The following is a 572,427-nucleotide window of genomic DNA, read 5'->3' as shown; positions in this document are numbered from 1 at the left end:
TTGGGATGCCACGGCTAAAAAATGGTTGGAAGACGCCTTCGCAGCTAAAGGGGCCAAACAAAGTGCGAACAGTATTTTTTTATAACAGTTTCAAACTCTGAATACATTGGTGGGAATACATAGAAAGTGCAAACAGTATTTTTTATAACATTTTCAAACTCTTAATACATCGGTATTAAAACAGTATTTTTTATAACAGTTTCAAACTCTGAATACATCGGTGGGGATACATAGAAAGTGCGAACAGTATTTTTTATAACATTTTCAAACTCTTAATACATCGGTGGGAATACATAGAAAGTGCGAACTGTATTTTTTATAACGTTTTCAAACTCTTAATACATCGGTGGGAATACATAGAAAGTGCGAACGGTATTTTTTATAACATTTTCAAACTCTTAATACATCGGTATTAAAACAGTATTTTTAATAACATTTTCAAACTCTTAATACATCGGTGGGGATACATAGAAAGTGCGAACAGTATTTTTTATAACATTTTCAAACTCTTAATACATCGCTGGGAATACCTAGTGCGCTATGGCACAGTTTAAGATGTTATACTTTCTTCTTGGCGTTCGCTAGTTTGGATGAGTTTTGTACGTCTCAGTGCCTACTTTGCTTTCATAGTCAGTCATAACTGCTGCTTTGTTTTCCAGTCTTATCTAAAGGTTGCCATCAAGACTTTTTACAAACCCTTTTCTACAGACCCCACAAGGAATGGCAGAAATAGATAAAATTGTGACAAAATTAAGCACATGTACAAGCAAAAACCTGGATCTCCCCACATATTAGTGCTGTTAATTTGTGTTTTTCTTGAACTGTAGTTACATTTCATCCAGTTACTTCCTGTAATTCTTGATGCCATGATCCAGGTGTGTGGTTTTCTTTCCCAAATGCTTCATAAAGTGTCAGCATGGTGAAGATCCATCCGCAGCATCTGAAGAAATGGGCTGGAATAAACATTTTTTTAAAGCTTTATGCTGTCACAACATTCTTATGTATTTTTGCTGTAGTAGATATGGCTTCCTCTCTGTTATTGTATGTATTTCATTTTATATTTCATGGTTTAAATTTTGTAAGCTACCTCAAGACTTGTGTTGAGGGGAGAGCAGCATGTTTTAAACAAAGTTTAAAATACAAACTCCCCCCCCCCCATCTAGGGTTGCTAACCTCCAGGTACTAGCTGGAGATCTTCTGCTATTGCAACTGATCTCCAGCCAACAGAGAGCAGTTCACCTGGAGAAAATGGCCGCTTTGGCTGTTGGACTCTATGGCATTGAAGTCCCTCCCCTCTCGAAACCCTGCCATCCTCAGGCTCTGCCCCCAAAATCTCCAGGTATTTCGTAATCCGGAGCAGGCAACCCTACCCCCATCTCATCCACTGCTTTAACAAGTGATTTTGGTTGTGGTTGAGCGCAATATGATGGAAATGGGATGCATGTGGCAGATGATGCACATGCAAAAATACCTGGTCAGGACCTCATCAGGAGTATGGTGTCCTCAGTCTACAGAGTTCAATATATATGTATGCTACACCTGAGGGAGAGTTGTGGACAGTAGAAGGCCATGAAATACAAGCAGTACTGTTTGTAGCACCTCTCTGCAAAATTCAAATGCATACTGTAACCACAGGAGTAGCAACAGAATGCTCCTAGACAGTCAGTAACTCTACCATGATGAGTGGAACCTACATTCCTATTGAACCATAACTGGATAGCATCAAGCTTCCCAATACAACTCAACAATTTCACACCAGATTCTCCTTTGGCAATTTTGTTGACGTACTATGACTTTTATGCCACCCACAGTGCTGCAGAAGCCAGAAATAAATATTCATTTTTAAGGTACTATGAGATGTTTGTTTCCATGCAACAGATGGCTGCCCCTCTGGAACTGATCTGGCTTAGCACTTGAGCCCTCATTTTGACCTATAATTACTCCCTAAAGCTTATGAGAAAAAAGACAAATCACTTTCGAAAAGCTTTCTTCAAAAGATAATTGTGGTTTCGGGTTTCCTTTTGTTCCTTTTAGGGGTTTTTTCTTTTGTTTCTAGGCACGGCAAACTGCACCTGAACATACCCTTCCTAAACTTTGGTTTGATGCCTGAATTTTAGTTCATAAATGTTCATGTTGAGTCTCAGTAGCATTCTTTTCTTAAAGCTGGAGATTGCTTCTATGATTATATGGTTATTTAGCTTTTTCTGTTAACATTTCCTGTTTTACTGCAAACCTGGGGCTTCCCCAAGGCTTATCCTCACAACCTAGTTTACTCCTCAAATACCGGTGAACCAGCTGCAGCCCTTCCTGGGAGGGAGAGATCTTGCCACTGTGGTGCATGCTCTGGTAAACATCTAGATTAGACTACTGCAATGCTCTCTACATGGGGCTGCCTTTGAAGACTATAGGATACATTTGGTACAGAATGCTTTGGCCAGTGTTGACTGGAGTGGGTTGTAAGATCGTATCAACTCTAGTAATCTTTGGAAGATCTGCTTGGGCTGCCCTTGCTATTTGAGGCTTGATGGCCCTTCTGAGGCATGGCACCAAAACTTTGGAACTCCCTGCTCAAGGAGATTCATCTGTGTCCTACTGTTATCTTCTGCCAACTGGTGAAGACTTTTTTGTTTGTCCATGCCAGGTATTTGTTATATTAGCAATGTTTTAGTTTTTTAAAAATAATTTGTATAATTAATATTTGATTTTTAGTAATGTTATATCTATGGGTTTTCCCCCTTTTTCTTTTATTGTAAGATTAAATGTTTCTAATAGTAACTTTTTTTAAAAAAGATAACACCGAGCAAGCTAAACCAATAGTGTAAGGCAGTTCCTTATGTGCTGGAAGCTTTCCTACTGTGAGAATTTTAGAAGAATTCCTGGTAAACTTCTGATGAGCTTCATTTTTCTAAATCTGCATAGGTTTAGAGGTTTTCCTTGGGATTATCATAATCTACATTTGGATGACAGAAGGCAGAACACTTTGCACACAGAAGACCATTACACAGACGTATTTGCATACAATTTTAATGTTTGTTAAAAGTAACAAGTCATACAGCTATCACGAGCAGTTTCTCATTCAGTATTGCCAAAAAAAAAAATCTGCAATCGAAGTAGGCACATCTTGTTTGTAAGAGAAGGTGGTCTTCAATTTCTTAAGCTATGTAATGGTAAATCAGTTGACAGAGTTAAGTCTCTCAAAAGCTTGTACTGAAACGCTTAATATGTCTGAAAGTTGGTCTCGAAAGTATTGCACCACAAAGATCGATTCCTACCCTCTTACCAGCGTCAAAATACATTGCACATGGACAGATTTACCACCCTAGTTGGTTATATGTATCTCAATGAAACAAATCATTCAAAGGGCAAACTTGGAGAAATGCTACTTTTCAAAAGGTACTTGGCTAGTTAAACAATACTTCCTTTGATTTTTTAAGCTTTTGAAGATGCAGTTAAGCAAGCCCTTTTTCTTAACAATTCCATACAAAAACTCTGGCTATGTGACCATCTACTGCCATGTTCTAACGTAATACTAAGAAAATTCCATTTTAAGCCTCCCGCTGCAAGACCATATAAAGGTCTGGTAAAAAAAAAAAAATCATTTCAACCTTAATATTTATTGTAAGTGTAAAAAAGTTATGAAAAAGTGGGATTTCTTTTTGCTCAAACACCACATATTGGACAGCCCCTGCTATGAAAAAATATTTTAAAAACTCAATAAAAAAGGGGGGGGAACGTTTGATGGCCAAAAGTGATAAAAAAAATTAAAACTGACTCCATTTAAGAACAGGCACACGGTACCTTTCTGCCATGTATTTCAACTTCTATACACCAAAGTAAAGTTAAAGCCTGGTTGCTTTAAGAACAAAAGGACCGAGCATATATATACACACACACACATAGATAGATCTGTAAGATTAACATCTGTTGCACCGTGACATTTTTTCAAACACACCACTGGACACAACCCAACAAGTGCGGCTGGCACCCCCATCTTTCAGTCTTTTCTAGTGGGGCTCATGGCAATCCCTCCCAGGCTGTCCTTTGCATGCAATGAACTTACTTTAGAGTAAAAGCGTATACAATCCGGTCGCAGGCCGCCTGAAAACAGAACATGTGCAGCGACAGCACGTGCCGCTTGTGCCCAGTAATGTGTGCCAAAGATAGAGCTTGTGTAACACTGAACACTTTCCTAGACAGCTACCCAGGAATTATTTTAAAAAGTGTGCGCTTTATACCGTTTGCCAAGTGCATTATTAACAATTTTGAAATCAAACACAGCATAACTTTAAAAATAACCATTATCGTACAGGTGGAGCAGAACTAGACATACCAATGTTCGTTTTTTAAAAAAATTAAAAGATAGGACTATGACACGGTTCCCCCCAAGAAAATTTTTATTATGTTTATCAGAGCAGTACTACATACTCAATGTTTTCTTTAAAACACACCTCCCCCCCTTGTCTGTCTCTCACAAATATACACACACTTTCCATATGAAGTACACATTAAAGACTGCTTACTCAAACGATATTTGAAAGACATGATTGCATTCTAGAAAGTAACATCGTGGTTTGAAGAGAAGTGAGAAGCGTTAACACGGAAAGACCACTAAAAGCATATGAGAAACCAGTGATTCCAAAAGCAGCTATAGAATTTGAGTCTCTGTAGAAGGTTTAAGGCCCAACTTCTACTAGTTCAAATATCAATGGCAATCCAGCGCAACCCCTAAATTCACGCAGCAGAGCCGGGCTTAAGCAGCTGCACGTCTCTTTCAGCTCAGTGCATCTTTAAGCCGCAGGTGTAAACACACTCAGCAGGTCTAGATCACTGGACTTGGCCACAACCATAAGCCCTGTCTCACCAGCTGTTCATTGCTAGCAGAACTCGCTCGCCACAGATCCCCTCTCCAATATGAGAGATGTACAACAGCACAGGTTTCCAGAACTTTAGCTCCATGTATACAAATGTCCAGTAATCTAAAGAGAGATACTTCAGATCAGGATCTTTAAGGACTTATCAATACTCTTTTTACCAAGATTCCGAAACTAAAACGCTGCCACTGTGCTGTATGACATCTGTATGACATCTGCACAAGCTATACAGCCTATGCAGACGTAATAAACCATGGTTTGCTCTCCTTAACCATGAGGTTGTTTTAACTGTCTTAACCCCCCCCCCCCAAATGAGGATTAAGGATGGCTATAAACTAGAACATGAAGTCATGGATTGATAAAGATTTGCATCAGTTAGGCACTATAGATACACCAAGCAAGCCACGGTTAAGCCGGTTTTCCACACATTTACACCCACACGGTAAAATCAGGACTCAGTGGTGCCTGTCTTCTGGGGGCAGGGCTCAGCCTGAAATTATAGTTTCACCGTACATTCGGGGCTCAACCAGGGTTAAGAAAGCAAACCAGGGTTAGTGCTGGCCATGGTTACATGCAATGTATGCACCAGGCCACACTGGCAGGAATCACTATGTCCCTCTTCACAGTCTTCTCTAATTGTAACTTCCTTAAAAAATAAAATAAACCAAGCCTTCTCTGGAGTAACCTTGCCTAATTTAAAAATCCCCCAAGCAGGTTGCTAGCAGTTAAGCCTGCTCATTTATTTCTATTCAAGGGACAGGTGCAAATTTCAAAACTAAATCAAGTCTAACATTCCGTTACTTTAAAAAGAATTTAATTCAGTATCAAAAAGTGGTGTAAAAAAGTGATTATGCACAGGCAAGACCAAAATCACCCACTAAATCTGCCAAAAAGCAGTGAGATGCATGAAAGAAAGCAGGAGCCACTGACAAATTCTCAGTGCCAGATTTTAGAACGGCATGCACCAATCTGCATGCTTGTTGGGTTCAGGCATGGCACTGGATCTGCATCCTATAGTAGCATGCAAGAAGAGGCTCGCTAGGCTTCCAGTATAACAAATGGGATCTACACCGTCATGATCCTGAACCGATATGGTTTGATCTTTATGCAGTTCTTGGACCAGAAGCTGGAAATTGTTCTCTTTTTTTCCTGCATGCTGTTCCCAGCTGAAGCCTCTGCTCAAGCTCAAAGACAGGGCCTTGTGCTATTCTCCAAAGACATTTTTTACTCGCTCCCCCCAATGCCACCAAGTCCTTCTGATATGCTGTTCAGTCTCAGAAGTACTTTGAAATGGGGCTTGACGTTTGAGGGAAATTCTAAGAGTTCCCCTTAGGCCTGGTTCTACATTCCCACCTCGCTACTGAACCCAATACTGTTGTGGCTATATTTAGTTAGGCTTACACAGCTTTCTCTTCTGCACCTTTTAAAAATTCAGACGGTGTCTTTGGATACTGAATTTGACTTTGGACTTTCCCACCTCTTCATTGGTGCAAAGCAAGACAAGGTCTTGCGTTCTTCCACTCAAGCCAATTGCACCTGCCAGATACTTAAGATGTGTCAGCGGTTACAACTGCTGTTTGACAAAGAGAACGCTTATACTGATAGGGCAGGATGTTACTGAAGACTGAGTTCGAGAGAGTCACCCGTAGCATGGACCAAGTAACCACTTATATTGTAACAGGGATATATAATCAGCAAAACCAACAACAACAAAAAAAGATCTTTCTGGTCAGTTGTAACACTCCACGAAGTCCCAAATGTGTACACAATGAAAAGATCCACTCAAGATGCCTGTAAAGTTTCTTCTCCCTGTATCATACTCGGAGGTCTAATCACAATTTGCTTCATCACATTAAGAGGTCTAGACTGCTTTTTGTGTATTCAATTTCTGTGCAAATTGCAATGTGGCTAGTCATCTCAGCGCCAAAGTTAACTGTATTTGATTATAATTGGAAGCATTTGACTATGATTTTCTTTTCCTTTAGGCATGCTTATTGCTGTAAAAAAAAATTAAAACCTGTCTTACAAATCACTGCGCAAGTATTTTAATTAGATTTGCACACATCTCAAAAAATTCTATCGTGTGGCTCCCTGATCTCGGGGTTAACTCAGCTGCAGAAGAGTCGAGGGAAGAGGTCACTGATGAGGTAAGAGACATATCAGAGGATTTTCCTTGAGCATCAGTGTCCGAATCCTTCTGACAAGACCTGTAGTTAGTCACAGAGCCTGACCTCTGTGGAGTGGTGGTCCCGGACTTTACTTCAGTAATTTCATCTAGGGCAAAAAGAGAAGAACAATTTAAAAAAGACAAGCTAGCAAGGATTACAATGGAAAACAATTAGAGACTTTCACACAGCCCAAATAATGCTCTTTCAATCCACTTTCAATGCACTTTGAAGGTGGATTTTACTGTATGAACTGGCAAAATCCACTTGCAAATGATTGTTAAGGTGCACTGAAAGTGGACTGAAAGTGCATTATTTGGGCTATCTGAAAGTGAGAGGAGATCTGGTCATAATGCCAAGAACCGTTGGGTTATTATGGGAACCAGGCTGAGCTAGTTTAGTACGTTGGGTCGAGTGTTGACATTTTGACCTCAACTGGACCCCATCTTAGCTGCTAACTGGGTGGTCTTATCCATTATTATGGGCACTAAGAACTTCCTTGCCATATTAGACAAGGCCCATCTATTCCCAACTTTGGCCAGCCTAAAGCTGGACACAATGCTGTGGGCCATTTCCTGCTGGCTTCTGACATCTCAGATACTGCCACTGTACAGTTGCTGAACATGAGGGTCTATTGAGCCATCAAGCTCTTATTTTACAAAGATAATAGCCATCAGAGCATCTAGGGGTAGAGAATTTGATGTATTGCGTGTAGTATTTCCTTTTGTCTGTCTTCAAATTATTGCCATCAACTTCACTGTGTCCTGAGGAACTCATTTTTCAAAGTCGGCTCGCGCATCTGACCAGACAGCAATTTACCTCACAGGTTTGAGGGAAGAATGAACGACATGAAGATTGTAAAGCTTTTTTAAAAAGTATTCTTTTGCAAAATTAAAAGGCTAATCTGACCATAATCAGTCTGAAAATGAAGACTATATTTGTCCCCCTTTCCCATACCATCAATGCTGCGAAAGTCCAGCAGATAAGTTCTACTGTCCACCTGGTATAACTGCAGGCTCATTTTGGAGTAGGTGCCGGTCACCGGATTCTTCCGTCGAACACGCAAATAGTATGGATTTACAACCTAGGAAACATAGCTGACAGTTAATTCTTTTATTATTATTACATGACCCCCCCCCCACACACACACACACACAAATGCATTAACTTGCGATAGTTTGGGTTAAATTTTCATGGCTTGCATGTTTAATTAGTCTGGTTAAAAAAAGCACACAGATCTTACCTTCCACTCATAATCCAACTGCTTGATTGCTCGACAAACTTCGGCCATGATGTCATTGGGTCGACTTTGACTCCGGATTCCCAAATGCCACTTAGCTCTCCTGACCCCTTGGTGTTTGGACTTCTGTGGGTTTAGCTCATCCAGCGTATGGCGCGGCCTTGGTGCTTCAGCTACTAAAAATGGCACTCTTTCCGGATGGGGACGAGAGAAGTGATCATCGAGAAAAGAATCTGGCGGACTCGTCGCCAGGTAGAAGTCTTTAGCTTCGTTCATTATTCTTCTGTTATCTATGATAAGGTGATAGGCAACCGCTAAAGGATCCTGGTGATTCCGATTATATAAGCAGCTTAGCACTTCCTCCTCTGTGCATTCAAACTTTTCGCAGACCTCTTTTAAGGCTTCATCGTCGATCATTGTTGAACTGTAAGATGGATCTTCGGGAAAGAGGTACTTAGGGAGATCTTGCTTAAACCAATCGTGTTCCCTAAATATGAGGGAAGGGATGCATTTTAAAAGGCAGATCTATAAGAAAAATGTATCTAGAAAGCCTTGATTATTACTGTGAACACAGATTTTACGCAGACTAGACTAACACAGCAGCTTAGGCACTTTGTTCTCTGTTTACAAAAGGAATTTGACAACAGAATGCTGCAGTGGCTGCTACAATTGATGCAACACAATTACCACCCCAAGAGATAAACATACCCCCAAGTTTATCACACACTATTTCTTGGGTCTAAAAGATTATTTTGCTTTCCTAAGCTTTAAGGGCATTTTACCTCCCATATCAAACAGCTAAAAGTATGATTGGGAATAAGACATCATGTTTTGGGTGGCATTCAATATCACCATTCTACTGACGACAGCACTTTAGCATAAGGAGGAATATTCCTGCATCAGTGGGTTGGAGATGCTGGACTGAATGGGTTCTCTGTAATCTGTAACATTTCTATACTTAAACTATTACTTGTGTTAGTCAATTTCCTGCACAAAAGTATTCAAAACAATAAAATCCAATGGTTCTTGTAGGTTATCCGGGCTGTGTAACCGTGGTCTTGGTATTTTCTTTCCTGACGTTTCGCCAGCAGCTGTGGCAGGCATCTTCAGAGGAGTAACACTGAAGGACATGTCTCTGTCCTTCAGTGTTAGACACTGTCCTTCAGTGTTACTCCTCTGAAGATGCCTGCCACAGCTGCTGGCGAAACGTCAGGAAAGAAAATACCAAGACCACGGTTACACAGCCCGGATAACCTACAAGAACCAATGAACTCTGACCGTGAAAGCCTTCGACAATATAATAAAATCCAAGGTAAAACATATCCAATACTAATGTACTGGGTCCAGCAAACTGATGGCAAGAGATACAGAGTGGGGCTCTCCCACCTCCCCTCTCCTGCTGCAACCCCACAGGCACCCTGAAACATCACTCTCAAGGATCGGGGGTCCCCTAAGTTCAGCAAGAGACAAGGCACAGAAGGGCTGCAGCTGGGTGGGGCACATGGATTCATGGACACCACACTCCCCCTAGCACATGCAGAAGGGCATTCTGTTTGCAGAGCAGGAGAGTTTGGATCCAGTCTAATATTAAGCCTGAACAGGTCACAGGAACTTTAAAAAGCCTGTGTATGTGTGTGTGTGTGTGTATAATGTGCTGTCAAGTTGCACTCAACTTAGGGCAACCTCTTATGGGGTTTTCAAGGCAAGAGAGTAACAGAGGTGGTTTGCCATTGCCTCCTCCTGCACAGCAATCCTGGTATTCCTTGGTGGTCTCCCATCCAAATACTAACCAGGGCTGACCCAGCTTAGCTTCTGAGATCTAACAAGTTCGGGCTTGCCTGGGCCTAGCAGCAGCTAAAAACCATCAGGAAGGCAAGTGAAAGACAACCGTTTCAGCAGGAAAGTTATCCAAACCCCAGAGAAGCTGGAATTATATTCGAACAATTTATTAACTTTATCATCACATATAAAGCACTACATTAGAAGACTTAATAACCTACTATTCGCTGTGCCAGTAAAGACACATTACAAAGTGATATATCAGTTACAAGATGATCACACCAATGTAGTGCAGGATAGGATGTCTGGCCGGTGCTAGAGTGCAAGATGCAAGTGTAACTGTTTAGTATCGGGGTTATGTCCTGTCTGCATCAGAGCCATTGGTTACCTTATATCTCTGATCGTAGCTCTCTTCATGGGATCCACCTGGAGCATGTGTTTCAGAAGGCTTATCACTGCCGGATTCAGGTACTGAGGAGTATAAAATATACCATCGCATATTTTCTTAAAAAGTGTTGGCACATGATCGTCGTCAAACGGAAGGGTCCCGCATAACAAAGCATAGAGAATAACACCACTGCTCCAGATATCCACCTCTGGGCCTGCGTATAACCTGGGGGGGGGGGGGGGGGGAGACAGAAGTTGCATTTACAAATCAGCTTTGTTCACGGAATAAGCATTGTACAACAGCCACATCTTAAACTGATTTCTCAGTCTTTCACCAGCTAACTGGAAAGGCTACACAAAGCACTTGCATTCTCAGGCTTGGGTCCTGCTGTTCCGTCATTCCACTTGAACTCTGGTTTGTCCACTGTGGAGGTGACCCTCCGGTACGGAGTGCCCTCCTCTGGCGCCAGGCACTTCCACTTAAGGAACCAGGAGGTGCCTAGCACAAGGGGAATACACTCCACAGCAAACAGAAGGTACAATACCTAAGCCACAGCCCTTTGAATTCTATTTCTTAATATGAAATAAAGCCAGGCAGGTAACTATCCATGTGCTGGACTCAAACCAGGGAGACCAGGAGGGGCTGTGGCTCAGTGGCAGAGCATCTGCTTGGCAAGCAGAAGGTCCCAGGTTCAATCTCTGGCATCTCCAGTTAAAGAGACTAGGCAAGTAGGTGATGTGAATGACCTCAACCTGAGACCCTGGAGAGCAGCTGTCGGTCTGAGTAGACAATACTGACTTTGATGGACCAAGGGTCTGATTCAGTATAAGGCAGCTTTGTGTGTTCATGTGATGTGAACCAACGTTCAGCAAAGATGCTTACAGGGTGCTCAGGCCAATTCACTATGGGCTGATGTATCGGGCACCAGTATCACATTTAGGACAGTATGAAAAGCAGACAGTAGATCATGTGCTCCCTTCTCCAGTCCCTCCATCTAAAGACAAATTGCTCCTGCCCTAAACCATTTTGGTGATGTCAATCTCAACAGACCTAATCAGGTCCCTGCTTTCAAACTCTTGTTCGCAGCAAGCTGTAGTTAGAGCCAGCCATGGCTACAGTTACACAATGACCAGCCGTAATTAAGGACAGCAGGACAATTTATATGTGAGAGGGAACAGAGCAGACAATCCCAGTTCCTTTAACAATAGTTCCCTTAACTAGGGAGTTAAGGAGTGGATGGCAAGACATTTGCAAAGACCTTCTCTCTTAGCCAAAACTCTCTTGCAGGACTGTTTATTTTCATTTATTAAAATATTTATACTGCACCTTTCCTCTAGCCTCAAGGTGGCAGATAGAATTTGTGAGGATACTGCACGAATAAGTCAAGATAATGCTCATGTACTTAGTGATGAGCTTTTTTCAGGAAGGGTGCAACCCAAACATGTTAACCAAATTATATGTCCAATGGCATCAGCTAACATCTTACAGTTGTACTAAACAAAAGTGCTGAAAATTGGAGGGGGAATGCAGCTCAGAGGTGGAGCACATGCTTTGCACTCAGAAGATCCCAGGTTTAAAAGGATCAGGTAATAGGTTATGTGAAAGATCCCTCTGTAAGACCCTGGACAGCTGCTCCCAGTCAGAGCAGGCAACGCTGAACTTGATGGACACAAGATTTGTATATGGCAGCTTCATGTGTTTGATATTCTGGGAACACACGTTTGGCGCGAGGTGAAAACATGATCACATTTGTGTTCTAAGTGCAATGTTATCAATCTACAAAACCCAAGGCGTCATGACAAAGAAACCCTTCTTAAGAATATTCATTTCCCACAGAGAAGGGCACCATCTGTAAGAACCAACATCACATTACAATAAATTTCAATCCAGTAAGCAGATCAAGGGGAAAGAAAGGATCCTGACTGCTTTCATTCCTAGGTATCTGATGCTGCTAACTAAACAGTTTGAAAGTTTTTCCAGTCAAGTCCAAGGTAAGAGTTTTTTTACCCATTTAAAGGCCAAGAGCTTGCATCTTTACACCACTTACTAATGCTGGCAACATTGCTTTCTTTTTTACCGGGGCAAATCATACATAAAAAATCATACATTGAGACTAAATCAAAGCAGCCATCAAAGCCAGGAATTTCAAATGTCCAAGTACAAACCTGGAAGTTTAGCAATCTATCTTGCAGCTTTAACACTGAAGAGCAGGGCTTTTGTTTTTTGAGAATACATATATACATTTATCCAATAAGAGAAACTACCTTCCTGAAATTACTTCTGGAGCAGCATAATTAGGAGACCCACAGCTTGTTCTTAAAAATTCACCATCGGACATCATATTTGAGAGGCCTGAAAATGCACAAAAAGTTCAGATGAAGACTACTGGCGCTACATGGTTAACACATGTCAACACAAATTAGTAATGTCTCTACAGGAATGGTAGATTGCTTGCTTACAAGCGCATGCCAAAAGGCAAAAGACGGTAAGAGGCTCCACCTGAACATGCTCCCAAATAATTCACCTTGAGACGCAGCACCATGGCCAAGTTTTAGATTAGATTAAATGATACAGAATTTAGTATTTTGAGGGATCAAGCAGTACAGGAATGGGGTAAGCTCTAAGCACCCTAGAAGGGAGCCCTTCCCAACATAAACATACACACACAAGTCAAACACAACATAGGCAATCCAAGAATATAGAGTTCTGTAATAATTTTTACTCCCTAGTATATGAAGCCATCAGATGTATGAGGAATGTTCCTCTACATCCGTTTTAAGAAGCTGCACATTTGCCACCTTAACAATTTCACAGGTAGCTCACAACAGGCTCACATTACAGATGCCACACCCTACTTTTAAATCTTGTACAGAGAAAATATTGTATGGAGAAAACCTCTGATTGTTCTGATACGCAACCTATACTCTGGACAAGAGGTTACTGTAAGCACGGAATATGGAAAAACAGAGTGGTTACCAACTGGCAAAGTTGTCAGACAAGGATGTATTTTATCACCCTGTCTCTTCAATCCATAAGCAGAACGTATCATAAGGAAAACTGGATTAAAATATTGTCGAAGGCTTTCACGGTCAGAGTTCATTGGTTCTTGTAGGTTATCCGGGCTGTGTAACCGTGGTCTTGGTATTTTCTTTCCCGACGTTTCGCCAGCAGCTGTGGCAGGCATCTTCAGAGGAGTAACACCGAGACACTGTCCTTCAGTGTTATTCCTCTGAAGATGCCTGCCACAGCTGCTGGCGAAACGTCAGGAAAGAAAATACCAAGACCACGGTTACACAGCCCGGATAACCTACAAGAACCAAAAAACTGGATTAATTTAGATGAAGGTGGAGTGAAAATGAGGAGGAGGAGGAGGGTAGGGGAAGAAAATGGGAAATCGTTAGGAGATAGTGAAATGTTTTTTTAAGACTAGGTTTTAACTCAATCAAAATACTTTCTAGTATCTTTGTCATAAGAATATCTACAGATGTCAATGTTTTCAGTACTGTTAAATTTTAAAATATGCAAATCTGCTGACAGCCCTTACCGCTGTAACTGTAGCCCTGTCCACAAGTTACAATCTGTGTGTGTGTGTTAATTCTCAAGTTACACTCCATGCATGTGTAGCTGAATGCTTGAAACGACACTTTTATTCAAGTTCTGTTCCCCAATTTCATTTGTAAAGTGAACACATATTGGCAGTTTCTTACAAACAGATGTATGCATGCACATGCGGGATATATGTGCATTACTGTAACATATAAGCAAAGCTTGTGTGAAGGCTGTTTCTAAGTCCAGATAAAAGATTTTTCCTATTTTCCTGACGAAAAACCCCAAAATGGATGTACTTTGGTAGCACAGGGTACAGTAGTTTGCAGTTCTCCAGCTCTTTCTAGAATTTAGCACATTTGCAATTTTGTTTGAAAAAAAACCCAGCATATTTGTATATTTAAATTTCATAAACTTGCCAAATACAGTTTTACTTGCTAACAAAGTTATGAATGATGCATTTTATGTTCTTAAAGCAGTAAAATAAGTTTGCGTTGGATGATAAAGTACCACATACAGTGAGGGGGAAAAGTATTTGATCCCCTGCTAAATTTGCCCGTTTGCCCTCTGACGAAGGAATGACCAGTCCATAATTTTAATGGTAGGTTTATTGTAGCTGTGAGAGACAGAACAACAACAGGAAAAAACCCAAAAACCCAGAAGACAAAAGTCAGAGACTGATGTGCATTATAATGAGTGAAATAAGTATTTGATCCCCTATCAACCAGCCAGATTAAGGTTAGGGTTCTGCTGTCGACAGAAGCAATCAATCCATCAGATTCCAAACTAGCCACCATGACCAAGACCAAAGAGCTGTCCAAGGATGTCAGGGACAAGATTGTGGACCTGCACAAGGCTGGACTGGGCTACAAGACTATTGCCAAGCAGTTTGGTGAGAAGGTGACAACCCTAACCCTAACTGTCAACCTCCCTCGGTCTGGGGCTCCATGCAAGATCTCATCTCGTGGAGTTGCAATGATCATGAAAACGGTGATGAAGCAGCCCAGAACTACACGGGGGGAACTTGTCAATGATCTCAGGGCAGCTGGGACCATAGTCACCATGAAAACAGTTGGTAACACACTACGCCGTGAAGGACTGAGATCTTGCAGAGCCCGCAAGGTCCCCTTGCTCAAGACAGCACATGTACAGGCCCGTCTGCAGTTTGCCAATGCACATCTGAATGACCCAGACATGCAGGATCCCACCCACCCTACAGTGAAGAATCCAACCCACTTCTACTGTGAAGCAAAGACTAAAGGTCAATTTTTTGCACCATTACCTGAAAGTACATCCTACTGGGACACAGTCCCAACAAACGTGCCAAAGATAAGGCTACAGGCTGCTAACAAACTTAATTAAAGAACATTGTGGTATAAGCTTTCGTCCAGAGCAGAATGGGGAATCAGGTATCGCAAAAATCTAGTTTGAGCAGTATTGCATATTGAATATATTTCAACACAGTATTTTATTCCACCATCTAAAAGAGAGACACACTGAAAGCCAACAATGGTCAACATGATAATGCAACAGCTACAGAAGTCTAAATTCTGGCAAAAAGACCTCTTGCACCAAACGGCAAGGGGAGAAATTCTGTTTATTTATGGGGTAAATAAAGTCAAACTTCAAGAAAACCTACCAAAATCAGCAATCTTGGCATTCATGTGAGCATCAAGCAGCACATTTTCAGGTTTCAAATCTCTATGAACTACCATGTGCCTGTGGCAATAATCCACACCGGAAAGGATTTGCTGGAAAAGACGTCTGCTTTCCTTTTCATCAAGCTAACAACAGAGGATGAGAACAGAGTGTTAAACATACACTCCTCGTATGGGTACTTTCAATATTTTCCAACATGTGGGTATTTCTAAAACTTTGGGGGAGGGGGGTACGGCAAGATGGCATTCTGATGTTATATGAATGACTTAAAATAGAAATGCAGAAAAGATTACCTTTGGGTTTGCATCCCACCAACTACAAACAGAGCTCTGCTCGTGAAACAGAACTTTCCTGCTGTCCCCCTCTCACATTGCTGAACACAATAATCCTCCCCATATGTTGCACCCTGGATTCAGGGGATGCTGATGAACAGCACCAGGTGTGATGTGGGTAGGAATTGTTGAAAATCACGAACATCCTTACCCAGTAGAAATATGTCCATGCCTACTTATTAGATGTGGAAAGATCTGAATCAATAGAGGTCCCCTGCCTCATAAAATCGGTACCCTAGACAGCATACAACTGTCCAAAGACAGGACTCATGATTAAAAAACAGCTTTAAGTGCCTGTTCACTTTATTTAAGGAGCATTTGTCATCTGGCCGAAAAGGTAAAGGCTTTAAAAATTAAGTTCTTTGAGAAGTGAAATATAACTACCGGAGAGTTTAAGCAACGCTAGCAGATTCGCATGTTATCCCGCTTTTTGAGAAATAATGCAGATTCAAACATAAAGCTATAACCATTCTCAGAACAAAATGAGTTTCATCAGGAAGCTCTCACATGGAAGCTTTAGATAAAAAAAAACCCTCCCCCATTTACTATTTCAAAACAAAGCTTGGATTCTCTGAGTGCAAATTCTGGTCCAACAAAACCTACATTAAGTATTTAATCGTTGCTTATACTGAAAGCAGGACTCAGATTCATGTGCACATCAGATAATATGCTGAGTTCTCACATAATCCAGGTCTTCTGAGCGTATTTACAATGGAGATGGGTGTTCAGAGATGCCCCACCAGTGAAATCAACAGAGAAGCCCTGGCTCAGCTCCATAGATGCCTTGGAGCAGACAGACACAGGAGACTCCCTACCGGATCAAAACCTTGACGCTGCAAGCTAATTAGAATTACAACCTTGAGTGCCTTTTGAGTCAAGCTCTTTTAAAAATAGGCAACCAGTCTCCAATTTAAATTGCAGCAAAAAAAACCCCCAAAAACTCCTGCAGCACAATTATGTATTATTAAATATGATTGGTAGTACAGGAAATGGCTGTTACACTATTTCTGTCTCGTCCCTCATTGGTTTGTACCTATCCATCAGCTTCCAGTGGAATGTGAGAGAAGCAAAAACACAAACTGATATGTCACGATGAAAATTAGTACTGCGAGTAATTTATTGTTGATAATCAAAAACAATGACTAAGGATTCTCTTCCCAGGAAAGAACACTAGCAATATCTGAAGGTGTTACATGAGCACATTATGCATCATAACATTCCTACTCAGTGCTAATGAAAACTGCCATGGTTGTGTATCTACATGCTCCAGAGATAACAGCATTTCTCATACACGCTTCTGACATCAAAAACTGACATGCAAAAACACTGCTAATACGAGTCATTTACTTGTGTGAGCAGCATAATGCAGGAGAAATGAACCCAGAACTTTCCTTATTTCATCGTAACTCACTCACATGCACAAGCAAAAAGCCCATCAAAGACTATAAAACAGCACTCTCAAAAGCTGGAGAGCCTTACCCTTCCATTTTTGCAGATGTAGTCGAACAATTCACCTCCCGAAACATATTCCATCACCATGAAAATGTCAGATGGTGTGCTGATGACCTGGTAGCTGAGAAAGACAATACATTATTTAACCCAAGGTATGTACTTGCACACCGGACAAAACCAGGCAGCTCTTTTAATTAAGGACAGTACATGGATACGCAGTCTGATCACACAAAAGTCTCATTGCGGGCTTATTCCCAAATATTCTCAGGGTCAGCAGCCATATCTGGCCTCTATTTCCTTATGACCCCAACCAATTAGGCCTAAATCGGACATGGGACCACGGGTAACCACCCAGTTCAAGGGGATTTGGATGAGAATCTACAATGGGGGGGGGGAGTGAGGACAGCATCACCCTAAATATGCCCATAATTCAGTTTCTGATCTTTGGTTAAACGGGAGTGGGGGGGAGCCCTGAGAATGAGCCATATCTTTTGCATCTGCATGACTGAAGACCAGAACAATGCAGTGGTTATTGTGCATGCACCCAAAATCCTGCTCTCTGACTACAGGACTGTAGGCCCTTTACAAGCATGGCTGTAACAGGACCGCATTGCGCTTCCCCCAGTCAAGGGAAAAAAATACAGGTCAGCCCTATGCTGCCTGGCTCCTAACAGCTGCAATGGCTGCAAAGAGAAGTGGGGAGTCGACCCCTATGCAGAAGGTCCTGAGTGCAGACGCAGTCGACCATCCAGGCTCTTGCCAAGGGGCAAGGATATTCTTCAAGGCTCCAGTCTTAGTTAAGTCTCCCATGGTTCCCCACAGGCCCCACCAGTTATTTCCAATCCTCGAAAGGCTTTTTGGTAGCACTGTACACCCTTTCTCAAGCTACATTTTAACAAAGCGCCTGCCCAATTACGCTGGCTCCGTGAGAGTTACAGATGGCCGCTTTCCATTATTGCTTAATAGCATATGGAAGAAACAGAATCAAAACCGCCGGTAGTTATTTTACTGTTTGAACGGGAAAGCTCAGTTTCTCATGCAATTGGGAGATTACCGAGGGACAGAGGCGTCCCCGTGAACTTACAGCTTGATTATGTGTGGATGCCGAAAAAGCTTCAGATTCTGAATTTCTCTGCGGATTTTCCCCACCACGTCAAGGCTGCGAATCTTCTGCCTGTTCAAGATCTTCACTGCAACTTTATGGCCAGTCAGTTCGTGTTTGCCAACTACAACAAAAAGGGTTGACAAATTGTTGTTTTAAAAACAGGGGACAAGGACCTCTCAGGAAGTCTTTCGGCGGGGCTCTCTGATTCGCAAGTGCTTAGCCCTAATATTATACGTTATCTCAGGGAGACTTCTCACAAGTAAAGGCAAGTGACATCGGGTACTGCTAGAGAAACAGGACACAACTTATGCCCATATTACCAATTAAGTGAACGTACTAGGTAGTGCCATCCAGATGTTCAAGTCACAAGTCAGCCAGTAGTCAACACTAGTGATAATGCATTAAAATGAGGTAGGCGAGAATGTTACGTATCAACCGTTCAGCATATCCTCAAAGAGATGGTTCCCATGCTTCTGGCTGTAAGCATTAGTGATGTAAGAACTCTGGAAAATATTGAGCTGGAAAAATGTACCCATGCCATAAGCTGACAGAGATCCTACCTGGAATGGTTTACTTAAATTTAATAAAGCTTTAAACTAGCATGGAATACTAGTGTACTGCATACATCTCAAAACTTTGTCAAAAACCAGAAGTAGATGCCAAGTGACCTTGACAGTCACGCATATGCAGCCAACCCTACCTCACAGAGTTCTTGTGAGGATAAAATTCCCCACTGGGAAGAAAGGTCGGGTATAAATGAAGTAAAATAAATACTCTCGCACTTGTTCTTTTTGCTCATATCTACTTATTGATGTCACGTGCAAGCCTCAGGTATACATCCAACAGTACAGCCATTTTGTTCCAGAAGAATTGCCACACTCCAACAGCTAACCCAGCTCAGTCACGTATAACTTGCCTGGCGGTTTGGAAAGTGGAGATTAAAATGGACAGCCTGCATTCCTCTATGAACATCCCACACATCCAATCGTGTTTCCATCATTTCTTCAGGCCTCATAAGAGTTATTTTACTGCATCGACTATTAAGAAGGCTTCACTTAAAGCTGCTTTCTCTTTGAGTGCTTTTTTGGATTTCACAAGGACATCTGCAGCTATATAAATTTACTTGCCGCTACTGTTTTATAGAACAAAGAAACAGAATTACACCTGAAAACCTGCCAGCATTCATTTTATATATTAAGCAGAAAGTTTCCCAAGGAGCACCCTGTCTTAAGAGCAATTATCAATCAACAGAAACAGTCATGGAAAAAGGCTGAGGAAAAGAATACTGTTATCAGCCTTTGGGGAAATGTGGATTTATGAACCCAGAAACTCATTATTATACTGGTGGTGGTGGTGGGGAATTATGGAATGAACCTGGGATGGGGAGAAGAGAGAGAGAGGAGACAGCAGCAGAGGCAACATTAATTTCAAAATGGCAAGGCAAATAAAAATTTCTAGGCATAATCAATTCGATCAACCACACAATAGGTAGTTACAGAGCTGGTAAGCAGAGAGGTTACACAACATTCAACTACAAAAATACCTAAAATGGGATACAAGAGGAAAGTGTCATTCAGCCATATGGAAGGAGCACCGACAATTGAAATGAAAAATTGCCCAACAAATCCAAACATGCTAACATTTACACTGATTTTTTTTTAAAAAAAATTGAAGTCTGATTAAAGGGAAGCAAAACGCTTAGAAGGGTCAAATCCATTCAAAAAGTTGGAGGCTAGTTCAAAAACTAAACTACAAATCTGACATTAAGGACCACCCACAGAGTCCGTCCTAGCTGGGGAAAAGCCACTAGGATATGTTTCCATTTAAAGATGCACGAGAAAATTTATAATTATACAGAATACCAGGGTAAGGCGGTCTTAGCGATTTCCAGTGAAAACAGTACCCTGGCTCAGTACTGAACTCTGGGCTATTTTTTGAATACTCTGAACACTGATGTTGCTTGGACAGGAGTTTGGGGAAACTCAAATTTCAAGGATATTTTACTATATTTGGCCCAAGGAGAGATGACACTGCAAACTCTCCCAGAATTCTTGTTCTTTTAATAATGTACAGTGCACTCATCTCCACACGGGGAAGTAAGCAAGACAATGCAGGGACTAACTATTTCCACAAGGCACATTTCCCAGTTAAATTTTATTAGATTTCAGTTCACCTTCGGTGCCCTTTGCTTTGCTGCAAAAACAGTGTGCATACATACACCGTGTAACTTTGTTGTGAGGTTTCTGAGACACTAACTTCTAACTGGTACATATTTTGCAAACAAAAATCCAACTGAAATGAAGGAAAAAAGATTGAAATATTGTCATCACTGCAGGAATGCCAGTGCTAAAGCTGGACTTTTTCATTATTCTCAGACCCTCCTAAAGAAATTCTCCAGGCCAGCTGTTGTTATTTTTAGATAACCAGAGAAAACTTTTTTCAAAAAATTCCAGCAAGCACGGAAGGCAACAAGATGAGTTTTAATAATCAGAGGATGTGTGTGTGAGTTGGTATGCCGTTTTACAGCTTTTAGGATCTTTATTACAACTGTTAACTGCTGGGATTTTATTCTGTTTCTTGCCTTATGTCAAGTTGTGGTTCTATGTAGCCAGATACTTCCGCCAAGGTATAAAGTATTTTGAGGCATGTTTGTGTGGTATACTCAATGTCTCCGATATTAAAGTCTTTCTCTTCACACAAAAATTACATATGAAAACTAATACGAAAAAGCTGACTGTAAAAACACCTGGGAAAGTTTAAAGGACAGACAGGCTCTGCTGGGGATATTATGGAGTGAAATTGCTCTCCCCGAACACACTTCCCTTAGCAGAATGCATACAAATGTGGGTCTAGTGGGAGATCTCCAGCTACTACTTGGAGGTTGGCAACCCTAGTCTATAGTTGTGTCCATGTAAAAAAGTCCATATTAGTAAACAATGTCCCTGAAGAACAGCACTTGTCCCTTTCAGTAAAAACACACACAAAACCCAAAAAATACAAAACAAAACCCCCCAAAGCAAAACAAAAATATCATAAAACAAAAAAATCACAAACCTACCCCTAAAAAATCACAAAACACAAACAAATCACAAAAACTAAAATAATAATAATAACAAGATCACTTGAGGTATAAAACAACCCCTTCTTCCTTTTCACTTGTCCTCCCAGTATCCTCCCTGTGTCGGCTTTCTTGTAGGGTTGCCAACCTCTAGGTACTATCTGGAGATCTCCTGCTATTACTACTGATCTCCAGCTGATAAGAGATCAGATCACCTGGAGAAAAATGGCCACTTTGGCAATTGGACTCTATGGCATTGGAATCCCTCCCCTCCCCAAACCCCGCCCTCCTCAGGCTCCGCCCCAAAACCTCCCGCCCGTGGCAAAGAGGGACCTGGCAACCCTACTTTCTTGCCACCCAACATTTCTCTCACTGCTATCTTCTTCCTCCATCCCCACCAATCCTGCTGCAGCTGCTGCTTTCTCTTTCTGTTCCAGCCTTCCTGAAGACTCTCTTTCACCCCACCTCCAACCCTCCCATCTCTGCTTCTTCCCCCTTCCTCATGGATGCTGCTTTCTCACCCTCAGGTTTTTCTTCTTAAAATGCCTCATGTAAGGGAGAAGGGGGGGGGGTGCTAGGCAATCACATGATGTCATGATCTCATGAGTATCTCATGAGTATCTCATGAGTATCTCATGAGTATCTCATGAGTATCTCATGAGATACTGGCTTTTTAAAGCTGAAACCTTGACTCTACAAATCAACTTTGACCTAACTCCATTTTTTTCTGAGAAGACATGCAGAAGTCATTTATTTATCTGGAGGTCCCATTTGCAGTCTTTGACTGGGAACTAAAAAGTCCCCAAAGGCTTGCAAAGCCACACACATTATAACAGAGCTTTACCTAAGACAGAACCAGGACGTTGTGGTGGTTAGAAGATCAGACGAGAATCTGGGAGACCCACTCAACCCCCCACAATCATCACTCAGCCAAGAAGTTCACTTTGGGCCAGCCGCTCTCGGCCTAACCTACCTCACAGGGTTGTTGTCAAGACGAAGCACAGTAAGGAAGAATGACATACCCCACCCTGAGCTCCCTGGAGGAAGGGAAAGATAAAAATGTACGAAATAAGTATAACGTGTACCGCACCTTACAGTTAAAGAACCAAAGATTTGCATCACATGAAACTGAAGAGTGTCTCAAAAGCTGTGTGAGATATAGCTGGGGGTAGGGGTGTTACTAGTCAAAAGCTTCTCCGAGTAGTTCGGGCCAACTACACAGCTCCCCTCACAACAACTCTGTGGGGTAGGTTTGAGAGGCAGTGACCAGCCTTAGAGTCATCCTGGGAGCACCATGGCTGAGTAGATTGTAACTCAGATCTCCCCAGAAGGTTCACATCTCTGACTCTTTCAGTGCCAATGTAAACAAAGCTTTGCTCATTGAAGATTTACTATTAAGAGTTATGGTTGACCTTACTCCCTGACGTTTTGTGGTTGTACCCACCACTTGGTGTCAGAATTCCAAAGATGTCCTTAGGCTCAAAAGGGCTAGGGACACTTGTACCCCAACCCACAGTTGTTGTTTTTCTAAACCAAGAACATGGTCAAAAGAATGACATAAACACATGCCAATAGATACTACTGCAGCAAAACACTGACCAAGGAGTCTATAAAAAGGCAAGAGAGCTTATTCCAAAAAGAACTGCTCCTAAATGAAGGAAATGATAGAAAAGAACCAACAGTGATCCAAATGCTGCTGGCAAGTCAAGCGTACAACTGCAGCTTTCTATTCACAAAGACCTCTGCCAATAATAGACAAATCACAGTGGGTAGCCGTGTTAAATCTGTCTGCAGTAGTAGAAAAGGGCAAGAGTCCAGTAGCACCTTAAAGACTAACAAGAATATTTTCTGGTAGGGTATGAGCTTTCGTGAGCCACAGCTCATACCCTACCAGAAAATATTCTTGTTAGTCTTTAAGGTGCTACTGGACTCCTGCACTTTCCAATAATAGACAAACATTAACCAAATAAATATGGAGTCAACTTGCCAAATCTCCAAAGAAATTCTGCAGCACTGTCTCCATCTTTAGGCCATGTCTTTTCAGAAGAAGAGTTGTTTTTTTATATGCTGATTTTTTCTACCTTTTAAGGACAATCAAACTGGCTTACAATCTCCGTCCCTTCCTCTCCCCATAACAGACACCTTGTGAGGCAGGCGGGACTGAGAGAGTTCTGAGAGAACTGTGACAAGCCCAAGGTCACCCGGCTGGCTTCATGTGGAGGAGTGGGGAAACCAACCCCAGATTAGAGTCCGCTGCTCATGTGGCGGAGTGGGGAATCAAACCCGGTTCTCCGGATTAGAGTCCACCGCTCTTAACCACTACACAGTTTTACAGAGTTGAATCTGCTGTCTCTTAATCTGAACAGAATTCCTCCACCACTAGCAACTACAGGAGCCCAAATGGATGATACGCATTATGTCTTGGGCAAGGAGAAAGACCTGCAAGAGTAGTTGGCTGCTTCATACATCCTCTTCATGACTCTCAGATAAATATGCACACGGCTTCTAAAAAGCTCTGCAGTTAAGTAGATATGGCACAACCGACGTACCCCACCCCTCTGCTCCTTGGAGAAAGGGTCAGCTAGAAATGTTAACAATCAAACCGAAGAACAAAGGTGCAACGCCAAAACCACATCTAAATATTCAGAAATAGAAGAGGGAATTTCCCCTCGGAAATTCATAAGCAGGTTTGTTCCCGGAGGAACTCACAACAGACCATTCGTTTTCAGGCAGCTCTGGCTTCCAAAGAGAAGGAAAAAACATCTCTCCGCACCTAGTTGCTTTTGTTACCAATGACCTAAATTTCCTCTTCAACTTTGCAGGGACAACTCCTGGCATTTTGTTCGAACTGAACAATAGGGCTACGCTGTTTTCTCTTTCCAGGACAGCTCTGAAACAGCCAATCAAGCTAACTAACTTGCAAAAATAAAAAATTCAGAGCCCCTGACCCTGGCCAACATTCACGGATGAAAGATCGCTGGCTGCTTTGCCTTGGCAACTGAACCGTGTTCAATGCAGGCTGGAAGGGTTCACACTATCACCTAGGTTTCTGTGGGAAAGCAGAAAAAGCACCACTTGCCCTCGCTTCCTGTCAAGTGGTTTCCAATGCCGTGCCAGGAGAAAAGGCAAGCTTTTCAAAACTAATCAGAACAGATTCACATCACGTATGAAAACTTACTTTCCAAAGAGTGTCAAACTCTTCAGAAATTATGAGTCCGCATTTTTTCCCCCAGGCCTGCCCGCCTGCTCAAAAATCTCTATGGTAATTTTTGGAGGCACATGGACAGTTTGAAGAAGAAGAGTTGGTTTTTATATGCCGACTTTCTCTACCACTTAAGGGAGACTCAAATCGGCTTACAATCACCTTCCCTTCCCCTCCCCACAACAGACACCCTGTGAGGTAGGTGGGGCTGAGAGAGTGTGACTAGCCCAAGGTCACCCAGCTGGCTTCATGTGGAGGAGTGGGGAAACCAACCCGGTTCACCAGATCAGCCTCCGCCACTCATGAGGAGGAGTGGGGAATCAAACCTGGTTCTCCAGATCAGACTCCACCACCCCAAACCACCGCTCTTAACCACTACACCACGCTGGCTCCAAGAAAGAAAAAAGGAAGAAACGCTAGCCTTCCTAACTCGCTGCTCACTTGGAGGTATTTTGCTGGGCGCAAGTGAACAGGCAATTCTCCATTTTACGGCCCTGAATAAAGATCTGGGGATTTAATGCTTACTGCCAGTCTTCAGTCAATATAGTGTGTTTTAAATCTGAAAGGACAAAGTGATGCCCTTGCATTTCATTCCCGGAACTTCCTGCTATCACACTCATGAAAGCACCCTAAGAAAACCAAACTTTTGAAGCTTTCCAGGATAAGTTTTGCCTGGCACATGGCCTACGCAATGCGGCCCTGTTTCAACAAAAAAGTTATACAGAATGATTCTAAACGAAAACAGTAACGCTGGAGCACGAGTATTGTTTCCAACAACAAAAGTACGAGCTGAACCGGATTCAAGACCCACGGCACACAGGGGTACCGTCGACTCGGGTCAACGCACTGGTCCTGCCAAGGCCAGGATTTGCACTTTTACAAAACAAACACTCCAGCTCAGCATGCTGTCAACTATGATAGCAAGGCTCTGCCGGGGAGAAGGACACGGGTGGATTAGCCAAACGGGATTTACTCCAGGCTACGGTTCATCATCTAAAGCAATGAGGCATGTTTAAAAATTTTTAAATGCCACTTATGCAACTGCCCAGAGAAATGCAAATAACTAAAACACACATGAAGCAAACCACGGCCCTCAGTTTGCAAGACAGGAGCAGGGCTGTTAATGATAGGACATTTTGGAGGACACTGATTCATAGGGTCGGCAGGGGTCGGAAGCGACTTGAGGGCACTTTAACAAGCAACCAAAGCACACACAAATAGTTCAACCAATCACTGACTTAGGGTCATGATTCCAGCTCCCTTGCAAACAAGCAGAGGAAAAGCTAGGTTCGAGTACAGCTGCACCTTAGAGATCAACAAGATTTTCAGAGTATGGTCTCAAACTCGATTGTTACAAGGGCCGGATATAACATAAATGTCACTTGGTCGGGCCGGGCCCTGCCTCTCCAGCTCAGATTGAGGGAGGGGGGAACAGTCTCGGCCAGTTCACAGGCTGGATAAGAGCTCTCCAGGGGCCAGATCCGGCCCACGGGCCTTATATTTTACACCCCTGCTCTAAGGTGCTACTGGACTCGAATCTAGCTCTTCTACTGCAGACCAGGACGGCTAACCCCTGAAACAAGGCTGCGGAAAAGATGAGCACTGCTTTACACTGAATCAGACTCCTGGTCCATCAAAGTCAGTATTGTCTACTCAAACCAGCAGCGGCTCTCCAGGGTCTCAGGCAGAGGTCTTTCACATCACCTACTTGCCTAGTCCCTTTAAGTGGAGATGCCAGGGAGTGAACCTGGGACCTTCTGCATGCCAAGCAGAGGCTTTAACACTGAGCCACAGCCCCTCGACATTTCCAAAGGCCTGTGAGAAGACGCGGGTTTTCATCATTTTCCTAAAACCAATAAAGATGGCGCAAGCTGGGCCTGCACAGGAAAGGTTGCACATACTTCTGGCGTGAGCCTGACAAGCAGAATGCAACAGAGCGAGCTTTGTAAAAAATAAAAGAGGATTTCTTGCTACATCTGGCTTACTAAATAAATTAAAATGCTCGAAGATTATCAGGCCAATAATATTATCAGATTTATGTTTTCTGCTCTAATGGTTACCAAGCTCATTTCATGGCTTGAAACCTTTCGAGGCAGAAAAATAAGGGCCCGCCTTTCTGCCCAAGGCTGCAAGCAGCAATCTCCATGGAGCACAGTGGGGCTGACTTCTAAGAAAGCAAATCAGAGGATGTTTGCTGAGCTGTCTTCATAGATGTTGGGCTGGCCATGAAATTTGCAAAGTGAAACGGTTCCCAAACACCTAAATTGAGACAGTTCAAAAGAAAATACTTCCCCCCCCCCAAAAAAAAAGATGGGTTTCTTCTTGCTGCAACCAAAAAACGGACCTCACCCAGTCAGAATGTAACTTCAATTTCCTGTGAAGAAGCGCAGGAAGGAACAAAACATCACTGCAATCTGCCCAAGCAGGGTATTGCGATTCTGTACAACAACCATCCAAAGCCAAAATCAAAATGCTTAGAAAAAGAGTTGGTTTTTATATGCCGACTTTCTCTACCACTTAAGGGAGACTCAAACTGGCTTACAATCACCTTCCCTTCCTCTCCCCACAACAGACACTCTGTGAGGTAGGTGGGGCTGAGAGAGCTTTAACAGAGCTGTAACTTGCCCAAGGTCACCCAACTGGCTTTGTGTGTAGGAGTGGGGAAACAAATCCAGTTCACCAGATTAGCTTCCACCGCTCATGTGGAGGAGAGGGGAATCAAACCCGGTTCTCCAGATCAGACTCCACCGCTCTTAACCACTATACCACACTGCCTCTCATTTTCCCTCTTAGGGAGGGAAAATGTTCAAACGTTCTGTGGGGAGCTAGCTCAAGGCTTAGATGGGATGTGAACATTTTACATACATGCATAATGCCATTTCAGCATAGAATCATAGAGTTGGGAGGGGCCATACAGGCCATCTAGTCCAACCCCCCTGCTCAATGCAGGATCAGCCTACAGCATCCCTGACAAGTGCTTGTCCAGCCTCTGCTTAAAGACTGCCAGTGAGGGGGAGCTCACCACCTCCCTAGGTAGCTGATTCCACTGTCAAACAACTCTTACTGTAAAAAAAACTTTTCCCTAATATCCAGCCGGCACCTCTCTGCCTGCAATTTAAACCCATTACTGCAAGTCCTATCCCCTGATGCCAACAGGAACAGCTCCCTGCCCTCCTCTAAGTGACAGCCCTTCAAAAACTTAAAGAGAGTTGAATACTTAAAGCATTTCTGAAATGTTACAGACATTCCTACAGTAGATTCTATAGGCAACACACATGAACACATGAAGCTGCCTTATACTGAATCAGACCCTTGGACCATCAAAGTCAGTACTGTCTATTCAGACCAGCAGCAGCTCTCCAGGGTTTCAGGCAGAGGTCTTTCACATCATCTACTCGCCTAGTCCCTTTAACTGGAGGTGCTGGGGATTGAACCTGGGACCTTCTGCATGCCAAGCAGTTGCTCTACCACTGAGCTGCCTTGCACCAGATTAGCAGTCTAACTCTACTAGCTCAGCGTTACCTATTACTTTGCCTGGCAGCTAGGTCTCCTGCAGAGTGGACTCTTTCCTAACACCTTCCAAGCAACATCCAGCTGCACTTAAGGACTGATCTCAGGACCATCTCCATTCAAAGCATGAGTTCTACCACTGAGCCACAACCTCATTCCCCTCCAAAGAGCACCAACGATTTGTCCCTAACTTGGTTATTATCACGCCAACACTCGACTTTCCTTGTGTCAATTCAGCTTTGCTGGTATTAGTCACAGACAGTGGGAGACTGCCAGGATTTGGCACTTTTGATTTGTACATTAAGTGATTCATCTAATTCAAAATCCTGTCTGAGAAGGCAGCAAGCACAACAACAGATGCCTAACAGATATTTCTTAGAACTGCTCTCAAACCACTTGCAACTGGGAAGGCTTCTTCATTACGGTCTGCGTGAACAGCTTTATTCCACTTTATTTAAAACAAAGGAGAAAACCTAACGAGTTACGTTGCAGATACTGTTTTTTTGTTCTTAAAAAAAAAAAAAAACAGGCCGGCTAATTATGTGCTTTACTACTGATGTCATGAAGGAACATCACGGGCAAAACAATCAAGAATATAAATGTCTAACCATTTGTAGCAGCAGGGCATTGTGGATATTTTCATAAAATCTCAACACAGGTAACCAACAGCTGTTCTCAAACCAGAGAAGCCAATGCATGCTTTCTTGGGCATAACCTACATTGGACTCAGTATAATAATAAGTAATAATGAATAAGTGTGCATAGAACCAGACTGCAAGACAAACGCTTCCATTTTGTTGGCTAGAGTAACTGTAGTACATCACAATCATGCAGCAACCTAATGTGTACAAAGCATTCTCGAGTGCTGAATGGGAAAGATGGGGCTTTGTTTTATGCTCATCTTTGACAATCAGCCAACCCATCCCCTTTAATAAACACATTACTAGCTGCTCTGGAATGACAATTCATTCACTCCCATTCTTGGTTTGCTGCTTATTATATACTATATGCACATACATATGCTAGTGGTTACAGAAGATCCCACCTTAGTACAAGGGCCCCAAGTTAATTTTGCACAATAAAACTATGATACAGTCTCCTTAATCATCACTGTAACATGTTCGAATGTTTGGGCTGAATTTGGCAGCAGGAGGCTACTTTAAAAGTTGCATGCCTGCAAGAGAGTCATGCAGCTTTCCTTTGAGCAGACCGACAAGCAAAAGGGCCAGCTACTTGGACCTTATCTCTAATTGAGCATTTAGAACAATAGTAGGGGAAGATAGTCCACCCAACCTCTCTTCACAAATGCCAAGTCTCAGATTAGACGGCTTTACCTTTGATGGGCCTTCCATTACTACTGTAGTAATTACTACTTGGAACCTGAGAAGAGTGAAAGCTCTTCCTGTAAGAGATTAACTACAAATAGATTATGGCACCTCGCTAATGCAGACACAAAGTCTGAATGCCCTAGATTTCACCAGCTCCACCTAGAAAGCTATCTGCAATGCTTCTTTTCAAGCTCATACATGATTTGTCGTGTTCTTTATGCAGGGCTACCCCTTGAAGGCCATTTAGAAGTACAGACAGTTACAAAATTCCACTGAACTTGTTAGCAGCCTCTTGTTAAATGCAAAGAATCCGAGCACAATCTCCATAATACCTAGCATACCATACCTGTGAGTGTGTTAAGTGCCGTCAAGTCGCTTCCGAATCATGGCGACCCTATGAATGCAAGTCCTCCAAAATTTCCTATCTTTGACCATACCTAGCATACTGTATTTAACCAAGAGGAAGACAGCCACCATAAAGAAATTTTATGCTTTACAAGCATTCTTTACAACACTCCTCCCACCTTCTGATTGGGTTAAGAAGACTCAGATCTCCATTCCTACTCCTGTCTGCTGAAGGGAGCTTTGACTCTCAAAAGCTCATACCCTGGAAATCTTGTTGGTCTCTAAGATGCTACTGGACTTGAATCTAACTATTCTACTGCAGACCAACACAGCTGTCCTCTGACACTGCCATAAAAATGATTCAAAAATATTTTATTACTGTACAGAACTGTAACTTGATTGCAAATGTAAGACAATCCCTTATTTTTTACAGCATACCTGGATAACAACAAGTCTTGCATTTCAGTAAATACTGTCACACTTTTTATAATGTGTTCCAATAAAAGGCCCAGACTAGCCTGATCTTGTCAGATCTCATAAACTACACTGGGTTCAGCTTGGTTAGTACTTGGACGGGAGATCATCAAGGACATCCAGGGTTGCTATGCAGAACCCCTACGGGGTTGCCATTAAGTCAGTTGTATTTGATGGTACTTTCCACCATCACCAATAAAGGGTATTATGGAGACTGTGTACCAATTTCTACTGCCTAAACTGAAGTGGGACACAAAACACTTTGATTCATGTACACTGGATTCCTGTTAACCAGCATCTTGAAAGTATCAGCCCGCAAGATGTTACCAACTTTAAAGCCCTAAATGACCACAACGGAGCATATCCAAAGTAGCACTTTCCTACCAGCTTTCTAGGTAATGTGGGGATAATATTCAGAAGCCATGCACCTCCAAGTACATGGTTATGGTCCAAAGGAAAAGGTGCAGCAATCAAGATCTGTTTCTGGTTGCTGCCTGGAAGGAAAACATCCTGGGAACCCTCTATACACTGCCATGAGTTCCACAGAAGAAAAGGTATGACATGAGAGACGATTTAACAAATGCATAAGGCCCCGCCAAACCCAGCAGGCAGCAGAAGGAACTAGCTGTTCAGGGTATCTAAATTCACAGGCCATTCTAAAACAAAAACAAAAAACACTCAAAAGGGGGAGCAGAATACAATTTCTTTCTTGAACCTTCAGTCAACACTTTTTAAGACAGGTATGTTCTATCCCCTCTTTATTTCCCTAACTGCAGCCCTTTGTTTCTCTATACTATGAATGCTTAAGACTTTGTAAATGGGCAATAAAAGTTACATGAGTAATGGGGGGGGGAGATAAGCTGCAATCAACAGAACTGCCATGGGGGAGGGTGCAGCAAAATTATCCCCTTCCCAAAGAGAGCAATATAGCTTGGGAGAGCCCTGGATTGGCAGGGAAGAGGGAGGGCACCCCAACCATACAATATGTTCCCAAGAACAGCCTACCATGCCACACCCAATTGCACTTCAGGAGGCAAATAAAATTCTTTTAACTATTATTTCAACAGGCTTTTAGTGGTAAAGCTACATTGCCTTTTACTATTTTAGTGCGTTTAATGATTTCATTGTGTTAAGATTCCAGTTTGTATGTCGTCTTGAGAACGAATGCAAAAAGGCAAAACATTATAAATAAAATACACATACGTAATAAAATACACATACGTAAACCACAGTTTCCTGACTGATTAACAATTATGCTTTATATTTTCCTTACAAGCCTTGTTTTGTCACGACCTAAACTACCACCCTGAGCCAGAGCTACACTAAACCCATATTCCCACTGTGGATTTTAGTGGGACTTGCCCAAGGAATCTCAAGCAAAGCAAATTCTACTTTTGCCATTCAGTTCCAGTTCTCAGGCAGAGAAAGAGGTTTTAAGTACACTACCAACTTGAGACACACCTATCAATCACCTTGGGCTAACATTCACAGCCAGCCTTGTTCTTTGGCAAGGAGAAAAAAAAAAGTTAAGCTGTTGATCACAGCTGCAAAGCTTTCCCAGCTAGAGAGCGCAAAAAAGACCATGCTTTCTACACTTACTGCCATTCTTACCACACCTCAACACACGGAGGGGACAAGAACATGTCGCCTTGGAGTGGCTGAAAGTGGACGGGGCAAGAACATGGAGCTAACCCTGGCTGGGAAGTGGTTTGGGGGGGGGGGGCAAGGGGATGCCGGAAGGTGACAACAGGGAGTCCAGACGTCCATTTACAGGTCCATATGCTTCCAACGCCCTGACCTGGATGGCCCAGGCTAGCCTGATCTCATCAGATCTCAGAAGCTAAGCAGGGTCAGCCCTGGTTCGTATTTGGATGGGAGACCACCAAGGAATACCAGGGTTGCTGTGCAGAGGGAGGCACTGGCCAACCACCTCTGTTAGTCTCTTGCCATGAAAACCCCAAAAAGGGGTCGCCATAAGTCGGCTGCGACTTGACGGCACTTTACACACAACCATGCTTCGAACAACTCTGAAACAGCCCAAGCACCTGCGTGTTTTAAAACTGCACTCCCAACACATCCCTCCTTAGGCATAAGCACTACTGCACGCCCTCAGGGGCTTCGGTCTGAATAAGCCCGCAGAGGCTCAGGCTGCAAGACTCCCAACCTCACACACTTCCTTGCAAGTGAAAAGCCCCAGGGCGCTTGGAGAGACTTCCTTGCAAGCAAGAATGCAGCAGGCTGAGGTCACTGTGCAAAGAAAAATAGATATATATAAGGTTGCTAAACTCAGTTTTGAACCAACGCTTAAAAAAAAAAAAAACCAGTGACAGGTGTATTTAATCTCTCTTGGACCCAGACCCTCAGGAAGTCACCCCTTTCTTTCCTTTCCTCAACCAAAAGGTAGTTGCACCCTTTTTTTTTTTTTGCAAAATCAGGGGAGGAACCTTAGTGCAACCCCGGGATAAGAAAGCAGCCCCCTCCTTGGCTCAGCCCCCATTGCCTTTAGCAGAAGGACGCCAGTTCCTCCCCCCCCCCCAAAAAAAAGCTTTGGGGGAGAAGGGACACAGCCTTCCCCCACCCCCCTCCACCCCAGTGGTCCCCAGGCGGGGCGCCCCCTTTGCAGCGCTCACCCTTGACTTTGCCGAAGGTGCCCACGCCCAGCGTGTCCCCCAAGATGTAGTGCCCTATCTTCACCCGCCCGTGCTCATGTTTCTGTTTATCCGCCGCCGCCATCTTGCGCCGAGAGCCGAGCATGCGCGGACGCGAGCGAAGAGACAAGGAGCGGCTCAACCACGCGAGCGCCCGCCCGCGCCGAAACCCCGGAAGCGGACCTGCGCGCGGCCGCTGGGCGCCCCCTTTTCCTAGCGGCGGCGGGAGCCCGGGTTGGTGGGAGGAACCATTCTCCGAGGAAGAGGGGGGGAAGAGAAGAAAGGACTATTCTGGACCGCGGGGGGGGGGAAGAAAAAGGAAACCCTGAGAAATTAGTATTTACAGCTCTCAGACAAAGATTAAATGGACATAAGTCTGAAACCACAATATTCAAAAACCAGTGGGAGAACGTTTCAACCTTCCAGGACATTCTGTTGCAGATTTAAGAGTAGCAGTTCTTTTACAAAGGAATTTCAAAGGGAGATGGGAAAGAGAAACTGCTGAATTGCAGTAGTCAAAAAGGGCAAGAGTCCAGTAGCACCTTAAAGACTAACAAAAATATTTTCTGGTAGGGTATGAGCTTTCTGCTGAATTGCAGTTGATATTCCAACTAAAGGCAATGCATTGACCTGGGCTGAATAAAGACCTTGCATGCATGGCTCATGACCAATGCTGATTTCTCCACCCCCATCTCTCCCCTGGACATCACAGACTCTTCTGCAGACCACGCCTCATCCCATCACGCCTGCTATTCACATTGACACACTGTTAACATTGACATACTAATGCTTGTCTGAATTCACTCTCCTCTACTTAAAGACAGATGGATTCACATTCTAAGCTGTATCTGAAGAAGTGAGCTGTGGCTCACGAAAGCTCATCCCCTGCCAGAAAATATTTTTGTTAGTCTTTAAGGTGCTACTGGACTCTTGCCCTTTTCTGCTACTGCAGACAGACTAACACGGCTACCCACTGTGAATTATTTATAGCGTGTTGGTATAGTAACCAAGATTACGTTAATTCATGCCATGGTGTTCCCTATTACTATGTATGGGTGTGAAAGCTGGACATTGAAGAAAGCTGATAGGAAGAAAGTAGACTCCTTTGAAATGTGGTGTTGGAGGAGAGTGTTGTGGATACTGTGGACGGCCAAAAAAACAAATCAGTGGGTTATAGATCAAATCAGGCCTGAACTGACCCTAGAAGCTGAAATGACTAAACTGAAGCTATCGTATTTTGGTCCCATTATGAGAATTCAAGAGTCACTGGAAAAGAAAGTCATGCTAGGAAAAGTTAAGGGCAGCAGGAAAAGAAGACCCAACAAGAGATGGATTGACTCGATAAAGGAAGCCACAGCCCTCCATTTGCAAGACCTGAGCAAGGCTGTCAAAGACAGGACATTTTGGAGGAGGACATTGATTCATAGGCCATTTACGCATGGGAGGTGTTGCCTTGGATTTGCCTCTCTCTAGATGCACATTTTCCCCATCTGAGTTCTCAAAACTCCGCATGGGGGCTTATTGTTGAGTTTTGGGAATTTGGATGGAGAAAGTGTGCATCTAGAGAGTGGCAAATCCCAGCCAAAACCTCCCATGCGTAAAAGTCGGAAGCGACTTGACGGCACTTAACACACACACACACGGTGTTGATATAGTAGGCGCTAGGAGGCCACATGCAGGAGACTCATGGCACCTTAAAGACTAACTACATTGTATTTCAACGAAAATTGCCACTGTGGGAAGGTCAGATTTGGGTGCCTGCGAGGCAAGGCTCAACTGAATGCCTAATGCTTGTGAAGTCATAATAAAAATAGGAAGGTGTTTTATTTTAAAGAGTGCTTCAGGGCATGTCTACTCAAATGGTAATGGCAACAATCCCCGCGGACATTACTGCCGCCAGCTTTCCAGCCTGTCAATTGCAAAGGGTGCCAGAGCCTGGAGATCTCCCAGAGTTATAACTGATCTGCAGACTTACAGGGATCAGTACCCCTGGAGACAATGGCTGCTTTGCAGGGTGGACTCTATGTCATTATACCCCACTGAGGTCCCCCCCCCTGCAAACCCTGCCCTTCCCTAGCCCAGAGTTGGCAACCTGTATATGCAAGTCATGTTTAATATGACTAGAGTTGCCAGCCTCCGGTGGGGCCTGGAGATCTCCCACTTTTACAACTGATCCCCAGAGTACAGCGATTGGTACCCCTGGAGAAAAAAGATGCTTTACACAGTAGACTATGATATTATACCCCACTGAGGTCCCTCCCCAACCTCACCCCTCCAGACACTACACCCAAATCTCCAGGAATTTTTCAACCCAGAGTTAGCAACCCTGCAAATTTCATCTTCCTTTTGGGTAAATACAATAACAGTGGGACTTTAAATGTGCAAAATGTCTTTGTCTAAGCTGGGCTGCGGACATGTGCAGTGCTGGCCCATGCTGAACTACTGTGCTAACACTGCGCAAGTCCACAGCCCAGCTTAGACATTTTGCACAGCACATTCAAAGTCCCACTTGGCCCATGCTGAACTAGTGTGCTAAGTCTGTGGCTTTGTGGTATGTTAAATGTGAACACGCGTGACCCTGGGTGCAAGCAAAGTTGGACAAGTAAATTCTTTTGTCTTTTATGTTAGGTCTGGGACTGAGTACCCAGCTTACTGAGGGTAAAATGTAGAAGGCAATGGCAAACCACCCGTCAACATAGTCTGCCTAGTAAACTTCGTGATGTGACATCACCCCATGAGTCAGTAATGACCAGGTGCTTGTACAGGAAAGTACTTTCACTTTTTTACCTGGGGCTGAGGGAGATGCCTTATATTGAATCATACTAGAATATATCTTAATTGTCGGCATGGCCAAATCTGTGACTCCTGAAATCAGGGTGGCAAAATCTCTTTGATGCTGTGAAGACACTAACAAAAAAGGGGGGGCAAGAACAGGACACAAAGCATTTCACTGGGCAAAATCAGGTACAGCATGCCTACAATTAATATTTATAACCCAAAGGCTACTTTTTCTGTGTCTTATTTGCTTGTTTTGGCTTCATTTTAGAGACAAATCCAAAGCCCTTATTACTGAGAAGCAGCATAAAACCATCAACACCTTCATTAGTATCGTTTTAATCTCTTAACTCAAAGTTGCTGAGTGTACAGATTCCCGAATGTGTTGTTAAAGTCAGAAAAGTTCAGTTTACTCTTGCAGTGACCATTAACTCCAGGGGGCGAAAGCCTTCCTTCCAGAGGTTACCTAACAGGTCAGATAATCTGTTTTTGCACCTCAGAGAACATTACAGTTAACCAAGGCGCTATAAACATTCAGTGCAGCAGTTTGAAAATCTAATTTAAAGCCTAACTTTTATACACTGAAGTAGTGCAGACATTTTGAAGGGAGAAGCCAATCCAATATTTATCAAAGTCAAGGGCACCAAATCTGTGTGATTCTGTGTTGCCACTGAGATTTTTATCTCTTTGAGTGCTGACATTTACCTATTTCAGCCATAACACAAAGTTTTAGGGTTCACCCTGAACTTTAATTCCATTTGTACTGGCGGACAGTGCTATTTTATAATGCCAGCCACTGAAGTACGTGGAAGAGTGAAGAAAAAAACACTTAACATATGAATATATATCCATACTTTTTTCACAATAGTAAATGATTGGGTATCTTAAAGGCCAAGTATTAACCACAATGATCTTAAAGTCCAAGTATTAACCACAATGTGTTATGTTGGCGCACAGAATGCTACTTCTCCGAACTTTGATATGAAATTTTAAAAACAAAGTATTTATGTGTGTATGTGTAAAGTGCCAAATCACAGCTGATTTATGGCAACCCCGTAGGGTTTTCAAGGCAAGAGACGTTCAGAGGTGGTTTGCCATTGCCTGCCTCTGTGTGGGCTGAGTGTTCTGAGAGAACTGAGACTGGCCCTAGGTCACCCAGCAGGCATCATGTGGAGGAGTGGGGAATCACACTACTACACCACGCTGCCTCAAAGTGTTTAAACTCTGCCTTATGTTTGCAATCTCAAGGTGACTGAACATCGTATGCGTCCAGCAAGACCAATACACAAAGCTAAAAATAATAGCAAGTTAAACGCTATTGCACAGTTAAATGTATCCTTTTCAGAACAACTTACCTTGCAGTATTACATGCCTTTGCTGAGTGTGGCAAGGGAAGGTATCTGCCTCATCCACTCCAGGAGAGGACCTGCTGCAAACGATGCCTGTTGCTAACAGTCTCCCTGATCCAGGTCTGACACATTGGCTTGTTAGCTTTACTGAATTTTTAATTTACGTCATAAAGATGTTTTTCTTGATATCTTGTTTGGATCCCCACTCCTTACTTGGCCCAGGCTAGTCTGATCTTGTCAGATCTCGGAAGCTAAGCAGCGTCGGCCCTGGTTAGTACTTGGATGGGAGACCACCGAGGAAGTCCAGGGTTGCCATGCAGAGGCAGGCAATGGCAAACCAACTCTTTTGCCTTGAAAACCCTATGGGGGTGCTATCAGCTGTGCCTTTACAGCGCTTTCCACACCCCTTCCTCAGGCTTGCTCCTGCCCTCTCCTCAAAACCTTAAAAGTCGACGCCTCTGGGCTGCAGGCTAGCTGTTCCAAACCTTCTTTAAGAAAGAAGAGTTGGTTTTTATATGCCGACTTTTTCTACCACTTAAGGAAGAATCAAACCGGCTTACAATCTCCTTCCCCTCCTCACAACAGACACCCTGTGAGGTAGGTGGGGCTGAAAGAGCACTTAATAGAACTGTGACTGGCCCGTCACCTAGCTGGCTTTTTGTGTAGGAATGGGGAAACCAACACGGTTACCAGATCAGTGTCCGCCGCTCATGTGGAGTAGGGAATCAAGCCCGGTTCTCCAGATTAGTCCAAAGCACCAAACCACTGCTCTTAACCACACCACGCTGGCTCTCATGGGTGTTGGACTGACTGCCAGCCCTGAATCAAATTCCTTTACTGCTACACGATAGAAATGGTTTCCTGAAGGTGAAAAAAGGGGGAAGGGCGATAGTCTCTCATGGAACTTCCACCAATTCAAGAGATCAACTCACCCACTATTCTCATTGGCCTGGAGAAGGGAGGGGATATCTCCCTGCCTTGCAGAGCATGAGGGATTTGGAAAACAGGTTGCAACTCTCGTCGAGGTTGGGAAAGCCCAAACAAGATTCTTTTCAAATTTCTGCAAAGCTGGAGATCCTGGCTTTCCTCCCAACTTAGTTGATGGGTGGGGTAGTGCCAGTTCAAGGTATTCAAGCCTGAACAACCACATCAATAGCTGGGCCTCCAACGAAGCTGGTTATAGTTGCTACCAGGAAAATACTAGACTTATACTTCTGTACTACAAAACCTCTCAAAATTCGTTGGGTGTTTAATTACAAATGCTATTGATTTTCAACTGTAGCATTTCTATCTGAGCAAGTCATGAATTGATCTTTTTTCTAGCTGATGCTATGGCCAAATATAATTCACATCGGGGGTCCTGCCAAGCACTATTAGTAGAGAGCCTGCTGTTTCTCTCTTTAACAGCATATTGGATTTTCCAGTTCACGTAGCAGATCATTTTCTTTTTGGCAGCTTTGTACAGTATGGTGAGACTCCCATCTCTTTTCTCTTGAACAATCAGTTCTACACCGCAAAGAGAAGCCCGCTTTGCAACCAATGAAACAAACATCTACATCCATGAAGGAAACAATCAGAAATGTGGTTTCAGACTAGTTATCCTATTTAGAACTTCCTCTGATGTACTCTCTCAATTTCAGAGTTCCTGGTGTAACCATAGGCATTATTTATGTACCTCAGTTATAGAAATAAGTCAATGTACTGTATTGTGCTCCAACCCCAAACCCCAGCAGACACACGAATTCATCATTCCAAATCCAGTCAGCGGTTCCAAAACATTTTGAGTCATGGAGCACTTTTCAGGAGAAACTCGTCACGGAGCACTTATTTTCACCTAGCACCTATACACTAAACCAAATGACAGTAGTATTTTCTTTCCAGTCTCTTCACGGAGCACTAGAAGTTCCACGAAGCACCAAATGCTCCATGGAACACAGTTTGGGAACTACTAGGTTATCTAATACACGTACTTCAAAATCTTAAAATTCTCTTTAGGGGTGGCTTCTGCACCCTTGTCTTCAAGGAGCTCAAGACATATACATCAGAACCAGCAAATAAGGGTGCACAATCTGTTTTTAGATATTACTTCTGGAATTGGTTGATTTTTCTAGGTCTCGATTTATGGTTCTTATTATATTGTTGGATTTTATGATGTTAACTACCCTGAGCCCAGCTTCGTCTAGGGATGGAGGGCGGGGTAGAAATAAAATCAAATAAATAAATAAATCAGATAATAGCCATGTTTGACACAGTTTTGTAGGTATTCTAACACTTGGGAATTAGTTTTCTGAAAACAAGTCTTCATATTAAAACTAAACTAAACAAAACTGAGTCCCCACCCCCCCCAAAAAAGAGGACCCTTAGTAAATGTTTGCAGATTGAAAATGATTCATTTTTCCTGCACTTGAACTTGATATGGCTGTCATGAGCCAAAACCCTTTGTTAGGCAAATGCATTCACTTGCAGATGTACACACACACCCAACCACTACAAAGCAAGGGGAACACAGATGTATGGCATGACATTTCAGAGCACAGAAGATCCACTCAAAGACAAACCAATGAGTTCATTGTAGGTGTGGACCAAGTTGGACAGTACCGAATCGGCACATTATTTCCAATTCAGCGGCTTCTAAGCACAGAAATGTAACTGCCCCTCCTTACAGGCTTATGGATACTACTCAAGATTCATCCTACTTTGTGAACTATTTATTTATTTCATTTATATCCCACCTTTCTCCCCAATGGGTACCCAAAGAGGCTTATAACATTCTTTCCTCCATTGTGTCCCCAAAACAACCCTGTGAGTAGGTTAGGCTGACAAGAGTATGACTGGCCCAAGGTCACCCAGCAAGCTTCCATGACAGAATGGGGATTTGAACCTGGGTCTCCCAGATCCTAGTCTGAAACTCTGACCACAACAAAGTTGGGGAACTTTTTGAGTATGCAATCACAAAAGCTTATGGCTGCAGCAGACATACATAGATACCCCCTCTAGAATTTGCATTAATAAAGCCAAGCTAAATTCGCTTTATCAGGCAAATCTTCAGTTACTCCAGCATGCTTCTGGAACAGCTGCATTGATTGCAATGATACTGCATGCAGAATGCCTCAATTGATGAGCAGACTCTTAAGTGACTATATTGTGTATATGAATACAAGGCACGTATGAACACTCCACCGAAAAATTAAAGGCCATCTACGATTTGCTCCTTTACCAAGCTGCATCATAACTTCTGCAGCTTCGTTTTGATTTCATTTAACTGAGGCTTATTCCATATTCAACCATACCAGCTTACCCAAATGAATCTTTAACTAGTAAGTTTTGTATATTTGTTCCCGTAAAATTTCAGTGTGTGGTCTTTCACCAGGAAAAATTGAATAGTCAAATTTAGAGACACATTTCTGAATGATATGGGAGAGCAGAGACTGAGGAATATATAACGATGACTACTTTTTCCTCCATAGATGACACCATTTATTTTAAACAGGCGTTTGAGTCCTTAAGATGAGCTGGATGCTGCAACAGCAGCTCTCTTAGGCTTTGGTGCCGTCCCTTCACGGAATCCATTCCTGCATATAAAATACATAAGAGTCACATTTTTAAAAAATTTTTGCACATTTTTGTAATATTTTAATACAATGTTATTCTTTTGGTCAGCTTATCTCAGTTACAAGATGAAATCAGTTATGAATTCATATGTTCAGACATTTTTTTGAAGAAACATCACTGACAAGCTGCTTAACTCCACTTTAACTTTAGCCAGGCCATGTTCATTATGATTTTGTCCAACATAAGACACTATAGTACATTAGTCACGTTCACAACTATATTAGTTAAAACCTTACAGTAAGAGTAAGTAGACTGTTGTTCCCTATTACCAGCGACGAGCATTTCAGCGATTAGATACCACCATCACCAAAAGATACAAACAACCCCCCCACAGACACTTCACCCTGAAGGCCCCACTTCCAAGTTAAACAGAAGTAGAATAAAAGATCCACAGGGTGGCAATGGTAGAGCCACACCAAAAGGCACGGCAGTGTCTTTTTAACATGATCATCATTTGCAAGCAGAACGTTTCTAAATAATGTAACATGGCGAAATAGTGCTGTGGCTACAATTAAAATCAGTTTGAAGGAAACTAAGCATACTGTTTCCTAATTCACAGGGGCTGTGACCAAAACCCACTAAGAACTCACACACATGCAGCAGTCACAAATAAGCTAGAGGAAAACACAACATCGCTTTGTTGATCTAGTCTGATAGGTACAAAAAAGACCAGGAGTCCAGTAGCACCTTAAAGACTAACAAAATTTCTGGCAGGGTGTGAGCTTTCTGAACAAGTGAGCAGTGGCTCACGAAAGCTCATACCCTACCAGAAATTTTGTTAGTCTTTAAGGTGCTACTGAACTCTAGCTCTTTTCTACTGCAACAGACTAACACGGCTACCCATCGTGATCTAGGTACAAAAACAAAGCTATACAATTATGTGTTGGCTGTAAAATTGGAGACCATTAATACAATGGCCCGCGCTGCATCACTTTCAAATTTTCATTAAACTTCAACAGATGCTGCTGGGCAAGATTAAGTTCTCATAGATATTTGGATGGATCCAATGAACTGTGAAAGGAATGACCTCAAAGGATTCCCTTCTTATTCTCAGCCCCACAGAAAGCTGATGCTGAGGGCCAGAGACCATCAAAAACATAGCAGTGAGAGAAAAAAGCAATAGGAATCTCGTGCGAGTTCTTCTGCAACAAGGCAAAAGTTGACCCGGAGTAGGAAGGTGGTGCCATTTCAGCCAGTCCCCCCTTCTAGCTGCAGCCCCTTGCACCAGGCTGTTTCCCAGGGGGCAGCAAGAAAGAGATCCACTCAGGGAACTCTTCTGGTTCAGTCTGTTAGATCCCACCCTGTATTTGGCCATCAATGTAAAAAACAGTAGGTGTTGAAATACACTTTAAGGCCTACGTCACACTCCAAAAGACATGCACATTACAGTGGTATGCTGTAACTCTACTATTGTACCTGAATCTCCTGTAGACCTTTTTCAGATGCCTCATACGTCCAGTCCCAGTAGTATTGCGCCTTTTGGCCTTAGCACTCCAGTTGTCTAGAAGATAAAAGGTAAATTCTACAGTTCATTACACTGAAGACAAAAGTAAACAAGCATCTATAATTCAAAATGCTAAGGAGAGAAGTAATACACCTCTCCACAAAATGCTTCCACATTATTTATTAAGCTCTCTTCCATATATAGAGCTTTCCTAATTTACAGAAAGATATTTACTAATAGATTCTACTCATGCATTTGAAAACTTTGGCACTTACACTTTCTCTTCCGTTTAGCAGGATATCCACATTTCCCACACGTAGATTTCTGAAGATGGTAGGCCTTAGACCCACATCGACGGCACAAAGTGTGAGTCTTATTGCGGCGCTTGCCAAAGGAGGATGTTCCCTTCGTCTGAAATAATTGAGAAATAAATTTATATAAATGCTGTAATTACTGTTGTATTACTATGAGCGGAAAGATCAATATGGTTTTAATGCAACATATCTGATAATAGAAGCTCTACAAAGCACAAGTATTTTTTAAAAAATATGTCTTATACAGTCCTGACCTTAGCTGAGAACTCACTAAAGGCAAGTCCTTATTCTCACAGCCTTATAATTTGCAAACGGGATGCAACTCTGGCCAAATTTATGGGCCTGCTGAAATGGGGCTGTTTCCAGCATTTCTACAAATGGAGCAAATATACAGATCTTTGTCACCTTCCCCATCTCTCACTAAATTAATTTTTCATCTCCCAAAATCTGTCCCTGCAGATCAAAAGACCTAGGATGCAGGGAGAGAAAGCCACAAGGATAGAGAACCAGTGGAAATAATCCCTCCCTGCTCTTATGCAGAGGAACAGGCACTTTCTGATGTTTTGCCCTCTTGCTACAGATCTCTGCTCCACAACCTACACTGTTCCTATAGACCCCCTAGCCTTCAGGAGCACCATGGAGGAAAGTGACAAAAATCCCTTTAACAAACTGCCTCAATTTGCTGAAGGTCTGGATCAACTTTACAAAGCACGAACATGAAGCTATCTGCACACCTTTCGAGTTTTCAAAAGCATGCTACTTTTACACAGCATAGACCATTAAATGACTGAGACCATAACTTATTCTTCCTTCTGCAGATTATTCTCAAAAAAACTTAAGAGTTTACTTTTGAAATCGTATGTACATTAGGTTACCTTCACAAGTTAGAGTTACAATCATGTGCACGATTGTTTCAGAAAGTCACATTAGATCAGTTAAGCTTTTGATAAAAAATGGGTAGGATCAGGCTTAGTCACGCCCACACACTTCATTAAGAAATTATTACATATTTTAAATCACAACACAGCACTTCTTAATTCATAAAGAAACAATTTGGAAACAACTACTGGCACCTCCTTCCTAGAGTGCTTTCCCACAATCTTATTTATAAACACTGCCTCCCGGTTTGTTCATCATAATTTTCTCATCAAAAGTATTTTGCTTCAGCATATGCAGAACACAGAAGGTCCCCAGCAAATCTATTACCTAGATTAGTCTGCTGCGGCCAAAGCAAAAATTTGCATCTCTTTAAAAACTAACAAATTTGTCAGGTTCTACTTACAAAAAATTATGCCAACTCTTTCACTTGCCGTAAGATTATTCTATCAACTGTGGTATAGGAAGTTCGCAGCTATGCGCTTTAGGCTTAGAAGTGATACTTTTAACACACCCGCACGAGAGACTGCAAGATAACCGGAGATGCACTGACTACAGCTCCCACGTCACACCCCAGCGCTTTAAGGCATGTTCAGAAATAAAGGGAAGAAGTGACATAAAAGTGGGGGGCTGTGGTAAGCCTCTGAACCACTGGCCCTTTAAGACAAAGAAAATATCCACGAGCAGTTAAACTGTGGAACTCCCTACCCCAGGATGTGGTGAGGGCTGCCAACTTGGAAGGGTTTAAGAGGGGAATAGACAGGTTTATGGAAGATAGGGCTATCCATGGCTACTAGTCAAAATCAATACTAGTCGTGAGGCATACCCAATAGCTCTATTCACATACTGTTAACATTTACATACTAATGCTTGTCTGAATTCACTCTCCTCTACTTAAAGACAGATGGACTCACATTCTAGTTGTATCTGAAGAACTGAACTGTGGCTCACAAAAGCTCATACCCTACCAGAAAATATTTTTGTTAGTCTTTACGGTGCTACTGGACTCTTGCCCTTTCCTACTCCAATAGCTCTAGTACCAGTTGAGCCTGCCTATTATATGAGATGCTTTGGAACACAAGGCAGGATAATGCTGCTGCAGTCGTCTTGCTTGTGGGCTTCCTACAGGCACCTGGTTGGCCACTGTGTGAACAGACTGCTGGACATGATGGGCCTTGGTCTGATCCAGCAGGGCTTTTCTTATGTTCTTATCCAACGCCATTCAGTGCCGGTTCACAGCCAACCCCTCTCCCCAGCCAACGAGGCTGGCCGGCCAAGAGAACTCTTAGGCCATTTATGCATGGGAGGTTTTGCCTTGGGTTCGCAGCTCTCCAGATGAACATTTTCCCCATCCGAATTAATACAATCAGACAGACTCTATGCACGGGAGGTCTTGCCTTAGATTTGCCTCTCTCTAGATGCACATTTCCCCCAAACGAATTCTCAAAACTCAACAATAAGCCCCCGGGCAGAGTTGTGGGAATTGGGATGGGGGAAAATGTGCTTCTAGAGAGCAGCAGACCCAAGGCAAAACCTCCCGTGCATAATTGGCCTTAGAAAGGCCTCGTTTTGGAACCCTGGCAAGCCGGCCACGGCACTACCGAAAGGCTTCGCGGGCCTGCACTCGGATAAGCGGGACTCGGGCGGCCGCGCCGCCTCTGGGGCCGACGAAAAGGAGGCCAGAGGCGGCTTCCCGATCCCAACTGGCTCCCGGCAGCGTTTCCCTCCAGCCCGCCCGATCCAAAAAGATCGAACAGCCGCCGATGGCGGCGGATTCCACGCCGACCCCTTCCCCGCACTCACCATCTTCCTTCAGCCGCCAGGACCAAAGAGAGCTAGCCCCGCCCACACTTCCGCTATCCTAGCCACGTTTCCGGTGAAAGGGCGACGCCTAAAGAGGTCCGGCGGCGTTCAGCCGGGATGGGGAAAAAGTGTGACGCAAGCCTCGACGGTTGGAAGGCTTTGTGTTTCTATGGTAACGAGGAGCCGCGTTCGAATAGTCGCTGGGCGGGGAGACGGGAGGGTGCGAGGGTCATTTCCCGTGGAAATCTCGAAGGGGAATGGATGCCTTTCCCCCCCCAGCGCCGTCGCTCGTCCTCAGTGCGGTTTTCTCCGCGTGTTGCAATTGCAACGGAGGATTAGGCAGTGCCATTTTTGGCCCACGTTGAAAATGCTTTTAAAAATGACTGCTGTTGTTGTTAATAATAAACAATAGTCGTGACACGACGTGCCTGCAACTGTTGAAGTGCCCTGGTTGTCTGATAGAGCCCAATGAAGACAACTAGGAGGAGGTTAAAAAGAGCAACAGTTCTGTATTTAGCTAAACACAGACCCTGGGGGTGAAATAACCCCTCAAATAAGATGTGCAGAGTTACTCACCCGAGAAACAAAGGAAGCTTAGTATCATTTATGCATTCGCATGGGGCAGGCCAGTGGCTGCTGACAAGCAGATTGATACACAAAAGCACCAATGCACATTAGGTGTCTACTCCATTCTAATTAGCATAGCCTATTCAGTGGTTCCCAACCTTTTTTTGACCAGGGACCACTAGGACTTTTTTGTTCGGTGCAGGGACCCCAAACTTCAAAATAAAAATTCTGAGAATTTGAAAATAAACTTTAATCATAACTGTTAGTTAAACATTATACTTAGAATAATGTTTGAATATATATTTTTATAATAGATAATTTTTAATTGAAAATATTAATTTATTATGGGTTTATAACTTTGTTTCGTGGACCTTAATTTAGTTCTCGTGGACCCCTGGGGGTCCACGGACCCCTGGTTGGGAACCAGTGCTATAGATATTGCCCGAAGGCTGTCTCTAAGCAAGTTCTAGGTCTTGTGATCTTAGTAACTAGAAAACACATTCCTGAGGATGAAGGTAATTCAGAGCTCTCTACTGGTGAGAGGTCGTACCAGGCACAGAGAGCATGATTTGTTGGTTCATGGCTCCCGGATGCCAACTTCCCAAAGCTTCCATGTGTGTGCGTATGAATACATAGTGTTCTAAGCCAGCCCTTATATCTGGGCATTACACTATCAGCTCTGCAATAGCAAATGCTAAAGAGGCCAATCTGATTAATGCAAGCATAAAAGCTTGAATTTAACAGGAGTCGTGGTAGTTTAAAGACTGGTATTTTTATTCCAACAGTGGCTTTGAAGCGGGTCGTGCTGTTCAGATGATAAGCTCTTAGAATGTTTCACTTACTGAGAGGTGAAGGTATCTTGTTCAGCCAATCATCGAGTAAGCAGGACTCAACAACTTTACTTACTTTTAAAAAGCAAGTCTTTTTATTGAAATACTTCTAGTAAAATATGTATAAATGCGGATTATCAAGTCTTTAAAACTCCTATAAAAACTCTTGTAAAAATACAATGTATGTATTACAATGTATGCAATAAAAGCAATGTATGCAGTAAAAGCAAGCGAGTCTTACATACTATTCAGTTTCAAAATCCAATTTATAAAATATCGCAGTCAAATTATTCTGATTCAGTTCAAAGTATCTAATTCACAAAGTCTAGAGAAAAGTATTTAAGCCATACATACCAGTCAGCCTTTTCTGAGAGCCTTTGGGAAGGTTCTAAATCTCTGGGCTAACTGTAGCTGTATTTATACTGTTTCTAGACTCATTAAGAGTAAAGAGAGATTCTTTTTTCCCCACTGTTAGACAACTTTTTCATCCAACAGGAGGAATACTTTTTACATTTTACATTCCCTCTATCAAATTCCTTGTGGGTCCCTACCATGCAAGTGGGTATAGCCCTCTGGCAGGCATCACACAACTGTACCATAGTTCTCCTAGGTAGAAGCTGCCAGGAGGGGAAGCTGAAGACAGAGGGGCAGATAAGAACATAAGAAACGCCATGCTGGATCAGACCAAGGTCCATCAAGTCCAGCAGTCTGTTTACACAGTGGCCAACCAGGTGCCTCTAGGAAGCCACAAACAAGACGACTGCAGCAACATTATCCTGCCTGTGTTCCACAGCACCCAATATAATAGGCATGCTCCTCTGATACTGTAGAGAACAGGTATGCATCATAAGTACTTTCCTTTTGACTAGTAGCCATGGATAGCCCTCTCCTCCATGAACATGTCCACTCCCTTCTTGAAGTCTTCCAAGTTGGCAGCCATCGCCACATCCTGGGGAAAAATTAAGCAAACATTGCTTAAACTTGTTAGATGACTACACCTTGGTATATCCAAAACAAATTATTTTTGTTGGATAATCTTCACTGAACAAAAGAGGTCCAGTGGAATAGAGTTTACAGTTTTGAGGAAATTAAAAGCAAACAGGAACAGGAAAACCCAGTGAATTAGCTCAGATGGGAATCAACAGCCACTTAAGAAAGCAACAATTTTAATGCTTTGCTAATGGCATCAAATTGCACTTTTCTGAATAACAGTTGTTGAGAATTATTGCTTACACCCTTTAAATGCTAATTTTGTATTCAGAATCAGTATGCTCTGTCACTTAAAAGAAAAAGAAAAAAGTGAGAGTCTGGTATTGCATGAGCTTGTGGCTAGCTAGTTTTGATTTATGCAAATGAATAACTGAACATATCTGGGTTTGTTTGTTTTTTAAGACTTTAAAAGTAGGACAGACGGAAATGAAAGCGCACTTCAGATTGTTCCAACTCGATTCACTGTGATATACAGCAGTCTACACTGATACCTGCAAGAATAGATTTTTCTATATTGGAATATATACATGTCCTTATAGATCTCTTTCCAACTCACTGCAATGTCATGGAATTCCATTCCCAGCATTCATCAACTATAAGAGGAAAGCTAATTTGAAAACTCACTTTGTATATTGTAAAATAGCAATGTGATTGACAGCTAAAGTTCAAGAGTACTTGTAAGAATGAAGGGTTCCTCCTCCCCATAGCATTTGTCAAGGTCCACACATTTCTGTAGTTTGTTAAACTGAGCAGCCATGTGTGGTGGTCAATTAAAAGGTAAAGGTCCCCTATGCAAGCACCGGGTCATTCCTGACCCATGGGGTGACATCACATCCCGACGTTTACTAGGCAGACTTTGTTTACGGGGTGGCTTTCTAGTGCCTTCCCCAGTCATCTTCCCTTTACCTCCAGCAAGCTGGGTCCTCATTTTCCCGACCTCGGAAGGATGGAAGGCTGAGTCAACCTTGAGCTGGCTACCTGAAACCAACTTCCGTCGAGATCGAACTCAGGTCGTGAGCAGAGCTTTTGACTGCAGTACTGCAGCTTAACACTCTGCGCCACGGGGCTCCTGGGTGCTCAATTAGGAGCTGATAAACTTCCCATTTTTGCTGCCTATCTGGAAATGCAAAAACAGGATTTTGTCAAGATGCTAAAGGCAAGAATATATAGCTGGTGGGCTGACTTTGGAGGTAGGGCTTCCAGCCTCCAGGTGGGGCCTGGAGATCTCCCAGGGCTACAACTGATGTCTAGACTACAGAGATCAGTTCCCCTGGAGAAAAATGGCTGCTTTGAAGAGTGGATAGGATTGCCAACTGCCATGTATAGCAGGAGATCTGCTAATTCAACTGATTTCCAGCCGATAGAGATCAGATCACCTGGAGAAAAATGTGCAGGTTTAATGTAGTATATACATACAACCACAGATTACCACTAGAGGTCAGTATCTTTTCAGAGTTCTGCTTGTGCAATATTTCTTTTAAAAATTACACAGGCTTCTAATTACTGTGCTTTGAAGGTCAGCAGGGAACATTAATATTACAACAGGGTTACATTAACGATGAAGTAGGTTCCCTCCCTTGGGTATTTGTTTAGAAATATTAACAAAAGCAATTGCCACAAGAAAATAAACATTCTGAAGTATTTATAGCGTGCATCATAAAAATAAGTGTTGAATATTAAGAGTACTATGGAAATAATTTTTCTGCATTAATTCAGCTTTCTGTTCTTATTTTCTTAACCATTAAATTGAAGTTTCCAAGCTCCAATAAGTAACTGGCTTGATTTCCCCCTGAGAAATATACATTCTGTGCACTGACATATTTTACATTATACTGAGAAAAATAAATGAAAAATACTGGCAGAAAAAAAGTCTGCTTGGATACCATCTGAAATTTATAAGGAGCTTGTCACATTGCACAAGTGAATTGTAATTAGTTCTGTTTGCAGTTTTGAAGCTTTTGCCATGTTCTCTTTTCTTAAATGAATAGCGTTCATTTTCAGTTGTCTTATGGTTGCCAGGCACGGGGGTGGAGACATGGGGGCCGCTGTCAGTGATGGTGTGACATCACTTCCAGGGAAAACCCAGAAGTGACATCATGCCTCTTTAGAAATCACTGGAAACTCTATGGTAAAACCATAGCATTTATGGTAAAACCATAGCAATTACTAGAGCGGATTGACACAACTTCTCGGTTTTCCCTGCAGGAGCAGTGGTGGGAAATTGGGAACCGTATAAGACCTACAATATAAGTTTTGGAAAGGTTTAAATACCTAGCTGAAGACACATTGCGGAACACACAACACACAAAGAAAATCAAGAAAAATCATGTCACACTCTTTAATAGGGTTGCCAACACCTTGGAGAAGAAATGTCCTGTAACAGAAGCTTAATGTGTAGAAATAGCGAGGTGAAACTTTTCATGGCATGGAGGTAAATAACACCACCTGGTAAATAACAGTATCTTAAGCTTTTATTAAGGGGCCAGAACGGTTTTTTGCAGGTTGTTGGCAACTCTACTCCTTAATCTTAAACCACCTCTATGATTTTTTTTTTCTGGCATAAATTAACCTATAGATGAAGTTTTTGCCGGATCACACAAATGACAATTGGGTGCAGTACAATCCCCAAACTATTAGGTTGATTTAGAACGGAGTTGGCTTTCTATTTAAGGTCCTTCTTAAGTTGGTGGTGGAAAAGTGCAATCAAGCTGCAGCCGACTTATAGTGACCCTGTAGGGTTTTCAAAGCAAGAGAATTTCAGAGGTGGTTTGCCATTGCCTGGCTCTGCAGAGCAACCCTGAACTTCCTTGATCATCTTCAATCCAAGTATTAACCATGGCCGATCCTGCTTAGCTTCTGAGAGCTGACAAGTTCGGGCTAGCCTGGCCCATCCACCTCTTAGGGTACAATTATTGTTTTGTGTTATTGGTAATTTTGTATAATTTATCACATTTTATAGAAGATTAACGACCACTTTTTTAGTTTGAGATCTACCTCAGTAGTTCACCAAGGGAAGTATTTTTTTAATCTTTAAACATATGTACTGAAGGTCCATCAATTTAGAACAGATTTCCAAGAATAATGCCTGCATGTTTGAAAATTATATGTACCCAGAGAGCCCTCCTTTTCCCAAGCTTTCTAGCTATGGACATCACTTTGTGATTTGCACTTTTTTTGAATGATACAAAACAAAGTGTTTAGTATTACAGTGCAATCCTAAGAAGCCCTTTCCTGGGAGTCAGACCCACTCGAACAGGAGTCTGAGTAGACTTTGCTTAGGAGTACAATACTAGCCTGGTGCATGGAGATGCAAATCCACTCTGTGGCCTTTTATGCTTGGTAATTAGCAGCGTGTTCCAGGCTGAAGTGCCCAGCATATTTTTTTCATTCAGGAAGTGACTGCGATGCCTGCGCATGCCTGCTTTGCATTTCTTAAGAGCCCCTTTAACACGACCTTTTGTATTTGCTCCGCCCCCGCATCGAATCATCCACTGAAGGAAGCATGCAGAATCCCAGCCGAGGCTTAGCTATGCAAACGACATTTGCTAACGGCTAAGTAAACGAAGGAATCAAGGAGCAGGCGAGTGTGTGGGGTGGAATTTGTTTGACTTTCTCCTCTTGCATCGGGACGGTGAATAGTCATTTTAAAGGTCGGATTTAAAAAATCAGCATTGAGCGAGGAGCAGAATCGACCCTGCATAAATGGCCTGTGTTTTTCCTGGATACAACAGAAAGCTGATTATTCCGTGCTCATATGAAAGTCTTCTCTATGAAGCCTCTTGGGAAGGAACCATTTGTGAAGCAGATAGTAGCCAAACAGAGCCAGCCAACACATTTCCTAGCAGTACCTCCCCAGACACTTTCTATTAGTCCCTAAAATGTGATAAATGCCTTAAGAGCTTTGGAACTAATTTCAGCTAATTAGAAAAAGGCAGATGACATTTGCTAACAGATACCAGTCCAGAAGCTCTCACCGAAAGCCCGTTTCACTAGCTCAGAATGTAACAACAGGGCGTTCTTTTTTCTAGCCAAGTATAATTTGATCCTTGCCATCTGCAGAAGTAATAGGGGGAAAGAGTTTGAGTCTGGTATCATGAGAGAAAGGGAACAAATTATCGTACATGAACGATGGGGTGTCTACAAAGGGTTGGGTTAGGTTCTCCATCAGCAAGAGGCTTCAGATCAAAATCAGAAAACCTTTTAGCATGCATGACTCAAAATCAGTTTTAATAGGCTCGACGTTGCTGTATTCCAAGGGTGTATGAAATCTAAGAGGAACCTTAAAATGTATCCTACAAAAAGAGGCAAAAGCCAATAAGAAAAAATAATGGACTCCTCATGACTGTACACAACTTGAAGAAGCAGAGTTAATGGTCTCTATTGCAAATACCTGCTTATCTCACTGTTCCATACCAGATGGAAACAGCCCCCAAACAAGCAAGTATAAATATCCAGTTCCTCCCTAGGTATTAGCTCATAATATTGGACAATTGTAAAACACATTTTAAATTGGTTAATCTAATGAACAAAGAAATGCACATGTGAGAAGATTTCTTGTCAATCAGGAGCCTTTGGCCTTTTATGCACAGGTTGTTTCCGTGGAGATCACCTCCCCCCAACTACTTCGGGGCTTCGTTTTCATTATGCACGTCTTTTCCGACCATTAGAAGTCACTTCTCTCTCTCCCCGCGTTTTCCACACATCTTCTGGATGCAGTGTGAGTCAACGGCTTTCGAACTGCAGTCCTGAGACCTGGCCTTGTAGGCCAGGGGTCACCAACCTTTTTGAGCCTGTGGTCATCTTTGGAATTCGGACACAAAATTGCCGCTGCAGGAGTAGACCCAGCATGGTTAGTGGTCAAGAGCAGCAGATTCTATTCTGGAGAACCAGGTTTGATTCCCCACTCCTCCACATGAGCGGCAGACTCTAATCTGGGGAACTGGGTTGGTTTCCCCACTCCTCCACATGAAGCCAACTGGGTGACCTTTGGCTAGTCACAGTTCTCTCCAAACTCTCTCAGCCCCACCTACATCACAAGGTGTCTGTTGTGGGAAGGAGAAGGGAAGGTGACTGTAAGCCGCTTTGTGACTCCTTACAGTAGAGAAAAGTGGGGTATAAAAACATCTCTTCTTTAACGGCTGCCACAGCTTACATTCAGTCATATAGTGAAGATCCTCCTTCTGTGGTGGCCGCTTTGGCAATTGGACTAAATGGCATTGAAGTCCCTCTCCAAACTCTGCCCTCCTCAGGCTCTGCCCCCAAAACCTCCTGCCGGTGGCGAAGAAGAACCCAGCAACTTGTAATGATACTAACAAAAATTGTAATGATACTTGCTGGTCAAATGATTGTAAATAAACTGAACTGAACTGGACCCAACAACTCTGGATACTGAGGTTGCTAAGATTTGAAAACTGCTGCTCTACCAAATACTGGTTTTACTTCCGGTAATCTTAAAAGGAAATCTTGTCAATTTCCCCTTCTTATTTTGGTCTTACCAGCTGTCTTTGTGTGATGTCAGCTGATGCTATATTCTCCTTTTGCTGGATGTATAATCTCTAAAGGAGATATCTAATAGGATGTGTTGTCAGGGTCAGGATGAAGGTCATAGATCTCTTTGCAATTTTTAAAAGGGAAGACCTGTTCATTGATCTCCCAATTTCTTGACTATTTTGATCCTCAGATACCGGTATATGGTTCTCGTAATGTATTAAATCTGTTTCTTATGTGAAAACTGCAGGTTTGGCTTGAGTTAATTTTTGTTGGCATTTCTTGTGCGTTTTTAGTGACCAGTGCATTTTGTACTTACATTTCATACTATGAAGTCTGCAGCCTTAAATTACATAACTACTTTCACTTGTGCTTTAAATCTCAGTGCTGTCCTACCTTCTACCACATCCGTTGCCTGTTGTCAGGATAACAGCTGCTGCGCATTAAAATCAGTCTGGCAATCTTTTTCAATGGGTTTTGGCATCTCAATCCCATTCTGTAAATACTTTAACACACGTTTTGATCTGCATCAGTTAGTTGTGTCAGGGACCTGTGACCAGTAAATCATGGTCCCTATTTTTGCAGTTTGGGGATGCCCACATAAATATTGTTAATTAGATTCATCATATTTCATGTTATGCTACAGGTTAGAGTTGTCATACTTCAAAAATGTAACTTGTTCACCAGAATTTCTAGATCTCAGTTCTCTGGCTGGGAAGAGATGAATCTTGCCTCTAGTGCACATCCATGCACATGAACACTAAAGCCATGCAACCTGCAGCCTAGGACTAGTAGCACTGCCTTAGCAAAAGCTGGGTGAATTTGAGGGTGGTACCTGGGGAGGGTGGAGTCTGGGGGGGATGTGATGACACTTCCAAGTGACACTCTAGGAATTTCCCCTAATCTCTATGGTCGCTACAGTACAGACATGGAGATAGTTCTAGAGCGCTGCTATGGAGTCCGTTTCTGGTCATTTTTTTTCTTCCACTCTCCAATTTCTCGAGGGCAGGGGACTGTAGCCAAGAGCAGGGACTTACTTGCCACCGGTGGGCAAATGGCAAGCCCAATACAGCCTGCTGTTTCACCCAGTACAGCCTGCGGCTGCTGAGTTCTGCTTTAAACTATTGATAAGATACTGTAGGATAATTAGGTTTTGGTACTACAGCTTTAACCAAAAAAGCACATGCTGTCTTGGCTTCTGAATCAGTGGGTGGAAAGCTATTGCAAAGTACATTTACAGCAGCTTACAGCAGGTGGAGTAAAACCTTCAGCAAAGCATAAAAACAGTGGCCAAGTAGAGCTTCTTGTGATCCTAATGAAAATAGGAGCTTTACAAGTATGTCCCTTTATTCATCTGTGAATAGTTGGAGGGCATCCAGGGGTAAAAAAAAAATAACGACACTGCATTCCTGCGGAATTGTTCCAGTCCGAGCCTAGTGAGATAAATGGGTTTATATTGGTGTAACCATGCCCAGAACTGCACTGCATATAGCTGCAATTTTGCGACCTTTTAATGGTCTCCCCAAAAGTGCTACTGGAGTGAGCTGACAGCCCCCTGACTGGTGGTAACCCCGACCCCTGTCAGGACCAAAAGAAAACAATTTGCTCTCTCGTTCCTTTCCTAAGTATTTCCTCATAGCTGAATTCCGCTCCTTCGCAGTAGACGAAGCCAAACTTTGATTTCGACTCTCGTTTCTAGTCTTTTTAAGATGCTGAGAAGTTACAGGAACTGGCTGTTTGGGTCCCCAGGGGTGATAAGAGAGTATTAACATTCCTCTGTATTGCTTAAAGCCTCTTCAAGTAAGAAAAAGCAGAACCCCGAGGCAGAGTCGGTCGCCAGAAGTTTTGAGACAGACTGACTGACGACTGTTCTCCCTGTCCTCGTCTCCCAAAGGAGGAACGTTTCTTTCGCTGCTAGTAGCTGTATAGAGGAGTGTACATCTCTGAACATGAAGGTAAGGCGATCGCTGAGCCAGTTTCTACCACGATGAAACAAATGCTAATGAAAGATTAATGTGTTCAGGAGAGCTCTTGGGCAGAAATGCACAGCATGGTAGCAGAACTGCCAGGGGGAAAAAAAGGAGAAGGAAGTTTGATGATGTCAGGGAGCTATAACTGGAATGGGTATATGTTTAAAACCGACAGTATTGACAGTGGCAACTGCTTGCTGTACGCTTCAGTCTGAATCATACTCTGAAAATAAGAACAAATGTTATCTAAACATATGCACATTTTAATTAAAAATAATAAAGCGGAAAGAAATGAACTTTTCTTCTCTCTCTCTTAATCAGGCATTTGAAATTTTCATTCTGGCAGAAATTGTGGGCTCCTTTCATGCTTTTTCAAGGTGAGTAGGTCTTGTGCAAGGAACATGGAGACTGCATTACATACATTAAGTGCCCTCAAGTCACAGCTGACTGATGGCGTCCCCAGCAAGGGCCTTTCAAGGAAAGTGAGAAGCAGAGGTGGTGCGCCATCGCCTTCCTCTGCAGAGCCATCCTTGGTGGTCTCCCTTCCAAGTACCAACCCTGCTTAGCTTCTGAGATCTGATGAGATCAGGGTATACCATGCCGCCTTCCCTCCCAGAAGTTGCATTGCTCTGCATATTATATATTTTTATCCTCTTCAGGGGCAGGCCCAGGGTAGCTAGTATTTTAAACTCGTTTGAGATAGACTGAGGATATGTATTGTTACTTCCTTTTTTTCTGGTAAAGCTTGTATGCTTTTAACAGCCTGTATTCCTGGTAGAAGTTAAACCTAAGGCTGGATACAAAGATGCAACATTGAGAAATTTCACAGAGAGTTGCATCTTTGTAGCCAGCCTTAGTTTTACCAGTTGAACTTCTGCCAGGAATGCAGGTTGAATTTCTCCCCCTCTTATGCTGCTGTTAAAGGCAGAAGAGAAGGTAACATTGTATACTCTATGCCAGGCTTCCTTCTTATTAAAATGGTCAAGTTTCTTTCTTTCTTTCTTCCTTCCTTCCTTCCTTCCTTCCTTCCTGCTCTTTCCTTCTTTCCTTCTTTCTCTCTTTGTCTCTCTCTGTCTCTCTCTGTCTCTCTCTGTCTCTCTCTGTCTCTCTCTGTCTCTCTCTCTTTCCTTCTTTCCTTCTGTCTCTCTCTCTCTTTCCTTCTTTCCTTCTTTCCTTCCTTCCTTCCCTCTCTTTCTTTCTTTCCTTCCTTCCTTCCTCAAAATGTTTTAAAAATTCCATCACACTTATCTGCATAACTTTATGCTGGGTGTCACCTGCCATGCCGACCCCACGTTGCTCTCCTTTCAAGCCTGCAGTGGGAAGCACTCTTGCAAGAGAGTGAATCCCATTAAACTCAGCAGGACAAATATCTGAGCAAACATGCTTCTGGCTTACACTGCATGACTTCCAGGGCTAGGAAGAGGAGCTTCTCCCTTGCTCTGGAACAGTAGGAATCAGTGCCCCTGACTGCTCCACTCTAACATATTTCCAGAGGATCAAGGGTTAAGAATGCCAACCTTCCAGTGGTGGCTGGAGATCTCCTGGAATTACAACTGGTCTTCAGGTGACAAATATCAGATCCTCTGGAAAAATGGCTGCTTTGTAAGGTGGACTTTATGGAATTATACCCTGCTGATGTCCCTTCCCTCCCCAAATCCCACCTTCCCCAGGCTCCACCCCCAAAATCTTCAGATATTTCCCAATCCAAAATTGGCAACTGGAGATTTGGGGGGCGGAGCCTGAGGAGGGCAGGGTTGAGGTAGGGGAAGGACTTCAATGGGGTATAATGCCACAGAGTCCACCTTCCAAAGTGGCCATTTTCTCCAGGTGAACTGATTTCTGTTGCCTGGAGATCAGTTGTAATCCCAGGAGATCCCAGCCACCACCTGGAGGTTGGCAATCCTAAACCCTACCAAAGATGCCTGACTCAAACTCCACCCTCATCCCTAAATCCTCTAAGGCATTCTAGTCAGGTGCATACAAAAGGCCTCAAGATCATGGCCTGAATCATCTCCCCCACCCCTCTCCTTCACCCTTTTAACATCCATTTCAGATGGAACCCAATCAGGCACAGGTGGGTGGGGGATTTTTTAACAACGTTTTTTTTCTGTCTGTATTTTCCAACCTAAGAGCCCTGTGGCGCAGAGTGTTAAGCTGCAGTACTGCAGTCCCAAGCTCTGCTCACGATCTGAGTTTGATCCCAATGGAAGTTGGTTTCAGGTAGCCGGCTCAAGGTTGACTCAGCCTTCCATCCTTCCGAGGTCGGTGAAATGAGTACCCAGCTTGCTGAGGGTAAAGGGAAGATGACTGGGGAAGGCACTGGCAAACCACCCCACAAACAAAGTCTGCCTAGTAAACGTCGGGATGTGACGTCACCCCATGGGTCAGGAATGACCCAATGCTTGCACAGGGGACCTTTACCTTTTTATTTTCCAACCTATTCTTCCAAATAATTGCAGTTCTTAATTGAATAGCATTTATTTTTCCTCAGTAGAGCATCCAGCCCAATGAAGAGTTCTTCTGGAGAAAAGCTTGCGCATTGTTTAGTGTCATTTTGGTTGGGCAAAATGAAAGGTATTACTCAGCTTTTGAATTTTGGATGTATTTGAGCTGATACTCAAGAGTGGCTTCCAGGCCTTATTGACAGGGAAAGAGAGACAGGCAGGCTCCACCCAACAAATCTCCAGGAATTTCCCCACCCGGAGTTGGCAACCCTAAGGGAGGGAGAGGTAACGTAGTCTTCAAAAGAGCCTATAAGTCAGTACTACTACACGTATGCGGCAAGATTCTCATTCTACTTCACTGTTCCCACATTTATTTCACTGGTCTTCCAACAGTTAAGTTGCAATCCTTGACAGCGTTTTTTCCCTCCCTTTCCCTTAAAAAAAAAAACCCTACAGACCTGATCCAATCCATTGCATCTGGAATCCATATGGTCCTTGGTCAGAATGTGATGGCTGTAGTAAGACCCAGGTATGTTATAAACATTGCTCATATGTGTAGTGCCTATGCCCACCACGTTCCAAAATTAGGATCAAGGTGACATCTCATCCTCATGGTTACTAAGCCAGCCCTTGATGACATGTCTGAATTACATGATATATCCATGTCTGCCATAGCACATTACCTTTGCGATGAGAATGATCTTTCATTTCAGAAGAGGTGGTTTTTATACCCCACTTTTCTTTACCTTTAAGGAGTCTCGAAACAGCTTACAATCACCTTCCCTTCCCCTATTCATCACAGTCACCTTGTGAGGTAGGTGGGGCTGAGAGAATTCGGAGAGAACTGTGACTAGCCCAAGGCCACCCAGCAGGCTTCATGTGTAGCAGTGGGGAAACCAACCTGGTTCACTAGATTAGTGTCCCCCACTCATGAGGAGGAGTGGGGAATCAAACCCGGTTCTCCAGATTTGAGTCCCCTGCTCTTAACAACTACACCAAACAGCTGTGTGAAGATCAAACCCTTTAAAAAGGTGACAGCTGTTTGTTTTTTGTAATGTATCTTCAGAAACCTGAGTGTCTGTGCTCTGGTTTTTAGTATTCTGCTCATCAAAGTTTGAAATTTTCCTCCACGGAAGGAAAAGCCATTTAAGTTGCAGGAAGACCCCTTAGGTTAGAGGAAAGCTTCAGACTTTGCTGAGAGTGGTAAGATATAGTCCACTATAAAAACAATCCAGAATATCATATAGGATACGGGATACAGGATACGATTAAAACAGTAGCATTGCCTGTTTTCAGACACTGAACACTTTCATGAATATAAAGCACTTGTAGCAGTGATGGGAAAACAATCAGGCTTAAGTTTGGTCAGACAGATGGAAGATGGCAGTTCCAGAATAGTGATAAATTAACATATCCCTTTTGGTTGCTTTTTATTTCCTGTGTTGTCATTTCGAACGGTTTTAGTCCATCCACTTTCACTGCTGGTATTGATGAGTCATTCATTTCTTTTATGTGTTTTTTAACAGCATTTGTACAATATTTATATGTTCCGTGTATGTCATCTATGCATATGTGTGTGTGTGTATATATATATACACAAACACATACACAGTATATTAATACATATATACAGCATATTGTTATAGGTACATATACGGCAAGAGCAGAGCAAGGCTGTTAACGATAGGACTTTTTGGAGGACATTGATTTATAGGTTCACCATAAGTCGGAAGCGGCTTGACGGCACTTAATGCAACATACACACATATAGCATAAGGTTTATTGGCAAACAACATTGAAAAACACATTGATTTTGATAGAAAATCCATTACGTGAAACCATAAAGCAGGGCGAGAACAAAGACAAGTAGGTTTGACTACAAAATCAAAATGGGGATTTTCAAATCCAACCAGCCAGTCTGCAGAATTTCATAGCATCCCTATACCAAAATTGAAAGTGGATACCAAGATTATTTGCCTGGATGCCTTTTACAGTTCTACTCATAACAAGGATAGCCTCCTTTTGGGGTTTGCATGTATCTGAATGATGGAAAAATATATATATAAATGTGGAATTAGCAGTGCAATCTTCTGCTTGTTTACTCAAAGATGGTGAGTCCCATGTGTGTGTTAAGTGCCATCAAGTCGCAGCTGACTTATGGCGACCCCAGCAAAGGGCTTTCAGGGCAAGTGAGAAGCAGAGGCCTGGCACCTTAAAAAAAGAATAAAGTAGTAACTACTGAGTTTATAAATATTTTTGTTGTCTCAGTGCAGTGATTTGTTGTCTTCTGGGGAAATCTGATGTACCGCTGAGGGTTTTTCTAACTGTAAGGAAGCTACTGTTGTTTCCCTGAAACAACCTGTCCCCCTTTGGGCACATGGGGTGAGAACACCACTGCAGCCTTCTTGGTAGCTTTAAATGCAGCAAGCACACTGCATGAGATCAGTGCCATGCCAGAAGCCTGAAGGTACCTGAGGAGGAAGAAGAAGAATTGGTTTTAATATGCCAACTTTCTCTACCACTTAAGAAAGAATTAAACCAGCTTACAATCTCCTTCTCTTCCCCTCCCCACAACAGACACCCTGTAAGGTAAATGGGGCCGAGAGAGCTCTAAGAGAGCTGTGACTAGCCCAAGGTCACCCAGCTGGCTTTGTGTGTAGGAGTGGGGAAACAAATCCAGTTCACCTGATTAGCCTCCGCCGCTCATGTGAAGGAGTGGGGAATCAAACCCGGTTCTCCAGATCAGAGTCCACCACTCCAAACCACTGTTCTTAACCACTACACCATGCTGGCTCTCATGATGCACCCACATGCTGGTTTTTCAAATAGGATCATGCTCCCCATCTATCTGTACTTCAGGTGGTGGAGGCTGCCAGCACACCTCACAGTAGGGTTTTTTAGGGTTAGGGTTGCCAGGTCCCCCCAGCCACTGGTGGGGGTTAGGGGGTAGGACTGCCAGATCCAGGCAGGTAAACTCCTGGAGATCTGGGGATGGAGCCAGGGGAGGACAGGAACCTCAAAGGGATATAATGCCATTAAGTCCCCCCTCCAAAGCATCCCTTTTCTCCAGGGGAACTGATCTCTTGGAGATGAGCTGTAATTCCAGGGAATCCTTAGGTCCCACCTGGAGGTTGGCATCTCTAGGGTTTATGCTTTGATCTCACCAAGATGTTGTTGTTTGCTCCACACAGACACCCCTCAGCTTCTTATATTTATGGCTCAATGTGCAAGTGCCAAAAGTCAGAGCACCTCTAAAGGATTGTTTTGGTTTTAGATTCACAGACGAACAGTGGCAATATATGGGCAGTTTGGAGGACATCCATGTTCCGGGAATTCATTCGAATCTCGTGCTTGTATTCCTACAAGAGGGTGTCCAACAGAGGATGGCTGCGGTGATCGTTTTCGATGTACTTCAGGTATGCTCCTACAAGACTGCAGGTTGGAAGAAGGCTCAGTAGCTTCAAATTTTGGTGAACAAAATTTCATCTGGAGAAAATGGCCGCTGTGGCAATTGGACTCTATGGCACTGAAGTCCCTCCCCTCCCCAAACCCTGCCATCCTCAGGCTCTGCATCAAAAACCTCCCACCAATGGCGAAGAGGGACCTGGCAACCCTATGTGTACAGGTGGTTTGAGGGTGGTGGCCCTGTTCTCTGTGGGCCTGTGGTGGTTCTGGACAGCTCTGTTTCATTGTGGCTATCTTCTTTTGGTCCACAGGGCAGTGTATAAGCAGATCATTGGTGTGCAATGGAGATCACGATTGCGAGGAAGACAGTGCTGATGAAGACCGATGCGAGGCCATCAAGGTGGTGTGTGACAGTGATAAGCCGCCTCCTAACGTAGAGCAGACAGGCACAGGGTAAGGTCCTTGTGTAAAGTGCCGTCAAGTCGCAGCCAACTTATGGCGACCTCTTTGGGGGTTTTCATGGCAAGAGACTAACAGAGGTGGTTTGCCAGTGCCTACCTTTGCACAGCAACCCTGGACTTCCTTGGTGGTCTCCCATCCAAATGCTTAGCTTCTGAGATCTGAGGAGATCAGGCTAGCCTGGGCCATCCAGGTCAGGGTAAGGTCCTTGGCAGTTCTTATTTACATCTACATAGTGCATTCCAAGTGTTCCAAGCATCTGACACACATGATTTTATTTTTGTGGGAAGTGAGATTACCTTTTCACTGGACTTCTGTGCCGCTTAATAGGTAAAGATGCCTTCTTTAATTGTCAGGGATGAGGAAGATATCTGGACACTAGAAATATGACATCTTCTTGGGATATCGGGGGCTGGGGCTGGACAGAAGCTGTTTAGAAGTTGTAATGTTGCCATAAAAGGAGACAAAACTGTTGATATTTTTGTTTTCTCTCCTTTTGGGGTGTTTATGTATTTATTCAGTATATTTATTTTCTACATTTACATTATAAAGTCCTCAAACAGCTTGTAACATTTTAAAAACATACTTTTATTTAAAAACATACGTTTGTTTCTTCCCCTCTCCTCCCACTCCTAATATATTCATCCCCTTTGCAAAGTTATGGCTCAGAGTGGTAAGATGCAGTACTGCAGTCAAAAGCTCTGCTCAGGACCTGAGTTCTATCCCCACGGAAGTAGGGTTCACGTAGCCGGCTCAAGGTTGACTCAGCCTTCCATCCTTCTGAGGTCGGTAAAATGAGTACCCAGCTTGCTGGGGGTAAAGTGTAGATGACTGGGGAAGGCAATGGCAAACCACCCCGTAAACACAGTCTGCCTAGTAAACATCGGGATGTGGCATCAACCCATGGGTCAGTAATTACTCGGTGCTTGCACAGGGGACTACCTTTACCTTTTTTGCAAAGTTAATACTGTCGTCTCTTCTTCTTGAGTTGAGAGCTATTCAACGTCCAGTGAGCCAAGCAGGGAAGAGCCAGTTGCGTGCTGCTTGGCCTCCAGTGGCAGAATGGCTGTCACTTGCAGGACGAGCTCTCTAGCCTTGCAGGTCAAGATGTCATTTAGGATTAGGATTAGGAAGGAGGAAAAAAGGTGCGGGGAAGGGTTCTCCAAGCCTCTTGCCATGCGACATAGCTGACTGGGGTGTGTGTAGATTTGAGGTGCTTTCCCCTCTAACCTACATCCATCAGCTGGTCAGCAGCAATAGTGGCAGCTTGGAACAGGAAACCTGCAGGATGCATTTTCTGTTCCAAGCCCCTTGAGGTTTGGACCAGAAATCTATCCTGTGAGCTCTCTGTTCCGAGCTTCTTAGTTGCCGCAGGCCAACTAAGGGGACTGAATTGGCGGGGAAATAGGGTTTCCAGGTCCCTCTTCACCGTCGGTAGGAGGTTTTGGGGGTGGAGCCTGAGGAGGGTTGGGGGAGTGGAGGGACTTCAATGCCATAGAGTCCAATTGCCAAAGCAGCCATTTTCTCCAGGTGAACTGATTTCTATCAGCTGGAGATCAGTTGTAATAGCAGGAGGTACCTGGAGGTTGGCAACCCTAAGGGGAAAATACTTCTGACCCAGACCCCCCCCCCCATTAGCTAAATGCTACAGCAAGAAGCTTGGAGACTGGGGAGGGGAGGAAATAAAGAGAAAGCAGCCATGGTAGGGTTGCCAGGTCCCGGTGGGGAAATACCTGGAGATTTTGGGGGCGGAGCCTGAGGAGGGCGGGGTTTGGAGAGAGGAGGGACATCAATGCCATAGAGTCCAAAGGCCAAAGCGGCCATTTTCTCCAGGGGAACTGATCTCTGTTGCCTGGAGATCAGTTGTAATATCGGGAGATCTCCAGCCTGGAGGTTGGCAACCCTAACCCATGGGAGGGTGGGAATGAGGGGGAAAATGGCAGGAAGCAGGGCAATGGGGAATGGGATCTCCCCTTCCCATGAGTCCCTGAGGGTCCCCCTCTTGTTTAATCTAACCCGGATAAAACCCTTCAGTCCTTCGTACCACACAGTTGAAGGTGAAAGGCACATTTCTGCACTGGTCTAGAGGAAGAGTAAAGTCTGAGCAGACCAAAAGGCAGGCACAGCATGGGAGCGGCTGTGCGGCTTGGTCTTGACGTTCACAACAGCAGGTTGTTCAAACTAAAGTGCCTGGCTCAAGTTTGAGGCTTTGTAGGGCTAGGTAGATTAACTCGGCTCCCCGTATTGAATAATGGCTGCTGAAGTAGTAAGTAGTAACTGTGGCACCACCTTTGTCCCTGTGGCGGGGGGAGGGAGGAGGAGGAGAAGGAGAAGAAGACGAAGAGTTGGTTTTTATATGCTGACTTTCTGTACCATTTAAGGCAGGATCAAACCGGCTTACAATCACCTTCCCTTCCCCACAACAGACACCCTGTGAGGTAGGTGGGGCTGAGAGAGCTCTAAGAGAGCTGTGACTAGCCCAAGGTCACCCAGCTGGCTTCGTGTATAGGAGTGGGGAATCAAACCCAGATCGCCAGATCAGACTCCACCACTCCAAACCACCACTCTTAACCACTACACCACACTGGCTCTGGGAGTCATATAAGCTACCCTTTCTTCCAATGAGCCCCCATGAGGGTGCAGTTAACAGGCCCGGTTCTGTTTGCTACAGCGATATGGACATATGACCGAATCAGACCATTGGTTCGTCAAGGCCAGTATTATCTACTCGGACTGGCAGCCGCTTTCCAAGATCTCAGGTCTCAGTCCCCAGGTTGTGATCCCTAGTCCTTGCAGGTCACGATATTACATTTGTGCGTGAGCAAGCTGTTCCCTTTACAATGCTTGACTCTCCACGCCTGATCTGATCAACTATCTCAGCAGATAGTTTCAGAAGGCAGCTGTGTTGGTCTGCAGTTGAACAGCTAAATTTGAGTCTGGTATCTCTGCAGACTGACTCATAGAGCTAGTCATGAACTACTTCTATGCCCTAGCCTGGTGGATTCGCTCTTAGTCCATTTACAAAGGCTTCAGTACAAAGGCTAGATGATTAATTAAAAGCAAGCAAATTACCGGGCCGGGGGGGGGGGGGTTACCTCCCGACTGCCTTGTGGCTGACCTCAATTCAGAACGAACAAAAGAAAAACCAACTGGAGTAGTCTGGCCATGATTGTTCTTCATGTTGCATTAATTTTAGGTCGACATGAAACTTAGCATAGGTGGTTGCCATAGAGATGAAAATGCATTAGAATTAGCAGGTACTTGCTCTCTGCTGTCAACCCAATCTAGGAGAGTATTTTGTTATCCTTTAATGTAGCTTGTTGCATTGGGGAATTGCACTGTGGTGCAACCAATCGAGAATCTAATTATTAAAGAATTAGACTAGATTCGAGTCCAGTCACACCGTAGAGATTAATAAGCTTTTCAAGGTATGAGCTTTTGAGAGTCAAAACTCCCTTTGTCAGATATCTTGGGCCAGGTATCTGATGAAGGGAGCTTTGACTTAAATCAAAAGAGTTTCCATCTAGACATTAGGAAGAATTTTCAGTGGAACAGGGTTCCTCGGGAGGTGGTAAGCTCTCCTTCCCTGCAGGTTTTAAAGAAGAGGTTAGATGGCCATCTGTCAGCAATGCTGATTCTATTACCTTAAGCAGATGATGAGAGGGAGGGCATCTTGGCCATCTTCAGAGCATGGAGTAGGGGTCACTGGGGGTGTGCGGGGAGGAGGTAGTTTGGAATTTCCTGCAATGAGCAGGGGGTTGGACCAGATGACCCTGGGGGTCCCTTCCAACTCTATGATTCTATGACTCTCGAAAGCTCAGACCCCAGAAATGTTGTTGGTCACTACAGTGCTACTGGACTCAAATCCAGCTGTTCTACTGCAGATCAATACAGCTACCCTCTGAAACTATACCCTGTTCTGTGTGTGTGTGTTTTTTTGCAGTTTTGAACATAGCGTTGTATACTGTCACTCTGTTCAGCTAGATGAAGAGCCTATCTCTAGTGCAAGAAGCCTTCCTTCTGCAGAAGGAGTTCTTCCACTAGTGGAAGAGACTATTCTCCCAAAGGAAGTCTTGTGGTCCTGGGGGTGGGGGGTGGGGAAGCTCTGCCCTTATCTCAGAAAAATAGTCAGCTGCAGTCTACAGTTGTACTGATATTCACTTACAATTAGCATTTCTGCCTCTCATGAGCTTTACAGCCTGTGCGATCACTCTGCTGTGTCTTTTCTCTTTTCCTTTGTTGCAGCTTCAACGCCCTTACAGGCGAGGCCAGAGGAAGAGTCATCCATGTGAAAAGTTTTGGTGGCCAGTGCAGAAAGGTGTTTAGTGGTGACCAGAGAGAATATTATCGCCTGAGCGATAGTGTCCTTGCTTACACATTCCAGGTATGCTTGTTTTACCTTCAGGATTACCTTCAGAATTCTTTTTTGAAGCCATGAATGCAAGGGTTCAGGATGGGTTATAGAGCAGGGCCATGATCCCGCAAAAGCGGCTTGCTATTTATGGCTAGTTTCTACATTTATCAGAAATAGGGTACAAGTAGGAACAAACCAACATATGTGGAGGGAGTAGGCAAGCTGGTCCCATCGCACCTATGTACGACATGAACACAGTGCATAAACATGTACAAACTGTGTGTATGGATGTAGATATTGTGCCAAAAATAACAGCATTTGTAGCTAAACAGACATAATTAAAGAGTATATATGTATTTTGACATAAATGCCTACCAAACATATATTGCAAGTGCTAGCATACACAATACTATCCAATAATATGTCAATACATCAATCATCAGAAGTTTATATTCATAACAGCAACATCTGAGAATCCAATAAATCAGAGTATTCACCCAAAGTCCAATATTGTTTAAGATGAGAACCATTCATGAACAGGAAATTTATAAGTATGAATGGTTCACACCTTAAACAATATTGGACTTTGAGTGAATACTTTGATTTATTGGATTCTCAGATGTTGCTGTTATGCTGACGATTGATATATTGACATATTATTGGATATTATATGCTCTTTAATTATGCCTGTTAGGAGCCCCGTGGCGCAGAGTGTTAAGCTGCAGTACTGCAGTCCAAGCTCTGCTCACGACCTGAGTTTGATCCTGACCTGAGTCAGTTTCAGGTAGCCCGGTCAAGGTTGACTCAACCTTCCATCCTTCCAAGGTCGGTAAAATGAGTACCCAGCTTTCTGGGGGTAAAGGGAAGATGACTGGAGAAGGCACTGGCAAACCACCCCATAAACACAGTCTGCGTAGTAAATGTCAGGATGTGACGTCACCCCATGGGTCAGGAATGGCCCAGTGCTTGCACAGGGCACCTTTACCTTTTTAAAATTTTGTCTGTTAATCTACACAGGCTGTTATTTTTTATACGTCATTGTATTCAGCATAGGTTTTTGTTTTGTATTTGTAGCGGTTGTGCCCCACATTTGGGCAAACATGCATAGGTAGAGATGGGTGGTTCTCTCTGGTAGATTTAGTCGAACCCCCATGTCTAGGAGAGTTTGCCCCTGTTCGGAAGACATGGTAGAGTCAATCTGTCACGTTTTATTTCATTGTCCTCTGTATGAAGCGGAAAGAAAATGGCTAATTGAACCCCTATTAAGGCGTCTTAATCCCTTTCTCGCATCAAGCAGAAATAATATCTCTGAGATATCTCTTGGAAGATAAGCATATATGGATATCACGTTTGGTGGCCAAATTTCTGTATATTGCGATTGCCAAATGAAAGTCATTTATAAACAGGTTAGGTTTTATGTAGATAGAATACCATTTAGTTTTAATTCCACTTCAGTGCTTAGCATCATATTTGGATTTTATTCGGTTAATCATGCTTAAGATAGTATATAATATATTGTACACTATTTGTGCTGGTTCATTTTGATCTCCTTTTTGGAATTTAATATCTTTTATTCTGTACATGGGACGGATATTTTACTCCTCATGGACTGTTTTAATAAAACTGAGTTAGAGATGGGATCAGTGTTCTTGGTCGCAAGAGGGGCCAGGGCTAGGATGCTCGTTCCCACTCAGCTCAGCAGAACCCACTGTTGAATTTAGTCCATATCCACAGTTCAGCTCTGTTTAAGATCTTTCAAATTTCCCCTGCTCTTCCTTGGAAGGAAAGAAAACGGACTTCACCACTAGAAACACTATATCCTTTAATTGTCTGATAAATAATTTTGAAAGCTCACTGTTATGTTACAAACAGTATCTTGTATATGATATATAAGAAAATGTGTTGTTGTTGTTGTTTTTATTGCTGGTTTTTATATGCCAACTTTCTCTACCACTTAAGGAAGAATAAAACCGGCTTACAATCTCCTCCCTTCCCCTCCCACAACAGACACCCTGTGAGATTGGTGGGGCTGAGAGAGCTCTTAAAAGAACTGTGACTAGTCCAAGGTCACCCAACTGGCTTCCTGCGGAGGAGTGGGAAATTGAACCCGGTTCTCCAGATCAGAGTCCTTTCTTGTATGCCCAGGGTAGTGCTGATCCCCACTTTGGGGTCAGGAAGCAATTTCCTTCCAGGCCAGATTGGCCAGGGATCCTGGAGGGGTTTTCTTTTGCCATCTTCTGGGCATGGAGTAGGGGGTCACAGGGGGTGGGAGTGGGGAGTTGGTTGTGAATTTCTTGCATTGTACAGGGGGTTAGACTAGATGATCCTGGTGGTCCCTTCCAACTCTATGATTCTATATCTGTGCCAGGAAGTAGATTTGGAGATATTTTCTTTCTGGGGGAAAACGTAACGTGATCTAGAAATGTTTTTATTTCTTCCATAGGTGAAGATTCAGAATGATTTCAGCGCCGAGATTTACAACAGTAGCTGGTCTTATCGGAAGCGCACAGAGAACAAAGTAATTTCAAGTTCAGGCCATGACTATAACCCCAGCACACATTCTTCAGACAATTCACAGGTAAATACTTTTGAGTTTTCTTTTCTTCTCCAAGTGATCAGAGGTTCAGGGTAGCCACGTCAAGACCACCTTCAGAGACATGCAGTTCTTGGAAACAATCTCACCGCGCCCAGATGAAGAGGTTAACGATGGCATGCAGGAGCAAGTGCACAGGCAGCAGTACTGGGTTTTCAGCAACATCAGGCTGTTTTGCAAAATCTAAACTTGCCCACTTTCCTGTTCTCCTCTCCTGATACTCTAGGGTTCCAGCCTACAGCTGGGGCCTGGAATTACACCTCTATCTCCAGACTACAGAGATCAGTTCCCCTGGAGAGAATGGCTGCTTTGGAGGGTGGAGCCTCCCACGACTGTCCACAGGCTCCACCCCCAAAACACCAGGAATTTCCAAACTGAGAACTGGAAACCCTATGTTACTTTTAACAATTATGCAAGACTAGATGAAAAATGGTCCTCCCCCCCCCAAGTTTAATGAGTCCCAAAATGCATACCAAGGTGGGTTTAGAACAAAAAATAGCAAGTCTTGTATTCAACCAGCTATTGTATAGCATCAGATGTCAAGAGAAGGCAACTTAGGGCTGTTTAGGTTGGAAAAAAAGGCGGGGAAACATGATAGAGATCTATAAAATTATGCATGGTTTGGAGAGAGTGGACAGTCTCATAATACTAGAACGCGGGGTCATCTGAAGCTGGAGGGTGAGAGATTCAAAACAGATAAAAGGAAGTATTTCTTCACACAATGCATAATTAAAATAATTAAAATATAATTAAAATATGGAAATTAAAATATGGAATAAGGCTTTTAAGAGAGGAGTGGACATATTCATGGAGGAGAGGGCTATCCATGGCTACTAGTCAAATTGAATACTAGTAATGATGCATAGTTATTTTCTCTAGTATCAGAGGAGCATGCCTATTATATTAGGTGTGGAACGCAGGCAGTATGTTTCTGCAGTCGTCTTGTTTGTGGGCTTCCTAGAGGCACCTGTTTGACCACTGTGTGAACAGACTGCTGGACTTGATGGGCCTTAGTCTGTTCCAGCGTGGATTTTCTTATGTTTTTAAGGCCAAGATCCAACTGCTAGGGTATGTGGAATGTATGTTGTTGTTGTTGTTTTAAAATAGTAGCCCTCTACCCTCAGGCTACACAGCAAATGAAAGCCGAATAAAATTGCAGAAGCAGTTTGTGATCCGTAGAGGAGCTCTGCTGTTTAAAAACAATAGTTTGCTTAATGGGCAGAAGCCCTTTTGTGTAGGCTAAAATAGTTCTTTGGAGCTTGGCTCTGGAGAGGGCCACCTCTGCACTTTGCATTTCAGAGCACATGGCTGAAGCGGTACTATAAGGTATCACAATGGTTGGAATCAACATACAGCCGCAGCTTCACCATACTGATTATTCATGGGAAAGGCATCGAAGGGAATGCTATGAGTGCAGCAACAGGCCTGCCTTCTCCCAACTCATGCTTTTGTAGATTGGGGTGAGCGTAGGGTTGCCAGGTTCCTCTTCGCTATTAGTGAGAGGTTTTGGGGCGGAGCCTGAGGAGGGCGGGATTTGGGGAGGGGAGGGACTTCAATGCCATAGAGTCCAGTTGCCAAAGCGGCCATTTTCTCCAGTTGAACAGATCTCCATCAACTGGAGATTGATTGTGATAGCAGGAGATCTCCAGCTAGTACCTGGAGAAGGTAGGGTTGCCAGGTCCCTCTTTGCCACTGGCGGGAGGTTTTTGGGGCAGAGCCTGAGGAGGGCGGGGTTCGGAGAGGGGAGGGACTTCAGTGGCAAAGCGGCTATTTTCTCCAGGTGATCTGATCTCTATCAGCTGGAGTTCAGTTGTAATAGCAGGAGATCTCCAGCTAGTACCTGGAGTTTGGCAACCCTAGGTGAGCAGCAGGTGAACAACTCTACTCTTTTGCCCATTTGAAACAAAAATGGTATCATTTCAGAGGGTAGCCATATTGGTCTGCAGTATAACAGTTATATTCGAGTACAGTAGCACCTTAAAAGTCCAACAGGATTTTCAGGGCATGAGCTCTCAAGAGTCAAATGCCCCTTTATCAGATAGGAAGCGTTGACTCTCGAAAGCTAGGGTTGCCAACCTCCAGGTGGTGGCTGTTATTACAACTGATCTCCAGGCGATCGAGATCAGTTCACCTGGAGAAAATGGCCGCTTTGGCAATTGGTCTCTATGGCATTGAAGTTCCTCCCCTTTCCCAACTCCACCCTCCTCAGGCTCCCCCCCCCCCAAAGCTCCAGGTATTTGCCAACCCGGAGCTGGCAACCCTATCGAAAGCTCATACCCCCAAAAATCTTGCTCGTCTCTAAGGTGCTGCTGGACTTGAACCAAAATGGTATATTTGACCATTAAAAACAAAGCAGTCATCAATCTGTTCTTCATCCAGAGGGTATCAGCTGTCGAGACCCTCTTATAAATGCATCTATGCCATTGTGAAAACAGTACCTGATTTGTTTTTTGTTTTTCTCCCCTTCCTAGAGTAACCACTTGATGGTTATTGAAAACAATGTGGAAGTTGCTCAGTTCATCAATAATCGGCCAGAATTTCTAACTCTTGCCGAGCCTTTCTGGAAAGAGCTTGCCAACCTCCCTGCCTTCTATGAATACAATGCATACCGAAAATTAATTGACCATTTTGGAACACATTTCTTTCATTCTGGATCTTTAGGAGGACATTATAAAGTCATATTTCGTGTGGGTACAGATAGCATAAACACACAAGGTAATATGCTGGGGTATTCATTCTAAATAGTAAAAAAGTCTCAAGAGTAAATCAAAATGCCTTCTATTTTTATGTCTAAAGATGATGCAAACCTAAAATACTACTGGTTGAGTATCCCTTATCCCGACATCCAGACTGATCCGAAAACCAGACCTTTTGAGCTAGCATGCAGGCTTTACTCACAGGCCCTCAGCAGTGCCACTGATGGTTCAATGAACACAAAATTATTTAAAATATTGTTTAAAATTACATTCAGGCTATGTGTATAAAGTATATATAAAACATAATTGAATTTCGTGTTTAGACTTGGGTCCCATCCCCAAGATATCTCATTATGTAGATACAAACATTCCAAAATATTCCAAAATACGGACCACTTCTGGACCCAAGCCTTATGGATAAGGGATGCTCAACCTATACCTGGGGGTGGGGGGATATTCAGGTTTGCAAGGGGAACAATGCAATGGGAAATACTCCCTGAGCTAGCTACTCCCTGAGCTAGCTTGGTGTGAGACCCAGCGCGGTGTTGTGGTTAGAGCGTCAGACTAGGATCTGGGAGGCACAGATTCAAGTTCCCCCTTCTGCTAAAGAAGCTTGCTGGGTGGCCTTGGGCCAGTGACTCGCCCTCAGGCTCCCCTACCTCACAGGGCTGTTAGGAAGATAAAATGGAGGAAGAGAGCAGAAGCTTGCTGGGTGGCCTTGGGCCTGTGACACGCCCTCGGGCTCCTCTACCTCACAGGGCTGTTAGGAGGATAAAATGGAGAATGGCAGGATATAAATGAAATAAATAAATACATTGAATGAATGAATTCATTTATTTGTTTAGCCATAGGCCATTACAAAATATCCTTACATGTGTACTAAAAACCGAAAATGGTATCTAAAAAGGATAAAATTGCATACATTACCAGGATAAAAACTGTTTCATACACAATCTCTGTTAAAACAAAGGACACGCTCGTTTGCTTTCCTATACAGGATTTTTCTTAATAACTTCAAGAGCTCTAATCTTCCTGGCCGCAATAGCAAATTGAGCCATTCTGAAGGTGATATGTGTTCAGAGTCAGAAAGTAAGAAAATCAGTTTATCAGTTTCAGAACAAAAAATTACTCCCTTCAAAATTCCATCCAAAAATTTGGCTCTAGGCTCACTGTACAACGGACATGATAACAATGAATATATTGAAGCCTGCCTGTTTGTTAGGATCTTCTTCTGAGGCCTTGGCTACTAAAATTTCAGCACCAGGCAAAAACACTCTTGTTCTTCCAGAACTCTTGTTCCTTCTCCCCTCCGTGCACCTGACTTTTATCTTCTAAGGGCAGACTACAAATATAAATAAATAAATAAATGAAACATTATCTTACTGAAAAATGTTTTGCATTATTTCAATTTTATGATGGTGTTTATGCTTGGTCTTATTGTCAGTTTTATGATTCACATGTTATTAGTATTTTTTTTGGTTTTGGTTTTGGTATTTTCCTATTGGTAGCTAGCTCGAGAGCAGTATGGGATATGAACGATTTAAGTTAGTTCTGCAGTTCAAGCCCCCTTGGAATGAATGGGAAGTGTGCATTCCTGCTAGATTGGCCTTCCCCGTTCCACTGTGTTAGGTCAGCCTGTACCGCAGCGGGGTTCCTCATTCAGCTGTGGCTCTCCTACATGCAGCAACAACCTTTAGATTAAAACTAGTTTAATCGTTTATGCAGAATCATCCGTTTCATACAGAAATGACCTTGAAGGCAAATGCTGTGGCCCTGCTGTGATATACCTATCCAGGCATCCCAAAATATAGAATATGCACTTATCCTGCTGAAATAGCAGCATAGACCAGGCTGTCTCAGGAAACATTTGGGGTCCCGTTTAGCAGGAAATTCTCGGGCACCCTGGCAGTAGAGCACCGAGCTTTCATCACATAGCCAAGAGTAATGGATCTTTTTCCTCCTAGCTATGAGCATGAGGGACATGCATGAATGTACGACATCAGGCTGGAATTTCGTCTTTGTAAAGAAGAGTAAAACAGAATGCACCAAACTGGATTCTTTGTTAAAGCAGTCATCAGGTAAATGACTCCCCCCCCCCTGCATGTATTTCTGCTAATTAATAGTAGCTACATCAGTCGTATCAATTCATGTCATCGTATTCCCTATTACTATGTATGGGTGTAAAATGAAGAAAGCTGATAGGAAGAAAGTAGATTCCTTTGAAACGTGGTGTTGGAGGAGAGTGTTACGGAGGGGGGAGGGGAAGGGAAGGTGATTGTAAGCTGGTTTGATTCTTCCTTAAGTGGTAGAGTAAGTCAGCATATCAAAAACAACTCTTCTCCTCCTCCTTCTCCTCCTCCTCCTCCTCCTTTCCTCTTTATACCATTTCCCTGATAGAAATCACCACCTGGAGCTGCTATTAACGGTAGCAGGCCAAGAACCCATATTGTACTGAATGTTGGGAGACCGCAACCAAGAAATCAAAAGGAGATTTTTTTTCTTGTTCCATTGACTGTTTTTTTTAAACAAATATTTTTATTAGCATGTTACATCCATCTTTCTGTTACAGTCCGTATATCAAAATAAGCAGAGAAACATCTTTATAATAATATCTCTGAATTAAAGCAGAAGTCCCAAACTTCTGATAATGCCTGAGGCTGCATTGATTCCTTTGCCTTGATATTGTTCCAGTACTTTATAAATAGGAGCCATTTTTGAACACATGAAGCTGCCTTATACTGAATCAGACCCTCTGTCCATCAAAGTCAGTATTGTCTACTCAGACTGGCAGCGGCTCTCCAGGGTCTCAGGCGGAGGTCTTTCACGTCACCTCCTTGCCTAGTCCCTTTAACTGGGACCTTGAACCTGGGACCTTCTGTATGCCAAGCAGATGCTCTACTACTGAGCCACAGCCCACTCCTATACTCTGCTTCTCCGCTCCACAAAGTCGAAAGCTCCTCTAGACTAAGGGATTCTTCCTCTGGAGGAGGACACTGGTATTTGCCAGTTGCTATTATACACTTTATCATAGGAATCATTAACTGTATCTCTGCCCAGGCCAAATCCAGACCCTTGACAGGTGTCACCTGTCCCAGCTGGGCTGTTTGCACTAGCTTCATTGTCTGTATTTGACAATATAACATGCTTTATTTGTCTGTGCTTTACTCCACGTGCTCTTCCAAGGTGGCAGCAGCAACCAGATTAAAACGGAGCCCTTTGTCGAGGGTGGAAGTCCAGCGGCTGTAGCTGGCCTAAGCTATTTGGACCTCAACGATCCTGTTGCAAACACTCAACGGTATTCCTTATGGGCGAGATCGGTGTCCACATATCCCAAAGTCATTAAGCAAAAGGTAAGGCTTGGTGTTGTTTCTCTGATTAGATGGGCTTCTTTGAAGTGTAGAAAGGAGAAACTGGGCATCCCGGGAGAAAGTTGGAGAGCTTTCAAGTGTGCTTGGGTTGGGTGGAAGGTAAGCTGTGTGTTTCAGCTGTACATCACTTTGTATGCGTTATCGCTGTTATGCTACATTCTCACACTGCCTTCAGCACCCTGACCAGTCACTAAGTGACTCTCTTGATGCAACGGCTGGCATGGCTCCATCCTACAGGCCAATTTGTTTCCATCCCATTTTGTTTACTTTCCGAGTTAGTTTAGCCGACTTTGGGATTCCCTAAAAACGCTGTTGATCCTAACATCCAAATTGCAAGACGTCATGGTTCCGCTGTACACTGCATTGGTCAGGCCACACCTGGGGTATTGTGTGCAGTTCTGGGACCTCAGCTTAAAAAGGGTGTGGACAGATTGGAGTGGGTGCAGAAGAAAGCAATGAAAATGATCAGGGGCCTGGAAACTAAGCCCTACAAGGAGAGGCTGAGGGACTTGGGAATGTTTAGTATGGAGAAGAGGAGGCTGGGGGGGGGCATGACTTCTCTCTTGAAGTGTTTAAAGGGCTGTCACTTAGAGGAGGGCCGGAGCTGTTCCTGTTGGCAGCAGAGGATAGGACTCGCAATAATGGGTTTAAATTGCGGGAGGAAAGGTACCAGCTGGATATTAGGGGGTGGGAATGTACAGTAAGAATTGTTCAACCATGGAATCAGCTACCTAGGGTGGTGGTGAGCTTCTCCTCACTGGCTGTCTTCAAGCCGAGGCTGGACAAACACTTGTCAGTAGGGTTGTGGGGGAAGAAATTGGTAAATTTCAGGTTCCAGGTTTATTGGGCCCGATTTTTTCAGTAAACTGGAATAAGCTGAATGCCCATACATTGGTATTCTGTTTATTACCGGGTTTACCGAAAAATCCAGGTCCATTATAGTCTATGGGGATTTTTTTTTACTCTCCTGTGGGGGCATTTTTGGAGGTAGAGTCCCCAAACTTTCAGCGTGGCTGCAAGGGAATCTCCTTAGATGGTCACCGAAGTTTGGAGAACTTTGGGACTGCGGGTCCAATGTTATGGACCCACAAAGGGGTCACCCCCATCCTCCAGGCGAGCCGAGCTGTCCATCGGTTTTCAGGGTCAGAAGTTCAGTGTTGCCAATGACTGGTGGAAAGATCCAATTGCCAGGCTGGCACCTCAAAGTCTGGGGGCTCCGTTTGTATCTGGGGCACATAGCATGATGTCCATACAAATTAGCTTCCAAACCGAGGGAAACGGCTTAAATGCAAGAAAAATAAGGCACAAAATACCATTTCTTTTGGTGGCAAATGACATTCTGTGAACAGTCCTTTATTGTGGTCATCAAAAATCTGATTTCAAGGGATGGTCACGGTGTGGGGAAACGAAGCCTGTACTCGGAGCAACCTTCAGTTTCAGAGCAGGTTTTTTTTTGGGGGGGGGGTATCGGAACCAGCCAAATTCTCGACCATGGGGGCTGTCTGAAGGAGATTGCTCATCCACGCGGGTGAGGGAATCTCCTTCGGAAGCCTGGTGGTGTGAGCAGCTGTTGAAGCCAGTTCTTTTTAATTGGAGGGTATATCCCCCTGGACGAGACTTGATGAACCCTGTCTTTTTAAAGTACCCTTACACTTGATCCAGATCAACCCACTGAATGGTTGGCCAGACCAAGCTGGCTCTGATTACACGACCCTGACCAAGGGCCCCAACTATAGCGCCCTAACAAAACCAGTAAAAAATGCTGGTTTTCAGCATTTATTGAGGGACTAAACATGGCAGATTTAGTCATCATAATGCAGTGGTTAGAGTTTTGTACTAATTTGGTTGGTCCAATAAAAGGCATTGCACAGATTCCCCCCCCCTTTTTAAATCCTCTCTCCCTTCCAATTTGAATTGGTGATCCACATGGCTCTAATTAAGCTTTGACCCACTGTGGTATAGTGGTTAGAATGTTGAACTGGAATATGGGAGACCTAGGTTCAAATCCCCACTCTGCCATGGGAGCTTGCTGGGTGACCTAGGGCCGGTCACATACTCGCAGCCTAACCTACCTCACAGAGTTAGAGAAGGAGAGAATGTTGTAAGCCACTGGGGAGAAAAGAGGAGTATACATGATGTAACTATATAAAAGAATAAATAACAGTATTGCTTTTTGATGTGAAATAGTTGTCCGCTCACATACCTCACACTGGAATACATTGCAAAACAGTCTTCTTTTAGCTGACGCAAAATATTTCTTATATATCAGTTGGATATACTGCAACAGTCAGTATCTCGCAAGCCAGATTTACTATAATGTATTTCAAACTGTGGTTTGGTACACGGGATTTGAAATCAAGGGGATTTAAAAGTATTTAACTTTGGCCAGATTGTGCCTTAGCCCGTAAGCAGTTCGGAGCCCTTTAAGCTAAGTATAACAAGTAAATAATGTCTCAGCCTGAAATATTTAAGCAGAATGTATTCATTACACACAGATAACACCACTGTATGAATTGGTCAAGGAAGTCCCTTGTGCCTCGGTCAAACGGCACTACCTGAAACAAGCCATTGAAGAGTACTTGTCTGAAAATGATCCCTGCAAATGCCGGCCATGTCAAAATGGCGGCCAGCCAGTAATTATAGAGACTCAGTGCCTATGTTTCTGCAAGCCATATACTTTCGGAGTAGCTTGTGAACTGGGAACTCTTGTCCAAGACCAGCCCGGTAAGACATGTCTCTTAAGGTTTTCGGGGTTTAAAACAGACTGTGCAATGTGTTATTCTCACACCCCACCCCTGAGAAGCTGCGAAAAATAGAATGTTTGTACAAGGCCCAACTCCTTTTCTCGCATATTGATATGCTGAAGTTGTTGGAGTATAGCAGTATATGCACTAGTCATATTTATGGACTGGACACACTTCAAATAGTGATGACCAAGCTGAGTTTGATTCCCTGCTCCTCCACATGAGCAATGGACTCTAATCTGGAGAACTGGATTTGATTCCCCATTCTTCCACATACAGCCTGCTGGGTGACCTTGGGTTAGACACAGTTCTCTTAGAACTCTCTCAGCCCCACCTACCTCACAAGTAGGGTTGCCAGGTCCCTCTTCGCCATCGGCGGGAGATTTTGGAGGCGGAGCCTGAGGAGGGCTGGGTTTGAAGAGGGGAGGGACTTCAATGCCATAGAGTCCAATCGCTAAAGCGGCCATTTTCTCCCGGTGAACTGATCTCTATTGGCTGGAGATCAGTTATAATAGCAGGAGATCTTCTGCTATTACCTGGAGGTTGGCAACCCTACTCACAAGGTGCCTGTTGTGGGGAGGGGAAGGGAAGGCGATTGTAGAGAAAAGCGGGTTATAAAAACCAACTCTTATTCTTCTTCTTTTCCCACCACTGATAAACTCACAAATTTTTCAAATTTCAGAAGATTGCTGGTTTCATTTCCATTTGTCCCATGGTCATCAAATACTTCCTGTTAGCTGAGATCCCTTCCATGACGACTCTCCCATAGTACTCTATTCATAGAATACCTGAGAGGGGGCAGGTGTGGACAGATTGGAGCTCAGAAGGTGGCTTGGACCATTGGAAACTTGAAAGCTTGAGGGCACGGGAGAGTTTTAGTTGTTGCTGATGTGTTCTAAATACTTGAAGACCTGCCCTCAACTGGGAGAGACTGTCATGGCCACCTCATGGCATAAATACATAATGGTTGCATTGTGTGCAGCGCCTGACCCACAGTAAGATGATTCCGGCCCCTCCCTGGCGTTACTACTAAATATATACCACTTACGCTACAATACAGACTGTAATGCAAACAAATAGCATAGTATACCAAGAGGAGGAGTTATATATAACAAAGAAAAAACCTTGTTAACAAGTATGATAAACTTTTTCTTCATACCACAGATAGCATTTCATCAGGTAAAGTAAAAAAGGCATGTAAACCACATGAAGCTGCCATTTATAGTACACAAACCATTCTTGCAAAAACCTTCAAAACTTCTTGCAGTATATGAATAGACAGGTGTAGGTGTCCGGAAACAGTCTGTTTCATATCAATACTTCATCATACTGTTTCATATCATTAGCTAAAGACAAAATACATGGTGTTTGTATTTCATATACACATAATACATAGACCACAAGAAATGAATTACAGTAGTTACATACCTCAGATCTGAGGACCATAATTTTGGAGTACTTCTAAGGCAGTGGTTCCCAACGTGGGGCAATTTGATTTTTAAGGGGGCAATTCGAGAATGAGTTATTAACAGTGAATTTTTTGCATTTCTTATGGTTCTAGGGGCCTCATATACAGTATATAAATATATATTGGGACATACACATTTTAAAAATTAAAATCAGAATGTACACAGCGGTCAGCTGGTGACAATGTCATGGGGGCATCAGGATTTTAGAGATGCCTAGGTGGGGCAAGGCCAAAAAAAGGTTGGGAACCACTGTTCTAAAGTAAGCTGCTAGTTCATAGATTATCCTTATGGAGAGTTAAACCGGAGTTCAAGCTGCTAGTACATATTGAATTCTGTAAGATAATTCTTGCCCCTCCCTGGCATTATGCAGGAGTCATCGATGGAGGCTGGAGCTGCTGGTCTTCCTGGAGCTCTTGTACACGAGGAAGGAAATCAAGAAGCAGAACCTGTAATAATCCAAATCCCAGGGGCGGGGGAAAGTCTTGCATTGGAGAAGCAACTGAAAACCGTCAGTGTGAAGATGAGGAGTTGCAACATTTTCGGTGAGAGATTGTGCTGAGAGAAAATACAGAATTATAGGAGAGGGACTGGGACTCAGCATTAGAGCATCTGCTTGGCATGTAGAAGATCCCAGGTTCATGTGTCCATAGGTCCTGGATTCATTAGGTTACATGTGTTTTAATGTTACTAAATTGTATTCAAAACCTTTAACAATGCTTGCCTTTGATATTGCTTCAAACACCAAAATAGCTGCTGAACTAAATATGTGTTTGGAAACTTCATGGCCAACTGGATTCAACTAACATTCTTCCCAGACCACTTACCTTAAGTTTGGTTGGTAGTTTGATTTAATTAAAACTGAGAAGATTTCACATTGCGGTGAATAAAAATATTGCAAGCAACACAATAAAAACAAAACAAAGAAGTGAAACATTTCAAACCATATGATGGACCTCTGTCTCTCGCACCCAACTTTTTCTCTGTAATTTGCATTGAAAAGTTGGTTTAGTAAGTTAGTGCACTTTCACACAACCTGAATAATGCACTTTCAATACACTTTAACGATCGTTTGCATTCCACACAGTAAAATCCAGCTTCAAAGTGCATTGAAAGTACATTATTTGGGCTGTGTGAAAGTGCCCTTAGTTAACTTGCAGTGCACTGTTAAGGCACCACATGATGTAGAACATATGGTTCAATTGGATTAGTGCTGTTTGGTTTTTGTTCTGTGCTGTTTGTATATGGATTTTTTATAAGGATAATCAACAATTAGAATTATGGCCAACAGTTACACAGAAAAGGGTTTACAAACTCCAGTTAAATAAGTGAGGAAAAAAATTAGCTTCTGAAACTATTGCAAGGCTGGGTACAATGTCTTTGGGCAGGGAGTGAGATTAAATTCACTTTTTCCAAGGCCTCTCCAGTAAGGATCACATTCTGCAGCGTATATGAAGATATGTGGGTTTGGACCTAGTCATAAACCTGCTTCAGAGACTCCCGGAAACCCCATGTAAGAACAACCTTTAAATAAAATTTCTTATAAAACTTTAAATTCTTCATAAAGTGCCTGATTGAAATTTAATGGCCTTGGAGAACCAACTTGCACGAGAAGAGAGATGTTGTGGAATGAAGGATGGCAACTCTCTGAAACATTGGAGGGGGGGAAATTAATCATGGTCTTTTAAAATGTTTTTGCTGTCTAGTTCGATAGAACCTCACTGCTTCGATGTGTCTGCGTTTGGTACAGAATCCTGCCCACGGCCTCCTCCCTTGGAAAATGGATACGTTCAAGTAGGTGAAGCAGAAAAGAATGTTCTCCTTAGTCTTTCTTATATGTATTACTTGGTTTACTCCAAGAACAATAACAGTATACTACTAGTGTTTACTAAGTAGTACACAGTTTTTATATGACATTGGCTTTGACTTACTTCGAAAGAAAACCCATCTTTTACTCTTTCTTGTGCTTCAGATTGTAGAACCAGGTTTGATTCCCCACTCCTCCACATGAGTGGCAGAGGCTAATCTGGTGAACTGGATTTGTTTTCCCCACTCCTATACACGAAGTCAGCTGGGTGACCTTGGGCTAGTCACAGCTCTTAGAGCTCTCTCAGCCCCACCTACCTCACAGGGTGTCTGTTGTGGGGAGGGGAAGGGAAGGAGATTGTAAGCCGGTGTGAGCCTCCCTTAAGTGGTAGAGAAAGTCAGCATATAAAAACCAACTCTTCTTCTTATTATTTTTTTAGGATGCAGATTCATCTTATCCAGTGGGTAAAAGTGTCATCTACACATGCAATGACGGATATGCTCTTGTGGGGAATTCTGTTGCTACATGTGGTGAAGGCTTCAGATGGATAGTTGGACAACTGGAATGCCAGAGTACGTTTTCCATAGATCTGGCTGTTGAGCACAACCCACAGTTTATCAGGAAAAGATGTGTCTGTTGTAATTTCTGCTGAGAGAATTTACTTATTTACCTCATTTATACCCTGCCTTTGTCCCCAGTGGGGACCCAGTGCAGCTTACAGCATCCTCCTCTCCACCATTTTATCCTCACAACAACCCTGTGAGGTAGCTTAGGCTCAGAGGGTATGATTGGCACCAAGGTCATGCAACAAGCTTCCACGACAGAGTGGGGATTCGAACCTGCTCTCCCAGATTCTCATCCAACACTCACCACTACGCCACAGTGCTTCTTAGTTGTTAAAGGTGCAGGAGCCCTTGTGTAACAGAAAGACGGCAACAATGGATGGTTGCTAAGGAAAGGGTGTGTGATTTTCCCCTCTCAGCTCTCAAAGGCTACCAGTACCATTTGCTCTAGTCATAGTTAGGATGATTCATCTGTAGCCTTTGGTAGGTGAGGGATAAACCCAGCCCTTGAGATAGAAAAAACTTAAATCATCCAGAGGTTGGAGAAAATAGCTACATATATATTAAAGAAAACTCACTTTTTTGCTTGCTTCTCTTTTTAAAAATTTCTTAGAAACAGCTTGCGTATTACCTGTGTTGGAAGGAGGACTGAGGAGAGACCCGGTAAAACATTTGTATGAAATCGGTGAGAAAGTGAAACTATCATGCCCAGATGACATGCAGCTGGAGGGGGCGAGTCTTCTCTTGTGTCAGCCTAGTCTGAAGTGGTCTCCTGACATTGACAATATCCAGTGTAGGAGAAGAGGTAGGTTCCATTATGATTCTTTGATGTGAATAAAGGTTCTTTGGTTTGAATTCTTTGATCTTCCTGCAAGTACTAGCCATTTGTTTATTTTGCTTTCAATTCACGGTTCCTTTGGGAAGTTGAGAGCAGATTCTAATGGGGTTCCAGAGCCATCTCCCATCCAAGCACAGACTATGCTGAGGTCTCCTGAGGTGTACCATCAGACTATCTTCAGGGCTCAGATAAGTGGACTAGTGTTTAGGTAATCTGCTCTTGAAAAAAGGAAGAGCCTTTCATTGTTTTGGTGCAAAAGTTGCCTTTTTAAAATATTTGCTTAGCAGAAGTCTCTGGCAGTTCTGTCTGTTTTGTTTGTTTGTTTGTTTTTAATGTGGGAAAGACTTTGAATGCTTGCCTCGACATGCAGGGGTGCAGGCCAACTATGTTTCCAATCTGGAGAACCAGATTTGATTCCCACTACTCCACATGAACGACGAAGGCTAATCTGGTGAACTGGGTTGGTTTTCCCCACTCCTCCACATGAAGTCTGCTGGGTGACCTTGGGCTAGTCACAGCTCCTATAGAGCTCTCAGCCACACCTACCTCACAGGGCATCTGTTGAGGGGAAGGTAAGGGAAGGTGATGGTAAGCTAGTTTGATTCTTCCTTAAGTGGTAGAGACAGTCAGCATATAAAAACCAACTCTTCTTTTTCTTCTTCATCAAGCCCCTTTGGATCAGACCAGTGGTCCATCTAGTCCAGCATCCTGTCTCACACAGTAGCCAACCAGTTCCTCTGAAAGGCCAACAAAAGGGCATAGCAGCTGAGGCCTTTCTAAAAACATAAGAAGAGCCCTGCTGGACCAAACCAGTGGTCCATCTAGTCCAGCATCCTGTCTCACACAGTGGCCAGCCAGTTCCTCTGGAGGGCCAACAACAGGGCATAGAGGCCAAGGCCTTCCCTTGATGCTGCCTCCTGGCACTGGAATTCAGAGGCTGTCTGCCTCTGAATGTGGAAGTTCCCTTTAATCACCATGGCTTGTAGCTGCTAGAGTTGCCAACTTCCAGTTGGAGCCTGGAGATCTCCTGATATTACTGTTGATCTGCAGGCAACAGAGATCTGTCCCCCAAGAGAAAATGGCTGATTTGGAGGGCGGACTGTATGGCATTGTACACTGCTGAGGTCCCTCCCCTTCCCAAACCCTGCCCTCCCAACCCTCCACCCCCAAAATCTCAAGGTAATACTGCACCAAAAGCTGGCAACTCTAGTAGCTGGTGATAGACCTTCCTTCCATGAATCTGTCTAATCCCTTTTAAAAAGCTGTCTATGCCTGTGACCTGATAAAGATAATACTGGGCGGGGGGAAATAAAAGAGAGATGCACAGAAAAGGCTGTGTGTCTTAAAAACATAAATTACATTGGATGTGCTAGATTAACTGTCTTTGTGAGAGGTTCTAAACTAAACGCAAACAAAATTGGCCTTTCTCAGGCAGGACGTAGTGAAAGGAATCAATAGATTTCTGCAGCGCCTCACTGTAAACTGGAAGGAAGACAGCCCTGATTTCCCAGGGGCGTACAAAGGGGGAGATGGAAAATTAAGTCTGGGCAAAACTTAAATCCCTTCTACATTTCAGGAGGGACTATTCAGGCCTAGGAGCTGACTTAAAGGCAATAAAGATGCCAGGAATCAAAGTCTGACAAGGCTACTAAGCGCTAGGAGAGCTGGGCTGTACTTTTATTTCTTGTTTTTGCTTAATTGTTCATATTTTGATTCCCCCCCCCCCAAAAAAAAAGTGTATAAGGGATGTTCTGGGGAAAGGGCAACTGTCAAGCCCTTCCAAAGCACAAATCCAATTAATGTGGGTGATTTAAGGGCTGTCATGCACACTGATTCACTGCATCCAATTCCCCCAGCATAAGACCCTAAGAAGCGTTCTGCCAGATGAGACTAGAGGTCTGTCCAGGCCAGCAGTCTGTTTCTACCAGCCGTCCACTAGTGGCTCTGGGAGAATAACAAGTGCAGAATAAAGACACAGCGTCCTATCCTTTACTGCTGTTTTCAGAGGTGCGGTGCCTTGGAACCTCAAGGTTTCATTTTTGCCATCACTATTAAAATATACGGCGCAGTCCTAAGCAGAGTTTCACTCTCTCAAGCCCCGCTGATTTCAGTGGATTTTGAAGGTTGTAAACCTGTTCAGGATTGCGCTGCTCTTCTCCATGAATTTACCTAGGTCTTTTATGCATGGCTGTTTCTCTTGCCGTCACCCCTCTGATGACTTCGGTTCTCGGTGTTGATTATGCATGCCATTTCCGACCATCAGAGGTCGCCTCGCTCTCCCCTGTGTTTCCCCGTGATTTCAAATTCAAGATCAAACAGGTCTCTCAAAACGTGGGCAAAACGTGGGGAAACGCAGGGGGAGAGCGAGGTGACCTCTGACGGTCAGAAACGGCATGCATAATCAGCACAATGGCCCAAAGTCACAAGGGAAACAGCCATGCATAAAAGTCCCTAGTCTCCTTTTAAAAATTATTTAAACTAATTATAAATAATGTAACATATATGTAGGGTGCCCATGGGGCTTTCCATCCAGGTGCTGACCAGACCCGGCCTGCTTTGCTTCAGCAAAGTTGCTGCATCGGGTGTCTTTAAATTATGGCCTGGGACCTGTCTTGCAAAACTACCCTTCCCCAAAATTTTATATATTTTATTATTCTTCATTTAATTCATGTATACCCTGCTTTCTCCTCAGTGGGGACCCAGTACAGCTTACGTAATTCTCCTCTCCTCCATTTTATCCTCACAACAACCCTGTGAGGTAGGTTAGACGGGAGTGCATGACTGGCCCAAGGTCACCCAGCAAGCTTCCATGGCAGAGTGGAGGTTCGAACCTGGGCCTCGGGGATCCTAATCCAACTTTCTAACCACTACACCACACTGGCGATTATTAATTTTTCAGAGCACAGAGCCTCAGAGTTGCTGGTATTTTTTAAAAAGGCTAATGTTGGTTCCGGGGAATGCACAGTCTAAAAAGGTAGGGCTACTTTACAAAGTACATGTTCCTGAAGTGTTAAACGGGTAGTGCAGTTTGTCATTTTAATGCCGCGGTTTCATGATTTTTGTGTTGCTTTCTGTGTCATCCCTGAATAGCAATGGAAGACTCCTCAGAGATGCAGCGGCTGCTTTCCACATAACTTCCTAGATTAATTTCAGGCCCAGCCCCAGTTTAATTTCCGTGACTCAGAAATCAAATACTTCTTTGGTCCTTGACGAAAGCGGGCGGAAAGTGATGCTGTGAATAACACCCCCTTGAGATGATTCTGGCAGACGTGGTGGGAGGACCGCTGCCTTTGAATTTCCATCCCCTTCTAGATTTTGTGTTCCTTCTTTCACCCCAGTGCCCAGTGTGGATGCAGAACCAAGACAGACTGAATGCCAACCATGGGAGAAAGTTCAACAGACAAGCTGCGTGTGTAAGATCCCCAATGAGTGCGGGTGAGTCGGCTCTTCAGTCCGCAATAACTTGCTCATCATTACCCAAGACAAGTTAAATTTCCAAGGGCACGAGCCCCAGAAAGATTAAAGAGTTTTGGAGGAATCTTTGAGCTTCATTTATATTATGGCTCACTCCGTCCTCCGACTTGGTTTCGTCGTTCTACCCGGCTTGGCAGAGGTGTCATTAGGTCTTAGTAGAGACGGAAGTGGAAAGGAGAACTTCAGGTCTGCTTAATCTGTGAAACACAGAGAGAAAAGGAAGGGGAAAATGTGTTCTGGTGATTTAGAAGACTGGCAGCTGCTTTCAGCATCTTAAGGTATCAAACTCAAGGGAGCTTGCAAAATAAAGTGGAGGGCTTCTCAGAGCCAATCGTTTGAAATTTTGTTTGCGCAGCCTAAAAAGCCCAGCTTAGCCTGAGCTCATCAGAGCTTGGAAGCTAAGCATGGCTGGCCATGGTTAGTTCTTGGATGGGAGATCACCAAGAAAGACCGGGCTTGCTATGCAGAAGAAGACAACGGCGAACTGCCTCTGTTCGTCTCTTGCATATAATGCCCCGTGGACGGAGGTGGCCAAGGGATGGTTGTTGTTGTTCGTCTTGTGCAGCAGTTTGGAGAATCCGCCTGGGGACAAGGGCAAGCCGCTCGGGGTGGGTTTCCTAGACTGAGCAATATTTGCCTGGCTTTTCGTTGTTCGTCCGAATTTATTCACAGCGCAGTACTAAGCAGCTCCTTTCTAAGTCCATTGAAATCAGTGAGCTTAGAAGGTAGGGTTGCCAGGTCCCTCTTCGCCACTGGCGGGAGGTTTCTGGGGTGGAGCCTGAGGAGGGTGGGGTTTGGGGAGGGGAGGGACTTTAGTGCCATAGAGTCCAATTGCCAAAGCGGCCATTTTCTCCAGGTTATCTGATCTCTATCTGCTGGAGATCAGTTGTAATAGCAGGAGGTTGGCAACCCTATTAGAAGGGTGTGACTGTTCTGGATTGGGTTGTGTTTTAAGGATACACCACAGGAGGAAACAGAGCGAGTCAAGGAATGACAGCAAAGGTTGGGTGTGTTCTTGACTGTTGGAACTGAGTTGCTTGAAGCTACGGAATAGTGATTGCCCTTGCAGAAGCAAACAGGGAGGTTGTCGAACACCTAGCTTGCCAGAGACATTGGGTTGCTTTTGGCTGAGGGCCAAACTAGACATTGTGGTGGCCCTGGCCACCGATGCCATTTTACAGAAGAATTTGTCTATTTTAAAAATGCTGCAAGGGGAACAGGCGATTTTGTCTCTTCCTGCGCCATTTCAAGTGCCGAAACAGCACCCCATGGTTATTTTTGGTAGTTGAAAGGGTTTGTGGGGGAAAACAAGATTGCCTGGTCTTCCAGTGCTGAGTGGCATTTTTCAAATGGTCAATTTCTTCTATAAAATGGTGTCGCAGCCATGGGTTCAACCTATGGCTGCCATAACACCTAGTTAGGACCTTAGAAGAAGAAGAAGACTTGGTTTTTATACCCCACTTTTCTCTGCTGTTAGGAGTCTCAAAGCGGCTTACAATCGCCTTCCCTTCTCCTCCCAGGCACCTTGTGAGGTAGGTGGGGCTGAGAGAGTTCTGAGAGGACTGTGACTAGCCCAAGGTCACCCAGCAGGCTGTTGGGATTCGACATCCTCGCATATGGACATTGTTTCTATTGGAGGGAGGGCGTTGCATGCTTGATATTCTTGACAATTAGAATTCAGTCTCAGCCGGTTAGGTCGGTTGATTAAGCTCTCTCTGTCTATCAGCCTCTATCTCTGTTAAGAATGTATCTTTCAGTCAGTTCAGACATTATTATATCTTTGGTTCTTGTAGGTTATCCGGGCTGTGTAACCGTGGTCTTGGTATTTTCTTTCCTGACGTTTCACCAGCAGCTGCTCCTTGCTTGAGAGCCCGTGTAGTGTAGTGGTTAAGAGCGGTGGTTTGGAGCGGTGGACTCTGGAGAACCGGGTTCGATTCCCCACTCCTCCACATGAGTGGCGGAGGCTAATCTGGTGAACCAGGTTGGTTTCCCCACTCCTACACATGAAGCCAGCTGGGTGACCTTGAGCTAGTCACAGCTCTCTTAGAGCTCTCTCAGCCCCACCTACCTCACAGGATATCTGTTGTGGGGAGGGGAAGGGAAGGTGATTGTAAGCCGGTTTGATTCTTCCTTAAGTGGTAGAGAAAATCAGCATATAAAAACCAACTCTCCTCATTCTCCTTCTTCTTGCTTCTTTTTTCAGGCCTTCCCTGGACATCTGTGCAAGGGATGCAAGAACCAGCCGAGCTACTTTGCTAACCGTTTGTAAGCTACATGCTCTGGAGTGCATGGGCAGGCAGTATACTTTGGTCAGTAAGGAAAACTGCAGAACACCTGCTGCGACTGAGAGACCTTGTGGCTCATGCCACCTGTGGGAGACGTGTGATGGTAAGAGACGCCAACCCTCCCCCCCCCCCTGTGAACAAGACTAATTCAGGGAGCTCTAATTGTGGGTACTTCAGCCTGTACCCCATATGATGATGTGGGCAACAAAGATGGTGAGGGGTCTGGAGACCAAGCCCTATAAGGAAAGGTTGAAGGAGCTGGGTATATTTGGCCTGAAGAGGAGAAGACTGAGAGGGGATGTGATAACCATCTTCAAGTACTTGAAGGGCTGTCATACAGAGGACTGCACTTGCAAATTCCTCTTACAGTTTGGAGCTTCTTGCTCCTCTGTTTAGTTTGAACCAATTTCCTTTGATCCTGTATTGAATAGATCAGGCAGACTACTTTTGGGGCCTTTCACATATTTGAAAACCCACTTAACATGCCCTCCTCTGCCCTTTCAAACGGTTTCTGTTTGCATCTTTCAGGCTTTCCCCGTTTATTTGTTCAACCCACGCTGTTCCATCAATTACTAGTCTGAATGGCCTCTCCTTGGGTTAATTTATGTATTTCCGCAGGGCCTGGAAGACTGAGCTATTCCACCAGGCCTATGGTTGAGGCCCGCTATGGTTCCTTTTCCCATCACATGCTGGCCTCCCTGCCCTACCCCTTCTCTTGAAATGTTTATCTTATGGGGGTTGGAATATGACAGGTCCTCCTTTGGCGGATATTTCACAAATTATGTGCACTATCTGGTATATGATATAGTTCTTTATATATTGAATTATGGGGCAGCTTTTTTAATCATGGTTTTATTGATTTCCACTGTGTTTTATGTACTATTCGTACTTGTGTGTGAGCAGCCTTGAGCCCGGCTTTTTGCTGGGGACGGCGGGATATAAGTTTAGTTAAATCAACAACTTGCTGGTTTTCTGACTGTTCCTTAGATTCCACCAAGAAATGCACATGCAGACGAGAGGGACCCTGCAGCAGCCCCGGAATAAGCCTTTGTGTCCAACAGGATGGCAGCGACGCCCAGCAGACAATGACGGAATGCCAGGCCGGCCTCCTCAAGTGCCAGGGGAGCCCCTTCACCATTGTCAGCATAAGACCCTGCCCTGCACCGAGTGCCTAACAGATGTTTTCCGATGGCCCTAAGATAACTCAGCTACATCAGGAGTGGGCAACGCTTGCAGCCTGCTGTGGGTTGAAGAGGGCCAGCAGGGGGTGGGTGGGTAGGTAGGTGGGAATTATTATTAAACTGAACAAAATGCCCATCACAATGCAAATAATGCGAGGAGGGAAGTCAGGCTGCTGGAGGTTCAAATGCAGCCCCCCCGCCCCCAGAATGATGTCAGAGGGGGCCAGGACAGCTTCTTTCTAGGGTGCAGGGGAGGTTTTCCCCTTATTCCCCCAAGTGCAGTGGTCTTATTTTCACCATAGGAACAAATGGCCAACTATTCATTTGTATGAGAAATAGGGTTGCCAACCTCCATGTAATAGCTGGAGATCTCCTGCTATTACAACTAATCTCCAGCCGATAGAGATCAGTTCACCTGGAGAAAATGGCTGCTTTGGCAATTGGACTCTATAGCATTGAAGTCCCTCCCATCCCCAAACCCCACCCTCCTCAGGCTCCACCCCAAAAACCTCCCACCAGTAGTGAAGAGGGACCTGGCAGCCCTAATGGGAAAGCATAAAATAGTGTGATTGGCAACAGCAAGGAGATGAAACATAGAGCTGGACGGGACCTGAAGGGTTATCTAGTCCAACCCTCTGCACAACACAGGAAATTCACAATGACCATCCCTCCCTTATTCCCAGAGGAAGGCAAAAACCTCCAATTTGGCCTGGAGGAAAATTCCTTTCTGACCCCACAGTGGTGATCAGCGTTACCCTGGGCATGTAAGAAAGGGCCAAGCACTGACTCATCACTTCCAGCCCTCCCTATTATGATTTGCCTAAGTTCACAGTATCTGTATGAATGAGTATTAAATCTCCTTTCTGACCCCTGCTAGCTGCATGGCCTTGTCCTTTGCTTAGAAGGCCAAGTTACACCTTTCTAAGCCCACTGAAGTCAATGGATTTAGAAGGGTGTAACTCTGCTTAGGCTGACAATGCTAGTCGTACTAGAATATGACAGAATGTTGGGAACTGGCTTGTAGACCTACAAGGCAAAGGAGATCTGGATTCCAGTTCCTTGAACAGTTTATTAGTCATTTCATCTGGTGCGAAGTTCCTCATGAAAAGCAGATCCGGCTGGAAGACCATCCCCTGGACAGATGCTGGAGCCCTGGCTTCCTTTGCCTTTGATCACTCTAATGGACAGAGTCCCAGAAACAGCCATCCTTTGGGCAACTGACCCTCAGCCCCACATTTTGGGGGACCCTGAACTACCCCAAGGAATCTGCCAGTCACTGGTATGGTGGGATCTGTGGGGGCCCTGCCACCCGGGGGTTTTTCAGATCCTAGCCGACCAAAGACTCTAATGTCCGAGCGACCCTCAGTGGTTTGAGACTGAAAGTATGCAGCAACGCATGAAAGTGGGCATTGACATGTACTTTTAGCCCCAGTCATTGCTGCTTACATGGGCAGCAGAGTCCACAAGGGGTCTGCCAATTATGGCTTGGAAGGGGAAGTCTTGTGAGATCCAAAGGTTTCGCAAGCCTGGGGGAGGGAAATTTCCTATCAGGAAATTTGCTTGCCACCATTTCACTAGTCTCCAGTTCAGCATGTATGTCTTAAAAGCTGTTGGCCACATTTTGTATTCCCAGTTCTCTGCACAACCATGCGCTACATGGCATATATTATATTAGGTACTGTGGAACACAGGCAGGATCTTGCTGCAGCCGTCTTGTTTGTCTGCTTCTTATGGGCTTCCTAGAGGCGCCCGGTTGGCCACTGTCTGAACAGACTGCTGGATTATGGGCCTTGGTCTGATTCAGCATGGCTTTTCTTATGGTCTTATGGCTATTTGCAACCTTTTTGTCTCTTAGGACTAAAGTGAAGCACTTTTGAGTCACATTGTTTTTGGTGAGAGAGACCTAAAAACGTGCTTAAATGCCTTCCATTGAAATGTAATGGGGCTTTACTTTGGCTGATGGGTACTATTATTCATGAATTGCCCCCGAAGTGGGAGTAACAGCTGCCAGAGGCATGCAAATGAATGGACAATGTGGCTCCCATATAGGACTATAAAGGGAAGAGAGAAACGGAACAAAAGCGTTTCAGATCTGCAATTACCTGCAACATAAGCAGGTGGAATGTATTGTGCTAGCTCCCTTTCAGCACTCAGTCCTACCACAGAGATATGTACCATGTATCAATAAATAACTTTTAAAAATTGCAATGTAACTCCTGGGCATAAACCTGCTTAGATGAATGTTCTCACATGTTTCACGATGATCTCCGTATGCTTTTAAAACACGGAATTCAGTATAGATAATGCTGTGTTGGTTAGCATGTAGAGCAGGGTGCATCAGACAAGTTTGTTTCATAACATAAAAAAAGCTTTATCAACATTCTAAGAAAACAGCTGCTTAACAAAGGGTTAAGTTGGAAGGCACTCGAGGACACTTCAGTGTGATCCATGCTCCAGTGCCAAACAACCATTAAAAGTCCCATTGGAATTGACTTCTATGTAAACATGCTTAACAGGGTATCTATTGTGGGGAGGGGAAGGAAAGGTGATTGTAAGCCGGTCTGAGTCTTCCTTAAGTGGTAGAGAAAGTTGGCATATAAAAACCACCTCTTCCTCCTCCTCCCCCCCCCCCCGTGCAAGCACCGGGGCATTACTGACCCATGGGGTGATGTCACATCATGACATTTACTAGGCAGACTGTGTTTACAGGGTGGTTTGCCATTGCCTTCCCCAGTCATCTACACTTTACCCCCACGAGCTGGGTACTCATTTTACCAACCTCGGAAGGCTGGAAGGCTGAGTCAGCCTTAAGCCAGCTTCCTGAAACCGACTTCCGTTGGGACTGAACTCAGGCCATGAGCCGAGCTTGGACTGCAGTACTGCAGCTTACCACTCTGCGCCACAGGGCTTAAACATGCTTAATGTTGTGATATTAAGACCCAGCTAAGTTCTATGTTGGTGGCATTAAAGAGTATTTAAGATGGGATCCCACGAGGCTTCATCTTGTCCCCTATGCTTTTCACCATCTGCATGAAACCACTGGGTGATGTCATCCAGAGATTTGGGCTGGGCTGTCAACAATATGGAGATGACACTCGGCTCTACCTTGCACTTCTGACCAATCCCAGGGAGGCTGCAGAAACCCTGAACCAGTGCCTAGAGGCAGTTCCCGAGTGGATATGGGCTAATAAACTGAAGCTTAATCATGACAAGATGGAAGTGCTGTTCTTGCCAAGAATCTGGGATTGTCCCACATATTGGAATTTCATTCATCAGCAGTTGAAGATGAGTTGCTATTTCTTCTTCAAAGCATTTATAATATCTTGCTGTTAATCCATCAGGATCAGGAGCTTTATCTATTTTTAATTTTGCAGTGGCCCACGTAAGTTCCTGCATCATTATATTTTGATTCCATAACTCTTTATCTTCCTCAAAAGCTTTTAAGTGAGATTCTTCAATGTATTTATCCATCTCTTCTTCAGAATTATTCTGTGTTTTATATAGAGTTTTAAAATAATTTAAAAATTAATCATGGATGTCTTTTTCTAGAAGACTAGTTTTTTCCTTCAATTTCACACTAGTACCTCTGGTCCACTCACTGATATTTCTGTTATGGGAAGAAGATTCAGTAGAATTCAGAGGTCCCTTCAAAGTCAAATATATTCACAAAATTCAATTGCAAACTAGCAGTAACCCAGGCCAGCAATTTTTGTTTCACAATGTTTTGTTTCACAATGGGATTTGTGTCTTTGCTGTGAGTCAGTTTCTTTGTTTATAGCCACTGCTGGTGAATAGAACCGGTAAGTAGGCTGGCTAAAGAGATAAACACTCCTGAAGAATAATTCCAGATGGTCGGAAACATGTTGAGTGTGTGTGTTCGTGTGACCCGGAGAGAGAGTCCATCTTGCCTTCTCCAGATGAACCAAGTTCCTACAGTTTAAAAAAGTAGTCTGCAGATTAGGGTTGCCAATTTCCAGGTACTAGCTGGAGATCTCCTGCCATTACAACTGATCTCCAGCTGATAGAGATCAGTTCACCTGGAGAAAATAGCCACTATGGCAATTGGGCTCTATGGCATTGAAGTCCCTCCCCTCCCCAAACCCTGCCCTCCTCAGGCTCCTCCCCAAAACCTCTTGCCAATGGCGAAGAGGCACCTGGCAATCCTACTGCAGATCCAAAAGAGAGTGCTCAGGAGCAATGGTGTTCTGGCAAAACAACGTGAATGACCTTGCCCAGGAGCAAGAATCTAGCACAAAAGCAGCAATAGAAGAAATGGTCTTTGTAGCAGCGGTAGAAAGAGTATTCTGGCTGAAGAACCTGTCTTTGCCTTTCCACCCGTGTAAACAGTCATGGGATTTTCTGACAACGGGCTTAGACTGGAGTCTGTTTTGCCTTCCAGGTTTTTCTTCAACTCAAAGCTTGAGCTTGGCTTTTATTAATGCATTTGCCAATTTTCCTTCATTTTACAATGACTGTTTCTCAAGTCAGTCACTGGGGAAACTTCTCTGGACAGGAGAAACAGGTAAAATGATAATTCCAAGGTACTTTCCATGCTCCTTGCAGAGGAAAGAAAACACTGTCTGTGCAGAACTAATGCTGCAGGAAGTATCCTGGGATTTCTATGGACAGTACATTGGCGGGGGGGGGGGAGACTTCAAGAGCCCCACGTCTTGCTGCATAAGAAGATGCCTGCTTGTTATACGAGCCCAAACAAGAAACTATAGGGCATTCATCATTTTGAAAAAAAGGGAGGAAAGGTTTTCTCTTGGAAAACTTTTATGTACCTGAAAGGCTGGACAAAATAGGCCAAAAGAGTGCGATGGCTGAGAAGGTACGCTGATGATCACAGTGAAGGTTTTCCCAGACAATGCGGTTTTTTCACATGGGTAACATCGCAACTATAAGGGAGGGAGCCAGCCAGAACTCTCCCTAGAAAAGTGGTCCTGCTAAATCACCCAGGAAGGTCAGGTCAGTAGCTGGGAAACAGCAACTATTATTCCAGACAAAATGTGGTGGCAACGACTGTGTTAGCACATGTGCTATTGGGAGTTGCCCTGAAACATCAATACAGGATGCACCAGTAGCCCTTCCCTTCTTGTTCACATCAATTTTGTCCGTCTTTCTTGCTGGCGCTGAAACATGTGAGCCTTATGTTTTTTCCCCCCTGCAAACCCCACCCCTCCCTCACCTCAGCAAAGCCTGCCTCGTTCTCTCCAATATACAGGGATGGGATATATTGGACCATGGTGGTTTGCCTCCACATCCCACCCTTGGTATTCTTCAGAGGTCTCCCATCCAAATACTTGCCAGGGTCGAGGGTGACAGTGTGTGACTGGCCCAAGGTTTACTCAAGGGAAATAAAATCCAATGGGCCTTCTTTCCAGGTAACAAAGCAAACAACTGCAGAATTATTCTGGTAGGTTCATCATTGGAACAATGCCAAGCCTAAGGACAGAATGTATATTCTCAGGGACACCAGGAAACCCCAAATCTGTTGGATAGCTCCATATTTTCATTCCTTATGCTCTCTTGAGCCAATCACAAGTCTTCATAGGGAGTACTGCATTGCCCTTTCCCTGAGGGAACACACTCACAAGCAGTATTCTTATTTAGCAAGCGGGCCTTGGGAGGCCCTTCAAGAATAAAGAGGGGGTTGTATAAGTTTGGCCAAAGAGCTTGAATGACTGCTGTAGTTTTTGCTACCAGTCTGGTGAGAGATGTGGCCTTTCTTTGCTCCATGGGCTGCCTACCATGGGAGGAGACAACAAGCTACAGGTTTTTGGGGGGCAACAAAAGCACCTTCCTCCCAACCCCTGTGAACTCCACCTCTGAAGACACATCTATCCCCTTACTGGGTTACTGGCTGTCAGGTTTTCAACATCAACTCTTGAATCAGTAGCAGAAACTTTGAGCCATGCAGAAACCACAGTGGTGCCGCGGTGTGTGTTTGCTTCTCTAGCAAGCGGGTCTGGACATTTTGGGGCTTCAGGGGTTACAACAGGCTCATAGGCTATGACACATGCTTAGGGTCATCACTGTCACTCGACAACTTCCAAGGGACTGCGGAACAGCCGCCCTTCTGAAGGTTTGGGTCTGAGGAGAGGAACATGGAGTTGACAGCTCCATTTGCAACCTTTCAAATGTGATAGTCTTTCCACACAAGTATTCTAACATTTCTTTTTCAATATTTGTCTCTGCTGGATTCCTCTCTAACTCTGGTAAAGCAAACATTCGCAAAAGGGAAGATTGTACCTTGACAGAAGTATCAGTAGAGCATTAATATAGCAAATAGTCAACATGGCTCCATCTGCAGATACTTAAATCCATACATTGGAACCATGTAGATAGCAGGAAGCTTTCTCCAAAAAAGTCTGAAACCTGGAGAGGCAAAGGAAGGGAGTTAAATTCCCCCAAGAAGCATTCATGCATGTTCATACAATATACCTCTTTTGGAGCCACTGCCTCCGTTATGTTGCGTTTTCTTCTATTAGTTTCTTCAATTACAGGATGTACAATTCCACCCCTTATAGGCTATAGACACACGCTGTCACCAAGAAACAGATTTGTACAAACGGATCACACTAAATAATCTCCTTCTGGTTCACCCATAATTGGACATCATAAATGTGGATCCTGTGCTATGTGTATATTCCTTCCCAGTAAAACAATTCACATGTGAAAAAACTGGTTTTAACTTTGAATTAAGAATCTTCTCTAAGTGTAATATAACATAATGTTATTTATGCAATTATTTGCCCTTGTGATTTAATTTACATATCAGAGACCTAAAATAGGGGAACACCGCTCCCGCATAAGGAATAATATATTGGAAGCGCCCCTTGTAGAACATTTTAAAATATTCAAGCATGCCGATACCTATCTTAGGTTCTTTGTAGTTTGGCAACTTCAGCGCAGAAAGTACACTAGGGTGAATGTTGAAAAGATCCTAACCCAACAAGAAGCCCGGTTTATCAGTCTCTTTAATATCGTGGCACCTAATGGGTTAAATGCTTCCTGTGACTATTCAGGCTTTCTCTAGGTAGGTTAACAACTCAGGATTTAATAGGAGACCCCAGCTACTCTTTGCATGTATGCTGTTCTCACAATTGAATGCTCAGGGAGCAACATAGGCAGAGACATAGAATTATGTAAAATTGGTAAGTTTTATTTCATTATTATTGTTTAATCCTATTATTTGGTAATCGTAATTATATGAAGTGCAACTTTTATACTTATAGTTGGTCAATGAATGACCCCAACTAAATTCTTAGGATTATAATGGAAACAGAGTCCCGATCACACTGAATCAAAGTCGGGCAAGGCATCCTTAAATGGATAACTTACCGGTATGCAGTGGGCAGTGATGAAGAATATCGAAAACAGGCTCAAATAGTCGGTCACCTGTACCTGCCAATTGCAAGTGCCTTTATAATTTTTCATAGAGGATTCTCCTTACAGAAGAATTGTGGGACTACTTGAAAGACTTTCCATTATATATTGCACTCTTGAGGAGTAATATGAAAGTAACATGCTGTATTGACATGCTGTGTGTAAAATGTAATTGACACGATGATAAATTGTATGAAAGCAATACATAAGAATGGCAAATAACCTTCGGAATTCACTATTTACTTATATGATTTAGCCATTGTAGCTACATTTTCAGTACTAGTTTTGAAAGTAGCTTGGGTCTGTTTTTGTAGTACCTGGAGGTTGGCAACCCTATCCTGAACTCAACATACTAACCACTATACCACAGTGGCTCAGTGCTGTTGGAGTATTTAAAAAGTCCATACATTTCAATAATTGTTATAAATACATATCAAATGGTTAACATTCATTGATGTTTATTCTGAAGAGAATGTTACTGAAATGTATTCGCCTCTGTTTCCTTCTGTAAGAGCGAATGCATTCAGCCCCGTTTTAAGGCACACACTTCCCAGGATACAACAACCTTGTCCTCATTTTGGCACATTTAATTGTCCCCAATGTGCACAGGGTGGATGTTCTCTTCCGATGGCCAGATCCAATCTGGATACAGTAGAACGGGCCCTGATCCTTTGGGCACTGGTATGCAAGCAAGCAGGTACACTTTGACTGATGTTCTGTGAACAGAAAGGTTTTAGGGCCAGCTGTGAATTATTTGTCTTGGTTTTCTACAAACAATGTCAGTATTACAACACAAGTCTATTATTATTATTTTAATAAAACAGCTATTAGGCTGCACCCCACCCCCCGCCCCGGTCTTTTTGATACAGTGGCTGGCTCCATCAAGCCCTTCTTAGGGTTATTAACAGGCCTGGAGAAAAAAACTATTTTCCTTTTCATAGAGGCTTAATGTGTGGAAATGGACAGGTTAGGGTTGCCAGGTCCCTCTTTGCCACCGATGGGAGGCTTTTGGGGCAGAGCCTGAGGAGGGCGGGGTTTGGAGGAGGGGAGGGACTTCAATGCCATAGAGTCCAATTGCCAAAGCGGCCTTTTTCTCTGGGGGAACTGCTCTCTATCGGCTGGAGATCAGTTGTAATAGCAGGAGATCTCCAGCTACTTCCTGGAGGTTGGCAACCCTAGGACAGGTGAAGCTTTTCATCACATGCGGTAAATAACACTGTTGGATAAATAACATGCCATTAAGCCTCTCCAGGCCTGTTGGCAACCCTAGCCCATCTACCTATGGCTGCCTCATCTTGAAGCAGTTGCTTCAGTCAGTGGTAGGGTTGCCAGGTCCCTCTTGGCAACCGGCAGGAGGTTTTAGGGGCAGAGCCTGAGGAGGGAAGGCCATAGAGTCCAATTGCCAAAGCAGCCATTTTCTCCAGGTGAACTGATCTCTATCGGCTGGAGATCAGTTGTAATAGCAGGAGATTTCCAGCTAGTACCTGGAGGTTGGCAACCCTAGTCAGTGGCTTTCACACTGTATTCAGTTTTCTTCTTTGGAGTCTCAGCCCCTCAATCCCTTTTTTAAAAAATGACGATGTTTGTGTACATGTGCCTGTTGTGTAGGTGAGAGAGAGAGATACACAGAGAGATTACATTTTTACTTCAGGTGTGAAAATGTTATTTTCTTCAGGCTGAAACAGAGAGGGTTGCATCAGGAATAAGGGAGAGGAAAAATTAAACCGGACAGGCCATCTTGTTCCTGGCAGAAACCTATGTGTGTGTTCTCAGCCAAACCAATTTACGAGAAAACCCACAATTGTTGTCACCCTAGTTGTACAGTGAAACAACAACTTGCATAACGGATACTGACATGCAGTTTCACTTTCTCGGAGACCAAACACTCAGAAGCATGCCTCTTGCTCTCTCCTTCTCTGAAACCGTAAATCAAGATGGATCTCACACAGACTTCCCGCAGTTTTTCATCCACGCTTATAAGCCAAACACACCAACCCAGCTAATCATCTCAAACATTAATTCTTTGCGTTCAATGGGACTTATTCCCAAGTAGTACAGGACTGCAGCCCTGACCTGGATGGCCCAGGCTAGCCTGATCTCGTCAGATCTCGGAAGCTAAGCAGGGTCAACCCTGGTTAGTATTTGGATGGGAAACCACCAAGGAAGTCCAGGGTTGCTGTGCAGAGGAAGGCACTGGCAAACCACCTCTGTTAGTCTCTTCCCTTGAAAACCCCATAAGGGGTCGCCATAAGTCGGCTGCGATTTGACGGCACTTTACACACACACACAGACAGGACTGCAACCCAAACGACTTTTTGTAAAGAATATTTCATAAGAGTTACGGTTAGGTCATATTGCAATGGAAAAGCAAACCAGAAAGTGTTAAGTTAGCTTTAGGATGAAACTTGATGCAGCTGCAGCAGATCTGTGCCTTGATGTGCTGAGAAAGCCTGGAGGTGAAGGTTATGATTTAAAGTGAAAAGTGCATTCAGGTGAGAAATACAGAATGCTCCTCTGGCTCACAGCTTTCTTCCCATGCAGCCCACTACCATTAGGGCTGTCGATTCGGTTCGGCCCAAACCGAAAAACAGCCGAATTTCCCCTGATTCAGCAGTTTTTAGTTCGGGACGAACCGAACTCAAAAATGGCAGGAAACCGGGGGAGCCGAATTCAGCGAGTTCGGGAGTTCACAAATAAATTCGGCAAATTTGGGGCGTCAGTAAGCAGCATAACCGTCAGTAAGCAGCATTCTCCTCCCCCGGCCAATTGGTGGCCAAGCTGGGTCTTCTTCTGGCCAATCAGTCAGGATTGAGTACTGGAGGAATCAGCTGCTGCGCGGCCGGGCCGGGGAGAGAGAGAGAGAGAGAGAAATCCTCGTGGGGGGGTGCTTGTGCACATTTGCTCTTTTCTGTGGCTGCAGGGGGTGTATTTTTGGGGGTAGAGATCCCAAACTTTCAGCGGAGCTTCAGAGGAGCCTTCTTAAGAGACCCCCCAAGTTTTGTAAACATTGGGTCAGGGGGTCCCGAGATATGGGCTCCACCCCTTTTCCCTCCCCCTTTTCCATTTCCGTGGCTGCAGGGGGCGCTTTTTTGGGGGTGCAGCCCCCAAACATTTAGCATAGCTTCAGACGAGCCTTCGTAAGAGACCCCCCAAGTTTTGTAAACATTGGGTCAGGGGGTCCCGAGATATGGGCTTTCCCCTTTTCCCTATTGGGATGAATGGATCACCCGATACTGTATGCATCTCCAGAGCGGCAAAACCTTCCGTGCTTAAATGGAATCATATTGGATTACCCACTCCTCCCAGCCCCTCCTGATGGAACAGAACACAGCCACAGTAAGACCCCTTTGGGGGCTTTAATCTATAATTTTTCTCCTGTGTGTGTGTGTGGGGGGGGAAAGCAGAGTCTGTGTGTGTGTGGGGAGGGAGCAGTTTCTGTGGGTGGGGGGGGAAGCCAAAGGGGGCTTTCACCCGTTCTGCCTGGGGTGTGTGTGCCCCCTTGAGTCTCTCTCTCCTTGGTTTGAGGGGGGCTTCAGTTGTGTGTCCTCAGGTTTTCCCTCATTAATAAGATCGGTTAGGTCTATTTTGATGCTTGCTCAAAACTGGTTTTCAAATGGTTACTTAAAGAATGCATTTTTCCTGGTCCCGGGTCTGATGCAAAAGGGGAAATTCCACCCCTCCTGCTCATTATGCATAGCTAGCTGCCTCTGTCCCTTTCCATGGTTTGCAAACTCCCAGGTGTCAGGTGTTGCTTTGCATGGTTGCAAAGGTGTTGCTTTGCAGTTGTGGGTGTTGCTTTGCAGTTGTGTTGCTTTGCAGTTGTGTTGCTTTGCAAACTTCTTAGCACCTGCCCCGCCCTTGCTCTCATCAGCTGTTTGTCAGGGCTGGGAGCTTTGTGCGTGGGCGGCAAGCTCTGCTCAGAGATGCACATTAAGGGTGGGGGGGACCACTTTCGGGGCCCATATCTCAGCCCCCCCGACCCAATCTTTACAAAACTTGGGGGGTCTTGCAGGAAGGGTCCTTTGAAGCTCCGCTGAAAGTTTGGGACCTCTACCCCCAAAAATGCCCGCCCTGGAGCCGAGGAAAGGCGAGGTTGTGTTTTTAATGGCTTTATTTGGCCGAATTTTTTTCCCGAACTTTGAATTCGCGCCTAATTGCACGGACCCGAAGCGGGGGAGTTCGGACTTGGCATGTCCCGAATCCAGACGGCTGAATTTGGCCGAATCCGAACTATACCGAATTTTTTTTTTCAACAGCCCTAACTACCATGACATCCCATCCCTGCTCACTTCTAGAATATGAAGCCAACTGAGAAGGGAGATATGCTGCAAGGAGTGGGAGGCAGATCCTTTATCCACAGACCACCTTTCACTTCTAAAGTCCACACAGGCCATTTATGCAGGGCTGTTTCCTTGTGGTCACCCTGCTGACTACTTCGGGGCTTTGCTTTGATTATGCATGCAACTGTCAGAGGTCGCCTTGCTCTCCCCGTTGGATGCTGGCTAAACACAAATCCAGAAAACGCAGGCAAAATGTGCCAAAAGGTGGGGGGGGGAGAGTGAGGCGACCTCCGACAGTCAGAAAAGGCATGCGTAATCAAAGCAAAGCCCCGAAGTAGTCAGCAGGGTGACCGCGGAGCAACAGCCATTCATAAATGGCTGCAGAGAGTGGTTTCAACATGATTGCTCTAGATCCTACTTTAAGACACAAATCCCATTGGAAATGTCCATGCAAAGGCCCTGCCCATGTGGCTGCAGCTCTGTGGAATGAACCGATAGCAGTACAGCTCCTCGACAACTACTGAAAGGGAATGTGAAAAGAATAGATCACCTTATTCCAATTGGATATTATGGTACAGCTGCAAGTGTGACAAGCCCAAATTCTGAAAGCAGCTGGTTTGGAATCAACAACTCCTAAGAACATGGCTTTTACTGTGGAAATGAGACCCGCTTTTTCAATATATCCAGTCTTTACAAACTGATATTTTAGGACTTCATTGTGGCACTGTATTCCTTCATACTATCCATATTCAAGCAGGAATCCATTTTGTGGTAGACAAAGACATACCAGAGACCTATAAAAACACAGTTTCTTTGCTTGCAGATAAATAGAGTAGGGGAAAAGGTAAAGGTCCCCTGTGCAAGAACCGGGTCATTCCTGACCCATGGGGTGACGTCACATCCCAACGTTTTCTAGGCAGACTTTGTTTACTGGGTGATTTGCCAGTGCCTTGCCCAGTCATCTTCCCTTTACCCCCCAGCAAGCTGGGTACTCATTTTACCAACTTCGGAAGGATGGAAGGCTGAGTCAACCTTGACCTGGCTACCTGAAACCAACTTCCACTGGGATTGAACTCAGGTCATGAGCAGAGCTTGGACTGCAGTACTGCAGCTTACCACTTTGCACCATTGGGCTCTTTAGAGTAGGGGAAGGAGGTGGGAATTTCTGCAGGCAGCTTACTCTTAAAATAGCAACAATCACCTCCAAAGCCTAGGGTTGCCAGGTCCCTCTTTGACACCAGCAGGAGGTTTTTTGGAGGGCGAAGCCTGAGGAGGGCGGGGTTTGGGGAGGGGAGGGACTTCAATGCCATAGCGGTAATTGCCAAAGCAGCCATTTTCTCCAGGTGAACTGATCTCTGGCTGGAGATCAGTTGTAATAGCAGGAGATCTCCCGCTAGTACCTGGAGGTCGGCAACTCTACTAAAGCCACAGTCTGCCCTTGCTAGTCCCCAGGGCTGCTTCTTGCCAGTTCTCCCCCTGATTCGTCTTCACTGGCCAAATTCAAAACTGCCAAACTTTAAAGCACAGAGAGGCAACACAAATTCTACCACTAGGAGAACCCACTGACAATCAAAGACCATGATGAATCAGTACCTTGGTATCCACTACCAAGTGCCAGGTGAAAACAAAATAATTGGGCAGAGGGGCATTTTGCAAACACAAAGATCATATATGAAGAAGACATGCCGTTGAGTTGCAACAAATTTATAGCAACACCGCCCATGGAGCGTTCCAGGCAAGTGACGAGCAGAGGCGGTTTGCCAATGCTTTCCTAGGCACAGCGAACCCGGTCTTCTTTGGTGTTCTCCTATCCAAGTACTAACCGTGGCTGACCCTGCTTAGCTTTCAAGTTTGGGCTAAGCTGGGCTATTCAGGCTCCTACATGTGTGTTTGTGTGTCTCTTTGTGAAAATGACCCATAAATTTATCAAATCATGCAATCAATACATGCAAGTAGGGCTGTCAATTCGGTTCGGTCCGAACTGAAAATCAACCGAATTTCCCCTGATTCGGTGATTTTCAGTTCGGATGGATCCGAACTCAAATCTGGCGGGCAACCGGGGGGGCCGAATTCAGAGAGTTCGGGAGTTCACGAATAAATTCGGCCAATTCGGCCCTCCCTTCAGGGGAGCCCGCTGAAAGGCGCGGGCTGCCCTTTAAACTGAGCTGCGCCTCCCAGCTGGGAGGCTCAGATCAGTTTAAAGGGCAGCCCGCCTCCCTTCAGCGGGCTCCCCTGAAGGGAGGCGGGCTGTCATTGAAACTTATCTGCGCCTCCCGGGCGGGAGGCGCAGATGAGTTTCAATGACAGCCCCCCCCTTCAGGGTAGCCCGCTGAAGGGGGGCGGGCTGTCATTGAAACTCATCTGCGCCTCCCGGGCGGGAGGCGCAGATGAGTTTCAATGACAGCCCCCCCCTTCAGAGTAGCCCGCAGAAGGGAGGCGGGCTGTCATTGAAACTCATCTGCGCCTCCCGGGCGGGAGGCGCAGATGAGTTTCAATGACAGCCCCCCCCTTCAGGGTAGCCCGCAGAAGGGAGGCGGGCTGTCATTGAAACTTATCTGCGCCTCCCGGGCGGGAGGCGCAGATGAGTTTCAATGACAGCCCCCCCCTTCAGGGTAGCCCGCTGAAGGGGGGCGGGCTGTCATTGAAACTCATCTGCGCCTCCCGTGCGGGAGGCGCAGATGAGTTTCAATGACAGCCCGCCCCCCTTCAGGGTAGCCCGCTGAAGGGGGGCGGGCTGTCATTGAAACTTATCTGCGCCTCCCGGGCAGGAGGCGCAGATGAGTTTCAATGACAGCCCCCCCCTTCAGAGTAGCCCGCAGAAGGGAGGCGGGCTGTCATTGAAACTCATCTGCGCCTCCCGCCCGGGAGGCGCAGATGAGTTTCAATGACAGCCCCCCCCCTTCAGGGTAGCCCGCAGAAGGGAGGCGGGCTGTCATTGAAACTCATCTGCGCCTCCCGGGCGGGAGGCGCAGATGAGTTTCAATGACAGCCCCCCCTTCAGGGTAGCCCGCTGAAGGGAGGCGGGCTGTCATTGAAACTCATCTGCGCCTCCCGCCCGGGAGGCGCAGATGAGTTTCAATGACAGCCCCCCCCCTTCAGGGTAGCCCGCAGAAGGGAGGCGGGCTGTCATTGAAACTCATCTGCGCCTCCCGCCCGGGAGGCGCAGATGAGTTTCAATGACAGCCCCCCCCCTTCAGGGTAGCCCGTAGAAGGGAGGCGGGCTGTCATTGAAACTCATCTGCGCCTCCCGCCCGGGAGGCGCAGATGAGTTTCAATGACAGCCGCGCCTCTCCAGCGGAGCCCGCTGGAGAGGCGCGGCTGCCCTTTAAACTGATCTGCGCCTCCCAGCTGGGAGGCTCAGATGAGTTTAAAGGGCCCCCGCGCGCCTTCAGGGAATCCCTGAAGGCGCGCTTCGGCCGAATTTCCCCCCGAACTCCGGATCCCCCCGAATTACCGGGGATCCGAAGCGGGGGAGTTCGGACTTTGGCACGTACCGACCCCACAAGGGTCAAATTCGGCCGAATCCGAACTGTACCGAATTTTTTTTTTTGACAGCCCTACATGCAAGTAGTTTACTTCGTAGACAGCGCACAATCTGTTGGTGTGCATGGCTGCCACTAGTAAACCCTGTGGAACTAATACAAGACCTGTAGTTTTCAGGGCTGGCTTCCCTTAAGGAGTGCAGGAGTATGTCCTCCAGGACATTTAGTCCTCAAGTTGTGGGAACACACAGTGAGATATGAATGGGCTTTGTCATCATTTTGAAAAATCCACCACACAAGGCCCAGAGAATGCTTATGAACCTTTGGGAAACAGAGTTTGAGTCACCCCCCTTCCAAACAGCTCCTACCTGAACATATTTCCCAGTCATAACACTCATTGTATCCGCAGGGCACCTTCCTCGTGCTGTTTGCTGAAAGACTTGCCCTCTCAGTCGCCCAGTTCAAATCGGTGTCATAGTTGCAGGGGCCGAGATGGAGGAAGTGGAGCTGATCCTCGCCCCTGCACTTCTCTGCCAGATACTGGCAGCCCGGTTTTGTTGAGGCTTGAGCAGAAGTGACATTCAGTACACAGAAGTCTTCTGAGCTGAGGCTGCCAAAAGGGAAAGGTCAGCAGGCAACGTGGTTCTGTCACATGGCCTTCCTGCCCAGCTGACGTATTGGCCACCTGATTCCTCCCCTGTTGAACTAGCATGACTGCCCTGTGCTTTACATGCAAAGAGGGCTACAGAGAACACTGATGGGACCTTTGGCTGCTCCCTCTCTGCAATGGGGCTGTTGCTGCTGCTGTCAATGCAGATACATTCCCAGAGGCAATAGAGCACATGGCTACTATATGTCATAAGAACATAAGAAAAGCCCTGCTGGATCAGACCAAGGCCCATCAAGTCCAACGGTCTGTTCACACAGTAGCCAAGCAAGTGCCTTAGGAAGCCCACAAACAAGACGACTGCAGCAGCATTATCCTGCCTGTGTTCCCCAGCACCTAAATAATAGGCACGCTCCTCTGATACTGGGGAGAATAGGTATGCATCATGACTAGTATTCCTTTTGACTAGTAGCCATGGATAGCCCTAACCTCCATAAACATGTCCACTCCCCTCTTAAAGCTTTCCAAGTTGGCAGCCATCACCACATCCTGGGGCAGGGAGTTCCACAATTTAACTATGCATTGTGTGAAGAAATACTTCCTTGTATCTGTTTTGAATCTCTCACCCTCCAGCTTCAGCAGATGACCCCACATTCTAGTATTATGAGAGAGGGAGAAAAGCTTCTCCCTGTCCACTCTCTCCATACCATGCATAATTTTATAGACCTCTATCATGTCTCCTCTTAACCTCCTACTTTCCAAACTAAACAGCCCTAAGTGTTTTAACTGTTCCTCGTGGGGCAGTTGCTCTAGTCCCCTGATCATTTTGGTTGCTCTTTTCTGCACCTTCTCAAGCTCTGCTTTTTTAGGAGTGGTGACCAAAACTGAACACAGTATTCCAAGTGTGGTTGCACCATAGTGTGGTCTCACCACTGAACACTGGCCCTGAGGGAGCTGGGAATGTCTAGGCTGGAGAAGAGGAGGTTGAGGGGGGACATGATTGCCCTCTTTAAGTTTTTGAAGGGCTGTCATTTAGAGGAGGGCAGAGAGCTGTTCCTGTGGCAGCAGAGGATAGGACTCACAATAATGAGTTTAAATTGGGGGTGCAGAAGGTACTGGCTGGATATTAGGGAACAAATGTTTTACAGTAAGAGTTGTTTGACAGTGGAATCAGCTACCTGGGGAGGTGGTGAGCTCCCCCTCACTGGCAGTCTTTAAGCAGAGGCTGGACAAGCACTTGTCAGGGATGCTCTAGACTGATCAAGTATTTGAGGGACTGTAATATAGAGGATGGTGCTGAGTTGTTTTCTGTTGCCCAAGAAGGCCGGACCGGAACCAACAGGTTGAAATTAAATCAAAAGAGTTTCCGTCTAGACCAGTGTTAGTTAAACATTAAGCTTAGAATAATATTTGAATATATATTTTTATAATAGAGAACTTTTAATTGAAAATATTAATTTATTATGGGTTTATAACTTTGTTTCGCGGACCTTAATTTAGTTCTCGCGGACCCCTGGGGGTCCACGGACCCCTGGTTGGGAACCAGTGGTCTAGACATTAGGAAGAATTTTCTAACAGCTAGAGTGGTTCCTCAGTGGAAAAGGCTTCCTCAGGAGGTGGTAAGCTCTCCTTCCATTGAGGTTTTTAAGAAGAGGTTAGATGGCCATCTGTCAGCAATGCTGATTCTGTGACCTTAGGCAGAAGATGAGAGGGAGGTCATCTTGGCCATCTTCTGGTCCCTAGGGGTGTGGAGGGGGGAGGTAGTTGTGAATTTCCTGCATTGTGCAGGGGGTTGGACTTGATGACCCTGGTGGTCCCTTCCAACTCTATGATTCTATGATCCTGCATTAAGCAGGGGGTTGGACTAGATGGCCTGTATGGCCTCTTCCAACTCTATGATTCTATGATTATAGGAACAAAGATCTGAAGTCGTTGAGGGGTGATGGTGAGGGAAGCAGCCATGCATAAAAGACCAAGGAGTCATTACAACTCCATCTTACATGGTCCAGGAGAACTTGTGGCCTGCCAAGATCCAGGCAACCCACCCAACACAGAGGTCTGGACCCCCCTTCTGTTGGCTGCCTGTCTGGAATGCCAAAATCAGGGAAGCCATCCAACAGCTGACAGGCCACAGGCAGGCAATTTCTGGCTCATCCTTCTTACTTACTCACAGTCCTCCTCGGGAGACATACACACGCATTGAGACTCCACCTCTTTCTGTCCAAGCCTGCAGTTGCCTCTGGAACGGATCTGCTGACCTGAAAGAGAATTTGACAGTCATCAAACCATGGCAGCTTGGCCTAAACTGAACAATATACCGCTGACATCGCTGCCTTATCTGCGGACAATGAACAGGCCTCCTGCTTTCAATAATTGGAGGAGGATGCAAAGAGAGGCAATTTTTTTGCTTGCACTGTTGGGTTGGTGGATATCCGTCTGAGAGGGGGTGGCCCCAGCTGGAGCAGCAATTGCATTTTCCTTTGACTCAGTGGCTGGCAAACTGCAAATATGTAAAAAAATCCATCTTTCCAGCTTGCCAGGAAGATGAGTAGAATGTAGGTGTACGCCATTGTGGATCACCATAGATAAAGGGGGGAAAGTTATGGATGATTGAGGTTTAGAACACACTCGATGAATCTGTGACCTACCAAGCTTAACACAAGTTGCCAGTCATGTGTTTGCAGCCTGCCAGGGAACTGACAGATCCCTTGTTTTTATGGCCTAGGCCGGCAGCCAAGTCAGGAGGTTTATTGGATCTTTGGAGGGCTTCTTTCAGCTTAGAGAATCACTAGTTATGCAGGCTTGTTTGATAACCCAGCCTGTTCAGCCTTATATGTGGTGTGAAGCAACTGACTCGCAAGCCCTATCTTGCTGCTTCTGGTTGGCCTCTGGAAGGTCAGAAAAAAAATCCACGGCCTCCCTTCCCCTCCCCACAACTGAAACCCTGTGAGGTAGGTGGGGCTGAGAGTGTGTGACTAGCCCAAGGTCCCCCGGTTGGCTTTGTGTGTAGGAGTGAGGAAACAAATCCAGTTCACCAGATTAGCTTCCGCCGCTCATGTGGAGGAGTGGGGAATCAAACCCGGTTCTCCAGATCAGAGTCCACTGCTCCAAACCTCCGCTCTTAACCACTACACCACAGATTACAAGCCACGGTTTGAGTACAGCAACTAGCACAGATAGGTACATACGTTTCTTGCAAGACAGAGATTCCAAAACAGCTGGGGTCCAGGACAGGTCATTCCCACAGGTGTATTTCGTTTGGCCCATGAGAATGAAACCATCTGGGCAATTCATCTGGATGGTGTCCCCAATCTGGTATTGAAGTTTAAATGGGGAAATCACGATGGCGTCAGAGACCAATGGCTTGGAGCAAGCCGATGCTGTAGGTAAAGAAAGATCAAGTCAAGATAGTGAAGGTAAATGAGCCACGCTTCGCCTAATGGCTTTCATGTAAGCTTGCCAGCTCTCCTGTTACGACAGTTTTACCGTAGAGTTTCTGTCAATTCCTAGAGTGACACGATGTCGCTTCTAGTTTTCCCCAGAAGTGACATCACATTGTGTGCAACGCCAGTGCTCCCCCCGCCCATGTCCTTGGCTTTCATCTCCTGCTGGGTGCTAGGCACTGTCTGGCAACCCTACTTGCATGAAAAGAAATAAAGCAGGGAAACCCCCTGTGTCTTGAACAAGTTATGTGGGAACTGAGCTACGGATTAAAGGACTTCATTCCTCTTCTTTACATCAAAGCTATTATTCTGGTTCTTACGTTCACATTCAACAGCATGTTGATTCCATGTTTTGTCCGGAAGGCACCTAAGGAACTGGTACCCGTTGAGATTATGTCCATCCAGGCAGACAACTTCAGCCTCTTCTCCAACTGAGTAGTAACGTTTCTCATTCTGAAAGTGAATCAAATAATGTATTAAATGGATCTTCTCTGATCTGAGCCAGAGCTATGTACATAACTGCGTTCAACTTGCAACCAACATATGGCAACCCCAGCAAGGGGCTTTCAAGGCAAGTGAGAAGCAGAGGTGGTTCGCCATTGCCTTCCTCTTCAGAGATTTCCTTGGTGGTCTCCCATCCAAGAACCAACCCTGCTTAGTTTCTGCAATCTGATGAGATCAGTCTACACCATGCTGCCTTCCCTCAATATGATCCTTAGCTAGACCTGAGTTTTAAAAACTGAACATATTTTCTGGGAACAACTATGGGCCCCCAACTGCAGTGCGGACTGGCAAATGGGTTTGGCTTGAGGAAGGACTGGCAACTGGGTTTGATATCAGGGACCATCCATCACTATGTGTGTGTAAAGTTGCAGCCGACTTCAAGTTGCAGCCGACTTATCACAACCCTTTTTGGGGTTTTCATGGCAAGAGACTAACAGAGGTGGTTTGCCAGTGCCTCCCTCTGCACAGCAACCCTTGTATTCCTTGGTGGTCTCCCATCCAAATACTAACCAGGGCTGACCCTGCTTAGCTTCTGAGATCTGATGAGATCAGGCTAGCCTGGGCCATCCAGGTCAGAGCATCCATCACTATACCTTTCCTCAATATACTGGATATCAAGATGTTGTGGACTTTCAGGTTAACTTGATATGCTTTTTAAAATGCTTAGCGTAAGCCCCCGTGAGAGTCTGCTTTGGCTTCCTGTGCAAAATGGCAAGTGTGCATTTTCCCTCACTATTCCAGAGATTCAGAATTTTGGCCTGGGAGAGACAACTCACATACCGCTAAGAACCAGATCTGCTGACCACTATTGGAAACTACTGTTACACTGTATTATGAATACATTGATTCAGTGCCCAGAATAATCCCAGGGAGGACAGCACATGGTCTGCTACAAATATTCAACTGAGGAAGAATTACTGTACACTCAGAGGAACCTCACATCTTGCCTTCAGAAGGTAATCGGAAGGTTTAATATAGTCATGTGTTGGCTCATGTAATTGTGGGCAAAAAAGGTAGCCACACCCATTACCCACACATTTCTCAGATTTGAAATTCAGTGAGACTATCTTATCTTTTCTCCAAAGGCTCTAGTAAGAATCTTAGAAGCTGCGATTTTAAAATCGAGTTAAAAATAAGAAATTGAATGTCTCTTTGACATGTGCTAGTGTTACCTCTACATTTGTGATTCTTGTTTAGTTAAACATTTCAAGAATAAATTAGATGAATTTTAAATTCCTGTGGAAAGTTTTCCAGGCCTATTTGAATTGGAATTTCTTTCTATCTTTAGTGTTACACAGGCCCCTATTCATATATTTCATATATATAGTTGTGCTGCATCATGGATTCTGTAGTCAATGTAACTAAGGAACCCATAGTGCAGCATAACTGTGAGAGAAGTGTACATATGCATCCAGGTTCTAAAGCAGTGAAATAAATTTAGATATTTAATCCTGCTCCCTGCCCATCTTGGCACATAATTGTCAATTCCTGATGCCAGTTTTAACGTCCCATTTCTATAACAGCCTTTTGGAAGCAGTCCTCCTATAAGTGCATACACATGGAAACATAATCTAAATGATTACCCATTTTGCTGGAATGGAAATGTGAACATAATGGTACTGAAACCTTTTCTGGAATAGGTGTGTGCTTACTGGCACCCTGTTTGTCTGTACATTCTCACAAGATTATTTTAAAAAGTGATCCTAAGGTTTACAAAATGGCACTGAAGGACTGGTGCTAGTCAAAGACTAACATCCGAAGGTCTGGGCACAGACCCTTCAGTATTTTGACTAGTGCTTCTCACCCGGATGAATCCATTTTCAGGCGGTACTGGAGTCAGGCATCCAGAGTCAGATTCAGGCTCGAACATTTCTATCTCTCTTCGACCTTCATCATCATTTACACACGGAGCCCCCCTGAAATGGGTGATCATGTTAGGAACATGATAAAAAACACTCTGAAACAGCAGCAATACAGAGCCTGAACTTTGGAATATCTCAGAATCTGTCAGAACAGACAGGACAGCAAGTCAGCATCTGCTGGGGCCCTGCAGCCATACATACATACATATAACCTTTATTGGCATAAATAGTTATGGTCATGAGATCAGAAAAAGCAGGTGTTTCATAAAAAATTACAATCAATTAATATTTAGGATTGAATCTTAACCTTAACCACTTCCACCAAAAACTCTGCTACCTTCACTGTAACCTGTCATGGAGTCATTCAGCAGGAATTGACATATGGTTGTTCTGTAAGGGACCATAAATTTGCTAATTAAAGGCAATATAATCTTTTTGCGGGGTTCCTCATGTAAATGACAATCTAGGATAATGTGTTGTAGGGAATCTGGCTGGCCCATTCCACATGGACATAGTCTCTTGTTAAAGGGAGTTTTTGTAAATTTCCCATAAAGAACCTTGGATGAGAAAGAGTTAAAATGAGCTAACTTAAAAGCTCTCCATTGGAGGGGTTCTTCCAGTGTATGGAAATATTGCTGTATCTTTCCGGGCAATGTTAGCAAATCCATTTTAAGTGGGGAACATACTGGCAGATTGAGTGGACATATTTTCTGGTATTCATGGTCTAACAGCAGTTGCTTCATTATATAGAATGCTGCTTTTTCATCGAGCAATAGTAATTCATCCAAATTAATTCTGATTTGCCCTGCAACCAGTCAACCACCCCAAACCCCAGTAGGACAGCCATTCTCACAATCCTCAAGCACCTAGAAAGGTGAGAGGCAGTAATGCAGAAGTACTTGGCTTGAATAGCCCATCTCTTCAAAGTTGCAGAGCCAGTACAATTTCAGCTGCTTCCACATGGCAAGGATTCTGTGTTGCTTTCACCACCACCGTGAACAGAGAGGAGTGCATATTTATGACAGACAATTTTCTGTATACTTATCAATCTTTCCCCACCATTTCTCCATTCTACGCACAGTCCAGTCATTCTGCATTGCCTCTCGGAGACATGATTGACTAGCCACTCCTCTTTTTGTCCTTTTCTTTACACATGTGCTATAGCTCTATAACAGCTCTATCAGCATTTGAAATAGATGTGGCTGTGGATTGTAATAGCACTACAGCAATTTTTTTTAAAGCCCCCTAGTGGCTCAGAAGGGGGAAAACGCTTGGAACATGGTGAGTGCAAAAAGATAAATAGTAGGAAAATGGTGCTGATGTGGGCAGGAGCTTTGCAAAGCAGAAACGTGTTCCCTTCCTTCCAGACATTATGCTGATTTAGGCTAATGCCAATCCTTTTTTTTCTCATTCTGTGAATTCCCCACATCACAACTAAAATTAGTGATGCAAGGCTGTCGCTTTTGCTAGGGTGTTCTGTAAAAAGCTCTATAAATGACACTCTATGAATAACAGTAACTTACCTATCTGCAAATAATGAGATATAGCACTCTTCTTCCTGTTCTTCTTCGCCTTCACAAGGCTTTCCTCCATTCAGGGGTGAGGGGTTGTTACACTGCCGGGCCCTTCGCCTCTTCAAAGAGGCATCACAGGGACTCCAGGCAGACCAACAGCTCCAGTATCCATCTACTGCAACTAGAATCCAAACAAGGCCATATTTAAAGATCACTGATATTACCAGAAGGGCTCTAAGGAATCTTTGTATACTACATGGCATGGATTTGTTTAATCCACTCTCTGGGCTGGTGAATATCAATACATCCTGTGTCAGGGAGTTCCACAGTTTGGGCAAAAATGGAACAGCCCTTTTCTTGTCCTGGCAGTGTTCCTGAAAATCATAAGTTAAATGAATAGCATCGCGTAGTGGTTAAGAGTGGTGATTTGGAGTGGTGGAGTCCGATCTGGGGAACTGGGTTTGATTCCCCACTCCTCCCCATGAGTGGAGGAGGCTAATCTGATGAACTGGATTTGTTTCCCCACTCCTACACATGAAGCCAGCTGGGTGACCTTGGGCATATTACAGCTCTCAGCCCCACCTACCTCACAGGGTGTCTGTTGTGGGGAGGGAGAGAGAAGGTGATTGTAGGCTGGTTTGAGTATCCCTTAAGTGGTAGAGAAAGTTGGCATATAAAAACCAACTCTACTTCTTCTTCTTATATCACGAAGAGCACTTGAATTATTTGTTATTGAGCATACAGATGGCTTCATTAGATTTGTGCCTGAGATGTTAAGGTTTTGGTGATTGGGATGGAGCTGTCCTAGAAAACAATCTGTATGGTTTCAGAGAACTCTCCCTCCCTTTGATGAGCATGGATAGCAACATTGACAATGCTGAGGAATAGGAGCGACCCTGGAGGTATCCAGGAAATGACACCTGTCATACATGCCACTGCCTCCTTTAAGAGAAAACCATGTGGCCTTCTCTTAATAGAGATGGCAGTTAGAAGACTTAATTGCTGAAGCGATTTTCGTTCTGAGAGTGTTTTAGTTCATGTTCGGGGTGTTCTTAAAAGACAACCTTTTCTACACATCCTGCCTTTCCTCCTGATTGAAGTGTAAGACATACCTGGAATTTTACTTTACATACCTGATGTGTGATCTGGTGCTCGTATCTCACAGTTATCACCATAAGTTCCAGCCTGACACACACACAGGCATTCAGTTCCAGACAAAACAGGTCGCCCATTGTTGGGACAAGGAGAACACCGGCATGGGTCATATCTCTCCGTATATTCTGAAAGAGCCCTGTGGAGATGTCTGCGTTTTGTCACAGCACACGGGATGTTCTTTACCAAATCCAAAAGGGAGGCCACCTAGGAAGAAATCACACCAGGATTCTTAAAATATTTCCATCATGGTAATAATCCTCCATAAGTCAAGCAACAAATTGTGCAAGCTAGTGTGGTATAGTGGTTGAACTTTGACTGAGGACACCTAGGGTCAAGTTCCCCCTTGGGTAGGGTTGCCAGCTCTAGGTTGGGAAATACGTGGTGATTTTGGGGGTGGAGCCTGAGGAGGGCGGGGTTTGGAGAGGGGAGGGACTTCAGTGGGATATAATGCCATAGAGTCCACCTTCCAAAGCGGCCATTTTCTCCAGGGGAACTGGTCTCTGTCACCTGGAGATCAGTTGTAATAGCAAGCCTTCCCCATGACAGATGTGATATTATTCACTGGCGTTGGAGTTAAACATTGTTTTCTCATGCCATCACAAGCCTGATGGATAAAGCAACAGCGAAATAGGAACATACCGGAATCCTATCTCGGGTCATCATAAAACATTCAAAAGGAAATTTTCCTAAAGAAAGGGCAATTTATCCCCATTTTTGTTGTATTCTACTTTAGACCAAGTCTCGGCTTGGACTTCTTCAGTGACACACAGCCTGCATCGATTTGCGACTACTTTGCCTGCAGAATCTATCTCACCTGCGGCTCATCACGCCGCTAGTGCCGCCTCAGTTGAACAGATCAGGAGAGCTTACCCAGCGGAATTTACATTCATTACGGGACTTTTTTTTTGCTTTCTGTTCTACTGTATATTGTTTGGTTTATATGACTGAATTATTGGGATAAAGGTATTATTGATGCTTCCAGTAGCCATCAGTGCTTGCTATTTTTCTTCACCACCTGGAGGTTGGCAAACCTACCCTTGGGCCAGGGACCTTGAGCCAATCATTCTCCCTCAGCGGACCTATCTCAGAGGGCTTTTGGGAAGTAAAATAACAGGGTCACACCATCCCTGAGCTCCTTCAGGACATAAATGTTAGAAATGAATGTTTCAGGCGTCCAACCTCAATCAAGGAGAAACCAAGTTACTAGTATTTGGTTCTTGTAGGTTATCTGGGCTGTGTGACAGTGGTCTTGGTATTATCTTTCCAAAATACCAAGACCACGGTCACACAGCCCGGATAACCTACAAGAACCAATGAACTCTGACCGTGAAAGCCTTTGACAATATTTTTACTAGTATTTATTCTTGTCCATGTGAAAAAGAAGGGCGATTATAAGTTAATGATATTGAAGAAGATAGATGTGCCATTAGCTGTACTGCCTGTCCAAAGCAGAACAATCCATTACACTAAATCAGGGTTCCCACAAATAATGGGTAGTTTAAAATAAAATTAGCATATATCCAAATGAGAAGTGCCTTTCCTTCTTTTCCTCTAGAGGAGGAAACAGCATGGCCATCACAGTAAGGGCAGAACTGAATGTTATGCAGAACTGAATGTTATCCATGAATAATGGTGGTAATTTAATGCGGCAGACTGGCATGGGGGAGGAGGAGAGGGGCTATTTTACATTTTTCCTCATATTTTTTCCTCACCAAACATCACCACGCTCAAGCTGCTTTTATCTCCGCCTCAAAAAAACAAAACCTATCAAAAAATTTTTTTTGATGTCAAGTCACAGCTGACTCATGGCGACCCTATAGGGTTTTCATGGCAAGGGACTTTCAAAGGTGGGTTGCCATTGCCTGCCTCCACATCACGGCCCTGGCATTCCTTGGAGGTCACTCATACAAATACTAGCCAGCGCCGACCCTACTGAGCTTCTGAGATCTGACCAGATCAGGCTAGCCTGGAGCTAACCAGGCAAATACTTGTAAACTTTCCATATGGGTGCAAAAAGAAACTTGAGAGGTAGGAAACGCTGTGAAGGGAAAGAGCTAAATCGCCCACTTCCTTTAATCCACTTTTCCTCTTTAAATCGTAGCCCCTGTTGATGGCATCTGGTTTTAAAAAAAAAAAAACTCCGAGAAAATGACCACAGAATGGCACATAATCTGTAATTCCACTGTTAAGTCCGCGTGGGGAGGACACACGAGGTCGGAGACGGAGTTCCAACAACAACCGCTTTATTGAGAACAAAAACAGAACTGGAATACAGTGGACTGACCCCCCCCCCCACTTATATGCCCCTCTGGCCGCCTGCGGCCACTCCCCCCCTCGGTCCGTGATGGGGGGGAAACGACCCCTAGTGACCAATGGCGCATACAGTTTTAGGAGCCTCGGAGAATCCCAAGCTCGGCGGGGTTTCTCCTGCCTACTATCTCTTTTTTTTAATAACAATTTTTTTATTGTTTTTTATATTACAGTAGTTTCCAACATTCATTAAGATAATTATATGATATAAACAACATTTCTCTATTCTATATAACTGATTAATTCATATATTTACGTTGACTTCCTCTCTCTCCTCCTCTATCTTTTTGATAACTTTATCATCACCTTTGCATTTAATTTCTAATTCAATACAATACTTCATACATAAATTGGATTACAATTCATAAAATCGAAATCATTAATCTTAATGATATTTCTACCTTAACCAATGAATTGGAACAAATCATAACCTTCAATACTTCCCAATTTAAATTCATTTTGACAATATATTGTCCATGCCTCCCATTCTCCCACAAATTCTGTATTCTCCTTTTGATTTACTAATGCCGTAAGTTTAGCCATTTCTGCTAGTTCCAACATTTTATTTATCCAGTCCATCTTATCCGGTATCTCTGAAAGTTTCCATTTTGCTGCATAAACCAATCTTGCAGCTGTAGTGGCATATATCAAAAAAGATCTCTGAGTTAATATTCTCCTGCCTACTATCAACATACATACATAACACCCCTTCCCCCCTAAGTTTGAAAGACCCGCCTAACATATAAAGTCTTTTGATGGCTCTGCCATGATCGTACTCGCTGGGAGCGGACGGCGTGCCTACTATCACCATACATACATCACATCCACCCTAAATTGCATTTTCCCCTCTTCACTCCTAACACTTTGCTTGGTGTATCTTACCTCGAACTTAACCACAACCGGATTTTCCTTGGCTGAGTTCAACCAATCAGAAAAGACAGTTTGCCCTGGGAAAGGTCCTTTCTTCTCCCAGGCTAACGCTGCAGCATACTGAGCCCGTCCACCCTTTACCAGGGAAACAGACCGTTCAGATGACTTCAAAGTGGAACCTTAGAGGCAAAAGAAATGAAAGGCGGCCCACAAATACATCAGCACAATGCACAGGGTTGCCAGCCTCCAGGTGGTGGCTGGAGATCTTCCGTTTTTACAACTAGTTTCCAGGTGACAGAGATCAGTTCACCTGGAGGAAATGGCCGTTTTGGAAGATGGGCTGTATGGCATTATACACCATTGAAGTCTCTCCCCTTCGCAAACCCTGCCCTCCTCAGGCTCCACCCTAGGGTTGCCAGGTCTGTCATCGCCACCGGAGGGAGGCGGAGCCTGAGGAGCCTGAAGAGGTGGGATTTGGGGAGGTGAGGGACTTCAATGCCATAGAGTCCAATTGCCAAAGTGGCTGTTTTCTCCAGGTGAACTGCTCTCTATCGGTTAGAGATCAGTTGTAATAGCAGGAGATCTCCTGCTAGTACCTGGAGGTTGGCAACCCTACTCCACCCCCAAAATCTCCAGGTATTTCCCAACCTGGAGCTGGCAACCCTACGAATGAACCTTCCAAGTAATTTGCACTCCCCATACGCTGCTTGCCATTTCTACCCTGCTCCCTTCTAGTTTCGTTATTTTTAAAATAATGATTATATTTAAGCCCTGTTCTTACAAGGGTGTCTCAGGCAGTCTCCTATCCAGGTTACTGATCAGGCCCTCAACAATTCTGCACCATTAGTTTTTCCTGCAACACTCAGTGTTCACCGATGCTTTGCTTCCTTGATTTGCCCCGTCCTCTTGTAAAGTTTGAGCCAGCATGGCACAGGAGATTGTTAGACTATTGCAGCTGAGGAAATCTGGGTTCAAATCACCACTCTGTCAAGAATCTCAGAGGATGACTTTGGGCCTTGAACATTTGAAACTCCCTTATACTAGTCAGACCTTTGGTCCACCAAAATCAGCATTGTCTACTCAGACTGGCAGCGGCTCTCCAGGGTCTCTGGCAGAGGTCTTTCACATCCCTTACTACCCAATCCTTCTAACTGGAGATGATGGGGATTGAACCTGAGACTTTCTACATGCAAAGCAGATGCTCTCCCACTGAGCCATAGTCCCTCCCTGCCTCTCTCAGCCTGACCCATCTCTCAGGGCTGTTGAGAAAATGATATGGTGATGAACAGAACCTTATTGGGAAGAAGGAAGGATAAAAAGGCGATAGAAAAGTCACCCTCCTCCATCTCAGTGCTTCCAGACATGAAAGAATCAGTGTATAGCTATTTTGTATAAATAGGGCAGCAGGTGTATTGTTTCATGTGTGAACAGAAGAAGAAGATTTCGTTTTTGTATGCTGACTTTCTCTACCACTTAAGGGAGAATCAAGCCGGCTTACAATCACCTTCCCTCCCCACAACAGACACCCTGTGAGGTAGGTGGGGCTGAGAGAGCTCTAAGAGAGCTGTGACTAGCCCAAGGTCACCCAGCTGGCTTCATGTGTAGGAGTGGGGAAACCAACCCGGTTCACCAGATTAGTGTCCGCCGCTCATGTGGAGGAGTGGGGAATCAAACCTGGTTCTCCAGATTAGAGTCCACCGCTCCAAACCACTGCTCTTAACCACTACACCACGCTGGCTTCAGTAGGCACAAACATGTACCTTTAAAAATCCAGTATTCCATTTGCATTTAACAGACCTGGGAAAAACACACATTGCCCCATTCACACAAAAGAGTGACCGTGAGAATTGGGAGGGTCGCAGTTTGTGCACATTCCCATTGCACATGATTGGAATATCAAAATCAAATGTCTGAAGGGGCTAGAGAATGTATTGGATACTGGAGACCAACCTTTCAAAAGAATCTGTTCATTTATATTATCACTGTGTCAACAAGAAAGTGATTTAGACCTTTTCTACACAGGCAGTGCCCTGACCTGGATAACCCAGGGTAAAACAGCATCTGGAAAACTCGGCCAAAACGTGCGGGGAGCACAAGGCGACTTCTGATGGGTGGAAAAGGCATGCATAATTGAAGCAGTGGGGGGGGGGGTTACCGCGGGGAAACGTCCCTGCATAAAAGGCGGTGGTTAAGAGCAACAGGGTGTGGGAATGGTTAAAGCAGAGCCTGAGAAGCCCTGAACTACAACAGTTACCTTCGGAGCTCTCCGTCGTTTGACTGCTGGAGCAATAATGATAAACTTCTGTTCTAGGAAAGAAGAATATATAGCGCTTTGTCTCTCTCCGCACACAGTCTACCCTTTGTTTTTCTGTTAAACCTAGACATTATAAAACAGCATACAGGCAAACAAAATTAATCAAGTAAAGAAGAAGAGTTGGTTTTTATATGCAGACTTTCTCTACCACTTAAGGGGCCTTCTGCATGTCAAGGAGATGCTCTACCACTGAGTCACATCCTCTCCACAGGCCCACTGACCGCCAATCAAAATTGATAGCTCCATTTTCTATCAGCTTGCCCGACTGTTTGATTTTTTAAAAGGTGATTATACAATTCCAAGGTATGGAAATACTTAGAATTTGGGGGTTCTATAACTGAAAACTACCAGGCTTCTACTAAAGTTGTAAACAGACACACCTGAGGTTTTTGTCTGCTCCTCGTCAAACTGATAAAGGAGATCATATTTCCCCCCCATTGACCCAGAAGTGTAGTAATGAGTCCCGAAATCTTCAAATATCCGGCTGTAGAGGGCATAGTTGTACTCCAGCGGCAGGCCGTTGAGGGCCTTTAGGAACACGCCAGAGAGCTGCAAGTCTGAAGACTTCACTGTGAAGTTTGACACCGCAACCACCTTGTGGATCCGAATAAAGTTGGAGTTCTTAAAAACAAGACAAGAAGAAGAAGAAGAAGTCACGGTCATTGATATTTTGTCTGTTAACCATTCTTTTTGGTATAAATCCAGTCGAGTGGCTCTACCAGACTATCCATGTTAGTCGTTGGACAACTTAGGTAGTCGTTCAAAGTATGAAGGGCTCCAACGGGGAAACAAACCTAAGAACATAAGAACATAAGAAAAGCCATGCTGGATCAGACCAAGGCCCATCAAGTCCAGCAGTCTGATCACACAATGGCCAACCAGGTGCCTCTAGGAAGCCCACAAACAGCAGCACCATCCTGCCTGCTTTCCACAGCACCTAATATAAAAGGCATGCTCCTCTGTAGAGAATAGGTATGCATCTTGACGACTACCCATTTTTACTAGTAGCCATGGATAGCCCTCTCCTGCTGTGAAGATACTGCCATATTCTCTGGCTACTCTATTGCTGAGCTTCAGGCCAGGAGGGGGAAAGAAAAGGATGTCTCAATTGCAACTACAAGCAGTGTTCTCCAAGCACTTTGGGGGGGGGTTCTTCCTAGGGTTGCCAACTCCAGCCTGGGAAATTCCTGGAGATTTGGGGATTGTGCCTGTGGAGGGGGGAATTCGAGGAGGGATTTCACCTAGAGCCTTGGTCTGATGGCAGGGTCCACCTCCAAAGCAGCCATTTTCTCCAAGGGAACTGCTCTCTTTGGCTGGAAACCAGTCGTAATTTCAGGAGAACTCCAGGCCCCACCTGGAGGTTGGCAACCCCAATCTTTCCCCATCCCCCTGGACAAAGCAGAAAAAAGGTGACAGTGAGGCAAAGTATGGCAACAGCCCAAGTGAACCAGTCATTTAAAAAAAAGGTAGCCATGTTAGTCTGTCTGTAGCAGTAGAAAACAGCAAGAGTCCAGAAGCACCTTAAAGACTAACAATATTTCTGGCAAGGTATGAGCTTTCATGAGCTGGCTTCATGGGTAAGAGCGGGGGAACAAATCCAGTTCTCCAGATTAGCGTCCACCATTCATGTGGAGGAGTGGGGAATCAAACCCGGTTCTCCAGATCAGAGTCCATTTTCTTTAGTTTATTAAGTAAGTTTTATTGTTGTGTTTTTATTATATTTTATACCCTTAGCCAAGATGGCTGCTGGTTTAAAAATCTCCTTAGGTGTGCTCTATAATACAGTAATTTCTCATAATTCTCATGCTGAAAAGCCAGCATGGTGTAGTGGTTAAGAGTGGCGGACTCTAATCTGGAGAAACAGGTTTGATTTCCTGCTCTTCCACATGAAGCCAGCTGGTTAACCTTGGGCTGGTCACAGTTCTCTCAGCTCCACCTACCTCACATGAACACATGAACGCATGAAGCTGCCTTATACTGAATCAGACCCTTGGTCCATCAAAGTCAGTTCTGTCTATTCTGACTGGCAGCGGCTCTCCAGGGTCTCAGGCAGAGAGGTCTTTCACATCATCTTCTCACCTAGTCCCTTTAACTGGAGATACCGGGGGGCTGAACCGGGGACCTTCTGCATGCCAAGCAGATGCTCTAACACTGAGCCACAGCCCCTCCCCTCACAAGGTGCCTGTTGTGGGGAGAGGAAGAGAATGTAATTGTAAGCTGCTTTGAGTCTCCATAAGGTAGAGAAAAGCAGGGTATAAAAACCTACTCTTCTTCTTCTACCACTGTAGGAGGAGAGACAGCACCGGTTCAGCAGGCCCCAATGTAATGTCCTACTGAGTACTTACTAGTGTACATAAAACAAAAAACTTGTGTCATCCTCATTAAAAAAGAACCTCTTTATTAGTATTAGTGCTATAACCGATACCCAAATGGAGCCCCCATACATCAGTTATGCATTTAAAAAATGGCAATACCGTAAATATCTCCTTTGGAGCTGTTTCATAAAGCACTGCTTCCAGGAACATGTCCACAACATTACTGTGCACACTGGCTTGGTAGCTGGTAGTTTCCAGTTCTGCATTCCTCCAAGCCAAGGTAGTTTGTAACACGACCCCATTTGCTTTCCTTGCCTACCATTTGGATCCTTCCAACAATATATTTAAGAGATATGGTCTACGCAGAGGGATGTGCAGTCTTACCTTGCTATGGGATGCCTTAATTGCTTCACGGAAGGAAGAAGATGATGCAGATTCTTGGTTTGTTTTCGATCCCCAGAAAACCGGGAGTCCTGAAGTTGTACTACCCCGTCCCGAGGAATGCCTACTTTCTGTATGATCATGTACGAAGGGTTTTAGGTCTGTATAGTAATGTGTTTGCAAATCATCTTCTTCATTTTTTACCTGGCGACAGACAAGAGTGTGATATATGGGAAAGTCATTCTCATGATTGGGCAAAAATCACCTCACAGGAGAAATCCAAGTGAACATAGAGCAAAAATGGCAACAGGAGGACATGACTGAGAAGAGAAGTGGAGCTTGAGTTTGGAGAAGGAGAAAGGAGGGGAAACAAAGTAAAAGGTGGGGGGGCAGGGTTGGGGGGAAGCTGAGAGGGGGGAGAGAAGCAGAGGCAGGATTAGACAGGGAGAATGAGCAGAATAATGGGATTTTCCTTCCAATGTGAGCTTTCTCAAACCACACACCCCTCCCCGTTGTACCCCATTAACCAACAAAAGCAGCTGCATGAAAAACAGTGTGTGTAGGGGTTGTGTGTGGGGCTGCCCCTTTTTCATTCCTGCCAAGGAAAATAATTTAATTGGAAAAAAGATGGCCTGGAATTGCTGCAAGCAGGGTGTGAACCTGGGGCCAGACTCTTAGCATGTTGCCTGTTGATTCCAAGTCAGCTCTGGGGTGACTATGGTGGTGGTAAGTGCTGTCAAGTCGCAACCAAATGATGGCAGTCCCATAAGGTTTTCAAGTCAAGAGATGTTCAGAGGTGGAGGTTTGTCATTGTCTGCCTCTGCGTAGCAACCCTGGACTTCCTCGGTGGTCTCCCTTCAAAATGCTAACCAGGGCCGACTCTGCTTAGCTTCCAAGATCTAATGAGATCAGGCTAGCCTGGGCCATCCAGGTCAGGATGTGGTTACTACAGACTTCATCAATTACCTCAAAACTGACAGCCTCCAGGTTTGCAGGCACACGAAATGTATTCCTTTCACTCTTCACCAGGACACAGGTCCCTCCACTGAAGGAATAATCCAGGACTTCCCCTCGGGTTTCTCCAGCCATTAGATGATATCTGGAAGGCAGGTTGTAATTAAAGAACCAAACAAAAATGGTAGGAAGGGTTGTTGTTGTTGCGTTTTTGGGCTTGTGGCTAATTTGTGGTGGTGTTGACTCCTTTCCCATATAAATAAGGCTGCAGTTATTTACCCCCAGGCTGCACATGCACTGAATACAGGTGCAAGACCTCAAATGGGGGCAAAAATTGCCCTTCCGGGGGCCTTTTTGGATTGGGACACTGGCACAATGGGTGACTCAAGACCCTTTTTCCTTGGCCATGGTCCTGATCTGAATTGGACCTTGTGGCACTTGGTGAAATAGGTTCCCTACAGCTGCCAAGGGGCTGCAGAGGAATGTGAGTCATGAGAAACTGAAGAAGAAGAGTTGGTGTTTATATCCTGCTTTTCTCTATCTTTAAGGAGTCTCAAAGCAGCTTACAATCACAATCCCTCCCTCTCCCCAGAACATACACCTTGTGAGATTGGTGGGGGTGAGAGAGTTATGAAAGAACTGTGACTAGCCCAAGGTCACCCAGCAGGCTTCATGTGGAGGAGCAGAAGAATCAAACCCAGTTCTCCTGATTGGAGTCCACTGCTCATGTAGAGGAGTGGGAGAATCAAACCTGGTTCTCCAGATTAGAGTCCACTGCTCTTAACCACTACGCCATGCTGAGTGTCTCATGGAGAAACCTGACTCATGGACTGACATCTAATGCAGTGCAAGCCTCGGGTGGTGAATTTGCTGGGGATGGCACTCCATTTCACATTAAATGAAGCACCAGCTGCCTGTCCAACCTGCCCATTTTCTCCACCTCCACCTCCCCCTTTGTCCCAGATCTGGAGCACCTGATCTTTTCCCACCCAACCCTCTTTCAAAACAGCACAGCAAACGATAAATGTGCTGTTGGGTTCCAGAACCTCTTGCTTTCTCCCACTAGGATTTGACCATCAATCTTGTTGCCTAACCAACCACAACAGTTAGCAGGGCTGCCAAGCAGCCGAAGCGATGGCCAAATTCTCAAGAGAGGAAAGAAATTCACAACCATTCGGGAAGTCCATGAGGACTTCCAAGGAAGTGCTTGAAAACACTGCTCTGCAATTTGCTGTCGAGCTTACTGTGAGAAAAACATCCAGTTTCCCATCCCCATCCCCACGTGGAATCCCAAGTGCGGTGTTAAAAAGCATTTTTGGAAAAACCAACAACGAGGCTCTCTAAAAGGAATGGGGGGGGGGACCATGCATCATATTACAATGCTCAGAAAGAACTCAGAGAAAGCAGGAAGCATTTGGGTCCCCGCCCCTTGCAACATTGCTTTGTAATTGTGTGTGGTGCTTACTGGGAGAAAAATGTCACCCCCCCCTCCCAAGCTTCGGTGTCCTGCGCTCTGACTTAAGCATGGAGATTTCACCCGGGCTGATCACAGGAGACATCGAAGAATAGGGTTATAACAGCAATGGGAAGACCCGGGATTTGCAAGGGCTGGGCGCGAGGTGATCTCTAATGGACGGAAAACTCATGCATAACTCCAAGGAACAACCGAGTCAGACAGGGGGCAAGCTTCAGTCAAAGTACCCATGCATAAATGACCCATGTGAATTCGAAGAGATAATGAATATAAATGTACCCAAGGCCTATGAGCTGGGCACTGGGCAGGCTGTGGGCTCGTTTGTTGCACACGGGCTTTATCCTCGCACAATCCCTTTCATCAGAATTGTCTCCGCAATCATTTTCTCCATTACATTCTAGTTTTCTGGAAACGCAGCGTCCTGTTTTGAAGAAGTAAAAACAGCACAAAGTGTTTTGGACATGCTACGAATCTGTAGTCACCATGGCATTATTCAAAACACATTCATGGCTAATTGAAGGAGCGCAGCAGGGTGATGAAGGGGGTTACATGAATCTGGCACAAGAAACGTTCTGGGTGTAAAAGTGGGGAAAGGGGAGTCTGCAGTGAAAGGGCAATGAAGAAAAAAAGAACACGATGAAGATTTAGAGTGGTTCTGGACAGTTTCAGTGCCAGCCTTATTATTCAGCTGGGAATAGCAGCTGCCTGGATGGAGGAACAGATCCTACCAAACAGTCAAAGACCTGTTTTGCCTGTAACGGAAACCTCAGTAATAAGCCTTAGAAACTAAGGCCATATTCAGATTACCGTTCTAAACCGGATGTCATCCATTGTTAGCCCATTTTGGAATAAATGGATACAAAAATGGTGTTCATACAGCTCATTTCAATCTGTCTGTGAGCCATCTCTAAAGCGATCTGGCTAGTTCAAACAGCCCTGCAATTTTTTTCGCGCCTTTTTTGCCAGTGCATTCTTTTCCGGCTTTTTTTTTTTTTAAATGTTCTTGGCCTGTTGTTTGTGCTATAATGCTAATCTCAGAACGTTCAAAAAACGTTGTGCTATAATGCAAACCTCAAAATGTTCCCCCCCAAAAAGCTGGAAAAGAACGCACTGCCAAAAAAAGCCGGAAAACAATTGTGGTCCTTCCGAAAGCGCTCTGGGCAGTTCAAACAGCACACTGCAGCGATTCAGAGGTGCAAGGAAGAACTGAAAACGGGTGAAAGCAGTTTTCATAAAAAGCGGCTCAGCCTCGCTTTGCGAATGGGACACAAGCGGCTTTGTCTGAACAGGTTAAAAAAAATCCGTTAGCAGCCAAGAGCCAAACCGGTTGTGTCTGAATTGACACAAAAAAATCCATTAGCAACCTGCTGCTCAAACGGATTATAAAGGCAGTTTGAATAGGCCCTAAATCATTCTACTAAGTCAAGACCTCTTATGGGACACTTTATTTTAGAGACAGGACATAGCAGCATCGTGTGTATGCTAAACATGAGAAGGGTTGATCAGCCAAGGTCGATTATTTTTAATTTTATTCTAATGTCGCTTCTGCATATTGACTAATGTGGGTGACCTCCTCCCGTACCATCCATCTGCCAGTTAAGATCCAGGGTTGTCAGGTCTCCTGCAATGGTGGGAGACTTCCCACTGGCAACCCTCTCTTCCTGCCATTTCTTTGAACCGCAGAAAATTAAACAACAACAAAATCACTAATGGTGGGATGTTACTTCCAAGGAAAACCTGAAAGCTACATCAGTCCTCTCTAGGAATCTCTATGGTTTTACAATAGTTTCTGGTGATTCCTAGAGGGGCACGGCATCACTTCTGGGTTTCCCCCAGAATACTGTGGCATTATACCCCACTGAGATCCCTCCCCTCCTCATACCCCACCGTCCACTCCAAATTTCCCAACCCAGAGTTAGCAACTCTACTGTGACAAACAGGAACTGTGTAATTTTCCTCTGTTTTGGGGGGTTGCTTGCACAATTTAGAAAACTTTAACAAGATGAATGAGTGCCCCCAGAAGGGATGTCAAACATTCCCAAAGACGCTCCCCATGCCCACATTCCCCAGATTCTCAACCAGTTGCCAGACCATGCCATGCCTAGCAACCCTATGGCCCCTGCCTGCAGAGGTAAGGTGGGTGGTGACCAGACAGAGCTTTTTCAGTGGTGGCACCTTGCCCTTGGAATACTTCCCCTTAAGGCTCTCCATGCACCTACTTTACTTCCTTGTTGGCAGCAGACTGAATAATTTCTCTTTACCCAGGTTTTTTAGCTAAAAGGTTTTATTTGATTGTTTTATGGTCTACTTTAGTCTGAAGCCTGATATAGTAACGTCGTTTTAGACGGCTCTATTTGGTGTAGTAATTAAGAGCAGTGGTGTAGTGGTTGAGAGTGGTGTTTGGAGCAGTGAACTGTGATCTGGGGAACTGGATTTGATTCCCCACTCCTCCACATGAGCGGCGGAGGCTAATCTGGTGAACTGGATTTGTTTCCTCACTCCTGAACATGAAGCCAGCTGGGTGACCTTGGGCTAATCATAGGTCATTTATGCACGGCCGCTTTAACCTCCTTTATTCCCCGTTTCAACCAGGATCAAAGTAACCCGGGCTGGGGGAAACTGTATGCATTGGCTGGAATGATCAGGACGAAACTGTGTGCTAATGGAGGCATGAATACAGAAAAGCAGTCTCCCATGTTCAAATCAAGCCCCACCCCTTTAAATGCTGCTCTGTAATTGGCTGACTTCGCAGTACTCACCCTGAGAGAAGATTTCCTTCCCCCCAGACCCAACTACCACATAAAAAAGCTTTTTAAGAACAAAAAAAAACAGAGCAATCTGAACAAAGGGGGTGGGGAGAAATCCAAGCCTTGTTTTAAAAAAAGCCTTTCTTTTGCTCAGAAAGAGATCCGAGGTAGCAGGAAGCACTTGAATCCCTGCCTCTTTACACACTGCTTTGTGATTGGCTGTGAGAGAAGCCAATCTTCTGAGCTTCCCTTGTTTGGCTATCTGCATGCTGCCATGAGGAGGGGTTTGGAAAACGGTGGGGCGAAGCTCTACCCGAGAACAGAGTATGCATGCTCTGTGACTCTGGAATGAGCCAGGATGAACGGTTTAATTCGGGCCAGAAGAGGAATGGGAAAAGCCAGGGTAGTTTTGCATTGAAACAGCGTTGAGTTTCCAATGAATGAGGTAACGTGCATACTGAAAAATTTGATCCTGGCTGAAACAGGGAATAAAGGAGGGTAAAGTAACCATGCATAAATGACCATACTCTCTCAGCCCCACCTACCTCACAGGGTGTCTGTTGTGGGGAGGGGAAGGGAAGGTGGTTGTAAGCCAGTTTGAGTCTCCCTTAAGTGGTAGAGAAAGTCGACCTATAAAAACCAACTCTTCTTCTTTTATTCCCTGGTTTTTTTAACTGGCTGGGCCTGTTTTTATTGGCAGGTTGTAACTAGTCTTCATTTATTTATTTGTTCTATGGAGCTGGCTGTTCTACTGAATGATTTTATTGTGCAGTTTGTCTTACTAAAGTGTTTATTATATTGACTGGCTTTATTTCATTTTTGTGAGCCGCCTTCAGCAGCTAAGGGGAGGCAGTATACAAATTTCCTAAATAAATGAATGAATGAATGAATAACTGTATATATTTTGAGCCATTTTAAAAAGGTTGTTACCCAGTCTTGAATTTTGGAACTGGATGCATCCACACCATGTTGCTTACTGTATTATTGGATATTGTACTATCAGTGCCCTATAGCAATCCTTCACAACTGGGTTGTCTTGCCCAAAGAGGGAAATCCCATTGTGAATTATTTCTTCAGTACAACAATTGTACAATATCTAAGAATGTGTGGGTGCAGTCACGATTAGGCTAAAATGTTGTATGTGCCTTTACTTGGAGTAAGGCCCACTGCTCTCACTGAGTCTTGTGTGTGTGTGTGTGTGTAAAGTGCTGACAAGTCGCAGCTGACTTATGGCGACCCCTTGTGGGGTTTTCAAGGCAAGAGACTAACAGAGGTGGTTTGCCATCGCCTTCCTCTGCACAGCAACCCTGGACTTCCTTGATGGTCTCCCATCCAAATACTAACCAGGGCTGACCCTGATTAGCTTTTGAGATCTGACGAGATCAGGCTAGCCTGGGCCATCCAGGTCAGGCTATCACTGAGTCTTACTTCTGAGTAAACTTGCATCAGCTTGGGCACTAGGAATGCTAGCAGGAGTCCCTTTTTGAAAAAGGTTAAGCAGATGATGAGAGGGAAGGCATCTTGGCCATCTTCTAGGCAAGTAGTAGGGGGTCACTGGGTGTGTATGGGGGAGGTAGTTGTGAATTTCCTGCATCCTGTAGGGGGTTGGACGATGACCCTGGTGGTCCCTTCCAACTCTATGATTCTATTATTCTATATTGAATTTCATAGCAATACAAAAATATATAACCATTATTATTTGCTATGTGTCTACAACAAGCTAAAAGCTGTATAGAGGGTAGGAGCCAGTGAAGAGAAACTCATAATTTGCAGGTTACAAAACGTATAGGAAGTGATTGTTGTGTATAGGGATAATAAAGCAAAAGTTACCATTTTCACACTGGAATCTATGCTCACAATTAATTTCCTCTATGTTACATAATTTTGTCGGGAAGCACTTCCGGAAATCTTGCATCTGTTCGGCACAGGCTTGACCCCCAAACTGTGATGGGTGCAGCAGAGACCTGACACGAATCTGAAAAAGAGAACCGGTAAAAATCCATGAGCGTCCTTCACTTCTGACCATGGGTTTCCAGTAGGTTTACCATTTGAGCTCTCCCAAAATTGCAGTTGACTTCCAGACTGGAGATCAGTTCCCCTGGAGAAAATGGCAGCTTCAGAGGGTGGATTCGATGGCATTACAGGAAGTTGTCTACTTTCGTGGCACTCGTTCATCTTGTTAAAGTTTTCTAAATTGTGCAAGCATCCTCCAAAAACACAGGCGAATTACACAGTTCCTGTTTGTCACTGTAGCGTTGGTAACTCTGGGTTGGGAAATTCCTGGAGGTTTGGAGTAGACTGTGGGGTTTGGGGAGGGGAGGGATCTCAGTGGGGTAGAATGCCACAGTATCCATTCTCTGAAGCTGCCATTTCCTCCAGGGGAACTGATCTTTAATAGTCTGGGGATCAGTTGTAATTTCAGGAGAACATCAGGACCCTGAAACTACAGCTTCAGATGATGAATTTTATGGCTTTACACCCCACTGAGGTTCCTCCCATCCCCAAACCTTCTTCCCCAGGCTCCATGAATCTCCAGGAATTTCCCAAGCCAGAGTCGGGCATTTCGCTCTCATAATTCAATGACATAAACCAGATAATACAAATTTGGTGGTGGAAAGTGCCATCAAGTCACGGCTGACTTATGGCGACCTCATAGGGTTTTCAAGGCAAGAGATGGTCAGAGGTGGTTTACCATTGCCTACTTCTTCAGGGGCTGAGAGAGTTTTGAGAGAACTGTGACTGGCCCAAGGTCACCCAGCAGTAGAGTTGCCAACCTCCAGGTAGTAGCTGGAGATCTCCTGCTATTACAATTGATCTCCAGCCGATAGAGATCAGTTCCCCTGGAGAAAAAGGCCGCTTTGGCAATTGGATTCTGTGGCATTAAAGTCCCTCCCCTCCCCAAACCCCGCCCTCCTCAGGCTCCGCCCCAAAAATCTCCAGGTATTTCCCAACCTGGAGCTGGCAACCCTACCCAGCAGGCTTCATGTGGCGTAGCAGGGAATCAAACCTGGTTCTCCAGATTCAAGTCCACTGCTCTTATCCACTACACCACGCTGGCTCTCGACAAAGTTACATATAACTGAACTTAGTTCTCAACAGAGAACTGAGTTGTCTTTGGGGAAAACACAATCTGTTATCTTAATTCAGGCTTCTTAGAAGTTATACATTATTATCTGAAGGCCTTGATTTCCTCCTTATGTATGCTGTGTGATGCGCTTGCTTACTTGCTTTTTAACGCATGGATCGCACTCTGACCAACCTCCCCAGTCACTGAGCTGGCAGTTGATAGGGCACGCCTGCTGGTTACATGCCCGAGATTCACTCCATGTACACAACGTGCCACACGAATTCTTGAAATAATAGTCATTGTAGTTCCGGTTTCTGCAAAGTGAAGATACTGATGTTAGTATTTTAAAAGTAATTTCCCCACGAAGATTGATATAGTGATAGAAAGGCCAAAACATTTCGTTTCAGAGCCTGAACTTCCTCTGGCAAGAAAAATGTAGAAGATTGGTGCCAACGGAGCATTTCTGCCGTCAAATTTCCGTTTGCAGAGTGCGAATTTCTTAACTCCTTCTCCTCTGGCCGCATCTCAAAATACCTCTCGATATGCTGTTCCTGGAAACAGTATTTTAGGGAGGCATTTTGGGACAGCATTAGAAGGGGAAGCAAGAAGTTTGTGCTCCACAGATGGAAAGTCTTCTGTTCATGGAAACACTCTACTTGATCCAAGCCATGGATGTACACATAAAGATATAAAGATTTTTGCTTGACTGCCTGCCAGAGTAGACACCAGAGGTTTAAATTTATTTATTTATCCATTTCAGTGTTTATATCCCACCTTTCCTCTTGTTTCACGGCAGCTTACAATAATAGTTAAAACATCCCCAGCTAAAATGGATCAGTAGCAGCCCCATACAGAGGGCATATCAGAATACAGGGCAATGCATGCGGAGGGGAAATATATGCCGATTTTCTCTACCTTTTTAAGGAGAATCAAACTGGCTTACAATTTCATTCTCTTCCTCTCCCCACAACAGACACCTTGTGAGGTAGATCAGGCTGAGAGAGCTCTAAGAGAACTGTGACTAGCCCAAGGTCACACAGCTGGCTTCATGTGGAGGAGTGGGGAATCAAACCCAGTTCACCAGATTAGAGTCTGCCACTCTTAACCACTACTCCACGCTGACTCCCAAATTGAACTGAATGCAGTGGCCCCACCACCACTAGAAACCAAACATGCTGGCCCTTCCTCCCCTTCAAGAACAGCCTCTGCCGAAGCCAAACAGAAGATCTGCCCAGGGCTCCTTGACACAAGAACACATGAAGCTGCCTTATACTGAATCAGACCCTTGGTCCATCGAAGTAGGCGTTATCTACTCCGACCGGCAGCGGGTCTCAGGCAGAGGTCTTTCACATCACCTGCTTGCCCGGTCCCTTTAACTGGAGATGCCAGGGATTGAACCTGGGACCTTCTGCATGCCAAGCAGATGCTCTACCACTGAGCCACTGCAACCAATGCAGATTTTTTCATTATGATCCTCACACAAGCAAACCACCACCACCCCTGCTGCAGGCAAACTACAAAAAAGGGCAGATCTTTTCCTAAGTATACCTGGTACGTACATCCAACTTTGTTTGCAATCAAGCTGAAATTCCCCCTAATTGTCCTCAAGATAAACTCTGTAGAGTTGGCTCATACCAACCTCGATCTGCTTTGAGTTCCATAATTGCAAGTCTTTGAGCAGCTGGACCAGGAACTCCAGGGATAATGGTCACAGAAGCACCCCAGGGTTTCCTTCATTTCCATGCTCAGTAGGATAAGCAACACCAAGCTGGTTCTTCCCATGATTCAAAAGGGTCAAGCTAGGAAAGGAGGGAGGGAGGTATGATTCTCACCAGTGGAAAATGTTCTGCTTTTGTGTAACAATAAAAAGGTCTGCAAGTATATGGCCTAAGTCCTGATCAGAAGCAAAATACAGTATGCCTAAGTGCTAGGGTTGCCAACCTCCAGGTAGTAGCTGGAGATCTCCCGCTATTACAACTGATCTCCAGCCGATAGAGCTCAGTTCACTTGGAGAAAGTGTCCACTTTGGCAATTAGAGTCTGTGGCATTGAAGTCCCTCCCCTCCCCAAACTCCACCCTCCTCAGGCTCCGCCCAAAAATTCTCCAGGTATTTCCCAACTCAACACTGGCAACCCTACTAAGAGATGATTGCCCTACCCTGGGTGGTCCAGGCTAACCCGATCTCAGAAGCTAAGCGGGGTCGACCCTGGTTAGTACTTGGATGGGAGACCAACAAGGGAGTCCAGAGTTGCGACACATAGCCAGGCAATGGCAAACCACCTCTGAATGTCTCTTGCCTTGAAAACCTTGCCATACGTTGGCTGCAAGGGTGGGGGTAGCTGATTCATATATGCACGTGTATCATACAAGGTTTCTAGATTTGAGTACTACAAACAGAATAACCAGCACTGGAGTATAATTCACTGCCACAAAATGCAGTAAGTGATGGCCACTAGCATTAATTGCTTTAAAAAGGATTTCACTAAGTCATGGGAGAATAGGTCTGCTGAAGGCTAATAGCATTTGTGCCTAAATGTTCTGAGGCAGTATTTAAATAGCTTTTAAAAGGGGATTAGACAACTTTGTAGAGGATAAGGCTATCCATGGGTAAATGGATAATGGCTAAATGGAACCTTAACGCTGAAAGGTGGTAAACGTCAGAATATTAGCTCAGACAGTGGGGGTGGGGAATCATTTTCATTCATATGGTATTGCCAGAGTATTTCCACAGGCGGATCCTTGCTAAATTTTTGCACTTGGGTGTGCCCCCAGACCAGTTTCCTCTATCTTTCATCATATGTGAGGAGAAAAGGCCAAAATGTTTGAGGCCTATTCATATTAGAGAGGAAAAGGATGATGGTAAACATGGTAAACAGTTGTAACATTATGAATAGCTTGAAGAAGTAGATACAGAGAGGGGTTTTGGGGTATTTGTCCTCTCTCATAATGTTGGAACTGGAACTCTGTGCCACCCAATGGTTCTAAATGATTGTTAGGGTTGCTAACCTCCAGGAGGTGGCTGGAGATCTCCTGCTATTACATCTGATCTTCAGGCGACAGAGCTCAGTTCCCCTGGAGAAAATGGCCGCTTTGGCAATTGGACTCTATGGCATTGAAGTCCCTCCCTTCTCCAAACCCCACCCTCCTCAGGCTCCACCCCCAAAATCTCTAGGTTTCCCCCAACCTGGAGTTGGCAACCCTATTGATAGTAGGTTCTAGACCAGCAAGAGGAATTTCACCCAATCCATAACTAACTTGTGGATTTCACTGGCACACAATGTGGTGATGACAGATTGCTTAGACAGCTTTACAAAAAGATCACACAGATTCAGAGGACGGCTCTATAGTTACGGCACCCTTCCATCATACCTGGACATGGTCCGGCTGAAGACTCTCTCCCTCCCTCCCTCCGTCCAAGCTTCTGCCATCCATTAAGCCATCAGAAGAGAAGCAGGAAACAAGCAGTCACCCCTCCACTTGGGGCTGTGTTGAAAGTGAAGGACTGTGCAACGTCTCTTTGCACCAAGTAAACTAATACTGCAGATGGGGCAGCAGAGCTAGTAAGGGGGACAGGTCAGATTCCTCTGTATCCCCCTTCCTCTTGTATGTCTGCTGCTGTCTGTTTGCTTATTACCCAGATTGCTATTCTCAGGGAACTTCCTCACTCCTGGCTGTTTCCTTCACTTTGTCCTCTCATTCATTCTCCAGTAGCAACTTAAAGACTAACAAAATTTCTGGCAAGGTATGAGCTTTCGTGCGCCACAGCTCACTTCTTCAGATACAGCTAGAATGACAAAAAGAAGTCATTTTCTCCAGGGGAACTGATCTCTGTCGCCTGGAGACCAGTTGTAATGCCAGGAGATCGCCAGCCACCACCTGGAGGTTAGCAACCCTATCCCTGATGCCATTCCTGAGGGTCTCTTGTCCCTCAGGAGCAGCATTTCATGGAGATCAGGGTGAGAGGCGTTCCTCTGACGGAAGTGCTTTCTGTTTGTGGAAAACTTTGTCTGGGTCCAGCCCATTATCCGTCTATCTGTCTATATATATTAAAAAAAGACTTACCCTGCTGGATCAAAAGCCACCTGTAATAAACCACAAAACACCAGATTTGCTTGAAAATGTGGAGGAGAAAATGAGTTCTCTTGCACCTGTGTTCACATTGTCTGCTCTTAACAAGCCAAGCACTGGAAAAAAAAACATTTTAGGCAGAAAAACAAAGGAAGAAATATATTTCGGGTTTCTGACCGGAGGTTTATTTGTATTAGTTAAGATTTAACAGAACAGAAACTGAAATTTAAGCCAAGCTGACACTAGGTTACAGTGGGGATTGATTTATTCTTAGCTCACGCTGCTAATGATAATAGACAACTGTTTTTGTTCCCTTGGCAAAAAAACATATAATCATATGAAGGTCATAGAGGATTTTAAAACATCTTCCAGTCAACACCTGATCAGATACAAAATGGGGCTTGTTTGAAAATGCAGAGTGAAATTCTGATCGCGATCATGATTCTCAAGGTCATAGAATCATAGAGTTGGAAGGGACCACCAGGGCCATCAAGTCCAACCCCCTGCATAATGAAGGAAATTCACAACTACCTCCCCCCTCCACACCCCTAGTGACCAGAAGATGGCCAAGATGCCCTCCCCCTCATCATCTGCCTAAGGTCACAGAATCAGCATTACTGACAGATGGCCATCTAACCTCTTCTTAAAAACCTCCAGGGAAGGAGAGCTCACCACCTCCCGAGGAAGCCTGTTCCACTGACAACCGCCCTAACTGTTAGAAAATTCTTCCTAATGTCTAGATGGAAAGGTCCATCCTTCTTTTAAAAGCCAGGCACTTGTGATTAGGGCTGTGAACACCAAGTTTGGAAATTCCTAGTGATTTGGGGAAGGAGCCTGGGGAGGGGAGAGATCGCAGTGGAGTAAAATGCCATAGGCCGTTAACGCATCGCTAGGATGGTTTGTCCCAGTCATGTCTCGCACTTTTCTTTCCCACGTTCAAAAAATCGAATGGATGGCGCTCATGTCCGGTGGGGCACCCTCTGCCTTGGCTGCGGGCTCCCAGCTCAGCCGGGCTCAGCCCATGGAGATGCAGTGGGGCTGGCTGGCAGAGGCGGCGGCTGGAAGTGTGCAGCTGCGGTGGCGAGCCCAGGGGGCTCAAGGGGCGGTGAAGGTGGCAGCAAGGAGAGAGCCTGCCAAGGGGACAGCGAAGAAGGGGATCAGAAGGAGCCGCCACTGCTCTGCCTCCACTGCCATGGCTGCCTCTCCTCCAGTGGGGCTGTGACAGTGGGGCTCCGTGAGCTGCTCCACCCTGCCGACCCCTGACTTGGAAGGATCCCAGAAGCAGGTGGAGGCGGCGGCAGCTGGAAGTGTGCAGATGCAGCGGCGCTGGAGGCTGAAGAATCCCGAGTGGGACCAGGAGTGTGTCCGGGGAGGGGGGGGAGCTCGAGGGGTGGCGAAGGCGGGTGGCGAGGAGAGAGCCTGCCAAGGGGGTGGCGAAGAAGGGTCCCCGAAATGGGTGGAGGTGGTGAAAGGGCGGAAGGTAGGGGAGTTGACCCCCGAGCTGAAACGCACCAGTAAGCACTCGCAATTGCAGCAATTATTTACTTAAAATCAGGACAAAACTGGGATTGGAAAACCAGGGGAAGTTTCACAAGGGAAGTGGGTTGGTCCCACAGGTGGGAGATGACCACGCATTTTGACAATGGAGAATCGCAACATTTGCGGGAGAATCGCGAGACAAAACGGCCATACGTTATCGTCCATAGAGCCCACCTTCTGAACCTGCCATTTTCTCCAGAGGAACCAATCTCTGTAATCTGTAAATCAGTTATAGTTCTGGGAGATAGTTGGGCCCTACCCGGAGATTGGAAACCCTACAAATGGACCCCTTTTCAGCAGCCAGACAATTTTCCAAAGTCAGGGGGAATTGGCACCTACTGGAAACACCTGAGCTACAACCACCTACAATCTAGCCAGATGCTGTAATAACGGCACAGCTGACATCACAGGACTGTCTTGGAAAATGACCAGTTCTGTTAATATGTGAAACACCCTTATATCGAGTCCTTCTAACCAGTATGTCAGCATCTCTTCAAGATCAGGCAGAAGTCTTCCTTATCCAAGATCCTTTTACTGGAAACACTGGGGACCAGAATTGGGGCCTGCTACATGCAAATCACTGCTTTTGCCACTAAGCAGTGCCTTTTCTGCTGTCCATAGTAGAAAAAGCCAGTCATATGGAAGGCAGGATCTCCTCTAGGTCTGTGACAGTCACATGAACACACATGAACACATGAAGCTGCCTTATATTGAATCAGACCCTTGGTCCATCAAAGTCACTATTGTCTACTCAGACCGGGAGTGGCTCTCCAGGGTCTCAGGCGGAGGTCTTTCACGTCACCTACTTGCCTAGTCCCTTTAACTGGAGATGCTGGGGATTGAACCTGGGACCTTCTGCATATCAAGCAGATGCTCTACCACTGAGCCACGGCCCCTCCCAAGGGCTGTTGATTCGGTTCGACCCAAACTGAAAAACAGCCGAATTTCCCCTGATTCGGTGGTTTTTAGTTTTTAGAACCGAACTCAAAAATGGCGGGCAACTGGGGGGACCGAATTCAGCGAGTTCGGGAGTTCACGAATAAATCCGGCAAATTCGGCCATCAGTAAGCAGCATAACCGTCAGTAAGCAGCATTCTCCTCCCCCGGCCAATCGGTGGCCAAGCTGGGTCTTCTTCTGGCCAATCAGTCAGGATTGAGTACTGGAGGAATCAGCTGATGTGCGGCCCAGCCAGGGAGAGAGAGAGAGAGAGAGAGGGAAATCTTCGTGTGTGTGTGGGGGGGGGGGTGCTTGTGCACATTCGCTCCTTTCTGTGGCTGCAGGGAGCGTATTTTTTGGGGTACAGACACAAAACTTTCAGCAGAGATTCAGACAAGCCTTCTTAAGAGACCACCCAAGTTTTGTAAACATTGGGTCAGGGGGTCCCGAGATATGGGCTCCCCCCTTTTTCTTTCCATGGCTGCAGGGGACGCATTTTTGGGGGTACAGACCCCAAACTTTCAGTGGAGCTTCAGATGAGCCTTCTTAAGATACCCCCCAAGTTTTGTAAACATTGGGTCAGGGGGTCTCGAGATATGGGCTCCACCCCTTTTACCTCCCCCCCTTTTCCATTTCCGTGGCTGCAGGGGGCGCTTTTTTGGGGATACAGCCCCCAAACTTTCAGTATAGCTTCAGACAATCCTTCTTAAGATACCACCCAAGCTTTGTAAAGATGGGTTCAGTGGGGGCAGAAATATCGGCTCCCCCCTTTTCTCTTTCCGTGGCTGCAGGGGGCGCATTTTTGGGGGTGCAGATCCCAAATTTTGAGCGGAGCTTCAGGCAAGCCTTCTTAAGAGACCACCCAAGTTTTGTAAACATTGGGTCAGGGGGTCCCGAGATATGGGCTTTCCCCTTTCCCCTTTTCCCTATTGGGATGAATGGGATCCTGTATGCATCTCCTCCAGAGCAAAACGTCCCATGCCTAAATGGAAACGTCTTGGATTACCCAGTCCTCCCCAGCCCCTCCTGATGGAACAGAAGACAGCCACAGTAAGACCCCTTTGGGAGCTTTAATCTATAATTTTTCTCCTGTGTGTGTGTGGGGGGGGGGAAGCAGAGTCTGTGTGTGTGTGGGGAGGGAGCAGTTTCTGTGGGTGGGGGGGAAGCCAAAGGGGGCTTTTGCCGGTTCTGCCTGGGGTGTGTGTTCCCCCTCGAGTCTCTCTCTCCCTGGTTTGAGGGGGGGTTTCAGTTGTGTGTCTTCAGGTTTTCCCTCATTCATAAAAAACTTCTCAGCTGATTGTCGGGGCTGGGAGCTTTGTGTGTGGGCGGCAAGCTCTGCTCAGAGATGCACATTAAGGGTGGGGGGTCTTTACAAAACTTGGGGGGTCTTTCAAGAAACGTCCTTTGAAGCTCTGCTGAAAGTTTGGGACCTCTACCCCCAAAAATGCCCCCCCAGAGCCACGGAAAGGCGCGGTTGTGTTTTTAAAGGCTTTATTCGGCCGAATTTTTTTTCCGAACTTTGAATTCCCGCGAAATTGCACGGACCCGAAGTGGGGGAGTTCAGACTTCGGCATATGCCGAATCTAAACGGGCCGAATTCAGCCGAATCCGAACTATACCGAATTTTTTTAAATTCAACAGCCCTACCCCTCCCCACAGTCGACTTTATCATTATTTTGTGTAAGGTAATTTTTAAAAATACCCATGGGTAGAGTTGCCAACTTCGGGTTGGGACCTTCCTGGAGATTTAGGGGTGGAGCTTGGGGAGGGACAGTCTTGGGGAAGGGAGAGGCCTCAGCAGGGTTACAATGTCACGGAGTTCATCCTCCAAAGCAGCCATTTTTGTCCAGGCCAATTGATCTCTGTAGTCTGGAGATCGGGTATAATTCTGGGAGTTCTTCAGGCCCCACCAGGACATTGGCAACCCTACCCATGGGACATTCTGCTCATGTTCAGAGGCACCGTCTACTCAAGCCCATTTGTGTGGGAAAGAAGCTGGTTTCCTTCAAAGGAAAGGTACTCCCGCATGCCCAGAGGCAAATAGTCACGATTTTGAATGAAAAAAGGGGGATTGGAGTGGACTCAAGCCCCAAGCACATTGAAACTCTGGAGGCCATTTTTGATAGCCCTAAACTTCAAAGTCCGACAGCTTTTAGTCCAAGCAACTTCCTTCATTCAGTACTTCGGTGTTCACATCCGAGCATTTCAGTGCTCCCAGCATACATAGATTGGCCGTCATCTTTCTTGATCTAGTTCGTATGCAGAAAAGATGTGCCCCACCTCGGGGGCACTGATAGGGTAGCAAGCAGAAGCATTCAGCACGTGACTCTGAGATTTAAAAGATATTTTTTTACACAATCAGTTGAAAGTTAGTCAAATCACACACAGAGGCCAAAAATATAAGATAGGCTGTAATGAATAGAAAAAAATATTAAATATTGCAAAGGGGGGAGTGCGGGTAACTCGGCAGGGTTTTTAAAAATAACTGATGGGTTATAGAAATTCCCCTGTGCCACAAAATGCTGGGATTGAAGTCTACACAGATGTGGTGAATTCTTGCCTCTCAGCATCTTCCTCATAAGTAGGGTTCCCAACCTCCAGGGGGTGGCTGGAGATCTCCCCCTATTACAACCGATCTCCAGGTGACAGAGATCAGTTCCCCAGCGTGGTGTAGTGGTTAAGAGCGGTGGTTTGGAGTGGCAGACTCTGATCTGGAGAACCGGGTTTGATTCCCCACTCCTCCACATGAAGCCAACTGGGTGACCTTGGGCTAGTCACACTCTCTCAGCCCCATCTACCTCACAGGGTGTCTGTTGTGGGGATGGGAAGGGAAGGTGATCGTAAGCCTGTTTGATTCTGCCTTAAGTGGTAGAGAAAGTTGGCATATAAAAACCAACTTCTTCTTCTATGTGTATCTGTATGTTTCATACGTCAGCTGTGTTGATCTGCAGTAGAACAGTTAGATTCGAGTCCAGTAGCACCTTAGAGACCTACAAGATTTTCTGGGTATGAGCTTCCAAGACTCAAAGCTCCTATAGTCAGACACCTGGCAAAGGGAGCTTTGACTGTTGAAAGCTTATACCCTGAAAATCCTGTTGGTCTCTAAGTTACTACTGGACTCGAATCTTATGTATGTATATCAACAAAGATATACAAAGGCTGTTGCTATTTCCCAGCACTGGTTGAGCCATAGAGCTGATAGGTCACAAACCAAACACCAGTTTCGAGGACTGTTCCGAAGCAGTCTTCCTCAGCTTGAGAACTAAGGCACTAAATGTCGATGTCAGGAAGGGGGAAGGAAGGAACCTCCTTTCCTAAAGAAGCTTCACTCACTCTCCGTCCTCCTCCTCCTCCTGACCTCTGTTCATGAAACAGCCTCCCTTCCCTTTCCTGGAAGGCTGCTGTGTGCCATCTGCCAGCCAAACATTTCACAACCTTACGGGAAAAAACCGTGAACGTTTCCCCCTGTTGCATAATAACATTTGTACAAATAACCCCATGGGGATTTTTCATCGCAGAGATGATAAATTCCTCATTAAAACACTTTCCTTTCCATGGTAGCTACTTGTATAACATGGGTTTCTGACTGAGTGTGGAGAGAAGAGGAGAGGAGTTCTCATGGGACTGGGAACCACAGATCCTGCCACAGTCTGGGACTGGTCAGCATACCCCAAAGTGTTGTCTGCAATCCCTTTCTGAAGTGAGGAGAGCCATAGCTAAGGTTGCCAATCTCCAGGTGGTGGCTGGAGATCTCCCATGATTGCAACTGATCTCCAGGTGATTGAGATCAGTTCCCTTTGAGCAAATGGCTGCTTTGGCCATTGGACTCTATGGTGTTGAAGTCCCTCCCCTCTACAAACCCTGCCCTCCTCAGGCTCCGCCCCCAAAATCTCCAGGTATTTCCCAACCTGGAGCTGGCAACCCTAGCCATAGTTCAAGTTCGCCTTTCCTATTCGCAGGATGTTTGGCTTGCTCTAAGATATGTCAGGACTGTTTAGGGTTCCCAGCTGGAGATACCTGGAGACTTTGGGAGGAGCCCGGGGATGGCAGGATTTGGGGAGGGAAGGGAGCTTAGAAGGGTACAATGCCATAGAGTCCACCTTCCAAAGCAGCCATTTTCTCTGGCGGAACTGATCTTTGTTGCCTAGAGATCACTTGTAATGGCAGGAGATCTCCAGGCCCCACCTGGAGGTTGGCAACCCTGGGACTGTTTTGTGATGACCCTATGGTAAAGAAAATGTACCCAATATATGGTCAGAAACACTTATTGGCTTGTATGCTGCCATACCACTTGGCAAATCCTGAAGCCTTCCGCCAGCCTTCCTTTCTACAGAAGCGGCTCTTCTGCCATTGGTGGAAGCGGCTCTTCTGCCATTTCTGTCTTAAGGAAGGATTTCTTATGCTGAAGGAAGGCTTCATACATTGCCAAGGATACAGCCCCACTGTCACACATTCCATGGCTGAATTGTACAACTAGAAACAGCTTCTGAGGCTAAACCCCGACTTTGGCCATTTCCACATGGGTTATTTGCTCAGGGTTCGATGCTGTTAGGAAGTTGGCTTTCCCCCAATTCACTGCAACACTATGGTGCATTTGTGCACCTCCCAGAGTTTATGCAGCTCCTCTGGAGAAAATAGGGTTGCAAGGTCCCTCCTCACCTCTGGTGGGAGGTTTTTGGAGCAGAGCCTGAGGAGGTCTGGTTTGGGAAGGGGAGGGACTTCAATGCCGTAGAGTCCAATTGCCAAAGCGGCCATTTTCTCCAGGGGAACTGATCTCTATTGACTGGAGATCAGTTGTAATAGCAGATCTCCAGCTAGTACCTGGAGGTTGGCAACCCTAGGAGAAAATGGCCGCTTTGGAAGGTGGACTCTGTGGCATTATACCCCACTGATTTCCCTCCCCAAACCTCTCCCTCCCCAGTCTCCACCTCCACAATCTCCAGGTATTTCCCAACCTTGAGCTGGCAATCCTACTTGGAGGTCTGCTCCCCCCAGAGTAAGAATACAGGCCTAGATGGACCATTGGTCTTTATATGTTCACAGGGGAATGGCTTTTCTAAGATGGGGCCTGTCACTTTCGGTTTTGGATAGTCCCTCCTGTCTTCCACTGATTAACAAGGGCACTTTCAAAACAGTACGATAGTATTTACGTGCAACAATTAATTAATTAATGTTGGAGGTCTAATGATTACAAATAAGATATTACAAATAAGTTCAGAGCATTAGCGCACAGTGAGGGAACAGGATTTGGGAGCCATACATACCGGAGCATTTTTCCCAGTCGAAGCATGTATCATAGCCACAGGGGTCTCTCTTTATGCTATGTGTAGAGATTTTGGCCCTTTCTACAGCCCAGTTCAAGTTAGACTCATCGGGGCAAGGGCCGGAATGTAGAAAATGGAATGAATGGTCTCCCAAGCACTTTTCTGCCAAGTATTGACAGCTGGTCTTTGTAAGGGTTCGTTCCAAAGCTGAATCCAGCACACACAAAGCTTCAGAGTAGTGGCTGCCAAGGAGCAAATACGATGTTTAGCCAGATAATAGAAGTAATGAGAAGATCTATACACAAGGAAGCATTCTTCAGCCTTGTTTACTTGGTTAGCAGTACTTGAACTTGTTTCAGAGGCCAGTGTCTGGGATTGTATTTTTGAATTGGGGCCAAATTGGATGACTTGGTAGATCTGTGAATGGATCCCCAAACAGTTTTTACCAATAAACAGCATCTGTGGGAAAACCCCACTTTGGGATATAAGGTGCTGGAAGAGGGAGGAAGAGACACACACATATATATATATTTCCCCCTATTTCATTTTTCCCAACTTCTAAACCACCCACACGCCAACCCAATGTTCTTTCCTTCACTGAACTAGAAATCTCTCTCTGCTTTGGCCTTCAGCGACCCTTGTCTAAGAATTTTAAGGTTGTTTTAGCCAGCATCAAATATGATCAAATTTGAGATCTCTCAAACTGACTGTGGAAGTGGTGTTAAAGCTGGGGTTGTACAGATTTACTTCAGGGCTTAAACTGAACTGCACACTCCACAGATAAGTTGGAAGAAAACAGCTGCGGCAAAACATAACCCACAGGCCACAGAAGGTAGAAAAGTCCCAAGCTGAGTGCAAATAACAATCACAGCATTCAATTTAAGAACATAAGAAAAGTCATGCTGGATCAGACCAAGACCCATCAAGTCCAGCAGACTGTTCACACAGTGGCCAACCAGGTGCCTCTAGGAAGCCCACAAACAAGATGACTGCAGCAGCATCCTGCCTGTGTTCTACAGCACCTAACATAAGAAGCATGCTCCTCTGATACTAGAGAGAATGGGTATGTATCATGACTAGTATTCATTTTGACTAGTAGCCATGATAGCCCTATCTTCCGTGAACATGTCCACTCCCCTCGTCCACTCCCCTCGTAAAGCCTTCCAAGTTTAGTTTACTGAAGTAGTGAGCATCTGCACATTCTGGGCAGGTTCACTTGAATCACACCTGAAGAGCTCTGAAGAGAGTGGCAGAAATGAGGGAATCGGTTGTAACACCATTAAGAATATGCTTGCAGAGAGCTGCCTCCCAAGTCAAGAAGGAAAGCTGGAGGGAAGCGCCTGGGTATGAAATAAGGGAAGCCCTCAAAACAGCTGTAAAGGAAAGAAGAGCTTTACACAAACCCATTTCTAAGTGTCCACCTGTGCAATGCAGGTTCATGGAAAGAAGATGCAATTGGGTTAAGTATCCTCCAAATAAGCTGATTGTAAATGACTTGAACATTGTCCAGTCCTGCTTGTACAGATTGGGAGGAGAAGAAGGCTCCTTCTAAAGAACATAAGATGGCCATGCTGGATCAGACAAAGGTCCATCAAGTCCAGCAGTCTGTTCACACAGTGGCCAACCAGGTGCCTCTAGGAAGCCCACAAACAAGACAACTGCAGCACCTAATATAATAGGCATGCTCCTCTGATCCTGGAGAGAATAGGTATGCATCATGACTAGTATCCATTTTGACTAGTAGCCATGAATAGCTCTCTCCTTCATGAACATGTCCATTCCCCTCTTAAAGTCTTCCAAGTTGTCAGCCATCACCACATCCTGGGGCAGGGAGTTCTACAATTTAACTATTCCATTATTGGCTGTGGTTAAAGAGGTTCTGCAGGATTTCATAAGCCCACAAGACCTATTTGACCAGAAATGACAGTGGAACAAAAGAAGAGTGCCTACAACAAGGGCAACGATGCCTCTCTTCACAGTTGTCGGTTTCCAGCCTTTGCTATTAGGGAATAGTCAACAGTCTTGAAATTTCCCGTATTCATTGCAACCAAACATTAATATTTCTGTTAGAAACATTGTAAAAACATGTGGAAAAGCGCACCATCGTTACATAAACCTTACCCACAATCCTCTGCTGGCGACATACACAAACACCGTGATCCAACCTGTTTTTGGCCTGGACTACAATTGCCTTGAATTCTAGTCCGTTCATCTGCAAGAATAAGCAATGCTCTTATTTTCAGGGATAACGGAAACTGAACACCAATGTGCTACAGTGAACAGAGCATGGGAGACCCAAGTTAAAACCCACCATTAGCCATATAAATTCATACAATTTCTTGTTTAAATCTCTATACTTTGAATACCTACTTCACAATGAGATTAAAAAGAGACCCAGTGTGATCCAGTGGTTAGATTGCCAGGCTAGGACCTGAGTTCGAGTCCCCACTCAGCTATGAAGCATACTGGGTGACCTTGCACCAGACCCTCCCTCTCAGGCTAGCCTACCTCACAGGGTTATTGTAAGGATGAAATGGGGGAGAGGAGCACCTTGGAGGAAGAGCACAATTGAAATGTAATGGATAAGATAATAAACGTATTGTTCTTGGGAGATATATACATGCCATAAAGTAGCAGCCAACTTATGGCGATCCCATCAAGAGGTTTCCAAGGCAAGCGATTACACAGAGGTGGTTTGCCATTGCTTTCCTCTGTGGAGCCTTCCTTGGTGGTCTCCCTTCCAAGTACCGACCCTGCTTAAGCTTCTGACAAAGCTGGTGAGATCAGGCTATACCATGCTGCCTTCCCTCCCTTCTTTGTATATACAAAGTGCTTTCTCTACCCAAGTTTTAGAAACATTGCAGGCTAAGTACATGCCTGCACATGCACACATTTTAATGCACTCCAGTTCTTGTTACCTCTCTCACAGGCCAGAGGTCTCAAAACAGGAGGGGCCCAGGACAGGCCTTTCCCACAAGTGTATTGTGCGTGGCCAGTTAGGACGTAGCCAGCAGGACAACTTAGCTGGATGGTTTCCCCAATCTGGTACTCATTTTTAAACGGAGAGATGGAGACCTGGTGATATGCTGACGGTCTGGGACATGCAGATGCTGGAAGAAAAAGAGCTCTAATTAGCACATTGTGTAAACAAGCAGGCAACGTTAGCACAGGATGTGTGTGTGTTAAGTGCCCTCAAGACGCGTCAGACGTATGGCAACCCTATAATTAATAACCTCCAAAACATCCTATTGTTAACAGCCTTGCTCAGATCTTGCAAAAGCCCTGGCTTCCTTTATTGAATCAATCCATCTCATGTTGAGTCTTCCTCTTTTCCTGTTGCCTTCAATTTTTCCTAGCATTATAATCTTTCCAGTGACTCTTGTCTTCTTAAATGAGACCAAAGTATGACAGTCTCAGTTTAGTCATTTTAGTTTCTAATGAGAGTTCAGACTTGATGTGATCAAGAACTCACTGATTTGTCTTTTTGGTGGTCCGCGGTATCCTTAAAACTCTCCTCCAACACTGCATTTCAAATGAATCAACTTTCTTCTTGTCAGCTTTCTTCATTGTACAACTTTCACACCCATACATAGTAATGGGGAATACTGTGGTATCAATTAACTTGATCTTGGACACATCCTTACACTTAAGAATCTTAAGAAGCACATGATAAAGGGTGCAATAAAATGTTTTCTATCTGTGTGGCTGAACTATAAAACATTATATAGCTTTTTAAACCATTTTTGAAAACTGGCATCCTAATCCATTGGAATTAGTATTATTTAGTTCGAATTTTTTTTAGGATGTCTCTCAACGAACCTGCCTTGTGTGGCTTACAAAACTAAAATAATAACAATAAAATAAACAAATTAAGAAGAAGAGTTGATTTTTATATGCCAACTTTCTGTACCGCTTAAGAGAGAATCAAACTGGTTTACAATCATCTTCCCTTCCCCTCCCCACAACAGACACCCTGTGAGGTAGGTGGGGCTGAGAGAGCTCTAAGAGAGATGTGACTAGCCCAAGGTCACCCAGCTGGCTTCATGTGGAGGAGTGGGGAAACCAACCCAGTTCACCAGATTAGAGTCCGCCGCTCATGTGGAGGAGTGGGGGATCCAACCCGGTTCTCCAGATTAGAATCCACCCCTCCTAACCACCGTTCTTAACTACTACACCACGCTGGTTCTCAATTAAAATACAGCATTAAAAAAAACAGTCCCGTATAAAAAACAGGCCATAAAAACAGACCACAGACATCTTCAAATAACAGTTTCCAGACCAAAATAATATTAAAGGATCAACCCCTCAATTAAAAGCCTGGTTGAACAGAAACGTTTTGCCTGGTTAAGCCATGTAGGCACCAGGCAAGCCTCAGAGGGAAGGGCATTTCATGAGCAAGGTGCAACTACTGAAAAAGCCCTGTCCCTGGTTGCCAGCTGCCTCTCCTCTGAAGCCAGGGCACAGAGAGGAGGGCTTGTGAGGCAGACCTTAACTGGCTGTCTGGACAATCTGGGAGGAAGTGGTCATTCTTAGTCCTAGTATGACTATGGCAGCTTTACATTTCAGGTTTCTTCTATTCAGTCCATATCAACAAGTATATATGCAGCTGCCATTATCATTCACTTCCCGTTGGCATTTTCAGCTTAAATGCAAATAGTTTTCTTACGCTGGCACTCGACAAGTTGCTGAGCCCATGTTTGGTCTGGCAGACAGCGAAGGAACGGATACCCCATGAGGTTATACCCGCTCAAACACACAACTTCAGCGTCTTCTCCAACAGCATAATGGTTCTTTTCATTCTGAAACAAAATATTGGGAAATGGTTCGTTCGCCGCAAGAAAGTGCGAGCAATCTAAACAGGGTTTAACAGCTTTAAATACATTGCTTAGTTTTCTTTCAGAACAAGCAAGCTTTTGTATTTCACAATATGTTGCATCACAAGGTTATAGACGCTTGTTCATCATATAAAAAAGTAAAAACAAAACAGAGGAGCACCAATGAAGAAGAGAAAAAGGGGGGAGGGGAGAAAAAACTCAAATGGTACCCCCAAATTAATATTTTAATGTATCCTGGATTTCTGGGCAACTTTTGAGATTTTATTCCTGTTTTGGAGCATTGGTTCCCCCACTCTTTTCAGATTTCTTTATTTTTAGGATTATCCCAAGTCCTTGTTAAGTCTTTGCCAGATGGTATCAAACTTCTTAATAAGGTCTAATTCAGCAGCTTCAGGCTGGAGTCTCCCTTTAACATTATATTGTTGGAGAATGGCGCTTTTTTAAGATCAGGGACAGAAGCTGGAGACTGAAATCCCCCTCCCCCATTTCTGAATATTTGTAATGTCTGATTTGTGTCCATCTATTCTTTTGATGTAAAGACACTGAGCCGTTTGTTCTATGTAAAACACAGAAAAATGTTGTTGATATGCCGCTGACTATGGACATGCCATTTCACTATGACAGCTATAGAAATGACCCTTTCTCTATGAATGTCTTACAATTTTGAAAGCTAGTGAGTATCATTAGTTTAGAGCAGCAGCAGGCAAGAAGAAGAAGAAGAAGAAGAAGAAGAGTTGTTTTTTATATGCTGACTTTCTCTACCACTTAAGGGATAATCAAACCAGTTTACAATCTCATTCCCTTCCTCTCCACACAACAGGCACCTTGTGAGGTAGGTGGGGCTTAGAGAACTCTAAGAGACGTGTGACTAGCCCAAGGTCACCCCAGCTGGCTTCATGTGGAGGAGTGGGGAAACCAACCCCATTCATCAGATTAGTCCACCACTCATGTGGAGGAGTGGGGGATCAAACCCAGTTCTCCAGATTAGAGTCCACCGCTTCTAACCACCACACCACGCTGGAACAAGAACCAAGGCTAACAATCTGGCAAAGTGGTGTTGTCTCCAGAATCCAAGTTTAGGTGAGCTTCCTGACCCCACCACCTACGTGTACAAGATCCAGCATACAAAAACACTCACCCTGATGAATCCATTTTCTGGTGGGCCTGGTTTAAGACATCCAGATTCAGGCTGGCCAATGAAAATGTCACTCTCCCTTTTGGCATCATTGTCATTTATACACAAGGCTCCCCTAGAAGAAATGAATCACAGAGAAGGGGGCTGGGCAGCCATCTTGTTCAATCCACATTGTAGGGTTGCCAGGTCCCCTGGCCACTGGTGGGGGATGGGGGGGGGATAGCGTTGCCAGATCCAGCTTGGGAAACTCCTGGATATTTGGGGATGGAGCCTTGGGAGGCTAGGAACCTCAGTGGGGTACATTGCCATAGAGTACCACCCTCCAAAGCAGCCATTTTCTCCAGGGGAACTGATCTCTCTTGTCTGGAGATGAGTTGTAATTCCAGGGGATCCCCAGGTCCCACCTGGAGGCTGGCATCTCTACCCTGTTGTAAGACATGATCAGTAATGCTTTACCGATCACACTTTACAACTGGAACCACATGATGCCCCTCAGCAAGCAACGTTGCAGAAAGCAGCTAGCTAGGGTTGCCAACCTCCAGGTACTAGCTGGATATCTCCTGCTATTACAACCAATCTCTAGCCAGTAGAGATCAGTTCACCTGGAGAAAATGACCGCTTTGGCAATTGGACTGTATGGCATTGAAGTCCCTCCCTTCTCAAACCCCACCCTTATCAGGCTCTGCCCCAAAAACCTCACGCTGGTGGCAAAGAGGGACCTGGCAACCCTATGGCTAAAGGCAAACAGTTCCAAAATGCCTAACATATCCATGCAGTAAAACCAGGAGGGTAAATGATACAGGTTATATACATTAAACAAATAAAGGACACCACTCCCCCAGAATTAGGAAACATGATTGAAAAAGAAACATTTTTTAAACGTAGATATCTCAGATATTATTGCATGATTTTCAAAGCAAAACATAAAGCTGGAGACAGAGCACTTAAGGGCAATTTCAAACAGAAAGTGTTCCACTTTCTCTCTCTAGTCAGCTGGGGGTTTTTTGCGTCAGGAACCTGTTTGACCAGAGGCAGCAGCTGTACAACAAAAGAAGAATATATACCATGGACAGTGATGAGGGCCTGAGCCAGCCTCCCTCATGCGGCTGGGTTGACACAGTTCCAGATGAGGCTTTCAGGAAATGAACAGAATAATCAGCACTTTCCCCATAATGAACTGAAACTTTATAACCCAGTTGCCGAGCATGGGCGTCTACCCCTGTAAGCATTTTGCAGTGCAAGCCAACGCCGAATTACTCCAGACTAAGGAGCATACGAGCGAATTTCAGAAGAAAATCAGCTTGTGTTTCATAGATTACAGCAAAGCTTTTGACTGTGTGGATCACGAAAAGCTATGGCTGGTTTTAAAGGAAATGGGTGTGCCGCTACATCTGATCGTTTTGATGTGCAACCGGTACTCTGGACAAGAGGCCTCAGTTCAAATAGAATATGGAGAAACGGAATGGTTTCCAATTGGCAAAGGTGTTAGACAAGGATGTATTTTATCTCCCTATCTCTTCAATCTATATGCAGAACATATAATTAGGAAAGGTGGATTAGATTTAGATGAAGACAAACAAGATGTCATCCCAGCATTAGCTTTTGTGTGGACTAACATTCTGTGTGTGTTATGTGGAGTCAAGTCACTTCCGACCTATGGCGACCCTATGAATTAACGACCTCCAGAATGTCCTATCGTAAACAGCCTTGCTCAGGTCTTGCAAACTGAGGGCCATGGCTTCCTTTAATGAGTCAATCCATCTAGTGTCGGGTCTTCCTCTTTTCCTGCTGCCTTCAACTTTCCCTACATGCTAACAGTGCAACTGAGGAAGAGAGGTCTAGTTAGGGTTGCCAGGTCGCTTAGATTGGCGGGCAATTGCCCAGCTTGGAGGTGGGGATCGGGTGCACACGCGGCCGCACCAACGTGATTGCATCACTTCCGGTTTACACCCGGAAGCGCCGCATCACAACGGGCCTTTTACCACTCAAACTCCTATTTGAGTGGTAAAAGGCCCGTTGCAACGCGGCGCTTCCAGGTGTAAATTGGAAGTGACGCGATCGTGTCAGTGTGGCCGTGCACATGCGATCCCTGCCTCAGCTCCGCCCCAAAAAGAGCCCACCGGAGCCGAGGGGGGACCTGGCAACCCTAGGTCTAGTCCATGAAAGCTAACTGTCCAGGAAGCGGCTTAATGGGAAAATTCCCTGTAAGTTAAAGGGTCCCAAGATGTACTACCGCCCTCTTACCTGTCGGCAAATATTGAGATGTAGCACTCTTCTTCTTGCTGCTGTTCGCCTTCACATGGTTTCCCTCCATTAAGGGGCGAGGGGTTATTACACACTCGACTCCGACGTCTCTTATGAGAACCATCGCAGGGACTCCATGCAGACCAGCAACTCCAGTAACCGTCCATGGCAACTGAAACAGACCAAAAGAACCCGTGAACAGGTCTGAATAAACCACATTACTGATGATAATGTAACAGATGCTTGGGAGGTATTTACACTGCCTATTTCAATTGACGAGAGCCACGTGCTGCGTAAGCATCACACTCACCACCACCCACTAGTCCCCGCTCCTTCAAGTTAAGTTGACTAGAATAGGTGGGGATGCAGTGATCCCTCACAAATATGCACATTTCTCAAAATACTCTAAATTCAGTGGTTCTCAAGTGGGCATGGCCAGATGGGGCTTTTGTCCAGCAGGGATTCTGATTGGCTGTGCAGATTTTTTAAAAGTTGCTTTGACAGAAGCTGCCACCATAGCACAAGTATATTCACTGTGTGACTGAAGGTAAGCTGGGTGTATGTAAGAAAATATTTTTAAGCAATATGCTCATTTTAAAAGGCATGTTAAACAGAAGTTCTGCTTGAAATTTTGAAGTTACTATTAAAGTTACTAGGGTTGCCAACCTCCAGGTAATAGCAGAAGATCTCCTGCTATAACAAATGATCTCCAGCCGATAGAGATCTGTTCACCTGGAGAAAATGGCCACTTTGGCAATTGGACTCTATGGCATTGAAGTCCCTCCCCTTCCCGAACCCTGCCCTACTCAGGCTCCACCCCAAAAACCTCCCACCGGTAGCAAGGAGGGACCTGGCAACCCTAACAGTTACACAAGACCTCACCTCCTGACATTTTCTGGCTGGTGCCACCTCCTGCAGCAGCCATTTTGTGGTTGGCTTCATCTCCGGTGGCAGCCATTTTGTGGTTGTGCCCAGCACCCTCTGACAGAATTCCACAGGTCCCCACAGGCTCAAAAATGTGAGTGGGATGCTTTAGACCATACTGCTAGAGTGACATATCATTACTGCACATACCGGATTTGTAGTCAGGTGCCCGGATCTCACAGTTATCACCGTAGGTTCCAGCCTGGCACACGCAGAGGCATTCCACTCCAGACAGCACAGGCCTGCCGTTGTTAGGACACGGAGCACATCGACACGGATCAAATCTCTCCATGTATTCAATAAGAGCTCTCCTGAGGTTGCGACGCTTCGTCACTGAACATGGGAAGTTCTTCACCAAATCCAAAATGGAGGCCAACTAGAAAGCAAGCACGCAGGAGGAAATTAACAGTAGGATCGTATATATCCCATGGCTGACCATAGTTTCACTACAGGGCAAGCACAGCATACAACATTCGAAGAATCTGATTTGTTCTTGTATTTGAAAAGTACTTCGTCTTCATGGTTGTGAAGACATTTGGGGAAATGTGAAGTCCATTGTTATTACATTACATAGTCAAGAGGGTTGCTGTCACTGTGACCAGCTGCCCAAAGGAGAGAGCCAGCTGGGTGTAGTGGTTAAGAGTGATGGACTCTAATCTGGTGAACCTGGTTAGTTTCCCTACTTCCACACATGAAGCCTGCTGGGAGACCTTGGACTAGTCACAGGTCTCTCAGAACTCTCTCAGCCCCTTCTACTTCACAAGGTATCTGCTGTGGGGAGAGGAAGGGAAGGTGATTGTAAGCCAGTTTAAGACTCCTTAAAAGGTAGAGAAAATCGAGGTATAAAAACCAGTTCTGCACACCTGGTGCTCCTGTACACATGATAATGTGGTGGTGATTCTGCATACCTGATGCCTTCTTACTCAATCTCCTCAACATTTTATTGCCAAATTTAACCTTTAGGTTAAAATTCAAGATTGATAGCTTTAAATGCTAAAATCAGAAAAGACAAACAAAAGAAATATAAAGATCTCCTTGAACAACTAAGATTACTAGAAAAAAATTCAAATTAAACCAGACAAAACCACTCTTCGTGACATCAACTTGACCAAACATCAGATTGAAGTGATAGAGACCGAAGAAATTAAAACAAAAGTTAAATATGCCAAGCAAAGATTTTTTGAAAGAGCAAATAAACCTGGCCGATTTCTAGCTAATCAACTTCGACAACAAGAGAAGAAAAGAAAGATAATTGGAGCAAAAGTCAATGGCATAACTTATAATAAACAGGAAGAAATTGAAAAAATATTTATTGATTACTACAAGCAACTATATGCAAAGGACGATTTGCAAGAACAGGGGTTATCAAGTTATTTATTAGATGCCAAATTACCCAAGTTATCACCAGAGGAACAAGAGAGTCTCAATCAGAAGTTGACAAGAAATTGTTGATGCCATAAATAATTTGAAATCAGACAAAGCACCAGGTCCGGACAGGATTACTCCAAAATTTTACAAGTTTTTTGAACAACAACTAACTCCTGTCTTATCATCTTTGTACAATGAGGTAATTGAACATGGAAAGGCACGTCAAAAGGCACGTCTCTTAATTAACGGTTGTCTATCAACAGAATTCAACATCACTAAAGGCACCAGACAAGGATGTCCACTTTCTCCACTTCTTTTTGATCTGTCTATGGAGGTTCTCGCCAACTATATAAGAAATGATCCAAACATCAAAGGTCTTACAGCAGGAAATGAAGAACATAAAATTAAAAGTTATGCAGATGATGTTGTGTTAATATGTCAAAACCCAAAACAAACTCTCCCGTTTGTTTATCATCACATTATGGGATTTGCAAAGTACTCCGGTTACAAACTGAACAAAATTAAGACAAAAATTCTGACTTGCAATACTACAAACAACGAAGACAACCATATCAAAGAAATCACTGGATGTCAAATAACGAAGGAGTCAGTTAAATATCTGGGTGTCAACATATCATCGCAAAACAAGACACTTTTAAAACTAAATTATCTGAAAATTTGGGGAGAAATAGAACGAGATTTAAGCTCATGGTCCAAAATGAATATTTCCTGGCTGGGAAGGATATCTGTGATAAAGATGAATGTGCTTCCAAGACTAAATTTTTTATTTCAATTTCTTCCGATTTATCTACCAGATAGAATAATAGAAAATTGGCAAAAACAAATCAATCGTTTTGTGTGGAATGAGAAGAAGCCAAGAATTAGATTCAAAGTTTTGCAAGATGTATAGAAAAGAGGAGGACTAGCACTACCCAATCTTAAGCTATATTATCACGCTGCTTGTTTAACTTGGATTACAGAATGGATTAAACATCCTAAAAGTAGACATGTCACTTTAGAATGAGCGGATCTTGTGCAAGGATTCCATAAAGCTTTGTGGGATTCCTCAATAACAATTCAAACGGATAAAACCTCAGAAGACTGTGATATTAAGATGGCAATATTAAAAGTTTGGAAAAGGTATAAAAGAAGAATCAGTCCCTCCCCACCATCCATAATGTCCCCGATTGAAGCCTATCATGATAATGTTAAACTGAAAACGGGTGTTCATTTCACGTACAGTGACATGGTAGAACCTACAGGAGAAATTAAAAGTTTAACAAAACTTCAAGAAAAATTCCAAAAGTTAAACTGGCTGACTTACCTTCAACTGAGTTCCAATTTACAAAAAGACTGCCTACATCCTCGCCCATTTTGAGAACTGATTGAATTTGAATTGACAGTAACCAAGAACGATGCTCATTTATTAGGAAAAATCTATAAACTCCTTTTGAAATATGACACAGAAGAAGAACAAGTGAAAACTAACATGATCAACTGGATGCAAAACTTTGGTGAACTAGTTACAATGGAATCATGGGAAAAACTTTGTACGTCTGAATTGAAATATACCGTGTGCCAAGAAATGAAAGAAAATTGGTATAAAACATTCTACAGATGGTACATGACCCCAAGCATGATTTCACAGATGACTTCCTCTGGAAAGAAAGGCGCTTGCTGGAAATGTCAAGAAACGGATGGTTCTCATTTTCATGTCTGGTGGACTTGTCCTAAACTACAAACGTTCTGGAAAAAGATCCAACGAGAATTACAGACAATAACAAAAACGAAGATAATATTGGACCCCAAATATTTTCTGCTCAGTATGGTCCCATCAAATTTGCCTTCGAGATTTCATGAGGTTTTTAAGTATGCTACAATGGCAGCCAAGAACCTGGAAGCAAATGCAAATACCAGAAATAGAAGACTGGAAAGATAAACTGCTAGACTACGCTAGTATGGCTAAAATGACTTTTATGCTAAATCCCAATCATAACGAACTTACAGAACAATTTGACGAAAAGTGGGAATCATTCCACACTTACATGATTTCCAGTTAATTAATTGATTGATAAATATCGAATAGCACTAGAATACATAACAGGCAATGTTTTATCCACTATGTTCCAACCATTCACCATATAACTCCTGGGTTTCTAAATGGTATAATACATGACTGATCTTTATATCTTTATCATCATAATCACATATTTAGATATACTTTATCTTACCTAATTAACATTCAAGCTTGTTATATGGCACTATATTCGACTAAGTTTATTTTCTTTTCGATTTTATTATATTGTTTTTGTTTATTAAACGGTTACCCTTCCCTTCTTTTCCTTTCTGTATCCCCTCAATTATATATATTTTTTTAAAAAAAGATGGCATGACTCAAGTTATTTGTCCCAGCCAGGTTTGGGGTCACCAGACCAAGGCAGGTCAAATTTTGAGGAAGAAAGGAACAGTTTGATTAGGCCACACCTGCCAATAAGATTTGACACAGATTTTCCAGATTTAATAAATAATAGGCCATTTCTTTCATTTAAAAAACAGAATATCTGTATGCTTTCTTTAAAAGAATAAAGGTTGTAACAGATTTAGTAATTTTTTAAAAAAAATTACACCCCAAAAACAAATGAAAGGGAACAGGAAATATATTTTATTTACTTCATTTACTGCCTTTCTTCCCAAAGCAGCTAATGTCCTTGTCCTCACCTTCATTTTAACTCCACAACATCCCTGCGAGGTAGAGTGTGTGACTGGCCCAAAGTCACCCAGCAAACTTCCCTGACAAAACAGGGATTCATACCTGGGGTCTCCCAGATCCTAGTCTGACACTATTATCACTACATCACACAGGCTCTCAAAAAGAAAGATGGTGGACTTGGCTGTTGAAGGTTAGGAAGTCCTTTGCGTTGTTTGCAGCCCTGAAAACACCCACAGCTTTAGACCTACAACACAACTACTGTGGTACATTACATATACAGCAAATAGTATATTAACATTATACTATATCCACAATATTAAGACAATGCTTTTACCTGTAAAAACTTGTTTACATGAGAGAGAGAGAGAGAGAGAGAGAGAGAGAGAGAGAGAGAGAGAGAGAGAGAGAGAGAGAGAGAGAGAGAGAGAGAGAGAGAGAGAGAGAGAGAGAGAGAGAGAGAGAGAGAGAGAGAGAGAGAGAGGTCCATCAATAGCCGCTAGCCATGGTGACTAACGGTAACCTTTACATTCAGATCCCATAACCCTCTGAAAACCAGTGCCAAGTAGGGTTGCCAGGTCCCTCTTCGCCACTGGTGGGAGGTTTTTGGGGGCGGAGCCTGAGGAGGGTGGGGTTTGGGGAGGAGAGGGACTTCAATGCCATAGAGTCCAATTGCCAAAGCGGCCATTTCCTCCAGGTGAACTGATCTCTATCGGCATGAGATCAGTTCTAATAGCAGGAGATCTCCAGCTAGTACTTGGAGGTTGGCAACCCTAGTGCCAAGAGGCAACATCATGGGAAGGCCTTGGCCTCTACGCTCTGTTTATCTTCCTTCCATGGCAACTTGGTTGGCCACTTTGTGAAACAGGATCCTGGACTAGATGGAGCACTGGTCTGATCCAGCAGGTCACCTCTTACGTTCAACCGAAACTCAGAAAAGAAACAACATCTTCATGCACAGAATCAACTATTCTCCCAGTTACAATCTTCCTCTCTCCTTTAGAGTCACTTGCCTACCTCAAAGTCAACAACTACTGGATTGTCCTTGGTCGATTCCAGCCAGTTAGTGTACACAGTGTGTTTGGGGAAAGATCCTGTTTTTTCCAAGCAAGAGCTGCAGCATACTGCGACCTCCCACCTTTTACCAATGAAATCGACTTTTCAGAAGACTGTAGAATTGAACCTGTAACAACACCTGAAATTAGCATTTTTCCCCACAAATTTGGCTGCAACATGCACAACCAAACTTACAGCATCCATTCACAGTCATAAGAGAAAATGGACCCCATTTTGCAGATCACACTTTGTGCAGGCATGTGAGTCAGTGAGTGTGTGTGTGAGAGAGAGAGACAGAGAGCGATAGGCCATTTATGCTCGGTTATTAGCCTCATGATCCCTGTGGGACTGCTTCGGGACTTCTTTTGAGTTATTCATGATTATCTCGACCTTCGGAAGTAATTTCACAGCCATCCCACGCTTGTCCTGAGGTTTCAGGAACCTGTTTTATCACGAATTTAAATTTGGTCTCAATCCCAAAGCAAAGCTAATCGAGGCAATTCCTGTGAATAGTGTTAACTTTGCGTTTCTTTCCTTACGCCCATTCTCGCTTGTCCCACCCCCTTCCAACCCCCTCCCCTTTGAAGCCATTTTGGTGATTTTTGGTAGCATGTTTAAAGATCTCAGAAACGGAGTCAGGTGTTTCTCTCCCTGCTCGCCTCATACATGGCCTTTCTTGGTCAGTTTCAGTAGCTAGTTTTTTAAAGTATCTCAGTGGTGAAGAAGAAGAAGAAGAAGAAGAGTTGGTTTTTATATGCCGACTTTCTCTGCCACTTAAGGCAGAATCAAACCGGTTTATAATCACCTTCCCCCCCTCCCCACAACAGACACCCTGTGAGGTAGGTGAGGCTGAGAGAGAGTGACTTGCCCAAGGTCACCCAGCTGGCTTCGTGTGTAGGAGTGGGGAAACAAATCTAGTTCACCAGATTAGCCTCCGCCACTCAGGTGGAGGAGTGGGGAATCAAACCTGGTTCTCCAGATCAGACTCCACCGCTCAAAACCACCGCTCTTAACCACTGTTGTTTTTCCAGATCAGTCTCTGCTTTGGCTGTAAAATGACCACGTGGTTAATTGAAAATGCAAGAATCCTGCTGCGGGGGGGGGGGGCTGATGACATATTTCAAAGACTACACTACAGCCAAATACAAAGCAGCATTGTCAGGAGGAAGGGACTCAGAAGCTCCATATTTCGCTGGGGATGAATAATTGAGCGCAAGGGATCTTTGGAGCAAAAAGCTCCCATGAATACAGTTTTCAGAACTCGGATCAGAAAAATGTGTGTCTGCTGAGTGGCAAACCCAGTGCAAATTTCTCCTGCGTAAATGGCCCCAGAGTGTGAGAGATTTCTTTTCCTCCTCCAAAGATGTTTCTCTGACCTCAGAAGGTTCCATGGGAACTGCTGTTTAACCAGTGGGTGAAAACATGTGTACATGTTGTCCACACTTTTTAAAGACAGCAGTTTCAGTGGATGGTTTGAATTTAGGGGGAAGGTGTAGGGAAAATTGAGGGGGGAAATCTCCCCTTGACTTCTATTTACTAACACAAAAGGCATGGCAGATCCTATAATGGATATTCCAGCCTCTCTATGGTAAATGGTATAAAATACAGCATCCAGAGAATTTCAGCCTTTATGTTTTTCAAGACCTGGCAAAATTTGAGAAGCCAGTGGCGAAGCACCATTACCATGGGGATGGTGCTTCATACTAAGGAAATCTGATTTCCCTCATCCCAATGACTGGATGTAAATCAACCATATTATAAAACAGGTAAAATTATGCAAATGCACTTAAATGTGTACAAGTTGTAGAATAATTATGTCTTTGGCACAACACCTGGACTATCTTGGGGGAAATTTTCATTTGGGTATTTTTTAGCACAGACTACATCATGTCCTTTGTAGAGCATTTGGCGATACTACCCAACCAGCTGGAAGAAGACAGGATGCTGAGGCAGGCTGAGCACTGATTAGATTCGGCATAGCAGCCTTTGCATTCTGACGTTCACCATGACAAGTTCTTGGACTGTTACGCAGGCTAGTTTGAAATACACAGCCTCTCATAGTCACCTTCATGTCTCTCGGTCATTTTATTGTTGGTGCATCTCGTATGCACTTTCTTTTTCTTTCTGAAAAAGACACGTCTAGTCGTTTCTGTCCGAACACACTCATTGGCTTCTTGGTCTGTTAAACCTAGGAGAAGCAAAAGTAATTCCTAATTCGAACATTCGCAAAATTGTTTACAATTTCTATCCCTCCCACTGCAAACTGCCCACCCCATAAACTGGGTAATGCCCGTTTTAAAGACAAAAGAAATTTGCAGAAATGTTTCCTGTGTCCTAGTCTATTTTGTTATTTCATTAAAAAGCTTTCTGGAAAGTAAAAATAAAATTTAAAAAATTGCTATCATTGCACATACTAAAAATGGACAGTATCCCCACCCCCACCCATGAGGCTATTATATATATATATATATATATATATATATATATATATATATATATATATATATATATATATATATATATATATATATATATATATATATAATATACTAGGAAAATAACTATATAAGATTTTCTTTCCTTTAGTCCCTCTTTTCTAATCCAGCTGATTTTCATTGTACTGTTGTATCCTTTACAAGTATTCTTTACAACACCCCTCCCACCTTCTGACTAGAATAAAATGACTCAGATCTCCACTTTTATTCTACTGTGTCTGACAAAGAGAGGTTTTGACTCTCAAAAGCTTACACTCTGAAATTCTTGTCGGTCCCTAAGGTTAGGGTTGCCACCTCCAGGTTGGGAAATATCTGGAGATTTTGGGGGTGGAACCTGAGGAGGGTGGTGATTGGGGAGGGGAGGAGCTTCAATGTGGTATAATGCCATACAGCCCACCTTCCAAAGCAGCCATTTTCTCCAGGTGAACCAATCTCTGTCACTTGGAGATCAGTTGTAATAGCAGGATATCTCCAGCCACCATCTGGAGGTTGGCAGCCTTATCTAAGTTGCTACTGGACTCAAATCTAACTGTTCCCTCACCAATAGGGTTGCCAACCTCGAGGTATTAGCTGGAGATCTCCCGCTATTACAACTGATCTTGAGCCAGTAGAGATCAGTTCACCTGGAGGAAATGGCCGCTTTGGCAATTGGACTCTATGGCACTGAAGTCCCTCCCCTTCCCAAACCCCATCCTCCTCAGGCTCCATCCCAAAAACCTCCCACCAGTGGCAAAGAGTGACCTGGCAACCCTACTCACCAATGGATCTGTACCTGAGTTTCTCAGTTCTTCAGCACTGTATTGATAGAGGAGGTCATATGTGCCCCCCATTGACCCAGAAGTGTAGTAATGAGTCCCGAAATCATCAAATATCCGACTGTAGAGGGCATAGTTGTACTCCAGAGGCAGGCTGTTGAGGGCTTTTAAGAACACGCCAGAGAGCTGCAAGTCTGACGGCTTCACGGTGAAGTTTGACACCGCAACCACCTTGTGGATCCTAATAAAGTTGGAGTTCTGAAAGAGAAGAATAAAAGAAGGGCCAACTTTCTTATATACCTTTATCTCCTCTTCTTCCGAAGAGCTCAAGTTGGTATACATGGTTCTCCCTTCCCAATTTTATTCTCACAACCCTGTGAGAAAGGTTAGGTTGATTGTGTACAACTCCAAGGTCACCTAGCAATGTGGCTAGTTGGGGATTTGAACCCAGGTCTCTGAGATCCTAGTCTTAGGCCTACATTACACTGGGTCTTAAGATGAGAAGATGATGAGTTGTGTATAACTAGGGTTGCCAGGTCCCTCTTCGCCACCAGCGGGAGGTTTTGGGGGCGGAGCCTGATGAGGGTGGGGTTTGGGGAGGGGAGGGGAAGGGAAGGGAGGGACTTCAATGCCATAGAGCCCAATGGCCAAAGTGGCCATTTTCTCCAGGTGAACTGATCTCTATCAGCTGGAGATCAGTTGTAATAGCAGGAGATCTCAAGCTAGTACCTGGAGGATGGCAACCATATGTCAAACCCAATACTATGGGAAATTCACAAAAACATAGATGTCGTATGGTCACTTAATTACACCCCATTTGTTCACCTGCATCTGAAAAAGACATGCACTGGCTTCTTTAAAGGGTGATCTGAAAGTGCTGTCTGAGCACAGGAGTCAGAACAAACAGTGCATCCTAAGAACAAAAGAATTCTCTTACACCTGAGCAAAACTGCATCTAATCCACAACTCTTTCTTTAGCCAGATGTTTGGGAAGAACACCAGCAACAAAACATGTTGCTTGTCCTCAGTATCTGTCACTCAGAGGTATACTGCCACTGAAACTGGAAGCTTCAGTTACTTAATATCAATTAATAGACCTATCCACCACAAATTTTTCTAATCTCATTTTAAAGCCAAAAGAAGCCGTTGTTATTCATTTAAAATGTTCATATCCAGCATTCTGGCTGGTTCAGGTTGAGTAACAAGAAATTAAAATAATAAAAACAAAGGAAGCTTTATTTTTAAAAAAGTCAGCTCATTATAACTCAGATGTACACGACAACAAACCCACCAAAATTTCAGCATTACACATTTAAGAATCCATAAACCCAATAATGATCGGCAGAAAATCTTTGGGAACAGCCAGGTTTTACATGCAGTCCTAAAAGCTAAGAAGAAAGGGATGCCATGTACACCATCAGAAATCCATAATAGGGGAGCAGCCACTGAGAAAGCCCTGCTTCTAACCAAAGCTGTTGGAATAGTTAAAGGAGATTAAAGCGCTTGCCACATACTGTGGTAATGAATTGTATCTGAAGCTCCAGCTTTTCCTCTTTACCAGTTTGTAGTTCCTTTCAATTGTAAATTGCAGTTATTCTGGCCAGAATCATGAATTCTATTTACTTTCTGTAAACAACAGCCTCCCTCCGAATTTCTCTTACTAAAATCTTTTCCTACTTAAACCTCTTGGCCATTGTTCCTGCTTTGACATAGAAGATATATTTTGTGTGCAAGAAAGAAGCTTATCTCCACAATGCACGCAGCAGGAACAATTATGCTAACATTTTTTTTCACTTGGGAAAAGGAATTTAGCCTTTTTATAAAAACGAATGCCGTCACACACTTTAATTTTTTTTAAAAAAATTATATTTGCAATATCCAGCTTTCCACATCTTCAGCTATTATGAACTCACCTAGGATTTAGATATGCACCTTAAATGGAAAACAATAATGCTGCACTATGATTTTAAAAAATTCTATGATATAGAATATGCTTTCCTAAATCTACTCCTGCCAGATGTACCTGAAACACAGGCACCCAGATTGCCATCAGTGATCTCTGCCCAGAATTTGGCTTTCACAGGCAGATCCCGAGGAGGGGGTGTGGCTCAGGGGCACAGCATCTACTTTGAATGCTGAACGTCCCAGGTTCAATCCCAGATTCTCCAGTTAAAAAGATCAGATAGTAGCTGCATATATTCAGTCTTCTTGAATTATATGCAAAAATGACAGGTATGTATACAATTCCCATTGCTGCATTCCTGTATCCAACACCAGAGCTATGAAAACACCCAAAACCTGTTGAAAAATTAGATGGATGCTTCACAACCACCCACAGATGATTTGTAGAGCCAGCGGGGTGCAGTGGTTAAGAGTGATGGACTGTAATCTGGAGAACCGGATTTGATTCCCCACTCCTCCACATGAGCGACGGACATTAATCTGGTGAACTGGGCTGGTTTCCCCAATCCCCACTCCTCCACATGAAGCCAGCTGGGTGACCTTGGGCTAGTCATAGTTCTCCTAGAGCTCTCTCAGTCCCATCTACCTCACAGGGTGTCTGTTGTGGGGAGGACAAGGGTAGGTGATTGTAAACCAGTTTGATTCTTCCTTAAGTGATAAAGTTGGCTTATAAAAACCAACTCTTCTTCTTCTTCGTATTTGTGTCTGTATGTATGTCTTCTTCTATGTATGTATGTATGTATGTATGTATGTATGTATGTATGTATGTATGTATGTATGTATGTATCAAAGGGCAGCTGTGTTGATCTGCAGTAGAATAGTAAGATTCAAGTCCAGTAGCACCTTAGAGTAAAAGAGCCCCGTGGCGCAGAGTAGTAAGCTGCAGTACTGCAGTCCAAGCTCTGCTCACAACCTGAGTTCGATCCCAATGGAAGTTGGTTTCAGGTAGCTGGGTCAAGGCTGACTCAGCCTTCTATCCTTCCGAGGTCGGTAAAATGAGTACCCAGCTTGCTGGGGGTAAAGGGAAGATGACTGGGGAAGGGCACTGGCAAACCACCCTGCAACCAAAGTCTGCCTAGTAAACATCAGGATGTGATGTCACCCCATGGGTCAGGAATGACCCGGTGCTGGCACAGGCGACCTTTACCTTTTTACCTTTTTAGCACCTTAGAGACCAACAAGATTTTCTGGGTATGAGCTTTCAAGACTCAAAGCTCCTGACAAAGGGAGGTTGACTCTTAAAAGCTTATACTCCAAAAATCTTGTTGGTCTCTAAGTTGCTACTGGATTAGAATCAAGGAAGAAATACAAAGGCTGTTGCTATTTCCCAGCACTGGTTGAGCCATAGAGCTGATGGGTCACAAATCAAACTCCAGTTTTGAGGACGGTTCTGAAGCAGCCATCCTCAACTTGAGAACTAAAGCACTAAATGTCCATCTCAGGAAGGGGGAAGGAAGGAACCTCCTTTCCTGAAGAAGCTTCATTTTCCCTCTGTCCTCCTCCTGACCTCTGTTCACAAAACAGCCATATATGAAAAATGATGTCTTTGTCCTTTCTTAAGCAAACAGAATGGTTCCCTTTCAAATTCTCAATTAATCTGGTTTGACAGCTGGCAGGCCTCAGCATTTCCCACTTTCATATAATACAGATAATTCAGTACAGGAAAGTTTTCTTTAGTTAGCTGGATAATAAATTGGAACCATTTCAAGATCTGTCACTCTAGTCTAGCCCAAAGTCAGGTGTCGCGGATGGAGACTAAAAGACAAAATAAAGCCAAGTCTACCTTTTTGTGAGAGGCTTGGAGAGCTTCCTTGAAGGAGTATGAAGATGTGATCGTTACTTTTTTCTTTTTCGAGAACAGAAACGGGATTCCAGAAGAGCTTCTGCCGGAGCTAGAAGAAGAACTGCCTTCAGAGGAAGCGGACTGCAGGGGAATCAAATCACTGTAGAAATCAGATTCTACATCATCTTCCTTATCCTCTACCTATAAGGAGGCAAAACAGAAAAACCCTTTTGAACTGCAAAATATATTCCATTAAGGGAAGAGCTAAGACCTTAAACTGAAGACTATTTATTCTCAGTTAAGAACACTCCAGATTTTTTTTTGGGGGGGGGGGCTTTGAAATCAGCCAAATAAAATAAATCCTAAAGGATCAAAGTAGGGGCATCAGTACAAAAATGAATCAACAGATACCTATAAACCAGGAACACATACAGTACTGGCAAAGCAAAAATGAATCAAGATATCTATATACTTTTTCATATATTTTTGTATTTCAAAAAGTGATAATTAATAAAAAAAAGTATAGGATACAATATAACATCATTTGATATTTTTAACAATTTCTATCCCTATTTGAGTCTAATTCAACTCTCTATCATCTGTACTATTTAATCATTTATAATAACCTGTAATTAGCTATATAAAAGTTATTTACATAACAACTTAGTATACATTATAATATTATATCCAAAGAAAAATAAATAAAAGCAAAATAAAATATAGAATATACCCCCCACCCCCATCTCCTGTGAATCACCCCCTGCTCCAGTGGTTGACCTCCGGTGAAAGCTCTCATAGACTATAATTATTCTGGTTTTTTTTACCCTTTTCGTTTATTTATTTTATTTACAATCCTTTCAACATATTTTTAAAGTCAATTTTTGCCTTTTCCCCCCCAATATACAAACGCCTTTTGCCACTGTTCTTTGAATAGTTCTGCGTCTTTGCCCTTTAGACTATTAGTAATTTTGGCCATTTGTATGTAATCAAGATACCTATAGACAAGGAACACATATAGTACTAGCAATGCATGGTTTAGAAGAGTCACCATGATACCATGACCACTCTATTTTACTTTGACTTTTGCATTAAAGCTGAGAGAGTTCTGGGCCAAGAGAACGCAAAGTTTCGACCCAAGAAATTCTGCAATCACAATCAAAATGTGCCCTTTTTGTTGGCCCTCCAGAGCAACTGGTCACTATGTAAAATGGGGTGCTAGGCTAGGTGGACCGATGGTTTGATCCAGCAGGGCTCTTCTTATGTATATGCAAATCTCTCTTGCAGGGCTGAAGTAATAACTTTATTTTTTGAAGACGGAGGCTTTAAAACACTGGCATTCCCTCTCCTCTTGTTGACAACACTATTATGATGGACAATGGGAAAGTCAGTGTGGTGTAGAGGTTAAGAGTGGCAGACTCCAATCTGGTGACCCAGGTTTGTTTCCCTACTCCTCCACATGAAGCCTGCTGGGTGACCTCGGGCTAGTCACGGTACTCTCAGAACTCTCTCAGCCCCACCTACTTCACAAGGTGTCTGTTGTGGGGAGGGGAAGGGAAGGTGATTGCAAGCCGGTTTGAGACTCCTTAAATGGTAGAGAAAATCAGGGTATAAAAACCAACTCTTCTTCTTCAATATTTTTATAAGCTGCAAAAGGAATGGTAGGGTTTAAAACATATAAAGTATAAATGGTAAGATAATTAAATAAACATCAATGCTTTTGTATTCAATCAATATCTATTGGCTGTTACCTGAAAGGTGACAGCATCAAGGTTTGCAGGAACACGAAATGTTTTCCTTGTATCATTGCTTTTGACCAGTCTGCACTGGCCTCCGTTGAATGAATTCCCAAGGACTTCTCCTCGGCTCTCTCCTGCAAGAAGATGAAATCTAGAGAAAGAAAAACACTTCAGGAAGTCCAGCAGTCACACAAAACATGAGCTCCCCAGCCAATCAAGGTTTTCTCTCTGCTAGAATACTAGATAACTTAGGTGGAAAAGAAATATAAAAGGCGGTGTTCCTAAACATATTTGTCTAGAAGTGTGCCCCTTAGAAAAATTAATGGGACTCCTGAATAAATATCCTGGAGCATAAATCAGAACATAAGTGAACAAGAAGCTTATTTACTAGAATGTGTCTTCTCATCTTTTCTAAAGCTTATGTCTGTTCTGTCACTTTTTGATTTCCCAGGTATTATGAATGTCTTCGATTTTGGATGAAACCTAGTGCATAAAAAACATTGCTCCGCCCCATGGGGAGGGGCTGTAGGTCAATGAGCATTTCCCTTGCATGCAGAAGGTCCCAGGTTCAATTCCTGGCATCTCCCGTTATGAAGGAGCGAAAAAAAGATACAAAAGACCTCTACCTGAGACCTTGGAGAGCTCCTGCCATGCTGAAGCCATTTATGCATGGCTGTTTTCTTGCAGTAACCCCACCCACTACTTTGAGGTTTTGCTTTAATTATGCATTAGGGTTACCAAGTGCCCGGTGGTGGTGGGCAAAATCCCACCAATTCACCCTGCTGCCCGACGACCAGCTGAGGGTCAATTGGCGGGATTGTGACATGGCGGAAGTGACGTGGGTGGGGCGTGCGTGCGCATCACACCGGGCGTGTGCACCACGCGCCCTAGCCACGCCCCCGAAAAGCTCCCACCGGTGGAGCTAAGGGACCTGGCAATCCTATTATGCATGCATTTTCCAACTGCTAGAGGTCATCTTGCTCTACCCATGCGTTTCCGAGCATTTTGCCCGGGTTTTCTGGATGCTGGCTAAACAGAAATCCAGAAAGTGCAGACAAAATGCACGAAGAGTGAGGCAACCTCTGACGGTTGGAAAATGCGTGCATAATCAAGGCAAAGCTCTGAAGAAGTCGGCGGGGTTACCGTGAGAAAACAGCCATGCATAAATGGCCTGAGTAGACAATACTGACCTTGATAGACCAATGTTCTGATTCAGTATAAGGCAGCTTCATGCGTTCACCCTTAACTGTAACTCAGAAGTCAGTCTTAATAAAATTTCTCCTTCCTTGCAGCCTTTCCAGCATGGTATAGCGGTTAAGAGCGGTGGACTCTGATCTGGAGAACTGGGTTTGATTCCCCACTCCTCTACATAAGCGGTGGATGCTAATCTGGTGAACTGGATTTATTTCCCCACTCCTCCACATGAAGCCAGCTGGATTACCTTGGGCTAGTCACACTCTCTCAGCCCCACCTACCTCACAGGGTGTCTGTTGTGGGGAGGGGAAGAGAAGGAAAGGTGATTGTACACCGGTTTGATTCTTTCTTAAGTGGTAGAAAGTCGGCATATAAAAACCAACTCTTCTTTTTCTTCTTTCCAGTGATTTACTGTGCTGCTAAATGCAGCTGCCCATGCCCCCTTGTCTTCCCCCTTGAACCCGTGCTGCCTTTCTTGAGATGGGCATGTAAATGAAATAAATATATCTTGCATGCAAAGAGAAGCAACAAAAGACGAGTTACCCAAGGCCCATTAATTGTACTCCAGGAATGTTCTCGTGTCTTCTGTTGCATACGGGCCGGATGCGGCCACAGTTTCTTTCATCTGAATTATCCTCACAGTCGTTTTCTCCATTGCATTCCAAGCTTTGACTGATGCAGCGACCTGTTGCAAAGAAACACCAGTGTATCAACAGGACTATTCTCTCCCCAGTCACAGGAGTTACAAACCCTGTGATACCCTAACAAGAAGGATCCTTAATATTTAGTCCTCCTTCAGAATTGATGTTAATTTACAAGTGTTCTTCAGCCTTCACATACCCACAACCCTCTGAGCTGCAAGCATATCACATTAGAGTCATGTGACAGGAAGCTAGGGTTGCCAGGGGCCCGCTGGTGGCAGGCAACCCCCTGGGAATTTACCCCTCTGCCCACCAACCACGGGGGCCAAACGTGCATGTGTGCCGACGCGCCATTTCCTGTTTACGACCGAAAGTGCCGCATTGCGAGGAGCCTTATAAGGTGGTATAAGGTATAAGGTGGTATAAGGTTCCTCACGAGGCGGCACTTCCGATTGTAGACAGGAAGTGGTGTGTCGACGCACGTGCATGATCCTGACATCGGCCCCAAAAGCCTCCCGCCGAAGGTGAGGGGGGACCTGGCAACCCTACAGGAAGCTGGTGGGCCAAAGTTATGATCTCTCCATTGTCAAGGCCAGGACCATGGATTGCAGACCATGAATGTTGGGAACGGTGGGTTGAAGATCAACAGTGCCATCCTGAGCAGAGTTACACCCTTCAAAATCTGTTTTAGTTAATGAGCTTGTAATGCCTGAAATCATTATATGCTATGGGAAATGTATTGGAAATGTATTCTTTGATTTGAAATATATTCTCTGTAATCAATAAAGTATATCTGCACACTATAAATATGCCACACTCAGTATATAAGAGATGGCATCCATTATTATAGTCACACCAAGCACTTGCATATGTTACATGCCTCGAGTATGAGGCCCAGTTTGTTCCTTAGTTAGAAGCTAATTAAAGAATCCATAGATGGTCTTAGTATGCTTTCATAAGCTGGTTTTCCACAGATAAAGGACCAGCTAGGAACCTCCTTAGTTAGCCTTGGCAGGAACCAAGGTCCAAGATAAGGATAGCAGTGATTTAGGATCAAACAGAGAAGCACCCGACAATGGTGGGTCTTCTCTGCTCATTAGTGAGCATTAGATCACCACTTTCCCTGCAACGCCTCCGATTCTCTAATAGGGTATGCTAATCCAGGGGTCCCTAGCATTGGGTATTTGGGTCTCTACGTTATGCATTGCGTCTTTGTACCACCCATTACCAAAGACTATAATCGTGCTTGCAATCCTTTGATGTGTGTGTGAATTGTCCGGCGCTTTGGGCAATTTTCACCCGGTGTGTGTATTGGGCCAATAAACAAACTGCTTTGAATCTTCAACCTCCTGCTGTTTTATTGTCATTGGGATTGATACAATAATACAGGCATTTCAAGTTTAGAAGGGTGTAAACTCAATTTAGGGTGGAATAAACGTTTCAAACAGTAGGTGCGGTAACCACCACTGTTAGTGACAATAACAAAAAGGCATTCATGAACCAATCAAAAATTCTTAACCATATTTATTTAACTCCATTTATATCCCACTTTTCTTCTCAGTAAGGATCCAAAGTGGCTGACAGCATTCCCCCTTTCTCCATGTTATCCTCACAACAACCCTGTGAGATAGGTTAGGCTGAGAGTGTGTGACTGGCCCAAGGTCACCCAGCAAGCTTCCATGACAGAGTGGGGATTTGAACCTGGGTCTCCCAGATCCTAGTCCACCCTCTAACCACATCACATAGGATTGGTACTGGAGTGCTATGAACATAAGATATCCAGGTTCAAATAAAATTACAAGCCACTCCCCATGCTTCCAATCAAGCTACCTGCCTTGAAGGACATTATCAACCATCTCCAAAGCTTGGTGCTGGAACCAGCTCACTATGCAGGAAGAGTACAGCTGACACCTGTTCAGCTCAGGGCTCAGCGAAGAAGAATCTCATACTCAGTGATGTCTGCTTTCCACCCAACCTACCTTTATCTGCCCCCCATCTTCTGCTTTCCTGCCTTTCCTCCCCCTGGCAACATCTATCCAGGAAAAGTATAGCCAAGTTGCATGGTACCAGCCACTGGGCCCGTCACAGTTACGTGATGAGGAACCCAGAAGGACTTCAAGGGGCACCTAATATTTCCTTGTATCACCCGCTTATACTTACTATCTGACAACTCCTCATCTTTCTAGAGCCTTCTGCTTAGCTAGACTGAATGCTAACCCCTCTATGGTTATGCAGGGCAGGAATTTGAATATACCACACCCAGACAGGACCTGGTCCTTGCTCTTCTGGCTCTATTGATTCACAACTCATGCCCTCTTGGAATGCCGTTTTTATGAGGAACTTAAATCATGGTATATCTCTCCCCTTTTAACATATAAATCTAATGCCTCTGTGTCTGACATAATGCCTTTTTTATTAAGTGAAGGATCCCAAGGCTACATTGAAAGTGGCAAGATTTATTTCAGTCCTTATATCCCTCAAACATTAGATTTAAAATTATGCTGCTCAAGATCAATGGATCAAGAGTGTCTATTTTTTAAACAGTGTTACATTATTTGTATTCTTAGCACAAGGAAATCAAGAGAAACAAGAACTTACCATTTTCACAGTGGAATTTATTCTCACAGTTTACTTCTTCAATGTTGCAAACTTTGGTTGGGTAGCACCTCCGGGTATCTACCAGGTGCTCACTGCAGGGCTGTCCTCCAAACTGAGAGGGCCGGGTCAGGGTCCTGACACGAAACTGAAAGGCAAAACAAGGCCTGAGTTGGGTTCAGAGGAGAGAATTTCCCCTAGACAGTTGGAAAAACAATCAGAATGGTGTCTGCCACTAGCTTTATATAAAGTGGGAAGATATTTCCTCCTCCTTGTTCTTTTGGCCAAGAAACACTTCACAATACTTAGCATTTATATAACGCTGCTTGGATCCAGATAGGTAGGGTTACCAATCTCCAGATACTAGCTGGAGATCTCCTGTATTATTTTCTCCAGGGGAACTGATCTGAATCGGCTGGAGACCAGTTGTAATAGCAGGAGATCTCCAGCTAGTGCCTGGAAGTTGACAACCATACCCCAGCAGGCTGGGTACTCATTTTATCAACATCAGAAGGATAGAAGGCTGAGTCAACCTTGAGCCAGCTACCTGAAACCGACTTCCATCAGGATTGAACTCAGGTCGTGAGAAGAGCTTTTAACTATAGTACTGCAGTTTTCCACTCTGCGGAGAGGGGCTCCTGGCCCTATTTACCACATCCTTAATTTTTTACCTACTGCCTACCTGATGTATTTTTGCACCTACCTGTTTTCTAACACATGGGTCACATTCTGACCAGGGACCAAAGTCTCCAAGCTCACAGTTGATAGGACACGTCTGCTGATTGCAGATCTTGGATTCCTGCGTAGTGCAAAGTTGGTCACAGAGGTTTTTCCTATAGTAGTCATCCATCACAATTTGCCTAAAATACAAAAAACAAACAAACAAGAAAATACCATTATGACCTGGGGTGGTTGTCATGAGAACTAAAGGGATTTCCAACAGGGACAAATGACACAAACAAATGACACAAATTTCTAACTCACAGGGACAAATGACACAAATTAATGTGCAATAGGGTTGCCAATCTCCAGGTAGTAGTTCCTGCTATTACAACTGCTATTACCACTTGTCTCCTGCTATTACAACTGATCTCCAGCTGATAGAGAACTGAAGTCAAACTGAAGTCCGGATAATATTCAGTAGTTCTCCTGAACGGTAGCTCAATGGACGTTCCTCAGTAGGCAACATGGTTCCTGTGAACCCCTCACTGGGACAGCGATCCAGTATTCTCCTGTTTAGATAGAAATCTTCATCAGGATTCAACATGGACTGCACTTTAGCTAGTTCTCATGCTGAATGGAACGCAAGCATTCTCCCTACAGGGACGTGTACTGAGGAATGTCCATTGATGGGTCACTGAACCAGGGACTAAGTCCAGCACTTATATATTTCACTCCGGGGAGATCACATTATTTGGTACTTTGGTGATCTCAAGGAGAACTGCTGAATATTATCTGGACTACAGTTCAAGATTTTGTCTTGTGGACATTTCTCTAATGTATTTGTCGTCTTTGTTGTATACTGCACTTTGAGTTTCATTGCAATATACTTTTTCTCTGTGTTACATAATAGACTATTTTGATACGCTTTTCAGTGACTCGGATAGACTGCTTTGTATGTTTATTCTCTGTAACTGCTGTATCTTGTTTGCTACCTGAAGGTTGTCAACTTTAGGCTTTGGATGAATAGTGCAGCATCTGCTTTACATGCAGAAGGCACCAAGTTCGATCCCAGCATCTCCAGTTAAAAGGCTCAGGTAGTAGGTGATGTGAAAGACCTCCGCCTGAGACCCTGGAGAGTGTAGACAACACTGATCTTGAGAGACCAATCGTCTGACCCAGTCAAAGGCCACCTCATGTCTGTGTTCTTACCTATGCCTGTGCTGAGTCCCAGAATTGCAGGTCTTTGAACAGCTGGACCAGGCAGTCCATGGATAATGGTCACAATAGCATCCCTCAGTGCTCTCAATTGTGATGTGCAGAAGGATAAGAAAAAGCAAATTAACGTTTTTGTCCATAGCTGGAGGTAGGAGGCCTGCAAAAGTCTACAAAGCAACCAAAAATGATAGTAATTACAACCGCTTAAAATCCGTTTTTACAATATGACAAGCGAATGCACTGCTGAGAATAACTGAAGGCTGGATCCCATTATGATAATTGTTCAAAGTGCAATGCAAAATCTCGATGCCCCTAAGCCTATACTAGCGATTATGTTGGGAACCTGTGATTGGCTCCCCCAACATGAAATTTACGCTTAAAGAGTTGCAGTGGTGGGGAATCTATGGATTATGACTGTGGCAGTAGGAAGAGAAGGTTAACCCCTCCTGGGTGATATCTTCCTGATCAAAACTGCCCATCCAACTGCTTTGAGCTCCATTAGGGGAAAAAGACAGGTCCTGGACCTGTCTTTTTTATGATACAGAAGTTAGAGATAGCCTGGGGACAATACAGGACAAGGGACAGCGATAGGGTTGCTAGGTCCCTCTTCGCCACTGGCGGGAGATTTTTGGGGTGGAGGCTGAGGAGGGTGGGGTTTGGGGAGGGGCGGGACTTCAATGCCATAGAGTCCAATTGCCAAAATGGCCATTTTTCTCCAGGTGAACAGATCTCTATTGGCTGGAGATCAGTTGTAATAGCAGAAGGTCTCCAGCTAGTACCTGGAGGATGGCAGCCTAAGACAGGGAACTAACACTGGGGGAAGCGTTAAAACCACAACACTACTCACACTTTATTAAAACTGCATCTCGGCACTCCAGCCCACCCCTAGGGGCTTTTCGAGACCAAATCAGAGATCTCCAGTGTCACATGTACACGGATGCGAACTGCTGCAAAGATGGCTGCTGGCTCTGTCATGGGAATCACCTGGAAGTGATGTCACTCCCACCACCACTGCTCTTTGCACACACCCCGTCTCTATGGACTATGGGTATTGTACTCTGTCTTTGACTAAAAGAACAAGCCCATTGGTTTTGTGTGGGAAAAGATACTGCAGAGAAGATGGATGCAATAAACTGTAGACAGAGTTTAGCCTTCAGCTACATGTAATGGAGGGGTTGGCAACTTTGAGTTAGGGCCTAGAGTTCTTACAGAATTATGACCAGTCTCCTGACTACAGAGATCAGTTCCCCTGAAGAGCATGGCTTCTTTGGAGGGTGGACTCGTGGTCTTACACCGGGCTGAAGTCCTTCCCCTACCAAAAGCTTGTCTTCCCCAAATCTCCAGGAATTTCCCAACCTAGAGTTGGCAACCCTACTCCTAGGCCCTGTTTTTACCTGTGAGATATTGGAGGAATTGTGCTTGTAAAGGCTAACTGACCACAGCTACAGTCTGCAACAGAAGAGAAAGAATAGGGCTGCCAACTTCCAGGTGGTGGCTGGAGATCTCCTGGGATTACAACTGATCTCTAGGTGACACAGAGATCAGTTCATCTGGAGAAAATGGCCACTTTGGAAGGTGGACTCCATGGCACTACACCCCACTGAAGTCCCTCCCCTCTCCATTCCCTGGCCCTCCTCAGGCTTCACTCCCAAAATCTTCTGAATTTCTGAATTCAGAATTTCTGAATCCACAGCTGGCAACCCTAAGAAAGAACCATGGAAGTAAGAAACATTGGCTACCAAATCTTATCCAGACTGAACAATTAACATTTCAATGATGAACCTGCTTGCTTCAGAATTTATATATCATAATTAGCAATCCTGCTTCCACCTTTATATACATAGTTTAACATATATATTTTTAAAAAATTGTTCCATAATTTTTTTAAAAAAAATTACCCCAGATTGCAATATTTCAAATATTTTGACCATATCTGAAAGGACCGCAGGAGATGGTGTGGTGGGGCTTTTGTCCTGTAGCCTGACACAGACAGAAATTCCTTTCTCACACTTCTCATTTTTATATCGCAACCTTTCTCGAAAGAGCACAGTGGGGCAGACATGGATGGGGTTACCTCATTTCCCGCTCACAACAACCGTCTGAGGTAGGCTGGGCTGCAAAAGAATGACTGGCCCAAGGTCATCCTGTGAACTTCATGGTCTAAGTAGCGATTGGAAGCCAATCCCCACATCCAACGCTTAAACTACTGCAGCAGTTAGCTGGTAACGTTATCCCCTGCCCCACACTGCGTATTTCCATACTAGACAAAGTTTTGCCAGCTTACTTACTTTCAGTGCATCCAATGGTTGCTAAAAACGGAGCAGGTCAGGAGTAAAGAGACACCTGACAACCTTAACTTGATTGTTCCATAAATGACAATTCTTCCAAAAACTGCATTCTATAATTGTCGGTTTAGATTCCAGCTTTTTTTCACCTTAACTCCACTCTTATATTTCCCCACCAAAAATAGTTGCAAATCACCTTACAAAGAGCTTTTGTGGACTAGCCAGGGGAAGAAAACAGCCCGTGAAGCTCTCCTCAGCCACTTATAGGCTGGAAACTTTACTTCGAGGAAGGAAAAAACCATGAATAGTACAGCTAGGATTACAACACCTTTCCTTCCTGTAAGTGTTCCTCTGCCTTGAAATAAACAGTACCTTACAACACACACACTCCTCCCAAAAGATTAACCACAGCATTATTTAATGCAGATCTTAATTTCTGAGAGTGAAGTGACTTGATCTTTTGGAAGAGTTGCACTAAATAATTCCACCAGAGACATAATATAATTCCAGACACAGTATAATTTCATAGTCTAATTCCAGAGGGTTAGCCATGCCACTTGATCAAGCCTGAACTGACCCTAGAAGCTAAAATGACTAAACTGACGCTGTCGTATTTTGGTCCCATTATGAGAAGACAAGAGTCGCTGGAAAAGACAGTCATGCTAGGAAAAGTTGAGGGCAGCAGGAAAAGAGGAAGACCCAACAAGAGATGGATTGACTCTATAAAGGAAGCCACGGCCCCCAATTTGCAAGATCTGAGCAAGGCTGTTAAGGATAGGACACTTTGGAGGACTTTCATTCATAGGGTCGCCATGAGTCGGAAACGACTTGACGGCACTTAACACTCACACTGCCATGTCACAGTGTGATACTATGCATATTTACCTAGGAATGAGCCTCACTGAATATAATGGGACTCACTCCTGAGTAAACATATGTAGGCTTGCACTGTTAAGTCGGTTGCAGCAAAATAAGACAGAAATTCAGTGGTACCTTCAAGACTAATGGAATTTATTCCGGCGTAAGTTTTTGTGAGTCAGAGCACAGCTCGGCTCTGACTCACAAGAAATTTATGCTGGAATAAATTTCAATAGTTTTTAAGGTGTCACAGGGCTTCTGTTTGATTTTAAAGACGTGCTGTACCCATCCATTATAATCATAAGTCAAGATGTATGTGCCCAAGTAGAAAGAACTTACCTTTGCCATCTGTGTGGAGTGTGAAAGTATCCCCAGATGGCAAGCTGGCTAGCTAAATTCACACAAGTCCCCTGTGCGTGAAAGGAAGCGCTTTTGTGGAATGCTACAACCTGAAGGGCAACATTTACAACCGCTCATCAGAACACAGAACATGGCACCATGGCGCAACTCAAAAGGTTTTGTTTGCATTATATTAAAATATAACCAAGTAGACAATCCAATAAATGCTTACTCAAGAATAAGAATCAGGTAGATCACTGGGTTGGTTCCCAAGTAAACATGATTAGCACTTAGAGGTAATAAGAGCCACTCATAGATTACAAAACCAAGGAAAGCAGGGGAAGGGGAACTGAGCAATAAGCAGACTAGTAGCATCTCAAATAAACCGTGCAAACTAAAGAAAACATAACTCTTAGCAAGGGTTGCCAGGTCCCTATTCACAACCGGCGGGAGGTTTTGTGGGTGGAGCCCGAGGAGGGCAGGGTTTGGGGAGGGGAGGGACTTCAATGCCATACAAAATAGATTTTTTTTAATTAGCCTACCTCTCTTTGCATTCATGTTTTAGGGCTGTACAAGGTCCTTCTTTTGGCATCCCTGTACAAAGAAAAGAATTTCCAAGTTAATGGATGTGTTTTCCTTTCAGTAGGGTTGCAGGTCCCTCTTCGCCACCTGCGGGAGGTCTTTGGGGTGGAGCCTGAGGACGGCGGGGTTTGGGGAGGGGAGGGACTTCAGTGCCATAGAGTCCAATTGCCAAAGCGGCCATTTTCTCCAGGTGAACTGATCTCTATCTCCTGGAGACCAGTTGTAATAGCAGGAGATCTCCAGCTAGAACCTGGAGGTTGGCAACCCTGCTCTTAGCAGATAATATAACTAACCAAAAAGAGGAAAAAATTATGTTCATAGGGTTGCCATGTCCCTCTTTGCCACCAGCGGGAGGTTTTTCGGGCACAGCCTGAGGAGGGCAGATTTTGGAGAGGGGAGGGACTTCAATGCCATAGAGTCCAACAGCCAAAGCGAGCATTTTCTCCAGGTGAACTGATCACTATCGGCTGGAGACCAGTTGTAATAGCAGGAGATCTCCAGCTAGAACCTGGAGGTTGGCAACCCTGCTCTTAGCAGATAATATAACTAACCAAAAAGAGGAAAAAATTATGTTCATAGGGTTGCCATGTCCCTCTTTGCCACCAGCGGGAGGTTTTTCGGGCACAGCCTGAGGAGGGCAGATTTTGGAGAGGGGAGGGACTTCAATGCCATAGAGTCCAACAGCCAAAGCGAGCATTTTCTCCAGGTGAACTGATCTCTATCGGCTGGAGACCAGTTGTAATAGCAGGAGACCTCCAGCTAGTACCTGGAGGTTGGCAATAAGGTTGCCAACTGCCAGGTAGTAGCAGATTTCCTGCTAATTCACGGCCACGCAAACGTGATCACGTCACTTCCAGTTTACACCCGGAAGTGCCGCATCGCAACGGGCCTTTTACCACTCAAACACTAATGGTATTATTTTTGCCTTGTTGGAAAGTAGTTCCTACCACATTCCCCTTCAGATAGGGCTCTAGACAGGCTGGAAAGATCCCAGCAGGGTTTTAGTATGCAGGACTCCTGTTACGAACAGCGCCTCCCAAATGTCAACACATCCGGAGCTGTCACTGTCGGGATTTTGATGTCTAGCTGCACTATGGGAAGCGCAATGAAGTAATGTTTGCAATGGTCTCTGTAACATTTGGCAAGCAATTTGTTTTGGCTCTACGGGAGAAGGGGGAGAAATTGCTGGAACAATAAACATTAGATGCATGCAAAATGTGCTTTCCCATGAAGTTATTCAACTGATCCTTAATTGCTCCCCAAAATGTCATAGCTCTAGAGAGCAGTAGTGCACACATCAAACCAGTTTGCTGGTATTCTTTCTTGATTTACAAATTATTATTTTTTTACCTGCATATGTGAGTATACAGAAATCCTTACCTTATCTATAGATAGGGTTGCCAGGTCATACCTGGCCTCCAGAAAGGGCTTAATCTCTGCAAGGCCGAGGGGCACGATAGGATGCTCTAGCAATTCCCTAATGCCTAATGTTTATCAGTTTTTTTAAAATGCACATCTTCCCCTCTACTAGGGTTGCCAACCTCCAGGTACTAGCTGGAGATCTCCTACTATTACAACTGATCTCCAGCCGATAGAGATCAGTTCACCTGGAGATAGTGTTGCCAACCTCCAGGTAGTGTCAGGAGATCTCCTGCTATTACAACTGGTCTCCAGCCGATAGAGATCAGATCACCTGAAGAAAATGGCCACTTTTGCAATTGGATTCTATGGCATTGAAGTCCCCTCCCCTCCCCAAATCCCGTCCTCCTCAGGCTCCACCCCAAAAACCTCCAGCCGGTGGGGAAGAGGGACCTGGCAACCCTACCCTCTACATGGTGTGTTAACACACTTGGACTGCAATCATTCTGGAAAGATCATAAACTCAGTTTGCAAAATATCAAAGCAAAACTATTACAGGCTTAAAAGGAATGGGAAAGATAACTGTAATCCCCCCTTTAAAGGGCTATAACAGCATGGGGATATTACAGTTCTGATATTAAAGGACCACGTAGGGTCAATGTTAAACCTTCCTGTTCCCCCATGTGGCACTGATCCAGGTTCGAGGGGTGGGGAGCTATAAACTGTAATCCTGCTTTAAAAGTTGTTGGTAAAACCCTGTCATGAATCTTACAGTCTCATAAGTTTTGACCTTTCCTGTATGATATAGCCTGCTCGTCCTCCATTATGTATTGAGGATAGGGATGCCAGCCTCCAGGTGGGACCTGGGGATCCTCCAGAATTACAGCTCAACTTCAGACTACAGATATCAGTTTCCCTGGAGAAAAGAGATGCTTTGGAGGATAGACTCTAAGGCATTGTACCTCACGGAGGTACCTGTCCTTCCTAAGCTCCACCCCCAAATCTCCAGGAATTTCCCAACCTAGACCTGGCAACCCTAGAGAACAGGGACCTTAGCAGTGTGTAATGCCAGAGCCCACTCTCCAAAGCAGTAGGGTTGCCGGGTCCCTTTTCGCCACCGGCGGGAGGTTTTGGGGGGCAGGGCCTGAGGAGGATGGGGTTTGGGGAGGGGAGGGACTTCAATGCCATAGAGTCCAATTGCCAAAGCGGCCATTTTCTCCAGGGGAACTGATCTCTATCGGCTGGAGATCAGTTGTCTTAGCAGGAGACCTCCAGCTAGTACCTGGAGGTTCAATACAATTCCTCATGCTTATTTACAGGGGTTAAGCAAAACAGGCAAGCACTGATGTCTACAACAACAGTATAATGCAAGGAATAATCCAAATGTACAAACAAAAAATACATAGGTACATCTTATAGTGAAAGTCGCGAAGCAGCATGAAACTGCATTCAATCCTTGCCGTGGCATAGGAATTCAAGCCCGAAAGCCAGAGACTGAAGGCACCCTGGGACAAGTTCACGCTGTTTGTGTAGCAGAAACGAAAGCCCAGAGAAGTGTTCCACATGGAGGGGACACAATCTTCTGCCCGGAACAAGTAGGGTTTATAGATGTAAAGCTAGATCTCAAGATGGGAACCCGGTATAAACTCCCATTTCGCCATAACTTTTTCCATCGGGAATGTATTTTACATGGCGTGAGATGGATGTCTGTCTCAAGACGCCAGAGAAGTATGTAACTCACAGTTCAAACGGAGCGCCATTTTCTCCAGGGGAACTGATCTCTATCGGCAGGAGATCAGTTGTCATAGCAGGAGATCTCCAGCTAGTACCTGGAGGTTGGCAACCCTACAAAGCAGCCATTTCCTCCAAGGGAACCGATGTTTGTAGTCTGGAGCTCACTTGTAATTCCAGGAGATGCTCAGGATCCACCTGGATGTTGGCAACCCTTGCACCTACCCATTTATTTTCCTCAGCAAATACCTTGTTAGCCAAACTCCCTTAGCTGAGTTTATTGCCCAACTCTTAGACTAAAATGGGGGAAATCTTCAAGGGGGGGGGGGAGAGAGAAGCATTAAGCAACCTGACTGCTTGTTAGTCCTTCCCCATACAATTCTGCCCTTGCAACATCAGTAGGAACTTTGAGGAGAAAAAAAAAATGTTGGTCACAATGTATGTTTAAATAACATTTTGAGAGGTTCAATGAAATTTCTCTGAGGATTTTTTTAAAAAATCTCTTTGAAAATACCAACTGTCTGGATTATACAATTTGCAGGAGTTCAAGAGCAGCACCCAGAATGCAGTTTTCATAAACAGGATGGGATTCTTGAAACATTTCTCAATCTCTGCTGGAAACCAAAGTCCACATTCCCCCCTTGAATAATCAAGTCACAAATCTACAGGACCAGAAAAGACATTTTGAGAGCTCATTATTTCTCTCTCTCTCTCTCTCTCTCTCTCTCTCTCTCTCTCTCTCTCCAGTTTCTTTTTCACTTCTCTTCAGTTTCTTAACACTTTTCAAAAAATATATATATATTTGCCTGCATGGAATTCAGCAGAAGTAGACAACGTTCTGTCTGCTCCCATATCATTACTACCATGGGGGAGAAATGTCAGAAATATTACCAGTCAGTTTTCAAAAAGGTATTGCCGTATACAATTTAGAAAGCTGTTTTCCAGGGGGGTGGGAAATTATAGGGTTGGGTTAAGCAGGTACCTTAACGGAAAGCAAAAGATATTGCATATGGATTAGGTCTTTAAAAAAAAAAAAACTCCCATTTTCAATAGTTAATGTGCATCTCTAACTAATTTGGATTTCATTGCAAGTCACATATAGTTACTTCTGTACAACAGTCGGATTCCATATTATGCTGGACAGCCATTTATTTGCTGTGTTTTGAGCACTTTATGGAAACAATATAACACTCTCACCACGATCTACCAGGCCCCTATGGGAGCCACAGTGGTGGACTAAATGAGCTTGATTTGATCCAGTAGAACATATTTTTGTGCTTCTTTTGTATCACTTGACAAAGCTGTACAAGTTTATTTAGAACATTTTATGCCACCTCTCCAGGAACCTGCCTAAGGAGACTTACAAAATAAAAAGAATAAAAGAAAATCATTAAAAGCTATTAAGTGAAATCAAACATTTTTTAAAAAAAACCAGCCGAGCATGAAAACATAGATCATGTAAACAGACCACAGACATAGGATTGCCAACGTCCAGGTACTGGAAGAGATCCAAACAGCACTCACAAAGTATGGAAATAAGAAATTAATTTATGAAGTGCATAAAGGTGCAAGAAGGTGAGCATAAATATATACAAAATGCAATACAATAAGATACACATACAAAATTTTCAATAACAGTCCAGCATAGTATAAAGTACAAAAATTATAAATATCCTGTAAATCAGGTAAGTGAATATATACTGTCCGTAATAGACTTTTTTATTTGCTTGCAGACAGCTGGAAAACAGAGTTCTGAGGCAAGAGCCACAACAAGAGAATGTCAGGACATGTCATCTAGATCTGGATCACGTTTCGCGTTGGCTTCATCAACTATATGTATTCAAAGAAATTCACAGTATAAATCTAATTTCAAGCAGGACCAGAGGGATTTCTACATAGGTCTCCAAGGCATCAGAACCTGTGTTCAGGATGCTCTTTAGCATTGGTAAGCCAAATAGGTTTAGTTTGTAAGAATCCTTAAACCCAATGGACTCTAAGTGTTCCAATATATGGAAAGATCACTGCACTTAGGTTCCCATTCAAAGAATAGGAATTCTAAGGGTCTTTATCCTCTTCTAGGAATAGAGCAGTCTCACAAGAAGACTGTAAGTAAGATATGTTGAAATATCCAGATCTTGATACTTCAAGATACCTCAGAGAACTGCTGTCCATGCAAGGATCAGAGTCTCAGTGTTTTACATCTCAGGCCTCTGAGATGGAGAAATGTTACTTCAGACAGCTGCAGTCTGCCAGCAATAACACTCTGAAGTACTGGCTGTACTGTGGCTGTATTTATACCCTTTCTAAACTCATTAAGAGTAAAGAGAAATCCTTTATCTTCTCTTTCTTATCCATCAAGACATCTGATATGATGAGCAGTGCAATAATATTTTAGTAGCAGCAGCTCATGTCTCCATGACCATATTTGGACTTCCTTTCCTTTCAGTCCACTTTGCTTAAAGTATAAACACTTATTTCTGAGTTTCATGATCACATTATATACATAATTTTTATACCATCCTCTTTGTTAGGACAATACACATTAAATGAGACTACTTAGAAATCTGTAGCACAATGTTTAACTATATAACTCATAAAACACAATTATAGCTTACATTGTCACCTGCAAAGTGACATTGTTTACATTTGTCAGTTACATAGCCTTGAGCGAGATTACAGAAGAGCAAGAAAGCATATTACTCATATCTTTGAGAGAACTTTAATGCCTTTGTGCTATAAAAAGCACAGTTTAAGCTATTAATGCACTCTTAGTACATTAAGATATCTTGAGACCTTGAGAAAGGCAAAAGTGTTCTGCTTTTGAGATTCTGACATCTGGCAACTGAGTCAGAAAGGTGATTTTGGTCACATCTTATTGATAGATAAGGAAAGGTGCTCTGCTCATCCTCCTCAAGGACAAAACCAGAGTGACATAATTAGTTAGCTCTTGATAGAGCTGACCTTGAGAGAATTCTGTCAGCCGGTCAGCATTACACAGACTTTCATTATACATTACACAAACCTCTGCAGTGGCTCAGTTTGCATGATGTGTTTAAGCTCTATATGGAATTAATTCTGCACATGTTCACAGAATACCATAATTATGTCAGAGACTGTGACAGCTGCTTGTTTAGGGTTGCCGGCTCCAGGTTGGGAAATACCTGGAGATTTTGGGGATGAAGCCTGAGGGGGTGGAGCCTGAGGAGGGCAAGGTTTGGAGAGAGGAGGGACTTCAGTGCCAGAGAGTCCAATTGCCAAAGCGGCCATTTTCTCCAGGGGAATGGATCTCTGTTGCCTGGAGAACAGCTGTAATAGCGGGAGATCTCCAGCCACCACCTGGAGGTTGGCAACCTTACTTATGGTGTGTGTGTTTTGTGTGTGTGTGTATTTTTGAAAGAATACTTAAAAAGCTTTGGCACCCTTGGCCTTTGTGAAAGAAGTTGCTTGGGCTCAAAAGTGAGAATCTTTTCCAGTTCTACAGAATCTTCACAAGAGCGGAGCATCAGTAACTCCCACATAATCTTTTCAATGTGAGCACATAGGTAAACTGTACGTCTTTCCCTAATACACATTTGTAAGATCTACTGTCACGTCTACCATGGTCTCATATCTCATGTGAAAAGTCCCCCCCCCCCAAAAAAAAAAAAAACGTGAGGATTAATTTTTTACCAGCTTAAGTCAATTGACAGGGGTTGTACGCCCATCTGTCATAGCAATGTGGGAAAGAGAGAAGGTATACCTTTAATTTATATAATGGCATACCTGGATTTATATAATGATATGTAGAGGTATTTTTAGTTTTCGTTCCTGTAATTTTTGTTCACGGCGTGCTTGTCAAACCCACGTTCCCAAAGCCGTATGTGGCTCTCTGACAATGCGAAGGCAGCCTGCCAGGTCCTTGATTAAACTCTGTTTGTGACCTGCCAGCAGCATCAAGATTCATTGATCAATGTTGGTGTCACACTGTGACTCCGCCATGCGCCAAGGATATGCACTGCCTACACTGCAGCAGTATGAAACACACCAACAGGGTGGTTGCGGCTGACAAAGAAAGAACACGGGCCTTCTCAGTTGATATGATTTTGGTGCTCTTTGGGAAAGTATGTTACACAGTGTCCTCTGGATACATGTGACACATTTGCCATTTTGTGTGACTAGGGCAATGAGAGCCAGTGTGGTGAAGTGGTTAAGAGCAGCGGGATCTAATCTGGAGAATCGGGTTTGATTCCCCACTCCTACACCTGAAGCCAGCTGGATGACCTTGGGGCAGTCACAGTTCTCTCAGAACTTTCTCAGCCTCACCTACCTCACAAGGTGCCTGTTGAGGGGAAGGGAAAGTGATTGCAAGCCACTTTGAGACTGCTTAAAGGTAGAGAAAAGCAGTGTATAAACACCAACTCCTCCTCCTCACATGGACACATGAACACATATACTGAATCAGACCCTTGGTCCATCCAAGTCTGTATTGTCTACTCAGACTGGCAGCGGCTCTCCAGGGTCTCAGGCAAAGGTCTTTCACGTCACCTACTTGCCTGGTCCCTTTAACTGGGGATGCCGGGGACTGAATCCGGGACCTTCTGCATGCCAAGCAGATGCTCTACAAACTGAGCTAAGGCCCCTTCTCCTCCTCCTCCTAGCATCATTATGCTTGAGCTTGTACCTTTAAAAATCTGGGTTTCTGATTACATGTTCTGAATCTGGAAAACATGCACAATGCCCTGTTCACACAAAATGGTGACTACCTGCATTGAAAAGATTGCATATAGTACACTGTCCTGGTACATAAGGTAGGCACACCAGACTCTTCCAAGAGTTTGTAAAGAGATCCTCACTGGATCAGCCCAAAGGTCCGGCATACTGTTTCCCATAGCGGCAAAGTTCATGCCTCTGTGAAGTCTACAACCAGCGCATGAAGGCAACAGCCTTTGCTGTGGTTAGCCCACAGTGACTGGCATTCTGTGGCTTACTGCCTCTGAACATGGAAATTCAACCAATTAATCATCATGGCTAGCAGCTATTGATGGTCCTATCCTCCATAGATTTGTCTAAACTTCTTTTGGAGCTGTTCAAACTAACAGCCGCCCTGACCTGGATAGCCCAGGCAGGCCTGATATCATCAGATCTCAGAAGCTAAGCAGGGTTGACCCTCGCACGTGTTTGGATGGGAGACCTCCGAGGAATACCAGGGTCATGACACGGAGCCAGGCAATGGCAAACCACCTCTGAATGTCTCTTGCCTTGAAAACCCAACAAGGTTGCTGTGAGTCAGATGTGACTTGATGGCAAAAACAACCCCCCCCCCAAAAAAACCCAACAACTAATAGCCATCACTGCATCCTATAGCAGCAAAATCCAACTACATAGTTGATTGCAAATACATGTTAGGACAGTGTGGTGTAGGAGAGCCAGCATGGTGTCGTGGTTAAGAGCGGTAGTTTGGAGCGGTGGACTCTAATCTGGAGAACCGGCTTTGATTCCCCACTCCTACACATGAAGCCAGCTGGGTGACCTTGGGCTAGTCACAGCTCACTTTGAGCTCTCTCAGCTCCACCTACCTCACAGGGTGTCTGTTGTGGGGAGGGGAAGGGAAAGTGATTGTAAGCTGGTTTGATTCTTCCTTAAGTGGTAGAGAAAGTTGGCTTATAAAAACCAACTCTTCTTCTTTAGTCATTCCATACGCTAGCACAATGGTATTTAACAAGTCATATATTCATCCAACCTCGTATGCTACTGATCCTTCTTCCATTGTGAGGATTTCTTTCTCTTGAAGTGTTAGACGTGCCTTCAGAAACATATTTCTATGTGAGATGCTTTATTCAGCTGACAGAGGAACTAGCAACGTGGGCTGGATCCTTTTCCTACAAAGCAAGAGTTGCTATAGCCAAATGCTACAATGTGTGCCTACTGTGGCTATGTAAAGCCTCTCCGGAGGCACAGAAACAGATTCCCTGTAAATACGCATTGGCCTATGGTCCATTAACCCCCCCACAATATGTACTGTTGTTAATTATTATGTTAATTATTTTCTTGGTGACCAGTTCCCCACATTTTCACATATTTTATGCATCTGGGCTCTTATTAATATACAAAATTCAAAGCCCAGAATTATTGTTTTTCTACAAGCCAAATGTCTTTGTGCTGTCCCTCATTATTTCCTAAGATTTGTTCTCTGTTATTTATTAACCGTCCAGTGACCCATAAATAGAACTACAGGGATGCCAGGATCCCAGCTCTACTTCTTTGTGTGTGTAAAGTGCCTTCAAGTCGCAGCCGACTTATGGCGACCCCTTTTGGGGGGTTTCATGGCAAGAGACTAACAGAGGTGGTTTGCCAGTGCCTTCCTCTGCACAGCAACCCTGGTATTCCTTGGTCAGGTCTCCTATCCAAATACTAACCAGGGCTGACCCTGCTTAGCTTCTGAGATGGGATGAGATCAGGCTAGCCTGGGCCATCCAGGTCAGGGCCCACTTCTTTATACTTATGCAAAGTTCTATGTTTAGATAGGCTGTACAGACTGTAAGATACATTACTGAAGGGGAAATCCCTCTTCTTTTCCCATGCAAGTCCAGTAACTTCCCTTTTGTTCATGAAAAGGTACACTAGGCTATGTACTTTGGTGATCTACCAGACTTTGTGGTACAGTTTCCACATGCCCAAACCTCACCCAAGGCTGATTACAAAATATAAAAACAGAGTTCTCCATCATGGTTAGGGTTGTCAGGTCCCTCTTTGCCACCGGAGGGAGGTTTTTGGGGCAGAGCCTGAGGAGGGTGGGGTTTGAGGAGGGGAAGGACTTCGATGCCATAGAGTCCAATTGCCAAAGTGGCCATTTTCTCCAGGTGAACTGATCTCTATCGGCTGGAGATCAGTTGTAATAGCAGGAGATCTCCAGCTAATACCCGGAGGATGGCAACCCTAATCATGGTGCCTGTTAACTATTGGAGATTTGATTGGCTGTGCGGATTTTTTAAAATGTTTCTTTGGCAGCAGCTGCCAGTACAGCACAAAGATTGATACTGTGTTACCGAAGATAAAATGTGGCAACCCAGTTCACCAGATTAGAGTCCACTGCTCATGTGTAAGAGTGGGGAAATCAACCCGGTTCACCAGATTAGAGTCCGCCGCTCATGTGTAAGAGTGGGGAAATCAACCCAGTTCACCAGATTAGAGTCCACTGCTCATGTGTAAGAGTGGGGAAATCAACCCCGGTTCTCCAGATTAGAGTCTACCGCTCTTAACCACTACACCACACTGGCTGAGGGTGGGGGGACACTTGGGAATTAGCTATATAGATTATTTATATTAAAAGGCTTATACACAGACATGGAAAGTGAAATCAAAACAGAGATTTAGAGGTGGGGAGAACTAGGATGAAAAATTTAAAATCTCCCCCTTTAAAAAACCCCTCTCTTAAATCAGTCTCTGCTGATATAAAACTGGACCACCAAGGAAGTTTAGGGTTGCTATGCAGAGGCAGGCAATGGTAAACCACTGTTCGTCACTTGCCTTGAAAACCCTACGGAGTCGCATTTTCCATCACCACCAAAACAAAATTCCTTGCCTTCCCCGCCTCCTCATTGCTTGTTATATGCTATTTAGAGATTCTTACTTATTTATTCCTGTGATTGCTACCTCCTGGAGATATAATGGGGCTACAGGCTTATGGAGATATTCCTGACTTAATTAATAGAAGATTAGGATTTTAATTATATTAATTCCATTACATAAAGACCATGCTTCATACTTTTTGCTAGCCCTTATGAAAAATCCTCAATAAAATATTAATAACAATAAATAGCTATCAATTGTTGCCAACTGTAGAAGGAAAAGGGTTGCTAGCATTTCCATACTTGCAGCCTCCCAATATGAATGTAATTACATTTCAACAATAGGAAATCAAAACACTCTGGACGACCATTGAGTGCAATTTTTAATCTTGCCGACTTCCATGGGTCTGTTAAAACCTGCAGCCTTTCGTCCGTAATCTGCAATTCATTTACTCTAGTGAAAAAGCAATTTTCATCAGGATTTAAGATTTATTTTTCTAAAGGACTTTTGCTTTTCACCAAGATCTTACTCAGCAGGTCTTGTGTTTTCCTTTAACACGCTTGTGAGTGTGTATGTGTGTGGGGGGGTGCTGAGCCTTTATTCCTTACTGCTTGCACATACCTGAAAAGGTAAAAGGTAAAGGTCCCCTGTGCAAGCACCGGGTCATTCCTACCTAAAAAGGACATGTGTCATTTTATACACATGGACACAATTGATGTGCTAAGCATATGCTTTAAGTTTGGGTAAGTGATTACAATGCAAAAAAAATGGTTATTAAGAGTGTATAGGTCTTTGAATTAGCCTGTGACAAAAGGATGGTAATGTCTCTTAATGACTGTAGATATCTCCTCAATGGACCTTTAAGTACCCAGAAATTACTCCGGCCAAGTGCCCACCAGGGATTGAAAGAGATGATCCTCCCTGTGAGCTGATGGGAGGGTAGAATGTGAACGTATGTCATAAATGGAAGGTTGAGATGCTGGAAAAGACAGAAAGAGGAGCAGACAGACTCCGCTGGAGTTGGTTGAAACATCTGGGGGTGCAGGAGCTTTCTGTCCAGGGATCTGGTGTGGGGCGCTAGATTTAAGCCATCACTGGTGGTGTAAAGGGCATGTCTGGCTTGCGAGGGAGGGAGGAGGATCAGCTGTGCCAACTCCTAGGTGGAGGAGAATAATAATAAGAAGAGTTGGTTTTTATATCCCAACTTTCTCTACCACTTAAGGAAGAACAAACCAGCTTACAGTTACATTCCCTTCCCTCCCCACAACAGACATCCTGTGAGGTAGGTGGGGCTGAGACAGCCCAAGGCCACCCAGCTGGCTTCATGTGAAGGAATGGGGAAACCAACTTGGTTCACCAGATTAGAGTCCACTGCGCATGTGGAGGAATGGGGAATCAAACCCGGTTCTCCAGATTTGAGTCCACTGCTCCAAACCACTGCTCTTAACCACACCACCACACTGGGTCTCAGTGTGGGCAGTGGTGGTAGAGACAGACAGGTGGGATGGGAGTAGGGTTGCCAACCTCCAGGTACTAGCTGTAGATCTGCTATTACAACTGATCTCCAGTGGTTAGAGATCAGTTCCCCTGGAGAAAATGGCTGCTTTGGCAATTGGACTCTATGGCATTGAATTCCCTCCCCTCTCCAAACTCTGCTCTCCTCAGGCTCCGCCCCTAAAACCTCCCACTGGATGTGAAGAGGGACCTGGCAACCCTAGATGGGAGGTTGCTCCCCCCTCCCCTCAAGTCACCTCAGTGGGCCTCATTGGGCATCCTGAAGGAAGCTGGGAAATTGTTACGTCTCTACATTTTAAGCCTAACTGTTCCCCTTCCATTGTTCCTGTTTGAAATAAAATAGTTTAAAAAGATTTCAATAGTGGCTGTTACCATGGCAAATTGCTATAGCAACTGGGGGTGGGGATGCCCAAGGTTTTACTCTCTAAATGAAGCCAATCTTTATTTAAAGATGAACTGCTTCAGCCTTCAAATCAAGGGATATATTATCATGTTTTTCCCTTGAGTTCATTTTTTGACATTCAATTAAAAATACTAAGCACAAATAATTTAAGATTGCTAAATCCATCTTGTAAGAGCCCCGTGGCACAGAGTGGTAAACTGCAGTACTGCAGTCCAAGCTCTGCTCACAACCTGAGTTCGATCCCAACGGAAGAAGGTTTCAGGTAGCCGGCTCAAGGTTGACTCAGCCTTCCATCCTTCCGAGGTCGGTGAAATGAGTACCCAGCTTGCTGGGGGTAAAGGGAAGATGACTGGGGAAGGCACTGGAAAACCACCCCGTAAACAAAGTCTGCCTAGAAAACGTCAGGATGTGACATCACTCCATGGGTCAGGAATGACCCGGTGCTTGCACAGGGGACCTTTACCTTTTAAAGTCCATCTTGGGAAATGTTTGGAGATTTGGTAGTGGCATTTGGGAGAGAGGGTTTAGGGAGGAAAGGGAGCTCAGTGGGGCATAATGCCATAGAGTTCACCCTCCCAAGCAGCCATTCTCTCCAGGAGAACTGCTCTCTGTAGCCTGGAGATCAGTTGTCATTCCAGGAGACCTCCAGGCCCCACCTGGAGATTGGCAACCCTAGGTGTCAAAGAGGAGAAGGTAAATGATTTGGAAATTCTATCCCTCTCCTCTCACCAAAGCGCCTCCTCCTGGATAGAGGTACTGATGAATCCTGTACTCCCCTTGGATTTGTGCTTAAACTGTACAAGGGCATAGTGTATATTAGTTCCAGGTTAGCCAGGGTCTTTCTGGCTTATTAGCAGCCTGTAGAAATAAATATGGAACAGAATAGGAATAGACCTGAGATGCTACATTTAAATGTGTACAGAATGTCTGTTCTGGCTTATCATTGCCAATCAGAGCAGGTATATGTGGGTTGTTTTGCAATTTCCTTTATTCTTGATGTTCCTCCTCTCCCCCCCCCCCCCCAAGATGCATTTATAATAACTTTCGCACACCTTTGTTGACAAGCTGTAATAAATTATCATGGCTTGGGAACTTCAGGGCTAGGAGAAGCACAACATTTTATTGTAATGAACCTAATTTGTCAATGTCCTTAAAAAAGGGGGGGCAGAGACGGAAACTTTTAGAGGATAGAGCCGTGTTGGCGAACCTATGGCACGGGTGCCACTTCCGGCACTCGTAGCCCTCTCTGCCGGCACGCGCGGTTCCTCCAAGCCGCTGGCCTTTCCGGCTCTGCCCTGCCCCGGATGGGGGAGGCTGTAGCCCAGGGTGGGGAACCTCCGACATCTTTGGCGGTGGCCCCCGGACTCTCCCACAGAAGCTGCCGCCATTGCTGCCACTGGAGCGTGCGTGGCCGGCCAGGTGGGTGGGAGAGCGGGGAACAGAAGCCGAGCGCCCACATTCGGCATGGCCAGCGGCTTCTCCGGCGCCCTCTGTGCGGGTGGAGGGGCGTGGCTGGCCGGTGGGTGCGAAGGAGGCGTCCTCTGCCCTACCCTGCTCGCCTCTCACAAGCCTGCCGCCGCTGCCACACCCCACTGAGTGGCAAATCCAAGGCAAAACCTCCCATGCATAAATGGCCTCTTTCTTTTTGTCTCCCTCTGTCCTTTTCTTTCCCTACTTTTCTTTCTCTCCCTTGCTCCATTTCCTTCTCCCTTTCTCTCTCTTTTTCTTTCTTTCTCTCCCTCCCTTCCTTCCCTTTCTTTCTCCCTTCCCTTCTTTCCTTCCTTCCTTCTTTCCCTCCAGCGGCTTCTCCAGCGCCCTCTGGGTCTGTGCGGGTGGAGGGGTGTGCAGTCCTATTCCACCTTTGAAGTGCCCACAAGCCATCCTTCAAACACCTTTCCATTTGTCTTGATATGTAGAGAGAAAACACTAAGGAACCGGTTGCCAATCTCCAGGTACTAGCTGGAGATCTCCTGCTATTACAAGTGATCTCCAACCAATAGAGATCAGTTCCCCTGGAAAAAATTGCCACTTTGGCAATTGGACTCTATGGCACTGAAGTCCTTCCCCAAACCCCGCCCTCCTCAGGCGCCACCCCAAAAACCTCCCACTCATGGCGAAGAGGAACTTGGCAACCCTAGCCTCTCCCTCTGGGCCCCCTCTGGGGGTGGTATTCAGGTTAAATTGCCGCATTGGCACTCGGCGATAAATAAGTGGGTTTTTGGTTGCAGTTTGGGCACTCGGTCTCTAAAAGGTTCACCATCACTGGGATAGAGCATTACAGAAAATTAATCCTAAAAGAGGGCTTTCTTCTCATATCTTCACATGGCTTGCATATTCTGTACAATCTGCCAAAATGTTTACTCTCCCTGTGTCTCTCACTAAGTTGCACGTCCCAAACAGACTGCCTGGCAAAGCCGGCCTCTCTTCCGATGTCTTACACTCCAGTTCAGTTCTATGCTTGCTCAAAGCCCTTTTTTTAAATGCCACCTTTAAAATGCCTATTCACAGTCCCGACACAAAAGGAGAAATTCCAGCCTCCCACCTCCCGCTCATCTGCTCCTTTGCTCATTCCATTAGCAACCGGCTGTTTGCATAGCTAACAACGCGGCTATGATTTTGCACCCTTCCTTGAGGGGATTCTTCGAGGCGTGGGTGGAGCAAACACAAATGGTCGCATTAAAGGGGCTATTAAGAAATGCAAAACAGGTATGCGCTGGCTTTGCAGTCTCTTCCTGAATGATGGTTCAGCGTGGAAAAACTCAAAAAAAATATGCAGGGCACTTCAGCCTGGAACGCGCTGCTAATTACCAAGCATAAATGGCCTTTGTCTTTTTAAGCAACGTACCTGTTGTGAGACTGAAAATTATTCTTGCAATGTGCTGAAACCCAGATGGAACTTTACAAAATAATGATAATAATTGCAGATTCTGATGAGGGCTGGAGTAGGATAAAACCTTGTCTCAGACATGGGTGGCCCCGTCTCTTCATGAGCCTTTCATAGTAGCAAACACTATCTTATGCTAATATTATGGAGTAAATCAGTTGATCTGATGTCCCTACCTTGTGCCAAGTATAACTAGGGTTGCCAGGACATACCTGGCAATCAGTGGGAACTTGGGGGATAGATAGGGTTGCCAACCTCCTGATAGTAGCTGGAGATTTCCTGCTATTACAACTGATCTCCAGCCGATAGAGATCAGTTCACCTGGAGAAAATATATGCTTTAACAATTGGACTCTATGGCATTGAAGTCCCTCCCCTCCCTCCTAAGGCTCCGGCTCTAAAACCTCCTGCTGGTGGCAAAGAGGGACCTGGCAACCCTACCCAAAAGGCACTATCCGGAGGAACCTCCATGGTCCCTGGAATTAGGGAAATTTTGAGGGATGGGGACTGGGGAGCTACCATTTTTGGCATCCCTGTCATCACGATGTTTCTTCTGACACAGACCATAGAGTTTGGGGTGAATGCTAGAGTGTTGCCCCATTGCATTGACATCACTTAAGGTTTGCACTGGAAGTGATGCGATCATGCTGGGGGGGGTGCCGATTTCCCCCCTCCACACGCACACACCAGTGGCAGGGAATGAGAAGCCTGAACAGGATGTCTCCTACTTTTGCCTCCCTATCTGGGATTAGGGTTACCAACCTCCAGGTAATAGCTGGAGATCTCACACTATTACAACTGATCTCCAGCCGATAGAGATCAGTTCACCTGGGGAAAATGGCTGCTTTGGCAATTGGATTCTATGGCATTGAAGTCCGTCCCCTCCCCAAACCCTCCCCTCCTCAGGCTCTGCCCAAAAACCTCCCGCTGGTAGCTAAGAGGGACCTGGCAATCAGTGGGAAATTGGGGGATAGGTAAGGTTGCCAACCTCCAGGTACTAGCTGGAGATCTCCTCCTGCTATTACAACTGATCTCCAGCCGATAGAGATCAGTTCACCTTTCCTCCCTCCCTCCTTTCCTTCCTCCCACCCCTTCCTTTCCCTCCTTTCTCCTCCCCTTCATTTCTTCTCTTCTCCATATTATTTCTTAAGCATTCTCCTTTCCCTTTTTAACCCCTTCCTTGTTGGACCGTTGACCCTCTGTGGTTGGGGGTCTCCCACTTCTACATAGGGTGGAGATCGCCATCCCAACCTGTATACTCTGTAATGTGTGAAGAGGCATGTTGGTGTCTCTACGTTAAGCTGCTGTGGCTGACTGAAAGGTTGGTATCCCTACCTCAAACACAGACTCCTAGGTCACCCCAGGGGTGGGGTCCCTCAATTCTCTTGCGCTTGCAGAGAATCTTTCCCAAGGCAGAAGGAGGCTTCCTTTTACACAGCTGACGGGAAAGCCTTTTGCATCACAGGAAGTGATGCTAGCACAGAGGATCCAATCTCCTGTCCACAATCGCAGTGCCTCTCCTTTCTCCAACATACAGGCTATTTCATCTGTATTTGGGTATTTATCTCAGCCCTCAAGGACCTCAGAGCAGCATCCATCACCTATGGTTTATCCTCATACAAACCCTGTAAGAGTGAAAAGTTGTGAACAATGTAGTGTTTGTAGTGGTTGAGAACAGTGTAGTGGTTAAGAGCGGTGGTTTGGAGCGGTGGAGTCTGATCTGGAGAACCGGGTTGGATTTCCCACTCCTCCACATGAGCGGCGGACACTAATCTGGTGAACTGGATTGGATTCCCCCCCCCCACTCCTACACACAAAGCCAGCCGAGTGACCTTGGGCTAGTCACACTCTCTCAGCCCCACCTACCTCACAGGGTGTCTGTTGTGGGGGGGGGGGAAGGGAAGGTAATTGTAAGCCGGTTTGATTCTTCCTTAAGTGGGAGAGAAAGTTGGCATATAAAAACCGACTCTTCTTCCTCTTCTATCAATATATATCATATCAGCCTGGACCATTTACCCACCGCACCCCCAAGATTGTGGGAGAAAACTTGGCAAAGAGATGAGAATGATGCCAGAGCTCAAAAGCTGGGTGGTAAAAAACTCCCAAACATTAGGAACATTGTTTGATCAGACCATTGGTTGAGGAGAGATAGAACGCCGTTGCTGGTTCCAGGACTGAAGTGCCAGTTACCTGCAGTGCTGTATAGCAGGGCAATGATCCTGCAAACAAGAATAAAGCAATGTAATGGATGCATACCAAGTCAATAAAGGCAGAATAACTGTCGGTTGATAAACACTGGATTGAAGGACAAGTGAGCAAAATCCACAGCCCTTCATTTAAGGAATCTTCACCACTAGGGAGCACCAGTATACTAGTTCTTCCAGAGGCCTTTCCTTATAAAGGGAGGGGGAATCAAACCCAGTGCTATGAATATGGTCAACATAAATGCAACGTTAAGGTTGCATCTGAGGACCACCTCAATTGCGACAGTTTCAAGGGCTGAAAGGAAACTGACACCATCTTCAACGCATGCTCCTCAGACGCCTGAGTAGCCCTCCTGGGCCATGTCCGCACTTACCATTTGCGGCGCTGGCTTCCGCGGGCTTTCCTTGCATGTTCCCACTGCAACTCACCCAAAGGATTCCCAGGACGTCTCCAGAGCGCAATTTCGCCGCGTTAAGCGCATCCGCTTATACGGCGAGTTAAAAAAATAAAACGTCCTCCACACCCGGTGCCTTACAGTGGGAACATGCAAACTGTGTTCGATCCATTTCCTGCTGCCAGCCAACCTCCACACTCCCCTCGCCTCCCTTACTCACGCTGGACCAATCGCCGTCCTTGCTTGGAGAAGCCGACTGGGCATGCGTGGGAGCGTGCCGGTCTGGGCTTATCAAAAGCAGTGGACAAAGGCGGCGCGGTGGGAACAGAAATTTAAACTCGTCTTGGATGCTTTCGTACTGGACGAGTGTAAATAGCGAGGTAAGTTGCTGGTGCGTTCACGGGCCTGGTTTAACTGAAAAGTTCTACCATACAGCTTGGTGGTTGCTAGGGTTGCCAGGACCCTCTTCACCACCGGCAGGAGGTTTTTGGGGGGGAGCCTGAGGAGGATGGGGTTTGGAGAGGGGAGGGACTTCAATGCCATAGACTTCAATGCCATTTTCTCCAGGAGAACTGATCTCTAACCACTGGCGATCAGTTGTAATAGCAGATCTCCAGCTAGGGCGTGAGCGATCTACTGCAGGAAAGGTAAAGAAATGTAAACGGCTTATCCTTTTCCTCTTTTTTAATTTTTGTTAAATATTTTTTTATTTTCTTCATATAACATATCAGCATATAAAACAGCATATCCTTTCCCTCTTTTGTCTTCAAGGAGACTCTGCGACATTCCTTCCAAGAGGTGGCCCATCTACAGCCCTGAAGTTCGCTCCAGCCTTCCACAACCAAGATGGATGCAAGGAGACACTGTTGTCTCTGGCTACATGGCACTGTGCCATCCTATGCCCACCAGCTGTAGGCCTGTACATAGGGTTGCCAGGTCCCTCTTTGCAACCGGTGGGAGATTTTGGGGGCGGAGCCTGAAGAGGGCGGGGTTTGGGGAGGGGAGGGACTTCAGTGCCATAGAGTTCAATTGCCAAAGCGGCCATTTTTCTCCAGGTGAACTGATCTCTATCGGCTGGAGATCAGTTGAATTAGCAGGAGATCTCCTGCTACTACCTGGCAGTTGAAAACCCTACCTGTACACCATGTAGGGGTGTCCCAGGAATCCCCTGGGTATGGTCTGAGGCCATAACACAATTGCCAAAGCAGCAACCCTACTAAGAACTGATGAGTTGTTATTGTCTCCAGGTGGGGCCTGGAGATCTCCCGCTATTACAACTGTCGCCAGACAATAGAGATCAGCTCACCTGGAGAAAACAGCCACCTTGGCAATTGCACTCGATGGCATTGAAGACCCTCCCCTCCCCAAACCCCGCCCTCCTTAGGCTCCACCTCAAAAACATCTCACTGGTGGCGAAGAGGGACCTGGCAACCCTACCCAAACATCATTCTTGGAGAGGGGGTCAAAGAATTTGGAGCGTGCCCAGGCCAAGACACAATTGATTACTGTAGTGGATAGACGCCTTCCTGGCAGGAGGGAACAAGGCTAGTCGTATTCCACCAGCATAACAACTGTCAAGAGCATTTGCGTCTGTGAGTCCTGGCAACCTAAACAGTTCTGGACAAGAATACATTCATTTATTCCGATGACTCCTGACAGGCACCACCACCCCTCCCTCCAGCCTCGGCAGCAGCAATATCCACAGGATCATTTCTAGAACACGACACCATAAAAAGAAAGCCGCGGCAGCATCTGCGCTTTGTTTATGGTTCCATTAGCCTTTCCTGAACTGCAAATTATTTGGAAGCAGCTGGGGAAGTGCGGGTGGCGTGGGGAGAAACAGCGCTGGAAACATCGCTGCCCATGCCAGCCCTTTCGGGCTTTACGCTCTGCAAAGGTCTACGCTTACCTCTTTGCCATTATAAAAAATCATTAGCGGGAGCTGTCACATTTATAGTTTATAAATGCACCACAGGCTGCTTACCAAAAGGTATAGCAGCCTGCGCTGCATTTATAAACTATAAATATGACGGCTCCCGCTAATGATTTTTTATCCATTTATATATATATTTATATATATGGAGGCTTTTAACTACAAAACCTAGAAGAGCTTTGTAATAATGTTTGGGTGTTTTGTTTTTAAGGTTTCTAATATACAGAAGCAGGCTGCTTAGGTTTTTGGCGGGCAGGCAGGAGGGTGAGAATAAAGAAGGGTTGGTGCTTTCCTTTTGTGACGGCACTGTTCCTATGCTTTTGACTATGACCTGATGGGAAAATTGAGCGGGTGACCCTCTTCCTGGTACAGAGATAAATGGATGTGTTTTTTTTTGGGGGGGGTGGAAGCATTACTGGGTACATTTCTGGGTATCAGCCTGCTGTTAATACTAGAAGAGCAGGTCCAGAAGGAAGTGGCAGCCCTATCTATCACAAACAGGAAGTAGATGTTTACCATGTTTCTGATTGGTATAAATTGGCTGTGTGGTGTATAAATTGGCTGTGTAGTGTAGTGGTTAAAGTGTCAGATTAGGATCTGGGAAAACCAGATTCAAATCCCCACTCACGCCATGGAAGCTTGCTGGGAGAACTTGGGCCAGTCACACTCTCTCAGCCTTGACTCTGGCTAGTATTTAAGAACATAAGAAAACCCATGCTGGATCAGACCAAAGCCCATCAAGTCCAGCAGTCTGTTCACAAAGTGGCCAGCCAGGTGCCTCTAGGAAGCCCACAAACAAGACGAACACAGCAGCAGCATCCTGCCTGTGTTCCACAGCACCTAATGTAATAGGCAGGCTCCTCTGATACTATTTGGATGGGACACCTCCAAGGAATATCAGGGGCATGACGTGGAGGCAGGCAATGGCAAACCACCTCGAATCTCTCTTGCCTTGAAAACCCTATGGGGTCGCCATAAGTCAGCTATGACTTGACCGCAAAAAAAAATTGCCAACCAACCAGGGGGAAAGAAAACAGCCTGAGAGCAGCTTGAGTTGACTAAATTAATAGGTTAAGTTTCTCACAGCATGAAGAAAAGCCTGCCATCCATAGAGCTTGATTCGAGTTCAGTAACTGACAAAGAGAACTTTGACTGTCGAAAACTTGTACCCAGAAAATCTTGTTGTTCTCTAAGGTGCTGTTGGACTTGTATCTAGTTTTTCTACTGTAGACCAGCACTGAACCTATTGCCTGTGTAAGTCTGCACTAAGGTATAACAGCAAAGGCCAGTTAAAAAGTTGGCATTTACCTTCAGTTTGTGCCACAATTGTCACAGCTGCCTATTGGACAGTGCCTATGACATTATCAATGAAAAGTTACAACTCACCCACCCATGCCTATGTCCTTGTCTGACCTTGTTCACTTGTTAGAAGTTCTCTATTGTACACTTAAAAGCATGGAAGGTCTCGTGTATCCCAAACCAAGATTTTAAGAAGGGCCAACCCCAGAAAACTATCTTTCCAGCCTCATCAATGCCTTGCCATTTTGTAACTTTATTAATAAAGGTGTCAAAAACATTCTTACTCCACTTCAGGGCTGAGCATACAAATTTCCTCTTAATCAAGCCTGGATTGGTCAATTTCACACCTGGTTAGTCAATTTCAATAAGCTTGCCCCCTGGCTTGGAGGGAAAAAGTCCTGTCTCTTTAAGGGGCAGAAATGAACAGGAGAAGCTTCTCCTGGTATGGAGGTTGACATCAAGTGACAAATAACATCCCATTAAGCTTCTGTCCAAGAGATAGGACATTTTTCTTCAGGCCTGTCGGCAACTGTAAATTTCACCTTGCTTCTCATCTCAACAGGCTTTTTGTCCCGCCATTTTCTTTCCTTACCAAGGAGAAACTGTTCAACGCTTTCCCCCTCTTCTAAGTTTCTCTGCACATCCATTATCCGGGGAACGGACAAAGTGCTATATTGCCTCTTTACAAAGACAGGCGAGAATACAGAGCACAACCGTAGTGTGTGTGTGGGAAGGGGGGGGCGCCTTATCTTTGATCATCTCAATAAGCTTCAAGAAACTTGTAAAGGACCACAGCATGCTTTTAACAGTATCAGGAAGCATCCAGCCGGGTTAGCATCTGGAGCTTCGCAAGTAACTCAGCCCTATGTAATTATGTTAATTGCATTTAATTATACCCAGCGACCCACACATGCTGCTTTGGAGATAGGCACTATCAAACCGTAGTGAGTTAATTTAGAACGCAACTTCAACAAGCGTGCTACTTTAGGAAAGCAGATTCCAGCATGGTGCTCTTAACGTCCTGGGCCCCGTGAAGAGCCTGCAGCACTTGAGGCTAAAGCATCAATGAAACAACATGGGGAGGTGACCTAATCTGTGCTCTGAATCAGCAGACCGTGGGGAGGGCACTGTGAACGCTATTTGAGTTTGCACCCCACCCAGTCCTCTAGCATGATGGCACTATTTTATTTATTTTTATTTACTTCATTTATTTATACTCCCCTTTTCTCCCCAATGGGGACCCAAAATAGCTCACAACATTCAATGTTGCATAACAATGGGGAGGAGCCATGGCTCAGTGGTAGAGCATCTGCAAGCAGATTGTCTCAGGTTCCGTTCCTGACATCTCCAGTTAAAAGGAGTGGGTTTTGCGAAAGGCCTAGGGTCGCCAGCTCCAGGTTGGGAAATACCTGGAGATTTGGGGGGGGTGGAGCCTGAGGAGGGCGAGGTTAGGAGAGGGGAGGGACTTTGATGCCATGGAGTCCATTGCCTAAGCAGCAATTTTCTCCAGGTGAACTGATCTCTGTCACCAGGAGATCAGTTGTAATAGCGGAAGATCTCCAGCTATCACCTGGAGGCTGGCAACCCTAGAAAGGCCTCTACATAAAGCCCTGTTTTACAGGTATGAATCTGGCCCACTGTAGACTTTGGTACCACCCAAAGTATCCTTCTGTTCCTCCCCCTCCATTTACATGTTTATTTAAAAACACCCCCTTCACTTCTTCTTACCTGTCTCTCTCTTCACCGCTGGAAACCGAGTGGTTCTTGTTAGGATCCCTGTGTGGAAGGTTCTTTGTTAGTTGCTGCTGACAGCTGCTTCAGTCTTGACTATTAACCTCCTACCTCTTTTTGTGCCACAGTGTGAAGAGGAGTTGCTTGTCTTGCGTGCCTTATTATCCCCCACGACATTTCATCCCATTTCACTGGGGAACATCTGACGTTCTTGCGTCTCAGAATATTGCACACATTCTCTTTATTGTGAGAAGCAAGGAATCGACATTTTCCAAGTTGGTAGGCCGTGTTCCAAAGCTATCCCCACTCTGTCACTGCAAGGGTACTATGCCCTCATTGCCGGAGTAGAAGGGGCTGCGAAGTTGCGTGCTGCTAAGCCTTTGGGCCTCAACGCAACCGAGGCATTTACAAGTCACCAAAGATGTGGAGCTGCTCGGAAACAGCAGGACGAGCAGATCAAGACGATTTGTAGACCTAGAAAAGGAACTGCAGGTGTGTGGCTGTGAATCCTTACGCTGCATAATTAAAACTTTGCAATTCCTCTCTGGGGTGTATAAACAAATCACAGTGGGGTTTCTCAGCATTGCTTTTGGCAGGCAAGGGCATTTTGCGCTGTGCACAGGTGGAAATGGTTGCTTCATTTAAGGGCAGAGCTGAGGTTCCTTACCTTGTGTTGTTGTTGTTGTTGTCTGCATGGGAATGCATCACTTGTTTTGACTACCATTTAGTAGGGTTGCCGACTCCTGGTTAGGAAATTCCTGGAGATTTGGGGGCGGAGCCTGGAGATGGTGAAGTCTGGGGATGTGATGCCACAGAGTCTGCCCACCAAAGCGGCCAGTTTCTCCAAGGGAACTGATCCCTGTAGTTGTAATTCGAGGAGAACTCCAGTCCTCACCTGGAGGTTGGCAACCCTACCATAGTTGTAGACTTTCTTGCATTTTGCCTGTGCTGCCAGTCCTTTCTTCATCTTTCCCCTCTGAGTCTTTAACTTTATTGACCCATGCTGCCACTGAATCTTCCCTATGATTTTGCTGATGAGGTCAGGTTACCTCTAATGTGAGGACACTCGTAAATAATGTTACATGAGTCTGCTACAGCCAATGGGATTGAACACAGTGTGGTTGAATGAGGCCACCGCCTAGAGGGCTAAAGAAGCAAATGGCACTAAGAAAAGGCAGCAGATGGAGGCGAAAGGGTACAGAAGAAAAAGAGGAGTTGGTTTTTATATGCCGACTTTCTCTCCCACTTAAGGAAGAATCAAACCAGCTTACAATCTCCTTCCCTTCCCCACAACAGACACCCTGTGAGGTAGGTGAGGCTGAGAGAACTCTAACAGAGCTGTGACTTGCCCAAGGTCACCCAGCTGGCGTCGTGTGTAGGAGTGGGGAAACAAATCCCGCTCACCAGATTAGCCTCTGCCACTCATGTGGAGGAGTGGGGAATCAAACCCTGTTCTCCAGATCAGACTCCACCACTCCAAACCACCGCTCTTAACCACTACACCACGCTGGCTTCCAGCGTAGTATAGTCAAAGAGAAGACCAAATAACCTGAATGTTCCACCAGAAAAATGTTCCAGTATTCTGTTTGGCTGTGTATAATGTAGGACGGCTGTTCCAAACAATTTCATGCAACCCCTCCCCAAATGCTTACACTTTTGTTACACCCCTGCTGAATGCCGACCCTCTTGGCTGCTACATGAGTGCCAAGTGGGTTGCTTTTTCACTGTGTCTTCTTGTTTCTGAGACTATGACTATGAACTCAGTCAACTCTGGCACGTTGTGAAAATGAGGACATTAAACACCACGTAGCCAATCAGATCAGGCTGCATGTTAATGTCACGAAGCCAGTGCGGTAAATAATTCTAGCCTTGTTCACACCCTTCCTTCACAAACCCCCCCCCCCAATTGCCAACATGGGGTTTACTTTTTTTCAGGTGGAGAAAGCTCATAAGACCCCATCCATTTGGGATCAGCCCTAGTCAGGTACGCAGTTTCAAAATGAGGCTGTTTGGGGATGCTTTGGTTTCAGAGCCTTCTTTTCCAAGCCACAAAAGGTTCCAAGCATCCTTTTAAGCCAAGCTAAACTGTGAAATTTCAGGGACACATGAAGCTGAATCAGACCCTTGATCCATCAAAGTCAGTATTGTCTACTCAGACCAGCAGCGGCTCTCCAGGGTCTCAGGCAGGGGGTCTTTCACATCACCTACCTGCCTAGTCCCTTTAACTGGAGGTGCCAAGGACTGAACCTGGGACCTTCTGTATGCCAAGCAGATGCTCTACCACTGAGCCTCAGCCCCTCCTCTATGATGGTGCTGGTGGCTTGCTTTTCTTACCAGCCTCGAGCATTTTGAATGCAGCTCAGTCTAAACAGATTAATTAGTACTTTTCAGGCTCCATTTCATCAGAGGGGAAGTGTACTGAAGCTTTTCTTGGGAATGAAATGTTCTGAAGCTTATTGTATGCTGTTTGTTTGTTTTTTAAAAAATTCTTTACATGTTTACAGGCCAGGGACGAATAGCAGCAGAATGGTAGGCAGTGTGGCAGAAGGTTCCAAAGCAGTACAAGTAAATCCAACATCTGTAAAAAGGAACCATGTGGCATAGCCAATCCCCAAACATGGGGGTGAAATGGGTACCTCTTACTGCGACCTTACCCAGGTTGCAAACCCATTACCATGGTAGGGGTCTACTTATGCAATCTTGGCGATAATAAGAAATTTGTCTTGCATGACTCATGAGACTGTTTAGTGGGTGATTCATTTACTGAAAATTTTACATATCACTTTCCCCAAAGTTTGCAGCATCTATAAAATACATTTGTTTGTTTACTCACAAAATTTGTACCCCACCTTTCTGTTCTCATCAGGGCCACCAAGGCGGTGATCAGATCAAAAACATACATAATAAAACAAGCCCAACTGCATATTGAAAGATGGGTGACTTCCCTTTCTAAATGTCCTGGTGTTATGAATATTTACCCATTTGGATTTTAACTCAGTCAATGGCAACTTGGGGCAAAGTAAGTACGACAATGGCCGCCAGGGGGTCAAGATTCCCAATTTCTTCTTTATTTCAAAGCGCAATCAAGTTGCGGCTGACTTATGGTAACCCTGTAGAGTTTTCAAGGCGAGAGACTAAGAGAGGTGGTTTGCCATTGCCTGCTTCTGCATAGCAACCCTGGACTTCCTTGGTGGTCTCCCATCCAAGTACTATCCAGGGCTGACCCTGCTTCATATGTAAGATCTAATGAGATTGGGCTAGCCTGCACCATCCAGGTCAGGGCTCAAACAGCTAACTTGTATAAATGGCTTCCAATATAACAGCAGAGGCTTGGGGTTTTGCTGGTCTTTGGAGAGTGGTAGTACCAAATGCGAGGAATTCTGAACGGCCAGAATGCTTGTGTATTGCACAGAGTGATTTCTAAGTATCTTTCCCCTATTCTTTCTGCAGCTGCCCTTGCAACATCCCAAAGCAGACTGCATCAACCACAACTCACTAGGCAGGATTGACCAAGCGTCCATTACAGCTGTCAAATGCGAGTTAAGAAAAGGACAGATTTTTCTCGCACTGTTATTGCCAGAAGATTGGACTCCAGCAGAGCGCCAAGTTTGCAACAGGGAACCTGTGAAAGAAAACGATGAAGCTGCTATGGAAAGTTTCACAGGCTTGCTTTCCTGATCTCCCATGAGACAGTTGTCATCACCTCTCTCATGGTCAGCTTGCTATTAGTCCTTTGATTTTAATAGAAGACACGATAGCACCTCTGCCTTGAGACGCTTGCTTGTGCGTACGGTCAGAGTCTCTTCCAGTGCCCAAGGGCAGCTTGTGCCTCCAGAATGTGGGTGTGCTATAAGTCTCACCCATTCTGCCAAGCCCCTCCCACCTTTTCTTCGGCACCTCCTACCAGTGCCTCTTAAATATTCCAACCCCAAATCTGTGGATGGAAGCCCCTTTATCAGCCATGATCTCTAAATGTAGGGTTGCCAGGTCCCTCTTTGCCACCGGTGGGAGGTTTTTGGGGCGGAGCCTGAGGAGGGCAGGGTTTGGAAAGGGGAGGGACTTCAATGCCATAGAGTCCAATTGCCAAAGCGGCCATTTTCTCCAAGTGAACTGATCTCTATCGTCTGGAGATCAGTTGTAATAGCAGGAGATCTCCAGCTACTACCTGGAGGTTGGCAACCCTAACTAAATAGAACCTTGTACAGAATAATGTAACTTCGTTCCAGAGATGCTTCAAACAGATGACTCCACAGTAGCTTTACTCCAGGTAGTTACCAACCTCAAGGTGGAGCTACTGGAGTTCTACTGGAATTACAAGTGATCTCCAGACTACTGAGAACAGTCCAGTCACATCAGACTTCTGGTGACCTCTTGGTGGGGTTTTCAAGGCAAGAGATGTTCAAATGTGGTTTGCCATTGCCTGCCTCCACGTCATGACCTTGGTATTCCTTGGAGGTCCCCCATCCCAATACTTGCCAGGGTTGACCCTGCTTAGCTTCTGAGATCTGAGGAGATCAGACTAGCCTGGGCTATCCACATCAGGCCTACAGAGAACAGTTACCCAGGAGGAATTGGCGGCTTTGGAGGGCAGGCTGTATGGCATACCATAGAGTCTAGGAAAAGCAGAAGTCCTAGAAACAGAAGTCCAGCAAACATATTCTTTAAACTGCAACAGAGACATAGCCCCTAACAGTTCATATACAAATGTGGGACAGGCAAGGTCCCAAAAGGCCTGCAGGTTTTCTTCTTGCTGCTCTGGAAGAATAAACTTGGGAACCTGGTCTCCAGGCGGCTGAGATCAGTTCACCTGGAGAAAATGACTGCTTTGGAAGGTAAACTCTATGGCATTATACCACATTGAAGGGTCTCCTCTCCCCAAACCCCACCCCTCTCAGGATCCCCACCCCCAAAATAACCAGGTGTTTCCCAACCCAGAGCTGGCAACCCTAGCGAGAAGGGAGAAAGAAAGAACAAGGAAGGGACACACAAACAAGGCTGAAAACGGACTGGCTTAAGGCTTTGTGCACTTTTAAAAATCAGACTTAAAGGCAACATCTGAATGCAGCCCTAGAGAGTCCGAAGCAGAAGTGGCATTTGAACCTGGGTCTTTTCAGCTCTTGTTCTTAGCCACTCCTTTTGTTTTCATGTTTCAACGTCCGATTTTGCTGTTTCCCCCACTGGTACATGGGTGGCGCAAATGCTCAAGAGCTCCTGCTGGAAGATTAAATACTTAAATATTATTTTGGTCGTCATTGAGCTGGCTGCTTGGGAATTTATGAATTTGAACAATGGTCAATTTCCCCCCTAATCCCCAGAGAGAGCCATAAAACCAGGTTTTAATTAATTTAGTTGCTGCAGAACATTGTTATCGGTATCCGGGGGCCTCATTTGTATGCGGCACCACCCGCCTTTATGTGATAAGGGGGGGCGACGATGCCGGTTTATTAGTCTGCTGTCACCTTTCGCCACCAGGGCTAATTTGCATTGAGATTGCTTGACTCAATGCCACCGGCAATTTACCTCATCTCGTAATTCATAACGGAGCAATCTTTAAAGCAGTCTGAAACGGTGAACTCGAGAGCACAGACGAGGGAGTATGAGGCTCGTCATTTCGAGAAATGCAAGTGATGGAAACAATTCAATTACATTTGTGCGGTGACCGAGAAAGTCTGTGCAGGGAGAGAGCAGAAGACGAGGGAGTATCTGGTGGTGCTCTAATGGTTGCAATCCTGAGAAGTCTTTTCTGGGAGTAAGCCCCACTGAAGGAAGTGGGACTTACCTCTGAGTAGATCTGCTTAGGATAAAAGGGTAAAGGTAGTCTCCTGTGCAAGCACTGGGTCATTACTTACCCATGGGGTGACATCACATCCTGAAGTTTACTAGGCAGACTATGTTTACCGGGTGATTTGCCATGGCCTTCCCCAGTCATCTACACTTTACCCCCAGCAAGCTGGGTGCTCATTTTACTGACCTCAGAAGGATGGAAGGCTGGGTCAATCTTGAGCCGGCTACCTGAAACCGACTTCTGTTGGGATCGAACTCAGGTCGTGAGCAGAGCTTTTGACTGCAGTACTGCAGCTTACCACTCTGCACCACAGGACTTTCTCTGTTTAGGATAGCATTGTTAATTTTGCTGGAGTCCTTCCCCTTCCTGAAAAGACTGGAGTGTTTCCCGAGAGGGTATTTAGCTTTGTGGCGAATGTTTAATGCTTCTATGTTTCTTTTCTTCTTTTCTTCTTGGAGGTCTCCCATCCAAATACTAGCTAGGGTTAGGGCTGAGAGTGTGTGACTGGCCCAAGGTCACTTAGCACGCTTCCATGGCGCGAGTGGGGATTTGAACCTGAGTCTCCCAGGAACTAGTCCGGCATCTTAACCACTACACCATGCTGGCTCTCTCTCAAGTAGCGCTACTGAGTTCAATAGGACTTTCTCCCGGCAAGTGTGCTGAGGAAGACAGCCTTGCAGCGCAATCCTAAGCAGAGTTGCTTAATGGGCTTAGACTGGAGTAACTGTTTAGATTGCACTTTACGTGTACCATGTGGGACACCATCTTATCTTGAAACAATGCTGCATTTAAGAAGCAGACGAATCACCAAAACAAGAGTCTTGATAACGGGGCTTTATTAGACATTCCACTGGATACAAAGAAACTGTGTTCATTTGTTTTTTACAATAAATACACATTCTTGTAATAAAAATTCACATTTGCTATACAGAACTGTAGGCTTTTGCTTAGTTTTTGAATGCAACATTTATTACAGTTATCCAGATCCTGTCAAGTTAAGGTGCAGCCCTGTGAACCTTTGGTGTATGTTGCAATTGGAGCAATCTTTATATACCCCCCATTCTCATCCCAAGGAAATAAAGTCACTTGGATGCATTAGCAAAAGTTGGGAGTTCTTAGGGTGAGCTTTTAGTGCCTTTTTATGACAGAAATTAGGAGGGTAAGCACATCGAAATCACATCCATTCACCCTGAGTTTATCTAGTCCTATTGTGACCCAAGCAATTTGGATGATTGTACTGGGGGTGGGGTGTTCCAATTTTGTCTTTGGTTGCTTCCTTAATTATTATGACCCCTATCCAACTCTGATCGGTTGTGACTAAGGGCCATAACGAAAACTACATTTTGTAAGGTTCTCAACTGATTTGTTGAATTGTTTTCATTAAGGCACATGATCTGATTCTATCCATATTTACTCAGAAGATTTACTCCCTCCTCAAGGGTAATAAACTTCGGTGCAACTGGACCAGGTGTGGGAGATCCATGATCGGTGTCTTTAGGGTTGCCAGCCAACAACTGGCAACCGTCAGAAGGCTCAGGGGGGCAATGACATGTAGAATGGCATCGCTGTGACGGCGTGACGTCACTTACCATAGAGCTTTAGTGGAATCCTAGAGCGTTGCTGTGACGCAGACTTCACTTCTCAGTTCGTGCTGGAAGTGACATTACATTGTCAAAGCAATAGCAATTTTTGCTGCATTTCTCCCCCTATTGCCCTATCAAGTGGCAGCAGGGGTCTGGGGCTGTCAGGCGGGAGTAGAAGAGCTGGTAGCCCTAGATGTCTTTAATATATTGGGGTTTTGATTGGGGCTATGGCACTAAGATCTCTCTCCCCCCCACACACACAGCAGAGCTAATAACAGCTGGTGGGGGGGAGAGTATTTCAGGGAAATTATGCCGAAGGAAAGGATTAAAAAAGCAACATTTGCCTTAGCAAAAAATTACTTATATCTTGACCCGAGTCAGCAATCCCAAGTGCAAACAGTGATGCATTTAGCTGTGCTTCATTGCAATCCTAAACAGAGTCACACCTTTCTAAGTCCACTGAAGTCAATGTCCTTACAAGTAGGGTTGCCCACCTCCAGGTACTAGCTGGAGATCTCCTGCTATTACAGTTCACCTGGAGAAAATGGCTGCTTTGGCAACTGGACTCTATGGCATTGAAGTCCCTCCTCCTTAAACCATGCCCTCGTCAGGCTCCACCCCTAAAACCTCCCGCTTGTGGTGAAAAGGGACCTGGCAACCCAACTTTACAAGGTTATAACTCTATTTAGAATTGCACTGCTACGGCTCTTGTACTGCAATACCGCAGTGAGTAGAGTTGCAACCAGGTAGGCGCAAAAGTGTTGGCCAAACTGTTCAGACACAACTGCCCTCACTGCATTGTGTATCTTCGAGTGGGCACACTCTAAGCAGAGAAGCTACAACATTGTGCCTTGGTTTGGGTATCATGTGAAACTGCAGCTTAACTAAGCTAACCGTGGCTCGTGTGACCATTCAACCATGGGCTGCTTCACTGACTGCGGTTAGTCAGGGTATGTCAACCCGGGATCTGCAGCCATGGTTTGAAGTTGGGTTATTACCCGTAGCTTGGCTCAGTTCAGATTTTGTTTTCTCCATGCCAAGGCCAGCTTCTCTTTGCAGGTGTTTGAGCTGGCTCGGCAGAAAAATTCCCTCTTGCTGCCCAGAGGACGATTCCACACAGTCAACTTACCATGGCATATGAGCTGCCCCAGAAAGCCATTTAAAATGACCTCCACAAGGCAGCTTTTCTTACCAGGGGCCTTGTGGTTAGTTGAATGCTGGTCATGGGAATGCATTCACCCTTGTAGACCTACCTATAGAAAATGGGCCTTCAATAGGGTTGCCAGCTCCGGGTTGGGAAATACCTGGAGTTTTGGGAGCGGAGCCTGAGGAGGGGAGGATTTGGAGAGGGGAGGGACTTCAATGCCATAGAGTCCAATTGCCAAAGCGGCCATTTTCTCCAGGGGAACTGATCTCTGTCGCTTGGAGATCAGTTGTAATAGTGGGAGATCTCCAGCCATCACCTGGAGGTTGGCAGCCCTAGTCTTAAAAGATTTAATCCATCTTCCCTTCTTGGGATGGAAATGTCATCCTCAGTTATGCATCTGTTCAGAACTTCCTCAGTGGTCCCCAGTGATACAGCAAATCAACCACCCACCCAAACTCACAGCTTCAGTCTCTTCAGAAGGATAGGTGGAGCTTAAGAATTGTCCAAAGAGCCATCTACATATATTAAAAAGAATGAAATGGCGATTGTGTGTGTGTTTAATCAGAATAAGGGCTGAATCTATTTCTGGCCTGCCACTTTCCCACTCTGTCTGTGGCAAATGGGTCATCTGAATTATTTAGTGAGGTTCTTCAAATTGTCCTGTCTCTGAAATGAGTTTTTGCTCGAACTATAAATTTGATAAATGCTTCATATTCATAATAAAATTATTCTAAACACTCAAGAACAATGACAAATCTAGCAAAACTGGGCAGTTGAAAATCGTAAAACTAGATTCTGAGGTGTTAAGACTTGGATTTCGGTGTCTTACGCAATTTACCCTCATCTCTGCCAAGGTCTGCAACCTGGCAATGAAGTTGCCTGAGAATGAAATTTACATCCTGTGGACAAAATCTGATGTCATAGTTTTGAAAGGGACAAAGTGATTGTTGCAAATTACCCCCGTGTTAGATTCGTGGTCATGGATTCAAACTCGATTAAAAAAAAAATTCATTCTTATCATTATGATAAAAACTTGTGTAAAAAAAAAAAAAGGAAAACAAACCACCCCAGGGCCACATGTCAAGAGCTCCATACACCAAATGGGGTTTACAGTCTTTCTTCTACAGAGCTCTTTGGATCACAGTCCAAATACAAGAATAATCCTCAACCGAACATAACTTCAAGATTTCACAAAATTAAGCAGATGCAGCATTAAGGAAGATAATACACCTACCCCTTTCATTTAGGATTTGGTTGCTAATTCTCATGTATTATACAATATACACATCCCTGCACACATATACACAAATATACACATGAAACTTACAGTAACACTGTCACAATTCAAAAATTATGAGGAAACGAAATCACTGGATCCTAACAAATCCGTCATCAATACATTTTACATATTATACAGAATACTTTTTTTTGTCTGTTGTCATCAGGTAAACATGTACGGTTCAGAACGACGTTGTATACACAGAAGCTACCACAGAGAATTACACTATTAGCTTTTCCTTCACTGTTGAAGAAACTAGACGTCTAAGAATTAGCATTGTCTGAGCGCTTATGATCCACGCCAGGTATGTCAACTGGGCAAGTGTGCTTTTCTCAGCAGGTGCCATGCTTTGAAACAAAACACACAAGAAGCTGTGTTGTGGAGCGGTCTGATAGTACATCTTCAGAATCTTTTTACTTCAACAGGGCACCCTTTTTTTTTTTTGCTCTCCTACAACCCCAGTATCTGGGCACTCCTTTTGAAGCAGTGACCTTTTTTTTTTTTGCCTTCAAGTCACAGCTGACTTACGGCAACCTCTTAGGGTTTTCAAGGCAAGAGACATTCAGAGTTGGTTTGCCATTGCCGGCCTCCACATCATGCCCCTGGTATTCCGTGGAGGTCTCCCACCTCAATACTTGCCATGGTCAAGGCTGAGAGTGTGTGACATGCCCAAGGTCGCCTAGCAACTTTCCATGGCAGAGTAGGGATTCAAAGCTGGGTTTCCCAGGTCCTAGTCCAACACCTTAACCATTACACCATGCTGGCTCTCAGCAGTGAAGTACCCCGTATTAAAACAGGTATGAAAATGAGATTAGGCCAGGCAAAGACAGAGAAAGCCCTCTCTGAAGCATGTCATGTGTATCAACTGGTGACCGTGGGGATAGATGCAGGATCCTCCTCTGCACATGAGATGCCTTCAACAAAGGCACTGGGACATGGATGAACATCATGATGTCGGTGTGGGATAGCCATCCAGGTATATACTTGCATCAACCATGCATGCCAGTTATGCTGGTACAGCTCTCTTAAGAACATAAGAAAGGCCATGCTGGGTCAGACCAAGGTCCATCAAGTCTGTTCACACAGTGGCCAACGAGGTGCCTCTAGGAAGCACCACAAACAAGGCAACTGCAGCAGCATTGTCTTGCCTGCATTCCACAGCACCTAATATATTCAGCATGCTCCTCTGATCATGGAGATAATAGGTATGCATCATGACTAGTAGCCATTGTAACTAGTAGCCATGAATACTCCTCTCCTCCATAAACATGTCCACTCCCCTCTTAAAGCCTTCCAACTTGGCAGCCATCACCACATCCTGGGGCACATTCTCTTGCTGGATTGTGATTATTTCTTAAGGAAAGTACATTCACAAGAGTTACAAATCAGTGGGACCCTCTTTTTTCATGAAATGTTGACAGAAAAACATATTCGGTATCCCTGTATCCCTATTACAAACGTGACACTCAATTATAGTAACTTTTTCACAGCCAAGAAAATTAACCCTACATGTTGTGCCAATGGCATTACTCTGGCTGCAAATGATTAAGGCACTGGTTTTCAAACTGTGTTCTGGGGGACAATGGAGTCCCTCCAAAGCTTGGCAGAACATTCCTCAATGAGAAGATTAGTAATGGTGGACCAATGTCTTTGAAATCCAGCTTCACGACATCACTGCCGATCTTCACTGCACCGCACAGCCACAAGAGAGTGCTGGGCACATTCTAGTGTGCACACCTCATTAATGCAAGACAGCACTGATGTTTGACAAGCCTGGCCTCCATGTGAAGAAAATGGGTGGTCTAGGATCTCCTGCAATGGACAGCAGTCCCATGCAATGTCCAAGAGGGTCTTGGCAGACTTGCAGGGACTCCGGTCTTCAGCAGACAGGTCAACATGGAAAGCATACCCAGCAAGTAGAAAGTTTGAAAACCACTGATTTAAGGGGTAGAATCCCGAGAGCCTGATTGTACAACAGTTGAACATATGTGAAGCTGCTTCATGTTCAATCAAATCATTGGTCCACTGAATCTGGCAATGGGTCTTCAAGGCCTGGGCCAGCCTTTGCCGATTCTGCTGAGATCCTTTTAACTAGGGGTACCAGGGATTGAGCCTGGGACCTTGTGCGTGGAAAGTATGTGCTCGACCATGGAACCAGGTCCCACCTCTACGTTCCCATCACATAAGTGAGTTTGCCTGGTGTGAAGGGAAGCCAAAAGAAGCCACCCAATAAATGATTTTGCATCTTATTTTAATGTCCTTCAGACAGTTCCCCCAGTCATGTGGACACTTCTTACCAATAAGCAGATTCCACACAGCTGCGGGCTGGGTCTAAGCGACCCAGCCAAGGGAGTGGGGCTTGATCTCATGGACCTTTTCCATAGAATCAGCACTGTGTTGGGATGGGAGGGCTCTGATTCCATGGGGAAGGCTTTGGGCTCACAGATAGGTGGTTCCCACATGGCTCACGGGCACATGAAGGACACATGGAGCTATCTGCCTTATACCGAGTCAGACCATCGGTCTGTCAAGGTCTACTTTGATTGGTAGCAGCTCTACAGGTTCCATCACCTGCTACATGATCCTTTTAACTAGAGATGCTGAGTTGAATTTAGGACCTTCTGCATGCTCTATCACATTTTTGTTTGTTTAGGTGTTGGCTCACTCTCTCTCACACACACTTGCTGCAATATTTCAAAAAGGCACTATCATTAAAGGTTTGGTAATATGCATATTTATTTAAAGGAAATGAATGCGAGGCATAGCCCAGTCTGTGACCTCGGGGTCCCTTCCCATGTGTGCATGGGAGAGAGAGGTCGATGAGGAAGGGAATCAGCAGGAGAGAATTCTGGCTGCACAAACAGCACGTAAAGGAAGGGAGGGTTTGGTGGGTCTTAATTGTTTTAAAGGCAAATGAGGAATTAGTTTAACAAATACTGGTAACCTTTATCACTGATAGAATGGAGGAATACCCTCACTGCTCTTCGGTCATGAAAAGCACGACACTGGCCCAGATATCTATCGCACTCATGTCCCATCCTTCCTCCACAGAGCTCAGGCTGACATACATGTGGAAAGTCCCCAACTTCCCAGTAGTGACACAGGAAGACATTGGGTTGGATGCTATAACTCCCTTTCACTAAGCTGGACCTTCTGACTCTCTGCTTCCTTCCAGGGAGAAAGAATTCCTCTGATGGAGAATGACTTTTTGTGGTGGAACAAGTCCTTTTTTGTTGAAGGAATTTCTCCTGTATTGGAGGAAGACTTGGTAGAAGGAAGTCGTAGGATTAAACCCAACTGCCTAAGCCATGAGCTTCATAGCTGAGCAGGGATTTAAACCCTGTCTCTTAAGTCCAACACTTCAGCCATTAGCCACATGTTTGGCCTTGAAATTGGCGCACATAGCTGGACCCTTTCCTGATTTCATTTCTGTCCAATCTCTGACCTGGTTGCTGATGGGTTTCCATTGCTGGCTATTGGCTCATTGGGAAGGAACCAATTGACTTGCTGAAGAAAGATTGTTCTCCTCCTGCATGGAATTTGATGTACAGAGCTAAATGGAAGCAACATTCATCCAATGTGAGAAACTCTAATTTTGAAATGGTCTAGCTTTGACCTGTGTGATCCAACTGTGGTGCTGACTGTATGCATCTGAAGATGTTACCAGACTTGCTATCCATCATCGACTATACCTGTTAATACACGTAATATGACTTTAAAAAAATCTGCTTCTTTAATTAAGGCAAATTCATCTCCCTACAGTCATTTCGATAATATTCTGTGCTTCTCCACTGGAAAAGAGATGATTAGTTACATGAAAACACACACCCCAAAAAGGGTTCTTTTTTGTGTGCTATTGTGTACCAGTAAGAAAATTAAATTTCTGATGAAATAACATATTTTACTTTGATATTATCTCTTCAGAGGCCTTAATTCATTTTGCATTAATTTTTTTACAACACCCAATCAACAGATACAACTGATGCTAAGCAGACAGTTGGAACAATGCCAAATAAGCTCAAGACACGATATCGTTATATATATTTATATAGATCCTTAATACGTGAAAATACCTGTCATTACTGTATATTTATAAATGAAACCCTTCTAGTGGCGTTGTCCGTGTGTTTCATTCTCAGTCAGAAATTGGTATTGTTGCTCTCAGCTGCAGTTCTGAGAAGTGTTATGCATACCTCAGACTCTGCACCTTCCCACAGAACTTAGGTGAACATAACGGAGCGCATGTGGGATTGTAGCCTTAACACTGAAGGATAGTTGCCAATCAAGGACAAAAGTCAGACATGCAGCCAATCCTAAATAGATTTACTTGGAAATAAGTCTCATTGGCCATTTATGCAGGGTCAATTTTGATGCTTGTTCAAAGCTCTTTTTTAAATGCCACCATTAAAATGCCTATTCACGGTCCCGTCACAAAAGGAGAAATTCCACCCCCACCCCCACTTGCCTGCTCTTTCATTCCTTCCATTAGCAACCGCCATTTGCATAGCTAACGCATGGCTGTGATTTTGCATGCTTCCTTGAGGGGATTCTTCGAGGTGGGGGGCGGAGCAAACACAAAAGGCCGCATTAAAGGGGCTCTTAAGAAATGCGAAGTAGGTATGCGCCGACTTCGCAGTCACTTCTTGAATGACAGTTAAGCGTGAAAAACTAAAAAAAAAAAAATGCGAGGCACTTCAGCCTGGAACGTGGTGCTAATTACGAAGCATAAATGGCCATTGGGTAGAATGGGACTCACTGCCAAGTAAGCATGCATAAGATCATGACAACAACAAATCCAGCATTCCATCGATGGCCAGTTGGATCTGGAAAGCAGGACATGAGGACATCGTCACAGGATTGTTGCCTCGTTTGCTTCATCCTGTTATTTCTTTATCTTATTATGGAGTTTCAATCCCCCCCAAATAGTTGAAGGGATGGTTGGATCCTATTGATTATTTCAGTTAATGGAACTTCCTGTGGTGGTGGAAAGCGGGGTCAAGTCACGGCCACATCATGGTGATCCCATAGGGTTTTCAGGACAAGAGACGAACCGGGGTAGCTTGCCATTGCCTGCCTCCGCAGAGCAACCTTGGGTTTCTTTGATGGTCTCACATCCTAATACTAATCAGGGCTAGGGATGGCAGCCTCCAGGTGGGACCTGGGGATCCACTGGAATTACAGCTCATCTCCAGGCGACGGAGATCAATCCCGCTGAAGAAAATGGATGCTTTGGAGAGAGGACTCTGGCATTGTACCCACTGAGGTCCCTATCCTCCCCAGGTCCCACCCCCAAATCTCCAGAAAGTTGCCCAACCAGGATCTGGCAACCCTACCCCCCATCCACCACCAGTGGCAGGAGGGACCTGGCAACTCTAACCAGGGCTGACCCTGGTTAGCTTCCAAGATCTGCTGCGATCGGGCTAGCGTGGACCATCCAGGCCCAGGCAGCACTTCCTTTAGCGGACTGGGATTTCCCTGCTTCCCTCATCCCACTACAGCTCATGGGTCTCCCTGAAACGCTGCTTCCAGGGAATAGGGATCTCTCAGAAAAGCATGATGGGTGAATCAAAGGTCTGTAGCAGGATGGGGGAATCCGTGAAAATGGCTGGCAGGATCCAACACAGAGTATGCCATCTAAATATTATTTCAAAAAAATTTAAAAGGACAATAGAAATACAGGCTTAAAGACAGATCACGATTACCATGCTTGCACTACAGAAAGAGCCCCAAAGACACCACATCATATTTTGGGAGACTTTCTTCATGCATCCTAATGCTAGAACAATGCTCCCGTGATCATTTTATGCAGGCATGGTGTCACTGAGTTTTTAAACACTGTAGGTCATTGAACTCCTAAGACTTGTCAATGGATGCAGCATGCTAAATATGATGAGGCCAATTGTGAAGGTAAGGTTGTTGTTCATGCATGGGATTCCCTGGGAAACATGGAGGAAGGGTAGGGTTGCCAACCTCCAGGTTGGGAAATATCTGGAGATTTTTGCAGCAGAACCTGAGGAGGGAAGGGAGGGACTTCAATGCCATAGAGTCCAATTGCCAAAGCGGCCATTTTCTCCAGGTGAACTGATCTCTGTTGGCTGGAGATCAGTTGCAATAGCAGGAGATCTTCAGCTAGCACCTGGAGGTTGGCAACCCTAAGGAAGGGGCAAGGACCAGCTCACATGACCCACTGAGACTTAAGCACTCAGTACACTGTTCAGATGAACACAGACCCTTGTGTTCTGATTGAGTTTGGTATATTGTTTTGAACCTAGCAAAATTGAAAACACTGAGTGGTGTCGCAAGCAGGCAAGAGATGAACTGATCACGTTACTTAAAGCCTCCCCCCCCCCCAATTCCTTCTGCAAGTGAGGCAAGAATATGGGCATCTTTTTCACTAGGAACATGGTACGAAGCTAATTTCACTTGTGCTTCAGAGACAGTGGCACCACAACAGCTGATCTCTACCAATAGATTGGAGGAGTAAGGCCTTAAAATTATCAGCTTTGCTGATTTGTGATGACTGCTGTCATTCAAAGTGTGTGGTACAATCACCAGCATAAAACTGGCAGTTGCCTATTAATTGCTTTCTAGCTTTACCTTGGACTGAGCTGCCTTGATGTCACAGAATGTTAGTAAACATTCTGACTTCTGCAGGAAAGGAATGTTGTCAGTGATGGATAACCAGTGCAGCTATTTGGATAACCAGTGCAGCTATTTGGGGGAGAAAGGAGAGCTGTTTTTTGTTTGTTTGTTTGTTTGTTTTTTGGGGAAAGGAAACCCTCATAACAGAATTAAGAACAAGCAGGACTGCATTATACCAAGGCACTGAAGGACATAAGAAGAGCCATGCTGGATCAGTAGGGTTACCAGCTCTGGGTTAAGAAATTCCTGGAGATTTTGGGGGTAGAGCCTGAGGGGAGAGGGGGTTGGAGAGGGGAGGGATTCAATGTCATATAGTCCAATTGCCAAAGCAGCCATTTTCTCCAGGGGAACTGATCTCTGTCGCCTGGAGATCAATTGTTATAGAGGGAGGTCTCCAGCCACCACCTGGAGGTTGGCAACCCTAAGGATCAGACCAAAGGCCCATCTAGTCCAGCATTCTGTTCACACAGTGAACAGGGGACTGGGGAGATGGAGAACTGGGGGCCAGGGACCTAAGAGGGAAAGGGGGCTAAGCAGCCTAATCTTTTAATACATATAGATTTTTTTTTTACTGGTAACCTTAATTGGAATACTCAGGTACTGCGTAAAAATATGTCTCTCTTAGAAGGTACAACACAGCTGAAAATCCATTAAAAGGTAATGTCAGAATGTCCAGTCTACAAAAGGGTAACCAGCAAGAAGCATTGCTGGGATTCTATAATTTTGCTCATTACATGTGGGAACCCCCTCCCAGAAGCATTCTTGCCCTTTTCCAAAAGAACCAGAAAGGCAATTTGCACGGGTCTCACACTTCAATCATTTGGGAGCCAGTCCTCCAAGGAAGTGTGTTAGAATCACAACCACACTATAGTGAGAGGCAACCAGCCTGTGTTATCTGTGCTGCAAATTGGTGTGATTGCTAAAGCAGTGGTTGTTGAGGTGATTTGTGCCCAGGACAGGACTGAAAATAGGGTGTCCTTCACCACCCAGGTCCTCTTGAAATGGGTGTGTTATATCATGAGATGGTTAGTGCCCTGATGCAAACACTGAGGTGGCCAAGGATATTAGTTCGGTTTCATTTTAGCAAGCCAGCTCCTTCGTAGTCACCTCTCCCATTCCTGAGGTGAACGGCAGCCACTTGCAAGCAGAATGCAGCTGACTGCAAAAGATTTCTAAATGGCCTTGTAGTTTTAATCCTGAGCAAAGAGTGGGAATGAGGCAACAGAGGATGGAAGAAGAAGAAGAAGAAGAAGAAGAAGAAGAAGAAGAGTTGGTTTTTATATGCCAACTTTCTCTACCACTTAAGGAAGAATCAAACCGGCTTACAATCATCTTCCCTTCCCTTCCCCACAACAGACACCCTGTGAAGTAGGTGAGGCTGAGAGAGCTCGAAGAGAACTGTGACTTGCCCAAGGTCACCCAGCTGGCTTCATATGGAGGAGTGGGGAAACCAAGCCGGTTCATCAGATTAGCATCCACCGCTCATGTAAAGGAGTGGGGAATCAAACCCGGTCCTCCACATTAGAGTCCACCTCTCCAAACCACAGCTCTTAACCACTACACCACACTGGCTCTTGGAGGGGAGGGGGTCCAGGGACTCTGAAGAACAGAGGGAAGAGAGCTGTCTACATTCCTTGACATTCTAGCTGTATCTGAAGAAGTGAGCTGTGGCTCACAAAAACTCATACCCTGCCAGAAAAGTTGTCTTTATGGTGCTACTGGACTCTTGCTCTTTTCTACTGCTGCTGACCCACTAACACGGCTACCCATCTTGATCTACATTCCATGATGCAGGGGCTGTAAAGAGAAATCATGTGAGAGACGGGGAGAGTGGAGATGGTGACTGAAAATTATCAGTAAGAGCTAAAAGCAGAAAATGGGCGAGAGAGTAGTGGTCGATGCACCAGGATGTGAGGAGACAGTAATGGTAAAATGGAGGCTTGGTTGTGAAAGCTCTGGATTGACCCTTGAAGGCCAAGCTCTGAGAGGGGTCCTGGCAATACAACAGCCTGTAAATCAGTTCAGCTGGGCTGTGCTTCCCTCGACTCTTTGAGGGAGTGAAACAGATATCCTATTCCTTTCCTCTCGCCTTTTCTTTATCGCCAATCATGATGACTTGACAGCATCTTAGTTACATATTCTAGGGTTCCACATCCTCTGACTCTACCGCTCAATTTTAGGGTATAGTCCAGCTATACGTGTGGAAGGGAAGAGGGATACACTTATTTCCTTTTCCCGTCTAACGTTATCGGTTAGATGTTCCCTTAAGAATAAAGTGAGTGGGAGAATCGCTCGTTGCCACAGGTTGCGGAAGGTGTTATGAATAGCTTGACATCATAGATCATTAGACAAGGAAAGGTTAGAGCTGAATGTTATTAACCACAGACTGGTCTGCTCCACTCTTTAATGATCCACCTCAAATATTAATAAACAATGTTTTTCCCCCTTCTATTCAATATAATGATTTAACATTTTAAACAGTGGGGACACGACAACTTTAGCTTGTGGCTACAGGTGCCTTAACTGAAAAAGACTTCCCTGTTTTCCCAAAAATCTGTATTTGGAATTTACAAACTTATTTCTAAAGGGGAAAAATATGGATATTTAAGTGTAACCTACCTGTCTAAAGCATAGCTATTAAATATTAAACATTAGTTTTGCTAAGTACAGTCACAGCGTTAGCTGCTGCCTTCTCTATTGTTAGATGTGATTGTTTTACTGGGTGTTTGTTTTTCGTTTAGTTTTTCGTTTTGTTTGATGATTCATTGTGCGTTGCCTTGGGTGCCTTTGAAACAAAAACGGTATAGTGCAAATGAAGACAAAGAAAAGTTTCCACTGAGCTCACAAAATGCTATCGTTACAAAACTTTAACTCACCCTTCAAAATTTTCTAATGTAATTCTGCCCCACCCTCCAGCAACTAGCGACAGGTCCTCTTCCACTTGTATAGGGGCAAAGTTAGATAAATAATCAGGGATAGGGTTCCCAGCCCTGCACCAGCCAATGCCAAGAAATTTTGAGGGTGCTGCCTGGGGAGGGTGGAGTTCCAGCGGGAAGTGATATTACTTCTGGGTGATACTCTACGACCCCCCTCAAAATCTCTATAAAGACTATAGAGACTAAGGGAAATACTTAGGGCATCACAATCAATGCTATTCCTGCCCATTTTTCTCCTGCTCCTCAAATGATTGAGAGCAGGGAACTGAGAATGGGGACAGGAAACAAACGGCAAGGCTGATCGGGGATGGACTGGGTCTTTAGCTTGCGGTGAATTCTCCCATATGGCCCCTGACCTGGAGGGTCACTGGCACCCAGGGATGAGCCCAGATGTTCCCCAGTGGTGCTGGCATTGCCACAGGGGCCACAACGCACAGACCTTGCTAAGGGTTGTGTGGGAGGAGCTAAGAGTCACTGCTGATTAGCTCTGAACTGAGCATCCTCTAGGACTGCCAGGTCCCTCTTCACCACTGGCGGGAGGTTTTTGGGGCGGAGCCTGAGTAGGGCAGGGTTTGGGGAGGGGAGGGACTTCAATGCCATAGAGTCCAATTGCCAAAGCGGCCAGTTTCTCCAGGTGAACTGATCTCTATCGGCTGGAGATCAGTTGTAATAGCAGGAGATCTCTAGCTAGTACCTGGAGATTGGCAACCCTAGCAGCCCCTGTGGGGCAGCTTGACCGGCTCCTGACAACAGTTTTAAGCAGCCTAGTCTGTCCAATGAAAGGATTCTTTTTTTAAAAAAATAATAATAATCGTGCCACATATTCAAAGAGATAAAGATTTGGTCCAGATAAGCTGCCTGCTAGAAATTGGAACTGCAACTGCTCGTTCGTTTTTTTGCCATCTTGAATGGTGATGGCATGGGTTTGGATATGTCTTCTCTTCCTCCTCCCCTTCCACCACCCAGTCCAAGAATCTCGATGCCATCAATTAATGCTATACATAGTGCAACGTTAATAAAATGGAGCACGCTGGCTGATGGAGCACCTTGGCAGGATAATACATTTTTTTCCCCATTCGGTAGCAAAATTCCTAGTGACAATGGAAAAACTATTGCACAGAGGTCAATATATGGCTGCCATTTATGAATGAAACACAGCAAGTCGTCGTCAGTATGGCCAAAAGCACATTTGGTTGGGGGTGGAATATTTATTAATGGCTTTCTCTAGTCGGAAAACAAGCGCGGCTGAAACCCGGTTGGGTTTCACGAGACACGAGGTCATCGATGTCAAGAAATGATCGAAACAAATGGGAACGAGTTCCCCTCTTTCTCTGCCCGCTCTTTCCAAGTTCTCAACACTTCAAAAGAAAAATTCGTTATGCGCTTGCGAAATCTGTGACATAATATTACAACCTAACACAACTGGGAAAAGTTCCACAGAAAAAGCATACTGGTCACATTACGGTACTATCAAGTTGTATCGGCTTCGCCTTCGTCCAACATGTAGTTCAGCTTTATGATCGTGCTGATGAAGTCGCCAAGCTCTACAAAGTCCGCCGTGACGATGTTGATACCGCTTTCACCGGCTCTCTGAGTCCGGACCCACTGCATCATGGTAGGGAGAGCTCTAGGGAAGAAGAAGGGTGGGTCCATTAGTGAAAGCACAGATAGTCAAGCCCTCAGTCACATGAACACATGAAGCTGCCTTCTACTGAATCAGTCCATCAAAGTCAGTATTATCTACTCAGACCGGCAGCAGCTCTCCAGGGTCTCAAGCAGAGGTCTTTCACATCACCTACTTGTCCAGTCCCTTTAACTGGAGGTACCGGGGTTTGAACCTGAAACCTTCTGCATGCCAAGCAGAGGCTCTACCACTGAGCCACAGCCCCTCCCCACAGTCTTGAGACTCCTTATCAATAGTTCCTGATCAACAGGCCTGACCCTCCCATACATTTCCAGTCTTTATTTTCAACCTTCACAATCCAGACTCAATATTTATTCAGAATTAACTACCACTGAATCCAACAGAACTGACTAGGTTTGCTAGGTCCCTCTTCGCCGCCAGAGGGAGGTTTGGGGGGCAGAGCCTGAAGAGGGTGGGGTTTGGAGAGGGGAGGGACTTCAATGCCATAGAGTCCAATTGCCAAAGTAGCCATTTTCTCCAGGTGAACTGATCTCTATCGGCTGGAGATTAGTTGTAATAGCAGATCGCCAGCTAGTACCTGGAGGCTGGCAACCCTAGGCCTGACTCTAACGTAGGAATGCACAGAATCATTCAGATAAGGTACACTGAAGGCCTGGTGGTTGCCGTCAAGTTGCAGCCAAGGTATGGCAATCCTGTAGGGTTTTCAAGGCAAGAGAAGAACAAAGGTGGTTTGCCATTGCCTGCCTCTACATAGCAACTCTGGGTGTCCATGGTGGTCTGCCATTCAGGGCTGAGCCGCTTAGATTCTGAGATCTGACAAGATCGGGCTAGCCTGGGACATCCAGGTCAGGGCATGCTCTGATAGCCTAAAGGTCTTTTAAGATAGTGCCCTGTGATAAATTCACAATTCGTCGCCAATTAGTATGCAATGGCAATGATGTAATGTATACAATAATGTGAATCTAGATCTAACTTGTTTTGTTTAATTTAATGACATGTTAATATTTTTGTGTTTACTACAATTTTTTTGTGAAACTCAGCCTACAGGTTTGTGGTGTTGCACTGTAATGTTATAATTAGTACAAGTTACTCTGTAGAATATTAGCGGCCTTATACAACAATGTATTAGGAATAATCCTTTAAATTGTATGTATGGTCATATCTCTTATCACACAGCTGCATGGAACTGCTATAATTGTCTTTACCTTAACTAAGCCTTTCTGTGGATAGCAAACTAGAGAGCATTTCAGGCAGCGTTAGCCTGTTGATTAAATTCATGAGCATTTCTCTTGTAGCTTAACTGTAATAATATGTTGTTAGCAATTTTGCTGTATTTATTGATGGCACATATATTTTAGGTGCTCCTGCCTGCATTTAAAATTTTACAAACTGAAGACTGGTAGAGCTCGGATTCACAATAGACAGTCTGTAAGTGTTGGCTTGGGGAGATAAGCTTTTATCCCATCCAGCGGTGTCGTAACTCATTGGGTTTATGTAATTTATTACGGTGTCATAAAATGTATAGTTAATTGGCTCAAGTTGAAGAAGGCAGCCCAAACAGGAAAACATCTGGATTCCTGTCCTATCTATTGTATACATGATGTCTTTGTCACTGCAAACAACAATTTCTACAAAATTATTGCATAAGTTACAGCATTACCAATGCATACTAACTGACCATGAATTTTGAATTTTTCACAGTGCGCTGTCTCCCTGTATTTGTCTTGTATATTGTGACCCCTTGGTTTTTTTTTCTACAGCTCTTTTATTCACCTGGAATCAGAATGATGGGGCCCAGTTTGTTTATCTGCATCCTAGAGGATTCAGCACCCAAGAGATGCCTTTCTCTGCCACTTGGGTGTGCCTGCTTTCTCAAGAATGAGCTTTTTACTGGACCTAGCCAGAAAAACTCAATACTATCCATTGGCTCTATAGTGTCTAGTGAGTTCAGCACTGGAAGCCTAGATTGTCTCATTGGGAGGCCTTCAGTTTGCAAGACATGTTAATTATAGGATGTTTTGGAGGTCATTAATCCATATGGTCGTCATACACTTGAACACACATGAAGCTGCCTTCTACTGAATCAGACCCTTGGTCCATCAAAGTCAGTATTGTCTACTCAGACGAGCAGCGGCTCTCCAGGGTCTCAGGCAGGGGTCTTTCTCATCACCTACCTGCCTAGTCCCTTTAACTGGAGATGCTGGAGATTGAACCTGGGACCTTCTGCATGCCAAGCTGTCCCGGGATGAGCCCTCCGGCAGCCGCCCGGGCCTTGTCCTTCCCCCCAACGGACCTCCCCGCACAGCCCATACCCAAGCCGAAGGCAGAAAAGAGCCGCGAAGGCACCAACCCATCCCAGGGCGGTCAGGGGGAGGTCGCTTCATCTCCATCTCTTTCTCCAGGCTCCTGGCGGGAAGAGACAAGATGGCTGAGCGATGCCGCGGCTGAGCGAGGCCAGGAGCCAGACGCGGCCAGAATGATGCACGCCGATGGGCCCCGCCCCGCTCAACAGCTGAGCCGCGGGAGAGCGAGGGCGGGACTGGGGAGAGCCTGCAGGCCAGCTGCAACGTGTTCCTTGAAGGAGCACGCTTGCCAGGCCTGTTCTGGGCTTCCGGGGGTGGGACGAGGGCGGGAAGAGGGCGGGGCCTCTCTGGCCTGGAGGGGATATAGGGCGAGAGAGGAGCGTTGGCCGGGGAGGAAGCAGCAAGAGGTTGGAGTGTCCGAGAGCTGACCTGTCGACAACCTGACTGCGTCCGAGGGAAAGTTCTGACTCTCCCTCGGACTGGTCTGAGGCTGAGGAGGCTCCTCCGTCTCAACCCTCCTCCAAGGCAGAGACCCCGGCGGCCGCAGGGGTACAGCAGTGGCGTGACACAAGCAGATGCTCTACCACTGAGCCACAGCCCCTCCCCATAAGTTAGAAGCTACTTGAGGTCACAACATTCGCATATCTGTTATCCAAGGTAGCAGCTGGTAAGCTTGGTTTGAATACAGCAGTAGATTTGTACTTGGAAAGGAGGGGCGATTTTTGCTAATTTACCCTTCCAATTCACCCCTCATACTGTTCCCTATCTCCCAGTAGTAGTGTTTTAGGCTGCAGTGGGATGGGGGAGGCAAGAAAGTCCTGTAACTCTGACAGAAATCCATTCTATCAGTGGAAATTACTGCTGGGTCCATGCCATTATTTGTTTTTTAAAAATGTGAATAGGTACCTTTAGTTATTCATATAGCTGATAAAGTGTGAATGGGACAAGGCTAGTAGATTCTTGATAACTTGGTGTAGTGGTTAAGACCGGTGGTTTGGAGTGGTGGACTCTGATTTGGAGAACCGGGTTTGATTCCCCAATCCTCCACATGAGCGGCAGAGGCTAATCTGGTGAACTGGATTTGTTTCCCCACTCCTCCACATGAAGCCAGCTGGGTGACCTTGGGCTAGTCATACTCTCTCAGCCCCACCTGCCTCACAGGGTGTCTGTTGTGGGGAGGGGAAGGGAAGGTGATTGTAAGCCAGTTTGATTCTTCCTTAAGTGGTAGAGAAAGTTGGCATATAAAAACCAACTCTTCTTTTATAGGGGGCACTTATCAGAGAGCTAGGTCTGGCTCCTTCCTGAACAAGCTGAGTTTTATTGTTGCGTAATGTGTGAAACTGTCCTATATTAGCTACAATTTTTTACTGGGGGTAAGGAATTCCATCCACTTTGTGCATGAAGACCATCACAAAACTCATTTGTACTCAGAGTTGCCTGCTTTTTCACTTGTTCCTGTTCTTGTGACATATGCAGGGTACAAGGCATCTCTTCCCCAAATGGATGCAACATATACCCCCGGAGAACTTGCAGAAGAAAATCTGACTCATCATGGTTGCCAAAACTCTTCCTTCACGTAATTCTGAACAATATGAGAAGTTCATGGAGACCTCCACAAACAATGACTCAAATAGAGAGGATGGTGCCGAGTTGATTTCTGTTGCCCCAGGAGATCGGACCAGAACCAATGGGCTGAAATTAAATCAAAACAGTTTCCGTCTTGACATTAGGAAGAATTTTCTAACAGTTAGAGCAGTTCCTCAGTGGAACAGGCTTCCTCGGGAGGTGGTGAACTCTCCTTCCCTGGAGGTTTTAAGAAGAGGTTAGATGGCCATTTGTCAGCAATGCTGATTCTGTGATCTTAGGCAAATGATGAGAGGGAGGGCATCTTGGCCATCTTCTGGTCACTGGGGGTGGGGGGGAGGTAGTTGTGAATTTTCTGCGTTGTGCAGGGAGATTGGATTAGATTACCCTGGTGGTCCCTCCCAACTCTATGATTCTATGATTCTATTCTAAATGCCAGGCCATCTATCTTCCAACCTTTTCCAGTCTTAGCTCAAAATATTATCCGGTGTAATGATAGCAGTGATGGAAGGAAGCCAGAGTTGTCGTTTCCCCGGGGGGCTTTTGGGCAGCCAAACGAAACTTGTTTACCCGTCCTTATAATTTCCAGTCTCCGCATCCTTCAGTCCTCGTAATTGGCCTCATTAGCATTTCAGTCAGGGAAAAGGCAGACCATGCTGCGTGGCAGCCACCCACATGGTTGAATGCTCTCGGAAAACCCAGAACGGCTACTGTCTAAACCCTAGGATTAGCAAACACCTTCTGGCTGGTTATAAAAAATGTGAATTATGTGCTAGGGTAAATGTGCTTCTCTCCTCCCCTATAAAACCTGCAGGGAGCCTAGGACTCTTTTGGGGAGGGGCTGTATCTCAGTGATGGAGCATGAGCTTGGCATGCAGAAGGTCCTAGTTTCAGTCCCCAGCATCTTTAGTTAAAAGGACCAGGTAGTAGGTGATGTGAAAGACTTCTACCTGGGACACTGGAGAATGGCTGCCAGTCTGAGTAGACAACACTGACCTTGATGGGCTCATGGTCTGATTCAGTATAAGGCAGCTTCATGTGCCTGCCTATGGACACTCGGGGAATGCACCTGTTGTCCACATGATAGGTCTATGAATTCATTAGGTTCATATTTCAAGCATGTCAGAGTAAACTAGCTCATGGTCCAGCATCCCATTTCTTATCACGTGGCACAGAGTGGTAAGCTGCAGTACTGCAGTCCAATATCTGCTCACGACCTGAGTTCGATCCCGACGGAAGTCGGTTTCAGGTAGCCGGCTCAAGGTCGACTCAGCCTTCCATCCTTCTGAGGTTGGTAGCTTGCTGGGGGGTGAAGTGTAGATGACTGAGGAAGGCAATGGCAAACTACACCGTAAACACAGTTTGCCTAGTAAATCTCGGATGTGATGTCACCCCATGGGTCAGTAATGACCCGGTGCTTGCACCTTTTTCCAGCCATAAGCTTCTGGGAATCCCACCAATAGGACAGGAAGGCAATATCTCTCCCTTGCTGTTGTTCCCCTGCAACTGATATTCAGAGACACGCTGCCTCCGAAAAATGGAGGGTCCATTTAGTCACCACAGCTGTTGTAGCTTGTAGCCATAGGTTGGAGCCAGCCAACTTTTCTGCTGCTGAAAAGTGATGAGGGACCCCCTTTGAGAAGAAACAAAAAGCCAGAGCATGTAGACTGCCAGCAGGTAGATTCCTCTCTAGGCGGGGTACTTTTTTGCTTACGGGCTTTATTTGATTTATTTCTCAGAATAGTAGAGCATTCTGGCTCACGATTTGGGCATTCGTTGAGTCGAAAGACTGTACAATAAAATGGCAAGTGCAGAGATTTAGCTGGCTCTGCTTAAACGCTTCACCTTTCACAGCGCAGATAGACTCCGGCAATGCCCTTAAAATAAAGTAATGTTTTCATTTTCCAAATAATAAAATGTGAGCTATTTCAGTTGAAAGAGGGTGGCGGGAACCCAGCACCGTCAGTTCTTAAAGTGAAGTTACGGCAAAGCTAATCACATGACCGCCCCCTCCCCACATTCAAAGAATTGAGGGGAGGGGCGCATTTTGTCTGCGGGCGCGAAAGGAGAGCCAGTCCTCTTGCATCTTTGCCTGACGTGGGGAAGAGGGCGGGCCTGGGGGAAAGGGCTTAAGAGCGCCGGGGTGGAAATTTCCTCCCTCTTTTGGAAGCGGACGGAGCAGACAGGCAGTCGGAGGAACAGAGGAACTCACACCCGGACACGTGGCTAAGTATCCGAGCGAGGGAGATAGGCGGGGGGGGGGGCATCCGCGTAGTACAGTCCTCCCAAGGGGGTGGCAAGCATCTGCTTGTGCACGGAGGGTATCAGCAGCTCCCGCTGTCCGCACGCTGCTTCGCTCCTTTTGTTTCCTCTGCTTTTAAGGGTCATATCCTTTGTCCTGTTTAGGAAGCCGGGTTGCGGACGGGCTGCCCGGCAACAGGGTCCTACTGCCCCCATTGTTAAGGGGCTGGTGGCTTAGCTTTTGTTTCTCACTCACGCACGTTTTAGAACAGAAACTTTTGTCGGCTGCAGCATCTGCCTCCTGCTTCGCGCACGTTTTTGAATCGGAAGCCCCTGCATTCCTTCTCTGACCCCTCAACCTCTGGCCTTACCAGCCATGGGATCAAGGAAAGGCACACAGCCCTCACAGGCCATAAGGTCTAAAAGGGCACGTAAGCCTACGCTGAAAGTGCTGGAGGGGCAGGCTGCTGGCCACGTGGCCCGGCACATCCAAGCCAGAAGCACGACCACCCGGAAAGGGAAGCGGGGCGGTGCTTTTCAAGGAGTGAGTGGGGTGCAAGGAATCGTGGGGCAAGGGAGGCCGCCTGCTCGGGGTGGGGCCTCACCACAGGGGGCTCATGATTTAGAATCCATTTACCAGATTGTGTCCGTGATTGCAGGACGTATGGATGACATTGCAGGGCGTATGGATACGCTGGAGCAGGGGAATGCCAGTGAACCCAGGGAGGGCAGTGAGTCTGCCCCTGCACCAACAGGGGAGAGCTGCTCTCCACCCAGGCTCCCGGAATCAGGTGAGTCCCCAGTGCACACACAGTCACGGGCCACAACATCTACTGGGGAGTCTTTAGTTAATGAGCAGGCAATGGACTTGCCACCCCCTTACCAGTCAAATGAAGCACTGCCTGCCTTGGGGCCCACACAGTTCTCTGGGCGGGGGCGGCAGCCTTCTCGCCAGCCTGCTGCCACTGCCCAGGATCCAATGTCTGTGGTCAATCAGGTTTGGCAAGGACAGCAGGCCACTTGCCCCCGGGGGACGCTGGACGGGGGAGCCACAGGGCCCGCTACAGTGGCTGGGCAGCCTACTGCTGCAGCTACGCTTGGCCAGGGCCCTCAACCTCAGTTGATGGCACATGGGGAGATGGGGCTTCCTTTGGGATCCCACCTTCCCCAGGCCCTCACAGACAAAATACTTAGAGGGGAATATGTGGATATGTTTTCACTCCTGAATGGGGATGAGGAGCCAAAAGGGAGAGACAAGGAAGGGCATAGAGATGACGATAAGTGGCGGAGGAGGAAAGTGGACCGCACTTGGCCCAACTGGCTGGTAGGTTACCTTATCTACCAGGGGGTGATTGTGCGTGAACAGCCATCCAGGGCCTTGGCCTTGGTCAAGTATCTGGACATCATTAATCGTGCTTATAGCGAGTTCACGGGCCAGGCTTGGCTCCAGTACGATGAGAATTTCAGACTGCGAGCGGCTCGTAATCCGGCACTTGCTTGGGATGTCCCGCAGGGTGAATTGTGGATGCAGTGCATGATGCCTGCAAGGGCTGTGCAGGGTGAGAGGTCCCACAGCGGACACCTCATCGATCGCGCTCCGAGCTCTAGGCCCCCTGGGGGCCAGGCGGTTCAACCCCGCTTGCTCTGCTGGGATTTCAGTTCCACCGGCCGCTGTGATCATCGCCCCTGCAGATACAGACATGAATGCCCCATCTGTAGGGAACCCCACCCCGTCACTTCCTGCCCCAAGGGCCGACCCAATAGGCGGGGTCGAGGGGACCGGGGCTGGGGTCAGAAAGGAGGTGGGGGAACTGCCACAGGTGCTGCTCCAAAAGGCGCCCAGTCCAATTAAAGTTCTCGAACTCCGGCGCCTTTTAGCTGCCTACCCGAGGGACTTAGACGCACGGTATTTGCTGGATGGTTTTACATATGGTTTTCGGATCCCAGCGGTGGGCCCTAGGGCTCATAGCATGGCCAGGAACCTGAAGTCATTAACTAGGATGGAGGGTATAGTTAAAACGAAAATTGATAAGGAAGTCAAGGAAGGCAGAGTAGCAGGCCCGTTCAGTGACTTGCCCCTAAAAAACCTGCGTATTTCACCACTGGGTATAGTCCCAAAGAAGGCTCCTGGGGAGTTTAGGCTGATACATCATCTATCATTCCCAAAGGGCGGATCGGTGAATGATGCCATTCCCCAGGAGCTTTGTTCGGTCAAATATTCATCCTTTGATAATGCAGTGCGTTTGATACGCAATTTTGGAGAGGGTGCACTGTTGGGGAAGTGCGACATTAAGTCTGCATTCCGCCTCCTCCCCGTCCATCCACTTGACTTCGATCTCCTAGGTTTCTCATTTCAAGGCAAATTCTATTTTGACAAGGCATTGCCTATGGGCTGTTCCATATCATGCGCAGCATTTGAGAAATTCAGCTCCATGCTGGAGTGGGCAGTTAGGGTGCTTTCTGGTCTATCAGGTGTAACACATTATCTAGATGACTTCCTTTTTGCCGGCCCCCCCGATTCGCAGAAGTGTTTGGAGCTCATGCAGCGATTTCATACATTGTGCCAGGGGCTGGGAGTGCCCCTGGCCCACGAAAAGACTGAGGGCCCATCCACCAAACTGACCTATCTAGGTATCGAACTGGATACCGTGGGCCAGCTTTCGAGGCTGCCAGTCCAAAAGCTTGCTGAGCTACGGGGCCTCGTGCTTAAGGCTAAGCGGGCAAGGAAAGTCACGCTGCATGAGCTCCAATCCTTGGTGGGACATTTGAATTTTGCATGCAGGGTAGTCACGCCGGGGCGTGCCTTTTTGCGTCGCCTCTGCCGGGCCATGGCCGGCGTGCGGGCCGCCCACCATAGGATACGGGTCACTTCTGCCATGCGGCAGGACCTTTGCATGTGGGCCCATTTTCTGGAAAGTTACAATGGGGTATCTTTCTGGAGGGAAGACCTTTTGCTCGAGGCAGAACTTCAGGTGCACTCTGATGCAGCGGGGGCCCATGGGTTTGGCGTTTACTTCCGGGGCAGGTGGTGTGCCGAGCGGTGGCCAGCAGAATGGAAGGCCAGTGACATAATACGGGACCTCACTTTCCTAGAATTTTTCCCAATGGTTGTGGCAGTTCACATCTGGCCGGAGGCTCTAGCCAATCATTCAGTGCATTTCTGGTGTGACAATCAGGCTGTGGTCCACATCGTTAACACACTGTCCTCCCGCTCCCCTAGAGTCATGTCTTTGGTGCGGGCTTTTGTACTACAGTGCCTCAAATATAACATCCTCTTTTCAGCTCGCCATGTTCCTGGAATAACAAATAATTGCGCTGATGCACTATCCCGTTTTCAGATAGAGCGCTTCAGGAGCCTGGCCCCTCTAGCCCAGGAATCACCAGAGGAGATGCCCGTGGCACTGTGGAGTCTTGGAGGGGTGAGGCCTGGCGTGCCATAAACAACTCTTTGGCTCCGCGTACTCGGAATGGCTATGCCAGGAGTTTCCGGGCTTTTGAGGAGTTTAGGGGGAAGGAGCAGCTACAGCTGGCTTGGCCTATACCGGTGGACCACCTCATGCAGTACTGCGTCCAGCTGCACGACACAGGGTACACGGTTTCCACTATATCTGGCCGCCTGTCAGCTTTGGCATTCTACGCAAAGGCAGCCGGGAAGGCAGACACGACAGGCGACTTTAGGGTGCGGAGGATGCTAGAGGGGTGGGCCAGAGAAAAGCCAAGGAAGCCAGATGCCAGGGCCCCTGTGTCCCCTGAGTTGCTAGCAGGCCTGTCGCTGGGCCTAGAAGCGCACTGCGCCTCAGCTTTCGAGGTCAAACTGTATCGTGCAACTGCCCTCCTGGCCTTCTTTGGGGCCCTGCGGATTAGTGAAATGTTAGTGCGGTCCAAGTGGGATCGATCAGGCAGGGCACTGCATATGCGGGATGTTTCCGTAACGGCCACGGGTTTGGCGGTCACGCTCCGAGCATCTAAGACTGATCAGAAGGGTAAGGGAGTGGTATTTCAATTGTACCCCTGTGCATCAGTGGCCATTTGCCCCGTGCAAGCCGTGCAGAGCTATGTTGCAACACGGGGACAGGGATCTGGGCCTTTTTTCCAGCATGCCGATGGCAAGCCACTTACTAGGTACCAGTTCTGGGCGGTGGTGAAGAGAGTTTTAGCCAGCCTGGGAGCCCCCCCTCACCTTTTTGGTACTCACTCATTTCGCATTGGGGCTGCCTCCACAGCGGCCACTCTGGGACATGGGGATGAAATGGTTAAGGCAGTTGGCAGGTGGCGATCAGCAGCCTTCAGGTCTTATGTCAGGCCTTTGGTCGCGGTGGCACAGCTACAAGGAGTGGGTCCGGGGCAGGGATCCTCTTTGCCGGCACACTGACATTTTGTCTTTACAGGCTGCCAGCGCAGGAGGAGGCGGGTGCTCATCTGTGGCCACAGCATTATCTTTTGGGCTAGCCGCAGGGCAGCCACAGGGGGTTTCGGCACGCAGCTGGGTTTAAGCGAAACGATGCTGATTGCATGGCTGGGCAGAAGGGGCATGCAGTGGGAACAGTTACTGCCAACCCTCCACGATCACCTGAAGGCGTCTCACCCACCTCAAGTAATCGTCATCCACTTGGGCGAGAATGACATGGGAAAGCGGCCTGGAAAGTCTATTGTTTTGCAAGCCCTGGCGGATTTTGAGCACCTGAGGGCCCTGGTGCCCGGCGTACGGTTGGTTTGGTCAGACATGCTCCAGAGACGGGTCTGGAAGGGCGCATTGGCCCCAGGGCACCTGGAAAGGGCTCGGGCAAAGGTGAATGGTGAAATACGGCGTGCAGTAGTCTCGGGGGATGGCTTGCATATTGCGCATCCGGAAATCAAGCATTGCTTTCCACACCTATACAGACCTGATGGGGTCCATCTTTCAGATGCAGGCTATGACATCTTCTTGAGGGATCTGCAGCGGGGCCTCCTGGCAGCCTAGAGGGCAAGTGGGGGCTGGGGGCGGACCAAGCATTGGGCTGATCCGCCCCCGTGGCGGGAGCAGTGCGGGAGAAAGGTGGCTTCATGGTTCATTTTACAACTCCGGTGAGCACCCTGAGGCATCACTTGGGAAGATGAAGGAGTAACCCTCAAACCAGGACTGGGGCCTCGGTGCCTGGCAGGGAACTGGGACAGGAACTCCTTGAGGGGTGCCACTATCCTTTACCTATAGACCTCGCGGCTAGGGTGGATTGGACGCGGCACACCTCCCTCGAGCACTAAAAAGGCTTGGCAAGGAAGAGCGGGAGCCGTACCACATGTGACGGCTCGGAGCTCAGAGCCAGGGTGGGTCTCGCCCTTAGAGCGGGGATGCAAAAGCAAGAGGAGGCCTGACTCTTCAGCATCCCCACAATGGCCCGCACTGCAGTCAGTTATTGGGGATATTTTGGTTTTGTGCGCTGCAGATCCCTATTGAATGATTAAATAAAGTTGGCCCTTTTATTATCCCAGCTCTGGTGTCGGCTCACATTATTTACGCATCCGCCGACAAGACCGCCCCCTCCCCACATTCAAAGAATTGAGGGGAGGGGCGCATTTTGTCTGCGGGCGCGAAAGGAGAGCCAGTCCTCTTGCATCTTTGCCTGACGTGGGGAAGAGGGCGGGCCTGGGGGAAAGGGCTTAAGAGCGCCGGGGTGGAAATTTCCTCCCTCTTTTGGAAGCGGACGGAGCAGACATCCCACCCTCCCTCTCCGTGTTTCAGAGTAGGCGTAAGCTGGTCGCCCGTCTGGGGGCCGGGTAGGAATTTTTTACCCCCCAGGCACCATTGGCAACTAGCCGAAGGGGTTTTTTCGCCTACCCTGCTCTGAAAGTGGTAGGTAGCATGCGGGAGCAGTGCGGGAGAAAGGTGGCTTCATGGTTCATTTTACAACTCCGGTGAGCACCCTGAGGCATCACTTGGGAAGATGAAGGAGTAACCCTCAAACCAGGACTGGGGCCTCGGTGCCTGGCAGGGAACTGGGACAGGAACTCCTTGAGGGGTGCCGCTATCCTTTACCTATAGACCTCGCGGCTAGGGTGGATTGGACGCGGCACACCTCCCTCGAGCACTAAAAAGGCTTGGCAAGGAAGAGCGGGAGCCGTACCACATGTGACGGCTCGGAGCTCAGAGCCAGGGTGGGTCTCGCCCTTAGAGCGGGGATGCAAAAGCAAGAGGAGGCCTGACTCTTCAGCATCCCCACAATGGCCCGCACTGCAGTCAGTTATTGGGGATATTTTGGTTTTGTGCGCTGCAGATCCCTATTGAATGATTAAATAAAGTTGGCCCTTTTATTATCCCAGCTCTGGTGTCGGCTCACATTATTTACGCATCCGCCGACAATAACATTTTAGTAGGAAGAAGAAAAATTCACTCCCGGGCTGCTGAAAGTTTTGTGTCTGAGTCATAATGTTCTGACAATGCGAGATAATGTTAATGACGCCGAGCGTTCCCATGTCAGGGCCTCCCATGGCGGAACATCGGTTATTTGTAACCACGCATTCAACTGAGGAGGAAAGGAAGAGGGAGAAAAGCAACACTGCAGATGCAAAAAGAGCCATTTGCTCTCTTGGCTGAGGAAACGGTTGCCTAAAAGGCAAGCGGCGCTTTTCCTTTGAGAAGGCGGTTGAACTGGCAAGCTGGCAGCAGGCCATGCAAGAGTCAGGGTTTTGAAGGGCTAATGGGGAAACCTGCCAATCTAATAAAGTCACCAAATCTTTTATTGGCTCCACCCCTCCACTTTTAAAAAAAGAATAAATTAAGCAGGCAGAAAATTAAGCAGCAAGGGGGGGAACGTCCGTTGGCTAATTTCTGGAGAGGGGCTGTGGTTCAGTGGTTGAACTTTTTTGCTTACGGACTTTATTCGATTTATTTCTCAGAACAGTAGAGCATTCTGGCTCACGATTTGGGCATTCATTGAGTCGAAGGTCTGTACAATAAAATGGCAAGTGCAGAGATTTAGCTGGCTCTGCTTAAATGCTTAACCTTTCACAGAGCAGACAGACTCCAGTCAATGCCCTTAAAATAAAGTCATTAATAGACTCCAGCAATGCCCTTAAAATAAAGTCTGCTTTGCATGCAGAAGGTCCCAGGTTTAATTCCCAGTAGGATTGCCAGATCATGCCTGGCACCTGGTGAGAGCTTTAGATGTGGGGACATGGGGGTGGGTGGGTATGGTGTCTGCACCAAAATGTCACTCCCAGGGAAAACCTGGAAGTGACGTTGGGTAACTCTAGGAATAGCTGGAAACTCTATGGTAAAATGGACAGTGCCGATTTTCAAAACCATTTTTTCTCCCATTGCTGCTCTGAGCAGTGGTGGGAAATGAGGAGGCAGCCCTAATCCTCAGCATCTTCATGTCATTTATTGGTATTGCAGAGGGCTAAGATTTTGATGATACTCCCAGTTTTTTGCCTCTGATTTTGTAGTTTGCGAGGACAAATGTTACAGGGTGAGCTTCATTTATTACTAGTCAATGAAAAGGAAAACAGAATGCATCCCTCAAAAAACAGTAGCTGACCCCATCTTCTAGAGATCTCTTTTCATGCTCCTTCTGTCTATGGACATGTGTTTGGAAGGTGAGGTCCAATTAGTTTCCTGGTCACATTGATCCTCCAGATTTTTAACGTCACTGGCTGCAATTATTTCCTCTCCCTTACGGAAACCAGACTTGAAGGAAATTAGTAGAAGTAACTCTTACAATTTTATAAACCCGTTGCCAAAGTCAAGCTTCCGGAATTATTGTCCGATGGTTGTGGAATTCATTTGGCTGAAACGGTTATCTATAATTCAATGCTCTCCAATTGCTGGATCAAGTCTGGAAGCACAGTCGATCAGATGGCACGGTTTAATAACCTGAAGCTAGATGAATATTTTAGCATGATTGATCATGGCTCTGTAGGCTCCCTGGAACAATCAGCAGCAGATCTCTTGCCATTTAGATAAATTCCTCTTAAAAAAAGAATCCACCAACCTGGATGCCTTATTTGTATTTCTGTTTGCATAGTGAATTATAAACCCCTTGCAGTTTGTTTCTTAGAGTCACAGGCCTTATGGCAGGATATAGACATGAAAAATAAAAGCGTCAGTGCCCATTTGCCTTCTGCCCTTAAGTGCCTTCCTTTAGCCCCAATGCCAGGCTTAATCCATCATTATTTGCCCACTACAAGTCACAGTGAATGGACGTACAATCCATGTACAGTGAACACTTGTGTTTTCTTTATATGTGTATTGAGTAATTCTCATGTTACAATCAATGCACGTACAGCTGAACAGGCGATTGAAACCCCACACGAACACATGAAGCTGCCTTATACTGAATCAGACCCCTTGGTCCATCGAAGTCAGTATTGTCTACACAGACCGGCAGCGGCTCTCCAGGGTCTCAGGCAGGGGTCTTTCACATCACCTACTTGCCTGGTCCCTTTAACTGGAGATGCCAGGGATTGAACCTGGGACCTTCTGCAGAGGTCTTTCACATCACCTGCTACATGTGAACATGAGAACAGGGCTCTTGTGTCTACTCATCACATGAAGCTGTTCTGAGATACAAGTGTCCAGAAGCTCACATTTGGTGTATCTTCTTTTGGTTCTTTTTCAAATGCATATTTTGAATTCTGGCATTCATGGGAGACCCATGTTCAAATCTCCACTCAGTGGGGATACACCAGTGGGGTCACGGACATGGCCATACCGGCCCAAACAGGGTTCAACCAGTTGCAAGGGTGTGGCCCAAAGGCCATCAGCTGGGGCATGGATGGGTAATTGGATTGGCTGTGGCCCTGACAGGGAAAGGCACCCCATTGTGCTGGGAGGATGCCGGGGTGAAGGAAGTCAGCGCCTCTTCCCCAGTTCCCAGGGAGGGGGAGGAAGTGTGGGGTTGCGCAGAAGGATGGAAAGTGGCCATCCATCCCTAGGCTCTTAACTGAGTCAACTGGACCCTATCAAAAGTGGGAAGCAGCATATCCTTCAGAACCTTCAAATCCATCAGAGAGCCAGCATGGTGTAGTGGTTAAGAGCGGTGGTTTGGAGTGGTGCACTCTGATCTGGAGAACCGGGTTTGATTCCCCACTCCTCCACATGAGCGGTGGATGCTAATCTGGTGAACTGGATTTATTTCCCCACTCCTCCACATGAAGCCAGCTAGGTGACCTTGGGCTAGTCACAGCTGTCAGCCCCACCTGCCTCACGGAGTGTCAGTTGTGGGGAGGGGAAGGGAAGGTGATTGTAAGCTGGTTTGAGTCTCCCTTAAGTGTTAGAGAAAGTTGGGATATAAAAACCAACTCTTCTTCTTCACGAGCAAATTGCTAGAATACAGTCTGTTTTCTCCTATATCTCCATAAGTAAACAAAAAGCTTTAAATGTTTTGTCTTCTTTTTTCATACGGAAAGCTGTGCTGCCAGAGAATGGGCCTGGAAAGTTCCCAAAGGGACCAGGTCAGCAATTCCTTTGTGGAAAAACATCTCCTTATATACCAGTGTGGGGAAATGGTTCCTTTTGATATGATGCTTTGAAAATAGCCCACAGGCTTAATGAAGAATGGCTAGCTGCCTAGTCATCATAGTCTGCTGTGTTTTCTAGACAGCTGGCTGTAAATGGGTACCTTCTGTTCCTGGTATCCAGTCTCGCAGGACACCAAGCAAGGGGTCGATGGGCAACTCTGGGGTGCCTCTTTCCTGTCAACAAGCAGCGCAACTCTTTTTGGCAGCAAGAGAAAGCCTCTGCTCAAACTCCCACAGGCCCAGAGAAGAGACGCTGGTGGCCACTGGGAGCATCCTGTATTTGCATGCCATTGTGGAAGGCTCATTCCCTTTCCAGATATAGCCCTGCCATCAGGAGTCCTCTGGCAATTATATTTGCCAGGTGAGGGATTCATCTTCTCTACTGTGCCGGAGTCTCAGTCACTGTCTTAATTGGATCGCTCATACTGGTTCCTGCTATTGTAGACACGCCACAGCAAAAACCTCCTCGCTGCCAGAGGATTGTATCCAAAGGCTGCAGGCAATGAAATTCTGCATAGAGCAATTTGGGGGTAATTTCTGCCAGTTGATTGGGTAGGTATGGCTTGATGTCAAGCTATAAAAAGAGCCACGGATGACAAGGCAGAGATCGTTTCCAAGTAACACTGCCAACCAGACTTTTTAAAAAAAGTATTTAATTCTCATGTGATATGATAGTCAGATGTAAAAGCAAGAGTTGAAAGGGTTATTTTGCTGAAGGTAATTTTTTTTAACGCCTCAGATCATTTAGGACAGAATTTACCAGGGTGTTCTCCAGTGCAAACCTTGCTGAAATGAATGGAGCATCTCTTTCAAGATGGTGCCATAAGAACATAAGAAAGCCCATGCTGGATCAGACCAAGGTCCATCAAGTCCAGCAGTCTGTTCACACCCACCCAATTACAAAGGTTTAAACCCACCCATGGAACCGAGGACACATGTTTCTAGGTAAGAAGAGCGGGCACCTCTCACCCCCACACAATGTTCTCAGTTATGTTGGATGACAGGACCTGGACTAAAGGATAAAAGCTACACATAGGAAGGTTTGGTTAAATCTGACGGAAGGTTTCCTGATGGCATGGTGTGTCTGACACTGGAACAGATTCCCTTGTGAGGTGGTAGTTTCTTCATCATTGGAGGTGTTTAGGTATTGAGTGGGTAACTATTTGTCAGGGATATTATAGTTGTCCCTGTGTTGGCAGGGGGTTGGACTAGATGACCCTGGTGTTCCCTTCTAACTCTGAGATTAAATAAAGAAAATAAAATTATGTCCTCAGGCTTATATTTCAGGAAGACAGTACACAACAGCAAATCCTGTTTACAAGCCGTGTGCCAAGGTGGCCAAGGGGCAAGAGATTCCTTACAGTTCACATGCTTTTATTGTTGCTCTTTTTGACGCTGGATTCCCAGCACTGATTCCTGTGGCAGCTGCCTATCCATTGGAGATTTTCCACCACTGAACTGCCTATTTTCTCTCACGATACCTGACAAGAACAGGACTGGAGGTAATTCAATTCCAGGCAATTATAGCAGCCTTGACCTGCCTTCCTGCCCACAGCATCTCCTTAAGTAAAACTTCACTGAGCTTCCTTTATGCTGGGAGCTGGTCATGAATTTTCCTTGATGGGATATTCAGTGAGTAACTGAGACCAGGAGCCAAAGCGACATGCCCAACCATGCGGATGCGAAATGGAGCACTGATGTGAGAATTCATGATACCGAAACTAGCTAGCTCTGGGACCCATGCATATATGTCACTGAGCAATCAAGAGAGAGATAAAGAAACAGCGGGGAACAAATAGGACAGAGTATGACAAGACAAAGTGACATGAACAGTGGGTTGGAGAATGAATATAGGCTAGATTTGTAGCCAATGACAAATGCCCAGAAAAAGCCCCAAGGGGATTCACTGCATAAGACATTTGCTCAGAGCTTCCAAAATTGGTTATTAAAAACAGTTTTGGAGCAATTAGGTTAAAATGGCTCTTCATTTGCTTTTTTGCATTGATGTATTATCTTTACATGACCTACTCAGTCCTGATTGCTTAGGTAAAAGGTAAAGGTCCCCTGTGCAAGCACCGGGTCATTCCTGACCCATGGGGTGACACCACATGAAGACGTTTACGAAGCAGACTTTGTTTATGGGGTGGTTTGCCAGTGCCTTCCCCAGTCATCTTCCCTTTACCCTCAGCAAGCTGGGTACTCATTTGACCGACCTTAGAAGGACAGAAGGCTGAGTCAACCTTGAGCCGGCTACCTGCAACCAACTTCCATCGGGATTGAACTCAGGTCGTGAGCAGAGCTTGGACTGCAGTACTGCAGTTTACCACTCTGCGCCACTCTGCTTAGGACAGTTAAGTAAATAGGCAACCATTGTCTTTGTTAAGTGGATATGAATAGGGAGCTACAGACAAAATACTGGCATATATCCTACCTTAGGCTGGAGGAAGTTCTTCCAGCCTAAGGAACCTTCCTCCAACTTAACTGTTTTTTCTGGTACAAAACTCAAGTGCAATCCTCAAGAGAGTCACACCCTTCTAAACCCACTGACATAAATGGACTTAGAAAGGTGTAACTTTGTTTAGGATTGAACTGAGAGCCACTTAATCTGGAGAAAGGCTTCCAACTTTGCTCAGTAGAGTGGTATGATATATGCCACAGGTTGGATACTATGGCTCCCTCCCAAGTCCTCCTCCGATTGAGAGAGATTTCCTTCAACAAAGAAGGACCTTTCTTCATCACAGGAAGTTTTCCTCTTTGAAAGAAGACTTACAAGAAATCGACTTCCACTGGGATTGAACTCATAAGACATTTGTCATAAGACACCTTTTCTGAGTCAATGTAGCCATTTTTGTCTTCTGATTCTATGACCGTAGGCAGTTCATGAGAGGGAGGGCATCTTGGCCATTTTCTGGGCATGGAGTAGGGGTCACTGGGGGTGTGGGGGGGGAGGTAGTTGTGAATTTCCTGCAGTGTGCAGGCGGTTGGACTAGATGACCCTGGTGGTCCCTTCCAACTCTATGATTCTATGATTCTCAGTGGGCCCTTCAGAAATTCAAACTATTATTTTGTAACTAAACAATTCATACTTATTAATTTTTAAAAAGCATATTTGCAGACTTGGATATTGATTTTCTCTGCCCTTTCTCACCCAACACATATTTTTGAAACTGAAGTCAGGACTGATTAAAGATTGCTGGGAAGCAAAGTTCAGTGAGCATCAATGACTCTTTCACGTTAGGCTCTTTATGCAGCCTCGGGGGGGTTCCATTAATTCCATGAGACATTATGCGTTGTCATGCTTTTGCAACATTGGAAACAGAGATCCCAGTATATCGACAGACCATTCAAATGGTGTATGATTACAAATGCAGCAATGGTACACACATCTCTTGTTGATACAGAAACGTTAAGAGTGCATTCCTGGGCGGGGGGGAAGCAAAAGTCATTTGGAGGTGGCGTGACCCCGCTCCAGCGTAAGTGCCCACTTATCACGTTGTAAGGGGAAGTTATGCTGGTGCAAGAGGCATTCCCGTTGGCGCCCGGGCGCTGTGGAGTAGCACAGGGCTCCCCCGCCGGCGCAGCCTCTCTGGGAACTAAATCTTGGAAGAGAACGGTGGCACTGGCGTGGGGGGCGGACCTGGGGCATTCCCAGGGGCAGAGCTGACTTTATTCAGATTCCTAACCCCTTCCAGCCCAGGAACACCCCTCGCTGCTGTGGTGGGTGACACCTTTTTTGGTGTCATACACCCCCCCTCTTTTCAATGGAGGCATTTCCCCCACTTTCACCTTTCTATTTTAAAAAAGGCTTCCCGGCTGCCGCAGATCCCCCCCCCTTCAGAAATGGGCTGTTAGTCTGGTCAACTGAGGCCATATTCAGTCCAACTTTTAATGTAGTTTATCACAACACAGGTTTCCTACGTCACCTCTGCATGGTACTTATTTCATTTGAACTTAACCTGACAGGCTGAAGGTAGCATTTACCTTGGCAGGGATGCTCACGGAAAATCTCAATTTGCTCTCAGGTAGTAAATGAAAATGAAAATGTAGGACATAAAAGAATGTCTACTTTCGGCTTTCTGTATGCAGACATTCACCAGCATACCTAGTGCAGATTTTAATCTGAAAAGCTGGAAGAGAGCAGACAGGTCATTTCAGCAAACCGACCTTGAGTAATGTCTGCTGCTTTATAACAAATGTCTGTGTTGACTTCATGTTTACACTCCATTGCAGCTGAAGAGAATCAGTATGAGCTATGAGCATGAACAATGTGTGGAATTTTCCCTCTCCCCTGACCTTGGTTAAGACAGGCTTTATCTTGGACAACCCAAGATGAGTGTATTCATATTCATACACTGTAATGTAAAATTATCTCCTGCATTTCCATAATACCAATGGGGTTGCACTGGCAGTGTTATCCTAAGCAGAATTACACCTTTCTAATCCCATTGGCTTCAGTGGACTTAGACGGGTGTAATTTTGCTGAGGATGGCAGTGAAATTCACCATGAGTTATGCTCTTTTTATTATGATGGAACTGCAGGAGTATCTCTATAAGTTTACTTACGTTGGTTAAACCACATTCTACTGATAGAATATCTGCTAATTCTATTAATCACAAAATGTATGCTTTCTCTCCGGTGTGATATTTAGCACAGAGAATCTACCTCGTAAGCAGTATAGTCTGGCTAATGTTTCATAAATTCCAGTTTAAAATGACTGAGCTACATCAGTTGTAAAAAAAAAAAAAGTCTTCTTGCATGTTTGCATTGCTTTTTTTTGCTGAAGCAAAAAATGCCTTTATCATAAATTTATCTTTATCATAAATATTCCCAAGATCATAGTGGATTGGCAGAAACTTTCTGATTAATTAAATTAAAGCCGCCCTGAGCCCCGTCTCAGCTGGGGAGAGCGGGGTAGTACGCTGAAATAATAAATAAATAAGTAATAAAGTTATGGGGTGTTCCATTTGTGATTTTGGTTTTTTTTGCTATTACAACTGATTTCCAGCTGATAGAGATCAGTTCACCTGGAGAAAATGGCTGCTTTGGCAATTGGACTCTATAGCATTGAAGACCCTCCCCTCCCCAAACCCTGCCCTCCTCAGGCTCCACCTCAAAGACCTCCCGCAGGTGGCGAAGAGGGACCTGCAACCCTACTGAAAGGAAAACACATCCAATTCGTTTCTATGTATAGGGATGCCAAAAGAAGGACCTTGTACAGCCCTAAAACATGAATGCAAAGAGAGGTAGGCTAATTAAAAAATCTATTTTGTATTTTCCATTTTGCATAACCACATTCAACTACAAAACCTTGACTTTATGTCTAAGAAAAACTTTAAATTATAAGTAGGTGCCCAGCCAAACAGAGGAGGTGGGTCTCCTGTCTGATGCAACCATCACATTGCTTTACATTCACCCCATCCCATAACTCAGCCTGCTTTTCATCCCCCTTCCTCATGTACTATTGCAATGGGCAGAGGGCTGGTCCCTAACTATTTATACTAGACCTTTTCAGGTTTTATCGCCCACTACCCTGACACCTGCTCTGGGCTTTGCCTGGAGCACCAGATGCTGACTCCCCTACCAAGCTGCCAAATTACACAAGAACCCTGCTGACAGCTTTGGCAGCCCAAAACTCCAACAGCTGACGCCTGCAGCCAGGATAGATGCAGTTTTATAATGTAAGAGGCAATCAGTTTTTAATTGCTCTAGCCTGTCATCAGGAAACTCCTTCTGATCCTAAAGTCCAATCCTAAAATGTCTCAGCTGTGGAAAGAGCTGTTTGTTAAATCACTACTGAGGGGGACGTTCCCTGTATATGCCCAGTGTTGTTCTCTTCTCTCTCTCTCTCTCTCTCTGTGTAAAGTACAAGATGGTGGACAGGGCTGCCAATATCCAGGTACTAGCAGGAGATCTCCACGTACTAGCAGGAGAACTCCAGCTGCTAGAGATCAGTTCCTCTGGAGAAAATGGCCACTTTGGCAATTGGACTCTATGGCATTGAAGTCCCTCTCTCCCCCCAAACCCTGCCCTCCTCAGGCTCCGCCCCAAAAACCTCCCACCGGTGGCAAAGAGGGACCTGGCAACCCTAATGGTGGAAGGGAGAATGATGTTGTAAACCACTTTTGAGTCCTCAACGAGGAGAAAAGTGTGGTATAAATGAAGCAAACACACACAAAGTAAACAAAGCCAATTCAATGACACAAGAGCTGATTTGTCTATTCTTCATTCCAAAATTTAACTTCCAGAGACCATTGGATGGGAGAGGAACCCTGAAGAATGACAGTTCTACCTAGGAAACCCCAAAAGCACAGTAATTTACAGGGACTGAAAACACCCACTGCCCCAGGGAAGCAGGGTTGGTTGTGTGTGTGTGTAAAGTGCCTTCAAGTCGCAGCCGACTTATGGCGACCCCTTTTTGGGGTTTTCATGGCAAGAGACTAACAGAGGTGGTTTGCCAGTGCCTTCCTCTGCACAGCAACCCTGGTATTCCTTGGTGGTCTCCCATCCAAATACTAACCAGGGCTGACCCTGCTTAGCTTCTGAGATCTGACGAGATCTTTGCAGCTGCAAAACTTAAAAGGTTAGACTTTTTAAACAGTGCTGCACACAAGACACTCATGCAAACTGTTGAACACACAGAACTCTGATTAAGAACACTGATGTAGGGCAATCAGATAAAAACTATTAAGAAGTTTTGATTTCTTCTTAGTAGTATCATGAAGAGTAGGAATAAGAAGAGTTGATTTTTATATGCCAACTTTCTCTGCCACTTAAGGGAGAATCAAACCAGCTTACAATCACCTTCCCTTTCCCTCCCCACAACAGACCCTGTGAGGTAGGTGAAGTTGAGAGAGCGTGACTGATTGACTGATAGGATTTAATAAGTCAGCCCTAGGAACTGTAATTGGCTGACTGGCATCAAGGAGGGACAGCCTTAATGCAGTCATCATAGGTACTTCAGGTATAAAATTTGAATTTATTTTCTCTCTGTTTACCAAGGCAAATGATTTCACAGGGTGGGGAGAGGGAGACAGGGAGGGAGAGACAACTATGCATCCATAATAGTAACCACTCACAGCCTTGACCTGGATAGCCCAGGATAGCCCAATCTCATCAAATCTCAGAAGCTAATAAGGGTTGGCTCTGGTTAGTACTTGGATGGGAGACCACCAAGGAAGTCCAAGGAGCCCGAGGAGGGTGGGGTTTGGGGAGGGAAGGGACTTCAATGCCATGGAGTCCAATTGCCAAAGCGGCCATTTTCTCCAGGTGAACTGGAGATAAGTTGTAATAGCAGGACATCTCCTGCTACTACCTGGAGGTTGGCAACTCTATTCATGGAGTTGCCAACAGGATTTAAATTCATGGGAATGATGAGGGAAAGGTGTTTCTGAACCTGCACCTTTCTCCCATCACCGAGTGAAAAATACCACCATTGTAACATCTGGAATCAGAGTAGGGGAACCTGAACACCTGCTAGTTTGGCTCACGTCCTTCACATGTAATATGCCAGCTGTGAACAGAGACCTGATTTTTCAAGGATCACTTTGATCAGTCTGCTCATGGGTGTTTGGCAGGTTGTTTCGCTGAATTTCTTACTAACTGTGCAGAATGGCACAGTTGTTTTCTCGCACAGCCCTATCGAGCTCTACTAACCCCCCACCCATATTGCATGCAGTATCTACTGATATGGAAGACTAGTTCCCCCGCCCCAGGTATGCCATGAAGGAAGAGGAGGTTTTCCTGTATTCATATACAAGTTACAGTTATGTGTGTATAACTTTTAAGAGGATTGTCTTTCTTTAAAGTAAATACAGTAGCTGCTCCACTCAACAGGTAAATGTTCCATTAGATCACTCATAAATCATTTACATCACTCATAAATGCTGTGTTTCATTTAAATCCTACCCACTGGTGCTCATCTAAGTTACCCTTAGTGATGCTAACGGCCACTGTTCTGTTTGAACTGGCAGCGTCTTTGCACATGCAGTTTTGGGAACCTGCAATGCAAACCAGTTTGACAGGTATTCACAGTTGCTCAACATGAACCAAACAGGCCATCTAGTCCAACCCCCTGCTCAATGCAGGATCAGCCTAGAGCATCCCTGACAAGTGTTTGCCCAGCTGCTGCTTAAAGTCTGCCAGTGAGGGGGAGCTCACCACCTCCCTGGGTAGCTGATTCCACTGTTGAACAAATCTTACTGTAAAAAAAAGTTTTCCCTAATATCCACCCGGGACATTTCCGCCTGCAATTTAAACCCATTATTGCAAGTCCTCTGCTGCCAACAGGAATAGCTCCCTGCCCTCCTCCAAGTGACAGCTTTTCAAATACTTAAGGAGAGCAATCATGTCCCGTCCTCATCTTCCTCTTCTCTAGACTAAACATTCCCAAGTCTCTCAGCCTTTCCTCGTAGGGTTTGATCTCCAGGCCCCTGATTATCCTTGTTACTCTCCTCTATACCCACTCCATTCTGTCCACATTGACACCTTCGAACTCAGAAAGATCTACAGTTGCATATATTCACAGCGAAAACTGCAGCATTCTTAGCTCAGAGGCAAGTCTTCCAGGCCAGAGTGTCTTGTGTTTTTTTTTCTATGCAGGCTTAAATCCTCATGCCGTCGTTCGTCTCCCACCACCAATTAATCTCTGGCAGTCATTTTCCATAACATGGGGAAATCCTTGAAAGCTAGGGTTGACAGGTCACCCCTCTCCTCCGGCGGGAGGCTTCTGGGGCAGAGCTGATGGGATTGCCCATGCATTGCATTGCAAGGGGCCTTTTACCACTCAGACTGGGAGCTTGAATGGTAAAAGACCCCTTGCGATGTGTTTACACCCAGAAGTGCCTCATCGCAAGGGGCCCTTTACCACTCAAACTCACAGTTTGAGTGGTAAAAGGCCCCCTTGCGATGCGGCACTTCCGGGTGTAAACTGGAAGTGCCGCGCCACACGGTGTAGGTGCACGTGTGCCCGCCGACCCTCAGCTGGTCAGCAGGCAGGGGGGTGAATTAGCGGGGGTCTGCCCGCCGCCACCGGGCACCTGGCAACCCTATTGAAAGCAAAGGAGACCTTTGAAAATAAGTAGCCCACGATGAGAATCCTAGTCGGAGGTTGTTGATTTCCAGATTGCGTGTGTCTGTGCATGTGGTTTTTTTTAGCGCTTCTCACTATGCACTACTGTATTAGTCTTAAGGCTGTGGAGCCCAAACACTCCTCTATGACGAGGCCTAGTAAACAAAGACGGTCCTGGCAGATCTCCAAGACTCCCAACTGCTCATCGCCAATCAGTTTTGCCTCACTCCTTAAAGCCACTTTATAATGCCGTAATGTATTCTTGATGACAGTTGCTTAGCTACCAGAACCCTCATTTCAATGGCTCTGCAATTTTAAAAAACGTGCCCAAAGGTCAAAGCCCCCCAGAATGGTCCTTCGCTCTCTTGAAACCCACCAATATATATCCGTATCTTTCTTGTCTGTTCTCTTGCCAGATCAAATTGCGAAGGCCGGCTAAGGCTTCGCTGCAACAAGCTCTTGCATTTGTAATTGGCCAAGTGTAATATGTCTCCATGTGTGCCCAGCTATTGCTCTTGCAAAAGTATCTTTGCTACTATCTCCTGCTACACGCTTTTTATATCTTAGCATATAAAATTTCATTTCATGCAGAAACGGGGATTAATAAAACCCAAGGCTGAATGTGCTCCCCCCCCCAATATAATGTGCAATAAAATTCAGATTAATGACTCATATAGGAACAACAACAACAACAAAACCAGCCATCATAATGAAGAAATCTCAGTGTTTTATGATACTCTTTGAAATAAAAAGTCTGCATCTATGCCTGCTACGAAAAGCAGTTCGCAAACATTAATGAGCTTAGCCTCCCAGCGAAGTGAGTGTTAGCTTTTGCTTTTCAGAGGGAAGCAAGTGAGGTCAGCTCAACGATATTCTCCCGGCAGATCCGTATGTGAGATGTGCACACGGTGAGGCAAAATCAGAGCTTTCCTCCGTTCACTCCTTATCTGCTCTTTACTGACGTAAAGTCAAAACTGTCATGGTTAGGAAGGGTAGGATGTCTGTCTGCATGCACCGCGGGGTCACGGTGTGCTTCATGCACAGCGCCTTCCACCAGCACACCTGTCACAAGGGCCAGGTGACCCAGCCACAGCCGCAGAGGGAAACACAGACACAATAGGAGATAACGCAATGCTTAACAAGGAACTACTTGTTTACAAAAAAAACTATCCGGATGATACATGGCAAAAATGGATTGGTGCAGTCAAGAACAAAACATTTTGCTCTGGCTTGTCTACAGGGACAGCCTAGGGTTGGAACGTTGGCAACATCATCAACAGCTACCATAGAGTCTCTGGTGATTCCTAGAGCCACCGATTGCCATTTCCAGCTTGTGCCTGGAAGTGACATACTGGCTCAGAGGCCAGCAGCAGTTTTTATAATCTTTTTTCCCACCACCCCTTCCCACCAAAATTTGGGGATTTGAGTGTTAAATGGGCTGCAGCGATGCGGTGCTTCCGGAAGTCGAGCCGGAAGTGATGCCATCGTGTGCGCGCATCTGCGTGCGGCCGCCCCAGCCCTGCCCCCTAAAACCTCCCGCCGATCAAGAGGGGGAACCTGGCAACCCTACCCTGAGATTAGGCCCTGAGATTAGGGTTGCCAGGTCCCCCCTCTCTTCTGGCGGGAGGTTTTTGGAGTGGAGGTGAGGGAAAGATCGCGCGCGCGGCCGCACCAACGCGATCACGTCACTTCCGGTTTACACCTGGAAGTGCTGCATCGCAAGGGGCCTTTTACCACGCAAACTGGGAGCTTGAGTGGTAAACGGCCCCTTGCAATGCGGTGCTTCTGGGTGTAAACTGGAAGTGACGTGGCACAATGCACGCGTTGCCCGCAGACCCTCATCTGGTCGGCGGGCAGCCAGGTGGATTGGTGGGGGTTTGCCCGCCACCACGCACTTGACAACCCTACCTGAGATTTATGACCTGGCTACTTTCATGCAGTAACTTTAATCGCAGGCGTGACATCTAAGACCGCCCCTTGGGAGGCACTGGCAAGACAGATGATAGCATGGAGGGATAGGGGACCCACCCAACAACAGACTCTGGGCCTCAGAAAACAACTGTCCCGCTCGCTCACTGAGGAGACCAGCAACGAGGTCAAGAGGAAAGAAAAACCCACCGCTTCCCACTTTCTCCTGCTGGTGTGCACTTTGCTGGGATCACCTAGAAATACCAAAGTAATTCTTCCTAATTGCTCAAACATTGAGTTTCAGGTCAGCGGAAGCTGATCCACATGCAGCCAAAATACATTTGAGCTTTCTCAACTTATGAGAGTTAGGAGTGATGATCTTTCTTCAGGCATCTGCTCTGGCCTAGTTTTTTTCTAACTTTCATACATTTTGGCTTTATCTTCAAAGGTTCTTAAATCTTTCTTTTCTGACTTGCTACAGGGTAGAGTTATATTTTTAGAGTCGGAGTCGGAGATAAGTGCAAGTAATAATGTCTCCAGTGGAGCCAGTGTGGTGCTGTGACTAGACAGCCTGGCTATGAGAAAGGCAGGTTCAAATCCCCACTGTCTGGAGTGGCCTACCTAACAGGGTTTTGTGAAGAAAAAAAATGAGAGGATGCCCCCCTGAACGGCTTGGAGGAAAGATGAAGTTTGAGGGTGATCGACAAATAAATCTTTTTAATTAGGGTGGCAAACAGGAAGAGCTGGAGAACAGCCTTGACAAACAGCAAGCGACACATACTTCATGTCAAAGTGTACTTTTTACTGATGTTGTAAACATGCAAATGGACATCACAATCACTAGGGTTGCCAGGTCCCTGGTGGAAGGTTTTTCGGGCGGAGTAACATAATTACACACGAGTTGCGGTTTCTTCTCAATTCCCATCCATGTGGTGCCCAATTAGGATCAGGACCACGTGGTAAGAGGGGATTCTGCAGTCTCACCCAAAGTCCTTGGAATCATGCAGAGCATGACGGAAATGAAATATAAATACGTAAAACTCAGCCTATTCCCTCCACTATAAGAAAATCTCCTTCATTTGGCAACTGACCAGAAGGCAGAAAAACTCACTCATGCCAGTGGAAAACTCCAGTTGCCAGCCTTGTATTCAACGGGTTTACATTGGGAAAAGGTATTTTGCTACTATCAGACTTACCAGAAATCGTGAGCATTTTTAAAATAAGAATCTTTCAGAAGAATTAGGAAATATCACCTGTTTATTCCCAGCACTGTCTAGTCAGTTTCAACTGGAAGCTGTCAAGCAAGCCACCGAAAGTGATCTCCAGCACGGTGGTTTGTCCCCGCCATTAGGCATTTAAAGGCTTACATTTCCCACAAACACCTGCCAACTGTCAGCTTATTTCCAAAAGCAAAAGGAGAGGGGGAGGAGAAGAAAAAGGAAAAAAAAGGAACTACAGCTAAATAACAAACTTGGCAAATAAACTGCGCACAGCAGAATCGTGTTCAGTCGTGAGAACACCGAGAGTCCTCGACATTTCTCCTAAAAATCTAAAAGAAGAAATCGCAAACGGATTCTTTCATGACCTGCTTTTTGCCAACTGCTGCTGTATCTAAAAAATTCTAAACCATATTACATTTGGGAACTCAGGAAAGCACTTCGAGGAATCTTCTTCCTCCGCTTATACACCGGCAATATCATTAAATATCCCCCGCCCCCCGCTTTACATTATTAGACCACAAGGACTAGCTGCCTGAGGTATCAACAGTACAGCCCTTAATCGAACATTATCAGCCTAAAACAGACACGGTGTCTTGGCCACTGAACTGCGTTTTAGGGGAAGCCGGGAGACTCATTTCCTTTTTATCTTGATTGCAATGGTGATCTGGTATTGTACGTCTGCAGCACAGCTCGAGGGGGTGAAGAATAAGCCGTTCTTCATTCCGAGGAGGACAGACGAACCGGGCTCTTGTCATTCCTCTCCGCATCGGAGAAATAGCTGTGTGTGACAGGTGGGGCTGGGCCTGTGCGTCAACACTCGGCGTCAGCCCTGGCTCTCTTGTCGCGAGCGCACGTTATCGTACCGTATCAGCATGCCGAACGATGGGCAGAGGACTTGCGACTGGCTGCATGCATAAATTCTCTTTTCCAGTGAGACATAATCTACCTCAGGGACATTTGGGGGGGGGGTGATGATCTCAACCCGCCTATTTGGCAGATGTGTCTTTATTTTTTATTTAAAAAGCACAAATTAGAGACAATGCTGAGAAGAGGCATCACCTGGTTCAAGTCACCAGGTTCTATCAACTGCATCAATTGCTAACAAGTAATTGTTTGCTTAAAGCGGCATGAAATTTTGTAGGACTGAAATAATAATTTTTGACATATATCTATACATCTGTTTCCCAAGTGTACCCTCTTCCTTTGTGAAAGCTGGACATTGAAGAAAGCTGATAGGAAGAAAGTAGATTCCTTTGAAATGTGGTGTTGGAGGAGAGTGTTACGGATACCGTGGATGGCCAAAAAATAAATCAGTGGGTTATAGTTCAAATCAAGCCTAAACTGAAAAGCTAAAATGACTAAACTGAGGCTGTCGTACTTTGGTCACATTATGAGAAGGCAAGAGTCACTGGAAAAGACAGTCATGCTAGGAAAAGTTGAGGGCAGCAGCAAAAGAGGTTGACCCAACAAGAGATGACTGACTCAATAAGGAAGCCACAGCCATCAATTTGCAAGATCTGAGCAAGGCTGTCAAAGATAGGACATTTTGGAGGACTTTGATTCATAGGGTCGCCATGAGATGGAAGTGACTTGATGGCACGTATACACACACTCTTTTTCTGTGGATATCTAAATCTGTGAATTTGGGCTACACTTACCCAAACGAGATTTTACTACAAACTTGGGGCACCCCCTAGGTATGCAGAAAAATCTTAAATAAAAAATACAAGAGGGGGGTTAATTCCCCCAAAAGTAAAATAGTGTTGTCTGCACATGTGCAGACAACACACTTACCTTTGAGGGTCATGGTGGGAGGAAAGCCTTGGTGGATGCAGTCCAGGCGAGCCCCAGAGAGTGGCTCGACACGCCTGCCCAGAGCAGTCCAGGCAAGCCGCCGAGAGCGGGGTTGTGGAGAGTGCTCAGCGCACCTGCTTGCAGCAGTCTTGGCCACTCCTCCCTGCCAATCATACTCATCAATTCACATTTTTCAGGACTGGAAGGGCAATCTCCTTCTGGAGGAGGGGCTGTGGCTCAGTGGTAGCGTGTCCGGTTGGCATGCCGAAGGTCCCAGGTTCAGCCCCCTGCTTCTCAAGTTACAAGGACCAGGTAGTAGGTAATGTAGAAGACCTCTTTCTGCCTGAGACACTGGAGAGCTGCGGCCAGTCTAGGTAGGCAATATTGACTTTGACTGACCAATAGTTTGATTCAGTATAAGGCAGCTTCATGTGTTCTAAGGCAAAAGCAATAAGAAGGGTATAATTGTGATGATGGCACTCGGGTTGCAATGGAAGAAGAAGGTGGTGGTGGTGGAGGAGTAGGGCATCTTGGCCATCTTCTAGTCACTAGGGGTGTGGGGGGAGGTAGTTGTGAATTTCCTGCATTGTGCAGGGGGTTGGACTTGATGACCCTGGTGGTCCCTTCCAACTCGAGGAGGAGGAGAAGAAGAGTTGGTTTTTAGATGCCCACTTTCTCTGCCACTTAAGGAAGAATCAAAGTACAATCACCTTCCCTTCCCCCTCCCGCAACAGACACTCCATGAGGTGGGTGGGGCTGAGAGAGTGTGACTAGCCCAATGTCACCCAGCTGGCTTCATATGCAGGAGTGAGGAAACAAATCCAGTTCACCAGATTAGCCTCCGCCGCTCATGTGGAGGAGTGGGGAATCAAACCCAGTTCTCCAGATCAGAGTACACCACTCGAAACCGCTCATAACCACCACACCATGCTGGCCTTTCCAGTCCTGAAAAATGTGAATTGATAACAAGACTATTTCCATTACAACTGACATTTTTTTTATTTTTAAATTGATTTCTAGGGTTTAAAGTTAATTTTCAATTGGTAGATGCATAAGTAAAGGTCTAAGATTAGGGATAAGAGCAGGGGATGATCTGAGGAGCCACCGCTCTGGCACAGACTCGTGTGCACATTAAGATCTGCCTCGTCGTTGTTGTTGTTGGTTCTCTTCTCATGCATTAAGTGTGGCTGGTGTATGTGATGAAATGGGGGTTTTCAGCCATCGCTCTACAGTTGTGGAATAGAATGCCACAAAAAATCCAGGACATGCAAATGGAGGGAAATGGTTGTTTGTCTTGGTATATTTAAAAAAGAGAAAGGTCCCCTGTGCAAGCACCGGGTCATTCCTGACCCATGGGGTGACGTCACATTCTGACGTTTCCTAGGCAGACTTTGTTTACAGGGTGGTTTGACAGTGCCTTCCCCAGTCATCTTCCCTTTACCCACCAGCAAGGTCATTTTACCGACCTCGGAAGGATGGGAGGCTGAGTCAACCTTGAGCCGGCTACCTGAAACCGACTTCCGTTGGGATCGAACTCAGGTCGTGAGCAGAGCTTGGACTGCAGTACTGCAGTTTACCACTCTGCGCCATGGGGCACCTTTGGTATATTTACTTGGTATATATAATTGTTATTTTTACATCTTTGTATGATTTTAGCTCTGTTTTTGATTGTTTTAATGATGCGGGGCATTGGTTGGTTTTAATGGTTTCAAAATGTGATTTTTATTATGTTTTAATTTTTTAGCCACCTTGTGAGGGTAAAAAAGCAGGTTATGAAAGTTGTAAAATAAATAATAGAAGGGAATGTTCTATAACATTCCCTTCTATTCTATACAGAGTAACTGTACAGAATAGCACTGGTTTCGTTTTGTCTTGGGGGAGAGGGGGTTGGATAGTTAAAGGCTGTTGCATCTGAGCCAAAAGATTGCACCTTTTCTCTGATGTTCATAACAGTCACTCTCAATTTGATATTACAGCCGTTACTCCAAAGGTTCTTCAAAAAGTCAGAGAAATAAGCTCTCACACTATCAGAGACCATGGGCGAAAACGCATGGTCACTTTAGCCTCCTTTATTCCCTGTTTCAGCCAGGATCGAACGCACGTTCGGCGAAACGCATGTGTTCGATCCTGGCTGAAACAGGGAATAAAGGAGGCTAAAGCGACCATGCGTTTTCTCCCCATGTTTTCACAACCTCAAAACTCCTGGGAGCTAATAACATAGATAAAATGTGGAGGTTAAATCAGTTTCTTTTAGCAGATAATGATTTAGTAGACCAAATCAGGAATGAGATCAGATTTTCTTTCAAGTGAATGTATCAGCAGAGGTTCATATTTATACAGCTCATATGAGAAGATGTTTTACATCATTCTCCATATACCAGGTGGATACTTGCATACTTGCGTGTGGTAGAGATCTAGCTTGATGATGACTGGGGGCGGGGGGTGAAGGACGGACCTGGTAGCGCAGAAATAGGATGCTGGAAGGCGGTGATTGGGTAGCAGAGGATGGCTTGAGGAAAGAGGATCACTTATGAGGTGGGATCAGGGAGGGCAGTTGGGGGGAGACTTTGGGGTCCAAGGGGGCTGAAATGGCAGAGGGGAAGGGCTTGGGTAGAGAAGTGGGGATAAGGGAGGCCATTGGGGGAAGGTGGATGGCAGACGGGTCAACAAAGGGGAGCTTGGATGGATTTTGAGGAAGGGGAGGCAGAAGATGGGGAGCCCCTGGAGGGGATTTGGGAAGAAGTATGGAATTAGTTGGGGGTAGGCAGAAAGGGAAGAAATCAGGGGGGTAGAAATGGAAGGGAGCTGGAGACTGTTAGAAGAGGTTTGGGGGGGAGAGAAATGGATCAATCTCTTCTAATAGGCAAGCTAGCAACAGAGAAAAAGGGCATATACCTGAATGAGTCTGGTCTTTGTAACCACTCACCTTTCTGTGATGGTTTCTCTGAGACCACTGGTGACTCCCTTGACCACTGTACTAGCTTTTGGAGTCAGTACCACCTGAGATACAAAAAAAGAGCCCTTCTTTCTTTTCTCAGTGATTGACGCCTGGAGAAACTGGATCAGTTTTTCTGGGTCTGTTGTGTTTGCCCACGGTGCTGGCATCATCTGTCCTGGCCATAGAAACGAGACCTCCAGAGCCACTGGACTGTGGTAAAATACCAACACTTGGTAATCCTTCTCCCACAGGTACTGGAGGGAAACTTCTTGAGCAAATATAGCAGGGCACGTTTTACTCCCAAAAGTGTCTTTGAGCATTTGGACCAGTTTTTCATGGTGACACTTCTGCATCCCATAGAAGTGGTTGAAGTCCAAGAAGACCACTTCCTTATGATGGTCAGCAAGAAAGGCACTGATCTCCTGAAGACCCTCATTGACTTTGGCACTGAATAGACCATGAGCAAAGTAGAGTTCGTTGTCAGGGTCTCTGGGCTTCGTAGAGATTCTGAGATCAAAATACCGTATACCTGCTGCCAACTGGCTTGTAAAATTCATCGTCTGTGTTGCCAGCCATTTTCTCATCAGCTTTTTAGCGATAGTTCCAAACACGGAGACAAAGTTCTGGACAGTTTCTGGTTGCTCGGGCCCAACCGGAGATGCTTCATCAATGTAGAAGCTAAACGAGTCATGAGACCCTAAAGATAACATAAAACAACACTTAAACAAAAAGCAGCGCATCGTTTGAACATGAAAGGTGATCAGCAGTGCATGTCAAGATTGCCCAAATCTCTCATCAAAACATGGGCTCAATTTACTTACCTCCTCTGTCACTCACAACTCAGCATCAAACCATCCCTCTAGCAGCCCATCTTAACTCACTAAATGCTATATGTGACCTGAGAATCAAAGAGAGATTTACTTTCAAAAGGTATTTTCTTTATGTTCATGTATTCCTTTTCTTGATTGGTTTGCTTGACTTGTATTATCTGAAGTAGCATTAGTTTGCACCCTGCTAAGTCAGTCTTAGTTTGCACTGTGCTGAGTGGATATCAAAGCACGTTGTTTGCAGGTGCTGGGATAAAGGGAAACATCACTGAACTAACACCTCAACTACAATTTGCTCTTCTCAAATGTTGCTGAATCCCTATTGGGCCCTGACCCCGCATATAACTAAGCACTGAGAATGATTAATTTCTTCTTCTGTACACCCCTGATGCCTCTGAGTAACTATTCTCAGTGTCATTAGTCTTACAAGAAAAACACGGGACTGATTTTCCTCAGCATAAATGAAGAATAATTCCAGTTCCAATGTCAACACAAGTCACACACAACCAATGCCTCCTTAAATTATGCAGGGAAAATGTTAGTCCTTATATCTGTGGAAATAAATATACAGTCAGACCCAAGGATGCCAATTCCTACACCACTGAAGTCTGACACAGTGTAATATTGTGCGGTCACTATGGACAGATGCTGAAACAGCATTCCAGGTAGACCATGAGATGATACAGGAATGGCTGCCATGTTGGTTTTACCAGATGAGAACCCTAAAATCACCCTTGGTGCTATTACAGCCTTTTTAGAGGAGAAATAAAGACTGGACTATTGCCTGTAATTTATGTTCAACCATGCAACCTGGAGATTTGGGGACAGTTCCTGGGAAGGGCAGAATTTAGAGGGGGGTGATCAGCAGGGATGTGATGCCACAGAGTCCATCCTCCAAAGCTACCATGTCCTTCACAAGAACTGATCTCTGTAGTCTGGAGATCAGTTGTAATTCTGGGATTTGTAACACTAGCTGTTAAACCTAGTTGCTGATAACACATGCTAGCCGGAAGAGACAGGATAATGACCTGAAGGACTTGGTGTATTTGCAGTTCTCCCTCCTCTTCCCTCCCATTCCTCCCAATTTGCATCCGGCTAGAATTTGCTGTTTACACTAGATGAGACATTCATTTTTCCAACCAATTAGTCTTCCACGATCATCACCTCATGCTTAGTAATAATTTATGTTGCTCATTCATTCTGAATGGCTTATTTATTTAGTTCATTTCCAACCTTACCCAGAGGAGAATGAGGTGAAATTGTGCAGCGTATTCTCACAAGAAGCTAAGTGGGGGAGGCGGGATTCAGCCTGCTTCATGCCCTGATCAATGATGATCAGGGGCCTGGAGACCAAGCCCTATGAGGAAAGGCTGAGGAAGTTGGGAGTGTTTCGTCTGGAGAAGAGGAGGTTGAGGGGGGACATGATTGCTCTCTTTAAGTATTTGAAGGGCTGTCACTTAGAGGAGGGCAGGGAGCTGTTCCTGTTGGCCGCAGAGGAGAGGACTCGCAACAATGAATTTCAATTGCGGGCAGAAAGGTACTGGCTGGATATTAGGAAAAGAAAGGGCACCACAATTTAAGAAAGATGTAGATAAGCTGGAAGGTGTCCAGAGGAGGGCAACAAAGATAGTGAGGGGTCTGGAGACCAAGTCCTATGAGGAAAGGTTGAAGGAGCTGGGTATGTTTAGCCTGAAAAGTAAAAAACTGAGAAGGGATATGATAACCATCTTCAAGTACTTGAAGGGCTGTCATATAGAGGATGGTGCTGAGTTGTTTTCTGTTGCCCCAGAAGGTCGGACCAGAACCAACGGGTTAAAATTAAATCAGAAGAGTTTCCATCTAGACATTAGGAAGAATTTTCTAACAGTTAGAGCGGTTCCTCAGTGGAACAGGCTTCCTCGGGAGGTGGTAAGCTCTCCTTCCCTGGAGGTTTTTAAGCAGAGGCCAGATGGCCATCTGTCAGCAGTGCTCATTCTATTAACTTAGGCAGTTCATGAGAGGGAGGGCATCTTGGCCATCTTCTGACCACTGGGAGTGTGTGGGGGAGGTAGTTGTGAATTTCCTGAATTGTGCAGGGGGTTGGACTTGATGACCCTGGTGGTCCCTTCCAACTCTATGATTCTATGATTCTATAATTTTTTACAGTAAGAGTCGTTCGACAGTGGAATCAGCTATCTAGAGAGGTGGTGAGCTCCCCCTCACTGGCAGTCTTTAAGCAGAGGCTGGACAAGCACTTGTCAGGGATGCTCTAGGCTGATCCTGCATTGAGCAGGGGTTGGACTAGATGGCCTGTATGGCCCCTTCCAACTCTATGATTCTATAACAAAGATTTTAATCTTGTTCTATCACATTGATTCCCAACACTCTGCCTAATGAAGGCAGAATGGGATAAGGAATCAGGCCCAAGTGCTGGTACAGGACTCCCTGTTATACAAGGAGAGAGTTCTATAATACTGGGGCAATTATTGAAAAGGCCCTGCTCCTAGGGGCACACATAAGGGGAGATGCCAAAAAGCTGTCTGACTTACCATGCTTTTGGTTTAAATTCTGAAGTTCCTGTTAAGTGAGACAAAAGTTACTCAGCAACCTAATTTTCAATAAACTCTGTTTTAGGTGGTGGGCTCTTTACATGCATCTTACTTTTCCCCTTCTTTTGCCTCCTATATTTTTGGAGTGATTAGGATAATATATATTCCAGTTGAGACCATTGTGTGATGCAAACTGTACTTTTACAGAATAAAATGACAGACAAATGAAACATTTGTTTAAATAAATCTTATTTATCTACCATAAAACGTGTGCATGGAGTCTCCAAAAAAATAAAATAAATCAACAGTTAAAAGCTAATTCTTTCTCCCCGTGCCATAGGGAAAAGCAGAATGATCTATAGCCAGGCAGTTAATCTGCTCAGAACAGCCAGTTGTCGACCTGTGTGCGTTTTAAAACTGATTCTTCAAGTAAAGAAAGGGAGCCTTCTTAATCTTTCAAGGCAGATAATCTTCCAAGATAAATTAATGTGATTTCTACATCAAGATAAGGGAGTGGGGGACCCTGCAAGTTTGCTACTCAATCTTTAGCTCAAAAGCAGACTTCAAAAGGCATGTTTCACTATGATCGGGTGTATTAGAGATAAGGACTCAAGAAAAAAGTTAGACTTGGATGTCAATGGTATTTTCAGTCACAATCTTCCTGGAAGTCCCTTCTTTCAACCCCCCCCCCCCAAAAAAAAAAGAAATGGGAAGAGCATGGTCAGCCTGGACAGAACCCACCCAACAATGTTCTCAGCTGAACTGTACCCTGATCTAGAAATTTCATGAAGCGACAGTAAAACTGGTCTAAATAGGGTTTGCCTGGATTCCTTCTGTCCATTGAAAGCAGGTAAAGGCTGGAAGCTAGGGGTTTTATTAAAGCTTGATATTGTCAACCCAATAAAATGCCCAATTTTTTGGGTACCAGATTGGCAATATCTGACACCGCTCCTGCCTCCCCTTTTCCAATATTACTACTCCTGATAATATTGGACTCAGGAATCTTGGGGAGGAAGGAGAGGCTAGGGAGGAGAGAGTGTTTTCCAGCTTGTCAGGGGGACACCTGCCCTTTAAAGGGCCATTTGAAATGTGGTGTTGGAAGAGAGTGTTACGGATACCATGGACTGCCAAAAAAACAAATCAGTGAGTTTTAGATCAAATCAAGCCTGAACTGACCCTAGAAGATAAAATGACTAAACTGAGGCTGTCGTATTTGGCCACATTATGAGAAGAGTCACTGGAAAAGACAGTCATGCTAGGAAAAGTTGAGGGCAGCAGGAAAAGAGGAAGACCCAACAAGAGATGGACTGATTCAATAAAGGAAGCCACAGCCCTCAATTTGCAAGATCTGACCAAGGCTGTCAAAGATAGGACATTTTGGAGGACTTTCATTCATAGGGTCACCATGAGTCGGAAGCGACTTGATGGCACTTAACACACACACACACACACACACACACACACACACATTTTCAATGGGGCGGCCAGGTCTGCCCACATTGAAAATAATGGCCCTTTAAATTTTAAATGGCAGGTACGTCACCATCCAGTTGTGGGGCACTCTAAATAATGGGTGGTAGACCCAGCCTCCAGAGTTCCCACATTTTCAAATGACATTCAAGAATGATAACAATACTCCCGATATTTTATTAAAATGATCCTCATACCATTGGTGATTTTCTAATACAGAATTTATTGCGTGCACACCCCTACTGGAGACATTTAACCCTCAATCATGCAAATAGCTTCCTGCATGGGGTGGGGGCGTAACTCAGTGGTAGAGCATCTGCTTGGCATGCAGAAGGTCCCAGGTTCAATCCAGATATCACCAGTTTAAAGGGTCGGGTAGTAGGTGATGGGAAAGACCCCCCAGCTGAGATCCTGCCTGTCAAAGTAGACAATACTAACCTTAATAGACCCGCGGTCTGACTCCGACTAAAGCAGCGCTATTTGCACAACTCTATATATTTGCACCACAGGACAAACTGTTTCTCTCAGGTTGCTTATTCATTTCTGCCCTTTCCACAGATCTCTTGGGAAGGGCACATCTTACTCCATTCCCAATGACATTTCAGCCACCATCCCAATCATGCAAATAGCTTCCTACATGCTACACATGGTAGCCAAAATGACCTGAAAAATAAATATGTGCCAATATCTCACCACTCCACTGATTAAAATTGCCTGTGCCAATTAAAATTGACCCCTGCTGATTGATCAGCTAAAAACGTTGGTTGATGAATCTGCCAAGTACCTGGATAAAAGCCTGCCATTCTTGATCTAAGCTCTTTTCAGGGACTAAAGTATCGGATGGACCACCATCTGCCAGATGAGAATGCCCATTCTTTAACATCTGCCTCCAAAATTAGGCAGATGGCGACTGAAGGGTCATTTCTATTATGGCATCTTACTTGTTTTTGAATTTAATTATACATATTTCTACTCCGCTTTTCTCCACAATGCGGATCCAAAGCAGTTTACAACATTGTTCTCTTCTCCTCGGTGTTATCCCTACAGCAACAACTCTGTAAGGTAATTGGTTCTTGCAGGTTATCCGGGCTGTGTGACCGTGGTCTTGGTATTTTCTTTCCTGAAGTTTCGCCAGCAGCGAAACATCAGGAAAGAAAATACCAAGACCACGGTCACACAGCCCGGATAACCTACAAGAACCAATGAACTCTGACCGTGAAAGCCTTCGACAATATTCTGTAAGTTAGGCTGAGAGAGAGAGAAAGAGACGGATTCACTGGCCCACGGTCATTGAGTGAGCTTCCATGGCGGGACGGGGATTCAAACCTGCATCTCCCACATCCCAAGACTGGCCCTATAACCAGTGCACCATACTAGTTCTGTGTTTGGGGAACACCTTTCTCGGGGCATAACTAGATGTTACAGCATACCCGAGTCTGATTAAATCGCTGTTACCATTTTAGAGCCCAACGCAGGCCGTTTAAAAATGTTGTGAGGCAGCAAAGGGGAACAGGTGCTCATGTCCCCATCCCCCCCCCCACACGTTTTCATATGCCAAAAAAGCTGCCCTCCCCCTTTTGAAACTTGAAAGGGCTTGGGGGGACAATAGGGTTGCCAACCTCCAGGGACTAGCTGGAGATCTCCTGCTATTACAACTGATCTCCAGCCGATAGAAATCAGTTCCCCTGGAGAAAACGGCTGCTTTGGCAATTGGCATTGAAGTCCCTCCTCTCCCTAAACCCTGCCCTCCTCAGGCTCCACCCCCAAAAACCTCCCACTGGTGGTGAAGAGGGACCTGGCAACCCTAGAGGTAGGTGAGGCTGAGGGACTGTGATTGGCCCAAGGTCACCCAGTGAGCTTCCACAGCACGAGTGGGGATTTGAACGGAAGTCGGTTTCAGGTATCCGGCTCAAGGTTGGCTCATCCTTCCATCCTTCCGAGGTCGGTAAAATGAGTACCCAGCTTGCTGGGGGAAAAGTGTAGATGACTGGGGAAGGCAATGGCAAACCACCCCATAAACATAGTCTGCCTAGTGAACATCGGGATGTGACGTCACCCCACAGGTCAGTAATGACCCGGTGCTTGCACAGGGGACCTTTACCTTTATTGGGCTTTACTAAGACACAGAACTGAGTGAATGAATTCCTTTTCTAATAAAAGAGAAGGTGGACTCAAGAAATTCCTCTGCTCCTTGGGCTTCCATGTATTTCATTTGTGTTATCTCAAGCAATAATACTGGATAGAGTTTTCCACTGGGAAGAATTTTTTTCTCCTTTGAAGCAGTTTGTCTGATTACAAAATTGCTGCACAAAAATTATCCTTTGTGCCAATGACTGGAGCTCGTGGCCGAAAGAGACCTTATGGATCTCTGGCTTATTTTTCCATTGCAATTTTCCTTCAGTACAATCTGTACAGTGCTTTCCCGATGCAAGGCAGGCTTGGATATATATTTTTAGACTCCCTGAAGACTTTCTGTGTTTCTTACATTGGCCCGTTGTGCAAATAATAGGTTCTATCGAGGCTGTAAATAATTCCAGAATGTGACTGTGGCCACAAGTTCTGGTATACCATGATTTTAAAAAATCCCTGTTTTCGAAGCCTTAACAGAATTATTCATACCAAACAGATTTACGTACAGCAATTTACCATTTGAGGGAGGTGGGGGATACACAATAAGATTTGTGTTTCATTCTACAAAATTTGGCGAATTGTTTTTGTAAATCTGGAGGGAAAGGAAAATTGAATTAGGGACAGAGCAGCTCACAGGAATGAAGGGGAAAGTATTTGTGTTTAAAATGGGTCTATTTGAATCAAATTGTGAACCCTGCCATCTAAGTACTCCAAGGCAACGACTATTGTATTTGTTTATAATGATCCCAGTAAGATATTGTTGGGGGGGGGAGTAAAAGAGCCCTCAGTTATTGGGGGGTTGCTTCAATTTCTCACTATCTCCTTTTTATTATAGAAATAAATAATAGATTGAAGCACGATAAAAAAATATTTAAAGGAAAACCATGATGCCAAATTTTACTAGCAGTACATATTATAGCCAATAACAAATGCAAGGAACTATAAAGATGCATACCTCATAAGGTTGCCTCTAAGAGCCAAAAAACTTCACCAACATCATGTGTCTCACTATAGGGGGTAGGCTTGCCAACCTCCAGTTGGTAGCTGGAGATCTCCCGCTATTCCAACTGATCTCCAGCCGATAGAAATCAGTTAACCTGGAGAAAATGGCCGCTTTGGCAATTGGACTCTATGAGGTATGCATATTTATAGTTCCTTGCATTTGTTATTGGCTGTTCTTTGGCTCTTAGAGAGGGCAAACTAAGGTGAGAATTAAGAGGAGGCTGTTGCCAAATGTTCTATTGTTGTCCTTCACAGTGGAGGAGACAGCTACCAAGCCCTATGGCTAGGGTTGCCAGCTCCGGGTTGGGAAATATCTGGAGAGTTTGGGGGAGAGGCCTGATGAGGGTGGCATTTGGAGAGGGGAGGGACTTTAATGCCACATGGTCCAATTGCCAAAGCAACCATTCTCTTCAGGTGGACTGATCTCCATTGGCTGGAGATCAGTTGTAATGGCAGGAGATCTCCAGCCACCACCCTGAGGATGGCAACCCTGCCTATGGCCCTGTTTCAACTCATGTGGAAGAAAGTAGTGCATAACATTTGGGGAGTGACCTTGGGATCTACAGCTATACAGCAGGAGATAGACTGAGGCCTCCAAATTAGGGTTGCCAACTGCCGGGTAGTAGCAGTAGATTAGTAGATCTGCTAATTCAACTGATCTCCAGCCGATAGAGATCAGATCACCTGGAGAAAAATGGCCACTTTGGCAATTGAACTCTATGGCATTGAAGTTCCTCCTCTCTCCAAACCCCGCCCTCCTAGGGCTCCATCCCAAAAACCTCCCACCGGTGGCGAAGAGGGACCTGGCAAACCTACTCCGAATAGTCAATTGTTTATCTGAAGTACCCATGTTGTGCATTAGCAACATCTGCGTATTAAGGGAACAAATGTGTCCTGAACAGGCCTACAAATCTTCCTAATAACAAGTGCATCAAAAATCTTCTCGACAATTATTATAACGTCTGAATTAGGGCTAATTAAAGTATGCCAGTAACACAATGTGCAAAATGGCGCATTGCCAAGGCAGAAGTGAGAAAGACTTCATGCGCATTTTAATTCTTCATGACTGTGTTGTTCCCCCCAACAGTACAACACACGCACAAGCATAACAAAAAGAAAAGCCACTTTGTTGTTGCTGTTTTTGTATCCTTCGGCAATCATTATTTACAAAAGATTGCAGGTTTGGTGCTTTAAAGAAAGGAAGTACCACACAGCAGAATTGTTTTGATCTTTTCTTTTCAGCCTCTCCACACAAAGTTCAATGCGTATTGCTTAGAGCTGAATAGGGTATTATCCACATACACAAAAATCGGTATCTTTTAACATAAGCTGAGTTCACAGGAACCCTGTCTAGATCAGGGGGTACAGATTTCTGAAGACTCCCCTGGTGTAATTAATGACCTTTATGGACCCAGAAGGATCAGGTAATATATCTTTTATTGGATTGGAGCTCTTGAGACTCCAGCTGAGGAGATTCTATGTTTCTACCCTTCACCTTCTCTGCACAAAGCACGTACCGTGTCAGAAAAGCCTAGACTGATCGTTGCTTAAGGTTGCCAGCCTCCAGGTGAGGCTCAATTAGGGCTGCCAGGTCCCTCTTCGCCACCAGTGGGAGGTTGTTGGGGCAGAGCTAGGGTTGCCTGGTCCCCCTTTGCCCGCGGCAGGAGGTTTTTGGGTGGAGCCTGAGGAGGGCGGGGTTTGGGGAGGGGAAGGACTTCAATGCCATAGAGTCCAATTGCCAAAGTGGCCATTGTCTCCAGGTGAACTCATCTTGATAGGCTGGAGATCAGTTGTAATCATAGGAGATCTCCAGCTACTACCTGGAAGTTGGTAACCCTAGGCGGAGCCTGAGGAGGGCAGGGTTTGGAGAGGGGAGGGACTTCAATGCAATAGAATCCAGTTGCCAAAGTGGCTATTTTCTCCAGGGGAACTAATCTCTATCAGCTGGAGATCAGTTGTCATAACAGGAGACCTCCAGCTACTACCTGGAGGGTGGGGGAGAAATAGACACCACTGTACTAATATCGGGAGGATAAGGAACTCAGTACAGGAGCGAAGTGTATACAAAGTCCTCATCCTCATTGGGAACCTCGTTGAAAATCCTTTGGATACCACTTCTCCTACAATTGAGAGAGACTCTATGAACATTGGCTGTGTCAATTTTGACACTTTTTTCCACCTTACAGTCACATTGTTTGTCTTAGCTTGTATGTTTCAGCTTAGTAGTGTATATAGTGTGTACAACTGTATTGTTATGTTATTTTGGTAGCTTATAAAGTTTTTTGCACTTTGTATACACTTCGCCCCTGTACTGACTACCTGGAGGGTGGCAACCCTACATTGAAGTCCCTCCCCTTCCCAGACCCCACCCTCCTCAGGCTCCACCCCAAAAGACTCCCGCCGGTGGCCAAGAGGGAGCTGGCAACCTTGACTGGATTGCAGCTCTTGGGACTCCAGCTGAGATTTTATGTTTCCACCCTTCACCTTCTCTACACAAAGCACGCACCAGGTCAGAAAAGCCTAAACTGATCCTGAAGGTTAATAACCTCAATGTGAGGCCAACCTCCAGGTGACGCTAGGGTTGCCAGGTCCCTCTTCGCCATCGGTGGGAGGTTTTTACGACTGATCTCCAGACTAAAGAGATCAGATCCCCTGGATAAAACGGCTGCACTGGAGGGTGGACTCTATGGCATTATACCCTGCTGAGGTCCCTCTTCTCCCCAACCCCTGCTCTCCCCAGGCTCCACACCCAAACCTCCAGGAATTTCCCAACCCGAAGTTGGCAACTCTATCCCTGCTCCATGACATGATGATTTTCTAAAGGCAAGGGGGGGATTTCCCCACAATCATTGCAATATGCACCCCAGTCTCAAATAGTACAGTCCAGGAACACCTTGAATGCTTGCGTCTGTTCAGTGCATAATCTGGCCCTAAGATAAAGAACAAGACAGATGGTTTTATCTCCCCATGAACATTAGTGCCATTAACAAAAGGCACGAGTAAAAGCAATTAAATGGGAGGAAGAAGGCTTAATGAGATCACATGGCAATGGAACAGAAAAGCATCTAGCAGAAATTAGATGATTGTATCATGGACACTGTCGCAAACCCATGATTATATCATGGACACTGTCGCAAAGTGAGTATGGTGTAGTGGGACTCTAATCTGGAGAACTGGTTTTACTTCCAGATGCACAGTTCAGGGGGGTATAATATTTGCCTAATTTGGTCTTAATGTGCACCCTCGCATTGTGTATGGCCTTTTATGCAGGAACCGTTTCCCTGCGGTCACGCCCCGCCGACTGCTTTGGGGCTTCCTTTTGATTATGCATGCCTTTTCCGACAGTCAGAGCTCACCTCGCTCTCCCTGCAAGCTTTGCCCGCATTTTCCAGATTCTGGGTAAAACAGCATCTGGAAAACACGGGCAAAATGGGCAGGGAGAGAGAGGCTACCTCTGATGGTCGGAAAAAATAATGCTTAATCAAAAGAAGCCCAGAAGCAGTCGGCAGGGTTGATGTCCCTGTATAAAAGGCCCTTAATATGTTGCGGAGAACCTTCAAACTTCATAATGCAGAATGTTGCTAGCTTTACCTCCCACATCATTTGCATACCAGAGGGGAAAAAACCCTAGAGACGGGCAGTGGGCCCCCCCTCAAAACTGTGCATCATTTAAAAAAGCGCTCAGAATAATTACTCTAATAAGGATGTTGAAATGCTGCTTGGTTGTATGGTAGTTCACAGAACATGCTGTTTGACTGATGTGTTGGCTGAAACGATAAACCTCACTTAGCAATCTCTGTCTGCCCAATCAAAGTACTGACTAATAAAGGTGGTTTGATTAAATGACGTATCCCCCTCTGCTTGAAACTGGACCAAAAGGAACAAGTGCATTCATATGGCTTGGTATGGCAAACACAGAACTGATATCTAGGCAGAGAGAGAAATCCATAGCTTTATATATAAGATACTTTATTATTATTACAACATATAGCAACAATTAATACATTTAACATCTATGTATAGAACTTATTATATATATTTCTTACTATTTGTTTCTGTACTAGGTTTCATTACAGTGCTTTCGCAATAGCTCTTAGTCTTATTTTCATCTACATTTAGATGAAATCTCCAGGGGGTTAGCAAACCCAGAAATACCATAAAGCGAAGCAATAGTTTTTCTATGCAACAGTATTCTTATTCAATTTTAGGCATAAAATTATACAATCATTATATGCACAATAGTGTACAAAAATCAGTATGTTATATATGCATTGTTCAATCACATGCACTCATTGTAAAGCAAAAGTCTTATGCATAGAAAAACTATTACTTCGCTTTTCTGCTATTTCTGGGTTTGCTAACTAACTATATAGCACGCTAACTTATATTTACCTGTCCTAACCAATCTCCAGGGGATGGCTGGAGATCTGCCACTACTACAACTGATCTCCAGGCAACAGAGATCAGCTCCCCTGGAGAAAATGGCCGTTTTAGAAGGTGGACTCTGTGGCATTATACCTTGCTGAAGCCCCTCCCCTCCCCAAACCCTGCCCTCCCCGGACTCCACCCCCAAATCTCCAGGAATTTCCCAATTTGGAGCTGGCAACCCTTTCTACACTTGCTTATTTTTAAAAAAAAAACTTATTAAAAAACCTTTCTTTCTTAAATCTTTCCCTTTTTGCTTTAATACTCATCAGAGCCTTCAGCCATATATGTGTAAAAGGCATTCCATTTTTCCTGAAATTCTGATCTTGGTTATGTATATAGGTTGTTAGACTTGCCATGACACCGTATTGTGCCAATTTGTTTTTCCATTCTTCCAGAGTTGAGCATTTATTTGCTTTCCGCTTTGCTGCAAATATTATTCTTGCCGCTGTTACCATATATTTGAATAATTAATTATAATTTTTTGGCATACTGCTTGGTAATATATTTAATAACATACTTTCAGGCTCTATCACAAACTTAATTTTTAAAATCTTTTGCAATTCCTCATGGATTTCTATCCAGTATTTATTTTTTATTTTATTTTTTGTTTTCTTGCATGGCCACTACAAACAACAGAAGAATGCATCCATATTTTGGCATTTCCAACAACTCCCATTGTATTACTATTGGTTTTCGCTATATCTTTAGGCGAAATATGCCATCCAGGGCCAGATTTAGGTTTGATGAGGCCCTAAGCTATTGAAGGTAATGGGGCCCTTTATATGTCCAGCTGTCCTTTGTCAACAACAAATTGTTGCTGTTTTTTGTGTTGAATATATGCTATATGGTAATTTATGGACCTAACAGGTATCTAAAGCCATTTGCACATAACAAAATATGTATTTTATCAAAGTAATTGTTGAACTGAAATACAATTAAGAAGAAGTATATTAATAGTGAAGTAATTATTATTTCCTTTAAATTTTTGGGGGGCCCAAGAGAGTGGGGCCCTAAGCTATAGCTTGTTTAGCTTATACGTAAATCCGGCATTGCCATCTATAAAACATTTTATACCCCCTTGCTGCAAATCTGATGCTTTAAGGGGGAATAAAACCCTACCCAGAGTAGGCAGTGTCCCAATTCTATAACTAGCTCCAGCCCTGATCAGAAGTACCTCTGTCTTACCTGGACTGAACTCAATTTTATTGGTGCTCACCAGGCATGTTAGGACGCTCAGACACTGGATTAGAACTTGATTATAATATGAGTCCATCCTTTTTGCCATCCTCTGTTTATAATTGGGATGGGGGGGGGGATTTTGAGCTTATGCGCTGCTTTTATGTCCTCATGGTCAAAATTCATTCAGAGCCAGCGTGGTGTCATGGTTAAGACTGGTGGACTCTAATCTGGTGAACCGGGTTTGTTTGCCTGCTCCTCCACATGAAGCCTGCTGGGTGACCTTGGGCTAGTCACAGTTCTCTTAGCTCTCTCTCAGCCTCACCTACCTAACAAGTTGTCTGTTGTGGGGAGAGGAAGGGAAGGAGATTGTAAGCCAGTTGGGTTCTCCTTAAAAAGGTAGAGAACACATGAACACATGAAGCTGCTGTCGAAGGCTTTCACGGTCAGAGTTCATTGGTTCTTGTAGGTTATCCAGGCTGTGTAACACTGTTACTCCTCTGAAGATGCCGGCCACAGCTGCTGGCGAAACGTCAGGAAAGAAAATACCAAGACCACGGTTACACAGCCCGGATAACCTACAAGAACCACATGAAGCTGCCTTATACTGAATCAGACCCTTGGTCCATCCGAGTCAGTATTGTCTACTCAGACCGGCAGCGGCTCTCCAGGGTCTCAGACAGAGGTCTTTCACATCACCTACTTGCCTAGTTTCTTTAACTGGAGATGCTGGAGATTAAACCTGGGACTTCTGCATGCCAAGCAGATGTTCTACCACTGAGCCACAGCCCCTCCCCACATCATAGAAAACTCAACTTTTCTTCTTCCTCCTCTTCTAGATACCTGAAGCCCCTAGCTGTTACGGAAACACATTTGGAAGCTGAACACTTCAATGAAACAGGGGTAATTGCTGTTTTTATACATGTAATGGCAAATGCCAGTGGAGATGCTGCCACCTCCACAAGGGGGTCCATGGTGGCAAATATGGAGCACAGGGCAAGGGATTGTGGCCATGCACAATGAACTCAGAGAAAAAGGGAGCACTGCACAGTTGCCTAGGAGTTGCACCGGCTTCCACCGCACCCCCACAGTAATCCCACCCTATATAAATAGCAAAGCAAAGATGCGCATGCAGACACACACACACAAGGAATGTGAGCTGATGTCGAATTCTTGATAAAAAGCTACCTTTTTTTAGCATTCACAGATGCTGCTCGTAATTGGTGACCCAATTATGACTTGAGCCGTAGGGAATTCACCCATCGCCTGCAATGATCGCTAAATGAAACTTCCCTAGTCTGGAGGCGGTATAATTCCACAAACCAGGTACACCAGCTACTGTGGGTGGTAGCAACAGGGAAGGCTATTGCCTCCATGCCTAGCTTGTAAGCCTCCCAGAGGTAGCTAATGGGACGTTACTGCAAACATAATACTAAACGAGAAGGACACCTGGTTTGATCCAGCACGGCTTTTTCTATGTGCTTATACAGCCATCAATTTGTGAGAGCCAGATTTGGCTGGAGGAAGGAGCAGTGTTTTCCCTTCTCTGCTGCTCTTCTTTGCTGGCACTTGCCTGAATGGGCCTTGGACATCTGCCTGGTCCTGCTGGATGTTATCACCGGCTTGGATACCTGTGGCTTAATGGTCAAGTGAAGTATCTCTGTGGACCACATTTTTTCTCCCCTGGCACAACAGATATGCTACCTTCCAATGACCCATGCCTTCCCTCTCTCCAATTTCCAATAGTTCATTCTCTGATGAACCAACTCTTCTCTGAAATGACAATAAAATACTTGACGTCTGAACCGCCACAACGCACCGATCAAAGTAAAGCCCTCTCTCACTTAACAACCGGTGTGGTGTAGTGGTTAAGAGCAGCGGACTCTAATCTGGAGAACTGGGTTTGATTCCCCACTCCTCCACATGAAGCCTGCTGGGTGACCTTGGGCCAGTCACAGTTCTCTCAGAACTCTCTCAGCCCCACCCACCTCACAAGGCGCCTGTTGTGGGGAGAGGAAGGGAAGGCGATTGTAAGCTGCTTTAAGACTCCTTAAAGGTAGAGAAAAGGTGGGGTGTCAAAACCAACTCTTCTTCTTCTGCTTGAACACATGAGACTGCATTAGACTTAGTCAGACCATGGCTCTATCAGGGTCTGTACTGTCTACTCTGACTGGCAGTAGCTCTCCAGGACTTTAGGCAGAGATTTTCACATCACCCACCACCTGATCCTTTCAACTGGAAATGCTGGAGACTGAGCCTGGGACCTTCTACATGCCAAGCAAAAGCTCTCTCACTGAGCCTCACGTCTATAATATTCCAGTTTCATAATATTGGCTTGCTGAATTTGATCTTGGCTGTGCACAGATGCCCACGTAAACAGAATAGCTTTTTCTGCTAACGGAGTGAGCTTTGCCATTCCTCCTCTGCCTTCATTCCTGAAACAACAAATATAATCAAATGAGAAATAATTATTTTTATTGCCCCCTCTTCAAATTTGCTTTGGGTTATCTGGGAGAGAGGAGTCTGTTTGGGTTTATCTGATTAAACATTTGCTTGACATTTCATTTCTTTTTAAGAAGTCCCATATTTTGTTAATGCTTTATAAGTGTTCTGAAAATGGGGGTGGGGGGTTGTGATTGTCACGAGGGCACTTTGCACAGTATAATAAATTCATGCAGTGACTATGCTAAAATTTTATATGTCTTTGTACAGACTATCTTTATATTGCAGGAAAAGGGCATATCAGCATATGTACATACGTGCAGTCAAGTTGCAATCAACTTATGGCATCCCCAGCAAAGGGCTTTCAAGACACGTGAGAAGCAGAGGTGGTTTGCCATTGCCTTCCTCTGCAGAGTCTCCCTTTGGTGGTCTCCCATCCAAGTACTGACCCTGCTTAACTTCCAAGATCTGACAAGACTGGGCAATAAAATACTTCCTTCCCTCCCATATATGTCCGTACGACTACTACTTATATTGCTACTACTACTGCAGCCAAGAAATCACAAGGAGATTGAGACTTGAAGGGCTGCCATGAAGGAGCTAGAAAAGATCCATAAATGTAAGGATGTGTTACTGATGACCAAGATCAAGGTAATGCAAACTATAGTGTTCCCCATTACTATGTCTGGGTGTGAAAGTTGGAAAGGGTAAAAAGCTCACAGGAAGAAAGTTGATTCATTTGAAATGCGGTGTTGGAGGAGAGTTTTACGAATATCATGGACCACCCAAAAAGACAAATAAGTGTGTTCTAGATCAAATCAAGCCTGAACTCTCCCTAGAAGCTAAACTTACCAACTGAGGCTATCATACTTTGGTCACATTATGAGAAGACAAGATTCACTGGAGAAGATGATAATGCTAGGAAAAGTTGAAGGCAGCAGGAAAAGAGGAAGACCCAACATGAGATGGATTGACTCTGTAAAGCAGGGGTGGGGAACCTCAGGCCCGGGGGCCGTATGCGGCCCCCAAGGACATTTTTTGTGGTCCTCAGGAGCTCCGGGGCCCTGCTGCAGAGGCGGGGCACAGGGTGGCCCTCACAGAGAGTGTTCCTGGCGCCATGGCTTACAGCGGTGCTGCGCCGCCCTTTGGACCTCCTCTCGCCGACTGTCGGCTGTTGAGCAGCGAGAGGGAGGGGGAAAGAGGCTGATGGATCCCGGCGGCAGAGCATGCATGCAGGAGCCGATCGGGCTTCGGGGGGGGGGGCCTTTTGTGGACTCTGGGGAGGAGAGGGCATGAAGACTGGGCCCGGTCACGCGGGGCTCTGTGCGCCACCGTGTGTGTGTGTGTGTGTGGGCAGGGGAGGCTGGGGCCCGGTCGCGCGGGGCCAGCGTGTGCGGCTGTGTGTGTGTGGGGGAAGGCTTTTCAATCTTTTCTTCCTCTTTTTCTGTCACTCTTTCTCCTTTCTCTCCCTCTCTTTCTCCCTCTTTTTCTGTCTCTTTGTCTCCCTCCGTCCTTTTCTTTGTCTCCCTTCGTCTTTTTCTTTCTTTCTCCCTCTCTCTCCATTTCTTTCTCCCTTTCTCCCTCCCTCCTCCTCTTTCTCTGTTTTCATTCCTCCCTTGCAGATCGACTGTGGGCTGCACCCCCCTGGCACCTCGTTTGCTTGGGCCCACTGCTGGCTGCCCTTCCGCCTGGGAGGGGGAGTAGGGGCACCCTGCAGGCCTTCTCTGTGTGGCCTCCTTTGGGGTTGCCAACCTCCAGGTGGTGGCTGGAGACCTGGCAACCCTAGCCTCTTTCCCCCCCCCCCCATCGGGAGATCTACACCTGGTATGGCCCCTGAATGATGTCATAAATGTGCAAATGGCCCTTGGCAGGAAAAAGGTTCCCCACCCCTGCTGTAAAGGAAGCCACAGCCCTCAGTTTGCAAGACATGAGCAAGGCTGTTAACAACAGGACATTTTGGAGGTCATTGATTCATAGGATTGCCATAGTTCGGAAGCGATTTGAAGGCACTTAACTCACGTCGGGATGTGATGTCACCCCATGGGTCAGTAATGACCCAGTGCTTGCACAGTTGTTGGTCTTTAACCTTCTTAATTCATAGGGTCACTGTAAGTCAGAAGCAACTTGACAGCACTTAACACACTCTACTTATATTATTTTTAATCTACTTAATTTTCTTTGCTTCTCCTAAGATCCTAGTGAGGGAGCTGAAAAGCCTGTGTTAGAGATCCTTAACGTCCGACAACCCTGCCTTCGCGCCCCCTTCAGAAATACAATTCCTAAGGATCCCTTGAGAAATCTGTGACTGTTGAATCTGTTTAAGACTCTAGTGTAGATAGATACCCCCAATTTCTTTTCTGAATACATCTATTTTTCTCTGCTTATGTTGTCAAAAACTACTTTAGTTTTAGTTTGAAGTTAAAAGAAATACCAAAAAAAAAAAAGCTTATATAATTCAGGCCTTTAGCCAATTGATTCTCTTTCTCTGCATAGCAATGTATTGCACGGCAGAGAATAATTCCTACTGACAGAACCCATTTTCAAATACAGAGATTTATTTATATCAATTCCCAAAGTCTCCCTCATTAAACTGGCTTAGCAACTGTATATAAATGTGTGCCTTTTGGCTTGAAGTCAGGAATTATGATAAGCAGTACATCCCAAAACACTTTGGGCACAGTCCTCCAGTCGGTGCAAGAGAATTTCCTGGTGAAATATGCTCACTGTCACTCGGCTTTTCTGGCTCTGCGTAAAAAAGAGGGAGAGTTGACGGTACTACTTAAAGGAGTTGGCAAACCCCTTTCAGGGTCTTGCTGTATGATCATACCTGATTATGATCCTAGAACTCAGGGGTACGCAATGAGTTTGAGGGCCAGTACATTCAGGGCAGACACATTTTAATATATTCAATGCCACAAAATCCTGAGCAGGACAGACCACAACAACTACATGAAACCACCATGTTCAGTAGGGCTGGCAACTCTAGAGTTGGGAAATTCCTGGAAATTCGGGGGTAAAGCCTGGAGAGGGACCTCAGTGGGGCATAATGCAGTAGAATCCACCCTCCAAAGCAGCCGTTTTCTCCAGGAGAACTGATCTATGTGGCCCCGACAGCAGTTGTAATTCTCCAGTTGTAATTCTGAATCCTCAGTACTGGCCTTGATGGACCAATGGCCTAACTCACTATAATGTAGCTTCATGTATTCAAGTATATGAGCAGCCAGCCCTGCTCTAAGCTGATGAAGGAGGCATGTCAGTAAATCATCCATAATGTTTATTTAGATTTATATCCCCACTTTTTGTCCGTAAGGGCTTTAAATTCTTTTCCCCATCAAAAATCTGAAAGCTTAATCTGGTTATTTTAGAATCACTTCAATTTGTAAGCACGGTCAGCAATATCTACTTCCTGGAAAGACAGTTATGGGATGGGGCGTGGAACAGAGGCTAATGCATTTGTGTTTACAACGATAACATTTTTAAAAGGCATCCCCCAGAATAAGGATATGATAGGGGCAGCAATTTTGCAAGGACAGCAGCTAGAAAACAGGGATGGTTGGAGTTCATGTTGTCCTCACCCATACATCCTTGTGGTCACAACAAAGCACAACATTAGTAGACATATTGTATGCATTCTGTTAATCCACAAGTACCATAAGTAAATCTGTTTTTGTAGGACTATAAAACACCATCAGTTAATGATTGTCTTTCTTCAGGAAGAACCTTGTTGAACACCACCCCTGTCAAAAATATCCATCATTCTTCAGCAATGCCAGATAAATTCTCTGCAGCACAATGTTGCATGAAAATCTACACCAGTTTTCTGCGTCATTAAAAAAAAGAACATTATAACATTATCATAGCTGAGTCTCTTCAAACAGAACCTGACTTTTTTGAAAAAGGCACCAAATATCAGCACGAAAGTTTCCAATCTGGCAGGGGGGGGGGGGACTGTTGAAATCATGGAAAAGAAAAGATATAGGGCACAAAACTCTCCCTGAAGGTCATAGCTCATGTTCAGAAATTTCCCTGACAGGTTGATGGAAATATTCATTCAAAAAAGAAAAAGGAATTGCAGTGTTATGTGCCTATAACTCCCATATCAACCAGTCCAAAAGAAAATCAGTGAATGTACAAGAGAGAAACTAATACAAGGAGTAACTCATATGTGGAGCACAGTGGTGGAACATGGTATGCGAGAGCCATTGCTGTCTCATGGTTAGAGTGTCAAATTAGGACCTGGGAGACCCAGGTTCGAATCCCATCTCTGCCGTGGGAGCTTGCTCGGTGACCTTGGGCCAGTCACACACTCTCAGTCTAACTTCCCTCATAGGATTGTGAAGATAAAATGGAGGAGTGGAGAACAGCATAAGCCTCTGTGTGTTCCCACTGGGCATGTAAATGAAGTAAATAAAAATAAACGTTCCTTGCTTTTAGTGTACTATCCTGCTAAAGCGCTTTTAGAATGTAGTACGTTATTCAGTGTAATTCGCAACGCTGGTACAGAAACCCTAAAGGTAAAGGTAGTCCCCTGTGCAAGCACCGAGTCATTAATGACCTGTGGGGTGACGTCACATTCCGACATTTACTAGGCAGACTATGTTCATGGGGTGGTTTGCCATTGTCTTCCACAGTTGTCTACACTTTACCGCCAGCAAGCTGGGTACTCATATTACCGACCTTGGAAGGATGGAAGGCTGAGTGAACCTTGAGCCGGCTACCTGAAACTGACTTCTCCACATTACTTCTCCACATTCCACATTCTCCACATATTTTTGCTTGGCCTTTTTGTTTGTGTTGGGGGGACAAGCTAAATATTACTTCATCCATATACCCAAAGACCCAACAAGAGATGGACTGACTCTATAAAGGAAGCTACGGCCCTCAATTTGCAAGACCTGAGCAAGGCTGTTAAAGATAGGACGTTTTGGAGGGCAAGATTCATAGGGTCGCCATGAGTCAGAAGCAACTTGATGGCAATTAACACACACACACATTTAAAGCTACTAGTCTGTGTGGATGCTTCACTCTGGTGCCTCCATGGGAAAGTCCAGATGGATACTCACACACACACACACACACACACACACAGAGCCACCCCAATAAATTACATTTTATTTTCTCCTGAATAAAGGGGGAAATGGGGGTCCAGACAAGTAGTTCACCGATCAGGCACAACATTGTCTGGATGCTTCCCCTTGATGTGGGGGCTTCCTGGTAACCTGCAAAGAAAAATCCCAATGAGAATCCATATCACATGAAGACTCACTGGAAAAGTCAATAATGCTAGGAACAGTTGAAGGCAGTAAGAAAAGTAGGAAGACCTAACATGAGATGGACTGACTCAAGGAAGGAAACCAGGGCCTTCAGTTTGCAAGACCTGAGGGAGGCTATCAATGATAAGACATTTTACAGGTCATTAATTCATAGGGCCGCCATAAGACAGAAGCGACTTGATGGCACATAAAATACCCTTGATCTTAAAATATGTTTTATGCTGCCATCTGCACCACAGAGGATATATGAAGCAGTTCGAATAGACTTCTTTCCCAAATCTGCTCCATTGATAGGCCTTTGTGTTCAGACTAGAATTTTCAGCCCCACATCAGAATTCTTCCAATTCATCCAATTCTTCCAATTCATCATCACATGTGCCCATTTGTTACTGATTCTGAGATCACACAGCATCATGGGATTTGTAGTGTTGGATGTGAGGGATATTTGACGCAGAGAGCAGACTGATATAACCAGAGAAGTTGTCTGTTATAAATTAGCGCATGAATCCCTGGGGCTCTGTCACAAACTACCACGCTTGCAATTTTATTGAATAAACACGGGGCGGGGGGGGGGTAATGTGTGAAGAGAATAACCCCATAGAAGTTGACAATTAGAAGCCAGTACACTGAACAGGGCGTCCTCCTGCGTGGAAAAAAAATGCACGATGTGTGAAAATGAGGGAGGGGAGAGAAAGGAAAGGGTTGGTTAATTGCTTCACTTATTGGCCTCTAGACAAAAAGACACATTTACAAAATAGATAAACAAATGCAACGTTTTCCAGCAGACACCTGCCGTGTCTTGTGGTTCCAGCTTCATTTTGGCTGAGAAATAGAAGAGAGCAGGAACCTGGAAACTTGGGGGGGGGGAGGAGAAACTGTTATCTCATTAGAGAGGGGGGGGAACAAATTCGCTATCAGCCATCGGACTCATTCCATGCTGTGATGCGAATAGGCTAAATGCAAAAACTCAAAAGCAGTCAGACTGCCGGTGCGCGAGCAGCACAGAAGTCATTTAATGTAGGAGTTTCTGCTGGAGTCAACGTCGGCTGTTTGAAAAGGAAACTATGAGCATGGCGGGGGTGAAAAGCGCCGTCAAGTCGCAGCCGACTTATGGCAACCTTATAGGGTTTTCAAGGAACAAGAAGGAGGAGGCACCCTGTGAGGTAGGTGAGGCTGAGAGAGTTCGGACAGAACTATGACTGGCCCAAGGTCACCCAGCAGGCTTCATGTGGAAAAGTGGGGAATCTCCAGATTAGAGTCCACCGCTCTTAACCACTATACCACTCAAGGGACGAGTAGAGGTGGTTTGCCATTGCCTGCCTCTGGTAGCCCACAGAGGGAGGGGCTGTGGCTCAGTGGTAGAGCATCTGCTTGGCATGCTGAAGGTCCCAGGTTCAATCCCTGGCATCTCTGGTTAAAGGGACTAGGCAAGGAGGTGATATGAAAGACCTCCGCCTGAGACCCTGGAGAGCCGCTGCCAGTCTGAGTAGACAATAATGACTTTGATGGACCAAGGGTCTGACTCAGTATAAGGCAGCTTCATGTGTTCATGTGACTTCCTTGGTGGTCCCCCAACCAAGTTCTAACCAGGGCTGACCCTGCTTAGTTTCCAAGATCTGACGAGATCCAGCTAGCTTGGGCTGGCCAGGTCATGGTGCTGTAAGCATGCCTCTCTATGGTTGGGCTGCTTTAAATCTGCACTGGATTTGCAAGCCTTTTCCAGTTCCTCAGCGGGCCAGAAAATTTCACTCTTCGACATGTGTCCCCAACACATATGCTGTGTTGGGCCTTAACTGTTCAGCTGCTCCATCTCTGGCTCACATATGCGCATCCTTCCTTCGATCGCTTGTTGGGGCCCATCCAATTGTGTGAACTGTGACTGCTTAAAAATACACATTTTGAATTGACCGTGGGTGACCCGCAAGTCCTCTCTGGGGTGATCATTCCGCAATGACTCACTTACGCATGCGAGCCGTCACTGAATCCCACAGTGGTGCATATGCTCCCCTCAGGAACCATCTGCTGCATCAGAAGTTGACTACGGGCTGGTTCACACATGCATATGTCACAATAAGCTCATTTCTCTCCATGAGGCCAGGGTGTTTTGAGGGTTTTTTGGCTGATCAAAGCCTCTGACTCACTGTTATTTTGAAGATCACAAGTCCTGAGTCTGTCTTCGGCACTGTGTACACGCTACGGCTAATCTTGTTTTACCATTGGCAATTGGGGGGAAATTGGCAGCTCCCTCGGCAGCAACGCCCAAGGGCATATGCTTCTCCTTTGGCTTCAGCGCACATACTGGAACAATTGTCTGTTGGCAACTCTGCCTAACAGTCTGTCAGGTGCTTGACAAAGCCCTCATTTTTGCAGGCTCTGAAACTGGAGTTGTATCAACCCCGAGGGGCCTTTAGAGTTGATAACCAATTGCCAGCTCTGGGATGGGAAATACCTGGAGATTTTGGGGGTGGAGCCTGAGGAGGGTGGGGTTGTAGAAGGGAGGGACTTCAATGCCATAGGGTCCAATCGCCAAAGCGGTCATTTTACCCAGGGGAACCGATCTCTATCGGCTGGAGATCCGTTGCAATAGCGGGAGAACTCCAGCCACCACCTGGAGGTTGAATATGGAGGCAGCACGAGGCTCAAAGGTAAATAAAGAGAAAATGTACAAAAATGACTATTGCAGAATCAATGTCAAAATTTACTATAATATCAATAGAGCAAACAACAAAGCAAACAGAACATACACTCACAGGTGAGTGTTTGCTTTGGTGTTTGCTCTATTGATATTATAGTAAATTTTGCCACAGACCGTTCGCCTATGACCTTGGATTTTAGTGCAGCTTGCCACAATTGTAAAAAATCAAGCCCCTTAGGGCTGTTCTATGCACAGTATTTGTTTCCTTATGCATTTTCTTACCAGTTGTGGGTTTTGTTTTTTTCAGTTTTAAGCCCTGCGAGGCATTTGCAGGCGTGGATGTACACGCGTCACCTGTGAGTGTATGTTCTGTTTGCTTTGTTGTTTGCTCTATTGATATTATAGTAAATTTTGACTGATTCTGCAATAGGCATTTTTGTACAGTTTCTCTTTATTTACCTTTGAGCCTCGTGCTGCCTCCATATTCATCTTATACTATATTACCACCTGGAGGTTGGCAAACCTAATCGTAAGGCAGGCAGCAACCTGGAGGGGAAAAAAGAGATCTTGCCCCTTTAGCAGAGGCTAAATGTACGGGAATGGGCAGTTGAAGCTTTTCATGACACGGAAGGGAGTAACATCCCCTGGTACATAACATGTGATTAGATGAGGAAGGTGCTGTTGAGAAGCAGCCGACTCATGGCAACCCCATCCACAGCGCTTCCCGGGCAAGTGACAAGCAGAGGCACATAGCAAACTTCGCCTTCTTTTGAGGTCTCCCATCCAAGTAGTAATGGCAGACCCTGCTTCCAAACCCTGACAAGCTCGGGCAAAGCTGGACTATTTGGGCTGCTCCAACTAGGGTGGCCAGGTCCCTCTTTGCCACCGGTGGGAGGTTTTGGGGGCAGAGCCTGAGGAGGGTGGGGTTTGGGGAGGGGAGGGACTTCAATGCCATAGAGTCCAATGGCCAAAGCGGCCATTTTCTCCAGGGGAACCGATCTCTATCGGCTGGAGATCAGTTGTAATAGCAGGAGATCTCCAGCTAGTACCTGGAGGTTGGAAACCCTAGCTCCAACACCCCCTTTAACATGCTATTAAGCCTCTCTTAAAAGGGCAGGGCTCTTTTTTTTCTCCTCCGGGTTGTTTGCAACTCGAGAGAATAACGACCTTAAAATAAGCTTAAAAGGTTTTCAGCGGAGTTTAAAATATGTTGGTTCTCCCACAGTGGGACCACTGTGTTCTAGGACTTGTGGTAAAAGAACAGCGGACGACAAGGACTCTCGAGTTCTTTCCACCCTTCAGTCTTTTTAATTTTCCGCAGCAGGAAGCGAGGCTGGTTTGACCTAAAAGCTGCTTGGTGTCTTTTTTCTTGAACACGATTGTTCCAAATTCCTTCCTTTGGATGTGAGGAAGAAAAGAAAAAAAGGCAACTATTTCCGACAGAACATAATTTTATAAGTAAAGGATGCTTCCGTAAATCCTGAAGAGAAGGTACCACGGGGAGTCAAGCCAGGATAAGCTCCGTAGAGAGAAGCTCTTGGTGGCTGATCCATAACTACAGAACATTTTAGAAGGACTTTCCTAACCTAACCATCTATTTGGGGAGCATTTTGGATATTTTTATATGATCTGGATATTTTTACATCATTTGAGGGGCTGGGATTAAAATGGCAGAGGAGGGGAGACCTTAACGTCTGTTATGCTTTAATTTTAATTGGGTGTTCCATATTTTTTTCAACCTGTGTTACTGCACACCGTGAACCTTCTATGCGGCACAGCCAATTAATAAATTAAATAAAATTAAAATCCAAATAGCTATGTTGCAATGGTTAAAGAGCTGCACATTTGTATTAGGGCTGAATTGATTTAATAAAAACAATTGATTTAATAAAAATTAGTCATAGGTGATTAAACTAAGTATTATTATTAATAATAATATTTAGTATGCATATAACTTTTTCAGTGTTCAGAGTGCTTCACACATACCATCTTATCAATTGATGTTGTTCATACTGATAATCAAGACTTAACTTTAAATTTTGGGGTTTGGGGAGGGGAGGGATTTCAATGGGGAATAATGCCATAGAGCCCACCTTTCAAAGATGCCATTTTTTCCATGTGAATTGATTTTTGTCGCCTGGAGATTAGATCCCATAGAGGGAGATCTCCAGATAGAAGACAAAGAGTTGGTTTTTATACCCCGATTTTCTCTACCAAAAGAAGTCTCAAAGTGGCTTACAATCACCTTACCTGCCCCCCTCACAACAGGCACTTGTGAGGTAGGTGGGGCTGAGAGAGTTCTGAGAGAACTGTGACTGGCCCAAGGTCACCCAGCAGGCTGCATGTGGAGGAGTAGGGAATTGAACCCGGTTCTCCAGATTAGAGTCCGCCTCTCTTAACCACTACACCTCTGCTGGATCTCAATAAACTACCATTTGGAGGTTGGCAACCCTACTGGTAGCCCTAATTGTGACCTACACCTATGGTGCTACACACCATCATGCAAGGGGGAACTATATACAGGGCACAAGTATAGATCACAATGTCACATCATTAGGTGGATGAGTATGTGCCAACTGTGTGACGCCACTGGCTGTACATGCAAGATAACACATTGTACAAGATAAGGCTCACCGAAAGCCAGTGGCCAAAAAATAAACAACCGGAAAGGGTGTGATGGATGCAGAGTCTATGCAGCTTTTCCCATTTTGATGCATTAGGCTTGTTCAGGCAGCTCCCGTGAGTTTTAACAAGAGAGGTATTTGCCAAAAGCCGCCAGATAAGGGCCTGAGGCTCCCTAAGAACAATCAATAATAACGCTTCGCAGGCTTCCATCTGCACAGAGTTGGACCACTTTGAGCGGCTGCTTGTAGGGGGGGGGGAGAATAACACGGAATAAAATCCCTGACAGGCCCCCCATCAATATCGTCTGATTATTCTAAATGCAAACAAGAAAAGAAGTGCTGCAGCACAAATACAAAACGTCATGGGATCATTTTGTTACAGTTAGAAAAACAGTTTATCGCATATGGATTTGAATTGAAGATTAGCACATCTTAAATCTTGCAGTATAAAGCCAGTGTGGAATAATGATAAAAGCATCAAACTAGGATCTGGGAGACACAGGTTCAAATTGCCACTCTGCCAGAGAAGCTAGCTGTGACCTTTGGCCTCTGAGTCACTTTCTCTCTGCTTAACCTACCTCACAGGGCTGTTGTGAGGACAAAAATGGAAAAGAGAAGAACAATGTTGTAAGCTGGTTTGAGTCCCTACCGGGGAGAAGATTATACAGATGTTATCGTTAGTGACACAAAAAGGTGCAGGACTTGAAAAGCTAATTCTACGTGATATGTGTAAGCCTGAAAGAAACGGCTACTACCCATTCACTTTCCTTCACCAAGAGGTCCTCTGAATAAACACGCCAAGTTTATGAGTACCTTAAGTCTCCATCTGTGTGTCTTTCAGGTATAAAATCCAAGGTGGGCGTAAATTTGTTTCCCCACTGGATTTGTTTCCCCACTCCTCCACACGAAGCCAGCTGGGTAGCCTTGGGCTAGTCACACTCTCTCAGCCCCACCTGCCTCACAGGGTGTCTGTTGTGGGGAGGGGACGATGATTGTAAGCCGGTTTGATTCTTTCTTAAGTGGTAGAGAAAGTTGGCATATAGAAGAAGAGTTTGTCTTTATAGGCCGACTTTCTCTACCACTTTAAGGGAGACTCAAACCGGTTTACAGTCACCTTCCCTTCCCCTCCCCACAACAGACACCCTGGGAGGTAGGTGGGGATGAGAGAACTGTGACTAGCCCAAGGTCACCCAGCTGGCTTCGTGTATAGGAGTGGGGAAACAAATCCAGTTCACCAGATTAGCCTCCGCCGCTCATGTGGAGGAGTGGGGAATCAAACCCAGTTCTCTGGATCAGACTCCTCCACTCCAAACCACCACTCTTAACCGCTACACCATGCTGGCTCCAACTCTTCTTCTTCTTTTTCTAAATGGAGTAAACTGAAAGCCCACTAGACATCGAAAATAAAACAAAGAATAAAACTTGATGATGTTTAGCACCTGGAAGACAGCGCCTCACAGCTTGAAGAATGCGTGCAGGCTGTTTCAGCGAGGCTAATTTTCTTTCCAAGTGTGTCTTGTCATTAGTATGAACAGCAAACAGGATATTAAAAGTGTTTGCACACACATCCGCTTTAGCGTGATTAACGCAAAGTAGACGAATTGTTCATTTTCTTAATTAGCAGTTTAGATATGTATGCGCACGCACATAAATAGCTTGCCTTCTACAAGCACAGGCACATTGCTGACTGCTGTTACAGCATCCCAGCTAAAGACTGTTAAGTAGGTGAAGGAGAAACTCCATCAGCCCTCCGTTCTGTGTGAGGACAGCTTACATCCCCGGCTGTCACCACAAATCCCTCTTCCAGCAATTGAAGGTTAGCTCCATTTTGTGAAGTGGGGACTTTTACACGCTTCTCCCATCAACCTCATTCGGTGATGCGTGTGGCTTGCCAGCGTGGTGTAGTGGTTCTCCAGACTCTAATCTGGAGAACCGGGTTTGATTCCTCACTCCTCCATATGAGCGGCGGACTCTTAATCTGGTGAACTGGGTTGGTTTCCCCACTACTACACATTGAAGCCACTTGGGTGACCTTGGGTTAGTCACAGCTCTCTCAGCCCCACCTACCTCACAGGGTGTCTGTTGTGGGGAGGGGAAAAGAAGGTGATTGTAAGCTGGTTTGATTCTCCTTAAAAGGTAGAGAAAGCCGGCATATAAAACCAACTCTTCTTCGTCATCATCTTCTTTTGGTGGGCTCTTTGCGACAGAGATCAGTTCCCCTGAAGACAATGGCTGCTTTGGCAATTGAACTCTATGGCATTGAAGTCCCTCCCCTCTCCAAACCCAGCCCTCCTCAGGCTCCAACCTTAAAATCTCCAGGTATTTCCCAACCCGGAGCTGGCAACCCTACCTGTGGTGCTCCTGTATTTTTGTGTGTCGCTGAGAGAGCTGATTGAAAAGCTGACTTTTAACAGGCCAGTCCAGTAAGAGAGAGTCAGAGAGCTAAATAAAATACCCTCTTAAAGTAAAACAAAGCTGACGTGTCCTGTTGTTCATGATACTGCAGACTCTATGGTACTATACCCAGATGAGGACCCTCCCCTCCCCAAACTGCCCTACTCAGGCTCTACCCCCAAATGTCCAGGAATTCACCAACCTGGAATGGGCAACCCTACTTCTTTCCTAGCCCTTCTTCCTACAGCCCTTCCTTGTCCCGCTCTAAGAGTCTATGCAGCTTAGCCAATGGCAGCCAGGCAACTCTGTGACATCAGGGCCGCTCAACCAATCACGGCCAAAGGATTTAATACTACAAAATCCTTTGCTCCATCGCATTATAGAACTGATAAATGAAAATGAAAATAAGTATATCTGGTTCTATTTTTCCTAAGAGAAAGCCCAAGCCGTCATTTCAGCATCGTTGGCTCAAACAACCCAGCTTTCAAAACATTTCCTCACATGCAGAAATTTAGCTCCATCCTTGATAAATTCTTATTTTTTGCATTAACAAACCCATTTCCACTTTGCCACACGATGCCGTGGCATGCTTTTCTTACGAAGCGAGATTACTGTAGTCGCGGAGTGCCAAATAACAGGCATCACAGAGTTCTTATAAAGAATGCCACCGCCCGTAAATACAAATGTCAAATTCCCATTGAAATGCGTAATGTGTGTTAAGATCTGGAAGGCACGGGGAGCATATTAGAGGCGGCGTGTCTGCGTAGGCAGCATGAAAGCCAGAACAGAAACGCAAGGAGAGTGGTAATGGGGTGGGTGGGGCTTTCCCCTTTTCATTTCCCACAAAAGCTACTGAAATTACCGCACAAAAACACTGAAATGTGGTGGGGGGGAGGTAACGTGATCTCATACACTAATGACTTCCTGCTAAGCAGCCATGTATTAACGCACGATTTCAAGAATCAGTGAAAATTAAAAATTAAAAGGACTGTTTCTATAGCCAAGACATTTTTTTTTGCATTAACAAGCATTTAAACAATAGCAGGGCTCCAGTGTGAACCTCTGTTTTTGATATCATGGCATTAAAAATTAGTGCTGTCACAAAGAGTTAACCAACAGCCTCTAACTTAAAAGAAATAATTTTACAGAGGGAATTCCTGCTTGGAAAGGATTTGGAAAAGAACCGCCCCAAAGGAGTCATTTATTTAAAAAATTACTGCTTAAGTTTTTCTCAGAAACGGTACTCTTATTTCATTAAACACACATGAACACATGAAGCTGCCTTGTATTGAATCAGGCCACTGGTCCATCAAGGTCAGTATTGTCTACTCAGAGTGGTAGTGGCTCTCCAAGGTCTCAGGTCACCGACTACGTGATCTTTTTAGCTGGAGATGCCGGGGATTGAACCTAGGACCTTCCGCTTGTCGAGCAGATACTCTACCCGAGCCACAGCTTGTCCCCCTCATCTTCAATTGGTCACTGATAGCTGCAGATTGAGGTTCATGTGGAACTACCTTGTACAATGAGAAGCTAGAGCAGCGGTTCCCAACCTTTTTTTGACCAGGGACCACTAGGACTTTTTTGTTTGGTGCAGGGACCCCAAGGTTCAAAATAAAAATTCTGAGAATTTGAAAATAAACTTTAATCATAACTGTTAGTTAAACATTAAACTTAGAATAATATTTGAATATATATTTTTATAATAGAGAACTTTTAATTGAAAATATTAATTTATTATGGCTTCATAACTTTGTTTCGCGGACCTTAATTTAGTTCTCGCAGACCCCTGGGGGTCCATGGACCCCTGGTTGGGAACCAGTGAGCTAGAGGGACCATAGCTATATGGATGAGCACACACTTTTCACAGAGCAGAGCAGATCCCTGATTCAACCCTGATTGAGAGCCAGTGTAGTGGTTAAGAGCAGTGGTTTGGAGTGGTGGACTCTGATGTGGAGAACCGGGCTTGATTCCCCACTCCTCCACATGAGTGGCAGAGGCTAATCTAGTGAACTGGATTTGTTTCCCAACTCCTACACGTGAAGCCAGCTGGGTGACCTTGGGCCAGTCACACTCTCTCAGCCCCACCAACCTCCCAGGGTGTCTGTTATGGAGAGGGGAAGGGAAGGTGATTGTAAGCCGGTTTGAGTCTCCCTTAAGTGGTAGAGAAAGTCAGCATATAAAAACCAACACTTCTTCTTCAACCCTTCACTGCTCTAGGGGAGCCAGTATGGTGTGGTGATTAAGATCGGTGGACTCTAATCTGGAAGGAGGACTCGGTGGCATTATACCCCATTGAAGTCCCACCCCTCCCCACACCCACCCCTCCTTAGGCTCCACCCCCAAAATCTCCAGGTATTTTCCAACCCAGAGCTGGAAACCCTACCTCCAGCACATCTGAGCTGTTGTAAATCCCTGTGTAAGCAAGCCCCACATTTTGATTCAGTTCTTGTGGCTTTTCCTTAGTGTACATTTCTCAGCTTTCGAAGGATAACCATCAAGGTGACACAGAGCTTGGCACTAATCCCAAAAACATTAGCACACTACGTGCTTGTCAAGAGTGGGAGGAGAGGAGAGGAATACACATCTAACAAATAACAGGATGGATCACAAGTCGCTGCTCCATGTTGTACAACACATTTTCTCATTTCTTCCTAATGTACTTACACAAAGGACTATCAAAAAATAACCTGAGGCATAATCCAGGGCTTTAAAAAAATGCATATTTACTCATTACATCAATACTTGGACCAAAAACAACAACACATCTGCTAAAAGTTCACAGTATTGACAGCAAAGCCCCAGGTTCAATCCACTGATGAGACGAAGTGTTCCAAAATAATCGAAAAGTTTGCCATTTGCAATCATTACATTTGAACCTGTTTGCTCATACCCCTAATATTCTTTTGTTAATCAGATTTGTTTCCACAACTTTTGCTGATCAAAAAGTCCAGTCACGTCCTGTGGGAACTTGCACCAATTTTGATTTACCAGCTAGCTCCATTCTCGCAATAACTATCAAATTCATTACATTCCCCCCATCATCCCTGCCAAGTTATAAACATGGGGATTTTATTAACTGCTTGAAGGTATTGCTTTATTGTTACTGAGGCTTGTGTGTTTTAACTAGGTTGTAAAACAATAATTACAAGGCCCTTTAATTGCATTTGGATTGTGAATGTATCCCGTAATTTTTACATTTCTTTTTACGGAATGGACAGGTAATTTTTCAGTCTGTTTGAGCTTTTGTGCAAGCCTTTGCAAAGTGTGTATTATATGGCTTCCCCGTTGTTATGGCATATACGAGAGTATCCTGGACAATTATTTTGAGCACACATCAACATCATCATCCAGAATTATCGGACTCATCAGCATTAATGTATGGATTAGAGCCAAAGCTGTAAAGCTGTCTAACAACAAAAGTTGTTTGCAGCCATGTTGGTCCAAAATCAAAACCCCAAAACAAAGAATAGCTCCTGTAATAACTCTTATTAGAACCAACCAAAATCACAGAAAACAACACGCATGCTTTCAAGTTCAACAAGCTTACACACTGGAGGGGTTTTTTGTCCTTTTGGTTGGACCGAAAAAAAGGTATTACATGGATTGTTCTTTGCCTGACAACTGGTTTTATTAATTTCTGGTTTTATCCATTTTGTACAAATGATGGAGTTCTCCTGGGTGTTATTCCTGTTTTTTTACAGAATGGTTGTGTTGTTCTTACATAGACTTTAACGTTTTTCCCCCACTGATACTTGCAGTCAAGGGCATCTGGAGAAATAATTGTGGGGTTGGGGAGTGACTCAGAAATCACTCTAGATCTCTTGCTGTCTAGTTGGAAGTACCTTAAGGTCATAAAAAGCAATCGATTTGGGATATCGGGGGACACATGAACACATGAGTTGGAAGGGACCACCAGGGTAATCTAGTCCAACCCCTGCACAATGCAGGAAATTCACAACTACCTCCCCCCACCCTATTCCATGCCCAGAGGATGAGCATATAAAATGGGACTTTCTTCTCAATACAGCAGCTTTAGATTGCTCCCTAAGCTACAGTTTGCATGTTTTTGATCCTCTACATGCCCTTGAAGAAGATGGCCCTCAACTTGGGAAAATCTTCTGTTCATATAAACCACTGGTTCCCAACCAGGGGTCCGTGGACCACCAGGGGTCCGCGAGAACTAAATTAAGGTCCGCGAAACAAAGTTATAAACCCATAATAAATTAATATTTTCAATTAAAAGTTCTCTATTATAAAATATATATTCAAATATTATTCTAAGCTTAATGTTTAACTAACAGTTATGATTAAAGTTTATTTTCAAATTCTTGGAATTTTTATTTTGAACCTTGGGGTCCCTGCACTGAACAAAAAAGTCCTAGTGGTCCCTGGTCAAAAAAAGGTTGGGAACCACTGATATAAACAGTCAGAATAGCTTTATATGCTGTCCTAAACCAGCAATGTATAGTGGTTATAGTGGTGGACTCTAATCTGGAGAATGGGGTTTGATTCTCCACTTCTCCACATGAAGCCAACTGGGTGACTTTGGGCCAGTCACAGTTTTCTTCGAGCTCTCTCAGCCTCATCGACCTCACAAGGTGTCTGTTGTGGGGAGGGGCAGGGAAGGAGATTGTAAGACAGTTTGATTCTCCTTAAAAGGTAGAGAAAACTGGCATATAAAAATGAACTCTGCTTCTTCTTCTTCCTAAGCACGACGTTAAGGCCTCAGCTTCTACCCAAATGCTCAGTTCAGACAACGGAGCTCCAGTGATTCTGAGCCACAAATTCTATTTCTTATTCTAGCAGCACCTTGTTTCCGAAAATCATATTGCGGGAATCATTGCAGAGGTTAGAATAGCTCCACTTTCTCCCAATCTCATTTTTAAGAGCAAATTTTGTAATCCAATAAACCTCCTGAAGAGGCTTCTGACTCCCTAGCAACAGCAACCTATGTCATGCATCTCGGCTAATCTGCAGTGCGCCTCATTCAAGTGTCACATCATGAGCCCAGCTGAGTCTGGAATTGACACAGGAAGTGGTTGCTTGAGTTAAGAGAGGGGCTGAGGGTCAGTGATAGAGCATCTGCTTGGCATGCAGAAGGTCCCAGGTTCAATCCCCAGCATCTCTAGTTAAAGGGACTAGGCAAGAAGGTGATGTGAAAGACCTCGGCCTGAGACCCTGGACAGCCACTGCCGGTCACAGTAGACAGTACTGACCAAGGGTCGAATTCAGTATAAGGCAGCTTCATGTGTTCAAGGTTAGGTGGAAGAAAGATGGAACTGCCCGTGTACATTTGCAAAAGGACAATCAACTGGTAACTGAGTTTAGTCTAGATTATTGATTAGTTGTAGTTTGGGATTTAGGAGGAATAACTGAACAAAACTGGCCCCGTAATAAGGCAAACTGCCTCTTTAAAAGGTAAAGGTAGTCCCCTGTGCAAGCACCGGGTCATGCTTGACCCATAGGGTGGCATCACATCACGATGATTACTAGTCAGACTATGACATGGTTTGCCATTGCCTTCCCCAGTGGTCTACACTTTACCCCCAGCAAGCTTGGTACTCATTTTAGCAACCTCGGAAGGATGGAAGGCTGAGTCAACCTTGAGCAGGCTACCCGAAACAGACTTCTGTTGGGATCGACAGCACTACTGCTTCCTACTGAGTACGGAGCAGAGTACTTCAATGCCATAGAGTCCAATTGCCAAAGCGGCCATTTTCTCCAGGTAAACTGATCTCTTATCAGCTGGAGATCAGTTGTAATGGCAGGAGATCTCCAGCTAGTACCTAGAGGTTGGCAACCCTACTGGGGGTGGCTGCCTCAGCTGGTGAGCCTGCGGTAAGCTCACTAGCCCAGATCAGGTAGCAGTTAGATAAGAGCTCTTGAGGGGCTAGAACCAGCCCCTGGGCCATATGTTTGATACCCCTGAACGACAGCCTGGTCCTTTAGCTGGAGATGCCGAGGATTGAACCTGGGACCTTCTGCATGCCAAGCAGATGCTCTACCACTGAGCCACAGTTTTAATGTTAGCCCCCCCCCCCCCATCCCTCAACTGTGAACACCCATCTCTGGAGATACTTTGAAGTCTGAACCTATGGGCATTACAGAATCATTGGAAAATATTTGTTTTCATTAAGAAGCTAGGAATCTCATATATTGGGGACCCTGGAAGTCCAATTGACCATATAGTTCACACTCTTTGTGGATAAACATGGACCATATCTTGCAACACATCTGTCCACCTCTTTGTTTCTGAACTGCGACAGTGATTTTTTAAAAAGTGCTCAGTTGCAAAGGAAATAGAGATGTTTCACAGCCAAGCTTTAAAATTAAATAGAAAATAAATGAGGTGGAGAGAGAAGAGGAGTAATTCCAGATGGCAAAAAACGTTTTCTTCTCCACAGAACCTGTCAATAGCTGCAAGATGTTATCAAGGGGAAAAGATTAAGTCTTTTTTTATTAGTGGGGATAAAACAGAGGGAGAGGAAATATTTGGATTTCTTTGTTCACTTGTTTCTGCTTGGAGGTGGGTCGGTGTAGTATGCAAGGCATTTCTTTCCACACTGCATGTCCTAACACTTCCAGTCCTCCTACATTAGAAGTACACTGGAGGACTGCACAATTACTTCAGCGTAAACCTAATGCACTTGAGGCAGGGAATGGGATTAAGCCGCTGCCCTCTACATCCACTGATTTTGACGTCTGGGCAATTTCATAGTCTATGAGTTTTCTTTTTTATTTTTATTTTCCCCCCTCATATGACAATGGCTGGTGAAGACCCGGCAATGCAGAATACATCCCACAATCTATGGGAAATATATGCAAATCTCTTTCATTTGCATATTCTATACAGTCTACAAGATTCTTCCTCCCCCCCCCCTTAGTGTAGATGTTGGTTCAAGCAAAAGGGAGACTGCAACTAAGAAATTAGGAGATTGAGACCAGGAAGGGTGGCCGTAAAGAAGAAGAGTTGGTTTTTATACGCCGACTTTCGCCACCACTTAAGGAAGAATCAAACCGGCTTGCAGTCACCTTCCTTTCCCCTCCCCACAACAGACACCCTGTGAGATAAGTGGAGCTGAGAGAGCGTGACTGGCCCAAGGTCACCCAGCTGGCTTCGTGTGTAGGAGTGGGGAAACAAATCCAGTTCACCAGATCAGCCTCTGCCGCTCATGTAGAGGAGTGGGGAATCAAACCCGGTTCTCTGGATCAGACTCCACCGCTCCAAACTACTGCTCTTAACCACAACACCGCGCTGGAACCAGAAAAGATCCTTAAGTATAAGGAAATGTCACTGGAGACCAGGATCAAAATAAACCATTCTATGGTATTCCTAATTACTATGTATGGCTGTGAAAGTTGGACAATGAAGAAAACTAACAGGAAGAACATTGATTCGCTTGAAATGTGGTGTTGGAGGAGAGTTTTACGGATACCACAAGCCACCAAGAAGATGAAGAATTGGGTTCTCGGTCAAATCAATCCTGAATTCTTCCTAGAAAGGTTATCCGGGTTGTGTGAGCGTGGTCTTGGTATTTTCTTTCCTGACGTTTCGCCCACAGGCGTGGCAGGCATCTTCAGAGGAGTAACACTGAAGGACAGTGTCTCTCAGTGTCAAATGTGTAGGAAGAGCAATATATAGTCAGAAGGGGGTTGGGTTTCAGAGGAGTCATTGTCCTGCAAAGTACTGAAGGTAATGTGCTAATCATTGTCCTGTAAGAAAACCTCCAGACTAACAAAGACTACAGTCCACAATAGCCATGCAGATTAACTTTGCATTCCACATGTTAACAGATCACTTCAGGATACAATGGTTCCACATTAACATACCCCACCCTTATTAGCACATTATCTTGATACTTACAGGACAATGATTAGCACATTACCTTCAATACTTTGCAGGACAATGACTCAGCTCAAACCCAACCCCCTTCTGACTATATATTGCTCTTCCTACACACTTGACACTGAGAGACACTGTCCTTCAGTGTTACTCCTCTGAAGATGCCTGCCACAGCTGTGGGCGAAACGTCAGGAAAGAAAATACCAAGACCACGCTCACACAACCCGGATTACCTACAAGAACCGATGAACTCTGACCGTGAAAGCCTTCGCCAATATCTTCCAAGAAACTTAAATGATTAAACTGAGACAATTGTACTTTGGTCACATCATGAGAAGACATGACACACTAGAAACGATAACAATGCTAGCAAAAGTTGAAGGCACTGGGAAAAGAGGAAGACCCAACGCGAGATGTATTGACGCAATCAAGGAAGCCATGGCCCCCAGAGTGCAAGTCCTGAGCAAGGTCATTAACTCATATGGTTGCCGTAAGTCAGAAGCAACTTGACAGCACATAACACACACACATGTTGTGTTACCTTGTTGCAGAATTTGGGTTGTTGTTGTTTTTTTAATGACAGACAACACACAGTCCTGGATGCAGGCAAAACATTATGGCAAGTATACAGAACAAGCGAAGTCAAATCAAGAATGCCTTTCCCAAGGAAAAGATCAAACAGGGAGCCAAAGGAGCCACCCACTCTGAGATGGACAGGCCAAGTCTTCTAAAACCAGAATCACATGACATCGAATTAGCACAAGGTGTTGACCCTTGCCCCTTAGTAGTAGTAGTAGAAGACGACGACGACGAAGAAGAAGACGACGATGACGAAGACGAATAATAATAATAATGTTGGTTAAGGAGTCTGAAACTGACTTACAATCCTTTCCTTTCCCCACAACAGACACTTCGTGAGGGAGGTGGGGCTGAGAGAATTCTGAGAGAACTGTGACTGGCCCAAGGTCACCCAGCAGGCTTCACGTGGAGGGAGTGGGGAATCAAACCCGGTTCTCCAGATTAGACTCCGCCGCCCTTAACCGCTACTCTACGCTGGCTCTCAGAAAATGCCTGAGATTTACTGCATTGTCATTGAGGCTGGACCAGGTTGTGAGACAGGAAAGACGGAAAATAAAGGCCGGGCAGAGGTGTTGACAGGTTGATTAGTAAATGTGAGAAATGTAATTAAACATCAAGAGGTTAAAGCATCAAGGTTATAATGAAGGAAGATGCCTTTTCAATCTGAGAAGAGCTTTCCTGAAAACAGGTGCATATCGTGGATGAGACTGGCGAGAGAGTAATAGCTTCTCAGAGATCTGAAAGGGATATGGTGGTTGCAGATGGTTTCCCACATTGCAGTACATGTTCATTGCCTTTGTCTTGCTCTCACCTCTGGTCAGACAGGTTTTTGAACTCACCAAACCAATTGACCAGAGACACCAGTGAGTGTAACCTTTTGTACCACCAATTCTCTGAAAATAACCATGGGTTGTCTCCAGCCAAAGTGAACACAGGAAGCTGTCTTACACTGAATCATACCATTAGTCCATCAAGGTCAGTACTGTCTACTCACTGGCAGCAGATCTCCAGGATCTGCGGTAAAGGTCTTAGTGGAACAGCCGCTGTTTTGTAGGCAGAAGGTCCCAGGTCCGATTTTTGGTATCTCCAGTTAAAAGGACAAGGCAGCAGGTGATGTGAAAGACCTCTGCCTGAGAACTTGGAGAGTCACTGCCAGCCTAAATAGACAGTACTGATCTTGATGGACCAATGGGTCTGACCCAGCATCAGGCAGATTCATGTGTGTCTTTCACATCGCCTACTACCTGATCCATTTAACTAGAGTCACCAGGGATTGAACCTGGGACCTTCTCCATGCCAAGCAAATGTTCTAGCACTGAGCCACAGCCCCCCCCCCCAAAAAAAAACTAAAGGCAGATTCATTTCCCCTTTACATGGCAACTCTTTGAAAACATCTCTTGGTGTAGAGATCTATTCAGAACAGGGCAGCAGGAACAAGCTGTGCTCATCCCAAAGGCTTTCTGAATTCTTGTTAGTGCACCATCCTAGCACATGCTGAATTCTTCCCCACATTCTTGTTCCATGAGGCTCTCCCCTGGGAGACAATTAAGAGTCACCTTATAGTATTTGGGGGGGGGGGGATGAATGCTGAATCCTTCACTCCTGAATGGCCAGGAGAGAAACATTCAGCTAGGAATTGATGCCTTACCCTACTGTGAATACAATTCCCATATTAATGAGCATCTATGGCTTCCTTGTGAGAAAGCAGAGATTTATGGCTGCCCATTTCTCCTCTGGGGAGGATGCTCTCATTAGCATCCCTAGCTCCTCAGTTTTGCTTGACATTTGATTGTTTTTGAGCAAAGCGCAAAGAGAATAAGGGGATCAGGAGCAGGAGATGGGTACTGTGCTGGAACAAAAGGCAAGAACTTTTTGAGCAAGCAAGTTCGTTGATGCAAAAACAAGTTATGCGGGGAATAAACAGGCAAGCCCTCATATTTTCTTAGGGCTAAACTAGCCATTACATTTTATGTAGGGTTGCCAGCTCCTGGTTGGGAAATACCTAGAGATTTGGGGGGGGGGAGCCTGAAGGGTTTGGGAAGGGGAGGGACTTCAATGCCATAGAGTTCAATTGCCAAAGCGGCCATTTTTCTCCAGGTGATCTAATCTCTATCGGCTGGAGATCAGTTGAATTAGCAGATCTCCTGCTACTACCTGGCAGTTGGCAACCCTACCCGTGGCGCAGAGGGTAAGCTGCAGTACTGCAGTCAAAAGCTCTGCTCACCACCTGAGTTCGATCCCGACGGAAGTCAGTTTCAGGCAGCCAGCTCAAGGTTGACTCAGCCTTCAGTCCTTCCGAGGTCAGGAAAACAAGTACCCAGCTTGCTGGGGGTAAAGTGTAGATGACTGGGGAAGGCAATGGCAAACCACCCTGTAAACATAGTCTGCCTAGTAAACATCGGGATGTGACGTCACCCTGTGGGTCAGTAATGATCCAATGTTTGCACAGGACTACCTTTACCTTTTAGGGCCTTTTCAGCTTGGGAAAATGGTGTGGGGGAAGAAGTTGGCATATACAAAAAACAACAACCAACAACTCTTTGTCCAGTGCTCCTTGGCTAAAATGTACCTTTCTCGACACTCTTAGGCTGCTTCCTACATCCTATTTCCCAGGATATTCTCACTCTGGCAAAGACTGGGTCAGTTGCTATGGCAATTGGCCTAATCGTATCTCTTTCTCCTGGGTCACACTCTAGCCATTCCTCTCTACTACGGGTATAAATAAGAAAGCTGACCCAAATAGCTGACCAAAATCTGGCAATGAGAAAAGATCACTTCCCGCTCAATTTTCTGCATCTGGAAGAGGGTTGTATTCATTGACTGCACAGTAAGGGAAGTTTTTCAATGTATGTCTCCTTGCGCAGGGTTTGGGGAGGAGAGGAACTTCAACATGGTACAATGCCCTAGAGTCCACCCACCAAAGCAGCCATTTTCTCCAAGGAACTGGTCCCTGTAGTCGGGAGATCAATTGTAAAAGCAGAAGCTCTCCAGGCCCTTCCTAGTGGTTGGCCACCCTATTCCACCCCTTCTGGTGAGATTTTGTAATGGGCTCCAGCTGGTGGATCTTGAAGTTCTGGCTGGGATTGTCAACGGGCCTGGAGAAAAATATTGTGTCCCTTTAATAAAGGCTTCATGTGGAGAAAATGGAAAGTTGACACTTTTCATGGCATTGAGGTAAACGTTTTAAATAACACCCCACTGAACCTCTATTAAGTGGACAGGACATTGTTTTAACACTGTTGTTGGTAACACTGGTTCTGGCTCACAAAACAGCAGATCCTTAAAATAACAAAAATTAATAAATAAAAAAACAGTAGATCCTTCCACTATGAAAACCTGCTCATCCTGGTGTAAAACACTGCCACCTAAGTAGGGTTGCCAGGTCCCCTCTGGCCACCGGCAGGGGATTGAGGGGAGTAGCGCTGTTAGATCCAGGTTGGGAAACTCCTGGAGATTTGGAGATGGAGCCTGGAGAAGACAGGGACCTCAGTGGGACACAATGACAGAGCATCCATTTTCTCCAGAGCAACCATTTTCTCCAGGGGAACTGATCTCTGTAGTCTGGAGATGAGCTGTAATTCCAGGGGATCCCCTCTTCCCACCTGGAAGCTGGCATCCCTACATTAAGAATGATTGGGCCCACTTCTGAAGGAAAGTTCTACATGGCATTTCTCTGGGTTTCACCCAGGATCAGAGTTTTGGCTTCCTTCTCAGGGTTCTCCAGCAAAGCAGTAAAATCTCAAAATGAGCATCTAGAAGAAACAATCAGGCTTCCAAACCATTCTGAAGAATGATATAAAGTCTGCATCGAAGCACATTCTGCACTTTTTCTATAAAGTCATGAATTGATGGTGTTTATTTGACTTGACATTTTGAACACACATGAAGCTGCCTTATACCAAGTTAGACCGTTGCTCTCTCAAGGTCAGTACCGTCTATTCTGACTGGCAGCGGCACTCCAGGGTCTCAACTAGAGATCTTTCACATCACCTACTTTATGATGCATTTAACTGGAGGTCCCAGGGACTGAACCTGGGACTTCCAACACGCAAAGCAGAAATGCTCCAGCACTGAACCATGCCCCCACCCATTTTGCTATGGGTTCCACTTCTTTTTCTATGAAACTCCATCTACCCCATCATGCCCCACCCACCAATGGACCAAACATCAGTCTTAGGCATCCAGGTCCCACATCCTAAACCTCAGAAATCCCAGAATAATAATAAAAGAAGAAGAAAAAGAAGAGTTGTTTTTATATGCCAACTGTCTCTACCACGGAAGAATCAAACTGGTTTACAATCACCTTCCTTTCCCCTCCTCACAACAGACACCTTGTGAGGTAGGTGGGGCTGAGAGAGCTCTAAGAGACCTGTGACTAGCCCAAAGTCAGCCAGCTGGCTTCATGTGCAGGAGTGGGAAAACCAACCCAGTTCACCAGATTACAGTCCACCACTCATGTGGAGGAGTGGGGAATCAAACCTAGTTCTCTACCACTTCAAACCACCATTCTTAACCAATACATCACACTGGTGGTTTATTTGCTATTGTATTGTATTGTATTCTAGAAGGAGATAGAAAAGATTTTGAAGTGTAAGGATGTGTCACTGGCCACCAAGACTAGATTAATTCATGCCATCGTATTCCCTATTACTACGTATGGGTGTGAAAGCTGGACAGTGAAGAAAGCTGATAGGAAGAAAATAGATTCCTTTGAAATGTGGTGTTGGAGAGTGTTACGGATACTGTGGACTGCCAAAAAAACAAATCTGTGGGTTTTAGATCAAATCAAGCCTGAACTGACCCTAGAAGCTAAAATGACTAAACTGAGGCTATCATATTTTGGTCACATCATGAGACGACAAGAGTCGCTGGAAAAGACAGTCATGCTAGGAAAAGTTAAGGGCAGCAGGAAAAGAGGAAGACCCAACAAGAGATGGACTGACTCAATAAAGGAAGCCACAGCCCTCAATTTGCAAGATCTGAGCAAGGCTGATAGGACATTTTGGAGGACTTTCATTCATAGAGTCGCCATGAGTCAGAAGCGACTTTACGGCACTTAACACACACACACACACACACACACACACAACATACTTTTTATCCATCACAGAACTCAATAGAAGGCTTCCAAAAAGTGCCCCCAACCAAGCGCCAACTAAATCCAGACCTGCTTAGCTTCACTAAGCCTGCTATAAGGTGTGGCTTTCATCCAAACCTTCAGATTCTTTTTATAGCCCTTCAAGCCTCATGACTTTCCACAAAGAATTTAATGAGAACATTAGGAGAAACGTCTGAGTGGTAAGAGCAGTTCAACAATGGCATACCTTGTTTTATTGCTCTTCACTATTGCACTTGCATATATGGCATTTTTGAGCAAGTCTATCAGCGCCCATTTTTCCAACAACATGTGCTCACTTCATGTCTTTGTGTCACATTTTGGTAATTCTCGCAATATTTCAAACTTTTTCATTATTATTACACTGCATTGGTTTTTTAGACGCAATGCTATTGCACACTTAATAGACTACAGTGTGAACATAACTGTTATATGCATTGGGAAACAAAAAAATTGTATGACTCGCTTTATTGTGATATTTGCTTTATTGCGGTGGTCTGGAACCGAACCTGCAACATCTCCGTGGTATGCTTCCTGGGAGGAGTTCTCTCATTCACTGGAGGTTTCCCAGCAGAAGCTGGACAGCTGTCTGTCAGGAATTATCAAGTTTAGATTTCCTTTAAACATGGGGTTTAGTGCAGAATCTAAGGTTGCCAATTTCAGGTTGGGAAATTTCTGAAGCATTAGGGGTAGAGCCTGGGGAGAGGAGGGACCTTGGGGGGGGGGGTTATAATGCCAAACTGTTCACTCTCCAAAACAGCCATTTTTACCAAGGGAACTGATCTCTGTAGTCTAGAGCTCAGTTCTTATTCCAGGAGATTTCCAGGCCCCACCTAGAAAACTGGCAACCCTAACGCAGGCCCCCTCACAACTCTATGATTAGGGTTGCCAACCTCCAGGTGGTAGCTGGAGATCTCCTGCTATTACAACCGATATCCAGCCGATAGAGGTCAGTTCACCCAGAAAAAATGGCCACTTTGGCAATTGGACCCTATGGCACTGAAGTCCCCCCCTCCCCAGACCCTGCCCTCCTTAGGCTATACCCCAAAAACCTCCCACCAGTGGTGAAGAGGGACCTGGCAACCCTATCTATGATTCAACGAACTGTAGCTCGAAGGAGAATTCTCTACGTTCCCTGAACAGAATAAATGACTATTTGGTATGCCATTAAGTTTACTTTTCTCAACACGTCTCTTACATCGAAACTGCCTGACAGTGTGTGTGTTTTTTAAATACACTTGTGAAGCAGCTGACACCCAACTGCCTAGACACCCTTTCAGCAAACTCTGCACCATCAGACAGGCGAGGGGCATCAAGGAACGTAAGCAAATTCATGTTAGCAGATTTGCTAGATGCCTTTTCACACTTTGCTTCACGTTTCTCAACATGCGGTCTGGAAAAAAAAAAGTACCGGGGGAAAATGGCCCTTTTTGTATCCCACCAGTTAATATATTGGCTTCAGATCTTTTTCTTAGAACAGCAGACGTACGGATGTTTGATTTTATCCTCACAATACTCCTGCATGAGTTAGGATGAGACAGTCTAGCCCACGGTAAAAACTGAGTAGGTATTTGAACCCAGATCCTTCTCATAAGATCTGTCTATTACTAGGGTTGCCAACCTCCAGGTATTAGCTGGAGATCTCCTACTACTACAACTGCTCTCCAGCCGACAGATCGGTTCACCTGGAGAAAATGGCAATTCGACTCTATGGCATTGAAGTCCCTCCCCTCCCCAAACCCCACCCTCCTCAGGCTCTGCCCCCAAAACCTCCCGACAGTGGCGAACAGGGACCTGGTAATCCTAGTCTATTACACTCCAGTGACTAAACATTCTCACTGGCAGAACTGAAGTTACAATCTAGTAGAATCAGACCAGCAAGAAAAAGACCCAAAGGAAAATCCACTTGCAAGCCAATTTTGAAATTCACAGTTAGAGTCTCAACTGTTTCCTGTTTTAGCCCAAACTGAAATTGGAAGAAGCATTTCAGCAATATTTAAACAGCTGAATGGTATGATTTCTACATGGTTGAATAACACACACACCCTTGCCAAACAGATGTTCCTAAAACTTTCCAAGAAAATCTTGGCCAAATATAAGCATACAAAATGTCAGCCGAAGAGGTAATATCCACCAGCAGTTTGAAATGCCAAAAGGAGAGATACAATTAAAATGTCCTTAAAGATGCCCCATTTCTGCCATGATGTTGGGATTCACAAGGGGGCGGGGGAAGAGTCTATTGTAATAATAATAGAAGAAAAAGCCGACCAGTAACAAAGGTACAAATAAAGAACATGAGTGATCAGCCAGACGGTATGATTGGTGGACGCATGGTACTACAACGTTCATGAAGCTACGTAGGTTTGTGTCTGGATGGGAATTCAGATGTATGTATGCCGCTTTGAGCTCTATAGTAGAAGAAAGGGGGATACCAATGCAATCAAATCAATCAGTTAATGGTTCTGAGAGCTCTACATTAAAAGGGGGGGATACAAATACACTTAAATCAATCAATTCATCATGCTTCAACTACTGAGGAGGAGGAGGAGAAGAAGAAAAGTTGCTTTTATACCCCACTTTTTCTCTACCTTTAAGGAGTCTCAAAGCGGCTTACAATCGCCTTCCCTTCCCCTCCCCACAACAGGCACCTTGTGAGGAAGGTGGGGCTGAGAGAGTTCAGAGAGAACTGTGACTAGCCCAAGGTCATCCAGCAGGCTTCAAGTGGAAGAGTGGGGAAACAAACCTGGTTCTCCAGAATAGAGTCTGCTGCTCTTAACTACTAGTCCACATTGGCTCATGCCTGGTTACTGACTGAGTTCAAGCACTCTTGAATCTCAGCGTTCCAGTCCTTTGTGTAGGGTGGGCCAGCAGTTACACCAGTACACCGTCATCAACGTGTTGCATCAATAAAGCTCTGTATTTTCCCCCAACGCCTTTCACTGCCAACCTTGTTCTCTGCTCCTTTGCCGTTTGTTTGTTGCAAGGGTTTCCCTGTTCTCCCGTTGCTTTGGTGTCATCTTGGATCTCCCTCTCTTTTTGGGAAAAGTTATCACAGCCAAGCGAGGATGCCGTATCACACGTGACGACATCACAACGCCGTGCAGCCAATCAAGTCTGACTCTTTGATGAGGCTGCACCTTTAACTGAGATCGAGGACTTCCTGGGTCAGAACTGCTTTTAGTCCAAATGGTGAATCATCTGAGCAGTCTGTTATCATTCACTTCGGCAATACTGACCTCCCACCATACTGCTTGCTCAAATGTTGTTACACCACAGCGCCTGACAAAGTAACCTAACCAAAAGACCCTGCCCAGAAGGGTCTGCTCTTAAGCAGTGGAGGGGGGAGGGAAAACGTGGGTTGATTATGTATGGGTACTTTCACTCACGTTCACCCCCAGTCTGTCTCATTTGTTCCTTGGAGTTATGCTTGAGTTTTCGGTCCATCGGAGATTACCTTGCTGCCAGACTTAACAGATCCTGGACCTTCCCGTTCCTGTTAAAACCCGATTTTTCGATTCCCTGAGATCAGCCCGGGGAAATCCCCGTGCATAAGGCAAAGTGCGGGACACGCAATGGTTTCTCTGACAGCCAATTACAAAGTAGCATGTAAAGAGGCAGGGATTCAAATGTTTCCTGCTTCCTTAGAGCTCTTTTTGAGCAGAAGAAAGCCTCTTTAAAACTGAGGGTTGGATTCCCCCCCCCCTTTCAGATTGCTCCGTTTTTTGCTCTTAAAATGATTTTTTTATGCAGCAATCGGGTTTTCGGTGGGGGCTTTTCTCTCACAGTAAGCTCTACAAAGTAAGCCAATTACAAAGCAGCATTGAAAGGGGCAGGGACTTGATTTGAGCTTGGAGACTGCTGGTGCATCGATTCCCAGGGTCAAAGGATACCAGAGTTGTGACGCTGAAGCAGGCAATGGCAAACCACCACTGAACAGCTCTTGCATTGAAAACCCTATGGGGTTGCCATAAATCATATGTGACTTGATGGCAAAAAAGCCTCACTGTTCGAATTATGAGTAAGGGGTCATTAACAAAAGCCCCAAATCCACTCTCTGACCCCACCCAATTAAAGCTAGAGAGGTTTAGCCTGAAGAGAAGACTGAGAGGTGATATGATAACCATCTTCAAGTACTTGAAGGGCTGTCATATAGAGGATGGTGCAGAGTTGTTTTCTGGTGCCCCAGAAGGTGGGACCAGAACTAACGGGTTGAAATTAAGTCAAAAGAGTTTCTGTCTAGACATTAGGAAGAATTTTCTAACAGTTAGAGCAGTTTCTCAGTGGAACAGGCTTCCTCGGGAGTGGTAAGCTCTCCTTCCCTGGAGGTTTTTAAGAAGAGGCTAGATGGCCATCTGTCAGCAATGCTGATTCTCTTACCTTAGGCAGATCATGACAGGGAGGGCACTGTGGCCATCTTCTGGGCATGGATTAGGGGGTCACTGAGGGTGTCGGGGGAGATAGTAGTGAATTTCCTGCATTGAGCAGGGGGTTGGACTAGATGACCCTGGTGGACCCTTCCAACTCTATGATTCTATGATTCTAAGTTAAATATTGCCCCCCACACCAATAACCTTCTAAAAACTGTAGCTAATGGGACTTTAAAAAAAGATTGTCGGGGGGGGGGGGGCTGAGGGCTCTGCAACACAAACTCGATTTGGGCGTCATTTCCGTTGGGAGTGATTGGCAGCTGCTGTTATTGTACCCGTCACCTTCCCAAATTTAAGGGAAGCTGGTTTAACGAAGTCTTTCTGAAATGTAACTATGGAATTACAGCCAGCAATGGACATCAAGAAGAAATCCCAAAAGAAAATGTATGATACAAACGTGACAGGTAATTGCAGCTACTTCCAAATATACTTTGCATGGCTGAAATCTCTTTCACTGGGGAGCTAGGTTTGTAGGTAGTAAGAAATAATGGGCCCTTTAATTAGTATTTCAACCAGAAATATACATTGTCCTTGGCATAACCCCACTAGATCAAATATATATCAAGACAGGGACGTCAACTCTTTTTATTAACATAATATGACTTTGGCTTAGACTGGACCTTGCCCTAAATTGTGTTACGTATCTCAGATATGTCTGAAAGACTCTTCACGCATTACACTTTTCACCATAACATTTTCTTAAAAGAAGACCTAAAGGTAAACTGTGACTTTTCATTTTTCATCTATCCTCTTGAAATAAACTTAATTATTGTCGAAGGTTTTCATGTCAGAGTTCATCGGTTCTTGTAGGTTATCCGGGCTGTGTGACTGTGGTCTTGGTATTTTCTTTCCTGACATTTCGCCAGCAGCTGTGGCAGGCATCTTCAGAGGAGTAACACTGAAGGACAGAGTCTCTCTGTGTTACCTTCAGTGTTACTCCTCTGAAGATGCCTGCCACAGCTGCTGGCGAAACGTCAGGAAAGAAAATACCAAGACCACGGTCACACAGCTTTGGTAACCTACAAGAACCAAACTTAATTATCTCACGCTGAAAATAAAACATGACATAATTTAAGATCATTTTTAATCATTGTGAACTGATGATCTGATCTTTCCTGCCTACTTTGTACCCCTCTGACGCACCCAGTGCAAATGACTCACCCAAGTTACATTATCGGCTGTAGATACTGAGGTGGCTCCAACCATCCTCGAAACTGCCTTCCTCCAGTCTAAGGAGTCTTCCTCCAACTTGAGGGCTCTTCCCCCACTTAATTTGGAGGAAGCCTCCTTAGAAAGTAGGAAGGCTTCAAACGTGATCCAAAAGTAAAGGTAGGGTATAAGTATATTGATAAATAAATGGTGTGCATTAGGTGCCATCAAGTCGCTTCTGGCTCATGGCGACCCTATGAATCAGTGTCCTCCAAAACATCCTATCTTTAACAGCCTTGCTCAGGTCTTGCAAATTGAGTCCCATGGCTTCCTTTATAGAGTCAGTCCATCTCTTGTTGGGTCTTCCTCTTTTCCTGCTGCCTTCAACTTTTCCTAGCATAATTGTCTTTTCCAGTGACTCTTGTCTTCTCATAATGTGATCAAAGTACGATAGCCTAGTCATTTTAGCTTCTAGGGTCAGTTCAGGCTTGATTTGATCTATAACCCATGGATTTGTATCCATAACACTCTCCTCCAACACCACATTTCAAAAGAATCTACTTTCTTCCAATCAGCTTTCTTCATTGTCCAGCTTTCACACCCATACATAGTAATAAGGAATACGATGGCACAAATTAACTTGTTCTTGGTTGCCACAAATAAATTTTGCTCATTGGAGTGGCAGAATAGGTATAGGATCCACCCCACTTTCAGGTCAGGCCTGAATCTGCCCAGCCAACTGCTAGCAATGGCCGTGTCTAAATAATCCGGCTTCCCCTTCTTCTCTGCTGTATCGACTTCAGCTTCTCAGCTTCAGCGTCCGCCTTCCCACCTGTCGGGTTTCCTACATCCTGCTTTTAGCACTGACAAGATGGACAGCTCAGCCCCTGAACCTGGCAAGCGGATCCCTTGTTTTGCATTAACCTTTGCTGAGCATGTCAGTGTATTCAGTCTTATCGGGTCCAGGTGGCAGGAGTGATTGTGCAACTGACAGATGTCAGGCAGAAGTTTGATTTATTAACTTTAATACTGAGCCCTCTGGAAGAGGATTATCACGGGCCAATCAAATTATTATTGCAGAAACCCTAAGTAGCTGCCAAGGCTATTATTGCTCAGCTCTGGAAACCGGCATTAATGGAGTGGCTGATTAGAGCCCTGGACATCACGCAAATGGATAATTTTACAGATAAAGAGTGCCGGAGAAATGGATATGTGGTCTCGGGCGATTAAAAAAAAAAGGGAAATAGATTCCATTTATTTCTGATTGAAATACTCATCGTAGGGGCATAAAGCTAGAATGAAATGCGTTTTTGTCGCAATTGATGTAATTTGGAAGGTTTTTAAACAACAAGAAAAGCCATCCTTGTTGCACCATTCCTGCAAGAACTTCTACAATCCCTTAGGCTGGATCAGCAACAGCACTAGTAGCTTTCTAGCAATGTCTACAGTCTCTGAAGCTGCTAGTATTTCGTACACGCAGGAATCCACACACAGTTGTCTTCTAATGAATCAGTCTATCCAGGACAACACTGCCAGGTCTGACTGTCAGCAGTCCTCCAGGGTCTTTCCCATAACTTACAACCTAATCTAGCGTGGTGTAGTGGTTAAGAGCAGCAGGACTCTAATCTGGAGAAGTGGGTTTTTCCCCGCTCCTCCATATGAAGCCCGCTGGGTGACCTTGGGCCAGTCACAGTTCTCTCAGAACTCTCTCAGCCCATGCAGAATCATACAATCATAGAGTTGGCCAACAGGGTCAACTAGTCCAACCCCCTGCACAATGCAGGAAATTCACAACTTCCTCCCCCACACACCTCCAGTAACCCCTACTCCATGCCCAGAAGATGGCCAAGATGCCCTCCCTCTCAGAGGCAAGTGATGGCAAAACCACTTCTGAATGTCTCTTGCCTTGAAAACCCAACAGGATCACCATACCTCAGCTGTGACTTGACAGCACGCGCACACACACACACACACACACACAATCCTTTCAACTGGAGATGCCAAGGACTGAACATGGGACCTTCTGTATGCCAAGCAGATGCTCTGCTACTGAGCCACGGCCCCTTCTCAAAGTCTGCACACATGTAAAGCTTATACTGAGGCAGACTATTGGTCTATCCAGCCCAGTACTGCCTACTGTGATAGCTGGCAGCTCTCCGGGGTCCTTCACATCACCTTCTACCTGATCCCTGTAACTGGAGATGCCAGGGACAGAACCTGGGATCCTCCGTATGCAAAGCAGATGTTCTACCACTAAGGGGCCCCTCCCTAAGAATATACTCCCAAGTGCTCTTAAGATCACAGCTGTTGCCTAAAGCCCATCTCTAACACAAGCCAAAAGCATGTTAATTTCAAGCACAGCAAACAAGCAATATACAAACCACAGTGAATTATCAGGAAACCCAACAGTATTCTATTATGCCAGAACATCTTCAATATTGCATCAGTCAGGACAATTCCATTAGGTAGCTGAAGATAACTTATCCCATGAATACATTTCCCCCCTTGTAACAATAGATACAGATCATGTTCAAGTTCTGAACTTAATTCTCTGCTGTGTTAGCTTTGAGCTCCACGGTCTTCCTGCTGGAAAAACAAATTTAAATTCGGTTGAGGGAAGAAACCAATAATATGTCATTGAAGATAATAAATACAAGTGATGAAAGAATTTGTCTGCCGGGGAAGACAGACATAGTTCCCAAATCAGGCTTGCAAATAAGGACTGAAGGCAACATCTCCCATCGAAATTCTAACAAATGATCTTGAGGAGCTTGGAAAACTGTTCACTCTGATGGAATCGGACCCGCAGACAGGAAGAGTGCAGGGGAACCCATTGTTGGAGGAGGAGAAGGAGGAGAGAAGGAGAGAAGGAGAGAAGGAGAGAAGGAGAGAAGGAGAGAAGGAGAGAAGGAGAGAAGGAGAGAAGGAGAGAAAGAAAGAAAGAAAGAAAGAAAGAAAGAAAGAAAGAAAGAAAGAAAGAAAGAAAGAAAGAAAGAAAGAAAGAAAGAAAGAAAGAAAGAAAGAAAGAAAGAAAGAAAGAAAGAAAGAAAGAAAGAAAGGTTTTCATATGCTGAGTTTTTCTACCTTTTAAGGAGAATCAAACCATTTTACAATCTCCTTCCCCTTCCCACAACAGGCACCTTGTGGGGTAGGTGGGGCTGAGAGAATTCTGAGAAAACTGTGACTAGCCGAAGGTCACCCAAATGGCTTGATGTGTAGGAGTGGTAAACAAACCCAGTTCACCAGATCAGAGTCTGCCGCTCATGTGGAGAAGTGGGGAATCAAACCCGGTTCTCCAGATGAGAGGCTGCTGCTCTTAACCACTACACCATGCTGGTTCTCAGTGGGATTCCCATACACCATGGATTGTCCTGCATTCAAATAGCATACCTATTATTCACCCAGTCATATGTTCCCCTGACCAAAAAGCCAAATTAATCTATTAACTGCAAACTAGACCTGGGCTAATCCTATGCACAGAGAGCCACGCCTATACCCAGTGATATCAGTGAATTTAAACCTGCTTAACTCTGCATAAGATTGCAGACTTAATTGGATTTTAATCTGCTTTAAACGCCTCCTCTTCATGTTTCGGCACTGACCTCTCTTAAGGTGAAACATTTTAGGGGGAAGAAAATCCTGACCATATTATTTGCTAGAACACTCAGCCCCGATTCTCCGTGACCTTCTAATTGTATCCAAGTCTTCATTTTTTTCGCCAGCCCAAATAGTTGTAATGCACAGTCCCCCTGGGCACATCCCAGAATCTTCTGCAATGCAAATGAATGATGCTGAGTTCAGCTCTCAGATTGCATACTGGGATGCAAGCCAGCATCTTCTGTAGGGATACTGGAAGGCAACAACACATGGCTTTGCTGGCCCTTGTCAAAAATGTCGCCCCAGGCTACTGCTTCTCACACTTGAACAGCTGGCCTCACCCTTTTCCTGACTTTAAAAACATATGCTGTTGCAAGCACTCTCCTAAGAGAACCGGGTTGGTTTCCCCACTCCTCCACATGAAGCCTGCCTGGGGACCTTGGGCTAGTTGCAGTTCTCCCAGAACTCTCTCAGCCCCACCTCAAGGTGACTGTTGTGGGGAGAGGAAGGGAAGGCGATTGTAAGCCAGTTTGCGTCTCCTGAAAGGCAGAGAAAATCGGGGTATAAAAACCAAGTCGTCGTCTTCTTCTACATTGCTCTGAACTGATACACCTGTTAAGATGGAGATTTTGAATGCTACGGATAACGGGAGGATTGTTTAACCAAGACGGGAGGTTTTCCCTTACACTGCGAGCCAATCAATGCTCCAGCACAGCAAATTACCCATGGATTGATTCATCATTTGTGAGATTAGTCAACTAAACGTCCCCTGGATTTTTCTCCTACTCACTGTTCAGTGTTCAGGCTCAGAGGATTTATGTCAAGCCAAACTGTGATATCACAATGACATATTTGGAATGTCTGGCCTGACTTAAGAGAAGGAAGTATAGAGATCTACTCAGCCTAACTTGCCCTGATGCATTTTTAATTCCTTTTCCCTTCTCCCCCTCTTGCTTTAATATGGCAAGTTTGAAGAACTGGACTTCTTGGAGATACTAAACCCCCTTATTTAAAATAATAATAAAAAGAACACCATCTCTTGGCACCTTCTAAACAGGAGAATAAGAGTGCGCAATCAATATCGCCAAGGTCATTTTTGAATGGCGCAGTAATGAAGGACTTTGGGGGGGAGAGATACGTGCGGCAGAGCTGACTCCAGAAAGGAGCAAGGCTTGGAAGGCTTTAAGAGGGGAGTGGACATGTTCATGGAGGACAGGACTATCCATGGCTATTAGTCAAAATGAATACTAGTCATAGAATCACAGAATAGAATCATAGAGTTGGAAGGGACCACCAGGGTCATCAAGTCCAACCCCCTGCACAATGCAGGAAATTCATAACTACCTCCCCCCACACCTAGTGACCAGAAGATGGCCAAGATGCCCTCCCTCTCATCATCAGCCTACCTATTCTCTCCATTATCAGAGGAGCATGCCTATTATCTTAGGTGCTGTGGAACACAGACAGGATGGTGCTGCTGCAGTCGTCTTTATTAGATGTTTTTTCTCATTTTGTAATCCACCCTGAGTTGCAGCAACCAAGGTGGACTGTAAATAGAGGAAGAGGAGGAGAAGGAGAAGAGGAAGAAAAAGAGGAGGAAGAGGAAGAAGAAGAGTTGGTTTTTAGATGCCAACTTTCTCTACCACTTAAGGAAGAATCAAACCGGCTTACAATTACCTTCCCTTCCCCTCCCCAAAACAGACACCCTGTGAGGTAGGTGGGGCTGAGAGAGTGTGATTAGCCCAAGGTCACCCAGCTGGCTTCATGTGGAGGAGTGGGAAAACAAATCCAGTTCACCGGATTAGCCTCTGCCGCTCACATGGAGAAGTGGGGAATCAAACCCGGTTCTCCAGATCAGAGTCCACCGCTCCAAACCACCTCTCTTAACCACTACACCACGCTGGCTCTCCAAATATAAAGATCCTCACAGTGAAGCCTGAAAGTTCAGAGGCAATGGGAGACAACTGCCCCTTAGTTACAATGTTATGAATTTTAAGGTGATAATTTTAACCAGGGGGCATTTTTATTGATCTTAAAAAAGGTAAAGGTCCCCTGTGCAAGTACCAGGTCATTCCTGACCCATGGAGTGACGTCACAGCCCGACATTTACTAGACAGACTTTGTTTAAGGGGTGGTTTGCCAGTGCCTTCCCCAGTCATCTTCCCTTTACCCCCAGCAAGCTGGGTACTCATTTGGACCGACCTCGGAAGGATGGAAGGCTGAGTCAACCTTGAGCCCTCTACCTGAAACCAACTTCCGTCGGGATCGAACTCAGGTCGTGAGCAGAGCTTGGACTGCAGTCCTGCAGTTTACCACTCTGTGCCACGGGGCTCTTCTTTATTGATCTTACACCTTTATTTATACAGGCAGTCTGTAATTCTAAGGTAGAAAATTATTAAGTCTAGCACTCTGATGTATCAACATGTGATTGGTGAATTGACCGTATTAATAAAATTTGATTTGAACTGTCCCTTAGCATGGTCTACCTCTTCCACACTGCTCAGGTGCCTCCCAAATCCTGAAGTCACCTGTGTAGAAGGAGACTTGATCAGAAAGGTTGGAAAGGGTCTCTCCAAAGCAGGGCAACCCTCTCTCCTCACCACAGAAAGGCACCCGTGAATGATCCTATTTGATTTATTCCATTTCACCTGCTCCCGGGCACACCCAAACCAGGTACCCACTGCACTGCAAAGCCCTGGTTCCGGAAGGTGTATCTAGTCTTCTGCATATATCTGGGTGGAAACCTCTCCCTCATCTGCACAAAAGCAGGATGAAATGCCATCTAGCCGCAGATTGTCACTACAAATGTTCCAAAAACTAGGCTCTCCACTAGAGGTTGGCTTGTCTTTAAAAGTGCTTTAGTATAAGCAAAAAACTTCTCCAACCCCAGGCATCTGCAACCCATTTCCCAAGGCCTGTTGAGTGCTTAAGGCACTTGAAATGCAGCTTGATTGAGGTGCGGGGGGTTGGGGGGGACACAACCAATAATTAGGTGTGTTTTTTTTTTAATGTAACTAGCCAGATAAACAGCACATCTCAGATCAGCAGGCTTTTCCACTTTCTGTGTTTGAGCAATTAACCTATTTGCATGCATTAGGTTTCAATTAGCATAGATTAGATTTCAATTAGTTAAAAAAAGCCACTCCTTTGTGCTACTCAGTACAAAGATGCCCCCTCCTTCCCTCCAAAATGTTATTGGAAGCAGCTTCTTGCCAAATGGAGAGAGACTCTATTAAAATACATCCCCCCCACCTCCAAGAATCCACCTGATTTTACCTTTGTTCTACCTTCTGCTGAAGCCCTGAATAAACTAGTGATTTTCAGAGGCAGAAAAATACATAATATTAGCATTTGCATTGCTTTCCACAACAATCTCGCACCACACCTCTAATTCTTGCAACATTGAACAACCTAGGCTTTGGGAATTATGTTGCATACATGATTGATTCCCCCCCACCCAACTATCAAGCATCATATACTCCATAAAGCACTCATATTTTAAGGACACGTTCCAAGCTATCACGGCTGTTCTGAACAAAATTGTGACCCCCTTATTTCAAATGCCCACCCCAAACCCTACTTCCACCCACCCTCCATACAACAGACACGATTACCTATTGCGATCAAGCAGATCCCACTCAAGGTATTTTCCCACACGAAGCTTAACACAGTTCTTGCTTCAGTTTGATTTGTAATGCAAATAATAAAATCTCCATTTCCTCAAACGTTCGTTTGCTTTGCCTCCCATTTTCCTCGATACAACACATGAGAGACCGAAAGCAATTTAAGGCTAGTGATCGGAAACTGGAAAAGAAATAATTCTTGATAATGAACAAAGAAACTGGCAAAAAAATGAGGCTAGATCATTAAGAATCATAATCTCTAATCAATACTTTGCTTCTGATTTTCGAATGGAAGAGACTGTTTGTAAAGCTGAATTTTTTTTGGGGGGGCGGGTTATTAGCACGTAGTAATATTTGTATCTCTCTGCTCCTTCATGGAGGTATGAAATTTTGCCCACAATCCTACAAAGCAAGTCCGGCTAAGAGACAATAGCTGACCCTTCACGGCTTGGCTAACGGACGGTTTGAACCCAGATCTCGGTATTCTAAGTGGAGCAGATCAGATGTATTACACTAGCTCTGAGAAAGGCAAGAGAGTTCAGAGCTGAGAGCTGGTCATTTTGAAAAGTTACAATCTGGCAACCGCTATCGAGTAGACTCGGAATGATTCTTCCACTTTACAGAGGAAGGTTAAACCGTATCCAACAGCGGTCCTTCTTTCAGCCAGGGCAACTGATGCTAAAGCTTTCCCTTACCCGCTTCATGCCTGCATCTCGACACACAGAACGGGAGCTCCTCTGTTTCAATTGCCTCAGTCTCTCCCTTAAATGCAGGGACACACTTTTATCGGCATTGGCTCATTCGCACATGCCGGCTCATCCCTTCCTGACAGCTGCAACTTCAGATGAACATGTGAATGGAACATGTGAATGGAGAACTTTTTTGTTTTCGGCAGAGTCTGTTCTCAGAGTCTTGTGTGTCAAAACTGACATGCAAGAAAGAGGCCGCTTTGTGTGTTTAAACACAAAACTGCTCCAGAATTTTGTTAACACATGTATGTCGGGTGCTGAGCGCGGAGCACAGATGAGAGCGGTCAGCGTGGCGTTACCAAGCGCTGCGCACGTGCCCGCGTGAAACAAGCCAGAGATTCACCCAGCGGATAATTCTGCGGAACATGTGCAAAGAGCCTTTGGGGGCAATCTCAACAGGTCTGGCCGCCTGGGGAGGTGGGGGGAGTTGCTGAACTTTCCTTCTGTCTGATCTCAGCTAGTGCTTCAGCGACTTGAGGGGAATGTTAACAACCCAGAAGGGCTGAAGGCACTGCAATGGTTTTCCAAAGCCCCGTCTGCCGCCAGTCCAAAAAACCCGATCCGCTGTCCATAAAGGCAGGTGAGAGCTAGGATTTTAAGACAATCAATAATAATAATTAGGAAGAATTTTCTAGCAGTTAGAGCGGTTCCTCAGTGGAACAGACTTCCTCAAGAGCTCCTTCTCTGGAGGTTTTTAAGCAGAGGCTAGATGGCCATCTGTCAGCAATGCTGATTCTATGACCTTAGGCAGTTCATAATGAGGAAGGGCATCTTGGCCATCTTCTGGGCATGGAGTAGGGGTCACTGTGGGTGTGGGGGAGGTAGTTGTGAATTTCCTGCATTGTGCAGGGGGTTGAACTAGATGACTGTGGTCGTTCCTTCCAACTCTACGATATAATGATAATGATAAAAATAATAATGGCATCTTGGACATCTTCTGGGCATGGACTAGGGGTCACTGGGATTGGGGGGGAGGTAGTTGTGAATTTCCTGCATTGTGCAGGGGGCTGGACTAGATGACCCTGGTGGTCCCTTCCAACTCTATGAATCTATGATTCTGGGCATGGAGTAGGGGTCACTGGGGTGTGTGTGGGGGAGGTAGTTGTGAATTCCCTGCATTGTGCAGGGGGTTGGACCAGATGAGCCTGGGGGTCCCTTCCAACTCTACGATTCTATGAACAACAACAACAATTGCGGATATGGATATGATATGGTTATGGGGGAGGCACATGTCTGTCTCCCTAGTCCTCAAATCACAGGTATCAGCAGACAGGTATCACAGGTACCAGCAGACCCCCCCCCCCCGTCCCAAGGCACCCCCTTGCAGGCGACGCCAACAGAGAAGGTTCCATCAATGTCACCTTTGGGGGCGACGCCTGCCGAGGAGGGGGACCGGCGAGCCCCGCTGCTCCGGCATTGTTCCCAGCCACCCCCCCCCAAAAAAAATCCCCCCCAGCCGCCCCGTGCGGGGGGAGGTCTCCTCCCTACCTGGGATGGCCAGATTGGAGAGGGGCAGGCTGTGGAGGGCGGGCGGCAGGCTGGCCATCCAGTCGGCGAAGGTCAGCTCAGCCTTGCCTTGCGACGAAGCCATGCTGGCTGGCGGGGGGAAGCGGGCGGGCGGGCAGGCAAGCGCGTCTCTCGCCTCCGCCGGCTCCAGCCTCGAGTCCTGCCGCTCCCTCCCTGCTGGCTGGCGGGGCTGGCCGCGCCGCGCCACACACACCCCCCGGCGGAGGGCGCAGCCACCTGCCCAGGCGCGCTCCCGGCAGGCGGCGGGTTCGGTCCCCGCCGCCCTCGCCTGGCCTCCGGGAGCGTGGGCGCTGGGCCGGGGGACACCTGGGCAGGGATGAGGGTGGCCAACTCCGGGTTGGGAAATACCTGGAGGGTTTGGGGAGGGCGGGGTTTGGGGAGGGGAGGGGCTTCGACGCCATGCAGTCTAATGGCCAAAGCGGCCGTTTTCTCCGAGGGGACGGATCTCTATTGGCTGGAGATCCCGTTGTAATAGCGGGAGATCTCCAGCTACTCCCTGGAGTTTGTGAGCGACGCTTTACCCCTTAGTGGCTTGTGAGCTACACTTTATCATTGTATATATTTCGTTGCATGGATCTCCATCATTCTTGGCTTCTTGCACTTGTACATAATAGACCGTCATGATAGGAAAAGTGGAGGGCAGCAGGAAAAGAGGAAGACCCAACAAGAGGTGGACTGACTCTATAAAGGAAGCCACAGCCTTCAAGTTGCAAGATCTGAGCAAGGCTGTCAAAGACAGGACATTTTTGGAGGACTTTCATTCATAGGGTCGCCATGAGTCGGAAGCAACTTGACAGCACTTAACACACACACACACACATAAATTGTGTGAGCTGAATACTATTCTTTCACATCGCTAGTCTATTTAGTATTAGGCGCTTCTTTTTGCGACGTATGCTCCCTGGAGGTTGGCAACCCTAGCAGCAATGGCGCAGAGGATGGGGGTCTGGGCGGCTGGCTCTCCCTGCCCCTGGGCAGGGGCGCGAAATGGGCCCTCTCCCGAGTAGGGTTGCCAACCTCCAGGTACTACAAATAACTCACTAGACTAGTAATAAGAGATTGAGGAAACAAGACTAGCACAACTCGATATATAATCAACGATTCATTAACAACGTGCTTACAAGAAAAAACTACCACTAGGTGTGCAAAATCTATACAATATTTACAACAATAACCACTATAAACTAATAGCAAAGAAAATAGTCCAGGCAAGGAAAAAATTCGCTACAAGCTTAATAGCAAAGTCCAATAATCAATCACAGGTAAGTAGTCTTCTAGTCCGAAGATGGTTGTCAAATTCAATTAGTAGGATTAATTTCGGATTAATTTTGGACTCCGTGCCTACTAATTGAATTTGACAACCATCTTCGGACTAGAAGACTACTTACCTGTGATTGATTATTGGACTTTGCTATTAAGCTTGTAGCGAATTTTTTCCTTGCCTGGACTATTTTCTTTGCTATTAGTTTATAGTGGTTATTGTTGTAAATATTGTATATATTTTGCACACCTAGTGGTAGTTTTTTCTTGTAAGCACGTTGTTAATGAATCGTTGATTATATATCGAGTTGTGCTAGTCTTGTTTCCTCAACCTCCAGGTACTAGCTGGAGATCTGCTGTTACGACTGATCTCCGGCCAATAGAAATTAGTTCACCTGGAGACGATGACCGCTTTGGCCATTGGACTCTATGGCACTGAAGTCACTCCCCTCCCTAAACCCCACCCTCCTGAGGCTCCGCCCTAAAAACCTCCCGCCAGTGGCAAAGAGGGACCTGGCAACCATACTGACGGAAGCCTGGAGCTTTCAGGGTCCAAGCTCGGCTGCGGAACCTGGGCACGAATGGCTCGGAGGATGGGGAGGGGCTGTGGCTCAGTGGCAGAGCATCTGCATGGCGCGCAAAAGGTCCCAGGTTCAATTCCCGGCATCTCCAGCTGAAGGGTCTAGGCAAGGAGGTGATGTGAATAGACCTCTACCTGAAACCCTGGAGAGCTGCTTCCAGTCTGAGTAGACAATACTGACTTTGATGGACCAAGGGTCTGATTCAGTATCAGGCAGCTTCATGTCTTCATCATCAGAGATGGGATATTGTGTGTGTGATGAATTTTCTCTACCTATCTAACCTTCCTCACAGGGTCATTGCTGTGAGGATAAAGAGGAGTAAGAGAGAACAATATGATATCCCACTTTGGGGAGAACAGTGGGGTATAAATGACAAATAACGTTGGAAATGATGCAGAGTGTTTTCAGGTGAAAAGGTAAGGGTCAGTTTGCTCAGAGGCTTAGTGCGGGCAGCAGGACAGGCAGAGAAACTGCCTCAGCTTCTCAATAGTTTTGTGGCTGAAGCTCAATTCAGCAAATCGCCTTCAACCAGCCACTGGCGGTGCAGTCCTAAGCAGAGTTGCACCCTTCTGATCCCTATTGACTTCAATAGATTCATGCAGGTGTGATTCTGCTTAGGACAGCATTGTAAATTCTGCTGATAGGAGAATCCTATTTGGCTGGCTGATGTTGGCTGGGCATCTGCTGCCGCCAGCAGTGTTCTTGCACTTATGAACCGCATCAGCACATTATTTGACAAAGGAGAAGTTGACATTTCAGCAGCGCTATCTCTTAGAAGTTCAGAAACGTCCTTAATTCACCCCAGATTTCAACAGTCACTTCCCACAGTAGTCATCCCAGGTGTAATTTCTGCTTTACACTGTTAACTTCTTCATCTGTTACATGTAAGATCAGATGATTTTAGGTTTTTGTGAGGCAGGATCTTTGTGGGCAGATGGAATAGAATATCTCCCAAGGTATAGAAATGATCTGTTGCAGCAATCCAAAATTCATCTTCCACTTTTCCTCCAAAAAACGGGGGCTCGGGGCAGCTTACAAAATGTATTCAAGAGCACACAACATGTAAACCAACCAGTGAAAATCAACAACCATGTAATGTAGCAAGAGCCAGCGTGGTGTAGTGGTTAAGAGCGATGGTTTGGAGCAGTGGACTCTAATCTGGAGAACTGGGTTTGATTCCCCACTCCACCACATGAGCAGCGGACGCTAATCTGGCGAACTGGATTTGTTGCCCCACTCCTCCACATGAAGCCAGCTGGGTGACCTTGGGCTAGTCATAGCTCTCTTAGAGCTCTCTCAGCCCCAACCACCTCACAGGGTGTCTGTGGTGGGGAGGGGAAGGGAAGGTGATTGTAAGCTAGTTTGATTGTTCCTTAAGTGGTAGAGAAAGTCGGCATCTAAAAACCAATTCTTCTTCTTCTCCTCCTCCTCCTCCGATGGAATAGAACATCTCCCCACGTATAGAAATGATCTGCTGCAGCAACCCAAAATTCCTCTTCCACTTTTTCTCCTAAAAAAGGGGGCTCGGGGCAGCTTACAAAATGTATTCAAGAGCACACAACATAATGTGATCCATTTTTGAATTTCCCAGCTTTCGTTTCATAAAAAGTGAATCTTTAGCCTTTTCCATAGTGCAGGTATAAGGGGAAAGGCATGTCTCTGCAATGGAAAGGGATAGAGACTTAAAAAAAAAAGAATATGAAAGATGGTTGTTTAGAGACCTGATACACAGGGGTCCTTGGAATTTGCACACACACCCTTGGGTGGACCTAGCATACAGTAGTTATGTGGCCATAGGTTGAAGGGAAATGCTCCTGTGGCTCCCTATAGTCTGTGGAGCAAGTACTTTATTTACTAATCTGTCACTCCAGCCACTACAAAACACTGACTGCGTTAGATGAACCAAAGCCTTTGAGTACAAAGAAACAGCTTGAGGTTGCTTTCATTCCAGTTTAGAAGCCAAGTTCTTGGAGCCTGATCTTCTCTTGGAGATGCTACTGGATATGGCAGGAAAAAAATGCCTTATTTTTCATGCTTATGATTTAGAAGTTTGGCACATTTTTGCAGGCATAAAACTTTACCATGGTGGATCCACACTACAGTAACCTTGAGGCTTGGTTACCTTTCTCATGGAGACTCAAGGCGGATTACACAGCAAGTATAATTCAATAAACTCAACAGGATGGGGAATCAATAAACAATACAATAGGATTTGGATTGCAGAAATATAGCATTTGACAATCCCAAATGTGACCCAAAATTCAGGGTGATGTGGGATTATTGAGCAGAATTCTAGAGGCTAAATTATCACAACTACTTCACACATTATGTTGAGGTGGAACCTAAACGACAGTTACTTGAAGCATGGATCCATATTGTGCGTGTGTGTTTTTTTAAAGCAGAAGTTTTGAAAAACAAAGTGTTACATCTGTAAGGTGTATAAAACAAGCCCACATCAAAAAACTGTAACGTATGATGGACTTGAATTTAATCTTTCTTACAAAAATCTGTCAAGTTAGTTACTGCAGAAGCTGTTTTCTTTGAAATGTCTCCACAGTGAAATGTGGTGCTTGAAGTTGGCAAAGGAGTTGTCTTTTTAACTGTCCTTGGATTGAGGATATAACTTCTATTTTAGTCAAGAGAAGAGAGGGAGAGAGAGAAGTAAAAAGATCCTCCATTCTAATCGCCAAGCATTGCTTTTCTGGTCTGAAATATGACTCCGTAGAAACAGCATTGAGGGATTCCATAGTTACAGCTGCTCAATGAAATGTCTAACGAAAAGTAGCTTTGCTTAACAAAGATAATGGTTTCCACTGAATAGTTAGTCTAGTTACAACTTAAAAGAGGGCCATTAGGAAATGTGGAGAGCCAAGGACATTTGAGCCAAGGACATTTGAGGCAATCCTTAGAGATGTAAAACCCATCCTAACATATAATTAATGGATTTAAAAAAAAAAACTGCACTCAAACAGGGCTTGGGAATGGGGTCCAGAGCAGAGGCAATGTGGACCCAGGTACCCCACAATTTTTGGTGCATTGGGAGGGGACAGATGGTCAGCAACATGCTTACCATGATAGATATTGACTGGATCTTGGTGGCTGTACAAGCTACCATTTGTATTCTTATTATCCCCTGTCCATCCTGGTTACTGATACCTTGTAAGGAGCAGATTTGTGAGCCCTTGATGTCCATTGTAAATCAATCCCTGATTTAGGGGATTTTTCCTCAGCCACTATCAGAGGTGGGTATTTGTCCAGTGTGTGTGTGTAAAGTGCCTTCAAGTCGCAGCTGATCTATGGCGACCCCTTTTGGGGTTTTCATAGCAAGAGACTAACAGAGGTGGTTTGCCAGTGCCTTCCTCTGCACAGCAACCCTGGTATTCCTTGGTAGTCTCCCATCCAAATACTAACCAGGGCTGACCCTGCTTAGCTTCTGAGATCTGACGAGATCAGGCTAGCCTGGGCCATCCAGGTCAGGGATTTGTCCAGTACTTCCCCCCCAAAAAAACATCGCTGGAGAAGAAGAATGTTGTGGCCACTGTTGTCCCGTCTCTAATCTGCCCATCCTGGGCAAGAGAATTGAAAGAGTGGTGATGGATTGGAGAAACTTCAGGTCTTCCTAGATGACACATCTGTTCTATATCCCTTTCAATCATGTTTCAGATCTGACTATGTTACAGGCAGTGTTGGTGGCTTTTGCTTATTATCTCTGAATGTAGACAAGGGAGTTGAGACGTGCTTCTTTGCTGTTGTTGTGGGATCCATCAGCCGCTTTGGATTCTGTGGACCAGGCCACCCGGCTCTAAATTTCTTTGTCTGGACTTCCTGATGCTGGTGTAGCAGTCCTGAGCCAGTGGCTGGCTGCCATGGTTAAATGACTATGGGTAACCAAGGTGAAGATGAATCCTGACAAAATTGAGGTGATGTTGGTTGGGAAGGCTGAGGTCTTGGGGAGCACTTTGTTTCCCATGTCTGATGGGGCTCAGCTGACCTTCACTGACTCAATTAAGAGTCTGGGGGTTAGACTGGATTATTGCTGGAGAAGAAAGTTTATTCAACTGTTAAAAAAATGTTTTTGTCTGTCTTCACTTAGTAGGGTTGCTAACCTCCAGGTACTAGCTGGAGATTTCCTGCTGTTACAACTGATCTCCAGCCGATAGAGATCAGTTCTGGAGAAAATGGCCGCTTTGTCAATTAGACTCTATGGCATTGAAGTCCCTCCCCTCCCCAAACCCCACCCTCCTCAGGCTCTGCCCCAAATATTTCCAGGTATTTCCCAATCCGGAGCTGGCAACCCCATCACTTAGCCTGGAGAATGGTTCCCTTCCTTGACACAGTTGATCTAAACTGAATATATGTTTCCCCCCCACCCTTGGCTTTGCTTCCATAATGGGTGAAACCACAACAATCAGGGGAAGGGGTAGCTCCACAAAGCAATAGTTGTTCAGCTGAGCTGCTTGCTAAGTTCCTGTTCCTGCTCCACACTTCCTTGGAGGGGAAGGAATAAGCCACATGGTCCGATGTGGTCACTGGTTAGGGCAGACTGGGAGGCAAAAAGGGCCCTGGAAAAGGGCCCTGGCCTTGTGCACATCCCACCCCAAAGGAAAGGGGGAAAAGCACAAGCAGTCCCTCTGACGAGGACCCACTGTATGTAGGGTTGCCAACCGGTTTGGGAAATTCATGGAGATTTAGCAGTGGAGCCTGAAGAGGGTGGGGTTTGGGGAGGGACCTCAGTAGGGTATAATGCCTTAAGAGTCCGCCCTCCAAAGCAGCCATTTTCTCCAGGGGAACTGATTGCTGTTGTCTGGGGAATCTGCTGTAATTCCAGAAGGTCTCCAGACCCTGCCTGGCAGATGGCAACCTTAGCCCTAGGGCTGCCAGTCTCCAGGTGGGACTTGGAGGTCTCCTGGAATTACAACCGATCTCCAGATTACAAAGATCAGTCCCCCTGGAGAAAGGGATGCTTTGGAGGGTAGACTCTGTGGCATTGTACCCCATTGAGGTCCCTGTCCTTCTCAGGGAGGGTTGCCAGAACAAGGCTGGGAAACTCCTGGAGATTTGGGGATGGAGCCTGGAGAAGACAGGGACCTCAGTGGGGTATAATGCCATAGAGTCCGCCCTCCAAAGCATCAATTTTCTCCAGGGGAACTGATCTCTGTAGTCTGGGGATGACCTGTAATTCTGTGGGGATCCCCAGGTCCCACCTGGAGGCTGGCCTCCCCATCCCCAGGCTCCATCCCCAAATCTCCTGGAGTTTCACAACCTGGATCTGGCAACCCTTCACCCCCATCCCCTGCTGGTGGCCAAGGGGACCTGGCAACCCTACCTAGCCGTGCATTAGGTGAGTCTTACTTTGCTTGTGGCTGCCCCCCCCCCCTCAGGCCATCAGCCCACTGGGACTTTTCCCAATGGCCTTACTGGCCAATCTGCCCCAGCTAGTTATAAATGTTACAGCTCAGAACTCTTATCCTGCATAGGTGACTTTTTCAGGTGGGGTGACTAAGCCCAATGAACCACCTGTAAATTGCACCCAGTATCCCTCTGTAGCTACACAGCCCAGGAGAAGATCCGTTTCGATGGACAAGACTTCTTTCAAGGAAACTTTGCCATCATTACTGACATTCTGATTGAGGAGCTCCTGGAGTGCCCTTAGAGAGATCCAGGTCTCAAGTAACAGTCTTTAAATGCCTTATGAAGAGAGAAAGGCACTGATATAAATGATAGATCAAGAATTGCCAACATCCCCCATTTTCCTACAGAGAGGTTATCAAGTACGGTTGCCGACCTCCAGGATATCTGCTGGAGCTCTCCCAGAATTACAGCTGATCTCCAGACTACAGAGATCAGTTCCCCTGAAGAAAATGGGTGCTTTGGAGGATGGCGTCTATAGGATTATATCCTGCTGAGTTCCCTTCCCTCCCCAAACCCTTCCTTCCCCAGACTCCACCCCCAGAGCTCCAGGAACTTCCCAAATCAGAGTTGGCAACTCTTGGGTGGACTGTATGTAGGTTTGCCAACCTCCAGGTAGTAGCTGGAGATCTCCAGGTAGTAGCCGATAAGAGATCTGTTCACCTGGAGAAAATGGCCACTTTGGTAATTGGACTCTATGGCATTGAAGTCCCTCCCCGAACCCTGCCCTCCCCAGGCTCCACCCCAAAAACCTCCTGCTGGTTGCGAAGAGGGACCTGGCAACCCTAACTATATGGGATTATACCCTACTGCAGTCCCTCTCCTCCCCAACCCTGCCCTCTCCAGGCTCCACCCTCAAATCTCCAGGAATTTCCAAACCCAGAGTTGGCAACCTAGCTTTAAGGGACCCCACAAGAGTGTAAAGCCAGCAGTGCTCTGTAATCCTTTTAGCTGATTTGGGAAATGTCGGTTCTTGTTTTGGTGTTACTAAACAGAGAACTGAATCCTCCCCCCCCCCCTTAAGCTGTTTTTCAGCACATCTAAAAAGATTCAAAAGTATTTTTATCTCTCAAGTGACTCAAGAAAACCTTGTAAGTGTACTGCTAAACATGAAGGTGTCATATTTACATAGTCACCACAAGGAGGTGTGGGACGGATCTAGGATTGCCAGCTCTGGGTTTGGAAATACTTAGAAATTTGAGGGTGGCGCCTGGGAGAGTGGGCTTTAGGGAGGGGAAGGACCTTGGTAGGGGATAACGCCACGCAGTCCACTTGCCAAAGAAACCATTTGCTCCAGGAGAAGTGGAATGAAGGTTTTAAATTAATAAGTAATAAATAAATAAGCGATGTATGTAGTCCGGAGATCAGTTGGCATTCCGGGAGAGCCCCAGCCCGCACCTGGAGGTTGGCAATGCAAGATGGATCCAAGAGGGTCTGTGGTTTTTGTTTTTATCCCGTTGCACATTTAGCTCAATGTTAATGCCAGGAGATCAAAGGAGAATACATCACTTAGCTCACCCCAGATCTTTTAAAATAGAGTATATTTATTCAGTCAAAAAAGAGCAAGAGGAAGCCGCAAGGACCCGTTGCAGCCAAAGAAATTACTCACATATCCCAGTTGTAAAACTGTTTACATGAACTTAAGGGGGAGTAAGGGCCAAACTACATGCTACTTAGGGTTGCCAGCTCCAGGTTGGGAAATACCTGGAGATTTTTGGGGCGGAGCCTGAGGAGGGCGGGGTTTGGGGAGGTGAGGGACTTCAATACCATAGAGTCCAATGGCCAAAGCAGCCATTGTCTCCAGGGGAACTGATCTCTATCGGCTGGAGATCAGTTGTAATAGCAGGAGCTCTCCAGCTAGTACTTGGAGGTTAATAAATCAAAGACAGTCACAAAACTGCACAAACACTTAGTTTTTAAATAATAAAGCATAGAAAACGCCAAAGATACATCCAGTATCTATATGACCATAAACAATTTTTCAAAATGGCATAAATGTTAAACAAAAGTTTATACAATCCTGGCGTAGTCACTAGGAACTCATCCTTCTCATAAGGAGGTTCAACTTGACGACCATACAAGAGGTAAGATGAAATGCAACAGACTTCCGGTTGTTTTTCTGTTTCGGCTTAGATATAGCCTTCCTCAGGGGCCACTATATTGATAACATAAATAAAAAAATGCAGTACAACGGCATAAACTTCAATTATGCTAATAAAGTGCCTAGTGTCTTTAATATAAGCGCTGGTAGCTTTACTGAAAATATTCAAAAATGACTCAAGATATTTAGCTAATGGTTCTAATATGGAAGAAATGCCAGCCACTATTGGTCTACCTAAAGGTGGTCGTGTAGGTTTGTGAATTTTAGGAAGGATATAGAATCTAGGTATTTTGGGAAATTTATTGTAAAGAAACTCAGCTGTTTGTGTTGTAATCTGGTCATCTGCTAATGCCTCATTAATAACCGTGCGAATGATGAGTTGTATCTCATCCGTCGGGTCATGAGATAATTTGCAATAAAATCTACTGTTGTTAAGCTGTCTGTAAATCTCATTGTTATAATCTGCCTTAGACAAAATAACTATGGCCCCGCCCTTATGAGCAGGTTTCACTATGATGTTAGAGAGGCTGGCCAAATTATTAAGAATTTCCAAATCTTTTTTTGGTAAGTTGTGCCTCCTATGCATTTTGTGCTGTTCTAATTTGGTAATATCACGATTGACTACATCATAAAAGGTCGCAATATGAGGATCATAAGATGGGGGGATATATCTTGATTTAGGTCTAAATGTATTAGAAACTTCCGTGGTATCATTTCCAAATTTCTCTTTAAGTTTCAATAATCGTATGAATTTGAATATATCTATTTTAGTCTGTAATGGTGAATAAGCTGGAGTAGGCACAAAGCCTAACCCATACTCTAAAACTCGAATTTCATCTGCAGAAAAATGTTGTTGAGATAAATTAACCACTATCTGTTGTTCCTCCCTCCTCTGCGCCTTTGAAAAGGACGTGAGTTGCCACGTCCTCTAACATAACGGGACCGTAAATTATATTCCCTGTCGGAACCACGACTGGACAGACTAGAGGATTCACTGTCATAATCATATAATCGGTTACGGTTGGTCCTATGTGTGGCAGATGTTACAACTGTAGTTTCATTATACCAGGGATATACAACATCTTGGCTGTAATCATTAGAATCCCTTTCGTATTTCTTGGTCTTATATGCTCTTATATTTTCTTTAAAATTATTCAAGTCTAGTTCTAATTGTTTCATCTTATTCGCAAAACTAGTTGGAGTCATGGCTGGCTTCAATTCTTCCTTAAGTTTATCAATATCATCTTTAAGAGTCTCAATTTCCTCATTGGCTTGCCCAATAATCAAAGTCATCAAATCATAAGCGCACTTATTCAAAATAGCAATCCATTTGTTCTTAAAATTAACATTATCTTTGAATAAAGTTGGAGCCTTTTGCATGCGTAATCCTCGTGGTATCATTCTATTTTTGACATACTGTGCCAAAGAGGAGGCATGCATAGAATATTTAATCTGTTTCTTACATACATTCAACAATTTGCTAAAATCAGGGGTCGGTTCAGTATCTGACATAGAGAAAGGGAGAGCAATATCTAATATCTTATCTCTCTCTTCCGTAGAAAATGCAAAAGATTCTTTCCATTTTGCCATGCTAAGAGGAAGTATAGTAAACTTAAGTTAGCGTGCTGTAGAATAGTTAATAAATCAAAGACAGTCACAAAACTGCACAAACACTTAGTTTTTAAATAATAAAGCATAGAAAACGCCAAAGATACATCCAGTATCTATATGACCATAAACAATTTTTCAAAATGGCATAAATGTTAAACAAAAGTTTATACAATCCTGGCGTAGTCACTAGGAACTCATCCTTCTCATAAGGAGGTTCAACTTGACGACCATACAAGAGGTAAGATGAAATGCAACAGACTTCCGGTTGTTTTTCTGTTTCGGCTTAGATATAGCCTTCCTCAGGGGCCACTATATTGATAACATAAATAAAAAAATGCAGTACAACGGCATAAACTTCAATTATGCTAATAAAGTGCCTAGTGTCTTTAATATAAGCGCTGGTAGCTTTACTGAAAATATTCAAAAATGACTCAAGATATTTAGCTAATGGTTCTAATATGGAAGAAATGCCAGCCACTATTGGTCTACCTAAAGGTGGTCGTGTAGGTTTGTGAATTTTAGGAAGGATATAGAATCTAGGTATTTTGGGAAATTTATTGTAAAGAAACTCAGCTGTTTGTGTTGTAATCTGGTCATCTGCTAATGCCTCATTAATAACCGTGCGAATGATGAGTTGTATCTCATCCGTCGGGTCATGAGATAATTTGCAATAAAATCTACTGTTGTTAAGCTGTCTGTAAATCTCATTGTTATAATCTGCCTTAGACAAAATAACTATGGCCCCGCCCTTATCAGCAGGTTTCACTATGATGTTAGAGAGGCTGGCCAAATTATTAAGAATTTCCAAATCTTTTTTTGGTAAGTTGTGCCTCCTATGCATTTTGTGCTGTTCTAATTTGGTAATATCACGATTGACTACATCATAAAAGGTCGCAATATGAGGATCATAAGATGGGGGGATATATCTTGATTTAGGTCTAAATGTATTAGAAACTTCCGTGGTATCATTTCCAAATTTCTCTTTAAGTTTCAATAATCGTATGAATTTGAATATATCTATTTTAGTCTGTAATGGTGAATAAGCTGGAGTAGGCACAAAGCCTAACCCATACTCTAAAACTCGAATTTCATCTGCAGAAAAATGTTGTTGAGATAAATTAACCACTATCTGTTGTTCCTCCCTCCTCTGCGCCTTTGAAAAGGACGTGAGTTGCCACGTCCTCTAACATAACGGGACCGTAAATTATATTCCCTGTCGGAACCACGACTGGACAGACTAGAGGATTCACTGTCATAATCATATAATCGGTTACGGTTGGTCCTATGTGTGGCAGATGTTACAACTGTAGTTTCATTATACCAGGGATATACAACATCTTGGCTGTAATCATTAGAATCCCTTTCGTATTTCTTGGTCTTATATGCTCTTATATTTTCTTTAAAATTATTCAAGTCTAGTTCTAATTGTTTCATCTTATTCGCAAAACTAGTTGGAGTCATGGCTGGCTTCAATTCTTCCTTAAGTTTATCAATATCATCTTTAAGAGTCTCAATTTCCTCATTGGCTTGCCCAATAATCAAAGTCATCAAATCATAAGCGCACTTATTCAAAATAGCAATCCATTTGTTCTTAAAATTAACATTATCTTTGAATAAAGTTGGAGCCTTTTGCATGCGTAATCCTCGTGGTATCATTCTATTTTTGACATACTGTGCCAAAGAGGAGGCATGCATAGAATATTTAATCTGTTTCTTACATACATTCAACAATTTGCTAAAATCAGGGGTCGGTTCAGTATCTGACATAGAGAAAGGGAGAGCAATATCTAATATCTTATCTCTCTCTTCCGTAGAAAATGCAAAAGATTCTTTCCATTTTGCCATGCTAAGAGGAAGTATAGTAAACTTAAGTTAGCGTGCTGTAGAATAGTTAATAAATCAAAGACAGTCACAAAACTGCACAAACACTTAGTTTTTAAATAATAAAGCATAGAAAACGCCAAAGATACATCCAGTATCTATATGACCATAAACAATTTTTCAAAATGGCATAAATGTTAAACAAAAGTTTATACAATCCTGGCGTAGTCACTAGGAACTCATCCTTCTCATAAGGAGGTTCAACTTGACGACCATACAAGAGGTAAGATGAAATGCAACAGACTTCCGGTTGTTTTTCTGTTTCGGCTTAGATATAGCCTTCCTCAGGGGCCACTATATTGATAACATAAATAAAAAAATGCAGTACAACGGCATAAACTTCAATTATGCTAATAAAGTGCCTAGTGTCTTTAATATAAGCGCTGGTAGCTTTACTGAAAATATTCAAAAATGACTCAAGATATTTAGCTAATGGTTCTAATATGGAAGAAATGCCAGCCACTATTGGTCTACCTAAAGGTGGTCGTGTAGGTTTGTGAATTTTAGGAAGGATATAGAATCTAGGTATTTTGGGAAATTTATTGTAAAGAAACTCAGCTGTTTGTGTTGTAATCTGGTCATCTGCTAATGCCTCATTAATAACCGTGCGAATGATGAGTTGTATCTCATCCGTCGGGTCATGAGATAATTTGCAATAAAATCTACTGTTGTTAAGCTGTCTGTAAATCTCATTGTTATAATCTGCCTTAGACAAAATAACTATGGCCCCGCCCTTATCAGCAGGTTTCACTATGATGTTAGAGAGGCTGGCCAAATTATTAAGAATTTCCAAATCTTTTTTTGGTAAGTTGTGCCTCCTATGCATTTTGTGCTGTTCTAATTTGGTAATATCACGATTGACTACATCATAAAAGGTCGCAATATGAGGATCATAAGATGGGGGGATATATCTTGATTTAGGTCTAAATGTATTAGAAACTTCCGTGGTATCATTTCCAAATTTCTCTTTAAGTTTCAATAATCGTATGAATTTGAATATATCTATTTTAGTCTGTAATGGTGAATAAGCTGGAGTAGGCACAAAGCCTAACCCATACTCTAAAACTCGAATTTCATCTGCAGAAAAATGTTGTTGAGATAAATTAACCACTATCTGTTGTTCCTCCCTCCTCTGCGCCTTTGAAAAGGACGTGAGTTGCCACGTCCTCTAACATAACGGGACCGTAAATTATATTCCCTGTCGGAACCACGACTGGACAGACTAGAGGATTCACTGTCATAATCATATAATCGGTTACGGTTGGTCCTATGTGTGGCAGATGTTACAACTGTAGTTTCATTATACCAGGGATATACAACATCTTGGCTGTAATCATTAGAATCCCTTTCGTATTTCTTGGTCTTATATGCTCTTATATTTTCTTTAAAATTATTCAAGTCTAGTTCTAATTGTTTCATCTTATTCGCAAAACTAGTTGGAGTCATGGCTGGCTTCAATTCTTCCTTAAGTTTATCAATATCATCTTTAAGAGTCTCAATTTCCTCATTGGCTTGCCCAATAATCAAAGTCATCAAATCATAAGCGCACTTATTCAAAATAGCAATCCATTTGTTCTTAAAATTAACATTATCTTTGAATAAAGTTGGAGCCTTTTGCATGCGTAATCCTCGTGGTATCATTCTATTTTTGACATACTGTGCCAAAGAGGAGGCATGCATAGAATATTTAATCTGTTTCTTACATACATTCAACAATTTGCTAAAATCAGGGGTCGGTTCAGTATCTGACATAGAGAAAGGGAGAGCAATATCTAATATCTTATCTCTCTCTTCCGTAGAAAATGCAAAAGATTCTTTCCATTTTGCCATGCTAAGAGGAAGTATAGTAAACTTAAGTTAGCGTGCTGTAGAATAGTTAATAAATCAAAGACAGTCACAAAACTGCACAAAGACTTAGTTTTTAAATAATAAAGCATAGAAAACGCTCTAACATCATAGTGAAACCTGCTGATAAGGGCGGGGCCATAGTTATTTTGTCTAAGGCAGATTATAACAATGAGATTTACAGACAGCTTAACAACAGTAGATTTTATTGCAAATTATCTCATGACCCGACGGATGAGATACAACTCATCATTCGCACGGTTATTAATGAGGCATTAGCAGATGACCAGATTACAACACAAACAGCTGAGTTTCTTTACAATAAATTTCCCAAAATACCTAGATTCTATATCCTTCCTAAAATTCACAAACCTACACGACCACCTTTAGGTAGACCAATAGTGGCTGGCATTTCTTCCATATTAGAACCATTAGCTAAATATCTTGAGTCATTTTTGAATATTTTCAGTAAAGCTACCAGCGCTTATATTAAAGACACTAGGCACTTTATTAGCATAATTGAAGTTTATGCCGTTGTACTGCATTTTTTTATTTATGTTATCAATATAGTGGCCCCTGAGGAAGGCTATATCTAAGCCGAAACAGAAAAACAACCGGAAGTCTGTTGCATTTCATCTTACCTCTTGTATGGTCGTCAAGTTGAACCTCCTTATGAGAAGGATGAGTTCCTAGTGACTACGCCAGGATTGTATAAACTTTTGTTTAACATTTATGCCATTTTGAAAAATTGTTTATGGTCATATAGATACTGGATGTATCTTTGGCGTTTTCTATGCTTTATTATTTAAAAACTAAGTGTTTGTGCAGTTTTGTGACTGTCTTTGATTTATTAACTATTCTACAGCACGCTAACTTAAGTTTACTATACTTCCTCTTAGCATGGCAAAATGGAAAGAATCTTTTGCATTTTCTACGGAAGAGAGAGATAAGATATTAGATATTGCTCTCCCTTTCTCTATGTCAGATACTGAACCGACCCCTGATTTTAGCAAATTGTTGAATGTATGTAAGAAACAGATTAAATATTCTATGCATGCCTCCTCTTTGGCACAGTATGTCAAAAATAGAATGATACCACGAGGATTACGCATGCAAAAGGCTCCAACTTTATTCAAAGATAATGTTAATTTTAAGAACAAATGGATTGCTATTTTGAATAAGTGCGCTTATGATTTGATGACTTTGATTATTGGGCAAGCCAATGAGGAAATTGAGACTCTTAAAGATGATATTGATAAACTTAAGGAAGAATTGAAGCCAGCCATGACTCCAACTAGTTTTGCGAATAAGATGAAACAATTAGAACTAGACTTGAATAATTTTAAAGAAAATATAAGAGCATATAAGACCAAGAAATACGAAAGGGATTCTAATGATTACAGCCAAGATGTTGTATATCCCTGGTATAATGAAACTACAGTTGTAACATCTGCCACACATAGGACCAACCGTAACCGATTATATGATTATGACAGTGAATCCTCTAGTCTGTCCAGTCGTGGTTCCGACAGGGAATATAATTTACGGTCCCGTTATGTTAGAGGACGTGGCAACTCACGTCCTTTTCAAAGGCGCAGAGGAGGGAGGAACAACAGATAGTGGTTAATTTATCTCAACAACATTTTTCTGCAGATGAAATTCGAGTTTTAGAGTATGGGTTAGGCTTTGTGCCTACTCCAGCTTATTCACCATTACAGACTAAAATAGATATATTCAAATTCATACGATTATTGAAACTTAAAGAGAAATTTGGAAATGATACCACGGAAGTTTCTAATACATTTAGACCTAAATCAAGATATATCCCCCCATCTTATGATCCTCATATTGCGACCTTTTATGATGTAGTCAATCGTGATATTACCAAATTAGAACAGCACAAAATGCATAGGAGGCACAACTTACCAAAAAAAGATTTGGAAATTCTTAATAATTTGGCCAGCCTCTCTAACATCATAGTGAAACCTGCTGATAAGGGCGGGGCCATAGTTATTTTGTCTAAGGCAGATTATAACAATGAGATTTACAGACAGCTTAACAACAGTAGATTTTATTGCAAATTATCTCATGACCCGACGGATGAGATACAACTCATCATTCGCACGGTTATTAATGAGGCATTAGCAGATGACCAGATTACAACACAAACAGCTGAGTTTCTTTACAATAAATTTCCCAAAATACCTAGATTCTATATCCTTCCTAAAATTCACAAACCTACACGACCACCTTTAGGTAGACCAATAGTGGCTGGCATTTCTTCCATATTAGAACCATTAGCTAAATATCTTGAGTCATTTTTGAATATTTTCAGTAAAGCTACCAGCGCTTATATTAAAGACACTAGGCACTTTATTAGCATAATTGAAGTTTATGCCGTTGTACTGCATTTTTTTATTTATGTTATCAATATAGTGGCCCCTGAGGAAGGCTATATCTAAGCCGAAACAGAAAAACAACCGGAAGTCTGTTGCATTTCATCTTACCTCTTGTATGGTCGTCAAGTTGAACCTCCTTATGAGAAGGATGAGTTCCTAGTGACTACGCCAGGATTGTATAAACTTTTGTTTAACATTTATGCCATTTTGAAAAATTGTTTATGGTCATATAGATACTGGATGTATCTTTGGCGTTTTCTATGCTTTATTATTTAAAAACTAAGTGTTTGTGCAGTTTTGTGACTGTCTTTGATTTATTAACTATTCTACAGCACGCTAACTTAAGTTTACTATACTTCCTCTTAGCATGGCAAAATGGAAAGAATCTTTTGCATTTTCTACGGAAGAGAGAGATAAGATATTAGATATTGCTCTCCCTTTCTCTATGTCAGATACTGAACCGACCCCTGATTTTAGCAAATTGTTGAATGTATGTAAGAAACAGATTAAATATTCTATGCATGCCTCCTCTTTGGCACAGTATGTCAAAAATAGAATGATACCACGAGGATTACGCATGCAAAAGGCTCCAACTTTATTCAAAGATAATGTTAATTTTAAGAACAAATGGATTGCTATTTTGAATAAGTGCGCTTATGATTTGATGACTTTGATTATTGGGCAAGCCAATGAGGAAATTGAGACTCTTAAAGATGATATTGATAAACTTAAGGAAGAATTGAAGCCAGCCATGACTCCAACTAGTTTTGCGAATAAGATGAAACAATTAGAACTAGACTTGAATAATTTTAAAGAAAATATAAGAGCATATAAGACCAAGAAATACGAAAGGGATTCTAATGATTACAGCCAAGATGTTGTATATCCCTGGTATAATGAAACTACAGTTGTAACATCTGCCACACATAGGACCAACCGTAACCGATTATATGATTATGACAGTGAATCCTCTAGTCTGTCCAGTCGTGGTTCCGACAGGGAATATAATTTACGGTCCCGTTATGTTAGAGGACGTGGCAACTCACGTCCTTTTCAAAGGCGCAGAGGAGGGAGGAACAACAGATAGTGGTTAATTTATCTCAACAACATTTTTCTGCAGATGAAATTCGAGTTTTAGAGTATGGGTTAGGCTTTGTGCCTACTCCAGCTTATTCACCATTACAGACTAAAATAGATATATTCAAATTCATACGATTATTGAAACTTAAAGAGAAATTTGGAAATGATACCACGGAAGTTTCTAATACATTTAGACCTAAATCAAGATATATCCCCCCATCTTATGATCCTCATATTGCGACCTTTTATGATGTAGTCAATCGTGATATTACCAAATTAGAACAGCACAAAATGCATAGGAGGCACAACTTACCAAAAAAAGATTTGGAAATTCTTAATAATTTGGCCAGCCTCTCTAACATCATAGTGAAACCTGCTGATAAGGGCGGGGCCATAGTTATTTTGTCTAAGGCAGATTATAACAATGAGATTTACAGACAGCTTAACAACAGTAGATTTTATTGCAAATTATCTCATGACCCGACGGATGAGATACAACTCATCATTCGCACGGTTATTAATGAGGCATTAGCAGATGACCAGATTACAACACAAACAGCTGAGTTTCTTTACAATAAATTTCCCAAAATACCTAGATTCTATATCCTTCCTAAAATTCACAAACCTACACGACCACCTTTAGGTAGACCAATAGTGGCTGGCATTTCTTCCATATTAGAACCATTAGCTAAATATCTTGAGTCATTTTTGAATATTTTCAGTAAAGCTACCAGCGCTTATATTAAAGACACTAGGCACTTTATTAGCATAATTGAAGTTTATGCCGTTGTACTGCATTTTTTTATTTATGTTATCAATATAGTGGCCCCTGAGGAAGGCTATATCTAAGCCGAAACAGAAAAACAACCGGAAGTCTGTTGCATTTCATCTTACCTCTTGTATGGTCGTCAAGTTGAACCTCCTTATGAGAAGGATGAGTTCCTAGTGACTACGCCAGGATTGTATAAACTTTTGTTTAACATTTATGCCATTTTGAAAAATTGTTTATGGTCATATAGATACTGGATGTATCTTTGGCGTTTTCTATGCTTTATTATTTAAAAACTAAGTGTTTGTGCAGTTTTGTGACTGTCTTTGATTTATTAACTATTCTACAGCACGCTAACTTAAGTTTACTATACTTCCTCTTAGCATGGCAAAATGGAAAGAATCTTTTGCATTTTCTACGGAAGAGAGAGATAAGATATTAGATATTGCTCTCCCTTTCTCTATGTCAGATACTGAACCGACCCCTGATTTTAGCAAATTGTTGAATGTATGTAAGAAACAGATTAAATATTCTATGCATGCCTCCTCTTTGGCACAGTATGTCAAAAATAGAATGATACCACGAGGATTACGCATGCAAAAGGCTCCAACTTTATTCAAAGATAATGTTAATTTTAAGAACAAATGGATTGCTATTTTGAATAAGTGCGCTTATGATTTGATGACTTTGATTATTGGGCAAGCCAATGAGGAAATTGAGACTCTTAAAGATGATATTGATAAACTTAAGGAAGAATTGAAGCCAGCCATGACTCCAACTAGTTTTGCGAATAAGATGAAACAATTAGAACTAGACTTGAATAATTTTAAAGAAAATATAAGAGCATATAAGACCAAGAAATACGAAAGGGATTCTAATGATTACAGCCAAGATGTTGTATATCCCTGGTATAATGAAACTACAGTTGTAACATCTGCCACACATAGGACCAACCGTAACCGATTATATGATTATGACAGTGAATCCTCTAGTCTGTCCAGTCGTGGTTCCGACAGGGAATATAATTTACGGTCCCGTTATGTTAGAGGACGTGGCAACTCACGTCCTTTTCAAAGGCGCAGAGGAGGGAGGAACAACAGATAGTGGTTAATTTATCTCAACAACATTTTTCTGCAGATGAAATTCGAGTTTTAGAGTATGGGTTAGGCTTTGTGCCTACTCCAGCTTATTCACCATTACAGACTAAAATAGATATATTCAAATTCATACGATTATTGAAACTTAAAGAGAAATTTGGAAATGATACCACGGAAGTTTCTAATACATTTAGACCTAAATCAAGATATATCCCCCCATCTTATGATCCTCATATTGCGACCTTTTATGATGTAGTCAATCGTGATATTACCAAATTAGAACAGCACAAAATGCATAGGAGGCACAACTTACCAAAAAAAGATTTGGAAATTCTTAATAATTTGGCCAGCCTCTCTAACATCATAGTGAAACCTGCTGATAAGGGCGGGGCCATAGTTATTTTGTCTAAGGCAGATTATAACAATGAGATTTACAGACAGCTTAACAACAGTAGATTTTATTGCAAATTATCTCATGACCCGACGGATGAGATACAACTCATCATTCGCACGGTTATTAATGAGGCATTAGCAGATGACCAGATTACAACACAAACAGCTGAGTTTCTTTACAATAAATTTCCCAAAATACCTAGATTCTATATCCTTCCTAAAATTCACAAACCTACACGACCACCTTTAGGTAGACCAATAGTGGCTGGCATTTCTTCCATATTAGAACCATTAGCTAAATATCTTGAGTCATTTTTGAATATTTTCAGTAAAGCTACCAGCGCTTATATTAAAGACACTAGGCACTTTATTAGCATAATTGAAGTTTATGCCGTTGTACTGCATTTTTTTATTTATGTTATCAATATAGTGGCCCCTGAGGAAGGCTATATCTAAGCCGAAACAGAAAAACAACCGGAAGTCTGTTGCATTTCATCTTACCTCTTGTATGGTCGTCAAGTTGAACCTCCTTATGAGAAGGATGAGTTCCTAGTGACTACGCCAGGATTGTATAAACTTTTGTTTAACATTTATGCCATTTTGAAAAATTGTTTATGGTCATATAGATACTGGATGTATCTTTGGCGTTTTCTATGCTTTATTATTTAAAAACTAAGTGTTTGTGCAGTTTTGTGACTGTCTTTGATTTATTAACTATTCTACAGCACGCTAACTTAAGTTTACTATACTTCCTCTTAGCATGGCAAAATGGAAAGAATCTTTTGCATTTTCTACGGAAGAGAGAGATAAGATATTAGATATTGCTCTCCCTTTCTCTATGTCAGATACTGAACCGACCCCTGATTTTAGCAAATTGTTGAATGTATGTAAGAAACAGATTAAATATTCTATGCATGCCTCCTCTTTGGCACAGTATGTCAAAAATAGAATGATACCACGAGGATTACGCATGCAAAAGGCTCCAACTTTATTCAAAGATAATGTTAATTTTAAGAACAAATGGATTGCTATTTTGAATAAGTGCGCTTATGATTTGATGACTTTGATTATTGGGCAAGCCAATGAGGAAATTGAGACTCTTAAAGATGATATTGATAAACTTAAGGAAGAATTGAAGCCAGCCATGACTCCAACTAGTTTTGCGAATAAGATGAAACAATTAGAACTAGACTTGAATAATTTTAAAGAAAATATAAGAGCATATAAGACCAAGAAATACGAAAGGGATTCTAATGATTACAGCCAAGATGTTGTATATCCCTGGTATAATGAAACTACAGTTGTAACATCTGCCACACATAGGACCAACCGTAACCGATTATATGATTATGACAGTGAATCCTCTAGTCTGTCCAGTCGTGGTTCCGACAGGGAATATAATTTACGGTCCCGTTATGTTAGAGGACGTGGCAACTCACGTCCTTTTCAAAGGCGCAGAGGAGGGAGGAACAACAGATAGTGGTTAATTTATCTCAACAACATTTTTCTGCAGATGAAATTCGAGTTTTAGAGTATGGGTTAGGCTTTGTGCCTACTCCAGCTTATTCACCATTACAGACTAAAATAGATATATTCAAATTCATACGATTATTGAAACTTAAAGAGAAATTTGGAAATGATACCACGGAAGTTTCTAATACATTTAGACCTAAATCAAGATATATCCCCCCATCTTATGATCCTCATATTGCGACCTTTTATGATGTAGTCAATCGTGATATTACCAAATTAGAACAGCACAAAATGCATAGGAGGCACAACTTACCAAAAAAAGATTTGGAAATTCTTAATAATTTGGCCAGCCTCTCTAACATCATAGTGAAACCTGCTGATAAGGGCGGGGCCATAGTTATTTTGTCTAAGGCAGATTATAACAATGAGATTTACAGACAGCTTAACAACAGTAGATTTTATTGCAAATTATCTCATGACCCGACGGATGAGATACAACTCATCATTCGCACGGTTATTAATGAGGCATTAGCAGATGACCAGATTACAACACAAACAGCTGAGTTTCTTTACAATAAATTTCCCAAAATACCTAGATTCTATATCCTTCCTAAAATTCACAAACCTACACGACCACCTTTAGGTAGACCAATAGTGGCTGGCATTTCTTCCATATTAGAACCATTAGCTAAATATCTTGAGTCATTTTTGAATATTTTCAGTAAAGCTACCAGCGCTTATATTAAAGACACTAGGCACTTTATTAGCATAATTGAAGTTTATGCCGTTGTACTGCATTTTTTTATTTATGTTATCAATATAGTGGCCCCTGAGGAAGGCTATATCTAAGCCGAAACAGAAAAACAACCGGAAGTCTGTTGCATTTCATCTTACCTCTTGTATGGTCGTCAAGTTGAACCTCCTTATGAGAAGGATGAGTTCCTAGTGACTACGCCAGGATTGTATAAACTTTTGTTTAACATTTATGCCATTTTGAAAAATTGTTTATGGTCATATAGATACTGGATGTATCTTTGGCGTTTTCTATGCTTTATTATTTAAAAACTAAGTGTTTGTGCAGTTTTGTGACTGTCTTTGATTTATTAACTATTCTACAGCACGCTAACTTAAGTTTACTATACTTCCTCTTAGCATGGCAAAATGGAAAGAATCTTTTGCATTTTCTACGGAAGAGAGAGATAAGATATTAGATATTGCTCTCCCTTTCTCTATGTCAGATACTGAACCGACCCCTGATTTTAGCAAATTGTTGAATGTATGTAAGAAACAGATTAAATATTCTATGCATGCCTCCTCTTTGGCACAGTATGTCAAAAATAGAATGATACCACGAGGATTACGCATGCAAAAGGCTCCAACTTTATTCAAAGATAATGTTAATTTTAAGAACAAATGGATTGCTATTTTGAATAAGTGCGCTTATGATTTGATGACTTTGATTATTGGGCAAGCCAATGAGGAAATTGAGACTCTTAAAGATGATATTGATAAACTTAAGGAAGAATTGAAGCCAGCCATGACTCCAACTAGTTTTGCGAATAAGATGAAACAATTAGAACTAGACTTGAATAATTTTAAAGAAAATATAAGAGCATATAAGACCAAGAAATACGAAAGGGATTCTAATGATTACAGCCAAGATGTTGTATATCCCTGGTATAATGAAACTACAGTTGTAACATCTGCCACACATAGGACCAACCGTAACCGATTATATGATTATGACAGTGAATCCTCTAGTCTGTCCAGTCGTGGTTCCGACAGGGAATATAATTTACGGTCCCGTTATGTTAGAGGACGTGGCAACTCACGTCCTTTTCAAAGGCGCAGAGGAGGGAGGAACAACAGATAGTGGTTAATTTATCTCAACAACATTTTTCTGCAGATGAAATTCGAGTTTTAGAGTATGGGTTAGGCTTTGTGCCTACTCCAGCTTATTCACCATTACAGACTAAAATAGATATATTCAAATTCATACGATTATTGAAACTTAAAGAGAAATTTGGAAATGATACCACGGAAGTTTCTAATACATTTAGACCTAAATCAAGATATATCCCCCCATCTTATGATCCTCATATTGCGACCTTTTATGATGTAGTCAATCGTGATATTACCAAATTAGAACAGCACAAAATGCATAGGAGGCACAACTTACCAAAAAAAGATTTGGAAATTCTTAATAATTTGGCCAGCCTCTCTAACATCATAGTGAAACCTGCTGATAAGGGCGGGGCCATAGTTATTTTGTCTAAGGCAGATTATAACAATGAGATTTACAGACAGCTTAACAACAGTAGATTTTATTGCAAATTATCTCATGACCCGACGGATGAGATACAACTCATCATTCGCACGGTTATTAATGAGGCATTAGCAGATGACCAGATTACAACACAAACAGCTGAGTTTCTTTACAATAAATTTCCCAAAATACCTAGATTCTATATCCTTCCTAAAATTCACAAACCTACACGACCACCTTTAGGTAGACCAATAGTGGCTGGCATTTCTTCCATATTAGAACCATTAGCTAAATATCTTGAGTCATTTTTGAATATTTTCAGTAAAGCTACCAGCGCTTATATTAAAGACACTAGGCACTTTATTAGCATAATTGAAGTTTATGCCGTTGTACTGCATTTTTTTATTTATGTTATCAATATAGTGGCCCCTGAGGAAGGCTATATCTAAGCCGAAACAGAAAAACAACCGGAAGTCTGTTGCATTTCATCTTACCTCTTGTATGGTCGTCAAGTTGAACCTCCTTATGAGAAGGATGAGTTCCTAGTGACTACGCCAGGATTGTATAAACTTTTGTTTAACATTTATGCCATTTTGAAAAATTGTTTATGGTCATATAGATACTGGATGTATCTTTGGCGTTTTCTATGCTTTATTATTTAAAAACTAAGTGTTTGTGCAGTTTTGTGACTGTCTTTGATTTATTAACTATTCTACAGCACGCTAACTTAAGTTTACTATACTTCCTCTTAGCATGGCAAAATGGAAAGAATCTTTTGCATTTTCTACGGAAGAGAGAGATAAGATATTAGATATTGCTCTCCCTTTCTCTATGTCAGATACTGAACCGACCCCTGATTTTAGCAAATTGTTGAATGTATGTAAGAAACAGATTAAATATTCTATGCATGCCTCCTCTTTGGCACAGTATGTCAAAAATAGAATGATACCACGAGGATTACGCATGCAAAAGGCTCCAACTTTATTCAAAGATAATGTTAATTTTAAGAACAAATGGATTGCTATTTTGAATAAGTGCGCTTATGATTTGATGACTTTGATTATTGGGCAAGCCAATGAGGAAATTGAGACTCTTAAAGATGATATTGATAAACTTAAGGAAGAATTGAAGCCAGCCATGACTCCAACTAGTTTTGCGAATAAGATGAAACAATTAGAACTAGACTTGAATAATTTTAAAGAAAATATAAGAGCATATAAGACCAAGAAATACGAAAAGGATTCTAATGATTACAGCCAAGATGTTGTATATCCCTGGTATAATGAAACTACAGTTGTAACATCTGCCACACATAGGACCAACCGTAACCGATTATATGATTATGACAGTGAATCCTCTAGTCTGTCCAGTCGTGGTTCCGACAGGGAATATAATTTACGGTCCCGTTATGTTAGAGGACGTGGCAACTCACGTCCTTTTCAAAGGCGCAGAGGAGGGAGGAACAACAGATAGTGGTTAATTTATCTCAACAACATTTTTCTGCAGATGAAATTCGAGTTTTAGAGTATGGGTTAGGCTTTGTGCCTACTCCAGCTTATTCACCATTACAGACTAAAATAGATATATTCAAATTCATACGATTATTGAAACTTAAAGAGAAATTTGGAAATGATACCACGGAAGTTTCTAATACATTTAGACCTAAATCAAGATATATCCCCCCATCTTATGATCCTCATATTGCGACCTTTTATGATGTAGTCAATCGTGATATTACCAAATTAGAACAGCACAAAATGCATAGGAGGCACAACTTACCAAAAAAAGATTTGGAAATTCTTAATAATTTGGCCAGCCTCTCTAACATCATAGTGAAACCTGCTGATAAGGGCGGGGCCATAGTTATTTTGTCTAAGGCAGATTATAACAATGAGATTTACAGACAGCTTAACAACAGTAGATTTTATTGCAAATTATCTCATGACCCGACGGATGAGATACAACTCATCATTCGCACGGTTATTAATGAGGCATTAGCAGATGACCAGATTACAACACAAACAGCTGAGTTTCTTTACAATAAATTTCCCAAAATACCTAGATTCTATATCCTTCCTAAAATTCACAAACCTACACGACCACCTTTAGGTAGACCAATAGTGGCTGGCATTTCTTCCATATTAGAACCATTAGCTAAATATCTTGAGTCATTTTTGAATATTTTCAGTAAAGCTACCAGCGCTTATATTAAAGACACTAGGCACTTTATTAGCATAATTGAAGTTTATGCCGTTGTACTGCATTTTTTTATTTATGTTATCAATATAGTGGCCCCTGAGGAAGGCTATATCTAAGCCGAAACAGAAAAACAACCGGAAGTCTGTTGCATTTCATCTTACCTCTTGTATGGTCGTCAAGTTGAACCTCCTTATGAGAAGGATGAGTTCCTAGTGACTACGCCAGGATTGTATAAACTTTTGTTTAACATTTATGCCATTTTGAAAAATTGTTTATGGTCATATAGATACTGGATGTATCTTTGGCGTTTTCTATGCTTTATTATTTAAAAACTAAGTGTTTGTGCAGTTTTGTGACTGTCTTTGATTTATTAACTATTCTACAGCACGCTAACTTAAGTTTACAGTACTTGGAGGTTGGCAACCCTAATGCTACTCCAAAGGCTCAATGAATGAACTAGCATCTTTTTTTTTTCTTATTCAATGCAGTGGCAGGCATACAACTTATCCTGGAAATATGGAACTAGGGGCATTTCCCTCCTCCTTTAACACATACACTCTAGGGGGTCAAACTAGACAAAGCACTAGAGGATTCATGGTTTGATTTCCAATGCATTTTTTTCCTGTAGTAAACAGAAGAAGAAGAAGAGTTGGTTTTTATACCCATTTTTCTCTAAAGGAATCTCAAACCAGCTTAAAATAACTTTCCCTTCCCCCTCCCCTAGGGGAGGCACCTAGGATGTTGGCAATGACTGATAGGCTGAGAGAACTGTGACTAGCCCGAGGTCACCAAGCAGGCTTCATGTGGAGGAGTTGGGAAACAAACCCGGTTCACCAGATGAGAGTCCGTTGCTCTTAACCACTACACCACGCTGGGTAACTACACCCTGAGTAACTTCAGTTTGAATGGCGGCCACGATATATAGGGGAGATGGTATTCTTCTTGTGCCATTTTCCCAAACTCAAAAGGCTTTCTGGAGTCACAATTTGCTTTTGAGGGCAAGGACACAGGCAAAATCCAGGCAACATGTACATTTATTGTGTGTGGGGGGGGGGGGAAGAGAGATGGGTAAGGTCAGAAAAACAGAGTGGGGTGAGAATCACTCAGTCTTCCCTATACATTGCAGTAGCGATCCAAATCATAGCTCTCTCTGGTTTCTATTTGTCAAGAAAAAAAAGCCAAAGATTTAATCATGGATCTTCCATAATCTTTGTATGGTTTGGCCCTCACACCCTCCTCCTTTGGGTAGGGAGTGGTCCCTGACCACATTTGCAGTACACACACACCCCAACACCTGCATTAGTTTTAAAAAGTCAAGAGATCAATTATAGATTGTCCAGCGGGTACAGATTGTTCAGCAGGATAGCAACAAGAAATCAAAAGGGTCTTGCGGCACCTTAATTTTGTTACCCTTTGTGCATTCACAAGGTGAGTTCCAGAAACAGGTTTCTTTGGCAGCTGTAGCCAACCTGAGCCAAAGTACTGAACTCAGATTGAAGCCCCAGAATTCAAGAATGAACCAAATGTAATTAAGGTGATTTATTAAAAGAATGTGCAGGAATATACAATAAAAGATCAGTGAACAGTGAGGATGAAAATAATGAAGCCAAATAACTAACCTAAACACTTTTACAAGCATTGGTTCCATTCTAGATGTTACCTTGGTAAGACTGAGTCCAAGATAGTTCCAAAGTCCAGATCAACAGCTGCCCAGCCATCCTGCGCCTCCCCCAATCAAACATGTCCCAAAGCTGGTTGTGTTCCAGTCAAAGGGTAAAACTAGAATAAATAGGGTTGCCAGGTCTCTCTTAGCCACCAGCGGGAGGTTTTTGGGGCAGAGCCTGAGGAGGGCAAGGTTTGGGGAGGGGAGGGACTTCAATGCCATACAGTCCAATTGCCAAAGCGGCCATTTTCTCCAGGTGAACTGATCTCTGTCGGATGGAGATCAGTTGTAATAGCAGGAGATCTCCAGCTAGTACCTGGAGGTTGACAACCCTAAGAATAAAAGATCTTCCTTTATGCTCAACAACCCCTGTTGGTCTGATTCCAGCTAGTCTTGCGAGCTTTGGCAGCACAGATACCGGAGAAAATGGCTGCTATGGAGGCATATAATTCTGTATGGCATTATACTCAGCAGAGGTCCCTCCCCAAACTCCACTGTCCCCCAAGCTCTATCCCCAAACTCCAGGAATTGCCCCACCTGGAGTTGGCAACCAATATGCTTTTGAGCTCCCGAAAGAGGTGCTCTTGATAAATTAGAACTTTGGTGGATTTTATCAAGATGTTTGCTGTTCTACTTTGCCATTAATCTTGATTATGACTGAATGCCAACATGGTGGCTATTGATGCATTTCAGACTGCTTTATGATAGGGTCATCGGAAAGGCTGCCAGAAATCGACAGAGTGATCACTGGTTGTGTTAATGTAGTTGTAAAACTCACAACGGACGCTTAGCCAGATGGCATTTTAACTCTGCTAATAAAATCCTCTTGGCAAGGGATTCAACATGGCTGCCCCCAAAGTTATTGATGGCAACGGGAGACCAAAAGGCAGCTTAATGAATAACAAAATGGATTATTGCTTCTTCTTGCTCTTTTGAGGTATGAATCAAAGTCCATTAATTGAAAGCCTTTCTTATTCTTCTGTACTCTTAGAGTAATGAAGAAGATCTACTCTTTGCTAAAAAAAAAATCATCTACTTGTAGAAGCAGCCTTTGAGAAGCGGTCCTTAGAGTATTTAGGACCTCAGCCGTTTAGAGCGTTCAAGGTCAAAGCTATCACTCTGAATTGAGCCCAGAAATGGATTAGAAGACATCTTAGATGATGTAACTCTGGCCTAATATGATCATTCTGGGGGTCCCCATAAGTGTACTTATATCCTAGGGTTGCCTGCCTTTAGTTGGTAACCAAAACAACAATCACCCGGTGCTGTACTGAGAGATGCTCAACCAAAATAACAGCACACAACTTGTTTTTCTATCAAACACAAAGTGTATTTACATACAAATAACAAGAACATAGGGCACGCCTAACTAGCTAAGAACATGCAAAAGATACGTACAGAACACAAAAATCGGTGCTAAACAAGATAAATCCAAAACCAAAAATGTACACTATATACAAATATTCAAATCTTCAACAAATGGTCCCGTAGAACACCTGTGCAAGTCCAACAAATATATATGTATAAGAAAGCCTCTTTGGCACGGGCTTATCAATCTGTCCTCAGATTTAGCTTGCACCGGGTGCAGAGTCAACTCTCTTTGTATCAGTCGTTATGTTGTAACCAACCTGAATCCCTTAAAAGGGTAATGTGAAACGTATGGTGGGGACCACCGTATAAACTTTGTTCAGAACCGCATGACAGAACGCAGATCCTAGGTATTCTTTGCATTTCACCATACAGGCTTCATCAGCCTTGCACGTCTCTAAGGAAATTTCAGTTCGCCTTGAATTGTAATCTGAAAGGTTTTGAAGCGTATGGGAGAATAACGTCACACCAATGGCACAGCGTCCCTTTTGATGAACACCATGCCAAGAGAGCAGCAGCACATGTTCAACAAAAGCCGAGAAGAGGTTGCTGTTGACAGCAATGAGTTTCTTAATTTATATATTTTTGGACTGTGCCACATATTCTCCCATCTTTGATAATTTGCTTAAAAATTAGCCCATCCAATGGCAGCTGAACAAACTGAAACAAATATTCAGCTCACTGAATATTTACATAATTTCAGTTTTGTTCCATGGGCTTTTGTTCACCTGGCTGCCGCCGCTTCTCAATATAATTCTCTTCCTTTGCCCTCTCTAGCCTCCTTTGTTCTCAGGGGTTGTGTTTATGTTAGGAACCCATAATAGCATCACAGCACCTAGAGGGGTCAGTAGATAACAATGGCAGCACCAAGGGGGGTGGTGATAGGGTTGCCAATCTCCAGGTGCAGCCTGGCGTTCTCCCAGAGTTAACAGCTGATCTCCAGACTACAGAGATCAGTTCCCCAGGAGAAAATGGCAGGTTCAGAAGACCTTTAGGAAAACAGCCATTCTCAGTTTCTGAGGGAAGGAGCTTCCTGGTCCAAGAGAGCAGCAGCAAAAAATCCTTCCTGGCTGTTCCCAGCAGTCAAATATCTGCTAAGGCTGGCCCTCAGAGGAAGGCTCTCTGGCTTTGGCTGGTATCAAGTCTAGGGCTGGTTTGCGCAAATGGAAGCGGTCCTTTGAGTATTTAGGACGTAAGCCATTTAGAGCTTTCAAGGTCAGAGCTATCACTCTGAATTGAGCCCAGAAATGGATTAGAAGACAGCTTAGATGCTGTCTCTGGCCTAATAGGATCATTCTCTGGGGTCCCCATAAGTGTACTTCTATACTAGGGTTGCCTGCCTTTAGTTGGTAACCAGCAGGAGAGGGCAGGAATGGGAGAATGACATCACACCAATGGCACAACGTCACTTTTGATGAACCCCATGCCAATACAGTGTTCTGGGACCCACCCAAAACTTATACAGCATTGCATCAGTGTGGTGACATCACTTCCGGGTATTGGCTGGAAGGGATGTCACTGATTTTTTTCCCCCCACCGACCATTTTTCGCCCTCTGAGCAGCAGTATGCACAGTAGACAGAGGCTGAGAGGACTCCCTATTATATATAACCTATTATATATCACCTCTTAATTCAGTCTGCTTAAGCAGGAGACCTCTAGTCCCATGAGATTTTATCACCCCGGAGGGTACACAACTGTAAGTAGGAACAGCCAGACTCCAAAGTCTGATATGAGTTAAGCGGTTTATTGAAAGGCATTGCTGCATAATACACTACAAAAGCAAACTGCAAACTGAATCAGATGCAGGATACATGAATACATATGAAAAAGGAATGAATAGAAAACCATCAGAAAAATGCAGATGGCTGCAGAAAACAATATAAACTGGTCAACAGGCAGTGCTGAGGCATGAGCAAATAAAATTCTAAATCAATAGAGAACACATTAGGTAGTAGAAGTCCCATCTGAGTCATCAATTAATTTTTTGACCTTGGATGAACCACTTAAAAAAACAATACACATAAAAAAGCCTAATTTTTCCTCAACTGTAAAATGGCCACGTGGTATAGTGGATAAGAGCGGTGGTTTGGAGCAGTAGAGTCTGATCTGGAGAACCGGGTTTGATTCCCCACTCCTCCACATGAGCCGCGGAGACTAATCAGGTGAACTGGATTTGTTTCCCAACTCCTACACACAAAGCCAGCTGGGTGACCTTGGGCTAGTCACAGTTCTCTCAGCCTCACCTACCCCACAGGGTGTCTGTGTGGGGAGGGGAAGGGAAGGTGATTGTAAGCCGGTTTGATTCTCTCTTAAGTGGCAGAGAAATTCAGCATATAAAAACCAACTCTTCTTCTACAATAGTGTAGAAAACCCTCTCCTCTATAATACATAGTGATTTTTCCTTATATTTCATGTATCCTGATCTGGAAAAACAAGTCTTAAAGGCTGCTTTTATTTTTCTGCTTATTTGAGTAGTTTATTGAGTATATAGAAATTCTTGCCATGTTACCTAGTCTGTTCCAGCAATCCCTACTTATTTTGTTATGGGGCTGCTTTCATGACGGTAACTTTATTATTATATATAATGACAATAGTGATAAGGCCTGTCTGTGTTTGCCTGTTCACTACCTGCTCAACCTGTACTTTTTTTTAAGTAAAGTGATATTACACAAGACCATGCCCTCTACTCCAGAGGAAAACGTACCCAGTTAGACTGCCCTAGAAGCTCCCAAATCAAGCCTGGATTGTCCTGAGAAGCTAAAACGAGTAAACTAAGGTTATCATACTCGGGTCGCATCATGAAAAGACAAGACTCACTGGAAAAGACAATAACATTAGGAAAAATGGAAGGCAATAGGGAAAAAGGAAGGCCCAACATGAGATGGATTGATTCAATAAAGGAAGCCATGGCCTTCAGTTTGCAAGACCTGAGTGAGGCTGTTAATGATAGGACATTTTAGAAGTCATTAATTCTTAAAAAAACAAACGGTAAAGGTCCCCTGTGCAAGCACCGGGTCATTCCTGACCCATGGGGTGACGTCACATTCCAATGTTTACTAGGCAGACTTTGTGTACAGGGTGGTTTGCCAGTGCCTTCCCCAGTCATCTTCCCTTTACCCCCCAGCAAGCTTTTACCGATCTCAGAAGAATGGAAGGCTGAGTCAACCCGGACTACCGGCTACCTGAAACCAATTTCCGTTGAGATTGAACTCAGGTCGTGAGCAGATCTTGGACTGCAGTACTGCAGCTTACCATTCTGCACCACTGGGCTCAATTCTTAGGGTAGCCATAAATTGGAAGCAACTTGGTGGCATGTAACACATAACACAGAGAAGTTCCCCAGTATACCGAACACAATAGTGATCTATCAGATCCATTTAATTCAGGATCAACAATGTAAAGATTGTAAAGCAGTTTTTAAAATATTCAAAGCATTATACAAATGCTAAATAATAATGCAAGAAACATGAAGTACTTCAATAAATGCTAATCAGGCTTGTTCATAGCTTTCTACAGCTTCGCTTCATGGTTGAAGAGCTTCTACTGTTTCCTAATTTTGGATGCCCAAAGGAACTATCTCTATTTGCATGGTAATGAAGCACTCCCAGAAGGTGTTGGAAGCCGCCAATGAGCCTAATGAGATTTTATGAAAACTATTTAAATCAATATGCTGGATTTGATTCAGAGCTCAGCTTGGGGGAGGGGGGTTACGATGCTGTTCTCAATGTAATGAAATCCAGGCAAGACTAATCAAGATGTTTCCATGTGGCTGTGGTTTTCCGTGTTTCTGTCCATTTCTCTTGAATTCTTTGTCTTTTATTTTAAGGAGATGATGTGGTGTGTTGAATTGTGTGTGGGGGTGTGTGTTACTGACTAGCATTTATCTAGAACCTGCACAGCCTGATCTGATGCCTGGGTAATTAGACGTAAGGCCCAGAAGATGAATGGGGTTTGTTACCAACAAATAAGTGTGCATAGGATTATAGCTACTGTCTGCTAGGCAGGACATAAAGGACATGAAGCCAGGGTGCAAACAGTGCAGTGTAAAGGTTTCAGTTCCCACTCTGCCATGGAAGCTCGCTAGCTGGGGGACTTTGGGCTAGTCACTCTCTCAGCTAATCTATCTCACAAGTAGGGTTGCCAGTTCTGGGTTGGTAAGTAATGGCAACCCATACAGCAATGAAATATATCATCACTATGTCTAATTCTCAACATCTTTAGGTACTTAAATACAGAGAGTGAAGCCATGAAAAGACAGATCTCATATTTTAAAGTTGTATTTCCTTAAAATATGGCACTATATTTTTCTGCCAATTACGTTTATTTATTCCACCCTATCCTTTTTTTTTACCAAAAATAACTTCCCTACAAATTTCAGTCTTAACTTTTTCTTCTACACATCTCAGAAAACACCAACAGTTGTTACATGCAAACTGCTTAAATCAATATGTTGAAATGCAGAATAGTTTTGGGATTATAAAGATAATTAAGTGCGGAAAATGTAACAACACTAGAGAAAAATAAGAGATGAATTGCTAATAAAAGTGTCACCTCCTATGGGATGGAATCTCATTATTGTTTTTTATTATTATTTTAAGCTTCAAATTTTAGCCTCAGGGTCTTGCAAGTGAACCTGCCATCATTAGCAAACATGGACTCGATATGAAGGTGAGTTTAGGAAGCTGCCTTGGGTGGGGGGGGTTCCACTGCAAGGATAAGAATCTTATTTGGAATTTCAAAAGACTTGAAAGGGAAAATTAAACGCAAATGCTATAGAATTTAATATCCTATAGCTGTCATCTGAGAAACCATCTACACAAACCTGTATCACATGTAGTAAGTTGGGCCTGCACAATTTGTGATCTACCAAGGAAAGTAGTACCAACTAGATATGAGGTTCCACAGGGATCGATCTTATCCCCCATGATATTTAACATCTACATGAAGCTATTTGGGACCAGGGTGTCTGAAGGACCACCTTCTCCCATATGATCCCGCCCAGGAATTAAGATTGCAGGGAGAGGCCCTCCTGACTGTCCCATCAATCAAAGAAGCTTATTTGGTGGGTACACAAGAGAGGGCCTTTTCAGTGGCAGCCTCACAATTATGGAACAACCTCCCAAGGAAGATATGCCTGCCCCCCTCACTTTCATCTTTAGGAGAAAGATGATATTGTAAGCTCAGCTGCCTTGAGCTCTGTAAGGAAAAAGGCGGCTAATGAATATTTTAAATAAAAATAAATACATAAATAAATAGGTGGGCTCAAGAACACGGAAGTCACAGAGACATCCCAAGTAGCAAGTCTGAACTCAAAAATCTCAAGCAGGTTTTTCCTGTTAATGATGTGCCTTTGAACAGTTGGAGGCAGGGAAAGAATTGGCAAGGGGAAGGAGATGCTAGAAAGTGGTGTAATAATGCAAACAGATATATCTGAATTTCAATAGATCTCAGCAAAGGAGCTGTTCTGCTGTGTATGAAACCCTGACCCAGAATGAGGTAACCTACAAATGATTTATCAACAGGTTCCCCATGACATGCGGTGTGCTACAGAAAAGAGGCAGCCCTCTATATCTGAATTTGATAGATATGGGTGAACGATCAGGACCAGTAAGCAGAGTGTGACCCAAACAGGTGTTAGAGTATACCTGTTCGCAAGTTATGAAAGCCTCTAGTAAGGAATGACTGTTATTAGTATCTTTAAATGATTGTGGAAACAATTTTTGCCACCATCTTGTGGCACTGGGAGAGGGAGACAAAGGTAGAAGGGAAGATAGACAAGCAATTTCTTTTGGTAATATTCACTTGACTAGCCTATGACACCTGATACCTTGGAGAATGAGAAAAGATTAGACAGTGCTGAGTAGGGTTTTCCCCAGGAACTGAATTTAAGGATGACTGAGTGGTCAAACCTTCGGTGTGTGGGAACTGTCAAGCAAGACTCCTGACAATTGAAATGGGCATGGCCTATGCGGTATCATAATGGTGCTTTATAATAATTCCCGACAGAAGTCAGTTTCAGGTAGCCGGCTCAAGGTTGGCTCAGCCTTCCATCCTTCCGAGGTCAGTCAAATGAGTACCCAGCTTGCTGGGGGTAAAGGGAAGATGACTGGGGAAGGCAGTGGCAAACCACCCCGTAAACAAAGTCTGCCTAGTAAACGTCGGGATGTGACGTCACCCCATGGGTCAGGAATGACCCGGTGCTTGCACAGGGGACCTTTACCTTTTACTTTTTATAATAATTTAATTAGATTTATTATATATTTGTACATCTTTGCATACATTTCATTAACGCATTAAGGTTTCCTAGTCAACCATTCTTCAAAGAAATACATTCTTGTTTTCTTCTGTGTGTAATTCTGCACAACTCTTAATGGACATCTCAAGCACAATGCTCTCATCTTCAGTAACGTTTCTTGCAACCGGCCCTTCTGATCCTTCAATTGATATCCTCATGAATTCATTCATTTGATCAGGCGGAAGGCAATTGCTTTCAGAACACAACATTTAGCATGAAAAAGAACATTCAACGGCAACTGTTGTGATTGGGAGTAGTTTCTTTCGTTCCAGGAAACGTAGCACCAAGATTGGGCTGACCCACTTTTGCCGTGAAAAAAGAAGTTGATGCTAAATCTCCACTCATTCACAAAATCATATTTAATTGTGCAGAATGTCCTGTCATACAGCACAGAACCATGAACACACACGATACCGTGCAAAGTTTGAAATTTGCAACGCTTGGTTGCTGTGGTGGCTGTTGTAGGATTGCCAGGTCCACTGGCAGGGGATGGGAGTTGTAGGGTTGCCAGATCCAGGTTGGGAAACTCCTGGAGATTTGGGGATGGAGCCTGGGGAAGACAGGGACGTCAATGGGGTACAACGCCATGAAGTCCACCTTCCAAAGCAGCCAGTTTCTCCAGGGGAACTGATCTCTGTAGGCTGGACATGAGCTTAATTCTGGAGATTCCCCAAGTCCCACCTGGAGGCTGGGGCCTAGTGGGGCTGGTAGGCCAGAAGGCAGCCAACAAGGGTGGCCAGGTCCCTCTTTGCCACCAGTGGGAGGTTTTTGGGGCAGAGCCTGAGGAGGGTGGGGTTTGGGGAGGGGAGGGACTTCAATGCCATAGAGTCCAATTGCCAAAGCGGCCATTTTCTCCAGGTGAACTGATCTCTATCAGCTGGAGATTGGTTGCAATAGTGGGAGATCTCCAGCCACCACCTGGAGGTTGGCAAGCCTACAACAAACAATGGGTGGAGCCAGAACAAATTAACCTGATTTTGTCACCATCCTCATCCTTTGCAAAATTAAGAATACTCAGGTACAAAAGCAGTTTCTTAATAGATAAAATATAAATGAACTTAATAAGCCTTGGTTCAGTAGGCTTTTATGCTATCATACTTTAAATGGAAATTGTGTGGTCTTCACCAGCTCTTCCAACCACCTCTATCTGCAACCAGCCCTCCAGCCACTGAGTAGTACCCCCCCCCAGTTGCTGGTAGAGCCAGTCCAAAAATCGACATTTGACAATATCCCCCAAAACTGCAAACAAGCACAAAACCACCCTATATTGCTTCTGAAAGATATTTGGCCCTGTGCTTTGGAAGGGAGCTCAATCACTTTGTGGCTTGGCAAAGTCTGCAATGCAAAGGTTTGTTTCTGTATGGTGACTATCAAGGGTGGACTGTAAAGCAGGGGTGTCGAACTCCTTTGTTAGGAGGGCTGGATATGACATAAATGTCACTCGGTTGGGCAGGGCCATGCCTCGCCAGCCCAGATCAAGAGTGCGGGGGGTGGCTGCCTCAGCTGGCTCGCGGGCCGGATAAATGCTCTCAAGGGGCCGGATCTGGCCCCCGGGCTTTATGTTTGACACCCCTGCTGTAAAGTATCCAATATTGGATGAGGAGCATCAAATACAGAATGCTGAATGTCAAATGTAAGATAACAGATCCAATGTTAACTATTACATTTCATATATTTATTAGGGATTTAACAAAACTTTTCAGTAGTAGTCTCATGAAAACTTTGGGAGAGGAACTATTAACTGGTAAGTGATTTTTATTTACTTCTGCATTTTGATGTAAAATCTGTTTAATTCAGTGCAAACTGCATTTATCCCCACTGGCAAGCTTTAAAACGTTCTATCCTTATGATCCATAACAACATCGAAAGAATTTATATGAAATATCTTAACATTTCACCTAGTTTTAAGTAGTGTCTCTTGTACCAACACAGCATCATTGTCCTTGGAAGCCTGTGAAGTCCAAGGGATAAGTGGAAACACAGAGCAATGTAGCGTTTGAAAACAGAGGTCATTTGATGTGGCTAATTAATGAAGGTTCTATGAAATGCCATTGAGAAAACAGCCTTCAAAGGGAGAGAAATGGTACTACATCTTCTGCCTCCCTGTGAAAATGAATGTGGAGGTCAAGGTGGGCACCATGAATACATGTACTAAAGTTCTGATATCTCAAGGTTGACTAGAGGATTTTCCCCATTACAAGCAATCAGAGGAACAAACAAATGGAAGGATCAATGGCAGAACCCCCATTTGCTCTACCAGTTATGCCCTGGACATGCTTCTTTTCCATTTGTGCCAAACAACGGATACAAATGACCTTTGGATGTTCGGCTCCTCTAATGTGCATGCCTCCGTCATACCGCTCACTTTGGCAATACTCAGAGATGCCACTGGTGGGGCTGAGAGAGTTCGGAGAGAACTGTGACTGGCCCAAGGTCACCCAGCAGGCTCCATGTGGAGGAATGGGGAAACCAACCTGGTTCTCCGGATTAGAGTCCGCCATTCTTAGCCACTACACCACGCTGGCTCTGAAGTGGGGGAGTTATGCTTCCATGCATGGAAGTCCTTCCATGTACAGATCTTTCTGATGGCTTCCAGCCCTTTGTGTTCAAACCCATGCTCCACCACCACACCCATGCTCAAGAGAGCAATGAGTAAGTAATTCTTTAATACAAGGATTGTTTATAGTAGTAGTTAATTTCTACTCAGACTGTGAGTTCTGGTTTAGTTTCTGGTTCATGCGTACATGAACTACACTTAGATTTTATTGGTACTAACCAAAGGATGGACTCTTACTTCCTGGTTGGGATGACCCAGTGGCAGCATGTTTTACAAGTGTCCTAATATCTCTTTGGAAGCAAGCCAGGTATGAACATCACTTGCATATATAATCATAGAGTTGGAAGAGGCCATACAGGCCATCTAGTCCAACCCTCTGCTCAATGCAGGATCAGCCTAGAGCATCCCTGACAAGTGCTTGTCCAGCCTCTGCTTAAAGACTGCCAGTGAGGGGGAGCTCACCACCTCCCTAGGTAGCTGATTCCACTGTCGAACAACTTGTACTGTAAATAATGTTTTCCTAATATCCAACCAGTACCTTTCCGCCCTCAAATTAAACCCATTATTGCGAGTCCTCTCCTCTGCTGCCAATAGGAACAGCTCCCTGCCCTCCTTTAAGTGACAGCCCTTCAAATACTTAGAGCAATCATGACCCCTCTCAGCTTCCTCTTATTCAGACTGAACATTCCCAACTCCCTCAGTCTTTCCCCATAGGGCTTGGACTCCAGGCCCCTGATCATCCTCATTGCTCTCCTCTGCACCTGCTCGATTCTGTCCACATCCTTTTTGAAGCGGGGCCTCCATATAGTGGTTTCTGAACTGCTGTCACATGAAATAAGCCACTTAAGAGTACAAACCTAAATAAACAAGTCAATGGGCCTTGAAGAGTGTAATTCTGGTATGGACTGCACTGTTACACACCAGCTGCTTTACAGGTCCTTCTCCAGGTGCAGCCACCTCTGCAGTTGTTCCCATACAACTATTGTATACATAGATACAATAGTTGTAGATACAATAGATACATATTGTATACATAGATACAACTATTATGCATAGGATTTGACTGAAATATTGTTAACTTGGCTTCATCAGGAAGCATGCATCAACAATAGCAATGCATTTCTTCAGCTAACACCTGGTTTGGCCCACCTGAGCCAACCTTGTTTAGCTTTAATCTCATTTAACTTTTGCTTTTGTCTCATTAATTAATTAGTCGTAATTACCCCTACACACATCTTCACTTCTAAATGTGCAATAAATTCCCAAATATTTAACTGGTATTAATTCACATCTCAATTGTATACACCAGCACTCAATACTAATTTCATTTACATCTAAGTTTGTCCACATTATTTCAGATTTGCCTTCATTGTAGCCTTTGTGTGTGTGTAAAGTGCCTTCAAGTCGCAGCCGACTTATGGCGACCCCTTTTGGGTTTTTCATGGCAAGAGACTAACAGAGGTGGTTTGCCAGTGCCTTCCCCTGCACAGCAATCCTGGTATTCCTTCGTGGTCTCCCATCCAAATACTAACCAGGGCTGACCCTGCTTAGCTTCTGAGATCTGACGAGATCAGGCTAGCCTGGGCCATCCAGGTCAGGGCCAGCCTTTAGGGGGAGGTTAGTCCTAAGGGACGGAGGCAAACTTGACTATAGGACTCAATTAATACTCTAAGGGTAGGACTAGATCTTAGCATGTCTGTTCAGAAGACTACAATATTGTCAGCATACAAACTAAGTTTAAAATGGTGTTCAGTGAGTTAAATACCTCTTATAGCAGCTGGGTGCTTATTCAAAGCAGCCAATGATTCAAGCACTACAGTGAACAGTAGCACAGTCAGCATACAACCCTGTCTCACACCCCTTGACACGTCAAAGGGCATAGGAATTAGGGTTGCCAGATCCTTCTTCTCAACCGGCTGGAGATTTTGGGGGCGGAGCCTGAAGAGGGCGGGGTTTGGGGAGGGGAGGGACTTCAATGCCATAATTGCCAAAGCGGCCGTTTTCCTCCAAGTGATCTGATCTCTATCGGCTGGAGATCAATTGAATTAGCAGGAGATCTCCTGCTACTACCTGGCAATTGGCAACCCTAGTAGGAATAGGCTTGCTGACTCTGGGTTGGGAAATCCCTGGAGATTTAGTGGTGGGGTCTGGGGTGGGCATAGTTTGGGGGACAGAAGGGACCTCAGCGGGGCATAATACCATAGAGTTCAATTCCAGGAGATCTCCAGGCCCCACCAGGATGTTTGTAACCCAGTATAGGGAGTGTGCCAACCACAGAAAGCCTTTCAATGGCCTTAGAATAAATGGCTGTAACCCAGTCAATAAATGCTAGCCAAAATTAAAAGGTTTAAGACAAGCTAGTAAATAATAACTCTCTACCTTGTGTGTGTAAAGTACCATCAAGTCGCAGCTGGCTTATGGCACCCAGTAGGGTTTTCATAGCAAGAAACTAACAGAGGTGGTTTGCCATTGCCTCCCTCTGCGTAACAACCCTGTTTTTTTTTTTGTGGTAGTCTCTCATCCAATTATTTACCAGGGCTGACCCTGCTTAGCTTCTGAGATCTGACAAGATCTGGCGAGCCTGGACCATCCAGGTGAGAGCATTCTCCACCTTATTAAATGCTCTTTGTGCATCAAAGGAGAGAAATACTGTTTTAATGTTCTCTTTTTTCCCACAAAGTCAATCAAATTAAAAAGCTTACATAGCTTTCTATGAGATCTATCTTAACACAATACTGAAATAATATACTCTTTCGGCAGACAGATTATCTATTTGTTGCTTATCAGTTCCTTTGTATTGATTTAACAACCGGCAGTATCACAGGTTCTGAAGGGGGTTAGGGAATTATTTTTAACCTGTATGTGCGACAAGACACAAATCAATTTCACAGTAATTTTTGCAAAACCAACAGCAAAGGGAGTGGAATAATTATGCCGATGCAATCTTGCTATAAAAATTATATATAATTACAGTAGAAATCATATGTGGTCAGGAAATAACTGCAGTTCAGAAACGTTAGCAATTATGACAGTAGAATATATATATAGGCTTCGATACACTGGGATTTTCCATGCACAGGAGGATTTCTGCCTGTGGAGCCTGACTTTCTCACTTCTCCCTGCCTCTGCAGTCCCAAATACCCCCTGAAATGCTGTTAGTGTGGTCCCCTGATTTTAAGGGGCTGCAGAGGCGGGGGAAGGTGAGAAAGTGACTCTCCATGGGCAGAGATCCTTCCATCCATGAAAACATTCATGTAGATGCAAGCCATAAAGTGCTATGCGACATCATAGCAGATTGGGCAGGGATGCTGGAGGGTTTTCATTTCCCATTACCTGGGCATGCAGTAAGGGTCATTGGGGATGTGGGGAGGTAGTTTTGAATTTACTGCATTGCGCAAGGGGTTGGCCTAGATGGCCCTGGGTCCCTTCCAGCTCTATGATTCTAGATAGCCAGCGTGGTGTAGTGGTTAAGAGTGGAGGTTTGGAGGGATGGACTCTAATCTGGAGAACTGGGTTTGATTCCCCACTCCTACACATGAAGCCAGCTGGGTGACCTTGGGCTCCACCTACCTCACAAGGTGTCTGTTGTGGGGAGGGGAAGGGAAGGTGTTTGTAAGCCAGTTAGATTCTTCCTTAAGTGGTAGAGAAAGTCAGCGTATAAAACCCAACTCTTCTTCTTCTTCTTCCTCTTCTATTACAACTGATCTCCAGGCTACAGAGATCAGTTCCCCAGAAAGAAGTGGAAACATTTTGTTTCTCCTTCTTCATCTCCTAGCTAAGGAGAAATAAGCAAAATGGAAACCTCAGAAATAGAACAAAACCCCTAAATTGTTCCTCAGATTGGCTGCCTGAGGGCCCATTGAGATGTAACATTGGGAGACTCAAATGGATTATATGTGTTTTTTTAAAAAAATGTAAATAGTCTTGATTTGCTGGCATGCAAGGTGTAACCTCCCCACACACACACATAGACCATTGTCCCTTCTAGAACTGTTATTTGTCCACAGAGGAACAAGGCACCATATAGGTACTGTGGGGCAAATAACAGCTCTGGACTTGTGAAAAAGTTCGGGGGGGAGAGGTTAATGCCCCCACCATAGCTCTGATCTGAATTGGGGTGGGACATAGCTTCTATCCACATTTTTAAAATAAAAAAAACCACAAGAAATAAATTCACCAATCTCCAATCATCAAGTTTGGCCCTGAGTCAGGGCTTTCACTTTTCCCATAATCACACCCTGCTTGTTGGAAGCATGGTACGTGGTTGTGAACGAGAGGCTCTCTTCTCATTCTCTTTGAAGTGTGCATTTTGGAAGAGGATTCTCTTGAAAATACCATTATAATTCTTAAATATTATCAGCCTTCCCTAATAATTAAGAAAGTATTACACCTCAATGAAAATGAGAATAAAATTAATCCAGTATATCTTCTCTGCTGCCGCACCATTTTTTTAAAATTTGTGGAACGTATCTTCTTAACTTCGCTGTAATTCAAAGCAGTGAAATCAAAATCAAAGAGAGACTTCAGAAGCTTTGACTTTCCTCCTGTGAAGCAATTACTTTGGGGGAAATAAGGTCCACGGAAACATGTGGGTCTGGTGCGATCCCTCTCTGAGACCCCTAAAAAGACAGATGCTGGTCAATATTTTAATGTGTGAGAGAGAATTCTTAAAAATCATAACAAGCAATCACAACTGAACAAATGTTTCAGATTAAGTAATTAGTACTCCTTTGCGTGTGTGTTGCTTCCAATTTATGGTGACCATATAAATGCCCTCCAAAATGTCCTTGCGTTAACAACCACGCTCAGGTCCTGCAAACTGAAGATTTCCTTTATTGAGTCAAATACACCTTTAATCACTGGGATATTATCAGTTACAGGAGTGCATGGATTTGGAATTCTACTGCACAACTGTTTTAAGATTTTGAAGAATAATAAGGTCCCACAGTGCGATCTGAAGGCACATGGTGCTTTACTACTGCAGAAATTAAGCGGCTGGAAAAGTGCGCGCCATCTTGAGCCCATGGAAGAACCATGGGATACAATTGGATTATTATATTAAATGATTTTGTGAAATATTTGGAAATCCCAACCAAGGGCACTGATCCCATCTCTGAGCTTTAGCCTTATATAAGTTGACAGAATAAACCTTCAGGTGAACAGAGGTAACATTTTGGAGGTCTGTGCAGAGGTGCATATTTTGGAGCTAGCAAGCAGATACTGAAGCAGTGAGGCACTCAAATCTCCCATGATGAGCAAAGCATCATTCTCCAATTGTTCACCATGCACATGAGTAGAAACTTTCATTTCTGAGTAGCTCTGCTTGTTATTTCTGGAACTTCTCTGTCAACCCATATAAGTTATATTCCTTCCTTTATTCACCCTTTCGTATATTAAATGAGGAGGGGTAGTTCAGTCCAGCACATGATCCCTGATGCCTACTTCTGCCTCCAGGTACCTCAATAGGATGGCATGAGCCACTGTATCAAAGGCAGCAGATTAATCCAGTAGGAGCAACAGGCCTGACTATTGTCCACATTTAGACAGAGGTTGTCAACTAAAGTCAGCAGTGCCATCTCTGTTCCATAGCCCAGTCTGAAACAAGAATGAAAAGGGTCTAGACTCTAGAGCATGTTAGTTCTCCAGGAAAAACGACACCAGCAAAAGAAAACCAACCTGCAAAAGAAGAAGAAGAAGAAGAAGAAGAAGAAGAAGAAGAAGAAGAAGAAGAAGAAGAAGAGTTGGTTTTTATATGCCAACTTTTTCTGCCACTTAAGGAAGAATCAAACCAGCTTACAATCACCTTCCTTTCCCTTCCCCACAACAGACACCTTGTGAGATAGGTAAGGCTCAGAGAGTGTGACACTGACTAGCCTAAGGTCACCCAGCTGGCTTCATTTGTAGGAGTGGGGAAGCAAATCCAGTTCACCAGATTAGCCTCCGCCACTCATGTGGAAAAGTGGGGAATCAAACCCAGTTCTCCAGATCAGAGTCCACCACTCCAAACCACCACTCCTAACCACTACACCTCGCTGAATTCCAGCAGAACAACTATAACAGTTCATTATAGTTTAAAAGATGGATTTGGCTTGTGATGCAGCAGGCCAATCTCCCTTGGGATCGAGTTCCAGGACCACTGCAGAAAACACCTTCTCTCCAACGTCACTTCTGAAGGGCTCAGAAATGGGCGTTGAAGGAATACCTTCATTATCAGACAGGTTTTCACCGGGGGTTGGGTTTAAATACCCAAGTTCCATACCATTTAGACCTTTGTATATCTGCTTGATGGGATAGAGCACAATGACTGCCAGTGACATTCTTGGTCCTCACGTCTATGTCTGGTTCTGTCATTTGAATGAACAGTTTTTACAGCGACAACAGAGGCAGACGGCAGGAACATCAGACATGGTTTCCCCCAAACCATCAGTAAGAAGATCTTGCTTGTTTATTGTCAGCTAGCTTGGCAATTGTTTTTGAGAACAAGAGTCGCCAGCAGAGCTTTAGCCAATAAAAGATCATAGAGGTTCCGCTTAATTTTTCCCTGGACAGCGCTAAAGGGTTATGAATTCCTTTTTGCCCTCTGGTTCCATGGAAGTGATTAAGAGGCATTGTTAATGCAGTAAACTGGCCTCTTTATCAGAGCCTTAACAAAGAGATAATTTCCTATCCAATCCTCTCGTTGAACGGTACAACGCAGAGTACAGCTGCCTCCTATTATCCTTAGGCCACACGGTCAATAAATTTAAAAAATGCCATCTCTTTCCAGGCTAATATTTCACTTCCCATGGTTTATGCATCCTCATTGATCAAGTCGAATCGATAGATGCCCATAACTGATTTATGTCATTGGTGCATTTTGATGCTTACCCTGTGGGACGATCCTAATGACACCCTGCAGGATAATCAAACACCTTGGTTTATTAAGGGAAAAATTGATCCCAGAAGGAAGAGCCAGCGAAAAGGACTGTTTTTTCCTTCCTAAGTGCTATTAGGGATGTGTGCAGGCTGTTTTCAATATTCTATGGATTCTATGACTAACATGTTGGCCTTGGAGAATACAATTCACAGCACAGCATCATTGTAAGCAAACTGTGATTCAGCCCCGGTCCCCTATCTTTATCCCTCTCCAGCTTAAGAATTGGTGTGAAGATAAAGTCAATAAGCATCAAAGTTGTAGATCCCTCCTGGTGTTGGTGTTGGTGTCACAAGAAATTTCCACTGCAGCAGGAGGTTTGTTATTGTCACATGACCAGGGTTGCCAACCTTCCGGTGCTAGCTGGAGATCTCCTGCTATTATATGATGTATGGTGGTTAAGTGGTGTAGTGGACCAGAGCAGTGGACTGTGATCTGGAGAACTGGGTTTGATTCCCCACTCCTTCACATGAGCGGTGGACACTAATCTGGTGAACTGGATTTGTTTCTCCACTCCTACATATGAAGCCAGCTGAGTGACCTAGTGACAGCTCTCTTAGAGTTCCCTCATCCCCACCTCCCTCACAAGGTGTCTGCGGTGGGGAGGGGAAAGGAAGGTGATTGTAAGCTGGTTTGATTCTTCTTTAAGTGGTAGAGAAAGTCAACATATAAAAACCAACTCTTCTTCTTCTTCTTCTTCTTCTTCTAATCATAGAGTTGGAAGGGACCACCAGGGTCATCTAGTCCAACCCCCTGCACAATGCAAGAAATTAACAACTAACTCCCCCACATCCCCAGTGACCCCAACCCTCCCACCGCCATGCAGGATCCCACAATCAAAGCACTCCCGACAGATGGCCATCTAGCCTCTGCTTAAAGACCTCCAAAGATGGGGACTCCACCACCCTCCGAGGCAGCACCCTCGTCCTCCTCCTCCTCCTCCTCCTTCTTCTCTATGGCACTGAAGTCCCTCCTCTCACCAAACCCTGCCCTCCTCAGGCTCCGCACCAAAAACCTCCCATTGGTGGCCAAGAGGGACCTGGCAACCTTATTGTGAGGATAAAACAGAGAAGTGAACAATGGTGTAAGCTGCTTTGGGTCCCCACTGGAGAGAAAAAGGGAGTGTTAACTATCTAAACTGACATAAATGGGCTGTAGTTTGCAATAAAGTACATGTGAGAAGAGGTAGAGGAGGCAAAAGCCTGCCCTTACTCCGGACATTGAGAGCTAGGGGTCCTACAATACAGAGACTCTTTTTCCACCCCCTACCTCTTTAAGCAAAGGACATTTGATTCTGACTCTTAGGTAGGTCTCCTTCCTCTGGTTCTCAAACTATTTATTGATGGTATATACTGGCTGTGGCATTTTACTTAAATCCTTCCAGTAGAGTACCTATCAAAATCTGTAAAAATCAAGGTTCTGCTGAAATGTATGTTTCTCTCAAAGCTTAACAGTGCTCTGAAACTGCAAGCAGATATACCTAAAACTACACTGCTTTTGTCAAATCCAGTGTATTTATACCAAAATGGTTCCACGGAGATGTTCAAGCATGGGAAAACACACCAACAAGTACTGTTTTACAAATCTGTAGACTAAATTAGGCCTATGCCACCGGGTGTTCCATTGTCAAGCCAGAATAAATTATAACAAATACCATTCTTACTCCATTGAAAAGGCCCTGACAGTGCTATCCTAAGTAGGGTTCCACCTTTCTAGGAGTCAGGGTGGTGTAGTGGTTAAGAGTGGTGGTTTGGAGCAGTGGAGTCTGATCTGGAGAACCGGGTTTGATTCCCCACTCCTCTACATGAGCGGCGGAGTCTAGTCTGGTGAACGGGATTTGTTTCCCCACTTCTACACATGAAGCCAGCTGGGTGGCCTTGGGCCAGTCACACTCTCTCAGCCCCACCTACCCCACAGGGTGTCTGTTGTGGGGAGGGGAAGGGAAGGTGATTGTAAGCCCGTTTGAGTCTCCCTTAAGTGGTAGAGAAAGTCAGCATATTAAAAAAAAAACCCAACGATTCTTCTTCTTCTAATCCCACTGAAGTCAACATATAGGTATAAAAGCAACTTTTAAAATAAACTATCCCCACTGTCCTTTGCCCTGACCTGGATGGCTCAGGTTATCCCGGTCTCATCATATCTCAGAAGCTAAGTAAGGTCATCTCTGGTTAGTACTTAGATGGGAGACCACCAAGTAAATCCAGGGTCACTATGCAAAGAGCACTCACACACATCTTGCCCACAGCTGGCTGGTACACAATAGCAGCTGTGCCACTAATAAGAGACCAAAGTTCTTTCTGTATTACAGTATAAGTCTTTCATCAGCTCAAATCTGTGTTATGCATGGGTCTTGCCATTTGCGGTCCAGCCACTGGACTGCCTTGTCTGGTGCTTCTTGCTCTGACCAAAGTGGTTTTCTGAGGTCTTCAGTAGGGGTCATTTTTTGGGGTCCTTTTGACTGGAGATACTAGGGGTTGAACTACAGGCCTCCTAAATGTAGGGCATGTGTTCCACCACTTGACTTTAGACCCTTTACTCCTCTCAGTAGCACCAGGAAGAAGAAGAGGAAGAGGAGTTGGGTCTTGTACCCAGCTTTTCTCTATCCTTTAAGGAGACTCAAACCGGCTTACAATCACCTTCCCTTCCTGTCCCCACAACAGACACTTTGTGAGACATGTGGGGCTGAGAGTGTTCTGAGCGAACTGTGACCAGCCCAAGGTCACCCAGCCGGCTTCATGTGGAGGAGTGGGGAAACAAACCCGGTCCTCCCGCTTAGAGTCCGCCGCTCCTAACCACTACACCATGCTGGTTATGGTAATTTGTTGCTGCTGCCCCATGCCAATTTCTTGAGATTGATTTTCAAGGGGCTGTTCCGTGAAAGAGGTTCCCTGGGCAGAAGCACAAAGACAAAAATCAGATCCCTTGCCATTCTTCTGAGCGGCACATTCAGAATCTGCCCACGGCTGTCTGCATCCTGTTGACAATGATAAATAACAAGAGGGTTCTCCATACTGTTAGAATATGTTACAGCCGAGCAGGAGAGCATTTCCCATTAACAAAGGGAGATGGTACAGTGCTCCTGTCATGTACAGCTATTGCTGGAAGACAGGACTTCCAAACATTTCTACCAATAAGAAAATATTCTAAAAATAGCAGCAACTGATCTATAGGATCATACCTGCCTGTCTTCCTTTCCTTCAGAATTCTCTACACAATATGTCACAATGGCCACTGCCTTACAATTTAAAAAAAGAAAATGGGCAGGTATTTTTAGGTCTCATGACAATTAACCATGGCAGCTAAATGGAACCTCCGTATTCAGGGGCAGCATACCTGCGAACCAGCTGTCAACAGACAGCTGGAGGTGGCCGTTGATGGAGTTTGATTGCTTTCAGAGACAATTGATTGGCCGTTGTTAGAAAGAGAGTTCAGGCTTCAGTGACCTCTGCCTGATCCAGCATGGCAAGTTCTGTTCTCTTACCTGTTGAACTTCGCATGCTTTAACTCCAGCTCCTTACAATAGAACTACTGGTCCCCAGAGAGGGACAATATTGGAATTGGGAAGGAACAACATCATTCATTTATTTAGCCCAGGGGTGTCAAACATTAGGCCCAAGGGATGGATCTGGCCCCTTGAGAGCCAGAGTGGTATAGTGGCTAAGAGCGGTGGTTTGGAGTGGTGGACTCTGATCTGGAGAACCAGGTTAAATTCCCCACTCATCCACATGAGCAGCAGACATAAGGCTGCCAACCCCCAGGTACTAGCTGGTGATCTCATGCTATGACAACTGACCTCCAGCTAATAGGGATCAGTTCACTTGGAGAAAGTGGCCGCTTTGGACTCTATGGCATTGAAGTCCCTCCCCACCCTCCCCAAACCCTCCCCTCTTCAGGCTCCACCCCAAAAACCTCCCGCCGGTGGTGAAGAGGGACCTTGCAACCCTAAACAGATGCTAATCTGGTGAACCGGATTTGTTTTCCCACTCCTCCACATGAAGCCAGCTGGGTGACCTTGGGCTAGTTACAGCTGTCTTCGAGCTCTCTCAGCCCCACCTACCTCACAGGGTATCTGTTGTGGGGAGGGGAAGGGAAGGCAATTGTAAGCTGGTGTGATTCTCCCTAAAGTGGCAGAGAAGGTCGGCATCTAAAAACCAACTCTCCTTCTTATCTGGCTTGCAAGCCAGCCAAGGCAGCCCCTCCTTGACTCTCAATCTGGGCTGGCAAGGCATGGCCCGGCCTGACCAAGTGACATTTATGTCATATCCGACCCTCGTAACAATTGAGTTCGACATCCCTGATCTAGCTGCTACGGTTCCTCTTGACAGATGGAGCCGATGGGCAAGAATGAAGAAGTAGCTGCTTTTACACCCCATTCTTTATCACTGACCCAAAGGCATTGGTCTAGCAAGATCTGTAGTGAGGCTGCTGGACTTGCAAATGCCTGGTCAGTGATCAGATTTACAGTGCAGTCCTATGCAGAGTTAAACCAGTGTAAGCTAATTGATTTCAATGCACTTAGAACAGAGTAACTCTGCAAAGGACAGAAGAGAGCCAGCATGGTGTAGTGGTTTAGAGCAGTGGTTTAAAGCAGTGGATTCTGATCTGGAGAACCGGGTTTGATTCCCCACTCCTCCTCATGAGCGGCTGAGGCTAATCTGGTGAACTGGATTTGTTTCTCCTCTCCTACACATGAAGCCAGCTGGGTGACCTTGGGCTAGTCACACTCTCTCACCCCAACCACCTCACAGGATATCTGTTGTGGGGAGGGGAAGGGAAGGTGATAGTAAGCCGGTCTGAGTCTCCCTTAAGAAAGTTGGCATATAAAAACTAACTCTTCAGAACTGATGGCCTGATTTAAAAGTCTCTCTTTCAGTTCCCTGGCTCTGCAAATTTCCAACGATTTGGGACTAAAGTGGTTGATATTGTAGAATTCAGCTAAACTCATCTATGTCCTGAATAGAGGAGCTGCTGTGACCACTTTGGAGACTGAAACCACTATCCTCCTTCCATCATAATTCTGCCTCTGTCATTCAAATGCTCACAGCTACAGAATACTAAATTAGTTTTTACAGCTCTTGAATGAAAAATGCTTCAAGGGTGTTGTCATTCATACAAAGCAGCTCCCTTCCTGCTTTGATTTGCTAAAGAATCACACCTTCCTGACACTGCTAAATGTTTTTGGATTGAATTATTAACACAGGGCCAAATTGATAGGAAGTTCTTCGGTGGCTGGGCAGTTTTTGCACAGGGTTTGCATGGTAAATCCCTCAGTTGTTTTGATGGCTCTTGCACAGAAGGAATCAGCAACAGGCCTTAGCTGCTTCCCAAAGATCCGCATCTGTAGTTTGTTAAAACTGGTAGTTATTTAAAAACTAGTTGCACTCCTAGCGCTCATGTTTTGACATTTAAATCTAGTTTTATTTTGTAAAATAATGGGGAAATAATTCTTGCAGCTCAGTTAGAAATAATATAGTCAGGAATCTTTCAATAGTGTCAGACTCTGAATTTGTTCCTTCTTAAGCCAAATATACCCCCCTAAGCACATTTCTCTTTTAAAAATAGCGACACAGCAGCTTTTCTTGATCTCTCTCTCTCTCCCCACATTCATTTAATGAATGAGAGTGAGTCTTGTTGGAACCTTGTTTCATTTCATTCATTTAGACATGCTTCAGACAAAATAGCAAACCGTAGTTTGCTACTAAGTAAACAAGTCAGGAGCAGGGCCATCTTAACAGCATTATAGGCCCCCGGGCAAAGCAGTGCACTGGTGGCCCCTACCTACACAACCACTCACAGGAATAAAAATGTAAATGGTCAAGTAAAATTAAAGATACATTTTTTGGCACTTCCATAATGAACAAGTCCATTCTTACATTATACCTCAGAATTTATTCTTAATCCAAACCCAAATTAACATTAATATTGTTCATTATCTTTAGTAAAACACATGCTAAATATGCAAATCACAACATACATAGATTAGCATGGGGCACCTCTGCTCGTGGGGCCCCCGGGCAACTGCCCAGCATGCCCATGCATTAAGACAGCCCTGGTCAGGAGGATGTTTCCTCAGTCTCACACATAATCCTCTTTCTTCCAGTCGTACATTAAAGACTTGTGCTTTCACAGCAAACTATCACTTACCATCACATCCAAAGCATACACTTTGGTTTGTACTCAGTCCTGCAAATCAGGAATTCAAGCCATGACTTGATCCACGTTTGGAAGCCTGGTTTGCAGGGAAGAGAGCAAACCATAGTTTGTAGTTCAGACATTATGACAAACTATGGTTTTCTGTAATTAAATTACTATCGCAGGGGGGGAGAGGGAGTGGAGAATGAGCTCACATACCAGGGATCCCCTGGATTTGGTTATTTAGCAGCAAACCATGGTTTGCCATTAAGCTTGAAGCATTCCTTTTCATTTTTCCATTTTCCAAGGGATAAGGATATATGCCTCTATCACCTTGCACCCTACAAAAAAATTTTCCTTACTTTTCTAATGGTGCATTACTAAGCAGAGTTACACCCTTTGAAGCCCATTGAAATCAATGAAGGGTGAAATTCAGTAATTCATGTAATGACTAATATGCTATAGAACAACTTATGGAAAAGAAAATAACACCTTCAGATCCCTACTGCGGTGTTTTGATAAGTACATATTGTGTGCTTTCTATGTTTTAATGTTGGGTTTTAAATGAATGGGTGATTGAAGTATATTGTGGTTGGATGGTAGCTGTACCCTAAGGGGCGGAGTTGACTTGTTTGTGGGGAGAGAGTTTTGTTCATTGGGTACTGGAAGTTGAGTAGGTGAAGAATGTGGAGTGTGAGAGAAATCTGTGGTCTGTGTGGAAGTTATGAGTTTAAGTAGCAAGTGAGGAAATTAAGCTTTGTGGAAGTTATTAGCCTAAGAGGCAAGGGAGGAAAATAAGCTTTTGTGGCTAGGTCTATTTAAGGAACTTTAAAGAATGGAGAAGAACTGTACCATTACACTGTTATACTACTAAAAAAAACCTTTATGCTTAAAAACGACTGTTTTAGAGTAAAGGATCCCCTTTTACCTCTAAGCCATCCCCACATGCTGACCCTTCTGTCACTCTTCTAAGTATAACTACACTATCCTGTTCTTTGGGTCCAACTAAGAATTATAAGGCAAGAACCTTTGGTGGCAGTGAAAATAAGTAGGAAACGCTAAGGAAGGCAAGGAGGCAGCATAATACAGGTCACCTCAGAATACTACAGAGAGGTGCCTTTATGGGTGTTACATATGACGGGTCTCAGAAAAGAGCAAAACCTTACACCTACCAATAATAATCATAGAATTCTACCAGGTGCAAGATATCAGCATTCAACCAGGATCAGATTCTGGCAGTTGGTCTCCTGTTTGTTTGTTTGTTTGTATGGCATTTGGCCAGGATGGAGGTTACTATGAAACATAACCAGTGACATGCATTGTGATGGTGTGCTACTTCAAGTCAATAGAATCAGACTGTACAAACATGGGCAGAGCTATCACACTGACAATCACAAGTCAGGCGAAATGGAAGGGCAATCTGAAATGACAGTGGCGTAACACCCCGATGTGTTGACAATTCCTAATCCAGCAAAAGCGTTTCCTCGTGCAGTCTTCTTCCAAGGGTGCATCTCTCTTCCTTATTTGGAAAATTTGTTTCTTGTCTGAGGGCAGGTTCTGACATGCATGCGTATCATTTGATGACTCCGGAGTCAAGTAATGATTTACCTGCTTGAACTGGCTATTGCAGATATATACCCTAGACAAAACATCTGTATCGCCTTCCAGTTGCACCTTGATTTGCTTATTTCTTGGGGTTGCATTTGGGGAGGGGGGGGGAATGCTGCAAGCCACAGGACCTACATCTAAGAAATAAATAAAGTCATCTCAAGGCTTTTCCAGTTCACATATTCAGCTGCTACTTATCACATGTACAGCTATCAAATGTTGCCCATGTTTGTGTGAACTAGAAAGTTTGAGAAGTTGAAAAGCATGATGAGTGAATTGTCGATGCCATTCCTACCAGCCTCTTCATGGTTTTAATCTTCCTATTGTTGGTAGCCGTGCACTCAGAGTAAAATATTTTTGTAAACTATTAAATTCTTTGGGTTGGATTCCACAGGAAAGCTGAGGAAGGAATTGGCAGATCAGACCATTCCTCGCCCTCCCCTTTCCCCCAGCAGCCTGCTGTTTGTCCTGAAAATGGTTTCTGGGGGTTTAGGGACCCTGGTGAATAAAACAAACTGTGATACAAGGGGCTTCAGTGAGAAGAAGGGGGAAATCGGATGGGTCAGTGTCTTCCTCTCCTGGCTTTGCACTTACATGAAGGGCTGGGTTAATTGTATCCTCTGTTATTCAACATACCTGGCTTCAGGGACAGCCTGTTAATAGGCAACCCCACAGTGTCACCTCTTTCAATCATTTATCCATCCCATCCAGGCTGTATTTATAGCACCTTCCTAAAATAAATGATTGCACAGAAACATCACTCCCCTGATTCATTCCCTCTCGTAGTCAGCAATACATGAATTGGCCAACTAGCCAACTAGCTCAGTAAATTGTAGACTTGGCACAAATATTTTGCATTTGAACCTAACCTCCATCCTCATTGATTTGCTTCAGTGGAAATTGCAGCAATGGGGGCTTTGGGAAGATATATATGCCAAATCCCAAGGGGGATACCTTCTGCGCCATGAGCTGCATGGAGAAATACTGTTCGAGGCAAGTGACCTTTTTATTTCGGCAGCCTAGGAAGGGAGGGACTTCAGCTGGGATTTAAAATAGCTTTTAAAAGTATCCTTTTAGTGAGCTCTGCTGAGATGGATGACAGTTTCTGGCTCTCGCTTTTTTTTTTTTTTTTTTAAAGGATCCTCAGATAAAAAGCTTGCAGCATGACCTTTCCCAAAATAAATTCCTTTTACAAATCAAGACATGTACCTTGGAGTGAAACCAAGAGTTTGCATAGAATGTTTTATACAAATATGTGTACAGGGCAAATTTCACACATATTCAGAAACTTTCAAGAGTAGACCTGCACTCCATTAGCAAAAAAGCTGCTCAATTCATCTTTAATCCATCAATTGTTAGCACATGAAAAAAATTATTCTTTAGGGGAGGAAGCATCATTTCTTTGTTTTTAGATAATCACAAAATCACACAAGGTTGGAAGAGACCACAAGGGCCATCAACCCCCTACCATGCAGGATCCCACAATCAAAGCTCTCCCGACAGATGGCCATCCAACCTCTGCTTAAAGACCTCCAAAGATGGGGACTCCACACACACACTGCCCCAAGGCAGTGCATTCCACCGTCGAACAGCCTTCACCGTCAGAAAGTTCTTCCTAATGTTTAGGTGGAATCACTTTCTCCTAGTTTAAATCCATTATTCCATGTCCTAGTCTCTGAAGCAACCGAGAACAAACTGGTTCCCTCATTAACATGGCATCCCTTCAAATATTTAAACATGGCTATCATGTCACCCCTTAACCTTCTCTTTTCCAGACTAAACAAACCCAGCTCCTTAAGTCTCTCCTCATAGGGCATAGATTCCAGATAAAGCACATGCATGCTGTGGAAGGCACTCTCTTAGAAGCAATCGTAGCTGATCAGCCATCAGTTTGGCTCACCCGTCATGAGCAGAGAGATGACCTGTCCGCATGTTGTTTGGAGGCATCCAAACAAAAACCGAGATGCATCCCATTTGCACAAGCAGCTGCTTTGAAAAATGCAAAGCCGTTTGGCACAGCGTTGTGTCCAAGCTGAACCTCCCCAGGGAAGCCTGAGGCAATCCAAGCAGGACCTCCCCTTGCATGTAATCAAAGAGTTCAAGTGGGGCAAGTTCCACCTGATAATTGTGTTTGGAGCAAACATCCCAGCATGCCTGCTTAGAAGAAGTATTCCCTCCCGTGCAAGACATAATTGAGAATGCCTCTTATGTCGGCCAACCAAAGTGTTTAGAAACACCGAGGGCTGCATTTATACATTGCTTTAATTGTCATTACATGCCTGGACATGCATCAACGTGGCCTGTTGCCAAGGTCCCATGAATGCATGCTCTTCCCTCCTTTCCCCTTCCTATTTGTGCAGAGCATCTCAGCTAAAAACTAGCTCTGGTTACCCATGATGAATGAAGGCAGACACGTGGACTAATGGGAGCTCATTTTCCTTCGCAAACCAGGCTTCCAAACCCGAATGCAAGCTTAGAATCCCAGCTTGTGGCCGAGGAACTAATTCCGGTTAACACACGCGCCTGTGTTGGAATGGGAGAGGTGTGACAGACAAGGGGCTCATCTGCAGCAAGCTCACAGAAACCAAGAGTGGGCAGAGCCAGAAAGCTGACACTCTGAGCTCTGAGGGAGAGAAAAGGATTCGAAGCTTGGTAACCAGCCTAAGAGGAGGCTGTGATAAATTTCTGAGCTGGGGAACGAGACTGAGAAGAAGTGTGACTGTACTCTGTGAACCTAAGGGTTCTGTATAGCCTAAACTAGTAGAACACACAACCTGTGGAGTGATAGGATTGAGAATTGGGTGAAAAGGGGCCCTTTCTCAGGTCACAAAGGGGAATTAGTCTCTGGGGCAGAGCTATTCCGGTTGCAGGGTGGTGGGGAGGATTACAGCCACTGGTGTGGGGTAATCAGAGAGAACGGGAAGAGGGGTTTTGGATATTTCCCCAAACTTCTGTGAGTTCTCTGAGGAGGGAAAGGAACTCAAACTTCCTTCCCTCCAATTCTGCCTTTTCCCCAAAAATCAGCCTTGTGAAAACTGTTCAATAAACTTCCCTGTTCTGTTTGTTAAAGTTAAGAAACCTCTTGTGTCAAATTTCTCTCTGAGGTAAATACAGAGCGTGGGACTAGAGGAGAAGAAAAATAATCTCACTATACACTCAGGCTAAAGCTATCCCTCAGCATACATAGTCAGGCCGAGTGTGGGTGCAATAAAGATAGGTAAAAGGGGGTGTGTCATAAGAGGCAACAAAAGTTAGTTAATAACCAGGACTGCTTATGCAAGAAAGGAGTGAGAAGAGGAACAGTTAAGTGCATACCTGAGCCCAGTAAGAAACTGAGCATGTACACATCACTAAGTTAGAAGCAACAGCTGAACACCACCTGTCTGTGGTCAATGCCTCCACCCCTACACTTATACCAGGGGACAGCAAGCCCCACCAAAGAATGTTGCACCAGCAAGCCACAAAGTTGGGGAAGCCACCTGTCAGGTTGCAGCAGGGTATGGCTTTGGCAGAGTCTACTCAGGAGTCAGGCAGCTTGACGGAGCCCAGCCAGCTCTCAGCAGCATGCTCGGCCAAGTTCCTACCAGAGACGACCCTGCCACTGAGACCCAGGAGCGCTCTGACAAAGGGGCAGGGGATACAGGCAGCACTGACCTTTTTAGAGGAGGTTGGGAAGGGCAGCCAGCTATTTAAAGTCCAGGGGGGAGGGCCAGGGAGCTCAACACTCCACGTCAAGTATCCATTGGCCCAGGGGCTTGTCACTCTTCAGGGCTGGATTGGGGAGGGAGGATTAGTTGAGCTCAGGGTTGGCCCGCCCTTGGGGAAGCCCTTAGGGAAGCCACCAGGCAGGTGGGAATAGGTAAATGGTAGAGCACAGTGGGGGGAATTGAGTGAAGAGAACCCCTTCCCCTTGCCCAACTAAAAGCAATCCTGGAGTTAGAGGGTGAGACTCTAGCCCTAGACTCAGACTTGACCCCAGCGGAACTTGACACCACCTTATATTGGCAGGTGCCATTTTGGAACAGGAATTTTCTTTTCTCTCTGGGCTGATATTTTGGGAAGGAGGTAGGGTTGCCAACCTCCAGGTACTATCGGGAGATCTCCTGCTATTATATATTTAATTTTTGTATTGTTTTCATAGAAGATAAATTACACTGTTTCAATATTACAACAAGAAAAGAAAAAAATAGTAATATTCAGTTTACCCATTACCTCCACTTTATAACCCTCCATCCCCCATCACCCCCGTCACCTGTGAGTGACTCCCGTTGATTAATCACTTAGATTTATACTTTAACTTATCTTACCCTATACTTATTTCTTTTACTTACAACCCCTTCATCATTTTTGTAAAATCTGCCTTTGCTGTTTTTGCCCAATATGTAAATGTTTTTGCCATTGTTTCTTAAATACTTCTATATCTTTTCCTTTCAAACTATTTGTAATTTTATCAATTTGTATGTACTAAATCATTTTGTCTCTCCAATCTTTCATATGAATTTTTTTTCCCCTTTCAGGATTTAGCAATTACCAATCGCGCTGCTGCAAAGCTGTACTGATAAACTGATTATCTTCCTTTTTAAAATTCCTGCTATTACAACTGATCCCCAGTCGATAGAGATCTGCTCACCTGGAGAAAATGGCCGCTGTGGCAATTGGACTCTATGGCATGGAAGTCCCTCCCCCCTCCAAACCCCACCCTCATCAGGCTCCACCCCAAAACCCTCCCACCAGTGGCAAAGAGGGACCTGGCAACCCTAGAAGGAGGGATGGGAGGAAGAAGAAATTCAAATTGTATTTGAAAATGCAAGGCACTTTGAGAACTTTATGGTAAAAAGCAAGGTAAATCTAATGAATAATGATTAGATGGAACCTGCTGCAAAGGTAACCAGTCGCATTAAAACAATTTTTAATCTTCCACGAATCAGCCCTTGTCTCACATGGCTTTTGTCAATGCAGGTCCGATGATTCCCAGAATAACCATTTGGGGTGGTCAAGGGGTCTCCTTTTCATCAGTAGAAAAACTGGCTGGATACAACTCATTGTGCCCCCACAGTTATTGAGATGCAGGAACTGAGAGCCAGTATACTGCAGAAAAATTATTGCTTACATCCATCCATCGGTTCCTTTCCAGACTTTTCTGTTTCTCTCTCCAAAACTGTCTCTGGAGAAGCGAGCCTTTCTCCATTCCTCGCAAGTTTCCTTTCAACCTTAAGAGCAGTGAAGAGGAAAATATGGTTCAGATTTATAAATACAAATCTTGTTATTGCTGTGAATGGAAAAAAAATAGAAAAAGTGATGCATGAGGTAATAAGCCCCTCTCTAATCTGGGAGATGGTCTGACACGTGGAATAAACACAGTGACTAATAGACTTCTTCAGTACTGGCAAAGAAAAAAGCTTCACCTTTCCTTGGAACTACCTTTTAAAGAAAACAAAGGAACGGATGTGTCTCCGATAACACTTTATGACTCCATTTAAAACACACTGGCCCACTAACCTCAACTAACCAGAGAGCCAGCGTGGTGTAGTGGTTAAGAGCGGTGGTTTGGAGGGGTGGAATCTGATCTGGAGAACTGGGTTTGATTCCCCACTCCTCCACTTGAGTGGTGGACACTAATCTGGCACTTTACATACACAACCCTGGAGTCCAAAGACACTCTATTTTACTGGTGTAGCTGAGGAGCTGTCCAGCAGGGCAGGGAGCTGATCCCAGGGCAAGCCAGTGGAGGAGCTGTCCAACTAGGGCAGGGGTCTGCAAACTCATTAGTCAAAAGAGCCAAATATCAACAGTACAACGATTGAGATTTCTTTTGAGAGCCAAATTTCTTAAACTTAAACTATATAGGTAGGTACACTGTTTATTAACTTAATAAACTTTAATTAAAGTTTTAAGTCTTAATTAAACTATAGGTACACTGAATAAAACTTGATATCATACTTAATAGTGATCTTATTTATTGATAAAAATTAAATTGTAAGTCCCTGCCATTTTCCCCTCCCCGTCCGGAGTCCTCGTCTGGAGGCTTGTCTACCGCCATAAAAGCCTATTGGTAGACCTGGCCTCCGGCTGAGTCCCATTGGGAGGCCAGGTCTACCCATTGGCTTTCTTGGCAGTAGACCTGGCCTCCCGAGGCCCATAGAAGCCAATGGGTAGACCTGGCCTCTGAAGGGGGACTTTTTCCCCTCCTCGGAGTCCAGGTCTACTGCCAAGAAAGCCAGTGGGTAGACATGGCCTCTGAGGAGGGAAAAAAGTAAGGTATCCATAAAATTAAATCATGACAATGACTGACAAACACTGTACATTTTCCCCATCTGCATTCTCAAAACTCTGCAGGGGGGCTTATTGTTGAGTTGTGCATCTGAGTGGCAAATCCAAGGCAAAACCTCCCATTCATAAATGGCCAATAACCCCCCATGCAGAGTTTTGAGAATCTGGATGGAGAAAATGTGCATCTGAGTAGCAAATCCAAGGCAAAACCTCCCATTCATAAATGGCCAATAACCCCCCATGCAGAGTTTTGAGAATCTGGAAGGGGAAAAATGTGCATGAATCAAACATGGCCAGTTCTGCTGGGGGTCCCCACTGGGGAGAAAGGGGGGTATGAATGAAGTTGATTAATGCAAGAGAATCATTGTCTACTACACTCTTCTTCCTTCATTCTGTTCTCCTCCTTCTGTGAGATGCCTTCATTTCTCTCTCCCTGCTTCTAACCCCCCACTTATTTGTCAGTCTTGGCCACGGCTGCTTCTCATCCCTGGTTAGCAACTTAGATCGCAACCTCGGGGGGGGGGGGAGGTGGCGTCTTTGCCTTTCGGGGGGGAGTGGCAGCAGCGGCAGCCCAGTGCCCACCTGAGAAGCTCCCGTTGACAGTGAAGCCGAAGGTGGGCTGCTGGTGGGCGCCGTCCAGGTGCTGGGCGCCGTAGAGGGGTGACTGGCGGATGGGCGCCTGGGAAGCTGCCATGGCAGTGATGTAGGTGCCGTGGAAGGTGCCAGCAGCATCGGGCAGCTGGATGACCATCCGGGAGCCCAGGTTGTTCTGCCACGTGCCCGAAAGGTCGGCCTGCCGGGGCGAGAAAGGGCGCGCTCAGCCCGGGTGGGAGGGCAGCAGGTCATCCCAGGACGGAGGCCGCGGGAGACGCTCACTGCCACCGCTCGGAAAGGGTGCTCGACGGGGCCGGGGGGACTGGAATGCCCCTGGCTGGGGGGGGCCCTGCCCCAGGGGAGCCCTTCGAGGCCACCAGCCGGGGAGAAGCGCCCGTAAGCCCCGTCCAGTCCCGCCCCGCGGTGGCTGGCTGGCGGGCTGCTGCGGCAGCTGCCCCTCTAACCCCCCCCCCCACACACACCCCTGGCCAGGGAAACCAGGCCGGTGCCGAAGAAGCGGCAACCAGGGCTGCGCAGGCCCCAGCTGCCGCCGTGAAGGCACGGGCGGAAGACATCCACCCCGCCCAATAGTTGATGGGCAGGTGAGCCTGGGGCTGGAATTACAGGGCTCATGCCCACCGCCACGGGGCGAGGAGGAAACAGAGGCTTCCACCTCCCAGCCATTTGGGGAATTTCCGGGAGGGAGATTGAGGGCAGGGGTGGGGGAGGGACCTCTTGGGCTGAGAGGATAAGAGGCCAGAGAGAAAAACCACCACAGCCTCCCCCATCCAAGGTGGAGGGGCAGGCAGAACTCAGCTGACAGACGGGGGGACTTACGGGGGGACTTACAGGGGGACGGGGAGCCGCACTCAAGGGGCCAAAGAGCCGCATGCGGCTTGAGAGCTGCAGTTTGCAGACCCCTGAACTAGGGCTCTGATGGTAGCTTTTGTTCGCAGACCTCTTTGTCCAGTTCTCCTCCGCTACACACCCCTTTCCTCTAGCACCAGGTGAGTTTGGGCTCATCGAGAGCTGCTGGCCTTGTGTGAGCTGAAGCTCCTAGTGCTAGAGCAACGTGCTACACAGCAGAAGATCACCTCTGCAACATAAAAAGGGGGCAGCGCATGCAGAAGCCAGCACTAGGAAACTAAGGCTTGAGCCACAGAGACATTATGTCAGCACCCCAATATTTTGCACTCTTCATAACTGATCTCAGCATAATGTATTATTCCCTATGATGGAGGGATCTGCATGGAAATGAATGTCAGCATGGAAAATCTACATGGACTTTGCAGTATCACTTGTGTTAAAGGTAAAGGTCCCCTGTGCAAGCACCGGGTACTTCCTGACCCATGGGGTGACATCACATACCGACGTTTACTAGGCAGACTTTATTTACGGGGTGGTTTGCCAGTGCCTTCCCCAGTCATCCCTTTACCCCCAGCAAGCCAGGTACACATTTTACTGATCTTGGAAGGATGGAAGGCTGAGTCAGCCTTCAGCCAGCTACATGAAACCAACTTCCGTTGGGATCGAACTCAGGTCGTGAGCAGAGCTTGGACTGCAGTACTGCAGCTTACTACTCTGCGCCACGGGGCACTTGTGAGTATAACCTTAATGATTTTGCATGCTCATGTCATGTTTCATGGCTACTTTTCTCAGAAAGGAAAGCATTCACATGGATCTTTTCTAGGAATGAGATTCACAGTAGAGCTTCTGCAGTGAGAAATACCACATCCCCAACAGCTAAAACCCTGAAAAATCTATACTGCAGCTAGATTCTTCTAAACTGCATGATTATTTTAGGACAGTGTATAGTATAGTCCCACTAGTATAGTCCCACTGAAAGATAAATTCCAATCCATTAAGAACCTTGAGGACTGGGATCATGCCAAGTGTATTTTTAGCCTTGTGTGTGTACATCCCTGAGGGTGGCTTCAAGCCTCAATGCTTTACTAATAGCCACTTTTACCCAGACAGTTTACTCTGTATAAGTTGATTCAAGGCTGAACCTGTATATTGTGGTCGCACAATTGCAGCCTCCTGCAGTATTTACAGCAGCACAGCCCAGAAGAATTTCCATCAACACTGAGCGGCCATTTATGCTGGGTAATTAGGAGTGTGTTCCAGGCTGATCACTGCAAAGCCTGCGCATACCTGCTTCACATTTCTTAAGAGCCCCTTTAACATGACCTTTTGTATATGCACATTCACCGAACACATGAAGCTGCCTCATACTGAATCAGACCCTCGGTCCATCAAAGTCAGTATTGTCTACTCAGACCGGCAGCAGCTCTCCAGGGTCTCAGGCAGAGGTCTTTCACATCACCTGCTTGCCTAGTCCCTTTATCTGGAGATGCCGGGGATATAACCTGGGACCTTCTGCATGCCAAGCAGAGGCTCTGTCACTGAGCTACGGCCCTTCTCCCGCTCCATTCTCCAAATCAAACCATATAAACAGTGCTCAGTACTATGTCTACATGGTAGTTTCTACCTGAATTTCTATTTGATTATTTTTAATGGAAGGCATGTGGCCTGCCCTGCCCAGGCTAGCCCAATTTTGTCAGATCTCAGAAGTGAAACAGGGTCAGCCCTGGTTAGTATTTGGATGGGAGACCCCCAAGGAAGTCAAGGTCTACTATGAAGAGGCAGGCAATGGCAAACCACCTCTGTTAGTCTGTTGCCTTGAAAACCCTACAGGGTCACCATAAATCAGCTTTGACTTGATGGCACTTTCCACCACTGCTGGATTGACAGTAGGGTTGCCAACCTCCAGGTACTAGGTGGAGATCTCCTGCTTTACAACTGATCTGCTGACAGAGATCAGTTCACTTGGAGGAAATGGCCGCTTTGGCAATTGGACTCTATGGGATTGAAGTCCTTCTCCTCCCCAAACCCCACCCTCCTCAGGCTCCTCCCCAAAAACCTCCCACGGGTGGCGAAGAGGGACCTGGCAACTCTGATTGACAGGTTTGTTGGGAATGGAAACACAACTGTTCTTAGAAAAGCTAGGAAAACTGCTATGGGCAAGGTAGGTCTGGCAACATATAACTAGTGCATCCAAGGCACTAGCATATTTCTGCTGTATAGCTCTTGACTTTGCCAGGGCTAATCCTGCTTCAGCATTATGCAAATTAATTCTGCTGCATGTATTATGGGGGTTAAAAGGCCCCACTGACTGATTTGCAATGGGTATAGACAGATGTTCCTTCCTGCTCCAGTGCGGCCATCTCCTGTCCTCTCCCCATAACCACCAGTGCAACTCAAGGGCCATGACATAGATAGGGGAGGGGCCATGGCTCAGTGGTAGAGCATCTGCTTGGCATGCAGAAGGTCCCAGGTTCAATCCCCAGCATCTCCCGTTAAAGGGACTAGGCAAGTATGTAATATGAAAGACCTCTGCCTGAGACCCTGGAGAGCTGCCGCTGGTCTAAGTAGACAATACTGACTTTGATGGACCAGGGGTCTGATTCAGTATAAGGCAGCTCCATGTGTTCATTAGTGATGCGGAATAGAAGCCAGGGCTGACTCCAAAGCTCCAAATGTGGATGGTGATTGGAGGTCAGATGAGGTCTCATGAATCTCGATTCACTGGTAGGGACTTTGTACCAGAAGCGCGGCTGCCTTAAGCACCTCAGTTTGCAGAACCAGTATCACTGTCGCACTGATGTTAATGGAGCTGGCTTAAGCAGAAATGAACCAAATATATATCAATATGATCCACAAACTATTTGTTTTCTGTGGTGAGCAACTGAACACCATTCATGTCAAGCTCCATGCACACCATAATCTAGGCACCCAGATAGGAACGGAAATTATCTGAGCTCTTTGCCTTTTCTTTTGAAAATCCAGAAAGAGCTTTGGTAATTCCTTTGCTTAAATAGATCTTTACAAACTTCCTCTTCTTGCCAGCCTCTCTCCTGAAAGACTGCTTAACCTTGCTGCCAATCAAAACCCCAGGTGTTGTGTTCATTAGCTATCATGATAGACTCAGAACTCTTGCTGTGCGGTGAGAAGATCATTTGACAGGCTATTACTAAATTTATTTTGCACTGACACATAATGTCAGACTCACTTTTCAATCATCCTTTTTTTAAAACAGAGAAAATGTAAAAGCCTGTTTTCCCCCACTCTTAAGTTTTCAAATAAGTTGGTGTTTTTGAGATCTCTATATCTCAAAACGTGGTGTACTGGTTAAGAGGGGTGGTTTGGAGCAGTGGAATCTGATCTGGAGAACCGGGTTTGATTCCCCACTCCTCCACATGAGTGGCGGAGGCTAATCTGGTGAACCGGGTTGGTTTCCACATTCCTACACACAAAGCCAGCTGGGTGACCTTGGGCAAGCCACAGTTCTCTCAGCCCCATCTACTTCTCAGGGTGTCTGTTGTGGGGAGGGGAAGGGAAGGTGATTGTAAGCCGGTTTGAGTCTCCCTTGAGTGGTAGAGAAAGTCAGCATATAAAAACCAACTCTTCTTCTTCTTCTTCTTCTTCTTCTTCTTCTTCTACATTTTCCTGCAATTCATCAGAATCTTCCATTTTCCATTGCGGAGGCCTCTACAAAATGAGCTGCTGATCTTGTATCTGTTTCCTAAGAAACAAAATTCCATCACAAAAATCTGGCATGTTTGAGAGACAAAACCCACAGATACATGAAGTAGCTTTATACTGAATCAGAACAACCCTGAACTTCCTTAGGGGTCTTCCATCCAACCAGGGCTGACCCTGCTTAGCTTCCAAGATCTGACAAGACTGGGCTAGCCTGGGCTATCCAGGTCAGAGGAACATCATCTACTACCCAATCCAGGGCTTGAACTGGGGACTTCCTATATGCAGAGCAGATGCTCTACTACTGAGCGACAGCCCCACCTTGAAACCATGGTTTGCTGTTAAAGGAGAAGTCTGGGGAAGGCTCAGGCCTACTTGCTTGCATTCTCCTCCTCTCACACATGGATAGAAATATAAACAGTCCCACAACAACAGTTTGCCATCACAGCTCAACCACAAACTATGGCTTGATTCCCCACTCCTCCGCATGAGCGGCGGATGCTAATCTGGTGAACTGGATTTGTTTCCCCACTCCTACACATGAAGCCAGCTGGGTGACCTTGGGCTAGTCACAGCTCTCTTAGAGCTCTCTCAGCCTCACCTACCTCACAGGGTGTCTGTTGTGGGGAGGGGAAGGAAAGGTGATTGTAAGCCAGCTTGATTCTTCCTTAAGTGGTAGAGAAAGTCGGCATATAAAAACCAAATCCTCCTCCTCCTCCTCTTCCTCTTCTTCCTTCTCTTCCTCTCAGACCTTTCCCAACATCTGCTGCTTGAAACTCTGTAAGTGAAGATGATACTGACTGAACCTGGAATCTACTAGATGCAAAGCAGGCTGACTGCCACACAGAGCCATGGCCCCTCCAGAGTTGCTCTGACTGGCAAATCCACATGTCAGCAATCATTCACATGAGCTTGCCTCAGGGACTAAGGGAAATGGGCTAACCTGATCTAGATTGTGTGGGAGTCTTACCCATCAAGCCTTTCTCTATTCAGCCATTTGGTTTGGTAGCAAGCAGAGCGGCCAGGTAAATTTGAACTTGGGCTAACATGGACCCTATCCCCTACAGCTTTACATAGGAACTTTACTAATTTTGCAATGGCGAAAACCTCAGCGCTACGACAAGCCATTCGAAGTGATACAGCCCAGACATGGAATTAACACTTTGCCTGTAAGGATTGGTTCTAAATACCTAAATACCTACATCCCCATTATTTTATTTTATTGCAGCCATCTGAGTCTCCATGTTGTCCAACTTATTTTGCAGCACAATGTTGTGAATGACAAGACAATAGGGGGCAGCCCTACCATTAAAGGATATCATCTTCTCCTATTCTCTTGTAAATATTTTAATTAATATCATTCAGCTTCATGCCATTTTTAGAAACATCTGCCACTGTTTATTGTTGGAGCTAGGCGACAGAGCCCAAGGAATACTAACATGTTTTGGCAGAACAGTTCTTGCCAGCTTAAGAATTGGAGTTTAAATAGGATCAAAGATTTAGATGGCGTCGCTTTTACATCTGCACATTGTGTGGGGAGGCGAGGGGGAGATTTAATTAGGGCAGAGAATGCCAAGGGAAAATGCCACACACTAATGTGTCTCTGGGTGGCATGTAACTGGCGAGACATCCTTGAGAAGCAATACATCAAGACAAATGTGTCTCTTTTGCAATACTTCAAATGACTGCAGTGGATTCAAATGCCATCATACGGCTAATGGGCACAGGTAGAGGAGAAAGGCAGGAGATGCACTGAAGATCCGTGGAGTGGTTACACCTGGTGTTTCTCTCTTTGATTTAACCTGCAGTCGGTTACTTCAGAGCAGCCATGGGGCCACTTCCAGAAATGCTACTTAAAGCAGGAAACAAAAGAGAGGTGATTCATGTGAGTGCCAAAGGGACAGGTTCGACAGTGGAAATATTTCATTACATTTCCATCCCCCTTCTTCGTTTCAGCACCCATGGAGGTGACATAATTTGATTCAACTAGGGTGGCCAACCATAGCTCGCAACCCACCAGGAGAGCTTGTGGGGGCAGGGACAATCTTCTTGAGGGTCTGGGCAAATCCTAGAGTGTCACTCTGGTTTTTCGCCAGAAGTGACATCATGTGTTTCTGCAACGTCAAGGAGCTTCCTACATTCCCCACCCCTGTTAAATAAGGATAGAGGAAAGGGGCCTGCTATAGTAGGAGACCCGGCCCCTCTGCCAACAACCCTGTGAAGTTGTTCAGGCTGAGACACAGGTAGTCACTGTCATGCTTCAGTAGGGATTTGAATCCAGGTCTCTGACTATGGCACTATACTGTGCTGGGAATTTCCTATGGGCTTGAAACACTTAAACACATCCGGCCGTGCGCTTCCAGATGCCATGAAAGGTTGCCAGGTGGAGGTTTGCAGTGGCTAGAAGTGTGCGGTCCTGGAGCTGGAAGGGGCAGCCACAGCCGCTTCGCCTCTGACGGCAGGGACCCAGGCAGCAGGCTGAAGGCTGCAAGCTGCTCTGAGGTGAGCTTGAAATGCCGGCTGGGGTGGTGGTGGAAGAGAGAGGCGTGGGTGGGGTGGGGGGAGGAAAAAGTGCCGCTGATGCTCTTCCCGCCAGGGCCAGGCAGTGCCTTCTACCAGGCGGGGAAAGGAGCCACCGCTTCTGCTGCCGGGGCCCGGAAGTCTCCCAACGGGGAGTCGATCCGGGTGCCCGGCAATGAGGAGCAAGCTCCTTCCTCTGTTGCATGCCTTCCATTTTGAGTTGCGACAACAGAGGAACAGCTTCTCCTGGGGCTATACAGTAGCGAAAGGGGGAGGATTCAACGCGCATGTGGGTGAGGCACATGCGCGGGGACCTCACCAATTTGCTGCATTCCCGGGAGAAAAGAGGAAGAAAGGGGCCATGTGTTAATGGCCTCAGTGTAACTTCTGTTTTTTATATATATATATATATATATATATATATATATATATATATATATATATATATATATATATATATATATATATATATATATATATAAAAGTTTTTATTGCTTTTTCCATAAAGTTGATACAATAATCCCATTCGATATGCCATCTAGCTTATTTTTCCATATATAAACAATAATAATACAATGCTGAATGGATATCCTCATAGCAAAATACATATAACAATTTGAACTTCCTCCCCAACTTCCTCTAACCCCTTCTTAATCCGGCCACTTCTTTGTATCATTCGCTTCGGTCTTTACCCTTAATCAGTTGCTTGGGCTCTTTGGATTTCTTGAAGCTTAACTGAGGAACTCTCAAAACGAAACTCACACAGATGCAGAACGAGTGAATGGGTAATGCCGTTAGGCACTGACCCTGCACATTGGTGATCTTGTCTGGAAATGAACACCTTCGTTTGAGATCAAGCACCGCTGGCACACTCCTAGGCAGGAGTAGGCAAGTGACTGATTTCACTTCTGTTGAGCTGTTGCATTCTGGGCAATGCTGGGGAGATCATTAGCCTGAACCCTCTTTGCTCCAAAACACGGCATATTTTTTGTCTGCAGATTAAATTTCATAGAGAAGGCTGTGATTGATGGGAGCATAAGACTCCAAGGTGAATAAAGCTTCCCGTGTTTCACTACCGTACAAGCCCAGTAAACAAGGGAAGAGAAAATGAAAGAAATACGCATTGCCTTTCCGTTGCAATCCATTTATATTCATGCCGCTCTAAAGGATTATAGCTAGTTCCTTCCATGTGCAAAACCAATGATTCATATTACTTAGGATCAAATTTCCTGAAGGCTAAAATATGAATATGCCTTTTAAATAATAAATTAGCAATTAAAACCTGAACTCATGAGTTACATTTCGATGTAGACAGATTAGACTTGCAAACATCATGGTATTCAAGTACACTTAATCTCTGAAAGGTATTATCTCTTCCTTTCTTTCAGACATGAATGACATTCAATCCGTCTACAAAATAATATTTCCAGCTATGGATGGCAGCATATGTTAAGTTTCTATTACAATGTACAAGAATTTACTGTTACAGATTGACATAAACCATTCTCTCAAGGACTTTTTTATTTATAAAAGTTATTCCCCACCATTCTGCCCTCATCAGGGCCCCCAAGTAGGCTAGCAAATTAAAAAAATATATGCATAATAAGAACACAAAACCTAAAAATCATTAAAACCAAACTAAAACACATCATTTAAAACAATTAAAACCAAAACTGAAATATGCATACAATACCATTAAAACAACAAATTAAAAATAAGGCAGGAAGGAGGGGTCACTGAGGGAATGCCAGACAATGTCTTTACATGCTGGCAAAAAATGGCAACAGAAACGGACAGATGCGTGTGTCTGGGTCTCCCAGATCCCAGTCCGACACTCTAACCACTACACCACACTAGTTCTCCAGTGTCTGTGGAAGATGCATTCCATTCTCCAACCTCACAGTTGTTTGCAGGATGATGGCCTATCAAAGTACAAAGTATACCAGATATTTCAGAAATATGACAACAACTCAAAAAGGCAGGAAAAGCCTAGGCAAGTCAAACATAGAACTCCAGCCCAACTGCCAAAGCTATTCTGTGAACTACTGAACTAATTATTTCATAGTAAAACTTTTTCAGGCTTTTCCATCTCAGAGCAATGCAATGCAACCACAACGCAACCAATACAGTACAACCATAAAAGAGTTGTTTCCACAGCCAATATCTTTGTGTCAGAAACTTGGAATATATTTTTCTACCATTAAATTTGCAAGCGAGGAGGTTTAAAGTATCAATCAAACCATCAGTGGCATTACTCGTAAAAATTTAAACCAGCAAAAAGCACACCTGCAGCAGGCATGAATGACAGCAACAGTGAGCAATAAAACCCGCTGTGCTGATTAATACAAAAAGTCAGAGAAAGGAAATACTAAATGCTCTCTGGAATAAAAGTTTTGACAAGATTCTAGAAGAGGGCATAAGAAGCACGTCGAGGGTAAATCTTTTATGAGCCAGAGCACGTTTCATGTGCATGGAGAGTCAATCCAAAGCAGCTAAATTTGTACTTAAGAGTTCATGAAAGAGAAAAGGAGGCGGGGACAAATTATAAGGAGAGGCCAGTGCGAAATGAGAATCAATCGAAGAGTTATTAATCCATTCAGAGTGGGTGAGAACCATTCCCAGCTGTGGAACCTTTGGAGACACTAGAGTGGGTGCAGAGGAGAGCGACGAGGATGATAAGGGGCCTGGAGACCAAGCCCTACAAAGAAAGGCCAAGGGGCTTGGGGATGTTTAATCTGGAGAAGAGGAGGTTGAGGGTGGGGACATGATTGCTCTCTTTAAGTATTTGAAAGGCTGTTGCTTAGAGGAAGGCAGAGAGCTTTTCCTGTTGGCAGGAGAGGAGAGGACTCGCAATGATGGGTTTAAATTATGGGAGGAAAGGTACAATCTGGATATTAGGGGAAACATTATTTACAGTAGGAGTAGTTCAGCAGTGGAATCAGCAGCCTAGGGAGTGGTGAGCTCCCCCCTCAATGTAGTCTTCAAGCAATGGCTGGATGAACACTGGAATTTTTATTAGGATGGATTAAATTGTCATCAAGCAGCGAGCCAGTCTACTCAATGTATCAGGCAATCAGAATTCCTCCAGATGATACCCATTGAAATCAAATGGTTTAGACTTGATACCAATGGGAAAGTCATGCCAATTAAAATTTGATTCACAGTTAAATGGAGTCAGCATAATAAAACTGTTTGTTTGATATCTTACAACTGCACGACAGGGTTAACAGGATTGTACTGTTTGTCAGAAAAGCAAAGAGGGAAAAGGATGTTGTGGGAAAAACCCTAAGGCAGTTTGCAGTGTTTATGGTTCTTCATTACACTTTGGGGAAGGTGCCATCCCTCCAGCTGAGGAGCAGACAGAAGAAAGGAAAACTGATATTAGAATTTAGAAAGTTGAGAGATTCTAGCTAGAGTTCATTGCAGCATTTTGCACAAGTTCATCTCTGGGTATCTGCTTGTGAGGTTTACAAATAAAAAAAAGACTCTTGTGGTGCCTTAAAAACCTCACGTTTTTATTCTAGCATGAGCTTTTTTGGGCTCTGATCTATGAAAACTTCAGCTAGAATGAAAACTTGTTAATCTTTGCGTTGCAGCCACAAACTAACACAGCTAGACTTCTGTAATTGCTATGGGAGTGCCTGTTTGCTTCCCTTATGCTCTCTTGTGTATCTGTAAAGAAAGCCAGTACTGCAAAAATAGCATAAGTCTCTAGTGCTCTCTCATACACAGGAAAGTAAACTCCATAGCACTGCCTCTGGACCTTCTCTCTGCTCAGAAGCGGGGAGAGCATACCAATATATAATTATTCCAGCCAGCTTAATGGTTTGCCCATTAACATTCTGAACTTCCTTCTGCATCCCTTTTTCAGCTTTATTGACTGTAGCACACTTTTTGTAAGGTATCGAATGAACACAATTTTATTATATTGACTCCATTAAACTGTGTGAATCATATTCTAATTGGGTTGACTTTCCCGTTGGAATCAATTGTATTCACTAAAGTCAGACTCTGAAAATGCACCGTCTTTGGTTTCCTCGTGCTCTTTCCCTGCACAAATTCTGTTACACACTCCCCCCTTATAAAAAGTTCCAGGGCAGCAGAATTACTGGGTTTAGCTTCCCTTGGATGGGAAACCAGGGTATCTGAGTAAGGTTAATGGTATTTTGTCTAATCAGATATTATTTTAGAGGAAAATCATATTGACAGGTTGGCTCAGGAAAGACACCAACAGAATGCATGGAGTACAGTATATTGACCAGGTCTATATGATGGACGTAACAATTGTCATATGGCTGTATTTGCCTCACCATCATTGCATCTCTATCATTCCCTTCCAGTGAGGAATAGACATGTTTTCCTTTTCCTTTTATCCTTAGAAGCTCCTTGATCAATTGATCTTGAGCAGTATATATCTAGTGTTGGAGGGATATAAGGATTGAAACAAATCTTGCCACTGACAATGTAGCCTTGGGGTCCCTATCGCTTAGTAAAAAAGGCATTATGTTAGTCACAGAGGCATTGGATTTGTATATTAAAAGGGGGGAAATATAGTGCGATCGAAATTCCTCGTAAAAGCGGCATTCCAAAAGGGCATGGGCTAATGAGTCAACAGAGCCAGAAGAGCAAGGGCAGATCCTGTCTGAGTATGGTATATTCAGGATTCTGCCCTGCATTACCATAGAAGGGTTAGCATTCAATCTAGCCAAGCAAAAAGCTCTACAGAGGTGAGGAGTTGTCAGATAATATGTATAGGCAGGCAGACCACGTGGAGGGAGTATTCCGAAGAACTGGGATGAACAGACGCGACGAGCACGAAAAGTAGTGCTGTTATAATCGAGCTCTTTAATGCGCTTTTTAATTTTGGTAAAAGCTTCAGTTTTCCCAAGATCTAATAACATATCCTGCGAGAAGCCCAACAACGACAGTTTCTCATCTAAGATTTTTTGCCATGAGGATTTAAAAGGGTCATGCTTCAGAGAAGCTAGGAACCCCTCAGTGCTAAAGCACAGTTTAAGGTGTAGTTTAAAGGTGGCCAACCATGCCCTAGCTTCAAGTGACATTTAGCCAAACTCGGAACGAAGAGTAATGCCAGCAACACATCGAGGGCATTTAGGAGTTTTCGTAAGAACTGAAGCAGTGGACGATCTATAGATTCATTGATGACTGTTATCCAGATGGCAACTCCAAAGAGGATAATTGGGGTAATTTTCAGGTTACAAACCTGAATAGCCCCTGGAATATATTTGCCACCTTTGGTGTGAAAAAAGTTGACAATAGCACCAACCCCAGGTTTAATTTTGTTGGACACTGAGACATGTTTTCTGTGCCCACTCCACCACTTTACAGTGTTGGCCCCTTGTTTGCTGCATACACCTGAACATAACAACATAAGTGTCCATGCTGGATCAGACCAAGGCTCATCAGGTCCAGCAGTCTGTTCACACAGTGGCCAACCAGGTGCCTCTAGGAAGCCCACAAACAAAACAACTAGGGTTGTGCATATCGATAAACCCAAACCGAAAATAAACCCAAAATTAGCCATTTTGGTAAATTTTGGGATTTGGGTTTACTGGATACCAAAACCTGAGGATAAAGCTGAAGCCAAATAGGCAATTCCTGAAAAAAAACAAATAGATATTCGGCTTTTCGGGTTCGGATATTCGCCTTTGCTCAGAGGCATGGCTCTGTGCTTTCTCCCCTTCTTAATTTTTTTTTACTGGTTTTGTTAGGACCCCATAGTTGGGGCCCTTTTGAGATAGGGTTATTTAAAAGACGGGGCTCACCCAGTCCCATCTGGAGGGATATACCCTCCAACTAAAAGCGCCAGCATTAACAGCCACCCACCAGGCTTCCGAAGGAGATTTCTTCATCCACGTGGATGAGCAATATCCTTCAGCCCTAGTGGCTCCGATATCAACCTTCCCCCCATGAAAACCTGCTTTCCAAAAGAAGGCTGATGTTGGTGATGTCACAAACACCACCCCAATCCCCAGAGCAGGATTTTTTTTAAAAAAATACAAAGCATGTTATGAAGAAATAAACATAAAAATAGTGCTTTAGCACTGGATCAATTTCCTCAAGTATGTGGGGAGGGGTAAAGCTAAGAGCTGAACCAGCGTCTGATTTCCCACTCTACGACAGTGCTTCTCAAACTTTTTGGTATGGTAACCCACAAGTCCAAATTTACTTGGCATGGTGACCCACTTACCGTATATACTCGGGTATAAGCCGACCCGAGTATAAGCCGACCCCCCCAAACTTGAGGCCAGAAAAGGGAATTTCTTATTGACCCGCGTATAAGCCGAGGGTCAATAAGAAATTCCCTTTTCTGGTAAAGCTGCGCTCTAAAATGGCGGCCGCCATTTTAGAGCGCAGGGAAGATCTTGCCCCTGCCCCAGGTCACCCTCCCACCGGCCTCCCGGGACCTCCCAACCCACCCCAACCCACCCCGACCCCAGTGCCATTCAAGGGGGGGGAAGAGCCCCTGAACCCCCTACTCACCAGGAGAGTCGGCGGCGGCAGCAGCAGCGCAGCCTTCCCGGCCCTGCGAGCGGGCCGGCGGGGGGGGGGGCGGCGGGGGGGCGGGGGGGGCGGCGAGGCCTGCCTGCTCCCAGGCAGGCCCCGCTGGCCGCTCCCAGGCAAGCGGGCCGGCGGCAGCGGCGGGGGGTGTGGGGGGGCAGCGGCGAGGCCTGCCTGCCCCAGGCAGGCCCCGCTGGCCGCTCCCAGGCAAGCGGGCCGGCGGCGGGGGGGGGTGGCGGGGGGGGCGGGGGGGGCGGCGAGGCCTGCCTGCTCCCAGGCAGGCCCCGCTGGCAGCTCCCAGGCGAGCGGGCCGGCGGCGGGGGAGGCGGCGGGGGGGGCGGGGGCGGCGGCGAGGCCTGCCTGCTCCCAGGCAGGCCCCGCTGGCAGCTCCCAGGCGAGCAGGCCGCCGGCGGCGGCGGGGGGTGTGGGGGGGCGGCGGCGAGGCCTGCCTGCTCCCAGGCAGGCCCCGCTGGCCGCTCCCAGGCAAGCGGGCCGGCGGCGGCGAGGCGGCGGGGGGTGGGGGGGGCGGCGGCGAGGCCTGCCTGCTCCCAGGCAGGCCCCGCTGGCAGCTCCCAGGCGAGTGGGCCGGCGGCGGGGGGGGCGGCGGGGGGGGCGGGGGCGGGGGGGGCGGCGAGGCCTGCCTGCGCCCAGGCAGGCCCCGCTGGCAGCTCCCAGGCGAGTGGGCCGGCGGCGGGGGGGGGCGGCGGGGGGGGCGGGGGCGGCGGCGAGGCCTGCCTGCTCCCAGGCAGGCCCCGCTGGCCGCTCCCAGGCAAGCGGGCCGGCGGCGGCGAGGCGGCGGGGGGTGTGGGGGGGCGGCGGCGAGGCCTGCCTGCTCCCAGGCAGGCCCCGCTGGCCAGAACTATCTGAGCTACTTTAAAAAGATGGTGCCCTAATAACAAATTTCCCTTGTCAAATGGATGAGCAGATCAATCAAAACAACAGGGGACACAGCAAAAGACAGCAGGGGATATAAACACTAGAACGCTAGAAGGGTCCAGCAGGGGAGGCCGATTGGTGTAAAACCGTCACTGCCCTCAACCATAGGTAGGGTTGCCAACCTCCAGATACTAGCTGGAGATCTCCTGCTATTACAACTGATCTCGAGGCAACAGAGATCAGTTCCCCTGGAGAAAATGGCCGCTTTCGCAATTTGAAGTCCCTCCCCTTTCCAAACCCCACCCTCCTCAGGCTCCACCCCAAAACTCTCCAGGTATTTCCCAACTCGGAGCTGGCAACCCTAACCATAGGCCTGGCAAAACCTCTCTGTCTTACAGGCCCTGTGGAAACGAGTCAAGTCCCGCAGGGCCTGGATCTCACTCAACAGAGGGTTCCACCAGGCTGGGGCCAGGTCCTCTGGTTGAGGACAGCCGGATATTTTATATTACGTCTGTCTTCATCTTATATTTTGAATAGAGTCTACTGTGTTCATTTTGTGCAAAAAAAGAAAAGTGTTTTTAGAAACTACTTTCAATCTAAACATGTAATTGAAATTATTTTCTCCATTGTATCAGCTTTTGTTTGTACTATCTTGTGGAAAGGTAACATTACTCACAAGGATTATACAAGCTCCATCTGAAGGAAAACGTACGAAAAGGGTCATTAGGAAGAGTAGGCTGTTTGGTAAAAATGTGGCAAAGCGAGTTTAGTCACGATGAGTAATTCATAGGCAAGATGGATAAGGCCCGCGGCTGCTACTCCTGGCACCCTTCTGCACTGTCTCGATTGTAATAGCTCAAATTGGATTCTTGTATTCCAGAAACGTGATACGAGGAGACAATCTGAGAAGCTGCACACCAGATATGGAATACTGCATCACTTGCAGTATGGATTTATTAAAGAATGCATGAAATTTTAATTCAAACCAAACCAGTATTCATCGCTGCTTTTGGAATGTAAAGCATGTACCCAAAAAAAGCGGATAAAAATAAGAAGGTGCTCTGAACAGCAAATTGGAAAAGCCTTCAGATGTAAATTGGGGCATATTCAGAAGACAAAGACAATGGTAAACTGAATTTTCAGTGGAACACACCGGGGGCGGGTGGGAAGGGAACTGTAAAGTTTCTCATATACAGCCAGTACCAAATAGAGTGCTGGGAAGGAAACAGCAATAGGAGTATATTTTCCTCCTCCGTTTTGGCTACGCATCTAAAGTCTTATAAACATGAGTACAGCTGAGCTGAATATTCTTGTTTTAATTTCACGTAAAAATATTTTGGCGGTGAAAACAAGATTTCCCTAACAACACCTAAAGAGCAATCCTAAGCAGGTCTGCTCAGAATCCTACTCGAGTCTATTCAATGGGAATACTCCAAGGAAAGTGTTCTTATAATTGCCCTGCCAGGCCCAAACTAGATGTGACATCTACCGTGTGGCTGTCATACAGACTGGCAGTCACAGGGCAGCTGAGAGTTCCCTGGGGACTCGAAGAAGAGTTGGTTTTTATATGCCGACTTTCTCTACCACTTAAGGCAGAATCAAACCAGCTTACAATCACCTTCCCTTCCCCACAACAGACACCACATGAGGTAGGTGGGGCTGAGAGAGCTCTAACAGAGCTGTGACTAGGCCAAGGTCACCCAGCTGGCTTCATGTATAGGAGCGGGGAAGCCAACCCAGTTCACCAGATTAGCCTCCACCGCTCATGTGGAGGAGTGGGGAATCAAACCCGGTTCTCCAGATCAGAGTCCACTGCTCCAAACCACCGCTCTTAACCTCTACACAACTTTAATATAGGCCTATACAGAGCAGTGCTCTTCAGCAACTAAAATGTGTGTGAAGGGGTTGTCTTAAAACTTCAAACAGCCATGTCCTACACTATTCCCAAAACCCTGAATATGTGGGAGAATACAAATGCATTTTATTTTTAGATTTAATACAGCATACCAGAAAGGGATGTACTGTCAACTTGTTCTACATTGCAAACGAAAACATTGTGGATTTGACAGCAAGCTATTGGAGTTAAGCCACTGAGAAAGACAAGCTTAAAATGTGCCTGGCTACTAAGACAGAATACAAAAAATTGCTCTTTCTGGTTTTAAAGACAAAGGCCCATTTTCCAGTGCAGCACAGCCAGGGTAGTCAGACTCGTAATTCTTAGTAAGGACTGACGCCACCGGATCTAGGCAAAATATATATGTTGCAATGAAGTCTTCTAAATTAATAAACAAACAACAAACAAACAAACATGTAGATAATATAGTTATTCTAATCTGCTTTGATATTATTATCAGTTAAATACATTCTGTTACATTATTTACCCAAAAGGAAGGTGACCGTCCCTAAAGTTTTTTAAATAATGTTATCCGCTCTGAGCCGGCTTACTAGGGAGGGCGGACTACAAATATGAAAAATAAATACTAAATAAATAAATAAAACATGGTTATACAACTAATTTTTTATTAAGAACATAACTGTATGGCCCAGGCTAGCCTGATCTCGTCAGATCTCAGAAACTAAGCAGGGTCAGCCCTGGTTAGTCTTTGGATGGGAGACCACCAAGGAATACCAGGGTTGCTGTGCAGAGGAAGGCACTGGCAAACCACCTCTGTTAGTCTCTTGCCATGAAAACCCCAAAAAGGGGTCGCCATAAGTCAGCTGCGACTTGACGGCACTTTACACACACACACACATAACTGTAAGATGTATATGTATTGTAAGACGGAATCTTCCTTTTCTTGATGACACACAAGGGAAAAAAACCTAGTCTCCCTTGCTACCCATAGCATAACACTATTCCACACTGCACAATGACTAGGATTTCCAGCTCTGGTTTGGGAAATACCTGGAGATTTTGGGGGTGGAACTTTAGGAGGGCAAGGTTTGGGGACAGGAGGGACCTCAGCAAAGTAGAATGCCATAGAGTCCACTCTCCAAAGCAGCCATTTTCTCCAGGTGATCTGATCTTGGTCATGTGGAGATCACTAACAATAATGGGAGATCTCCAGGTGCAACCTGGAGGCTGGCAATCCTAACAGTGACCAGTACAAAAGACTATACCAACTCCATGCATCTTCATCATTGTCCAGACTACAGAGTTCAGTCTCCCTGGAGAAAATGGATGCTTTGGAAGAAGGACTCTATGGCATTACACCCTGCTGAGATCTCTCCCCTCCCCAAACCCCACCCTCCTCAGTCTCCACCCCCAAATCTCCAGGAAATTTCCAAGCCGGAGTTGGCAACCCTACAGTAACTAGATGTAACGGAAGATGGGTGAGGGGAACAGAATTCAACTCCAGGATGGTATTTTTGGTGGCAGCCCTACATTGCATGTAATGTAGAGTTCAGCTTAACAAGGGTCACATCTGTTGTAGGAAAACATCTCCTGCCTCATTCTGTCTCCATTTCTTTGGATTATGGGAGCCTGAGCAGAGTCCTACCTAACCAAGCATTTTAATTAGTACAGTATTATCTCACGTCCTACCTTTGTGCCATTCCGTTGCAACAAAAAGAATAGCTGGAGGTAGAATTACAGCGTGGTATGAAAGCTTGCAGTTCACTCTTTCTTTTCCATGACTATCACACTTGTCATGACATTACCAGCATGCGTTTCTCCCTACCAGTTCTGCCACTGGTAGGAGGGGAAACCCATAACACCACAGGATTGGACCCAAGATACATGGGGTTAGATCCAACCAGCAGTTACACTGGTGGAAAAGGTAATTGGGGGGGTGACTCTTTAGATCACCAAAAGGTTATGCTGGGATCACTGGATCTGCATGGGAAAAAGCAATGTTGTATGGGAGGCTGTCATGAGGAGGGGACTTCAGCGAGATCAAGGAGGAAAGGTGGCTGGATCCTGCCCAAGGGAATTATGGGAAATTGTGGGACTCATGAGGTACCATTTTCAGGACCCATGTCACACATAGATGCATTTCAGATGTCATAAAAAACATGGCATTTTTCAGCTAACTAGGGTCAGTATAATTGTCTGAATGTGGCCTCTACACTTATCATAATTCTATGTGTGTGTGCGTAAAGTGCCGTCAAGTCGCAGCTGACCTATGGCGACCCAGTAGGGTTTTCAAGGCGAGAAACTAACAAGAGTTGGTTTGCCATTGCCTGCCTCTGCATAGCGACTCTGGTATTCCTTGGTGGTCTCCCATCCAAGCACTAACCAGGGCCGACCCTGCTTAGCTTCTGAGATCTGACAAGATCAGGCTAGCCTGGGCCATCCAGGTCAGGGCATCATAATTCTATAGGGTCTGTCAGTCCAGGATCTGAAACCTTGGATGCGTACAATTATCTGCAAGCCAAATCCAGCTTTGACCGACCGACCATTGTTAAAATCAAGCACAGTTGCACATCATGCCTGAACCATGCCATAAATGTATGGTTCTGCCATGAGAACAGTGCTGTCAAATTAATGAGAGACCAGCTTCATAAACTGTAAGGGTGTTTAATTTAAACAGTGGGTAAGGACCTGTAGTGTTATCATTAGGGTAATGGATTCAGTGGCCTGGGTTCTTCAGATGAATGCCAGTGAATTCAGGATTGCAGCGTAACAATCACTTTGGGAAAGAACAATGCCATTGTGATTAATCTATTTAAAATCCTGGCTGGCACAGTAATGAGTAGAAGAGAACAGGTTGACAATTTGCTCGTACTTAAAGGCCTTTTGTAAAATTGCTTGGAAAGATATTATTAAAGAACCAATTACCCGTGGATTGAGATGTCTTAAATCAGAAAATAGCCACCGGCGACAGGAGAAGTATTAAGGCCTAGATCCAAAGCATTGCATCAGTAGTTCTGCATGCCCTAGAGATCATAACACAGGCATGACTGGATTACTCAAATGTCAGCTGCATGCTACATTCTTACATTCTTATTGCACATCTGGAGAAAGGGAACACTTGTACAGTGAAAGAACCAGTGTGGTGTAGTGGTTAGAGTGTCAGACTAGTACCTGGGAGACCCAGGTTCAACTCCCCCCCCCCCCCGCTAGGGTTGCCAGGTCCCTTTTCGCAACCGGCGGGAGATTTTGGGGGCGAAGCCTGAAGAGGGTGGGGTTTGGGGAGGGGAGGAGCTTCAATGCCATTAAGTTCAATTGCCAAAGCGGCCATTTTTTCCAGGTGAACTGATCTCTATCGGCTGGAGATCAGTTGAATTAGCAGGCGATCTCCTGCTACTACCTGGCAGTTGGCAACCCTACCCCCCACTATGGAAGCTCACTGGATGACCTTGGGCAAGTCATACACTCTCAGCCTAACCTCCCTCACAGGGTTGTTGTGAGGATAAAATTTAGGAAAGGGGGAGGATGTAAGCCACTTCGGATCCCCATTGGGGAGAAAGGCAGGGTATAAAAAGTAAATAAATGAACATTTCCCCTCTGGATAGATTGTTATAGGGAGAATGGAAAGAAAGAAGTGCATTACTGTTCTGTGTCCTTGTGCATGCATTCAGTTTCAGGCAACCTATGTAAAAGGGGCATACGTCCTCTGGAGGGATGCCAACCTCCAGGCAGGGTCTGTAGATCTCCTGGAATGTCAAGTGATTTCCAGACAGCAGAGATCAGATTCCGTGGAGAAAATGGCTACTTTAGAAGGTAGACTCTATGGCATCACATCTCTGCTGAGCTCCCTTCCCCTTCTTAAACTCCACCAGTCCCAGTCTCCACCCCTAAATCTCCAGGAATTTTGCAATCCAGAGTTTTCTATGTATTACCAGGCTCTTTCAGCCATGATGCTAATACAAGTGCATTTGAACTGCTTGAGTGCTACCAAAACTGTGAGCACCAAGAACAGGTTGCCAGTGGCACTGAATGCTAATCAAGACACGTGGCAAAGGAACAGGGCATTTGCTCCACTCCCCTGCTGGTGAAGGCTTGCTAAAAGCATGAAAGTAACTTGGACATATCCCAATCCATGTAATGGCAGAATTCTCAGAGTGGATTGGTAGCCGCCCTTCTTCCTTGTGAGATATTAGAGCATAACTTTTAACTAACCCAGCAAACTCTGGCCACCGGCTCAAAGTGTTCAGCAGTTGCTGGCCAGCAGTCAAAACAGGCTTTATGAAGCCCCCAGCTGGTGGTTGGATTGCATTCAACTTTGCAGGACAGGTCACAGTTCAAGCAGACCAGTAGGAGGCTGTGGAGGAAAACTGGGGGGGGGGCGCTGTATGCCTGGTACATTTTTCTAGGTTTAACACTGTTAGGGAAAAACAGTGGGAGACAAGAGTAGAACATCTCAGCCAATGAACATCTGAATTCACCTTTAGCCATTCTTCCCTTATTCATCTGCCCAAGGTGTTGGCCTATGATATATATCATGTGGCATAATTTGGATTCATCCTTCTAAGACATTGCTATGGAAAATCCTACTTCACTGGTCTCGCTGTTCTAGAATTCTAGAAGATGGACCAGCCACTTCTTAAATTGTGAACAAAAGTAATGAAAACTGTCAGTTTTTCACCCTTAGAACAGAGATGCTCAATGTGGTGGCTCATAAGTACCATGAGGACCATCAATGTCTTTCCGTGCGTCCACTCCCTTCTCCCGCAAAGCACATGGCCAGCCCTGGCTTTCCTTCATCTCATTGGAGCAACAGGTGTTTTAGCAGAGCCCAGGAGACATCCTCTGTCTGCAAAGAAATACCCCTTCAGAAACAGCGGCCTCCATCATAGGTCACTTGTCCTGGAACCCCTCAACAGTCTGTGATTGGCCATAGCTCTTTGGCAGCCATTTTGTGGTGGCACTAGGCTTACCAGGTCTTCTTTGGCGGGAGGTTTTTAGAGTGGAGGTGGGGGGGGGGGTCGTGTGCGCCCGAAAGTGCTTCATCACTTCCAGCTCACATCCGGAAGCTGTTACCAAAATTGCTCTTTGGATGGGGAATTAGCTCGAGCAATCGGTAACTATGTATTTATTAAGCCAGGATCGCCCTATGTCTACGAGGGTTTTTCTCAGTGACTCCCCAAATAAAGACAGACTCAGGAATTCCAAATTAAAAGGTTTATATATATATATATTCATTCATTCAATGTTACAAATAACACACGTACAAGAAAATAGGAATAAAGATAAAGGAGGTAAGTAAGAGATATTGAGGGAGTTATTAATTAGGATACTTTACCAATCTCTAGAAGTGGAGATGTTCCAAAATCCGTGGCATAGAGGTAGACAGAATACAGTGGGGGGGGGAGGGAGGGGTGTATGGAACTTAACACACGAGGGAGACATGGCAGAGTGAAGGGGGAAGATCTGCACTGAGCCTTGTTGGGTAGGGCAAAATATACCCTTTTCTGGGGGTGGGGGGGGGAGTGAGATTCTCCAGATGGCTCCTTTCAACAACAAAAAGAGATCAAAAAGACTTAAGGGTCAGAGATAGGGTGAGGTGGCAATTTGTGTACTAAGCTGGCATCCTTGATTTATACATCCTGAGATGGTCCTTCACGTTTGACCAAATCGGAGGTTGTAAAACTTCACATTCCAGGGAGGCGGCAGGGGGAATCCTTTAATGTAGATAGCTGAGGATGTTTTCCCACAAGATACAGGAAGAGAGAGGGGGGGGATATGCAGAGAAGGGCTACGTGATGCTCTCGCCTTGCAATAATGGCTTCTCTTTGGCTCAGGCTTTTGGATCAAGAGGCAATCAGGGATCATGGCAATTGTTCTGCTGGTTCTGCAGAGGTGATCCGGCCTCTTGTCCCTGGAAAGTCTGGCTTGTACAAAACTGGGGAGAGCTAGCCCAGAGCAGCAGGCTATTAAGGTGAAGGCAGCAATGTTTCAAACAGTTCAGTGAGTCTCTGTTATGGGTGCCATCTCCAGGGCTGGAGCTTTTAGGTATCAATTCCCCCCTTTGGTGGCTCCAGAACGTCGTGACGGAGCCACCACAAAACTGGATCTTAGGAACTGCTGGAGGCAGGATAACAGGAGCGCTGAAGCAGGAATGCTGGAAACAAGAGGCAGCAAGTTAGAAACAGGAACGGACTAGAATACTGGAACGGTCTGGAACACAGGAACGGGGTCGCTGGAACTTGCTTGTAGTGTTGATTGGAGACCCAGGAGATGTATAAATCAAAGGGAAGTGAAGGAGCCTTTTTGCACTCTAAGCTAAAAACGGGCCAGATTAAAAAGGGTGACAGCCACGGGAATTGGAAACGCCTGGGTGCTATATTGGTTTTGCTGTTACTACTCGTGAGAAGTAGATACATTGAATAGAGATGTGCTAGGAGGTATAGATATATATGTACAATTATTTACACTTGTTGATTTTCTAGCTAGTTTAAAAATAACAAGAAGGAAAGAGAGTAACTAAATAGGCTATCTGCTATATACAATACATAGAAAACTGTACAGGGAAAAAAACTCTGGATGTTGCAGTTTGCAGAGAAAAAAACTGTCAGTCTTCTTTACAAGGTTACAGTTAGTAGGAAAGGAAAGTTTCCGCTGGCATCGCAATTAAGTTACAATGTAGGAAATAGGAAAGCACTCCCCTTAGAGCACTTCGTGAGCTCATATCTATAGCAAGGAGAGGGTTAATTAGCTTAATTAGGTCGCTGCAGGCTGGTGACAGAGACGCTTGCAGGGCTTCAGGTGCTTAGAGGCTCGGTATCACTTTCACTTTTTGGTTACAAAAAATAATAATAACATTGCTGAAACAATTCCATAAATTACAGCTCTTTTAAGGCTGTTCATGTTTCTTGCTTGGATGTATACCCGGAAGACTGTGGAAGGGGTTAATTGGTTCACAGTGAGCTGGAAATAGAGCGGGCTGCAAGGCTGACACAAAAGCGAGCTTTCTCATACACATTTATATCCTTATACAAAAGAGAAATTGGTGCAAAATCCCATGCCCCAGAGGGCCTGGCACATGCAGATCTTCAAATGCTGGAGCATGATGGGTGCCTTACTGGTTTTCAGGGCAAAAGCAGGTGTCAGGGAATTGACACATGAAGAAGCAAAAACACATTTTCAGGTGCAAAAAGAGATTGACTGTCCAAGGGCAGGACCTTTTTAGAGGGGGGAAGGGGGGTCCCTCAGTCCCTCCCTTTAATTTTTGTCTAGGGGATGCCAAATGTTGTCCCCACCTTGGAAAGTCAAAAATAGAAAATAATAAAAACTTAAGAGCAAGCCTAGGGGTTACACAGGTCTCTATATTGCTTTTAGGAGAGCCGTGTAGCCTGGTAGGTGACTGTCATTTTGCTGGGCCATTTTTGCATCCATCTACCCAAAACTCATAGATGTGTGAAAGCATAGGTAAAGGAAGAATGGCAGCTTGCATACATATATATATCCAATGGGATCAAATCATAACATTCATGTTTATACCCAATAAAAGAGACTACACATATAAATATCTAAAATCTATTCTGTCAATGCAGTGGCTGAGATAGGTTGTTATCTTAATCTTTCCATCTTGGGCAATCAACTGTTTCAGAAAAATCCTAATGCTAACATACATAAAACTTGGCAAGTTTGTAAACATTACTAAACCATTAAGTCTAGGCATTGAACTAATATAAAACCTTGGAAGGTGAAGCAGGTACAGACAAGTAATGGATGTAGGATACCAGTGCTATCTGGATTAGTATACTAAAGCTATCAGCATGGCTGTTTGCAGGGAAACCTAAGCATCTGTGCCTACAAAATAACAAGAAATCATAGGGCTATAAGTACTGGAAAGGGTTAAGTCAGTTTGTTAATGAGCCCTTGTGAGAAAGGACAGTGCAATAACATTGCTAGTGGAAGCAGTAGTTGGCAGTTGTCTGGATACCCAATGTTTTGATGGGGAGGGTGTTCCTTACATGGGAGGTTGGCACAAGGGGGAGCCCTGGGTTTCAAATGTCAGCGCAGGGTCCCATCTGAACCAATCACATCCTTGCATTAATACATACATCATAGTAACCTGGGACTGAATGACTCATATATATCCAATAGCATGTTTGTTTCGAGACAGGGATTCATTTCCTAAGTATGCCCCTACAACAAGCTCCTTGTTGACTCTCCTCCTTTCTCCCCGCAGGTGGGCTGAAGTAGCATTGCTTCAGATCAAGAGTCTCCTGCCTGGGAGGTGACTATGGGGGGGAGCACGCAGCAGGGAGTTCCACCAGTGACTGATAGCAGAGACCTGTATATTTAGGGATAGAACTTATACACATTAGTGGTTGGAGGATCACTCCAAGGACAGCTGCTCCTTGACGCAAAACAGAAAAAAAAAACTCATTAAGGTGGAGAGAAAGTTAAAACACTGCACACAAAACAAAACAAAAGTTGGTAGTGCGTTGCCTCTCTTCCCGGTTTCCTGGCTGGTTGGCATGGCTTTCAGGAGGGAGGGAAAACAGGAGGCAAGATTGTTAATGAATACCAGGCAATCTTCATTTCAAGAAGAAGGGGGGGGGGGAAGAGATCCTTCAAGTGGGGGGGGGGCTCCCCCCTTTCATATCTCTGATAGCCATATTCATTGGTACTCCGCAAGGGGAATGAAAGAGCTAGGTTGAAGCATTTAAAACTCCTCAAAAATAAAATTCAAAAAAAATGGAAGAAGGCCAAAATCATATAAACTAAATCACAAACTTAGGCTGGATTCTTAGAAGGCACAATGATTAAAATGGATCCATTGCAAATGATCAGGTATTGTTCAGGAACTTCAAAAAAAAAAAATCCCTCAAATTCAAAGTCCAAAAGAAATAAAAAGTGGGTCATATCTCCCTTTCCTTTAAAAGTTTTCAGATAAAAAAAAACAAAAATGGACCGGACTGGACCGGGTGTCCTTCTCTCCCCACTTCCTTTCTTCTGATGCAATCAGATGAAAGGAGTATAAATGGGGCTTTGTGGCAGCACTTGGGCATGTGCAAAGTGCTGCTTGGAAAAGTACAATGCAAGTCCTGAACATTGATTTAAATGGGACAGGACTGCCTTTAAGCGTTTTATACATACAAATAACAATACAATCTTGGGATGGGCAAGACCATTGTTTACATATAATATTACAATCTTGGGCTGTGACCATTATTTTGTGGGGAAAGTTTCCTTTTACTGCTGCATCAGTTCAGTGCAGCCCCTCTGAAACACATAGACACCTCTGTCAAATCCTTTCATTTCCATACCTTCAAAACCTTCCATTTACGAAAACACACCTTAACAGGCATCTGTTATGAGTAGCAGCCTCACACTAGATGCCATGCCATTAACCATCACTTTCTGTAAAAATCCTGTCTTTCTACATACTTTTACCATTCCTTTTTCCACCACAATAAATGACTACAAGACCCAGAAAATATCGAGTGAGGAGCTGAAAGGGGGGGGGGGAAGCAAAGCGTACTAAGCTGTCCCTTCCCTCATTCATTCCATAGGGTAAAAACAAACAAACAAGGAAACCTTTGCTCTGATGCACTCACACAGACTCTTCACTGGGTCACATATTCCTAACTGGCTGGAGAACACATCACATTTTATACAGTACCCCGGTCCACACATATATTCACATAAAAGAAAATTTTAAAAAAGGCTTTCATTGCGCAATGAAATAGACACTCCATATTCACTTCATTCAATACACTCACAAAATATCTCATTCCAGTGCCTTCCCCTGGTACCGTGGGGTCGACACACACACACACACACACACACACACATACAAGTTTCAATATGAAGCAGACAAGGGGGGGGGCATATACACACATGTAATTTCACTTCATTTTCCTCTTTGCCAAATTGTGCGAAAACTGCCTTTATTTTGGAGAGGTGGACGGGGGTTGATGATATTCTTGGGAAAGGCTGGCCATACCTTTCTCAAGAAACAAGCCCCGGCAAAAATCTTTACTTAAAACCATCACAAGGGTGATGAGAGATACACAGAGACATGTCATTGTTTCCTGCAAATGAAAACAAGTTATTTGGTACTCTTTATGGTTCAGGTACACTTCCCTGCGCCAGGGAGGCTCTGCTATAATTTAGAGAACAGTGAGAGAGCTTTGCACGGATCTTCCCTCAAGATCCGCTCCCCCATGGCAATACAGCTTGACTTGTTAACTCTTTCGTTGCCGAAGAGGCTATACATCTTAACATTGAGTTGCAGAGATTTTAGTTCTTTCATTACATAGTTAAAACTAGGCACACACTTCTTTAACCATTTCCCTTCCTGCACTGAGGAGGCTTTTTGCATGTTCGTTCAGTTGACTAGGAATAGTACAGAATGAAGTTTAGAAAAGAGAGAGGGGGGTGGGGATGCGCGCACACACACATTCACTCAAAAGGGGGAAAGAGGTGGGGCAGATTGCATGGCAAGAAGAGATGCACATTGCATGGTAATTTTCAGACAGAGGCTTGAAACGGCATCTTTCCTTCGTATTGAACCGAATCACAATGTTGGATTTTGATTATGAAGTTACTACAATTTTCCTTCGTGTCTTGCCGCTCCCAAGGCGGGGGTAGGCAGGTCGCTGCGTTTATAGCTAGCTTTCCTCCGCGGGGGAGGAAGCCAATAGTTCCCTTTTGTCACTCGAGGGAATGAGCAGAGGCAGTTTTGCCTTGCTACAATCCCATGGGATCTTCTGCTGTTCCCTCATTTGGGAAGGGGCAGCAGAGTTTCTGCTCTTGTCTTGGGCCATGATTTGCTCTTGTAAATACTGGATTGTGGCCCTAGAATGGTCTAGTTCTTGCTGAAGTGAGGTGATCCTGCTCAAGGCAGCTTTCATTGCTCCTTTCCCTTGATTTAATTCCTTCTGTGTTTCAAGGAGAGCGTGGGACAAATCACTCCTATCCTTCATTAGTCCAGTATTAGTTGCCTGGGATCCAACAGGGTCGCGTTTGCCAATATTGTGCCTTGAAGGATCACCATGACTTAATTTTGGCAGCCATCTCTTTAGTTTGCTTAGGCTGGGGTCACTGTTCAATTTTCCTGCCATGATGAAAACTATAGCTCTGGGGGAAAGGGTGGATCGCTCTGGCTGATCCTGGTGAGGCAAAAGAAATCCGTTTCTCAGTAGAGAACCAGGGGAATGGGTTTGAGCCTGATCTGCACTCTTGGGATTGAAACGCCACCTGTGGGTATTTCAGGGTGGCGGGGGAAAACGTTCCATAGTCCACATCAAGGGAGGGGTTTGAGTCGATCCGGGCTCCTTGGATTATTAATCACTGGCTGTGGGGGTGCAGCCCAGCGTGGAAGAAAAGTTCAGGGATTCAAGTTGAGCTACAATTGCTACAATTCCTAATTAGATATTTTTGCAAGCACTCTTTTATTGCTCTGGGGGTGGTTTTAACCCAGGGTCCATTGCTTAAGGCAGGCTAGTGCAGTCTGCTGCAGCCAGACTACACAACGCATATTGTTTCAAGGGGATACTCCCCTCCAGGGTTCTCTATTGGAAATTCTGTGCATTCCACTCCAGACTTTCCAATGCTCTTGGATTGGGGCCTCGACGCACCTCGCTCTCGAGCCCATCCTATCAATTACTCAGTAGCAGACAGCCAGTGCCGTCGCTCCTGGGGTTCAGACTTTGCAGTTGCTCTTGGATTGGGGGGGCACCTCGCTCCCGGCCAATCTTTCAGTTTCACTCAGTAGCAGACAGCCAGTGCCGTCGCTCCTGGGGTTCAGACTTTGCAGTTGCTCTTGGATTGGGGGGGCACCTCGCTCCCGGCCAATCTTTCAGTTTCACTCAGTAGCAGACAGCCAGTGCCGTCGCTCCTGGGGTTCAGACTTTGCAGTTGCTCTTGGATTGGGGGGCACCTCGCTCCCGGCCAATCTTTCAGTTTCACTCAGTAGCAGACAGCCAGTGCCGTCGCTCCTGTTTGGGGGGGGGGGCTTGAGCTCACCCCGGCTATGATCTGCGTCCAGATCGCAAGTTTTCAGGTACTCAATATTCAAATATGCAGTTACTCAAAAAAAATTCAGGTTCACAATAAAGATTCAGGTTCACAATAAAGATTCAGGTTCACAATAAAGATTCAGGTTCACAATAAAGATTCAGTTTCACAAAAAAAATTCAGTTTCACACAAAAAAATTCAGTTACTTAGCTCTGGTGGTGGCTGGAAAGTAAGCGCACCATAGAGAAATCTCAAGAAGAGAGGGACTAGTTACACAAAGAATCTCAAAAGGGCTCCCCTACAGAGAGTTTCCCAGATGGGGAGGGAAGCCAACCCACAAGATAGTGCTCTCTAGAGCCAAACACACAGTTTGCACACACACTCTGTTATTTTAATATGACAATTTTGTTCAGGTGATGCATTCAGTCAAGATTCAGAGAGTCACCGAGACTTCCCCTTACGTCTGCCATGGAAATGCTTGTGCGTCGACTTCACAAGGCATTCACAAGTGCAGGGGCTGCCCGCATTTTCTCCACCAATAAACTGTTACCAAAATTGCTCTTTGGATGGGGAATTAGCTCGAGCAATCGGTAACTATGTATTTATTAAGCCAGGATCGCCCTATGTCTACGAGGGTTTTTCTCAGTGACTCCCCAAATAAAGACAGACTCAGGAATTCCAAATTAAAAGGTTTATATATATATATATATATATTCATTCATTCAATGTTACAAATAACACACGTACAAGAAAATAGGAATAAAGATAAAGGAGGTAAGTAAGAGATATTGAGGGAGTTATTAATTAGGATACTTTACCAATCTCTAGAAGTGGAGATGTTCCAAAATCCGTGGCATAGAGGTAGACAGAATACAGTGGGGGGGGAGGGAGGGGTGTATGGAACTTAACACACGAGGGAGACATGGCAGAGTGAAGGGGGAAGATCTGCACTGAGCCTTGTTGGGTAGGGCAAAATATACCCTTTTCTGGGGGTGGGGGGGGGAGTGAGATTCTCCAGATGGCTCCTTTCAACAACAAAAAGAGATCAAAAAGACTTAAGGGTCAGAGATAGGGTGAGGTGGCAATTTGTGTACTAAGCTGGCATCCTTGATTTATACATCCTGAGATGGTCCTTCACGTTTGACCAAATCGGAGGTTGTAAAACTTCACATTCCAGGGAGGCGGCAGGGGGAATCCTTTAATGTAGATAGCTGAGGATGTTTTCCCACAAGATACAGGAAGAGAGAGGGGGGGGGATATGCAGAGAAGGGCTACGTGATGCTCTCGCCTTGCAATAATGGCTTCTCTTTGGCTCAGGCTTTTGGATCAAGAGGCAATCAGGGATCATGGCAATTGTTCTGCTGGTTCTGCAGAGGTGATCCGGCCTCTTGTCCCTGGAAAGTCTGGCTTGTACAAAACTGGGGAGAGCTAGCCCAGAGCAGCAGGCTATTAAGGTGAAGGCAGCAATGTTTCAAACAGTTCAGTGAGTCTCTGTTATGGGTGCCATCTCCAGGGCTGGAGCTTTTAGGTATCAAAGCGCTGCATTGCAAAGGGCCGATTTCCACTCAAACTCCCAGTTTGAGTGTAAAACGGCCCCTTGTGATGCATTTTACACCCGGAAGTGCCGCATCGCAACAGGCCTGGATGTTTGTGACATCAAACTGGGAGTTTGAGTGGAAATCGGCCCTTTGCAATGCAGCACTTCCGGATGTGAACCGGAAGTGACATGTCGCCGGTTGCACGGATTGCCCGACAACCCTCAGCTGGTCGGCGGGCAGAGGGGCACTTTACCAGGGGGTTGCCCGCCACCAGCGGGCACCTGGTAACCCTAGGTGGCACCTACTCTCATTTCTGAAAATTTCCAGGAGTGCCCACAGCTTCAACAAGCTTTCAATGTATAAAAGTATTGGACAGTCAGATTTCCTCAAAACTTTGAAAAGCTACCAGAGAAAAACAAACAAGCCAGCCAAGTGGAAGTCCGTGTGCACAGAAATGTAGAGAAAAAAATGGAACTGCGCCGTGAAATGGTTTCAAAACAAGATGATGAAAAAGCCTCCTTCGGACAAACCATTGATTAAACGTTGACACAATGATGTACCTGGAGGGAAACAACTACTCCTTCAGTTTTATTGCTTGACAGAACTATTTCTCATGATAGCCCTTTAATTTTTATTTCAGTCCAAATGGCTTCCTCTGAGCTAGAAAGCTTGGGCATAAGCTTGGGCATATTTCATCAGGGATTTCCTCTGCAGGAGAGTGCAAAGGGAGATGAGGAGCAACTTAAGAGTCCTGTGGAATAATAAGGAACTAATAAGAGGAGGTTTTGTGACCATCACTGCTCGTATGAAGAACTATGAGGGGAAGAACCTTGAGGGAAAGAACCCCAGGGAACCACTGAAGGCAGAAGTGTGGCTGGTATGTATTTCTGCCATTCTGAATTTTCCAGTAGAAATGCCATTAGTTATTAAAGTATGTGTATCTTGGGTTTCACAAGGAGTCCAAAGTGCTAGCAGGCAAGGATGATAACAGATTCAACACAAAACAGCAAAACACCCCTCACAAGCCAACTAAAATTAACAACAAAATTATCCCACACGTCCCTCCCACAATCTCCTTTGAACTCAAGTGATTTCCAGGAGCCCCCTAAAAAAAGGAAACAAAGAACTCTCTGAGCAACTCTAGTGAAATGTTCTACAAGCCCAATGACTGAAATCATCCTAGAATGGGCCAAGGAAGAACCAACCTTTTTTTTGGGGGGGGGGGGGAATACAGCAAGAAGAAAGTGACCAGAGGAGCACAACTGGACGATGAGTTCTTAACAAGCGAGGTGGTGCTTTAGATAAGGTGGTCCAAAGTCATTAAGGGCCTTTGAGGTAAGAATCAACTTCTTAAATTCAACCCAAAAGCAGACAGGCAACCAGTTAAGATGTTATAGAACAAGTGTGATCTTTCACCTGACTAACCCCAGACAAATGTTGTACTAATTGAAAATTCCAGATAGTTTTTGAGGGCAGCCCTGCTTTTTACAGTAGTCCAGCCAGGAGGTTGCAGTAGTGTAGATCAGTAGCTAGGTTGGAGGAGTCCAAGTAGGGAAGCAACTTATGAGCAAGATGCAGCTGGATGAAGGGACTCTTAGCAACAGCACCAACTTGCTTTTCTGTTAGAGAGACGGTTCAAGAGCTTCCCCAGGTTTATTTTATGTGTCAAATGATCAGTTTGCCCCACCACAAACTGGCAGATCATGTCCTACCAAGACATCAGAAATGCAGTAGGATCACAAGTCACACCTCTAGCATTGTCATATTGATGATGTGCTTTGATTTTCACCTGTAGAGATAGTATGGTCCTAGGGAAGGCTTAGGCTACGACCTACCTGCCCAAAGTCTTGACCACTACCATTTATTGTGCCTTTGTCAGTGACAGAGCCAGTAGAAACTCAACAAGGGTAGCATTTAATAGCGCAAGCATACAGTAATGGGGGACAAGGCACCTCCTAAAGTCCTGGTCATTAATGCAGTCTTTCAGGGTACAGAAGCCCTGCCAGGAAAAATAATTGGCAGTTCTAGAATCTAAAAAGCTGAAAACCCTTCAGACTGCTACACAGGCTAAATTGTAAATATTAAAACTTGTGATGCAAAGACGCGATACAATTGAATTGTCCTTCAACTTGTGACACAAAGAGGCAATACAATTGAATCGTCATTCAACTGTAATCAAGGGATTACAATGTCTAAACAAGGCTGTTATTTCAAGGGAAAGTGTTGTTGTTCAGAGCCAGTGACTCACGAGTCAGCGGTGTGTCTTTGGCTCTTCTGTTTCTTGGGGTTTTCTGCACACCTCTGATGGCATGCACAGAAATACATGCATGCTGTAAATAAGTCAGCAGAAGTTTGTTTTCATTGCATTAAAAAAAATTGGTCATGTTTATATGTGTGTGTAAGGTGCCATCAAATTGCCGCCAACATATGGTGACCCAGTAGGGTTTTCAAGAAAAGCGACGGACAGAGGCGGTTTGCCATTGCCTTCCTCTGCATAGCAACCCTTGTATTCCTTCGCGGTCTCTCATCCCAGTGTTAACCACGGCCGACCCGGCTTAGCTTCTGGGATCTGATGAGATCAGGCTAGCCTGGGCCATCCAGGTCAAGGCAGTCATATTTATACTTAGATAGATTTAATGTAATTGTGTTTTTGGTGAGGTATTAGTCAGGGCATACAGTGGTCATGTGGCTCTTTGGGTTAATAGTGGTTGCGAATGTGGCTCACTGTGAGCCAAAGAGTACCACTCCTCAAAGAAAAGGAGGGCTCTTGCAATTTAGTTAATTGAGTACAACAGTAATCCCCAATGAGGCACCTGCTTGTTCCTATATCCTTCTTTCCCAAAGCAGAGTCAAACCTGGCTTTCTTCTACTTCTTTGGAGTGGTGGTGGGGGGATCAGAAGAGCCAGGAAGCATTACTCTGAAGAAACAAAAGGGGCCATGGCTCAGTGGTAGATCATCTGCTTGGCATGCAGAAGGTCCCAGGTTCAATCCCCGGCATCTCCCGTTAAAGGGACTAGGCAAGTAGGTGATATGAAAGACCTCAGCCTGAGACCCTGGAGAGCCGCTGCTGGTCTGTGTAGACAATACTGACTTTGATGGACCAAGGGTCTGATTCGGTATAAGACAGCTTCATGTGTTCATGTGTTCACTCATGTGGAGAGAGCTTATTTGGAAACCTCCCAGAATGTTGTGACTGGCCCCTGTCCCTATGGCAGCCATTTCGGGGTCACGAGCACTCTGTCACACCCCTCTTGCTGTTCTCATAATCCCAGAGGTGCCCACAGACTCAACAAGGTTAAAAGGTAGGGCTGCATTCTCCCCCCCCCCCCAAAAAAAAGTCCTTAAACCCTAGCTAAACATGGGGTCACTTTCTGTAGAGTAGCCTTTTGGGAGTCAACAATCCTGCCTAAAGATTCCTTTGAAATAAGCAACACAAAAAGATCACAACCGCGAACGGCATCTCCTCCATCTCCTCCCACACTATCCAGCCCGTCAAAGTTGTGTAAGAGTTAAGGACTCCTTTGACTTCTTGTTACCACAAGGAATTCTACACGTGCTACAGCACAGGTAAGGTGTTTAGTTCAACTGTATTGCTTTTCATTTTAATATCTCTATGGCTGTGTGCTTTCCCCTGTATTTTGTTTTGCCTTTTTCCACCCCTTTTTGAACCTAGCCACTCTTTCCCTTTCCCCTCTCCCCTTTTACAATAAACCTTTCTATAAAGACTTTTTGGGGCTTTGCTTCGTACAACATTTCTCTGGGATATTTTGTACCACCCCCTGGGTACAACCCCACTGGGCACTTGTTGCACTAAGTCAATCTTTGTTTGTAGTAACCTTTCTATAAAGACTTTTTGGGGCTTTGCTTCGTACAACATTTCTCTGGGATATTTTGTACCACCCCCTGGGTACAACCCCACTGGGCACTTGTTGCAGTAAGTCAATCTTTGTTTGTAGCAACCTTTGCTATTGCTAACAAGCAATTCAGAGACCTTCCCTGCCGCCTTTCTCTCTATTTACAGAAGCATGCTTCTCCCCTTGATTTCTTATTATGTGCCAGTTTGTAGCCGGAATGACTTTGTACTGTTGGTAACGCTGCATGAAACACTTTCCGTACCAGGGAGCCATTGAATCTAATCACTAACTTTTGTGCCTCAAGAATCACAAAGCTCCTTCAGCATTTGCAGCGGTACAAGTTTGTTTCTCTCGCTTTTTCGGTCTTTACCTTTTCGGTCTGAACGAAGCTCTTGTGTCCGTGACCGAGTGCGTAGCAGCACCTGAGGGGCAGCCATGAGTGCATCTTGTATTGGGCAACAAAACATTGGCAGGGAAGGACCGTGGCTCAGTGGTAGAGCATCTGCTTGGCCTGCAGAAAGTCCCAGGTTCAATCCCCGGCATCTCCAGTTAAAGGGACTAGGCAGGTAGGTGATGTGAAAGACCCCTGCCTGAGACCCTGGAGAGTCCCTGCTGGTCTGAGTAGACAATACTGATTTGATGGACCGAAGTCCATTGATGGATGAGTCAGTATAAGGCAGCTTCATGTGTAACATGCGGAATTGGTTTCAATCAGAAGGAATTTCTGTGGATGTAACCAATGGGGAATGGGAATGCTGATTTCCATCCATTTCTTCTTGCTGGAGACAGCTCCCTGGGATACGTTCATGTAAAGTGCTGGCAACTTGCCACTGGATTATGGCGACCCCACAGGGTTTTCAAGGCAAGAGACGAACAGAGGTGGGTTCGCGTTGCTTGTCCCTGTGTTGCAACCCTGATTTCCATGGTGGCCTCTCCTCCAAGTACTAACCAGGGCCAACCCTGCTTAGCTTCCAAGATCAGGCTAGCCTGGGCCATCCAGGTCAGAGCCCCTGTATCACATGCCATTGCAGGGAGTTTCTCACTCCCTCAGGATAAGCTTATGAGGGTTGGGCCATGAATCTAAAAAACCATGGTCCTTTTCTGTCACCACTTGCCTATGCACCAATTCTGGATTCTGCGGACTGTAAGCAAAGGGTATTGTGCTGAAACATGAGGCAGAGGGACATTTTGCTTCCCCCTCCCACTGCAGCCAACTATGTCTTTGCTCATGTGTGTAACCCCATTTCCAGTGTCACCTTTACAGTGCCCAAAGAGGCTGTTGGTGGAAGGAACAGATCTATTCTCCGCCAGCACCTTCCATTGGCAGTGCATTGGATCCAATACCTTGTACCCTATATACAGAATCATAAGAGTTGGAAGGGGCCATGCATGCCATCTAGTCCAACCCCCTGCTCAATGCACGATCAGCCTGTAGCATCCCTGACAAGTGATCGTCCAGCCGCTGTTTGAAGACTGTCGGTAAGGGGGAGCTCACCACCTCCCTAGGCAGCTGATTCCACTGATGAACAACTCTTATTTTTTTCCTAATATCCAGCTGGTACCTTTCAGCCCGTAATTTAAGACCATTATTGCGAGTCCTATCCTCCGCTGCCAACAGGAGCAGCTTCCTGTCCTCTAGTGACAGCTCTTCAAATGCTTAAAGAGAACGATCACGCCCCTCCTCAACCTCCTCTTCTCCAGACTGAACATTTCCAAGTCCTTCAGCCTTTTCCTGCTCCTCTCTGTCCCCATCCTTTTTGAAGTGAGGCCTCCAAAACAGGACATAGCACTCCAGATGACCAATGTGGTGTATAGAGGGACTATGACATCTAAAAAATATCTAAGATATCTGAAAGGAAGACTTGCTTTTTTCCCCTCATGCACACCATCAAGAAAACAAGGGGGGCATTTTAAATTTGCATAGAAGTTACAGTTATGTACAGTAGTCAGAAATCTTTTGTATAACTTTTTTGTTTAAAGGGAAATTTTTAAATTCAGGGTTACCTCCCTTTCAGGCAAATATGGTAGGTAAAATGACTTCCCTGCTTGGTAAAACAAGTCCATGGGTATCTTAAAGACGAATATTTATGCCAACATGAACATTCATGAGTCAGAGTTCCCTTCTCCAGATGCATATTGGAGGGAACTTGTTTTTGCCCACATTTATAAGGAAAATTACAGGGAAGGGAAAGAGGAGTTGGGGCAGAGAGGCTTGACGGGGAACTTGTCATTAGTATTCCAGGTGTGACTCTCTGCATAAAGGATTAGGACAGATAAAGCTGTTATACATAATGGATGATGAAAGAAGTCAGAGGTCCCAGCCTCTCTCTCTCATGGGGTGCAGAATAGCCAGCTTGGAAAACACTTGGCAAAGACAAAACAGCATGATTCTGAGGAAGGGTCTCCCCACTCCCAAATATGTGCTTCACAAAAAATACTGATTTGGATGTCATTGCCAGCGGAGTGACTTCTTAATGCTGCACTTCTGGATTTGGCTGTGAGAATCTGGACTGGTGATACTACCCCCTCTCCCCCACCCCCCACAAAGCCCAACATACACAAGTGTGCAAGCAGTGTAACAACAGAGCAACTGACTAGCAAGAGCATCTTTCTCTTCCACGAAGCAGGAGTTGGTTTTTATACGCCGACTTTCTCTACCACTTAAGGGAGACTCAAAGCGGCTTACAATCACTTTCCCTTCCCCTCCCTACAACAGACACCCTGTGAGGTGGGTGGGGGGGGAGAGAGTGTGACTTGCCCAAGGTCACCCAGCTGGCTTCGTGTGGAGGAGTGGGGAAACAAATCCAGTTCACCAGACCAGCCTTCACCGCCCATGTGGAGGAGTGGGGAATCAAACCCGGTTTTCCAGACTCCACCGCTCCAAACCACCGCTCTTAACCACTACACCACGTTCATGAGGCAAAGCGGTTAACGGAGCCATGTCTTCTATCGTAATCCAGCAGTCACAGACTTCGGAAATTGGATCCTCCAGACATTCTATCAGCAGAAGAGAAAAAATGGGGGAACTCTGCCAAATCTCTCTTCCTCACTGCAGCCTGGGACCAATATAGCTTTTTCTCAGTATCCTTAGTTATACCTGTAAGTCACAGGAGGCTGCTGGGTGAACGGCGAAGGTGGGAAAAGATCCGCTTCCGCCAGCAGAACATCTTCTGGATCCAACCGTTCTCCCCCCCCCCCCAACACCCAGTGCCTCATCAGTTGTTTGAATGATTATTTATTTATTTGAGGAACAGGATGCTTAGATGTTGCAATAAATCACCAGGACATGCCCTTTTCAACAAGTCCGCCTGCAGCAAGGCTTTCTAGTTTTTGTGCGATTTGTTTTATTGACCGTTTGCAAGTACATATAAAAAGACATGGATGCACAGTTGACAGTACATTTGTTAGATAGGCCAGAAGTTCACTTTCCTCTTACAAAAGAACAGAACCAAGTATACTAGTACACAAAATATGAAGGACAGTAATGTTTGGGAAGTGGAGGGGAAAATACATCGTCTTTTGAAATCCAAGAGGATTGGTTCAGTTTTACGGCTGTCATTATTTAGCTTTATATTTTTTATATTATGTGTAGCCTGAAAGTTACTAAGTGCTTTCCGTCGCCTCCTGCTATGAAATGCCTCGCCACTCAGGGTAACAACGTCATCAATAACCCACCAGACCTTGTGGCAGGCATCCAGTTCTTCATACACCATGAAAGGGAAATGAGAGTCGGTATTTCTTATCTTTCCAAAGCTCCTGGGTGACGGGAAAGATGGCCAACGGGCGGTTTAGTTTTTACTAGTCCCCTGCAACCCCCTTTCAGCTGGAGGGGCCCTAGCCTGATCTAGAGGGCCTGAGAGTTCAGGATTTATTTCTGAACTCCCCCCACACACACCACGATTGGGGTCCACGAGTCCTGGGCATCTGCTCTTTAAAGCAGGCTCCAAGCGAAACTGACCGAGGGTCGGGACATCCCAAGACGGCTAAAAGCCCGCCAATACTCCCCCCCTCTTTTTTTTCTCTTCTACCTTTCTTCCTCTGTGCCAAGCATGAAGACTCATGGAAACAACTTCAATCAAAACTACTCCTAAGACGCCTTGGAAGCTGTAAGTGCACCCCCAGGAATTTTGTATTTATAATGGGGAAGTGGGACTCCGGCAGAATCGAAACTAAAAATACAAAGCCCTTTAAGGACTGCTACTATCAAATTTGAACATTTCAGGAATAAACCAGACTCTGCTAATGCTTTTGTGGGGGAAAGGGAGGTGGGAGTTCCCTAAGTGCAACTGATCCCTCATAATTAGGAGTACCAGCAGAAGAAGTCAATGGGTTAAATTGTATTGTTGAAACAAAGGATGGTACAGCAGGACCAGCCATATCTCAACATGCTTGTCCCCAGTTCAACATTAGCGAAAGGACGCCAATACTCCTCTTTAGGTATAAAGTTCCTGAGGAGCAGTATGGTAATTAGGCATCTGCCCTGAAGTAATGCACTGGAAACCCAATCCTGTAATGTCACAGGCCCCTTGTACTACCCTGATTCTGATGGGCTCAGGTAACAGCAGCCAGAGATGGGGAAAGGAACAGACTCTACCGAAGTACTGAAGTTCAACCTCATGTCAAGAGCTGCAGAAAACCAATACGCACGAAATAACGTACTGGATCATACAGGTGAAGAGCAGAGGTGCATGAAAAAGGGTTCCTCCCTTGAATTGTCATGTTTCCCCATCACTAGATAGAACCTGCCTGAGCAACCACAATTGCATGCCACAAAAGCGTGGATCTCACAGACAGAGAGACTCATGGGAGTCCCGCCGACATCTGTCCACGATGCTTATTCTTAGCCTAACCTACCTCACAGAGTTGTAGACACTCTATGACTGCCTTATTGACCAATGAGATTTGTCTCACCAAGGAATTTAAGGGGCTCCCATAGCCAAACAAACCAATTTAGTTGGTCCTCAAAAATCAATCATCACCGCTGCATCAGTGAAACTCCACTTTACTGACTTCTCTAGACAATTGTGTAAATGATCAACTGCTCAAAATGGGAAGACAGAATCCAGACTTTAAATGAACTATGCAATTGTGCATGTATTTATTAAGAGGTCAGTTAAAAAAGAACACAAGACCATTACAGTAGCTTCTAGTCCAATAGAACCGGAATCTAGTTAAATCCACTGTATGTTCTATATACAGCCAGAGCTGTGTATATCCTGCACTAATCGAAATCCTATGCCAAGGTTCGCCAAATTCTGCATTAATAAAAGCTGGACTGTCTGATCTATATAATTGATGTCAATGAAGCCTATCTGCATCATTCCTTTTATATTTTATTATATTTTTGTAGCCTTTTGTGAAGGAGGCAGGGTTTTATGCAGTGCACTGAAGTTTCATCCTCTCGTTACTGAAAATCAAAATTCCTTTTCCTGGTTTCTTAGATATCACCTGGCATTGCCCATGCAAAACATTTTTCCAACCATAAGGAACTAGAAATTTGCTTAATTTTGTGTGGGGGGGCAGTCATCAAATTCTGCTTTTGTATGTTGTGATCACAGAATATTAACAACCCTGTCTATAGCCTTTCACCTATGCCACCTTCTGGAAATAAGGGTCCTGTTAAGACAAATACCTCATTACACACGTACTTTGGATCACCACCACATTGCCCTGTGACTCTTCCCCTTTTTTTGTGTGCGCAATCACAGCCAATGTTCAGGCACTTGGAAATTTGCATTATCTGTGCGTGGAAAAGGGACCTTTGCCTGTGCCCAAGGTTATGGCATTAAGATCCCATCTACAAGGCATGGTCTCTTGCTAATGCTCATTAACAGTGTAATGATTATAAATAAGCTAGGTACCAAATGGGTTTTATTTCCTGGGAACTGTACTGTAATGTCACGTGCAAACGAACATTTTACATAGTTATAGCGACTATAACATAGTTATAGCCTGATGCTAACTACCAGAAACTACTTACAAAGACCTCTTTTTAAAATGCATCATTGCAAAAAAAAAAAAAAAACCCAGACATTTGATTCCCTTTCGCTGGAAGCATGGAAGTTAAAAGCCCCGTTGTTGTCTACCCCTCAGGTTGAAATCTGCTTCATTGGTTGGAGATTTGGCGAGACCTAGAAGGGGAAAGAAAAAAAAAGATTTGACACATACTGTGATTTTCAATCATTTTTTTACTACAGTATCAAGATAGCTAGCGGTAATGCTGCTTTACATAATGCTGCCGATGAATCCAGGAAAGAAATTATTAGCCTGTTGACCCCATTACTTTCTCTAGATATCCAAATGAATCCAGTTTGGTGACACAAATTAGAAGCCAAGCACAGTTTCAACAGAAGCTTAAGCTTTGCCATGACTTAAGGAAACTGCTAATACCAGTAAAGAAACTACAACAAAAACTCCACTTTTCCGTTTCTCTAGCCGCAACTGAAAACTCTTTGTAGAATGCTAACATAAATCCATCATGAATGCCAATTTCTCTCTATATATTTAACTATCTATAGCTCCAATGGGCGAGACCCTGGAAAGCCGCTGCCGGTCTGAGTAGACAATACTGACTTTGATGGACCGAGGGTCTGATTCAGTCTAAGGCAGCTTCATGTGTTCATGTGACAGACCAACACACGGCTCTCTGTGTCTGTCCTCTGTGGGCAAGCTGCCTTATCACAGACCACAACTTCTACTCATCCCTCTTGCCTATGGGATGTTGGCTGTGTGGAACAACAGGCAATCCTTAGGATTTGGAGACTACTGTTACTGAACCCTAATTTACAGCATGATGTGGTGGCATTGGGCCACACTTGAAGAGAACCAGCTTCAGATCCCTATACAGCCATGAAGCTTGCTGGGTGTCCTTGGGCCCGTCATTCTCTCTCAGACTAACTTACTTCACAAACCATGTACATTGCCCTGAGCTTGTTGGAGGAAAGGCAAGATATAAACAAATTCAAGATACAACAAACACAGAAGTTCAGACACCATTTTGGTTGCCCTGGCAACAGGGAGAGAATCATAGAGTTGGAAGGGACCACCAGGGTCATCCAGTCCAACCTGCTGCACAATGCAGGAATTTCACAACTACCTCCCCCACACACCCCCAGTGAACCCTACTCCATGCCCAGAAGATGGCCAAGATGCCCTCCCTCTCATGAACTGCTTAAGGTCATAGAATCAGCATTGCTGACAGATGGCCATCTAGCCTGTTTAAAAACCTCCAAGGAAGAAGAGCTTACCACCTCCCAAGGAAGCCTGTTCCACTGAGGAACTGCTCTGTTAGAAAATTCTTCCTAATGTCTCTAGACGGAAACTTTTTTGATTTAATTTCAACTCGTTGGTTCTGGTCCAACCCCTGCATACTTTTAAAGAGGCCTTGGGGAATGAGGAGGTGGACAAACTACAGCCAGGGGTGGCACAGTCGGGCTGGGGGACAATTGGTTGTGGAGGTTGCCACCCGCACCAAATATATCTGCTGCCTATGTCAAAAGCCGCAGGTTGCTATATTTAGAGCAAGCCCTGGCTTTTAGACACTGCTGGATCCTCTTGAAGTTCAGAAAATAACATTCCCAGAACTTCTCAGGTTTTTCCCCCTCTTTGAAACAAGCCAACCACCTGTTGATTGCTTAAAGCAAGTATTCTCTTCATTCTGCTTTTAATCAGGAGAGTGGGAATGGTTTCGACAATGCCCCATTTCCGGAAAGCCTACAGGGGTCAACTGAAGACCTACAACATTATATTCCACTCCTAAAAGGATGAGAAATTGGCCATCGTATAAGACAGACATTACTTGTAAGGCTGAAGGATTTGTTGTACAAGTTGCTGAAAGTCAGGAGTCTGTAATTTCAGCTTGTTAAAGGGCAAAGATGACAAATTGGTTTTATTTGAAGCTGGCTAGACTATTCACATTATTGTTTTACTTTTGACCAATTGTGTTTGTAATCTTGCAGTGGCTTTAGCTACACAATAAAATTTGACATTTAGAAGAAAATAAGCCTAAATATTATCACAGTATGCAGAAGTTGCACTATTTCAAACCCTTTTTTTTTTTTTTACTGGAAGCAATTTCTTAGCAAGTTCAATCATGGGGGAAAATTTTGCTGACTAAATGTGGCTGCTTGTAAAATTCTGTAAAATAAACATTAATAGAAGGGCCTAATTATAATACAAGGAACAGTTTAAGCAGCTAATTACATAGCCTCACAAGTTCCTTTTGCTTGATTTCCTTGTGCTCCAAAAGCCATTTAGAACTAAGGAATCAAATGCTGCCAATCATGTAGAACCCGTTTTTGTAAACAAAGGCTTTTTCATGTTTTGTTTCCAGATTCACCAGGAACATTCCCTCCAGAAGATCCTCCACTAGCTTTTTGTATGGTCAGTATAGGCACATCATAGGCAGAAAACTGGTTACCCCTTTCCAGATGGGGAATGTCATTTGCCTGTTTATCAAGCTACTTCCTGAGACATAAGCGGGCTACAGTTAATCAAACGAACAAGTGACTTACGGCAAATTCACAGCCGGTGATATTCTTGATATCGTCCACAGACTGGCCTTCCCAGATTTCAATCAAAGTCAACCCCTTTTTCTTATCCACGTCAAAAACAGCCTATGGGATTAAGATTGTTGGTTAATAGTTTTGAACTAAAAGAAGAATAAGGGAAGCCATACCAATTAAAGCAGAAGGATGCAGCCAGTGTTTGAACTGGTAAGTACCAATTCCTGATGCATACTGACTCTCTTCATCCACATTTGGGGTGTGTGTGTGGCTCAGTATCTGCTTGGCGTGCAGATTCTAGAGCTGTGTCATTTCTGCAGCTATTTACTGAATGGAGGGAACTTCAAGGGGCGAGACAATACCAAAAAAACTTTCCTCTCCAGGCCCTTCCTCTGCTCATTTCAAAATATTGCCTTGACCCTTAGAAACCTTGCAGAAGTGAGGCTAAGAGTGGCTGATGCACTGAGTTTCTTGGGGGTTCTTCTATGGACAAGTACCAGCAACTGTGGTGTAAATTTGGTGTCTCTAACTTAAAAATAGCCCCCCAGACAACTTCCCCATAGCCTATAATGGAGCCAAATGATTTCATATTCCTGAATCAAATCCAAATACCATTGGAATTTAGGGATATCAGAAATACTGATATTTTTCGGCTCCAATATACCCAAACCCCCCCCCCCATTTTCATGCACACCCCTAATCAGCAGTGGCTTCGCAGCTATCCTAATCCCCACAAACATCTTGCTAATGCTTGAAGGGCTCTTGAAGGCATCATGAGATTTTGGCGCTGGAACTGACAGCCCATTAAAACAAAAACTGGAGTCATCTATTCTTCTTTGGAAAATGTCTGGCTTCAGTTCCCAGCCTGTGTTACTCCAAAGCCATCCAGCTGAAGTAAGCCATCAGATTCTAGAATACATGGTTTGATGGGTGATGCAGTGGATTTCCTTAGGGGTGATATGGGACGTTCCTAACTTTGAGCGGTGACTGGGAGGGGAGAGGACAGAAAAGAAAGGAGGTGCTCACTCATTTTCTGGGGCAGGTTGAAATCTCAACCTTTCCCTTGTTATTGAACATGACCATAGCTGTAATTAATGGCCTGCCATTTGTATGACCCAGTCTGTATAACCAGCCTGTCAAAAAGCCTGGTTTAAAAAAAAAGTAAAGGTCCCCTGTGCAAGCACCAGGTCATTCCTGACCCATGAAGTGACATCACATCTTGACGTTTACTAGGTAGACTTTGTTTATGGGGTGGTTTGCCAGTGCCTTCCCCAGTCATCTTCCCTTTACCCCCAGAAAGCTGGGTACTCACTTTACCGACCTCAGAAGGATGGAAGGCTGAGTCAACCTTGAGCCGGCTACCTGAACCTGACTTCCGTCGGGATCGAACTCAGGTCGTAAGCAGAGCTTGGACTGCAGTACTGCAGCTTACCACTCTGCACCACGGGGCTCCTGGGCATTTCTTTAAAAGGAAGGGCCAGTCTCCCAAAGAGAACCTGGATATAAGCATCTAAGGGTTTGCCTCGGGCCCCTCAACTTGAATCTGGTCAACCATCAAATTTTCTGTGTGTTCCCCTCCCCCTAGCAGCCCCTTTAAACTTCGGGAAAAGTTATTGTAGGACTCACATGAACTAAAAGCCACACAGTAAAATGACAGTAAAAGGTCCCCTGTGCTAGCACTGGGTCATTCCTGACAGTAAGTAGGGGGAAACTGTACTCCCTTCCCCCATTCGCAAATATAGCTCCACTGATGGAAAACTGAGAAGGAAAAACTGCATTTGCTTCCTGTTCCTTGCAGCAGCTGCCCCCCCCCCCACAGCTGTTTGTCTTCAATTGTCCTCCAGAATAATTTTTCCAGTGGTCACAAAATACTGCTAGAGGGAAGGGAATACTGGAAGGATTCACATCTGGCTGCACTGGATCCGAACCCTATGAAGATATTGCAAAGCTAACAAGCGCACCCACCCTGGTATCTTAGATGAAACAGAAGTAAAAATAGCTACCTTTTCCGTAATGATGCGATTCACACACTGCTTCCCGGTAATTGGCAAAGTGCAGCTGTCCAAAATTTTATGGGCATTGCCCTAGAGCAAAACCAAAAACAAGTACCAGTTGAATGTTCTGAATTTCAAGAAAGCGGGTTTAACTTTATAAAGGTATGCTTTCATTCACTGCTCAGATATTCTGGGGTCGCATGTGATATGGACGAGAACTCGCGGACTTCCCAACTATAGGTTGCTCAACAGTTAAGGCTTCTGTCAACTGCTATGCTATGTTTCTTAAGCAACTAGACCAAGACTCATCAATCTGATCTCCCTAATTCCTGACATTCCTGGACTTGTTCTTACTAACATCCATGCCATCTAGCATTAGTGGTTACTCTGTACAGAACAATCAAGTGAGGTGGATAAATTCTATGGTTTCTTCCCATACTGGTGATGCTTCCCCGGGGAAGCAGCAAAAAGCAGTTGCCTAAATAATCCCTCTGCACTGTAAGAGTGGACCACCTAAAACTGCTACCTGTCCATTCAATTACTCTGGTTTATTAATAAAAAAGTAAGGAAAGTTAACCTTGAGTTCATACACATTACATTTTTCAGGAATTTTAATATTTAAATTTTCCAGTGGCATTGCCTAGGTAATTGGTTCCCAACTTTTTTGGTACGGGGACTCACAAGTTCAAATTCACTTGGTATGGTGACCCCATTGATCTATTGTCACATGAATTTTGGACCATGCGTTTTTGGCAGCCACTGCTTTTCATGCGTTTCAACTGCAAGATTGCCTATTTTATAACCGTTACTTGAGTTACCCAAGCAGAAATTGACTTAACGCACCTATTAATGTGGAATTTGTTGAAATATTGATTGCACTTACAAAGTTAGTCACAGTTTTGCTCATGCAAATGTAAGAACACAACTCTCTGATCACAGGTTATGCACAATCCTAGGCATGTCTACTCAAGAAGTAAGTCTCTGTATTCAGCATTCTGAATGTAGCCTGAATCTGGATGCAAAGATCTATGAGCCAATATACAATGCTGCACTCGTTTAGAATACCAGAATATACCTTTTATATCTGTTAACAGCCTGAAGAGTTTTGGGAACAACTTTTTACCCTTCAGATTTTACGGTACTTCCAATGTTTTCTTTGCATTTGTACATTTCAAAAAGGAGCTCAGAAGAGTGTTATGTATTTTTATAGTAGAGATGGTTGTTTTTAAATTCTTGTTCATCACTGAAGGATAAGTGTGTCTATTCTCTCATTTAGTGCATGTATTCTCTAATTCTTTAAGGAATGATTTCTCAAACATTCCTTTTGTGTGAGTGTTTTGGACTGAAAGCAACTGTTGGATTTTAATTTGTATCAGCTGAGATCTACATCTCTCATTCAAGGCAGCTAGGTTGCTCAAGGAATACGACGGATCTTAAGGAAAAACAGTTGGAACACCAATGACAATATTGCTGTATTGGTTATGTTCAAAGACCTTCCAGGTTTCAGTCCCAGGCACAGTAACGATTTATCTGTGCTATTTTTAAGAAAAGTGTTCATCAACCCATCAGGTATACTTTTAAGGTCATGTAATATCTCCTCTGAGCATCCTGCAGAGATTGAAATACACAGGCTTTGGGGAAGAGAGATGGCTTTTAAGATAGCTGCCATAACCCCAGGAACTGATGCATTACAGAATGCTGAAGTTAAAGGTTATCTCACTGCCACCCGTTATTACAGCAGTGGTTAAAACCTAACCACAGCCATATCTACAGAAAACTATCAAAATTGGAAGGGAAGGATCAGCGAACACCAGGACTTCACAAACAGCACGGCAATCTCCCAAGAGAGGTGGAAGTGGTTATGTTCTTATCCTCGTCCCCAACTTCCGTGCCAGTCCAATGTCTGTGAATGCTTTATCTGCGCAGAGGGCCAATGTCTTATTTTTTATTATTTCTAAAATGTCCATTGTGCGTTCCTGATCCACAAGGCTCTCGAAGCAGACCTACCCTCACTGGTCTGTTTGCTTCCCTGTATAATCTGTACTCACTGATATTTTTGAGGGCCTCCGGAATACTGCTAATTCCTCAGATGTGTCTGTGCCAGCACAGACGGACCAAAATGGTATAATTATGTGACCTCAGCCGTACAAGATCTGTTTCTCAATGATCAGAGCCTCCAAGGGCCCTCGTGCAAAGACCCTCCTCTTCACACCAACAAGGCCCAACTCAAACACTGTATGAAAATTAATCCTACGACTTCCCACTCCATGGGCTCCCAAGGTTGACCAGCAATCCTGGAATTCTGCCCCCCAAGCCCACCCCCCTCTCAGCAGCCCTGGCATTGTGGTGTCCTATGTTGCCACAATAAACATCTGCATTCCAGAATACGCAAGCAGGGACAATTATTGGTATATTTAAAAAATGTGTAGGCCGCCACTCCAGACCTGCTCAAAGGAGCATACAACCAAAACAAAACAAAAAGGACAATAAATCCAGTCAATTGGGGGGGGGGAACAATAATTAGAACAAGATTAGTCAATAAAATAATTTAGAATAATAAAATAATTTAAGACCAAATCAATAAACCATGCCCATAAAAGCACATACAATAAATAGAGCCGTCTGTACTCCTGATATACAGGTACCTACTACAACATAAGTGGATTTTGCTGTTTACTCTAATGGGTGCTGAGGTAACACAGGAAAGCTTTGGAACTCAAATCAGTACTTCTTCTGCCACCTTGAAGGCCATTCATTCATAACATGGTCAACGCACAAAAGCTATTCAGAACTGCCTCAGGATGGTAGTCGTTCCATAAGAAAAACCATTTGTCTACCATACAGATAAGCTTCCAAAGCAGTCCTACAAGATTTCTCTCCATGTCCCTACCAACCATGTGGTTGGCAGCTTAGAGAGACTAGCCACACACAGTGACTTGTCATTGATAGCAGATAAAGGGCACTAAAATGGCCAACTGGCTACAATGGACACTACTACTTCCAAGGTTATGAAACATAGCTTGGATGGGGGTCAAGAGTTAAAAGGCATTTATCTGCATTGAGAGAGTTGGCAGTTGCTTAATAAATGCTAGAGCATGGATATTGTCTAGGGCTGGCACCGCTTGCTTACTTCTTTGCCTGCTTAATGCTTTCTCAACCCATGCATTTGCAAATCGGATATTCCAGCAACACTAAACTAGCAATGCTTTTTTTCTTCAAGGGAAAAATGATCACATAAAAGATGCCTTAGGAAGAGGAACCAGGAAGTAATGTACAATTGATAGCAATACTGTCAATTCTAAGCGCTGACACTTAAAAGCACCCTTTCCCGTGGACTTCGCAACTAACGCTAGAACTTTCACACAGTGCTCAAAGTGTGCTAGGAACTCTACAGAACATAGAAGTGACCTGACCTTTCTCTGAAGGTTGGGCAGCGTACAGTAAATTAACAAGGCAATGATGGGGCAAAAGGCAACAAACTGCAGGATAGTAAGCAAGCAGAAGGCACAGGTAAAGTTCAGTAAAAGCTTTGTTGAAGACAAGAGATTCAGAGGAGGCGTAGGAATTGGCTCAACCAAGAGAGAAGGAGACGGCTTGTTCCACAGAGCTTGACACAAGGCGGAGACTGGTGGAGGAGGGAAAAGCCCAAGGAGGCAAGCGGAAAAGCTTCAGCTGAGGCAATATTTTCAGTCTCAAGAAATCAGAATGGAGATACCAAATTTTACCTTGGCCGAGTGCTCCATGGTGACCACAACTTTGGTTCTTGCGCTGGACACCAAGTCCATGGCGCCACCCATTCCTTTCACCATCTTGCCCTAAAAACACATTTTTAAAGAGGGTTTTAGACAAAAAAAACTATAAACAATTTTTTTTGTTAAGAACAGCCTGAAGCTCTTGCCTTTCGAAGTCTGAAAACACACCTTAAAATCTGTAAAAAAAAAGACATAAAAAAGATAAAGGTAAAAGGTCCCCTGTGCAAGCATCCCGACGTTTTCTAGGCAGACTTTATTTACGGGGTGGTTTTGCCAGTGCCTTCCCCAGTCATCTTCCCTTTACCCCCAGCAAGCTGGGTACTCGTTTTACCGACCTCAGAAGGATGGAAGGCTGAGTCAACCTCGAGCCGGCTACCTGAAACCAACTTCCGTTGGGATCAACCTCAGGTCGTGAGCAGAGCTTGGACTGCAGTACTGCAGCTTACCACTCTGTGCCACGGGGCAGAAGACATAGACTTAAGCAAATATATACCAAACTGGCTTTTCCTGAATTATTAATTTTTAATACGAATGTATCCCTTTATGTACAAGAAGTGCTTCACAAGCGTATCTCCATCATCTTCACATAAATAATTCAACTTCCCATTCACATATGGGGTAGGGGGGGTGATTGGCCAGAAACAAATGCTATAGCTCATAAGAACCAATCATGTTTCTGCCCCAGGTAACATTTAGCATGAAAAATGCATGTTGCATTGGGTGGGAAGTTTTCCTACCCTGCAAAGCAGCTGTTCAGAAAGTAAGGGAGAGGGAACTTGCCTAATTACGGCTCTAAATAGTAAAAGGTTCACATCACACATTCATCAGGGTTGTGAATTAGGGTTGCCAATTCCAAGTTGCAAAATTCCTGGAGACTTGGGGGTGGTACCTGAGGAAGGCAGAGTTTGTGGAGAGAAGGGAGTTCAGCAGGGATCTGACGCTACAGAGTTCCCCCCTACAATGCTGCCACGGCCTCCTGAGGAACTGATATTTGTAGTCTGGAGATAAATTGTCATTCCAGGAAAACTCCAGCCTCCACCTGGAGGTTGGCGGCCCTCTGAATCCCACTCTCCATTATAAAGATTCTGCATTGAACAACTGGCCTTCGCTGAGGATCTAAAAATATCCAACAGCAGGACAGAAATATGTTACTAGACTATCATACCAGCTTCTAGGTTTATGTATTCAAGTCTCAGAGTTTGGATATTTTCTACAAGATTAGAGATTTTAATGGAACATTCGATGACATTTGCGACAGAAATAAAACAGGCACCTGGTAAAGTGCAGTAAAAGCGCCAATTATATACTTATTTATTTACTAAAATATTTACAATGCGCCATTTCTCCAGGCATTCAAGATGGCTAAGCCAATGGCATTGGGCAGAGATTACAACGAAGCAGAGAATAAAGGGCAACCCTAAAACAAAAGCCAGTCTGCAAAGAATCTATTGCAATACATCTGCCTCTGCTCCCCTGAATGATTCAGCAGAGCCACGCTACAGGAGGCCTCAAGTAAGGGCCACCTGAAATGAAACAGATTTTCAAGCTCTCCTGAACACAGTGAGGGCATCGTTTCAGCCTCTTCTAGAAAGCCATTCCACAGAATCAGTACAAAGAGCAAAACAGGCTGAGAGAGAAAAGAAGGGAAGCACTGTGAGAAGAACGTGGCCAGAGGTTCACAACTGTTTCACGGATTCATACATGGAGATGCAGTCCATCAAATACATGAATCCCAGGTTGTGAAGAGACACCAACCTGGATGGCCCAGGCTAGCCTGATCGCATCAGATGTCAGAAGCTAATCAAGGTAGGCCCTCGTTAGTCCTTGGATGGGAGACCACCAAGAAAGCCCAGGGCTGCTATGCGGAGGCAGGCAAAGGCAAACCCACCTGTTTGTCTCTTGCCTTGACAAGCCTGTGGGGTCACCACTAGTCAGCTGAGACTTGATGGCACTTTACTTACACACCTTGTGAGGTAGGTGGGGCTGAGAGAGTTCGGAGAGAACTGTGACTAGCCCAAGGTCACCCAGCAGGCTTCATGTGCAGCAGTGGGGAAACAAACCCGGTTCTCCAGATCTGCCGCTCTTAACCACAACACCATGCTGGTTCTCAGAACTGCACACAGTATTCCAAATGAGGCTGCACCACAGATCTATACAAGAGCATTATAATATTGGCTGTTTTATATTTTCAATCCTTGTCCAAGGAGGGCAGGATAGAAATTTAATAACAACAACAACAATTCCTTTCCTAATAATCTCCAACACAGAGTTTGCCTCCTGTTTATTTTATTAAAATCAAGAACACCACTTAATTCTGAAGAAATATCTGAAGAAGTGAGCTGTGACTCCCAAAAAAGTTCATACCCTGCCAGAAATTTTGTTAGTCTTTAAGGTGCTACTGGACTCTTGCTCTTTTCTACTGCTGCAGACAAACATGGCTACCCATTAGGATTAATTTTATATAAGCAGGGTAACTTTTGCCATACCGTGCACGATGTTTTCTCAGCATAAGCAAGCTCACCATAAGGATTGGTCCTACTGTGAGGAAGGTCTCCATGGCTGGTACCAAAGGTAAGCAGGATGAGCAGATGCTGTGGTTCAGACCCATGACTCTCAAACGAGAACCAGCACCACCATTCTGGGTCTTTCTCAGTAAGAAACCTAGCCAGGCTAGAGAAAGCAAGCTCTGCCTCTAACCTGACCAAGCAAGAGTGCATCATCACAGGAGATTCTGGAATGCTCTCCCAATTCAGTCTCCACTCTCCTCCATCCTCACTAGCTTTGCTCCTCTTAGAAGGTCTTTCCTACCCAAAGTTACCCAAAGATTCCCAGAGGCTGGGGCTGGCTTTGAAGATTCCCACATAGCACCAGCACTCCTGGAAGCAAACGTGTCACCATCACAACATAGCATGGTGCAGCCTTATACTGAATCGGACCATCAAGGTCAGTATCGTCCACTCATCATGGCAGCAGCTCTTCAAGGTCTCAGACAGGACTTTCACATCACTTTGCTGGCTGGTCCCTTTAACTGGAGATGCCGGGACTTGAACCTGGGACTTTCTGCATGCACAGCAGAGGCTCTTCCACCGAGCCACAGCCCCTCAGGGAACCCAAATAAAAACATTCAGAAATGAGGCTGCTAGTTAACTAAACTCGGCTCTGCAACATGTACTGGTACCCAAAGGTGTTAAATGAGATTCTATTTATACTTTCCTTCCATCGAAAGAGCTCACAAGGCTTAAAAATAACTGCATGGAAACCAGCGTTCAGCAATATGTTACTTTTTTGCAGGTTTAGAAATCATTACAGTTATCAACAACTAACAGCAAGGAAACAGTGGATGATTTTCTATTCCTCCCTGTGATAATATGTTTCAAATATACGTTTACTGTAAAATTTAATAAGGAACATTATTAATAACCACTGCCCAGAACAGCACATTACTGCAAGTTCATTTAAAAAGAAAAAAGATAACAGCCTGTCCTTTTCCAGTACTGTGTTTTCCATTTTTCCCCCAATGGAAAAAAAGAGCATGTGTTGGACTAGAGTGACGATGAATTGGCCTGAAAATATATTTATTCTGTAATTTTCTCTCCCATTGATTGCAGGCCTCAAAAATGGGACAATTACAAGATTATTGTCATCTCCTATGCCAGTTCAGACAGCTAGATTAGGTTTACCAAAGGGGAAAAGAGAGGAAGAGGAAAAGAAAGACCAAAGGAATGCTAGGAAAATGCCAAAATGGTATTTTCTCTACAGAATTACTAAAAGTAGCAGTATAATGGCGGCTGGTTAAAGAGCCTTACCACCTGACGCACACTAAACAATACATGCCAGTGCATATACATGCCAGGTCAGAAAATTAATAAAGGAGAATGTAAATTAAATGAAATATTTCCATTTCACATGAAGCTGCCTTATACTGAATCAGACCCATTATACTGAATCAGTCCATCAAAGTCAGCATTGTCTACTCAGATCTGCAGCAGCTCTCCAGGGTCTCAGGCCGAGGTCTTTCACATCACCTGCTTACCTAGTCCCTTTAACTGGAGATGCTGGGGACTGAACCTGGGACCTTCTGCATGCTAAGCAGATGCTCCACCGCTGAGCCAGAGTCCTTTCCCAATCTGTTCCTACATCCTCAATGCAATAGCTCTAGCTCATTGGTCATGGCAGCTACCATGACAATTCTTTAAAAAAAGCAAAGCTAGGTAGGTGTGATCTTGTAAATAAACCAGTCCTGTGGGTCTTGGAGATGGGGGAATGAGAGAGGATTTGTCTCTGCAGGTAACAGTAAAGGGCTGCCCAGGATGCTTTGGAAAGAAGGTAAACTGCTGATCACAACCTATTTAAGTAGCATTTGCTAGATCTGTGCTGATAACCACAAAGATTGTATAGTATTTGGTCAGAGTAGAAGCTGGGAAACCTTAACTCAAATACCCTTCTGAAATGAAGTTCAGTGAATGACCTTGAGCTGGTCAATTTCTCCCTGTTATATCTACCTCACAGAACTCATGTGAGGATAATATCAGGGAGGGGGAGAGACCATGGCTTGGATCCTACCCAACATGAATAGAACTGTTCTGCATTAACCATAACTTGCCCACTGCTGTCCTCCCACTATTATATGCCCTGAAATTTTGCCCCTGCAGGGGACTCTACCCCCAGGTATACTTGTAGGGATTGAAGTGGAAACCGGCAGTGTGAGGGGAGGGGGGAAGGTGAAAATCATACTCCCACTCTTCCACACAGAAGTACACACCATGAACAGAAGTTTGTGGGCTTCCTAGAGGCACCTGGTTGGCCACTGTGTGAACAGACTGCTGGACTTGATGGGCCTTGGTCTGATCCAGCATGGCCTTTCTTATGTTCTTATGTTCAGAAAGGGACATTAGAATTCATGCCCACATAACTCCCCTAAACTCCCTTTAGGAAGGGCAGGTTGGAGAAATCATTGATAGATAATGTGTGTATGTGTCCCACTTGTGACCAGCAGCTACAACCTAAAAAAACTGTATGGGTAGTTCTCTTTGAGCAAAGAGGGGAAAGAAAAACTACCATGAGAACCTTACAAAGACTTAGTTGATCACAACCAAGCCTCTCTAAAGCTACTTTTGCCCCAAACTGTGAAATTAAGGAGCGGGGGGAGAAGAAGGGGAAGAAGCAGAAGGTTAGTTTTTATATGCCGACTTACTCTACCACTTAAGAATCAAACCGGCTTACAATCACCTTCCCTTCCCCTCCCCACAACAGACACCTTGTGAGGTAGGTGGAGCTGAGAGAGTGTGACTAGCCCAAGGTCACCCAGCTGGCTTCATGTGTAGGAGTGGCGAAACAAATCCAGTTCACCAGATTAGCCTCCGCTGCTCAAGTGGAGGAGTGGGGAATCAAACCCGGTTCTCCAGATCAGAGTCCACCACTCCAAACCACTGCTCTTAACCACTACACCATGCTGGCTTCGTTCACAGTATTAAAGTCTTAATATCTTGGCTGACACTGACCTCTACAGACAGAGAAACAAATGGAAGTGTTATAATATCTGACTTAGCATTTCTTGTGGCTTCAGTGAAAAAAAATTAAGCGAAGATCATTTGACATAACCAAAGAGCAACCCAAGGGCAACCAAATGTCAGCACTGCTAGTTATAACACTCTCTCTCAAATGTTAGTAAGCCAAATGCTGCACATTAAGATATTAATAAGCACTTCTGTAATTTTAAAACACTGAAAATATTTTTAGCATAAAGACTCACAAGGAGGGCATAATGACATGCACAAGGAAACCAGCCATCAATAAAACACCTTTAAAAGCAGCAGTAAAAGTCAATCAGCCCAGGATCAAAGATAGGTGTTACAGCTTGCTTAAAAGAAAAGAACAAAAGTCAAATAATTCAGATAAGCAATGAGGGAACTCTGAAAAGCATTATAAAAATGATTTCTGTCCAGGATAAATAGCTTCTAGACCCAAACATCAAACACAAGCCATTTCTGAAGGGAGAAAAAATGTTACCAACAACTTCATATGCTAACTTCAGAAGTTTTTTCCAAAACTGTTTTTTGGGATTCATCAACCATTTCCCCCAAGGCATCTCTGTCACTGGTTCGATGCTTTATTTGATCTTCACTGTATTAGCAAGACCAGTATTTATGGTACTAATATTCATAAATCCATGGGAGACTTCATCCATCACATTTTGTCAGTCCTCTATTCTGTTACCCCCTCCGTTCTTAAAGTGAGATATTCAACAGCTCAAAGCTATTTTACCAATATACCATTAGTCAAAGAAACTACATTTATGCATAACATTTGAGACTTCCTTCCCCTCTCCCCCCAAGAAAAGCAACAAAATTCTTTGCAAAACATACTTATGATGCATCGAATCTAGACAATGAAACCCAGTTGCAAAAGAGCTGTGGTACTGCTGTTCCTAAAAGCAATGGTCTCTCACAATCTCCAGTCAAAAACTAAGAAATATCCATACTAATTAGAGCCTCAAATACCATTTTGTACATACAGCTAGTCAATGACAGCTTTTCAAAAGCGATGCACCAGGATAAACAGTAGTAAATTAGGGGAAACATTGTGAACAGTCACGCAAAATCCAAAAACAAGAACAAAAGCTGTATAATAACTTAATTATTATTAAGTAACATCAACTCGTTTCTGACTTACGGTGACCCTATGAATGAATGTCCTGCAAAATGTCCTATCATTAACAGCCTTGCTCAGGTCTTGCAGTCTGAGAGCCATGGCTTCCTTTATAGAGACAATCCATCTCATGTTCCTCTTTCCTTGTTGCCTTCAGTTTTTCCTAGCATTATTGTCTTTTCCAGTGACCCATGTCTTCTCATAATGTGACCAAAGTACGATAGCCCCAGTTTAGTTATTTTAGCTTCTAGGGAGAGTTCAGGCTTTAATTAGCACTACCGAATTGACACAAAACAAGACACCTGTGATAATTTCCTAAGGTTAGACATCACCCGAAAGGATTTTCTGCCACTTTCCTCATTTTGCTGAGGAAGTCCAATAGGAAAAAAATGTTTGAGGAAACAGTAATGTATTTTATTTTACTTCATTTATATCTCACATCTCTACCCTATGGGGAACTGAAGTGGCACACAACATCCTCCTCCTCCACGTTATCCTGAGTATGTCACTAGTATGCTTGTACAAGTGTGGAAATCCAAACCTGGTTCTCCCAGATCTTAGTCCAATACTCTAACCACTATACCATGCTGACTCTCAGAATCAAGGCCTGGGTATAAAATCCACTCAAGCTCATGGCTGCTATGAAGTGTGAGGTAAACTCACTGGAGGATATACTTTTTTATTTTATTTATTTATACCTACTCTTCTACCTGGTAGAAACTCATTTAAATGAACAAGAACAAAGTTTAATTACAAAACACCCCCCAAGGTAACTATTATGATGATGAAGGAGGAGGAAGAAAAGGAGAAGAGTTGGTTTTTATATGCCTACTTTCTCTACCACTTAAGGAAGAATCAAATCAGCTTACAATCACCTTCCTTTCCCCTCCCCTCAACAGACACCCTGTGAGGTAGGTGAGGCTGAGAGAACTCTAAAAGAACTGTGACTAGCCCAAGGTCACCCAACTGGCTTCATGTGTAGGAGTGGGGAAACCAACCGGGTTCATCAGATTAGCGTCTGCCACTCATGTGGAGGAGTGGGGAATCAAACCCAGTTCTCCAATTCAGAGTCCACCGCTCCAAACCACTGCTGTTAACCACTAAACCACGCTGGCTCTCCAGAGATGGGATTTCAGGTTTTAAACTGGGCATGCCAAGGGGGAAAAACATTCCTAGCCAGGTTTATTACAGCATTCTGCAGCAACTTAATTATGCGCTAGACCCAGCAAACCCTGCTAGAATACTGACACCTTTTCACACTCAGTTACCTAGACAGGGGAGCTTCATCAGAGATCTGACACCTATGTGTGTGTTATGTGCTGTCAAGCTGCTTCCAACCTATGGCAACCCTATGAATGAATGTCCTCCAAAACCTCCTATCATTAACAGCCTTGCTCAGGCCTTGTAAGCTGAAGGCCATGGTTTCCTTTATTGAGTCAATCCATCTCATGTTGGTGACACAATAGGAATATACAAACCTATACATATATTTAATCCACACTACTATTAAGCCAGCCCTTCAACCATTCTTCTCTCCCTCTCCCCACTTCAAAGTGTCAAAACCTAATTGTCCAACTCTTAACTCCCTCCTTCCCAGCATTACTTTCAATGGTTGTTTCACAGCACCACTCTCACGGGCTTCTTGTGTGGTTGAGGCAATTTCTGTCGCTCTTCCTGTCAAAACACCCCTGCACGCATTGTCTTTTCGCACTATTTATATCCTAAGGCTTTACAAAGAAGACCTGTAAAACATTTTGGCACAAACACTGATATATCATTAAAATGAAAGAAATGCATGTTGACTTAGCCTGTTCTGTCACGTAGAGAAAATGAGCGGGTCTTGAAGGTGATACAAAACAGAATGTTACCCATCTTTTGACACAAGAATTTTTAGACTTTCCAATTACACAGAACTCTCTCCCAGCCAAAAAAAGAGAAAGAAATTGTATATATAGCTTGCCCTGATCTGGATGGCCCAGGCTAGCCCAATCTCGTCAGATCTCAGAAACTAAGCAGTGTCAACTGGGCTTAGTATTTGGATGGGAGACCACCAAGGAAGTCCAGGGTTGCTATGCAGAGGCAGGTGATGGCAAACCATCTCTGAATATCTCTTGAAAGAAGAAGAGTTGGTTTTTACATGCCGACTTTCTCTACCACTTAAGGCAGAATCAAAACGGCTTACAATCACCTTCCCTTCCCCACAACATACACCCTGTGAAGTAGGTAAGGCTGAGAGAGCTCAAAGAGAACTGCGACTAGTCCAAGGTCACCCAGCTGGCTTCATGTATAGGAGCAGGGAAGCCAACCCAGTTCACCAGATTAGCCTCCACCACTCATGTGGAGGAGTGGGGAATCAAACCTGGTTCTCCAGATCAGAGTCCACTGCTCCAAACCACTGCTCTTAACCCCTACACAACTTTAATATAGGCCTATACAGAGCAGTGCTCTTCAGCAACTTCTTATAGAATTTCAGCAACTTCTTATAGAATTTTCATGTATAAAAAAATAGCACTGGAGACAAAACCAAACTCTAAGGGCCCTACACAGTATGTCCCACAGACAGCAACAACAGTCTCCTAGCACCACCTACTGGGATTTTCATCCCTTGGCTTAATTTATGGCCTCCTTGCTGCCAATCCTTTCTCCCAATGGGTCCAAACAGCCACAGAAAGATTAAGAACTATAGGGTTAGATCCAGAACAACTTCTAGAAGGATTAAAAAAAGCAAAAAGTGTGGTCCATCAACGCCTTATCGATATCGAGCTACAAACAGAGCATGCCATCTTACCCCCTCTTTACAACCAACTGAAACCTAGCTCGGGTTTGGCTCCAGCTTCATATCTGGTCAATATTTCCAACCCAAACCACAGATGGGCGCTTTCAAGGGCAAGATTTGATGCCTTTCCCTCCTCGCTACTATACGGTAGATTCCATCATACTCCCCGCTCCATGAGACTCTGTCCCTGCTCAAGTGTATCCATAGCGACAGTCTCTCATGTATTATTTCATTGTGTTTGGTATGCCTCTGAAAGAAAGTGGTTAATTGAACCTTTTTTACAGCGATTTAACCTAACCGGAAGCCCCATACATCAATCTGAGGGGCTTTTATTAAGATATTTCTTGGAGGACAAAAATGTGGAGGTCTCACGTGCAGTAGCAAAATTTTTGTTTATTGCATTTACCAAACATAAGGCAATCACAAACGATCTAGGTCCCCCATCGACTGATAGTCACTGAGTCCTTTGATGTACAAACTCTATGTATGGACTCTAACTGTCCTATAGAATGATGGTTATAAATGTTCAGGATACTTGTTGTGGATTTTATATATTCCTTTTAATCTTAAATGTCTCTGTATTTGTATATAACCTGTCTGGTCGTTGACCGTTTTAATAAACTGACTCCCACCTACTGGGATCTGACCACCAAGGACTAGAACCATCATAAAACATCGCCCCTAGTCACAACCTATAAAGCCACCTCAGAAAGGTATCATGGAGCACAGCTCAACAAATCCCAGTTTGCCACAGCACCTAGAAACTTCACTGTGGCACCTAATATTTTCAGCTATGATTCTATTGTTTCTTCTGCTCAGAAAGAGCTCCAAGGAAGCAGGAAGCATTTGAATCCCCACCTCTTTACATGCTGCTTTGTAACTGGCTGTGAGAGAAACCAAGCTTGCGTGTCCCGCTCTTTGCCTGATGCACTGGGATTTCACCTGGGCTGAGCTCAGGGGAGAGGGAAGAATCGGGTTACCAGAAGGACAGGAAGTCCTGGGGTTTGTGAGGGCTGGCAGTGAGGTCATCAGACATGGGGCAAACACGAGTGAAAGTACCGACGCATAAATGACCTAAATAAATAAATTCTAAGTAAATAAATAAATTCTCAGTAAAATTACAAAGGGCTGGATCCCTTAAGAATAAAAAAAAAATGAGTCTGGCTTATCTGAATTATATATTTCACTAAAACCACACACAGCTTCCTCCCCTAAATTCATAATTTTCCTCTCTTTATTTCACAGCAGATTATTATCCTAAGCAGAAAGAAAAAATATGCTCCACTGATCACATTCAAGTTTGTTCAAAGCATCTAACCTCACAAGAAAAGTAAAATACACCTAAGTGTTAGATACCTTCATCTTCCCTTTGATAAAGCCTTGAGAATAATGAGACAGACTATTTTTCCAGGAACCCTAAATTGGCATTAGGTGAAAAGATGTGTGAACTGCTGGCATCAAAACACCACAAGTTGCAGGTTCACAGCGGGAAATGAATCGACTCTGAACTCCAGAGGCACACAACAATAAAAATGAAATTGTTACAAAAGGAAAGCTGTCGGGTGGACTTTGACGCACCTGTTATTACAAATGAAATTGCCCTAGGAAGTTTATTAAATTCCTTCTATCACTTATATTTTTAGGGTTGCACCAATTTGGCTATGAACAGCAGGATCCCTTACTGAAAACGAAAATGCCTGGAAAAAACTCGAGTACGAAGCAAAGACAGCTTTGACTGCTAGCCAGAGGTTTCTGATTCCAAAATGAGAAAGTGGTGAGAAACTCTGTACTAAAAGAGAACTCTCCAAAATTGGGGTAGAGAGGAAGGGGAGAAATGCTTCAAGCACACTGAAAGTTACCGTCTACAAAGTACGCAACAGAAGTTCAGCAACAAGCAGTAATTTTTATTCCAAGTTGAGAACAGACGGAACACTACAATCAACTCTATTTTGCATTCTGTATTTGTAGCATGGTTTTTAGAATGGCAACTCTGATTACTCAGTGAGAATATTTGTTGGTGTAGGTCACTTCGCTCAGATGAGATGACATAAACTGAAGCTGGATTTTAAAAAAAATTAATTACAATACAAATATACAGCTAGCTTTGGGTCCAGTAGCACCTAAGAAACCCTCATCAGAGCACATTGACTTCCTTGATTCCAGTCTCTGCTTCCTGGGATTAATCTGTCCTCCTCAAGTTCTTAGTCCCTAATTCTATCTTCCTTCCCTTGATATTCTTGGACTTGAATCTGCTAAGCAATTTTACAAAAAGACTCTAAGGAAAGACAGAGAAGTACTAGAAGAGTGCTTGAAGCATGTTCCTTTTTCTTAGGGCAAACTTTGCTTCCTCCTGGCTTTACAACAGAGATGGCAGACACCTAAACCAACAGATCAAAGGCTGGATCTGATGTTGTTCTCCTTCCACCATATTGCATGTGAGCTGCTTCCTATCTGCATTTTTAAAAGCAATGCATGCATTTACCTGTGGATTGTCACCTTTGAAAAAAAGAGGGGTTTTGAGATGTACGGAACTGCTGTGTGGAGTAGGAAGGTTTTTGATGACATCATGGGATGGTCAACCAATCGGCACCATGTTTTGCTACCATCTGCTTTAAACCTGTGCAACCTCACCACCCACTACCCCCAGAGAACTCAGCCTGGAAAGGAAAGACAGCCATGTATTTAATATTGTGAAGATACTTCCAGGGCAGCAGCCACTGAACTAACAATGTTATTTCTTGCCTTCTCCCTAAGATCAGCTCTTGTCAAGTTTCTTATATCTACTGTGCTCTGTTCCCTAATAGAATTTCTTAACTGGTAAGGGTCTTAATAACCACACAATTTCAAAGTTGGTCATTTCCCCTGAAAAGAACACAATTTCTTCCTCCAACAATCTACTCTTGCGTAGACCTACCAAGATCAACAAGCCAACTCTGCACTGAATAGGTTTTAGAAGTAGAAGTTTCTTTCTTTGAGAATAATTTGGCTGAATATTTGCTTTAAAACAAACGAACAAACCAACCAGAAAGGTAATTTGGATACTTCCCACTTACCAACTTTTCCTACTTTCTCAGTTCAAGCCTGTTTTCTCAAAGGTATTGGCGGAGGCAAAAATTTCAGTTAAAGTGCATTTTGCAAATATATTTTACACTTTGTTAACTTAAATTAAGTAATAAAAAAAATTAAAATGTTTTCCATCCACTTACAGGAATCATCCAGTTCGCTAGATCGCCGTATTTGGACACCTGCATGGCTCCAAGCATAGTCAGATCAACATGTCCTCTGTTGATAAAAACAACAACAAGAAGGAAATCAGCATATTTGTGATCAGCATCAGGAATTCTGGCACACTTTTATTATTTATTTCTACAAGCTCTCTAAACGGTGAAGAACATCGTTGTCAAGTATAAGTGTATACACGGATGACCTGCACCACTGTCCTAAGCAAGGTAACACCTTCAAAGTCGATCGAAGTCAATAGGCTTAGAAGAGGGTAACTCTGCTTAGGATGGCGCTACAGACCTCCATTCCTAAGAGCATTTACTAGGAAGTAAGACCCACTGAGAAAAACAGGGCTGACTTCCAAATGCATGTATTTGTGTTTGTACTGAGAGGCCTCCAATTCCAATGCACACTTACTTGGCAATAGGTCCCTTTGTTTGGTTTGGTTATCTAAGGACCAAATCAGAAACTCTAAGAGATGCAGAGCTCTGCCTCCTCTGTATCTTTTCACTCTTCCTTGAAATTCTCAATGCATACCAACATCTGCTGTGCACCTCCTCTGCCAGCCACTAACCTGAGGCAGGAGAATGCGAAGCGCGATAAGACCATGTTAAAAATGAGAGACAAAGACAATGCAAACTAGTAGCACCTTCATGACTTACAGTGTCTTAAGTTTGATCTGGTTTTATTCCCAGAAGGTGCCTGCATTTCCAGTAGACTAGCTTATCTCTGTTGTATGTATGGGATTCAACCCAGCAACATTCAGACATGTGTCACTTATGGGTTTATTCTTCCTGTTGTTCCCCTCCCGCAAAGTTGCACGGGGCTCCAAACATAAACCTGAAGCACCGGCACAATCATCGGCTTCCTGAGACACACCAGGTCAGTAATATCACACGCTTGCAACAGCAAGGCACATGCCAAGCTATCCGACACCATAGTGTATAAACAAGCTCTAGATTCCTTCAGGTGGTAGAGGATGTTAAGAGCTCGTAAAACTAGCAAGATTCCTACAGCTTGGGCGGGATTTCATATGAGTAACGTGTTTCTTGCAGTGGGTAACTCCCTGCCCAATGTGAGGGCCCTGCAGTTAGAAGAGGAGGTTAACATTAATCCTCTTTCCTCAGGCATTCCCAGCCCCAAACTGCAATGGGGGGAGCACATTATCCTGACATCCCCCCGCCCCCCAAAAAACTAATATCAGCTTGGAATCCCGGGAAGAGGAGTCAGAATTATAGAGTTGGAAGGGACCACCAGGGTCAACTAGTCCAACCCCCTGCACAATGCAGGAAAGTGTGCCTCCCCCACACACACCCCAGTGACCCCTACTCCATGCCCAGAAGATGGCCAAGATGCCCTCCCTCTCATGATCTGCCTAAGGTCATAGAATCCGTATTGCTGACCGATGGCCATCTAGCCTCTGCTTAAAAACCTCCAGGGAAGGAGAGCACACCACCTCCCTTTCAACGGAAGGAATCTAATTTAGTTCTTCCTCCTCCCATAGCTGCATCAAACAAGGCATTTAGCACAAATCCCATGTGACAAAATTTGACCCTTAGTTGTCTACCCTGTTCACATAAAGCCAAGGATTGCATAAAACAACCGTTAGATCCAACGAGTTGACATTTGACAGCAGACTCGTACTCTTAATACTGAGCAAAATTAAGTCACTTGTTACATACCCTCTAATCATTGCAAAAGATTCGTCACTAGAGAAGTAGGAAGCTCCTGGGATTACGGTGACTGTCTCTTTTCCTGTAGAAGAAATAGTATGCTGTATTTATGATGGCCAAGTGAGGAGACCCCTTTTGTTTATTCTATCAGCCTACTTAAAAGCTTTGTAGAAACACCTCCTTTATTTAGAAGAGACAATGCCAATATACAAACATTTCTCTTGCAAATCCTGTCAACTTTAAGTGAACTACAACAGAGAAAAGGTTTGAGAGAAGAGATCCCCCCCCTTTCCCATGATGGTGATTCAGGCTGGATGGCATATTGGACTTCAGCTAGGGAGGTCAGGATATGACTCCATACTAAGACATGAGAGCCAATGGGGTGCAGTGTTGGACTAGGAATCTGGGAAGCTCAGGTTTGAATCCCCATTCTGCCATGGAAGCTTACTGGGTGACCTTGGGCCAGTCAACCACTCTCAGCCTAACCTGCCTCATAGGGATGTTGTGAGGATAAAATGGAAGAGAGGAAAAAGACATGGGCTGCTTTGGCTCCCCACTGGGGAGAAAGTTGGAGCACAACTGAAGTAAATGGCAGAGTGGGGATTCGAACCAGAGCCTCCCAGATCCTTTGTATCTTCAGGATCGCCTCTCCTGGTATACCCCCAAAGATCTCTACGGTCATCTAATAATAATCTACTGGTGGTCCCTGGCCCTAAGACTGTGCAGCTGTCCTCGACCTGGTGGAATGCTCTGCCTGGTGACATCAGGGCCCTGGAGGACCTTAAAGAGTTCCGCAGGGGCTGCAAAACAGAGCTCTTCCGCCAGGCATATAGTTGAGGGCAGCTGCGGGTATTAGATCTTCCCTACCCCCTCTCCTATCCAGGCTATATACTATATCAACTGAGAGGGTGGCCTGCCGCCTACCTCGGTCAATATGATTTATTGGAATGTAGTTGCCATCTGAAATTCTTGAGGTTTATTTTAAATTAGGATTTTACAGTTTTAAATTCAGAAATTAATTTTTGATCTTATTGTTTTAATATTGTTGATGTTAACCGCCCTGAGCCTGGCTTTGGCTGGAGAGGGTGGGCTACAAACCGCAAAAAAATTTAATTAAATAAATGAAGTCCACTGGAAGACCTTGGACACTCATTTCTCTTAGCCTAACCCACCTCATGGTACTATGAGGACACAGTGGAAAAATATGTATATTACTATACGTTTTTTAAAGATAGGACAAATCTTCATTTATTAGGGAGAAGGGCTGTGGCTCAGTGGTAGAGCCCCTGCTTGGCATGCAGAAGGCCCCAGGTTCAATCTCCGGCATCTCCAGTTAAAGGGACTAGGCAAGTAGGTCATGTGAAAGACCTCTGCCTGAGACCCTGGACAGCCGCTGCTGATCTGAGCAGATAATACTGACTTTGATGGACCAAGGGTCTGATTCAGTATAAAGCAGCTTCATGTGATAGGATATAAATGGTATTGACAGACAGAGAGGTGTACCTGCATTGATAAGATCAGGATCAACTTCATCTTGTAGTGGATAAGGCCCCTAGTTTTAAAACAAACAAACAAAAAACACACAGTCTTGTAGCAACTTTCCAATCAAATATTTTGCCAGCAGCTCTCATATATGACTCCGTTTTTTCATGGGCTTCCATCACAGCTTATTCTTACCAAACCGAGTACTCCATTTTCACTTTGCAGGTGAACCGTTATGTCTGGACTAATGAAGTTGCTGGCAAGAAGTGGGATTCCAATGCCCAGGTTAGCTGGAGACGAATTAGTCAAGGTCCAACTCAAGCCAAAGAGCCTCAAAACTCTTCTCATTTATGCCTTCAAAAAAACCAGCTCAAATAATTCAGTCATGGAGAAAGGATACCGTACATGCCATCCTCAAATTCCAGAGCTGCTCGCCTGATGATCCTCTCTCTGACGTTGTCTCCGGCTTTCTTTTGCTTGCTTTGGGAGTCATCGGCTTTTCGAAGGGACAGCCGCTAACAAGTAGACAGAGCCACAATGGAGGTTTTAAGGACAGGTATCTTTTGTAGCTCTTATGTGAACTGACATTAGAAGAAGAAGAGCTGGTTTTTATACCCCGCTTTTCTCTACCTTCAAGGAGTCTTAAACAGGCTTACAATCGCCTTTCCTCCCCCCTTCCCCCACAACAGGCACCTTGTGTTGTAGTTGGGGCTGAGAGAGTTCGGACAGAACTGTGACTGGCCCAAGGTTACCCAGCTGGCTTCATGTGTATGAGTGGGAAAAGAAACCCAATTCACCAGATTAGAGTCCGCTGCTCATGGGGAGAAACGGGGAATCAAACCCAGTTCACCAGGTTAGAGTCCACTGCTCATGGGGAGAAATGGGGAATCAAACCCAGTTCACCAGGTTAGAGTCCGCCGCTCATGTGGAGAAATGGGGAATCAAACCCGGTTCACCAGATTAGAGTCTGCCACTCATGTGGAGGAGCGGGGAATCAAACCCGGGTCTCCACCGCTCTTAACCGCTACACCATGCTGGCAGAAAGGCAGAGCCCCTCAGGCATTTTAGAACAATTAAAAAATATTTTATTATTAATAATGATAATAATAATAATAATTTTAAAAGTATTTATACCATTGGGGCGTTTGACATATTCCCCATACATTATCTTATCGTAACCCTTAGAAAACAACCTTGTACGGTAGGTCATCATTGTCCCCAGACTGTAGCTGGTGGGGAGGAGGGCACTCTGGCTGAAATAACAGAGCTCTGCGTTTTCTCTTTCTTTCTGCCCTGTTTCGGTTGGAATTAATTAATACAGTAGTAGTGGAGTCGGTTGATAAAAGGTATTTGTTTTAATATAATCCTTTAGGTGGTTACGGAAGGTTGCTCCCCTGTGCCAGGAGTCCATCAAATATGTAATATATCGCTGACCGAGGTGTTCCGCCAGGCCTATGGCTGAGGGCAGCTACGGTTTTTCCATCAGAGCTGGCCTCCCTACTTCTCCCCCTCCCGTTTTTCTATTGTTTACCATCTAAGCGGGGGAGCCAAGCTGTTCCCCCCCCCCGAGTTGGCCCAGCACCTGTGCGCCAAAATTTAAATGCCATCTGTCCTGATTTTAAATTGTTTTAATTGAGAATTGTTGTTTTAGTTAATGTTGTACAGACTGAATGTTTTATTGTATTTTACCAATACTATTGCTGTTGTTACCCGCCCTGAGCCCAGCCTTGGCCGGGATAAAGGGCGAGATATAAATCTACGAAATAAATAAATGAATGCTCAAACAGTCAAAACTACACCAGATGGGTTTACAAGGGGATTAGACGGATTCCATGAGGATGGTTCATCAATAGCTACTAACCACAGCGACTAAAAGGAACCTCCATATTCAGAGGCAGTAAATCTTTGAGTGCCAGTGCCAAGAGGCAACATCAGGGGACGGCCAGGAGGTGTTTTTTTTTTTTTTAATGATGTTTTAATGGAATCAGGATATTCTTAAGCAGCAGAACCATCACAAGGACCGCAGATGGAAAGCCACCAAGTGTTGCTCTAGATTGCCACCTACTGGCCCGGCTTTGCACAGTCCTTGAATCAGAAACCCATACTTCATTGTCCGCAAGCAGTTTCCCAGGAAACCTTCTTGAATTCAATCCTAGAAGTGAAACAATGGATGGCAATAGTACCAGAAAGGTACGATCTCTTCAAGGTTCATGGCGACAATGAGTGGGGGGAGGGGAGAAGCTGGGGGTCATCCTATTCAGAATAGGCGCTTGTTATTCTTTTAAAAAAAGAAATTCAATACCGTCTGCTGAATTTGCTTTTCAGGAGATAGTTCCTACGCTGGAAAAACACCTACATGGATTTGCAGGAAGGGAGGGTGCAAGCTGCCAACATGCTGCAGCTGCAGCCAGCATGGTGTAGTGGTTAAGAGCGGTGGCTTGGAACGGTGGACTCTGATCTGGAGAACCGGGTTTGATTCCCCATTCCTCCACATGAGCAGAAGGCTAATCTGGGTTGGTTTCCCTACTCCTACACTTGAAGCCTGCTGGGTGACCTTGGGCTAGTCACACTCTCTCAGCCCCACCTACCTCACAGGGAGTCTGTGGTGGGAAGGGGAAGGGAAGGTGATTGTAAGCCGGTTTGATTCTTCCTTAAGTGGTGGAGAAATTCGGCAAAGTGCTTTCATTACAGCTAACACGGAAACTTTGGATTTAAGTGGATGTTGCCTTGATGTCAAGCACTTTTAAAAATCCATCGGAATACGTCCCCCAATACTATTTGAATGTTACAATGCTATATTTGAATCTGAGATCCGTGGCTTTTATTTGGTGAGACAGATTTCCAACAGAGCTTGGAGAGGGAAATTAAGCCTCTTCCCATCCCTCTCCAGCCGTGCAAAAAAAGCTAGACAAAGAAGCCAAAACCATCCCTGCAAGCTTATTAGAATATATTAAGGTTCACGGATGGGGCTGTGACTTGCAGCGATATCTGAGCTCCTATCCTTCTTGCTTTATTTAATTTTTATGAAGTAACATATTTTGTTGCTCATTTTTTGGAGACTGCAGAGAAGAGACGAAGGGAGGTGTTTTTAGAGATGGGTCTTATTTAGGTTTTATGGTTTTATTGTTCAAGACCTCGATCTAAGAACAGGGGTAAAGAAAAGAAAGAAAGCTTTATGAAGTAACTTCAGAAATCAAGACAGAAATTAGGTTTCTCCTCGGCCTTTTTTGCTCCCGTTATGCCAAGCTATGTACAGGACTTTAATTACCGCTCTCCTAATGGTATAAAAGCAATGTGCCTTCTTTTTTTCAAGCACTACCTGAATTGACTTTATACTGGAATTCCTCGCCCAGCACTCGAGTGGGAACTGCATTATAGCCGACACAATTTACGCTTGAAAATGCAATCAAAGCCTCCTAGGCAGATGCTGCCTTTACAGGCTTCTCTCCATGACAGTCAATAGAGGAGCCCGCAATTTTCCTTTGCCGTTCACAATCTGACAGGACTGATCCTTAGCAGGATTACAAAACTCAGCAGACCAGATAAATCCCTGCTGTAACTTTGGTCTAGAATACGTTTTTTTAAAAAAAAAACCTTGGGGGGGGGGGGGAAATGAGACTGCAAAACACAGGCACACAGAAACAGGGCAGAAAGAAAGAGAAAATGCAGAGCATGGGTGTACGATGAAGGTGAACTCCTGAGGACCTAGATCAACCCTCCTGATCCAAAAGAAGCAACAGGAGTAACATTTGAATACTAGGCCATACATAAGAATTGTGAATAATTTTAGCAGAATTGAAAAGAATCGTCAAATGCACTGAAGGAGTGCTCACTGGCTAAAACCCCAAGTGTATATTTTAGGGATCCGTATCTAATCATGGGCACATAGAAAGCGAACCAAGTTCTCCTGCACTCATGCAGAGAAACAGATTCAGATTTATTAATACGGCAAAGCCATTAAAATATTCATATCAATTACAAGATAGAATTAAAAGATACAGTATCTAAAACTATGGAATATATGATTCTTAAATAGATTGAACAAATTACTATTAGCTAAAAACCTCCGATTAATATAACATTCTCTGTTTTAGGTTAAATTGCCGCGCCCCCGATTTGTCTGATGGATCTTGAATATTGCAGCACAGAATTTAGCTACTTGTTTCGTCATCTGGGCTGACCCTTCTCATAGGAGATTCCTCAACCTCCCTTCCTCAGAGCTGTCCTTTGTTAGATTAAGGAGAGGGGAAATTAGCTTGAATCTTGCTTCCTCATAGAAAGAGCATCTAGGAAAACGTGTGCAATAGACTCGACTTCACCCGACTTACAGGGACACCCCCATTCTCATCTTGATAACCTCTTGAATCTGGCCATGCAGAGAAATAGTCATGTGGATGAGGCACTGAAGTGCGGAAGGAAAAGGGTGAAATTGTTCTCTCCACACATTTCCGTCAACAGAACTGCACTTGCAGAAATCACAGAAGGAGCTATTTCATTCCCTCCCTTCTCCCCCCACCCTTCCCGGCAGAAGCACGACCCAGTGTGGCTAATCCTCTGTGTGGATCCAGCAACCCAAGGAATGATCTTTCCGGGGCTCAGAAGAGGTTGCCAGAACAAAGAGGAACGTAAGGAAGTCACCATTCTGTGTACAAATGGTTTGACAGAGATGAGTGCCTACAAATGGTCAAAACTCCATTAAGTGGCATAAAAAGTAAATATTAAGGTTCAAAAACCATTTGCCCACTTGTAACAAAGACCTTCCTTGAATTAGCTTTCTTCAACACCATTTTCAAGGCAGGTGGCTTAGCAGAGGGGAAAGATGATAAAACAGGAAAACTACTTGTAAAGGGGACGGAGCATAGAACTAAAAGAACTGAGGCTAGGGTTGCCAACCTCCAGGTACTAGCTGGAGTTCTCCTGCTATTACAACTGATCTCCAGCCGATAGAGATCAGTTCACCTGGAAAAAATGACCGCTTTGGCAACTGGACTCTATGGCATTGAAGTCCCTCCCCTCTCCAAACCCTGCCCTCCTCAGGCTCAGCCCCAAAAACCTCCTGCCGGTGGCGAAGAGGGACCTGGCAACCCTAACTGAGGCTCCTGATGCAGCCAAGACAGGGTCCCTTTGGGAAAGAAAGAGTAAGCAATGAGTTAGCTCACACCTATCCACGGAAACTGAAGTTAGTATAGTGTAATGGTTAGTGCTTGACTAGAATCAAGTGCTTGACTAGAATCAAGGCAACCCCACTAGGGTTGCCAGCTCCCAGGTGGTAGCTGGAGATCTCCCACTATTACAACCGATCTCCAAGCAACAGAGGTCGGTTCATCTGGAGAAAATGGCTGCTCTGGAAAGTGGACTCAATGGCATTATACCCTACTGAAGTCCCTCCCCTCCTTAAACTCCATCGCTTCATGCTCCACCCCCAAAATCTACAGGTATTTTCCAGCCTGGAGCTGGCAACCCTAAACCCCACGCTGCCCTGAATCTCCTGGGTGACTTGGGCCAATCTCCATGTCTCAGCCTCATCTACCTCACAAGGTTGTTAAGATATGTTTTGGGAGGGAGGATGCCCAAAGACTGCAGTAAAATCTCTCTTGGGGAGGGGCTGTGGCTCAATGGTACAGCATCTGCTTGGCATGCAGAAGGTCCCAGGTTCAATCCCAGCATCTCTAGTTATAGGGACCAGGCAAGTAGGTGATGTGAAAGATCTCTGCCTGAGACCCTGGAGAGGCACTGCCGGTCTGTGTAGACAATACTGACTTTGATGGCTCAAGGGTTTGATTCAGTATAAGGCAGCTTCATGTGTTCAGTTTTTTCCTACACTGTGGCCAATCGCTGGGTAACCCTGCAAATTTATAGGGTAACACTGTAAAGTCAAAAATCACAAGATGGCCAAAACGTTAAACCTTACCTCAATTCTTTTTTCATACTTTTCCCCTTTGATGATGCGATGAACATAAATCTTGGGGACGTGAATATCTTCTGGAGCAAATGTTCCTACATCAACAATTTCTTCCACCTAGTACGGGGGGGGGGGGGGGACGGGACAAAAACAGAAACAGTTTGTGTTATTGCCGAGAGTTAGAAGATGGCAATACATTGGTACCTTCTGCTTCTAAGGGAGTGCATCAGTAAGCCACTTTAACTCTGAGCCATATCTAGAGCAGAATCCTTCCCCAACCCCCACCTCATTCACCCAGTCTAGGCAACAATCTCCTTTGGCTGGAAATCCTATATACATCAATCCCCGGCAACTTCAGTTAAAGGGACTAGGCAAGTAGGTGATGTGAAAGACCTCCGCCTGAAACTCTGGAAAGTCGCTGCCGTTCTGAGTAGACAATACTGACTTTGATGGACCAAGGGTCTGATTCAGTATAAGGCAGCTTCATGTGTTTGTATAAGTAAATGTTACTGGTTCAAAGGTCTTATTTCTAACTAAGGAAGCTTCAAAATTATAGTGTTAAATGAGATTTTTTTATGAAATGGAGTAATTAGAAGACAGTTTTTGGTATGTCTCTTCTGACATCAGCAGGTTCAGGATAATGATAATAATTTTAGTGCACCAGATTAGTGTTGAAAAATAAATTCAATAGTTCCCTTCTTTTACCAATTGTTTTGTAGTTGCCTCCTGTCAATTCTACTATTACCTCTGCCTCTCCCTTGCCTCTTTCTCGGTCCAGTATATTTTAAGATATTGCCTATCTGCAACAAAACTTTCCTCTAGTTCTGAAGAACAGCTATAGCCATTAAATTCAACAGACAGAGGGAGTCACTGGATGTAGGATAATGAAGTAGATTTTTAAAGACTTGAGTCATACAATGTCATATTATTCAAAATTCCAGAGAAAAACCTACTGCCTACTCTCCAATTACCAGAAAGAGATCAAAAGTGAACACTGTTGTTTAGCAAGGCATGGTTTAAATATTAATTTTATGGGTTTGAGAGACATTTACTACTGCAATGTAAGATAATCTGGAAATGATGCTACTCATTGTTTCCCTGTTATTTCAAATTATTTCTTGAATCTCCCCACAAAGATTAGGAAAAACTGTAAACAGATCCTCCTTCTATGATAAAGTATGGAGGTGGGGAAATCACTGGCAAAACGTAGACAGCCTTCAAAATTAATTTTTCAAATTAAGAAGAAGAAGAAGAGTTGGGTTTTATACCCCACTTTTCTGTAACTTTTAAGGAGACTCAAACCAACTTACAATTTCCTTCCCTTTCTCTCCCCACACCAGACACCTTGTGAGATAGGTGGGGCTGAGAGAGTTCTGAGAGAACTGTGGCTAGCCCAAGGTCACCCAGCAGGCTTCATGTGGAGGAGAGGGGAAACCAACCCAGTTCACCAGATTAGAGTCCGCCACTGATGTGGAGGAGCGGAGAATCAAACCTGGCTCTCTAGATTAGAGTCCACCGCTCTTAACCACTACACCACGCTGGTGTATTTTAAATGTTCTTAAAACTGACCATACAAAATTCCTGACTTTTTTTAATATGAAGTGACTTTTAGACTGCCTGTCTCCAGAAGATTCAAAGTCACTTATAAATATATAAAATATCATAATGATAACCTCACATGAAAACAAATAAAATCCTGTCTTTCTTTTCTTTTACCTTCCCGTACTCCTAGAGTCACAGCTGACACGCACACCCAATGGTGGAAAGACATGCACATTTTTCATCCTAAACTAGTGCTACAAGAAAGCTGTTTAGCTGCCCTGTCTTTTCAGTTTATTTGAGGATCATTCATTCAAAGCGCACGGGGGTCAGCCACACCCCACTTAAGGTAAGGGACAATTGGGTGGGAATAAAATACTATCCATCCAAAGTACTGGGTCCTACATGAACTCAGAAGGCAATCACCACACTATAGCAGATCCAAAAACCTATTCTATGTCCCAGTATCTAACAGCCTAGTGAGCATCAACATGGCATGTCTTAAAAGGAAAAAAAAGAATTCAAGAAACCAAACAGTCCTCACTATATATTGCAAAGAACAAAGGAGGGTTATTTTTATACTTGGCAAAAAATGCAGATATAAAATGTTGGCTTGATTAAATTTATGCTTTTTAATGCTATGAATCAATTCAGGCCATCCCAGAAAGTACAAAGACAGCCTGAAGGATGAAAGATGTTGCATTTGTTTATTGTTTTAATCGTTTTGGACAAGTTATCATTTCCGGGACTGGCTCTAGAATCAACAAACACAAAACACAATAATTCAGGAACTTTTCACTCATTCTGTTGAAATCTAATCCAAGAGTCGAATCCACCCAGAAGTTCTCATAGATAAGCCCTCCAAAATAAATAGGAACATGGATTATGCCATGAGGTATTGTAAGCCATACACATGCATGACCAGATACCTCCAGGATTATTTCTCTGCTTGTTTTTAAAGAAAACATGCCCCAGTGAAGCAGGGATGAAAAGGGGTACTTACTTATTTAAACATGGACATCCTGTCTTCCCTCGTGCCACCAAAAGGGGCCCAGGACAGCTTGCATATAATATGCATCAGCATAACGGGAATCAAAAACAAAGTCCAACCACACCTAACTATTCCGACACAGATCTTAGGATACTGATTTAAGATGCACACCAACAAAACACCTAAGGAAGACCCTCAGAAATCAAAAGATGGCGTAAAAACCTTCCAGCGACCTGGAAGAAAGACTCCCAAGCCCACCCACACATGGTTACTACTCTATGTATCAGCTCACAAATCTGCCTCTTATCAAGACATTGCTGGGGAAGAAGCCTCAAACCTCTTGCAGTGGCCACTGGTCCTCAAGTTTCCGGTAGCCATAACTCAATCTCGGCCTTCCAACTATGTGCTCAGCTTTGCTTTGTTTTTTTTATCAGAGAAGAACAAGAACTTCTTGGCCTGACTTGAATTCCTTGCAACAGGCAAGGAGAAGGCTGAAAGGGGAATCGCAAGTTGTTCTCCTGACCAACAGTCACTACAACTACTGGGAGATTTTTATTTTTTTTACCTTACATGACAAATGTATGAACTGAAACTATGTGACCCTTTTCCAATCGTTCATATATTTACTTGAGACATGCCCTGCTTCTGTTCCCAACACCTATCTCTTGCTTTTCTTCCTTGAAGCAAAGTAAATTTTACAAAGCAAAGCGTATAAACAATTATGCAAAATAGAAAATAGCATGCCCTATAGTTAAGAGCAGCCGCAGGTATCATCTTTGCTGGCGTACTTACCCCCTTCCTTCTATGGGTGAAAATGCATGGTCGCTTTATCCTCCTTTAATCCCTGTTTTAGCCAGGATCGAACGCACATTAGGCGAAACGCCTGCGTTCGATCCTGGCTGAATCCTGGCTGAAACAGGGATTAAAAGAGGATAAAGTGACCATGCGTTTTCACCCTATGTTATGTTGTATGTCAACTTGAGGGGGCAACCTGCTGCTTATCTCAGGCAATACTAGTGTAATTTGGTGCCATCTTGAGTTTCGAGTTTGAGGGTATTTTTAATTAGGATTTTACTGCTTTAAATTAAGAATTTATTAATGTTATTGTTTACTATTATCAGTGTATTTTAAATGATGTTACCCGCCCTGAGCCTGGCCTTGGCCAGGGAGGGAGGGCTATAAGTCGCAAAATAAATATAAATAAATAAAACAAATGTTGCTGAATCCCTATTCTAGATAAAGTGCAGAACGCCCATAAGTAGGGTTGCCAGGTCCCTCTTCGCCACCGGTGGAAGGTTTTTGGGGTGGAGCCTGAGGAGGGTGGGGTTTGGGGAGGGGAGGGACTTCAATGCCATAGAGTCCAATGGCCAAAGCGGCCATTTTCTCCAGGCGAACTGATCTCTATCAGCTGGAGATCAGTTGTAATAGCAGAAGATCTCCAGCTAGTACCTGGAAATTGGCAACCCTACCCATAAGCTAGCCATTATACAAGGCCTGCCAAAACGCATCTTTTCAAAAGTGGTTGCCCGCGTGAATTTATAACAAAAACTCATCTTAAAAATGGAACCTCTGTGGCTCAAGATGCACATTTCTAAATAATACTTGAAGTATACCCGTTTCCCCCACAGGGAAACTCAAAACGGTTTTAAGAAGCTCAGCAAAAAACCCAAGAAATCTACAGATTTCCAATTCTGACAGATGAAGAACGCCAAGCCTCTTTTCATCCTGTCTTTAAGTTTGCAGAATGACAGTAGGAACACAGCCCAAAGCCACAGCATCAACAACAACAAAAAGTCAAGCTGTTTCTGTTCTAGATTTCCCATCGCTACAGACCATAATTCCCCGCTTCCATAATGAGCCTTACATTTTGAAAAGGAAAGGGAACTAGTGCTCTGAAAGAGTAGAAAGGCAGATTTTCTCAGCCAATGCTCGGAAGAACAACATGGCATCGTGACCAAACGGCTACGTGAGCCTCTGCAGTCTGATCAGCCTGGACAGCCTTAGTTCAAATCCTTGCTCAAGGCAGGATAGCAAGGAAGATCCCTCTCTTATAGTATATTGTTATTATTATTTTGTATTATTAATTCTCACCTCATTTCAGTACATGCAAGTTCATAGTTTAAACCTGCATGAGGCTTTTTCAGCAGTAAACCTATAAAATGTGAAGTGAAAAAGGGTATTTCTAGACACACAAATGCACCAGGAAACCACAGCCAAATAGGACTCCCTAGCACAGGGGTCGGCAAACTCATTAGGCAAAAGAGCCAAATATCAACAGTACAACGATTGAGATTTCTTTTGAGAGCCACATTTCTTAAACAAACTATATAGGTAGGTACACTGTTTATTAACTTAATAAACTTTGATTAAAGTTTTAAGTCTTTATTAAACTATAGGTACACTGAATAAAACTTGATATCATACTTAATAGTGATCTTATTTATTGATAAAAATTAAATTGTAAGTCCCTGCCATTTCCCCCTCCCCGTCAGGAGTCCTCGTCTGGAGGCCTGGTCTACCGCCATAAAAGCTTATTGGTAGACCTGGCTTCTGGCTGAGTCCCACTGGGAGGCCAGGTATACCCACTGGCTTTCTTGGCAGTAGACCTGGATTCCCAATGGGACTCAGCCGGAGGCCAGGTCTACCAAGGAAGCCCGCCCCACCCAACAGCTGATAGGCGGGCGGGGGGGGCAGGAACCGCCGAGCCGCCCGCCCAGCAATCGCGCGGCTAGAGGGGAGGGGAGGCTTTAGCCTCCCAACCATTGAGGGCAAGGGAAAGGGGGACCTGGTCATTCTCCACGGCGGGGAGGGGGAGAGACAGCGCGCCCGCTCACCTGCTCTCTCGCGCTCGCTCTCTCTCGCGCTCGCTCTCTCTCAGGTGCGCCGGCTCCACAGCCCGGCGAGCGGGCGCGAGAGCAGGGGCTCCGAACCAAGTTTGGAGAGCCACACTCAACGGGCCAAAGAGCCGCATGCGGCTCAGGAGCTGCAGTTTGCAGACCCCTGCCCTAGCACATAAAAACCCCTGGATGTTTACAAACACACATTTTGAAGTGTTCACTACTGCCAACACTAGTGCATATAAACACGCCCCCACATAAAGTGTGAACTGGCCTAACTTCACTGCTCAACAAGGGCTTGAACTGAAGTTCAAGACTTATCACCCCATTTGCTACAATTTGAGTAATTATTACTCACTATAGACTTAAGCCAGCAGTTACTAAAGAGAAGCAATTAAAAGCGATCAGCAAAACTCACCATGCATATGCCAATCTTTCTAACATGCAGTCCGCCTTTGGCTATAAATATTTGCCAGGCACTTTTAAGTGTAAGGGTCAGATAGCTTGAGAATTTGGAAAAGCCATGACAGCGCCACAACATCTTTCTCTTGGTAAATAGCAGCTGTTGGGGGGGGGGGGACATCTAGTGTTAGGGCCTTGGGGTGGAGATGGGGAGTTTAAGTTCTTCCTCCTTTTGTTCCATCAGAGCTGCAAACAACTCTCCAGGGGGGGAGCACTTGTGGTCACAAGGTAACCCTCCCCCTCTTCTCTTGATGCAGCACCCCTAATGTAAGGGGGGGGGGGGCTTACAGTTCCTTACCAATTCACAGTGGGTAGCCGTGTTAGTCTGTTTGCAGTAGTCAAAAAGGGCAAGAGTCCAGTAGCACCTTAAAGACTAACAAAAATATTTTCTGGTAGGGTATGAGCTTTCGTGAGCCACAGCTCACTTCTTCAGATACAGCTAGAATGTGAATCCATCGGATTCACGAAAGCTCATACCCTACCAGAAAATATTTTTGTTAGTCTTTAAGGTGCTACTGGACTCTTGCCCTTTTTGAGTTCCTTACCAAGAAAAAGAAACATTGGACATCCATCTACAGATCTGCCGGCATGTGATCTGCCTTGATTCAAACCTTTATACGTTTTCTTCCTCCAGAGAAACTCATGTCAGCTTAAAGCAGGGGTGCCAAACATAAGGCCCGAGGGCCAGATCCAGCCCCTTGAGAGCTCTTATCCGGCCCGCTAACCAGCCGAGGCAGCCACCCCCTCACACACACTCTTGATCTGGGCTGACGAGGCAAGGCCTGGCCCGGCCAAGTGACATTTATGTCATATCTGGGTCTTCATAACAATTGAGCTCAACACCCTTGGCTTAATGCATTGGTAGATTCTTTTTTTTTTTAATTAGAGGACCAGATGCCATGTAAACATGCATCTTAAAATAAAACCTCTATACCTGAATACTCAGAAATCCAGATGGCTTGTGATCTTAATTCAGATCATTAAAAAAAAAAAGCACTTACAGATTAAGCAAAGAAAATATCCCTTTCCCCCCAATATTGCACAGAAATAATTTCAGGGTTTGGCGAAAACTTTAACCAGAAGGGGACCCAACTCGCAATGCCTTTTAAACTATTTTAGAACTGAACCTGAGTTGAATCTATAGCGCATGACACCATACGGATTAGCATACATACATGTGGGTAGGCAGGTTAGTAAAATGTTGAGGAGGGTCTTCCTAACATTGAAGCTTTATTGTCAAAGATGCTTTTATTTTAAGCAAATGCCTCAAAATGTACACAGTGTAGCTGGAGACAACCGTTCGGGGGCACTCCCAACAGAAAAGCACGCTACTGTGAGAAAACCTCAGCCCATTTGTAAGCTTGGGATGGCTTGGAAAGAGGTCTACAACACAGGGACAAGATGTTTGTGGGTGACGATTGCTGCAGCCAAGAGCTCCTAACAGTTCAGTTCTGGTTTGGGAAATGTCTTTCTCAAGCTCTTGGGGATCTGGCTGGGTGGGATTGGAACATGAACACTCCTGAGAACTGAACCCTGCAAGAACTTTTTACGAAAAAATATTTTCTTATTGAAAAAACTACTGGGATGATAGAACGGAAGCGGCGTTTGTTATTAATCGTGTGTTCAGAAGCAACACTGTTTCTCAGCATCTTGCTCCTAACAATAAAACAAGGCCACCATTTCAGATGACTAATGGAACCCATTCATTTCTGTACCCACAGTGCGATGAAGTCCAATCCACCTGTGATAGTGGAAAGATAATGGAGCAGGAGTGCGGTAACTAAGCAACCACAGACACAGCGTAGGGTTTTTTAAATTACATTTAATTAGAAGAAGAGTTGGTTTTTATACCTGCCGTTTCTCTACCTTAAGGAGTCTCCAAGCAGCTTACAATCGCCTTCCCTTCCTCTTCCCACAACAGACACCTTGTGAGGTAGGTGGGGCTGAGAGAGTTCTGAGAGAGCTGTGACTGCCTGAGACCCTGGAGAGTTGCAGCCAGTCGGAGTAGACAATACTGGCCTTGATGGACCAAGGGTCTGATTCAGTACAAGGCAGCTTCACGCATGTTCAGTTTGAGCTTTGCTGAACAGTTGCCATATTCCATCTCTAGTGCAGGTGAAGACAGTATAAGCTCTGTCCCATAAACTCTGCCCACATTGGAGCTCTGATTTGGAGAACAGGGTTCGATTCCCCACTCCTCCACATGAGTATCGGAGGCTAATCTGGTGAACTGGATTTGTTTCTCCACTCCTACGCATGAAGCCAGCTGGGTGACCTTGGGCTAGTCACACTTTCTCAGCTCCACCAGCCTCACAAGGCGTCTGTTGTGGGGAGAGGAAGGGAAGGTGATTGTAAGCCGGTTTGATTCTTCCTTAAGTGGTAGAGAAAGTCAGCATATAAAAACCCAACTCTTCTTCTTCTTATTCATCAAGCTCTTTTGAGCTTCTTGCAACCATCTGCAGGAGCCTTCGCAAGCCTTACAAGATCTCACACTAGGACAAACATCTTCACCTGATTTCCAATTAGACTGATTTAACCCAAAACACCAATTGTAAAACAGGGGGGCTCCAGTGGCCAGGCAGAAAAGAGAAGGCACACAAAGAGCTGCCCAACAGTATCATCATTCCAACTAAAAAATGAAACATTGCATTAACCTTTTGGTCTAAAAATGTATTGGATGACTGGAAGGATCTGTCAGCTTAGCTTTGATAAACAATGCATTTAGAGTTCAGGGTGGGGTGGGGGGAAGAAATCTGTTCTAGCTTACCTCTACTATAGTTGTTCTGGCAGCCTTGCACATAGGTTGGTTGAAATTTCTTGCAGTTTTCCTGTTTGGGGAACAGAAGGGGTGGGAAACATAAGGTGGCTTAATATAGTAAACACGTTGCATTCAGGCTACGCTCCTTTTGTATCGGGGGGGGGGGGGGGAAGGGAGAAGCCTTCCAGCAACCTAACAGAATCAGGAAAGAGCACTTTATTTTTAAAAAGGTTTAAAACAATAGTCTGCAAAAACATTTTTGAAGTGGGACCCACTTGTAAAATTACTGTCGTTTTCAGGACTTGATTGTGAAGTAACTCCATGCAACTCCCCCCTCCCTTCCTAGCACAAAGCGCAGGACTTTTACTTCAGGTAACAATGGACAAGTTCGTGTTTAGTATTTAGTATTTAGACAGCATTATTGAGCAATAGGCTGCATTTCTTGGCCATCTCACACAAATTTGCCATCAAGCCTCCTCTCCCTGTCCCCCTCCCCCCTGGCCTTGCATCCCAACTGTGGCCTTTTATGCGTGCCGTTTCCCTCGCGGTCAACCCTCGGACGACTTCGGTTCTTTGTTTATGCATGCTGTTTCCGACTGCCAGAGGTTGCCTCGCTCTCCCCCTGCGTTACATGGCGTTTCCAAATTTCTGATAAAACAGGTCCCTGGAAACGTGGGCAAAACGAGCGGGGAGAACGAGGCGACCTCTGATGGCCGGAAACGGCATGCATAGTCAAAACAAGACCCGAAGTTGTCGGTGGGGTGACAGAGAGGGAAACAGCCCTGCATAAAAGGCCTGTGAGAGAACCTCCTCACAGAATCTGTTTAACCCCGTGCCTACATCATTTACCTAGCATATTTTTTCACTGGCACTTCTTCGGCTGGTATTACTCAAAGTTCAAGTCTTGTCTTACCTGGAATATTATCTCTGAAATGTAATTATCATTTTTTTAAAAAAAATCTGTTTTAATATCTTTGTATGGATTTTTACGAGCATGTTTCTGCATATATTGGAAGCTACTTTAAGCCTCTCTATAGCGAAGGCTGAATGTCAGGCCAATTAACATTATTTTAGAGCTTTCTCTTTACCTGCAGCGGCTCCTACAATATACAATTTTGGGCTTCCATTGCCCCCTACTGGTTATTTTTGCTTTGTCTCCCACCACGCCAACAAATTCAACATTTAGCTTATACAGAGGAAGAAAACAAAGATACAAATTATTACTTCAAATCCTCAGTGAAACACAGATTCCTTTCCCCTTGTAAATTAATTGCTGCCAGATGTAACATTTTCATGAAATCACAAGAGACAGCATCTCACCAAAGAAGAGTTTAGAAATGAATTATTCTACTGATTGTCATCACTATGGGACTTCCTAGGCAATTACATTTTGAAGAAGACAGCAAGGCCCGTACCTAGCAAGCCCTGAGAGACCTTCTTTGTTTTCTAAATAGCAGCATCACCTTGCTCAGTCCTGAAAATTACTTCTCAAACAATTCCCACATCAAAAGCAGCAGTTTTCCATTCAAATGGGAAAACAAATGGGGGGGGGGACTGCTATGTTTCTTGTCATAGAACCATGTGTGGAGGATAAATCAGGGTCAGATGCTGGATGCTAGCTCAAGTCTCAAAGCCCTCTTCATATGCACAAGGAACGTGCAGTACGTGCTATATAAGCCCATACGATTGGTATGCAGCACCCGACTATGGATGATCCAGGCTTGGTCATGTGGCCTTGCCTGACCAACAGAGCAGTATCTTCTGCCTGCTACACTCCCAGAAACCACTTGCAAGGACTCTAGTCCTACCGCTGATTTCCAGAAACATCCTCCATTTTCATAGCATAAACACAGAATTCTGCCCCATTTCAAAACGGTTAGAGCAGAGGTTTTCAAACTTTCTGCCTTCAGTGAAACCAGTGTTCACGCATGAATATGACTGCCATTCTTGTTTCATTGTTGGGGATTCTGGGACATATTCTAAGGTGGGCAGAGGAGCAATGGTCAGGTCAAATGGGCTTCTCCCACATAAAATTAAGTTGTATCCTAGAACAGAAGTCTTCTGCAGCTACATACTGCACAGAAGGATTCGTAGCTAGCTGGCAGGCTGCCTTTAAGGAAAGAACTTTATCCACCATTGGTGGTGGTAGTAGAAAGTACCATCAAGTGAATATGTTAGGTGCTGTGGAACACAGGCAGGATGGTGCTGCTGCAGTAGTCTTGTTCGGGGGCTTCCTAGAGGCACCTGGTTGGCCACTGTGTGAACAGACTGCTGGACTTGATGGGCCTTGGTTTGATCCAGCAAAAACCAAATCCACCTTGGTTTTTCTTATGTTCTTACAGTGACCCCACAGGGTTTTCAATGCAAGACATTCAGAGGTGGTTCACCACTGCCTGCCTCTACACAGCAACCTTGGACTTCCTTGGTAGTCTCCCATCCAAGTACTAACCAGGTCCGACCCTGCTTAGCTTCCGATATCTGACGAGACAGAGCTAGCCTGGCCCATCCAGGTCAGGGCTTATCCACCATTACTGATCTCCTAAACAAGGATGTCCTAATAAGCCTCAGAGTCACCCCAGAAGACCTTTTGAAAACCACTACACTAGAGAAAATGAGGTCCGCTCTGTGAACCCAACATACCTGAAAATGACATTTCCAGCACGATCAGACTTCCATGCCTTGACTAGTGCAAAATCACCTGTGATCGATTTTTCCATAATGAAGTGACGGCCGTCAAACTCCCTTACCTAAAGTAAGCAAACCCCACAAAAGGTCAACATTTTTGTCCCCTAAAATGAGCCTGCTATGGTACTTAGGGGAGAAGGAGAGAAGAGAGAAACAGCAGCCAGTTCAGTCAGAGGGGGATGCAATTCTTTGTTTTCCAGACGTAATGACTGACAAGACAGCGACAGCCAGTGTGGCATAGTAGACAAAGTGCTACAGTGGAACTGGGAACACTTAGTTTCACGTCCTCTGTTCCTCGATAGAGGAGAGCGTTTATGCTTGAAAGACTAAATTCTATCCCTTCTCAAGTAATGAAGGTCGAATGCAAAGGACTGCACATTCTTATAGACTTTGTGACTGTGCTTCTGGACAAATTGAAACTTTGGAGCATCACATTTACCCTTTCTATAATACCAACATACATGGGCATAACCTTCCATTAGGATGTATGCACACAGAAAACAGTGTACGCAAACCCAGATCATGCAGCTGAGTTTCAGGTTTTATCTAGGAGAATTGATTGTGATGTTCAGGCTTGCACATTTTGGAGTTTATAAGTGTATGCCCTATTCATTCATTTTTCATATGTATATCCCACCATTTCTCTAGAGAGCTGTAGAGGGCATACATCTTCAATCCTGCTGCCAATTCCCCTCTCCCTTGTGAAGCAGATTAAAATGAAAAGGTTTTCCTGGCTCAAAGTCACCAAGCGACCTTCATGGACTGAATGAGTATTTGACCACAGTCCAGTACTCCAACCACACTGCTTCCCTATTCAAATGTTATGAAGGTGGTATGGGGTGGGCAGAGATGTGATCCCGCTACCTCACCATGTGTACGGAAGAGTATCATCTGAGCCAGGCCAGGAGAGAAGTCAACAGGACTTGTTTAGAATGGCCATGAACCTCTTGTTAAAATGTCTAATTTCCTGCTCTGGACTGGAACTCTCATTTTTTCAAAAGAGACAGACACAAATACAGAAGCAGGAATACAACCACCTTTCTAAGACATGTTGCCTGGAATCAGAGGAAGCAAAGTTAATAATGTCATTTTTGTGATGTATAGATGGGACCAACCACTCTGTCTTTAAGTAGGCTGGATACAGCCGGCTTTCCCCTTCAATCATGACCAGTTCCCCCTTCTTCTTACAGACCCCATCCCACATGGCTTTTTGTCTAAGGAGGTTCCATAGTCCCCAACATAATCTTTTTTGGTGGCCCCTCTTCCCTTTTTAACCAGCGGGAAAGCCGGTTGCATTCGACCCAGTGTCCTTTCCTTAAGAACTGATTTGATGACCTGTTGTTGGACAAAAACATATGCCAGCAACTATAGAGCTTACCCCCGCCCCCAGCAGTACCAACACGCAACACACATTCACACCCCAAAGGATGCTGTACCTCTCTTGGTTCGCTGGCAAGGCTGATGGTACCATCCTTGTTGTATTTGATCGGGGCCCCTCCTTCTTGTACCAAGGTTCCATAGCCAGTGCTGGTGTAAAAAGCTGGAATCCCTGCCCCTCCTGCTCGAATCCGCTCAGCAAGTGTACCCTAGCAGGAGAGAAATTGAGGAGAAGGTTGCAACTTCGTTGGCTGAAAACAACACCCTCAGGAACAACTCCCCTCCACCCTACCCCACAACAGCAAACGACTTTTCTTCTCACGTGCGAGCAAATATCCTTCTGTGTAAGCAAGCAGCTCGTGCCATCTGCTGGTCTTCACAAAAAGACTCAAAACTCATAGCCACAAGCTGTCATTCAAAGTACATGCAAACAATTCTTAAAAGTTTAATTCCTCCAAAGGTGTAGGTGGACTTTAGAATCCAAATCCCTTAATGCCACTTGACTGAACTGCTCTGATATCAAAAAGATTCTTTGCATGAATAAGTCAATGCAGATGAGCCAAAGAAATCAAGACAACCGGAACAGCCAGAAGTCAAAGAAGATTTAACATTTAAAATAGAACAGTCTTTCCAATGAAACCAGGGCCCTGCGGGACCTTATTCCACAGGGCCTGTAAAACAGAACTATTACACCAGGCCTATGGTTGAGGCCAGCTACCGTTTTCCTTATCAACGCTGGCCTCCCTACCTTACTCCACCATGCCTGAGCGTTTCCATCTTACTCGCAGGCTCTGCATCATGTTCGAACTGCCTGCGGCCCTGCTGCGGCCTTATGTCACTACTAAATGCACCATTGAGATACATGATTTTATTATTCATTAGGGTTGCTTTTCATTTCTTGTTTTTATGTGATTCTGAAGTTTTATTGTACATTTATTGTTATGTAAGCCGCCCTGAGCCCAGCTTTTGCTGGGAAGGCGGGCTATAAGAAGGATGAAATAAATGAATGCATTCCATGAGACAGAAATATATATATATATATATATACACACACACACACATCCTTGGAGTGGCTTTAATATCTGTGTGATTTCAAACTATGCCTTCTGCCATTTTAGCAGGTTGTTACACAGAAACATTGACCAGAGCTCATCTGTGTATTTCACTGGTTCCCAACCAGGGGTCCGCGAGAACTAAATTAAGGTCCGGGAAACAAAGTTATAAACCCATAATAAATTAATATTTTCAATTAAAAGTTCTCTATTATAAAAATATGTATTCAAATATTCTACGTTTAATGTTTAACTAACAGTTATGATTAAAGTTTATTTTCAAATTCTCAGAATTTTTATTTTGAACCTTGGGGTCCCTGCACCGAACAAAAAAGTCCTAGCGGTCCCTGGTCAAAAAAAGGTTGGGAACCACTGGTGTATTTTATGGAACCTTGGTCCCAGAAGACTTTGCCCTTTGTATACAGAAATACATTTCCTGCTGATATTCTAAAGGGTATAAACTCTGTGGAGGAGAAAACTAACTTTCCTTCATTCTGATTTGGGTCAATATACCGCTAATAGAGTGGTGCAATTCGCCTTGGCAGTCAAGAAAATGCAGGCTGGAGCTGTGAATGAAGCCTGAACTATTTTAAATGTATATTGCAAAAGTGTTTACGGGTTTTTAATTGTGTTTTTAATAGCCTTTAACATTATTATGCTTTTGATTTTGCTACAATTATGTGTGTCTAAAATTGTAATGGCCCATGGCCTCATAAAATAAATAATTTTCAAAAAAAGAAACACACACACACACACACACACAGCATGTCACACTGATGGGCTATTGTTAGGCTGGCTTTAAATCCCTTATTGAACCTTCTCTGACCCTTTGCAAAGTAGAATGGTTTCCTGACCTACTTTAGACCCATGAAGCTGCTTCGTATGAAGTCAAACCACTGGTCAGTGGCTGTTAGATTCACACCTGACCTAGCCTTTCTATTACATTCCTATTACATTCTATTACATTCCTTTTCCCCTTTATTTGAGAAGTTACACTTGCAAGATCCATGACAGAATTCACGTGACACCTCTGTGTCTCAACTCCTCCCCCTTGTAGGGTTGCCAGTCCCCTGGCGGGAGTGAGAAATCCCTCATCCCTTGTTTCCTGCCACCGCTTGGAGTGGCAGCAGGAGAAACAAAATTTAAATGGCCAATGGGCTGAAGACGTGACATCACTTTCAGTAAAACACAGAAGTGAAGTCTGCCTCTCTACGGTTTTACCAAAGACTCTCCAGCAATTCCTAGAGAGGCAAGATGTCACTTCCGCATTTTTACTGGAAGTGACATAATGATATTATTGCTGCCACCCCCCACCCCAATTTCCCATTGGTTGCCAGGCCGAGCCTAACAACTCTAAACTCCCTGTACCCATAATTTTTCCCTTAAGAAGAATTTCCAAGTATGGTTTTCCCTTCACCTATCTGAAGTAGTAAGTTGAGACTCATGAAAGCCACTGTTGAAATAAATATTGTTAGATTTAAGGTGCTACTGGACTTTCACTTTATTAAGCTACAACAGACTAACATGGCCACAGCTGCTGACCCTCACTTTATGGGGTATGAACAATGTAAAAGAGTGTAAAGCCTTTTATACATTTTGTAATCCACACTGAGTCTCCAAGAGAAAAGCGGGCTACAAATGAAGCAAATAAATAAATAAATAAATGACTTTCTCAACTCCTCATTTACCTAGACTCTCACCTCTCTCTCTCTCTTTTTTATAGCTGCTGTCTTCTTCTATTACTCTTTTATACTTATTATGCCCCATATTCCGTATTGGAAAAATGGGTGCACCCTTATTCTTCCCACCACCCAGATAACCTCACGTGTGACCTGCCATGATTTATCCAGCCACCTACAGGGTAATTATGCAATATCTCCCTCTGAGAAAGAGAAAAATCATGAAATAAACATCTGCTTGCAGCCCTCATTGGCATTCTCTTAATAGCAGGCAGTAGAAGACACAGTTGTCTTTCCACCATGTGAAGATTCTTGCTGGCTGGTGAATACATGCAGCAAGGCTTTATCAGCTGGGAAAATTCAGTGCTAAAATCCTTAATTTGCCACCAACCTATGGAAAATATTTTTCCTAATAAAGCCTGAACTTTCCTCTCAAGAGAAAAGATGCAAATGGAAAACACTAGTGTTGACTTGGTAAATCAGTTTTACCCACAAGATGGCAGCAATTATACTTATTCTAGAGCTCCATGGTAGAAAGGGCTGTCAAGGGTGACCTAGTAGGGTTTCCAAGCCAAGAGATGAACAGGTGTGATTCGCCGCTGCCTGCCTGCAATTCCTTGATGGTCTCCCATCCAAATACTAACCAAGACTGATCCTGCTTAGCTTCTGAGATTGGTTGGGATCAGGCTGGGCCATCCAGATCAGAGCAGAGCTCTCTAGCGCTGAAAAAAAATGGTCAAGAATTCTCATCTACACCCGCCCCCCGCCTGCAACATCTTTCCTTAATACAGATCTTCACACAGTTTTTAGCATCTAGCTCTTTTCTTGAAAACCACATCCATGAGGCAGTAATTTCTTTTTCCAGAAAACTAGGATTACCAACCTGAGGACAGCTTAGCTCCCATTCAAAAGAAAAAGTCAAATTCCACCCATGTAAAAGATGTCTTAGGAGCCCCGTGGCGCAGAGTGTTAAGCTGCAGTACTGCAGTCCAAAGCTCTGCTCACGACCTTAGTTTGATCCCGACGGAAGTCAGTTTCAGGTAGCCGGCTCAAGGTCGACTCAGCCTTCCATCCTTCCGAGGTCAGTGAAATGAGTACCCAGCTTGCTGGGGGTAAAGGGAAGATGACTGGGGAAGGCACTGGCAAACCACCCTGCAAACAAAGTCTGCCTTGGAAACACCAGGATGTGACGTCACCCCATGGGTCAGGAATGACCCGGTGCTTGCACAGGGGACCTTTACCATTTTAAAAGATATCTTAAGTCTTCTTCCTTCCCAAAGAAGTCTTGGTGTGGTTCAGAATACAACCAGTTGACTCGCGTTGTCATGTAACACACATCTGAACTGTGCTTCTGGTCATTTAAATGGAACTGATACCCAAGGCAACGTGTGTTATAAGAGGCAAAATTTGTTATAAGAGGGGGGAAAAACCCCTCCCCCCGCTTATTCACCCCTTAAGGATAGCATTTTACCTGTGGTGTAAGCTCAACTTCCAGTTCTCCAGATAAATACTGCCGCTCAAACTCTGCATTCTCTCCAACGTAGGATGATACCATGCGCTTGATTTGCTTGGTTTGAAGTAAAAGCCCAAGTCCAAAATTGTCTACTCTGCAGATGAAAAGTAATTAGACAACAGTCAGCCACAATGTATGGTAATGAGGGGGGGGCAGGGGGCTACAGCCCTCCTCTTTTCCAAGAACTGAAAAGTTGCATTTGTCCCCCGCTGGCTTCTTATTTCTGGCTACAAAGTCAGTTATGGCTTGGTAACCTAAAATAATTATTCTCAAAAATTGAAAAATAAAAAAAAATATGACCTAACACAACAGTGAGGGGGGGAAATAGGTACATACATTCTGCTCACAGGGTTGGCACCCACCAGATGGGGACTGGGGTAGGGTTGCTGGGTCCTTCCTGGCCACTGATGAGGGTGGGGGGGTAGGGTTACCAGCTCCAGGCTGGAAAACTCCTGGAGATTTGAGGATGGAGCCTGGGGGGGACAGGTACCCACCTCAGTGGGGTATAATGCCATACAGCCCACCCTCCAAAGCATCCATTTTCTCCAGGGAAACTGATCTCTGTCGTCTGGATATGAGCTGTAATTCCGGGGGATCCCCAGGTCCCAATTGAAGGCTGGCATCCCTGGCCTGGAGATCTTTCGGAATCATAACTGATCTCCAGACTACAGATATCAGTCCCCCTGGAGAATATGGCTGCTTTGGAGGGTGGACTCTATGGCACTTTACTGCAGTGAAGTCCCTCCCTTCCTCAAACCACCTTCCCTAGGCTCCCACCTCAAATCTCCAGGAATTTTCCACCCGAGTTGGCAACCTTATCTGCTCATGATGTAGGCTATCTAGTATCATGTGAGGGTGACTAAACAGTAGCCCACATCCAGCCTTCAAATAATTTTATCTGGCTTCCCATCATAATCACCATATTAGACATTTATAGTATTGTCCAATGTGTAAAAAAAAGTTTGTCCAGAATTTTACCTATAAAGGCGTTATATATTCAAATTGCAAGAAAAATAGGTATTCCACCGTACAGGTTTTTCATATAATGGCCCAGCTATAACTCTGAAGCCCTTTTATTGCTAAAATGTCGCCTGACCCCTTGTGAGGCATTTCATCTGTCAGGAAGGCAACTAGTCTTCTGGGCCCCACACACTGAAGAAATGAGGAACCCTAGGCCTGGTTGTGGGAGGGAGCGTTAATATGGGTTATGCATGTGTGTGTTAAGTGCCGTCAAGTCACTTCCGACTCATGGCGACCCTATGAATGAAAGTCCTCCAGAATGTCCTATCTTTGACAGCCTTGCTCAGATCTTGCAAATTGAAGGCTGTGGCTTCCTTTATTGAGTCCATCCATCTCTTGTTGGGTCTTCCTCTTTTCCTGCTGCCCTCAACTTTTCCTAGCATGACTGTCTTTCCCAGTGGGTTATGGGACACATTTATTTTATTTACTTCACTTTTAGCTAGAGTTGCCAAGCCTGGTAAAACCGCAGCGTTCCCAGGGATTCCTAGACCGATGTGACATCACTTCCAAGTCTTCCCCGGAAGCGGCGTCACACTGTGTGCGACACCAGCTTTCCCCCCACCCCACAGTAGGAAACCTGACTCAAGATGAATGACCGTTCCTCTCATATACTGAATACACGAAGCAGATAGGGAATTAACATGCTTCCTAACCACCCTCATATCCCAAAATTGTGTGCCTCCAACGATTTTATTGGTTCATTTTTCAGCGTCATGGGAAACAAGAAATACAGGAGGATAAACGCATGGAAGGGAGAGAAATTAGCCCAATTAAGTAGCTAATCTTCAGTCCACACAACTGTGAAGGAGACTCACGTGCCTTTTCTGCCCGCATTGGGGACACAGAATCGGCTCATTGGGGACACTGTAATTAATGAGCGGTCAGAGCCAGATTTATTAACATTCAGAGATTTCTGCCTCTGATTATCAAGGGCTCCTCTAATCCTGCATCGGCAATACCAAGCCAGAACAGAAACAGAATTAGGACTCAAGATGAGATTTTGCAGGCTTCTGGTTTGTGTAGGAGTTACAGGCTACCAACTACACATTGACAGCAATGTAAACCAGAAAAAAGCCTGCAGCCGTGAAGGTCACAGGCAAGACTAGAATAAGATATCCGTTGGGACACTATTAGACTTTCCTGCGTCAGCCACACCACTGACACGCTTTGACTGTTTTTGAGGCAATTCTTCTTCAGAAAGAGCTGTTTTAAAAAGAGGAATTAAAAGAAATTAACATTTTTAAAGGAAAGTAGCAATTCAACTGCCATTCAGTAGTACAAATATCACAGTAAGCAGTGTTCCGAGTTCTACAGCGTGGTTGTAGTGGTTAAGGCCATTTATTCATGGAAGGTTTTGCATTGGATTTGTCACTCTATAGATGCACATTTTCCCCATCTGAATTCTCAAAACTCTGCATGGCGGCTTATTGTTGAGTTTTGAGAATATGGATGGGGGAAAAGTGCATCTAAAGAGTGGCAAACCCAGTGCAAAACCTTCCATGAATAAATGGTGTAAGAGCAGTGGTTTGGAGCGATGGACTCAGATCGGGAGAACTGGGTTTGATTCCCAGCTCCTCCACATGAGCGGCGGAGGCTAATCTGGTGAACTGGATTTGTTTCCCCACACGAAGCCAGCTGGGTGACCGTGGGCAAGTTACAGCTGTGTTAGAGCTCTCTCAGCCCCACCTACCTCCCAGGGTGCCTGTTGTGGGGAGGGGAAGGGAAGGTGGTTGTAAGCCGGTTTGAGTCTCCCTTAAGTGGTAGAGAAAGTCAGCATATAAAAACCAACTCTTCGTCTTCTACAATTGCCTTGAACACCTGCTTTTTATATAAACACTATTTCTCCCACCACATAAAGTCATCGTTTTATGATCTGCTTTATAGCTAACTGGAGCACATATCCTCAATCCAACATAAAATCTGATTTTTAGAGGGTGGTAGGCATAACAGTTAGCCAGAACTGGCAGGGAGTTCAAGTGTCTCTAGATTTAGACAGGCGAAAGTGGATGATAGAAAACAGTGATCTCCCAGTACTGCCTTGCACTATTAAATTATCCATCAGAAGGGATACCGATTTGGACGGACCACCAGTCAACTCTGTTAATAACAGGCTTATAAAAGCCAGCAAGCAACAAAAATATAGAGCTAGAAGGTACCCTCTGCTCAGGGAGGCTCATTATTTACCCACCCACCCGTAGCAGCTGTTTTATGGTCGGCCAAAACACAAGCCCAAGTAGCCGACGACCTTGCTCATTTTCCTGGAACATGGGCTGGGTGCCACATTGGGGGGAAACCATGGGTAACATGACAAAGAGCCAACTATGGCTGCCAAGCCATGGAGTATCACTGATCTATATATTAACCCAAACATAATTGGCAGGCAGATAGCAAAAGAAAACAGCTTGCACTGTATCCAAGATGTTTAAGAAGCAAATATTTCAACATGATTAAACTCAAATATGCAGAGGAAAACAACACCAAGGCTATTTCAAGTCATTTAACCATAGTTTGGCCTTGGATACAATTTTCTTTCCCCATGACAGATGCCTTTATACCAATGCAGCAATAACTTGAGGTGCAAAAAAAATCTTCCCTTCCTGTTCCTGCAAGGAAGTTTTTTCCCCAATTGTTACAATAGAGATTTGGGGGCACAGGTAAAAAAGGCCCAATGAATTTTGTCTTCTTTCGGAACAAGTGAAATGCTTTTTAAGGCCAGGTTTTATTCATACAAAATGCATAACAGGATGCTCTAAACCAGGACTTCTTAAACTTTTTCCACTTGCAATCCCTTTTCGCCCGAGAATTTTTTACGTGGCCCCGGGTATCTAGGTATGTAAAACAGGTATACAAATCAAACATTCACTGATAATAAATCATATATAAATTTATTTTAAAACAATTCTTTGGTAAACATATAATTTTACCATTTACTGTTGTCAAATTTTTTGCGACCCCCACATTCAGTTACGCAACCCCATATGGGATCGCGACCCACGGTTTAAGAAGCTTTGCTCTAAGCAATACATTCTGACAAACTCTGCTTAGGATGCTTTATGTTTCTTGACCATGCTTAACATACAGGTAGAGTATCCCTTATCCGAACAGCCCATATCCAGACCAATCCAAAAACCGGACCCTTCAAGCCAGGATGCAGCCAGATCTGTGCTGCCTGCTTTCAATGTTTCCTCTCATGTAAAAAAATAAAATACAGTATACACTGCATCATAAGTGGAGACTGAAAGCCTGCCGTCGTTTGTTTGTTTGTTGTTGCTCTTGTCTAACAGCTGATACATGTATTCTGGTGAGATAGTTACCCCTTTGCTTTCTGATGGTTCAATGTACACAACGTTATTTAAAATATTGTTTAAAATTACATTCAGGCTATGTGTATAAAGTGTATATAAAATATAAATGAATGTGGATCCCATTCCCAAGATATCACATTATGTATATGCAAAAATTCCAAAAAATTCCAATATACAGAAGGATCCGAAATACCGACCACTTCTGGTCCAAAGCAGTCAGATAAAGGATACTCAACCCATACCAAGAATAGAAGCCACTTTTTATATTCATATGCTCTGTCACATTACAGACAATACTGCCAATTAGGACTGTCGATTCGGTTCCATCCGACATGAAAAACAGCCGCATTTCCCCCGATTCGGCGGTTTCTACTTCGGATAGAACCGAAGTAAAAAAAGGCGGGAAAACGACGAGCCGAACTCGGCAAGAACCCCCAGGTTTTGTGAAGATTGGGTCAGGGGGTCCCGAGTTATGCACCCCCCCCATCCGCCCACTGGAATGAATGGGAGCAGGCAATCCTTAACGTGCATCTAGAGAGCGGCAAATCAAAGGCAAAACCTCCCGTGCATAAATGGCCAGAGAGTCTGTGTGTGTGAGTCTGTATTCCTTCCATTGCTGCTGCTCCTGTGCTGATCGTGAGAGATCCTGAGCTGAGCTGACCTGCTGCTAGAATCGTATTGGATTACTCCTGAGTCCTGACTCCTAATCCCTGCTCCTGATGGAAGAGAAGGCATCCACAGTTTGACCCATTTTGGGGCTTTTCTCTATATCTTTTTTCCTGTGTGTGTGTATGTGTGAGGGGGGAAGCCAAAGGGGGGTGGGTTTACCTGTTCTGCTGGGGGGAGGCTTGATTGCCTCTGTGTGGGACTGTGCTTTCTGCTGTTTTCACTGGTTGCCAACTTTGTCTGGAGTTAACTGTGGGTCAGTGAGTCTCTCTCTGGCTGGCTCCTATTGTTGTCAATGGGCTGTGCAGCCGCTCCTGTTGGTTTCTAATGGGCTAGCCTGTCATTCGTTTTAGTACATCCCATGTCAGTGAGTTCTCTGTCTGGCCCGTTCTCCTTCGTTACAAAACTTGGGGGTTCTTGCAAGTAGTGTCCCTCCAAGCTACGTTGAAGGTTTGGGACCTCTACCTCCAAAAATGCCCCCCCAGAGCCACGGAAAGCCGTGAATGTGCTTTATTCCAATGGGCGGATGGGGGGACCCCTTCCAGACCCCATAACTCGGGACCCCCTGACCCAATCTTTACAAAACTTGGGGATCATGCAAGAAGGGTCCCCTCAAGCTACACTAAAAGTTTGGGACCTCTACCTCCAAACATGCCCCCCCCCCCGGGAGCTGCAGAAAGGAGCGAATGTGTTTTTAATGGCTTAAAATGGCGGGATTTATTCGCGAACTCCGAATTTCATGCCGAATTCCACGGATCCGAATCGGGGGAGTTCGGACTTTGGCATTTCTCAAATAAAAACGGGCCAAATTTTGCCGGATCCGAATTTTACTGGGGTTTTTTTTTCAACAGCCCTACACAATAGTCAGAAGTCTGGTGAGTGAAATCTAATAGGACTGCAAGCAAGATTTCATCTTTGCTTGTCACAGAGTGTTCTTATGCAGTACAGTCAACTTTAAGCTTGGAAAATTATGTGGATGTTTCCATTCCTCATTTGCAGACTGAATATCATACACCCTTGTCAACAAAGTTTGACTCCTTAAAGCTTCCATGCTTTAGCAACTCCAAGACAAGTCAGTGCCTGCCAGGACACTTACACAAGCACCTGATGAAGTAAGAACGACCAGTTCTTACATACAGGATTGATTTCAATTCAAAAATAAAAAATATTGATATGATTTTTTTTCAGTTATCAGAGTTGAGCTGCGTGACTGTGCATTCACAAGTAAGGACGTCTTTGTGTGTATTCCCTAGCTTCAGTTACCGTATATACTCGGCGGCCCGCTCGCCAAAAAAAGGGCTGAAAAAAGCCAACTCGGCTTATATGCGGGTCAATACGGTAGGGTAGGGGAGGAGGGAGGAGGGAGGAGGGAGGAGGGAAACTTACCATTGCAGCCATCCTTCGCTGCCGGTCCGCTCGCCTTCCCGCGGCCTGGGAGCGACCAGCGGGGCCTGCCTGAGAGCAGGCAGGCCTCGCGGCCGCCCCCATACACACACCCCCGCCCCCCCCCCCGCCGCCGGCCCACTCGCCTGGGAGCGGCCAGCAGGGCCTGCCTGCTCCCAGGCAGGCCTCGCCGCCTCCCCCGCCGCCTCCCCGCTCGCCTTCCTGCGGCCTGGGAGCGGCCAGCGGGGCCTGCCTGGGAGCAGGCAGACCTCACCGCCGCCCCCGCCGCCGCCGCCGGCCCGCTCGCCTGGGAGCGGCCTGGGAGCGGCCAGCGGGGCCTGCCTGCTCCCAGGCAGGCTTCGCCGCCCCCCCCCCCCGCCGCCGCTGGCCCGCTCGCCTGGGAGCGGCCAGCGGGGCCTGCCTGCTCCCAGGCACGCCTCGACGCTGCCCCCCCGCCACCGCCCCCCCCCCCGCCGCCGCCGGCCCGCTCGCCTGGGAGCGGCCTGGGAGCGGCCAGCGGGGCCTGCCTGCTCCCAGGCAGGCCTCACCGCCGCCCCGCCCCCGCCACCGCCGGCAGCCCACTCGCCTGGGAGCGGCCAGCGGGGCCTACCTGGGAGCAGGCAGGCCTCGCCGCCGCCCTGGCCGCCCCCCCCCCCCCCCGCTGCCGGCGGCCCGCTCGCCTGGGAGTGGCCAGCGGGGCCTGCCTACTCCCAGGCAGGCCTCGCCGCCGCCCCCCCCCCCCCGCCGGCGGCCCGCTCGCCTGGGAGCGGCCTGGGAGCGGCCAGCGGGGCCTGCCTGCTCCCAGGCAGGCCTCGCCGCTGCCCCCACCGCCCCCCGCCGCCGCCGCCGGCCCGCTCGCCTGGGAGCGGCCAGCTGGGCCTGCCTGCTCCCAGGCAGGCCTCGCCGCCGCCCCCCCCGCCACCGCTGGCGGCCCGCTCGCCTGGGAGCGGCGAGCGGGGCCTGCCTGGGAGCAGGCAGGCCTCGCCGCCCCCCCCGCCGCCGCCGGCCCGCTTGCCTGGGAGCGGCTAGCGGGGCCTGCCTGCTCCCAGGCAGGCCTCGCCGCCGCCCCCCCCCCCGCCGCCGCCCCCTGCCGCCGCCGCCGCCGGCCCGCTCGCCTGGGAGCGGCCTGGGAGCGGAAAGCGAGGCCTGCCGGGGAGGCTGCCAGGCCCGTGCCGCTTTCCGCCGCCCAGAGCGGCCTGGGGGCGGCCTCCAGCGGCTGCAGGAAAGCCGCCCCCACCGGGCCCGCACAGCTTTTCGCCGCCAGGAGCCGGTCAGGTAAGCCTGCGGGGGGGGGGGGAGTTATAAGCCGACCCTCGGCTTATACGCGGGTGCCTAATTTTTCCCCATTTTGGGGGAGAAGTTAGGCACCTCGGCTTATACGCGGGTCGGCTTATACACGGGTATATACGGTATGTTACTTTGCAATCTCAAACTGCACAGTTTTGTTGAGGTGAAGAGTTGCAATGAGTGTGAAGCAGCCCACTGAATGAATGGCACGTGGCAGATGCTTGAAAAAGTTAACAAAACTACTTTTTCGATTCAAAGTTTCAATATGCTACAATTTCATGCTCACTCTCTCTGACCTAGGAAACCTATTATTTTCCCTTGCAAAATGTAAATTTAATCAGCGAGCGTACATTTTGTAGCACTCAAAGCAATCTGTGACTGAATATCAATATCTTCTTTTAGCGGAAGAAACGGGCAAAATGCTAACCTTTTGTGAAATGCAATTTCTAGCGGCAATAACCCTATTTGGATTAGCAGCCAGAATTAATATACAAAAGGCTCTCTCTACGGAAAAACAACTGAAATGAAGATAACCTCACGAATATCTACTTGATCCCTACAGGCTTTTCTTCAAGCAAACTCTGCAAATGGAAGATTTTTAGATGGTCCTGGATCAGTCATGCTCCTGGAAAGTTCACAAGAAAGTTAAGACAGAGATATTTACCCCATTTTATCCCTGATAGCTGACAAAAATACATGCTCTCTGAAAATAGAGGCTCTACTCTCATCTATCACTGTTAATAAACGTATGAATGGGGGATACTCCCATTTTAGAAGTTGTGAAAAGTAATTCCAAAGGTTAATGAGGCACTATATAAATTACTATATATGGGATGCTCTAGGCTGATCCTGCATTAAGCAGGGGGTTGGACTAGATGGCCTTTATGGCCCCTTCCAACTCTATGATTATATGATCTTACTACACCCTCTTGAGGATCTGGCACATTCTCCCATTCACGCTCTACGATTATAAGAAAGATAACACAGAGAAACTTCTCGTGTTCTCATTTCTACTGGTTTTATTCTAGTCCTCTTCGTTCAGGTTTTACGATGACCCCACATGAACTTCTCACAGGCATCAGAAGCAACATAGGGACAGGTTGATCCAGGCTCTCAGGAATGCTTAGACTAGTGCCAGCACCAACTGGTACAAAATTAAAAATAACTTACACAGAAATCCAGCCATGCAGCCAGCATGACCTGATGTCTCTGTTCTTTTTTGCTAAGTCACTGTGGCCATATAGGAACCTATGGCGAGAAGCCGTGAAAGAAAAGGCTGGTGACAAAGCTAGGCAATATTTTTTGTTCCTATCAGTCTTAAACAAACACACGCACCGAGTGACTAGCAAGGTTATCATAACTCTTGCTGAATGAAAAGGTCTCGGGGTACAACATTTTCATAGTGTTGCATAAACAGGCAAAGCATGTGAAACTGGGCAATGCTCGCCAAAGCAAATTCCTGTTTTGAAAACCCGAGGAACTCATTAAGGCTATTCTTTCTACAGATAAGAGCAGACAGAGGTGAACGAGCCTTTGAGCAGTCAGACTGGATCTGTGGTAATCCCATAGACTGTTACCAAATCTCGTTTCAGAAGATCATCTCAAGGGATTAGAAAAAAGTAAATAGAAAGGATACCAGTCTTCAATAAAAAAGTCACCATATATAGTTCCACATAAATCAATGCAGAGCAAAGCAAGCCCAATGTATTAAATACCAGGTCACTGTTAGCTTGGGAGCAGAGTAGACAGGTTAAACTGAAGAGGGATTTATATTAAGGAAGAGGTCCAACCTTGGGAAGAGTTCAACAGTAGGTTAAGCTCTCTCAGGAGCCGACAGCATCTCCTTCCTTAAGACTCAAGGAAACAACTGATTTTCAGCAGAAATGGGCAACACAGAGATGGCATGTAATCCCCAATGCAACTTGGCTCAAACTATGGTGTATTATTAAAATCCTAAAATCCGCAGGATTTATCTTTAGGTTTCTAGTCTTCCAACTTGAACAGAAAGCTCAAGAATACAGTGGCCAAAACTCTTCAAAATTACAGAACATCAATCACAGATTCACTAGATCAATACCAAGGAGTTCAGTAGCATTTTAATAAAACCTTAAAAGGAATACAAAAGGAATAATAGGTGGCTTTCTTGAAACCTAAGGAAATGGACATGGGTGGCCAAGATGGGTTTGGACCTGTATTTCCTTATAATCTCTGCACAATTAACTCCAATGGACCCTGTGATAGAAATTATGTAGAGAAAATGCAGAGAGAGAACCTGTTCTTCCTCTCCCATAATACAGCTTGGGGGAACTCAAAAGAGGATGTTGGGCAATAGATTCAGGATGGACAACAGGAAGTGTTCTGTTACTCAACTAGTAATTAAATTGTGGAATTCACTGCCAGCGAAAGTAGTGATAGCGATGAGCACAGATGGCTTTAAATGGGGATAAGACAGATTCATAAAGAAGAGTCCACCAATGGCTACTAGCCATGATGACTAAAGAGGACGTTCATATTCAGAGGCAGCAATCCTCTGAATACCAAGGCTAGGAGGCAGCATCAGGGAAAAGCCTTCGCTACTATGCCCTGTTTGTCAGTCCTCCAGGGCAACTGCTTGACCACTGTGTGAAACAGGATGCTGGACTAGATGGACCACTGTTCTGATCTAACAAGGCTGTTTTTACATTGTGTTCTTAAATATAGCACTTTTCTGGCAATTTCAGTGGGGTAGCTCTGTTAGCCTGTTGCAGCAAAACACAACAGCGGGCATGGGAGACCCGGGTTCAACTTGCCACTCTGCCATCAAGTTCACTAGGTGGCCTTGGGTCAGTCACTCTCTCAACCTAACCTACCCTCACAGGTTGGCTCTGAGGATAAAATGGAGGAAGGCAGAAAGGTGTTCACCCTTGGAGCACCTCAGAGGCAGTGTGGGATAAAAATGTTCCAAATAAAAAGTGAAAACTCAGACCATATAGGACTCTGAAGATCAATACAAGCATTTTTATTTGATTCTGAAGCAAACTGGCAGCACAAGGCTTTGAAACCTGGCAAGATCTACTTACTATAGGACGTCATGCCTGCTACCAATCTAGCTGCTGAAGCTTCCAAACCAGCTCCACATACAGTGCACTGCAGTAGTCCAGCCTAGAATTAATTGGAGCGCGGACAACTGCAGCTAAATCCTGCTGCTCAAAAAGAAGAAAAGTTGGTTTTTATATGCTGACTTTCTCTTAAGGAAGTATCAAACTGGCTTACAATCACCTTCCCATCCCCTCCACAATAGACACCCTGTGAGGTAGAAGAAGAAGAAAAGTTGGGTTTTATATGCTGACTTTCTCTACCACTTAAGGAAGCCTCAAACCGGCTTCCAATCACCTTCCCTTCCCCTCACCACAACAGACACCCTGTGAGGTAGGTGGGGCTGAGAGTGTGACTAGCCCAAGGTCACCCAGCTGGCTTCATGCGTAGGAGCGGGGAAACAAATCCGGTTACCAGATTAGCCTCTGCCACTCATGTGGAGGAGTGGGGACTCAAACCCAGTTCTCCAGATTAGAGTCCACTACTCCAAACCACCGTTCTTAACCACTACACCATGCTGGCTCTATGAGGTAGGTGGGACTGAGAGAGTTCGAAGAGAGCTGTGACTAGCCCAAGGTCACCCAGCTAGCTTCATGTGTAAGAGTGGGGAAATCAACCCGGTTCACCAGATTAGCATCCACAGCTCATATGGAGGAATGGGGAATCAAACCCCATATTAGAGTCCAGATTAGAGTCTACCGCTCCAAACCACCACTCTTAACCACTACACCACGCTGGCTCTCAAGGTAAGGCTGCAGTTGGTGAACCAGCCACAGCTGGTCAAAGATGCAACACAACACAGCAGAGATCTGAGCCGCCATCTGCACCCTGGACTGAAAGCATCCCAACTGCACACTTGCTCTTTAAAAAGAAGTGTTACTCCATTTAGAGCCGGTAGTTTCTGCAATCCTCTACTGGTCTTACTATTAACCTACAGCGCTTTCGTCTTATCTGGACGGAGCCTCGGTTTGTTGCCCCTCATCCAACCAATCACCTCTTCCAAGCACTAATTGCTTTGTTTTCATAAGTAACACCAATATCACACCTGCTGATTAGTGTTACTTTTTCTTTTGTTCTGATAAAGTTACAATGCAACCCTAAGGAGAGTTACTCCAGTGTAAGCCCTAATTTCCACGGGCTTAGACTGGAGTAACGTTGCATAAGAACATAAGAAAGGCCCTGCTGGATCAGACCAAGGCCCATCAAGTCCAGCAGTCTGTTCACACAGGGGCCAACCAGGTGCCTCTAGGAAGCCCACAAACAAGACTGCTGCAGCAGCACCGTCCTGCCTGTGTTCCACCACACCCAAAATAATAGGCATGCTCCTCTGATCCTGGAGAGAATAGGTATGCAGCATGACTAGCATCCATTCTAACTAATAGCCATGAATACCCCTCTCCTCCATGAATATGTCCACTCCCCTCTTAAAGCCCTCCAAGTGCATAGGATTGCATAGGATTGCACTGTTAATGCTTTTAAAATTCTCCACTGATCAAGTCTTTGATTAATGAAATTTCCAATCATCTTCCACTGTTAAAAAAAGATATCTGTTCTATAAGATAAAACTACATCTAGTGCATCTATAAGATAAAACTACACACACACACAGCAGAGTTCCATAGCAAAAGGTTTTGAAACCAATAGTATAAAAGGGTGTATTATGAAAGAAAAAAGCAACACTGAAGATGATACAGAATTACTCAATTCTATAGTGGTTCCTAAATATTTCTTAAGACTACAATGGGGGAAAAAATCAGAAGTTCACTAGAGAATTCTAATATTTTGTAAGCATTACAGTAAATGTCACTTCACTTACTACCTATAACGCTTACCAAATATCAGGATTCTCTAGCTGAAAATACCCTTACTATTACGAAACAATATGTTGCTAAATTTCCAGAAACAACGCTCAAATTGGATAATGAAAACAGACTGAAAGTGTTTTAATGGTGGAAGAAAGAGATTTGCCTTATCGCTCAGATACACTGTCAACAGAGATATAGATAAAATGAGGGGGAAGCTTAATTAATGTTTAACCCACCGATGGTTAACACTCAAGGAAAGAAAGTTGGGACTGAAATCCTTGTTATACCCTTTCACGCTGCAAAGCAAGCATCCAAATCCCTCTGCTATTTTGACTGTGGTATTTGCTACGCTGATACCAGATGTTCTAATCTATAGGGTAATGGTAGTGCAAAATAGGTAATCTGATAGCAATGCCACTCACTGAACTAGCAGCCATTGCCAGAGAATCAGTACCCTGAACACACGGACTTGGATTTTACCTAAAATTTCCGTGGAGAGGAGCATTTCCTTCCGGAAAACACGACTCCCCTGCCTCCCGTTGCTGCTGCAGCCCAAAACGTCCTCCAGAATGTTGCTCCTGAGGATGCGAGTCCCCCCATGAATAAGTTGGGGAGGGGAAGTCTGCCATGGGCTAAGGGGGAATGAGCAAAAATCGCTCCATCTTTCCAGCAGTTGAAATTTGAGGTGGGATCCAACCAGTGGATTGTCGTGATCTATGCTCAGACAAATCTTATTTCATGCATCACCTCCCCCCACTTTCCGGGCTTCTGTGCGCTCTCTTCTACTATTCGCAAATTCTCACAAACCTTTTATGGTTTTCTTTAACTAGAGTTTATTGTGCCACCTGCATCTATAGTTAAAAGAGTTAATTAGGAAAGCCTGAAAAACGCTGTTTTCCTTGGTTACCCTTCAACTATAACGATCCCTACATTTAGACACTATTGCAAGCAATGGCATAGCAACACATCGAAGGGAGGTGGAGTCCACATAAGGGGAAAGGGGGGAAGCATGCAAGCCATGGCAAATTCCCAAATTAGGGTTTGAAGATCAGAAATCTGATGTCCCAACTGAGTATCTGAGACAGCTGTGGCTACTGCCTGAATATTAGAAGAAGAGTTGGTTTTTATACCCCAATTTTCTCTCCTTTAAGGAGTCTCAAAGCGGCTTACAATGGTCTTCCCTTCCCCTCCCAACAGGCACCTTGTGAGATAGGTGGGACTGAAAGAGTTCTGAGAGCACTGTGACTAGCCCAAGGTCACCCAGCAGGCTTCATGTGGAGGAGTGGTAAATCGAACCCGGTTCTCCAGATTAGACTCCGCCGCTCTTAACCACTACACCACGCTGGCTCTCTAGTGACAGTAACTTCCCATACATCCCATTCCAAACCCCAAGACATTATCCAAGCACCACAATCAGATTGCAAGGACATCTAGGAAAGCACTTCCCGTTGTTGTTTTCCGTGATCAAGAATCCTCTTACTTAAATCGATATATCTGCCAAACCCAAGCAATCTCCTTCCATTAAGTATAAACATTTCATCCCCTCATACTGAGAATGGGACCCGACAGGGAAAGAGAAAAGACAGAAAAGTTCCTACAGGGAGATAATCCCTCAATCACCTCTCAGGTAGCAAAATTTTGTATGGCTGCAATGCCAGGAACTCCACCAGCCCCTCCTCTGATGGCCCTTAAGTATCCAGTACTTGGTTTGCTGAAGTCGTTACCGGGAGAAAGAAATCTCATTGTTTCCTTTGTATTGCTGTAACACAATCTCATCCATTGTATCCGTCCTATAAATACAGCAATGTCCCAATGCTCTGTATTCTAACCTTCTTCGTCCCTACTGAAGTCACTGACGTTCAGAATAAACCTCTGAATCACTGCGCTGTCTGGATTGGAGTTTCTATTGCCTGAAACGTGTGCATTTGCTGAAGCCTGACACTTGTAAGTTAGAAGTTACCACTTATGGGAGGGGGGAACACACAACATTAATGACTCAGAAAATTTACTATGTAAGATCTAGGAGCAGACTTCCAGCTCCCCTCTCAAACTTTCATTGGCAGCCCCACAATTATGGAACAACCTCCCCGGGGAGTTGCGCCTGGCCCCCTCACTGTCGATCTTCAGGAGGCAGCAGAAGACAGCTTTATTTAGGACTGCATTTGGTTAAGTTTACTAACAGTCCTGCATTGTGATTTTAAATTTTGGGTTTTTATGTTTTAATGTATTTTATTTTATGTATTTTATCTATGTTTTAAGCCACCTTGAGTTCCACAAGGAAGAAAGGCAGCTAACACATGCTTTAAATATAAATAAATGAATACAGCTAGGCCTAGGGGTCTTGGACCACCAACGGTGCATTCTGAGCTGCAGCAGGAGTGGGGAAGCAAGAAGGTCAGCAACTTTCACCAGGGTCCAAGCCATGATCTAACCCTTATGAACAGGACAGCAAAGGGACAACTTCTGTTCAATAGATAAATATACTTGACACTTGTTGATATTTGGATGGAGCTCAGTATAAAACCAAGGGACTAGAATTCTGTTTGTCAAATGCCCCCTTATTTCAGAGGAGCATCCCCTGTTCTGAAAAACAATTGACGCTTAAAGCATACATTTTGACAAAATTAATTATCCTGTGCTACAGCAGTGGCCACGTCACATAACTGCATAATAGCCCCGAACACCTACAGGAAAAACAGAAGAACATAACCGGTCACAGTTCGGGGCAGCTCAGACCTCATCCGTGGTCTCAGCGTGTCAAACTGTAAGATGGGTTCTTTCAAAAAGACAGTAAGATCCCCTTTTCCCTATTCAAGCGTAGCCAGGTATACATTAATTGATTGTGAATTCCAATTAAATCCTGCATCAAGTCTTCTCAGAACAGAGGCACACGTACCCAGCATTGTTACTGACAGCGGTTATCCCTTTTACGCCGGTCTTCAATAAAGCTCCTATGAGGTTCTCAGGAATTCCACAGAGCCCAAAACCTACACAATACAAAGAAATTATTCAGTTGCAAACCACTGCATTCTAAAACACAAAACCCCAGAAATCTACTAGCCGGGAAAAGCCCTCGGCTCAGCATGAGGAACCCCACCCCACATCCCTGGCTCAGGAAAAGAGGTCTCTCATCGCACTGGATTTTTTAGCAAGCATCTTCTTGCTCCCAAGCCCAGTGTTATACAAAAGAAGCATACCCCTCCCCAAGTTATCTGGCATGCCCAATAATGACCACAAATCACAACTGGCTAATAAACCAATCCAGACTTTGTACGCCCCCATTAAAATGGTCAACACAAGGATCAAATGCGTGGCCTGTGAAGAAAGAGAACAGCCCAGACTAGCACCTGATGTACCAGAGTTGTGTGTTTCTAATCCTTGTTATCAGCTACATGAGGAGAACAGGAGGAATTCAAAATCTTAAATGAAAATTACTGAAAAATGGGTTGACCAGAAATTTAGCTGGGACCTTCCTATTCACAAAAGAAAGCCGTCTTTCGATTTATCTCCCCCTCCCCAATTGGTCACATGTAAACCCCACTCCTTTCTCGTCATATTCATCACGGATTCCTCATCTATAGAACGTTGCCCTCCTCTTGTTTCCCCTTTTTGGAAATACTGGCTTCTAACATCTCCTCTTCAGCAACAGAACTATACAGACCATGTTTCCTCTCGGTATATTTTGGTCATCCTCAGATGTTGATCTTCCTGAGCAATTCTCTTAGTAATGGAGGTACAAGTCTGGAATCAGCAAGTCACTTTTTATATGCGCTACATAAAAGCCACATACACTTCTCTAAGTTATCTGGCATGCTTTAACACCTCTCATCTTTAACCTAGATTTCATACAATTTTTTTTTAATATGCTCTCACCTTTTACCTAGATTTCATACAAATTTGTTCTTTTAATATGCCAAGAACTCCACCCTTGTAACCTACATTCTGAAGATCTGTCTTAACCTAGAAACTTTACAGGCCAATTCTGGAATGAGTTTTATGCTTGTATGCCTTTATATTGCAAGGTTATAAAGAGGAGGATTAGTACCCCAGTTACCCAACGGTTTAGGCACAGGTTTATTTATTTACACAAATTTATTTCGAACATTTTAAAGCCACCTTTCCACTCAATACAGGGTCTCCAAGGGGGCGAACAATAAAAAAACTTTAAAACAAGATTAAAAACACATATAAATATATAAAAATTAAAACAGAACATGAACAAATAAAAGCATGAATGGGAGGAAGGACCAATTAGAACCAGCGAGGGAACACCAGAGAAATCCAAAAAGTCTTCACCTCCTAGAGCACTGGTTCCCAACCAGGGGTCCGTGGACCCCCAGGGGTCCGCGAGAACTAAATTAAGGTCCGCAAAACAAAGTTATAAACCCATAATAAATTAATATTTTCAATTAAAAGTTCTCCATTATAAAAATATATATTCAAATATTATTCTAAGTTTAATGTTTAACTAACAGTTTACTTTCAAATTCTCGGAATTTTTATTTTGAACCTTGGGGTCCCTGCACCGAACAAAAAAGTCCTAGTGGTCCCTGGTCAAAAAAAGGTTGGGAACCACTGTCCTAGAGGAAGGCAATGACAGACAAACCTCCCTGAGGATAGAACTCCATAGTGTTGGTGCCATGATCAAGAAAGCCCTTTCCTGGGTTGCGTCCCATCTGGCCTTCTAGCAGGGGCACCCAAATATGACCACAGTGGCCAGGTAGGTTCATATGGAATAGGCAGTCCTTATGGTATGCTGGCCCCAAGCTGTATACGGCTTTAAAGGTCAATATCAGCACCTTGAATTGGGCCCAGAAGAAAATTGAGAGCCCGTGTAGGTGGAAGAAGACCAGAGTGATACGCTCCCTATGACCCATTCCAGCTAAAATTCAGATCACGGAATTCTGCACTTCGAGACACCCTTCAAGGGCAGCCCTATTCAGAGCATGCTGCCAGTTTAACCCAGGTATTACCAGGGCATGCACCCCAGTGGCAAGATCTTTCCTGTCCCGGAAGGGCTGCAGCTGGCTCTCCAGCCAAGAATGGTGAAAGGTACCCTGGCCACTACTGGCACCTGTTTATCCAACAGAAGGCCCAGGTCCAACAGCACCTCCAAGCTACAAGACTGCTCCTTGAAAGAGACGGCAACCCCAACCACATCAGGAGACATTTCAGATTTCAGACATTTCAGACTGTCAGGGAGGAAGATACTTCCAGTTTGAAGAACTGAACAAGTCTAAGACCAATAGCTTCAAGCTTCACTTACCACCAACAAGGAGAGTAGACCCACTGGGTATGTCTTTTACTGCTTCCACTGGATCAGTATAAAATTTGGTGTTGTAACAGCTGCTGGTGGAGAAATAGCAGCCGCCAGTCTAGAAGAGTAAAGGGGGGGGGAGGTAGAAGTGGGTACAATATTATTTAGCCATCATAATGAAGAACTGCTTGTTTGCTGTCTTAGGAAGACAAAACGAACAAGGAGCAGCAGTTACAATTCCAAAAATATCCACAATTAGGGTTGCCTGGTCCCTCTTCACCACCAGCGGGTGCATATGTGTTTAATGTGCATAATTTACAGAAGGCAAAACTCCCCTTAGCACCGTGTTTTGGGGTAGTGCTTGCACACTCTTGTGCATGGTACTCAGATTCAGATTCAGACACCTTTATTGGCATAGTAAAATAGCAACAAGGGAGCATAAATATAGGCACCTGCAAAGATTCACATACAACAACTGACCAAAACTCAGCCATCAAGTTAAGACACTTCTTATACCCTTATACTTACATCTAAATACCCTAACAATACATTCATCCAGCCAGCGGATATGAACTGCAGCGAACATGGTACTCTCTAAGGAAGGTGTTCAGATAACTTGGGGTTTACAGCAATTTGCAAACCACAACCAAAAAAACTCTCGAGCCAGACGGAAGCTATATCCTTTCACATGGAAGCCATGTTGGAAGTTGTGATGTCATTGACATCAGGGAGGGTCAGGCGTGGACCAGCTTTGACACAGCCTCTACTATTGTGGCATGTGTTCAAGCGCTAACAATCTAAAGCTGAATCCACAAATTACTGGATATCGCACCATCATCCGTCGCTGGAGTGTCTCATCCACACCAGAAAATGCAGTTATAAATGGCTCGGCACATGTAGCTGCCTTATACTGAGTCACACCACTGATCTACCAAGGTCACTATTGTCTAGAATGATTGGCAGCTGTCCTCCAGGTTCTCAGGAAAAGGTCTTTTGCATCACTATGATCCTTTTCCTTTTTTCAAAAAACTGGAGATACTGAGAGTTGAATCTGGGACCTTGCTAGGGTTGCCAACCTCCAGGCAGGAGCTAGAGATCTCCTGCTATTACAACTGATCTCAAGCCGACAGAGATCAGTTCACCTGGAGAAAATGGCTGCTTTGGCAATTGGACTCCATGGCACTGAAGTCCCTCCCTTCCCCAAACCCCACCCTCCACAGGCTCCGCCCCAAAAAACTCCCGCCGATGGCGAAGAGGGACCTGGTAACCCTAGACCTTGCGCATGCAAGACAGATGTTCTAGTGCTGAGCTAAGCCTCTCCCTAAAATGCAACAATAGCACAATATCCAAGGATGTGTGGGTGCAGCCTAAAATTAACATCCCGCAAAATCAAGGCCCCTTTACGTCAATCCACATGGGGGCTGTTTCGATATGGAAAGCTGTTTAGCCAGGATATTTCCACCAAGACATTCCAAGGGTCCCTTTATGGGAAGGAAGGGGAGGCAATGAATCACCCGACCCACAGGGTGAGCCGATGCTTGCAAGAAGAGTTCACCTTGCACCCCCAGCTGACGCACGGAACGATGTAAAGCACCCTCTACATGAGAAGCTGACATTAGATGGACAAGGCACAGGTGAAGCAAGTGCTGAAGGGCTGGGCTTAATAAAGGAACAGTGACGACAGGGAAGTGGAAGAGAAACTGGCGGCAGAAAGTCCAGATATAGCACACTCAAAGCAGAGAGGGGTTGACACAGCAGGCCAAACGATGAGATGGCAATGTGACTTTCAGGGAGCAATTCTGAGCACATTCCTTCCTCATTACTGTAACTGGGTAAGATGCCAAAAGGGATGTTCTAGTGAAGGCTCGGCCGTCACGACGCTTGTAAGTGTGCACTAAGTAGACACGGGGCTGGGAGCTTAGCGAAAGAGTGGACAACACTTCAAACTTGCTTAATGGGGGAAATGAGACCGTGTGAGCAAGTCTGGATTTTCTTATGGCCTCGAAAGCCACAGCTGCGACTTCTGTTACCGGTGCCTCGTCACATTTCTACCACATTAAGCAACTCCTTGGAGGTTTCTTTTCCGTTGATACAACGAGGACAAGAATGAGCAGAATTATAAATAGCGGGCATATCTGTGGGAGGGAGGATATTGGGGGCTCATTATTTTATTTTGGATTTAACTGGAAATGTTTTAATTCTTACTGTAAGGCACCCTGGGCCAAGAGGAAAGGAAAGGCATGGTATGAATGTTTTGATAAAGACAATATTTCAAGTTTGACACAGTGCCTATAATTCACAAATCACAGTACTTATATTTAAGATACCGTAGCTGACATCCCAATCCTACAAAAGATTTACTTTGAAGTTGAGCCCAGCGATTTCAATTCCATTCTCTTCCAAGTCAGGATACAATCCTTTGTATTTACATACTAGGAAGCAAATCTACTTTAAATCAATGGAACTTCTCAATCCAAACAATCATGCTTCATGTCCTAATCAGTTGTAACTAGCAACAGGGGCTAGGCCATTTTAAAAATGCAGTTACTGTGTCTGTTGTCATAAGAGCCAAGAGCAAAATAAGCCAGTGCGGTGTAAAGGTTAAAATGCCAGAGTAGCATCTGGAAGAACCAGATTCAAATCTCCACTCTGCAATGGAAAGTTTGCTGGATGACCTTGGGTCAGTTGCATATTTCCAGCCTAACCTACCTCACAAGTATCTAACAAAGGGAGTTTTGACCCTTGAAAGTTCATACCCCAAAAATCTTGTTGGTCTCTATTCGACTCGAATCCAACTGTTCTACTTCACAGGGTTGTTGTGAAACTAAAACAAAGGACAGGAGAACCGTGTAAGCCAGTCTGGGTCCCCCAGTGGGGAGAGAAGTGAAGTACAAATGCAGTAAATAAAATTCTGGTTTATTCCAAATCAATTTGTGTGGCTTTGGAGTCATCGCTGTGCACAATGTGGATTGTGCAAATGACAGGAATTTGCCAGTGGAAAGGGAGAACAGCCATTTACAAAAGCAAAGTTCTAGGATTCCCATCTTTAGAAGCAAGGTTCTGCAGCTCCCTTTAGCAACTCATGGATTTGCAACACTGATCATATTTACCACAAGGCCATAAAAAAGCATATTCCTGCATATCCAGCTCTCAGAAAAAAGCCAGGAACTACTTCTTGGACAGTTGACAACCATAACCAAGCTTGCACCAAGCTTAAATCTGGCTTAACCGGTTTGCAGAGCAGGCTAAAACTTCTAACATCAAAGGAAAGTGTCTTGTAACCTGTTCTTAAGATATGATTTGCAAAATAAACATTCAATATGGTCAGGATTTGGCCTCCCCCTTGCCCCAGTGCTAATGCCACAAGAGATGGATTCACCAAAGTTATAGTTGCAGCCTGGGAAATAAAGTTTATGCCTGGTACAAAAAGAACAGGGCAAATGACAAAAAAATCCAAATCACATCAAAAGGAACAAATACCTGCATGTACAGGTGCCACCAAAACAAAAACCTATATTAACTCAATGACATGAGGGGTCAAGTATCAAGAGACACGTTACACTGGTGTAGGGGTACACGCAGAGATATATACACACACCACTGGTATATCAAATTCAGTACTTCTACTCTCACTGACACATCAACAACCACCTGATCCTTTTAACTGGAGATGCCAGGGCTTGAACCCGGGACATTCTGCATACCAAGAAGATACTCTTTTTGTTTCGTTTGGCATTCCTTCAATAATCCCTCTTTCCTAACCAATGTGGTTTTTTTAAAGTTTTGAATGCATTTTAACTGTTTTGTATGCGTTTTAAGCTCTGTTTTAAAAATGGTTTTAATAATGCATGTTTGGGAGGGGGATTGGTTTTAATGGTTTTATATTGTAACTTTTATCACTTATGTTTTAAATCGTTAGCCCCCCTTGGCGGCCCTCATAAGGGCAGAAAGGCAGGATATGAATGTTGTAAAGAAATAAATAAAATGGTCTACCCCTTCCCTAGCTCAAGCAGACTGTTGGGATGCTGACTGGGAAGAGAATACCAACTAACAATATCATCTGGCCAGATCAGTATTAATGTAAGATACCTGCGCTCTCACCTCTGTAGCCAGTGGCAGACACTGGCGCTGCCTTTTGCTTCTTGACACAAAGAAGAGCTTTTTAATGCTTTTCAGCTAGCCGTACACATTCACCAGTAATTAATTTCACTGACACCCCTCTCTTTCTCTGAAGAACTTGGACTTGCTTGTATATGGTTCCTAGGTGGTCTGCCATTCAGGCAGTTTATAGGACCAGATCTGTTTATATTCAGAAGTACTATGTCCTTTCATATTATTCTCTGGCCCAAGTTATTAGCCCTCCACGGATGACATGATGTGCATTAAATCAATGCTCATAGAGGGGGAGAGGGCATGAGTGTGTTGGCACAACCTCAGGCTTGTACGTATGTGGAATTCATCTTTGCAACTCAGCATGTTCAAAAGAGTGGGCATCCGCCTGTATATGCACATTCTATCTGTATAGACGCCATACTTAAGAGCCAAAAATCACATGTCGGTGACAGGCAATGCCTGTGTGTGTTGATTTCAATGTGTGTACGGTCATCTGAGCCCTGACCTGGATGGCCCAGGCTAGCCTGATCTCATCACATCTCAGAAGCTAAGCAGGGTTAATACTAGGGTAAGGAGCCCCATGGTGCAGAGTGGTAAACGGCAGTACTACAGTTAAAAGCTCTGCTCACATCCTGAGTTCAATCCCGACGGAAGTCGGTTACAGGTAGCCGGATCGAGGTTGACTCAGCCTTCCATCCTTCCGAGGTCAGTAAAATGAGGACCCAGCTTGCTGGGGGTAAAGTGTAGATGACTGGGGAAGGCAATGGCAAACCATCCCGTAAACATAGTCTGCCTAGTAAACGTCGGAATGTGACATCACCCCGTGGGTCAGTAATGAGCCGGTGCTTGCACAGGGGACTACCTTTACCTAAGAGGCCACCAAGGAATATGAGGGTTGCTATGCAGAGGCAGGCAATGGCAAACCACCTCTGTTAGTCCCTTGCCTTGAAAACCCTACTGGGTAAGTCGGCTGCGACTTGACGGCACTTTACACACACAATGTCATGTATAGAGAGCTAAATTCTTATCAGAGCCAGCCTAAATGTCACTCTGGCCCTCCCTGCATATGTATTCTCATTAAGAGTAGCTCTCTGCCATAAAGGAGGAGTCATTACTGGCTGCCCCCCCCCCATTAGCTGTATTTGCTGTTGTTTTCTACCACTTGTACGAACCTCTGTCCTAATAATCCGGTGATTCTGCTGACCAGCTTTGTAGTGGTTTTAACTTTCTGTACGCGTTCATTTGCAACACCTCTGTTTAATTTGATTGTCAGCCATCTTATAAACTTAGATAAATCAAAAAGTGATTGGCGGGGAGGGTGTCTTGTTAGCGTGCTGAAAAAAAACCCTGTATTTCCATTTAATTTAGAATTCTAGAGGAGATTATTTGACTGCAAAGACACACTTGAATATGTTCACATCCGAGTTCTGGAACCAGAAGCAAATATTAGAATTATTATGATTTTTTTTTAGTCTTATGTGTTCTATGATTGATATTCTTGTTGGTATAGCTCAGGCATTTCATATCCATGGTTAAGAATTCCAGGATGAGAATGTGTTTTGATTAGGGCTGTCACCCAATTTAAAGAAATCAGAGTCAATCATGTACATTTTGAGTAAACTGGCATTACCTCTACATATGAATGACAACATACTTCTGAAGTGAAAACCATAGTGTCTGTTTCTAGATGATAATGCCAGCACAAATATTTGAATACATTTCAGAAGAGGCATTCCCTCCTGTACCTAGGGGGAAGGGACAATACCTTTTTAAAGAATATGACACATGACTATAGTATTAAAAATAACGCTACTTTTAAAAAGCGAACAGGTTCCTGGCGGCAATTTTCGAATGGATCAGGGCTAACAAGATGAAATTTAATCCCTACAAAACGGAGGTGCTACTGGTGGGTAGGGGAGGTCTGACCCAGAAAATGGGTTGTCCCCTGTTCTGGATGGAGTTGCACTCCCCTTAAAGGAGCAGGTTCATATCTTGGGGGTGCTCCTGGATCCAGGCCTCCGGTTAGATGAACAGGTGGCAGTGGTAGCCAGAGGTGCCTTTCAGAGTGAACAAATTGAAACTAAATCCTGAAAAAGACAGAGGTAATGTTGGCTGGGAAGGTGGTGATCTTGAAGGACCCCGTGCTCCCCACTTTTGATGGAGTTCAGCTGGCCACTGATGACTTGGTTAAGAGCCTTGGAGTTATACTGGACCCAATGTTATTGCTGGAGAAGCAAGTTAATAGCAGCTGCAAAAAAAAAAAAAAAAAGGCTTTCTCTTAACTCAGCCTAGACCATAAGATGGCCCCTTACCTTAATTCGGCTGATCTGACCACCTGGATCCAGGTGACATTCAGACTAGACTACCGTATTGCACTGTACATTGGTCTCCCCTCAAAATCAATTAGGAAATTCCAGTTGGTGCAGAACGCCATGGCTTTCATGATTATCGGGAGCTAGGTGAAGCACGCCTTTTAGTCCCTTTCTACAGTGTCTCCACTAGATGTCCATCAGTTACTGGGCTCAATTTACGATATTGGCTATCACATGCATAGCCCTTCATGGCCTCGAACTCCCATATCCGCGAGACCGCCTCTCCCCCTATGTACTGCCACAACAGTTTCGCTTGTCGAAGCAAGGTCTTCTAAAGCTACAAACCTGAAAATGGGCAAATTCAACAACTGCCCATACTCATGCCTTCTCTGACGTGGCCTGCCTGAGGAGGTCAGGAAAGTTCCCACTCTCCAGGCTTTCCGCAAACTATGCAAAACTGAATTATTCAAGAGAGCTTTTCTATGCAGGCAATAGAGTTGCACCGTAGTAAATGATTCACAGGGTTACAAAAATAAATTATTAGGGACAGTGGTCTGCACTACTGCATTTGGTTTACTGAAATTAGGATCCTACTATGTAATTTTCGTATCATTTAATGTGTCGTGTTAAGACTTATGGTTTGCTTCCGTGCTGTTTTTAGATTTCGATTGGTTCTACACCCCTAATCCAATTGTACTGTTTATTGAACGCCTCATCCTGTTGATTGTATTGACTCGCTCTCTTTAATCTGCCTTGAGTCCAACTGAGAAAGGTAGACTATAAATGAAGCAAATAAGTAAATAAATAACCTAACCCAGGGCAAGTGTTGGCAGTTAAACAGGATCAGGTTGTTGATCATTTCAATGTCATTAAACGTGTTTAAACAGATACATTCACTTCTAATCTGTTTATACCAGCACACTGAACTGAAAGTGCTAACTGATAAATGCAGCAGTAGATCAGCTTCTGAACTTACACCCAGGCAAGGGACCCAAATTTCAACTCCAGTTATAATCAGGAGAGTCCCTTTCTCAACATGCACACTTGGGATTCTACACTTGATCTTAGCCAAAAGGACCTTTTGGGAAGTGAACTCTCAGAGGTTAAAGCGGGTAGCCAAATTTTGCTCAATAGCGATCAAAGTCCGCTCTGCAAAGTTGAATATAATTAAGAATTCCAAATTTTAAGTGTCACAATTAATGTTTTATTTTAAAATTTTAAATTGAGATTTTAATGTTATATTTTATGATCTGGATAGGAACTGTATTAATTTTGATATAGTTAAGCGTCTATTGCTTTTATCTTAAATCTATGTACTGCTGTTTTATTGGCGTATTTATGAACTACTGTATCTGTGGCAAAGGTTCTGCGTTCTGCACACTTGAGATCACAAACATCCTTAACTAGCTGGTATCCAGAGTTCTTAAAGAAATTAGCGGGTGATCTTTCTTATCTCTTTGCAGCTTGTAAGCCTTCATTTCCCAATTCCTACCCACCTAGTAGCAGTTAGGAGTATAAGCGCAGGCCAGGTAATTTTCTTATAGGAACTGGCAACCATACCTTCGCTGTTTGCATCAGGTTACTGAACAAACTGTGCGATGCAAAGAGCGCAATAAGAGAGCCAAGATCTGCATAAGCTGCCAAAGAAATACCAAAATCAGGAAGCCATTTGTTAATATTTTGCTGCCTGGATAACAAAGGTATCAATTATCCAAGATTCGTAATCAGAAAGACTCGTCACACTGCAGTCCTAAGCACATTTATTCAGAAGTGTCAGCCACACAGTACAATGGGACTTAAGGTAAAAAGGTAAAGGTCCCCTGTGCAAGCACCGGGTCATTCCTGACCCATGGGGTGACGTCACATCCCGACGTTTATGAGGCAGACTTTGTTTTTACGGGGTGGTTTGCCAGTGCCTTCCCCATTCGTCTTCCCTTTACCCCTAGCAAGCTGGGTACTCATTTTACCGACCTCGGAAGGATGGAAGGCTGAGTCAACCTTGAGCCGGCTACCTGAAACCAACTTCCGTCGGGATCGAACTCAGGTCGTGAGAACAGCTTGGACTGCAGTACTGCAGCTTACCACTCTGAACCACGGGGCTCCTTTCAATGGGACTTACTCCCTGGGAAATGCAGTGGGAGCAAATGAGCCTAAGAAATTTGCAGATCTTCAATGTGGGCTGTGTGTGTGTGTTAAGTGCCGTCAAGTCGCTTCCGACTCATGGCGACCCTATGAATCGGTGTCCTCCAAAATGTCCTATCTTTGACAGCCTTGCTCAGATCTTGCAAACTGAGGGCTGTGGCTTCCTTTATTGAATCAGTCCATCTCTTTTTGGGTCTTCCTCTTTTCCTGCTGCCCTCAATTTTTCCTAGCATGACTGTATTTTCCAGCGACTCTTGTCGTCTCATGATGTGACCAAAATACGATAGCCTCAGTTTAGTCGTTTTAGCTTCTAGGGTCAGTTCAGGCATGATTTGATCTATAACCCACTGATTTATTGTTTTGGCAGTCCACGGTATCCGTAACACTCTCCTCCAACACCACATTTCAAGGGAATCTATTTGGGCTTTGGCTCCTTCTAAAAACCCCAGTTTACAAATTTACTGCATTTTTATCCTTCGGTTCCTCCTAGGAGCTCAGGCTTGCAAACATCGTTCTCCCCTTCCATTTTACCTTCACAACAACCCTGTGAGGTAGGTTAAAATGCTGCAAAGAGTGAGTGGCTCAAAAGCATAGGGATTTGACCCTGTGTCTTCCTGGTTCTACAAAGATATCCTGGCCAAAAATAAATGAAAATACGCTGGATGTGTGAGTGGGACGTGAAACAGATACATGGAAAGCAGCTACTTGTTCCTATTAATATTTCCAGGCGGAACAAAAACAGTAAGAAATATCTGGTGATGCGTCACTTCAAGAGCAGCTCCCGGCAGCCTGAGATGCTGTAACAGAAAGGAGCAGCCAAGCGTTTGTTTCCCTTGCCTGGAAAGTCACATGTTGCATTTGATCAAAGTTGGCACAACAGAAGACCCAAAGCGACCGGCTGGTCACCTCTCCTCCAGCAGACACACCTCCCAGCCAGTGCTAACACAGCCAGCGTTCTTTACGGAGTTATCCCAGACCTCCTCCAACTAGGGTTGCCAACAAGACTGGAGACAAATGTCCAGTCTCCTTAAAGGTCAAGTTAGTCCCCTGTGCAAGCACCAACTGACCCATGGCGTGACATCACATCCCGACGATTACTAGGCAGACTGTTTACGGGGTGGTTTGCCAGTGCCTTCCCCAGTCATCTTCCCTTTACCCCCAGCAAGCTGGGTACTCATTTTACCGACCTCAGAAGGATGTAAGGGTGAGTCAACCTTGAGCCGGCTACCTGAGATCGACTTCTGTTAGGATGGATCTCAGGTCATGAGCAGAGCTTGGACTGCAGTACTGCTGCTTACCACTCTGCACCATGGGGCAGGTAACCCCTCCTAGAATGGCACAATCAAATACTTTGTAGCTCCATTATTAAATACATACATAAAACCACCATATTATTATATATATGGTGTGTGTATATATACACACACACAGGATTAGGGCATGGTATACAAAAAATAAAGTAGTTTTTTTCCCCCTATGCTCTCAGTCTACAGTGTACTTTGATTTACCTAACAAAGACTGTTAATTGCTCACATTTTTAGCCCATTCTTCCTCCAAGACGTTTAGGGTGGCATATGTAGCTGGGGTGATCATCCAATGTAATGGTTAGACTGGGATCTGGGAGACCTGGATTCCAATCCCAACTCTGCCATGAAGCTCAACTGGGTGGCCTTGGGCCAGCCACTCATTCTTAGCCTAACCTACCTTGCAAGGTTGCTGTGAGGATAAAATAGAGCAGGGGCGGATTACAGAGGAAGGTTGGAATATTTTGTTATTATTTCCTATCACAACTACTAAAACTTTTTAATAAGCACCACCGCACAAGGTGCTATGCATAACAAAACACTTTGGTCTCTGCCCAAAAGAATTGCGATTTGCATTACGCAGTTGACAAGGGCCCTGTTAGAAGGTTAAGAAATGAATAACCAAAAGGATGAAGGGAAACTTCTTAGCCCCAGAACCGGTTGTCAGGAAATAAGCACAGCCCTTGGAATATGTGAAATTTTAGTTATGTCTGAACTTCTCTTAAATGCTGTGATCATGTGCTGGCATATTTCATTCGACAGAACACAACCCCCATCCAACCAACCTAATCTCTAGCTTCAGCAGAAGGGCTTTGAGAGGTCACTGCTAGATTAGAGCCCAAATACCACCCGATCAGGAAGAGCTCAAGAGTTGGGAGGGGGGCAATCCTAAAGCACACAGCAGTAAGAAAGAGAGAACCAGCGTGGTATAACAGCTAGAGTGTCAGCTTAGGAACCGGGAGGCCCAGGTTCGAATCCCCGAGCGCCTTTGGGCCAGTCACATGACTCTCAGCCTGAACCTATTTCACAGGACTGTTGTGAGCATAAAACGGAGAAGACGAGAACAATACAAGCCCGTTAAAGCCCCTCTGCCGAGAAAAGTGGGGTGTAAATGAAATAAATATCACAGCCTAATTTACCTCGCAAAGCTATCGCGAGGATAAAATAGGCGACGGGAGAATTATGTCGTGAACTACTCTGGCTCATAATTAGGAAGGAAAGCAGAGTATAAATATCTCAACAAAGCGGCCGCTGAATCAACAGATCTACGAGCACCAATCCTACAAATGCTTACTGTAGTGAAACAGGTTCTGCAGAACTTCTAGAAATGGGGGTAACTTTGGCCAAAAGTTATGGTGGCAGAACCCCAACGTTTTTCGGCAAAGGAGTGTCTGGGCCCCAGGCTGCTATCCTAAACAACCTCACTTCGGAGCAGGACTCCTTTCCTTTCCTCCCTTAGAAGCTCCTTGATCAATTGATCTTGAGTAGCATATATCTAGTGCTGGAGGGATATAAGGACTGAAACAAATCTTGCCACTGCCAATGTAGCCTTGGGGTCCCTATCGCGTAGTAAAATTGGAGCAGGACTCATCAATGTCAGTGGGGGCTTGCTTCCAAGTAGACTGCTGTAGAAGTTTGCCGGGGGCTTCAAAGCAACAGAATAATAACAACTCAACGCCGGGTCTGCATCGGCTCCCCTCTCCTGCGCCAGAGAAGGGTTAAGGCAACAAACAGACCCAACCGCTTCCTTCCCAAGGTCAGCCTGACCAGGCCAGGCGTGTCTTTGGCCATTTATGCACGGGAGGGATTGCCCTGGATCTCTGCCACTCTTTCAGTGGTTCCCAACCTTTTTTTGACCAGGGACCACTAGGGCTTTTTTGTTGGCTGCAGGGACCCCAAGGCTCAAAATAAAAATTCCAAGAATTTGAAAATAAACTTTAATCATAACTGTTAGTTAAACATTAAGCTTAGAATAATATTTGAATATATATTTTTATAATAGAATACTTTTAATTGAATATATTAATTTATTATGGGTTTATAACTTTGTTTCGCGGACCTTAATTTTGTTCTCGCGGACCCCTGGGGGTCCACGGACCCCTGGTTGGGAACCAGTGCAGATGCATATTTTCCCCATCCATATTCTCAAAACTCAACCATATGCCCCCGTGCAGCATTTTGAGAATTTGGATGGGGAAAACGCGCATCTGGAGAGGGGCAGATGCAAGGCAAAACCTCCCATGCCTAAACGGCCTTTGTTTCCAAGCGCCGAAGGACTCGCTGCAGGCAAACCCGTTGGCTACGGGCGAAGGAGCACCGTGCAAGTTGAATGGGAGGCTTGGAGAACATACTGTAAAAAGTACTTTTTAACGGGACCATTTAAAGGATATCCATTGATCTAATCCCTTGTTCGGAACTTTATTGATTTTATAAAGCTGGATAGGATAAGAATAGATAAATTAAAATAATATTGGGATTAGTCCTGTTAAAGGTAAAGGTCCCCTGTGAAAGCACCGGGTCATTCCTGACCCATGGGGTGATGTCACATCCTGACATTTCCAAGGCAGACTTTGTGGGGTGGTTTGCCAGTGCCTTCCCCAGTCGTCTTCGCTTTACCCCCAGCAAGCTGGGTCCTGTTAAAGGTAAAAGGTAAAGGTCCCCTGTGCAAGCACCGGGTCATTCCTGACCCATGGGGTGACGTCACATCCTGACGTTTCCAAGGCACACTTTGTTTGCGGGGTGGTTTGCCAGTGCCTTCCCCAGTCGTCTTCCCTTTACCCCCAGCAAGCTGGGTCCTGTTAGCAAAAGATTATACAATTTAACTGTAGACGGAAGAGGGAGAGGGGGAAGTCATTTAATTGTTAAAGTAGATTAATATTTGTTTTTTTATTATTACTATATTGTTTTTATGGATACATTAAATTAAGGAATATACATACATACATATATACATATACATACATATACATATATATACATACATATATATATATTATATATATATATATATATGTATACACACACACATATATACACACACACACACACACATATATATATATATATATATATATATATATATATATATATGTATGTATATATATGTATGTATATATATATATGTATATATGTATTTTTTTATATATATATATAAAAAAAATTTAAGGAGCACCGTGCGAGTTGCAACATACACCGTGGGGGCTTCTGCGCCTTCGCTACCACGCCATGGCCCACTGCAGGCCAAGAGCGGCAGGTGGATCTAGACCCCCCAGGAGCAAAAGGGAGGGAGGGAGGGAGGGAGGGAGCCAGGGCACCGGTGGCCACGGCAATGGGGGCCGTGGGACGCGTCCGGGCGCAAGGCTGCCGTTCAACCGGGAAGCCCAACCCCGCTGCAAATGAATGAATGGGTGGACTGGAGGCGCCTCGCGCTCCCCCGGGCCGGCGCCGGGCCCCGCGCGCCTCGGCGCGCTGCAACTTACCTTCGCTGGGGCCCGGAGCCAGGGCTGCAAGGGCTGCACGGCGCCTGCTCGGGGGAGGCCCCGGCTCAGCCGGGAGAGGAGGAGAAGGGACCGGGCCGCCATCTTCCAGCCCTTCGCAGCGTGCAAAGCCAGGCGGGGACCGGAGCGGGCGGCGGCGGCGCTGTGGGGCGGCGGATGCGCGAAGCTGCTGGAACAAACCCCGAAGGGCGGCGGGCTCGTTTGCAAGCGCGCCGGGCCGGGGGGGGGGACGGTCGGGGGCTCGGCCCCACGCCCACTGGCTTTAACGCTTGCAATGCTGCCGGGTTTAACTTGCAACGCCGGCTTTAACGCTTGCAATACTGGGGGCGGGGGGAGCTGCAGGGAGGCTGGGTCTCGGCGCGCTCGAGCTCGACCTCTTAGGCCCAGCCTCCCCATTGAGCCCAGTCCTCCGACGCAAGAGTGGGTTTTCTCCATAGGCGTTTTGGGTCGCCTTTAATATCGAGTTGTTGTGCACGGGAGTTTTTTTGCCTTGGATTTGCCGCTCTCTAGATGCAGGGAAAGAGGCAGACCCAACAAGAGATGGAGGGACTCAATAAAGGAAGCCACAAGCCTTCAATTTGCAAGATCTGAGCAAAGCTGTCAAAGATAGGACATTTTGGAGGACTTTCATTTATAGGCATTTACGCATGGGAGGTTTTGCCTTGGATTTGCCGCTCTCTAGATGCAGGGAAAGAGGGACACCCAACAAGAGGTGGATGGACTCAATAAAGAAAGCCACAAGCCTTCAATTTGCAAGATCTGAGCAAAGCTGTCAAAGATAGGACATTTTGGAGGACTTTCATACATAGGGTCGCCATGGGTCGGAAGCAACTTGACGGCACTTAACACACACACACACACAGATGCACCTTTTCCCCATTTCCGAATTCTCAACACTCAAAAATAAACCCCCGTGCAGAATATTGTCGAAGGCTTTCACGGTCAGAGTTCATTGGTTCTTGTGGGTTATCCGGGCTGTGTGACCGTGGTCTTGGTATTTTCTTTCCTGACGTTTCACCAGCAGCTGTGGCAGGCATCTTCAGAGGAGTAACACTGAAGGACACACTGTCCTTCAGTGTTACTCCTCTGAAGATGCCGGCCACAGCTGCTGGTGAAACGTCAGGAAAGAAAATACCAAGACCACGGTCACACAGCCCGGATAACCTACAAGTGCAGAGTTTTGATTATTCAGATGGGGAAAAGGTGCTTCTAGAGAGCGGCAAATCCAAGGCAAAAACCTCCCGGGTATAAACGGCCATTTAAAGCACCTCCCTGCCGGTAGAAAACTAACCTATCAGGGAGAGGTTTTGTTTGCAAGACTTGTACCTCACTTTTATTATACATAATGTTAAGTCCGCGTGGGAAGGATTCACGAGATCAGAGACGGAGTTCAACAACACAGCTTTATTTGATCTCAGCACAGAACTAACTTACACACTGAACGTGCCCTGCTTATATGCCCCCCTGGCCGCCTGCGGCCACTCCCCACCCCTGATCCGTGATGGGGGGGGAATACCCTCTCGGTGACCAATGGAACACGCTGGCTTAGGGCCAATAGGATCCGTTTGCTTAGCCAATAGGGCGAGCAGGGTTTAGGATCCTTCGTGCGCAACTCAAGCTCCTAAGTCTCCCCTTGCTTACTACCCTACTAAATACATACACAACAAATAATACTCAAGGAGGATCGCCCATTTTAACGAAATAACAAGCAAATAATAGCTTGTTCTCTGTTGCTCCAGAGACTAGGACAAGGAGTAATGGATTTAAACTAATAGAAAAGCGATTCCACCTAAACATTAGGAAGAACTTTCTGACGGTGAGGGCTGTTCGATGGTGGAATGCGCTGCCTCGGAGGGTGGTGGAGTCCCCGTCTTTGGAGGTCTTTAAGCAGAGGCTGGATGGCCACCTGTCGGGAATGCTTTGATTGTGGGATCCTGCATGGCGGGGCGAGGGTTGGGGTCACTGGGGATGTGGGGGTGAGGTAGTTGTTAATTTCCTGCATTGTGCAGGGGGTTGGACTAGATGACCCTGGTGGTCCCTTCCAACTCTGTGATTCTAATACAAGAACACAAAATATGCAGTTCGATTCGAGTCCAGTAGCGCTTTAGAGTTGGTCTCTAAGGTGCTACTGGACACGAATCTTAACTGTTTTACTGCAGACCGACAGGGCTACGCTCTGAAACAACCAAAATAGATGATAAAGTTGTTGTTATTAACCCAGGCTCTTTACTCACTTATATTTTCTATTTGCAGTGAGTTTTAAAACATAACGTTCAAAATATTTTTTCTGCCCAAGCCACTGCAGTCTACAACCTCACTCTACAGAAAGGATAGAAACCTGATGGATTGGGTTCAGTGCTGGCTGGTTTTGAATTAGCCCCTGTATCTACTCTCTTTAACAGCAGTGTGATTGGCAGCGATTACTAGGTGACAACAGTTGGCGTTCATGCCTTGAAAATCTTCACTTACCACTTAGTGGTGGAAAGTCACACCATTTACCCAAAACCTTGCTAAAGGCACAATGGTCAGGTTGTGCAGATAAATATGGGGTGTGGACCACTGAACAGACCCTGAAAATATGGAAAGTGAGCATTTAGCTTGAAGCTGGCAGACTTCTTGGCAGTTTGACACCAACACCTAATACTTCAGTCATGTACCAAGGGTGTCATTTTTCAATTAAGAAGCAAAAAATAAATTTAGGGAAGGTAAGAGGTACAACAGAATTAGGACAGTTTTTAACTATTTCATTGCAAAGTGCGATTCCGCTAACAAGTTAGGCCCAGTCATTACAGATATTAATTACTTTTAATTATTTTTTTTAATAGATGAGCATATGGCTGACTTATGGCGACCCCTTGGGGTTTTCAAGGCAAAAGACTTCAGAGATGGTTTGCCATTGCCTGCCTCCAAGTCAGGCCCCTGGTATCCCTTGGAGGTCTTCCACCCAAATACTTGCCAGGGTCGAGGCTGAGAGTATGTGACTGGCCCAGGGTCATCCAGCAAGTTTCCATGGTAGAGCGGGGATTCGAACCTGGGTTTCCCACATCCTAGTCCAACATCTTAACCACTGTACCACGCTGGCTCTCTCCAGCAGACCCAGTAGGGATCCCAAAATGGCATATATAATTCTTCTCTCTTCCATTTTATCCTTTATCCCTCCTTCCTGCCATATGTTTTAATTACTGTTTGTATATGTATATTTTACTTTTGGTTTTAATTGTGCTTTTATTTGGTTTTAATCGGGTTTTTTATCATGTATGTTTTTAATCTGTTAGCTGCTTTGGTGGCCCTGATGAGGGCAGAAAGGTAGGATATAAATCTTGTAAGTAAAATAAATAAAATTGGATCACTAAAGTACTATGGCTGTGTGTGTTGCTACCTAAACAATAAAGAATGCCTTAAATACTCGGCCTTGAATCTCCTTTATGGATTACTGTCCTTCCTTTTTCAGAAATTAACAGATTGCTCCAAGCGCAGCCCAAAATGGCAAATTCGGAGAAATCTTGTGTATTACCTATCAATCTGTGTCTTTCCCATCACACAGACAGTGTCTAGAAATGTACATGCAAGTTGTTTAAAACTAGGAACTCGAGACCTATTGGGCCAAATCTAACAAAAGCCAATCATGACTAACCCCTATTACAAACAATAGGATGTTAGTTACATCTAAGTACTAATGTATTGCTTTTGAAGTGTCAGTAGCACTTGTGACTCAAACTATAACTGTAGCCAGCTTTCCTTGCAAGGTGGGGCTTCTAAGAAATTAATGGAAAATCAGCAATTTTCCTCCTAACCAATTTTTACAAGCCTATCACTAAGCCCTGTTAGTTATATGGATTTTTCAAGTCTATCAATCGTTAACATCAGAAATATACAGGCTAAGTTCAGACGTTCTTGCATATTTAAGTCATAAACTGGGCCATAAAGTGTAGATCATAAAAATCAACCCCCCAAAAAAGGAACCAGGGACAGACGGGAAATTTCTCCACATACCTGAAGGAAGCCCCAGGTTTCCAGAAAAAAATCTGAAATTTATATTAAAAGAATACGCTGGGGGATTAAAACTCTTCAAAATAATAGAAACAATCTCTGTAGCTTTGAGAAAAGAATGGCTACTGAGACTATATTCTGAGATTTCAGGGACATTTCAGGGGATGCTAGGCAGCCACAATAATACTGTCAGGCCTTCCAAGCTTTGGTAGGGTTGACAGATCCCAGTTGGGAAATACCTGGAGGTTTGAGGGGTGAAGCCTGAGGAGGGTGGTGGGGTTTGGGCAGGAACTTCAATGCAGCAGAGTCTGATTGCCAAAGTGGCCATTTTCTCCAGGGGAACTGATCTCTGTCGGCTGGAGAGCAGTTGCAATAGTGCCTGAGATTAAATACATAAATATTAATCGTGAATAATTTTTGCCACTTTTTGGCCATGTTGTTACCAAACAAACCATAGGAAGTAAGTTCATGTTCCTCTTCAAACAGCACACACGCACACGTTGTCTCTGCCTAAAATGTACCCATTTCTTTTCTTGCAAGGACTCTTGCTACGCTGGCCAGCAAGAAATAATAGCCATTTAAAAAAAAAAAAAAAAAGATTGGAAACAGGAGCTGGAATTCTGAACCTCTAACACTAAACAGGGATAATTTGCCACAGTAAATGAGGGAAGAGGAAATACATCAGTTCTGCTGGAAGTTAATCATTATTCACTCAAGTGATATAATATATTTAAAACTTAACCACCACATAAATTCCGTGACACAGCCAACTTGGCTTCAGTAATATAGGAAGTCATCCAAGGAGAAGGTTTATTATACCAAGACCACGGTCACACAGCCCGGATAACCTACAAGAACCAGAAGGTTTATTGTTTAGACTTAGAAACAGCCTTCATAAATTCACAGCGTTAAAACCTAAAATCAGATTTGGATACTGAGTTACCACTGAAAACACTGACCTCTGCAATGGTGTATTATATTAAGATGTGTATCCCTACTGATGGTGTATTAAATTAATAAAACACAACTTGTTATATTAATTGTGGACAAATGTATCTGAAAAGTTTATTGTATGTATCTACTGTACACACAGGAGTTATCTATTTTCAATCTGTAGATTGTCTTACATAAAAGACATTGTTTTAATTGAGGGAAATGTGGGAATTTTTTCCTCCTTTTTCACATTTCTTGTCTGGAAATCTGGACAGAAGTGTTCTCCGTATGTAGATGACATCCAACTATTTCTTCTTGGGATCTGGACCACGTGAAGCAGCAGGTTTCTTATACTGTCTTCCTGAGAAGAGTCATATCCTTCTAAAGCTAAGGTATAACTAGGGTTGCCAGCTCCAGGTTGGGAAATACCTGGAGATGTTGGGGGTAGAGCCTAAGGAGCGTGGGGTTTGGGGAGAGGAGGGACGTCAGTGGGGTATACTGGCATGATAGAGTCCACCTTCCAAAGTGGCCATTTTCTCCAGGTGAACTGATCTCTGTTGCCGGGAAATCAATTGTAATCCCAAGAGAGCTCCAGCCATCACCTGGAGGTTGCTGAGATAAAGATGCATGGGTACTAAAGTAGTCAGGCTGAGAAAATAATAGTACAAGGCTCACGAAATACTTGCAAGAACATGTATTAACAAGTAGAAAAGTGAAAGTGTGAACGTGTGTCAAAGGAAACATCAGTATTATAAACGTACACAATGCTTAAAAAGCAGCGAGGGCTACTCAAAAGCAACACCAATATATATACACAAATGCACAAACCAACTGTAATAAATAAAGCTCAATTCATAATATCTAGTCAGAAAGACTCTGCTTCAGTTCGTAAGTCTCTCATTCCTTGCTGGTAAGGAAGACAGAAGGCAGAAGACCAAAGACGGGGGAGATCGGGAACGCTGTCCGGATGCTTTGTGTTTTCGCCGCCGCCGAGGCAGCTTCTTCAGCTCTCCGTTCACGCAGGAGGCAAGGCTCCTATAGGTGCAGTAAACATTTCAAAAACCTCTCAAATTATAGTCTCATTAATCCTAGGTTGCATTATAAAATATAACATTTCCAAACAAGGGATATGGATACAAAATACATACCTTAAATTCTTGAACAAAAAATTCTCAGCTAGTCACTACTTGCTCCCAGAGGGTTGCTCTATGAAAATGCTTGGTGGCTAAAACCCAGGTGTTGTTAATTATAAAGCTCAACAGGTAGGGCTTCACTGTGGAAACAGCTGCAGCTGATTGAACAGACAAGTAAACCAACCCACATATTACAAAAAACAAGAGAAATCTAATTCACTGTTCAGCCCAAATGGAAAATAAGACTTAAACAAATGAATAAAGCGTAATTCTTGCCTAAGCAGGATCTTTTGAACATTATCAGCTTCAAAAGAATTCCCCTTATAAACCCAGATGGCAAAAAATCTGATGTCGTTTTCATTATGTTTTTGATCGACAAAATGAGAAGTTAGAGGGGCCTCAAAATAGTGTGATCTTATTCTCGATTTATGCTCACCTATCCTTATTTTTAATGGCCGGCACGTGCTACCCACATACAATTTTCCGCATTTACACGTGATCCCATACACGCATCTGCTCATAGAGCAATTGGAGAAGTGATTGTTTGAACCTGAAATCTGAGCTGGTTGAACTAAACTCTTTGAGCGGTAGACTCAATGGGCAAAAGGAACAGGACCCGCAAGGGAAGTGACCAGTAACGGGGGGAGAAGAGCGTCGTGGTGAAATGTCAGAATGAATCAGCTTGTCCCTAAGAGAAGCATTCCTCCTTAATCCAAAAGTGGGGGGGACAGCACAACCTTGAATGCTAGATAATATGTGCCAGTGATTTCTAATGATCCGCTGGATAGAATTGGAATGACGGTTATATGTTAATGAACAAAAAATTCCTTCTCTAATATTGGTCTTGGAGGTGATAAGCATAGAATCGCGTGTTCTAAAATCTGCTTTATGTTTAGCATCTCGTATGACCCGATCAGGGTAACCACTTTGGGTCAGGTCTACATGAAGATTTCTGGCTGCCTGTTCATAATCTTGTGTGAGGGTGGAATTTCTCTTGAGTCGAATAAACTGGCTAAACGGGAGATTATTTCTAAGGTGTAATGGATGGTAGGATTCATACCTCAGTCCAGAATTTCTAGCCATTGGTTTTTTGAAAGGTTTGAACGCTAAAGATCTGTCTGCTCTGATGAAAAGTTCAAGATCCAAGAAATTTTCATGGCTGCAAGTTCCTGTAAAATGAAGATGCTGATCACAGTTATTAAGCCATTCAGTAAATTTATGAAATGAATTTGAACTGGAAAAACAAAATAACAGATCATCCACATACCGTTTAAATAATAGCATTTCTTCTTTGAAAGGATTGTTGTTAAAAATGAATCGTTTTTCAAAGGCTACCATATATAAATTCGCGATGGAAGGGGCGCAGGAGGCCTGGATGAAAAAGTCCCTTTGGCCTGGATGAAAAAGTCAGAGCTGTAATGAAAAGTGTTGTTCTCTAAAACAATGTCGGCTATGTCTAGCAGAAAATGCGTTGGGGGGCTTAAATTAGAGCGGCTGTATCAAGGCTATATCAAGGGGAACATTAGTGTATAAGGCAGTCACATCAAGGGAGGCAAGGACAGCTTCGGAGGGAACAAGAAAACCCTCCAACTGTATTAGACAGGACAAGTTAAACAATACAGAAAAAGGTATTCCATAAGTAGAAAGCAATGTAGTGAGGGCAAGGTAAGACATTCAGCAAACAAATAAATTATACAATACATAGTCTGATTCCCTTTATAAAAAGCTCCCATTATAATCAATATATCTAATTCTCAGCATGGCCAAATCTGTGGATACTTAAATCTGTAGATCGGAGCCACAGACAGACAAGACATATATTTCTACAGACCTGAGAAATGTCCCAGGATTGCAGAAAAATCTGAAATATTTTTTTAAAAAGATACATTGGAGGTAGGGTTGCCAGGTCTGCCCTGGCGGAGGATGGGGGGAGGGTTGCCAGATCCAGGTTGGGAAACTGGAGATTTGGGGATGGAGCCTGCTGGGGAGATCAGGCACCTCAGTGGGGTATAATACCTTGGAGCTCACCTTCCAATCAGGGGAAATCAGGGGAACTGATTTCTGTCATCTGGAGATGGGGTTTGCTAGACAACCACAACAGTATCGCCAGCCTTCACGTTTTGGTTTCTGTTAGTAAAAGGCAGGGTGGAGGGTCCATTTCAGAGCTGTTTTGGCCTTTGAGGGAAGGGTCATTGGGACCAGGCCTGGCAGCCACCACTGGCCATCCTGATACCATGCCACTTCCATGACTCACCCAGGACAGGCTACCTATAACTGCTCAACAGCACCCATCCCACAGAAGCCAGTGTGTATAGTAGTAAGAGTTTCAGACTAGGATCTGGGATACTCAGGTTCAAATCGTCACTACCAAGGGTGCTCACGGGATGAATGAGGTCAGTTATAGATTCTCAGCCTGACCTATTGCACACGTAAGGTTGCCAAATTCAGGTTGGAAAACCTCTGAAGATTTGGGGGTAGATCCTCGGGAGGGGAGAATTTGGGGAGGAGAGGGACCTCAGCGGGTTATAATGCCATAGAGTCTACCCTCCAAAGCAGCCATTTTCTCCAGGGGAACTGGAGAGAAGCAGAGAAAGATTGCCAGGAGGGTGGAAAGAGGAAATAGTGTGGGGAGGGGGACACAGAGGAAAGTGATGTGTCCCTTCCAAGACCTTGCAGGTTCCCCTACCTGGGCCATATCTTTCCTAGACAGAGGCGGTCAGGGGAGGGAAGGCTGAAGACAGGGGGTAGATAAATGCAGGTTGGTTAGAGAGTGGGAAGGGGAGAAAGAAGCACTAAAAGGGGAGATGCTATGGGGGAAAGAGGAAATAGTGGGGGAGTGGGAAACGAGATAACTTCCACAAGTCCATGTGGGTCCCCTACTTGTATAGTCCTATTAACTTTATGAAAAATGCTGTCCTGAACCATCTATTTTACATAGTTTGTGGAATGACAGAAGCATGGGACCACCTCAGCTAACAACGAGCAAGTGTACATTCATGCCTTAAGAACAGGAATTTCTGGATTCTAAATTCTTATCCCGGGTACTTTTAGTCCAACTCTCTGTGTAAGCAGGGTGATCCACGCTAAATTAATTGAAGAGGGGAGCAGGGTTTGACCCAAAGCTAAATGGGGAAAAAATGCAAGGGGCTGGTAGGGGGTGGGCAGCACACTTTCCTGCTTTAATAACAGTGTTGTGGGGGGACGGGACACAACAACGCTGAAGATTGTAACCCTGAGAGATCACACCAAGAAATATTTTATTCAGAGCACACTTCTTTAGTCCTACGGTTGTCCTCCAAGTAACGCTGGATATACTGCAGACACCGATGCTCCCTTGTGGGCGCTTGGTGGTACAGCACCACCAGCAAAACCTTTGCCAGTCACAGAACTACTCCAGATCCGAATTTAAAAAACCGGCCTTGCAGTTCAAGCTGCAATCCTATGCACACTTAACCTGGAAGTGAGCCCCTTTGAACACAGTGCAGCGTACTTGCAAGTAGACAGGCATGGGATTTCGCGGTTGCATTGCAGTTAGACAGTTACTCTCTTCTAAGCCCATTGACTTCAGCGAGCCTTAAGGTTTGCGTTATGCGTCTAACCACTAAGATAAGAACATAAGAAAAGCCATGCTGGATCAGACCACGGCCCATCAAGTCCAACAGTCTGTTCACACAGTGGCCAACCAGGTGCCTCTAGGAAGCCCACAAGAAAGACGACTGCAGTAGCGTTATCCTGCCCGTGTTCCACAGCACCTAATATATTAGGCATGCTCCACTGCTCTTGGAGATAACAACTTTTTTCTATATTGGAGTCAGCTACGAGTTATGATTCAAGTGATCAATGCACGCCTAGTGATTCAATGCAAGCTGCCTCAAAAACAAGTTTGACGCCGTTCATGGGGAATCATCCCCAATGAACCCAATGGGACTTCCTCCTGAGTAAACACATAAAGGATCAGAGTATACAGTGGTGGACAGCAATGGTCCAAGCAATTGCACAAAAGAATATTCTTTCCCAACTGTACCCCAGTTTATTATCTAGACGTCCTTCCCTTCCTATCTCTTTTCTTCCCCAAATCTCTTTCCTGCTTTTTGCTTGAAACAAAGGAAGAGGTGAATAAATCTTATGGCTCTTGGCCTCCTCGACCCATTTCACAAGATCCTGCAGCTGCTCCTCTTAATGTTAACTAAACATCAGCTCATGTGATCCGTTTGGCAGGCTGATTTCCGCCCTTCAAATCTCTCTTAAAGGCACAGGTGAAAGCCAACCATTATTCTGTGCTGGTAAACTGTGTGCGTGTGTGCTAAATGCCGTCAAGTCGCTTCCGACTCATGGCGACCCTATGAATCAAAGTCCTCCAAAATGTCCTGTCTTTGACAGCCTTGCTCAGATCTTGCAAATTGAGGGCTGTGGTTTCCTTTATTGAGTCAATCCATCTCTTGTTGGGCCTTCCTCTTTTCCTGCTGCCCTCAACTTTTCCTAGCATGACTGTCTTTCTAGTGACTCTTGTATTCTCATAATGTGACCAAAATATGATAGCCTCAGTTTAGTCATTTTAGCTTCTAAGGTCAGTTCAGGTCTGATTTGATCTATAACCCACTGATTTCTTTTTTTGGCAGTCCACGGTATCCGTAACACTCTCCTCCAACACCACATTTCAAAGGAATCTACTTTCTTCCTATCAGCTTTCTTCAATGTCCAGCTTTCACACCCATACATAGTAACAGGGAATACGATGGCATGAATTAACTTGATCTTGGTTGCCAGTGACACATCCTTTCACTTCAGAATCTTTTCTAGCTCCTTCATGGCTGCCCTTCCCAGTCTCAATCTCCTTCTGATTTCTGGGCTGCCGTCTCCCTTTTGGTTGACAATGGAGCTAAGGAATAGAAAGCCCAACAATTTCAATTTCCCCATTGTCAACCTTAAAGTTGTATGATTCTCCTGTAGTCATTACTTTTGCCTTCTTAATGTTCAGCTGGAGTCCTACTTTGGCACTTTCTCTTTTAACTTCCAGCAGCAGTTTCAAGTCTTCGCTGTTTTCTGCCAGTAATGTAGGCTGTTACCGCACTTGTATTCCCAGTGATGTATTAAGAGTTTGAAAACTTTATAAACAATACTATTCGCACTTTATATGTATTCCCACCGATGTATTAAGAGTTTGAAAATGTTATAAAAAATACTGTTCACACTTTCTATGTATTCTCACTGATGTATTAAGAGTTTGAAAACATTATAAAAAAATACAGTTTGCACTTTTAGAAAAGGGCAAGAGTCCAGTAGCACCTTAAAGACTAACAAAAATATTTTCTGGTAGGGTATGAGCTTTTGTGAGGAGGCTGAAGTTGGTTCCTTATTCCCAATTCGTTCCCTATTCCCAGTTCCTTATTCACATTTCCTACTTCCTGAATCTTTTATGTGAATAAGGAACTGGGAATAGGGAACGAACTGGGAATAAGGAACCAACTTCAGCCTCCTGCTTTTGTGAGCCACAGCTCACTTCTTCAGATACTTCTTCAGATTCAGAGAAAGCTCATACCCTACCAGAAAATATTTTTGTTAGTCTTTAAGGTGCTACTGGACTCTCGCCCTTTTCTACTACTGCAGACAGACTAACACGGCTACCCACTGTGAATTGTTTGCACTTTGTTTGGCCCCTTTAGCTGTGAAGACGTCTTCCAACCATTTATAAGCCGTGGTATCCAGAAACCCTTTTAAAGCGATGTTTTTTGTAACATTTTCAAACCCTCCAGTTTTCACTCTGCCTTCATTGAAACCTAATCCAGCTTTCCTAATTATATGTTCTGCATATAGATTGAGGAGATAGACAAGGCTCTATTGTAGGGGTGGGGAACGTCAGGCCCGGGGGCCGTATAAGGCCCGCGAAGTCATTTGGTCTGGCCCTCCATGGGTCCTGGCAGATCTCTAGCTCAGAAGGATTTAAGACTGGCGATCCGCCTCCTCCCGCAGACAGGAATAGCCTCTATTCAAGGCGGATGTTTGTTTTGCCAAGAAAAGGAACCTTTTTCCCCCTTACCGAAGAGTTGTTAGCTATGTAGCTGCTAGGACCGCCCAAGAAACTGTGTTAACCCTTTCCCACCCGGGCCATGAAGAAACGTATTCCCTCTGTACTACAAGAGGGCTGGGGGCAGAAGTGGCGAATGGCCCTCGAATAATCCTATAAATATCCAAATGGCCCTTGGAGTAAAAAAGGTTCCCCACCCCGTCTATTGTATCTCCCTAACGCCTTGGCCGGTAAGCTGGCAGCCGAGAGCCCCCTTAATTCCTCAGACACCTTTTTTTTTTTTAAATAAATTTTATTAATTTTTATAACATAAAACGAACAAAGACAACGAGAATAAAATTTAAAAAAGAATTAAAATTAAAAAAGTACAAAAGAGTAAGGGCGAAAACGCACGGTCGCTTTATCCTCCTTTCAGCCAGGATTCAGCCAGGATCGAACCCATGCGTTTCACCTAATGTGTATCTCCCTAACACCTTGGCCGGTAAGCTGGCAGCCGAGAGCCCCCTTAATTCCTCAGACACCTTTTTTTAAAAAATAAATTGTATTAATTTTTATAACATAAAACAAACAAAGACAACGATAATAAAATTTTAAAAAGAATTAAAATTAAAAAAGTACAAAAGAGTTTGGGTCACTTTTTGAAGGCGGGTGGAGGGTCGAGGGGGTCCCTTTCCGGACTTAACAACGTTGTAACCGCGAAGGTATCCCATTGTATTCCTTGCGCGATCCGCCCATCCGCGGAACGCCGATTTTGCACCGGGCCAGCTTGCAATCAAGAGGCAGGCGAGCCCCTCGCCTTCCGCCCAGCTCCCCTGCGCGGCCGGGCTGGCTCAGCATAGCCCCACCTCCCCACCCGCCCCTGCCTCCCATCCAATGAGCCGCCCGGGCAGGGAAACTTTCTTTCCCCGGGGCGTCCCCTTGCAGAGCAGGACGCGCCTCCTGCGTCGGGGAAGCCTCGCGCGATGCGCAGGGCGGGGAGGAGGGCGGTCCGGGACCCCGGTCGGAGCGTCCCGTGAGAAGGCTGGCCGAGTGGAGCCAGGCACCCACCGGAGACGAGAGGAGAGGAGAGGGGGGCCCCGATGGCGGCTGCCGGCGTTTTGCAGGCGCGGCTGGCGGCGCTGGAGGCGCGGCTGTGCCGCTTGCGCAGCGGCGGCGGCTCCGAGGGTAAGGGGGGCGGCCGCTGGGCGCTTTCCTGCGTTGCCTTATTGTCCTGCACTCACGCCTCCTGGCGCCCTTTAACTAACGTTTGCTTAAAAATATTATATTAAAAATATTATATTAAAAAAAATATTCTATCATTGAACTCACGCATAGTTCAATTGTGGAACTCCCTGCCCCAGGGTGTGGTGATGGCTGCCAGCTTGGAGGGCTTTAACGGGGGGAGTGGATATGTTCATGGAGGAGAGGGGTATCCATGGCTGTTAGTTGAGGGTAGCAGGAAAAGAGGCAGACCCGACAAGAGAGGGCTGGACTCAGTGAAGGAAGCCGCAGCCTTCAGTTTGCAAGATCGGGACAAGGCTGTCAAAATATTGTCGAAGGCTTTCACGGTCGGAGTTCGTTGGTTCTCGTAGGTGATCCGGGCGGTGTGAGCGTGGTCTTGGTATTTTCTTTCCTGACGTTTCGCCAGCAGCTGTGGCCGGCACATTACCTTTGTTGCTTCTTGCAGGACAATGATTCGGCTCAAACCCAACCCCTTTCTGACTATATATTACTCTTCCTACACACTTGACACTGAGAGACACTGTCCTTCGGTGTGACTCCTCTGAAGATGCCGGCCACAGCTGCTGGCGAAACGTCAGGAAAGAAAATACCAAGACCGCGGTTACACAGCCCAGATAACCTACGAGAACCAAAGGCTGTCAAAGATTGGACATTTTGGAGGACTTTCATTCATAGGGTCGCCGTGAGTCGGAAGCCACTCAACAGCACTTAACACACACACACAGTTAGAATGGATACTAGTCATGCTGCATATCTATTCTCTCTAGTATCAGGGGAGCATGCCTATTATCTTGGGTGCGATGGAACACAGGCAGGATGGTGCTGCTGCAGTCGACTCGTCTTGTTTGTGGCTTCCTAGAGGCACCTGGTTGGCCACTGTGTGAACAGACTGCTGGACTTGATGGGCCTTGGTCTGATCTCAGCGTGGTCTTTCTTATGTTCTTATCCACCCTATTCTCAATGAGCCCTGTACACATAAACACACACGAAGCTGCCTTATGCTGAATCAGACCCTTGGTCCATCCAAGTCAGTATTGTCTACTCAGACCGGCAGCAGATCTCCAGGGTCTCAGGCAGAGGTCGTTCACATCACCATTGCCTAGTCCCTTTAACTGGAGATGCCGGGGATTGAACCTGAGACCTTCTGCCACTGAGCCACAGCCCCTCCCCACGTTACGTTGCCCGTGTTTACCCATAACTTTTCATTGTATGGAATTTTTGCATTTAATTTTATGTGTATCTGGCTGAATGCATGGTGTGTGCGCTGCGTTTATTCAGGTGCTGGTGATTATTTACTTGGCCTTTCTTCGATGTGATATGTGTACCTGGTGTAGTGGTTAAGAGCGGTGGTTTGGAGCCTGATCTGGAGAACCGGGTTTGTTTCCCCACTCCTATGCACACGAAGCCAGCTGGGTGACCTTGGGCTAGTCACAGCTCTCTTCGAGCTCTCTCTGCCCCACCAACCTCACAGGAGATCTGTTGCGGGGAAGGGAAGGTGATTGTAAGCCATTTTGAGTCTCCCTTAAGTGGTAGAGAAAGTTGGCATATAAAAACCAACTCTTCTGCTTCTGCCACAGATTTAAGGTGAATTAGACTTTCGCCTTCTGATATTTTCTAGAGATTTGTGTGGATGGCACAAAACAGAACAGGCCAATCTCTTCCTTTTCCACTGGGAATAAACCATAGGAGACCTTGGCCCTGAATTAGGAGTTGTAAATTCAAGGCTAGGCTAACTCTTTGAAACTACCTGCATTCTATCCTACCCTCCCCATTAAATACTCGGTTGTGTTCTGTTTATTTCATCTCTCACTATTCATGAATTTTCTCTGGGTTTTTTCACTTAATATAACTTGTGACCATATGCTCCGATGCATGTCTATTCAAGCTTTACGTTCAGTGGGATTCTGTTGCAAATTGGATAATGTAGGGTTTTGGTGTACCCTGTAATGTATTTTGCAGCTCTTCAATGTGATACCACTTTCTGATGCAGGTAATAATCCTGTTCTGTAAGTGAGTAAAGTCAGCAATAAAGGTTTGGGGCTCCTGTGTAATGCTCCAAAATATATCTTTTTCTGTTAAAATGACTTTCTGCATTGGAGTTTATATGAGAGCCGGTGTAGTGGTTAAGAACGGTGGTTTGGAGCAGCCCAAGACCACCCAGCAAGTTTCCATCTCGGGTGGGGATTCAAACCTGAATCTCCCAGATCCCAGCTCGACATTGCTAACCCCTATACCAGAGGCTCCAGACGTTTTGAGTCACGGAGCACTTTTCAGGAAATAAATTCATCACAGAGTACTAATTTTCACCTAGCACCTGTATACTAAACCAAATGACAGTAGTATTTTTCTTTCCAATCTCTTCATGGAGCACTAGGAGATGTTTCGCGGAGCACCAAGTGCTCCACGGAGCACAGTTTGGGAACCTCTGCTTATACAATGTTGGCTTAATAAAGTATTTTTGTCTTTATGCATCAACAGATCCTTTCTTAACGCAAGCTGCTGGTACTCTAGAAAATCTGAGGCACCTTTCTGAAGACGGCAGAGAGAACAGCACATTTTCTAACCTCTTGCAGCTTTATGCTCAGGTATTATGCTATAATGAAAGGTCAGCTTTCTTAGATTGAAGTTCAAAAGCAGCCTAACACAAATCGCATCAAGGGGTTGGATCCCACCTGTCATTTCCGTGGACAATAGGGGAGGTGACTTCTGATTCCCCCCGCCCCACCATACCTTTGACTCCCCCTTCATATCTAAGAACATAAGAAAAGCCCTGCTGGATCAGACCAAGTCCAGCAGTCTGTTCACACAGTGGCTAACCAGGTGCCTCTAGGAAGTCCCCAAACAAGATGACTGCAGCAGCACCATCCGGCCTGTGTTCCACAGCACCTAATATAATAAGCATGCTCCTCTGATCCTGGAGATAATAGGTATGCATCATGACTAGAATCCATTTTAACTAGTAGCCATGGATACCTCTCTCCTCCATGAACATGTCCACTCCCCTCTTAAAGCCTTCCAAGTTGGCAGCCATCACCACATCCTGGGGCAGGGAGTTCCACAATTTCACTATGCGTTGTGTGAAAAAATACTTCCTTTTATCTGTTTTGAATCTCTCACCCTCTATGTCCTCCAGGAGCAGCTTTGGGGAAGGTTCCTTTCTGGCTGGGGGGCGGGGGGAAGCAGATAAATTCTTCCCGCAGTTTTAGGCAAGACCCGAGCCATACTAAGGATGCTTGTGGTCTTGAGTTCTGTAAATAGAAATAGCTCAGTGCCAAAGGACTGCTGCGTTATGCTGTCAATTGTTTTGAACTGGAAAGGAGTTTGAATTGACAGCACTGAGAGCAAATTGTTATATTTTCATGTCTTAAGTATCAAAGAGTGGATAGTCACAAGAGCATAAGTAGAGCCCTGATGGATTAGACAGGTGGTTCATCTAGTCCAGCATCCTGTTTCACACAGCGGGCAAGCAGTTACCCCGGAGGGCCAACAAAAGGGCATAGCAGCTGAGGCCTTCCCCTGATGTTGCCTCCTGGCACTGGCATCCAGAGGTTTGCTGCTTCTGTAGATGGAGGCTCTCTTTTGTCACCATGGCTAGTAGCCACTGATGGAGCTATCTTCCTTGAAAGCCATCTGTGCTCATGGCTGCCACCGTGTACTCTGGCAGTGAATCCCACAGTTTAGTTAATCATTGAGTAAAGAAGTATTTTTTTTGTCCATTGTGAATCTATTCATTTTATTGAATATCTTTAAATTCTAGTACTGTGGGCGAGGGAGAAAAAGTCCATTTCTCTACCCTGTGCGTCGTAATTTTATAAATCTCTCGCGTGTCCCCCTAACTTTTTTTCCCCTACTGAGAACTCCCAGACTCTTTTCCCTTTCCTCATAGGAAAGCTGATCAACCCCTTATTCATCTTGGTTGCCCTCTTCTGTATTTCTTACAGTTCTGCAGCATCCTTTTTGAGATATGGCAACCAGAACAGCAGAGTATTCCAAATAAGGCCACACCAAAGATCTACACAGGGGTCTTACAGTGTTGGCCGTTTGATTTGCAGTCCCTTTTCTAATAATCCCTAACACGAAGTTCCCCTTCTTTACTACTGCCAGCAAACCTAGCCCACATTTACTCTGAGCTATCTACTGCTGCCCCAAAATCTGTGTCATAAGAACATAAGAAAAGCCCTGCTGGATCAGACCAAGGCCCATCAAGTCCAGCAGTCTGCTCACACAGTGGCCAACCAGGTGCCTCTAGGAAGCCCCCAAACAAGACGACTGCAGCAGCACCATCCTGCCTGTGTTCCTCCGCACCCAAGATAATTGGCATGTTCCTCTGATCCTGGAGAGAATAGGTATGCATCATGAGTAGTGTCTTTTGGTCTCAGTCAGTTCATACCCCATCAAAATATATTTAAAACTGGGGGGGCAGGGGGTTGCAGTGTACATCACATTATACTTACCTACATAGAACTTCATTTGCCACGTTGTTGCCCACTCAGCCCAATTGACATGTCTTCCTGGAGCTCCTCGCAAGCCACTTTCACCATTTTGAATAATTTGGTATCTTCTCCAGGCTTGGCCGCTATACGACTTACCTCCGCCCCCATTCCAGATCATGTATGAACATTTTAAATAGCACCAGTCCCGATACTGATCCTTGTGGGACCCCACTGCTCCCTTCACTCCATTCTGAGAACTGTTTATTTTTGTTCTGTTTCCTGTTTAGCTAGTTTTCTGATCCATAAGGGAACCTGCCCTCTTACCCTGATTAATGGAACCAATTTAAGTTGACTGACTGATTGTAGACCACAGGTACAGTTTCAAATGGTTCAGGAGTGTGCTTTTTAGAAAGATTGAGACTGTGGCCTAGTGCACAGTATGCATTATCTGTTGGCTGTATGCATTAACCTGCTCCCCTGCATTTTTTTCTAATTATGTTTTACCATTTTTTGCATTGCTTAACAAATGTCTGACACTTGTGCTTTGTTTTGGATACCTGTAATCCTAGTCCTATTGATTGCATTGATTCACACTGTGTAATCTGCTTTTGCCCTGACCTGGATAACCCAGGCTAGCCCGATCTCATCGGGTATCAGAAACTAAGCGGGGTCGGCTCTGGTTAGTATTTAGATGGGAGACCACCAAGGAAGTCCAGGGTCGTGTCGCAGAGGCAGGCAATGGCAAACCCACCTCTGAACATTTCTTGCCTTGAAAATCCCATGGGGTCGCCATAAGGCAGCTGTGAGTTGATGGCCAAAAAAAAAAATCTGCCTTCAATCTCAGTGAGTAAAGTGGACTATAAATAATGTAAATAAATACTTTATGGCTCACATTGCCAAAGTAGAGGGGAACAAGAAACCCTACATTGACTTTTATCCAAACCAGCAATTTATGATTTGCCACCAATCAGGAAGTGGGAGAAGGGCATGTGTGAGTGCAGATGATTCAAGAAATGTCAAACCACTGAAAGCCAAGCATAATTCGAAAACGACATAATTTAAAAAGGGGTCTGGGATTGTTCTCACGAGCCCACTGATTTAATCTCAGGAAATCTGCTGGAAATGCCCATGCTTGGTCTGAATCACTCTGAGGCTTTAGTAGATCATCATTTGTTCTTCCAGTTTAATATTTTTTAAAATTCTACATCACAGGTATTTTAAAGTGTTACATTAGATCCAGCACCATGGGATTACTTACAACTGTAACTTCTCTGAGATCTGCTCAGGAAACTTTCCAGACTTACCCAGATGACCTGAGTAAGTGGTTAATAAATCCGGCCACATGCACTGGAACGGAGTCTTGCCTTTTGAAACCGTGCAAGCACAGGTAGCCAGCGTGGTGGAGTGGTTAAGAGTGGTGGTTTGGAGCGGCAGAGTTTAATCTGGAGAACCAAGTTTGATTCCCCGCTCCTCCACATGAGTAGCGGTCTCTAATCTGGTGAACCAGGTTGGTTTCCTCACTCCTACAAATGAAGCCAATTGGGTTACCTTGGGCTAGTCACAGTTCTCTCTGAACTCTCTCAGCCTTACCTACCTCACAAGGTGTCTGTTTTGGGGAGAGGAAGAAAAGGGAGAGGAACTGTACGCCAGTTTGATTCTCCTTGAAAAGTAGAGAAAGTCAGCATATAAAAACCAACTCTTCTTAAAGCATCAGCCTTGTGTGCCAGAGCAAACTGGCAACATCAAGATCCATAGCTGGGTTATGATTTCTAAAAAAGGTTCGCACCTGCTTGGAAACCTGGTCCGTCCCCCTAAGTATAGCAGAACTAGCAATGGGTTACTCAGATCTTAATGGAATGCTACAGTTCAGAATATTTCTTTATTTTTGAAGAAAATCTCTGGAAGAGATTCCAGGATGTTAGCCGGTTATGGTGTTGCGCAAACCAAGCACTGTGCATAGCTGACTTTTAGTTGTCCCACCCCCGCGTTAGTGGTCTTAAAAATGGCTGGTGTGGAAAGCCTTGAGGACTGGTGCAGGCTGAGAGATATCTGCATGAAACACCAAAGGCTTACTTTGTACAGACTAGAAGTGAACTTAACCAGTGAGGTGCCGTTGAGGAATGGCTGAGCAAGTTGCGGTTGACTAAACTTGTATTTGTGTAGGCAGTTCTGGATATCACCTACTTTGAGGAAAACCAGCTTGTAGATGAAGATTTTCTGGAAGTCTCGTCTTTACAGAAAGTTGAAGAACTCATCCATGTACTTTCCGAGCCGGAAACCTTGATTGAAGAAAGCGGTGAGAATGGAGTGAGTACTGAGCCAGAGCTGCTCATAAATAGATTCGAGTCCAGTAGCACCTTAGAGACCAACAAAATTTTCAAGGCATAAGCTTTCGAGAATCAAAGCTCCCCTTCGTCTGATACATCGGATTTGGTGCCCTATGACACTCCCTAAATACGTATCCTTGGTAAGAGACTAGGGGTGGGGAGGAAATAGACTCTGTGAACAAGTTGCCTAGAAAATTGTATAGCTTGTATCTGATGAAGGGAGCTCTGACTCTTGAAAGCTTATACCAAGAAAATCTTGTTGGTCACTAAGCTAATTCATGCCATTGTATTCCCTATTACTATGTATGGGTGTGAATGCTGGACATTGAAGAAAGCTGATAGGAAGAAAGTAGACTGCCTAGGTGAATTACTTTACACTTCTCCCTATTGAAATCCATTTTATTGCTTATGGCCCAGCTCTCCAGTCTATCGAGGTCATTCTGAACTCTGACCCTACCCTCTGGGGTATTAACTACCCCTCCTAACTTGGTGTCATCTGCAAATTTGATTAGCATGCTCTCAATTCCATCATCCAAGTCATTTATAAAAATATTAAATAGTACCGGTCCCAGGACAGACCCTGTGGTACCCCACTGGTCACTCCTGTCCAGGATGAAGTTGTGCCATTAATGATTCCCCACTCCTCCACATGAGCCGCGGATGCTATTCTGGTGAACCGGGTTGGTTTCCCCACTCCTCCACATGAAGCCAGCTGGGTAACTGGGCTAGTCACATTCTCTCAGCCCCACCTACCTCACAGGGTGTCTGTTGTGGGGAGAGGAAGGGAAGGTGATTGTAAGCTGGTTTGATTCTTCCTTAAGTGGTAGAGAAAGTTGTCATATAAAAACCAACTCTTCTTCTTTACTGAATCCTCAAGGAGAGAGGGCTGGTGTAAGCATGCTGTCCCCGGCTCTGCGTGATCGCCCAGTTGTCTGCAGGGTGCAACTTCACAGGGAAAATGGCCGCACACATGCTCCCTCCCCATGATCAGCGGCACAGCTATCCGAACATCACTGATCACAGAAAAGGAGAGCACATGCAGCCACTTCCTTTGCATGGTCACCCCTGCAGATGATGGGGGAGGGCCGCATACTTGCCCCTGCTCTCCCTTCCCACATTTAGTGAACGGGGGGGCTGTTGTTGGCTGGGTTTATGTTATCCTGTGCATGGAAGCCTGTACAACACAGAAGTAAATAAATCAATAGTGCAATCATAAAGGCACTTTTCTGGGAGCAAGCCCAATTGAGGAGAGGAGGCTTATCATGTTTTTAATGTTGTTTTATCCTTTATGTATTTTTCGTGCTCAAGATCTTTGGTCATATGAGATTAATAATAAAGGAAAGGGGTAGAGTAGGCTTCTGAGTAGATCTGCTTAGGAATGCCTGTAAGTGGCCTTTTTATCTAACTCCAGAGATGTCGTTCTCTCCCCCTCCCCGTTGCTTGATGCTAGCTATTTGTGAGAACCCGGAAGATTACATCTATTATGGTTTTGCAAAAATAACATTTTTGAAAAGTCTTGCCTGCTTTTGAAATGGAGTCTTGAAATCGGCAAAGCTCCTTTTAGGGATGGAAAAGGATAAAGGGGCCTGGGTGTAACACTACGAGGGAAATGGTAGAAGATGGGGCACAGGGAGGAAATTGGGGGAATGCTTTTGCAGTTGTGTAGATGAACCCTAATTGCACATCCACTCAGAAGTGATGTCTCATTTTATTTAGTACACATTGATCCTTCCCTGCTTTCAGGTAGTGTAGCATACATTGGTCTCCCCTCCTCCATTCTACCTTCACAACAACCCTGTGAAGTAGGCTGAGGGCTGAGAGACAATCACTGGCCGGCAGTAACCCAGTGAGTTTCATGGCAGATTTGAACCCACGTCCTAGTGCAAAATTTTAACCATTGCAGCAATCTGACTTTCTGGTTCTATCCGGTTTTCTTTGACACATGCAGCTTTAAAGGGAAACTCATCAAAAAGCATCATACTTTATCTCTTGTTAATCAGAATCTTTCAGTACACTGATTTATTTAATGTTATTGAAGGCATTTTTATTTACTGGTTTAAAGTGTGCTAATATGTACTGCAGTTCACTGTGCTAGCAGGAAGGGTCTCTGAATATGAAACAACACTTGCCTTTGCATTCTTTTCATTGGATTTCCAAAGAATTTAACTGGTGTGGGTCTTGTTTCAGCCCCTTACTGTGCTTGGTGTAGAACTACTAGAATGTCTCTACTGGAGAAGAGGAGCTTTGCTCTACATGTTCTGTCACACGGTTAAAGGAAGGAAAGAATGGTTAACGGACAAGATGGAGACTTTTAAAAAGGTAAACACCCCTTCTGCCTAAAAGCAGCTGTAATAAAATTGCCTCCTTCTGTAAGCATCATTTCAGTCCTTCAGTGTCTTCATAACAAATATCATTGCAAATATGAAGCTGCCTTATAATGAATCAGACCATTGATCCATGAAGGTCAGTCTTGTCTACTCAGACTGACGGGCTCTCCAGGGTCTCAGGCAGACGTCCTTTACATCACTTCGTACCTGGTCCATTTTTGGTTTTTTAACTGGTAATGCTGGGGATTGAACCTGGGCTCTTCTGCATGCAAAGCAGATGCTCTGCCGCTGAGCCACAGCCTCACGAGAGCCAGCATAGCGTAGTAGTTAAGAGTGGTTGATTTCCCACTCCTCCACATGAGCAGCGGACTCTAATCTGGTGAACTGGGCTTGTTTCCCCACTTGGGCTAGTCAGTTCTCTCAACTCTCTCAGCTCCACCCACCTCACAAGGTGTCTGGTGTGGGGAGAGGAAGGAAAGGTGATTGTAAGCCGGTTTGAGACTTCTTTCGGTAGAGATAATAGCGGTATAAAAAACAACTCCTTCATTTTACTCTAAGGTCACTTTTTTTCCTTTGTAATGTACATACAGTAATGTGTGTGTGGATAAAGTATTGTCAAGTCGCAGCCGACTTATGGCGACCCCTTTTTTGGGGTTTTCATGGCAAGAGACTATCAGAGGTGGTTTGCCAGTGCTTTCCTCTGCACAGCAACCCTGGTGTTTCTTGGTGGTCTCCCATCCAAGAACTAACCAGGGCTGACCACATACAGTAATACATTGGTGGTATTCAGCTACTTTCCTTTATTGCTGCTCTGATGCCTCTTATTAAATCTTCAGTGTGTGTGTGTAAAGTGCCATCAAGTCGCAGCCAACCTATGGCCACCCCATAGAATTTTCTAGGCGAGAGACGTTCAGAGGTGGTTTGCCATTGCTGGCCTCCACGTCACACCTGATATTCCTTGGAGGTCTCCTATCCAAATACTTGCCAGGGTCGAGGCTGTGAGTGTGTGACTGACCCAAGGTCACCCAGCAAGTGTCCATGGCGGAGGGGGGAATTTGAACCAGGCTTTCCCAGAACCTAGTCCGACACCTTAACCACTACACACTGGCTCTCATGTCCCTCACTATGGAGGACTCTTTTGTCCAGTTAACTTTTGTAAGCAATCCCATTGAATTTGGAGGAAATCTGGGGCATCCTTGATACAGAGGCCTGCCAGGCCTACATGTATGATGGTATGGGGGGTGGAGCAAATGCTAAGAAGAAAGGGATGGCGCTGTAATGGGGCCTGCCACCCCCAATGGAAGCACACCAAGATCCTCTGGGTTTTTGATGGCAGATGTGCAGAAAAAATTCACTCCAAAAACCTTTCACCTTAACTGAAGGCGAAAGCATCTAGTATGATATTAAAGCTTGATCACAGAAGGAACTGCTTAAGGCACTCCCAGCAGGGAGCAGCCGGATTTCCTGAATAGTCCGGGAAAATACCAGTAAGGCTTCTTTGAAGTTCCAGAGCTCCTTACACCATTTTGTTACAGATAACTTGGGCTAGCAGGATAATCAACAGAGTTCTTGCATGATCCTCCATAAATACAACTCCTACATGGTAACAACCCATAAGCACAGGAAGGGGCCAGGCATACAAATTAAGAGTCTGGCTATAAATCAGTACCATTGCCTTAACTTTACTCTTCCAGTGTACATTAAATCTTAAAATCTGCACGTGCAGATTTTCATCTTGCTCTGTAAAAGCAATACTCCGTGGCTCAATTTAGATCAGAATTGGAATGTTCCTTTTCTAATATATTGAAACGTCAGCTGCATGCTAACTGAGGGGTGCTTTTTCAGCCATAAACACTCCTACTACCTCATCCTACAAAACATTCTGTTTGTCCTGTCCATAAATAATTAATGTGTGAGTTAAACTTTCTTTGAAAGCGGCAAAACAACCAGCAAGGTCATTTAAAAGATTACTCTGGAGTCTTGCATTGAATGTAGTCCTCAATTGTCTCTGTTCTGCTTTAGTTTCTTAGTGAAGGAGTTAATTACTTGGTGAAGATGCTTGGCTTTAGATGTTCTGTTAACCCCAATGAGGAATTTGCGTATCAGGATCCAGACACAGCTAGACTGCTCCATGAAGGTAAATATTAGACATCATGTTTTCCTTTCCTGGCTTTGCCTCTATAAAAGAAACATGAACTGTATGGGGAAAAGGAAGCATTGCATTAGGAAACTGCGTGTGTTTAAAGTGCCTTCAAGTCGCAACTGACTTAAGGCTGTAGGGCAGGGGTGTCCAATCTTTTGCTTTCCCTGGGCCACATTAGAAGAAGAAGAATTGTCTTGGGCCGCACATATAATACACTAACTTGGGCTGCACATAAAATACACTAACACTAACGATAGCTGATTCATAATGTTTTAAGTAAGTTCACGATTTTGTGTTGGGCCGCATTCATAGCTGTCCTGGGCGGCATGCGGCCCGGGAGGTGCATTTTAGACAAGCCTGCCGTAGGGTTTTCAAGGCAAGAGACTAACAGAGGTGGTTTGCCGTTGCCTTCCTCTGCATAGCAACTCTGGTATTCCTTGGTGGTCTCCCATCCAAGTACTAACCAGGGCCAACCTTCTTAGCTTCTGAGATTCGATGAGATCAGGCTAGCCTGGGCCATCCAGGTGAGGGCATTAGGAAATTAGAGGATGGAAAATTAAGGCCATGACGCAATTAGTCATCTTTTGAGTTCAAGCATCCCAATAGAAGAACAAGTTATCAAGCAGAGAAAATGTAAGTTTATTGCTAATACAACAGCTTAAGTTGCAGATCTTTGGCAAGAGGCTGTAGTAATAGCCTTTCCATCCAAGATGGAACCTCAGGTCACTTAGGCTGTAATATTGTGAACCCGCAGCAGCGCAAGTGCTTATTTAACCTGGGATAAGGGGCACTTAAGCCATCATGGGTGGCATCCACACTGGTGCCAGAAAGCCACGGAGCTGCGCGGGGCTCTGCCACCGTCGCTACCATTCTGGCAGCAAAATCCCAGAAGTGGAGGTCTGCACTGGAGTTGGTGGGGGGGTGCATTCCCAGGGGCGGAGCTGATGTTAGTCAGCTTCCTAGCCCCTTTTGTCCTGGGAATGCCCCGTCTTGCAGCGGTATAATAGGTATAATATTGCCCTGCTTTATCAGGTGGTGGCTAGTGTACTGAATGTATTGTGAAGTCCTTTGAATGCTTGGAGAAGGCACTGTATTAAATACATAGTTTTTTAAAAAAAACAGTGCAATGACACTGGACAAAATGAACCTGGTAACATTTTGGGGCACACTATTCCCACATCACTTGCCGGAGAAGAGGAAGAGAGGGGCTGAGCACAGTATTTTGATGTTGGTGGGAGAGCTTTGCACTGGAGAGTTTTGTTGGACAGAATTTCTGCCTGTGGAACACAACTTCCTTGCTTCCCTTGCTCTCCCTTATAAGCCCTTCTGCAGTGTGTGTGTGTGAGAGAGAGAGAGAGAGAGAGAAAGTTGCCCTCTGTGGGCTAAAATAATTCTGATCATGGAAACACTCTTGCAGATCCAAACCACACCACTGACAACAGAGCATTTAAGTGGAGGACTTTGCACTAAATCTTTTAACAGGTTGTCGCAAGCTGTGACTTCAAGAGATGATCTCGGATAACCAGCTACTTATTTTCTCTTTATTCATTCATGTGCTTTACACACATCAGCAAAGCAGTGAATGAACTAACAAGCGACAGGCTTTGGAGAAATGCTTGCAACCAGGAGAAATGCTTGTAATGCTTTTTACCATCCCCACGTTAGAAGACTGTTTCACTCACTGTCAGTCTTAGCCCATCTTCATTCATGATTCCTTGCCTTCCCCCCCCCCCATTTCACTATACTACTGCCTTCCATTTTTTTCTGAGCCCAACACTTTCCTTGCAGTTTGAGATTTGCGCAAAAGTTCAAAAAAAAATGCATGCAAACACTCCCGCAACGCAAATGCAGAATGAAATCTGAGTTAATATAGGCAAATATGGTTAATTGAAATGGGTAGTTTGCATGGCATAGTTAAATTGTGGAACTCTCTGTCCCAGGATGTGGTGATGGCTGCCAACTTGGAAGGCTTTTATGAGGGGAGTGGACACTTTCATGGAGGGGAGAGGTATTCATGGCTACTAGTAAAAAAGCATACTAGTCATGATGCATACCTATTCTCTCCAGCATCAGAGGAGCATGCCTAATATATTAGGTACTTTGGAACGCAGGCAGGATAATGCTGCTGCAGTCGCCTTGTTTGTGGCTTCCTAGAGCCACGTGGTTGGCCACTGTGTGAACAGACTGCTGGACTTGATGGGTCTTGGTCTGATCCAGCAGGGCTTTTCTTATGTTCCTATGACCTGTGCGACCCCCCCCCCCAAATATGTCTCAACTTAGAGTACTCATCTGTACATACCTAAAATCTTGATCAACTCTAACCATTTTTTCTTGCATTCCATGGGCAGGTATATTTAGTGATACCCATCTACTTGCTATGATGTACAGTGGAGAAATGTGTTATTGGGGACTGAGCTTCTTCGGAAAAGGAAAAGCTCAACTACAAAGCACAGATTCTGGATCCAATAGCGAACAGCACTGTAGCCCACACACTGACGTTCTGGACTTTCGAGATATGGGAGAGAAAATGTTGCAGAAATACGTTGCTGTGTGCGAAGGACCTTTAAGAGCCCATGAATGGAATACCAGAAACGCAAGGCTTATTTTGGACTACTTTAAACAGTCATCAACCTGATTTACTTATTCAAGTGTCTGTATGCTTCTAAGAAGAAATATTAAACTGGCAAGAAAAAAAACATTTAAGCCTTAAGGTTTCTGAAAATGCATCTCTTATGGCTTTTTAAAAACATCAATTTTAGTTTAACTGATTGGTGAAGTGCAAACATTGTTAGCTGCTGCACAATTTTCTCTAGCATAATCCTTCTGATGTTGACGGGGCAACTCAAACCCCACTGGCTTTGGTTGCAAACTTTTTGCTAGAGAATGTCTGGCTTCCTTTAAAGACATTAGTTCATGACTGTTAAATCGGTGAAGGAAGTAGAGTTGTGCAAGGCCGTGAGAAGAAAATAAATCAAGGGTTGTGTGGATTCCTCTGGGCTCATACAACCATTATGCTAACCTTAGCCAGTCTGCAGGCTAATAGCACCATACATCATGGGCCCTGCTGTTACTTGGCCCACAAGATGCTACCTTGGGGAAAGCTGGGCTGAAGCTGCTTTATATGGAGTCAGACTTGTAGCCTATTTGTAACTGGTAGCAAATAGGCTCTTCCCCAAAGAACTAATGATGCGGGGAAGTCAACCTGGTAATTATATTAGAACAGAGGTTCCCAAACTGTGCTCCAAGGAGCACTTGGTGCTCGCGCAAAGCATCTCCTAGTGCTCTGTGAAGAGATTGGAAAGAAAAATACTACTGTCATTCAGTTTAGTATATAGGTGCTAGGTGAAAATTAGTACTCCGTGACGAATTTCTCTCCTGAAAAGTGCTCCATGACTCAAAATTTAAATGTTTTGTAGCCACACAAAACGCACACATGCAGTTCTTACTGGGAAACTGAAATTTACAAAAAATGCCTCACAAAAAGGGAATACAACACGCTAATAAACAGCAATGTTCACATACAAAGGAGAACAAAGCCTCTACCACCGTTGCACAAGATGACAGCGATACAAAAATCCACAGTTGCAAACGATGCATAGAAGTGCAATGAAGAAAGTCAAGTGTTAGGTTTTCATGAGTTTCTGTTTTCTTCACTTCTCACTTCCCTCTGTAGCCCCCTAGGCTCCTGCCGTGGCCCCCTTGGAATATCCTGGACATATAAATATTTATGCAGTTTTCACCTGTGGCCCCCTTGGAATATCCTGGGGGGGGCATATGCCCCCAGGTTGAGAACCACTGATCTAGATGCGCATTGTCCCCATCCAAATTCTCAAAACTCAAAAACAAGCCCCCCTGCAGAGTTGTGAGAATTCGGATGGGAAAATTTTGCATCTAGACCAGTGGTTCCCAACATGGGGCACACGCCCCACAGGGGGGCAATTTGATTTTTAAGGAGGGCAATTCGAGAACGAGTTATTAACAGTGAATTTTTGCATTTCTTATGGTTAAAGGGGCCTCATATACATATATAAATATATATTGTGACATACACATTTTTTAAATTAAAATCAGAATGCACATGGCGGTGAGCTGGTGACAATGGAGGTGGGGGAAGCCCGCTACGAATTATATGTCACGGGGGTGGGGGGAATCAGGATTTTAGAGATACTTAGGTGGGGTGTGGCCAAAAAAAAGGTTGGGAACCACTGGCCTAGACCAGGGCCGGATTTAGGTTTGATGAGGCCCTAAGCTACTGAAGGTAATGGGGCCCTTTATATGTCCAGATAACAGGTACAACAGCTTGACCCACATTCAACTGTGCAGCACTGCAGTCTGCAGCGGCATGCTACATGTTGCCAGGCAACCAGTCCATGCAGAATGTAAAAGGTAAAGGTCCCCTGTGCAAGCACCGGGTCATTACTGACCCATGGGGTGACGTCACATCCCGACGTTTCCAAGGCAGACTTTGCGGGGTGGTTTGCCAGTGCCTTCCCCAGTCATCTTCCCTTTACCCCCAGCAAGCTGGGTACTCATTTCACTGACCTCGGAAGGATGGAAGGCTGAGTCAACCTTGAGCCGGCTACCTGAAACCGACTTCAGTTGGAATCAAACTCAGGTTGTGAGCAAAGCTTTTGACTGCAGTACTGCAGCTTAACATTCTGTGCCACGGGGCTCCTATGCAGAATGTAGGCACCCTATATATAGAAATGAGCAAACCAGTGATATTTTAGGGAGCAGGCTAGCAGGCGGGGCCCATTACTTACATCATAGGAGCCTACACAACACAAAACACTGTTGCTGTATGTAGGTTATATTTTATTTGTTTTTTATCTTTGGAAATGTACATTCAGTTTTTTTTCTCTTTAAAATTTTTTTTGGGGGGGCAAGAGAGTGGGGCCCTAAGCTATAGCTTGTTTGTGTGTGTGTTAAGTGCCGTCAAGTCGCTTCCGACTCATGGCGACCCTATGAATGAAAGTCCTCCAGAATGTCCTATCTTTGACAGCCTTGCTCAGGTCTTGCAAATTGAAGGCTGTGGCTTCCTTTATTGAGTCAGTCCACGTCTTGTTGGGTCTTCCTCTTTTCCTGCTGCCCTCCACTTTTCCTAGCATGACTGTCTTTTCCAGTGACTCTTGTCATCTTATGATGTCACCAAAAACAGCCTCAGTTTAGCCAGTTTAGCTTCTAGGGTCATTAAATTTAATCCCTTGAATTTCCTCTCATCCTTTCATAATTTTACCTGCTGTGTTTCCTGATACCTGGCCTTCCTTACTCCAAGCTTTTTTGTAAACAGGCTATTGTCTTCTCTTTATTCGATATCTTTTTCCTGCAGACTTTTTCCTGCCAATCCTTGTTTTGATTTTTGCATGTCTTTATACATCTCTCTTCCATTGGTTCCTGACCATATCCCCCCCTATTTTCATTAATCATTTTAACCCTTTTGTATTTGTTTTTTTTATCTTATATTTTGGAAATGTACATCCATTTTTTTTCCTTTAATTTTTTTTGGGGGGGGGGGCAAGAGAGCGGGGCCCCAAGCTACAGCTGGTTTAGCTTCGAGGTCAACCCGGCCCTGGGCCGTCGACAGCGGCGCTCCCGAGCAAAACCTGCCGTGCGTAATGGGCCCCGTGCGTAATTGGAGGTGGAGCGAGCGGAGCCCGACGAGGCCCGGGGTGAGTGGGTGGGTGGAGAGAGCGCGGCCGCCTCCTCCTCCTCCTCCTCCTCCAGCGCCAAGCCTCGCCCCCCATGGCCCCGAGCCGCCCCCCTGGCGCTTCTCCACGGGGCGGCCGCGCACCTGAGCGCCACCCCCAGGGGATGGCGGCCGGGCGGCGCTTGGAGGGCGCGCTGCGCTTCCTGCGGGGCAGCCTGGGCACTTGGGAAGGGCTGCCGGGCAGCGGCGGCGGGGAGGCGGAGGAGCAGCCCAGCGCCCTGGAGGCCTTGCCGGTAAGCGCTTCCTCCTCCTCCTCCTCCCTCCTCCTCCTCCTCCTCGGCCCGGGCCAGCTTGGCCGCTGCCAGCGCGGCGCGCGCGGCGCCTCCTCCTCCTCCCCCGTTGCGCAAAAGCCGCCTGCAGCGCCGCGTCCTCCGCTCCTCATTGGTCGCCGCCTATGCCGGTCAGCTTGCTACCTGGGCAGCACTTCACACACACACACACACACACACACACACACACACACACACACACACACACACACATATATATGAGCTTTCCTGGGTCACAGTGAGCAAGAGTCCAGGAGCACCTTTAACCATTCTGGCAGGAGTCCGCTTGCTACCTGGGCAGCACTTCTCTCTCTCTCTCTCTCTCTCTCACACACACACACACACACACACACACACACACACACGAACACAAATATTTTCTGGTAGGGTAGGAGCTTTCGTGAGCCACTGCCGGAAAATATTTTTGTTAGTCTTTAAGGTGGTACTGGACTCTTGCTCTTTTCTACAACTGCAGACAAACAGGGCTACCCACTGTGAATTCAGCACTACACAAACACACACACACACACACACACACACACGAGCTTTCCTGGGTCACAGTGAGCAAGAGTCCAGGAGCACCTTTAACCATTCTGGCAGGAGTCCAGGAGCACCTTAAAGACGAACACAAATATTTTCTGGTAGGGTAGGAGCTTTCGTGAGCCACTGCCGGAAAATATTTTTGTTAGTCTTTAAGGTGGTACTGGACTCTTGCTCTTTTCTACGACTGCAGACAAACAGGGCTACCCACTGTGAATTCAGCACTACACACACACACACACACACGAGCTTTCCTGGGTCACAGTGAGCAAGAGTCCAGGAGCACCTTTAACCATTCTGGCAGGAGTCCAGGAGCACCTTAAAGACTAACACAAATATTTTCTGGTAGGGTAGGAGCTCATGTGAGCCACAGCGTGAATTCTGTGAATTCTGGCAGGGTATGACAGCACTTCACACACACACACACACACACACACACACGAGCTTTCCTGGGTCACAGTGAGCAAGAGTCCAGTAGCACCTTTAACCATTCTGGCAGGAGTCCAGGAGCACCTTAAAGACTAACACAAATATTTTCTGGTAGGGTAGGAGCTCGTGTGAGCCACAGCATGAATTCTGTGAATTCTGGCAGGGTATGACAGCACTTCACACACACACACACACACACACACACACACACACACACACACACACACATGAGCTTTCATGGGTCACAGTGAGCAAGAGTCCAGTAATGCTATAGAATGCTATATTCCATCGAATCCCAATTCATGAACGGACTTGCCCCTGTAATTCAAATTCCTTGGATACAATTGAACATATTTTATGTGATTGCCCTCTATATGAAACACCTCGTAGAAAATGGTTAAAAAACTGGTTACATCCCAAGTTTTACCTGTCTAATAAAGTTAAATGTCAATTTTTAATGAATGATTCAGTTCCAGAGGTTACTGTGGATGTCGCCAATTTTTTAGTTGAAGTGCTAAATGTCCAAAAACGTATAACCTCTGATATCTGATGTTACTGGCTATGATTTTATCTTATCGGTTTTAAGATTTATGACCATTGTTCGTATCAATTGTAACAATTTATATGCCATTAAAGGTTTATGAATGAATGAGTGGGCTATAGAATAGTTACAATACACCACCTTCTCCCTAACAAGCGAAGTCCCACCATATACTCTCACCCCACGTCAACCAGCCAAACAAAAATCTATTCTGATCAATAAAAAAATCTGTTTTCAAAACATCCCTTCTGCACCAAAATATTCAAACATGCAAAAGCTGTTTGATAAACACCACGTTCAACAAAATACATTGAAGCTATGGCTTATGTAAAGGTACAGGTCCCCTGTGCAAGCACTGGGTCATTCCTGACCCATGGGGTGACGTCATATCTGTCAGCCCTTGGCCCACAGAACCAGAAATCACCACAAAGTCATATAGAGTCCAAACAGATGGCTTTTACTGATCAAATAGGCATACAGTGCAAACGAATAAAATGACAGCTATGAGAGGCTCACTAGCTGGGAGATATTATAAGGCAGGAAAGGCGGGAGATTACACGCATGAATACAGTTTCCCAGGAGCTGAGTTCCCAGGCCTAGGTATGCGACCTTGGGGGTAGACAATACAGCACAGAGACAGAGGCAATAACGAAACCGAGATAGCAGCCTGACATTCTGCTCCCCTCAAGGCCCCCTCCCAGTTCGCAAGGGGGCTGGCCTGTCCGGGTAAGCAATGTGAAAGGCGTCGACGAGGTCGGGGGCGGAGACATCCCGTGCGCGCACCCATTCGTCATAGGCAGGGGGGAAATGTTTCCAACGAACTAGATATTGCAGATTGCCATGGTGAATACGGGAGTCAAGGATCTTGGAGACTTCGAAGTGTTCTTCCCCCCCCCACCATGATGGGTTGCGCAGGCGGTGGGTCCGGATGCCACCGTGGAGAAGCAACATGGGGTTTGAGGAGGCTTATGTGGAAAACAGGATGCACACGCCTCAAGGATTTGGGGAGAGCCAGTTCCACTGTGACAGGGTTTATGACCCGAGTAATGGGGAAAGGGCCAATGAATTTGGCGCTGAGCTTATGGCACGGTTGGGTGGAACGGAGATTTTTGGTGGAAAGGTAAACCAAAGCACCCACTTGCAGATCACCCCCGGGGGAGCGATGTTTGTCAGCTTGCGCTTTGTATTTACGTTTGGCCCGGTCGAGGTTGCTAACGAGCCAGGGCCAAGTGGTATGGAGGGCGTGTGCCCAGGAGGCAATGTCGGGGTTCCCCTCCCCCTCTACATCATCTGTAGGAGCGATGGGACTGAAATCTTGTCCATACACAGCAAAAAACGGGCTAAAACCTGTGGATTGATGCATGGCATTATTGTAGGCATATTCTGCTAAAGGTAACAGTTCCACCCAGTTATCCTGGTGGTAGTTAACATAACAGCACAAATAACATTCAAGTACAGCATTGACACGTTCAGTTTGACCATCAGTTTGAGGATGGTATGCACTAGACAATCCCTGTTCCACCCCCACCAACTTGAGGAAAGCTTTCCAAAACTTAGAAACGAAACCACTTCCGCGGTCACAAATTATTTTACGCGGAAACGAATGTAAACGAAAGATATGCGTCACGAAGAGGCGGGCCAGTTTCTGAGCAGAGGGGATCCCTGCACATGGAATCAAATGTATTTGCTTAGAAAACAAATCAGTAACAACCCACAACACAGTTTTACCCCCACTGAGAGGGAGATCAGTCATGAAGTCCATAGCAATCACTTCCCAAGGTCTGCTGGGCGTTTCAAGAGGTTGTAGCAGTCCCGGGGGTTTGCCCTGCGATCGTTTCGCAGCGGCACAAACGGGACAGCTGCGGATGAAGGAGTCAATGTCGGAACGCATTCCCCCCCACCAGAACTGTCTGCGCAATAAGTGAAGGGTCTTCAGAAACCCAAAGTGCCCAGCTGTTTTGGCTCCATGAGCTAAATGTAAAACGTCCTTCCGGAGAGCTTTGGGTACATACAATTTTGAGTCTTTGTACCAGGACCCCCCTTGTTCCAAAACACCAGGAGGTAGGGTATGAGCGGAACGTTCTAAAAGGCACTTGTCCCGAAGGACAGTTAAAAAGGATTCGGAGATGGGGATTTTGGAGGGAGCCCCCCCGTCGGTCATGGAGATCTGAGAAACAGTTATAGGGCTAGTGCTTACGTGCGGCGGCGCGCAGACTGCAGGCGGCTGAGCGGTCGGAGGGGTAGGAGGGGCGGGAACTCCGGTCTGTTGCGGTGGCGGCTGGGCAGCCGGTTGGGCTGGCGGAGCTTGCGAGTTAGGGAAGGTGTGCTGATGCTGGGATCGGGTTTGCACAGCCAGCATAGGTAGGGCCCCACGTTGCATAGGGGTGAACAGAGAGTTGGTGGGTCTTTCGAGTTTTACCGGATATTGTGGTAAACGGGAGAGGGCATCCGCGAGAACGTTCTGCTTCCCAGGGACGTGCTTCAGGGTGAAACGGAACTGAGCAAAGAACTCCGCCCACCGTTGTTGTTTCGCCGATAGCTTATGGGACCCCGTGAGGGCAGCTAGATTTTTGTGATCGGTCCAAACTTCAAAGGGTACTTTAGACCCTTCCAAGAATTGCCGCCATAAAGTCAGTGCATGATGAACTGCAGAGGCCTCTTTCTCCCAGATGGGCCAGTTTAATTGAGCGTGCGCAAATTTTTTTGAAAAGTAAGCGCAAGGGTGAAGAAGACCGTCCGGTCCTTGCTGGAGGAGAGCCCCTCCCATGGCTACATCGGAAGCATCGACTTGCACAATGAACATTTGATTTGGGTCTGGGTGCCGTAGCACCGGCTCCGAAGTGAAGAGGCGTTTGAGGGCCAGAAAGGCGGCTTGGCATTGCTCAGTCCATAGGATTTTTGCGGAGGGCAAGGCAGCCGAGCTTACTTTTCCCTTAGTTTTCAGCAGGTCCGTAATGGGTAGAGCCACTTGGGCGAAGTTAGGGATGAATCCCCGATAGAAGTTTGCAAATCCCAGAAATTGCTGTACTTGCTTACGGTTGGTGGGGGGAGTCCAATCGAGGACGGCTTGGACTTTGGCGGGGTCCATGCGAAGACCTTGGTGGGAGATGATGTATCCCAAAAACGTGAGTTTGCTTTGGTGAAATTCACACTTAGCTAGTTTAGCGAACAGTTGATGGTTACGCAGGCGTTGTAGAACTTCCCTGACCAGAGTCACATGCTCGTCCACAGTTTTCGAATAAATGAGAATGTCATCTAAGTAGACCACCACCCCACGATATAGAAGGTCATGTAGGATTTCATTGATGAGTTGCATGAAGACCCCCGGGGCCCCTTTTAATCCGAATGGCATTACAAGGAATTCATACATTCCGAAACAGCTAGAGAAGGCAGTGAGGTGTTCATCTCCTTCGCGGATACGGACTCGGTAGTAGGCTTCCACCAAGTCTAATTTAGAGAACACACGGCCTTCCTGTAATTGTCCCAAAATATCCGATATTAATGGGATAGGATAGGCGTTGGTCTGGGTAACCGCATTGAGCTTTCTGAAGTCAATGCACAGGCGAAGGTCGCCCTCTTTTTTCCGGACGAAAAACGCGGGGGCCGAGTTTGGGGCATTCGAAGGGCGAATGAACCCTCTGGCGAGGTTTTTGTCCAAAAAGTCCCGGAGGACAGTGCGCTCGGAAGCGCTCATAGGGTAAATCTTACTTTTGGTTAATGTGCAGTCCTTTACTACTTCAATCGCACAGTCTGAGGCCCGGTGGGGGGGTAAGGCATCACATTCCCTAAGGTCGAAGACATCTTCAAAGTCCCGGTATACAGCGGGTAGAGCCGGTGGTACTGGGGCAGTAGAGGTTAATGCTGGAACGGGCGGAAATGGCAGAGCAAAGTTTTGCCGATGCTGGTCGCAGGTGGGACTAGCGAAAGAGATAGTGTTTGTTTCCCAATCAATACTGGGACTATGTCCTTTAATCCAGTTAATTCCCAAGACCACTTCAAATCGGATAGGGGCTATAGTGAAGTCTATTTGTTCCCAGTGGGAACCAATTCCCATTGCCACCCCTATGGTGCGGTGATCAACTGGACCCCCCTGGAATTGGCTCCCGTCCATTTGAGCAAATTGGACGGGGGCGGGTAAAGCCTCTGAGTCGGCTCTGAGTGCAGCAAACGTGGCTTCGCTTATGAGAGTGCGACAGCAACCGGAGTCAATTAGTGCTTTGACGGGGATTTGTGGACCTCCGTTAAGTTGTTGTAAAACTGCATCCACGTAGACGGTGGAGTCCACTTCTTTGATTTTGGTAGGAGCATTCGGTTTGATAGGAAGATCCTGAGAGGTCTGTGGAGATGCTCCATTCACCACAGACCGGAGCCGTTTTTTGACAAGTCGAGGGGAGATTCCAGGTTTAAGGCTGGAGAAATCCAAGGATTTTCCTCATCCGAAGAGGGAAAGCTGTCCCCCAATGGGGCACTTGTAATCCGAGACCCGGCGGGGTCGTTGGAAGCAGGCAGGGAGGCTGGGTCCCCGGCATGGAGTGCAGAGGGTGTGGGCCTTCCCGGAGCTGCGCTGCGGGTGGCCGCGGTGCCTCTGCGTGGTGGACGACCTCGGGCGCGGGTTGTCGTGCTGGGACGAAATAATTCCTGGCGGCGTGGGCAAACGGCTGCAAAGTGGCCCATTTCTCCGCATGTAAGACAGGCACCCCTCTGAAATCGGGCTTCACGTTCCTGGAGCGGACGTGGGGGATTTCGTGGGACGAGCAGTGGTGCCTTGGGTTGAGGCTTTTGGGTGCCCTTCTCCTTGTGCTTTTGACGGACGAGAGAAATAAAGCGGCGGCGGCTTTCCACTTCCTCGGCTAATAGGATCCAGCCTTCGAGGGTATCGGGATCGCCCCGCATGTAAGACCAGTTCAGAATGTCAGGATGCAAGGCTTCCCTGAAATGATGGATTAGGGTGGTCTCGGGCCAACCTACAATTTTACTTGCCAGTCGCTGAAATTCATCGGCAAATTCCCGAACTGTAGCAGAGCCTTGTTTTAATTGTAAGAGTTCCGTTTTGGCTCTTTCCCCCAGGAAGGGGTCCTCAAACCTCCTTCTCAGGGCAGTCATGAAGTTGTTGAGGGAACGAATCGCACGAGAGCGGGTGTCAAACTGGAGGACCATCCAGTCAGCCGCTTTGCCTGTCAGGAGGGAAGCTACGTACCGCACCCGGCTATCTTCCGTGGGGAAAAGTTGACCTTGTTCTCGCATATAACTGTCCACTTGATGCAAGAAACAAGGCAAAGTCTCAAGAGATCCGTCATACGTAGTCCTCAATTTGAGTTGCTTCCAAGGGCCGGGCGCGGGTTGACCCGGTTGCACGGGTGGTCCGGGCGGAGGAGCAACAGGAGCTCCAGGAGGTAAGGGTGGAGCAGGCACATTAGCGGGTGGTTGTACGGGTACCCCCTGACCCGGTATCGGAACGGGCTGTCTCTGAGCTATCAGGGTTTGTTGTAATTGCCTGTTCTCTTGAAGCATAAGTTCCATTACTTCCTGGAGTTGATCAACACGGTCGGAGAGCTCCCGATTCTGGGCTCGTAAAAGATGAACCTCCTCACTTGGGCCACCAGTAAGATGAGGCTTACTGGTTCGGAAGCTCGTGGCCCATTGAGAGCTATCCCCATATAAATCCTCGTCTTCAGACTCATCTGAGTCTCGACGTCGGTCAGCCAAACGGCGTGCGCGTTGGGTCGCACGCGACGGGACAAACGCCGGGGAAAAAGTTAGACCTGATAGTCCCAGTACATAGTCCTTGGGGCGCGTGTCCACGTTCGCCTGATTCCTAATCCTTGCTGCAGCCGCCCTGGCTGCTTCCGCCGCCTCTCTCTCTCTTGCGACCCTAGCCGCTTCGGCGGCTTGCTGATCCGCAAGAACTTTGGCGTTCTCAAGTCTTAGGGCAGTCTCTGCCGTAATGCGCGGCAAAAGTTCTGTCTCGAGGAGCAAGAGTATGGGGTCAGGTTCCCCGCCCAGCAGAGGTTGTACTCGAACCGCCAGTGCGGATGCCTCGGCTCCAAACGTCGGGGTCAAAACTTGAGCCAAGGTGGCTACCGGGGTGTCCTTTGTACATTCCACAAGGAGAAGAGCGGTGCTAATAGCGACTCGCTTGGCCTCAGCCTGGCAGCTGGCCGCATCCGGGATCAGGGAAAAACCCTCCGGCGGGGCTCCCGCCATGGTAGAAAGAGTTTGTCGAGAAATAAGATTATCCAAAAGTCCAGTTAATATTTGTAAATCCTCAGTCGCCAATCGGGCATCGTCCAGTAATTGATCCAAGTCCTGAAGATCTAAACGAGCATCAGTATCCTCCGATGTTAACATCCAGAGACGTCCTGTAAGAGATTGCCACTGCGCCTGTACCAGTCCCCTCAAGCGGCAAACCTCTCGGGTCGTCCGGAAAAGTTCAGCGATTAAGTCTTGTAACAGAGTAGGGTCCTCTGAGAAGGGCTCCAGGGTAGTAGATCACCTGGAGAGCTGCACAGCTCCCATCCAAGTGGCAGGCGAACCCCCCTGGGCTCCAGCCTGGCTAGGAGAACGGTGAAGATGAGAGATAGCTGTCATAATGTCAGCCCTTGGCCCACAGAACCAGAAATCACCACAAAGTCATATAGAGTCCAAACAGATGGCTTTTACTGATCAAATAGGCATACAGTGCAAACGAATAAAATGACAGCTATGAGAGGCTCACTAGCTGGGAGATATTATAAGGCAGGAAAGGCGGGAGATTACACGCATGAATACAGTTTCCCAGGAGCTGAGTTCCCAGGCCTAGGTATGCGACCTTGGGGGTAGACAATACAGCACAGAGACAGAGGCAATAACGAAACCGAGATAGCAGCCTGACAATATCCCAACCTTTCCTAGGCAGACTTTGTTTATGGGGTGGTTTGCCAGTGCCTTCCCCAGTCCTCTTCCCTTTACCCCCAGCAAGCTGGGTACTCATTTTACCAACCTTGGAAGGATGGAAGGCTGAGTCAACCTTGAGCCAGCTACCTGCAACCGATTCCCGTCGGGATCGAACTCAAGTCGTGAGCAGAGCTTGGACTGCAGTACTGCAGCTTACCACTCTACTGGTTTCAAATCGTGATGGCAGAAAGGCGGGTGTGTCAATGTAACGAAAACACTAACTCTTTTTAAAGCCTTTTTTTACATTTTCAATTTCAGATTGATGTGAAGTTACACATTCTCTCCTTTCTCGCATGCAAAGATCTGTGTCATCTGGGAAGCACAAGTCGCTACTGGCATCTCACAGTTCAGGATCCTTTGCTCTGGAGATACCTCCTCATTCGAGATCTCCCTTCTTGGCACTCTGTTGACTGGAATTCTCTCCCGGACGCAAATATATTTAACAGACCTTTCTCTGCCCCGGTTGACTACCTGGCCGTGTAAGTATCTTCAAAGACTCTCAGCCTTTTTTCAGTGAAGTTGGGCTTTAATTTAGACTGGTGATAGTGCATGTTAACCTGACGTTGAGCTACACTGCAATTGTAAATGTGACCTTAGATTTGTTTTTGTTTTTTTGCAAAAATTCTGAATTGAAAATCTCTGTTCCTAACTACTGTAAAAAAATCTTTAGTACCATCAATGTGAAGTACACTAACAGCCCTTTCCTGAAAATTGGCTGAAACTTCACGGCGCCAGTGTAAGTGTGTGTAATCATGTGTTTAAACGCACTTACACTGGCGGTGAGGCCAGTCCCGCTGGCGGTAGAGTGCCGCGGGACCATGCCTCCCCCCTCCACAGGCCACGGTGTGGAGAGGCCACGCCGGTACAGGGGGACGTTCCGGGGGAAGGAGCCGCCGGGTAGGCGGCTTCCTATCCCGTTTCGGTCCTCGCCGCCAGCGCCCGAACGCAGCCTCGCTGTTCCCTATAGGGCAAAAGGCCCCGGTAAAACAAAAAAAAGCCGCGAAACTGTGTAGGACTGCAGGCTGAATCATAGAAGTAAAAAACCCAGGTAAACCAGAGGTGAGAATCATTCTACTCCTTGATGGGAGACCACCAAGGAAGTCCAGGGTTACTATGCAGAAGAAGGCAATGGCAAAGCACCTCTCTTAGTCTCTTGTCTCAAAAACCCTACGGGGTCACCATAAATCAGCTGCAACCTGACAGCACTTTTCACCACCATTATTCACATTATTCTCTTACATATTGTTTGTTTTTAGAAAGTTCCAGAGCAGCTTTACATGGGACATCTTCACTCCCTGGTAGAGATCAGTTCTACTCTGGTTCTACTCTGGTGCTGGTTTAATACTCTCCCGTATTTTTGCAAAGTTTTTCACAGAATCACAGACCACTCTGAAAAACTGTCACTCTGCTCCTTTTAAAGGGCTGTTTTCTCTTTTTATCATTGTGCCGTTCTACACACAGGTATAAGAAGTGTTGTTCTTGGCGGAAAAGACCTCTGAAATCAAGTCAGTCCTCTTATAGAACTGTGACTTCCCTTTTACATGCGTTGGTCACGCAGACAGAACCCCGCTATGCTATGTTTGGGCCAGGACTGGAAGACTTGGATGAATCTTTGGTGCACAGAATGATGACGAGTCCAGAGGTCTTGCCGCTTGCTGGTTTACCTCACAGACAAATCCATGGTAATATCTGTTTGCTAGTTGACAATTTTTTAAGGGGAAGGGGCAAAATATTGAATATATGAAGCTGTTTTGTATGGAGACATTCATCCATGTCATTCAATGCTGTTTCTTTGATAGTGGCAGTTCACTAGATCTGAGGCAGAATCCTTTTCCTAACTCTGCTGCTTGAGAGCATACGGAGGGGCTGCGGGTCAGTGGTAGAGCCTCTGCTTTGCACAGAGGAGGTCCCAGGATCAATCCCTGGCATCTCCAGTTAGAAGGATCAGATGGTAGGTGATGTGAAAGACCTCTGCCTGAGAACCTGGAGAGCCGCTGCCAGTCAGAGTAGACAATATTGACGTTGATGGACCAATGGTCTGATTCAGTGTAAGACATCTCTGTGTCTTCATCCTTTCGCTGGAGATGCCAGTGAATGAAGCTGGGACTTCTAAAGGCCCCTCACAACCCTGTTGCTCAGGCTTTGGGGATCAATTAGTAAATGAAAAGCCAAGATTTGAACCGAACCCCTTACTGCTCATGCTATTAAATGATACCTTATACTGTTTCGCCCTGTCTTTCCATCCCCACTGGAGTAACAGCAACCAATCTTCTCATACCTGGGATCAGAGAGAAGAAATTCTAGATATCCAGCTTCCAGGCAGTCTTAAGCTGGAGTCTGTCTTATCTGAGAAATGAAACACATACATCTTTGTTTGTTTGTTTGTTTATTGCATTTCTAACTCACCCTCCCCAGCCACATACAAGTGTGTGTGTACACATGTGTTCATTCAGACTATCCACTGGCCAGTTGAAGTCTGATAATATATTCATCTGACCTGGATGGCCCAGGCTAGCCTGATCTCATGAGATCTCAGAAGCTAAGCAGGGTTGACCCATGTTAGTATTTAGATAGGAGACTGCCAAGGAATACCAGGGTCACAACGCAGAGGCAGCCAATGGCAAACCACCTCTGAACGTCTCTTGCTTTGAAAACCCCACCGGGGGGTTGCCATAAATCAGATGTGACTTGACAGCAAAAATAAAAATAAAAAAAATTAAGGATATATTTGCATGGGGGGTGCAGTGAAAAAACTACTTAACTAGCAAAACGCACACAATCCTAATAGAAGGGGAAATCTTCTGCCACAAACTCTGGGGATCTGGGGCAAATCAGAACAGATAGTACAAGTCCACATAAACCAGTGCATGAGCAGAAAGAAAAATGTACAATTCTGCTTGTATAAACAATAGCATAAAGGCCACTGAGACAAATAGTGCTTTGACATAATTTTTAGTAAAATAACAATGTGCACTAATTAATCTTTTCATCAGGTATTGTTGTAAACTGTCCTCTTTTTGTGACTCTCTCTTCTCACTTTCCTGTTGTCTGCAGCTTTGTGAATAAGTATTTCTGCCTAATGAATGAATGCTTCATGCCTTTAAGGAAACAAGCTCTGACTCTGAAATGCATATGCTGGAATAAATGTTGCTATTCTTTAAAGTGCCACTAAACTACTGCTTTATTTTGCTGCTGCAGATTAATGCAGCTACCCACCCTGGAATTATCTTCTAATACATACTGCCAAAGCGGACTTGGAAACATTGAAATGGTGGTGCTATTATTTAGATCCTGCCCTTTATCCATACACAAATGTGAATAGAGATTATTTATTTAGGTACTGTATGAATTCCAGTTAGTTGTCAGTTTTGAACTGATCTTAAAGTCTTTCTGTCTGTTTGTTTTTGTCCCAAATAGGAATAGGATCAGGAGTCACATTTTGTTTTAAGAACAACCAGAAATTCAATATTCTGACGCTATATTCAAAGACAAGGTAAGGTTCATTTGGTGAGAGGTGGTTCAATGGGTGAGCATCAGCTTTGTATGCAGAAGGTTCCCTGTTCAATTCCCGACATGTGCAGTTGAAAGGATCAGGTAGTAGGTGATGTGAAAGTCCTCCACCTGAGACCCTGGAGAGCTAATGAAAGTAAGCATAGACAATACTGACCTGGATAGACCAAGGATCTGACTCAATATAAGGCAGATTTCAAAATAGAGCAAAGGAGATCATTTTCTTCCAATATATCTGCTGAAATGCTTAAAGACATCATAATAAATCTAGGGAGAGAAATCAAATAGAGATCTTGCCAGAAATTTTCAAATTCAGTTCCCCCTTCTTGCTATATGCACACACACAATTATGTTTTAACACACTCTTCACAGCACTGAACAAAAACAAAATCTCATTAAAAATGATTAAGGACACATTTCATTCTGCCTTTCCCTGTGCACAGAACTGTATATATAGAAGGGAATTCTCCACACAACTCTAAGGAGTCTATCTGTTCTGCCTCCCATTAGCTCTTGGTCAGATGTATGCTGGGCTCTGTATTGCAATGTGCCCAACTGTTACTTTGAATGGGAACCCTTTTGGTAGCTCTCAACAGCATGCAGCAGCTTTCCTTCACTCCCAGACACATGTGCTACTTGCACATGCCTGGGGTCAGTTGACGGGGAGAATGGGTTGTCGAGACACTTTATGTGGATCCCCAACCATGGTCTTAGTTCTGCATTTACAGAAGCACCCAGATTTCTAACTAAGGCTCTTTATGAACTGAACCTTAAGTTCCTGACTATACTAGCGTTCCCACACCTCGTAGACAGCAGGGTGGATCCTATCTAGCGCATTCATAGTAGTGCTTATGCAAGTGAGCTTCCTGCCTCCTCTCTGCCACGGCAGTCTTCTGTGCCTCCTCAGAATTGCGCCCCCAAGAACAGTGTGGGAGTGAAGTAGGGTGTTTGCAGGAGAGGGGAGAATCAACAAAAAGCACGGCCCACTCTTTTTCCACTGATGGTGTCTTTGGCAAGCAGAAAACATCCAGCTCATTACCAAAAGATGTTGAGTGGGTGAGTCCCAGCAGTGTAGATTTTGCAAGTCTGAGGAGAACAGAGTGCATTCCCCATGGATTGTGAGCCACACAAAGCCACAAGGGCAGAGTGCTGCTGCTCTTGGAGGAGAAAGATTGGGCCAGTTATCCATATATTGATCACATCGAGGTTAGATAACTGCAGTGTGCTCTACTTGAAAAAAGAAACCAATTTGCAACATGTTAATTTACGTTAAGAAAATTTGCAATGCTATCCTAAATAGAATTACACCCTTCTGAGTCTGTTCAGGGGTGTAACTGTGCTTGGGCAATTTATAGACAACAATGAGCAATCTGTTAAAAGTTGATAGTTGTGCAAGAGTATACCGAGAAGCATAGTTTGAGTTTTCTTGAGTCCAAATATGGGATTTTTTAAAAATGGTTTATTGTGTAGCCTGTTGCCTAAGGCCCTACTCATCTGTTCCGTCTGAACTCTGAGAATTCTCTCCATCCTACTTTCCTCTTAAACGGGTCATGCCTCTCTTTCCAGCAAGGAAAGGCGCACAGCCAGAGAAGCATCCGCCAATCCCATCAACAAGATATTCTACGAAATAAACAACATTGATGGGACGATGCAGTACAATCCAATTGAGCACGTTAAAAACCTGTGCGTGTTGGTTGACGGGTTTATCTTCGTTGCAGATGCTGAAGCCCACAAAAGTAAGGATGCCTGAATGTTGCTGATGCGTTTTAAGGGTAGTAGCTTGTAAGGGCTGACGAGACAACGTTCTCTCTTGCAGGACACAGCCGGCAGACAGAAGTGGCTCAGATCGCGGCCATGCTTAATCCGGCCCTCGGGCCTCCGGGGAGGCCTTTGCTGATCTTGTCCTGCGTTTCTAGTGCGGGGATTGAAAGAATTCCTTGTGTTTACATGGCACATCAACTACAACTCAACTCGCTGGGCCAACCATGGATGGTACCTATGTTTTGTTCATTTTTTCTTCTTCTTAAACCTCTTCCCTTTTATTCAGCATTGGTATTGTGAAGGTGATTGGTAGTGAGTTCCAGAAGGACAAAAGGAAATACTTCTTCACATGATGCATTGTCATGTTGTTCACTGAACTCTGAAAAGTTGTAGTAATGTCCACCAGCCCTGGCAGCTTTGGTTGGATAAATTCTGGAGGGACAGGAACATCAATATCTGTTAGTTCTTTCAGAATGGTAAAATTTGTGTACAGAGACTGCACAACTCTGAATATCAGGTGCCGATATCCCTTTCGTGCAATGTTTGTGCAGTTTCAGATGGCTCCTGTTAGAAACAATGCTTAATTTAGTGGAACATCATCTGATCCAGCAAAGCAACTATTGCATGTCCTTTGTAACACTTCTCCGTCTAAGTATACCTGCATTTTAATTATTAAACTTCCCCAGCATGCTTTTTTTTTTCACCTGAAAAGATATGTGGTATATTCGTAGCATAAATGGGCTGTGAAATCTCAGTAGTGGAATCTTGGATCATGTCACAAGTCCTGTCCCTGATTAGTGTTCAATTTCTGGGGGTTTTCATTTGGAGGTTAGTACCTGACTAATGAGGTAGTAACCCACACAGTGGGTTGGATCCAGCCTGTTTTTCTGCTCCATCTAGCCCAGTTCTCCTCCTCATTACAGCCCCTGCTTGACATGGCTTTTGTCTAGTCAGGTCCCATGATCTCCTCCACATACTTTTTTTAGTGGTCAAAGAGGACCCCTTTCTCTTTTTTTACCAGCAGAGAAACTGGTTGGCTCCAACCCATTGTGTTCCATGTACAGGTCCATACAAATATACTGGAATGTCACTCTTTCCGTCCATAGCCCCATCATTCCTTCTCTGCTAAAGAGTCATTTTTTAAAAATGTGTGTGTGCACAATTGCTGTAACCCCCCTATTGTGGTAAGGAGGGTTCTGGTGGTGGAAAGTGCCATCAAGTCGCAGCTGACTTATTGCATGCCCATGGGGTTTTCAAGGCAAGAGCGATCCAGAGGTGGTTTGCCATTGCCTGCCTCAGCGTCATGACCCTGGTATTCCTTGGCGGTCTCCCACCAAAATACTAACCACGGCTGACCTTGCTTAGCTTCTAAGATCTGACAAGATTGGGCTATCCTGGGCTATCCAGGTAAGGGCAAGGAGGGTTCTAATTTTGTATAAATAACCAACATTTGTGCCTTTAAAAAAACAAAACAGGTTCAGGATACCGAAGCTTCAACGCTAGCGGGACTGTTGGATGGAATTGAATGGCTCTTGGAAGAAACTGGATACGACACTTCCCAATGATCAGTTATGGTTAGAGTGCCAAAATATTGTAATTTTTTAATACCTCATTTACAAGCAGTGATTGATACAAACAACCACTTTTCTTTTAATTTAGTATGCGATGATTGCTACTCATGAGGACCAGTTCTGTCATAATCAGTGCAATTTAAAATACAGATCTGAAAGTGCAGGGAGGTGGAATGGGATTCTGGCAGCATCATATTGTTTGTGTTCTCACCCTCAGAAGGCCTCCCAGTGGAGGAGGACAGCGTGGTGTAGTGGTTAAGAGCGGTGGACTCTAATCTGGAGAACCGGGTTTGATTCCCCACTCCTCCACATGAAGCCTGCTGGGGGACCTTGGGCTAGTCACAGTTCTCTGAGAACTCTCAGCCCCACCTACCTCACAAGGTCCTTTTATGCATGGGTTGTTCCCATCACGGTCACACTCACACCCTGACTACTTTGGGACTTCGTTTTAAACAAGCATGTATTTTCCAGCCTTCAGAAGTTGCTTCGTTCTCCCCTTGCATTTCCCCTGCGTTTTCAGGATGCTGTTTTACCCTGAGTTTAAACTCTGCCCCGATCCCAAATCGAAAGCCAGTCCTGTGCACACTTGTCACTTTGGGTTTTTCTCCCCACACCCATTCTTGTTTCTCCTCCCCCCTCATCCAACTCCAACCCCTGAAGCCATTATCAAGTGCAGTAGCAAGAGAATAATGCTGGAATACCATTAGGCTGCTTATTTGGTCAGTTTCACAGTGAGTGTGGGTCAGTTTCATATCAAACAGTTGAGAGAATGCTGAAATAATCACAAATGACCTATGCGGCTGCTTATTTGGTCAGTTGCACAGTGAGTGTGGGTCAGTTTCAGTTCTCAGCAGGATGGAACAGAGCCGGGCTGATTTGCTGCCCTCCCCTTATACACGTCCTCTTATAGGCATGGAAGCCTTTTTATTGTTTGCAAATGCAAGACTACTGATGGAACTATGAATGTCACTAATGATTGTGCAAGAGTTTTTGAGTTCTTATGACCCGTGCATTGAATTATGCAGAAACAAATTGGCCGGGTGTGTGTGTGTGTGTGTCCAGACCTTTCTCTGCTTTGGCTGTAAAATGGCACACTTGATTCAAATGAAAGAATCCCGCTGGCGGGGGTTGGTGACGTATTTAAAAAATATATACCATAGCCAATTATAAAGCAGCGTTTTAAGGGGGAGAGACTCATGCATGGTTCAGAAGCTCCGCATTTTCACCGGGGACACATAACTGATCACAAGGTACTCCTGGAATTTCTTCGGGGGGGGGGGGAGGGAAGCCCCTGTGCATAGTGTTTTGAGAATTTGACTGCAAATGTGCAATTAGAGAGCAGTAGATCCAGCAGAAACAGACCCTGCATAAAAGGCCAAGGTGCCTGTTGTGGGGAGGGGAAGGGAAGGTGATTGTAAGCCGCTTTGAGAGTCCTTAAAGATAGAGAAAAGCGGGGATATATAAACCAACTCTTCTTCTTCCCAGTATGTAGCTGGTCTCTGTGGGTGATCAAGTTAGGCAGCTGCCAATGGGCAATCAACCGTAATGTCACAGGATGCTCCCATGGGCAATTCATAAACTGCTTGCTGGAGCAGAGCAACAGTGAAGCCTTCCGCTGCCTGGAATTGAAATCTCCCAGAGACTGTCTTTCCTTGTAAAAATTCCCCTGCTAACTCCATTTGTCTAGTCAGGCCCTGTTTCAGAAACCATCAGTATGTGGACCATGAATGGCTGACACTAGAACCCAGAGCTTTTCCAGCTGTAGCCCCAAGATTGTGGAGGTCTTGAATTGTTTCTCTTTCCCTCTCTTTTAGGAAAAGTTGTAAAACTCCCCCTGTTCACTTGGCTTTTTGTCTGTCTCTGTAGATTTTTGTTAAGATGTTTTATTTTTTTATTATTAGATTTCTGTCCTGCCCTTTCCCGACCAAGGCCGGGCTCAGGTCGGCTTGCAACCATAATAACATTTAAACAATAATATGTCTATACTGTAATTTATACTTTAAAACCATAATATTTACCATTTTAAAACCTCCCAATAATTCTAGAGGTTCCAGATGGCGCCAGCAGACAACAAGCAACAACGATAGGGCAACGTGCAATTAGAAGCGAGACAAAAAGAGACAAAAAACAGGGAAAGACAACTCTAAATAGCTAAAAGATAGCAATAAGACAAGGAACTGGGAATAAGGTAGAGGTAGGGAAGCCAGTTAAGATGGATACCATTGGTGTCCTCAACCATAGGCCTGGCGAAACATTTCAGTCTTATAGGCCTTGTGGAATTGAGCCAGATCCCTCAGGGGCTGGGTCTCATTTGACAGGGAGTTCCACCAGGCTCGGGCCAGAGCCAAAAAGGCTCTGGCCCTGGGTGAGGAGAGCTGGACACTTCTTGGTCTGGGGACCACCTTTTCGGCTCTGGCCTGGTGGAACTCTCTGCTGAATGAGACCAGGGCCCTGCGGGACTTAGCTCAGTTCCGTAGGACCTGCAAGACAGAGATGTTCCGCCGGGCCTATGGTTGAAGGTAGCAACGGTCTCCATCAACACTGGCCTCCCTGTTTGTGCTTAAAAGGTAAAGGTCCCCTGTGCAAGCACTGGGTCATTCCTGACCCATGGGGTGGCGTCACATCCCGACATTTTCTAGGCAGACTTTGTTTATGGGGTGGTTTGCCAGTGCCTTCCCCAGTCATCTTCCCTTTACCCCCAGCAAGCTGGGTACTCATTTTACCGACCTCGGAAGGATGGAAGGCTGGGTCAACCTTGAGCCGGCTACCTGAAATTGACTTCTGCCGGGATCGAACTCAGGTCGTGAGCAGAGCTTGGACTGCAGTACTGCAGCTTACTACTCTGTGCCACGGGGCTCTCCTGCTTACTGTAGAGTTAAGCCTGGTGCATTTTGCCCACCCGCCTTTCTCTCCTGCCTGAGGGTTTATGTATGCTTCATTGTCGCCTCTGGATCTGATAATGTGTAAGTTGTGGATTTTTATTGGAAATTTAAAATGGTAATTTTATATGTAATAACATAATTGTTTAATTGACTGCACATGGTTTTGTTTACATTGGTTGTGAGCTGCCTTAAGCCCGGCCTAGATTGGGGAGGGGCAGGATAAAAATTTCTTTGAAGGGTATATTGGAGGAATTCTTCATTGTAAGTGGCTTTGAAGGTGGTTTTGTGTGTGTGTGTGTGTGTGTGTGTGTGTATATATATTCTTAAATACAAAAAATTCAAAGCCACTAATGAAGAATGCCCCCGATATATATATATATACACACACACACACACACACACACACACACACACACACACACACACGTAAGAAAGGGTGTTCAGGGAACTTCTAATTAAGCAATACTGTGATTTGGATTATTTACAGTTGAATTTGTGGTATTCCAATATTCAGTAAAAAATTTCAGTTGCTGTAAAAACACATCTTGTTTCTTTTCCCCCCTATAAGATAGTTATATGCGGTTTGTTCATTACGATCGTATGCTATACTCTCCATAACCATATTTCTACTCCAGGTACATTTTTCTGTTTCCAGGGCTGAGCTAATAATAATCTTGCAACTGTCGATACATTCATTAATGAATTGTTATAATTATTTTAAATCTATCTGGAAATTTATTCAATTAATAACATCATTGGTCCTTTGTTTAACATAGGCTTAGTGTAGACAATGCAAACATCATGGATCTGATCACTGAGAGCCAGCATGGGTTTCTCAAGAATAAGTCATGCCAGACTAATCTTATCTCCTTTTTTGAGAAAGTTACTACCTTGCTGGATCAGGGGAATGTTGTAGACATAGTTTATCTAGATTCCAGTAAGGCTTTTGATAAGGTTCCACATAGTATTCTAGTTGACAAATTGGGAAAATGTGGTTTAGATCCTATTATTGTTAGGTGGATCTGCAACTGGTTGACAGATCGTACCCAAACAGTGCTAGTTAATGGTTCCTCATCCACTTGGAGAGAAGTGACTAGTGGAGTTCCTCAGGGATCTGTGCTGGGCCCACATGGCACATAACGTGGTCAAGGCTAGCTCTGTTGCATCTCCTTTGCCAGTGGAAGGAATGAAACAGGGAGGGAAATTTTGCCTAATTTCTCTTTACTTAATGGTAGTTCTCCCCACCCACCCGCACCCACCCCCATCAAAGCATTTTATTCACAACTACCTCTAGATTCCCAAGACTGGCTTTTAGAGTATTTATTTATTCAATTTTTATCCCACTGTTCCCAAACGACTTGAGCTCAGAGCAGCTAACATCATTCTATGTCATGAAATAAAACAAATGTGCGTGTGTGTGTAAAGTGCCGTCAAGTCGCAGCCGACTTATGGTAACCCCTTTTGGGGTTTTCATGGCAAGAGACTAACAGGTGGTTTGCCAGTGCCTTCCTCTGCACAGCAACCCTGGTCTTCCTTGGTGGTCTCCCATCCAAATACTAACCAGGGCTGACCCTGCTTAGCTTCTGAGATGGGATGAGATCAGGCTAGCCTGGGCCATCCAGGTCAGGGCAAAACAAACATACAAACCGATATAAACTATAACCAGAGATTAACATACATCTAAAAATACTTGAAAAGACGGCACCCTCAATTTTCCCCGACAAAGGTGCATAAGCAGCATCAATAGTCAGATGCAATAATGCAGCAGAACAGTGCAGAAATAACCAGGAAGGGGTCATTTCCTGAGGGGGTCCAGTAGGGACGCCAACCAATGTATAACCTTCGCTGCCCTCAACCGTAGGTCCAGTGGAGCATCTCCATCTTACAGTACTGAGTCAAATCCCATAGGGCTCGGGTCTCACTTGACAGACAGTTCCACCAGGATGGTGCCAGGGTCGGGAAAAACCCAGCTCTGGTTGAGGACAGCCGGATACGTCTTGGGCCAGGGATCACCAGCAGATTGGTTACAGATGAGCACGGCGCTCTTTGGAATGCTGAGAGAAGCTGAAATATCCACCACCGGCAGTCACCTTGTTTTCACGGTCCATCAGATCCAATTCCTATGAATTAAATTTGCATTTAAACAGAAATGCTTTAAGAATATACTGTCAAGCTACGAGTTCTGCAGTACAACAAATGTGAAGAACGGGAGCACAATTTAGGGCTGTTGAGAGTCAACTAACCACCAGGTGTCGCCTTGGCTCCATGGAAGTATAGTAAGCATTCTAATTAAAATGTTTGAAAGCCATCCGCCAGAAAAGTAACCCTGTTAACCTGCTGCAGCAAAAAAAAAAAAATTTTTTTAAACGGCCAAAACAAAAAGAATCATACCTCAGAAACTGACACCTTTATTACAGCATACGTTTGTGTGGTCTACAGCCCACCACATCAAATACATGCACAGTCCAGAAAAGCTGCTGTCATAACAAAACAATTTGTCTCCAAGATTCCTGCAAAAAAAAACTTGTTTTTTTGAACAAGCTAGTACTTTGTTATTAAGATGTCTCAACAATGCATATGTGTTCCACACATCAAACGTAATCAAGATAGATAGTCTTTGAATGCAGGAAAACTATGTTCAATGAAATAAAAGTTGTGTCCCCATACTCCTGGAAAAAACTTATAAGCAGAGTTGCTATTCCCTCCAGAAAATGTGTTCACATGCATTTTTTAAAAAAAACTAGCTTGTTCTCTGTTGCTCCAGAGACTAGGATATGGAGTAATGGATTTAAACTAATAGAAAAGCGATTCCACCTAAACATTAGGAAGAACTTTCTGACGGTGAGGGCTGTTCGATGGTGGAATGCGCTGCCTCGGAGGGTGGTGGAGTCCCCGTCTTTGGAGGTCTTTAAGCAGAGGCTGGATGTCCATCTGTCGGGAGTGCTTTGATTGTGGGATCCTGCATGGTGGGGGGAGGGTTGGGGTCACTGGGGATGTAGGGGGGAGGTAGTTGTTAATTTCCTGCATTGGGCAGGGGGTTGGACTAAATGACCCTGGTGGTCCCTTCCAACTCTATGATTCTACTGATGTAGTTTCAAGCCTGTTTTTATCAGCACTGATTCTGGCTTTATCCTTGTAAAAAAAAGGTAACGGTCCCCTGTGCAAGCACTGGGTCATTCCTGACCCATGGGATGACGTCACATCCTGACGTTTCCAAGGCAGACTTTGTTTGCGGGGTGGTTTTCCAGTGCCTTCCCCAGTCATCTTCCCTTTACCCCCAGCAAGCTGGGTACTCCTTTTACCGACCTTGGAAGGATGGAAGGCTGAGTCAACCTTGAGCCGGCTACCTAAAACCGACTTCCGTCGGGATCGAACTCAGGTCGTGAGCAGAGCTTTTGACTGCAGTACTGCAGCTTAACACTCTGCGCCACGGGTACCCAGGTAAATATACCCAAATACAAAGTACATACTGTCAAGCACATATGTCTGTGTTTGTAAAATTAGACACATGGCTTTTAAAAGCTCTGAAACGTGTACTGCAGAGGTGCCGTTCATTATACATGCTCAGACATTTACACTTGATCTGGTACTCACATATTCTGTAATCAGATATACATGCTCAAATACTAAAATTAGGACTGATCGGCACACGCTGATTGAATTTGGTAGAGTATTATATTGCAAACCTGATGACTTACAAAAATGCTGAGAAAGGACCTCAACGTATTACCCTTTTAAGGTAATAAGAGTTGGCTGAAGACGATCAGGGGGATCTAACCCACTGTGGACTTTGCAGAGCAGGACTTTTCCCATTTCCCCCTCCTGTTGCTGTCTGTTCAGCCCAATTAAATGTTCATGGAGGACAGCAGACACTCAAAAGCAGGGGTCCCCAACCTTTTTGAGCCTTTGGGCACCACTGGAATCCTGACACAAGATGGTAGACCCAACCACAAAATGGCCATCGTGGGAGGTGGAGCCATGCACAAAGGAAGCCAAAGCGCAGGAGATAAAAGGAGTAATTCTTTTAAAAAGACACTGGGGAAGACGAGTGAGAGAGAATGCAAACCACGCTGTGGTATTAGCTGCCACTGAAACAACATTTATTTTAGTATGCACAGCCAATTAGATCTCTGGTGGATCAGAAGCCCTGCTGGGCAGAAGCCGAACCCATTTTCTAAAAACACTTGGTGGGCACCAGGAAAGGTGTCGGTGGCTGCTGGGGCGCCCATGGGCACCACTTTGGGGTCCCCGGCTCAAATGTATCAGGGCATGTACAGTGGGGGGGGGGGAATTGGCAGATATCACTGCCCCCTCTTCTGAAACTTTTAAGTGCCTTAAATCTTCGGAACTATATAGTTGGATACATGGCAATGTTGTTTATTATCAGATTTTGGCATTCAGATAACATGAGTTCAGTGCAAATTAAGCATGAATCAGCAATAATATTGGCATGCATGTAAACCAAAAGGCATTCTTGAACTTAATAGTGGTTAAGAGCAGTGGACTCTGATCTGAAGAACCGGGTTTGATTCCCCACTCCTTCACATGAGCGGCAGACTCTAATCTGGTGAACTGGATTTGTTTCCCCACTCCTACACATGAAGCCAGCTGGGTGACCTTGGTCTAGTCACAGCTCTGTTAGAGCTCTCTCGGTCCCACCTACCTCACAGGGTGTCTGTTGTGGGGAGAGGCAGGGAACCGATTGTAAGCCGGTTTGATTCTCCTTTAAAAAAAAAGGCAGAGAAAATCGGCATATAAAAACCAAGTCTTCCTCTTCTTAAATTAGAGGGAAGGGGCACAGCTTAGTAGTTCAGCATCCACTTTGCTAGCCAACGGTCTCAAATTCAATCCCTGGCCTCTCCAGTTAAAACAGCCACGCACTAGGTGATGTGAAAGATCTCAGCCTGAGACCCTGGAGAGCCACTGCCAGTCAGAGTAGACAATACTGACCTTGACGGCCCATGGTCTGATTCAATACAAACCTTTGCCACAAACTGAACATTGGATTATATATTTCGTTGAGGTTCTGCAACTCTGGCTTTTTACCCACGAGAGTTAATCCCATTTCTGCTGGAGACAGGTTCTCCGTGATCAGCCGCAGATTGCTGCTAATGCAGTATCTTTGTACTACATGCGGAGTGATAATAGAACAATCGGGAGGTGAGATATCACTGGAAACCCATGCTGAGGCAGAAATATACACCAGAAAGCAATGGGTAAGGAAGCTACACACTTCCTAGTAGCGGGTTCTGTGTTTCATATCAAATAAAAAGCCATGACTGAGATAAAACGGATTCTGCCAATATGGTGAATAACCGTGCGTGGAGCTGCCAAGTTGAATTTCGGAACTCTACCTACTTTTTATTCCTTTTGTTTTGGTGGCCAGAAGTGCTGGAGAAGGGGGTCCAGAAAATCCCCCTCCCCCTTCATATATTTGTCCTTTTCCTTTCGCTTTCATGGCTGGAATGTAGTTGTTTTCCTGGGACAATGCCTCAGTAATAGTCACAAAGGTGATCTGATCCAACTGAAGATCATATATTGTGTGATGTGACCTTCAGCCTGTATCCTACTATTCCAGTTGCCAAACTGTCTTTCAATAAGGTAGAAAAGACTCCCACTTTTGACCCACCCACATGGTTTCTCAATTCACACATGCACACTCAAAGGTGTGGAATGGATTACACACGGGAACGGCTGTAGCACTGTTGGGTAAGTGTGCAGAGGAGGCCTCCATCAACACAAACAGTGGGGTGGATAGAACTGTGCTCCAAATAGCCTTCCTCCAACACAAGTGGTTCTTCCTATACTGGAAGAGCCACTGAAATTGGAAGATGTCTTCACACTTGAGCCAAAAGGGAAAGTGAGGTATAATAAATACATAAACAAAATAAACTTTGCTCAGAGAAGTGGGTAGGATAGGGGTAGGGTCTACCCCCACTGTGTTCTGAATCATAGCTATGCATATCTGTAAAACAAGGTATAAATGTAATTCATTCCAAGTCTTGTGCAGACAAGACAGAATTGATAAGAGAAAACTCTCAACCTGTTTACTTAAGTCTGGTCTTCGTCTTCTAGCAAGCAGCTTATATATACTGGTATTCCCTGGAAATCGACATTTAGCTGGAATGAAAAGAGACGCAAACCAGCCATCAAAAGTAATTGCGGGAACCGGCTACCGGTAATTTGCCAGCAAAGCAATTTGGCATTTACATGTGGAACCCTCTCACGGATAGGCTGGTGCAGGTCATGTACATTAGCCTGCTTATTATCTCTGCACACCGGGGTAACAATTTCCATGAACACAATTACCCAGCAGTTTTCTCAGGCATCGTTTCAAAAAATGGCCTCCTTCCTGGTTCATACAGCCGATGTGTCCTTTCATCACCGCTCAAGGACTTTCTCATCAAAAACAAAATCTGAAGTGGTAAAGGGCAGGCCTGAAATGGACTCGTACTAGTATTCTATCATATCAATTTCAATGGCTACCATGAAAATTGGCCCCCATATAAGCTTTTGAGGCCCTTGACACATTATTCTTGTGAAACAGGAACAGCTGCAGCCCAGTATCTTGTCACAAAAGCAACATCTGGATCATGTGAAAAGAACCCGTGCTGGAGCTTCTCACATCGCTCCAGCTTTTCTTCAGATTGTATAAATCTTTTAACAAAAATTATGTGTGCCTAACCCCCTCTGCTGAACTCCAACACTTGGGGCATTGTTTTTCCCCAGAAGAGCGCAGACAGCAATGGGAGCTCAACAAAGTATAAAGGAGAAAAGGGGACCAGGGCTGCTAACCTCTAGGTAGGATCAATATAAAGTTAGCCTGTTGTTGTGTAGGTAGTAGACAAAGAACAGCAGAATGGCCAAACAACAAGTAATATGCAAGGGTGAGCGTCGTTATAAACTTCTCTCATTCTGAAGTGTGAACTAGCCACTGAGCAGTCCATGTCCCATTTTGAGGAAGATTAACCATCGAAACAGGAAGATTACCGGATCCCTGTATTCCTACACTCTTGATACAGGTCAAGGGAACTCTACAGCAGCTCTTTATGTCCAAGAATTCATGCTACATAGCAAACAAAGTGGATAGCCTTGCAGGCACCTTTACCAGGTTCACACTGTGAACTAAAAAGATTATATTTCTTGGACATTTTGTATTTTCATACTTTTGTATTTTGTATATGATTGTATTTTGTGTACAAGCTGTGTCTTGTTACGTGTGTTTGCACCTTGCTGCACTTTCTTGATACATTTATAACAGCACTCACCCTTGCATATTACTTGTTGTTATTACTATCCACATTCTGTTGTTCTTTGTCTACAACCTCTGGGTAGGGCCTAGCGATCTCCTGGAATTACAGCTGATCAGTTGCCCTAGTGAAAATAGCTGCTTTGGTGGATGGTGTCTGTGGCATTTTATCCCACTGAGGTCCCTCCCCAAATCCCACCCTTCTCAGGCTCCACCCCAAAAACCTCCAGGTATTTCCCATCCCGGAGCTGGCCACCCTAACTGCAGACCAATGAGGGGCTACCTTCTGAAACTAGCTTAATGGGATGTTATTGACTTGAATGCCATGAAAAGCTTCTGCTGCCCACAAAGTTTTTCTCCAGATCTGTCCGCAATTCTACTCTCAATAGATCAGCATAATCTTCTTTCTAGCAGCAGAATACTCTCAACTGAATATTCTGGTGTGGAGGTCAAATAGCCCCCACAGAAGGTATAAAGCAAAAACATGGAGGTGGGGGTTGAATTAGGCTTGTCACCATCTGCAAAGAGATGCTTTACAAAGTATGTACCACTGCAATACAGTAATATAACAGCCACAAAACACCAGGGAGGAGAAAAAAGTAAGTTTCTAGGCAGAGGAAGGCAACGATAAACCACCTCTGCTCATCTCTTGCCTTGAATACCCCAAAGTCCTGGGATCACCCGGGTCGGTTGTGACTCGATGGACACAATTATTACTACATTCTTCACAATCACACGATTGTGACCAGACACATTCAGCAATACCTTGCGGTCCTGTTCCCTCCAGTGTTTGGACAAGCAGCTGCTGGTATTGCTGATCAGTATGACACTGAATCATGACAAGAGATGTTTACCAGGTTGTTTAGTGCACTTCTGGAAGATGCTTAGCCAGTCCATACATCTCCAAGGAAAAGCTTTTAAACAGCGGTATAACCAGGACATCTTCTGGTTTTGTTTTGTTTTTAAACTCGTGTCTCATAAACCGATGCTTGTGGTATGACAAAGTTGCTAGAAGAACTCGGCAAACATTTTGTTGGCTGTATATGGTTGTTCCAAAATCCAGTTTTATATCATTTTGTTGGGAGGAGGAGGAGAAGAGTTGGTTTTTATATGCTGACTTTTTCTACCACTTCAGGAAGAATCAAATCTGCTTACAGTCACCTTCCCTTCCCCTCCCAACAACAGATACCCTGTGAGGTAGGTGGGGCTGAGAGAGGTCTAAGAGAGCTGTGACTAGCCCAAGGTCACCCAGCTAGCTTCTTGTGTAGGAGTGGGGAAACCAACCCGGTTCACCAGATTAGCATCCGCCACTCATATGGAGGAATGGGGAATCAAACCCCGTCCTCCAGCTTAGAGTTCTCAGCTCCTAACCACCGCTCTTAACCACTACACCAAGCTTTGCGCTGTCTCTTACCTCAGACTTCAGAAGTGGACCTTGTCTAGAGAGTCAGAGAGATAGAGGGGTCAAGGCACTGGGAATCCTTTCTCTATTGCTCTGACACTATCCCTTTGATATATAGATTACTAATATCAGGGAAACCCGTCCTTCCTGCTTTACCACTTCCTCTACACACAAGCACACTCTTCTCCATTTTGCCACCATGAGGGCAGGACAACAGGTCCATTATCTCCCTCCATCCCAGTTAGACTAGATTAGGAAACGGTATTTACTCCATCCTATCCAGAACTGGAGTTCCTACAATACATGAAGTACATTTGATCTTCGCACACACAGAGATCAGATGGGCTTTGCTACGCACAATAGCCTTTGTGCACTCTGCTCACACTGCACACAAAAATCTAAATGTTGTCTTTCCCTAGCACACTCCTTGGAAGTGAACATGCATTACTTAATTGTTCTTCTCTGCTTGTATCTAGCTCGGCCAGCCTCCCATGGTGCCTTTAACAGCAGCCTGAATAGCCGACTTTAGCAGATAAACCATGCTGAGAAAACCTTCCTCTTGCTGATTTCTGCCATTCAAGCTCCTGTGAAAAGTACAGGAGGAGGCAGAGACATTTTTCTCTGTTCAGTTGGCAAACCCTTTGTCCAATTCGAGATCTTAGCCAATGGAGGCAGGGAGTTAATGATGGCCTTTATTTTGAACAGTTTAGGTATCCTGTTATAACAGCAGCATGGGGTGGGGGACATTTAGAGAAATACAAAACGACCAAGCTCTGAATAATCACACGGTTGCCAACTCTGGGTTGGAAAACTCCTGAAGATTTGTGGGGGGATCTAGGAATAATACCATACGGTCCACACTGCAAAGCAGCCATTTTCTCCAAGGAAAGTTATATCTATTGTCTGGAGATCGGTTATAATTTTGTGAGGTTTCCAGGCCCCACCAGGAATATTAGACACCTGGCCTAGCTGAGGCCGCAGTGACCTGACCTCAGCAGGGGATAAGCAGCATTATGTTACCTCCAATAAAGTATGTTTTCATACAGCTCTCATGGCTAATAGTCATTAATGTTAAATGGCATTTTGTTTACCGGAAAGAAAAATACAGGAACACACCTGAAACTAAAGTTTGTTCACCAAACGTAGGCTAAGCAAGAACAAACAATCTTGCTTCCTCCTGATCATTTCCCCCCTTAAAACTTCTTTTCCCCTCTAGTTGGAAATCATGACTCACCTGAATTTTGTGCTAACCTCAAAAAGCAATCTCTTGTTCAAAGCCTCCTTTGATGGTCTATTAAAAAGGGGGTGTTTGCTGCAAGATAAAAGACTGTAAGAGCTACTCCGCGTTTGATGCGGATCACAGAAAGTCTTTTACCGTTCCCGTTCTTATTGGCCTTGTTCTGAATCGCTAGAAAACAGAGTCACTCAAATTGCAGCTTGCAATTTTCCCTCCCCCAAAGCAGTTTTCCAGACAATATTGCAGCTACTGTGGAGTAAACAGCTCACATTTGCCAGAAGAATCTGCAGTTGGAACATATGGTTTTAAAAAAAGGGAGAAGCCAGTTTCATCCCTTTGCATACCAACCCTCACGCCTGCTCATCTACACCGATCCTACAACATTCAGATTCAGCATTAGATCACTTTGATGTGCTTTCTAACGCAAATGCTCAGAGCAGAAAGGAGAGGGTAGAGACTAATGGATAATTGATTCTACTACCTCTTAAAATGTGACCTTTCTAAGGAAATTATAAACCTAGTTGGTATTCTTTATAAAGAAATGGCATTCTGTTAAAGGCGGTATGCATCTGACTCCAGGTTTAAATCAAAATGTTCTTGCTGTCGTACCTCTGAAGGATGCTATGTAGTGGTGAGAGTGCTAGGCTAGGTATGAAAAGGTATGGCTTCAAAGCCCCTTTCATGTTAGGGTTGGAGAAATATACCCTGTCCCTTTAATAGTGGAAATGGACAGGCGAAACTTTTCGTGGCATGCAAAAAAAAAGAACACTGCTTGGTAAATAACATCCTTTTAGGCTCTGTTAAAAAGGCAGGATACTGTTTTTCTTCACAGAGTTGGCAACCCTAATTCAGCGATCAAATTCCCTATGTGATCTTGGGCCAGTCACTCTCTCTTAGGGTTGCCAACCTCCAGGTACTGACTGGAGATCTCCTGCTATTACAACTGATCTCCAGCCAATAGAGATCCATTCAGCTGGAGCAAATGGCCGCTTTGGCAGTAGGAGTCCATGACATTGAAGTCCTTCCCCTCCCCAAACCCTGCCCTCCTCAGGCTCTGCCCCCCAAATATCCCGCTGGTGGTGGAGAGGGACCTGGCAACCCTACTCTCTGTCAAGCTATCAGGCTGTGCCTAGCAATCCTGGGAGCTTTGGGGGGCAGGGCATTGTGCAATGCAGCAATGCCATTTAGAATAAAAGAATTTAAAAGTTGGAAGGGGGCTAAAGACCCCACACACCATGCAGGATGACCTAAAGTATCCCTGACAAATAAATGTCCAATCTCCACTTAAACAACTCCCAGGAGTTGGGAGCCCACAACATCTCTGAGGAATAGATTCCACTACTGAAGAGCCAGCGTGATGTAGTGGTTAAGAGCGGTGGTTTGGAGCGGTGGACTCTGATCTGGAGAACCAGGTTTGATTCCCCACTCCTCCACTACCAACTGAAATAGTACCCTATCCTTCTATAAACAACAGCCCTTCAAATAGTTAAAAAGAGTAATGATTAGGATTGCCAGCTCCGGGTTGGGAAATTCCTAGAGATTTGGGGGAATTTGGTTCAAAAATCCCTGCAGATAATTCATCTGTTTTCAGGCATTACAACCATGAGTTTTCTATTATCATTGCATTGCTGTCTTCTTCACACGTAGGGTTGTCCACTTCAGATTGGGGAAAACCTTGAGAGATCGTGGGTGGTGGGCTGTTAGGGTGGCCAACCTCCAGGTACTAACTGGAGATCTGCTATTTCAACTGATCTCTAGCCGATAGAGATCAGTTCCCCTGGAGAAAATGGCCGATTTGGCAATTGGACTCTATGGCATTAAAGTCCCTCCCCTCCCCAAACCCCACCCTCCTCAGGCTCTGCCCCCAAAACCTTCCAACTGTGGTGAAGTGGGACCTGGCAACCCTATGGGCTGTGCCTTAGTCAGAGCAGGATTTGGGGAGGGGAGGGGATTCAGTAGGGATGTGATGCCAATTGAAGCTGCCATTTCCTCTAGGGAAACTGATCTCTATAGAAATCTACAGACTGCAGCTCCCACTTTAAGGTGGGTAACGCTATTCATACAAAATGGCCACCATGTGTATTGGGACCATCATAGACAGCACACCTAGTACGTGTGACTATAATATCTGAAAAGGGCTTCTCTTAATCAAGATTTGATTTTTTTTTATTATGGTGGCTTTCTTCCTATTTAAATAATGTGTGTGCGCCTGCATATGTGTAATAGCTAGGGTTGCCAACAGTCTGCTATTACAACTGATCTCTAGGTGACAGGTATCAGTTCACCTGGAAATAATGGCCACTTTGGAAGGTGGACTCTGGCATTATACCCCATTGAAATTCCTCCCCTCCACAAACCCCACCTTCCTCAGGCTACACCCCCAAAATCTCCTGGTATTTTCTATCCCAGAGCTGGCAACCCTAGTAATAGCTGTGTTTCTGTTAACACTGATTATAAGTTAAAGCTGATAGATGGAGTCTATTGGATTCCTTTGGAAATCACAACTTTTTACCCGGAGGGAAATCAGCTCAAAATGAAATTCTTTGCCCTGACATTTAAGAAAACGTATTTGTTCATTTCTTGGATGAACAGAATGAGCTGAAAAGAAACACAAAATGTTAGGCATACGCTATTCCATATATAAATATCATGTGTTATTTACACTTTAGAAAATACCATTCAGTGCTGGTTTTGTTATTACCAGCTTGGTAAGAAGGAAGTGTTCCTGAGTCACAAATTACTTAAAATTCAGCTCTATGGAAGTAAACACATTTTCATTAAAGCAGAAAAGCAAAGTAACCTGAAGTGGTTTGTTTGTTTGGCGACTGAGCAAAATAGAATTCTGACAGGCAAATAAAACCCAGATGGATCTAATTGCATAAAAGCCTGGAAGAATCACTGTCCTTGAGGGAAAACAAAATACATGTACAAAATACACCACAGGTGCGGGGGGGGGGGAAGGCTGTAACAATGATGTAGAGCAGTGATGGTGAACCTTTCAGGGACTGAGTGCCCAAACTGCAACCCAAAACCCGCGCTGCAGCGCAGAGCGGTTCAAAGCCCCCGCCGCCCAGCTGAGCCGCGCGTGCCGGCAGAGAGGGCTACTGTGAGGGTCTCTGTCTATGTGTCTCTGCTTCCCATCACCTGCTTTGTTATCAGTGAACTCGTAAAAGCAGTTCACACCTTCTGGTCTCAGGCGCCAGGCCTGATTGCCCCTAGTATCTTCCCCCCCCGCTGTTCTTCCTGTCAGTACTCCCTCAGGCCGATGCGGCCTTGGAAGTGTGATAGCTTCACCAGACTTCCTGGGACTCGTCTGATGTTTTGTATTATGCCAAGCTTGTAACTTCCCATAACAATAAGTGTGAACCCCAGTGCCCCAGTGCCCTGGAGTCAATATATTCTGTAAACCCGAATAGCCCCTCACTTGCAACTTTCTACCTGTGCCTGTCTCATCTCCTGATGTCTTCAATAAATCCTTTGTTTCTTTACCATCGTCTGAACATTTGATTTGGAGAAGCAAACTCAGAGAGAGGGGATCTCTCACATTAAGTTGCAAGTCCTTGCCTCTCGGACTGCTGCTGTACCTTTTGGGACAGAATGCAAGGCGACGAGGAAAACACCCCTACTACCCCTGTGGCACCGACGGAACCGGTGGTCCCGGAGAAACCGGACCCCAAGGAGGAGGGTGCCAAGCCAAAGAAACCTAGGGATCCCATCCCCGACCAAGGCCGGGACGGACGTCCCCGAGGGCTTTTCAACAATTGGCTGGACTCCCCCAAAGGTTGGTCTCTCTCCCGAACTGCGGCGAAGGATCGCCGATTAGCCTTCCCCAGCACGGGACTCGAAGGGGACCCGGCACGCAAGGAGGCCCTGATGGAGGAAGAACGCAAGCAGTGGCAGGAGGATCGCCAAGCTATGCAGGAGCAGATGGAGACCATGCAGCGTGTGATGGGTGAGATGGCAGCGGCCCTTGACGCACTGAAAGTGCAACCGCCCGCCGGCAATCTCCCGGACGGGGCACCGGCAGCCCCTCCCGCGCCTCCTAACCTCCCGTCCCGTCGGGACCTGAAAGTCACGTATGACGGTTCAGGGGACCAGTTGACCTTTTTCATGGTCCAAGTGGACATTTTTATGCGAGAACAAGGCCGAACCTTCACTTCCGAGGAATCCCGGGTGCAGTACGTGGCTTCCTTACTGCAAGGGGAGGCGGCCGCCTGGATGGTGTTGCAGTATGAACTCCGCTCGCCGGTGCTGCGAACCCTGGACGAGTTTATGGTAGCACTCCGAAACCGCTTTGAGGACCCGACTCTGGGTGAGCGGGCTAAAGCCTCCCTGATGCAACTGCGCCAAGGGACCAAGTCGGTGGCGCAGTATGCAAGTGAGTTCCAGTCACTGGCCAGCCGAATCCTGGACTGGAGTGAGGCCACTTTGGTGCAGTGTTTCAGGGAGGGCCTCAACCCGGACCTCCAACATTGGGCCTTTATGCAAGGGAACCCCCCGGATGTGGAAGGTTGGGTTCGCCACGCTGCCGACATCGAGAATCGCAAACAACTTCTGACCTTGTCCAAACAACGCATTGGACGAGACCCGAGACCCCGGAGCGACCGGGGCCGAGACTTCCGACTGGGGGGCAGTGGGGGTCCCTCGGCCGCTGAACGCCGCAAGCGTTTTGAGACCGGTGTCTGCCTGACCTGCGGAGGTAAGGGACACTTTGCGTCGCAGTGCCCCTCTCGTTCGGGCCGTCCCAACCCCCCACGCCAAGCCCCGACCGAACCACAGAAGGCAGCTGCCGAGGACCAGCCCCGCCGCAGGAGCGGACCACCGGGCCGACGTTCCGGCGCACCCTCCGCTCTCCATGCGCGCCCCCAGGACGGGGTCTCCACTTCTACTGGCCCAACGGGGTCCCGGATTACAAGTACTACTTTTGATTCGGACGGGTCCCCGACCGCCACCACTCCTTCCCCCTCTTCCAGCGAGGAGGAGGAGTGGGAACAGCCGGCAAAAAACGCCGTCGGTCTGCTGTAGAGGGGGCTCCGCAGCAGACCGCCCCTGTTGTTGTGCAAGGAGCTCCACCGATGGTAAGCGCCCAAGAGGACAATGTATATGTGCGTGTCCACCTTTCCCTACCAAAAGGGGGTCCCAGTTTAGAATTCCCCGCTTTGGTTGACTCGGGGTGTGCCCGCACCATGATTAGTGAGGACACTGCCAAGAAACTGGGAGTCCGGCGCAAGCGGCTTCCGGGACCCCTCCGCTTTTCCCAAATGGACGGGAGTGATTTTAAACGGGGCCCGGTGACCCACAGAACTGCAGCCGTGATTATGTCCGTGGGGGAACATTGGGAACGCTTGTATTTTACCATCGCCCCTATAGTAACCCCTGTGGTGTTAGGGATGAACTGGCTACGGGGACACAACCCATCCATCGACTGGGTTGAACGGGTACTCTCGTTTCCCGAAAACCCCTGTAGGTTACATGACAAGGAACGGGTTGTCCGGTCCCGGGCCGCCGCTGTGGTGGGATCCCCCCCCCCCATCCACCGTTCCTCCTCAACTACCCATTGAATACTCGCAGTTTGCGGACGTCTTTGATGTTAGGGAATGTGACGAACTACCCCCCCACAGGGAAACGGACTGCGCCATCGAGATAGTGGGGGAAGGCAAACTGTCTAAGGGGAAGGTCTACCCCATGAGCCCTAGTGAAAAGGCGGTGTTACGGGACTATCTGGATGCCAACTTGGCGAGGGGTTTCATACGCCCTTCCAAGGCTCCTTATTCGGCCCCAGCCTTCTTTGTGAAGAAAAAGACGGGAGATTTAAGACTGTGCATTGACTTTCGTAGGCTCAACGCCGTCACCCAGTCTAACGCTTACCCTCTCCCTCTTATTCCCGACCTTCTAGCACAATTAAAGGAGGGCCGAATCTTCACCAAACTGGACTTAGTGGAAGCATACCACCGCATTCGCATTAAAGAAGGAGACGAACCCAAAACAGCCTTTTCCAGCTGTTTTGGAATGTTTGAATACCTAGTCATGCCTTTCGGACTTTCGGGGGCTCCCAGTGTGTTTATGCAATTAATTAATGAGGTTTTACATGATTTGCTGTTTCGGGGGGTGGTGGTATTTCTCGATGACATCCTCATTTACTCTGAAACCATGGAAGAACATGTGCGCCTAGTGCGAGAAGTGCTCCAGCGGCTGCGGGAGCACAAACTGTATGCTAAGGTGTCCAAATGTGAGTTCCACCAACCTTCCATTACATTTCTTGGGTACGTGATTTCCCACCAAGGGTTAGAAATGGACCCCGCAAAGGTCCAGGCGGTGCGGGATTGGGAACCCCCCACTACCCGCCGCCAGCTTCAGCAGTTTTTGGGATTCGCTAACTTTTACCGCAACTTCATTCCCAACTTTGCCCAAGTTGCGCTTCCCCTCACTGCCCTGTTGCGTACCAAGGACAAGGGGGCTAGCGCCGCGCTTCCCTCAGCCCGTTTGCAATGGTCCCCCCAGTGCCAGCAAGCTTTTGAACGTTTAAAGCTGCTTTTTTCATCCGAACCCGTTTTGGCTCACCCGGATTGCACCAAGCCTTTTGTGGTGCAAGTGGATGCCTCGGATGTAGCCATGGGCGGGGCCCTATTGCAGAGGGATGAAGGGGGGCGGTTGAGACCATGCGCCTACTTCTCCAAGAAGTTTTCCCAGTCCGAAATCAACTGGGCTATTTGGGAGAAGGAGGCGGCGGCGGTCAAACATGCCCTCACCATATGGAGGCACTTTTTAGAAGGTGCCGAGCTGCCGTTTGAAGTGTGTACCGATCACAAGAATCTCGAGGCTCTCAAAGGAGCTAGAAAGCTCAACGCCAAACAAATTCGGTGGGCCCAATTCTTCACAAAATTCCGGTTCACCCTCAAGCATGTCCCTGGCAAAGAGAATGCCCTAGCCGACGCTTTGTCACGACTTCCCCAGTATCGCAACGATTTCGATCGCCCAGTAGACTCCCTGTTCACTCCCGAGCAGCGAGGGGAGGTTCCTAGCTTAGCCGTCACTACCCGGTCCCAAGCCCAACAACCAGAAGCCCCCCCTACACTCAAAGGCATCCCGGAAGCCTTCCAACAGCGGCTCCGGGACGCCTCCTTACAGGAGGAGGAGCACCATCTCCTCCCCACTGGATTGGAACGATCCAACACCTGGTGGGTGCAAGGGGGAAAACTATATGTCCCGTCCTCCCTTCGTAAAGAGGTATTGGGACTTGTACATGGTGCCAGGTTGGCGGGTCATTTTGGTTTCATAAAGACTCTTCACCTGGTACGGAGGCAGTTTTGGTGGCCCGGTATGAGATCCGATGTAGAGCTGTATGTGCGCAGCTGCCCCACTTGCGCCACAGCTAAAAGACGGATGGGAAAACCCCCAGGGCTTCTCAAACCGCTTGAGAACCCCTCCCATCCCTGGGAAGTCATCGCCATGGATTTTATCACCGACCTACCTCCAAGTCGGGGAAAGACGGTTCTCTGGGTAATCACGGACCTCTTTTCCAAACAGGTCCATTTCATTCCATGTGCAGGTCTTCCTTCAGCCCAGGGCTTGGCTAAACTGTTCGTCACGCACGTCCTCAGGCTACACTCGATCCCGAGGAAGGTCCTCTCCGACCGGGGGGTCCAGTTTGTTGCCAAATTTTGGCGAGCCTTCCTAAAGCTAATGGGGGTGGAGGAACAGGGCCTTTCTTCCGCCTATCACCCCCAAACGGATGGTCAAACTGAACGAGTAAACGCGGTGGTAGAATGTTATTTGCGTTGCTATGTAAATTTCCACCAGGACGACTGGGTCGACCTGCTGCCATTTGCCGAATATGCGTACAACAATGCGCCTCATTCCTCTACCGGCTTTAGTCCCTTCCAAGTAATATACGGGACGGAATTCGGTCCTTTCGGTTCCGCTCCCGTCACGCCAGATCTCCAGTCCACCCCTGATCTGCAGGAGTGGATTCAGGTAGTCAAATCTACCTGGCCATGGCTGCTCAAGAATCTTGAGAGGGCAAAAAGCAAGTACAAGGAACAGGCAGACAAACACCGGTCTCCGGGATGAGAACTTAAGGTGGGAGAGCAAGTCTATCTGTCCACAAAAAACCTCCGCTCTCTGCGTCCCTGCAAAAAATTGAGCGACCGTTATGTGGGACCTTTCCCCATTACCAGAGTAATCAACGAGGTTACCGTGGAACTGGAACTCCCAAAGACCCTCAAGGGAGTCCATCCAGTCTTTCATATAAGCCTCCTCAAACCTTATGTGCCAGCTCCCCAGTTCCACCCCCCTCCCGCACACGAGATTCCTACCGTGGTAGGGGGGGATACCCATTTGGAAATCTCCAAGGTTTTAGATTCCAAATGGAAGAAAGGGAAACTGTTTTACTTTGTTCGTTGGAAAAACCTTGGGTCCGCTCACGACGAGTGGGTGGCCGCACCCCACATGGCGGCCCCTCGCTTGATCCGAGAATTCCACCTCGCTTATCCCGATAAGCCTCGCCCTCTCGAGGACCCTGGAGGGGGGCCTTAAGGGGGGCAGAATGTGAGGGTCTCTGTCTATGTGTCTCTGCTTCCCATCACCTGCTTTGTTATCAGTGAACTCGTAAAAGCAGTTCACACCTTCTGGTCTCAGGCGCCAGGCCTGATTGCCCCTAGTATCTTCCCCCCCGCTGTTCTTCCTGTCAGTACTCCCTCAGGCCGATGCGGCCTTGGAAGTGTGATAGCTTCACCAGACTTCCTGGGACTCGTCTGATGTTTTGTATTATGCCAAGCTTGTAACTTCCCATAACAATAAGTGTGAACCCCAGTGCCCCAGTGCCCTGGAGTCAATATATTCTGTAAACCCGAATAGCCCCTCACTTGCAACTTTCTACCTGTGCCTGTCTCATCTCCTGATGTCTTCAATAAATCCTTTGTTTCTTTACCATCGTCTGAACATTTGATTTGGAGAAGCAAACTCAGAGAGAGGGGATCTCTCACAGCTACGAGTGCCGGAGTCAGCACGCGTGCCATCGGTTCGGCAACACGGAGAGGAAGGAGGCCCTGCACATTTTGCTCATTCAGGGGGCCCTGCTTTGATATCAATAGGGTTGCCAGGTCCCTCTTCGCCACTGAGGTTTTTGGGGCGGAGCCTGAGGAGGGCGTGGATTGGGGAGGGGAGGGACTTCAATGCCATCGAGTCCAATTGCCAATGGCCATTTTCACCAGGTGAACTGATCCCGATCGGCTGGAGATCAGTTGTAATAGCAGGAGATCTCCAGCTAGTACTGGAGGTTGGCAACCCTAGATATCAAACTGGATAGTTTATCCAGGTCTCTGGCAATCAAATCATAGGATTGTTTTGGGGACAAACAAACACAGGGGTCCCCAGTAGAGAAGGTAGTCTCATATGTAGGGTTGCCATGTGCCCGGTGGTGGCGGGTAAAATCCAGCCAATCCACCGGGCTGCTGGCCAACCACCTGAGGACCGGCAGGCAACCCATGCCTGCACGACTCGCCCACATCATGGACGCTCTAGCAACCTCCGCTGAAACTCTATGGAAACCATAGTGTTTCGGCAGAGATTGATAGAGTGTCTGCGTCACTTCCAGGCAAAACCAGAAGTGACATGGGAGCATCGTGCAGGTCACGTGCAATGCACAGGTCCAGCGGGTGCATTGCACGGGGCAGTCATGCAGGTTGCGTGCTGCTGAAGAGCTCCCATTAGTGGAGCAAAGGGACCTGGTAAGCCTACTCATATGCAACACAGCTGTACTTATGCAACACCAGGAGGGGCCATAACTTGGCAGACAGAGGGTCCCAGGTTCAATCCCTGGCATGTCCTTAAAGCATAGTTACAAGAATTTACTATATTTGAAAATGCTAAGGAAGTGGTAAGTATGATTTATGATGTTTGTTAGTTATTTTGAGAGTCTAGAAAATGGAATACAGCTTGGATAAAAAAAATTATTATTAGAAGAAATAGATCACGAAGTGGTGACTACTTGGTTTGGAATCCTTTTAATAAAAGTTGGTTGTGAAATTTAAAGCTATTACTAATAATAAACTGACCAACCCCCCCCCCCAACAATTAAAACCAACACTGGAATGTAATAGAATGGGCTACGCTGCTTCAGACAGCAAGTGGGGATTGCCCTTTTTAGTATGCTCCTTGCAAGTAGAAAAATTAGAGGGCCTAACTGCATGTTGCTTTTGTCACATGGGTTTACATGGGTTGTCCATTTTCAGTCTTACATGTGCTTCTGCAAGGTCCCTGCTGGGAACTCAGTTCTCAGTCGTGCAGAATCCTGACTCAGATCATGACCATGGCTGGTGGAAAAGAAGGAGGAGGAGGAGGAGAATAAGGAGGAGGAGGAGGAGGAGGAGGAGGAAGAGAGTTGGTTTTGCTGACCCAGGGTTAATTAAAAGGAACGCCGCTATTCAATAAGTTCAAACATTTTTTAAAAGTTAACATTTTATTAACACACAACTTTATTAAACAACAACATTATAAACATTTAATTGTAGGAATTAGATTGATTTTGGAATAAATTGGCCACAGCTTGGAATTGGCAAACAGCTGCGACCCTCGTGGCGCAGCATGCGAGATGTGTCAAGCGCCCAGGCTGTGTCCACCACGGCCATGAAGTAACCACTGCCCACAGGACTCCCGCTGTGGGCAACTGGGATGGCAGTACCAGGATGACACCAGGACGAACACCACTGGGTGTTATCCCCCACCACTTGGGAAGAGGCGGACACCTGCCCTGCCGCCAGGGCATGTCCCAGAAGCCTCTCCCAAAACCCTTGGGATAGGGTTCCCAAAACCAGGGAAGCGACCAATTCCTATGGAGCTTCCCCCCCCCAAAATGACACATCCACATGCTAAACCGCAATAAGCTGCAAGGAGGCCGATTCACTCACAGGCCCCTGCAGCCGCAGGGAAACCGAACTCAACTCTCGGACCTGAACTCAACTCTCGGACCCTTGCAGCTTCCGCCACACTTCACAGCTGAAGCCAATTCCTTAAGCCTCCCCGAACATTGTGCAGCCATAGGTCCATGCCCCAGCTGGTGAGGTGCACGCCATCCCGGCGATAAAGTGATGCTATGCGGAAAGAAATGTCCCATTGTCGTATGATCACTCCGCCTAGTCTGATCACTTCCCTCCCAACAGCGTTGGTGACTTTCCTCCTAGTCACATCTACCCTGTGCACATTGTGGGCACCTCTCCAGCACCTCCTTTCCAGGAGATCCGACCAGCAAATCACCGTTGCTGGGCATAACGATGCAAGTGTCGAGAGATCACGACAAATCTCAGTAGCAAGGTCTTTGCCTCGGGTATGTACTAAGTCGTTCTCACCCAGTTGGAGGACCAGTGCATGAGGAGCTCCAAACCTTTCAAGCAAGTGATGAAGGACTGGTATCAGCGAACACCAACGCATGCCTCGCTGGCCGAACCATTGCACCCGGACTGCTTGCTCCAGTCCCAAATGCTGTCCCCATCCAGATGCAGCCGCATAACGTCCATTCCAGAAAACGATGCTGTGGCCCACGACCCACACAGTCCGCCACGGTCCTAAAACTCAGAGCACAATTAAAAGAAAACGCGGTCAGGCCTGACATAAGACTTATACGATGCAGAACGCCATCGGCCGATGGCTTGTATCTGGCTGACAGCCATGCCCTCTCCAGCCGCCTGTGTGGCTGCTCCTATACGAAAGGAATGGCCACTAAAATCAGACGTGGGGAAACCCATGGAGCTAACCGAAGCCTTAAAAACACTAATAAATTGATAGCGAGTCAGCGGTGTGCAATCAGCATGTATCAATAAGCATCCCTTTATGTGCGGCCGTATAGCTAGAAACCTTTTTAAAGCTCTGACGGGGCAAGGCTGGGCAGTGGTGGCCTTATGCAGCCGGACACTCATCCCTTTTCCAACCTGGTCAGTTTTGGACCGACGAACGACGATCGTCAGTGTTGAGTTGTGAAGGCATATGTCCCCCAAAAGTAAAGCCCTGCTGGTCAAATCATGCCGGGATTGAGCCACGAGTTCGCTAAGTCGGAACGCCCCAAAGAAGGCTAAAGAAAATGCTGCCTCAAATAAGGTGGCCTCATATCGAGAAGTGCACAAGGATGGCAGTAGCCGTACAATCCTTTGTAGCATATCCAAAGTGACTGGCCTCCTGACGTCCCTGATGGACGGTGCCTCGCGTTGCCAGCCCTTGACAGCCTTTCTGGCTCGAAAGGATGCACAAGGATCATTGAAACCGTGTGCTTTTGAGAAAAAAGAGATAGCCGCCATGTGAACTCCGATAGTCCTAGCGGCGTAACCAATGTCTTTTAAATGGGCTAAGTAACGTAAAGCCAAAGTTTCTGTGACAGGCCACAGACCATCCCGGCCCATAATGGACAAAAAACTCTCAAAGTGGTGCACGGCTCTATCATATGCCCGAATAGTGGCAGGGGCCAATGAGCTCCGAATGCCGGTCATAATGACGTTTTCCCAAGAGCCCATAGCTCTGCTGGAAAAGGTTGCGGGAGCCGGTCCGCTTCTGGTGCCAGGAGACGGAATCTGTCCATCTGAAAACGAGACAGAGCATCCGCTAAGCAATTGTCTAGGCCTGGGACATGTTGGGCTGTCATAGAAATGTTATTGGCCAAAGATGTTAACACGAGAAAGCGCACAAGGCGCATGACCCTGACTGATCTGGATGTTTGCCTGTTAACCACCCTGACCACAGCCTGGTTGTCGCACCAGAAGCGAACTCTTGCATTCTTAAAATGGTCAGCCCAGATGTAAACGGCAACCACGATGGGGAATAATTCTAAGAACGTCAAATCCCGGCATACGCCTGACCCCTGCCAACCCACAGGCCAGCGCTGTGCACACCACTGTCCATTAAAATAAACCCCGAAACCGATGCTGCCCGCAGCATCAGATTGGACCTGCAAATCCCGACCTAAAACAAGGCTGTGTTGCCAGAGGGATATGCCATTGTATTGCTCAAGAAACTGAAGCCACGTTTGTATATCTTCTTTCATGCCCTTGGAAACCCTGATGCGATGGTGTGGGGCTCTTACGCCCCTCGTGGCTTGGTTAAAGCGAGCACAGAAAGCCCTGCCCGGGGAGATAACCCGGCAAGCAAAATTTAGATGGCCGATAAGAGACTGTAGCTCTTTCAAGGTGCACTTTGTTTTATTAGCAACTAAAGATAGCAAAGCCCTTAAAGCTAGGAGTTTTTCTTCTGGCAAGCTGGAAGTCCCATTGATGGTATCGATCTGAATGCCTAGAAATGTAAGGACTGATGAGGGGCCCTCTGTCTTTTCTGCTGCTAGTGGCACTCCTAATTCCTCAGCCAGAGTGGCAAATGCTGTCAAAAGGTTGCCACATAAGGGGCTGTTATGAGGCCCGATAAATAAAAAATCATCTAAATAATGAGTTACTGTGGACGACCCTGTGCGCCACTGTATTGCCCATTCCAAAAAGGAACTGAAAGCTTCGAAAGCAGCACATGCTACAGAGCAGCCCATTGGCATGGCCTTATCTATGTAGAAGGACCCCCCAAATTTAAAACCAAGTAAACAAAAGTCTTCCGGGTGTACTGGAAGCAACCTAAAGGCTGATTGAATGTCACATTTTGCTAGCAAAGCTGAATGCCCACAAGATCTTACCAAACCCAGTGCATGATCGAATGAAGAATATTTTACTGTTGACAGCTCGGGTGGAATCCCATCGTTAACAGATAGCCCTTTTGGGTAAGACAGGTGATGTATCAGCCTAAACTCCCCAGGTGTCTTTTTGGGCACTACTCCCAGAGGAGATACTCTCAGGTTGGGAATAGGAGGGAACGCAAAGGGGCCTGCAATTCTGCCCAAGTCTAGCTCTTTGTTGATCTTTTGAGCAACTACATCAGGCATATCTATGACCGATTTTAAGTTGCCCGATAACATAGGAGGTCTAGCGTTAAAGAAAGGGATGCGGAAACCCACGGAGAAGCCCTTTAACAAATATAAAGCTCTTTCCTTATTTGGATAATGAGCCAACAAAGATCTTAACTTATCCAGTTTAATTGGTGTGCAGGCCAGACCCTGTAGACAGCCGCGACTACTTGGTAGCAGAGGTGTTGATATTGGTGGAACTGCTATCTTTCTTGCTATTTGAAGGGGCTGACCTGCCACCTCGAAAGGGCTGACGACCAGAGGTGCCGCCCCGTGGGCAGGTGGAACAGGGATGGGGGCCGAAGCAGACCTCACAGGAGTGGTCATATCTGCATACTTTTCGTTGACATTTCCCCATCCCAAAATCCCAGCAGATACGTCTATCGGGATCCCTACGATTTTTTGTAGGCCAAGCTGATCTGTTGACCTCGACCCTGGGCTTCGTAATACATGGGCCCACTTTGAGTAGCCATAAATTGCTATTAATGAGGTCCCAGCGAGTCCTCTGATTCTTAGACGCCCGTTTACGGAAGGCTTCGTCGTACTCTAAGGCAGCAGAATCACCTGCCAAGGACCTAGCCTTGAGCACGTTACTCTGGTAATTGAAGAGGTGCCATGCCCTTTCGGGGTAAGCAGAAGCAATGACACTAGCAAAAATGGTAAAACCAGCCATCCACCTATCAAATGACCTGTCCCCAAAACCTGCCTTGTCTTTTCGCTTATCTTTAGAGGACGGGCGAGACTTTCGGCCCTCTTCCTCCTCTGGCTTTATGAGGGAGAAGACATTAATATAGTAGCCATTGAGAATATCTTCCCTTACTCTCCTGGGAAGGTGAATACCAGGAGGATCCTCGTCATCCTTAAATGCAGGAGGGAGGATGAAACCCCTGTTTAATGGCATAGGATCCCACGTCTCCCTGGCCTCCCCCTGACTAGGCAGTTTTGGTTGCTTTTTTATACGTCTTAATGCCCAAGAAGGTAAACCAGGCACATATGCTGCTGAAAGCCAATAGTCATCTGCCCCATCGAATGAGTCGGTAGAAGTAGAAGACTCACCGTCGGAAGAGGAAGAAGACGAGTCTAACGTTCGCCTCCGTTTCTCTGTCTTCCGCCTGCACCGTTTGCTAACAGCTTTTCTGCCTCCCTTGGGACGCCTCTGTTCAGGACTACTCGAGGATGAGCTGGAATGGTCAGAAGAAGGAGAGTCCCCGCCACCCCTAGTGCGCTTTTCTGGGCGACCCCTATAGGTGTTGAGGCCACTGGGGCCAGGCACGGCATCATCCTCCATTTGACATGTATTCCACTCAGTTAACTTAGTGGAGAGCTGTTGAACTGCATAAGAAAGGTCCCGTAAGCCAGGGGGGTTTGATTGAGCTCGTGCTTTTGACTTAGCCGTTTGACTTGTGGCTTTGGCCCTTCGAGTAGTGCTCCCCGTACGAGAAGAATGAAATGTGCCAGCTCTGGTTGTGCCTGAACCAGAGGCCCCAGTGCTTATGCGTCCGGTTTGAGTGTGAGCCGGCATCCCATTTATCGCAGCAGGATCAGCACGGCGTCTAGTAGAAGCCAATGTGGCCCAAGAGCGTCTAGCTGCCCCAGACCTCCCCCTAGTCATAGGGATAGAGCCGCGTTGTACGCCAGCAGATTTGCGTTTTGGAGCCATGCTAATTGCAGCTGTATACAATCCTTTCAATCCAGAAGTTATAGGGTAATGTATGAAAGAAACCACAAACTGCCAGCAGATTAATTACAGATTGCTAAGATAGCAAGTAGAATGTAAATGAAGCCGTATGAGCTCAATTGCAAAGATTGCAATGCAGCAGGTAGTATAATTACAGAGCACTGAGATAGCAGACAGAAAGTAAATGCACCTGTATGCTTGAATGCCAAGGCTGTAATGTAGCAGGTGTAATAATGACAGAACCCTGAGATAGCAAAAAGAATGTAATGCAGCTGAATATGCTTAAATGCCAAGGCTGTAATGCAGCAGTTATGCTAGTGTAGCCTGAATCCGCCTCCAATAGGAGGAGCGGTGACCCTCAACTGCCTCCAATAGGAGGAGCAGATAATCAAAATTTTACCCCCAAATAAGCAACAGGGGGGGTAAATAATTATGTGAGTACAGATGTGTGGCTATTTGATAGATTGCCAGGCAGCCAGATTGCCAGGCAGCCACTACAACTACTCAAGAGGAGGGGGGGGGTATTAGTGCTTACCATAAGCAAAGCACAATAAACAGTGAAATTATCCTGCCTGTTAATGCTTCAGGCGCGCTGGGCCCGCGGCCCGGAAAGTTCCAGCCAGCCCCCCCCTTTTTCCCGCCTCCTTTCGCTGTCCTCTTTCAATATCTATCTGGGCTTGTCCGCTCGATTTTTATCTCTCTGTGCTTGTCCGCTCCCGTGTCAACTCGCCCCCACCTTGGCGAGAAGATCTCTCTCAGCTTGTCCGCTCAATAAAATTCACCACACTGTGCTCCAGCCAACCGTTCCGTTTCACAAAGAAAACGGAGTGAGCTTGTGGGCGGGCCCGTCCCCTGTTATATACTGAGGGGCGAGGCTAGCCACGCCCCCCACCCAGCTCCCGCCTTCTGCCCTCATTGGCTGGAGCCCTTCCTTGCTCCAGCCAATGAGAAGGCTGTAACTGGGCAAATCGGGTCCGGCACGAGCCCCGTGCGCGCGCAAACGCACATGTCGGCTGGCCGGACCCGATTTCCCTCCCCCTCCACCGCGATCGCTCCTTCCTCCCCCGGGGCAGCAAAGATGGCTCCCGGTAAGGCCAACTTTCTCTACCACTTAAGGAAAAATCAAACCATTTTACAATCACCTTCCCTTCCCCTCCCTACAACAGCTGGGGCTGAGAGAGCTCAGAGAACTGTGACTAGCCCAAGGTTACCCAGCTGGCTTCATGTGTAGGAGTTGGGAAACCAACCTGGTTCACCAGATTAGCCTCCGCCGCTCATGTGGAGGAGTGGGGGACTCAAACCCAGTTCACCAGATTAGAGTCCACTTCTATTCACCACACCACGCTGGTTCGTCAGACTTTCCCCTGTGCCATTTTCTTGACCTGAAACAGTTGTAGTTGGTGCTATGTGCTCTGTTGGGGAAATCTACATGTACCCTATCAGTATGTGTACAGCCCCCTCTGCCCATGTACCACTTAAGCCCCTTCTCTGAGCACACCATGGTCTCAATCCCAATTGTGCCCCAGCTTACTTAGGAACTGAGTTCCTACTGGAGTGCTTGCAGATGATGTTTGACTGAAAGTTTTCAGGGCAGATTTGAGGTGGACATATGGAAAACCATAATGTATAGATAGACCCTAAAAGGAGCAGGCTGGTTAGAGTAGTTGTTCCAGGTAGGCTTTTAAAAAAAAACCTTTCAGGGAGTTATATATATGAGTGTTCAAAAAGGCATCCCCATTTTCTGCTTAAAGATATTCACAGTGCAATCCTAAACAGAAGTCAATGGGTTTAGACTGGTGTAATTGTGGCGCAGAGTGTTAAGCTGCAGTACTGCAGTCAAAAGCTCTGCTCACGATCTGAGTTCGATCCCGACGGGAGTCTGTTGCAGGTAGCCGGCTCAAGGTTGACTCGGCCTTCCATCCTTCCAAGGTCGGTGAAATGAGTACCCAGCTTGCTGGGGGTAAAGGGAAGATGACTGGGGAAGGCACTGGCAAACCACCCCGCAAACAAAGTCTGCCTAGTCACATCGGGATGTGACGTCACCCCATGGGTCAGGAATGATTCAAGATTCTATCGCCTCATTTTGAGGTTTCTGTAGGGCCAGCTTCTTCTAATAAGGTCTTGCAGTTGCAAGACAACAACCAACCCCTGAAATGTCTTTTCCTTTCTTTCAGGCTCTCGCTCGACGGATTTATCATGATTAGAATTAGCTGACAAGAAAATCTCATCACATTTCACTACTCTCAGGAAGAAAATGCCCGCCAGCAGAAAGAGTGTGATTTTTAGTAGAAAACAGTTTCATTAATCACTTCAGTGACAGCAGAAACCCAGGAGCAGTTGGATGTGACATCCTTTAATAAAAACAAAAACAAAAAAACATCGAAATTGGAGCAGCAGAATACATATAATGATTGATGCAAATCAAGGGTAGTGCTGGCACGCTTACCCAGTCTGCCTGTACTTCGCAGGCAAGCTGGAGATCAGTTTGCTGGGTTGACTGTTGGGAGGTCCTTGGACAGGTTGGATACCTGAGGGGTTTAAGGAAGCGGGGAAACAGTTTGTGGCAGATTAGGGCTCGCCAAAACTGTTGGCGCCACCCGTAGGTTACGCTAAGGTTCGGGCCTTGGTGCTTTTGTCCCAAGTCAAATGGCCAGACACACAAACCGGTTAAGAAAAAAAGATTTATTATGCATAATAGGCCACTGCCAGCAACTCAATGGGTTGCTAAGACAGTTCGCCTTTGACATGAGCATGTCACCTTATATACCTTTTTGCTGGTGTGTAGCAATACGACATTATGACTTACACGTGACATTACAGTACGTGACATTTGTAACATTGGTAACTATGTACTAGGGACACATGAGTTAGTATAATCAATATTGGAATATGGACTGGCAACACGTTACGTTGGTTGTTGGGGTCTTCTTTGAAATGCATAGACATACATTCTTCTAGCATAGCCTCCGGATACTCCCTGTCTTGTGATGTTCCATAAACAATAGACTTTAGATCTCTGTTGGTGCTTCAGGACTTCTATCTATGCATATCATTCATGTTATTTACAATAGCTCCCTTTGGCATTTTCTCAAGGAACCTTGTCTGTCAGGCTTCTTTCCCATAACATTCCAGCCCATTAGGGCAGAGTGTAATCAAAGCATGGATTAATATAAAATCTAATAATAGAAAAGGATTGATTCAAATCTAATATGCCATGTCCCCTATCACTGCTTTATCCAAGCAGATGCCGTGAATAGAGTTTAGCAGCTAAGGGAGACTCTATTTTGCTGGGGAGTGGATAGGGTTGCCAACCTCCAGGTACTAGCTGGAGATCTCCTGCTATTACAACTGATCTCCAGCCAATAGAGATCAATTCGCCTGGAGAATATCGTACCTGCGGGACCGCCTCTCCTGGTATGCCCCCCCCAAAGAGCTCTACGTTCTATTAATAGTAATTTGCTGGTGGCCCCTGGCCCAAAGAATGTGCATCTCTCCTCAACAAGGGCCAGGGCTTTCTCGGCCCTGGCCCTGGCCCTGGCCTGGTGCAATAGTCTTCCTGGTGACATCAGGGCCCTGCGGGATCTTAAGGAGTTCCACAGGGCCCTTAAAACGGAGCTATTCCACCAGGCCTATAATTGAGGACAGCAGCGAGAGGATCCATCATTACTGGCCTCCCCATCCCGCCCTACCCCCACTCTTGAAGCCTGTCAACTCACACGTGCCTGCGTTAGCAAACTCCTTTATTTCTACTCTCATGTACACTGACAATAACTTGTTAATAGCTCGCTCCCTGGCCAGATTGTGTTGTCTGCAGAAAGCATTAGGATATTATTGTAGCAACAAGGGTTTAACCATCAACGACGATCAGTCTAAAATAGTAGTTTTCACTAAGAACCCCTGACCTTAGGGTTGCCAGGTCCCTCTTCACCACCAGCGGGAGGTTTTTGGAGCGGAGCCTGAGGAGGGTGGGGTTTGGGGGATAGCATTCGGGCCTGCCTAAAACTCCTGGACTGGACCTGGCAACCCGCTATACAGGCACTTGACTACTGTTCTGGCCACGCGCCCGCCCCAAACAATACAGGACGGTCGCTGCACGCTCCGTAGAGACGGACTCAGCCGCTCCTGCGAGCGCCGTGCAGATAGCAGCTAGGAAGCAGATGCAAGGGCAGCCTCCAGCGAACCTGAGAGAAGCCATGTTCCTGTGCAAACCCTGTTCCAGCCGCAGTCATGTCAGGAAAAGCAGACAGTCACGTAGTCAATGCCAAACACACACACCCTCCCCATTGCAACATCCACAGCTAATGGGCAGTCAACGGCGATCCTGATAACAGCGATGACTCGTTTGTCCAGCAATGCAGCAGCGTTCCCCAGGCGTTTGCAAGAGAACGCACCCATTGTTCCAGAGCATTAATCGCTTCAGCAAAAGATCTCCCGGTTCCTCCCGGGGTGCAAAAGCCATCGGAATCAGAATAGATTTCCAAATTCACACTAGCCACAGATTAGTTCCTTTGTCACCTTTTGTCACCTGGGAACCTAGGAGGGAGTAAACCCCCTCTCCCAGCCCCCAGAAAAACAGTATATTTGGGGTGCCCCCAGCCCATTAATTTACCTTAGGTCTTTCCTGGCACCTTTGCCGTTATTCTGTCGGTTTGGGTTTTGCGCAGCCCGACCACGCTCCCTCCCGCCTTGCTGGTCAAGTCTACGGGAACCCCTGCCCCCCCCCATCTCGGCTTTAACTTTCAATCTGTTTTAGTCTACGTGAGTTTGGACAACACCACATCTGGAAGGTAGATATTACCCCTCAACGAATCCTATTTGTGCTTGTACTCCTCTCTTTACTTCCTAGCACTCTTTGTATGTTTGTATGCAACATTGATTTGATTGAAAACTACATAAACTTTTATATAAATCTGGAATCCATTGCTTCTGTTGTGATTTAAAGGTCACAGTTACGGGCTCTGGTAGACAAAGGTTGCGATACCGCTATAGAAATAAAAATAGCCATCTTGCTTGCTAATTCCTCAAGTTAAAGAGCAATTTGGCTAACAGGGAGGGACTTCAATGCCATACAGTCTAATTGCCAAAGAGGCCATTTTCTCCAGGTGAACTGATCTCTATCGGCTGGAGATCAGTTGTAATAGCAGGAGATCTACAGCTAGTACCTGGAGGTCGGCAACCCTACCTGACCCACCTCCTACACTTGGCTTTTAAATGGTAATAAATTGCAGCAAACAAACAGCTACAACTAGTTAGGTATGAAATTTCAATCTAATCTGATTTGGAGTAATCATCTAAGCCTTATGAAAGGAAGGCCTTAAGGTTGTCTAAAGGAATTCAGCGAATTACATTTCAAGTGCCCCTACCTCATGTACCAGGAGAACACAGTGAGGTCAATATTTTGTGTGAAACAGACAATGTATGTATTTTCCAGACTTGGTACATGTCACCTGGAACCCAGATTTATAAGGGTGTATAAATGTTAACTTTGTTAGTCTGACTACTACTGAAAACCTCCAGACTAACAAAGGCAACAGTCAACAATAGCCATGCAGATTAGCCTTGGATTACACACATTAACAGATCACTTCAGGATACAATGGTTCTATATAAACATACCATACCCTCATTAGCACATTATCTTGAAAATTACAGGACAACGATTAGCACATTACTTTTGCAGGACAGTACTCAGCTCAAACCCAACCCCTTTCTGACTATATATTACTCTTCCTACACACTTGACACTGAGAGACACTGTCCTTCAGTGTTAATCCTCTGAAGATGCCTGCCACAATTGCTGGCGAAACGTCAGGAAAGAAAATTCCAAGACCACGGTTACACAGCCCGGATAACCTACAAGAACCTATAAGGGTGTATGCTTGCGTGACCTGAAGCTGGAAAATACGCACAATGCCCATTTTACACAAAATGGCAGTTGTGCGTACTGAGGAGATAATTCATAGAACATTATCCTGGTATGCAAGACAGAAGTGCCAGAAACATAATGCCTGAAAAAGACTTATCGATTAAATAAGCAGGGAAGCATCATCACCGAAACCATTGTCAAAAACCTTCGTGGAGTGTTGATTATTTGGGAATAATGAAGTGTTTCAGAAGTGATTTTCAAGTGCCTGAATGGAGGGCACTATGCAAGACAAATGCACAGGAGCCGTTCAGATGCAGTGGAGATGAACAAATGTAATCTGTCTCAATTGTCAAGATAATTAACATTTTAAAGTCTGCTGGACCAAACGAGGATATCCTAGACTTAAGGCTTAACACCTTAAACACATTCTTGATCCAATGGACACGAACGATCGCTAGAGTTCTTTGATTAGATTAATCTTACATTTGAAGTTGAGGCCTGTTAAGAATTCATTCTCCATCCTATGGGCAGCTACAGAGAAATGGAAACCATTTTAACTTGGAGAGAACAAATTAAATTATACGTCCTGTGATAAACTGTGCATGTGTGTGTGTGTGTGTGTGAACTGCCATCAAGTTGCTTCTGACTCATGGTGACCCTATGAATCAATGTCCTCCAAAACTTCCTGTCTTTAACAGCCTTGCTCAGGTCTTGCAAATTGAGGGCTGTGGCATCCTTTATAGAGTCAATCCATCTCTTGTTGGGTCTTCCTCTTTTCCTGTTGCCTTCAACTTTTCCTAGCATGTTTGTCTTTTCCAGTGATTCTTGTCTTCTCATAATGTGACCAAAGTACAATAGCCTCAGTTTAGTCATTTTAGCTTCTAGGGAGAGTTCAGGCTTGATTTCATCTAGAACCCACTGATTTGTGTGTGTTTTTGGCAGTCCACGGTATCCGTAACACTCTCCTCCAACACCACATTTCAAAGGAATCTACTTTCTTTCTATCCACTTTCTTCATTGTCTAGCTTTCACACCCACACATAGTAATAGGGAATATGATGGCATGAATTAACTTGATCTGTACATACAACGACAAAATCTTATCCCAGACTTACTACATGCAGGTCAGTTCAAAGTTTGAGACCATTAAAATTGTAATTCGTAAAAGAGGAAAATTATGGAAGAGTATGGGGAACGAATAAACTCACCTGGCTGCTTCCACATAGGGCTGTCGATTCTGTTCGTCCCAAACCGAAAAACAGCTGAATTTCCCCCGATTCGGCGGTTTTTCGTTCGGATGGAACCGAACTCAAAAAAGGCGGGAAAACGGGGAGCTGAAATCAGTGAGTTCGGAGTGTTCGGTGAATAAATTTGGCAAATTCAGGGTTTAGCGCAGCAGCATAACCGTCAGTTAGTAAGCAGCATTCTCCCACGGCCAATCGGTGGCCAAGCTGGGTCTTCTTCTGGCCAATCAGGCACGATTGAGTGCATGAGCCCAGCTGCTGCACGGCCGGGGAGAGAGAGAGTATCTGTTTGTGTGTGAGAGAGATCCCCCTTGGGGGGGGGTGCGTGTGCACATTCGAGCCATTCTGTGGCTGCAGGGGGTGCATTTTTTGGGGAAGAGCCCCCAAACTTTCAGCATAGCTTCAGAGGACCCTTCTTGCAAGAACCCCCAAGTTTTGTAAAGATTGGATCGGGGGGCGAAATATGGGGCCGGGAAGGGGTCCCCCCCACCCTTAATGTGCATCTCTGACAATGGGGGTTTGCAATTAGCAGAGCTTGCCTCCCACACCCAAATCTCCCAGCCCCAACAAACAGCTGAGCTGCGGGGAGCAAGGGCAGGGCAGGTGTGAAGAAGATGGAACAGAAGACATCCACAGTAAGACCCATTTTGGGGCTTTGCTCTATAATTTTTCTCCTGTGTGTGTGGGGGGGGAAAGAGAGTCTGTGTGTGTGTGGGGAGGGAGCAGTTTCTGTGGGTGGGGGGGGAAGCCAAAGAAGGCTTTCGCCCGTTCTGCCTGGGGGGGTGCCCCCTCGAGTCTCTCTCTCCCTGGTTTGAGGGGGGGCTTCAGTTGTGTGTCCTCAGGTTTTCCCTCATTCATAAGATCGGTTAGGTCTATTTTGATGCTTGCTCAAAACTGGTTTTCAAATTGTGACTTAAAGAATGCATTTTCCTGGTCCCGAGTCCGATGCAAAAGGGGAAATTCCACTCCCTCCTGCTCCTTATGCATAGCTAGCATGCCTCTGTCCCTTTCCATGGTTTGCAAACTCCCAGGCGTCACGTGTTGCTTTGCATGGTTGCAAACGTGTTGCTTTGCATAGCTTGCATGGTTGCAAACGTGTTGCTTTGCATGGTTTGCAAACTTCGCACCTGCCCCGCCCTTGCCCCCCCCAGCTCAGCTGTTTGTCGGGGCTGGGAGCTTTGGGAGTGGGTGGCAAGCTCTGCTAATTGCAAACCCCCATTGTCAGAGATGCACATTAAGGAGGGGGGACCCCTTTCGGGACCCATATCTCAACCTCCCCTGACCCAATCTTCACAAAACTTGGGGGTTCTTGCAAGAAGGGTCTCCTCAAGCTACGCTGAATGTTTGGGACCTCTACCCTCCAAAATGCCCCCCGGAGCCGCGGAAAGGTGCGATTGTGTTTTTAATGGCTTTATTTGGCCGAATTTTCCCCCGAACTCCGGATCTCATGCCGAATTGCACAGACCTGAAGCGGGGGAGTTCGGACTTTGGCATTTCCTGAATAAAAACAGGCCGAATTTTGCCGAATCTGAATTTTACCGATTTTTTTTTCAACAGCCCTACTTCCACATGGACATTTTCCTCCTACTTTGCTCCGATTTTGGGAAGCATCCACATGACATTGTCCTCTAATTGTCCACTTGCAGGTATGTTTGAGGGTTTCCATGTGTCCAATAAGCAAATCTGAATCTCTGTTCAGTTTCCCCCCCCCTTTTTTTATTGTTCAAATTTGTATCCCATCCTTCCCAGCAAGCCGGCTCAGGGCGGGTAACATCATTAAAACATAACATCCAATACGTAATCATATATGTAATGTATTTAGTTGGTGCAAGGACTATGCTGTACTATTGAACTATTAAACTATTGAACTGCTAAAATGTCGAACTCAGCTGTGCTGAACTGTGTCGAGCTTGAGGCCCACGTAGCACTGGCTGAGGATTGAGCACATACTGTCCATGATAGCTCCTTGGGCTAGGTCTGAGCATCAGACCAGTTCAAAGGAAGGGGCCATGGCTTAGTGGCAGAGCGGCATGCTTTGCATGTAGAAGGTTCCAGGTTCAATCCCTGGCATCTCCAGTTAAAATGATCAGGAGGTAGGTGATGTGAAAGACTTCTGCTCAACTCCCTAGAGAGCTGCTGCCAGTCAGAGTAGATAATATTGACCTTGATACACCAACAGTGCATTCCTGAGCCTTGAGGGCGAAAGCCCTTAGGAGGCCAGGAAGGCGCTGCACCGGCGTTCGGGCCCCTGCGCCGGCACCCAGGCTACTTAAGTCAGCGTTAGTGGCCCCAGTGCTGGCATGGAGGCCTGGATGCCAGGCACCGCCATGGGAGCACTGCCCCAGAGCGCTGGCGGGGCCTTCCCACCAGCATAAAGTTTCCAGGGGGTGTTCCGGCGTCCCGGGAGGCATTCCTGGGACGTTCCGGGGGGGAGGAGCTGCTGTTAGGCAGCCTCTTGTCCCCGTTCATGCCGGGTATGCCAGCGGCGAGAAGAGTGAGTCTGTGCCTGCTTTTTAGCAGGCACAGCCTTGCTTTTCTCTATGGGGTGAAAAGCCCCACATAAAATTTTAAAAGCTGCGAAAAGGCTTTTAAAATGTTTTTGGCATGCGGGATATTGCTTAGGAGGCGCTGCTGCGGTACCTCCTCCCTGCCTTCCCCACTGGTGTATGTCCCAGCCCCACCAGCAGATGATCAGCATGCTTTACACCATTCTCCCCCCCCCACCCACCCACCACCCACACACACCACAGTCGATGACTACTGGTCACTTCAGCATGTTATGCTCTGTCTCTAAAATGCATAATGAAAATTGGTAGTCTAGCGAAGATGCTTTCTGGCTGAAATAACACTGTGCATCATTTAATCATGAGAGAGCATCACTTCTAATGCTTTTTTGATATGAATTCTAAATATCCAGCACTGTAGTCAAGCCGAGCTTCCAAGTTTACATTTGGAAGTGAAACTCTAATTTCACCGACATCTTTAGTAGCTCCTCGCCCTCCCCTCAAGCTACCTACTACTGTTCTTTTTTCTTTTTTTTTCAAAAGAAGGGTTTCTTTTATAAAATTATGAAAATAACAGAATTGTCACTGATTACTGAATAATTATATGGGACACAAGGAGAGATCAGAAGACATAATTTTGTGTATCTGTCTGTTTGCAGAATGTGTGGTGGTGTACTGATCTATTGTGGGGCATATTGATTCCTGTTGTTAAATTGAATGTATACCATTGGTATTTATCAGTCTGGGTAAAATTTAGCTGCCAAGATTGCTTTATGAAGGAAGGCAACAGCCTGGGTGGGATTTAACCCTTTCCTCCCCTTTGTCATTTTTTCTTGCTGGAAAAAGCCAAATTGCTTTTACCCCTACTGGAGAAAACATACAGGACTTTTCCCTGCCCCCATCAGTAAAGACAAAAGGTTAGGACTTTTTCCAGCAAGAAAACATCAGGGGAGGAAAGAGTTTAAGGGTTTTATCTTTCCCCATGCAGTTCTGCTCCTTAATAAAGCAGTCCTGACAGCTAAATTTGCAAGAGGAAAATATAGTCTCAAACATGTTTTGCCCCTGAAAATGATAGTTGTGTGCACCTGCTTTCCCTTCCACACGCTGCAGTGCCTGGTTAGGGAAACCAGTAGTAACATCTTGTCACCCCATCTTTCCACTCCCCTATGCCATATTATTGAATTACAGTGAAAGGAGGGAACTAGGCTTGCAGCTGCCATATTCAGCAACAAATACCTTTACTATGAATGTCAAGTTGCAGCATCTACGACTGTGTTCCTCCCATGAAATAGAACTGAACCTTACAAATTACCAACATTTTCAGAAAACAGGGATCCTGCACCGGATCCGTGCTGCGCTTCTCCGTTTTGGCTTTCATGGTCCTTAGTTGTCTATTTGTACTGATGGTGACTCATTGTAAAAAGAGGGAGCGCCGCAGTCTGATTGTATTTACTTTTGGCCGTGTCATCACCCTTTTCTCCGACAGTTTACTTTGTTGCGGTCTGATCCAAGCTGTTTAATGTATCACTCACTGCAAAAGGCAAACCGAACCTTTGTCCTGCTTGTCCAACTCACAGCTAATCAATTCTGCTTCAGTTCCAAAGAACACATGGAGCTGCCTTATACTAAATCAGACCCTTGGTCCATCCAAGTCAGTATTGTCTACTCAGACTGGCAGCGGTTATCCAGGATCTCAGACAGAGGTCTTTCACATCATCTACTTGCCTAGTCCCTTTAACTGGAGATGCTGGGGATTGAACCTGGGACCTTCTGCATGCCAAGCAGATTCTCTACAAACTGAGCCACAGCCCCTCCCCTCACCTATCAAGGTTCCACAGCAGAGTGAGGACTCAAACCCAGGTCTCCCCAATCATAGTGTGATACTCTAACCATGACAGCACACTGGCTCTTCTGCAAGAAGCTTTATTTAGTTATTTGAGAAAGATGTAGACAAGCTGGAACATGTCCAGAGGAGGGCAACAAAGATGGGGAGGGGTCCTATGAGGAAAGATTGAAGGAGCTGGGTATGTTTAGCCTGAAGAGAAGACTGAGAGGAGATAGGATAACCATCTTCAAGTACTTGAAGGGCTGTCATATAGAGGAAGGTGCTGAGTTGTTTTCTGTTGCCCCAGAAGGTCGGACCAGAACCAACGGGTTGAAATTAAATCAAAAGAGTTTCCATCTAGATATTAGGAAGAATTTTCTAACAGAGTGGTTCCTCAATGGAACAGGTTTCCTTGGGAGGTGGTAAACTCTCCTTCCCTGAAGGTTTTTAAGCAAAGGCTAGATGGCCATCTGTCAGCAATGCTGATTCTATGACCTTAGGCAGATGATGAGATGGAGGGCATCTTGGGCATCTTCTGGGCATGGAGTAGGGGTCACTGAGGTGTGGAGGGGAGGTAGTTG

At 45.0% G+C, this 572,427-nt stretch overlaps 9 protein-coding genes and 1 non-coding gene across 10 annotated transcripts; 3 read left to right on the top strand and 7 right to left on the bottom strand.

Annotated features, from left to right (window-relative positions):
* Positions 1 to 6,714: 6,714 nt before the first annotated feature.
* PRKAA1 (protein kinase AMP-activated catalytic subunit alpha 1) lies at positions 6,715 to 33,208 on the bottom strand. The gene is made up of 9 exons (XM_056849059.1): positions 33,085 to 33,208; positions 18,517 to 18,658; positions 17,460 to 17,553; positions 15,629 to 15,773; positions 12,708 to 12,795; positions 10,444 to 10,668; positions 8,280 to 8,763; positions 7,994 to 8,120; positions 6,715 to 7,145 (listed from the first exon to the last, which is right to left on the bottom strand). Exons 1-9 carry the CDS (start codon positions 33,206 to 33,208, stop codon positions 6,901 to 6,903), a joined length of 1,674 nt encoding a protein of 557 aa, XP_056705037.1. The 3' UTR covers positions 6,715 to 6,900.
* Positions 33,209 to 40,679: 7,471 nt separating this feature from the next.
* Positions 40,680 to 45,354, bottom strand: RPL37 (ribosomal protein L37). The gene is made up of 4 exons (XM_056847859.1): positions 45,276 to 45,354; positions 42,558 to 42,693; positions 42,255 to 42,339; positions 40,680 to 40,798 (listed from the first exon to the last, which is right to left on the bottom strand). The coding sequence occupies exons 1-4, from the start codon at positions 45,276 to 45,278 to the stop codon at positions 40,729 to 40,731; spliced, it is 294 nt and encodes a 97-aa protein (XP_056703837.1). The 5' UTR covers positions 45,279 to 45,354; the 3' UTR covers positions 40,680 to 40,728.
* LOC130477231 (small nucleolar RNA SNORD72) lies at positions 40,885 to 40,965 on the bottom strand. Its single transcript, XR_008933318.1, has one exon. It is a non-coding gene; the product is annotated as a small nucleolar RNA SNORD72 (small nucleolar RNA).
* Positions 45,355 to 54,977: 9,623 nt separating the features above from the next.
* C7 (complement C7) lies at positions 54,978 to 90,673 on the top strand. The gene is given in 19 exon segments (XM_056849058.1): positions 54,978 to 55,104; positions 55,441 to 55,496; positions 58,020 to 58,092; positions 60,838 to 60,979; positions 61,280 to 61,421; positions 65,673 to 65,811; positions 68,225 to 68,359; positions 70,846 to 71,089; positions 73,035 to 73,148; positions 74,254 to 74,420; positions 76,934 to 77,162; positions 79,022 to 79,193; positions 80,355 to 80,442; positions 80,895 to 81,027; positions 81,632 to 81,823; positions 85,195 to 85,291; positions 87,534 to 87,718; positions 88,603 to 88,834; positions 90,652 to 90,673. Coding segments are annotated over 19 exon segments (2,568 nt in total). The 5' UTR covers positions 54,978 to 55,098.
* A 6,046-nt stretch (positions 90,674 to 96,719) lies between these two features.
* On the bottom strand, positions 96,720 to 131,246 carry LOC130476771 (complement component C6-like). The gene is made up of 17 exons (XM_056848760.1): positions 131,104 to 131,246; positions 129,622 to 129,778; positions 128,228 to 128,372; positions 123,930 to 124,071; positions 122,189 to 122,321; positions 121,226 to 121,426; positions 118,907 to 119,147; positions 118,467 to 118,589; positions 116,225 to 116,391; positions 113,011 to 113,236; positions 111,887 to 112,058; positions 110,306 to 110,417; positions 108,318 to 108,450; positions 107,743 to 107,934; positions 106,722 to 106,812; positions 104,316 to 104,557; positions 96,720 to 96,901 (listed from the first exon to the last, which is right to left on the bottom strand). The coding sequence occupies exons 1-17, from the start codon at positions 131,244 to 131,246 to the stop codon at positions 96,720 to 96,722; spliced, it is 2,802 nt and encodes a 933-aa protein (XP_056704738.1).
* A 6,914-nt stretch (positions 131,247 to 138,160) lies between these two features.
* LOC130476803 (complement component C6-like) lies at positions 138,161 to 170,720 on the bottom strand. Its single transcript, XM_056848803.1, is given in 18 exon segments — positions 138,161 to 138,336; positions 141,273 to 141,514; positions 143,394 to 143,484; positions 144,176 to 144,382; positions 145,939 to 146,071; positions 147,246 to 147,357; positions 149,487 to 149,658; positions 150,561 to 150,786; positions 155,503 to 155,582; positions 155,585 to 155,668; positions 157,607 to 157,729; positions 158,809 to 159,049; positions 162,537 to 162,737; positions 164,285 to 164,423; positions 166,010 to 166,151; positions 168,706 to 168,850; positions 169,406 to 169,562; positions 170,575 to 170,720. Coding segments are annotated over 18 exon segments (2,817 nt in total).
* Positions 170,721 to 218,381: 47,661 nt separating this feature from the next.
* Positions 218,382 to 368,675, bottom strand: PLCXD3 (phosphatidylinositol specific phospholipase C X domain containing 3). The gene is made up of 4 exons (XM_056849057.1): positions 368,507 to 368,675; positions 308,714 to 309,058; positions 251,202 to 251,910; positions 218,382 to 218,644 (listed from the first exon to the last, which is right to left on the bottom strand). Exons 1-4 carry the CDS (start codon positions 368,673 to 368,675, stop codon positions 218,488 to 218,490), a joined length of 1,380 nt encoding a protein of 459 aa, XP_056705035.1. The 3' UTR covers positions 218,382 to 218,487.
* Positions 368,676 to 368,845: 170 nt separating this feature from the next.
* RIMOC1 (RAB7A interacting MON1-CCZ1 complex subunit 1) lies at positions 368,846 to 513,465 on the top strand. The gene is made up of 7 exons (XM_056849056.1): positions 368,846 to 368,914; positions 369,448 to 369,457; positions 502,023 to 502,129; positions 506,141 to 506,284; positions 508,492 to 508,623; positions 510,654 to 510,768; positions 513,123 to 513,465. The coding sequence occupies exons 1-7, from the start codon at positions 368,846 to 368,848 to the stop codon at positions 513,407 to 513,409; spliced, it is 864 nt and encodes a 287-aa protein (XP_056705034.1). The 3' UTR covers positions 513,410 to 513,465.
* OXCT1 (3-oxoacid CoA-transferase 1) lies at positions 408,308 to 499,160 on the bottom strand. Its single transcript, XM_056848281.1, has 18 exons — positions 499,010 to 499,160; positions 497,326 to 497,334; positions 472,884 to 472,988; positions 470,514 to 470,604; positions 455,035 to 455,170; positions 450,892 to 451,041; positions 449,411 to 449,517; positions 446,780 to 446,840; positions 438,193 to 438,300; positions 432,682 to 432,796; positions 432,477 to 432,571; positions 432,303 to 432,351; positions 430,809 to 430,881; positions 429,111 to 429,186; positions 416,454 to 416,543; positions 412,738 to 412,818; positions 410,744 to 410,845; positions 408,308 to 408,361 (listed from the first exon to the last, which is right to left on the bottom strand). Exons 1-18 carry the CDS (start codon positions 499,158 to 499,160, stop codon positions 408,320 to 408,322), a joined length of 1,641 nt encoding a protein of 546 aa, XP_056704259.1. The 3' UTR covers positions 408,308 to 408,319.
* A 3,051-nt stretch (positions 513,466 to 516,516) lies between the features above and the next one.
* On the top strand, positions 516,517 to 532,029 carry FBXO4 (F-box protein 4). The gene is made up of 7 exons (XM_056849055.1): positions 516,517 to 516,714; positions 525,452 to 525,672; positions 526,655 to 526,875; positions 528,611 to 528,686; positions 530,270 to 530,439; positions 530,520 to 530,695; positions 531,940 to 532,029. The coding sequence occupies exons 1-7, from the start codon at positions 516,517 to 516,519 to the stop codon at positions 532,027 to 532,029; spliced, it is 1,152 nt and encodes a 383-aa protein (XP_056705033.1).
* Positions 532,030 to 572,427: the final 40,398 nt, after the last annotated feature.

Source organism: Euleptes europaea, chromosome 4 (genome assembly GCF_029931775.1).
Source record: "Euleptes europaea isolate rEulEur1 chromosome 4, rEulEur1.hap1, whole genome shotgun sequence".
Taxonomy (NCBI): Eukaryota; Metazoa; Chordata; class Lepidosauria; order Squamata; family Sphaerodactylidae; genus Euleptes; species Euleptes europaea.
This window is presented reverse-complemented; position numbering and strand designations above follow the sequence as displayed.

Bases quoted from the DNA above. Each gene is read 5' to 3' on its own strand.
- PRKAA1 (XM_056849059.1), bottom strand. From the start codon at position 33,208: ATGCTCGGCTCTCGGCGCAAGATGGCGGCGGCGGATAAACAGAAACAT. The intron at 12,796-15,628 runs GTAGGTTTTCTT...GTGCATTTTCAG, and splicing joins TGCCAAGATTGCTGATTTTG to GCCTCTCAAATATGATGTCC. The intron at 8,121-8,279 runs GTAAGATCTGTG...TATGTTTCCTAG, and splicing joins AGTTGGATTATGAGTGGAAG to GTTGTAAATCCATACTATTT.
- RPL37 (XM_056847859.1), bottom strand. The intron at 42,340-42,557 runs GTAAGTGCCAAA...TTTATCTTCTAG, and splicing joins TGCTAAACGGAAGAGAAAGT to ACAACTGGAGTGCTAAGGCC. The intron at 40,799-42,254 runs GTACAATAGTAG...TTTTATATGCAG, and splicing joins AAGGTCTACAGGAGATTCAG to GAATGGATTCCGTGAAGGGA.
- LOC130476771 (XM_056848760.1), bottom strand. From the start codon at position 131,246: ATGGGAAGAACCAGCTTGGTGTTGCTTATCCTACTGAGCATGGAAATG. The intron at 106,813-107,742 runs GTATGTACCTAT...ATTCTCTTTCAG, and splicing joins ATCTCTGTCTTGCAAGAAAC to GTCAGCAGATCCGTTCCAGA. The intron at 104,558-106,721 runs GTAAGTAAGAAG...CCCTTTTGGCAG, and splicing joins TCTCCCGAGGAGGACTGTGA to CCTCAGCTCAGAAGACTTCT.
- PLCXD3 (XM_056849057.1), bottom strand. From the start codon at position 368,675: ATGGTCATCCAGCTGCCCGATGCTGCTGGCACCTTCCACGGCACCTAC. The intron at 251,911-308,713 runs GTAGGGAGGAGA...TGTTATCTTTAG, and splicing joins CTCCAATCTGGCCATCCCAG to GGTCTCATGACTCGTTTAGC. The intron at 218,645-251,201 runs GTGAGTGGTTAC...CTTCTTCCCTAG, and splicing joins AGAGAAACCATCACAGAAAG to AGCTCTCCCTACCATGATGC.
- RIMOC1 (XM_056849056.1), top strand. From the start codon at position 368,846: ATGCCCCTGGCTGGGGGGGGCCCTGCCCCAGGGGAGCCCTTCGAGGCC. The intron at 502,130-506,140 runs GTATTATGCTAT...GTATTTGTGTAG, and splicing joins TCTTGCAGCTTTATGCTCAG to GCAGTTCTGGATATCACCTA. The intron at 510,769-513,122 runs GTAAATATTAGA...TTCCATGGGCAG, and splicing joins AGCTAGACTGCTCCATGAAG to GTATATTTAGTGATACCCAT.
- OXCT1 (XM_056848281.1), bottom strand. From the start codon at position 499,160: ATGCTGAGCCAGCCCGGCCGCGCAGGGGAGCTGGGCGGAAGGCGAGGG. The intron at 470,605-472,883 runs GTAAGTGAAGCT...TGTATTGTGTAG, and splicing joins GTCTACTCTCCTTGTTGGTG to GTTTTGGGCTCTGTGGAATT. The intron at 432,797-438,192 runs GTAAGGTTTAAC...TCTACTTGTTAG, and splicing joins AGTATGAAAAAAGAATTGAG to CGGCTGTCCCTTCGAAAAGC.
- FBXO4 (XM_056849055.1), top strand. From the start codon at position 516,517: ATGGCCCCGAGCCGCCCCCCTGGCGCTTCTCCACGGGGCGGCCGCGCA. The intron at 530,440-530,519 runs GTAAGGATGCCT...TCTCTCTTGCAG, and splicing joins AGATGCTGAAGCCCACAAAA to GACACAGCCGGCAGACAGAA. The intron at 530,696-531,939 runs GTACCTATGTTT...AAAACAAAACAG, and splicing joins CGCTGGGCCAACCATGGATG to GTTCAGGATACCGAAGCTTC.